The sequence below is a fragment of the Falco cherrug genome, chromosome 4, assembly GCF_023634085.1.
Source record: "Falco cherrug isolate bFalChe1 chromosome 4, bFalChe1.pri, whole genome shotgun sequence".
Taxonomy (NCBI): Eukaryota; Metazoa; Chordata; class Aves; order Falconiformes; family Falconidae; genus Falco; species Falco cherrug.
Genome location: NC_073700.1, coordinates 8761136 through 9337851, shown reverse-complemented (window position 1 = coordinate 9337851; position 576716 = coordinate 8761136). Strand labels below are relative to the sequence as shown.

Sequence of the window (576716 nt, the reverse complement as noted above, 5' to 3'; positions counted from 1 at the left end):
GTGGCTCAGAATTCATGCAAGTGCTCTATGTTGATAGATCTTTATGCACGTGTGATACAGGAAAGATAAATTTAGAGAAGAAACTTATTTCAGCTTTAAATTTCTAAGAATTAAGTATAGGCGACAGTGAATAAAAATAAATTCTAATTATGAAGCATAGGTTGATGGTTTCAACATAAGAATTTTAAAATTAAATCTATGTATGGGAAGATTAGTATAGAATAATAACACTGCACCGTCCTGAAGTCTAGAAATTGAAAAAGAATAATACATGAATGTTATACTGAGATATAATACTCTATACCCTAATTTTTGTGGAGAATAACATGTTTTTCTTGGATAGAATAATTTTGTGTCAGCTTTTAACCATGTTACAGTTTCTTCTGGCATCCAGACTTGGGAAGCTAACACTTATCTGGTCGGACTATTAGCACCTTACAGCCCAATCTGAAATTTCCTCTAGTCCCTCTACTAAATAAACTTAACAAAGAGTCTAAGAATCATAGTTTTCTCTTTACAGATGCCCTTTAACCTTCATGACTGTTCCTAGCTATGTATTTATTTACATAAAACACAGTACTTCTGTGAAACACTAGACTGCCTACCTCTATGGTCATTTCCTACGGAGGGAGGGGAAAAAAAGCAAGCTTGTCAGTATGCTTCAGTTTTCATTTGCCTCAGTGTAATCATCTTTTGTGATTTAAAACCTGGGAATATGTTGATTATCATTGCACTGCTGTTTTAAAGGAATGACGATGCATACAGAGCCAGCTTTTGGGGCGTGGATTGGAATATGTTAATTTTAATCTAATAGGAATGTAGTGCCCCCTGAACAGCTTGATTTACAATGTGTCTTAGCTATGGATGCTGGTAACGGTTGGGATGGTGTTTTAGAGAGGCTAAAACTACAGCTGGTTCGGCTATTGAGCTACGTTACCATTTTCTTCAGTGTATTCGGTTTAGTTTGAAAGTGTCTTATATAGGGTCTGGATACAGAAGGACTTCCAATGCTACCCCCCACCTGCCCACCCCCCCAATAAGAGAACATTTGTCAGACTCCAGTATCCATTTCTAGCAGGCAGTCATTAGGTGATTGCACCTTAAGATTACTTAGGTGTTAAAAAAGTGTTTGAAATGTTAATCAGATGTAAAACCAAATTGTCGCATACAACTTGGCATTCTTGTTGCTCTTACTTCAGCGTAATTGTTTTGAGTCTCCTCTCACCCTGATGTAAGGTGCTGCGCTGGTGTTTCATGAGCCCTGCTCGCTTGTTCACGGGCTTTCTGCAGACAGCTTGGAATGTCTGAGGGGCTCCGGGGAATAGTGGTGCCCATCCAGTTCCCCTCTGTGGCAGCCATTGCTAGCTCCTGTTTTGTGGTGGGAAGGGGTGTCCTTGGAAGAGGAAAAATTATCCTGGCCAGGGAGGTAAAGCAAGCTGCAGTGTTTCAGTGCCTGCTTGCACCATGCTGATACAGTGTGAATTCTCCTCAGAAACATCTGTTCTGACACACTGCGTGGCATCCAAGTGCCATTCAGTGCCATGGTTGTAGTCGAGACAGTATGTTTTGAATTCCAGAATACCTCTATTTTCGTTTTAAGGAAACATGGTCCCATAGATAATTATTTCACTGCTGAAGGATGGCTTTCCAGACATGGTGCCTTCCCTCTTACAAAATCTATGTCTGTTTTATCTAAATCACCAGAAACCATAACTACCCCCCCTTCGCCCTTTTTTTTTTTTTAACACAAATTTGCTATCATTCCTTCTCATACTTGAATGTTCTCCCACCTGTCCTCAATTTAATCCGCGAATGTAAGCATATAAATCTTCATGACATTTTGGCAGAAAGCACCTATTTTCAGATTACTCCTTTAGGAAACTCTGAATCCAGGTGTTTGTTTTTTGCATAAAGTGTTGCAAAAGGGGAATTTTAATGTGACCATACAACCAAAAAACTGGTTACATTTGAAATTCTGTAAAAGGGTGGGCTAGCATGCATGCAAACTTTGCGTATTTTTTCCACACCCTGAGTTATATTCAGAGAGCTAAATGATCATTATGGCACTATCTGTAAAGGGAAGGAATATGGGGGTTTACTGCTACAAGCATGTGATTACACAGACTGTTATGTGTAACGAACATGCACTGGATATTTAAGTCCTTTATCACATTTGACAAAAAGGAGTGAAAAGTGGAATGCTGATCTTAAAACATATTTTTGGGATGGCGTGAAAAAAGAAAGAAAAAAAAAGAGAGATGAAACAGTTGGCTATTTTTCTTTGGCCAGATGGTTTCTAAACAAAGATCAGAATCTATTTGAAAGTCTGATCATAAGGTCTGCACTAAACAGTTTTGACATAAGGACTGCACGATCTGAACTGCACGATCTGAAATTTGAAAGGCCTTTTACCTTTAGTTACTATGGGACCTAAAGGAATCCCAGCTTTATTTAAGGTTTTATGATGTATTAAAACAGAGGTGCTCACTGTTTGCTCTCTACCAGCTTTTAAATACTGTATAGGGAACAGATTTCTTAGTAAGTGCATGTTATTCTCCAACCCTGGGGGGGGGGGGGGGGGGGGGGGGGCGGGAAATCTCACTGTTTTAAAATTACTCAAATTTCTTACCAAACTGAAAATGCTCCGCCCCCCCCCCCCCCCCCCCCCCAATTATTGATCATTATAAGAAAAATAATACTCCTATGTATGTATGCACATGTATGAATATCTGATTAAGAAAATGCAAAAAAGTCTTTTTTTTCTAAGGTGATGAGAGGAGTGTTGTATTTTGCAGTTCACAGTCTTTTACTTTTCTCCCAAAGGTGAGATTAGCTGGTGGGGGTGCTTTGCCTGTAATGGAACAAATAACTGACTGGGAGAGACTCAAAAAGGGATGGAAAAGAAAATGTTACCGGGAAAAAAAAAGAAAAGAGAAAATAAAAAGAAGAAACTGACAGGGAATTAGGTTAGTTGGCTTTTCTTCCTTTGATATAAAATCTTAGCATAGCCCTCCGACTTCCTATAAAAAATCCTACAGCAAAGCCGATCTGCATCTTACCCACACCTTTTTCTCTTGAAAGAGGATAGAGGAACGGACCACACAGGACAGCAGTTACACTATATCTCTTAGCTCACACTCCTGGCAGGCAGTCAGATGTGATGAACATAAGGGCAGTACAAGGACTTAGGCAGAGGATAAGGGTGCACATTGTCCTCGTGTTGATATTCCCCACTACAGACAGACGATGTTTTTGTCTTTAAATCCCGTAATCACTTATATTTTGCAGAACAACAAAAAAACCTTTCTCCTTTTTGCTTCTAATGGACTAATCCTGCAGAAAGGCTTTGCTCTGAATTCGTACTTTTCTATAGGGCCACAATCTCTTTTCTAGTGAAAAGGTTAATTCAAAGGTCTTTTGACCATGCCGGGCGGCCGGGAGTGCTCCCGAGGTGGCAGCACAATTGCCGGCGCAGGAGGGGAGTGGCAGCTGCAGCGTCCACGGCTCAGCACCCGCTCTACCGTGCTCTTATAATTTCTGGAGTTAACTACGACTCTGGGAGCCAAGATAAGACACCGATGTAAGGAAGATTGATGCATTGATTGTGCTGTGCGAGACCATAGTGTTCAGCTGCCGTCGCTACCTCCTTGCAGGGGTTTTAACACCAGCACCAATCTCCCAGGGTTTGAAAATACAAAGGGGAGGGAAAGGCTGTAGTTGGGGGTCTCAAATGAGTGCCTGATGTACCTGCTTTCACCTTTGTGGTTCACTCTTTTGTAGCACCCTTAAAGATGAGCAAAATCAGCCCCTTGCACTCCATCTCCTCAGTGTACCTTTACTGAGAGAAAAAACAGAAATTTGGATGGGCCCATGGAGTTGGCTGCGGTTACTGCTGCTTTTTTGGCATCATCAGAACAATTCCTTTAAAATCCCAACTTCCCATGAACTTACCCATTCTGATCTAAATTTCGGGTGCAGGGATTCCTGCTGGCCACCCTAATCTCTCGCCTGGGCAAAGGATTCTTTTCATGCTGACGGCACAAAGGACTTTGTGGCAAGTTTTACATAGCATGCGCAAATGAACCGATCTTCTGTTCACAAGCAGGAGGAGAGTTTTCTTTCTTTCTTTTTTAAGTATTCACTTCATAGTGGTTTGTTCCTTTTACTCACTCAAGCTATCCCAGGGTAGAGAGTGAGTTTCTTGCCAAAAATAGAAGCATATTCTACTTTGTGGGGTGGCGGGTGGGGGTGGGGTGGGGAATAGCTTTACTGTTCAGAAATAGCACTTTACATTTGCTGTAGCAATCCAGAACAGTTTATAGAGAAACATTGTGCTGCTGATGAAAACAATTTATAAGGTGAAGTTATGCCCTAGGTTCAATGGGACTTGTCCATGAACATCTGAGGGCACAGATTGTTTTCCGAAGGCTTGCGTTGCACAGTTCTTTGCTGCTGAATACCAATACCAGCTATAGCAGATGCTCCCAAATGGAAAAGTGATAGTTGCTGCTATCTAAGGTAAACTGAACAAGAGGCATTAAAATTAATCTCCAAAAAAGAACAGCAAGGAAAAAAAAAAAAAAAAAGACTAAAGAAAGTACATTCTTCTAAAGGAATAGTAGATATTTCTGATGTCCGAATGGGATCATGTCTTCTAGGGCAGCTGATCTGATGTCTGCTTTGACACCAGAGCAATGGCATCACATCACCGCCTCCCAGAGCAATAGAGCTGAGTCAGCCTCAGGGAGCAGCGGGAGCAGATGTGCCTTGCACAGCTCCATTAAGCCTGCACAGCCCCCCTGGGCTCACCATCCCCACCCCACCCAGTGGGCTTCGGCTCTGGGACCCTCTGTGCCAACCTCTGACCCTCGGGCACTGGTGCAATGAGCTTCCCTGGACACCAGCCCACTGGGGCTCTCACCAGCCAGGCAGAGAGCCATCACCTGGCTGTACGTACACACTAAGTGCTGACAGCCCTTTGGAAAGTATTCAAACATGGTTTTTTTTCTTTCTGTATGATAATAGCAGGAGTGTCTACATCTATCAGGCAGCAAATCTAGTAAATACAGTCTTTTTTTGTCTTTTTTTTTTTTTCTTTTTTATAAGTTTGATCCCATGATACTGAAGATAGAGGGGACTGTGGGTTTTCAGTGTTTTGGGGTGTATGATTGAAATCACACAGGCCTTGGTGGCAAATTTGACTTTTCATTTTCCTGAGTAGAACTGTCAGTAAATCCAGGTGTCTGGGCTCAGTTCAAGCATTTTCTGGGTGAATGTCCCACTGATTTCTTCTTTTCTTTCATTAGAAATACTCTTCTATAATCAATGCTAAAATGCTAATTGCGGGAGGAGAAAGCCCCAGATTTTTCACAAAATTATTTCATTTTGCACCAATTATTAAAGATTCAAAAGTTCTTAATAGAAGAGAGGACGTATTTTGGACAAATATATTTGTGTTTTCCCTAGTGCTAAAGAGCTCCAGGTTTTATTTCCCCTGAAAAGAGATGAAAGTTGTTTTTTGCATTTTTAAGATCTCGGAACTGTGTAATACTCACAGGATGTTTCAGCACAATACTTCCCGACTGCAATGCAGTTTCCATCTTTTTAAGTGCTTTAGTAACAAACAGCAGTATTAGCAAGGCTTGATACATAGAGCAAGTAATTACAGGAGTATAGTCAGTATTTCTCATACCAAGAGAAAATGAGAATGGTAATTAAATTTGTGTCTACTTTGTTTTGCAGCCGTATTTTTGCTAATCTAATCTAGTAATCTTGGAAGTTTATAACTACTTGTCTTTTAAAGTGCATCTGCTAGCTGGCATGGTGCGGCAAGCACAACTGATGTTTATTATAATCAGTGCCTATGCAGTCAGTTTAGAGTGCAAAGCAAAAAATTCACCACTGAGGTCAGTTGATGACCGTTCTTCTTGGTGGGCTTTGGGTAGGGTTTGGTTTTCGGGAGAAAAGGAGAAGAGGCTCAATTTCTGATGTCATGGCAGCATTACTACACATCTTTGGGCATTCTATTTACTCTGTTCCCACTTCTTTCTTCTCTGGTTAGTTCGATTTTAGTTCCTAAGGAGTGATGTATTTGAGAGTAAATTCAGCTGAAGAAAGTTTCCCCAATTCTGAGCTGGACAACGTAGGGTTTAGGCACTTCTATTCACTAAGCTGGTGAGTTTATCTGGTTTTAAACCATTTCCCTCAGAACAAGGATGGGGTACGAGCTGACAGATCATCCATTAAGTTATTTAGCTGGGTGCTTGACCAAGGCATGGCCATGGGGTATCTGTGGACATTTCTGCTGGCTGCATACTCTGCTCGGAGCTGACTCACGTCCTGAGTGAATAGGACAGCCTTGTCAGCCTGCTTCCTTCTGTTTATCAGAGCTGGGGTAAGCACTTGGTCTTGTGTATCCGCTGGGTACTCAATACACTTCGGCCAGCTCTTCATCTTAAGCCCATGGGAGTTTTCCAAGATGATTATAAAAATAGCACTGCTGAAAACAGCAGCAGAAAAAGCGTATCTTACTGTTGTCTCTCTTGCCATTCTCTCCTCTTTACTGATCAGAATTGATTCCTCTTTAGTAATAGCATTAGCAGGTGAACAGCTTTACTGCAGGAGAATGAACTCTTTCTGCCTGTCTCCTGATTTTGCATAATTTGTTATACCAGCGACCAAATAGGACAATATGTTACCTGGTGAAGAAGAAAGCATTGTCTATTTGGTATTTGCTGTAAAAACACAGTAGTTTTCCTAGGAAAAACTTATTGGGCTAGATCTTCCTTTTCTCAAGCCGATGATGCAGTCTCATGTATAAATCAATAAACTTCAGAGGAAATAATGCTCTTAATTAAGCATACTAGTAAGAAAGGAGTGGTTGTGAGGATCTTAAAGAATGTGCAAACAAACCCTTGTCTCTGCATTTCAGTCTCAGATTCTCTGTGGATTAGAGAGGTATTTTTGATCTGAGCTCAGTGCACAGTATTATACAATTGAAAAAGCAAGTGAACGGGCAGGTGGGGATGCCCAGTCCTCCCGGCCACCCTGCAAGTATCTGTGCTTGCACGTATTCAGGCTCACACAGAGATGCTGTGGTGATTTCTGTCCTGAGCATGGTGGAGTCCACTCTTTCTCTTGCATTAGTGGGGAGAAATGATAGATGAACTTCCACTGCTCTGCAATGAGCAATTCTATGTAAAAGTGACCTCTGCAGCTGAGGTGGGTGAAGTTTTTGGACAGTTTGTTTTATCAAAAATATATATCTATTCAGGTCAACAGAAGTTAGCCAGAAATAATTCTATTCAAAAAAGAAACTAAACCCTAAACACTTCAGTTGGAATGAAATATTTGTCTGGGCCCAAAGAAAGAGCTTTGTCCAAGTTAATTCTTGCTTCTTTTAGGGTAGCTGAAAATTCAGTCCCAATATATGCTCACTCTCATTATTTTCTTGTTTGGCAAGCAAACTGCCCAGTTCTGCTTTACAAATTTTTGTCATTCTTGAGAGATGTAAAAAAACCCACCAACTAACTAACCAGCCAACAACAACATCAAAACCTCAGGGTTGATTGTCTGGTTGTGCAGTTCCCCACCTCAAACACCCACTGAAAGCAGGTGTTACCACCTACAGACCTCACCTGTAGTCTGGGCTGCTTGAGCCATGAGTGTTGGACTACAAATTTAGGCTTAAGCACATACTTATTTAAAAGCTTATTATGTTTTACTGGACAACAGCAGATGTGCTCAGATTGCAGGTACAATGCAGTGTGTGGAGGTGTGTAGTCCCATCCCTGTGCCCAAAATGACCAGCACAAATAGGAAAACCAGCTGATGAATATCACTGAGAAGTGAAATTCCAGTACCAGATATATTGGTGAAAACTGGAAATTACTTAGCTGAAACTACTCAGATCATTTCAGATTTATATGTACCAGAGGGGTGAAATTTGATTTCTTAGTTATTGATAACTTTCATACCATTTTGGAGAAATCTCATTTGTTTATCTGCTTCTGCAACAGTCAGGCTTCACTGTAGGAGGGGAAAAGCTCTGAATTTCTAAGCTGCAGTTTGGGAATTAAAACCCTAACAGCACGATATGCAGCGTTATGCCCATTTGGCTGTACAAATAAATATCCCAAAATGTTTTTTAGATTATGCCTTGTCTATTACTGAAACCAAAAGCATTTGTGCTTCCAGAATGATCATCAGAGAGTTGCTTTGCATTTACAGAGATTTTCAGATTGGCAGGGAGCCACTGGACAATTTATTGAAAGTCACTGAAAACTAGAAGCAATGTGAGAGTTAGACATGGAAGAGCAATTTCACAGATATTACAGGGCCAATTCAGATTTCACTTACAGAGGAGAAAGAGGATAGCAATAAAACACACTGTATTAGTAAATAAATATATTGTTCTAAAAAGATCCCTATTGCCACTTCTATACCTAATATAATTCTTCCAGATGAAAACAATCCTCAAAAGAAAAAGCCCAACAATTCTGCTAGCTGTTGAGTGAAGCTGTTGTGAGGAGGATAAAGTGCAAGCTCCTAGCTATGTGATGTGTTTTTACAGAGGTTAAGGCTGAAAGTACGAACTGCATTTAACAAGGTGTTGTTTTTTTTTTTTGTTCACACATATTTTTTTTTAAAATTACCCAGCGTATTAGTGCAAAATTACTTGCTGTTTCTTAAAAATATTGGTTTGCTTTTTGAATAGTATGCAAACGATTCACTGTAAGGGTTTGCTATTCAAACACCAGAAGCCTCGGTGTTGCTAGCTTCCGTGAGCAGTGTGATATTGTTTCTGGCTGCTGATCAGGTGATTTATGTAATCCAATGAACTGCAAATTGCAAACATAACAATGGCGACTAAGTGCTGTCTTTGAAAGTCTGATGACTCTTCCCTGTACATCTCAAGTTCTCCATTTACAAGTGGTGATAATGGCGTGCAGCACACTGGAAGGATATATGCTTTTCTGCTGAGGTGCTGTAGGGACTATGGAATGAAATGATGGCTCTTTGGTGAGAGCCATCATGAAGAGCTCTGCTGAACTGCAGCACTTGCAGATGACATTCGTTTAAGTGGCAGGTTTTAATTGAGCCCTGTTTGCTTCTTCATGGCAGCTGTGTTTTATCCCACAGGTTCCCAAAGTTCTCTTAGAACAGCAAAGTTGCTTGGCACTTTTACAAGATCTTAGCAGATAAAGGTGCATGTTGACTGTTTCGATCAAAGCCAAACAACCAAACTAAGGGACATACAGTCAAGAGCCACAGGTTAGGTCTGTGCCTTCTGTTCACCTTCTGCCTGCAGAGGAGCTGGGTGTTCCTGTCAGCTTCTTTTATGAAGGCAGGGGCAGGTGGCATATGGTCACAGCAACCCCACTGTGCCAGGAACACCAGATCTGGGGCAGACACTGCTGTCCCTCTCCCTGGCTGCAGGCAGCTTGTGGGGCTGGAAAAACCCCTCGCTTGGGCCCAGTTTGGCAGCCAGAATAGAGGGCTGTGCAACACCTCATGCCCTTCTGCACCTGCCACCAGGACACCATAGACTTGTCCCAAATGGTCCTCACTTCTCCTCCAGGCACCTCACTTCACTTTCTATATAACGTGAAGCATATGGTGGCTCATCAGTTCATCAGCAGAGGGGATATACCTGGGAGTCCTCAAAGATGAAACCAACATTTAAATTAGTTTGGTTAGTTCATAATCTCCATGCCAAGCTGAGAAGCAGGCAAGGGGTGGCTTTGAAATCAGCAGCTGCCCAGCATCATACCTTGCAAGTGAAATTAAGTATGCTGGAGCAAGGTATACGCTTTCCAAGAACAGACATGATTATTTGGGCTCTTTTAAATAAGGTATTTTATGACAATAATCTACCCCCTTCTGAAGCACATGGGAAGTGTTTTTGTGGGCCGGTGTTTGGGCAGGATGTAGGGACGCAGGTGGAGAGGGGAAAGTGCCACCAATTAGACTAGATTATTGGTAATTTTACCTTTAGTTCTTAGAGAAAAAAAGGTCTCCATGTCAATAAAGGAAGTGGACCAAACAGAGCACTGTATTGGCATACTGAAATGCACAGGACTACATAAGGGACAATCAGTACAAAGAATGTACTTGAAAAATAATTCTACAACTGAGGAAGCAGGTTCAGTATTAATGTACATGAATAGAGGACTTGGTGATCTAAACAGAGCAAATAATTTTCAAGGACAAACCAATCTGCATCTGAGATTCTCATATATTACATGTTACAGATCCCAGAGGTGTGTTCACACCACCTGCCTAAAGGCTGCAGAGTGACAGGCATGCCTGCTGGATGCACGGCAGCTTTCGTGGCGAGCATGTGCTTGTAGTCCTCTGGTTTGGCTATGTGACTGGAGTTGCTGTTTCTGAACTGTACTAAGCACACTCGATTCACTCTGTCACCAGCTCTTTGTGCAGGGAAGACTGTATGTGAAGCTGACTTTTGGCAGGGTGTGAGGGAGAACAGCTGTACAGCCAACAATTAATTCTATAATTGCTTTAACCTAGACCAAAACTGAGACAAGCCTTGGAAACACAGTGCTCCCAAAGCTGTGATCAGCTGTCTGTATAGCCAGGAAATGTGAACAAAATAGGTTCAGCAACATCAAGAAAGAGCTCAGCAGACCTGACCCCCATCATTACTAATGCAACAGGGCCTTTTAAAAGTAAGATTTCCAAAACACAGTTATGAATATTTTCCCTGCAAAAGTTAACGAATGCTCCAAACTGACTGAAGAAGCCATAAAAGGCAGAGATGCTGTGTCCTTCCTGGAAGAAGCTATTTGCCATCCTTTGCATCTGGAAGCCTAGTGAAGAATACAAATGTCTTCTTTCCATAGTTTCTGCCTAGATGTTCCTTTCATGCAGACTGCTTGGATGTTGCCAGATGCTTAACTGAAGCTGAACTTCCTCTAGACAGAGGCACACTAAGAAACAGATGCATTTTTTTCAGTATTACTTCTTTTTTTAGGTATTTTTGCCAAAGTTGCTTTCAAATGGACTGATGTCAGCAGGTGGTTTGTGCATGGTTTCTGATCTAGCTGCACAAGTCTTTCTCATTGCTGTAAAAATCATACCACAGCACTGACACCCATAACCTCTTGCATGGTCCTGAAGCTCAAGGCCTTTCATTTAGACGAGCAGTATCAGTGGGGTTGTACCTTCCCTTGTCTCAGACCTGCAGGCCAGCTCTTGTGCTGGCAGGTCACCCCCATGGGGCAGCCCTTGCTGACTCGCTCTGGGAACAGAGGGAGGGCTGAGGGCTTCAGGCACAGGTAACTGGCACAAATATACTCACACCCCCTGCTCACAGTGCGGTATTTTCAAAGCTTTAACTGGGATTTTTAAACTGTGTGTGATCAGCACAGTGCAAAGAAAACATGTGACAAAAGCTCCATGCAATGAGCTGAATATGTAGCTGATGGTGAGCTGAAGTTCTTGAGCTCAACTATCCTGTCCAAATGAGTACTGTTGGCTTAGCTATGCCAGTTTTCTTACGAGATTCTTTAAATAACTGCATAAATAAAATAGCTAACATATTTTCTCAATGCCTTTGGGTATCCACCTTGGATTTTAATTTTCTGCCTCATAGAAAATGATGTTTGTATATTACAGTGGTGAAACTTCATGAAAATATCTTTACATGATACATAAAAAGGAAACCATATAGCAGAACAGAGCAAACCGTCAGTAACCACAATACCAACTATACAGCCTTTCATTGCAGTGCTACTTGCCAGTAACGATGCCTTGCACATATAATTGCTAGTTTCTAAATGTATTACTGGCTTTCAGGGGGAATTACTACAGAAATGATCCACAACAATTTTTCTGTATTTCATTTGTAGAAGTTCCGCAAGCTTTGCCCTTTCTCTTTGCTGTGAAATTGGAGGAACCTGTTGGTCTCCCACTGAAAAAAAATGAAGGCACTCATATTCTGAATCTGAATGCTGATATTTGTAATGACACCTTCAACAACTCATTAAAGTGCTGTTTCTGGACAAGTCCTTGGCATTAAAAAAATATACATATATATACACACACCTACATATGTTATATATATATATATATATATAAATAGACATTATTTACAAGTGGGTTTATGCATGTATTTGCAGTCCCTCACCATTGCTTACTGGCAGCCAGTTGCACAAGTCTGCCATTTCAGTGACTGCTGGCTACTGTGGAAAGGGTAGAGGCAAAAGTGGAACTGTGGTTGCATGAAAAGATGATGAAGTATTTCTGCCTGCAATGAGAAGGTGGCATATTTGCTATGGTTGTCTGCCCTGTAAGTCAGTTTGTCCTTGGCAAGAATCAAGAAATCTTAGTAAACATCTGTTACCTTTTAAATTAAAACCTATTTAGTGCACTTCAAATATGTAAGCTTATGAAACTAGGGTCTGGCCTCTCTTGACCAGTGAAATGCATATTATTTACATATTTAAAGGAATTTAAAATACTGTGAACAAAGGAGCAGTTCCTTCTCCAACAGTATCAGTTTAAATGGGGAGTAAGTTTCAGTTTCATTGATGCTTTTCCCCCTTGTCAATTGTATACATGAGCACAGATTCCATCTTTATATGCTATAATCCATGAACTATTGTTAATTCATTATCTTGAGGACTAATGAACAACAGACATTCAGTTGTTGTTCACTGATACTTCATACTTGTACTATGTTTCCCAGAAGTAAAACACTTTATTCTAAACTAGAATTCTGGAATTTATTATTTTTTCTTCTTGTTTCTGATGACCGCAACTATTTTTCATAAGTAGTCCCATTTCTTTAGTTTGTGCCAGGAGAAAGGATAATGGGGGAGAAATAAATCACAAATATGACAATGGTAATAGCTGTCATGAATGTCCTTTTCCAATGTACTGCATTTAAGCACTTCAATTTTTTGCAAAGTGCAGACATAATACTTCGTTGGAACAGGTCACAGGAAAATTGACTATCTAGTAAAAGATAAGACGCACCACAAAACAGATGTGTTAGTAGTACAATGACTTCTACTGTTGTTGGAATACAATGGCAGCAACCATTGGTACTATTGTCTGTGCTCTGCAGCACTACAACAGCAACTGAAGTCCCTGTGCCCTGGGAACTGCACACCAAACATTTTGGTCCCTAACTTCCATACCTTTTATAGTCTTTCTCTTTAAAGAGATCTTTTACAAACAAAAATAAAATAGGTTTGTATTCTGCATGGGCTAATCGTATAAGGGTGAACAACACCCCCATACAGTTTTACCACATGTGGCACACTTACCTGCAGACAGCGAGACTCAGCTGAGCTCAGCAGCCCAGATGCCCCCAGCGACGGGCAGGAGGAGGGGGTGCCTGGGGATGGGCACACACTTTCACCACCCACAGTGAGGGCTGCACTGCCAGGGCCCCTGTGCTGCCCTGCTGTCACCACTGAAGGGGTTGAACATCACCAACCACCTTCTCCAGAACACCTCTTTTTTACCAAATGAAAGTTATTAACAGAGTTAATAACACAGTAACTCACTGCAAGCAAGCTTAAAATTCAGCATTGGAAATTTGTTACTGCACCTGATTTTGTTTACACGTTTCTGTAACGTACAACATGACTAACATTTCTCTAGTGTTGGGTTTTACCTGTTCTGTAATGCTTCACACTTTTTTTTTTTTTTTTTTTTTTTTAATTCAAATGTATGATTTGTATGATTTGGACTGAATAACTATTTTTATTTCCCTTGCTTTTCCTATTAACTGCTATTAGAGAAGCTTATTCAAAATAGTAAAAATGAAATCTCAGTAATGAAACAGAGAGGACAGGACACACTTATATTGAGATTCGTGTCTGCTTGCATCAAAAAGAAAAAATCTAGTTATGGATTTGCATCAACTCAAGTCCAAAGAACTGCAGCTTCAGGTTTTGACTCACGTCAGTGATACCGGCACAGAAAGCAAAGCCCAAATCACATCCTTGTGCCTCCTGTGAAACATCTGGGTTGAAGCCATTCAAAGGTGAGTGTCCAGTTCAGAGAGCTTTTCTCCAGGGAGATTCCTACCACACCTGTGAGAGAGTTAAGCTAAACAAGCCAACTGCATGGTTAACATTTTTATTGATTTTTTTTACTAAGGAAGGAAGTAGGTAGATGTCTATAAAATATGTCTAGGCTTAATCTAGTTGGCCACTGGATGTCACTGATGGCCTCAGAAATACAATAGTAGTATGTAAAATAACCCCCATGAACAGGTATTAAAAGAAAGCCTTGTACATTTATATATTCTATACATTTAAAGGGGAAACTAACAGTGCCTTACTAGCTTTGAAAGCTGTTACTACTACAGTTTTTAAGTCCTTGGTGCAAATGGTGTAAAACTTTCTCACTGAAGTGAAAAAAAAAATAGTTTATTCATATAGTCACAGAACAAAATACCTACCATCTCCATAAGCTGATGCAGAACTTTTTTATGATCGCAGATAGCCAAACTGGTGAGAGAAGAATTATATCTGAGACTTACTCAGGCAAAAGACAAACATTCTGAAGAATTTAAAATGCATAAAAATCTTTCTTATTTAGCTTTTTTCTTCCCTCTTGTATAGTCCCCCTTTAACTCTGGATGGGAACTGCCAATCATACAAAAAGAAAGATCACATTCCTGACCCAGCCTGAAGTAGGAGGTACCGAAGGTCTGGTTGTGCTCGCTCGGGAGTTTGGGTAACTCAGAAAATGCTCCGGAATTTTGGGTGCTCACCCATGTTGAAAGGAACTCTTGCCTTTGGGGAGATTTGCTAGTTGTCATTACCTTTAGCTAATGAATCCTAAACTGAGAGGAAAAAAAATTACCTTTGTTTTGATAGGTGACAACATGTTAGTGTCTAATGCCTTAGTCCTCTGGTGAGGGAGAAGAAACTCCCCACTAAATCAAGCTCAGACTTGTGCTATGTAGAGTGATTTCACCACTGCTAAACATCTGCTGGGCCTGTTTGTAACTACGACACATTTCTGGAAGAGAAATATGATTGTTATTTCTTGGGATAAAAGTTGAATGAGGTTGTCTGAGACAAAGCTAAGCTACTTCTATTGGAGTGCCTCAGCAAAAAGAAGTGACGGCTGCTAATGGTGACTATGTGAAAAATAACTTAATTAAACGTTTGTACACATCTGATGTTGGCCAAGTTATTTCCAAAAGATAAAGCAGCCATAGGCTGAGCTGAGTTCTAGGAAGACAAGGCTCCTGAATGCATGCTGAAGAGCTAGAAGGCTGCTGAAACCAAAAATTCAGGGGTTAATTTTCATACTAAGCTCACATTTAGAAAAACATGAAACAGATGTTCATATCAAAATCTGGTATTTTTCCATAAGAGCCAAACATGAAAAAGAAGTGAAGTTAAAGCATGCATGCTAATAGCTCCTTTCAAATAGTTTAGTCTTTTTCAGATGCATAGATGTTCAGAAAATCTCAGTCTAAGCAATTCTGGGTAACGTAAAAAAAGTCTGCTGGCTTAAGCTAACAGAGTTGCTGCTTTATCTCAACAGGAAAGAACTTTCCTCTTGGGGTCTTCTGTCTCACCATTGAATTTTTGTGCTAAATTGACTTATTAATCGGCATGTACATATGTCTGTATATATAAGGATAACATGTGGCAAGCAGGCAACCTGCACAGGAGATACTGACCACACCAAGGCTGCTCACGGAAAGAACGATGCAAAGCATAGTTAGGATGGTCCTTTGCCAGGTCCCTCTATGATCAAAGATATAGTGATAGTCAGACATGACACCATAAATGAGAAATGTAGCACAAATAATACAGAATCAACTACGTATTGTACTCAGCATTTTTCTAGCAATTTGCTGTGTTAGTACTTTGGTCATATGACACGTGGGGCAGCCCCTGGATCATTGTGAGCTCTGCAGCTGCTGCATTTGCTGTAGCTCACCAGACTTTGCATACAGCTCCAGTGGCTGCATGTGTGAATCCCTCTCTGTACGTCCAGCTGTCTTGCGGATAGATGCTGCAGAAGACTGGACCAGCAGCTGCTATTTTTGTAAATCTAGAGAATATTTAAAAATTGAAAAGTGCATAATTATTATGGGTAAAGTCATCTTCACCAACACTAACAACTTTGTGAATAATACTGAAGGTACTGCTTGCGCAAGCATGTTTTTTACAAAGTCTGCTCAGAACTGCTCTAGTTTAACCTAACTGCATCTCACAACATCTACTAGTTGCAATTCTTTATCCAGAACATTTTTTCCAGCTGTGTTGACTGGTGCTTTCAGAGATTGTGGACATTTTCTCCCAGTTTTCTTCTCTGTAATTGGCCTGTTCTTTAGGTTTTCCTTGAGCTACTCAAGGCCATGCAAAACCAGCTCCATGAAGGATTTACACATTAAAAAAAACCAACAGAGGTCCATCAAGAGCTGCATTCTGTCTCTGATGTTGCTGGTTGATAGCAAGGCGATTGTGCCCTACCCAGCCCATCCTGTGCCTGCCACTCTGCAGGACTGACGAGTTTTTGGTACCCTTTCCTGCACCCTTTTGTAGTTCTACTGTTTTTGAAATACAGGACACCAAGATTGTACCTGCTATTCAAAATACGGGTGCGTATAGGGTTGTTCTCGGTTTTGTTTTTCTTTCCTAGTAGTTCCTTCTGGTTCCTTCAGCTTGACTGTGAGCTGATGTTCTCCTAAATACATCTATTATGGCTCCAGATCTCATTCCTTGGGAGTGCCAGTAAGTACCGCCTTTTCAGTCTGTGCCAGGCTGTGTGTTCATTGCCATTTTACCATCCAGCCACCCAGTGCCTTACAATTCTGCAAATGTTTTTGTTATCTTTCAGAACCTCGTATCAGTAGCAAATGTTGCCAACTCATTTGATTTTCCTATTCAAATTTATGGTGGTTACAAAGCCAATTTTCTCTAGTTGGGGACTTTAACAATCTCTGGTGTTTTGTTTAAGATTTACAGGAGGCTTGCAAAATCTATTTTTTATGCTGTGGTAGTAAAGAAGATTTAAGTTGGTCTCTCTGGCTTGATAGCTATACATGGTCCAGAGTAGGGTCAGTGAATCATGTACGTATACCTTGTGTGAGAATTAGGCATGCCACATGGGGAATGCCCATATCTATCACAAAACACTATGAGTGCACTGTGTCACTGCAACTGACAGGTGAAATGGGAGTGGGAAGGAGCACACCTTCCTATGGTTATAAAGTCATTGTGTTTTTAGGTGACTTGGGCTGAATAACCTAACTCGAGTTGCTCCAAGAGCTGTGCCAGGATACACTTTTGATATGTTACAAAGATACTAGGTCAAAATTCATGACAAGAGCACCCGAGACGATGTGCAGTTCAGTTCAGGGTTGCTGCAGAGACTTGAAGGAGGTAACAACTGCAGTGTGGGTATTTGCTAAGCCTAGGGGAAGAGGCCATGCGCTGGTGCAGTAAGCAGTGAAGTGACAAGACTTGCACACACTGAGGAAAATTAACAATAGCTGGGCAAAGGGGGGAAGAGAAGGGACCAGGTACTGTCTTTGGAAGGATTAGGCTGAGTCTGAAAATTGCTTCCTTCATTTTATGCTGTAAAATGATGTTGCTAACATAAGACTAAAGCACATCTCACTTTGCTATGGAACTTAAGACTAAAGCAAGCCACTGAATAGGTATTTATAAAGTGGGTTTCTCCTACTGAAGAAAAAAGACTAAAAACCCAGCTGATGTTCTCTCACACCAGTTAATATACTTTTAATAGACCTAGGGCAGAACACAATGTTGTGCAAAGATATCTGAGCATGCTCTGAAAGTGTAAAGCTGAGTGCCAGAAACACCACAGTTGTGTTGGAATATTCCTCAGTCTGGCCAGAGTACCTCTGCATGCCCCTGTGTTTTCTTCTATATTCACACTGCTATTCCTAATCTCCTAAATCAAGTAGCAAGTCAGTGCCTTAATCTAAGTAAGACTGCTAATAGGAATAATAATAAGCAGGTTATATGTCCTGGTCCTGGACTTAGGCCAGGCTTCCACTGCAAATATCAGTCAAAGAGTATTATCCCTTGTTGTGTCAGCAAAAGTTCCTGCTGTGGAGTTATGACAAAACTGTGTATTCACCAGGGTAGCCTATTTCACCCGTATTACGCAGCAAAAGTGTGGTTTTGCCAGAATAAACATGTCTACATCAAGTGATAGGACAATTCTCTAGAAATAGATACACTGGGAAAGCACTCTGCTATGGCCTAGGCTTAGGCAGAGGGAGACTGGGAGATCCTGCCCTAGCACAGATAAGACTGCAAGGCATAAGGTCAGACAGTGAGAGACTGGGAAAGGTCCCAATTCCTAACGTTACTGTCTCCTTGCCTTAGTAGCAATGAGGTATTGGCAACTTGAGACAAGCTGCCTCATGCAGAGGAGATACAGGCCGAGGGAAGCTAAGTATTTCTGTCTTGTTTAATTTGACCATTTAAACAGTTAATCCCTTTGCAATGTCATTTTTTGGCACAGATACCACATGTGTCTATTTCTGAAAAGATCTTTTTACTAATGCAGCTTTTTAATATATGAAACAGTTTGCGTCAGATTACGGAGCCTTAGCAGTAGCAGACCACTACCTGTAGGGATTCATACAGACACATGGGCATCCGCATCCACACATGCACATGACCTCTAAACATCTTTGCTCTGCCCCATCTCCTAGTTCTTCTCTGTGATGCCAGGTTTTCCCTCTTTGCTGCCCATCAGAAACAAAGCAAAACATGCCCCGCACATGTTGTATTCCTTTGTGCTAAGGCCTTATGTACAAAATCCAGGCTGTAACAGATTATCTTTGATAATGTTATGTGCTCAGCTTTTTTATCTTCTGTTTCGCTGACTGTGTCGCTGCCTTATTCAAGCATGTTTAATGTAGGCTCTGCTTCGCTTTAAACCCACCCTTATTTGCAAATACTGGGTATAACTGGAGACAGATCAGTGAAGGGCCACAAAGACCATTAAGGGACTGGAGCACCTCTCATATGAGGTCATAAAGAAATCTGGGACTGTTTGGTCTAGAGAAGAGAAGGCTCACGAGAGATCTCATCAATGTATATAAATACCTGAGGGGAGGGTGTAAGGAAGAGGGAGCCAGGCTTTTTTCAGTGGTACCCAGTGAAAGGAGAAGAGGCAATGGCCACAAACCGAAATGCAGGAGGGTCTGTCTGAACATCAGGAAACATTTTTTTACTGTGACTGTGACCAAACACTAGCATAGTTTGACCAGAGAGATTGTAGAGTCTCCATCCTTGGAGACATTCAAAAAAACTTGAATAAGTTCAAAAGCTATATGGACATGGTCCAGGGCAACTGACTCTAAGTTGCCCTCCTCCAGCAAGGGGATTGGACTAGATGACCTCCAGAGCTCCCTTCCAACAATCCATTCCGTGATTCTGTGAAATAGAATAGTAGATCAGTACTTGTATTAGGTTCAGCGAGACATTGGTCCAGGAAATGAGTTTTTCTTGTTTTGTAAGAAGTTTGTGACAATTGCAAGGCACACTGAAATGATTTAAACCTCTGCAGTAACAGCCACTGGAGTAGACAGTGTATAAGAAAATTGCTTTCAAAATTATTATGAACATGCACAACCCTGACGCTGAAGAAGCACCATCTGTAACTAGAAAAACAGACAAGAACAGCAGTGGATTTCTCTTCCATGATTCCTCTATTTATCCCTGCGTGAAAGTGATGAAATGTCAGCTGTTTTTGCACGTGTGAAATGATCTTGCACAGAGGACTCGCGTCTAAGAACATGCACGTGGTGTTTTTACAGCAAAAATAATGTTGGCTTGCAATGCCTAGGTATATAGTATTTTTACTAGAGCTGTGAGAGTTTAAAAAAAACAGCTGAGAAGACATGCACGTGTGTGTCTTTTTTCTCCCTTCTTTTCTAAAGAATTTAATTTAATTTTAATCCATTCAGAAATAAGGAAAGAAAAATCAGGGAAAGGGAGAAGAATGTAGACAAAGAGGGAAATGAAAACTAAGCATAATTTAAATAGGAAAACGAGTTTCACCTGCGCCTTGGAGTTATTGTGAAAAGACTTGTCTTTCCAACAAACTGATACTATTTCTTTTTTAATGTACATGCAAGTAATGGGCAATAGGAAGGTTATGGAGTAACAGAGTAGCTAGAGTCGGCTGAAAAGACGTTTAATTTGGAACTTGCCAGATACCCTTCTGGCAACTTAATATTAAGGTTTTTATATACTGTGGGGTGTATCTTGTTCCCTGGGTCAAGTTTGGGTGCATTCTTTTGGTGGAATGCATTCTGTGGCAGCTGAGACACATTATTCTCTGGCTATGTGTTGTGAAAGTAAAATAAGTGGACAAGAAAGATGTTTCGCGATAAATTTTGAATGGAGATATTGGGTTTTAGACAGTGAATACAGAAACATGCTTTCAAGGGTTAGAAAAGAACTTAAAACAACAACAAATCTGCAAAGCAGGAAAAAGAAAACTGTTATTACATTGTCATTATAACAGAAAACAGTTATCAAGCTGACACTAGTCAATTTACTTTCTCAAAGAATGTATATAAAGATTTCATTATATTTCATGACCCCAACTCCAATGCCACACTCTTTAAAGTATTTATACGTACCTTCTAAACCAGGTATGTTTGATATGTCATTCACTAGCCTATGTTGATTCATTGTTTGGGGTCTAGCAATTAAAAGAGAAATTCTTTACGGATTGACTTCAGTTATTCTGTTCTGGACTTGTTAATATGTTAGTTGTGTATTCGGATTCCAATGACTTAATGGTTTCTATTAAACACTGAATAAAACCCCTTTAGGGAAGCCAGCTAGAAATGTATGACTTATTCAGTGTGAGGTATCTGCAGATGATTGATTAAAAAAAAAAAAAAAAAAAACCAACAAAAAAACCAACAAAAACCAGCAGTTTTGGGCTCAGGAAGAATTTTATAATATTTCCATCTTTGAAGATACAGTGACAGAAGCATTGGGATGTTTTAGATGTCAGTGAAAATGTTTGTATGTGAAAGTTTGTCTTTATCATACATTTGTTTCAGAAATTAGAAAAAAGTTCTAAGGTAAATGTTCAGCTCATCTGGTTTATAACAGAAACCATGACTATGGTGGATAAGGTACAAAGATGAGCTCATTCCAGAATTCTTCTGAAACAGTAATTTATCATCTAGGTAATTTTAAAGGTTTCTCATGTCATTGCAAGGGTGGCAGAGGCAGGCTTTTAAAAAAATATTCTTTGTAGTATCCTAGTAAGCTGATGCCTAAAATGGAGATTTCACTACTGACAGACTTTCCTTCTTTTAAATATTGGGTACAATTTTTCAGTATAGGAATCTATATTGAAACAGATCATAGAAAATTGTCTCTTCTTCCACTAAACAAGGATGACTTCCAGTATCATTAGCAATTGTTCCCGAGAAGATTCTGTTTTGGATTATATTATATATACAATGGGAATTTATTTGAGGTTTCCCAAGTTTACTAGTTCCATTCCCATGAGCTAACAGACAGTAGATCAAGTGCTTAGCAGTCAAGTATTCCCATGGCAAATATCCACCAACGTCCCTTTCATCTGATGCAATGGCATAGTGCCCATTCTTCTGCTTCATCATTCTCTTTCAGTGCACACAGTTTTCCAGGAAAGGGCCATATCATGTATTAGACTATGTGGGAGACATTAAGCCTAATCTTTAAAACCTTATGGTTCTGTTTCGTTTTTTGCTGACCACTGGAAACAATTACAGCACAGACAACACATGAGAATGTCTGACAGCTTCTTCAGTTCCTTTGCACTCAATCGCTTGGCAAGTCTTTAGGTTTTTGTTTATTATAATCACAGTCCAAAGTCTATGTTTGCACCAATATCCTGAAAATGAGCAAGAAACAGGCAACTGGTGATCAAGGTGACTGCCATTAAACTGACGTTTTCTTATTTCTATCATTATGCCAGGGAATACATTAACAGCCGCTGATGCCCATTTTTTGTGCTTGCCATTGCTGAAAACTCATAGCCTTCATGCTGATTATAGTTATCAAATCTTTACAATCATAACTCATAAAGTTGCTACTGTGAAACTTTTTCATAATAGCTTTCTCCCAACAGTTTTAAAAACAAGATTTGGGCATCTATAGCAAGTAGGAAAATAGATGGAGTTGATGACTTTATACGCAGTACTTCCAACAGGCACCATACCCTCCATTGCAGAGAAGCAGGGTCTCTACAGAAGGTGCCTTCACCGGAACACAGGGATGTACCAATGCCACAAGGAAGGCTGATCTGTTCAGCAAATTCGGGAATTTCTGAAAGATGGTTTGAAGATGAAATTCAAGAGGCTGTGGAAGTGAATAGGATGACATTTGAACAGTATAAAATAGATGATTAAAAGAACCCCAACTAGTCAGGAAACCAAAGCTGATGGAGAGACAACTAATTTGCAGGCAATTTCTTGTAAGAAAAAGATAGAATGATAAATTAGGAGGACAGCATTTACTTTCCAGACTGGATCCAAATCCTGACTAGAAACTAGATATTATTGGAGATTCTCCCACCTACAACCCACTAGAACTGTGACCAAGAACTGTTGACAGAGCTCAGGAATAAAGCTTGTGAGGGCTGGGTACTTTCATGCCATTACCAGGAGAAATTCTTGTCAATGAAAATGAGAAAAATCCCAAACCTTCAGATCTTCAGAGACATGTTTCTTCATTTTTCCCAAAAAAAGAAGGTAAGAAACTATAGCAGCATGTTTGTGGTGACCAAAGCATCAAAACTAATGAAGAAGTAGGTATGTAGCTAAATAAATGTTTAAAGCCGAGCATAAAGTAAGCAGACGCTGTAATCCTACCTAAAATAAGTTATAGACAAGACTCATATCTAACTGTTTCCGTAAGTCACAATCTGTATGTAGTCCTAAATTTTCCCAGGAGGTTTCTCATGCCCTGGCCTGGATATTGGGGATGCTTTACATCTTGTGAGACTGGCAGGATGGCATCAAGTGAGACCAGCTATGTGATAGCTAAACAGGATAAATGCTGAACAAAAAAGAAGTCTTCAAATTTATTAACAGGGATAGTTGTGAATGTAATTAGTGTGCTTTTTCAAAGGTTTGGTCTTTGTTTATTTTTTAATAAACAACCTAAAATGTCATTACTTACTGAAACTTTTGCGAACATCTTTGTTCTAAAGTGGCATGAAATTCAAAGAAAACTCAGATGTTCTGCAGACGTTATTATTGATGGCTCTACTTCAGGCTTTGACCCCATATATATTTCATGCAATAGCTCTGTCCCACTAATTGACATATAAAAAGGAAAAAGCAAAGAAACATTAAACCTTCTGAATTTCTCAAATTATAAAAAAAAATATTGGATTTCATTGGAACTTCTTGTTCAAAGGTAGTTTGGTTTTCATGTTCCCTGAATCAAAGAAAATTTCTTCGGATGCATTTAAAAAAAATTAGTTTAATCAGACTGTATTCTGTACCTTTGATCTGGTGTGCTTGTGTCTGCTTTCTTGAAATACTTCATATATAGAGGCCTTTTGATGCTTTGAGAATTTTACTTGAAATAACAAACATATACGGCTAAATTAATGGAAATCCTGTTCTTTTTGCGCATGGATATTGAATGAGACAAAGAAAAGGTCTGGTATGTTTGTAAATAGTATTTCCAGAAGCATTCAGAAACCAGTACCTTGGTATAGCTTGCCCAAGAATGTCCTTGTATTTTTCTTTATAAAAATAGCAGATTCTTGAAAAAGTAAGCAGCAATGTTCACCTAGTTTCTTAGCATTCCTTTCTAGGTAAGGTTCCAGGTAGTCCTATTACACTTAGTGGAGGAACTCGTCTAATGTATAACTGCACAAAAGTGAAGTAAAGAGAATAAAATAAGAATGGGCAAAGTCTAGAAGTAATCTAATGTTTCTTTGGCATATGTGAATGATGATCCATTCTTGGCTCAAGAATAATATAAATACACATTCCTCAGAGAAGAGATGAAGGACTGACGTGGATATTTCAAGGATTTTTTTTTTTTTTTAAAGAGGACATATTGTTGAAAATGACTGAAATAAATTACAGTGGGTAGGTGTGTATTCTCTTTCTATCGTTCAAATGCCTGCAGTTTGTAGGGAAAAAAAAAGATGGCAGTTATTCAGGCACTGAATTCATATACTGTTTATGATTACTCATACGCTGTAGTTCTGTAAGAATAAATTATGACAGTAGAGGTTACCATCATGCAGAACAAAAGCATACTGAACACCACATATATAGCAATCACTATTTTGCAAAAACTGATCTTACTACAGATTAAGAAGGATTCAAGCCTCTCACTGGTCTTCAACAAATCACAGATTGTTCATGCTTAACTACGTACTGCCAGGAACAGTGCTGGCACACTACGGTGTTTGGGCTGTATGTTCATACTTCATTAGGATCCCTGGCAAAAGTGCAGGCACAGATAAACTGTCTCTTTTGTATATTCACCTCAATTTGCTGGCCTGCCAAAAGGATGCTTACTGACAGATGATGTAGACACTGTAACTTGAAGGGTGTAAACAAAGAAAGCTGGGCTGTGTAAAGGGTAGCCGATTAGAAGACTGATCCTGCCTCAAGTGTAATAATGCTTTGCTCTGCGGGAAATCCTACTCATTTCATTGGTCTGGAATAAAGCACCCGACAAATTTGCTAAGACAAAGTTAAACTTATATGCTAAATCTATTAATTTTCTGCTCATTTTAAATCAGAAACACAGTTGTAGTAGATACATCCAATATGGGTTGTGAACCAGCTGACAGACCTGCTGCTAGCCCCCTTTTCTCTCAAGTTTACCCTGACCCAAGTGGGGTCCAGCACGACCCCTTCCCCAAACCCTGGCTCAACCCAGGCTGTGTCTCTCTGCTCTAGAAATGGGGTCTCTCATCCCCCTGCTGAAGCCTTCAGGGGCAGCGTTCCCCTTGCAGATTGCCCAATAGCTTTGGCATGTTTTTTTTCCCATAGTTCCAGGTTATTCAGTCCAGTTACAGCACAATAATTTTATAATTTAGATACTGCAAGAAATGTAATGAGCAATGCAAAATCAGAAGTCAATGTATTTTATGTCTGTGATTTCTTTACTTCTCTTGGAAGTTCCTTGGTTAAAGAAGCCAAGATACTTCCTCTCCTTTGCAAAGCTTCTCCTTCAAAGCCTGGCATCAGCCTGTACTTTGAGGTTTTGCCTTCTGCTACACTTTTTGTCTCCTGTCATACTGCTCTCTCTGTTTCTTTTCCTTTTTCTTTTATTTTTTTTTTTAAAGGTGGTGAGAGATTCTTTCATTTTGAACTGCCTGAGCCCTTCAGTGAAAGGATCAAAGCTTCCCACTTTGGTCTGTATCCCTTTGCTCCTTTGCCTCCCCTCACTTTCTTTCCACCCTTCTGCTCTTTTGGAGTTCAGAGATGAAAAAAATCATTTTGTCCTAAGTGAAGAAATCTCTTCGCATAAGGTAATTCTCTTCAAATGGATGATTAGCAAAGTTGAATGGCCCTCAAGTATTAATCCTATGCCAAGCATCAGAATTTCTTCTGTCACCACCTTTAGGTTTTAATTAGAAGTAAAAACAAATACAAATGAGACACTAATAAAGTCCTAGTCTCCAAGTGGAACATTTGATTTGACATAAATATAATACGAAACAGAATGCTTAACTTGTACATGGAAAGACACACTGAATCATCAAGCATGTGACATTTTTAAGCCCTGTGAAACTTTTCACCTGCATCTTTCCTGCATGTTTATACATCATATACTGCTTTTTTTTTTTTTTTTTTTCCCCTGGAGTATGGAAGTGGATAGCATATTTTACCAAAGAGGGATCTTAACAGAAAACATAACTGCATTTACATGGGATTTCCAGTAAGTATTCAGATATTCCTTGGCTAATAAACTTATTTACCATAAGTGGTAATGTGCAGGTGTGCATTCTTAAACAAGCAAATACCACTTTAAAATGGGTTACACAAAACCTCTGAATTCAAGATGAATCTTGCATACTGTGCATATTTTCTTCTTTCATACTTCATATTTTTCAAGAACTTTCATATTATCTTCTTTTTTTTTATTTTGTGTATCTCCATGTATGGAAAGAAATGTAATGAAAATAATAAAGAAATGTTGCAATAAAGGAAACTAACATACTAATGTCTCTCTTCTCACCTTATTGCGCCTGAGATAAAATGTTCTGCAAGAACATGATCTGATACATACCCAGACTTATTGGTGGGTGGTTGTCTATTGAACCCAAACTGTATTTTGCATTTGTACTTTCTTCTGTTTAGCTTTTTAAAAAGTGGTGGGTGTCTTTTGATACTTATTTTTGGATGCCATCTGACTGGAGACCAAAGCTAAGCCCTACATTTACCTGGCACACACCATGGGAAACCCAATGATGACAGCTAATGCACAGAAGAGACTACACTGAAGAAAGGATGTTGTTGGGAGGCTAACAGGTTTCCAAATCTCTACTCTCCTCCTTTTGTGGCCTCAGCACTTCTGTCCTGGACATATTGGCTGCAATACCGTACATCAGTAATGGTTTGCCCTGTCACTCCCCTCCACAAGGCAACTCAGGTTTATAAATCCTTTGCAGTCTCTTCACCAAATAAAACCACACTTGGGATCCCTTGGGTGAGATCAGACTGACCCACATGGCCCTGCACTCCTGTTACCCTCCTTAAATCTATGAGAAGCTGTGCTGGAGGAAGCATGGTGATTGTGTGCTCTCTTTTATAACTAACACATTTCTCCTATGTACAGCTCTTAACTCCACTTTAATGTCCTAATCTCAGCAAAACCTGTGTGAACACAGAGGTGAGGTCAGGAGGAACCCAGGTGACAGTGTAGCAAGGTGCGGCTCCCCACAGGTCCTAGCGAGAAGCTGCTTTTGTGGTCCTCGCTCCCAAGACGATTCTCCAATGGGCAGCACAGAGGCAGGCCTCCCACGTAGCAGCATCTTCCACTTGTAATTCCATTTTCTGTTTGAGAACACGTAACATCCTGGGTTAATGGCAGGCATGAAAGTCAACAGGAAAGAAACTAGTGGATAAACTCATCACAGAGGGTAGCAAGCAATCACAAACATAGGCCTGCTTTCAGCCCCCATGCTCTATCACAGCTTGGTATTCTCTGGTCACCAGTGGGATATCTGACAAATGATAAAGGAAAACAAGAGGTAAGTTTTATGCTTGTGAGAGATTTCAGTTCTCTGGAACCTGTTTGTCTAAATCAAAGCAAACATCATCTTCAGTGACTTATTTTCCGTATAAACCATAGATTGGTAAAGCATGTTTTTAGATTTGTTGACATTTAATAAAACCTAAGCGCTCTAGGGAAAAGTAACTAGTTTTCATTCTGTAGCCATAGCTGAATTTCCTTTTGGTTGGAACCTTAGCTTGGTGCTCCTAGCATTTACATTCAATTAGAATCAAACACAGCCAAGAAAACTGAAATCAAGGAGCAGGTTTATATCTGTACATGGAGATCATCATTCTAGCATATTCTCATGTGCATTAGGAGAAGAAAATATATTCCTATTAAATTTACTTGTATTAAAGTCTTAAGGAAATCTGGCAAAAATATAGATTCGCATGAGTAATCAGAACAGTCATTTGGAGGTTTAGAAACTGAATCATTGACTTAATCCATATGTTTTAGCTCGAATCTCTGAAATATACCATGTTTTTTCTGAGATGAAAATGGAGCACTTTTAAGAAAAAATATAACAATGTTAAACTTCAAACTATCTGACAACAAAATATAAAGCAAAATACATTATGTTTATTACCAACATTTGAAAGACAAGTATTTATTGTGAGATTATGCTAATGCTATTCTCTTGGAATTTTATTTTGCACTTCATAAAATATAACATAACCCATTGGATCTAATTGTGCAAAACTATTGATGGGAGAATATCTACATGCATTTAGTGGTTGACTTGGCAGTGCTTGGTTAACAGTTGGGCTGGATGACCTTACAGGTCTTTTCCAATCTAAAAAATACTATGAGGCTATGATTCTATGCTGGCATCACCACTCTACATGTATTTGTATCCAGCATTGTAAGGGTTTAAAAAAATGACACCTAAGAAAGCTGTAATACTCATTAGCAAGTCCTTCCACAACTTTCAGGTCTGGCCAAACAGAAGTGTTAAAACACATTTTCACCTAAGAGAATTTGAGTTGATCACTTAAACGGCATCAGGAGGCATCGGGCAAGGAATGAAAGTATTGTGAAATATGACTTAAAAATGTGTTTTATGAACCTTCAATACAGGAATATATACATATATGCACACATATATATGAACTTTTCATTTAGTGTTAATTTTAGAATCAACATGTAAAAATACCTTCCCATTTAAGTTATTTTTAAGGTTCATATGCCAACTAATCTTTAAAGTATGCATATTGAACTGAAAATGTATTTTACAATTTACTTGGACTACAGAGTTTCTAGTGTTACTTCTTGCTTTACCAAAACTTAAAAACTTATCTCAGATATGCGTTCTATTTTAATCATAACTTTTTTTCATTGCCATTATCCTGTGATCTGCTGCAAACAAGCAGCTCAACTTATTGCTGCTAAAATAGGCTCGCTGTTACATGAAAGGACAGTGCTGGCAGTGAACTGGATATGAAAGGTTTGTTGTAGTTATAAGAAAACCTTTTTCTGAGGACCACTTTTTCCTACTGTCTCATAGCAATAGAAAGATCAAACACTGTCTTAAACACAGTAGTTCTATACTTAGGCAACAAAATGCTACTTTATAACGCGGAATCAAAAAGAAAAAAGTCTGTTGTTCAACAGTCTCTCTGAAAACGATTTGGCTTCTTCTCTCATCTCTGTGCATAATGAACTCCAAATCTGTGCCCTATTACTTTGTAACTCTGCACACGTAGCCTCCCCCACACGTCTTCCCACCATCAGGCATTTAAGTCCTAGGCTAATAGCAGATCCACAGTGCGAGTACGTTTCCCTGGGATTTGGAAAAAGCCTTTAAATAGATTTTTATAGGTTTTTAAGAACAAGGTTATTTTGTGTTAATAATGGGCATACATTAGGCTTTAGATAATTGCTTTATGTAACTTAAAGTTTTGCCTTTCAGCTAAATAAACACTGTATGTGTTCACAGGTGTATTGTCCTCAAGGGCATTCTGCTTTTCAGGGTGGCAGCTGCTGCCAAGGTGTTGCTGATACAGCTCTGTGTATAATTTATTGGAAACAGGTGCTGGCTTATGATGAAGATAGACAGGAAACTAAAGCAGACAACATGTTTAACCACCATTTAAAAAGTTCAGGTTCAGAAAGACAATGTGTCTGAGATGTTTGGTTGATGTTGCCAGCATCTTAGTGAGAGTTTACAAGCTCCCAGAAATCACCATAAGGAACAGATTGTCCAGGAACTGCAGGAATTGCATTCTAACGAGCATTGCATGCGATGGCGCCAGTGCTCATTGATTACACAAATCCTGTCAATTGTAACTAACAAAAATTGTATAATGTATTCCCCGGATGATGTTCAAAATGTCTCTGAAATGAGGTTAATATCTGGAAGAACTCTGAGGCCGAGGGATCCTGTGTGGTATGCAACACTGTTATGTGCACAGGCACATTGGGACATTTGTACATTTGCAGGATTCTGCAATTTTCCTCCATATTTTACTGCATGAAGACTATAATGAATACCTGCTAAGCACTGATATGTCAAAGCAAAAGCAGAAATCTGATTCAAATTTACAGAGAAAGGAAGGACACTCCAGAAGAGAGCTTCTCTGCCACCAGTAACTTACCCCAAACTTATGTAATGCATATGCAGATGAGTGGGCTACTGTGTTAGCTGGGCTGCTGCTGCAGCCCATCAGCAGAGCACAGCAAGGGAGCAACAGAGCAGAGGCCAGATCCAGTGCACATGGGAATAGGTGGGAAGCCTTCTTTTGACCTCAGTGGGCTTTGGACTAGATCCCAGGAGAAAAAAAAATTAACTTTATTTTCTGTGGCCAAGTTAAAACATTACAGTTACTTAAGCGTTGCCTTTTCCTCCCCTCATCTTACTTCCCTTTGATTTTATTGTAGTTTTAAACAACGTTTTTCAAGTAAGAAACTTTCAATAGGAGTTCATGAGGATGTTTATTCATGGACAGCAGTTTGCATATTTATTTAGCAAGTAAACTCCAGTTTAATCTCTAGTCTCTATAAGATACATATGTAGTAAATATGCATACTAAATATTTTTAAAAGAAGTTGTTAAAGTGTGTGCACAGTTCTTAAACCTCAAACCTTAAATATCTGAATGATTTACATTTAAAAAAATACCCAAAGGCATTAGACCACATTATGGACTAATAGCCTGCCAAATTTCTTTCTTTTTTTTTTTTTTTTTTAAAATGTTTGAGTTACAATATGAGTGTAAAAAGGCAACTGAAACAACAAAATTTGGTCAAGAAAATATTGACCCCAGGCTGAGACCTCGTATGCCAAAAATGTTGACAAAACTTTATACCAACCCTAGCAGGCATGTCATGTTTAATATTGGCAGTATATGGAAAAAACTTTTGGCAATTTAATGCTTGTATTAATTAGGAAAACTTTTATGCAGTGGGTATAAGCTTTTACATTACCATTCCTAATTTATACCAGCCTTCTTTTGCTTTCTCAAAGGATAAATGATCTACAGTAGCGGGGACAGAGGGACATGGAGAAAAATCCCCCAAACATATAAACCAATGAAGCCATTTCCTGTATCCCACCCAAATCTGCATACCTGACTTCGAATGATCACTCCTTCCATCTGATGGATAATTCCACTTTCAAGCCATTTACGCTTCTGGATTATTTTTTCACATATATTTTTCATAGGAAAGCAAATAGCTGAAATAAAAATAAATCTTTTTAAAGAAATATATGTAGAAAAACTTTATTTATATTGAAACCTCTTCAAATAAATATTCCTTTAACAAACTTGTGTAAAGAATGATAATGCTTCATACCCTACCAAGTGATGAAATACAATACCACAAAACAAGAGGAGAAATTTGATGATTGATTATCAGACTCCTTAAGCAAATAAATGTGTACTAGTTAATGATGGTTCTTTGTGATGCGAGTTTCACTGCGTCAGTGCTCTGTAAGGAAATAAGTGAATCGCAGGAATTAACTAACTCTCCAGCTTAATGCTTCGCATTTTAGAGGTCTACTCTCTACCAACAAATTATTTTGAGAAACGTGGTGGCTTGACCTCACACATTGTTCGATAGCAGTGATTAAACTGCGGTGATCAAGCTGCGAGTGCAGCATGAAACAAGGGGTGAACATGCCCTCCTAGGTTATGCTGCAGTCATGCCTTTTATAGTCAGTAGGAAGGAATTGTGATGGAGCTGTGTGTCATGACCACATGTGAACAAGTTATGCCCTGATGATTAAAGAATGACTAAAAAGCCCCCTGCCTGATTACTAAACAAACAAAACCAAACAAGCCCCACAGGATCGATGTCCTGCCAGCTGAGAAAGGCAGGACAGCCCTTTTCCCAGTGTTGGCTTTGCTAATTTCAAAACATGTATTGCCAGTTACATACCCAGCTTGTGTTCTAGCTAGGTGCTGGATATAGAAAAAAAAAAAGGATAATGCAACCATTAAATATTTCATTATTATCAACGGCTGTTCTAGGATACACAAAACCCACCTGTATAGTCTGGGCACATCTGCTGAGCTTGGTTCTTCTGGTACCAAATCAAGGGTAATTCACAGGAGTGTCTTCCAAGGTAACGGAAACCCAACCTGCAGTTCGTCCTAACTCTGATTGTGAAGGAAAGCTATTAACATTGTCTGCCAGGACTGTTCATTCTTCAGCTACAAAGTTTGTGACCTGAAGCAGTGGGTGACTACACTTGGCTAGAGGTGTACACTCAGCCTACACTGTGATAAACCCACACATCTGCCTGGGCTTCCCTAGGCACTGCTGGGACCATACTCAGATGGCATTAGTGGGGAGGGCTGGGTGTATGTCAGCTGTCCTCCCTGCTCCTTGGTGCTGTTATGGTGGGTAACTCATTCAGCATGCTTATAAATGCTTATAAACAATTCTAAATGAGCAATTACAAACCAATAAATGACTGAAACTAACCTCTCAACAATCTCAGTAGACATCTGTGAAGATTTTGATAACTCTACTTTCAAATTGGTATCCCCAGCAGATACCATTTTCCAGTATTGTTGGGCTTAAACATTTTGAATGAGGTATTTTATTTTGCATCAGATTAGATGCATAACTGCAAAAATATGAAGTAATCAAAGTCAAAACAGAACAGTTTTGACAAAGTAAAATGGTTCAGCCAACCCAGGGTGAATCATTTTTCTCTGACATTTTTCTTCATTGAACATTTGGAAATTCTGGAGCTTTGTTCCAACTTGGAACAAAGCCATATTTCAAGACCTTGCATGAGATGGATCTACTATGTTTGACAGAGCTCTCGTTTGCATCTTTTTCTACTAGGAATGGAAAAAAAAATGAAGGGTAAACAGTTGTTCCCTTGCTTCACTCACTGAACCTTGTTGAAAGTGAACTCCACTCAAGCAACAACTGCAGCAAACTTGTACTTTATACCTATCATTCATATTTTCATATTCAAGACACAAAATCTGCATGCTTTCTACACCCTTCTCATGCCACTGGTATGTAAAAATCAAAGCTTACCCATTTTCAGTCCCCACAGAATGACTGAAGGCTGTTATCCTTTTCCTTCTGCCTCCTTTGTTAAACAAGAAGACAGTACATGTAAAAAGATAAAGCAAAAAATATCAGAAATAGTGAATCTGTTAAAGTATCACTGAGGCTGTATATAGTCAGGCACAAAAGGTAAATTTTTCTGATTACTTTAGACAGGGACAGAAGAGTATGGCAGAAATAGGAAAAGAGTGACTTGAGTTGTCTTGGTGAAAATGTGCAGTATGTATCTTCCTCCTCCTCAGACCTGGTGGAATTCATGGCAATGGTCACAAAGGCTGACTGTGACAAACATCTGAAGACACTGCTGAAGACTGAGAAAATAGTTATGCCTGAAAATGAATGGAAAAGTAAGTCACCCCCAGCTGAACACTGAAAACCTGACAGCAGAGAAAGAGCAGGCTTTGGGCAACACAAAGCAAGAGGTACAGACTTCAGACTTCCTGGAATTTAAATAAGGTTACTCAATAATACATGTTTATCTTAGAGATCATTCTTAATTTGCCTGATTCTAACCTTTGTTTCATTGCCTGCCATGAATGGCTAAAAAAGCCAGGAGCATCTCAGAAGCATGTGTGGCTTTTCATGGTGTCAAGGACATGGGCAGTACTGGAAGGGCACTTCACTTCAGGTATTGGCTAATGCTATGCAGAAGATAAACGGGAGTGAACATATGAGCAGTAGACAAAGAATAACAACCAGCATCTTGGCTCCCTTCACAAGCACTGAAGACATAAAGGGATTTTTAATAATTTCAAGGGCACCCTAAGTAAAAAAATTAATTTATCACACTGGTAAATGTTGGCATTGCCATTTTCCTTGAGGTGGTTCAGGTATCTTAGAGGCGACTTTCTCTTTTGTGGCTGAGATTTGCAAATGAACTTCTTCAAAAATCTCCATTATATTTTTGACTGAATTCAGAAAAGGGTTCTGAAGAATGAAAGCAGAGGAGAAAAATAATTAAAAGATGCATTTTTAATTAAAATTCTAATCACTATTAAGATTTATATATTTTAACAATTAAGACTTGTTACAAGGAAAAAGTGTTGTCATTCTCCATCATGACAGAAATACTGGAATCCCCCTATTCATCCTCATATCTCTTTGTGGCCATGAAAATCATAACATGCTGCCCCTATATTTCAATAGCAGAAAGGCATTTTGCACTGCGCAGTAAAGCATGAACAGTATTTACTTCTGGATTTGTATGTACACAGTAAGTAGCTGCATGTTTAAAGTAGTTCATTTGCCTTAACATGTCTGCAATGTGAAATTCATCAATTACACATCTCACTGGTGCCAACAGTCTAAAAAAGTGATTAAAATTCTGAAGTTTATGTTTCTAGAAATGTGTCTGTCTCTAGAAGACCTGCAGAAGAGGCTTCAGTCTAAAGATGATTTCAGATCGGATCTACTGGGTTAAATCATTCTGCACCAAGTTCAGTGACAGTATAAAGAGTGCAAATCTTTTCTGATGGCTATAGGCTTTACACCTGCTTATTCCACAGCTCAGTTTACTTCTCAGTGCTTAAGATGCTTGAAGAGAAATTCACACTTATACAAACACTTAATGTTCCTTGTAATTTTAATGTCTTACTTCCACAAATCCAAACACACGACTGACATCTTGATACCTAATTAGAATAATATGCTCTTTTGTGTAATGACATAATGACCAAAACATGGTTTTGGTTTTTTGTTTGTTTGTTTGTTTTTCTTTTTTTGTTTGTTTGTTTTGTTTTTTGTTTGATTTTTTTTTTTTTTTACAAAGGGATTTGTATTTGTTCAGGACAGGGTAAAAATGCCTGTAGTTTCCATGGTTATCTTATACATTAGACAAAATCTTCCTAAACATTTTCCTAGGTCTCCCTTGTTGGCATTCTAGAATGTAAATATAAAAGTAGCCTTATTTTTTTTCTTTCTACCTAGACCTATGAAAAGAAGTGCTTGTAATATTTAAAGAGTAAAAATAATTTAGTACATACCAGCTCAGTTTTGTTCTAAGAAGCACGATACCATTCCACAAGTCCCAGTACATCTCACCCGTACAGAATTTATGTGTACTCCATAAGTGCTTCTTTATCTAGAAGTCAAAACCATCAGCCTTTTCAGGGGATCAATCCAGAAAAACAGGTTATGTTTTAAGCTCTTGTGAGGCTTGCCTTAGGAAACAGAATAATGTGTTAGAAATGTGAAAGAATAAGTTGTCTAATTGTGAGGCTACCACATATAACATGGGGAGGGGATGGAAATTTCTGTATCATCCTTTTTGAATCTGTACCTTATCTTTTTATTACCTTACTTTCTTGATGGAGGCTGGGCCATCTTTACCAAAAAAGAGGACAGCAGAAAGTGGGAGAAGGTGACAAATACATGATCCACCCACCTTTCAAGGCAGATTTACCTCTGAGCCTTTCTCTTTCCATCATGATGGACATATGAATGATTTACTCTGATTTTTGTTTAGGTAGGAACAATAAGACCAAGTCTACGTACATCTGTTTTGCAGCAATTAAAGTAGAACTCCATGTAATCAAGTCTTTGATGTTTTGAATCCAAGAATAGTGGAGCAGAAGGTGGTACAAGCGCTGGAGATGTAGTACTGATGGTTGGAGCATCATCAGACACTGGCAATCATCTCACATTGAGGACCTGCCCCAGGAAGTTCAGAGCTATACTGACTGCCTTGTGCTCTCAAAGGCTTAATACGATCCCTAGCTCTTCATTCATGCTGACTCTATAAAGTTACACACTCCTTGTCCTTACTAGTGGCTAATATATTTCCTGGAAAAACTTACATTCAGTGTTCTGAACAAGTCCCTCCTGTCCGGAAACCCACTTTTTGAGCGGAGTCCACAGAGGTGGCAAAAGCTGCCTTAAAATGCCTCTCTGGTATCTCATCTGGAGATGCACTGGGACTTTTCTGGTTGATTCAGAAACAGCAAAGAGAGAACCAACCTGAAATTACATCAGCATAATATAATTCTCCAGGGATTATTCTGCTGACAGATCTGTTTTGAAATACTGTAAATTCTGGCTGTGCCCCATCAGTCTATAAAAGCCAAAAAGAGCAGATGTCCTAAAATGGCTGAGCAGCACGATGACTCCCCTGTACCACAGGATCACCAGATGTCCTCTGCAGGCAGCTTAAAAATCGCTTCTCAGTGCCAGGCCAGAGGAAAGGGCTGAGGATATGGCATGGCTTGAGAAATTATTTCCTCGTAAGTGCATCCCGTGGTTTTTCTCTTCTTCAAAAACAGAGTCCTGTTTGAAAATGAAGCCTTTAAAATATACAGGCAGAGATGAGTGTGCAAGCCTCCCTTTCTTTCAACAGTTTCCAGGGCTGGTCCTTCTGCAAAGCTGACAAAGTTGGTCCCTAAACTGGAAGGATCCAGTTTTTTCATGGCTGTTTGACCCAAATATCATTAATTCTAGCTAAAAGTATAAAGACCTTAGAGGAAGGCAGACAATACCTCTAAGCAACACAGAAAAAGAAAAGAGGGTGGGAACAGGCCTCAAAGGGATTACAAAACAAAGTGAAAAAGAGTTGAGACAAAGAGACCATAAGACGTTACTCCTGGGGGACAGTGAGAAATGGAGGATAAACTTAGTTCTTTCTCAAGAGTTGTTACTCCAAAAAAACCCAAGAAACCTTGCTGTGCCCACGCTCCGGGGCCTGGCCTCTCTGTCAGGTAGGCTGCTGGCCAGCCCCCAGCGCTCTGCAGTCTGGGCTGGCACCTGTCTGTACGCACCGTGAGGAGAGCAGCTCAGCGGTCTTCTTTGCAAATGCTGTCCTACCATGTCCCTCTTCCCCATGTCAAACATTATGTTTATAGTACTGAACGAAAGCAACCCGTGAAAATAATGAAATCCATGAAACTGTGACTGATAAAGCAAAAATGCAGCATTAGCTCTGACTGTCCACAATTAAGTTTTCAAAGGCCTGACTCCTGACTGAAAATATTACCCACTCATCCTCTCCTGGTTTTGTTTGGAATGGATTTGACAATTAGGGGTGATATCCCTTTGTCAAAACAAGCCTTCTGTTAAGTATTTAACAGGCGCTCTAGGGATTCTGGTGAAGTCCTAAGTATTTGTACAATTTATCTGGTGAGGAAACCTACATTTTATCAGATGGTGCTATAAACTGAGACGAGAAAACAGTTTACTCTTGATTTTTCTTTTGGTTTCCTGATTGAAGGAAGTAGTGAATCTGCACATGGGATAAAGGGAATCTAAACAGAGAAAAATGCTTAAAAATTTAGATCAATGCTAGAATTTTTTTTAAATATACATAGTTAAATACGTGTCTATATACATACACAGAGCAGTATTTTTTAATTGTATGCAAATCTTATATTTGCATACATTTCTGCATGCAAGAGTCACATATGTGTCTTACAACAAAGTTCAAAGACACATGGGACAGCATTCCATGCTGACTACTGAAGCAGGAAGAAGTTGGAGGCTAAAGCTCCCCACGGTTCCCCAGGAGGCCCACCATACCACAGCATTTTTAAAGTATACCGTGCATGCAAACCCAACACACAGAGACTTATAACTCTGGAGGGGAAGTCTGTTTATGGTAGCGTTTAACACAGACAGCATGTCATCCTGGTGCCTTCCAGATCCTCAGGTGCATGCTGTGATTTGGCAGTACCATGTGCCATTGCTTTCAAGTCAGTATTTTTTCACAATGTCCATTTCCTCAGAAACACTGAAAAATGACTACTTCTCTGTAGCACAAAAAAAAAAAAAAAAAAAAAAAAAAGATATTTCATACAAGCAGGAGATTCCAATTGCCTTGATACAAGGGATCCAATGACACCAATGTGAGCACCACCTCCACCTTACGAGTGGTGTAGCAAATGAGTGGCTGATCCTGTCAAAAGGGGAAAATGAGTAGGCCAGAAATCTTTATAGTGGATCAGAGTAACCAGTTTTTCATTAAATTCATTTTTAAACCTGTAATTACATACTCATTTTGCACTCCGTTAAAGCAAAAGGTACTTGTAAATACAGGTCTGATACACAAGACCATCACAGGAACAGTATGACTGGTAATGATTCTGTTTTTAAATACAGCAGAAAAGTTTTTGGTATAATAACAGGGCAACATGTATAAATACCCCATAACTTAATTTCTGCATAAGATATCAAGGAGGTCAAAGTAATATTTTTTCCTTTCTGTGGTTGGGGTTTGGATAGGCATCTGAATGAAAGAAAAACTTCCCAGTAATCAAAAACACTCTTTTTTTCTTTTACTTTACTTGATCCACCCAAGAAGGAATAGAGAGAAAAAAGAAAAAGTCTTAAAGTAGTTGTCACTTTGAAATTTTCCAGTGTTTTAATTAAGTTCCAGGGTCTGGAAAAATTTGCCAGACTTTCCCTTTGAAAATAAGGCAGACTTAACCTTCAAGGCAGTTTCCCTAGGTTGTTAATAGTGCACTAACCCAAAGTTGTACTAAGTAGCAAGGTAAGACTAGGTGTGCTTCACGTCCTTTTGAAGTTGATGGAAAGACTCATGGTCTTCAGTGGGCTTTGACTCAAACCCATAATTCTAAATTTAAGCTCATTTATAATTGTCAGTTTTCCTCCACTAACTGCTCCATAATTAACATTATTTCTTTTTAATCAGAAAACATATTATACCCCTTTCATGTATACTCATGCTTGGTCCAAAACATACCTTTTGACCACCTTGTGGATAGGACGATGTATTTTCATTAGAAGAATGAGAAAAGGATTGGCGGCAAACAAAAGCTGAAATAAAGCTGCAGAGGGCACTCACTAGCTCATGCAAAAAACCCGACATAGACTGAGATATAACAGATAAGATGAAAGAGAGCAGAAATGGCGGCATAAAGAAAAATAGGTCAACATTCAGAATTTCATTTCCTTGGTTGGAACATTATTGAAGTCAACAGTCTTGCACTAGTTTTAAATTAGCATAAACAAGGGCAGAATCTGACTAAGACTGAGACTGGCACACTAAAGAGTTAGTCTAGCCCTAAACTGTGTCTTCTGAGGGCTTTTAAGAGCTAATCCCTCTTGGTTTTATCAGTCCCTACTCAGGAGTAAGAGCTGAACCAAGAACTTTGGAAATGGTGAACTCTGCAGAATCTAGTGGGAACAATTTTGTGGGAATGGTGGCTATTCCCAGAGCTTTGCTTTCTTAACAAAGGCTCTCTTTTAAGAATAATACTTGAAAAGGACTGATGTCCTAAGAGAAATTGCCATTAAAATGTTGATCTTGCTTTTTTCTTTGATGCAACCTTAAAGGTGAGATCTGCATCCCACAACATGAGGACAATAGTCCAATCCAGGTTGGTAACATGACTTGGCAATGCAAAGCTGCATATCAAGACTTCAGTTCTTGGCTGCAGATGCATTATTACACCCAGTGTTCTGTACGGGGAAACAACCAAAATAGGTTGAGCATGTAAGAGGTAAGAAAATCCAAGTGACTGGAGATTCCATAGATAAACCTACAGTCTACAGAGGGAAAGCCTTTGGCATGCTAGATAATATTTGAGATTAATTAACAGTTTGTTTAATAAAGCTGCAGCCAGACATCTTTAATCCAAACACCTTTGTAGAGCACATTTATATGCAGAGCTGTGGGCAATTACCAAAAGCAGTATTCCATAATAAGAAAACAAAACACATTTATGCAATAATATACATGTGTTAATACATTAAAACAAAGAATAATATACACTTAAATATAACATAAAAATAACTGTACATGCCAGACACTTTTGACAAGATCTCCTGGACACTTAAAAAGCACAAAACCCCATCTGTTTTATATCTGAATGCCAAACCTTAAAAAAAAGCACTCTTTTGTTAAAAGTCCAGTTCCTTTTTTTAACTAAATTACCAGGTGTTTATAAAATATCATTCTCTTGTGAAGCTACAGTAAACAGGAGAGATACAAAAACCAGTAAATTGAGAATGCAGGCTTCAGCTGTCAGGATGGCATTGGTAAGCTTCAAGCTGCTGTGTTGTTATGCATTGGTGCAGTGACATAAGGATACTGATCATTTGAAGGAAAAGTGAATGAGTTTAGGAGAATAAGAATTTCCAAACAACTCATGTTTAAACAAAGGGAAAAAAGGACAATGGAAAGGGAAACAAAGAGGAGCCTGAGTTGAGAGTGTCTTCTGATAGTTACTGGAACATACTAGAATATGCTCTGGGCTGTAAAATAACACCATTCAGCACAGAACAGACTAAATTCCATCAGAACATCTTCTCTGACAATTTGATTACGTACGAGCAGTGTTTGTGATTATGTCTCTTTTTTTTTTTTTTTTGGCAGAAAACACCAAAACATAACATGACATTGCTGCATAACATGGAAACCCTCTTGCTTTTATATATGTACATATGCCATATACATATATCAAACTAGACAGTTGTCTGTGCAAATTAGCAATGAAAACCATGTAGAAATACAATAAAGAAAGCTAAGGAAATATATTTTGCTGAGAACAACAAGAAAGTTTTTCAGGAATATACCTTCTCCCCTGCAATTCCTTAAAATGGTAAGAACACATTACTGGACTCCTTAAATCAATAGTGTTATTAATATTATAAATAAGACAGAAATAATATATATTTTATATAGACACGTGCAGACAGGCACACTCTACAGTTTAGTATTGAATTGAGTATTATTGGTATGACACAATGAGAATAAACTCCCGTGCATCACATTGCCCAGGAAGTCACTGTTAAAATCCTTATATTAGAGAAGAATATTTTTATATCAAAAAGCCCCTGCCATATAAATCCAAAGGTTGCTAGAGGACGGTAGAAATATGCAGCGTTGCCAAAAGCCAAAGAGAGGAAGCAGAATGAGCACAGTAATTACAGGTCAGTTAGTCTGGCAGCAGTCCCAAGCAAAGTAACGGAAAAACTGATAAGGCATTCAATTAGTATAAAATTTAAAGATGACAGTATAATTGGTACCAGTGAGGACAGCTTTATGGAAAAATAAGTACTGTCAAACAATTTGATGTAGGTAACTACACAGATGTAAGCCTTGTATAAGACATTTGACTTAGTCCTTCACTATAGCCTGATGAAAACAGCACTGAGTAACATAGTTTGTGGGAAGAGTGGAGAATGAGGGTAACGCACACGGTAGCACATGCCACTTTCCTACCTGATACTGCTCTTGCTAGCTGTGTGGAGTCAGGCTAACCATTGCCGGGTGAAGCAAGCACGAGACGAGACCAGGAACAGTCTATCACCAGAGGGCCACAGCAAGAAAACAGCAAGATCCAGGAATGAAATCCTGAAGGCAGTGGCAAAGCTCCATTAACTTCAATAGAGGTAGTTTGTCATAAAAGGTTTGCAAAGAAACCAAAACCTAGGAAACTTCTGCAGGTTGTCTTCAAGTAGAACATGTATTATGCAACATGTACTTAAAATCTGGATGTAGATCTGAGTGTCCTGAAATCTGAAATGCAGTCCAGAGTAATGGGCAGGTTCAACTCCATTACAGGTACAGTTTTGGGGGGTTCTGTGGCAAAATACATAGGCTGAATCCTTAAAGTTACAACAGGACATCTGAATCATAGTGCATTCCTAGTCCTACTGAACAGCTAAGTCTAGTCCCAACAGATTTTGTGTCTGTACATCACAACAGATTTTTTCATGTCTCAAGTCTCTTGGGAACACTATATATTTTGTCTGCTTTGTTTCTTAATGATTTGCAAACTTTTAAAACTTGGCTGTGTTGCTACTTTGCTTGTGGGTTCAAGAAAAGACAAGAATCCGTAAAACTTTGATCCACATGCCACAAATGTACTAGGAAAAAAAGGGAAGGGAAAGGGAAGGGAAGGGAAAGGGAAGGGAAGGGAAGGGAAGGGAAGGGAAGGGAAGGGAAGGGAAGGGAAGGGAAGGGAAGGGAAGGGAAGGGAAGGGAAGGGAAGGGAAGGGAAGGGAAGGGAAGGGAAGGGAAGGGAAGGGAAGGGAAGGGAAGGGAAGGGAAGGGAAGGGAAGGGAAGGGAAGGGAAAGGAAAAGAAAAGAAAAGAAAAGAAAAGAAAAGAAAAGAAAAGAAAAGAAAAGAAAAGAAAAGAAAAGAAAAGAAAAGAAAAGAAAAGAAAAGAAAAGAAAAGAAAAGAAAAGAAAAGAAAAGAAAAGAAAAGAAAAGAAAAGAAAAGAAAAGAAAAGAAAAGAAAAGAAAAGAAAAGAAAAGAAAAGAAAAGAAAAGAAAAGAAAAGAAAAGAAAAGAAAAGAAAAACAGTGCTGTCAACAGGAAGATATAATGGTTGGTTTGTATGAATGGGGATAATTAATTATTGAATATATATAGAAATGGGATATGGTTATTGTTTTGTTTTGGTTTGGTTTTTTCCTTTCTGGAAAATATATTTCTTTGTAAGAAAAAAATTTATGTAAAGTATTTTAAGGAACATTTTATATCAGATTGAATAACAAAGATACTTTTTCTGGTCTCACCACAAAACAAAGAAAGGATGTTGAGCTTCATGGTTAGCTGCAGGAAAGAAAATTTTTGAAAATATCATTAATGTTTTTATTAGCCATTGGTTTAATAATCCAAAAAACTATTAGATCTCTTAACAACTGCATTTTTAAGTATCACTTTTCAGGAAGTATGGCTATGATTCTTGTGCATTTCACTAAAAGGAACTTGCTGACAAGAGAAACAGAAAAACTGCATTCTGAGGCATCTCTACTTTAATAGAGAAGTTCACCCAGCAGAACAAGCTACTGTGCAACAGACGGTTACTGAACTGGCTGGTCCGGCTGAAGGCCAGTAAGTGACTATGTGAGGATGGCAATTTTCCTTCACCTCACCTAGGTGGCTTGGAATTTAATCCTAAATAAAAGCTGGGCTTCTGGCCAAGCCAGGTGTCCTGGTGCCCTCTATAGTCGATGGAACGAAATAGGCACTTCAGGGTGGCAACCCATCACCACCAGCCCTGTATCTTTGGTGGTGACACATCTTGATCCCCGATGACTATAGAGGGAACCTCCATGAGTAGTTTGGATTGCAACCCAAACCTTCGACAGTCAACACCAGATGAGATGAATTATAACGAGTAGTACAACTGATACATGTATTTAAAGCCAAAGTACAACTGTGCCCATTAATTTAGTCACATGGGTCAGGTTTCAAAAATCCAGATAAGCACTTGAGATTTCACTCCAGCTTTATAAGTACCCATTTCATATTTGATTCAAATGTAGCTATAAACCGAAATGGGAGAACCTTTTACATATATTAGAGAAGTGTGTTATGAAAATGGCTCGCTGAGAAGGCAAAATGAGGGGGGTGCTTTATAGTTTTACCTTGACTCAAGGGAGGCATGGAGCAAACTCGCAGTCTGCATTTTACTTACAGTCTTCTCCAAGAAAATGGGAGGGTGATTGCTCTCAGTTGTTCAGCTTTGGTGCAGGATCTGTGCTTATGACTTGAAAGTAATTGTGGTAATTGCTGCAACTACAAAAGTTAACACACAAGCTGAATTTTGTTCACATAAAGCTGTGCCAGTAATGGTACCATTCATCATTTTCTGATAAAACAGCAACAGGTGTTAATTTCCACTCAGCAATGGGTGCAATACAAGTGTGCAATAAGAAAAAGCACCGTCAGAGCTCGCTCTCTGTCACAGAAAACCCATTTTTAGTAATAACTCTGTAATTGGACTCAACTGAAGAGTGAAAAATTAGTTGACTTTTCAGTGATGGGGATTGTTAATGAACCCAATTTTTCTCTTCCACCTTGACTAGCTTTCTGTAGGAAGATCCATTTTAGCTTTGTACAATGTAGTTTGGAATAATAGACACCTAGCTGTTATAATCTTGTCAGGCCTCCCACCTACAGCAAAGTAAGCATTTTTTTTTCTTTTTTTCCTTTTTTGATAGGCTGCTGAACCATTACCAGATATTCAAACAAAATGGAAAACAGTGCACATAGAATTTAAATAGGACTTCAGCATCAATTTCGCTATTTTTGTACTTTTAACAACATTATAAGATTTTTAAATGCCTTGTACATCCTGTCCTCTCAGGCACATAAGTTATCCTCCCTGGGTTCTGGATGTTATCTATGAGATACCCTTGGCACTGTATTTTTGGGTCTTCTGCTTGCTGCCATACAATTCTACCTTCCAGAGCAAGAGGATAGCCAAAATTTCCTGTGCGTTTTGATTGTAAACAAGTTCATGCAGTGGCACTCAATTAGTCGCTTCACGCATGCAGCAAAGGGTTTCCCATTAAGTGTGCACACAGTCAGACTGGTGTACTCCACAATTAGTTCACACTATCTATCTGAGAGAGTTCAAAAGGTAATGCCAGGTGCATCTGCATGGTTTTGTCTAAGTAAATGAGTTCATCTGTGCTGCCCATTGCCCACACTTTTGTTACCAAAGACAAGCTTCTAACTGCACAGCCAAGAGCCATTTTGATTCCAAATGCAGCCCATGACCCCAGTCTTGTCTGTTCTAGAGCACAGACACACTGCAAGAGCATTTGGGAAAGAACAAAGTTGGCTGCATGCTCTGCCTCTTGCTTTCATTGATGAGGGTACTTAACAGCTCTGTCTGGAGTCAGGTGAATGCAAGCACGATACCTGCTCCATTGGAAAGATGAGGTGAAATGATGGAAAGACTTTTGTAGGCAGGAAGAAGCTTGACGGTAGGGCGGGTGAGTCAGCTTTTGGGTCCTAGAGGACTCAGTGGGGGCGGGGGGGGGAAAGTATGTGATAAGAAAGACAAAAACAATTTTCCATACTTAGTCATAAGTCAATCTTAAAATACTTTACAATGGAAGGCCTATCTTTCTCCCTTTTATGAAAGGGGAAATTGAGGTACAGAGAAAGAATATGAATAGGTGCATATAATATTGACTACGTTCTTCACATTTGCAAAGAATTTCCTGCTAATACTGATCTTGTGCTTTCTAAAGATGATCAGAAATCAGAACTTCCAACCCAATAGCTATTCCAGAATCAAAAATAATTTATTGCAAGGCATAAAAATGAGACTGAAAGCTGCAAAGAATTGTGGCTTTCAGCCACTGAAATATTCTATTTTGAATGTTCTTCATCGTTGCATTATGTTACAATGTTAAACAGACATAATTAGTAACATGGTATAAAAATCAAATAAGAATAATTAAAATGATGAAACATTTCCTATTTTAATGTATTTCTTATTAAAAAGAAATTAATAGTATAGGGGTTTCTCCATTGACATTTTTGTTTATATAAGCACATTTCTGCCAAATACTGCAACTGTGAAACAAGGTTGTGTTTTTTTTATAGAAAAGGGTTCAGTTTAAACTTTGTCTTGTTTTGTGTGTATTGATATTATATTGGGTGACTTTTATGCTGTGGAATTACTGTCATGTCCAGTGACATCAGCATAGACCATGTCACTAATTTAGGGGTTCACCACTCAACCCCATGTTTAGCTTTCTGGGTTGAAGGGTTGGAGAAATTTATTCATATTGCTAACATGGGATGAATGGAGATTTAGGCTGTTGAAGCATAAATGTTGTTTGGAAAAGATGTGCTGTTTATATTATACGCAAAACTATCTGATATACAGAGATACGAATGAATTACTATGTATATAACTGATATAAATACACCATAGGTAAATATTATGTGCTCTGTATGTGCCTGTCAGGCAGAGAACTTTTATGACAAAATTTTGGGTAATGATCGTACACAAATGCTTCAACCAAGCAGTGCATCTTGAAGAACAGATTTTGTCCTAAATGGCAAAAGGAAGATGGCTATTAACAGAGGAGCTGCAATTTAACTGAAGCTGCTGAAGTACAAACTAAGCCACGTATTTGCTGTCAACAATTTCAGCATCCGAAGGCAAATGCAGTGATACAGAAGCAAAGGGAGAAGTGCAGCCGGCTCAAGGGCAGCTGGCACCTCCCTGGGAATATGCCAAAATTCCCCTGACACACACAAATATCCTGGTGCTTGGGAGGACCAACAATACAGGGCTAAAAGTTGGCAGCTACTTATATGCTAATGAGTTAGGGATGTAAGATATCTAAGCATATAATTACATTTTCTTAATTCCCAAAATACAGACTAATGGTGCACACAGCTCTCCTGGATGATCAGAAAGGAATTGTATGGACTTTCCAACTGTGGGAAAAGAAAACCTGATGTAGTCCCAATGCTAACATTTGAAAAAAATCACAAATATGGCATATAACTTGGGAAAAGACTCATGGGAAAGGTAAAGAAAGAAAAAAGGAAGCATTGAGATAGAAACACATTTTTGGAGCATAGGTGAATTAACAAATAGCCCCAGTTCTCTCAATTTGTATTAATGCATGACTCCTGGTCATGCATTCCTAGGGAGTGTCTTCAACACACAGTTGACATGTGATTGTAGCAATGAATCTACATTTAAAATATATATTCTACATGTTTCAAATACTGAGACGTCTGTGTATTGAGAAATTGAGCCAGTTTTAAAATCTCAGTTAAGCCAACCTCTAAATAGCATTACTTCTGGTGCGAAGCGATGTGGTTGCTTCAGTTTCGGTGAAGTCGTGCCTGTGTGCAGCAGCTGGCACGTCTGATCTTCGTGCTTGGTCTTCCCTTGATTCCCCTGGATTCAGGATCAGCTGCAGAGAGCACATGTATTTGTATAATGGATCTGCCTCATGTGAAATTTCAGGCTTTGAGAAAGACCAGCAGCTAAGCAGTACGCCCGGAAACCTTAGCAGGAAATGAAACATTTTGCAACACGGAGAAAAAAATGTGCATGAGTTATATTTTTCATAAGAATACAATCAGATATTGTAGATATTCCTTCACCTCTCTGGATGACCCTTACATATTAATCAGTGAGTGAGGCTTTCCTTTGTTGGTTGTTTTTTTGTTGTTTGTTTTTTAATTTGTTTGTCTATATTTAAAAGGAACTCTGAACTGTAAAATCATCTCATATCTTTAATCATAGATTTTATTTAAAACCTCTTATCAATACTGGAAATTTTAAAAGGAGAACTGAAAAAGAGAGTTTCTTATACTGTTTGAGAAAATCATTAAATGCAAAAATTGTACATCACAGAGATAGCCTTAGTGCTGACAAATGGACAAACCCCAGGAAATTTAAATGTAAATTCCACATTCTTTGTCAAGCAAAGAAACCTCAAAAAAAAAAGAAGATAAGAAGAAGAGGTCATTGCTCATTTTTTCCCAGTACTCTATTAATAAAAATGTCCATTTGCAAGGGAGTGGAAGGGTGCACTTAAGAGTAGTAGCGTATTATGATATACACTCAACTTTAAGCTTCATAATTATTTTTAACAAAGGAGGTTTCTAATACCTGTAATTTTAGCTGTTTATTTTACAGTTTGCATATTTTTTCTCATGCCTTTCAACTACTGAATTTATTCTGCCAATTATATTTTTTAAATAATAGGTTTCTATGGACAGGTAAATTAAATAAAAGAAATTATGTGTGGGATGTGAGCTCTCATTACACAAAATGTTTCTACCCCTCTGGCTTTAGAGATAACTTTCCAAACATGAGTTGCTTCAGTAATTAGTTTTCCTGAATATATTACATATTATTGCATAAATTTGTGGGGAGCATTTATTGTCTGAAACACAGAAAACATATATGGAGAGTCATAGGATTAACAGAACTGTTTAGTGCATCTTAAAAACCCCCAAACCATACTACAATGAGTTTTTGCAGTTATGAAGCTTTTTGACTTGCATATGTTGTAATGCTGTCCTTGTTTTGTATGGCTCTTTAATTCATCTTTAAAATAAAAAGAATTAAACAGAAGTTGCATATTTCTTTATCCTGTTCTGACTTAGCTCCTCAAATAGGGTAGTTCTAATTCAACAATTACAACAGTACTGAATGTCTTTTGTTTATCTTAGGACATAAGTAAAATTTTACTTTATTTCTCCTTTTACCATCTGCAGCTCTAAGGTGGACCTGAAACTCTTAAAATTAAGAATAAAATTCTCTACATCATACTCTGATTCACTTTCAAATGCTTAATTAACAAGTGCATATTCCCTAGACATGGAAGCCGTTTTTTCTTCTGATTTTGACAACTGCACCTTTTTTTTTTTTTTTTTTTTTTTAATTCCAGTGAATTTTAAAACTTGAGCTAGAAGCAGCCCAGTGCCACGTGGCTGGTTGTGGCAGCCTGTGAGAGCATGGCTACCCATCGGGCAGGAATGAGCCTTGGAGCCTCTCATGGAAACTTTGCTCTACCTCAGTGCTGTAAAAAAGAAATCAATGAACTAAGATAGAATTACACAGACTTCAATGATACAAAGAAGGAGGAGATCACTAGATATATAAATCTGGGATGGGAAATGGAGTATTATTGAGGACCCTTATTTAGTGTTTGGGAGTCAAATGATGACCCCATAGGAATCCACGGTAACTCTTCCACAGCCTTGTGTGGTGCCTGGATTTCACCTTCTACAGCCATGAATCCCTATTAGTCAATCTTTTTGTCTGAGGAGAGAAAACAAAAAACAATGCAAGTGTTCCTAGCACACACAGTGAATGGATTAATGACATTAAATCCTTCAGAATATAATACAATCCTGCATTTTTCTTTTTTAAATTAGTGGAATCATGTATTGATAATGCAGCTAAGGAATTCCTTTCCCCCCCCCTTTTTTTTTTTTGTTTAATATTGCATGATGACATCACCTAATGATGCTTCATTTCTCAGGGATTTTGTGCAGAATCTTAATGTTTACACTAACAACGTAATTTAAGAAAGTATCTTATGTAAATCCTTGAATCTCCTAGGGTCTAGGAATGAAATGTAATGCTAATTTGATTTAGTAATTTGTTCTCTCTCCCCAGAAACACACAATTACTGCTTTTGAAAGACTTTTTTCTTTTTCCATCACGCTAGGACTAAATTGAAAGTTGAGTCGGCAGCAAAGCCCAGGCTGGGATCGTAGGAGACCTCTGCTACTCAGCCTGTTACCAGCCAGAACATACAGTGCTGGGAGATTTATTTCTGAAAACGAAATGTCCATTATATCTTTTTTTTTTTTCCTCTTTAAGAAAAAATGGAAACAAAATAAGTCTTCTTGAAATTCCATAATAATAATCTAGATGTGTAATGTGAGCTGAAAATAATGTGCCTCTCTGTGTCTAGAAGACAGGGCTTGTAGCTGTGTGCACGTCTGCAGGAGATGAAGGGGGGAGGCTGCGTATGTGTGTGTACAGTAGTGTAGAAATAGTTCATCAAATGAGTGGTTTCCTGTCCTGATCTGTAGATTTTTTTTTTCTTCCATGAAAGGAAATGGAGATAATTGATCTGATTCCATCGACACATAAAAGAGATTGTTGGCAATTTGTTTTTTGCAGGGCTACTTAAATATATGATGATGCAGTAAGCTGAAGAGATCACCCACAAATTCTGCAGCAGTCCCAGATACGTGGTAGGCACACCCAGGGGATACATTCCGTCATTTACAAAGCATGACTTTCTTTTCTTTCTCTCTCTCCCTCTTTCTTCTCCTTTAAGGATACATGATGTCCCTCCAGGTTCTGCAGTCTGGGTTTGATTAAATAATTATAAACTTCAAGCAGCAGATCTATCATTTACATTCCTGAACATGCCAACATGTGCCTTTTGTGGGGATGCCAACCAATACCAAAGCTTCTCTCATTATTGTCATTGAAAATACAGTGGTTCAATGTTTGTGCTATTTCCTGGGTTTTGGCGATATAATGTTGCCCAGCAATTTGCTGTTAGTGCCAACAACACTAAAGAACTTCATAATAAATCCTTTCTATATTTACTCAGTCCACCACTGTGTCACTGAAATTAGCATTTTACAATCTTATGCTCCAAAGCACCTATTTTCTTTCTTTTAACTCCATGCTATTATGAATCCTAACAGAAAATCCATCAAAGCGTGGTTTGCTTCAGCTTTTCTGTGTAACGATTTCTGTCAGTCATGTTTGCTTTCTGAAAGGATGTGGAGCTTGTAGCTTCATGGTAGATGACAGTAAAGATAAACCAAACTAACAAATGAGACAAAGCATTTAATTTAGGGATGTTACAAACTGATTGACTTAAAATGTCAGATGCTGCCACTTCATGCAGGCTAAAGTACAGAAGACAAAGGTTACAGAGAAAGATACCACAAAGTAACAGGAACAGGTCCTTCTTTGAAGCCCAGAGGGGCCAACTCAGCTCATCTGAGTGACAGGCAGAGTGAAGAGAGACCATCTGTCTCCACTGAATGGAAATATCATGCTAATGGAACAAAATAATAATTAGTGCAGGGGCTTTAGCAAAAGGGTGTTCTCAGGGGTACTCCAGCCAACTCGTGACGGAAACTGTGGGACCGTTGGGGCACAAATACTGTTTTATCTGGTTAATCCAGCCCTTTGCTTAAAATGGTGTGGAAGAGAATAAACCAGTACCTTTTCCATTTAAATCCTCAGAGCACTCCTTTGAACCATGAGTTTGGGATCCTGCTCAGGTAGCTGATATGGGGCCAAATTCCACTCATTTGTGGTCTTACCAATGGATGGTGACACCACGGGCTTTGCCTACTGGGAGAAGAAATAAGTATGGTCCAAGCAGAGGAGCAGCTGCTATTAAAAGGACTGAGGGAAAAATGAGAAGAGATTATCTAGTAAAAGGAAGAACAGGTTTGATAGAATGGAGAGAGAGCAGAGGGAGACAGTTTTTGCTTTTGCAGTGGGGAAAGTGAAAGCAATGCTTTCTGGAAAGAGGAGGATGACTGGAGAAGAGAAGGCTTGTGAAGAGACAGTGTGGGACCCACAGCAGTTTTATTTGTTGCTTGCTGAGATAAACGGAAGTTGAAATTTTTCGACTAATAGGAAAAGAATCATTGCTATCCTCTCACAACCCCCAAAAAAGCTCAAAAGATTTTGCTGAATATTCTGGCATAGAACAAGTGCACCAAAAAACCCCTCATACCCCAGAACGGAGTATTTTGGAAACGTGCATGTGTGTGCGTGTGGAGTCACGAGGCTGGGAAGAAAACTGCTCTGTAATCTTAGCCCTCATGGCAAAAGCATCTCCCACAGCACCGTGTGATGTGGGTGCACACAAGCTGAGTTACAAGCTTTCACAGACACAACCTATTGTTACGAAAATCTCACAGCAGAAGTCATTTAACCCATCCTGTCATGCCCCCTTACAGCAGTACAAATGCCACGGTTGCACTAGTGCGAGCATCAGGGCCACTGCAACAGACTCATGAGGAAAGGACATCCTCTGCAGGATCTGTTCCAACATTTTCATTAATCACAGAGCATTTTGAATAACAAGGATATTTCCAAGAAAAATAAGATATAGCCTATCTGATTTACAAAATAAAAATAAAGGTTGTTTGGCTTAGCAGTTTACAGTCCCTACAGACCCCCCTTCTCTCAGTGTGAGACCCGTGGGATTTGCAGCAGGATATCAGCCACCAGAGGACACTCATTTCTCCAGGAAAACAGTGCTCTGGGCTGCACAGAACCTTGAACAGGCAGCTAAGCCTAGAGGCCTCTAAAGCTGAAAACCAACCTGATCTTCAGGTCAGACCAAGAGCAATTTCATAAACAACTTCCAGGGCATAATCTCCATTTTACTTTTCATGAGCCAGGCTACAAAATAGGATTTTCTTATATGGGGTCGTACACCCTCGGACTAAACCACCTATTGAACTGTTTGCTTAACCATGCTAATGAGACAGGCACATTTGAATTACATGGAGAAAATGTTTCAGCTGATTGAATTGTTAGGGCAGTAACATAGTTTTTTCTCTTTTTTGGAGTGTTTTTTATATCCATGCTGTGCTGGTGCTTTTTATAACTGTTTTAAGCCCTCACAGGTGATGGAAGGGCATGGAAAACATTAATAAACACAAAATCCAAAAACGTTCATGCAGCACCGCTTGCGTATATACTGCCTGTGTAGCTGTGTACGTAGTTAGCTAAATGTCTAACGTCCTATGTGCATTAGTTGAAAACATAGGACCAGGTATACAGAAGTGCCCAGCTCAGGCACTGCTGGGGCCTCATCCCCCAACAGAGACATTCAAACTTCCAGAAACTCTGGGCACTCAGCATGTGAAACAGTAAAATGAAAGTAAAAATAATCCAAACAAAAACCACACTGTTTTTCTGTTCCTGATTTTTCTACTCTAGATGTATCATTCAAATTCTTTCCTGGTTTAAATCTGTTGAGTTCAGTGTGTCACCGCTAGAATTTGCATGGAAAGGCATTTCTGTTACCACTATAAAACAGATCAATCTCTGGAATAAAGAAATCTCTTCTGGCGTGACACGCTATTGTGGCTGTGTTCTGCTTACAGAAGGATGTATTGGCTCCTTCCTGTCGGCACTGAGGACACAGGTACGGAAAGGCGGAATACGGGCTCATACATCTGGTTAGAAGTAACCCGGGTGAACGGGCTGGCGCAGCTTCCACCTAATCAGAGCAATTCCACCAAACTAAGTGATGAGCCTACACATTTTATGAGTTTAAACAGTAAGCAGAGACTGAGCCCTAATTCTCTAGACTTGTGGTGTGACCAGAAACCACCTCCTTTTCTGCTTCTGATTTTCCTCAGTAGTAAGGAAAACTGAGCTACAAGAACAATATTTCACCAACAATTTCTTCTAAAAGTATTCTAACAAAAACATCCTGAAACTAGCATTCAGCTACTTCCTTTTATAAGTTCTTTTTTTGTTCTGAGTTTTAAGATGGTGGTTTAAAAAGGTGGTTTTAGTCTTAAATTAAAGAGCACAAAACAGAGTAAAAATTATTAGCGAAAATAAAAAAAAGTTTTGCCCTCTAAATTATGATTAAATTACTAGCTCAATTAGTTACTGAAGTTATAGTAGTCCTTCCCTCAATTTGTCAGTAAACAACAGGGAAAATATCTATAAAGCAGATTCTGAATATAAGCAACTGGAAAAAAAAACACATGGGCAACTTTTCAGAACCTCTGAGATACCAGGGAATACAGCAGATATCTATTGACATTGTTTTATTTTGTCTACTTCCCTCTGTGCACATTGCACTGTTGGCTTGTTGCAGTGCTTGATTTGTTATTTTATACCTCAATGTATGAAGGTCACTTACTCTACTTATGTTTTCACTTATGGTACCTCATTCGTTTCACAAACCACTGCTGCAAGGATGATCGAAAAGTCTGTTGAAAGATATGAAATCATTATGATACAAAGGTGGCAGTGATTATTCTCACACTGTGACCACGGGGTGGAAATTTCCCTGGGTTGTTTTTGGACACTGTGCTCCTAGATTGACATCTTTGGTAGATTAGCAGTGATACATGTTGCATGCTACCAAAAGACCTTTGTTAACAATGTGCAAATACACTTTCAAGTATGGTTGGTTTTTTTCTATCCATCACCTTTGACAATATTCAAGCCTTCCTATGGTCTTCTATGGCCAGCAAAACACTTCAGGTGTGCTAAAAAAGGCAGCAATAGCACCAACAGACATTATCAAAAGCAAACAACAAAAGGAAGCAATACCACCAATAGGCATTATCTTCACTCCATTTCAGACTTTGGGAGTTTAACTTTTCTCACACCACTCTCCACCACGTAACAGCCAGATGCCCTGTTGTCACCATGTGCCCCTATCTTAGTACAGTGCAATCCTGATGTGGAGTCCACTCACATAGCTCAGTTACGTGACCCAGGAACAGCTGGGCAGAAGAGTGCTGCCTATTTATTAGCTATGTATGATCCCTTCATAGACCTATCTTCACTAATCTATCTGCAGGACCAATTACTATATTGTTATTTTCAACTTATTTTCAACTCCTGAATCCCTGGGTACCTGCTGCCCTACTGAACACAGCATGAGTTTCTAGTCTGATTCTCTGTCTTCCTCCAAATGGATCCTTTAGAAGAATAATCTCTAGACAGACTCGAACAAGGGAATTAGGCAACTGTAACTAAAAATCTACTCATCCTGTCAGAACTTTCTGTATCTTACCTTGGAGACTCATGGGTGGAGAATGACACATGTTCTTTTCCACTCACATTCCCGTCCTTAGCCATGTTGGTCAGCTCACATCTGAAAGTGGAGCAGAGATGTGTTTGAGTACCTGAACTTTGCTTTTCCAGTTCTCTTGAGCAATTAATGCTCCACTGATGTTCTTTTTAAAGAAAGGTTTAAAATAAATGCAAGATTAAACAGGACTTTTTTTTCCTAATGTCTAGCAAGAGTCTGCTTGACACTGGGAATTACTTCTGCCATGATCATCATTAGATAATATTGCTGCAAGCAAAAACTTGTGCAAACCAAATAAACACAAAACAAGCCCTTTCAATCCCTTAGAGTTCTTCTCACAGTGTTTTCTCCAAGTTCATATACTCACGCCTCAAGAAAGTACTGTAAAAAATCTTTTGGGTGGGTGGGGTCTTCACTGGCACTGTGCCAGGCCATATGTATGGGATTCTGCCACGCTTGCTGTTGTTTTTTGGTTTTGTTTTTTTTTAAATCAGGTAAAGAGAAGAAAAAGTATGTGGAAGGTGAGAGTGCATGGCATCCTACAATATAATCAAATTCCTTTCCATCATTAACCTTCCTAAAAGAGACAACTAGATGTAAGAACAAGAGAGCAGTAAGTGAAATAGAGAACAAAATATCAGTGATTAAAAACATCACGTGCAAGAACATACGCAATCTCAGAGCTATTTGAGGACTCAGTCCTCTGATAAATTCAGTACAAAGTGTTTGCAGGGGTAAATGGAGAAAAAAATACGAGTTATGTTGCAATTCACTGATTTACAGGAAAACATCTGGTTTACCACTTTGTTCCAGACTTTCATTGGTTTACCTGAAATATTGGTTTTATACCTTTATCTTTCAACTATGCCAATGAGTACACCAGGACAGATTACAGATGTGTCACCCTGTAGCCTCAGCCCTCTTTAAAGCACACAGGACTGCAACGAGGTGGTAGGTGTGGTTGTAGTTTCCCTCACCATGAGGCTCTGGAAAACATTTTTTCTGGGCCCACCTAATCCAATGGAAGGACCTACTACCTTCAAGTACTTGTGGTCACTTGGATGCTAGTGCTTGCTGTACGCTTTACAAGGGCTTTCTAATCTGTTTCTGCCTGGTTGAGATGAATTTTCAAAGACCTGCTACGTAAACTATTTCAATGGACCTGGCTGATTTTAGGACTATAAGGACTATAGAGCACTATAAGGCTGAAACAAAGGGTAAGAAGCTCTTAAAGTCCAGTCACCTGAGACTGTAGCAGTGTCTTGCACAGAAGAACCTGGAGAGTATTTGTCTACACAGCCCATCCACCATAGCCTGCAGTGGTTTCTCTAGAAACCCACTAGAAAACCCAAGAAGTAAGGTAAAAGACCCAAATGACAATGAAATTCATTAAGAATGCAAGCAAGCAATGACATCCCCAAAGACCTTTTCCCCCATCACAGCAGAGAGCTTATTAAATGCATACCCAAGATCTTTTCGGAAATGACTTGCATATCATGTCATAGAAGAGTTATTTTTTTAAACAAGGAGTAGCTCCCAAATGCACAGCCTTGCCAGTGTGGCATGGAGGAAATTTCCCCCCAGCTCCACATGGGGAGGCTGATTTATGCCGCTGCCTGCTGAAGACAGGTACTGCGGAGTCTTGTCTGCCTGACTCACTTGTTGGCACTGACCAGCCTCCGCAGTGTCACTGGGTACATCCAGAAAACCCCAAAACATTGCTGAGCAGCCCCACAATTCATGGAGACACCCACAGGTGACCAGCACCACTTGCCCGTGCCCTCAGGCCTCATTGCAGAATGCAATGCAAGCACATTTCAGCCAGAAGGAGCTGACCCCTGACCCTGCGCCAGCCCAGCTGATGGGGAGGAGCCACCGCTCTCCAACGGGCAGGCATGGCAGTAGGCAGGGCTGGAACACGGTATGTTCCAGTAATTTGGGATGACAGGGGAGACATTGCAGGTTATTACATCTAGCGCACATTGGAGCTTTGTTTTGTCTAACTCGTGCGATATTCTGGGGCTCAGTGCTCTTGCCCCAAAGCCTGGGAGGAAGCGTGGGGGGAGAAGAAAAGGTAGCAAGGAGGAACAAAACCACTACTATACTCACACTGGCCCAACAGAGAGACTAGGCCACATTTGGGACTGATTTAGGAAACTATTTGGCAGCATCTGCGGAAAAATGGAAGATCAAATGACACCTTTCTCTAATCTAAGTGATTTCTACAGGTTAAATGTGAAGCACCCCAATCTGCCACAGTGGTAACCCTTCTACTGTTGAGTGCGTGTTGTCTCCGTTTGATGTTTATGCATGTGGTGTATACATCCATATCTAATATTTGTCAGTTGGTAGGGCCTCAAAAATTTCACAGTGGATATGGAAATCCTGTTCAGAAAATGTGAGCCTGTAGCAATAGGTTGGCCATTTCAGTTACTTTTGGAGGCCCATGGGTACTAGCTCATGGCACCACTCTCTCCCCATGAGCTCATAGGGGTATCAGCCTTGACATCTGAGCTAGAGGTAAAGCATCACTAAGCTCTGGTAGGACTAAGCAGAACATCATTAATGGTTGAGAGACAGTTCCTCAAGATCATTCCTCAAAGGTCATTCCTTTACTCCTGTTGTGATGACTTGCAGTGAGTGACTATTCTTAGGGGCAATTGTTCTGACACTAGAAGAACACAGGACAGAGAGGTATTACTGTCCCAATACAGGACAGTGCTTTAGCCTGTATGTTTTTATTAGTGCTGAGAGAGTTTAAGAAAAGAATCCTGTAATATGCATGTCCCCCTGGTGAGTTTATACGTGCTTTCACAGCTCTAATAAAAACATACGGTGAAGGTAAATTAGGGCAGACGACTACTTCTGTCAACACTGAGCAAACAGCATCTTTAAGGTTTATGTGTGACTTAGAATTCAAGAATGCAGACTTTGTTTTTCATTGATGGGCTTGTTAAAGAAAATTCTTTGATAGTTCCAGAGGAAAAAGAAATTATATAGAAATGTGAAGAGATTAAAGCCTAGAAAGAACCCTGACATCAAACAGGAGCTTGTTTGATTAGGTCACTCTATAGACTAGAAATAATTAAAAATAAAGAAGACAGATGGAAGATGTCAGGTGCTTAAAACAACATCTCAAGTCTACCAGTGCTTGTTTTGTGCGAGCCAAGACTTCAGGCTTCACAGATGTCAAACGTGTCTTTTGGCTGAGGATCTCAAGGGGATGAGGAGAGGCACCAGAATTCAGTGTGAGCAAAAAACAGATTGTGCAAGTCTGACAGCTATGAAGAATGTTTGCTGCTATTAACAAGTAGAGAAGGAGCTTTCCTGTCACTGTTCTGAGCTAGGCATACAAGCTTGCCTCTAGTCTGGTTCCCTGCCTTTTGCTCCTCACCTGCTGCTGATTGCTCAGCCTGCCTTTGAATTAATGAAGTGGCTATTTGCCTTAAGGAGCAACTTGTTCCAGTCCCAGGGGAACTGCTCCAGCCTGCCTGGTGGCTGCAGCAGCAATGCCAGCAGCCTGGCAGGTGGTGGCAGATCAAAAAGGGAAAACTCCCACAGAGCTTCTGGGGATTTCCTCACTAATATGCTGATACATACATTAGTTGACTGACTGACACTGCCTAAATATTTGTCCTTTACTGATATGTTTGGCCATGATTTTACAGGAACTTTGGTGGTTTGTGATTTAGCCCGCCTTATGCATGAGCTCCTTTGACTTTTCCTTGCTGTCCACCTGCTCACCACCACTGCAGGATTAGGAGGGTTGACATCAGGCCATTTCACCTTAGTTTTCTCTTTTTCAGTAAGAAATAAACTATTTTTCACAGCCCACCTAAATGCTGCAGTCAGTAATGGAGCATTAATGGACTTTGACAGAAACTAAGGAAGTCTACACTCATATATTCACCTTGCACAACACTATATATTAGTCCAGAAGCAGGAAGGAGTTCTCAGCATCTGTACATCTCTCCAGAAGGTATTTGCAAATTTGCTAAATTCCCACTGAACAGGAAAGCCTGGAAACGGCACAGACAAGCTACTGTTCCCCAACCAGTACCAGGTTCAGCTGCAGCCCGAGCTGAGGGCTGCTCCATAAAAGACCAAGACAGACCAAGATTGTTAGAGGGAAATAAACCAGAAATACCTGTCTTTTCCCTGCAGTCAGCTGGAAGCTTGATACTTAACCAGGAAAGACAGACGGGTACCATGATTGCTCAGGTGATCCTGAAAATACACATTATTTAAGTATCTTTCTCAATCTCACATTATTTGGAACAGATACCATTTGTCCTACTATATAAAATGAAACAAGTAACTTCCTTTTTTTAAAGTCAGCTTGATAGGCTCATGTATGGTATTTAACTGCAGTGATAAATACATATGGTTTAGGAATTCAATTATATTTAAGTTCTTCTCTAATAAAGCTAGAACAGCTGGCTGCCAGACCCTCCGAGTGCTTCAACTTTGTTAGGAGCATCCAGCATATTTTAAAACCATCTCTTGACCCTACAGAGGAGGTCAATGTTTCTCCTGGCAGCCCACTAGTTATTTTTTAAGTGTCTTGATTTTTTTCTGTGGCATAATGCAATTTTACTCATTATCACTACAGATGTCAGACCAAGACTAGCAAGATTACAGCAGTAGCTGGAGCATATGGTTGAGTCATACGAATAATAATCATAAATCCTTTTTGACATTGGCCCATTATTACATCCTGATCATGTCCCCTTGGAATCTCTTGTTTGGTGTAATGTTTAAGTCATTATAAGGTATCTCTGGAGGTCTAGATTTATAGAGCTCTCTATTGGAGAAACACAGTATTAGCAGTATGTTTATACAAACATAAAACACATGAATATTGTATACGAATATATCGACATGTAATGCTGATGGAGACATACAGGAGAAGTAATTAATGATTGGCAGTGACTAAAAGAAATGTTTCTGATGACATCTTAAAATCACAGTGTGAGTCAGGATGATAGAGACATTGCCCGAATTGATGTTAAAAAAAGTACATGCATACCAAGAAAAATGAAAAAAGACAGTCTTTAGAGTTTTGAATGGTAACATTTTTCTATCTTTTACATTCTATTTTGGGAGAAAAAAGGGTGGAACAAGCTGTGAGGGTAGTAATAAAAGGATGGTTCTTCACATCTCACTAAACAATACTTGCTTTTTTCAAGAGGATTTTACAATTAGATGCTACCAATTTCTTGGCCATCTGCAGCAGGCAGCAGTGATGGGGTCACAAAATCCCTGGGTATGAGGAGTCCAAATTATGGGGAGGTTTTGATCCAGATTTCAATACTAATGCTCACTCACTGTATCTATAATGACCTGGCACAACATACTAAGTCAAAACCCTCAGGGTTTTAAAAAACACTCAAAGTATCAGAATTACCAAACTCAAGTCACAGTAATGTGACAAATCCTGAGCAGCTTTCCCAGGGATGAATTTTTGTGGCAGGACTCCATGCCAGAACTACAATGAAAAGAGTCTTATTTAAGACTAGTGTTAGAGCAGCCTCCAGCAACCCCCTCCCCACCCCCCCGCCCCAGATGAAACAGGCATCCCCTAAAACCGAGCCTTCTGGCTTAAGAGAGAAAGGGTCTCCCCTGAGGCACCAAGTAATGGGCAATCCAAATATTTGCAGGCTAAAAGCAACACATACATATTAACTGGGCATCATCGGCTAGCACTGCTGTCTAAAATGTGTTGAAAATTACTTCATTTTGGTAAGGAGGTTTCCTCAATCGTGGTAGATTTCTTTTTATCAATGCCCACTTCTCAACTGTCCCTTTCAGTAGGTGAAAGCCCACGTTAGCTGCTAAGCCAGTCTCACCCAAGGGCTGCGACGAGACCCAGCTGTACCAGCACTTGGAAGTGCATCCTGTCTGTTCGCCCTCCCATTGTCTCTCTTCTTTCCCTTTCGCCTCTCTTTTCTGCTGTTGTTCTGTTTTTAAAGCAGGGGAATGTTTACGGGAGATTTGTATTATTCAAAACCTATCTAGCATTGTTTTGCAGTGACTCCCCCTTTTTCTCACTGAAGCTGCTAGGCTGAGTGTACCAGCAGGCAGCTGGAGCACTCATTTATTTTAGGTTGTGCCTCAAGTGCCTGTTGCCCCAAGTTTTCATGAAGACTTGCAGTTTTCTGTACAAGAGAGACCAGTAGCTAAACGCTCAGCTGCCTCCAGCACAGGTGTATGCTGCCTTTGCTCAGCACCCACCTGCATCAGTCCCACACAGCCCAGGGGGTAAGGACAGCACTAACAGATTTGATCCATCCTGCAGATGAAGCCTGGTGAGCTGATGGCTTCGCCAGTGGGAGACGTAGCCTAGATCTTGATTTGAAAGGGGTTTGTTTTTTTAAAAGGACCCTTTGTTTTTTTGTTCCAAGTACAAAAGCGATAAACAGACTAAAATTAATTGAAGCACCAAAGTATAACAAAAGTTACTGTCTGGGCCTGACCAGCTGTCTTAACCTTAACTGGAAGATAAACCAGCTTGGTACAGCTGTGATCATTAAACACGACAAGGCAAAGACCTGAACGCTTGAAATAATACAACATATTTGTGTTGAAGAAAACAGTCCTGTTCTTGAATTAAGTGCAAGGGTGTTGTGGGATTTTTCCTTTTTTTTTTTTTTTCTTTTTAATGGAATACTTGTTATTAGTGGGAACTGGTTCCCAAGAGTCAGCATGCTCCATTTTTTTTTTCTTGCAAATAAGTAAAATATTTTGGTATTTGCCAATTAACAGGGCTTTTGAAACTGTTTCCTATTAGAAGAAATGAAGCAGATCGTGATACACAGAAGTTATCCAAGCGGATACTTTAGACAGATGCACCAGAGATGACATCTCTCTTGTCATCAGTAAAAATGATACAGAGCATATTCCTAAGTTATTCAGCAATTTCCAAAGAATCCTCTTTAATGCACAATAAGAAACAGATCTTGGTTGTCTGTTCATGGATGTCAGACTTAAACAAAAACACAGAATGCACTTGCAACCATTGGTGTGAAAGGGTACTTTCAAGTACAGGCCTATTAACTGAAACATTCTGCTATATGATATCAAAAGACTGACTATTTGCCACAAACTGCGCAAATTTATACTCATTTTTCTTAGTGGCAGTAAGTGGTTTTAATGCAAGTAATGGAATTTAAAACCAGAAAGTCCATATTACAATTCAGAGTGCCCTTTGTCCTTTGATAATGAACACCATATTAGTGCCTTGAAGAAAACCCAAAACTTTAAAACAGGATATGTTGTTTCAGCATTTTGAACTAAATGACCAAAGTGTTACTACTGGAAGTTGACTGCATTTAGGCAAAAATCTAAAAACAAGTTCCCAACTCTCAGTTGTGACTGCAATAAGAATAGCATGAAGATGGACTAACATATTATAAACTAAAAATATATGCCAGAAAGGGATAACCTTTGTAAAAAAAAGTCATGTGTGATATTTGTTATAAAGCAATCATTTTTGCTGTGCTGGAAAAAGACAGTAGGGAAAGGAAGGGAGGGAAAGGCAAGGCCAGGAAAAACAGGGGTGTGCATTACATGAAATGCATCCCAAGAGGCTGCTGGAACTAAATGTGTTGCAATATTAATTGCTTTTACCATAAAAGTCACTTGGTTAAAAAAATGAAAGTAAAAACTTGAACTTAAAAATGCTTCAGCTAGAAATGCAGAACAGGAAAATTCCATTTTTGTCATGGGTAAAATTGATTATTATACTAAAACAGGACAGTATTTATTTATATAGCGCGCATAGTGTTTTAAAATAAATAAATAAATTATTTGCCTCTAACATGTAAAGTGAAGGTTTAAAGCATATTTACCAAGTAAATAAAGTCTGTGATACAGAAAAAAGAAGGGTAAAAAATTTTCCTCCCCACCAAATCAATGAATAGGAGCACTCCTCAGATCAGAAATTCCAGTTAAATTACATCTTTATTTGCAATTCATTTAGACCCGATATGCCTGGTCCTTCTCCATACATACATACGGCCTACAAGGTTTCAGTCAAATACTCCTTCTCTATAAACTTGCTTGACTAAGTGTCAGAAGTTTGGTTGAAGGTTTTTTGAGAAAAACATTCTGAAATTGACAGATTTTTACTGGGATTTTTTTTAAACCTCAGAATATTTTGGAATTTAATTTATAACCTCAATTTTTCAGGCAGAGATTTTTATATTGCTCTTTTCTTAATTTTTAGTTTCTGACAGGTCAGTAGAAGTATGTAGTGTACAAAAGTACTGATGTCTAACATGACACAAAGTAATCATGATTGCTTGCTCCTCCTTAGCTCCTTAGCATGCACAAGTATCAAAGGTGAAAATAAAGACATGAAAATGAAGCCCACTAGTCTCTCCAGAAGTCTTTGGACTACTTTTAAGGGGTCCACAAAAGATGATAAAGTAGAGCAAATCCATTACCTGCTGCTGCGGACCACTTCAAAACAGCCCAAAGATGTCAGAGCTGTTGTAGACTCTTTAACTTTTCCAGCACAGCCTTGTTGAGCTTAGGAGCCTCATTAACCTCTCAGCATCTCTCTGCTCTGGACCGTGCAGACATACCAGTCACTATGGAGTTTCTTCTGGTGATGTAAAGTGCTGTCGGGGGTGGTTAAGATATACCCACTGTGAATGAAAAGAAGCAAAGAGGTTTTTAATCAGATGAGCCCTTAATTAAAAATGAACACACAATATTATATCACCAGATGACTATTCTTGCTGTAACACAAACTGGTGAGGAACAAAACTGGCTTATAACAACGAATATGTTGCAAAATTTTAGATATTCTAAGAACTTTTATTTACAGTTGTAGAACAAAAATTCTGGGGATGCATCATTTTTCCAGAATTTTGATTTTATGTAAAATTTCAAAAATGCCATGTTTTTATTTCAGGTCAGAATGAGTTAAAATTTGTTAAGAATTGGGTGTTTTGAATATCAAACATGTTTTAAGAACTGAAAACTGTGAAAACTGATTAGTTTAAGAAATGAAAAATGTGCATAACAACTAACTCAAACTAGTTTCAGATGAAAAGTCCGAGGTAGGATTTATTTTGTCTACTTCACTTGCAAACCAGTCAAGTAAAAGGCAATTCAATCCATCTATTTCCAGATTATTGCAGTGTTGCATCATCTCACCAGATTCCCCCCACTTTATTACTTACTGCTTTCCTGATTGAATTAATCCCCAAAACATCCATCTCCCAAAAAGCTGTCTACCAAAGGCTGCCAGAGGTACAGTAGAGGGATTGGGAATAAGCTGGAATCCCACTGCAGCACACAAAAACCTCCTCACAGGACAGGTTGCCACAGTCTTTGCCACGGTTTTATAAAGGACTGAAGATGCTAAGGAGAAACAGGGATTTTGGGGAAAAGATTCCATCTAGTTGTGATGAAGTCTCATTTGAAAGCTCCCCAGATCATATTTAAGTTTTGCCAAAGCAATACCCTGCTGTGGAGGATGACAGAATTATGGGGAATAAATGTCACAGTTCCCTCAGGTTATCTGTGTGACATTACCCTGCCTGACTGCCAGGAGTTAAAGCAGAGACTGCTGGGGCAGGAACCAAATGAACACACACACTGGGGGGGAAAAAAAAAAAAGAAGGGGAGGGAGAAAATTAAAAAAAAAAAGGGGGAAAAAAAAAGAAAGAAAGGAAGAAAAGAAGAAAGGAAGGAAGGGAAAGAAAGAAGGAAAGAAAGAAGGGAAGAGAAGGAAAGAAAGAAGGGAAGGGAAGAGAAAGAAAGAAAGAGGAGAAGAGAAAGAAAGAAGGAAAGACAGAAAGAAAAAGAAAAGAAAGACAGAAAGAAAGAAAGAAGGGAAAAGAAAAAAAAGAAAGAACTTGGAGGGTTCAAGGTAATAGGGGTTGGGCTGTGACCTGAGAAGTGGAAGCCCACCTGGTGGCCTGTGAGCCAGCCATGTTTTTCCATCAAAGAGCATAAACTTTGCATCAGAGGTGGATCAAACCTTACACGTTTCTGGCTCCAAGCAAAGAGAGCAGTGGCAGAGGTGCAAGCAAGGTGAAGGGGGTCCGAGGGACATGCAGGCAGGAGGTGCAGGCAACAAGGCAGCTCTTCCCAGCCAAAGGTGATGGCTGGGGCCACCTGCCTGCACCAGCTGGGGGTCCGAGGTCAGGATTAAAACCGGCAAAAGGACTTTTCCTGTAATGCTCCTGCCCCCGGCAGGCAGATACTGCTATGGTTTGAGGATGCTCTAAGTCACTGTAACCAGATGGCATCACGTTTGCCGGAAGAAATAGTGCTGAGATGTGAACCTTTTGCATAAATGTGAATAGTAAATTATGGATGACAATCTGGAAAAAATGGACCTAAGATTAAGGAGCAACAAGTTAAACTATTGCATTAGCTATAACCCCAGCAATGAGAAGAGAATTGGATGCAGCTTGCCATGTAGTGCCCAAAGCTGTTATATATTTAACGAAATGATACTTACTGGAAGATAACATTCTTCCACCACCATCTGGATTACTGAAAATAATGTGTAAGTCTCTGAAGATTTATAATTAAGTGATAAAGCAATGTTTTTCTATGAATTAAAGGGTGTCTTTGATTCTCCTAGCAACATGATGCCATCTTACCGTGACGAGACTTTTAAGTGCTCGTATAATTTTCATTATTATTCTTAATGGAGGATGTGTACAAGCTCTCTGAGAATAGTATAGTGTGTGTAAGTAACAGACAATAGTATCAGCTGTAGGAACTAATATTTCTTTAATAGCAGTTGAAATATTTATTGCTAATCAACTATGTATGGCTTTATACTAACTTGAAAGACAAGCCAACTTTGTACAGGCACCCCCAAAGGTATGAGACAGCTTTCCTGTCATCAGCAAAATGATATACAGCAAGCTATTTAATAATTCAACTAGAACTGCTCAGAGATCACCTTTACAAAATATGAAACAGAACCCTGAGTCTTTCTTTGATGTTAAGATTTTACGGAGCAACAATAATGCACTCTGGATAAAGGAGGACATCGCTTTGATAAAATATATGATATTCAGGCCTACATACCTTTTTAGCCATGTAACACTGCATCCTTTTTACAAGACTATTTTTTTAGTACTATAGACACTTCAGAAGAGTAAAAATGTGATGCGTAATAAAGTTGTGACACACAGAAGAGTAGTAAAAGACTAGTCTATATTTCCTGGCCCCAGCCAACTGACAGGGTTAAAAAGGTTAATACCCTGACACAGGACACCAGCGGCTACTGTTATATGGGGAAATCTTTTACTTTTTATGTTACTTGTCATAAGAAAAAGCAAAGAATATCTGAAAGCTCTTTAAATCAAGCCAAGCATCCTCAAACAAACAACTCAAAAAAGATCCAGATCTAACGGAATTGTTATTTATTTGTCAGTGTAGTTTAGAGCTTAGTGCTGGTCGAAAATAATCTCAAGAAATAATCTTCTTAAACTACAGTAAGACATTCTTGTACATTATACATGATAGTAACACATTAGACTTCTGACTTTCTTTTTATAGAGTTTTAGGTGGTGGATTTGATATGCATAATGGTTTGAGGAATATTTACTTGCATGTTTACTTTTTCAGTAAGTAAATAGTAAGTAAAAGTGAAAGTATTTAAAGAAAAATTTTGAAAAAAATTAAAACCTCTTAAGATGCTCAGATTTAAATAAACAATAAATAATAAAAATAAACACATTCATATTTATGGTTTTAACTTCCATTTAATTCAATGGGATTTATGTGCATGAATAATTTCAGAATTCTTGAAGGAACTTACAACTACTAAGGCATAAAATCTTCAAGTTATTTACAATGAAAGTATCTTCACAACTTTCCCTTTTTTTCAACATTATGTAATATTAACTTTGCATAAAGTTTGAAACGTGCCGGTTACTACAATTTGCTATTTGTATGGAATATTCAGTGAAATTTTCACTGGCAGTTACCAGCATCCAGCTTCAGAGACGCAGCATTTACAAGGATTCATTTTTACAGAGAAATTCCAGCCATTGGTCTGATAACGATATAGCCTTTATCTCAAAAAAACAGACTAAGAATATTTATGCTTGAGGAAAAGACCTGCCTGTGTAAAGGAATGTTCAGTTCTTCTGTATTCACATTTATAGGAGCTTTTGCAAGATAGTCTGGAATATATTATTGGAGTTGGAAATAGAGCCATCAGGGCTGAGCTTGCCTAACAACTTCTCATTATAGAAGCACCAGCTACTATTAAACCCATCCACAGAACTCTAGAAAGGACTTTTTAAAATGTTGGGGGGGTTGTTGGTTTTTTTGTTGTTGTTGTTTTGTTGGGTTTTTGGTTTGTTTGTTTTTTTTTTTGTTTGGTCTTAAGGCATCTGCATTGTCTGAAGTAAAACATTTACATTTGGACAGCATTTTATAGAAGATATTTTTAACTTCTAATTCAGGCTTCTGTTTACAAGGGAGAATCTTTTGCCTTTCATGTGCTAAGATGATACAATTTTCTAACGCACGTTCCTGCACAGATGTTACATCTAAGTACAAGCCTTCACATTATGGCTGAGATCACCGTTACAGGAGTACCAACAGGTTGTGCCATATAGAAACACAGCAGAATGCCTCGCCGAGGGTCGGACAGTTATCTAGACATCATCTATACATTTGTGGCACTATCAGCCTGACCAAAGACACACTCATGACAAGGATGATCACTGCCTCTCTGGTAATTTACTATTCACAGGCTAAATCGTTTCTTTCTCTAATAGTAAAGCAAGAATTGCCAATCATTATTTTATCCTTAAACGGGTTTCCATGAGGATTGGGAGAAAAAGCTCTAAGAAGGGAAGTTATGAAGAATCTAATCCAAAACTGCAAAGAAACGCAACCCAGGTGTGGCTGCCAGGGCCCGGGGCTGGCCCGGCACGGGTGTACCGGCCCTTACCAGCCGGCCCCGGGGCGGCCGCCGGCGGGGCAGCCCGGGAGGGGCGGGCCGGGGCCGGGGCCGGGGCCGGGGCCGGGGCCGGGGCCGGGGCCGTGCGGGACCTGCCGGGGCAGCGGCCGAGCGCCAGGCGGCGGGGCAGGGGCAGCGGGCCCGCACGCAGCTGCCCCCGGGGCCGGCGGTTCAGCGGCGCTGGGCGGGAGCTGAGCTGGGAGCGGGGGGGGCGAGGGGGGGTGCCCCCACAGAGCGCGGCCCTCCCGCGGCGGGGACACGCTGCCAAGGGGCTGAGCCGCCTCCGCGGCACGGCACGGCGCGGCACGGCACGGCACGGCGCGGCACGGGCACGGCACGGCGCGGCACGGGCACGGCACGGCGCGGCACGGCTCTGGGGGCTGCGGCCAGCCGCGGGCGGAGCTGAGCGGCCCTGGGGCAGCAGAGCCTGCCGGCACGGGGCTTCATCTCCGTTAGGAAACCTGCCGGACTCGAGCGCTCAGGGTCCGTGGCAAAGATAACCCCTCGGCCAAATAACGACCGTGGCTAACCGGGGTTTGACAAGGCAGCATTATTCACTTCATAAACACCGTATATTTATTCTGACTTGCACCTTTAGCACAGTTGAGGATACTGAGATCCTGGGAGCAGCTTCTGTGTGACTGAACTAACTATAGTGCAGTGCTAACGGTGCATAAACCAGCCTGAAAAACCCCCAAGAGTTGCTTAAACTTCAAACTGATACTCCAGCCAAACCAAATATTTTCTAGTGTACATAGCTACATTGCTGCTCTGGTTTATTTTTATTATTATTCTTTTTTTTTTTCTTTTTCTTTTTTATCTTTTTCTTTCTTTTTTTCTACATTGCATCTTTCTGTTTCTGCAGGTCACCTAGGTCTAAGGCCGGTCTCCACCCCAGGAGCAGCGGTGACACAGCAGGCTAGGTGATAAGGCAGCTGTTGTTTCTTTTCCTGATGTTAATATTTGGTTCTTCTTTGCCTGTTTCTCTTCAATCTAATTTTATTGTCACAGACAGCATAAATCTGAGGCTGGATGGTTTTCGTATGGGAAAATATATTTTTTATTTTGAAGTTTACTTTTGATGGTAGATATTCAAGAAAAATGTATTTCAAATAACAGGGTATTTTTATCAAACATTATTTTGGCTGGTTTTACCAGATGTAATCAGCAAGGAATATAATGTATCTAAGCACATTTGCTTCAAGAAAAGCAGTAGTAAATACTAACAAAAACTACACCTAGCAACAGTTACTCAGAGTATCCTTCGGTACCATAAATTCATGGGGATCTTATTTCCCAGGCTGACACATTTTAAACCTCTTGGGCCTGAGAGACCTTATTATGTAAATACGTTGTGGATGGGAGAGGAAATAGTGCTTCTGCAGCCTTGTAAGCATGTCCTGGTTTGTGGGGAGAGGAGGACAAGAAGGCCCTCTTGCAAAGACAGATTTTAGATGTTCCAGCTACCTGGTTTTGTCCAGCCTCTTTAACACTAGATGATCAAAATAGAGAAGAACTAGAGGAAAGGGGAGTGGAATGCGCCAGGCCTGGTGGAAAGGGGAAAACTTCTACATTAATAGAAGAGATTGAAAAAGTGGAAAAGTGTGAAAAGGGTTAAGAAGCCAGATGCCCCATGCTTGCTGGAGTTCAGCACAGCAAAGGCAGGAGTGGTAGACGAACATCTTTTAAAAAATATTTTTCATTTGATAGCAGTTAACAACAATCCTTGTAAATTTTATAGTAAATTTTATTCAGGTGAAAATCCCTAGCTCATTTCCGATGCCTCTGGAATTAGTCACTGTCACAGCAAATCAGCAAGGGAAGGCGAGATGGTGACTTACCCGGTGGCATGGCGTACGCGACCCCATGTAGCACGTGGGAGCAGGACCGGCGTGAGGAGCTCCAGGGTATGGAGACTAAGAAGCCGATTTCAGAAACTGTTTTTTTTACTATGTCGAAGTGACCCTGAGTGTATATATTTAACAGTCAGGGAAGCCAAAGCAAGCAAATTGAAGAGTTAATGCAAAGCCAGACATAAAGCGAGCAGCAATGTACCATTACAGCTATCCAGGCTCCCTGCAGATTATCGCCACACAGAGAAACTATGTCTTGTGGTTTCCTGACATGTTCTTTAGTGCACAATTGGGCTCCAAATGACTCCAGACGCATGATGCCAAAAGCAAACCTTCTCAAATACACTGAAACCTCCAAAAGGCTATTGGTGCCTAAGGAACCCACCAGCCTTTTTCGTGCACACACACACACACACACACTAATGCAAAATGGCAAACAACAACCCTTAACCTGCAGATTCAGAGGCTTCCTTGGGTTTCCATCTCTGACTAGCCCTCCCCAGGTTTCTTCAGCTTGAAAATCCCGAGCCTCTGTACGGGCTGGTGTGAGCCCAGCTCATCCTGCTTGTGGTGGTGGAGAAGAAAGACTGCACAGGGTGACGTGTGCTTGCTCTCTTCTTTCCCCCAGTACTTCTGGCATCTTCAGCAACACTTCACAAATTATATAATGGAGTGGGGAAGAAAATTTTTACAATTCTTGTCTCATCAGGAAGGTTTCATACTGATCTTCCCTCTTTTATAGACTAGCTGCAATAAATGATGGTGTAGGAAGATATAATGGCAATGCAATATAGAAAGACCTCTTGCCTTTCTAGCAGGTCAGAACTATGAGCCTCTTCTGTGGCTGCTGGCAGGTGTGGCCACCCACCCTCCTTCCAAATACTTACTTAGAAGCATGTGAGGAATGCCCTCGCCAGCCACCCAGAAACAGCTTTCCTGGGTTGCGGATCAGGCTATTTGCCTGAAGGTAAACACGGAGATTTCTTCACCAGAAGGTGATGTTGCAGCCGCTCTCCAGCACGCTTACTGCACACCACAGCTACTGGCCATCCTGTCTGGACTGGTGGCCACTGGGCTGAGCTCCTGTGAGAAAAGGGGACAGTGTGTCTGCCCCATCCCCTTGGAAACAAAAATCACCAAAACCCCAGTGATTTCCCTGACTTGGCAATAAGTACATGGCTACAGATGGCTTATATTAGCTGATAATCAGTTTCATTAGAACTGAAATGAATGGCTTCAAGGATTTTGTTTTTTCTTCCTTTTTGTTAAAGATGTTTTCTTAGGGGAATATTGTGATTACACCTGCACTAGGGGGATGTGAGAATGTGGTGCAGGAAAAGCAGAGAATGGCAGAGGCTGGGACATCCTTGGCTCTTTCCAGCAGCGGTACTGCTCTATCACTTCAACAGGTTCCCTCGCTAAAGGTCCTTGATACTGACTGTGCACTCTGGGAATATAGCTGTTCAATGCACAGCTGTGGTATTTATCCATGTCCCAATACTGAGGTCATTGTGCAAATCCACTCATTAAAAAACCCCAACCCCCTAAACATTTGGTTTCAGAGCTTCACAGCCTCCCTGAGGCTCCATGCTTGAAGCTGCAGGAGCTAAAGGTACCTTTTTAAAATGGATCTTTAATTAAAGTGCAAATTACCCCTGAAAGTGGCAGATACTTCAGTGCTCAGAATGACATCAGTGCTCAGAATGAAGTCTCTAGGCAGGGCCATACAGGGACCTGGACTGTACTGGCCTTGCTACAGCACAAAATGAGAAAGAAGGATGAGGAAAGACAGATTCTGTAAACATATAACCTCTAATATGCTGGGGTTGTTAGAAGAAATCTCACAGAAAAATTAAGAAATCGTTATACTGTTAGGAAAGTTCTGGATTCAGTCAGTATGTATGGACATCATAGGATACTGTCCAGTTGAAATGAGATAATAATTACTTCCATAAAATGAACATGTAAAATAAAATTTTATGGTGTAAATTGTATTAATGTTACTACAAAAACTAACAAAAGTCAAAGGCTCCTGACATATCACCCATGTAAATCCTACCGTAGTGGAAAAAAATGTTCATCCTAGAACAATTTTATATGGCTTGCCAGCTGTAAGCCCTGTGTTTTGTGGGCTAGTACTATTCAAATGTGTTATTTCATTTTAATTATCATGCCAAGAATAATATTTTTTCCATTATATAACATGCTCTTGCCTATGGAAGGAAGAACTCTATGTTATATGTATATTTACTTTCTCACACATACTGAAGACATTTAAGCTCAGCAAAATTCCTAGGAAAGCACTTAAGAGGACATGCATTTTGAAATCTATGGTTTGCTTTGTGGATTTTACTGGGAAGGGACACACATCAATGAGATAATAAAGTATGTTATAAAGACACTACCTGAAAAATGCAAATAGATGGTCATTCTTTGGAAATAAAATTAAGAGGATGTTTAAACAGGATTTTTGTGCAAATTCCTCTATAGAAATGAAGCTTGTGTGTATCAGAACTTAAAAAAAAAAACATCAAAAGTAGACTTTGGCTAGTTATCCATGTCTGATATTTTGTATGACAGTCACAGCTCCTCTTTTGTTAGCAAACTATTTCCAAGTCAACTTTAGCACTTTTTTTTACAAATGCATTTACTTTAAAATCTTCCATTAGCTCAATGAAACCACAACTCCCTGTAGGGGCTGCCTGTTGGCAATGGGCAATATTTCAGATTGTGTGTAGTAATTACTGCCCAGCTGAGCCCCATGCTATCACTCACTTCCCAGACTAAAGAGTACCTAATTCAGGTACAGTTTGCAAGAAAAAAAGGCACAGAACTGCAGTGTAAATATTGTGTCTATACATATTTATAGCCTTTATTCTTCCTATCACTATGCCCACAAATACTAATAATTTTTAAATCCCTTTTATGATAGTTTAAAGAAAATAAAGTGGTTGCAAACCCCAAAATAAACCAATAGAATTAAAATCCCTTCTTAAGCAGTATTCACCCTGCTTTAAATAAAGGGTGCAATAAGAGAAAAATGCACTTTGACCAAAGTAATCCATACCAGAATTTAGAGAATAAGCCATCCACTGAGTCCATTGAAAAGAGGGGCTGAAGCATAAAAACTACTAAAAATGATTGCTGTAAAACAGCAGGAAAAAAGAGAGAAAAGATGACTGACACTGAAGGATGGTTCCTACCTTTTCTGATGAGCAGTGAACATGGCAGCGTGACCTGGATGGCCTCAGATACGCCTGTCTTCTGGGCTGGGTCTAATGGCAATGTCACTGCTGCTCAGAGATGCCCTTTAGCGTATGACAGTGGTTTTGAGAAAAGCATTGCTATTTAAAAGGGAAGATTTTAAACCACATGTTAAGAGAAATCATGTATTTCAGCTCAGATCTCATTCAGGAAGCTGCTGGGGCCACAGCTTAAACCTCCTTACTCAGAAACCAAGGGGTGCCGCTGCAGCAGGGGGCTGCAACGCTGCCTCCTCTCTCCACAGCTGTGGTTCTGTGCAGCCTGGAGAAAGCAGGCACCAGTTTGTCGTTAGCTTTGGAGAGAAACCCCCTGGGAGACACGGACATTAAGATGGCAGTGGGTGACCTGCTGACAGTGCAATGCCTGTTGCAGCAAGTCTTTGGAAAATAGTGTCTTTAGTACCTCTCTGTGCCTGTGGGTATCGCTTACTGTCAGGTGATGTGGCAGCATCCCCACGAGTAGTGCACAGGGAGTCAGCAAAGGCAGAAATGGAGCCATGTGCACCATTCAGGGGCGTTTATATGTACAGAACGAGCACTAAGGCAGGTCCTGCAGTGCCCGTGTTAGCTGGCGCTGGGGAGCCACAGTATTTCTTCGGAATATTTCTAATGGCTCCTGCTGCTCCGTGCAGTGGATACGTGGGATGTTAATTGGTCCACAAAATGCTGAGTTGCTCTTGGGAGGCTGAGTACTCCTGCACACCAACTTCCTTCCCAAAAGCCTGTTTCTGTCACATGTTCTCCTCATATGTTCTCCTCCTAGAAGTAACTGATGACTCTGAAAGTTATTCTTATTTTAATACTTAGAAAAATATACACTTTTAAGTAACCTATGGTTTTGTTTGTTCTTTGGGGTTTTTTCCAGGCTCATTCAGGAAACTCTGAAACAGGTAGGAGTTAAACATTTCTGATCCTAGTAAGATTTGAAAACAGTCCATCTTCCAGAGTACCTATAAAAGCAAGCAGAAATTAGGAGGGATTTGGCATTCTTTAAAGATATAATTTCATAACATTATACGTTTCAGCAGTCATCCAAAAAGACTAGAAAAACCAAGTGGTGACATAATACTACAATGTAAAATAAAAAAAATCATAAATTAATACTAGGAAACTATAGACTATTCCATCTGAGATTGTGTGGGGAAGTCTTTGAAACTATTTTGAGTGACTCCAGCTTCTTTATTTATGGGAAGTACTTGGATGTTGACATTGAAAACAAGTTTTGCAAATTCTCAAATACAGAATCTACAAGAGCAGCAAATAAAGAAAAATGTTGTGAGATTAGAATCAACAGCAAATCCCATAGACTTTTGATCTTTAACATACATTGACTAATGGATCAGAAAGTGACTTTCCGTTTAGATAACAAGAGCCAGCTCTTTGGATCAAATAAATGCACAAAAGAGAAAACAGAGCCCTGTCCTTAGCCTGTGAGAGACAACAATAAAACTCTCCTGGCTGCAAAGGAGAAGGAATGAATGCTTGAAGTAGGCAACTGCAGAAAAGCAAAGGCCTCTCAGGCAATGGAAAAATCTGTGATTTGACTCCTAGGTTGCATTGCTGTCAAAATGCAGAGTATTGAGAGAAATGGGAACTGACAATATTGCCTGCAGGAAAACCGTAATTGTTGTAATAGGGCTTAAGTGATAAGAAAAGAGTCAATAATATTTATCTTCCTCAGCTCTGCTTCATTATTCAGAGCTTTTTAATTTTTTTTTTCCCAAGAAAATAATTGTTGCCTTCTGCCTCTGTTCATGGTAGCTTTTTGTACCAGCATGGATTCATGGATTTTTAAGGCCAAAATCAGCCATTACAACACCAGCCATACATTTCATACCTAGGTTCATGCCTCTAGGACAGCATCTGGTAGTTTGAACCCAAAATTGTCTTTCAGAAAGTTACCCAGATTTGAAACTCACGGTGGTAGAAAACCTACCACATCCTTTGGTAGTCTGTTCCAATACCAATTGTTACCATTCCATGTGTATGACCCTACACTTGCAAAGAATATTTATAAATAATATAAAAATAATTCTATTGTTATATACTTGCATCTAAGACAGAATAAGGCCTGTTGGCAGTAAAAGCACCTCTTCCTATTAGCATATTAAACTTGAGGTTACAGGTCTGAGAAACTTCTTCACAGAGATAAATGAACACCTGAGAAAACATGGGCTTGTTAAAAAACGAAGGTGTACGGCTCTACTATGTGGCCCTGTGCCAACAATATGAAAAGGCAACTCCCAGCACCTGCACGTGCATGTACAAGTTTTGATTTTAGCAGATAAGTGAGGGTGCATGCCACCTATTAAAGTGCTGGAGAAAAGCTTTGATCCCATTGACATCTTATATATGTGTGTGCATGTGTGCATAGGTGTACCTATTATATATATTAAAAGGTATTTTAATCATTCATGTAGAAGCCTTTTTTAAGATGCCATTTTGTTTCCTCAGGATTTTTGTGTTTATCACTTAGTGATGCCTAGGATGACTGAGAAGTTGAGAAAGAGGAAAGGCCTATGGTTTGTAATTTTATATGCTTTATTGAGCAAAGCACCTGGAATGAAATGCTTGCTCTGTTGATTTTGGTGCCAAAACTTCCATCCATTTCAGCAGGGCCAGAATTTGAAACCCAAGTCAAAAGGTCGTCTCAGGTGCTGAAAGTTAAACATCTGCTTAAGTAGAAAAGAAAGTTCCCTCATTGTTGGCTCAGATGCATGGACAAGACAAGGCAAGACACAGCAGATGAGGCCAAATAGCAGGGTGAAGGCTTACTTGTCACTCTTAGAAATATAATCGTAATGAACAATGTCCAGGGCCTGAATATACGTTTATAAGATATACCACAATCCATAAATAATTATTTTGGAAATAAGAAGATTTATGTTAATCGAAGCAATGGATCTGAAGATATTCATTGCCTCCAGCAGACGTTTCACCTCCCAAACTGCTGACCTGCTGCAGGGCCAGCACCCCGAGAGCTACGCTGGAGCAGAGGCAGTCAACAGACTGACTCCTTTAGCACTGTGGCATGCTAAGGACATATTAATTCTATTGTACCTTCCCATCTATGCTAAGCAGAATGAGAGGTGCAGCGGTGGGGAGAAGGTTCACTTTTTGCCAGTCTTGGCAAAACTGGTCTCTTTTGGCTCTTGCTCCCATGGATACCTGAATGCTCAACCTCCATTGCACCCATTAGTAGTTAGAGTGCTGTTCTCTGCTGATCACTCCACCCCAGGAGCCAACCAAGCTTGTTCCTTCAAGCGACTCATGCCCTATAACACCTTCTGCTTCCCTCCTCCTCCTGTCAGATCCTGTCTGGACCCTGCTGTAGAAGCAGGAACAGAGTTTTTTACCTAGGAACAAGTCAGCCAAATGCCCCAGCTAGCACCAGAGAATAGCATAACTTTACAACTCAGAAATTACTCCTAGGCAATCTGTTTTATTTACCTCTTATTTGTGTGTCAGTCTTGTACACTACATTTCTAAAAGCTCTGGTCATTTAATTTTTAAGTCTCTCAAGCAGGAAGGCTTCCACAGTGCTTTTTTATGCTCTCAGCTCCTCTTCTTATTCCTTGTTCCTGAAGTGCTAAGCCAGCTCCTCAGTTTCAAACAATCTGCTGGAACAGCAGAAAACCAGAATTCCTTGCCAGGGAAGTCTTAACACTCATAGCAAGAAGGAGAAATATATTCTTCTGAAGGGGCATCGCCCTTTTTTTCTTCTCTGTAGTTAGTCAGAAGGATTAACAAACCATATCTACAAGTAGATTAAAAAAGGCCAGAAGTAGAGTCAGCTTTTCCTGCATACCCTACTGCTTCAGGCCCTTAGGCTCTGATGCATCCAATGAAGCAAGCAAGCATATGCTTCTCTCCGTAAATTCCGTCCCTCATGTTCAATAAACTCAGAACTGTAAGAGTGGGACTAGACCTGCTGAGGCTACCCCACTGGGCAGTCACTAAACTACTGCCTTTGATCTGAACAGGCAAAAGCGATGCTTTCTTACCTCTTTCTTACCTCTGGCAGATGTCCTTTACACAGATGCTCAGGCACATAGTGCACAAGTACTTTGGGAAAGGGCACCTGGAGTCTTTCTGCTGACCTGTGTACCAGGAGCTGGCTGGCCTTCTCCCTGCCCCAAGGCTTACGCTGGCTGATGATCAGCCAGTGATGCTGGTTCAAAAGACAAACTCTGCAGTTCTCCTTTCCACAACTCTTCATAGTACATGCAAATGAAGATAACAAACCTCAAGAGGCAGTACAGGATCTTAGCACAGAAAATAGGTATACATTCTATCCTTCAAGACTCCTGACAATTTTCAAACAGTTTTTGCTTAAGCTAGAGTTTTAGTCCCTTCCTCTTGCTGCACAGGACTTTCTCACCAGACACCTGTGGCAAATCAAACAAACTTCCTCCACACTGACCGATATCCTTAATCTTTATTTGATACCACATTTAAAAGAAATTTCAGGTCCAAGATACCAGAAATTTTTCTAGCCTTCTGATCTCATCTTAAATTTCTTAAAATTCTCAATATTTCAGACTATATTTTCCTCCTTCTAGTCAGGGATTTTTGCATTCTTCAGATTTGCTAAAAACTGACATGAGATGTGGCCAATCCCTTACTCTAAAGTGCTCACGTCTGGATGGAATTCAGGTAGGTTTAACAGTGTTTCATGACCTCTAGAGTTAGGAAATCACGTGTCATGGAGCCTTTGCTATAGTCACTCATCTTGTGTTACCTGGTTTAGAGGGTGAACACTGTAATTTCAAACATTTAAGATGACTGTTTCTTAGGACGTGTTCTCAAGACAGTGATAAGCAAAGCTGCCCAGGTGATGCTGAGAGAGACTTCAGGAGGCAGCCTGGCTGGTGAGAAGGACAAAACTATAACCGTCCTATGTTAAGACTAGTCTAAAGATGGATCATTGGAAGAGTTTTGTCCATTTCTAGGAGAAAAAGTATAATTTCATGGATACATGAATTCTTTGTGATACTGAAGCCATGCTTTTTAAGGAGGAGGACACAATTAAAGCACACTTATCAATCTTGATTTCAGAAGGACATAGTGCAGTATTTTTTCAGGGAATAGAAGACAAACTGTTGAACTATGTTATTCACTGTGAACAGTGGTTCTGAGCTAGTTCACATGTAAGCGGGGCTTACAAATATGTATCTTCAGAGCTGGAAGAAAGATCCATGGCCAAAAGAACATTTAAGTTAAAGTAACTCTCTTTTGACCTAATTAAACTTAGTCAAAGTAGCTAGATTACATTCAATAGATTCTTACCTCATTAGAAGTCAGAATTTGGAAACAGTAGGAATTTCATAAATGATTCCCATGGTCTGGTTTTCACTACTTTTAAATATGCTTGCTATGCATCCATAGTTTTGAGTTTGAAGAAAGCAGTGTCATCTGAAAGTGATTAGAACTACCGTTTTGTTCCAATTGAAAATTGACTTTTTCCCACAGAAGGACCATATAAGTTTCATTGCATACATATTCAAGGTCACTGTATAATAGGAGCAAGACAGTGTGTTTCAGAGTTGGGAAGTTAGACTTGGAATAACTCAGTATACAATTTCCTGTTTCTGTGCTTTTGAACTAGCATCTTCTTTAAACCAGAAATTCAAGGTACGTGGAAACCAAAAGAACTCTTTAGTATTTTTGTCCTTTTAAAGATACTTCTTTTTCCTATACCCTTCAATCATTTCTGTCTACAGTTTCTTTAACTATCTCTTGAACATATTGATTTTGTCACTCTTAGTGGACATTTCTTATAATCTGTTCAGTATGTGTATTTCCCTTTGGATGAAATACAGTAGTTTCATGTTAAGTTCCTACCTGCTCCTAATTTCCTAGGATGTCATCCTGGGTTTGTGTTTTTGCCAGTGGGAAAAGTTTGTCTAGACCAATTTTATAAGTCTTCTCCATGTAAGGAAAAGCATCAATTAGATCACTACAACGCTTCCTCTTCTCTACTGAGAACAACCCGATTTTCCTCAGCCATTGCTCATTACATAAATCTCTCTATTTCACAAGTGCCATGGGCTTTAACATTTGATACAGAGATTTAGATTTCATCACGAAGTCACATGGAAAAAATGAGTTTGTATATAGCGGCAAGAACATCAAAACTCAATCAAGTAGCACACAATTGTTTGGCAACAACTGGTACTTTTTGCTCCCAAACCAGAATTACTAATTTTCACTATCTTGACTTACACGGAAATATCATGAAGACTTTCTTGTGGTAAACACAATTCAACTATGATCTTATTGTAGTTTGAAAAGTAACACATTAAGTGGCAACAGGGGTTAACCACGTTTATTGCCTCTCTGTGGCTTCCAGATTAAATTTGGGCAGTCAGTGAGATTTACAGCAAGCTTCCTAATCACGTTTGTTGCACTTTTTCTCTGTGAATCTAAAGCTCTAGCTTTAATAAAGTTTTCATAATTACCAATATATATATATAAAAACCTACAACATATTAGGAAATGTACCAGAGGAAAAAGGACAGTTCCATGATCCGTATTTGCAGTGAGCAAAATGCCGTTCAGCATCTCTTTGAGAAAGACAATGAAATCAGGATAAAGAGAAGTTGAAGAATTGGAAACAGGAAATACAGGATGAAATTTCCTGTTCAGAAAGGATTTCTTTTTCTCTCCCACTGTCCAGCTGAAAAGAGAAGAGAGACAGTATGTTTGGCTTCCCTTTCCATCAGTAATTATTATGTTTACCTCAGTGTCTTGGCCATGTCTAAGTACATCTTACATGGAGGGATGTATTCTCCTTAGCTGCTTTCCAAGCTTGTAGGATATGACCTGGCTGGTACAAAAGCTGTGTAGCTGCATTAACCTGGCACTGGTCCCAGGCTCGTCAACCCTGCTGTTTGCACTTCCCAAGTATGTTAAATTTCTGCTAATATTCTGCAGAGAGAGACTGCTAGCAGAAATATTTGCTGATACAGCTTTCAGAAGTGACCACTGTGGTATTGAACATTAACGATATACTCCCAAGTATTTCCAGCAGCACTTACATACCAAATATGATGCTCATGCACCACACCAAAAAGGATGTACTCTGTAACCTCTATATAACAGGCTTTGCAAGATTTAACTATGACCAAATTGAGAATTTATGTGCATACCTATTTTAAGCAACAAATATATTTGATCAGATCAGCTATCCAGTACCTTAACGACACAGTAATGTTTCTGATGTAACTTCATGTATTTCATCTGGGCTAAGAGCAGCAAGAAGAGTTAAGAGGCCAGAAAAATTCAGAACTACTAACATGTTCTTATTTACTGACCATATCCAAAAGTGCTCTGTTCTTGGGTTCACTCTGTATCTGGCCTGAAGCTGAATTCTTTCTGGAGATCAACACTACGAAATTATCATTTTTTTAATGTGGGATTCACTCTCTATTGACATATTCCTTCGTCTTTGCTAACTGTGCAGATACTACTACCATGTAGATATTATCTACCATGGGTATTGCTTTTATCTGACATGATAAAATCCACAAACCAAAGTCAGCTGGTATATTGCTACTTTTCTAACTTTCTTTGACTGTGGTTAAAGGATTTTCATTTGTCTGAACGTTTCCTTACTTTTCTAAGGCTCCCCAATATATTTGTGAAATGTGTTGGTTTGGAATGCCCATGTGCTCTCAGATGGGCTTTAAAAACAGAATAGCAATAGCCACTTTGCAGACTGCATGTAGTTTCCTCAAGATAAGCAACAGTGAGTGTAGAATTACAATTCTTTTAAAGCTTTTGTAGTGTACAAATAGTGCACTGGGGGAACACAAAGATCCCCATTCACATTTATTGCCTTCTCTGTGTCATTTCTCACTTACCAGGGCACTTCTTGGTGCATTTTGACAAGCTCTTTGGATTTAAACATTTTTAAAAATTCATTCATCTGCAAAGCAGAAGTTTATCTCTTATTTTCCTTCACTCAATTTGAATTTTCATTGATCTCTCTCATTTCTCGAGGTTAATGCTTATATTCAGAGGTACAAATACCAAGGTTTGTTTGATGAGTTAAATAGTCTCGCTGCATGACAGATTTGTTTGATGAAAGTCACCTTCCTTCCTGCCCATGCAATACTTTTCCATATTCAGGAAGCATTTTTAAGAGGAGACAGCATTGAGGTAATTCTGCCCCTACTTAAATCCCGTGACACCCATATCCGAAACTTAATACATGTAGAGCTGAAAATAAGAGCTCTTTAAAAGCCTTGCAGTTAAGAATTACACACAGGCAGCATTTAGCCCTTTTGCTTACATTTTTGTCCTTCTCTTAGCAGATGCAGCAAACAAGTCTTTTCTCTGAGCACTCTGACCAATGAAGTGAGTGATATAGCACTACAAGTACACACAACACTTTTTCTTTTTTTTTCTTCCTTTTTTTTTTTTTTTTTTTTTGCGAGAAAACAGACAGTAACCCTGACACATATGAATAGAAAGCTTGAATTTTGACAATAGTCTGCCAGATTGTTGGGATACAAATATCAAGGAAGAATGAAAGAAGACAGATATACACAAAATGCTTGCTCCATTGAAACGAATGGGAACTTTGCCATTGATTTGAATGCAGCCAGGATTTCATTGTGAAATCATTGTTCAGCTGCAAAAGTTGTCACTTTTAAGTATGTACACCCTCATGCAATCAGTTCCAAACTCCTGATGAAAGGATTTGTAATTTTTCATATTGCCCAAATATTTTTTTTAACAGCTGACCCTTTCTTTTACTGAAACAAAACCTCCTTCTCCAAAATATGTATTGAATACTTTTGTTGATTTTAATATGACTCTTAGCAACTTTCCCACATTCAAGCAAAGCCTACTTGAGCTATTTACTTCCAGTCAATTCCTCTTCTTGTTCTCACTTTTGTTAAAATCACTGTGAACACAACTGAAAATAACTGAAAATAATACGGAACCTGATTGAACAGTGGCACTTGCTTGCTTCCTGACAGCAGTAATACTTTATCATCAGTTTGTCTGCTTTTGTTCTTGTCAATATATTTAGATAAACTACTTATCTACTACTGTTATCTTTATTATGCCAAACACTTAAGTTACAAACATGAGGGTGGGTGTCTGGGGAACTTTTATGTGGTTGCTTCACTGGGGAAACTTCTCGCTTGCTAGCTACATGGTCAGTGCATCTGCTTACCCCCATGCCTGACTTCTGGACAGGTAACGATGTGGTTCCAAAGGAAAAAAGAGTAAAGTAGAGGGCAAATATTTTGTATTATGCTTAATATAAGATATTCAATGATGTAGCTTGCAATAATGTAACATCATATGACTTACACAAACTGTTATGAGTTCACAGAAGAAAATGCTATTACTTTGTTTAAGACTGTATATAATCCGTTAAAAATAAATAAATCACCCAAACGAAGCAAAAATAACCTTAGACAAAAGAGCAAACGTACAAGCAAAATATTAGTTCAGTGGCAGTGACGGGAGCTGGGTGGAAGCTGTAGGTCAGACGGCATGTGGTGCGCTTCATGTGATGCTGGCAGGCAGTGTCCTCACCTACTGACCGCTGCTGCTCTCCCTGCAGGGTGACTGACCTGGCAGGGTTTGCCTTTAGATGCCTGATAAGCAAAACTCTCCCTCACAGAAAGATTGATATGAAAATGATAATAATTTTCCCCACTCTGCCACTAAACCAGCACATAGTAGAAGAGCAAAGTGACTACCTGGAACAAGGAAGAAAGCAAACATTTTTGCTATATGTTTCCTGCAGGCAGAATGGCTACGGTGGCTTTTACAGCTGCAGCAGCCAGCACCGAGGCAACAGCCAGAATCTGCCTAATGCACCACAGGGGCCTTTGTGGACGTTCTCCACTCCAGCACCTTTAATCAAACCCAACAGCAACAGTCACCTTCTGGCCCTACCTGAATTTCTAGGATGTGCACCACATTTTGCTGCAACTTAACACTATGGCAGTTGTTCAACCACGAAAACCCTTGCAGGACTCCAGTTCCTAGTGAATGATGGGGAGAACCCTTGCACAGATGTCACAAAGCTGGCAACACCCACCAGGTCCCATTTAATGCAGTGGGTGAGGAGAAATGGGGAAGGTTAAGGGAGCTCTGCGTTCTGCATGCTCTGCCCAGCAGCCCTGTTAGCAGCCCCAGGGCTCTGCCCTCCGAAGCTCCTCCCAGCTGAGGGAATGGGGCTGTGTACCACTGATGCTGCGACTGACAGTCGAAGGCAGTTTTGCCAGTGAGACCGTCAAAGGGGAACCAATGAAAGTATGCTTCCTAGCTATATCCAAGAGAAACCTATCCTGAGAACAAGTCACATGAGTTTAATAAACACATCCTTAAAATAGTTAACACTTTTCCTGAAAATCTTCCCGTGATCCTAGCCCCTGACGGAAGTCTCATTGGGGTACACCTACAGCTGTCAGATTTGACGTATAAAATCAAGCTAATCTGCTTCAAATTAAATTTGAGGAGAAAGGCCGTAAAAATTAAACACAATTGGTTTAGAATGAAATGGCTACTTTGTAGTTCTTGACCCTTTTATTTATAGTAAATATTAGGCTTGCCTTGGAGAAATTTTTATTTTGAATGTCTGTAATTAATGACATGGTTCATTAGTTGCAGGGAAGCTAACGTAGCTCTGCTATACAGTAGTTCACATAATTGTGGGAGGTAACTCATTCCACATGCTCAAACACTGCAATTTCAAAATATTTTCCTAATAGTTCTCAAATAGAAATATTTCTAAGTGTACATCGAAAACTGCCTATATCCAAGTAACATTAACAGAATGTAGTTTAAGCATAACATGCCAAGCAGTATTATTTTTGGCTGTAACATAATTGGTATCACATGCTGTTGCTATTTTATATACTCTTTTCCTTTTTGCCTTAACTTTTATTATTTTATATGGGCACAGATATTACCTGAGGGTCACTTTGCATAACAAGATGTAGGTGTATACTAGGTACTAGAATTTTTTAGTCATTTAGTTTTCTTGTTTCAAGCTGCAACAAATATATGAAGCAGTCAAAGAAACTAATCTAGCAAGTATTTCCCCTTACACTTGGCAGAATAAACATGATTTTAACACAGCACTTTAAAAATCAATTTAGATAGGGAAGTGAAGCACAAGATCTAGAGTAAGACTGACTCTGGAAAAAACAAACACAGTGAAAACTATAAATCTCACTTTTCTGTGGGAGTATTTGACTTGAAGTACTTCAGCCCTTACCTGCAAGATCTTCAGAAGCCTGATAACTTGCAGTCCATAACCCAGTGGCTCGGTGGGTCCTTACCCAGTCTTTAAGATGAACCAGACACTCATCTTCCACCCTATAAAGCTCTTTAGATGTGTGCCCGCATAAGATTTATCCTTGTCAGTTGATTGCAAGATCCTCTTTTCCGTGGGCCCAGGCTAAAATGCAACTAAGAAATCCCAGTAGTGAAACAGGTACAGGAGATTAGTCCCATTCTATCCTGCAGCTGTTCAATGGAGGACCTGGGGGAAGATCAGATATGGCACAGTTAAGAATGTGAAATATTTACCTCTGCTTACTCTCAACGACATTACATAGATGTGATAATGTAGGTGTAGTAACACTGATGTGGTGATAATGGATATTACTGGTTTCACAGGAGGGACTTGCTATGCATTTGTTTTTTAAGAAACAGTTTTTAAAGACTTTCAGGATTTACTTCCAAGTATTAAAAGGTGCTAGCTACTGAAACAGAAGGATTTGCTTCCAATCCTGCTAAGTAAATAAAGTCGTTATGTGATCTGATCAGCTTATGCTTGAGTTTTCCATGATGGTGCAATAAATGCATTAACAGCCCAAACAGGTTCAAGATCAAATATCAACAGTTGCCATAGATTGAAGACTTAACGTTTATGTAAGTAACCAGACCTGAACTCCATACTTCAGGTGCAGGTCTAAACCTCATTGAAGCCTCGAGGGTCCTATCCGTTGGTCTGAAGGGCACTGGGGCTGAGATACTTCTATGGCTGCCAGCAGAGCGTTGAGTCCTGACCTCAGGTGTCCTCCTGGCTGCACCCCGACTGCAGAGGTGGGGACAACCTGGCCTGCTTGGGATGGAGCTGAGGCACAGAGGTCAGGCAGGAATCCAGGCACCTGAGATGTTATGGTCTGGGCAAGTAGGGGACCAAAACAGCTTGCTACCTCAGGGGTTACTTGCCCTGCCACATATGGGTTGCCTCTGGAAGTAAAAGCAAAGCTACAGACCTGAAGAAGTATCACTATGTTAAAGCACTTTAAATACATGCTTTATATACACAACTGCAAATCTGGTTTCATTCTGGAAAAGTTAACAGGAAAGTGCTATGTGTGGCTTATTATGATAAGCAGGTGTATTACGTAGGCTATGCCATTTTTCAGGAAACAGGACTGGGATAAAAGCTATGAAGAACATGAGAAATGTTTGTTGACTTGAGGAAAAAAATATTCAACTATTTTCTTATTTTCAGGTTTGAGTTATATGTCAGTAAGAATGTATTGTCTTAATCCTGAGGATCTGCAGTGAACTTTCTTATGGAGCTCTGTTTCTACTTACTTGTTTGCACGTTCCTATTAAATTCTACCTAAAATATTTTGGCATGTTTTTTACATTGGGATTTGATTTCAGTAAATATTCACAGACAAATTAAATACTGCAAAAGGGAAAAATATTTATATTTGGAATAGCCATATGCAAAAAAAAAAAGTCAGTGCTATTTGCAAATCAAACCTCATTAATTAGAAAATTGGCTAAAAAGATTTTATTTTGATAAAATCAGAAGTGTTATATATCAAACTTTCTTTTCATGTTGGTGTTGTGTACAAATTTATTGCTAAGGGCCTTTTAAGACAAGTGTAACTAACAAGAAAAATGCCAAAATTAATATCCATTTTTTTTGTAGAAAAATACTTATATTTAAATTAGAAAATAACAGAGAAATGAAAATTACTGAAATGGTCATTACTGAGAGCTTCCTCTCCAAAAGCTTGTTTTCAAGATTAGTTGTGTGAGAAGAAATATGGTTATTATTATTTCTTTATATGTACATTTCTCTTATACAAACAAAAAAAAAATCATAGTCCCCAGCCAAAAGCTTATCTGGTACTATGATGTACCAGCAAAGTTTTTAAAAAAACAAATGAATTCAGAAAGCTGCACACATTACCTGCATTTTGCCATTGCCATTTTTTGCCATTGCCATTTGTGCCACAAGGGAGGGTGTCAATTGCATATCCTGGGAAACACCCCCAAATTTTACCCCTGCATCAGCAAAGCCATGAAAAGCATAATTCACATGATCTGGTCAGGTAGTTCCAAAAAGTCACTTTGGGTAACTGTAAGATTTTTGAGTACCAAGAACAGCATCCAGCATCAACATCACATGAAAAATCCAGTCTGAGATGCCATTATGTGACTAGTTCTAGCCAATATTAGTAAATCAGGTTTGAAGCAAAACAATTATGATTATATCACTTAAAATAATACATTTGTTATGAAATCTTGTGTATGAAATTAAAGACTTTCCATGTTGACCTAGTATAGACCTACACAGCTTGTAAACTACAATCTTTTTTCTTCCTTTTTCACATATTTTCAGTGTAATCCATCTACCTCTTATTTTAAGTAATAACAATCTGCAATTCAAACAGAGATAGTGCAGTTAATCCATAAGAACTCTGGCAAGTAATATCCACAAATTTATTTTACACTATGGTTTTGTCTTCAGAAACTATTTTAGAACGTCTAACAGCAACACCAACAGCAAAAAAAAAGCTATTTTGTGTGCACTTACATTAGCATTTTTGGGCAATCAGACAGGTACCTATTGAAGCATCTCCCCTCTTGCTCAGCTGGGCTTCATGTGGTGCAGCTGTGGAGGAGCCCATGATCTGGATGAACCTGAACTGGAAGATGTATTTCAGTATCGCCGTTAAAGTACTGGAGCTGTTGGTGGGTGATCCAGCCAAGGGACTGGGCTCACCCTTGCGCAGGTTAACCTCCTGCCTTTATCCATACATTGGGATTTCAGATCATCCGCACCAACTGTGCCATCTTACAGGCTTTCTCCTGCTGAGTGCATGGCTTGCTAATGTAGATACAGTGTATGATTCTCAGCCATAAATAATAATTTTTTACTTATTAGCAGTGATCTGTTTTCAGAAAGTCACATATTGCAGCTTCTACAATGCATGGTGGATAGAATACTGGATCCAGTAGGAGACCTATTTTTTGTGATTACGATTGAATTTATTTGTTCTACATTTGTCAGAAAACATTTTCAGGTATTCTAAATACTGCTGTTTATCAAAAAAATAATTAAATACAACAACCCACCCCTCTCAAATGGAGGTGGAAAGACAGTATTTACAGTGAAGGAAAGAGAAGCATAGCTAGATTATGGCTAATTCACGATGATCTGCGGTTGCAACCAAAACACTTTGATATGAGAAACACAAATTGTTCTACTTATGTCAGTTTGTTTTGGATTGGGAATTTTATTGCTTAGAAGGGGAGTGCTAAACCATGGTGTTTCCTAACTTGTTTAAATCAAAGGGGTTTTACTATTTCTCACATTTGATTTGGCAGTGCTGAAGTTAATGGAACTTTGTCCTTGGGTTCCACATAAGCTGATTCAATGGTTACCATTAAAAATGTCAGTATAGACCCAGAGATACTTCATAAGTAGTAACAGGGATTTGGGACTTCTATCCTAAGTCATGCATAAAATAATATCTGAAATTCAGATACCATTCGTAAATGTAAGGGAAAGATTTTTTTTTTTTTCCTAATGGAAGTCGCTGTGTAGAACATCCAAAAAGTTGTCTTCTTCTTATCCATATTTATGAAGGAAATTCTCCATTTTAAATTCCCTGGTAGAATCCAACCATTTGAGCTAATTTTAATTTCAGAATGGATTAGGCCTGAAAACTCAGCTGGCTATACCAAAAGAACAGACTTCCCTGTATTTCCCTCACCCCCCCCACCCCCCAATTTTGGACATATTGAACATAAAGCAAGACAGGCAGACAGTCATATTTACTTACAGCAGAGACATTGCCAAGTTTATAGAAACAACCTTTATCAAAAGTTTTTTTGTCCGTTATATTTCTCTTCCAGATACATTTTGAATTTTCATTTCTTTTCATATTCCCTTAGATACTTTGTTGATTTTTCTGTCTTGGCAACATAGTCTATCATTATATCTTGTTTTAAAATGTGTTGAGTGATTAGAGAGGAGTCAGCGCAAAAATAGCAACAGCTGTGACTGCCTGTGCCTGACCAAAAATACCCAGCCCTGCCCGCCTTCAGACACATCGAGCTGGTGAGGCCACCCCATGGTCATGTCCGTTCAGAATTCACCTCACCAAAAAGCTGTGCAACAACGATAACCCAGCACTGGCCAAACTCAGTCTCCCATCCCTCTGTATTTATTTCTCTTAGGACAAATAACGTCTACTTACTTACCCTGGGTAAACTGCAGGTGACAAGTTCAGGTCAGTCTGCCTTCTGTTCTCTCCTTCTAAGACTCCATTCTCAATTAAAAGAAATAATTTTTAAAAAGAGCTCTTGTAGCTCAGTTTGCCTGTATTGTACATATTTCCTTGTAGCACTTGCACCCACCACACTACTTCTGGTGTTGTCTTTCACAGCAGAGATAATAGACGCCAGTTTTTTGAAGAATGACCATCATCTAGAGACTTACTCTTAAGTCTTAAAACTTCATCGCAGTAATTAATAACAGGTAGCAATCTGCACTCCAATGATGCCTTTACAGTTTGAATTGGTTGAAGGCCTTTCCCTTAAAAAAAAACAAAACACAACAACAACAACAAAATCCAAAAAAAATCACTGTTGGGCTTTTCCCAACAAAGCCACTGTGAGGTACAGGGGACATTTACTTCACACGTGCGTAAGCGGTCAGTCATAACTTCACTCCCACCATCATGCCCCAAATCTATCACCTTTCCTGCCCTTAAAATGTATTTGTTGATCAGGTTTAGTTTTTTTATAATTTTGTGGGCCTTTCTCATCGTGGAATTCCTGTCATGGTATTTTTACAGATTTTCAGGATAAAAGCAAACCAGCCAACATATTTGCTTGTGGACAAAGCTTTTTGTCTTGGCCAAAAGCCATTTATAGAAGGAATACATCAGTTGGAGGCCTTCCTCTCCAGTCTAAATGAGAAATTGCTCCTTACATTGTCTTTCATCTTTTAAATACATTCCCATCTGATCTAAGCAGCTGTCTATGTTAGATTTATTCCTCTGCTTGTTCACTGATGTTCTCATCTATGCTAATCAGTCTTCCTTTGTACATCTTGGGCACTATCTTCTTAATCAAGTTTATTTTCAGACCTCATTTCTTGGCTTTCACGGTCCAGTTCCTCCATTAATTCTTGTAGATTGAGTTTTTAGACCAGCATGATATCTGACAATCTGATTTAGGTGGCTTTTGCTGTTGTGTGGTTTTTTTTTTCTTTAATGCTGGGTGTTCATTTTTCCCATTCTAGACATTCCTTTCACAAAATTGCTCTATAATATCTGCAAACAGCTTTAAAACAGTAATAGCACATCATTTTATTTCTCTCTCTCTCTCTCTCCCTCCCTATAAATACACACACACGCACATATATAAATAATCCTACACAATTTAAACATGTGGTGGATGTTTCACATTACTGTGTGCTTCCTGGAGACACAAAACAGTGTAACATTTTTATGTGCTTAAGCTTTTCAAAGCTCTGACTTTTGAGTTTTTCTCCAGCCAAACAGCTACGTTCATGCAGTTCATAAATGCCATACAGAATAATAGGTCTATACTTGTTCTCCAGTAACTCATTAATCTTTTGAGTATTATCCATTACAAAGCACCCAGAACAAAAGCCCGTCTGTTTTCATTGTTTAACCAGTCACTACGGTGTGGCAATTCCTGTGGGAAGTATCTTTACACATTTCATTTCTGGAAGGACCCAACCTCACCAAGCTTAACAGCTTCTGGTGCGAGGCGTCATTGGAACAGTTTGGAGTCCACCACAGCAACCTCCAGCGTTAGGATTTCTGGTTCTGCTTCATCTTTGGGATTATAGAAAATGCCTTTCATGGTCACAGAAGGAAAGTCACTAAAAAGGGACTCCCCAAAGCAGCAGGCAGCTGCTTCATTCACTAATGGGTGGCTAAATACCCATTCCTCCTGTGTCTCATGCAAAGCTGCAAGGACTTCAACCAAAGAATCAAGGCACTGGCTTGTCTTGCTTCATCCTCTTCCCAGCATCATCTTTCCCAGGAGGAATATTCTTCCACTTGTCTACCTGCTTTCTCCCAGGAAAAAAAGTCTGTAGGAAGTTAGGCAGGGGGAAGGATGGGAAAACACCAGAGCAGCTCACTGCCCTCCCCTCCACCTCAGCCCCACACCCAGGTTACCTCTTCTTGCCGTACCGTCAAAGATTTTCCTATCAAAGAGATGCAGGCTGTAGCATGGTAAACTTACACCTTCTCCCTACAGCGTTGAGCTCTTGTTGCCGAGATTTCCCGTTTCTGAGGACAAGCTGTGCCCCTTGAACAGCCCTGTTGCTGTGCTATGCAATAGTATGGGCTCACTGAGCATCTCCTCTCGCGCCACCAGTTACTGCTTTCTCTGTACTTCTATCTCCATTCAGGCACCCTGCCTCTTTTCCCAGATGCTTTAATTCAATGGAAATAGTGAGAGAAATTTGTCTCTATGCCCAGGACCCACAAAGGTCCCATAAACCATTTCAATTTTATTACCTAATCCTGATTATTGAGTATTTTGCCACTTACCTATACTGTGCCAGGGTTTTGGTCCAAACACAAGGCTTAAACAGTGCATCAGGCCTAGGAATGGAAATAAGCTTTTCCCTTTATTTGCTGAAAGTCCTGACTGCTGCCACTAATGTCTGTCGCTCCCCTGACATAAATGTGCTTTTAATCAAAATTTCTTGTCTTCTAGGAAATAGCATGCAAGTCACTGCTTTTATAAGAGTACTGAACTACATGGCATATAACAGAGGCCTCCAAAGTATCTTTAAAAAAAATAAAAGTGAACAGGCTTTGTAAAACCCAAGTGGCAGCTACAAGCCAAACGCAGTGGGTGGCTTTCACCTATCCTGCTCTAACACCACAACAGGATTTATGGCAGATTCCCTTAACGGTTGCAGCTCAAGGTGCTGTTCTTTGCTTTCACAGTCTGGGAGCTGCGTGCTTTGACATTACCCGCCTGCATTTTCCTTTGATCTGTGATTCAAGATCAGAGAGGGTGTACAAATCACAGGGCTGCCTGGCTGAACAGCTTAGCTAAAAGCACACCCAGCACCCGCATGCTCTTTCTTACCTGAACCAACAGCGTGATGGCCGAAGCCTGGTCCATGGCCACTTGCATCACTTCCAGGGAAAGAAGAGTGTAAGAGATACTTATTTAAAAAGGGACTTTGTTTGCCTTCACTGAACAGCATGGGGCAAACAGATGTTAACGCTGAAGTTCCATTGCATTTTATTGTGGGCTTGCCTTGATAGTGTTCAATTACACACATGGGAAAAATAAATAAAACCACATAAGCTCAAGTCTGTTACAGCTCAGGCCAGTTAGTGTCAGGTCCCTTGTTTATTTTTATTTAATTGAAGATGCTTAGGCATTTAATAGTTTGAGACAGAAAGAGGTCCCTCTGTTGGCTTGTGTTCAGGCTCATTTGTATTCAAATCCACATTTTGGAACAAAGAATCTGAAATGAGCATATATTGAAGTCAAAAGATGCACCAGCCACTGAGCATGGCTCTGGAACATACTGTGCATGTAATCTCACAGAACAGGGTTTGTGAAGAACTGTACTTCAAGGGGGTAAAGTCCATTGCTAAGTTTTTGCACATGCTTATTTTTTAGCAAAAAGGCTGCTTTACCAAAGCTGGTGGAGCTGTGCATGAATCTGCACAAATCTAGTTTAGCGGATGTTGGGTCACGGCCACTGCCTGCTGTTCTGCAATACGAAGGGGAAAACATACTGAGCAAAGACAGCATTTTCTTTTAGGAAAGTGTCTCATTCTTCATCTGCTTTTCCCAGAGTTAACAATCAGATGGGTCTTAATTATATTTCCTTATGAAAACATGTTGTGATTTATATACACTTAAAATTTTATGTAATTTTATAGCTCTCAAGTTAAAAAAAAAAAAAACAAAACCGAACAGGTAGTCAACAAAAAGCTTTGCCATTCCAATAAATATTTCAACTTTAAATTCAAAATTACACATTTTCAGTGGAACTGAAACTGTTTTGTTTCATAATGTCAGTCCAAAGTGATCATGTTTAGATTTTACTTTTTTTTTTTTTTTTAAAGAAAAAAGTGTTGGGTTTTTTCCCCTAAGTATAAAATGTTTTCCACGGAAAGGAAAAGGTTACAACAAAAACATACTAAAACCTTTTGTCCAGAATTGTTGACCACAACTGAATACAACTTAACAGCTACCCATACTGTTGTACAAGTGCCATCACTTATTTCTGTGGCATGCAGCCGTTCCTCAAAATCTAGTATGTCTTTTATCTGTAATGTGCATAAATGGTATTTTGAGAAGTAATTCATCGTGACAATTGCCAAAATACAAACATGTTTAATATGCTGTGACATTTAAAAAGACTACAACCATTTCTTAGAGTGGTACTGTAATCGTTTTTCAGAATAAAACAGGAACTAAAAAGCCAAAGCGTACAGTGTATTTATGCATAATTGGCCAATCGTGAAAATGACCAAACAAGTCCAGGGCTCAGCCTGTGTGTTAAACACAACTGTGGAAGTGGCATAAATTAAGATTCTATATCTTATTTTCATTTCAAACCACATTACTAGAACTGTAAGAGCTTGGGAAAAAACAGCCTGACAGTACACACTTCTCCAAGAAGCTCATCAAGCCTTAGAGCCTCAGGAGAACTTCATTAAAGCCACTCGCTATTGCTTTTACATATGCCTCCAACTTTGGTTCAAGAAATCATGCCTCTCTGTGCCAAAAAAACTTAAGCAGGCAATTTTAAATGAACAGTTTAAAACATAATATTTGGAAGTTATATTGCACATCTCATCCCAAAGGATCCTGAAGCACTTTACAAAGCTATCAGACTAACTCCACGACTGTCTCAGAGAAGCCAGATTCCTCCTACCTTCAACTGCAGACTTCCCTGTCCAAAGGCAGTTGGAATTAGGTCCCACAATCAAGTGAGGAAAGGTGGAAGAAAGTAACTAAATTTGTAGCTGGAAAATGAAACAAAATGTTTTGCTTCCTGCACAACACCACTGTGTATCATACAGAGTTCTGACAGCAGTGGAAAAGTTCTCATCGTAGAAATGATACACAAATACTGAGCACCAGCTACCAGGCATTTCTCATTTCAAGCATTATTGAGAATAGCAAGAGAGAGTTGAATTAAAGCATTAGCACCAATCTCTGTAATTCATCACCTGTGCACTCCTCTCTGAATCAGAGATGTGTGCCTGATTTATCAGCTCTAGATTTTATCTACAATTGTTGCTACAGCATTTATCTGATTTCTCCAATTCATTACTTACTCTCTGCAGTACCAGTTGAAATGTGATTAGAAGTCCTCCACTTCTGAAAGTGTTCAACATTTTAGAGGGTTTATTCACTTTTTTTTGTTGTTTTGGTCTCTTTTTTTAAGAAGCTGTGAAGCTCTGTTGGTATTTACCACTATTTCCAGTGGCCAAAATCTAATATTACAAAATCAAGGTTAGCATTCCAAACACATACAAGTCCTCTAGCAATTTTTCCATGCTTAGCAGAATGTTTCTTCCTGAACAGAGATTGATTGGTTACTGTGAGTAAATAAATAAATATCAAGGGGTGTTTCCCATAACAGCTAGCTCTCTAAGTGTACATAATTTCAATTATTATATATATATATTATTATACTATTGTACCTACAACTAAAATATAAACAGTTCTGAGGCCAAAGGTTATCAGTGCATCTGACAGTACATGTTTAAACATTTACAGAAATTGTCACCAAGAGTGAGCACTTACCCAAATTCTTTCTGTACCTTTTAAACTACCCAGACAAGATTTAGATATTCACATCCTTCCTTAACAACCAGGGATTAGCCTGTGCAAAACTGCCCCACCTTCTATGCCTTACAGAGCTCCAATTTCCATCACAACACATAAACTCCAAAATTCACCGAAAAATGTATTTTGCAAAACGCCCTGAGGATCAATTGGCTCACAGGCTTCTCTGGTAAGGAATGACATTAACTAAAGATTTATAGACACTTGCCTCCTCTCTTCAGAGTGAAAGGGGATGCCTTTGCTCATTTTAACTATACAAGTACGACGCTGGAAAGTAATTCTCTCATATGGGATAGTTCAAAGCTGTTTGGAGCTTTCTAAATCAAAACTAGCATCTTGGACTCAGTCTGGGAGCTAATGCCTGTGGATGACAAAGCAGCAGGACCTCATGCTGTTACAACATTATCTATTAAGTAGGCGACACCCTTCTTTATCAGTCTACTCTCCTGGAATTACAGTCTAATCAGAAGCGCAATACAGGAGCCTTATCTGGAGGTGGCAAAGGCTCCTGGTCCACATCAGAAAGAAACGGTTAAGCTCCTTGCCAGGCACAAAACCGACCTGAAGAAGATCCTGACCAAGCATCCGTAAAAAAGGGGAAACACCAGACTGGCCACATCATCTCTTTCCCCCGCCCCCATCTACAGCTCTGCTTTCAGTTATATTAGGAGCAGGTTTCAGCCTGCAAAGGTCCCCCTCTGACCTCAGCCTTACCCCACCGAACCAGGCACGAAGCAGTGCTGGCTGAATTGGACACGGTGTTGTTTTAAAGCTGGGTGGCATTAGCCAACTGAAAACCTTTCAGACTAAACCTCCTAATTAAGGGCTTCTCTACACCGGGAAATTTACCAACGTAGTTATAGTGGCTTAATTACAACTGTTATAATTGGGATATAAATATAACTCTCTATTTGGACATTCATGGAAGGACATGAGTGCTTATCTCTGGTTTAGTTTATGTCACTTTGAAAGCTGTTTAAGGGGAATAAGATATCTTTATTCCATACTATATATATCCAAAGGAGGAGTTATACTGGCCAGACTGGTGTAATTACAACTGGTATAATTATACCAGTATAACCAAGCCAACAAATGTTCCCCTGCAGAAGGTCCTTCCTACCAGACTCGTGTACATGTTAAGAGAATGAGAAAGCAGAAGAAAGCCTGTGGAGTCCCACCAGACAGTCTCCTTGGGAGGGGAGTGCCCTTCAGCACTTACTGAGACTGCAGCAGGGCGTGAAGACTGACAATTGGGATAATATTTAAAATTACAGTGGGTGATATCAGTAGCAGCAGCTGCCAGCACTTTGACTCGGCAATTATACTTGTGCAAAGTGCAAGCATCCAATAATCAGAATTGATCAAGAACTCTACTCACTCCTTAGTGAAATAGTAGCACCTGTAATAGCTGGCCAACAGTGGCCCAGAGCAGGGAAGCAAGCCAGCTGCTCCGTGCTCCTTGAGAGACCCTCACACAAAAATGTAAGCTTATATGGTGTACTTAGGAAGCAGCTTTAATACTCTACTTCCTCTAATTAGGAAATATCTACAGTGTGAATCTGGCATCTCTACTATTTGTTTCTTTCACTATTAAGTTCCTGACATGTCAGATTCTTATGTACAGACACGGCCCTCCATATGCAATTAATGTTGCTCTTCATAGCGACAGAGGTGCACAGAAACTGGAATCTTTTTGAGCTCACAGAATAATGAAAAACTTATGAGAATATCCTTTTCGAATTTTTAAAGAAACAAGTTTAAACTAACACTTCACTAGACATTATCCATTATTGATCTCAACAGAAAAATCATCAGAAATAATTGCAGTAATAGTTCTAAGTGAATTCTGAATATGCAGCTGTCTTTATAACAAACTAATACACACTAGCAATATCCAATACCTTGTAAGCATTTCACAAAAAAGAAAAAAAATATTAGGATAGCGTTTGCTGTTAATAGACAGCTTTAGCTCTTTGAATGTTTCTTTTTATCCTGTTGGACCAAATAGATCTCACCTGGTAGAGAGCTGTCTTCTACAGACAATTAGCTAGCCTGTTTAACAGTTCTGTTCAAAAGCTATTTGTTTATATTTGCATAATCTCAGTTGCTTTTGATTGCTAAAATGCAAGATGCCCAACTTCAAGCAAATGAATTTCAACCAGGCAGAAACCAGCTCCACCTGAAACAGGGATACACAGCCCATGGCATGGGTGAAGATAGAATGACATATTGCTAACTTTGGAAATCCAGGAAATCATCTGCTGAAAACTCAGGAAGATTTACGCCTTTCTAATCCAATCATAATTCACTTCCACAAAACATGGAATGAAATCCACAGAGAATCATCCAAGGAAATTCTTTGAGCAGACATACGGGGAAATTCCTCAGCAAAGGTAAAAGGTCATATATTAACCTGAAACAACAGAATTAAAAAAAAGATAGTCCTGGTCTCCAACCCTTGTAAGAATGGTCATTTTCTGAAAACTGTATAGGGCAAGACAAGGGGGAAAACAGCAGCTCTACAGATATAAATAGCATTTCTTCTTGCAGTTGTGCTAACCAATAGTTTAATTTACTGCAGTTGAAGGAGTCAGCACAGGAGTGAGCCTGAACCAGCAGACCTTAAGAGCAGCCAGGGGGCTAACATGTGATTTAAAACTCTACTACGAAAAACAAAGTGGCAGAAGCCCAGAAACAGTGATTTGCCACTGGTCACCTCAGACACCCACTGCTTGCAGTGGAATACAGAATCAGGCCCCTATGTACTTATTTTCCTGTTGAAATTGCTCTAAGTAGGTGTCATTTGTCATTTCCAATACAGCTTCCAGCAAACTCAGTGGAAACAGTGGGAAAAATAGCATTTTGTTCCAGTCAAACCTCAAGATAAATCCAATGTTTTTTCTTTCACTGAAACTAAAGGAAAGATGAACTGACAGGTAAGTCTTACAGCACTATACTCTATATTGCATTTAAGAACATAATTTGAAAGTGCACCATGGAATTCAGTTACCTTTGAACAGTCCTGCCAAGCCACTCCAAGTAGGGCACAAGCGCTAAAAAGCACTTTATGTGAGCATATAAATAGGAACTGAAGCTAATTCTCTCCAACAAATCCTTGAAAAATATCAACTGAAAGCAAACAGAACTGAAAAAAATACTGTCATCTGAGGATTCTCAATAGATGTTCTTTCCTAATTCTCCCCCCACCCCTGCCCATACATTAGACACTTTAGAGGCCATCCGTGTAGGGAGGACAGATGGAATGAAGTGTAGGGAGCCTTGTTGTGCAGTGCATGCATAGAGGGAACGCTGCTGCACTCTTCAAATTCATCAGGGAGGGAAAGGAGACAAGGATTTACATTCTCTGTTGAAGACTGGACCAGGAGATTGTGAAAGAGTTATGCTGTCACTTGAGAAGCCAGCTTGAAATATACATGGCCAATAATATTCCATGAATTATGGCACTCCAGTGCATAGGCATAGACTAGGTTAAGAGGGTGTAATCAGAACCAGAAAGTAAGGATGTTCTAGGATGACGTGTTGCTTATCGATATCTGCATAAGTAAAATAATGTTCTTTACAACGTAACTTTTATCTAGAACTATAATATATACAAATATACATATATATATAGACACATACACACACACACACACAAACATATCCCCTACAGTACTGTGAAACTGATGTTTCTGGTCTAATGGTAGCAGACTATATGTAAAACTCCAAAAAGATTCATTGAGCTCTTTAACTTCTTCGATCTGATGCGAGGGTTTGGTGGTTTGCTGGGTATTTTAGGATTTTTTTCAGAACTCATGAAAAAAAAAAGCAAGTAGGAATAGCTACACAAAATGGAAGAATTTAAAAGGACCTAGAGCCCTATAGCAGAAAAGATCCATCTTGATAAAACTATGGAGAAGAAACAGATGTGGAGTAAAGCGGTCTCTAAAGACTGGAACAAAAAATGATAGGTCAATTTTATATGCATTTGCTTTCTTTTTTCTCCTTCATGAATACTGTGATTGTGTTTCTTCGGTGATTATTCAGCTATGTAAAAAAAATGCAAAACCTCATCTACTGTTATGTTTCAGTGTAGTCTGTTTGATAAGCACCTGCTTTTTCATTTATATGAGATGGAACTCTCTTCCAGAAGACAGTGCAGGTAGCCGAAATTCATGTTTCTAAAAGTTCAGTAACAAATTGGCCAAGAGGCTTGTTGGGAGTGTTTTGCGATGTTACAGTTACTCAGTTGTGTTAAGGCTTTAAAAACAGTTCCATACTCTCTTCTTCCAGAAAGTAAACTTTTTAGATTATTTATTATACTTCAGGTCTTACAGGCACCATTCAAGTTTTCTGTCTGAGAGAAAACAGGACTTTCGATAAGCATGATAAATATGAAATACTTTAAGAACTATTTTTCAAATCAGCTTATTTATAGCACTGATCTTAAGATGATATTTTAGAGAAAGGACTTTATATGCACCACACATCCAAGTTCTCTAAAGATATGGAAAAGATACTTGCACCTATATCCCTGTTATTTTAAAAAATGGATAAATAGCATTTGCAACAGATACCAGATTTTCACTTGATTTCTTATTCTGCATCCATTGGAAAGTCAGTCTACCTTGTTTCAGGACCCTGTAGTTTAATAGGCCAAATATGAAACCAATAGGTAAAATTCTTTGGGGCTGTGCTTGCCCACAACAGACTGAATGACTAGGCTCCTCAATTTTAATTCCTGATTTGAGTAATATAGCATTTCTGGAGCAAAGAATTTTCAGTCCAGCCAGGTCAAGCACTTGACTGCTTCCTGATTGAAATACAAATGCAAAATCCCAAGGGATTCACAACCTGAGTTCTCTGCACTTCCACCTCCTCAACTATAATATGAGGACAATAGAGTTCAAGGGGAACCCTCTGCTGAATCAAGACCAAACCTAGCACAGTGGGCGCTTGTCTTTTTGGTTTTCCGTTTCTTAAAATTTACTCACAGCCAACTTCCCTCCCTTGTTCCCTTGTCTTCAACTGCTTCAGCTTGGAGTCTGTGCTGTCCTTGCTTGTGCTTATTTTTGGATAGTGAATGAAGCTCCTCATAAGACGCCTTGCCTGTCACAAATACAAGCATGCACCAAGTCACCTTTTCTGCAAGTTGGCACTGAGGCACTGCTTCTAATTTATGGATGTACCCTTCTGCATAAAAACTGCTTTGTACTAAAGCCATGAAAATGCTGTCTAAACAAAATTTCATTTTGCTAACAGCTAAAAATGCTGAACCTTATATGCCCTACCTGTTCATAGGTAGTTTTACCAGTACTTCTACATGAAAGCAAGAATATTTCCAATAATGTGGCATGGGTATTTCTATTGACTGTTACAAGAGGACGGAAGGAAAAATGTGTCATTCTTCCCTTTCATGAGGCCATAATCTTTCCTTTCTATGCCTGCCATGTTACAAAGGATTTTTCTTCTTGTGTGAGGCTGAAGCAAAAGCTGGACAGGCACGGAAAGCAGTGTAAAGCATAGAGGGTTTTTTCTTGTTTATTTTTCTCATAGAGTATTTAATTTTTTTTGCATTAGGGTAACCTCCACTAATCTTAAATCTGTCAGATGCTAATGAAGATAGGGTTGCTGTATTTGGAAAGGAATGAGCAGGACAAATTTCCAGGTTTTCTGCCATGAATATCAGAAGGATAAAGCCTTCTTCTCTCAAGTGAAACAGTTAAGAAATTCATGGTTTGTCCTAATCTGAAACAGCATTGCCTAGAGGTCCCAAATGCAAAGCTGAAAATATGCAACAATCTTTGGTGCATTAGGAGTTGTAGATCATTTACATGCTTGGCAAGGCAGTTTAAGATCATTGTTTACTGTTTAAGAAGTTCTCAAGTGTTTATTGAAAAATATGTTAAATGTGAAATTTCTAAGTATCTTCTAGTAGAAAAAAACCTTTCAAGATAGATGCAAATACGTAATGACTGCCATATGTCAAAAGGATTTCATGGTTAAAAAATGGACTTAAACAATGCTTAAGCTCTCATAAACCCAAGTTTTTTATGGTTTTTCTTTTAAATAAAATCTGGAGGTTTTCTGCCAGGAAAAGTTTTATCAGTGGAAAATAACAGTTCTTGACCTTCCTATCTCTCACAGAATATTTATCTTCCTACTGAGATCTCTGCTTATATCATTACTAGTGGACCTAAAGGATATTAACTAGATATCCCTTATTGAGTCCATACTTATATGGCTTTACGTGTATCACATTAACTTCAGGTTTTAAGCTGAATTCAAAATACTCTTTGTTTAACATTTCTCCAGAGGACAGATTTCCTGGGAGTTCTTGAAATTATTTGTGTTTGCACTTTGAAAGGCTGAAGAAGCAGGAAGAATGTCTGCCTTAGAGCAAAATGCCATTCTGAAACCCACAGAGTTCTGGTGATGGGAAATCACAAGTCTCCATTAGAGTCTTTATCACTAGGTTTTCCGTCCTGCTTTTTAAAGTCTTTTAGAGATAGTGGAATTAGACATTAATTGTGGCTGTGTTGTATTTGATGCTTAGAAACTAGCAGTGGAGGTAGAATATCTTTTTCCCTAAATATTTCACTCACAGCTGTAGACATGAAACAGGCGTACCTAAACAGCTTCATTAACTATAACGGATAATAAAATATTGACAGGGACTTGGGATTCTATCTTAACTAATGCACATATCACAGTAATGTCTCAGAGGTGGTATTATGAGATCCAGGAATGCAGCTGGCTGCTTACAAATTAATTCTATCTATTTTTTCCCCCCACAAACAACATGAGCAAAAGAAAAACGTTTCATTTTCCATTGCAACCCAACTGACCAGTGCCAAAACACTAACAAAGAAATGAAATAAAACAATTCTTTATTTCCTGTCTCAGGAGCCATCTGCAAACATTTCCATGTCTGCCAAAAGCATTCTTGATTAGTTCAGCTATCCCAACTAGTCCCAACTAGCTTTCGCTATTAAACATTTAGCACTCTTCCTAAGACATTTATATAGCTGATTCCAAACACTTCTTGCCATGAACTGAAATTTGATCTTCCCTTTCTCCTGGAAGTGAAATAGCCAGCACGCTAAAGCTGCAAACTAAATCCTAACATAGTCAAACAAACCCAGCATTAACCACTTGAACTTCTGGTGTTAAGGTTCAAATTTGATTCAGAATTGTCAAGTGTAACCTTTTCTTACGAGGCTGCTTCAAACACATATAAGTGCAGTTCAAGACCACATCTGGAACAAAAAAAGCCAGCTTTCGAGTTTGATCTTACAGAGGCCCTATGAGCTGTCAACTCCTTAGAAGCTTTTGATAAAAGAATTCAAGTAAGAGATAACCAAACTCTGCACTACTTGAATCAACTAGAGCTCAACTATTCAACAAGCACCTTGAATTCTGCAGAACTGTCACAAGACAAACTGGAAATTCAACCTCAATTCCAGTTAACCCAAAGGTAACAATGTATTTCCAATTAATAATGAAAATATCACAGGAAATACAGTAGCTTTCATACCACTTACCTTGATACTGCACTGAAATTTTTTTTTCAATACTATTTCATCAGTTTTGGGTGAATTACCTACAAATCTCTGCACAGACGAGGTGCCCCATATGCTGCCAGAAACTGTAGCAGCAGAGCAGAGAACAAACCAGCTTTTGACACCTGGTGCGTTGTTAGAGGGTAGCTTGACATAAACACATTTACCTGATTATTTCTACCACAATGAGCAGCAATCAAATCTGTTAAAATTGTTGAAATAGAAATGGTTGTCTTAAGGTTTCAGCATCTCATCACTGGGATAGCTGGATCAATTCACAGCTCTCTTAAGTAAGACCACCTTCAGACTTAGAAGAATATCATAAATTTAGTTACCGCCCTTAAATTATTTTTTTTTCTCTTTAATTAAGGGTGCCTTTTTAGAAATTACAGAACTAAAGGAAGTCTCAATGATTAGATATTTAACATATCAGCACATACGAATGCAATGCTTTCACAATGAAAGAGCGTGCCATGTTTACACTCACTTCAGTTTCAATTAGATCTAATTCTGCAAGCAAAGTTTCATGTTTTTTTAAAGTGATCACTAAGCAGTCATCTGGCATTTAACTAATGCTATGCAAGGTATATTTTTTGTTTTAAAATGTATTGCATACATTTTGTTAATACTAGTTACTAAAGGCAATATAGATTTCTTTTACCATCTTAACCTGGATCTAACTCAACCAAAATGCAAAGGTGTCTCTTGTTCCAACCCTAGTCCAATGAAAGCCGGTAAGTTCTTTCTAGATTAACAGCATGCTTTGAAAGTCTTCAAAGCATCTGCTAGGCAGAACTGTGGACTTTCAAAATAATTTGCGCTGGAATTGCAAACAATAAAATAACATTTGCTTAGTTGACCACAGTTACTATGGGAACAAGAAGGAAAAAAAGTCTGAAAGACTTGGAAACTGAAAGTATTCTTGGGAAGAACATAGGGCTGATTCTTGAAGATGAGGTAAATCCTCCCAAGAAGCTACAGCAAGAATATTATTATATTGAAAGAAATATGATGTGAGCCTACTGGCCAAAGGCTAAAGACAAGAGAAAAGAAAATTGCCTTCAGATTTCATTGTGATAAACTCCAGTGAGATCTTCTGAAGATGCTGTATATGGGAAACATATCTCTTTCAGCAGATAAATGGGAGCTGGACCTGTCAGAGCGAGCACATTGTAAAACAGATAAATAGCAAGTTATCTATGTACTTGCTTGAAACCTTCACAACCATAGGGAAGATCTTGGACAAGAGGGAAAATACCCATACTAATGGAAGTATCTTGAGACAGCTGAGGGAAAAGAATAATCAAGTAGGAAAACTAAATAAACTTGATATTTTCCACAGTTACAAGATTTTGATGCGCTCTTCTGCAGAAAACTTTCCAGTTGTGAATAGCTATTTGCATTAAAGTTGCAACAGAATTTCTGAGGCACAGAAAGTCCCAAGATGTAAAAGTCCTTGGAGACCATAAAGGGCTCAGGAGACAAATGGAAATAACTGGTGTCTTCTGGTTTCAAATCTGAGCCAAACTTCTGTCTTGCCTTCTGAACCCAAAGGGCTAAACAGGCCAGTGCCTTGTTCTGGGGCTCCTGTTATCAGAAGAAAACTGAAACAGTCCCTTGAAGCCAGTTAGTCAATGAAATCACTGCTGCTTTTAATATCGTCTTGCCCTAGGCAGCCACCTGTTTCGCCTAGCATATATATTGCAGAATTGGCACTGGCAGCAAAATGCAGTGGGTCAGGCAGTCTCAGTGTCACAAAAACAATGAGAGGAGATAGCACAGCTGCAGAAACCCGCCCGAGGCTCTCTGGATTACAGGATTTTAAAGGAGTGTTTGCAGCACTGACAGTTATGGGCAGACAGTTTTCCCACACAAAGCCATTAGAAAATGATGCGTCCATGGCCAGTCCTGAGCCCCCAAACAGCTTTTGCTGTATCAAGATTAAAGGAAGATGAGGCAGCTGGGGCTAATAAGTTGAAAATCAATGCCATTAACAAAGGGAATAAAAAAAATAAAAATCCAAGCCCTGAAGAAACTGAAACGTCTTACTATGCCTCTTGCTGTGTAGAAACAGATTGTACAGTTGCCCTCGTTCTCCTTGGATTTTACCTCAGATTCAGGAAGATAAAATAAACGGATGATGTCTGAATGTCCTGTATATTAAAATTATTAAAATGTTAATTAAAATATTAAAAGTGCATATGATTTACATATATGCAGCTGTATGTGTGCATATGTATACATCTGCGCTTTGCTATTGACTACATTGGACTTTGGATCAGACCTTGCATGATATTTTTAGGATCTGAGAGCAGTAACACCTAGAATTAGTGAGGTTATAACCTTTAATTTCACCTTCTATGACCTGCCACAGGTTATGCTGTGACAGCACGGACCCACTTCCCAGCATAATCACACCTTCCCGGTGTTCCAGAGCTAACGATGACATACAGACTGATAAACTTAACGTCGGGAACATTCTTATGCATTAGAATGAGATCAGCTTTTCTGTAAAACTGTTTTGAATAGCCCTTGGCATGCTTTCAGCCTATGTCAGCTAGCTCTGCCCCATAAAACTCATAATCATCATTTCTGTGTTTGGACATAGGTTATTCATATTACAGCTACTCCGTTTTGGAGACCAAGAGATCTTACTAGCATACACACACGCCAGAGTCAGTTGGCCTCAGTGCCAAGGAACGTTTCCAGACACACTCACTTTACTAGTATAGATGCAGCCAAATAGTTCAAATAAATAAAGATCTCACAGCATTATCACTGGCCTACTGTTGATCTGCTTCATCCCCTCATGATTGATGTTTGAAATTCAGAAAGAGCAGCATGAATGTCAGTGACTGAACATACTCAATTGAATACGAGGATCTATATAGGCAAAGATCCACAAATGTGAACCCAAGGCAACATTCCCGTTTCATCTAAGCTACTGGCTTTATGAACCTGAATTCACACTGCATCAGAACATTTTAAAGGAATAAATACAAAATTTAAAAGACATCTTCATTAGCAAAGAAATGGCAACTCAAGAATGTTTTTACACTTAGCAACTCATTTGGATCGTTTTGTTTTGCATAGTAACTTGTTTGTGTATAACTGTACATTCTGCCTTTATAACTTTGTCTTAATGTGAAAATGAACTGTCTCGTTTCTCTGAACAATATTCATTTACATAACCATATTTCACTCTCTTTCACAATATCAATTTAGACTGTCGTATTTAAATCTCTCTTGTTACTCCCTGGCTCCTTTTTAATTACAAAGCTGTCCACCTCTTTCCAAAATTAACAATGAATTATTATTAGGTATTTTCATCTTGGTTCAGTAGAAATAAATTTTCTCATTTAATGTATTTCTTTTTTTTGTAAGATCAATGATGATTTATACATCAGACAGCACAGGCATTTGTATGCAGAGCTTTTCAATAGCTCTAATGAGAAAGATATTTCTTTTGACTTTCTACTAACAAGGAAAAATCACCTGGACTGTGTTGGTTTATAAGCATTTCCCATTTGAGCTGCATTGAGAAAGAACAAGCATCAGACATACAAAAGCATTATGAGGTTGTAGCGTTGCATATTCTGGAAACTCAGAAACTAAAATACTCTATAAATAATGAGATTAATTTGGGGAAGAATGACGGAGGGTAAGGAGGAATGGTGCTCAGAGAAAGACCAAGCAAAGAACTGCAGGATATCTGTGTCGGTCCAAGTGTAGAAAACGCCTTGAATTACCAATTAGCTTAGTAACTAGAGCATGTCACTAGAACAACAGATTGACTGAATTTCAACTGGAAAATTATTCCCATAGCAAGTGATTTTGAGACCAACAAGAAGGACAAAGAAATCTGTAGGAAAACACTCCTAACCAGAAAACATCAGGAAAAGACGACTATGAGTCCAGCCAAAGAGCTGTATGGTTTCAGAACCAGAGGAAGTGCCGGTGCGTTTGAACCCATTAAAGCACTGAAGCAGAATTTTATTTTACTCGCTCTTCTCTTACAAGCTTAATAGTATTCCATAAAACAAAGCCCCTTTCAGTGGCTTAGCTCCCTATTCTCACCTAAGACACATAGCAAATCTGCTTAGCGTTCATCTAATGCTAAAAGCATACTTTCTCCCAGTCAGGGAACTGCAATCTTCAAGCACCAGATTTAGAATCATGGCATTTTATTTTGCATCTGATGCATTATATTGTTAGAAGATCATGCTATTCTTTTGATAGCATTCTACTTCATCTAAGACTGCAAAGATAAACTGAGAGATTAACATACCTCAAAGATCAAGATCTTCAGCAAATGTATCCACAACAGGGACATTACTACCAATTACAAGAGGAATATACTAGTTCTAATAGGAGTAGGATAAATATTCCTCTTTGTATAGTGTTTTAAAAGACTCAAAAATCTTAGTTTCTTTATCTTCTCATTTCCCTTACAAAGAACATAAGGCCTAGAATGAAAAAAAATATATTGTTTTTGATCTTTGTTCACTGAGGGTGAGCCTCAGTAAATTCTCAGTGAAAACCATAATAAGTTCTGCTGATGCAGGTGTGTTGTAAGCCTAACTTTCTCTGGTTATGAATTTCATCATGAGCTTCTCCTAGCTGACATGATGTCTATCGGGCAGAACATTAACAGTATTTTCCTTTTATATAGGTTATTTTTACATATCTTCCCACATATTGTAACAGATGAAAAGTATTTTTTGTAAAAAGTAATTTTGCCATCTGCAACCAAATCAACCAATTTGAAATAAAGTTTTCCCAAGTTAGGCAAAAGGCTTTAATCAGGCTTTGGCTCACTTTCTAAATGTGGCTGAGATGTTTTATAGCTGTTTCCAGAAAACAAACCTTCACTATAAATCAGCACTGCACATTACCTGCTCAGCTTCATACATGCACACGTGTTTCCTGGACTTGTTAATAAAAGCTATCCTGCCTTATTATAAAATCTAACTCCACATTTTCTTCTCTGATTCTTTTCAGAAATAGGCTAAAAGCATAATAAAAGAACTTCCATTTATTTTATTCTCTTCCCGTCATTAATTAATGGCACAAATACATTATCATACTTCAAATACACTCTGAAACTGTGATTTTAATATACTTTATTGAAAAAAGTACACAGTTTTAAATTATTTTCAATGGGACAAAGCAATGGTCACCTCTATCTACCAAGTCCTTTTCTGATGAATCATGACTGCCATATGCCAAATTCACATCTGCATGACTTGCAAAGTAAAAAGATAAATCTTTTTTCAACATATCTTTAAGAATTTATATCACCAACAGTTTAAAATCATGAAATGCTGATGCTCTGACTATATTTCATGTCCTTTATGTTGCACCATTTCCCAGTTCACAGTTTATCCATGTATTAGCATGCCAATTGAAGACATCAGTCAATGTCACCTTGAGAAAATCGTCAATAGCAGAAGAAGAAGAACAAGAGGAGGTTTAGCACTAAGGCCTGAGACACCACCACATTCTCTTGCATTTTCCTAAGGGAAAAAAAAATAAAACCAAAGGAAAATAAATACAAGCCATTACACTAAATTATGATATATGGCTCTTTACTAAACTACATGGGCAGAAGAGGATTGGTGCAAAAACCAAAACCCATGAACTCAATACACTCAGGAAGCAATTCAGGTAACTATTTTCATTTGAACAAGTTTAGACTGTAGGCTGAAAATGAGCATGAGCAACAAGCATTATACAGTCTCCTCCATGCTGTATTTTAGATCTCATTCTACATTGCATTACACCACTGAAGACATGAAAGTTACTCCAGAGTAAAATGCATGTCTATGCAGATACAAACCAATGTAATCACCTGCCAGTCTCTACCAGATCTCCTTGGCACTTTAAAAATAAGAGTACTAATGCAGAACACAGAGTAGTAAATATGTGTAGTGATCCCTCCCAAGCAATATTATGTGTGAATGCACCGATATAGCATGACAGTTGAGACGGTGAAGCTAGTTACTGAAAAAAAACATTAGCAGCACAAAGTTCCCAGCCATCTCTAATGAGGAATCCTGTGGTCAGTGCTGAGCTGGAATAAGTTCTCAGATATTCCTGGCTGCCAGTTTACGCTCACATCTTACCACGTTCTCATATCTGATACAAAACAGCCTACAAAAGCAGCAAGTCGAGACGTTGCATACAGGAGTACTAAGAAGATTTGCAGCACTTACAACGTCACTCACTTCCCTTACTGCTGTGTTCAATCATCTCCTGATGTTTCATCTTAGCAGATATTTTTCCTATTTATTTTTTTTTAAAGAAATAAACCATCTACCAGAGTCCAAAAGAAAGGAAAAGTAGTTAGAAACTTACTTCAGGGTGAAATCCATGACAAGATTCTGGGCGTCTTCTTATCTTCTGAGATTTTAAACGTTCACATTTAAGGGATTCATTATGTACAAGGTAGTTAAGGAGAGATGGTCTGACCGTTGCATTTTTGTGTGAGTGTTTTGAAATGAATATAGTGAATATAATGAACATTTTTCAGCTTCTTGCTTTCTTTCCATCAAAAACCCAGGGTGATATGTGTGGTCAGCACAAGAAAAAGGTAATTCTAGTGCTTTCCTCTCAGTGATCCATAGTTCAGACAGTATCATTTGCACTTACATTGCTAACCTGTCTTTCCGTACTAAGTGTGCAATAAAAGCACACTGCAGACTACTTTTGATAAGTTCCAACTTATGTGAGAAAAGAAATCCTCAACTACAGAACAGCACAAAACTAAAAAAATAGAGCAACTAAAAATGAAGTGGTACATTCACTTTGCTAATTTTTTATATTTCTGGAAAGCAGGATTCTGAAACATTTTCAATACTCCAGTCCAACCCTAAAATAAACAGTTATCTATGTTGTAAGAAGTTTTATAAGTTCCAATATCAGGACCTCCATTCTTGTAAGGAAATTGCATATTTAGGGCCTAATTTGAAAGACATTTAGCTACCCAAAAGTGACCATGACCTTATGATGCTTAAAGATGCACATAACTGTTTGTTTAATTTGTACTGGCTGTTCAAAAAAAAAAAAAAAAAAAGAAAACAAAAAAAACCAACCACACATCAAAAAACAACAACAAGAACAACAAAACAAACCAAAAAAAAGTGAATTCTCCTTGAAAATAAGTGGGAAGGCATTCTCAGCTGTCTTACTTTCAAACAGCCCCAGAACTTTGTAATGGGTAATGATATGTTCTTAAGTCATGTAATGTAAGTTTGACATACATAATAAATTTTTTTTCAATATTTGCATCTTGAATCTTTTTCGGACAACTTTGCAAACAAAAGGATATACCTTATTTCTATAGGTGCCATGGTAATTGGTGGGACAGAATCACAGAAGCATTCATTATCTACTACCACCATGAAGAGATTGCTGCTTGGGATTTGCTGGATTACAAAAGACCTGTAAATTAAAAAGAAATCAAATAACGGTGACATTATTTGTACTTCTGAGCAACAGTTTTGTTAGGGTTTTTTGAACTTGTCAACAATGCTTGTATTACAGTCAGAAATATAATTTACTTTATATATATATATCATCCTGTATCTCTACACCTTGGGGAAGCAGAGGGCCTTGGGCAATGCTTCGTTCCCTCAGTTCACAGAATATGGTTGTCCATTTTCAGATGTACATGCTGCTGAAAGGTACACGGGTGAAGTGGAACAGGTGGGCTTATACTGCTGGTATGTTAATGCAGAGCCTGAGGCACAGGTGAACCACTAACGATATTATCAGATTTTTCTTCTTCAGATTCCAATACAGAATCTCTGCTTTATTATGAATCCCTAGCTGTGTATTTATGATCGGGAATTTTTAAGTACACATGAAATCAATCTGTAAAAATAATGAAGATTCTCCTGCAGCCACACAACGACAACTCACAGTCCCAAACTTTAGCCTGTACAGTCGCATTAGGGCTTTTACTTGCTCTGGGTCTTGCTTGAAGCGCCATGAACTACTGAGAAAGATCTCAGCTTTCACCTGTCCTCTCAAGAATCCTTTTATTACTGAGCCAACGAAACAGAGATTAAACCTCAAAACCTTCCTAAGTGAGGAAATTTATTTTAGAATAATGACAACTATATGATACAAATATGGTGATAACTCAGCACCACATTCAAATTAAGATAAAACAGGCAATTGAAAAGGAGAGTGAGAAATAAAGACATTGCTAGTAAGAAGGAAATCACCCAGGGGAGACCAGGGAAGGATCCTGTGGGCATTATTTAATGATCCACATAGTTACAGTGAGCTGAACTCTTAATAAGCACATACCAAAGAGAAAAGGGGAGGAGGCACAGCCAAACAGGCACCGTTTAGCCTTTCATTTGAAATTCAGGACACAATACAAAGAAAGGCTTTGAGGCTTGGACCCAAGTCTTGATACATTTTTAAAACAATCTGTCAGAATTTATATATCATATCAACAGAATATCTGCCATACCGAATATCATTGAAATCCGGCGGTTCCAGGAATTAGGTGTTTTTCAGTGTGGTATGCTGGTAAACGTACAGAACGTTAAGTGAGGGTTTGAGCACCAAGAAGATGTGGAGAAAAACATATTTTTCCTCAGACATCTTTATTTAAAATACATATTGTCTTACTAAAATAACTCCCTGCTTTTTCCAAAGATCACAGAGGATGAAATAGCAGAGGGGGCAGGGAATATTCAAACCTAGCTTCAGAAAAAAAATACTTGGAAAACTTACTATAAAAATGTTGCCAACGGAAAGATTAAACACTTTTCAGTATTTTTTAAACTTACTGAACCTCCATTAAAATTACACTTAGAGTGATCTGCAATATGTTAGCTTTATGTTTATATATGAAATATACATTTATGGCACAATGTAAAAGGCTGAACTTTATAAATGTACCTACCAAACAGCTGGAGCATGTAGCAAGACTGACATCATTGTAATGGAGCATCTGTGGCTTTGTGGAGTTGTGTGTGGGAGAAATGGGGCCAATAAAAGGAAAGGAGGGAAAAACTTTAACAGACAATAATACCAAAATTGTACTGCATGAATTTCTCCAAACAGTTAGGAATAAATCAAACCCTAAAGGGTAGAAAAAATATTAATTTTATTCCCAGAAATTGGCACAGTTTGGACTTTGTGCGGTCCAAAACTTGTATTTATTGTATCTTTATAACTGGCTCAGAAATGGTCCTGAAGGGCATAACGTGTTGTAACAATTAACTGGATGCTCAATGATTAATTTCTCTTTTTGATGAGAAGGGAGTACTCTCTCTTCTGTTGTACCTACTGTGTTCCTAACTCCAAGTCGTTCTGTAATAGTCCCTTTTGGTGGCCCTCAGGTGAATACTGAAGCCTATTGGAAAGCATGTACCATCGAGCCAGGCTTAACGGTGCCATTTTAGGAAAGGTGGGCACATTTCCCATGTCATTTCTTCTTTCATGCACTTTTCTGGGGTGGCATAAGGGCCGTACAGTACAGGTCATTGCTTCCCCAAAGAAGAAAAGAAGAGGGGGGGGCGGACAATAAAAGTAAAAAAAATCTGGGAGCTTTTCCTATCACTTCACTTAGCTGGTGTGAAAAAAAGAAAGCACTTTAACCCAGAAGAAAGTTTCCACTACGGAACTAAGGTGCTAGAGTAAATCACTGTTTGGATTCTCTGCCAATAAAGTAAAAAACTACAAAGGTTTGTAGGAATTAAGTGATAGAGAAAATCCTGCTAGACGTGGTGATTTGGGGAATGCAGTATGTGCATGGATTGATGGAATTATGAATTAAAGGAACTACAAAAAGCAGTATATTAGGTTCAGTAAAAAAAGTTTTCTACTTCAGGAATTATAAGACAGTTATCAACTAATCACACTGTGAATCTAATCAAACAGTGAATATTCTTAAGAATCTACATTCTGTTTACCTATTACAGATGTTTGTGAAGTGTCTAACCTTATGGCGACTGCCACAGAACTTGTGATTCATCTAAAGAACCATAAAAAAAAAAAAAAGTTTTTGGCTTACTGCAGCATTTTTTTTCATAGCGCTTAATAATATCTTAACTAATATCTTGCCAAGTGGAACCAACTTGCTGCTTCTCTACCATACTAGAGGCAAATTAAAAAGAAAACATTATCGTCCACAAGCAGTAAATGGATGTTTTCCCTTTCACAATACCCAAACATAACCTTGAAATGAAGTTGTGGAGCCAAATGCTCACACCAGTCACTGGCTTGTGAGGTCACAGGCAAAGGATTAACATATCAGCGAGTGAAGACAGAGGACTGAAGACAGAGATTGAGTTTAGCAAAGAATTAAGGGCAAAAAAAAATATGTCCATTTAAGCTTTCTTTTCTATTAATAGAATTTACACAAGAAAATTATGCTTCTTTCAGCTGCTGTAATTTAAGACCATTTTGCAGTCATGAGGGATTCCTACCCTCACTACATCAATGGCAAAGAAGTTTCTGCCAGTCACAACTGCTGCAGTTGCTCTGTGACTATTCAGACCATACACGCAGCACTGCTTCCCTGCCCCAAGCGGACAAAGCACACAGCCACCCCCGAAGCAGGTCCTGTGTTTCAGTTCAACTCCCAGTTTCCATGGTGACATGCCCATGCATCTTTGAAATTCATTTTGAGTGAACATTCATGCCAGTAAGCCTCAGAAACTGAACGGTCACAGAAAACAAAAGGTGCATAAACCCAGTCAGAACAAAGTCTTTCAGTTACTGAAATATTCCCTCAAAATGTTTCATTGTGTATGCCAAGATTCAGTTGTAAGTGAGAAAAACCTCTAGCAGAACAGCTTCCACGACTGCAATGGGGAATAAAGAAAGTTGCTGACAAAGTAGTGAAAATGGTCCTGTCTTTTAAATGAGCTCCACTGTGAGCCTTTAAAGTTTCTATGACACTAAGCATTTCTGAACACCTGCTGGCTCCGGCTGTCATTCGTGTCGCTGGCAATATGGCAGTCAGCTTTCAAGGACAGAGTAAGGGTTTTTATTGACCTTTATTAACAATCAAAGGAAAGTCTGTGTTTAACAGCCTATGTTTAATATTATGGAGAACACTTCAACTTTAAAGGGTAATGCTTTTTTTGTGTTAAGTAATGTAAATCTGGTTAAAATGTTCTTCCTTTATACCAGTATCTTCACCATCATTTGATAGTGACAGCACTATCAAAATCCTTGCATACGTCTCTATATATAAAATGGAATAAACTGTTGTGGTTCCTGTTATGCTGTAACCTCACTGGGTCCCTAAGAACCTTATTATTAACTTCTCCCCTATCTTTCATCCACTGAGGAACTAGTTTGGTTTGTTTGACATACAGGTTCAGAGGCTTAAAACAGACCTGAACACAAACTGCTTCTTCACTTTGTGGGGAAGGTGAGGAAGGAAGAAATTTGTTACTTGAGAGGGGTAGAGTGAGAAGGAGGAAGAAAATCTAGTCATGCCAAACTATTTTGTTAATGAAGATAAAATAAGAACAGAGAGTAAATCTGCAAGAAAATCTGTATTTTGAGTCAGAGCATTACACAACACTTTTCTCATGTTTCACACTATCTGTTTCTTTCTAACCTGCCTCTGTATCAGCCCATAGAGAAAGACCTGCCCAAACACCTACAAATTGATCTGAAAAAAAACACAGCTTCACGTTTTACTTGGAAATAGTAAATATTTGCTAAAAAATGCAAGCATTTATTAATCTGATCTTTGGAAATTATTTTTTTCGTTATAGAATTAAACAGGAAAAGACTTGGAATTCAAGTACTGCTGCATTCAAAATTACATTTGCTAAAGTCATGCTTAAGAAGGCATGATAAGAAAGCACACTTCTAATGCATGCATGGTAGCTAAATGACTCTTCCCACAGAGAACCAGTTCTTTCTAATTTCTTAAGACAGCCTAGAATCTGGGAAGCACCATGACAGGACTGTAACACAAATCTTGGAGGGCAGTCACCCCAGCTGCTTTCATGTGTGTAGCTCAGGTTCCTGCACGAGAGGGGTAATCACCCCCAGCTCCGAACAGAGAGCCTGGAGAGGCACAGGCTGCTCAAGCATAATTCAGAGCAGGAGCTTGGCTTCCACGATCCGAATCATCCTCTGTGGGAGGGTCTTTCTCTCTCTAATGGCTAAACAGTGATCCTGCAGAGAAATGCGTCCGGAAGGGGGTGAAATGGGATGCCTAAAGCTAAGTGCAGACTACAACACCTGTTCTAAAAGAGCCAGCACACTGCGTTCAAACCTGGGGCTTTATCTGATTTTAATCTCTTCCTTTTCCCTGTGTATATAAAAATTTTCATACCATTATAAGATATATTACATTGTTACCATAATAGTTTCTGCCACAGGCTATATTAAAAACAAAAACAAACAAACAAACAAACAAACCCCCCAAAAAACCCAAACCAAAACAAACCAACTTAATTTCAAAATTGCCAGCTCTTTTTCTTATTATAAGAATTACTTTGACTTGTAAGGAGGGATAATTACAAGATATACTCAGGGCAGTAGAGGAGTAGGGACCGAGCTGGCACTGCCCTTGCTGCACTGCCCTCTTTCCACACTGTGTGCTTCTTTCTCTTTTTACCTTCCAGCCTCTGAACAAAGTGGAAAAGTATCAGTAAGGCAAGTGGGAGAGGGACAAACCTCCCTGGAAAGGAGAGAGATGTTCCAAGATGGGAGAAAGGGCACGGGGATAATAAGACAAGCGCTGTTGGTGCTCTGTGGGAAAGGGACAGAGGGAAGAGGTTTATCAGCTGCTGCAGCAGGTGACTTTGCTGTGGGGCCCCTGCAGTCCCGTAGGGATTTTGGAGCTTCTCCCACACTGATGAAAACAGGCACAGCAGTAGCAAGGCAGAGCCAGACCCTTTTTTCTTCCTGGCTGCTGTACTCATGAGGCTGCTCTATCCCCTGAAGGCAGACAAGCGGTTTACCGGCTAACTGAAGATCACACACATGTGCAAGTCACTATTTCCTTGCTCAATGCAGGTCATTGCTTCACCACAACTACTTGAATCGCAAGGTGCAAAATCTGTATGTGGTAGGCTTAATATCTTGTCTCTGAAATGCTGCTGGCTTCAGCTTTCCTTTCCTAACATAGATGGATCCATAACAGGCAAAGCTAAAGTAATTCAATTTCAAACACGCAAGAGGTGTGTCTTGCCCAGCTCAGAAACCTGTAAGTTGCTTACACCCTGCTATTTGACTGTAGCACCTGCTGTTCAAGGAAATCAATCCTAGTGTCACACAGCTTATTCTCTGTTTTTCCATGCAGGAGAGGTGATCCATTTCCTTGTCCACCGATGTTACGTTTTGGACAGGATACAGGCTGAGCACAGCGCTGAGTTTCCCTGGTAAGGAGCAGCCGCTTACACAGCCCCAGACACACCCAGGCTTAAGGAAACGTGGAACGCAGCATCTCGCATGGGATGGGGGGGGTGGGGCAGACAGCTGCAGAGAGGGGACAGACTGAGGATCCCAAATTCCATCATTAGTCAGTTGCATTGATCCCTTTCCCTTTCCCTGACTTAGAGCTGTGCTCCCTCCTGTTTGCCGGTGGCCAGCAACACTGCTACCGTGTCAACAGCAGAGAGTGGTCATAACCCTGAGAGTGCTCAGCAATCTTTGCTTCTCAGAGCCATTGCCCCCTTCAAGAGAGAGTTACAAAGGTTGCAAAGGGTTTGAGGGAATAAAATGAATGACAAGCAGCATGGAACTTGAAGATACTTACAGGATAAAACTAAGCTTGAGGAACCGCAAAAAAAAAAAAAAAAAGTTCAGATAAAATATCTTCCCATTATCCTGCAGAATGGAATATATTTCTTTGTAATTTGTGGACGATTTGAGCACCACAGAAACATTAAAATCGATTAAACTTTGTTTAAAAACAATGCTGTGTGTTACGAATTTTTTAAAAAAATCTTGTTTTCTCACAGAAATACTGCATTATTGTGCTTTGTTTTAAAACATGCTTGTTCATAAGTAAGAATTATTGATCAATATGGTATATTCTACAAACAATACACTTTTTAATTTTACAAAAATATGCTGCTATTATTTAGATCTGTGCTCGTGACAACAGATGCTATGAAGTAGAATACATGGTCACAATAAACACATGGCTCAGGTGGGATTTTAAAATATCCTGTAAACATTTAAACGGCTGTTCAGATTCATCTTTAATTTCATGTTTAGGAGCTTTAACAGCCTGCTTCAAGGGGGGGGGGGCGGAATATCCATATGTGTATTTTTCATTTGTTTCTGTAATGACCATAGGAACATTTTAATATTATTGTTTCATGCTACAGTGATGACTGTGGGACTTACATTCAAACTATGACTAGAATAATATCTATTGTTGTGTTAGCGTTTGTCACTCCTGCACATACATAATCATATCAATCATTTTTAGGAGGCTATAGAAAAGAAAAAAAAAAAAAAAAGAAATAGCTACCAGTTGTTTTGCCCTTGCAGATGAGTCCTGCAAAGCATGGAAGAAATTCACTGTGAGTATTTTGAACTGAAAGAAACTGAGGGCAGTATTTTCAAATTGGCAACCAAAACACATTCACGAAGATGTGAAAAAGTAGTCTGAATTTCCATGGTACTCAACTTGGATAGCCCCCACTGGGCGCTCAGATGCTCGAGCATCTCTGTAAATTCAGCCATTTCTCTCCAGGCCTTTCAGCATTATTTTTTGAGTGCAAAACCATGTTAATGAAGTTTGGGTATTTTGGATTAAGATTAGTTGGCACTTTGGGATTACATTTCATATCTGTCGAATTTGATCTTTCCTATTTTTTTACAGAAAGAAAAAACATACCAGCACCAGGGTACAGGAAATGGAAAATATTGTGCACTCTGCACTCAAATATGTGTTAGTCACATAACTGTTGGTTGCAAATGTTCAACCCTAATGGTCTGGAACAAACTTTAAGCATTCAACTGAAGTGCAGATATCCGCTGTGCTGTTTCCCAACTCCTATCATGTGCTTTCCAGGCTGCTGGCTACATTTCCAACCCACATTTCTCTCACTTATCATATTTTTTAAATGAATGAATGAAATGTTTATATCACAGTCAAGTTGGGCTACTTGTTGTTTTTTAATTTATTTATTTTTGGTGTGGCGTTTTGCTTTTTTTGTTTCAAATAAATGATGATAGAGAATGGAATATCTTCAATGCAATTTATAAAAATAACATATATGCCAATAACAACATTTCTGAGAGCTGGAGCAGTTAAAGTATATGAAAAAAAAAGCATCTGGTGGTTCGCTAATATAAAAAGAGACAGATAAACTCTCAGCCTCAGGCCCGTAACCTGACCTCATGCTGGCAAAATATTGCTACCATGTATAGCCTGGCTGACTGCAGCACAGTTCTGTGTCAGTATAAACATACCTACTCAAAGCAAAGTTTAGAATCAAGGATCTAAATTAACGATATCATCCTCACCATTCCTGTGCCTGCCAAAGGCTTGCAACCCCAGAGAGCTACGGGATCGTTGGCAATCACATTTCAGAAAGGAATCCCCAGAAGTGCCATTCATCTTTCATGATCAATCAGAGGATGCTTTCTCAAATAACTGATGCTCAGATAAGAGTATCTTACCAGCTGCATATTAGAAATGTAACAAACATCCAAAAGCTTTGAGTGTGCACACTAGGATGAAAAAAAAAGTGTGTTGTGTAACAAGGAATTTGACAGTGCTCCTAAGCGTTTTAGTCCAGCCGCCCACCCTTATGAAGATGTAAGATAAAGGAGAGTTTCAGATCACTAGGTTTAAAATAGACTGCAAAATTTTTGCAAAGAAACTAAGCTCAGAAATGCCACAAACATTAAATATGAGTGCAGGTTCATACCCTTGAACAAACCTGAGCGCAGGCAGGGTGGGTACCTGGTTCTATGATAAGCTGCTCACGATGACAACAGAGGAGATACAGTAATCGGTACAAAGCAAATCATATCAGAGATCTCTTAAAGCTTAGACTTAGCTTTTTGACAGTGGCATCTGGTTAGCAGGACAATGACAGGGAGGTCAGAGAAGATATCTAGACTTGAAAATGCAGTTCCACTATAGTATGTTAGTCTACGTGTTTGTAGTGGAGGTTTTTTAGCCCTTACTAGGGCTAAAAGATAAAAAACTACTAAGTTACTTAGCTACTTACTTCAGTAGCTGTGGTTTGTACTGAGAGACATCTCAGTGTTTTTTAAAAACTACATTATTTCTAAACTAGATTCTAAATATAATTTAAAGATTAAAAAGCCAGTTGATTTTAGGAAGGCTCACAAATATCATGTGACATTGTAAACATAACTTCTGATATGCATGAATTCGTAACTACTCTTTTCCACAGCTTTGGGTCTAGTCAAATCTAAAGACAGTACAGCCCTAGCAAAGAGCTATGCATCACAAACTGGCGTATGAAAAGCAGAGATGATTGGGAGATTCACATTAAAAGTGTCATAAATCCTAGGACTAAAGTGCTCATTGGATGTGCCCACAGTGTGCTTTGCAAGGATGTTGTTAATTTATTTCTGTAAACATAAACTTTAGCAATTATTAAGAAGGCCACATCTGAAAGAATTAAGTACACTGCATGTCATGTTCTCTATAATATTTTAGGTAATGTATGAATGTTCCCTGCATGGCACTCAGATCTTAAAATTCATGATGTTTTTCCAAGATAAAGACTATTAAATATTCATTAAGCTCTCAAATCCTCTGTGAAGTGTCACATGTACAGATGCCTAAGCCCTGTTTCCACTTTTTTCATCAATCAGACTGCAATATAATATAAGTGTATTATAAACTGAAATGAATTTCCTAGTATTAGCAATTCTTCGCAAGTTTGCCCGGCTTTAAAATTTCACAGTGTTTCCCAATTCTAATAACTTTTCCTATTTCAAGCCATCTTTATGTATATATATATATACACACACACACATATATATTATTCAGCTCTATAGATTATGGCATTCATACAACTTTTTAAATCTGCTGCCATTACAAAGCACCATTTCATTGTGCTAGATACTATCTATCATTTGGTTAATATTTATCACTGCTTGTTTAAAATGTAAAATTACATTAATTTTTGAGTAATATTTACATTTTATAGCACTACTGAGCTTAACTATGAATAGTGAATGGGTGGAGATCACCACCATCCTATGCAGAATTTTATAAATAAAACTTCTCAAGCAATTCAGCTCTAGGCTCATTTGGAAGACCTAAGTAGAGAAGTGGGCAGTGAAGAGAAAAAGCACATCTCACCCTACTCATCAGAAAAAAAACCCCCGAAACCTACAACAAAACTGATGACAAACTAATAGACTGAATTGCTTGGAAGCTGACCCATATACCTCCGAGATTTTACAGTTTACACAGTCAGTGCTATAAAGTCTCCTAATAAAAAATTTGCACACATCTGCAAGAAAAGACCACAGTCCATTTCCTTATCTTCCTTTTCCTTCTGTGGAGTCCCTCTCTCATTCAATATATATTCCTTGCCATTAAAAATGCCCTTTGAAAAATATTACTATGGTCATATTTTATTTTTTTTTTACATTACCTTTTCTCCTTGGATCCATAGTAATTCTTTCATTCTCTGTTTTATGATGATTACAATGCCAAGCAAACTGAGCATCTGAATACAGATTTGCATGGTTTTGTCAACTAAATAAACAAACTCCAAGGTTTTGATTTTGAGGAGAACACTCTGATATAGAAACTGAGATAATAAGAAAAACCTATTTTCAATATAAGGTGGGATTCCATGTGTAAGCAGTACTCCTGAATCCAATAGGCACACTAAAAAGTTCTGAAATAAAAACTGGAATATTGAAAATCTTTCTCTATTTAAAAACAAAACCCCCAAACAAACAAAACAAAAAACAAACCTTGAAAGCTGTCCAAAGGATTGTTAAAACTAATGACTGGCAGGCAGAAACCTGCCTGGTAACTTATATGTGCCTTGCCCTATTATTTCATATGCCTATTTTCTAAAATGAAAATAGTAATTTACAGTGTTTCCTGAACAGGTCATTCAAAATATACATTATCAAAGGGTAGAGTCAAATTACCCATACGGTGACTTTAAATTGCACCTGCATGACAAACACTATAATCATCGTTGTCTTTGCAGTGAAGAGGAAGTTACTCGACATACAGTGGAGATGTGTGGGTAACACACAATATAGGATATTACACTAAGTATGAAGACCTTTAACTAACAATTCCAGCAGTTTAAATTACATAATTCAATACTTTTTTACAAGAAAAGGATAGGAAAAAAAGTCTTTTGGGATCTTCTAGAGTTTTGGGGTTTTGGCTATGACCATTTTCTACCAATACTGCTGTTGCTGCAAATATAAAGACTTTTCAACACTCCCAAGTATTCTGCAAGTCTGGAAGATCTGATTTTCCAAGCAGAGGTGCAAGATGACTCGATAAGACTTTTATTCTTGATACTAGAACAATTAAGTACTGAGGTATGCAAAATACTGAGCTCCCCTTGACTTCCATGCACAGCTAAGCAAGCTCCCAGGAATTACGATCCGTGCAATGTTGCCAAGATCAGCAGTGAGCAGTTTGACTATGGCACACCTGTGACTCAGCATGGGCACAGGTAAAAAACATTTATGCACATGTTATCATATGTGTACTTTGCATGGTTGCTGAAAACGCAAGTACGCAAAAACCTACAGTCTAAACAATGATGAAATATAGAGAACACTTGGTTTTCCTCAGGGTCCTATAAGATGGATACAGTAGAATGAATATAACCCAAAATGTCTTTTAGAAGACTGACTATAATTTACTGCCCAAACTACTCCAGGAAATCTACAGGGATATGCTGATGTATGTAGATAGAGCTCCAAATGAGAAGAAATTGGCCCTTTATGCTTTCCTTATTTTACGTGGCAAGCTGATTTGTTTGGAAGTAAACTAACTACATTTGAAAAGGCAAATGATTATTTATTTCATGGGAAATTGAACTGCATATTTATTTACACATTTTAAACACGATCAAGTACAGCAGTTTGGCAGGCTTCTACTGGGAAAGAAATGCAGAAATATTTCAGCAAATGGTGGTATGCATCAAAATTAAGTGTTTTTTAAAAATCATTACCATTTTAATGCCTGCAGATTGCACTATTCCTGACACTAATATACTCATGCCCTGAACAATCTGAATCTAATTGGTATTGTTATTTATCTGTTACTGCCAAATAAGAACATTCAGTGGACATGTGTGAAATTTGCCATTAAAATTCACATGAAGGGTTCAGTGTCATCCTGAACTATAATTCCACTGCCATTTACCTCTTCTTATTGGTAATGAACAGCACTCGATGCCCAGTCTATAAGAGATCAAGAGAAGGCATTTAGTTTATTGATGGTTTTCCCTGTTAAATAATCGCCTCCTTACTAACACTCCAATGGGCAAAATATATAATACATGGGATGGCGTTTAATCAAATAAGTAGTTCCTCTCAATTAACAGGCAATTTACATGAGATATACAAGAAAGTAAAGGCAACACTTACATCCATATTTTGTGTAATGAAACCACACACATCCTTCCCAGGGTTAGGATGATTGTAGCTACATGTTTCCTTGCTTCCCTACTGAGAACATGGCTTTCTCATATTTACTTCTCTCTGTTTTGTGTCTTAAGACTCTGCACAAAGGATCAACTGGGAACAAAACAGTGTCTTTAGGTTTCTGGTATTGACCTTGTGGACCCATGAGTGCTACAATTAAAAGAGAAGGGGGCTTTGCTCCCCGGGTCATTGGAAGTAAGGCCAGATTTTTGATCTGCATCCAAGTCCAATATGTCATCACACATGAACAGGAGAGGTTAAAAGGGCAGATTTTTAAGCATTTGACTGTGCAACGGCTGCCTGATTTGTATGCCCATAGTTTTACAGTTGAACATGCAAACTTGGAATTATTCACTTAAAGTTTCCTTACAACTTTGAAATTCTTAAATATATACTTAATGTATAAATAGTCAGATGAGCGAGTTGCTGTGCCTACAGATCTACATTCACATTCATAGCAGCCTGGGTTAACACTGAAATTAATGTTTTTTTCCTAAGTGAAGCTAAAAGAAAACATCTGAATTTTCATGCAAAAATGAGATTTACAATTAGAGAAAAATTTGTCTGTTCTACAAACAAATGAGTTGATATACTAAAGAGATCAGGTAACTTTCTTTGGTCAAATATCATAACAGCCATCATCTTTTCTAATTTATAATAACTTGTCTTTCTAAGGATGCTTTCTCTAGACATTTTTACTGCTCTTTAAGTATCAGCAATTAAGATTTGCAATGCTGAGATCACCAGAAGGCACAAACTGGTAATGTAACTGGTGCGAATGGCTGAATGTGTATTAAAATGGTTGATGTGTATTAAAATAGGCTAACGCATTGGGGTGATACCTCATCAAGCTGCAAGCAGCATTGAGATGTTTATTTAGCCAAAGACATCAAATGTAATGTCTAATCAAAAACACATCTCTGAGCAGCACACTACCTTTAAAACCCATACCAAGTTGTTTGGCATTAGTGTAGCTCTGATGCAAGAGAAAGAGTTGACATTGATAAAGAAATAACATTTCTCTTTAGCAATTAACTATTTCCACCATTGAAGCTGCTGTAGAACATTCAACAGGCTATCTGAGTTTTCAGACGTAATGCTTTTTTTTTTTTTTCTTTTTTTTTTCTTTATAAAAGGGAATAGCTTACTGGAAAATATGAAAGCATTTCAGATTTTTAAAAAATCCCAGTTTTTCTCTTTTGTTGACAGTGCTTAGAAAATGTGGGTTGACTTGTTTTTGATTGCTGCTTAAATAGAAGATTAATTTAATAATGATTGGGATATTGAATAACAACAAATTATGGTGTGGGACAGCCAAACCCTGACCCTAATGACATTCTTATGTTAATTCTTATTTTCTTTTAGGCTCCTGCTTTCTTAAATAAAACCTATATTTTTGAAAATCGTTTTTAAACATTGCAAATTATCCCAAAGTAGCATTTATTTTTTTCTAGTAAGAGATAAGTTTACATATAGAGAGTGTATTTTATAGGTCTGTATACATTTAGTGCTTGACTCAAAGTCCACTTAAGTGTGTAGGTGAATTTCCGTCGACTAAGTTTTCAGAGATGGCTAAAAAGGCAAGCCAGCTATTTACGAAGTAATTAGCATGTAGTCCTTTCTACTGTGTGATTTATTTGTGAGGATACTTTGATTTAAGCCCAAGCATCCACGATTAAAAGTTATAATTGGAAATGCTTATAAGAACAAGGCTTAGTTTTCATAACTACAGTAGGCAACTGTTCCCCTTGGTAACTACGAAATGTAGAGTATTTCTATACTATCAGTAACAGCATGGCCAGGACAGAGTAAGATTGAGCCTCCTACTCTCACTATGTGACCTTGTTGACTATGACTGTGACTTTGTTAGCAATAACACAGTATTTGTGCTCTGAAATGTCTTATCTATGTAACATTATATGGTTACAATTAACATCAGTCGTCATTTTTACTTCTACGAAGAGACTGCTTTTAGTCTTCTTTTTCAGACAAGGGCTCTATAGTTGTGCCTGACACTGTAGGAACAAAGGACAGTGACTTGAATGAGTAACTTGTGACACAAACCTTCCTGAAGCAGAGTATTTGCATAACTTTGGTTTGTAAACCTGTGCACAATATGCTGACTTTTCTAGTGCCTTTCAAATAGGGTTGCAATATTAAAGTGGGTGTATATTCAGCTAAATATTTACAAATATATTTTCCAATTTGTAATCAAGATTTGCAAGCACATATCACAAACAAATCTATAACACAATCCAAAGAGGATACAGAAAATAATCTTACTGACTCCGATGGTTCTGAATTGAGAGCCTACTACACACCAGATGCCGTGCAGATTAATCATTGAACACAGTGTCAGTTCAAGACTCTTATGTATATAAGGTTGAACCCTAATTTTGACTGATTGAGCCCATCATTCTTAAATTACAAGTATTAAGCAACACACTTGCTTGTAAAAATATTTATTGGTACTGAGGCTGTGAAACAGAAAACTGGGTCAGAAGATGTAGGTCTACAAAGGACTTTGGGTCAAATTCCTTAGCTGTTCTGCGGGAAAGTGTCCTGGGTTATAACAAAAATATTTGGAATCCAATGCAGTCTGCAATCTCAGATGCAATTTGTAGATTGTTAATGACAGTGGGTAAACGGTATAACGAAGAACTTTCCCATGAGAATCTAATAGTTCTTCTGGATTATTTCTTTAGGTTTTGCCATTGCTTGTGGAGAAAAATAATGGGTGCCTTGAGATCAGTTTGTAACTTACAGGGTTTTCTTTTATTTTTTTGTTCCACTGTGGAACATAAAATGTTTTTCTATGAAAAAGATCTTAGCGCATTATTTTTGAAATACTATAATTTTCACTAAACTCAGTTTCCAGCTCAGTGCTGTCCAAGTATTGCAGAATGAATTGTATTATTTTTGCAAGTTATTTCCTTTGACCTGAAGTTACCTAAGACGACAGACTGAAATCTGCATTCCTTTGAGAAAACCTGGTCCTGTTAAATTAAACTTTTCATGAAATTATGTCTGTTTGCAATATTTAAACAGAATCATAGAATGGTTTGGGTTGGAAGGGACCTCAAAGATCATCTAGTTCCAGCCCCCCCTGCCATGGGCAGGGACACCTTCCACTAACCAGGTTGCTCAAAGCCCCATCCAGCCTGGCCTTGAGCACTGCCAGGGATGTATGATAATTTGTTGCACATCATCTCAGTAATCTGCTAAATGATCACAGAATAAGGCTGCTTGAATTCTGTAATGCCGGCACGAAGCACTCACAGAGTGTAACCTACATTGTATTTGATATGTCAAGTGCAAAAATCATGGCTTGATTTTGTTGAGTTCGTACTTTTCAGGCAGTGGGACCTATTGTTACATTTAAAGGGCTCCCTTGGATCAATTTACAAAGCACTTTCATACTTCAATCCCACAAAGCCAAATACAAGCAATTAGTCATACCAGACATTAATAATTTCCTTATAATTAAGAGTTGGTCAACAGGAAATTAAAGGTGAATATTAGCACTCCAGTGTACTTACTCCTATTTCCCGTCTTAAAGCAATGAAGATATCAAGGAGAAAAATTAGGAGCAAGTTCAGAAGCACACCTATTGACTTCAAATAGAAGAAATTTTCACCTTTATTTGCTAATTAGATATTGATTTAGTCTTGAAAGGGAAAGTTACAACAATTTTTGTTTAACTTACAAATTCTTCCTGACATTTACATTGATAGACAAATCATTGCTGTTACTACTAATGCCCTTTGTGATTATGACCTCTCTGCATAAAGGAAATCCAATTAAGAGACTTACTGAAGTACAGACATTTGCATAAATGATACCTAGGCAATTCTTCAAATGTACCATAACTACAGTAAAAAGTCAGTGCACACAGGCAGCAAATGCAGAGAACGGACATTTCCAGCATGAGGGAGGAAAGCTATACTGGAGTCTTTCTCTTCCCTCAAATCTATGAGGGGCAACTTTACAGCAGCACTGGTGGGACCGACAAGGGTGCAGCACCGACTTCGGAGGTCTCTACTATAAACTCAGCTTCCCAGCACTGAAAGTTTTGAGAATAGATTCAATCCTCTCCCACTCTTCAGTCCAACAATTCTAAGAAGGAAACACTGTTTGGCATTCAAGTAAAACAACCAGATCTCACTGTACTGCAAGGAAACATCTCACCCATCCAGCAGGATTTCACTTCTGTATAGTTTTGCATGTAAAGCTTTACAGAGTATGCTCTTAATAATACTGCCTGCTGCCTGTGTCCAGGAAAAGTCTTACAACATTCACTATTCTTTGAAATTAGCATAAACCTCCACTGGTTTTACATTTTTTGGTAGAAATTAATAGGCACTGCTTTAATTTAAGAGTATCAAACTTAAATGACAGCTGTAATCACAGAAATGACACTTGGAAGAGATCACTATATAAGATAAAACATAACAGACTTGTACGTTCTTCAACATAACCTTGAATAATTCAGTTTTATTGCTTTGTCACAAACAGTTGTATAAAAAAAAAATTGAAAGGGCTTACTTGAAACAGTCATCGCAAGCAATATTCCCCGTGGTCTCCTTTATAGTGCGTTCAGAAACAAAAGCTGGATATTCAGTATCACAGGGCTCTAGGGTTTGTTTCAACCTCTGCGCTATAGGCACAGGAAAAAATATCTTGATGTTAACATGGGAAGAACAGCACACAAAGTTCTGAACAACATGAGATGCTGTGTTACAGAGCTCGCACAGAACGGAAATGTTACTCAGCTTCTGCCACCCTGTGAGATTTCCTAGGCAGTGCATAACACTATTTTTTCAATTAAAAATAGTTTATCCGTGGAATGTCATTTTGGAAGACATAACTGTTAAAGTAGTTATTAATGGTTTAGCCATTGCCAAGCTACTTTACATTTATGCACAAGCTTTTCTTCTTTCTCTGTAGATTCAAGATGAACTTACTGTTGTTTTTATTTCAGTGACGCTGTGCATAGCTACATAATGGTTATGTATGGGAGTTTACATTTATATTTGATATCTAAATTGTATTACATATTACTGAAGCCAAAATCCCTTTTTTTTGATTACAGCTTGGAAACCCTTGCAGAGTTTCCACAGTTAGAATAATTCTGTGGGTGGGTGGGGGCAGAAGTGTTACTTTGCCCCAAACCAATGCTTGTTATCTGTTTCCCAAAATAGTAATAACTAAGAATCCACAACACTTTTAATCTGAAGCCCTTGCAGTGCAAGGGAAAAGAAAGTGTCACTATTTACATCTTAAAAGTTGTAAAATCGAGGTATTGGGAAGCAGTGGGGCTGGTTCAAGGTCAAACTGCAGGACAGCAGCAAAGCTGGGAACTGAAGGCAGCTCTTCTGACTCCCACACCAATGTATCTGTTGGACAATGTCTCTCCCTCATTCCCTTTTTTTTCCCTCCCCACCCCTTCATTCTTCCTTAACACAGAGATACACTTGCACATCAGCGCAAATGTTAAGCCTATCTTAAACTAATTGCTAAGTGAGAAAACAAGACAAGGTATGACAAAAATAGATTACACTGAACAGGCTCTTGGACTTCACAGATCTTCTATTCCAGATAATCTGTTTCAAAGCCAGTGGCATATCTGCTGCGCAGTGCCAGGGGAAAGACCAAAACTGCATTTGCAATCATGCTATAGGACGTGCATTTCTGAACTGTTCGTAATTTTTGTATATAATAAAAAAAAATATACACCCAAATGCACAGATCTGAAGGAAGGTACTGAAGTTAGTCAGAAAAGTTGGATTTCTGATGTTTTCAATATGGTCATGATATATTTAACAATTTAGCATTTGTAAAAAAGCTGACTAACTCTACTACACCTTCTCCCTTTTTCTTCTGCTCTCCTTATCTGTTGCCAAGAATGACTGAAATTTATCACCTGTATTTTGGGTCTACCCGCACTTGTATCAACATATGGCTTGTGTAACAAAAAGTCTGCCAAAGATCCATGGATCTCAGATTTCCAGCAACTCATTAGAGTCCAGAACATGATGGCATTGCCGAGGGTTTAGGGCAGCGGTTTCTTCTCTCTCATTTACAAATGTGATTGAGGTGACAAGATCTTGTGCAGAATTATATTTCATACTGTGGTCTGGTAAATCGGCAGGTGTGTGGGGACCTTCTAGTATCTTCATAGTGTGTGATGCTCTATTAATGTCACAATGTGAGCAGGAACCAATTTCCCCATTAGAGGAACTGGTTTTTGGTTTGGGTTTTCTTTTTTGTTTGTTTGTCTTTTTTTTTTTTTTTTGTTTGGTTTTTTCCCCTTTCTTTTCCTGAGTTTTTTTAAGCATTGTTAAGCTGAAAACAAATGTTCATTTGTTATAATTTCATGAAGTGGAGTCATAATTATGTCGTAGTGGTAATGTAGCATCTGCAGAAGAGCAGACTTAAGTATGGACTTTTCTCTCCTGCTGATTTTTCTCTCTTGAAATGTCTCTTGCTTTTGCTTTACTAACATGTATTGGTTTCTAAACAACTACTGCTTGCTACCTAACCAAATTTGAAGTGGCCAAGCAGTACTATAAAAATGGTGACATTCTAATGACCATGATGAGGGAGTATTTTCAGTACTCTTACTCATCAAAGAAATGGAGCAAGTGAATTATGTAGTTAAAACTTCATTATTAATTAAAACATGAATGAAAATCCCTCAATCACACTTGTCTACAAAAGTGCTGTAATGATAGTTTTGTCTTTAGGAAAAGAAAGGTTGCAAGTTATTAATGCCTGTCTTCTGTAGTTAGTACATGCTTAAAATACAAAACAGACATTCATTTTCATGAGATGAAGACGGATGCTGTCTTTAAAGGAAGTTTTCCCTAACATTCCATGCAGGAGCCATTGAATGTTTCATGTCAGGATATATTAAAGCATGTTTGTACAGTATACCTCTAAAAGACATCCAGAAAAGTTACCTGTTTCCTACACTGGCTGCTTTGCACTGTTCTGCAACCACCAGGGACTAAGACTGGAATACTTTCCCTTCCTCTTCGGACAAAAGGAAGAGTTTTGCATTTTCTGGGTCTAGTACAGCAAACCACACTGCCCTTCACAGCCATCAGTGACAGAGGCATTTGTCATCATGGATAGGCAAATGACTGGAAAGTCAGTCTTGGTTCTTAGAAGACCTGTCTGGGCGCTGCTGATTATGAAGCAGCCCCAAAAGCAAACAGTGTCCGTCTGGTTCCGATGAAGCTCTGTTTGTGTGTGTGCATCCAATCTACATCGGGTTCAGTGTTTGTCTAAGAGAAGAACCGGCTCTGGTGTTGCAATGCAGCGTACACTTCACATCGGTATGGGAAAGGCTATACTAAGTTCATGCACCTATGTTTCCAGAAGGCTCTTATCAAATCCTCACCTCCAGCAGACACCCATCTCAGCCTCCCCTTCTCCCTACACATTTACAACATGTTAGGCTGTAGCCTGATACATGCTTTGCTATTTGCTGCTGTACTTTCCGGTTGCTCCAGGATAGACAGAATAGCTCCAGCATCTTACTAGTACAGGGGATACTGGAATATTCCAGGGCAATCAGTATGTTCCATTTTCCCGATACCTTAACTTCAGACAGGATATTATTTTGGCATAAGGACAGCCTAGTATCCAGGCAATGCAAATATAAACTGAAGCCTAAAGTAGCAATTTCATCCCCTGCTTTGCTGAGGAATATGCAAATCTGTAAATATGAGGCTGACTAATTCAGTTTAAATCGTTATTCCAGTAAATGGCACGCAGCATAATTTGCCAGTGAAACAGCCGGTTGAGGAGAGCACTGCTCTTGTAAATCAGCCTTTGCTTCTGAGAAACACTGCTGCGTGCCGTAAAAAGCCTGCTAAAATATGAGAGACAGTCGACATCGAACACTTCCATTTCTTATGGAAACTGTTAACATTTCATTATTTCAAATGCAGCCTCCACATTGTTAAAAATTATTTTAAGTAAACTGAATTTTAAATTCATCTTTAGTTTATTACTTTTGAACGTCTATTTTGAATGAAATGATAAAACAAAATATGGTTTTAATGAGCCTTGTTTAAAAATAAAACCATAAAATTTACTATCATAACCCTAAAAAAAATTCTTCTAATAAAATTATATTGAGATGACCATGTTCCTGTGGACTCTTGTTGCAATGGCATTTTCCAGCATTACAACCCCCCTACATATTACAGCAGCTTTAGAAAAAATGTAGAATAAGCAGAAAAAGGCTCGTGTCATTGCTTTACTCACAAAGACTATTTTGGAATGACAGGAAATGCTTTTAAAAAACATATTTAATCATTATCTACTATTTTAACTTTTCCATTATAGCAGTATACTATAGTGCTAGAGTACACACGAGAACTTTGTGGTTATTCATAGAAGATCGTAGTTCTCTCATGTTTTGGTAAACATTAACAACAACAACAACAAAAAGATGCTGACATGGGAGACAAACTATTGTTATCAGATGTCTAACATTTAATTTAAACATTTAGTGCACATGTGAACTTCAACAATCCGATTTAATTTAGACATTTCTGCCATTATAGCCAGGAAATAAAAATCACCCTTACCTTTTGCTGTTAGATCAGAGTGCCACCAACTGCGTAGATTAAATTCCACAAGGAACCTAGAGAAATTATTAGAGTTTTCATATTATCCCCCAATGTTTTTAAAACACTAAACTGGCGGTAGTTTGATACCATTAATCTTATTTTAAATAAAAGCTAACAGAGAACTGAAATTCATGTCACTAGCATAACTCTGGGATTATCAACTACTGCTATTTTCATGTTTTCATTGGGTTGTATTTTACCACAATAATTTATTCTAAAATTAACCCCATCAATAAATCATAGATTTATCTATCATTAATTTAAATTACTGATCTTATTTGAAGTGTCCATGAAAATTCTCAATGCATGGCAGCATATGATATTTTTACAGTTGAACATTACTGAACATTATTTCTTCATTATGCAGGTACTCTGAGTGTTTAGTAAAATGCCATAGGATTAGAACTGTCCTGGCTACAGTACAGGAGTACACATGAAAGAATTGCTTATATTAATTCTGGAACTAAAATAATAAAACTATTTTATTTCTAGGAGCAGAAAAGATGATTAACGAGTGTCTAATCACCTCTAACTAGATGTGCAGAGAATGCATTTTCCCACTAAAATATACTGCAATTTACTTTGAAGAATGGCCTTGAATGTGTAAGTCTATCAATTATTGTAAGTGTGAAGAATGTGAAACCAACATCCAGTTTATCACATGATCTTGAATCTACAATACTTATAAACACAGAGAGTTCCTGAAATTTTTGAAGCTGGTGTATGTTAACATAAAAGTCTCATTTTAACATGATTTCTTTCCCTGATAGTTACTTTGAAAGCTGCATTTAAGATCAATCTCTGCCCTCTGGCAATAGCCATCCAGTTAAATCTCCTTTACTTTTATTCCTAACTTTGATGAAAGCTCATAGAATTTACAATTAAAACAAAATTACTACAATAAAAAATTAGTTCTATTTCAATAATGATAAAATTCACTTAAATCTGCAACTCTGCTATTTGTTAAGAGCAAGAATACAACATATAGGTTAATAATAAGGCACATTTTAAGGCTTCCTCTTCTCCATATGATATTTCTCTGTGATTTCTTAGGCAATGTCTCTTAAAAGTAATGCTCATTATGTACTAAGTGGAAATGTTAGAAGAATTAGGCAAGGTAAAAAAATTCGGCAACATACAGAGTACACCTTATCTAGCATATACTGTAAAAGGTCCATCTGAACAGAATTTTGAGAATTGACAAACACCACAGTGAATCACTGTAACAGTTTTCGATATTGACAACAGCCCATCCAAGCAGCATCATAAACAGCCAGACATTTATGCAAAATTTAACAGTAACCACAATAATAAATTTGGTTTGCAAGTGAAGTAAGTGAAGACCATGAATAATGTAATAGAAGTGCAACTGCGCATTCGTATAGCCAAAATTTTCTCAGATTTTAACAATGTAAAATTGGAAAGCAAAAAATTGACAAATATTAATATATTTGAAATCATATAATAAACGGCAACATGTACAAGTATTCATTAATCATTCAAAAGTAGAACTGTTCAGTTCATACAAATATTCATTAAGTTGTTAATAAAATTTACTTACAAGACAAGCTCAGTCATAATCCATTTTACTGCAGCAAAGAAGGCATTATAAGGCTAAAGAGAAGCAACTCATTTAATAAAAAGGTAAAACATGCAGTATTTATATCTTAACTGAATTCTTCATGTAAAGACAATGTTATGGACATTGAAATGCATGGGTAGCATGAGAAAAAGAATAATAACTTTTTCTTATGAAAAAGCAAATATTATTATGTTGAATATTAAAATATATAGCAATGCCATTTCCTTTTAAAGTGGTTGGTCATATGCACAGATTATCAGTTGGAGGAGTTTTGCAAATGATTCTTAAATCTTTAACCTCTAGGGGTTCCTATTTCCCAGGCTATTGCTGGAGGAAGAGCTCTGAGCTTTTCTTAGGCTGCAATTCACAGGCTTGCCTCTCTATAATGTAAATCTCTGTTCATTACCTCAGACTAATTAGGCTAGGAAAAGCTTCTGAAGTTTGAATTTAGCTAAATGAAGTTATCTGTGCCATATTGAAGGCACAGTTGTAAGCACTTTAAAGTAGTTTTAAAGATTCTTCCCTCCTCCCTTTGTTTTTCTGGATCATAACAAATACAACAAATGCTTTGAAAATCCTGTCGTTACAGTGCTTCTACTACATTTTGAATATTTTGGTTTTGAAAAGAATATCAGTAGGATTAGTCTTTTATGAAAGAATCTCAGGCAGAAAAGTCAGTTTCCAGAAATCTGGAAAAGAATCTACCCTTGTCTCACTCCTTTGTTAGGGTCTCCTAGTTGCCTAAAAGTTTGCAGGCTTTTCAGATTCCATCTCAACAGAGTATTTTAGCACATGTAAGAAGTCATATTGACTTTAACAGAACTATTCAGATACCTGAAATCATTCTCTACTGTCCTGAATCAGCACCTTACTGCAGCGGTGCCATTTTGCACAGCAGTCACTGGCCATTTGTAGTGTTCAGAGACCACAGATTATTTCTGCACAGGGCTGATAACTCACTGAGCCAACAAACTATTGTCTGTCAGTGGCATGAAAGACTAAACTAGCAAGCTAGCAGAATGCCTAATGCCCCAAACGGTAAAGATTTTCATGTATTAAGGACTATCTTATAGCAAAAGATAAAAAACTACAAGTCTTGCCTAGAGATTAAAAGAAAATAAAATTTCAGACCTGTGGGACATCTTGTTTATTTTCATTCCAAATCACAAAACCTGAAATTTCACACCCAAGTAATTAACTTTGTTGCATACGTTTGTTTTCATAATGCCAAATGATTTAGTGTAAAATAATACATTATTACTTATGAACAATACATATTTAATGTAAAATATACTATGTATTATAAGATTATTTTAATGAGAACTAAAACCAATTTAAAAACTTAATGTATCTTAAAAGTATTTTCAATAATATGAATAGAAATCAAGAAATATAATTTGTTTTGAAATTTTAGTAGAAAAACTTTTCATTACATTGATAAAAGTACATTCTCATGAAACATGATTTTAGTAAGACACAGCCTTTCCCACCCAAAGACTGATGCTTCAAAAACTGTAAGAATTTTATTCTCTCTGTACCTAAACCATCATTAAGAGCCAAAGGAATCGAGCTTGCTGTCTCTGTGGAACTGCTACTTTTGCAACAAAGAGGTCCTATGGAGAGTTATCTAGGATTTGAATAAATTAAACCAAGAAAATACTGTAAATAACAAAGTATCTGGATATCTTTTAAGAAGCAATCCTATACTGGTAAAGAAACGGACCAGATTATCTATAAATCTAGTCCATCCCTAATTTTGCATTTTTATCCCACAGGCTAAAAAGCTATGATGGAAAGAGGGGTCCAGCCCTGACACCTTTTTTTCCACAATTTTGGTAGAATGTTGTGATAGATCCTTTAGCAGGCATACAGTCTTTGATGCCCGTGCTCCACTTCAATGCTGTTTAAAAATAGGAACTTTTTAAAAGAGTCCAGTCTTGTCCCTATACATATTCCTGTATTTGTAAAGCCATAGTTCTCAAAAGGAAGGATAAACAATTGTGAACAAACGTTTTGCTTATATAGAAACTATACTGAATACTGCCTAATAACTTGATCTACATGTACAAAACCAGGCATAAACTCAGGAAAAAAATACTTCTGAGGAATCTAGATCTAGCTGTTTTTAATGCAAACTGTCTTTATAATTTCTCTTTTGTCTTGGTTATTAGAAGTGACTTAACCAAGAGGAAAATAATAAAATAACTGAAGCTCTGCCCCATCTTTCATGTTGAACAACACAAAAACTCACTTGAGGTTTAAAGAAGAGTTTGGCTATCTTTAAAAAAGTAAAGAACATGCTTTCTGTGTCTCAGTATATCCCACAAGAGTTGCAGTTTTTTCTCAATAAAGAAAGCCTGGACAAAAATTGGATTAGTGAAAAATCTCTTGGATTAAAGCCCACTTGTAAGAGAAAAATACTTCAGCTTCACATGCAAACTGAACTGAAGCCCCAAGCCTTGGGATGGATGGTTGTTGTTAAGAGTTGTAATATATTTTAGTTTTTTTCCTGCAAATGTGATTCACCACATCCCATTCTATTTCACTGATAATTTAAGTCTCATTGCTCAGCCTAGTACTAATCTTTACATCCAGACAGGTTTTTTTTTTCAGATTCAGGCTTTAGCAGGTAACAGATTGATATGTGCAGTAAATCCAGATTTGCAGGTATTTAAAAAACACAGTGTCATGTAAATATGTAAATGAAAACATCCCAAAACACATACAATTATTAAACCATGAAAGCTATATGTATATATATTTGGAAGTTGCCAGAACTTTTATATTTACTCAACAGTTTAGTGTGTGTAGGCTTATTTTTCTCTTGCTAGATCCCTGTGTATTTAAAAATGCTGTCAGAAAACTTTTCCAGACTGGTAAAATTGCTAGACTAGTTTGCTGCTGTCTTTACATAAGAATTGTTCATGCTAATACTGTAATAAATTTGTTAAAACAGTTCCTTTGTAATATGCAAAACCTAAAATTTATCTAACAGCTTATCAATTCTTATCAGTTCTGATAGATTATTATAGTAATTGGTAAAACATACAAGATTATAAAATATCTTTAGGGTTGTTACCTAGATATATGGTTTAGCAACAAGGAAGTCTTGCCCTTGCAAGACCCAGCTTGATTCTTAGAAAGTCTAACAGAGGGACAGGGTTTTGATTGCAAGACAGGGGTTCAAATGCATTGAAATTCTACCTTAAAAGACATCTTTAAATACTAAGGAATAAAAAATGTGTTAAAAATCACTGATGTGCCTTGCCAATGAACCAATCCTTTCATTAATTAAAAAAAAAATAAAAATTGAATTACATTTCTGCCTGCATGTGTTTCCATACAGAAAAGGCAGCTGTGATTTCAGTTCCCCAAACTAAGCACAATCTATCACCAAATTTACAAACTCCTAAGAAGGAGGATTCATATTGTGCAATGAACATTCTGACAGAAGCTCAAAAATGGTGGCCCAGCATTAAAACATATTATATAAGTATTTGAACTTGAAAATGCTTAACACTTTGCATTTGTTTATGATGAACCGTTCCTTGTATGCACTGAGATAAATGCAAGAGCTGTAAGCATTCCAAATCAAAATAATGGGCTTACAATGGCCATGAGGTATTTGCAACAATTTTCTTTGATGATTGCATGGAAAGGTGCTCAGAAAATTTACTATACTTACGTCCAGTAAGCTATGGGCACTGTCGCTACTCTCTTTGTTTGTTCTACACATGGCCTGGTAGTCATAAAGTGTAATTCTACAGAGAAGAACAGAAAACTGCTTGACTAAAAGAAGAAAACACAGTGGAATAAAAATGATGATATGGAACAGTCTGCCCACAAAAGTATATAGGAAAATAAAACTTGTAACAGCAGCAGGGAAAAGAGGGAAAGGGTCATTAAAATACAGGTTACACAGAGGAGAATAAAGGCAAGAAACACTGTGAAAACTTTGTAAGGATTTTATCAGACTACAGAACAAAGCAAAAACATAACTGAAGAGACCAGGGAAGATACACATACAGTGTAACACACAATGGTATAAACAATGTGAGGAGGAGGAGGAGGAGGAGGAGAATACACATTCAACATGATGCTTAAACAGTTGGTTCTGGACTAAGGTCAGCACATTTAGCCCCAGAAAGTGACAGAACCTATGCATTTGAGGGGCTTCTCACAAGAGACCACTACTGAACTCCAGTAAAAGCAGAAAGACACTTCTACAGTTCCAGCATCTCAGTGCACAATGGATTTGTAACAACATGGTGTTGATTCCAGAGAAGAGAGAGGTGGAATTTCAATGTAACCACAGCACAGGTAATTGAAGCAGGATGGGTTTACTTTTGCTTCTTAAGAAAAAATAAATTTCAAAAGAAAATATTCTATGTCAGGTACCTGCTGTAATCAACATATGCTAGAAGCCTCCTCAGATGCATAGTAAATGGGGAAATTTCTTTCTGCTTGTGATTTTACTCATCATTGATACACTTCAGAGATCTAAATGTAAAATCCAGAACTCAGAGATAGTATATGGAGTTGTGATTATTTCTCTAAATCTGTCTGTCCATAGAACAATTAATTAACTATATCCATTCACATAAACAGCATTTAACATCTATAGCAGATGTAAAGAATCTTTAGTTTGTAAGTTGCAACAAGTGTAAAAATATAAAAGTCACTAGTATTATTTGAACATATCCATTTGCCTTTTGCATCATCAGAAGGACAAAGGAACACAATTAGACGTCGATGGTTTATAGATGTATGAGATGGGACTTCAACGTTTTGCAATGTGTGCCTTGCTTCTAAGAGAAGAGGAAAGGAGAGCACACAAATCCGGCTACGGAAAGGATGTCCCAGAAGCTGCCAAAAACAGGTCATGAAATGCATTCAGCATCACCATGAGGCATTCTGCGCTGCATGCCATGAAACGCTGCAAGCTGTACCAATAAAATGTTGTAATCCATTGTTGTAGAAACAGTATATAATTTTTCTGATCTAATTTTGTGACAGCAACCATCACTAAAAGCTTCTTTATCATGCCTATATTTTCTTTTTGGCTTACAGGCAAAATATCTAGTATATTGGATCTCGCAGCTTCAACTAAACATTTAGTACATGGTCATAGTGCTTACATTATTACTTTTGACTTATATTCAGACTAGGAATGGCTAGGAAGCCATTGTTTTGTGGACTGGCAGAGAGAGGCACATGGTAGACAAACGCATAACTAGAGACCTAAACATGGGTGTAAGTTGAACACTGACCATATCTGGCAGAATCACGCCCACAGCCAGATCCGCGCACACAGATCTGCCAAGACAAACAGAGCAGTACATGGTGTAAGCTGTGCTGCCTGTGTGGCATGCAGTAATACACCACTTTCCCTAGCTTTTTTTTTTTCTTTTCTTTTTTTCCCCCTTTAACCATGGTCAGAATCCAGCCCCTGTAAGACAAGCTCTACAGCTCAGCCTTTCCAGTCTTGGTCGGCTGGATTATCTTATTCCTCTAGATCCAAGGACCGTGTTGCGTGTTAACTTGGATCTCCTAGTGATGGTGGCAAGTGGCAAGCGATAAATGTACAGAGAAGGGCAATTTATGATGTTAATGTGCTCTCTGCAGAGTAGTTAAGGAATTCTGTATGGATCAAATGGTCCCATCCCTCATTCAATACCTAGCGTTACAAGGAGAATAGCATTCAATTTTGTCTTCATTCCTTGAAAATGGTTTTCCAATATAAGTCTGGTGATCGTTTGGTGTTTCAAAGTGCAATCAGTTTCTCAACCTTCAATTTCATACAGCAGAACTGCTTGGTCAATCTGTGGACTTCATTATTCTGCTAAGTGTTAATCAAACACTATTATAATGTGCCATGTGAAATATCTGTTATAATTTGAACTTCACTTTAAATATTTGAAAAAGCCTTTACCCCCTTCAATATTTGCAATTGTATTACATTTCTTATGTAATTATGACATTGTAATAGATGTGATAGTTTCTTTAAATGCTCAGAGAAAAAGTCACTAAAAGACTAAAATATGTATTCACACAAATCATCAGAAATATAATTAATATTGCACCCCAACCTGTCAGATTATATTTTTTGTAGATTATCTTATTGTATGGTAGGGAGATCTAAGATTGTACTGTGAGCAAAAGGAACAAAAAAGGTAAAATTTATGTAGTTATGAAAAAAATCTGTTCATTTTAACAGGGGAAAAATACTAAATGTTAGAGTGATGGCAGAAGGGAAGAGTTGTAATAAACAGCCTCAAAATCATTGTGGAATACTGCAAAATTGTTGTTTGGAAATGCTTGAGTATCATCTGTAGATGATCTTATAATAGGTTTAGGTTTAGTAAGTGTATTTGAAGGTGTTTCCAGTGTGAAGATTCTGGTTCAGAAACAAATTAGAAAACAGATAATCTATGGGAATTGAATACTACAAAGGAGAAAATCCTTAGAAAGGGACAAGGCAGACAGATTTCTTAGCAAAAGCCTGGAACGAGTTTCATTTTTTTGAGCAATGTATTCCCATGCCAATAACTTTCAAAGTGGGCAGGTTCAACCTATCTGAATGTTTCAAAAGCTGATTCAAACACCACTACAGGATGTGCAAAATACAATGGTGAAAGCATTATTGCAAAATGATCTTAAAAGACCTGATTCTTCCGCACTAAAAACAAATAGGAATTTTGCAATACACTTCCAAGATCAGTGGATGAAGCCCATAACCATGTTGAAACATGAACACTGCAACATATTGAATCAATTCCCGATTCTCTGTCACTATGAATGGTATTAAAGCTTAGTATAAATGGGTTCCAAGGCATTCACAAATTCAAATCCAGTTTTGTTTTGGTTTGGTTTTATTCTTGTAAATGTAACAGGAAGGTAAAAGCCTTCCAGCCCTATTCTTTATAGAAGCTACTACAGTATTTGTAGTCAAAACAGTGGCCTAAGACACTGCAGTGCTTCCAAGTTCAGGTGTCATTTCCAGAATGTTATTTTATTGCTGATTTCTTCCTGAGATTTTAGAAAATAAGCTTTCTTCTCACTCAGACAGACTTAACTCAGTGTTGCAGAAAGAAAAGCTTCCAGATTACCCTTTCTGAAGTGATTGTATTTCAAGTTTAAATAACTCTGCAGCTAACTGTATCCTGTCCCAATGACTATAGTGAAAATACCTTTCTGCTTCCCACAGTCTCATTTTAAGTCCATCTAGATACCCAAGTCCATGCTATATATTACAGCATCTCACAGGAGCACTTTTGCTCTTGCTATAGACAACATGGTTGAGACTTTCTGACATCACCATGCTGTTAACTGCCTATATTTCCACACCTGGTCACTGAAGTCTACAGAGCAATTGTTTTCAATATCAGTCATAAGACAAAAATGGACTATGTGCTCTAACTAATCGTTAACTAACAAAAAAATAACTTGCCAAAACCTAAATGTGCACCTCCATTGTATATAACGTCAGGGGCCAAGAACCTTTTCAATATCAATTTCCTGATACAGTAAATCCCAGTCTTGTACTTTGCAACGTACTTACAATTGAGTATGAATCTGGTTCAAGAAAATTCAACTTCTAAAGACCTACCAGCAACACAAGCTATATCAACAGCTGTACTCTATTGCTCTCAGCTAGATTGTCAGCACATCTATAGATTTCTACTTGGTAGTGTAAAATACCATCACTGACAATTAACAGCTGAAAGATCTTCAATGCATAAAATGTCAAATGTTTTGTCACCAGTTCAAGGTTTGAGGGTTTTCGTATAGTATGTAGGAATAACAAGGTTCTTACCATGGAAGTAAATGTCAAGTCCATAGAAAAAAAGGAAGAACTGCTCCAATGCGCCAAGCAAAGGAACCCATAATACAGGAAGTCCTAATTATTGACACTATGCTTTACTCAGTAGTCTATGTAAAAAGCGATGGTGACTACAGCTCACTCGTGGTGGAAAGATGTTCATCAACTCAGACTCAAAATAGGCAGTCCGTCTGGCGTTCTTGCAAAAAAGGGGAAGGAGGGACAGTGTTGAATGGTATGAAGAGTAAAGTAGTTTCTAAAGTCTAGAGAAGGTCCTTGTGGGGAGGTAGCAGGACACTGTAAGAAATCCTGCACTGTTGCTGCTCTGGCTCTCCCACCTTCATTGACAGACAGATTATTAGTGTCCAGAAGCTGTCAGACTAATACCTTTCACCACCAAGAAAATCAATGAAAAGCGTAAAAATAAATTACAGCATTTTGACAAAACAAACTTGTCATCACATATCTTTGCCTTTATTGTTCAGCTATTCCCCATTGCCAAGGTGCTCCAAAACATAACCTGTAAAAAAACCTACAACTCAAACTGATTTCCAGCATACAGAATGACAACCCTTTTACAGAGCACACATGCCTGGGTTTCTCCTTAAGTGGGTAAAATGATTCCCATATACTAATACACTGCATTGAATTAGTGGTAATATTTACAGAGATATAACCTGTAACAATGCCCAAACTCAGTTTCAAGACATTAATTTTAGATGTCATATGGACACAATATGAGCAGAAAACATACCACACAGCAGTGCGGGAGTTTCAGAGCACAGGTACCAGACGCACAATGCACATCTGGTAAATGCAAAAAAAAAAAAAAAAATAAAAAATTCAGAACAGAGCTCTTCTTGTTGGTAATAACAAGAAGGAAGTGACAGATATTATTTGGTTCTTTTGTACCTACTTGTAAACCTGTATTAGACATTCTACCTTTCTGACAGCTATTTCATTGATGAAAATGGAATGTCATTCTTCAGGGAAGTACAATTACATATTATTCATTTAGAAATTGAAGATTAAGGGTGCAGGCCTCATACACTCTCTGCAGTGCACATGACAGCTAATATAGAAGATAATTATTGGATATAGTCTGTTCATTTTCCTACCTTGAATGTCTTTTGCCTGACCATACCAAAAAAAAAAAAAAAAAAAAAAATGCCTATTGATCTACCTGACTGTTTTTTGTGGTATTTATGCCATAAACATAAGGTACATTTTTAGCTTACTTTTGCTAAATAAATCGTTGCTAAAGATAGGGAAAATTTATAATATAAGAACTACTACATTACAGAATGACTACATCACAGTTGCATTTGTCCAACACCAAACCCACTAATTCCAATTTGAAATGTTCCTTCAGACTATCAGTGATTTTAACCAAAGTATACATCTACATTCAGAAACATTGCCAAATTAAGAGAAGTTGAAGATTGATGACTGTAAAAATCCACATGAAAAGAAACACAAACTTTAGATATATGTCCATTTAACACCTTCATCAAAAATTTAAGAATATCTTATTAAAATGAATGCTTAAATAAGAAAGAGTGGTCTAAATTAAACAGAAAAATATCCTTTGTTTGGAGGCTGTGCTGCCTCAGTGGAAATTTCCATCCTGTTGGTGAGCAACTAGTTACTGTTTTTGTGATTTGGCTTTAGGAATGTTCTGCTCTTTGCAAGTAGCTTAGTAAAGAGTTCTGATTTTTTTTATAATCTTATAACCTGGAGGCAAAATACTTGGTCAGTTTTGCTTATAAAGCAAATCAATACAGAGAGCTGAAAGTCTGCCTTTATGTGCATGCATTTGGAGAACACAGGTGAAGGATGTGGACTGTCCCGTGCTGTAAGGACACAGGCAGTATGCATTCCTCACTAAGAAGCCCAGGAGTAAATATAAAGGAATCAAGCAAGAAAACCCGAGAAGCAAAAGAAGCTTTCAAGGCAACAAGAACTTAAAAGTCTTAGCATCTGGGAAAGCTGGAATTCAGAGATGCACCGTTTCAGCCATATATCCTGACAACATAATGAAATACCAAAGCATACGTTCTTCAGAGGCTAAGAGGATGCCTGATGCAAACAGAACTGTTAAGAGGAAATTATGATGCTTCCATATTTGTCTTATAGAATTGCTTAGTTTGCTTCTACTGGAAAGGATGAAAGTGTTTTGAAGTCAAGAAATACTTAGTTTTCTCTTACAGATTTATTAAGTTCATTTCTTTGGGGATCTCATTGCTTTTATAGCCTTTAATTTTTCTGATGCTAATACGGGGTTTTTTTTTTTAGATTTTCATGTTTTGAGCAGCTGAATCTATTTTTTCACTGTTTTTATGTAAACAAAGTGCTGAGGAAACTATAAAGAAACGTTTTTCTAACCTATGTGAAGCAGATACTTTTCCATAAGCACATCATAATTTATTTAATAATAAATTTAAATTATATTTAAATTACTTAACTGTGTGCAATATTCAAGGTATAAGATAAACATAATTTTGCTAAATGAAATCATAGAACATGTCACGTTGCTGTGGAGGCACTGATATAATTTTTCTCCCTAAATATAAAACCCATAAACTAAGAAAATATACATACATACATATGTACACATTATTCAAAAGAAGTACTGAGCTTAAAGAAATTGAGGAGGGAAGGAGGTATTTAAGTTCGCTTTAAAAAATAAACAACGAACACAAAAATTGAATTTCATCCTGCTGCAGGTTGAAAAGAAATATAGTCAGCAGCAAACAACCGGCTTTTGTTGAACACTTCCAGCTCAATCCTCAAAAGAACTTCTATATCGCTCCAAATTAGTGGTAGTTGAGAGAACGCACAAAGGGTTATTTCATTCCTTTTGTGGACGGAAAGCCTGAAAGCTGGCATGAATCAGTGAGGTGGTAGCACATATCTGCACTGCCACACAGATTATTGGTGTAAAGGGAAGGACTCCCATCCCCATGGTTACTGGTGTTAGTAAAGTCTTCTGTAGTGAAGATCAGGCACTCTAGAACCTTCTACTTCTAAACTAAATGAAAAAGCAGCAAGACCAGATCAAGTGGGGCAAAGTGACACCATTCAACTGCTGGACAGTAGATGTCATATAAGAAAAAAATTGCAAGAAACAATGGCTCTGGGTATTATCAGAACAAAATGCTAAGGAACAGACCTTGCTTTCTGATTTTGCCTCCATAGTAAGAACAGCAATGACAACTATAATGCATGTAGTATCTATATTGCTGTGTTTTCAAGGAAAATGGTGTGGTAACAGATTTTGCCACTGCATCAGTTTAGCGTGTTTTTGTTTGTTTGTTTGTTGGTTGTTTTTTTTCTTTTCTTCTTCTCCCATATAAAATAAATGTTGGGAAAGCAAAACACAACCCCACACAAAGAAATCAGTGTCTTTTTTATAGACAACTATTTTTCATAAGACCCAGCAAAGATTTCTTCTTCGTATTCACTGGAATAATTTATTTTAAAGGCCTCATCTAGCACAGCTCAAAGACAATTTGTTGGTTTGGAGGTTTTTGGGTTTTTGTTTGCTGCACAGAGCTATCTGCTGTACAGCAGGAAAAGAGGTGGCTTATTTAGTACAATTACACCACTTTGATTCTTGCCCATTTTTGACTGATTGGCAATGGCCAGTTTATTCTGTTTAAATAGTCAGCTCATTGTGTTTACATTTTCTTTAGCATGCAGATCAGTTGCACTGAGCTAGTGGCTCCATTATCTGTAACTTGGAGCTTAAGATCAGCAAAATCTCAGGCCAATGATCCACGCCAAATTGGCACCTGCCACAGTTCATGTGGAATACTCAAGCCATGTAGACTTTGTTTTCTCAGTGGTGGTGCCTACTGCCATCAATTGTTCAATGGATATACTGTTTGAAATACTTTGCTAGGCAGGACAAAACAAATTGGGACAAATTAAAGCATTATCCCTTGATTTTGACTGTATGTTTTTGTTTGCATTAAATAAAATGCTTCATCTCTTGTGTAAACAGATCTTTTCATCATAGAACCCAGTCTATAAATATGTATTACTTCACTTCCTTTTACAACATATGTTAAGACTGTAGTGCTAAACACAAAAACATTGCCACCCTCAAAAACTACGATTTGGGATAATTCAGGGAGTGCTAGATCTTTCCATTTCAGGTCAGTCATTTACTGGGAGTGGTGTTCAGCTATAATGCTCAGAGGCGGCACGGAAAGCTTTCTGCTTTTAAGAGAGCTGGTTTACCAAGGAAGCACAGAAACCATCTGCTTTGAGAGCCTCTGTGTACACCCTCACATGTAATAACTAAATTCAGTGTTTGATGGGATCAGTGCTATGTCTTCTTTTTATACTAGAAACACACAGGAAAATAAAGAGAAAAGTATAATATGGTCAGCACTTCCCTCATGCTGTATGAGGACAAAGGAGTAAGGAACAGTTCTTAGACCATATAAAAGCCATGAAGACTCCAGTGCTGAGTTACAAGTTAAAGGAGAAAGTTCTTTATTATTTCCCCAGGATGCATAATTTATTTCAAAGGACATCACAAAAAATCACTGTTAGTTTTTATTGTCATCGTGACAGTAAGACCAGGTCAATAGTCACAACAATGTTCAAAGGTGATTTAGCATGTGAATGAAAATGAATGACTGGCAGAACACTCTTTCCCTTTAACAGCAGGGCATTTTGCACTGCCTAGTTTGAGCGATCTCCAACTTCTAACAGGTTCAAATGTTTAACATTGATTGCATCAATGATTTGCTCTAGAGCCATCTAAACCCACTCAGTAGTAGATATGTCCCAATCCCCTTTCCGCTTGAGCACAGCAGGAACAGGAGGCACAGAGTTTTTAGCATTGTAGTCAAATAAACTGTTCTTTTAACAAGAAACTCACTGTAGGCTGTCTCCAATGCTCTTCACATTCAAAGTGTATGGCATTAGATCGTACAGAAAGAGATATAGATGAGGATCCAGCCACACTGCCAGCCTTGGCCTTCTTTTATACGACTTTGGCTTTGTTTTATTTCATTTTGTTGCTACAACATTTTTGTAAGAGACAGAAAGTTGAGTTAATTCTTACCTCTTGAAGGAGCCCATTGTTAGCAACTTGTTCATCACAGCCCCTTCAACCTCCCCAAAAAAGTAACCAGTCTGTAAAAGGGAAAATGCAAGAAATTACTAGAAGCATAGATAAATGCAATACAACACTGGATACAATTTGAAGTGGCATAATTCTAGGATCTGACAAGAGCAGCTTTGACAGTTACATAGATAGGTTTTCAGGACTACTGGCTACATAAAAAATGAAGAGGACTTCACAGACATGGCAAGTTATAGGGATTACATTTTTACCCCAAGCAGATGTGAGAGTTTAAATATATTGAGGTACATTATATAACATCTAATATCAGAAATAAAAGCCATCCAAACCGAAAGCTTGTAAAGAAAACACACTAATCTGATCACAAACCCTTGTGATTAAAATGTTACTCAAAAAAGATATAAACAGGTTGTGAGAGGATTTCATAAACAGTCATTAAAAAGCATTGTTTATAATTCCTGCATGACCTGTTTAAGGAGCTGGAACAGTACATTTCATCAATCCTATAAATTTTAACCCCATTCAGTCATTTCATACTTTAAACCACTCAGCCTGATGAATTACTCTTTTTGTCCTTGTTCAGTAGATGTGGACTAATAAAAATAAATCTCTGTTGAGAAAACAAACATTCATATTATGAATTTGGTACGTAATGTGGAAGTGACTCTATAATTCGCAGCCATTCAGATGACAGTGGAAAATCTTGCATGCACAGCATTTTTCTAGTTTCGGAAGACATTTTTTATTTTAGAGCCTCAACTCCCAGAAGGATTGGGTATGTTCTCTGCATTGTTTGAAGGGAGAAATCCCAAAATTTATGGGGGGGAAAGGGCACTACACTCTCAAATTGCATGGATTCCATAGGTTTTGTATGAACTAAACCCCAATTCCATTACATGGAACTTAGCTGACCTCAAGTATGCACCTGGGAGTTTGCAGGCAGAAAAGTTACAGCCCGAGCTAAAAAAAAAAAAAAAAGGCATTCCTCTACCTAAAAAGCAAGTATTGCCGTGCTTGGGGGGGTGGGGGGGTGGGGGGGGGTGGGTGGGAGGTGTGTGTGTGTTGGATTTTTTTTTTTTTTTTTACTCAGGGGGAACTTGGAACATTTCCCAAAACATGTGGGTGTGTAAAGCCTCCTCAAAACAGAAGGAACATTTGTAGCTTGCGTGACTAAAAAGACTAGCTTCAATAGTCCTTAGCTGACTGATGAAGAAAGATTATCCCAACTATTGGAGAGGCAGTCAGTGTCAAAAAGCCCAAACCATAAATGACTAGTATAAACTTAGATAGTAATACACCTCATTTATCAAGTTGTGCTTCAGTTATAAAGACATTTCAGTGACAGTTCCCTCCACAAAAGCTCCATTTGTAAATGCTAGTTCTCCCCCCAAAGCAGTAACACCCAGATTATCATTATTTTTTAATACATCAGGATTTAATTGCAATTCAGATGAAGAATTACACTGTCCCTGAAGAAGATTCTTAGCACAGTTCAGGTTGGCTTTGGAAGGTGCGTAGAAAAACAGTGCTGAAGGAACCCCAAGCAGGCAATTGATAACACGTCATTCCTTACCCCTTCTCTATCCACAATAAATATAGTGTATACATACATCAACAGTATATGTTTAATTGTATGTGTAATTATAATAATTTTACTATAGCGTTATGAAAACATAGAAGACAACTTTACTGTCCATTTTAGTCTTAGATCCATCATAACCAAAAAACTAGCCTAATTCTGGTCCAAAAGTTGTCCACACTATATTCTTCAGGGGAATATGTCATGGCTAGTACCAGGTAACCTACCAAAGGAAAAATCTCTTCCTAAACATGTTTATTAGCTATATGATAGTTGGCTACAGCCAATCAGTTACACAAGTCACAATTAAGTACCTATGAATAATAACAATAACAATGGGGGGAAAATGAGACAAAAATGTTTTAAATTTATCAAGATTATTCTATTAATAAGTGTTTTCCTTAGGTCATTACTCAACTAAATAGAAAATACAGATTTGATACATAGATACAAGGGAAAAATCCCAAAGAGCTGCTTCTAACATAATGCAGTTCATATTTAAGCAACATTACATTTTTATTCATGTTATTTTTGGGGTACCTCCTCTATTCAGAACATGCTTGACATTCTAAAAGGATGGAAGCAATACATTTAATGAAGTAAAACAGCAACAATCAATTGCAGTGCTCAGTGTTGCATGTAAGAAGACATATCACGAAGAATGACTATTGCATGACAGTACAGCATGCTTAACTGTTAATGCTCTAGGAAACACTGGAAAGATAACAGTTTCAGAAAAGGTGTTTCTTCCTTGTTTATTACATGATAGTAGACTTTTCAAAGTCTTAACCAAAATGAAGTAAGGGAGAGAGGGATCATGAAGAAACATGCAATTTTGCTCTATGCAAAGGTGAAAAATATCTGTGTCTTTTTAATTTTGGAAGTGCCAGACTTCAGGTTGCAATAATCCAAGTTTTTAATTTAAAAGCAAAAAGCTCAGTTTGGCTTCTTTTTTGCCATTTGCTTCAAGATTTTATCTCCTCTCCAGTCACTCCTCCAAGTCACCAAGACCTCTTTCCAGTAGCTACTCCTCAGTAACCAACCTAGTCATAACATATAATTCACCCAAGGGCTAAGTAAGAGTAGATATTCCTATCCACATAAAAGAAATTCAACTTCAGACAATTCTGGCATAAATTGGGCATCATCCTGGCAGTTTTCTGGCAAAGTTAATGAGATTGGTGATGGTTCCTTCACAAGGTTTCCAGGATTGAGCAATTATACATTCATTTTTCAATAATTTTACATGGAAACAAAGGAAATTAATGTTTTGAATGGTCTTCTCATTAATCATGATTCTTGTCTCTGGTGCGATGCTGACTGCCTAGTTTTAATCCTTCATGACTGTATTCACTTCAGAAAACAAACTCCTCAACTAACAGCTCAGTAAAATTTCATTATCTCAAGTTTGAATGTAAAAGCTCTGTGTCCCCAGTGTCCTCCCTCCCTCCTCATCCTTTCATCATGGCAAAAATGCAACAGAGAATTTTTTTTTTTTTTGTTGGGATAAAAACATCTTATGGAAGACAATTCTGTAACAAAAAAAGCCTTTTAAGAGAACATTTATAAGCTTGAGAGCAGACCCTGCCCCAATGGGAGGTAGAAACGAAGCTCCTGTGAGAAACAATTTAAATTCTTTGTTTAATTTAATGTTACTAATTCCTTAACATTTTAAGATAGTGGCCTATTTAGAAACCAGGTAATTTTATATCAATGTATTACATGAGAAGATTGAATAAAAATCTTTCACTTACTTGTCTATAGTCTTCAGACACTAAAATAAATCCATTGTTATCTATTAGGTAACAGTTTATTGCCTGAAAAATAATAAAAAACAATTTTAATTTTTTCATTTTAGGATACAGCAATAAGTGAATTACTTTAATTCCAAGTGACTTCTAAATGGGTGAATTCTTCAGGTTGCTATAATGGTACATAACTTCTAAGTGAATATAGTCTCAACTTATAGGATGTTATCTGATTTAATTTTTATGCATTTCCTTCATGCAAAACAAAACAAAGAGGTGTACAGAAAGGGAGGATATAAGATAATTATAAACATACGTAAAAAGGACAAGGTCAGTTCTTTTATAATCCATTATTAAAAGTTTTCCTTTTAACTAAGTTTGCAAAGGCATAGAACTTTGTTGCTCCTGATGGCTTCTCCTGTGTTTGGAAAAAACCATCAGCCCAATATCATTACCCTAATGATGTATTAATGAAAACACAGTGTCAGCCTGGAGGACCAACAGGGGACCAGGTAATATTTTTTAATTTGTTCATTGGGGGATGGGACCAGAAACTTCTGTAAGAGGCCCCACAGGTCTCCTAAAGCTTTTCAAATTGTGTTTTTAATTGGGAACTGGATTTAGAGGTAGGACTGTTAGCTTTTCATAGGTCAGCTGTATGAACTGTATAAAACAAGGTAAACCCAAATCAGTGCTTCCCTCCGTATATGTATGCGCTATTTTAACCTCAAGTGAATTACTTGCTACAGGCAAAGTTTTAATTACGGTGCTTCAGAGTTTAAACATAAGGTTCAACTCAAACCTTGATACAACTCAGTTTCTCTTCAGTATTGCCAAATACCTACCACAGCGTTAGATCTTTAATGTGGTTCTATTGTTGGTCTAAATCAGTATTTTGTCATTGTTTCTTGAATTTTCTGTGAAGTTTGTGTAAAAAAGAAAAAAAAAAAAAAAAAAAAAAAAAAAAAGAGGATGTCTTCCAATACAGGAATCATGGCTTTGCTTTTAATTCAAAACCTTTCCTGCTGCAAATGAACTACACAGACGTGACAAAATATACTTTACACTCTGTAGATCCAGCAAAATCTGCTGTTTCAGAGAGGAAAGCAGTTCCAGGCAGTAGTAGTTGTGCAAGACGCTGTGAAAATGCAGTCTGATTGTTCAAGAGATGCTTAGGCATGTCTGATTCTCATTCTGGCCACTTAGTACTGTTCTGTGGGGCTGAAGGAGAGATTTGCAGTAATGCTGCCTTGAAGTTTAGTTTTTAAAAAAGCAAAAGAAACCCAACTCAGGCAAAAGTATGGAATGGATGTCACTCCCAAACACATTCATTCTAATAGGGGAACCTAAGCTACAGATACCACCAGTGACAGAAAATTTGTCAAAAATTCGAAATAACTCATTTCCAACCTTTGATGTGCTAGAAAGCCACAAATTGGCAAATGTAATGTGAAAAGCTGATGATGCTGGCAAAGAATCGAGTGGAACTAATGTATTCAGAAGAGGCAGCTACTTAACCTCAATGGTGTGTGAAGGGTGGAATTTCAGAAGCAGACTGTAACACCAGAACACTGCTCTCCCCAAAGTCAATCATAAACCTCCCACTAACTTCATTAGAAGAGGAGCTAAATCAACAAAGAGCTCATTTGAGGATACACATTTGCAGTCCTCATGCATGAAGATTAATGTAAAGATATTGCTTTAGAAAAAATATTCCTCCACAACATAAAAAAAATAAGTAAAAGTAGTTATGCTGGATGAGTGTAGACTTAATTTCGTATGTTATGGATTACACACAGTTGGGAAAATAGCCTTGATTCATGAATTAGCGGCCATGTCTCAAATCTCTAAGCCATAGTTATTTACTAGCATTGATCAGAATTGTAAAAGATACTAAATTTTCTGCATTATTATAGGAAACAGGCAAAACGCAGTAAGTGGCATCGATCTTTTTGGAGGACTGTGAAGATATGAGGGTTTCTTATCTTATAAAAGGTTTCTAAAGGGTTAGATCCATTTTAGAAACACTAATAATGGAAAAAATATTCATTCAGGACCATACATACACCTGCTTGCCAGCAAGATAAATAACTTTCAATATTCAGCATTACATTAAAGAAATAGTTTGCAGCTTAAATTTAGCACAGGCAAAGCAGACAGGGTGCATCTACTTGTCCGATACATTAGCACATCTCAAGCAGAAGGTTTCAGATACAAGATTAACAGATGGGATACTAGCATTTCAATAGACTGAAATTTCAGAGCTGTATGAAAGAGGTTTAATTCACAATGTTTCTCAGATATTGGAAGTGAACTATACCCAGGTTTGCCCAAAGGTTCAAGTTCCGTGAACTTCAGATTTCAAGGGGAACATTCCATAGGTGGAGAGTCCCTGAGCTTGTAAAATAGAGTAGGCATGAAGTCCAGAATAAACACAGCAAGAATGTTGACTGAGGTCTGAGAACACATTTGAATTACAGTAACTTTGATCAAGTTCAAGTCCTCTCTGTGTTTTTCACGGCTCCAATATACAATAACAGTAACGGAATGTAATATGGGTTAAGAAACCAAAGTGAAAAAGAAAGAAAACAACATTAAAATACAATGTGAGACATCAGGAAAACAAGAAGAAATGAGCAAATTCACAGCTAAAAAAAAAAAAAAAAAAAAAAGGAATAAACCCTCCTAATTAATTGGATCTTTGTATTTTAGACTCAAAGGTACCACACAAACTCATCAGCTAATTCTCTGTTAAGACTACTGTGCCACTCTATTTGCATTAATACCTTAGTATTTCCTTTTAAATGCTTTAATTTATACCATAACTGTTCAGCAGGTATTTTCTTGCCATTGATAAAAGACAGCTGTGAAAGTTAACAGACTCAGCAGAGGAGATATGATATTTGATTGAGTTCTATCAACAGTACATTTGGTCACTAAAAAAAAAAAAGTTTGGACTCTCTAAATCAAGGTTCACACTATTACTGAATTTCTTCATATGCATACATGGCTTCTGCTGGGTCAAGTGAAAGTACCCGAAAACACTTTAAACTTCTTGTGCTATTTTTGCTTATGGATGTAATAGTGAAAGAAGTTCTGCACAAATATTTAGCAAAATACGTGACTATTCTTATTAACTACCAATGTAATAGAAAAGAAAAGAGCAGATTATTTCTGGCTGTAACCTCTTGGAATCTTTATCAGTGTACATGCTTCTTAGCAAGGACAGAACAAAAACATTCTTGCATTAACAATAATATGTTTGTTTTGATGAAGTAGTTGGGTACTTTGCAGTAGAAGCATGTTTTACACAAGAAATTATGTAATATTGCTATTCTATCGCAAAGGCTATCGCAAATGAAGGAAGTAATCTCTGCCCAGTTTTTAATCCCAGAAGTGTGGTGGTTTAGGCTAAACAAGGAAGAGATTTTACACAGCACTCTAACTTTACTCCGACTGCCTGCAGTTATATTTCTCAAGCTGGTGAGCTATGACTGGAAACCCATTGATAAAAATATTTAAAGCTGCTGGAAACAAGTCAAGGTAAAGCTTGCACTGTAAGCCTATAGCAAGGTACAGTAAAGCAAGGCCACAAAACAGGTAATTAACAGTTCTACAGACCTTTTTCAATATATGTCTGATCACTCTTAGGAGAACGAGGCAATAAACATGAGCTCACCTTAAAATTGGTTAACTATGCAAATGACAGCCTGGAATTTGGGCTAAGGACGGACTTTAACCCACATCTGTGTGGAATCTGCTTTGTTTTTCATTACTTCATATTTGGAAAAGTTTACTTAATGATTAAAATGATACAAGCTTTAAATGGAAGAGTCTGTAAGCTGTTACAGCTAGAAATGCAGAAGATATGTTGACTCATATGGTCCATTTCATTGCCAAAGATGGCATGATCATCAAGCCTTTGTGTTTTGGCTTACTGCAAATTTTATTTTCTATTATTTATTGCTACCTCTATCATCCAACTGTTAGATCTCAGGGTCCCAGTAGATGAATTATAGTTTGTTTTAAGTTTTGCTGATTTGGTGTGCTGAAGAAGTTAAATGTTCCACTCAGAACTGCTGATGTTTTAAGTTCTGCCTTTCTCCCTGGAACGGTTTTTGTGATCTGAATCTCATATTAATCAGACACATGTTTTAAAAAATGCTAAAACTGCACCTATCTCCTGGACTCACTTTTCAATAAAACGCATCCCAATGTCACAGTATATGAGGTTGTGAAGTAGCATCCTAGAAGTGAGATTGCTAGGATTGATGATGTACCTCTTAAACTTTTTATAAATTGATTTCCACAAAATTAACAAACCCCCTAAAATAGTCTTTTTTGCTTTAAATAACTAAATATACAATACAATAATGACACATGTTAGAAAGCACTTCTCAAACACATGAACTTTTTTTTGCCATGGTTATTTAAAGTTTTGAATTACCTATCCTCAGGAAAGCCCAACTCTACTAACTTTCATGACAGGAGACATCAAGTAGTACTTTGTGTAGTCATTCTGGCACAATTTTTTTATGTCCTGAACAAACTTAGTGCTGCACAACACAGAGCACACTCCAAATGAATTAATTATTGAATAGGCAGGAATACAATCAGGGTAGCAGTTCAGGTGGTGGAAGGTGTGGACATTTCACTGCAGATACATAAAATAACACAGGACAAGCAGCACCTCAGTGATAAGACCTGGGAGTCTGTTTCAAATGCTGGGACAGTCAGAAAGAGACCTAAAAGGTGAGACTATAAGAAATATAGGAAGAAACAGCAGAGAAAGAGAAAAATAAAGACTTGTGGAATATCACAAATAATACAAGTAGTTTCCTGTTGCAAATATTAGTGACACAAACTTGTGAGAACTTGAAGATATTCAGAAGAAATGGCTTCACAGAAGAGAGATGAGAAGGAATTGTTTAAACACAAGAGTTTGCAGTGGTGGGAGTAACTGCTCAGTTTTCCATGATTTGCTGCGAGTCCCATTTATCCTTTATTGAAAAGTATGTCAAAACTAATGCCGTGCTGACTGCTGACTCTTGGCCATACAGATAGCAGCTTTCCTGAAAACAACTAAGCATGTATAAAAAACCTGAATAAACTGTATAAAAACTTTATAACTATATGTAAAAAAAAAAAAAAGTTGTCTTACTTAAAAATAGATTGCAAAAACATTACATTAGCATGAATTATGTACGAGCATACAAACACACTCGTGTCTTTTATGTAAGTTTTGCAATAGTTCTTTTTGCTGCTGTATGAAAAGTACCATACAAACACAGCCTGTGGTTTTTATTTTCAGATGATGAATTCAGATTTTATCATACTTAAATTCATATAGCTTGTTCAAGCACAGTTTATCAGGTGATTCAGATCTCCTCAAACCATTCACTCAGTTTAGAGATTACACATTGACGTTATCAGTAATTGCTTTGTTCTCCTCCAAATTACTAACTATACATGATACAATATCTCAAACACAACTTTAATTTTCTAGAATCTTGCATGTTTAATTCCTTCCCATATATCAATACAGTCTGTGCTCTACTAACCACTTTATAACTCATTTAACCTGCAATACATTGGTTGCTTAACCAAAACATCATATGGTATGATGTCAACTGCTTTCCAAACATCTATGCATACAATATTAAAAATCTAACAACTTTTTCTAACAAAATTTTTATCTAAGAAATTAAACTACATAAAAAGCTATTCAGTTACTTCATTAAGCTAAACTAAGGTTACTACTTTTTTTTTTTCTTCTTCCTGAAGTGCCATCAATATATTAGTCCTGCACAGATTCAGCTCTGGATTCATGTGTAAATATACTGTAAACATAAAAAAATAGCTTCTAAGATGAACAATAAAATAGTAAAAAAATGCCTTAAAACAGCTTCAAATTATTTCCAAAACTGGATTCACAAAGCACAAGTTACTACAACACATATTTGAAGTCAACCTTGTAATTAAATGGATGTTTGTAAGCAATCATAAAAAAAGTCTCACTATCTAAATAGTATAATATTTACAAGGTGATTCCAAATTACACCAGGACCTTATAAAGTACAATGAGATGTTCAAACTAAATTCATCGACTCTATGTTCTACTGCAGTAGAGGTATAAATGGAAAAAATACCTGTTAAATACTTACTTCATCATCACAACTTATAGCACATCGGCCATCGAGAGATGCACACTAGAGATATCAAAAATCAATAAAATATTTTAATTTCTCATTTGATTATTACAAGACAAGACATTTTAAAAACCCATATGAGCACAATTATAAAGAAGTTGATATTGATAACATTTTTATCTGACAGCAATTGTTCTTAAAATGACTAGAGAAGTTTAAAACCTTTTCACCAGTTCTGTTCTGCTCCTGTCTGCAGAGAAAGGGTGCATTTACACTCTAACAATTTCAACCGTTTTAAACCCCATCTCCCCCTCCATGTGTCAGAAGCTCGGAGACCGTTCACAGACAAGACTATATGATTTTCCAACAGGGTTGGGGTAGGACCTGCATTTTAGCACTTATTTTCTGAAACAGTATAGTTCCGATCTATTTTCAAAATATGGATGGCATCTCCTAATATGTAGCAAGATAATTATCCTCTTCAGTAAGTAGAAAATCTATATCCTGACATTTTAGGTATAGTTTGTTAAAGACTACAAATACCAACCATGATTCAGTAATCCAGTTTAGCCAGTTAACCTATGCAAAACTTCAGTTGCTCAATGTTAGTAGATAGATCCTAAGCAAGCTGCAAGGCCTAATTCTGCTGTCACTGAAAACAAATAAATATCACAATTTTTTTAGTGTATCTAATTTTTCTGAGGGAGAAAATCATCGTGACAGGCCAACAAATTAACCCCTTATGCACAGGGGCCTAAAATTACTAACCTTTCTACCCGTTTCCATGAATATAGGAATAAGCAACAGGTTTTGACCACTGAATTGGCTTTTTTGTAATAAAGAATTGAAATGTAAATCAGAAGAACTAGCCACTATGTATTTCAAATATGTTCTTTCTTTTCAATTGTTTTGTTTGCAACAAAAAAATTGCAGATCATCATCTGCACAGTTAGAAAGTGAATTCAATGACACAGAAAATGTCAATTTAAAATATACCTGTCTGCTTGCAGTCCAAAATTTCCGCTGGAAAAAATCAAGTTTCATCTGGATACCTACAGCTGGGAAAGACATAAATAACAAACAAACCAAAACCCAGTGTGTTTTATCTCTTGACAATAATGATTGTAAATTAATCAGAAGGAAAAACAGTCTTACAATAAAAAGGGAAAGTAAGCCCTAAAAAAAAAAAAAAACAAAAACCACAACTACTTGAACTGAAGAGAGCACACAGTCATATTTTAAACCATTTACATTTTGGTTAAACATGAAGACATTGCTAATATAATGTGAAGAATGCACCAGGCAAACATCATTCAAACTACACATGTCCCCATAATTAACATAAAAGAACCACAAACTGAACACATTTATGTTCACATCTACCTCAAATTTATATTTTGCTTATACCAGTTTAACAGCTGTAGGAATACACACTATGTGTTTTGTGCTGAAATACCTGAAGATGTGTTGAAACACCATGAAAATGTTGGTTAACATTTCAAGTGATCATTTGTTTTTCAATCCCTTAACCCATAAAAAAATCAGTGGAACATAAGAAGCCTATTTCAAACATTAAAATCTTCTTTAAAAAATGAATTTAAGAGCATTATGTGCAATTATGTCAAATGAAAGTACATGACAAACATTACTGGTTTTCATTTTTTTCTTAAAGTATACTAATAATAATATGTAATTTTTTTAATTGTGATTCAAGACACTACTGGTGTAAGTTATATATTTCTCATAACCTCAGATGAGATTATGTTTGTCAGTGAACCTTTCTTCCAGCCTGGTCTGATGTTCCTTTCAGACCCATAGCTACACCATTTCTGTTTAACAGCAAGATAATGCACTGCTGTTTGCTTAAGCTCCCAAGGCAGTTGATTTTTCTGGTTTCACCTGCCTAAACTAAAGGAATGATAACGTATCTGTCTACCTGTGCTGAAAATTTCTGAACTAGCTTCCTTTTATTTAAAATATGTAATGAAGAATATGGCAGGAAGATAGGGACAGAGGGGCTAAAGACATCTGCTTTGGTTGTTCTTACCAGCTGTTGCTGCATCCCTGGACCATATCTGTTATGCTGCCACTCACTCACAGCACACCTTGTGCCAGGCTTCTCTGCAAAGGTGTTTCAGTGCTGTCCCTGTACCAAGTGATACTCTAGCTGCTCAATACAGCTTATCAATGGGTTCTAGTTAAATGCCCTACAGCTCCTTCCTGTCAGCTTAGAGGATACGTAATTGCTAGGGTAAAAAGAACGAACTCCACCCAAACGACTCATCTATAACCTCACTATACTATTCTCTGCACAAAAGCTAATTTTTAAAGCCTTGAAAGTCTGAAAAGCTAATTTCTAGCAAATTCATTGCTCCAATGTTTTGCTTAAAAACAAACAAAACTTTTTAAAAAATTAGTTGTTTTGGAAAAGTGAAGAAAATTAATTTATTCATTCTTCCTCTAGGATCCACAGCAGGGATCATTTAAAAACATATTTACATCTAGATTATTGGTACTTTTGCGAACACACACACGCTGATGTCACGCATATATTTTATTTTGGGTTAACAGGTAGGAAAAAGTATGTGAAATGAAATCTGTAATGAACTGATACAATGGGATGTGAAATTACATAAGGGATTTTCTTATTAATGCAGGTTATAAATAGTTTTCTGCCTTCTGTAACTCATGGATTATTTTTGCTTAAGACAGTAAGTAGACAAATCCAGTTCTCCTTTTGAATAAACTCTAGAGGAGACGCTCTCCAGCTATATTTTATTATCTAGTAATTTATTCTATGGTCAATGAGAAGATGCTGTCTGACAGCTATGCAGCATATGGTTTCTTCATCTGCTGTTTGCCTTTAGGTTCCTTTCTAGCATGCAGGTGATCTGCACGTCCTACCTGCTTTTTCTGAGATGTAAGAAAACCACACACATTTTCAGGAGCTTCCCAGAATAAAATAATTTTGCTTCTGGATGCTATATCAGCATTTGAAATGTCCATCTCATACCACATTTCTCCCAGTCCATTTAAGCATGCAAGAACTAACGTAACACTACTTATATCAGTAAAAGTCTTCTTGATTTCAGCAAGCGAAGTTTATGCTTGTTTTCTGCATGTGAACGTTCCTGTTGAATTCCCTGAATCAAGCCACACACTTGACATCAAGATACACAAATAGGGACTTTGCTGAACCTTGCTTTGACTTTAAGAGTCTAAGACTCCAACCTGCAAAGAATATAAACTTTTGCAGACTTCAGATGGAATAAATAGTTTTCTGATCATGGAGGATCAGACTGCTTTTCCAACAGATACAGAATGAACAAGCTTTCTGAGCAATGAAAGATGGTATCTAAGGGAAACTTAGATATGGGCAAGAAATTGGTGTCTTTACTCTGCATTGGAAAAATGTAAATCCATAAAACTGTGTTGCGAATCTTTAAATGTTTCTGGGCTCTCAGTTTAAAGGTAACCTGACAGGACCTAATGGAGTCAACCTCACTTCTTAGCTGAGTCAGAGCTGTAAGCCAGTAGGCATTTTTCTCTGGGGAACAAAAGAATTAAAATATATAGACCCATGGACCTTCACCTAAATTATTTTATAATAGCATCTTCTGGCTAATCTGTTTTGAATGGCTGAGCTCCTGAAAAAACTGATTTTAAAAACTGTTTAGATTTTTAAAGATGCAGATTTTCAGAAGTGTTTAGACAGAATCGCTATTAATGCCTACTGCTTTACAAGGTTCTGTACCAAGGAGGTTCCTAATCTGTTTAACTGTTTCTATAAACCCTCCAAAATGCTTGTCTCCACCTCTCGACTCTCAGGTACCATACAAATTCTGTTCCTTGCTCATTCATAAACACTAATGATTTCAACCACCTGTATTTACTATAGAGTACCTCTCAACAAAAGAATTTTAAATACACCCTAAATATGGGTAAATTTCAGTATTCTTATTTTCTTGCAGAAGATGATGCATATAGGAAATGAACACCAGAGTTCCCACCAAGATCTCATGTGGAGAGTCACAACAGCAGGGTTTAGAGCAAAACACAGATCTGTGCTCTCCAAAGACTTGTTCTGTTAGTTACAAATACTACTGCTCTTAACAGGCACAGATGAGTGGACTGTAGTTAGATATTTTTCATTTAAGGTCCTGAGAAGGTTGACCCTTTGGAGCTCACACCCTTACTAGAGACACCGCCACGCAGAGCAGAGAAACGGTTGCCAAAATTGAGATAATTATCAAGTTCATTATGCTGATGACATAAAAGAACAAAGATGTTATCAAACATTAGTGTAAGGTTTAAACCTGTAAGAAACATTTATTAAGCTTTAAAGGATGAAGACAAAGATCTACTCCACTACATTTATGGAAGTTCATCCATTTGTACTTATATATCCAACATATTTAACATATATCTAAGACATCTAGTACATCTAAACTACAAAATACCAGTACAGATCAATAACAGTGATACTAAAATACAAAATATTCCATTACGTGTCAGTAACAAGTCTCTATAATTTAGATATTATTTGATCTGCTGTGGCTGGCAAATTTTAAAATGCCTGGCAAAGCAACTTTTGATTAAACATTATTTCTTGTAAACTATTAATGAAAGTATAATTAACAACAAGGAACAACTAAAACTCTGTTCCCTCATAATGTAGTTGAATGTATATACAAATTTGGCAGGAGGTTGGACTAGACGACCTCAGGAGATCCCTCCCAATCTAAATTGTGTTACGATTCTATGATTTAAGTGTAAATGTTTTGTAGACAAGTGCTAAATACACAGCCTATAATCTTCCTTAAATATGAGCATGTACTGAAGGGTTTCTAGTGTCCAGTATAAATTACTTACCATGAGAGAGAATCTGAAACAGTAACAAGATAATTATGACAAAGCTCATCTGTAAAAGATTCCATGTGCATGTTCTAATGGGTTGCACAACAGAATGGTGTAACACAAAGACAACTGAAATACTGGGGCTAATTTTTATGAAACATAGAGCATCCCCCTCTTCAGGAAGATGAGAGGAGGCAGGCAGCTACAGGCCTTTTTTTTATATAGCATTAGTTCTATTAGTTTTGATGTCTTCTCGGACAGACTGTGAAAGAAATTAAAAGATAGTGAGAAACACTGGGCTTGTTCCCACTTGAGCAGGTTCCCAGGATTTCAGCAGTGGTGTAGTTTGTATAGAAATGGAAGGCCCAGGCATTATCAATTTAGTTGATCTGAATTGTTTATAAAAGTTTCAGTTTATTTCTCTACCTAACTTCTAAAAGGTCTGTATCACTGATTTTTGAGGTATAATACCATTGAAGGAGGTAAAACAGAAATGTGTCTTAAAACAGTCTGCTCTGGTCAAGGTAATACAATGTTATGAGGCAACATTTTAAGCATAATACACAACAGATTACGTATTTCCCTTGTGAAGTATTTCCTCAATTAGAGTTTCGTAATCCTCTTACTTGGTATTAAATAATGAAGTGCTACATGGTGACTGGATGAAATCTATGGTTGGACTTGAGGATCTCAAGGGTCTTTTCAAACCTAAATGGTTCTCTGATATGTACCAACACAGAGTTCCCACAAACGTGGCATGGTGAAAGCAGCAATAGACCTTTTTGTTGAAGAGATGCATCTTAATAAGAGATTCTGATCTCATCATGTTAGTTACTTTACGTTTTATTCCTTTGCGCAATTCCAGATAGGAACTTCTCTGTCACTGAATGAGTAACTTCTAAATATTCTATATCGTATGTAATATGTAATAAATGACAATTATGAATGTGTCCTACAATTCAGCTAATAATTATTTGAATGCGTCTCCATTCAGAAGCATTAACAGTGTTAATGTATGGGAAAATAATTTTCTTTTCAACCAGATGTGATACTAAAGCATTTTTACAGGCTTTTTTTCCCTGAGCTTTTTGAGAACATTGTAACTAGCACAGGATATTACTTGGTTGGGTCATTTAATGCCTTAAGAACTATTCAAATGTACTTCAAAAGGTTTTAGAGCCAACACATTCATCTGAGCAATCCTTAGTCCTCCAGCATTTCAGAACTTCAGAATGAAATATCTGTGCTCCAAGCTACTTTACATTTAAATGTATGTTTTACAGACTAGCTGTGTGTGGGGGAAAAGGGAAACTTCAGAATTACCTCTCACATGTCACCCATTCCTTGCTTAGCCTCCTAGGTATAGCAGCTACCACAGAGGTTAAAGAAGGGGGAAAAAAAAAAAAAAAAAAGGTGTAATTGCACTGAAATTTTTTAAATATTGTTCAGCAAGGTATGCAGATAACATCCAGAATTCTAATTAAAAAACAAAACACAAACAACAAAAACTATAATTGAACCTAACATGATATATACATTTTAAAGTATCATTTGTAGGCTTGGTTCAGTCAAAATGGCCAAGGGATACAAATTACCTTTCCTCAGCCAGGAAAAAATGAGTAAGGATGAGGGGGAAAGGTTTTGTCTTCACTGCTGCCTTTCCTTTGGAATGCCAGTGGGAAGGGCTGGCTGCAGCTAGGGGTATGCAAGAGATCAGCTAACGCGAGCTGATGGAGGGGTATTCAAGCTTTTTCCTCCATGTAACACAAAATGTATCATCATTTCAAATGAACATTGCAAATCCAATTTATTTTTTTTCCAACCACATTAACAAATTTACTTTGGTGATTCCAATACATACCTCTAACGCTGCCTATGGAAAACAGTTACTAATTCCCTGAGATTTCTTTCCTTTGTCTAGTGAAGTGGCTGCTATTCTGTAGTGCATATCCTATGAAATAACAGATGGTTGAGAATTACAAATTTAAATTCTTGGCTCAGTGATAATTATTGTTAAATAAGTACTTTCCTGATGTATTGATTTCATGGCTAAGGGTAATGTTTCACAAATTTACTGGGATGTTTTCAGGATAGTAGTACTGGGAAATGCTCAACGCTACAGAGCTCAGGGCTGCTTATTATCAAGGAAACACGAAGGAAAACAAATAATTACTCAGAATAGATCAGGACTGCTTGTATTCATTGCAAGATCTCCATGATTAAGCAAATGGACAGAAAGATAAGTAAAGGCTTCCCCAACAAATCACTTCTGTGCGCAGAATTACAAGAGCTCTTAGTCTCTAAGTAAAAAGAATAATCTCTTACTTAAAATAAGAGAGGAAAATAGATTAGGCTGATTTATTTCAGGCAAGAGAGGAGCTGAATCTCCCTATAAACTTGGCAGAGGGATTTCAAATACATAATTAAGGAAAAAGTAGTAAAAGCTAAAGGGTTTTCCATTCTGCGAAATATCTATAGAATGTTACACTATATAAAAGCACTAGATCACCAAGGTTAGAAAAATATTTTAAGGTCTCCATTCCTTTTTCCCACAGAACACAGTATGGACTAAGATTCTTTCTTTTACATAAAAGATGGTCAACATTTTGAGAACATTTGGGCCTCTTAGTTCTGATGGAGTTATCTTAAATGAGGTTTAACTTGGCTTCCAAGCAAGAAATCTTAGAAACAGATCTGCAGCAGAATTTTTTTTTAATCTATATCGCCTTTGTGTATTAAGCTAAGGCTCCTTAAGATTCCCTTCTTTATGCCTACTCATATTACCTCTTATTACTATCTTTTAAAATATCTAATAATTAGACGTGAAATATTCCAGAACACTTTTAACCTCTTTTTAAAAGTTGATTGCACTTCTTTTGTTTATACTCTAAATCTTTTTCAGTTCAAAATGTTTTTAGCTCAGCCAAAGAATGAGACATTATTACACCCCAACACATAATATTGAGAAATAAACACCATGTCGAAAAGTACCTTTAGTAGAGATTAATGGCAGACTCCTACCACCAAAGATGATGCCATTAAAAATACTTATAAAACACGTGTTATGTACTGTAATTACAAAGAAAATGTACATTTTTTTCCCCTTCAATTCCAAGAAGTCTTAGCTAATAAATTAGAGGTATTCCAAAAGGCACTCTCTTACAGTAATATACTTATGCTCCAGTATCATCCAACATTGCTGTATTCCCAGTGATAGTCATTCTTTCATCACATGCAGGATATATAAAAAGTACGAATGAGGATTCATCAAATGTGCACTTCCCAGACTACTTATAATCCCAGTTTCAATTTACTCGCACAGTAAAATGCAGTTTCACCCTTCCAAACTTCACACCTCATTCAGTTTCCTTCTTGATCTCTGACCTTTTCAATTCTACCCATACCTTCTTCTTCTCACCCCAGCCCATTTTCTTCAGTTCCTCTCTTCAAACAGAAGTTCCCCAGAATTTTGTTTTAACATACAAAAAATGTTAGTTTTACTATCCAGAATGTTGGAACTTGATTCAGACACCCAACACAAAAAGAAAATTAGCCTAACAGTTTAAGTCCAGCTAATTTTTAATATGCTGAAAACACGAGCTTGTAATTGGAAGTGTTGGGCAACCTCAATACTTGGTGGTGATACCAGCCATCTTCATAACGAACTGGTGTAAGTAGTCTGTGATAAAAGAGTAACACTGACGAAAAGGCAGGCCAAACTGCTGAGTAGTTGTGCACTTTCTTGTGGTTTTCTTATAATAAAGCATAGTTCCCACCCCAGCAAAAATATGATATCAGTTATGCATTTGGATAAGATACTACTATTATTCACAAACTGTCCTCTGCAATGTGTTGTTTTGTTCTTTTGTTTTTAATTTTTTTTATTTAACTTGGTGAAGATTTCTAATGTTCTTTACAACTTTTCTTGTGGCTTCACTGACATGAAACCTTGTTGCCTAACCCCACAATGTGTCTATTGCATATTTAAGTACCCTTAGAAGATTTTGATATTTTACAATTATTTTAATATTAAATGGATTAAAAATCCATGTAAATTTGCACTTACCTTTTCCACGTAAATTTGAGCTACTGCCTCACTAACATTTAGAGATTGATTTATCCAAAACAAAGTCTTTTATTAATCTAGGTACTATGTAAAGTACAAAAGAATTTCAAAGTGCAAATTATCACAGTTTTAGATTATAAACAGTATTCAAGAAAAAAATCCTGCATTATTACTGGTATCTTACCTTTATCTTTTTATCATCAAATAAGTGGAATGACTGTACATACATTTGTAAGTCCTGTATAATTATCAGTTATAAAAGACAGTTCTCATATGTCATGATATGTCATCAGATTTTAGCAAGACAAAGAATAACTTCCTTCATTAGAGCTATCAGGATGCAACATGTAAATGAGTGAATTCTTAAATGGACAGAGGAAAGCTGAAGTTCTGCTTCTTTACTCATGGACACCAAACCTGCTATTTTCTTCCAGAATATTTTTACAATTAGTGGTGGAAGTAGTTGTCTGGCTGGAAACTCCCAAGATACAGGGAAGGCAGTGGCAACTGGTATTTCCTGGAGGCCAAGTTCAAGCAGAAAGGGAGGAGATATTGGGAACTTGATGTGAGGCCAGGCTGAAAGGGGAGCAGGATGATGATTGCTGGGAGGCCGAAGTTCATCCAAACTCAAACCACCAGGGATAGTTGAAGGGCTTGGTTTGCAGCCAACCCCTGACAAACTGAATTGCAGAGGGCAGTCTGTGAACATCATCATAAACCAGACTCCCTTTGACTCCCTGACATGTATCTTCCTTCTGGAGGACTAATGAAGTAGCAGCAGGAGCAGGAGGAAACACAAAAAGGATATAAATTGAGTGAAAGCATAAAAAAATATAGATACTGTTGACTGAAAGTCCATTGCCTTTTCAGGAGGCTTCACCGAGGAGCTTGGAGGGAAACAGGTTATCTGTAAATTATCATTCAGACAGTTATGCTGTATTTCAAACTACAGGATAGTAGCTGATGTGCTGCCAACACTCTAACAAAGGTTTCCCACAGAAACCTCCTCATTTACCCTGTGATAAACTTTGTGTACCAGGAGCACAGCCCAAGGGAGCTACTTGGGAATACATTTGTAATTACAAAAAAGACCCACAAAAAAACCCCAAGAAAAAGAAACCTCCCATAAGCCTGGAGGGAGATAACCACTTGGCATGCAAAATTACACTAAGTGCACTTTGCTGGAAAGATATATACCTTTTTCCTGAGAAACACAAGGAGTACATTGATAGTATAAAATAGTGGTTTAGACTGCACAATTTGAAGGGGATGAAGCGGGGCACAGTTAAGCCCTGTCTGGTGTCTGCAGTATCCTCCCTGTGACTTTTAGAAAATACCTGACACCTACTGACAGCTGGAAAGGAAAGGAGCAGAGAATAGGAGAAAGAGTGGGTTGGATAGTATTTTTATTAGCCTCAGGAATGCTTCAGTAGCATGGAGAGAGAAGGCAAGCCCCATCATAAAGAAAACTGTGCTGGTGGCAGAATTTTTATAAGGAGTTCCTACGAGCTTTCAGCTTTCTTCCAACATCTCCCTGCATGGCCACTACTCTGACGAATTCTGATGGTACAGGAAGCACGTGAAGACTGAAATCTGACCACAGTGACACTAAAATAATGAAGCAGTGATGGTATTTTAATAAGTCCCTAACCAATTTTTAGTTTTATAGGGTTTTCTAGCTCTTTTTTTTTTTTTTTTTTTTTTTTTTTTGGCAATATTGAAGAACATCCCATGACTGAAACAAAAAGTAAGAACAGCATATATTTGTAAGCACATTTGTAAATCTTAAGGGAGGATCCATGACTTGTCAAGTTCTCAAAAAAGCTTTACTTCTTACAGCTGAGGTCCTAGTTTAGAGTAGCTTAGCCAGTATACCTTTCACATCTCAGCCAAAAGGCTGTGGTTTCAAGTTTGCGATTAATGAACCGTAAGAGGCTCAAAGTTCAGATGAACACCCAGAAATTAGGATACTGACCCAGACTCCTGAAGACTGTGACCAGATTCTCTTAGGAGATGTCAGGCTTTCTGCTTCCACTTGTAACTGAAACACATATGTTCAAACTTTGATAGTATTTTCTTTTTTTCAGACTTGACACTGGCTACTACCTAATCGTGTTGAAAAAAAAAAAAAAAAAAAAAAAAAAAAAAAAAGGCTGTATCTACATATCTCAGCATTGTGAGAAAGGCTGATTTCAGAAATGGGAAAAAGTTCTATTGCTCTTATTTCCTAAAACATTTATACCTCCCAAACTGAAATCCTATCACATCAGAATGGCTGCAAGTTGTCCTACTGCTATGGACAGAATACTTTGGATAAGACATTAAAGATAAGTGTTACGGCATCCACTGCAAAACGAGCTCATGATGTCTCTGTCCAGTTTCTCCCATGTCAGCTCAATGCTTTATATCCTACCATTGCCCTAGAAGCCAAGACATGTAGGTTCTACTGCTGTCAGTCTTAGCATGGAGGGGAGAGACTTGGAGAATTCAACTCTTCCTGTCTCCAGAACACGCTGACTACCAGCTGCTTGCTCTATCCGGTTATCATCACGGCACTTGCTGCATACAAGGCCTGTGAATATATGAAATCTCATTCGTCAAAACCAGACTTAGAACACCGAGTGAGAAAACACCAACATTTTATTAAATCACAGCATTTGAAAATAAGCCTTGGATCTCTTATTGAGTTATAATAATAGTGTCATTCTCATCAAACTGTTTGTGCTATACTTTGATTAGCAAATTACTTTGAGTTACTAAAAATATGCTGTTTGAAGTCAAATAATACATCAGAAATATGTCATCATGAATACAACTCTCCAACTTTTCAATACCATACCTACTGGATGTTTTATAAGTCAAATATTTCCTGTAATGTTCCAGAATAGCTTTCATGGTTTTGTTTTTCTAAGATCTCTACTTTATTTAAACATTCTTTGCTGTTTAACCACATAGTGGTAACCTATAGTTTTAGAAGGGTATAAAAAAATGTATGTGCCCAAAAGACTCAGTATGCACATTTTTAAGTGTTTGAAACAGACTTGAGTAGTTCCATAGTATTCTGTAGTTGCAAACACAAAGAAAATAGCAGTGGCAGATTTGCAGCCCTTCTGATTTACGTTTGCATCTAGTACTGAATAAGGTTAAAACATAGTAATAGCAATAGATACAGAAATTATACTTTTCCATGAAAAGTATTAGCTGCAAAAGCAGCTTTGTTTGCCTTTTTTTTTTCATTTTTGGATCAAAAATGCATTTTTATTGAATCTCTGTGTAGAAGAAAACACAGCTGCCTATTTGCTCAACAAAAATAGGAGCTGGTATTTGAGCTATAAGCTAACATTCTTGGAATACCCTGAACTAGAGATTTAAACCATGTCAGGAACAGAAAGTAATCTCAGATTAATAACAATGAAAGTTTTGCCAGTATACTGAAATATGTTTTCTTCTTTTTCATATTCTCCTACTTGGTATCTGGTAAAAGAAAAGAAGCATCATCTTTCAATACGTGTTCACTATATTACATATAAAGATCTCACTTGAAAAGTTTACTCACTTTCTGAAACCATGGATTAACACTGGCCATAATCTGAACATTTTCACATTTACTTAACTTCATTTCATGAGAACAGTTTATCATCACCATTTCGTAACCCTGGCAAGAAATTTTAATTATGCCTATTCAGAATAAACTATATTGGGGGAAATAATTTATCTTTTGCTTTATCTAACCTGAAGAAGTTCAAGTGTATATATTGGAAAATAGCTAATGTGCATCCAGCAGGTCAGGCACTGAGCGGTAGAATGACAGCTTTCTATCTGACTTGTCTACTTATCACATTTCAGGAAAAATAACAAATTGACATCTTCAGAATTGCTACATAAGCCTACGTACTCTCCAGCAGAAATGTTTGCTTAGGTCTGGATCTTGTGAATATTCATGAGTTGAGAGAGGTCTTCATACTGCTGAAAATTAGCCAAGAGCTTATTTGCTTCATTAGACAAGTTGAAATGGCCTCCTTAATGCCACAAAATACAAAGAACAATCTATTGATTAATGTATGGCCAAATACATAATTAATAAATGTTTTGAAGGGATGCTCCAAGAAAACAGCAAAGCAAGCTTTTTTAAAAAATGTTGAGACTGATAAAATTAAAAGGCACTGACAGATTTTTAAAAATCCTTAATAAAATGTCATTGTTGCCTGAGATCTGTGTGCCAAGTTATAATCATAAGTGAGCCTCTCTGCGTGAGTTATTAACTGCTGGAAATAGTGTAAGTGCTGAAATGATTTCCACAATAGAAATACAAACGGACTATACTTGCATCACATAAATCATTATCCAGATGCTTCAACAAGTGGTGTATTACGATTTATATCCTAATAATTAGTAGGATTCAACTGTCAATACAGCAGTAAAGCATATTTAGAAGTATAAATTAATAATTTTTGAGGGAAATCAATGTCATGGATACCAACTGTAATCCTCTTTAACGGAGTAGCTTTGAAATAAATCAGGAAGGTTTGCTGAAAGGAAGTTTTGATATTCCATTAAACTAAGGATTTATCATAGTAAGTAGCTTCTATTTCTACTAAATTGCAAGATAGGTACAAATTCACCTGAGGCTTCTGCCTGAAGTGTTGAGCACTGCTAGTGCTGCATGAAGTCTGTGAGAGTTAAGGGATGCCCAGCATATGATAAGCATACTTAGCACCTTCCAGAATGGAGCTCTGGAGAATGCAAAAAATCTTCAAATCTCCACTCAGAAAAGGATTTTTGGCAAGAATTTTCAGAAATTCTGTTCTCATATAAAGGCAAAGATATTACTGACTTCCAAGGAACATTAGCCTTCCAAAGGCCGTATTTTTACAGCTGTTAAGGCATGTATCAAGGATGGATGACTATGACTTCTGCATTTGTAGAGATAGTTTTGTACTGTGCTCACTTCAGAACTAAGGCTCCTTTTCATTTAATTCAATCAGATTAGATTGTGGTACTGATTATGATTATATCCACAAATCAGCATTTTAACTGAGTTTCCATGGAAACACTATATGCCCCTGTTTGCTTTTTAGACAGGGCTATGCCTGTTTAACAAGTTTGCCGAGGACAACATGTTTTGTTTAAGTTACATTAACTGGAGCCAATACTTCCTAATTACATTACCAGAAGAAATATTTACAGCAGTACTTTCACCATGGGAAACCCTCCATCATTTAGCCCATCTTAATCTCTGAAAAACAGGAAATATCAGCATTGCGATTGCTTAAAATGTGTTAACTGGCCTTATATCTATAAAATGATCTCTTTTATTAAATGACAACATTGGTCTTGTTTTAGTCATCATATATAAGGACATTATCCCATGACATCTAGATTTCTGTGAAACTTCCATCAGAGAACATCAGCCTATGAAGACAGGGTGGTCCAGCAGCTAAAGCCCTGAACTGGAGTTAGAAGGCTTAGTGTCTGCTCCTTGCTCTGCTGTTTGCCTGTTGTGCAACTGTGACCAAATATTCTTCATTTTTTGTGCTCCATTTCCCTGTTTGTGAAATAGCAGGAAGGATGCTTCACATTCTATGAAAAGTGATTTGAATTTTATGAATGAAAGCAGTAATAATTAAGTATTCTTACAATCATATGTTATAGATTAGGGTGCAATCTGGAGACCAGGCATGCCAACTTGCATGAAGCAATCTTAGGTGAGAGAAACATGGCAGGATTTGACCTTTAAAACCATAAGAGAGAATGGGAAACCTTTTACCCAGAAGCAAAGGGCCATTCTTTCAAAAAATACTGGCCCTACTTCTTTAAAAAAAGTTAGAAAATAAGAATCTTTTCAAAGCATATCCTCATCAGTTTTCAGTCTACAACTACAAATAGCAGCAATAGCCTGTAGCAATTTTTTTTAATTCTCCCAAAGAGTATACTTTCTAAAGTTACGCGGTGGGTGTATGCTAACTGTAATAGAAGGTGACCACAATCAAAAGCAAGTGGTTTCTTATTTGTGGCTCCAGAGAAAGACTTGAAAGTCTGAATCTTAAAGGTCTGAAAAAAGAGATGACACAACAAATATTTTTTTTTCAGAACATAATGACTTTAAGTTACAAATTTTTACACCTTTGTTCTCAACACTGTTAGAAATTAAGGAAGTCCACTAATAAATGTTTTCCTTCAAAAGGTTAACATTGCCTGCTTGAGTCTTTTCTCTTGTTGTCTCTTACCTTCTGTGAAGAAGCAGCACATTGATTGAAAGATTTGCTTTTATCCACCACAATGATTTTTTTCATCCTAATTTACCCTGATTATCAATCTTGAAGATATTACATTAATAGCAATAACAATCAAACAGCTATTCTCTATCAGAAGTGGGTTTTTTTCCCACATGTTTAGCCTCACAAGAACCATCAGAAACCTGGGTCTGACAGGTGCAATCACCTGTCAATAAATGTCCAAAAAGTTTTGAATATGAGTGGTCAGCTTTGTTCACCTTTTCATACTATTCTTATTCAGAAAAACAGAAAGATTGCACCATACTCACACTTGCATTTCTAATGGTGTGTTGATGGAATGGTAAACATTACACTTCATCTTACCTCTGCTGAGTTCAATGAAAGATTTCCCTTAGATTGTAGAAGAACCAAGCCTAAAGCCTTAATTAGCAATATTTAAAGCTGCAAGACATACTTTAGCAAAACTGTAACACTTCAGCGAAGACTGGAGATAAATTTAGCGTTATAAATCTGCACGGTACTATGATGCAACAGAAACGTTGTGCATGGCTGAGTTCAGCCAAGTTCCATTCAGAAAAATTACAGTCGGGCATTATGCAACTCCTTCAGCTAAATTGGTGTCTACTGCTTTCTCAAAACTGCTTTCACATTTTCAATTTAAGAAAGTCTGCAGAACTGCTCTTCTAAAATAGGTATCCCTTAACTTCAAAGCTAAGAAAGCAACCATATGTAAAAGTATGAACAGCTGATGGCATATAGTGATGTAAACAAAAGGTTTAGCTGCCGAGGAAAAGCCTGTATTACAGCTCTTTCAGTTGCACGCAATACAAATGTTCCCTTAGTGCCTATGTTTGGAACATGACATCTCCAAGTCATCATGAACTACAAATTACAGAGAGGGCTCATTGCTCTTTCTTCTTTCTAAAGGGTTTATAGAAAGGAAGCCTGTAGCATAACTAATGAAAACCTATCTTACTGACACTGAAAAACAGAGGTATGGAAATTATTAGTTCACTAAACTAGGCACAGGATGCATAACTTCAGCTTCTAAAAGCAGTTAGCCTACTTCTTGCAATGAGAACTTTAAGAAACAGAGAAGCCAGTAGTACTGTTCTTTGAACCCATCTATCCTAACTCTGTTGAAACACAGAGCTGGAGAGAAAATGGACACTGAGCAATGTGCTGTCATTTTGAAAAGGGAAAAGGATAAAAAGTTGCAGTCAAAACACAAGTAACCAAGGTCAGCCCTGCCATTATGTTCCAAAATAACAGTCCAGAAGGGAATAAACGGAAATAAAGACAACCAAAATACACCCTTTTTGACCAATACAGCTATAGCCTTATGGACAGAGGAAGATCAACTGGGTCGGGAACTTCTGAGATCATACCTAAATAAAGAGTATTGAAATAAAAGTCACTTTGGATAAAAAGGGATTAAATGATAATACATATTACCTTTATACTTTAGCATCACTTAGTTGTGATGAGGCAGAAGTACATACAAACACTGAAGATGAAAAGATATCCACATTTAAATGTGGCCTGGACTTTAGGGTTAATAGTCTACTTTTATACAGTATTTTTTCTTTATACTTGCCCACAGGCATTCCAACTGTTGTTACAAATTTGTTATCCTCCCTACTAATGCATGTGCTTGACCCAGAAAGTTCATCCTTCAGCATCTTAGGGGATGGCAAAACGGAAAGCACATTTAAAAGCGTGCAGATAACTTTGGTTAGTACAAAGGAAAAGTAGGTATAGTTTGGCATTACAACTGTCAGAACATCATCATTTATGCCAATCTTACCAAAACATTTTCCTTCCTACTTAGCAGGAGGCTCATACGAAATGGCTGCCATGCTATCTAACAGTTGTATTCAATCTCAGCAAGCAATTTTCCTTGTTACTAAGTCTTGAAAAGGCAAATAATATACACTGAAGATGCTACATAAATTGGAATCAATATTGAAAAAAACCCATTCTATCACTGAGAAAAGAAACAATAGTATGAAGGCCTTTGGCGATTCTCAGCATGAAAATAGAAAACCAAAAGAGACATAGAGAAGAACATACAGTCAAAACAGGTAAGATAATAATGAACAGGTGAAAAAGAATATAATAATAGTGAAAACACGATATTTCCTAAAGATTTTGATCTTCAATGTCCTTTAATTGCCATTAGGTTTTCCCAGTTAAATTGCTTCATTATTGCTGCTATAAACTGCACACGAATATAAACAGGGCTTTATTAAAGTTTATATTCCATAGCTACAGCTTTGGGGGTGGCTGTTGGTTTTTGGGGTTTTTTTTTCCTTCTCCCCCCCCCCTCCCCCCTGTTTTAAAATGCCTATTGTTTTACTCCTAAATAAATTTCCTCCCAGGGTATCTGAAATCCTTAATCATCATCCCAATATTTCTCTCCCACATTACACTTTTAGAATCAAGTTCCATGACTTTTAAGAGTTACGCTTACGTCAGAGGGATCAAGAGGTTTAAATTTCAGTACCTATTAAAGGAATTTAATTATCCAACCAGTTCCATTTGGATACACTGTTACTCTTCTTTGCTAATCTAGACCAGATTTTCCAGTATTGTAATTCTCATTAATAAAATGCCCTCTGAAAGAGTTTTTTTTTCTGTTTCTTTCTTTTTTTTTTTTAAGAAAAAAAGACCCATTTTACAAAGGCCTTTAAAATGACCTATTTTATAAATTCTGAACAGAAACATCATTATCCTTCATACTAGCTAAGTTTCCCAAGGATTTATCACGTCTGAAAAAAACACAACTTAGCTGAAGTTGGGTGATGAGAAGTCTATCTATATACCTGACTTACCCTGTCACTTAATTCAAAACATTTTGTGGAGAAAAAGGCATTTTTAAAAACATACTTGGCATTTAAAACTTGCTTACAGGTTAAAAATAAGAGAGGGAAGAAGAAAACAACAAAAAGGGGTAACAGCATGCCATGTGATCTCTAGGATGTTGTTATATACAGAGGACTTTTGGTGCCTGCTGTTGTAGCAGTTAAAGCAGTAGAGAAGACACAGAAATCCAGAGAGAACAAAGAAACAAGAAAAGCAGCAAGCTGTGCACTGCCTTGTAAAACTTGTCTGCTGTTCAAATGAAGAACATCAGCAGCAAGTATAGGTATCTGGCTCATTCTTGTTCAATGGAGTCATATGGAAAAAGTTTACAATACCCTTACTCCACTTGTGAAACAGTCCCATAAGCAATGAACACTGATGTTCCAGGTTCTTTCTTTTCATCTGTCATATTTAGAGGTCTGCTAGTTATAACTGCTACATACCAGTATTGAAAAGGGTTATAGTCTGTTATCATGCGCATTATAATCTAGTTGGCAGATGGTACATCATATTTTACCTGCTGCAAGACAATTAAGATTCGTTCAGGAGTTACAGGCTTCAAGCTTTTCTGATATAGAGAAACTCCATCAAAGGGAAATACTCCATCAAAGCTTGAATCCAAAGCTAGTGAGCACACGGATCCTGATCCGTGTATTGAGTACTTAATAGAATACTTAAGTATATGTTGGCATTTAAATGCAGGAAAACCATGTAATTGTTTACAGCATAATTTTAATGTCAGGCTACTTAGTACTTTGCTTAAATTAATGAAAAGATTTCCCACGGCTAATTAGAAAGTGTTGCAAGAATCACAGAAGTTTAATTGTTTAACTTTTTGTTGCAGCAAATGTCATCCCTGCTTCTGCAAGCTGTCATGTTCAGGTGACTACTGGGGCAAAGAGGAGAGGAGACATTTTCAGCCCATAAATCCAGCAGTTCCCAACAAGTGAGTTTTAAGTACTGCAATTTGCCTTAAAAACACATCAGGACTTAATGAAGTACAAGTTCTATTTTGTAGCAAAACTGGTAAGCAGCAGCTTAAGAAAAATTTACTGCACTTTAAAATCTTTCTCCATACACTGAGAACATTTCAAAACCCTTTTACAGGAAGTTGTTCAAGAAAAATCCATCCAATTCTTACAAGAACTGGCCTAGTAAATTAACATTCAGAATGCACAGGAAATACGTATAGTTCTTAACTTTGAGTTCAGGGTGAGCTAGGAGCCTGAACAGAAATTCCTATTAAATAGAAAAATTAGAAAACAAAAACACTAAGTAAAAACTTAGAACTTTGCCTTTGGTGTAGAATGAATAAGTTATCTAGAATGACAGTGAGTGATCTCAATTTTAACATGTTTAAGAACAGACAAGACACATCTAAAACGTCAAGATAAAACAAAGTGTACAGCTGTCCTTGTTTTTACATGCATTTTTCTAGCTCCTGTTTTTATTCCTTTCATTTGTGTTAGCTTTATGTCAAGCAATATTTTTTTCTATTTATGATAATGGCAAAATGAATTCATTAATTAACTCTAATCATACTGGAGATACATTTTATCTATGGATGCCCAGCATGTGTAACAGGTAGTTGTCATTAATCAGGGAACGACTGAAAATCGAATCTGCATCCCCTGCCCTCCTGCTGCTATTTGTGATGGAATAAATATTCTGCTGACACGTAATCTGCCCCTTGCTGCAACTTCATCTAATTTACAATTAAGGTAAAGCAGCCCCGCATCTCTATTCCCTGTGCTTCTCATTCTGAAGACCTCGCACCCCTTGTAATAAATTTTGTACCTACCAAAGCATACTGTGAAGCTGATGCTTGAGCATTTTCCAAGCAACCCCTTCTCACCTTCATATGTTTCTGCTCATTAAGTCATGGGAAAAGGAGTACAAGCCAAACCAACTCTTATATATATTAGCTTATTATAATATATTATATTAGCATTATAATACCGCAACATACTGCTGACTGATCCACCTAACAGACTGAAATTCTTGCATCACTTTAGCAGAGAAAAAAGCTGAAAAAAACTGTGAAGGACTGACTCAGTTGTCTGTGGTTTACCAGCAAAGACCTGGATAAGAATTTTCCAGACCAAACCAGAAAATTGGTCTGGGGATGAATAGAATTCTAACCTAAATGAAGAAGTTGCTCAGGTAGGCAGCCCCAAATGATACCCTCTGACACAGCAGCACACACCTCACCAGAGCACTGCTTGCTGCAACTAGAAAGCTGTAAGTCTGCCCAGCTAGCCCTTCCCCCACTGTAAATTTCCACCTGGAATGTAGTATGTTCCTGCCCATCTAGTCCACTATTACATCTCATACACTGGCCTCTTCTAGAGGTGTCAAAAGAAGGTGTAAAAATTCCCATAAATAATAATTATGGGAAAAAAACCCTGCCCACAGGGAAACATTTTTCTCTATAACTCGTGTCATTAGTGGTTGATTAAAGCCCTTAAGAGTGAAAGTTTATATCCCTTCTAAATGATTTTTTTTTCTCTATAAGGTAACTGTGGCTCTAGATTATATATGAATCCTACTAATCTTTTGGCCCAAGCATTACTTCCAACAAGGTGTTTCATAGATTAATTATGCATTGTATAAACAAGTACCAGATGTATCTAAGTAAGGCAAAACAAGCCACTGAAAAGAAGAAAACTGGGCTCTTCCCCTCAAAGTTAGTGATCCAAAGTACAAAATCACAAGTGCCTGCCTGTTTCCTCATTTTTCTAGACTTACCAAATATTCTCACCTTAAAGGGAAACCACCAAATGATTCATAACAACTGCCAAAGACAGACATGAAAACTTTTTTAGCTATCATGGTGTCTCCTTATGCTGTGTGATAGCAAAGATTTGATGTTATTAAACTCTAGCTGATATTACTCTGCTCTTGTCCTATCTAAGCTGTAAGATGTCTGAAGAAATCCACGCAGCCACCTTTTCTGGAAAATATGGCCAACTTTGTAAGTTATACATCTTCCTCAAGCCTGATTTGGTGTGATCTGTTGGCTTATACTTCTCTTGTGAAAGGTAGGCAGATGTAGGAACCAGGGCTTTCCTCTAATTTTTGTCAACTTTTGAAAACCTAGTACCCTGCCAGGCAAAAGCTGAGAGGGTCCTGAGCAATCAGGGTACAAGGACTGCCTTTGTAGGAAAAAATGCATGAGGGATTCAAGGGTTTTGTTGTCCTGTCATCTTTTCACAGCATCCAGACTCATAGATGGGAAAGGAGAAGGTCTCTGTCTATGATGCAGTACCATATTTTTTCAAGTGCCAGTTAAAGGGGGAGACTTTTAACAACAGAGGTATGGGCCTTTTCACTAACAAAAATGAATTATTTTTTGTCCTGAACTAAAATGAAGAGGAGTCTGCATCGCTCAGAATTGCATTTGGGGTTTTCAGCAAGAGCATAGCTGTTTTACCAGTCTGGAGACACACATTAGTAAGGAGAAAGCACATGACATTTCCCTGTAAGTGTCATAGTTTGAATACCTTCCCACTCAAAAGCATAAGAAAAATAAATCTAATAAAGACAATGTATAGGAATTGTCTGCTGTGGTCTTCAGAACATTTTTTAATATAATCACGTTTGGCTGGACTCAATACACAACGCAGTGGAATCCAAATGCTGTAGCCTTTAAATATTTGAAATATTTAAATTGTTTCCTTTCTGCTAGAGTTTAATTAACGTAACGCTCTTCTGTAAAACAAATTATTCTTACACTTACTACTCCTTTAAAGCAGATGGCAGTAACCGCTGCAGCAAAGTGGTTGCTGGCAAACACTGAACTGCCCCCACCAGCCAACAGGGGTAGGGCATTAGTTCATTAGGCTGTCTTGTTATTTGCAATGGAAACATACCTTGTTACAACAAGGCACGAGAAAATTAAAGCAGTCACAATAACACAGTTACACCACATCAGAAAACTGAAAAGAATCCTGCTGGCTGTTCAAAAAGTCAGGAGTAGATTTCATGGTTATTCAGGTTCTGGCAAATCTCTACCTGTGTGACAACTATAATTTTCACCACATCAGACTTCTCTGTTGTAACCAAAGTATTATCACTAATAAATGGGAATAGGAAATGGATTATAGGTTGGGGAAACTTACTTTTACAAAAAAATGTGCATTCAGAGTTCTCAATACATAGAAAAAATAGCTTCATCTACACAAAAAGCGAATTGACAGATTTAATCATACGTTTCCAAATCTGAACTCAGCATGAAGATTTTTTAAAAAGCAATAACTTTTTATACCACAATTCTGAGTATATAAAACTTCTGCATCATTGTTGGAACTGAACCTCCCACAGTTCTTAACTTTCAGTGACCTTGTCCTATGAACATCTCTTTCATATGGCGCGTGCTAAAAATAATACAATTATAGTAGCAAAGACTTACCTAAAATAAAAGAGGCAGTTAAGAGACATTCTTTAAGCCATCTGTTAAATGGCACAAACTGCTGTGGTAGCCTGTAAGCCCACCTGGTCAGTAAACATTAGTTAAGAAGGAAAAGCTACTTTAAAAAGAAACCCTTTGAATTCATCAGCCCCAATAAAATTGTAGATACCAAAGACAATTTAAAAGTGTGAAAAAGTCTCATCATACCAGAAAACAATAACATAATAGCTAGTACCTCCTGCAGTATAATCAAAAGTCACGAGAAGGGCTATCATTGATACGAAGGATGAGTTACCGCAAGGACAGAGCACTATTCCTTTGGGTATCTTGACCGGTGTTGGAAACAATTCAGCAAAGCATACAATATTAACAGTCACAGCGCTCTTCTGCGACTGAGGGTGGCAGAGGTCTAAACACAGACTGCCAGTAACCTAAAGGTAGCTATGGAGAAAGTGGGGTTACTTTCTTCACAAGGATGCATGGCAACAGAACAAGGGGTGATGGGCACAAGTTACTTCAAGAAAAACTGTCTGGATACAAGACAAAATTATTAATGCTGAGAGCAGTTACACATTGGACTAGGTTGCCCAGAGAAGTGATGGAATCTCTCTTGCTGAAGATATCCAGGTCTCAGCTTGACAGGACCTTGGATAACCTCGTGTAAGACCCTGCTTTCAACAACAGTTTAGATCTCATGATATCACTTTTCTATGATTCCCTCCACAGCACTGCCTACAGTACATACATTTTGCCCTAGAAAGTGAACTTTGTATGATCTTTTCAAAAGCACCTAAAAGCAGAATCTGAACCCAAGAAAGCTGTATTACATACAAGAACAGATGTGAAAGCTTTTGATTGCACAACTTCCCTCTCCATAGGACAGATAACAGATGGAGTGACCATATGGCCTTGAAAGACGCTATTATATACCAGAGCTCTCATTCCTTTAAACACCTTTGAGTTCTGTCATAGTCACAAGTCATTCATCCTTTTATTATTGTAGGGGGTACAGTGTGAATGAGTTATACTGAAGAAGTAACAAAGAGGTAAGGCAAGGTACCACATGAACTCTTGAAGTACAATTTTAATATAATCTGCCATTTCTTTCCAATATCTTTGAAAATAAATGAATTTGCTCAGTGTTCTTGGTGACCATACCAGTATGTATGTCATTTCTATGGAAGAAGCCACCAGTCCTGTGTTCCCATGCAAGAAAATCCTGTCAGTACAACTAATGCATGTCAGATGAATAAGCTTAGAAGAGCAAATGAGTGCACTGTCAAAACCATGTCATCAACCCACTTGCCCATTTGTAGTGATATTATGCACTCCACCGCCTCCGGTCACAGCCCAGGATAATCAGAATCCATGCTCAGAGTCATCTGATCTTGCAAAAATTAACGCAGCATAGCTAATAATCCACCAGAATTCAGAAACCGTAGTGGATTTTAAAAGGCAGCTTTATTTTTGTGCCTTGCATTTGAGGCAGATTAAATAAATTGAAAAGGCAAGGCTATCAGGCCATTATTTGTATTTTACAGCTGTCCAGTTAGAGCTGACAGACCCTCTTTGCGTGGCCTGTTGACTGATTAAGAGGCACAGTAAGTCTCTGGGAATCATAAATGAACAGGGTGGAGAGAGGAGAGATTGTTTTAGAGAAAAAAAAATCAAAGGCTGATGGAGTAACTCACTAGAAATAGTTGCACTTCTAGACACGACAAAGATTATCAAAAAAACTAACAAAGAAAAAAAAATATCCCCCAAACCACAGAAAGGAAACTAGATGACCACATTACAATTTTGACGTGGGAATCAGAACAGTGTTTGTTACTGTTCTACATCAAAAAACTGGACTGAATCTTCTTCAAGATGAAGAATAAGCAAAGCAGAATGAAAGGTAAGATATTGAAGTTTCAGATTAATGATGATATCTTTCTGTTCTCTAAGCATTTCCTTGCCAAGCAGTATTTATTTTAACTCCACATTGGAAGCTGAGTCTCAATTGCTGAAGCCAATTGTTGCAGAACAATATAATGAACTGAAAGTATTGCTTACTTTGCTTGCAAGAATGCTGAATTCTTACAAGTGAATTCTACAGTGTAGAATTCAATATTGCAGAAGATTATGTATAATTTTAATATAAATACAACCTCATTTTTGAGTGAAAATTAATGAGTAATTTGTGACAAACTGTAGTCTAAAAATAAAACTTTCATTTACATTCATCATATTTGGTTATAATCATACACTGTTACTCCTTTAATATGGTATTCCCTGTTACTAATTAATATTTAATCTCTGTAAGTCAATAAGCAGTACGTCCTTTAGTTTCTAAAGGTTTCAAATAGTAACTAGCTAGAATGTTTTTCATTTTGAAATAGTGAATAATAAAAATTATTTGAGGCTTCTCAAAAACAACGTTACAAAAGGATTTATCATTCTAACTCTCAAAGAAAATCTGGTTATTCAACATCATCTGATTATTATTTTGTTTTAATTTCATGCTAAGCATACGAATATAGCTTTAGGTGGCAACTTGTTTTCACAGGAAGATCATTACCAGGATATGAAAGGTAAAAACTATCATTTTTTTCAGTTAAAACTGGCCTGAACTCAGGGAGCAGAAGTTAATTATGAATACTAAATATTACTATGTACTCTTGTCAGCTCATTTACCTTTTTAACACCTTCTTGACAAATGCTTGCTGGTTGTGTAGAAACTTGTATCTATGGGAAGTACAGCTGGCATTTAGATAAGGGAATTAAAGCAGAAGCATAAAGATAGATATTTTAAAGAACAAACTTACAGAATCTAGATTGTTGAAGTACTGTTAACTGTTTCAATATTGATGTCTTTGAGGCTTGTTATTCTTTCAATTGCACATTAACTTAATTCTTTTTGGGTAGTACAGTTAGTAAAAACACAAAAAAAATAAATGTTCTACTTGCAATTCTTCTGACACAAGATGTCTCGAAGTTGTTACTACCACAGAAAAAGAAACATTCCAATTTAATGATTTTAGAAACTTTGTTGCATTCACATCAAACATCACTGCTTTGCTGATGACAAATCCTCCTGAAAACCATTTGTACTTAAGATAAAGCCATGGGAAGTACATTTTAAGGCCATGGAAGCGCTAACTTCATTCAGCATTGTAAGAGTACAATACGGTCTGTAATTGACTAATTGTAAGAGAAATTAATTCTTTATGCCATCTACATTAATGTTTATTACAGAGCTGTATATCCATTGCCCATGTATATTGCCAAAAGACAAACATTTGAAACTAATTTTAAATCTTTCACTTGTGATACAGGTAACTGGCTTTTGGGTTTGAGTGTCATCCTGTTAATAGGTGGAGTTCATGGATGTCCTGACAAATGCCTATGCTATACAGCTTCAAAGACTGCAGATTGCAAGAATAGAGGATTTACTGACATTCCTGCCCACTTACCTCCTGGAATACAGATACTACAGTTGCAGAATAACCGTATTTGGAGAATCAACCAAAATGCATTCACTGGAACACCGTTGCTAAAAATCTTAGACTTGTCTAATAATTCTCTTTCAAGTTTAGCACCAGGTGCTTTCCAAAAATTAAGATATCTACAGGTTCTAAACCTAACCAGAAATTTGATTCATTATATAGAAAACAAGACTTTCAGTTTCCTCCCGCACCTGAAAGAACTGGACTTGTCATCCAATAGCATTATACGTTTGCCTGAGACCTTTGGAAACAGCACAGGGAATATAACATTGCTGTCTGTGAAGCATAACAAACTTCAGAAAATGGAAAGAGTTCTGCTGGAGTCACTTCCAAACTTGAAAGTGGTTCTTTTCAAAGATAATCCCTGGCAATGTAATTGTAATGTCTTTGGCCTGAAACTGTGGCTGGAAAGCTTCTTATACAGAGGTAAGGAATTCGTCTCATTACATACAGTGCACATGAGAACACTTAACCAGCATCTAACTAATCTTCACTACTATGGCTTAACAATTTACTCCACACCTTAGATGGTCCCCTCAAATAAGCAAACTGAAATGTATTCTCATGCATAAATCATAATACAGGTGCTTTCATAGATACAGGTGGCAAACCAGAATCTCAGAGGAACTTTATATTAGCACAAAGAGAAAGAATACACACACAATCATATAGTATGTACAGAGACATTCTGGAAACATGTGTAATGTGTGCATGCATATATATCCATATGTACATATATAGATATATATTTATCCATATCTACATATATATATAAAACAAGCAAACTTGTGCACATACACTTGCTTTAATTCTACCAATGTATTTTTGTTAGAAACTAACCTACTGTTTAAAAGCTTTTTACCTGATGTATAAGGGTAAACATTGAGACAGATGCTAATACAGATTTAACTTCAGAGAACTCTGTGCAACCTGCTCCTGGTGAAGCTGCTTTAGCTGGGGGTTGGACTAGATGATCTCCAGAGGTCCCTTCCAACTCTGACCCTTCTGTAACTTAGGATTCTAATTCCTCTATAAGTTATTGCTTAGTAGCTCTTTAATATTTTAAGAATACTTTACCTAACAATGTATGTTACACCTTGTACAAGTTTAATCATGCCTAGTATTGCTTCCTAATTTGTTAACCAGAAAAGGTACTAAATTCATGAAGAATTTCCTACCAGAAATGTATAATGCCATCACATGGGGAAAAGTGAATTTTATAAATAAAAGAAGCCTCATATTTTGGTCACATTTTTTTGTGACTTTTAAATATGTTCACGTGTTATGTTGTAGAAAAGAGATTATGATTTAATTCTAAAGGAATCAAGTATTAAAAGAAATTAATTTATTTCACCCAGGAGGTATATTCAGACTCAGAATGTGATTGCATGTGAACTCTTGCATGTGATCAAATTACTGATTACCTACCTGTACACAGCAGTGGCATGGAGCACATTGCAACACAGCGTATGTGAAGATGGTCCATGTTGCCTGTGACTGAAGGACCGCCGTTTTCTGATAGGCATCAGAACTCTACACGCCTGCTGGAAAAGCGCTCTGGCTATGCAGGGACACAATTAATACAGGAATAGTCTCTGGGTGAGGTAAAGCCACTGCCAGAAGCAAGCTTTTAGAAAAGACAAAAGGCTAAACTCTTCTCAGGGTTAAAAATTATTAATATTTTGGATTGGTAAAACATTACATTATCCCAAGGCTTTAGTTGTATTATGTTGGAACTATTCCCTACAACAAATTTCAGCAGGAGTTCCAACTTTGCAGAAGAATGTAATGATCCAAGATAAACATATCAGGTTATCTTAATTACTCTGCCAGCAGCATAAGTATTGTAACTTCTTTCCAAAACCAATATTGTTTACAAATTCACTGATGCCCTACCATCTTTCTGAACATTGCACAGATTAATTAAATGAAGTGATACGGAATTTACAAATTCATTTTAGCAACACTTTTTAAAGGAAGCCCAAATACTATGTTCTCTTAAACATTTATATTTCCCTGAAATTACTTGTGTGTCACATGAAGAAAAGTCAGTTACATTGCACATAGATCTTTCTCATTACATGTATTTTATACTTGCAACAAAATAGTACTGTAGCTCTACAGATAATTCTCGCAAGTCCTAAAAAAATCTTGCTAGAGTTTCAACATTGTTTGCATTTAAAACTATTGTCTATTGTGTCCAATATAACTCTGAAAGTTTTCAGTATTTTTAGCTGAATCCAGCTCAGGCAGTTGCCATTTAACGCACACTCAAAACCAATTACAGAGAGTGCTTCGGTTCAGGTGGGACTCCAGTCTTTTATTCCACGCACACACATTTAGTTAGTTAAAACCATAAAAGGATCACAGTGGCAGGATCTGGAGTTTTATCTATAACTACATTCAAACGAACACGTTGGAGGCGTCTGGAACCATGCTTTGGGGTTGGCTCTTAAAGACAAAGAGACAAGCTGCTCTGCTCAGAACTGTCCTGGAATTCCATCAGTATTTGTGGAGCAGTCTCCTGATGTCAGTTTGGGTCCATCTGTGTTCATTAGTTTCACAGACAAAGTCTTTTCAGGATGCAAATTTCTATGCCTGGCTTTAGCTGAAAGGTGGATTATATTGGATGGAGATGAAGAATAAAATTCAGACAATATGATTAGTTAAATTTTTAAAATTAATAAACATTGGTTTTGGCCTTGTTGCCTCTTAGACACACTACACCCCTAAGGCTGTGGCGTATGGCCTAATTAGAAAGCTGAAGGCTACACTTGGTGTGCTTCTAAATGCTGAGGAACAATTGCATGGTTTACCAGGACTGAGGCTTCCTACTTCACTTACTGTTAAACTAAAAACATTCTCTGGGAGAGAGCAGAAGCTGGCTCTAAAAAATCATGAAATTTACCATTTGAGCAGGGTAACAGACTGATTAACCTTAACTCCTTTAGATCTCTGTAGATTTTCTTACCATCAGCCTTGCTTCAAAAATTTGCTCATGTATACATAGAACCTCATGAACTTTCTTCTTTGCCTCATTACAGTTAGTGTATGATGTCAGAACGATGACTTTTTCATGGAATATTTCAGTCAGTTGGGAAATCTTTACTGAGTCTATTTTTTTTCCATTTCTCTTTATAAAAAGAAGTAGTGGTATGAATTTGAATGGAATGAATTTACTGTTAACAATACCTCTTTGTTCTCACCTGTGACTTAGTTCTTATTTTTATACCACTGTTTTTTGCTTGTACATCCACAAAACCATAGGTAACAATTTCTGATTAATTTCTTCTTGCAAATACTCTTTTATATGAGTGTTAAAGTGTAATCTCCCCATTGATCTAACTGGGAAAAGATCTTAAAGATATAATTATAAATCTTTAAAAGTATAAAGTCAAAGGTGACAACAAATTTACTTCAGGTTTTTGTTAATTTTACATGAAGATAATTCAGAAACTACCAAATCTTAAGATGATAATTCTCTTGTGTTTTTTTGGTTTTTTGTTTTGTTTTGTTTTGTTTTGTTTTTTTTTCCCCCAGGAGGAATAAGTGATGGCATTATCTGCTCATCACCAGGGATCAGGAAGGGAAAGGACCTCCTCAAAGTTCCCTATGAGCTGTTTGGGGCATGCCCTTTAATGACAGCTCACGTTCATCGGGCTAGCATCCACCACCACAGCTTTGAGCACAGAAGTTCCCCGAAGCACGCTCATCACAACGAATACGGAGAAAACAGCCGCTCCAACTGTGAACCCAAACCAAAGCCCAGGCCTGTTAGTTTGCGCCATGCAATCGCCACTGTAGTAATAACTGGAGTTATCTGTGGGATTGTGTGTCTGATGATGTTGGCAGCTGCTGTTTATGGTTGTGCCTATGCTGCAATTACTGCTAAATATCACAGAGAACATTTGGCCCCGGTCAGACAGCATGGGACTCCTGAGGAAAAAGAGCCATTTGGTAGTTCCTTGGCTTGAATTACTTCTGTCTTTGGCTTCTTGAAAATAAAGCCCTCACTTCTGTTATAAAGCCTGGAACCACATTAGGATTGATTTAATAGCAGTCACTCCTTTTGTGTGTTTGTTTGTCTTCTTTTTCAGATTTTTTTTTTAATGTAAACTTATATATTCTTTGGAATATATATTAAGACTTTATGTAGAAGAATGTAAGTTTGTCTATATTTTGTGTAAGTAAATTCTGAAGCTGCTATTTAAGGCTGTTTGAGAGAATGAAATCTTGATGTAGCCACTTTAAAATATTCCATTCTCCATTACAAACTGTCAATGTAATATTAGCACAGTGTATGAGTTATGCTGCAGCTACAGTCAGTAGCCAACATGAGTGAACCTTCTGCAAAGCAAAATACAAAATAGCTACAAATGACTGACCATATTTTAAGATCTCAGAATACCTGGTATATATCCCAAAATACAGGTCACAATCACTTTTAGAACCTGCCAGTCTACACACTGCCAGTGATAAATATGTCAAAACCATTCCCAAATACATTTTTTGACCTTCCAATCTGCCCTAGAAGACAAGAATTAAACATCACTGTTATTTAACTTAGAAAATAGGAAGTACCTTGTTAATTATCAAATATAATTTTTAAATTACTTAGTAGGGAAGAAAGAAGCGAGTTGAGAAAATACTGAAGAAAGAAGAAATGCTACATTATTTCAGATACAAGAACTGAGACCAGCACATACAGCATATATGAAGAGACACTACCTGTTATCCTGCTGGCACACATGCTTGCTACAGACATTTCTGAAGCTTCTTATTCCCAAATCCACACACAAGTGTTCTGTTTTGCAAACATCATGACTGCAGATGCAGCTGCCATCATAGTGCTGCCCTTCAGTACAGAGCACAATAGTTGCATGTTCACAAATTCTGTCCCACAGAGAGAACATGCAGCTGGACTCAAGGGTCCACCCTAACTGTCTGCAGAGCAGTTTTGCCATCAAACCATTTGAGTAATATGAGTTCAGAACAGAAAGAATATTTCAAATGTGCAGAATTTTTTTTTAATAATTCATAGAAATTATTTTAAGGCAACCAACAGAGGTCAGCAACTCCATCTACCTTTTCTAAGACCAGATAAAATACATTTAGGTGATATGTGAGAGCTGTCAAATGTGTTTTCTTAATCTTTCCAGTCACAGGGTTAAAGACCTATCTTGGTAGTTAATACAGAAATCAACAATGATTATAATTTAAGAGCTTTTCTGAGCATCTATCCTAAAGCTTTGGTAAAAATCTTGCCAGTTTATTCCATTGAGCAGAAGACTTAAGGAGAAGGGCTGGGTAACAGTCTGCAATAAGGGCAAAAGGAGGCTGTGTTGTGGCATTTGGAGACCTCCCCTCTCCTTCCAACAGATGGATTCCAAGATCAAGTTCTGTAGCTATTCTAATAACAGCCTCAACTGAGTAATAGGCTATATGGCAGGAGTCATGTAACCCTTGCTCTTATCTATTTAGTAATAATTGCAACCTAAATATTAAAGCTCATTCCTGCAGCTGCAGTTACTTTCATGTCCAGAGAAAATTAAGCATCTCAGTCTTAATCTAAATCTAGCAGACATTGAAAACAATCAATTACTGTCTGTCTTTTTTTTTTTTTTAACTGCTAAATACTTCATATTATTATTAGACTCTGTTCATTCTTCTCTGTCCCGAACTAAATAAACCAAGCTGTTTCAAATTTTCCTGAAAGAAGGCCACACTCTCCAAACTTTATTTTTACCTCCTGCATTCCCTGGAACATTTTCAGTTCTTCTACATTTTGTTTAAAATATGGTACCCTAGACTGGGCACATTACTTCTGCTGAGACATCATTGTAACAGGATTTTTAGAATATTTGTACTCAGGCTCTTTAAATCTGATCTCTTGATGATGTAGCTCACAAGCAAGTTTGCTTTTTTTTTTCCTTTTAAAGATTCAGTAAAGCTTAATGAATAATTATTTTCAGAGCTAGAGTCATCTGAGTGTGTAGATTTACATCTTCTAGTCTTTTATCTATTTATTGCAATAGTATTTTACAAAGCAAAACATAGTTTTTCAGATAGAGAAGACTAAAGTAATACAGGATAGGATCTTATTGCCCATGGGCCAAAAAAAATTGACACGACAAATCAGTGCTTTTCTATGGTGACAACCTAAAATAAGCACACTTGTGCTCAAACTGCAGATCCTAAGATAAAAGCTAATAAACCTCTGACCTCCAGAGAGATTTCACCCACAGTGTTTCTAATAGGCTCAGATACAGCAATGCTGCTTCTATCACAAATAAGTTTACACTTCTGATATCTTCAAGCAAAGGAAAAACAAGAACTGACTTGGTAATTCCTAGTCAGGAATAACCAGAACACCTTCCTAGTCATTAAAAAACAATCCTATCAACAAAACCCTTTCAGCCTTTTCTGACTGTAAAACCAATTTTTAAAAAGAGAGAGAGAGGAAAGAGGTGAGGAAGAGGCAATGAAGGGCACAACAACATTTAAAGAAACTCTTTCCAAGTCATATTTAAGATGTTTTGGGGATTTTCATGCACACATAAGGCTATAAATTGATATGGAGTTCTGCCAGAAAGCAAATATTTCATATTTTCATTAGTTCACTCTGCTATGGGAGCAGAGCAAGCCTACCCATGCAGAATCTGATTTATACTTTCTAACTTCCTGTTTGCTAAAGAAAGGGGAAAAAATACAAGAAAAACCACCAAAACAATAAAAAAAAACCCCAAACAAAACAAAACAAAAAAAACCCCATAAAACAGAGATAATTTTCTTGTAAGTTTTATAAGATTATATATAACATTTACAAATGTTTTTAAATTAATGAATTTGAGTTATTTTCCTTGATAAGCTAATAGCAGACATTCAACACAGAAGTATTGATTCAATGCTTAAATAATTAATGCAAAATTATTTCTTTTTCTGTAGAGGAAACAGAATGTTCAGCTACTGAAAAATAGAGATAAAAGGCACAATTTATGGTCCATAACAATTATTAACTACAAGTATAAGACTGGATCTAGGGATTCCCCACAGAACTGCCCTTAATTTGTAAAGCTTAGCAATGGACATCTGCCGCTGAAATAAGTTGTCTGCACAGATTTATTTTTCAGATAAAGGTTCCTGAGAAAGATCTGTTGTTTTTCCAGCAATCTCATGAGAGGTATTATAGTGAGCACAGTATTTTTTTCTAATCTTTGCAAAAAACACTCTTCCTCCCAAAGTCAACAAAATATCAGGACATGCTACTCTGCAATGTTTTTAAAAATACAGAGAAAGGACACATATTGTTGTGTTCCTGTCTTTCATGTAGAGGCTCACTGTATTACTCTGTTTCAGAAAAAGAGGTTTTCTAAAATTTCAATTTAAAACAGAGCTTAAAAACTACAATATGCCGATGTTCCTTACAGAAAATGTCCTCAGTATCCATATTGAAGAAACAAAGCTTAAACTGAAACATACTTGCTTGCCATATGTGTCTTTCCATCCAGAGCTTGCAAAGAGTCAACCAAAATTCAGCTGCATTACTCACTAGTGATACAATGTCCCAAAAAAATCAGGGTCTCTCTTCTTGAATATCAAAGTACAACATTTAGTGACATTATACGTAGCTTATCTTTATCTATCATTAACAACATTAACAAAAAATACTGTTGCCTACTAATAACCATTTATCTTTACTGGCCAGAAGACAAAGACTCACAGGCTTTAGTTAAGCATCCAGAAAGCATGCCTACTTTTACAACTTTATCTTTGAACTTGGCTGAAAGTGGCATAGTAATAATTATCATAAGAGAGTTTTGGTACTTCCTGGGTTTATACGACCTGAAACGTGACTGTATGCTCCCCAGATGACAGAGGCAGTAACATCAATCAGCTGGATGTGGCAGTAAACCACAACAGTGGAGAAGTAGGAATTAGAAACCCATAATAAACAAACCACTGACTACATACTTCATAACTGCCTTCAATAAAAGCTCTTACTGATTACAGAGGGATCCCCCAATGTTTTAGGGCTACATACACTGTGCGTTGGGCTTTTTGCATAAGGCTGCCATCCTCATTTCAAAACACAACAAACATATGAGAAAACACTTAATAGTTGGACATACACTCTGTTGGGGGTGGGGGTGGAAATAAATTACTTAATCCACAGTATTTAAACTGGTATTAATGTATTCATATACTATGTAATTGCAGCTTCATACTTGCACAGCATTATTTGAAGCTTTCAACAGGACCTGACAGCTAATCTGCTGCCTTGTTCCGTAATAAGGGATTTATTTTGCTAGCAGCAGAATTATTTAGCTAAATGCCCTGAGAATCGGATTGCTAGTAGATCACAAGGATCTTCCTCCTACCCAAATAATGTCGTACGAAAACCCAATGAACCCAACAAAAATTCCCAACAGCAAACCAGAAGCAAAAAGCAGAATTGTCCATGCAATTTACGATACATATTAATAATATACATGCTGGGATACTGTTCTAATTCACCTATCAGAGCCCCAGATTCTCTGAGAACAAGTGGTGAGGAAAGACCAAGAATTATATAAACAGGGGTTAAACTATCAAGCCAACACCAGCAGAGAACGATCTTAAGAAGCCCAGTTATTCATTTATTCCACACACTAATTCTGTATGGCAAAACGAATTGAGAACAAATAAAAATTAATACAAATATGTGAATATGCCATCTAACTTCAGATTCCCCGTTGAGCCAATGGAGAGAGGCAGGGGTTTACCACATGCTCTGAAGTATTCTCTGGAGGACCTTACCCCTCTCCATGCATTACCTACAAACCATGTTTCCGAAGTCACAGCTCCTAACCCAAGTCTGTGAGTTGTTCAATATCAGACTGTACAAATACACATTTTTATTTCCCTGAAAACATTAGTCTATATACTAGTATTAGATTTATGAATACGAAGATAACGTTCAAAATGAACAGGAAAGTGGAAAAACGTAAACTAGTAGTTTTCCACCAAAGCACGAAAAGCATTTTGAGGGATTTACTACATGCTACTGCTGAATATAATCTTCTGTGGCTTATAATGTGGAGTAAAGATTAGGTAAATCACTGTCTTGCCTGACAAGGAAAACATCTATTTAAGAACGCTTCAAAAATTTGGTTGGTGTGTCATTATGATGGCATATTCATTTTCCCTTAGGCCTTCATACTAAAATGCAATTTTATAGATGGATTCATACATTTTAAGGACTGTGAATGACACTGACATTTGCTTGAATATTTTTTAATAATATAGCAATACCAAAGCAATGCATGTGAGAAAAAAGGGTGGAAAAAAGTATAAGTGCAGAACAGATGTATTTACTCTATGTGCCATTGCAACAATAGCAGATTTAACATTTACTGTATCTGCCACTCCTAGAAATACCAGTACTTCAAGCCACTTTTGATTAAATTATTGGGATGCACTTTTTCAAAGCATGTTCTGGGAGCTTATTCAAAGAGAGATGTGCATGCAAACTTCATTTGAATTCACTCAAAAAAACCCTGAATGGAGCGCTGAAGTTGCATATATCTAACTATTAACACATCAAAAAGGGAAAAAAGGGAATGAAGAACAACAATTTAGTGTTGTAAAGGGATTTATTTTCAGTTACAACGTGCAAATTTTCCTCCACAAAATTATAAAATAATCTTCCTTACTTACAGCCAGATCACCGGAAGCCTCAGTTACTGGAAAACTGGTATATTTACAAATTTTCCTTTCAAATTGCTGTCCTGTAGAGGCTGATTCAAACAGGAAGATTAAAAAAAGCTGAAGTGTGACCCGCCTCAATCTGACATATTTGTATTTTAAAAACAATATGAGATTGTAGGTCTTTCCTGTTTTCAAGGCACAGTTTGAAATATCTTAAACAGCAGGATCATCAGGTCACTTTCCTCTGGCCAGAATAGAGGCATTCAAAATTGCATGCCATTTTTAAAAAATTACTGATGAAGTGAAATCTTTACCATATCTTCTTTAGCTTATGGATGGGAAACAAAAAAGAGAATCTAAATCTTCAAATTGTGTCATTCAACATACCTGGGGTACTTTTAGCATCTTGACTAGCAATATTTAACACTGAATAACTGAATTTATTTTTATATTAATGTTTGTTCTTATAGCTATATAAAAAAGAGAACAACGAAGGTGATAGATGATGACACTTGTAAAAAATCTCTATCTCTCACCAGGGATTAGAGAAAAAAAACAAACAAACTTGTATATGGGCTGGTTATAAAAACAACAGACCAGCTTTGAAAAGTTAAACGCTGGAAAGATAGAAGATCGTGGGCTTTGCTTGGGACAATTTGTTTGCCAGTATAAAACGACATTCCTTGTTTGGATAGTGAGGATGTTTGGTAAAAGCACTTAAGATCAAAAAAATCAAACTGTCAGTGAACGAGAGAGGGTTAGACTGCCTTTTCTTCAGGGTCAGTAACACTTCCTACATATGATTACAAAGGCCTGGTTATTATGTTTTAGATACATATTTTAGTGTATATTTAAAGATATATATATAATATAACACTAAGCATGATCTACTGTTTTCGCAGAAATCAGTAGTAGGTGTTTCTTTTATTCTGCTAAGCCATATGGACACGTTTCTTTCCAAGAAATCTCTTATGTGATAAATTACTTCTTTTAGTCTCACAGCATTACCGTGTAGCAGAGAGGAGGGAGTAACCTAACACTTACCATGCCCTTATGTTACAACACCATCTACTATGGAATTACATGCATCTGCCATGCATTTAAGGACAGATTCCCTGGAACCTTCTGTGTAACATACCTATTATAAAGACAAGATACTATATAAAGATATGAATCATCAGTAGTAGAAAATATCTCCATTTTGGTTTCGGTTTGGGTTTTTTTCAGCTTTTACTGCTTGGCAGCAGAAGATAGTGACTGTGAGAAAAATCTGGCCGTCCTTAATCATTCTGAAATTGACAGTAAATCTATTCTTTTGAAAGGACTACATAGAAAGTATAACTATTATTCAACATATTCATGAATGGTAGACTCTGACCCTTATGGGTCTAGTATTCTCAGAAGAGCTATAGACTTTTTGATAACCTTTGCCACAGGAGGTTATGAGAATGGCTGATCTTCAGGCCACCTGTATCAGGAATGCTTAACACAGAAGAAAAACAAAAACACCAATCAAGAAGCTTGCAATTGTGCAGGAAAACAGGGTTCCTTCTGCACTGATTTTTCTCTTCTGTCTAAACAGGAATTATTGCAATCGTTCTTTTTATGTAGCAGCAGAAAAGAATGAGTCAGGGTAGATTGACAGAGCTATGGTAATGCTTGAATGCACATCCCAGGCAATCACTCTTCTTTGATAGAAAATGACTGTAAAGATGCCTGTACACAAGAACAACATGGATTTCTTTTCTTTCCACCATTACACTGAATACAAGCAATCTTCAGATTACTGGAGTACTTTAATTTCTCTCTAATTTAGCTATACTGAGCTTCTGTTAATCTACTAGTCCAGTTAAGTTCACACAGAGCAACAAGGTCTTGCTTCTTTTCAGAAACTACTGGTCTGGCTGTATTGGTAAAGCTTTTAATGTTTTTAAAATGAACAAATTAAAATATTCCTTGGTTTTGATTAAGACCCCACAGAAAAGCATGTGTGCAGGGAGGACTCATTTTGTGTTTTCTATATCCTCATTTCAGCTATGATAAATAGGAAGTCCAGTACAAAACTGATAATATATAAAATATTTTGGAAGAAAATATATACAAAACTGCTTTAGGTATTTCTTCCTCCTACTTTGGTACCATAGAAACAAAACTTCTTTGTATTTTGCATTTTTTATTGATACATGGCAATATTAATGAAAAAAAACAAACCTATTATTTCTATCTGGGTGTTACAGAACTAATAATTTTAAACCAGTTTCTACTGCAACATTTCCAGCATGGAAAGAACATGCTGATGACATTCAAACTAGGTTTCAGAGTTGTACCATTTTTTTTATATGCTTGTTTTCCAGATCTATGTACATAGGACCTTTGCAACTGACAGCATAACCATTTGCTAAAATGAAAAGACTGTGATATAAAGACACTGAGTAATCTCAGTAATCTTTACGATGACTCATATTCACATGGTATCATACTGCCATTCTATGTCCTGAAATGGAGGCACATTTAATGGTTTTTCTGTGAAAAATTTGCATGCCTCTCTGCAACATGGATGTGGTTTCAGAATAAAGAGAAAACAATATTTATTTATTTATTTTTAACCTTGGAAAAGGCTTCCCAGAATGGGTGTGCCCTCTTCATCTGTGGAGATATTCAAGACCTGACTGGACACTTCTGGATAACCTACTCAAGCTCAAGATTCTGCTCAAGGTCTAGCCCACTGGGATTGGACTAGATGACCTCGAGGTCAATTACAGCCTCAGCCATTGATGTATATAACTAGTCTGCACAAAAATAGGCACAAAAGAATTAAGGAAAATTTGTACTTAAACTTTTAAGCAGCCTTGTATTAAACAAAAATGGACTATTTCTTCTCATCTTGTTCAAACTCTAAATTTCAAATGACTATGAGACTAAAGACTATGCCTGTGTATGATTTAGTCCTTCATTCTTCTCACTAGGTGTCCAGAGCTTTTTACTAAGCCCTGCTATGGACTTTTTCAGTAAGGCTTGAAATTCCAGCTTCTGCTTGTTCTATGAAGAAAAGTTAAGAACTCTTGATAATTTTCATCAGATATTTTCTTCAGTGTTCTTTAATACATTTTTGCCCTAAAAATACTATGTGAGATCTGTAATCTTTAATTAAATATCCCAAGGGGCTAATTTTCATGGGTTTTGTGAACAGCGATAGCCTCTTTCAACACAAAGGGCTTTTAAGGTCTTCTATTGTACTGTAGCTTTTGAGCTAAAATGCATCTATATGGAAGTACATATATGAAGGTTCAAGTACACACTATCTAAATCTCAAGAGAAACTTTTTTCAGTTTTTTAGAGCCTGCTTTACTCCGTGATGACTTCCATTTGCTTGCTTCTGTCCTCATCTCTTGCCTAGAACTGTCTAGGTGAGCAGTATCTTTAAAAATTAATTTTAAACAAAAGCATAATGATAAAACCATCACGTTTCCTCCAAAAAAAAAAAAGGACATAAAAAGAAGTGTGTACATAAAATGTAGAAATCCTATGCTGCACTTACCCAGATGCCCTGACATTCATGGCTTGAAAGTAGAGATTCAAATAAAGGGCCTGAAATGAGTTCAGTCATCATGCAATACCAAAGAATACAAGACTGTAATGCTGAATTATATCAGCAGTTAGCATGAACTGTACTGCCTTTCACACGAGCATCAGAAGAGATGATTCGGTCTTACCTTGGCTCAATTTTTAATAGCTACGTTACTACCTGAATTCAGATATCCTATATTGACTGACTTCATCTTGGCCACCAAAAAGAATACTGATCTTACATGACTCTCCTAGTATTTCAAGACTAGAGTGATTCTACAATTTTTAGATCATATTGGGAAGAATAAAAAATAAAATTCCACCACCATCTTTTATTCTCCTTCACACTGTAATACAGACTGTTTGAAGAAACTTAACATTTCAGTGTAAATGTTATATAGGAGATGTGGTCATAGACAACACTAAGAAAAAGAAATTTCGAGCATAAATGTGTTTAAATCTAAAAAACCTCTGCATTCAGTACTTTTCTCGCTTTCTCTCCTGCAGATAAATAGATCTCTGTGTAGCCAGTAATAAATATGATGCTGCTACACTTACATATTACTTATTTCCTTCCACACTTTTTATAGAAATTTGCATTAATTTAAGAAAAAAAACCCCAAACAACCAAAAACTCCCAATTAAAAGAGGCAGGAGGGGAAAAAGAAAAGACTTTTTTTTTGTCAGTAAATAAACATACTGACAGTGAACTGGTTATTAGTAGGTACAGATGGTGAAACAGCAGCAGTGACACAAGTTCTCTATAGTATGTCTGGAGACTCATTGATTTTAGGATTTTCTACCTATATTAAAGAGTTTGAGTCTTCCCTACTTGCAATAAGCCTTAGTGTAGATTTGCTAAATCTACACTAAATTAGCTAAAAACAATAAAACAAACAAACAAAACAGAATTAAAAAAGAAAAAAAAAACAAACGAACTTTTACAAAGAATAGAAAATAGAAGAGACTGCAGATTTTGTACTACAAGTTGGGTTTGTTCCTTTTCTTCCCCTTGTTGGCAGGTCTAATTCATGTTTCCATTTTATAACAATGTTCTAGTTTCCCTTTGCCAGTTTTAAACTCCTGGTGTGATCTGCAATGAAGAACATTCTGGCACAGCTTTATTTTCAGTTAAATCCTTCTAGGGAAAAGAGTGATTTTACATGAAACATGTATCCCATCCTGCTGCTTTCTGTAATCCACTCAGACCAAATAGGGATGAGGAATATTTACTTCACACAAATTAAAATGAGACACTTTAAAAAAATTTAACCTAGATGTAGGTATTTGAAAACGTTACCCATAATCCTACTTTAGTCTCCCAAGACTGGTTAATAAAATCTTCAGACTTCTCTCATTTACCACTGCTCAAGCTTCTGCCTCCGAATCCATTTTGCTTACAACAGAATATTGTCAACCTTATAGTAAAACCTAAAAATTAAACTAGATGCTGGGTGCATTGTTGAAACTTTTCTGATGGAAAAAGTAGGACTGACAGCTTGCATTAATGATCTCCAACTTAAAGAGGACAAAAATAATACATTTACTTTTTTGTCTCTGAATGGCTGCAGCTGAGTGATACTTTCATGGAAGACAGTTTGCACACATCCAAAAAGACCCACCCTCCACCCCCCAAAACCTCCATTAAAAAAAACCAAACACCAAACAAACAAAGCCCAACCAAATAAACTTGAAAACAGGCAACCATAAAAGTGAGAAGTGAAACTGTATTCAAAGCAAATTCTTTAAAATGCTTCATACTGAAAAATATCTAGTGCACACTTTACAGAAATAAAAGTAAAAAAAATCAATGATGTGCTTCAGAATGTAAACACACTGCTTGTGTTTTTCATGGCATAACACATATATAGATATCATGGAAATCTTTGGTATTAAAAAGCTTTGAAGACCCTGTCTTTATTTTAGATAGAAAATCCAAGTAATTTTTAATTCAATATTAAACATAATTATTTGAGAAATGAAAGTGATATCTGCCTCTCTCTTTTACAATTACTACAAACAAATCCCCAAAGCTTGTTGACACAGTATTCGAGTTGGTTATGTGCAATAACTTCTTGAAGCCAACACTATATTGCAAACACTAGTGAGGAAAGAATAAATTTTAGGAGGCCTATTAACTTTACACATTTTACATATGATGGTAAACTGCACAGTGAGCATTTTGTTAATGCCAAATGACAGAGCATTCTAGAAATAACATGTCAACCTTCTTCATTGTACAGTGAAAACTCAAAATTACATCTTCAGCAATTTGCAGATATCTAAATTTACATTAGTTAAGAAATGCTGTTTTAACAGGAGTATGAAGTCATAATTAGGATTTCCTGTTATATTTTGGAAGAGTTCAGTAAGTTGTGAAGAATGTATTCATGCAAGCTGGAGTCAGAAGGGTGCTTTCCTACTGACCTTATAAAATCTATTATTATCAGAGGAGATATTCTGTTTGAGGAAACAGATTAGAGATTTGTCAATTATCTGGCACATTCTTGCTCTTTCAGGATTCTATTCTCTGTATCTTGCTGTCTTTTCAATCATATTTTAAATACGAGAAAAACAGGATGGTTCTTGCTTTGGTAGGTACCTAAATTTCCCTGAGATAAGACAGCTTGGTTTCTGGCATAATAAACCATAAGACTTCCCTAAATTAATTCCCTCTTCAAAGTCAGTAACCATCAGGAACTAGAGAAAACTGCTCAGAAGAGCATCTGAACTTGAGTGAGGAATATCCAACAATTTAAAAATCAATTACTCTATTTTTAAAAACTGTAGAGTTTACCTCTAATCTGTAGTCGTCAGACCTTTTAGTCTTTAGGTACTGTTATAGTCTTGGCTGATACACTGCAGAGCTTTGTTATTCAATTTATATGCTCTGATGAAATCACATTTCTGATAATCTAGACAAAATGACCACTTCATCATTTGTTCTAGGACCGGATTTTCAAGCCTGAACACTGGGTGGAACCTTTGTACATCAACTAGTCATTTCTTCTATTCCCTTTTTCTTTCTATAATATATTCTGATTTAAGATAATATAGAGTTGCGTCTACTAAAAATGCTTCACTCATATTGGTTATTTACATTAAGTCAAACTCCATAGCTCACAGGGAGCTTAGAAAGTCAAATAATAAAGGATCGAGTTCTTAGGGAGAGGAGGCATTAAGTGTTCTTTATGCTGTCATTCAATTGTATCTTATAGGTGCAATGTCATCTTTCCTTCCTCCTCTCTTCTTCAAAGATGATATTCCTATGTTAAGTTTCTGCTAACCCAAAAGACAAAGTGAGGAACAGCTTAAAAATAAAAAAATGAACAAAAGAAATAAAATATAATTTTACCTGCAACAACTGGAGATTTTCTGTCATCCAGAAGTTGAATAGCGGTACTGGCTGTCACTACATTGCTTTTGTTTGCAGTTTCTGCAGGGTGTATTAAGGAAAAACAAAACCAAAAACAACCAAATTGAAATAACATATTGCAGAATGAAGAATTTGAGCTTTTTTCCCTTGGTTTGAAATCACAGTCCATATGGATTTAGTGCTTAGAAAATAAGACAGCTAACATCACATTCTATGTATGTGCAGAACATACAGGCACTGTCGTTTCAAAATTCCCCGGCATCCCAACAATGAGCTTAAAACACCAAAATTAGTAATCAATTTTTGCCTTCTCCACTAAAAGTGGCAACAAAGGTGACAACTGATAGGGCTTCTCATTAATGTGGACACTTGCTCTGTTAGACTTGTTTTGCTTAAAATACTAGGCTGTGAGTTCAACCTGTGCAAATATTAAATGAAACCTGTTATACCACATCTTGGGGTTTCACTTGGAGACCTGTAAAAAATGCAGCTGTTCAAAGGACCAGTAAATTTCCATGCATTTTTTAGGTGAACATTTCAGATTGGCTACAGAGCCTATTTGGTACTGACATATTTGAATTCCTTTCAGCATCATACATGGCTCAGCATTTAGAGAATGACAAAACTATACTAACCTGTACTAAATGGGATTGAATAGACAAAGCTCCCAGGTATTTGCTCGGCAGCTCTCCTGTACCAGAGTGGAAAATGGTCAGCATTAAAAATGTTCTCCTTATCTTCAGCAGTCAGGAAATCTCTTGAGAAAGAAGAGAGAAAGAAAATACTTTTATTTGCGTAACACAAAATGGTATCTAGCTTTGAAAGTCAAGGGGGAAAAAATGCAATCTTTTGGGAAAGAAAATGGATTTGGACAAATTTTCTAATACCATTTGTTCAACAAAAGGGTCATCTTTAGCCCCTAATAATTGGTTGTGAGACACTCGCAACTGCTTTTCTTGTGAAGGATGGAAAAAGTACTAAAAAAATAGTGCCTCTAAGTATCACTAAAAACATTGCAGTGATGTGTACAAATAAAAATGCTTAGTCTAAAACCCCTTTTTCTCTTCAGCACAATGCAAGAACTGTGAGCTGTACAAAGTGGAAAAGGCACTGGAGATTTGGTAGTTTGCTGCCACTGGCATTTACTCAAGTAATGCAAAAACGTAATTTAACAGCCTACTTTCCAAATAATATGTAAGGGGTGGTAGTGGACAACTAGATACTTTATTCATCAATATTCTCAGGGAATGTTGACAGAGGGGGTTGTGTCAGGGAAAAGAGCAAGCATGGTCTTCGTGCTACTGGTTTGCTGTCTGACAGTAGCAAACTGTAGTACTGATGATCTCACCTGTCAGGCCACTCACACTACAACAAAATTTTGTGGTCAGATAAACAACATATAATTTTATATTCAAGAAACTTAGTTTATCATAAACATCACATGCAGATTTTCTCTTACATTCATAATGCATACAGATTTGCCTGACACTATCAAACTGCTGTCTGAAAAGGTCATTAATTTTGAGACTATTTTATAGCTCTCCATTTTAAGAAACATATACCTCCACTAGATTACATCTTCTCCAAGCAAAATAAGAAACTCTTGAATGGTGAGATCTCCTGATTACTTTCACCCAGCCCACTTCTGTCACTTGGCTTTATTTCAACACCAAAAAATCTTCCATTAAAATGATGTAAAAACCCTGAAAAAACCTACAGATCTTGTTTTCAGATGAGACAGTAAAAAAACCAAAACCGACAAGCAATCCCAAACTAAACTTCATTATCTGCAGATGAAGCATATTCATAATTCTGCTCTGAAGAATATAAAGATGTGATGCTAACTCCAAGGGAGTGGGGGAAAAGTAAATGTATGGGCTACAGGTGTAAAATAGCTCATTATCCCAAATGTTCCAGTTGAAGAAAGCATCTAAGGCATCCTCTAAAATCTTTCTAACTTGTTCTACGTGTTTCAAGTGAGCCAGTGTAAAACCCTGGAAGAAACAGCAGATGGGCTTCCTAAAAATAAACATTTTTTTCTTCTTTTCTCATGTGGCTGCCAAACATAGCTTTGTTACTTACTGATTAGTAAGCTGTTCTGGACCCACAAACAGGTTGATACGAGATAGTCCAGTCCGTGTTCCAAGGAAGGCAACTTCCACTCCCTTGTCAGAGTTTCTGAAATAGAGCAGAACACAAGCAAAGATAAAGTTTCCAGACAGTAAACAGATAAAGCGATATTACTGGTCAAAGAAAGTAGAAGTGTACACATTTTTGAGAAAGATTATTTTAAGCATATTTCCCTTATCCCTTACTTCTTTTTGTGTTAAATGCAGTTAAAGTCATGTAGGTTTTGAAAAACATATGAAGTAGGAATGTTATTCAGACCAAGAGTCACTAAAAGTCAAAGACAGTAAATTTGGTAGGATTTGTGGCAAGGTATTTTATGGAAGCCATAGAATATAAAGGTGTGGCATAGCTATATACCAACTATTTAATAAACACTGGCACCCAGCGATTCAGGACTGGCAGGAGCTCCAGATATTGCTCCCAGTACATTCAGCACTTCTGTGGTACATCTGTGCTTCAAGTCATAGGTGTGACTGTTGCCCAAGCAAGCAAAACCTAAGCTATATCTCATACAGCTAGCTCCGGGTCAAATTTAGCTGCCATCAGGATAGGCTTTAGCCTCTAGACCTTGCAAAAAAAAAAAAAAAAATTGTGGCATGCAGCTCAGGGTGAAATCTGGTGCTGCACTGTTATCAGTACCAAGCTAGCTACTTTAAGACCAGTTCTTGTATGGCTACAAGAACTTCAGACATATTACCACAAAACCAGGGGCCACAGCCTTAGCCATCTTGCTGTCTCATACTTCATCCTTTAATAAATGTCCTGTCTCATTAATGTAAGTCGCAATATGAAAGGGGATCAAAAGTCTCCTGCTTGCATTTCACTGCAGCTTCTTCCTTCTGTTTACTGGATCTGTTATTTCAATGTGCATGAGGATTCCAAGGAACCTTATGCCTATATATAAATTCATCAATGTCTAAGCATATTAGCATGCAACAATTTCTTATCTTCTAAGAGACTGGATAATCCTTAGCATGATGCATTAGGTCCTACCACACTGATTTTACTCCTTCAGTACAAGTATGTGTTTTACAGCAATATATTTATTCATTCAACTTTTTTAAAAATGGTTTAAATTTAGTGAGCTCTAATCAGGATAATCTCCAGAATTGTCTTTCAACCACAGCATTTCATGCAAACTGCTAATCTTAAGACCTGTTTTCTTTAATATATATAACATCTTGTTATTTAACACCTTAGTACATCATAGCATAAATGAATTCAGTAAAACATATAAACTCTAAAAAAGAACAGCTAATCTGATTATCTGTAAAAGAAACCTAGATCCCAGTTAGTTCTGGAAAACAAACAAACAAAAGGATTAAATAAATTATTTGTTTTATCAGTGCAAGTTTTTCTGTATATAATCCGTTCCGAGACAAATTACCAGTTCCATCAACAATTCTGGTAAATTTTGCATTAAATTTCGCAGGTTCTCTAAACTGTTAGAAGTAGTCAGAAGTGTAAGTTGTAGTTAGTATACAATTTCATTGGTTATATTGTGAAGATTGGGTAACCTAAGAATTAATCATCATGTTGTATACAGCAACATAAACACTTAACGCTGAATTCAAAATCAGTGGTATTTAGGATCAAATGGTTAATGTAATGTTTTCATGCATATTAGGATTTGATAGGTATTCCACCAATTCACCAACATAAAAATTCAGCCATGACTGACACATAATGACTGACACAAAGCTTGCTTACTCTGATTTATTTAATGCTAGACTGGTCCAATAAGCTTCAATTGGTGCACTCACGACTGCATCAAACAGAACTTCCTGGATCAATTCTTTATCACCTATTACAATATATTAAAATCAGTTAACATACATGCATAGAGAAAGAATTATTTTTAGATGACTAAACAATAATTTTTTCACTGTACTATATTTTATCTGTGATATGCATTCAAACTTCTTGCGCTATTAAGCATTTACTATGTAATATTACATCATGTTTGATCACAATGCAGTTTTTCATATAACGTTTCATTGCACTAACAATTTTAGTTTAAAAACAAAAAAATATTCTCTCCTTGACATAATGCATTCATGTACATATTATCTAATGTTCACACTTGCACACAACATAAGGTTAAAACAGTTAGGTCTACTAACCATCACAAAAGTTCCACATTTCTGCAAATAGACAAAGTATGCACTTATCCATTGGAATATTTTTTATCCTGCTTTGCAGTTCAGAAATGTTAATTGCATACATATTCTCCCTAAAACACTCATGGAATATCTGGCATATTCTTTAGAGGCCTGATCCAAGGATAGATTCAGACCTATACTGTTTAACTTATAAAACCAGATGGAGCGATAATATTCCATAGTGTAGCTACACCATCTGAACAGGAACTTGAATGTTTAGTTGTGGCATATTGTTTACCATAAAAGCCAGCAATTTGTATTGTCAATGTCTTTATTGACCCTGGAAAAGGCTCAAAACCAGTGAAATTCCAAAGTAACATCAGCCAAGCAATCCTCTTTCAATTATCACTGGTTAAACTAAGTAGCTTTGCATTTTGTAGAAGGTACAGTACAACAGTTTTTAACTGGAGTAAAGCCCACAACATGTATATTTAACAAAATACTTGCATTGGAGCAATGGCTCTTTTCCTGTGAGGTAGCGTTTAATTGCTTCTAACTGAGTCATTTGACGGTGTTCAGGATGTAAGTCAGTGTTGCAATAGGACCTGTGAACAAGTTGTGAAAACATTAAAATGTTAATACATATAAGAATGATCTCTTTTTGTCTTTGAACATAAAGAATTGGGTTCAGCAAGCACAAACAACATGAAACCAAGAAGGGTAACAGACACCAATTTCATGCTTTGTTTAAGGCTTACCATTCATCTGCTAAAGATACATCAGGGTGTTCTAAATCATGCAAACCTGTAACAGGAATAATAATGGGTTATTTAGGGAGCAGTCTGGGTAACAGATGGTTATTTACATACACTCCATAACATAAACCCTTCCTTCTTGGAAAGTGCATTATTACCACAATGTAATAAATCACAGTAAACTATGTTCGAATACACTTTAGAGTCTAACAAATTGTCAAAAGCCAACAAAATCAGATCTAAAACTGAAAAGGTAGAAAAACTTTTTTTTGTGCTGATATGTTTAACTTATACAAATTACTCGCATGATAAATTTGAAGTTTAGAAGAACACTTGAGCGAAGAGAAATACACAATGGTAACAGACTCCTATTTGTAACCTCTTGCTCTATTTGGCTAGCAAAGTTCTTCATGCTAAAATAGGTATTTCTCATTTCATGACAGTTGTTCTCTTCCTCTTAAAAGAAATACCTTTTAAAAGGACAAATCCCTCAAAACCTAAGCACACAGCCCACGAACACAAACAGCAATTTATGGGTTTGTTCAGAATAGGTTTATTGTACTAACAGGTCATGCAAATACCTGTAAATAAGAATTGTATCATTAGTTATATAGCACAATAAAAATGTACTTTGGAAATTTTAAAAACTCTTAAAACACTTATCAATAAACAATAAGCAAACAGGGTTCAGAGGGCAGGGTCTAGGTTTAAACTCCTGAAGTACATGATAAACAATGACAGAGCTACAGTGATTAAGGAAAGCAGGGAAGTCAAAAGTAGGACTGTAGTTATAGTCCCTGGGGAGGACAGTGAGGTGTCGGAGACAGAAAATCACTGAAAGTAACAGCGGGAGAAAAGGAAGAGTTAGTTATGAGTATGTCAATGTTTCTGGTGATATATCCAGGAGGAAATATCAGACAGACTGGCTGAGAATGTATGGCTGGATTAAAGAAAAGAGGTGAGAGGCACGTTGGGAACAGTTTGGAGAGCAAGCAGCTCCAAGTCTGCTGTGCTCTCTTTCTATCTAGACATGTATTTGCTGTGCAAGTGACTCAAACTGTAAAGTACTTTTAACATCTCTCCTGGGTACAGGAACATATTCATGCCCCAAAATAGCTGAGGAACAAAGACCTGAAGAAATGACCTATCTTGTTTAACATCACTGAGAAAACAAGAAGCAGAATTGGAAATGAAAACTGAAGCACAAAATCAGAAAGCACTCCTCTATTGAAACATTTTTTTGCTCAGCAACTGCTAAAAGTTCTTAACCAGCTCTCCGCTCTTCTGAAATGCCTCTGCTATTCCCTCTATCTTCAGGAACCTTTGTTTTTTATCTTGTTGCAAACAAATTTATTACCACTCAGAGCTGACTCCACTCATTTTAATTGTGGAGCTATCAAAAAGAAAAACCATAAAGAAAGAACAGTTCTTCTCTTAGTTACTTTGACTGTTATTATAAAAATGCAAAATGTAATTCCCTGTAGACAGTGTAGTTATAGCTCTGAAAGATTTCATAATGTATAGTCTGCGAGCAAAAGAAGTCATAGCCATTACAGTGCTCTTAGTGGTCACTTCATTCAGAAAACACCACGAATAATTAACATTGGACCCTGAGTGATTCTCTGGAATGAGAGAGGAGGACAGAAGATGATCCTCACCTAAAGAAGATTTGCCAACAGTCTGACTACGCTTAATATAAATGAGGAAAAAATCCCATGAAGTAAAAGATCTTCAAAGGAAAAAAAAAAAAAAAACAAACAGAATTCCCTTATGGAATCTGCAGATGAACATACAAGCTTTAGGTCTACCAAAACAACAATAAAACTACTGTGTAAGCAACATGAGAAGGTAGGTATCTTACCTTCTTCTACAGTTACATTCCCTCTGAAGAAATATTTTCCATGTCCTCTAGAGAGAGCCACACCTAAACTGTGCAGAGAAATAAAGCAGACCTTGAAATCTGTGAGGCAAACAATAACGGACATTTTCATTTCTAAGAAATCCAGCTGATGTACTATGATTAACTTTAAAACTGTTTGTTTCCAGACCCTCACTGATCATATTTATTGTTCAACTAGCTGCTTCAACCTTGTTTCAGTTCTGAGGTGGCTGCAAAAATTGGCTGTATTTATGTGTGCTTAGAGGTACAGTAAACCATTATTATCTGGCAAAATAATAAACGAGCCCCTCTAAGCTCACTGCTGTTCACCCAGCATGAGATCTCTTCAGCTGAGCCTTGAACATGCCCATGGCCTTGCAATGGAGGACATTCTTTTGTAAATCAGACTAAGCTGTTGGGAAACTATGTAAGTGTGGGATCCAATGGAGCTACTGAGAGGAAAAAAAAAATCATATGTGACAACAGCATCATGACTCCTCTTGGGCTAATTTTTCTGTGATTCATATTTTTAGCTAGTTTAACTTTTTTTGCATTTACTTCAGCTTTATAAACTCTCAGCAGTTACATACCCATTTTTGGTTTGGTTTTTAGTCTACCATTTAACCTATTCAAGTTTAATGAACTGGTTGGGGGATCCCACACCTCTTCCTATTGAATACATACACAGAATACCTTCTGGCATTCATTAATTCAAGGGGATCATATCAGGCTAGGAACCTGCCAGTAATAAATAAGACTGAGAGTGCGTGACACTAAGTACACGCAGAGACACCAACTCCAAGAGCACAATCAGTTGCTACAATCAACAGGTCAATCTGGAAATGGGATGAACAGTAAACCTCTTTGGCACTAGAGTGTACGTTTTAATAAATGTGGCCCCTGTTGTCTTCCTGAATCTATACTCCTAACCATCAAAACCGCATACAGACCATGCTGAAAAACACAGGACACGTTTCCTAATATATTTCTGTCCTAAGAATCAGAAATTGCCCTGCATGAATATATGTAGCCCCGTATCTGTTTACTAAACAGGCAATGAATGACAGTGCCACAGAAAAACAACCCCCCAAAAAAACAAACCGAAAAACAACCCCACCCCAAAAATAAAAACAAAACAAAAAACACACCAAGTTTTACCATCCATATGTAAATTTTAACACGAACATTTTAGAGATCAGAGAAATGTGTCTATATTTTCTCTATGTGAAAATGTAGCTCAAGTTCTGTGAAATGGTTCCATTGAAGAAAATTTCAATTGAGTGTTGCAACTATCAGCCTCCTGCTTTAAGCATAAGGTACAGTTAGTATTCTCTCATTAATAGATTATTTCTAATTCAAGTATCAGCATTTTAAAAGTGACTTCCTGTCTCTCTCTCTCTCTTTTTTTTTTTCCTCTTAAGATGCATGCCAAAATAACATGGCTGACTTACTCAGTTTTAGTTATACAAATACACTGAAGGTAGTTCAGAGAAAAAAAATATCCAAACCTCAAATTGGAAATGAAATACTATCTCATTTTACATTACATTTTTGTTGTGGAAAAAAATCAAAATGAGGCTCAATATGTAGTTACTTAAATGGATTACAGTATTTATAGCTCTCCAAGTACTTGCAAAAGCCTTTCGTTGAATGTAAACCTCAACTGAATATTTTTTTTAATGAAACGTAAGCCATGACAAACACTGTGAGTTTGCCTGTGTGAGCTTGCACAAACTTTCCATCTCTGGAAATGCTGAAAGGAATGCTGGTAGGCTCCTTTTCCTTGCTATTTTCAGCATTGTCCAGGGATATTTCATTGTCAGATTTTGCTGATGAGCTTTTAATGAGTTCACAATCTATGTATAAATGCAAATCCAATGAGTCTGATGAAATGTCCATTTATTATGGTCAGCTCTACCTGAATGGAGTACCCTTGATGTCTGTATAATAGTAGTCATTTGTCATCACCAATACCCGCTTCTAGATGCAGAGCAAGAAAGTCAGAAGGGGAGGGGAGAAGAAGTTAGTTTGCTATAAGAAATGTATAAAAGATCAAGTGGTTAGTCATTGATAAAATTACAAGCAATGTTTACATTCAGTGAGTAAAAAAAAAAATATACTGCAGTGAATCTTATTTATGGAACCTTAAAAATCGTTGAAAAAATGAACTGCTTGCTTTATACCATTGGAATAATATTTTATACATTTTACCCCTTTGTCCACTGTCTTCTTCACTTCCATGGAGAATTTCCCGGTTTTCCGATTCACCATTGCATTTCGGAGCTGAAATGAAGGAAATGTGTGTCAATTCCTTTATTTTCATTTTCTGTAATTCTTTGAACTCTGAGGTCTCTGCTACACTCATTTGGCCTAAATAGTACTGAATTTTCTTCGTTTCTTCATTTTCAGTAGTTCTACTATATGCTGAACAATGCCCTTACAGATTTTATTTTCAACTGCATAGGCCGAGACTCCTGCCACGCAACTGTAGGCAAGTTGCTGACATACGTAAGATAGGAGCTTTCAGCATCCTTCATAGTAAAATAGCTCTCTGAGTAGCAATCTGGATCTTACTCTGTGGGATAAACAGTGTAACTGACTACGGCACAGGAAGATAAGGACTATGTTCCCGGCTGGATTTAAGTGAAGTTAGACCAGGGTTTAGTGTTTAGATACATCAACAATTACACATATGATAACAAAGTGAAAAAAAAGAAAGCCCCACTTTCCCTACACTATTCATTCTGCTTCTGCTTGCTATTCTGTGTTGGGCTGCATTCTAAACTAGCACCAGAAACTGCATCAGAAATTAGAACTAGCAGAAGAATGACAGCTCGTTTGATCACTAACCTATTTCAATGGGAACACACAGGTGCAGTACTCTGTGTTTCCCTCTGGTTGTCCATTGATGTCCAGGCACCCCTTGCAAGGTAATAAATTTTCTCTAATGGAAGCCCTAGGTCAGTCACGGCTTTAAGAATTGGCCTGGAGCTCTCCCCCTTAAAGTCATCCAAAAGATGTTTTAAATCCCCTTCAAAAGCAGGTCTCATTATTGTATAAACCAAAACCCCAATGCAGCTAGGGAAAACAGAAAATAAATGAGAAAGGGTTTATATGCAATGATTTACCTGCTGCCTTGAGAGCTAAATATGTTACTTTCTAGATTACCACAAACACTGCTTTTCAGTAACTTTATTCTAGCCTCTCCATGAGCTGCATGCTTCCAAATCAGTCCTGCAAAGTCCCTTACCCATCACCTCTAAAAAAAATCTTCCCTTCGCACACCTGTTTGCTCCCTAGGAATAAGGAGCCTTCCTCCAGAGCACACCAGCCCACACAGTTGTTTTCTTAGGTGAACATGCCATGATGATGAAGAGTAAAAAAAAAAAACAACAACTGTCCTCTAGATCTATAAGCCAAAACAACGTGCAGTGTCCCTGACAATGCACACACACTGTCCTGGTGGCAGGGTCTCTGAGCTGAAACTGAAGAATGACAAGACATGGTTTTTGAGAAATCCTCAGGGGTTTTGAATTTGCCTATCTATCAGTTCTGGGCTTTAGGGAAGAAATAAAAAAGCTCCTGTTTAGGAGTTACATCGTCTGCATATGGAGATATTTTATTTGGATGCTATTAGGTTTACTAATGGAAGAAGCAACCTCTGGCTTATTGTGGTAAAGAGCACCTCTACGTTTTCTGCAGCAGTAATTTTCATTACAATAGGAAAATCCCACTATCGCTAATCAATTCACACTCTGTCATCACTAATCAATTCACACTCCCTCTTCAGGGTTATTTAAAATGCAGAATAATATTGACAAAATGAGCATTTTTATCTCTTTTCTATTGCTTATCTATCTGAACACAATTTTGGACATAGTTTTCTTGCTGAATATATATCTCCTGTTCTCTAGTACCTCATGCCAGATTGGGAAATTCAGTCAGATTTTAATGAAAAATTGTGAAGATAGTCATATCAATGCACTCTGCAGGCTTTCTGAGTGTGGAGTGAAGTGAGAATGATCAAACTTGCCAGTAAAATGTCTGGTTTTATTCTCATGAACAAGTTGAGCGTGGCTGACCTATCAAAAACTGCAAACTTTGCAGCTCTTTAAATTTAATTCTAGGGCATCTAGATTTGAATTAACAGTCTTACTCTTCTGTCAGTGAGTGTAAAAGAATAATTTTTAGCTGGAGGCATGTATAAAATAAAGCATATATTTTACTGTAGATTTTTTTTTTAACAATACATAATAGGCAATTCTGGAAATAGTTTCCCATTTTAAGTTTTGTGGTTTTGGACTTGGAGAGCTGGTCTTAATTAACCATCTACTTTCTAACATTCACAGAACAGTTCCATTTATCTTTAACATGGTTTTCATTTTTCTCCTATTGGTGCCTGCAACTGTCTAAGACCCATTCCTCCCACAAGCCTCAGGCAAGTCATAGATTTACTAAAAGGGCCTCCAAACCCCCGGTAGTGTTTAAGATCAAGTCTGCATATGGGATTGAGAGTTTTACTTTTCGTCTTTCTTTTTTTTTTTTTTTTTTTTTTTTTTTTTTTGCTTGCCATGATTACATTTCTTGGCTTTGTAATCTGGTTTCTCGGCTCTTCTGCAGTTTCATCTCCCCCCTAAAATGCATAAAATAAGTACTGCCTCAGTTGGCTTCAAGCCCCAGAACATTCATTCATGGTCTTTTTTATATGGAAAAAAATATTTCATTCAGCTAGAAATTATAAATATAAGAATTTTAAGGAGCTAATGAGAAAAAGGTTTCTGTCCAAATTGAAGCTTCTTGTCTTTGGTGCTGCATATTCCCCAAACTTTGGTTACTTGTCTTTGGTGCTGCATATTCCCCAAACTTTGCTGGAAGACACTGTTAGTTTATAAGCTGATGCCAAGATTTCTATTGTTAATAAAATGCAGCAAGATAGCAGGTGCTGTTAACCTGGAAAATGAACTGATGAATATATATTTACACCAATTTATTTCATGATGAAAAAATTCTAACCTTAGTTCTGTCACCTTTTCCTTGCTGAATGACCAGAGAAACCTCTTCAGTATGCATTAGCATGCATTATTACTCCTTCAACCAAATGTCTTCCAACCAATTGCTAACAGCCGAGTTTCACTGCTATAGTATGAGATCATTCTATATTTTCAGAAAACTATGAAACCATTAAATTGATGTGGTAAAAAGTAAGAAAAAGTCTTAATCAGCTTCCACATCAGTGTTTCATAGGAGAAAAGAATACCAGTAGTAGTCTATGTTATTAAAAGCAGCTATATGAATACATTAATTCTTTCCCTCTACAGTTGAGCAACCAATGCTTTACTACCCAAGCTTGTAGAAAATCAAGAACATAAAATCCAAGGTCTTGGGTGAAGCAGAGCTAGATGTAACTCTTAGCAATAAGTTACCTAACAAAGTTTTAAGTCTCCTACACAATATTTACCATTTTCACTCAAAAGTAACAATATTAAGGAATTACTTATTACAAAAGATCAACAAGGTAACACACAGTTTTTGGACACTCATTTGGATCCTCACATCAGAAAAGTTGCATAAAGAGATGGATTTCATTACAATAATCTACAGAACTTCCTTCAAATTCCATTGTCATTCTAGCTTTAATGCTAATAATGACTCTGCCTGTAGCTCCATTACTGTATTTCACATCTCCTCTTTTTTTCTGCTATTAGTATTCTAACCACCAGCCACTCTGAAGGCCTTAGTAACACAGCATAACTGACTTACATATTATTTAACACAAACACAGAAAAACTTGTAATGATATACCAGGCTTATTTGTAAAAATAGCTGTAAAAATATTATTTGTTTGACATTGCATTTTTTCCTATTTAGATATTTGCGTGTAGGTCTCCACTTGTGTGTGGCCTTGCCGAAGTATTAGGACAACATTTGGAATGTTAATACATTTTTCTACAATATTTAACCTGTTTTTTCAGATAACACTTGGTCACTAGTCATCAAACAGCAGATGTGTAGGCTGTTTTACAAAACCTGTTTATCGGGGGATTATTTATCAAAGCATGCTTGTTTTTTCACATGTGCATTTGTGAATTATTAGCATTGATAGACAGGGATCATTCAAGGAATTTACTACAAGACACCTGTATTACAGGAGTACTAAACATTTTGTTTACTGCTGGTCCAAAGCTACAACGGAACATCCAGGTTTTTTCTATTATGTATTAAATATCAAAATTAATTTAACTTACACTTTATCTATTTCTCTACTCTTACATCTAGGGCAAGAGACCTGGATCTTTTCTACAAATGTAATGCTCAATTTAGTCCTATTTTTAATGTAGATTAACTTCTTTTCTCCTTCAAAAGATGAAGAAAATGGAAAGGTTGCTTGTTTCTATGTTACCATTACAAAATAATTTTTAACAAACTATTTTTTAGGTGAAAGGGAAAGAGATAAAATATATGTATGTACCTTTCATTCAAAATGTAAAGTAAATTTTTTTTGCACCCTTTGGATAGACACAACTCAACTTTTGCTAGAAATTTTCAGAAAAAGTGGCTGATCTTAAGGGTTTCAAGCAAAGGAAATGCTTAGAGTGAGCTGAGTCTGGACTTTTTGCTTTCCTGTGTATTCAGATAGAATCTCAATTATAAATAAAACTTGATTTTCAATGTCAAAGAAATTGCTCAATCTTACATTAACTGAAACACTGAATTTCTACTAAGATACGATTAAAAATGATTAAACGTGTAAATATTAAGCAGATAAATTATTGCAAGAAATAAAACAAAAAAACCCCTCCCAAAGATAAAAAATAAGAAAAAAATTATGAAGGCTCAAGGCTGCACCTAACTACAGCAATAACATTTGAAAGGAGAGAGGAAATTTTGAAAGGTCATTTGCAGAGGAACTGGTTGAGTAATAAGTGATCAAAGATAAGAGAAAAGCCTAGGTGTAAAACATGAAGTCAATGTGATTACCAAGACTGCAGAAGGCGGCTACAGCATATGAAAATCTAATGAGCAAGCCTTAAATAGTGCCTGCATAGAAAACTGCACAAAGGTATATGTAAAACTTTAGAAAAAAGTTTGAGAGTGCACTCCAACACAAAACTAAATAAGGAAGTAAGATAGCCTCCTAAGAGGGGTTGAGGATAATCTATCACTTGATGAATAGACATTGCTTAAAACATAAATGAACTGTTTCTCTATTAACAAAGGGGGTGGAGAGAGGGAGGAATGCAAGATATATATTTTGCAAGGGAGAAAGAAAATACAGACTTATGTCAGAACAGGGATCAAGAAATTAGTACATCTGAAGACTGACAAGACTCCAGGGGCAGCCGTACGTGATCCATCTCAGATTTCAGGAGAACATGACAAAGTAAACATGGAAACCTTTAGTGCATATATTCAAAACTTCTCTGGAAAAGTAGAGGTATGAGGGACTTGATAGAAGCTAACATAGTACTGATATTTGAGAAGGGAATGAGGAGACATCTATGAAAAATACAGACATGCAGTCGTGACTTTGTCAGTAGGGAACTTATGGGAAAAACTAAATTACAGGACAGAAAGGGGAACACCTGGAAAGTTACGATTTAATTAAGGACAGTCAGCAGAGATTCACACAAAACGAATCATGCCTAACAAATCAGATTTATTGAGGAAGTAACAGAAAGACCAGGCAAAGGTTAAGCCATGGACATAAGGAAAGCTTTTGATACAGTACTGCAGAAAAGGCTAAGCCTGCAAGGTAAGAAATAATAAGATAAAGAGTGAAAGACAGAGTAGATGAAGCACTGAAAAATGAGTTTAACTGTGCATAACAGCTGATAGACATAGAAGGCATGCTTCTGCAGCTACCCATATGTCTGAAATTAGGAGTCTGGAGTGAATCCTTACTCTGAACAGAGGTCAAAGAATCCAATTTTGTCTGATGTTTTTTTGATTTTGTACATTAAAGAAAACAACTCTCATTACTGTGCCATTAAGGAAAGAGAGATCTCCCGGAGAGAAGTTAAACTCATTCCTTAATTTCTGAGTTTCAGGGGTTGTCTGGGCCAGCTCTAAAGAGATATTCTATTCCCTTCTCTAGCACTTTATTGGCTATCCAGCAAAAATACACAATGGGATGCATGGAGAATGCAAGGGTGATTTTAGTGAAGATACAAAAACTCTGTCTTTGTGGTATGTGCATAGGTAAGAAAGAATCAATACGTAACAGTTACAGAAATCTGAATTAAGTAAAAGGGGCTATTGTCCTTCCCTTCCTGAGAGCGGTCAGGTGGCCTCTCTCATGACTATTCACACAGTTTCCAGATACAGTAGTGGGATGCAACAATCTTCTGACAGGGTTTTGAAACACATCACTTACCACATCATCTCTGTCTTCCCACTCGACCTCAGAAAGATCCACACTACTGTAGTTGGGCTTCCTTCGTTTCTTCCCCTCTTCATACTGGCATAAAAACAGGTGAAATATTTAGCAAATCCCATTTTATTTGAACAAAGATTTTGTATTAGAATATTTAAAAAATTGCTGGATGTGTGCTGATTGTATGTGATAGGTATAACAGTAGACAGCGTAATTCATACAAAGTGCACCATATTACTGCATAAATGTCTGTGAACTAAAAACCTACATGGTTACGTACATAATCTCTTGCCACGATACATCGCTTTTCTTGATGGACACACTGGGAAGTCAAACAGCAGTTGTACCTTCTTCTCCCCATATGGAAAATATGTGAGACATTGATCTTGTAGTTTATGTTAAACGTCTCATACTAGCTCTTTCAGCTAGTACAGGAAGTTATATTTACTATAATCTTATCAACAAAATGTTTACCCATTACTCTTTTAAACAAGATAAGGTGCAAGTCTTGGGAAGTATGGTGTTAACATTTGCTGACACTCCATTTTATCTATGACTTCATGGGGAAAAAAGTAATGTACTAATAATGATAATTTATAGGTTTTGTCACTAGTCACTCTTACACTGTAAATCTCACATTTAAAATAAACATTCTAGTGACAAATTGATTTGACACCGAGGTGTTTATTACGTAGGAAATTCTGCCCTCTGCTGAACATTCAAAATCAGAAAGCCTAACTAGTATAAACAAAATCCTTGCTCGATGGAAGAAAAATATATTTAGAAAAAAACCTGTGAATAAAGAACCTAACTGGTTAAGAAAAAATACAATAATATATCTGGAAAAAAAAAATTGGGAGAGGATCAGCGTAATGTGAAATCTGGTCTTTTATCTGTTACAATGCATATAAGTGGGAGGGAAAACCACAAGACTTTCTAGGAAGTATGACAGAAGACATTGGGATACTGTGAAAAATCGCCAGATTGTTATTGTGGCTTCCCAACAACAGTATCATAGAAGGACAGAAAATGTACTTTGTAAGGCAGTATATATAGCTGATTCTCCTCCCGCAGGGCAGGACCAGCTATACCATAAACCAAATCTGTCAGTGTTTGAGACAGCCAATTCATCACTGGGGCCAGTGGTGCAGGAACTTTCAATCATATTCTGCAGATTACAGAGAGACTAGAGCAGCCAAAGAAAAAACTTGCTCTCTGAGCATTAAGGTTATTCCCATCCTGACTTTTTCCTCTCCAAATTAAAAGATTTTTATCTGAAGTCCACAGTTGCTTTTGTAGACCAGAGTATTTAAAACTAGGCATGACAAAATCCTCCTGAAGAACAACAAACTCTTAAAAATATGGACTACTAAATCATAGTCACAATGAGATTTCAAGATAGTGGTAACACTGAAAAGTGTTTTTTTAGCACAGGCTTCACTGAGCCTCCTTCATTTTGGCTCATAACACCTTGAATACTCCAATTATTTCTACAGATGATTCTTTCGGGAAACTATGTGGGAGAAATCCTGAGTCAATTCTCATTCCTTCTTTTGAATAACAAAAATATCCCAGCAACTCTGTTGGTGTAAGCCTTAGACTAACATCTGAGAATTTGGGCAGATTCTATTGAAGAGTACATTCATGTGCTTTTCTTGCCCCTCTGCTAGAAGCCACCATTCTTGAAACAACAAGGTTATCTACTTCTGGCTAATGCTATTCAACAGATGGATAGAGAGATGTAAAGAATTTCTGCTTTCAGCACATGCTTATACACTAGACTGCAGCTCAGCGCTACAATTAATTCTTGCTATGTGACAGCTCTGATAGCGAAAGAGATGACTATACCCAAATACTGAGGAACAAAATTTGCAGCCAATGTACTTAAATCTCACAAGAATAAAATATGAGAGGATAAAGTCCAGTTCATTAGCAAGGCTTGATTTTCGTAGCGATGTTTTGCAAGCCTTTCATTATGGCTGCAGCTATATCAATATTATCTTTAATCTTTACAAGGAGTAATTATGTCTACTCTCTGTGGCTGCACCAATTAACCAAGCGAATCTTTGTTCTGATTTAGTCATTCTAGAATAGAAATGGCTAGTCAAGCTCTGAAACACCAAGAGCTGAAAAGTGTTACATAAAAGTTAGCTGTGATCATTTGAGTAGAGCAAACAGCTCTTGTACTGGTTCCAATGTTTAATTACATCCTTACTCACAGATGTTGAAGAGCTTCTGGGCTATACTGCATTCTCAGACACATGTGCAAATCCTTACTTATGACAACAGGAGCTGATCTTGTGTGTCTGACAGCAGAAGGAGGCTTCAAACATAAGGCGAACCATTTGCATCATATTGATTATGGGGTTTGCATTTATTTTTATCATATAGCTTCCACACTTCGCACTCAAAGAGGAAAAACAAAACCCAAAAGTAATCAAATGAGAAGCTGGATAAAACATTCAAAGTCCTGCAGCAAAGCCAGAATTGGAAGCATTCATGTCTTAAAAAATCAAATAAGCAGAAACAAAGACAAAATCCCAACACTCGAGCAAGGGAAAGGGTCTATAAGCACTTGAAGGAACTGAAAGTGCAGTTTTTCAACACATTTAGGACAGGAACTAATAAAGTATTGAGATGCCAAGCCCCTCACTCAGCTCTTATATTTCAGGGGCTACTGTTTAATTGCCTGCACAGTAATTCAGTAAGTGAAGAATAGATTTATGTTATTCAGAAAAGGATGGCAGAGAAAACAGAAGCCAACTTCAAGCAAGGACAGGATACCAAAAAATAGCAATTATTTGTGTGTCTGGGTAACTTTGCTTACAAATCTAATCTTAATGAAGATATTACCTTATTCCTAGCAGTAAATTTACCTATCTTCATGCATCTGTAACTAGGGCCTAAAACATAAATGCAAATAGACCAACTGTAAAATACTTCATAACACTGCTGTTTAACTAGCCTCTTTCTAGTTTTACCACTTAACTAATGTCTTAGAAAAAGTTATTCGTGGACATAGAAGCAATTTATTAACTTTAAAAAGTGACATTCATCTATATCTTTTTCTCTGGTAGCAAACCTAACCTAACTTTTTATCTCTGAGACTCCTGGGTGAAGTATAAAATACTGATTGATGGCTGAAGCCAAACCCATCTGCGACATTACTATAAAGCGCTGAAACAAATTATTAAGGGACCCACTGGGAAAGACAGAAACTAAGAGCTCTACCAAATTACTCTGATTTAAGTGCATGAGGAAAAGAGTTACATTTAAACTCTGTGCTGTTAATCTGCTTTGACCAGTCTAAAATGTGTGGTGATATCATCTAGTAGTTAAACCCTGGAGGGGAAAGAAAAAAAAAAAAAAAAAAAAAAAGATACTGAAAATTTTAAAATATCCGGACTGCAATACAAGCATCTTTTAGTCTGCTCAAAACTACATGATAGATCCAACAATTTTTTGTTTGTGGAAAGAACACAGGAAATGATTTTGTTTGGTAATCAGAATGAGATTTATCTTACTCAGTGTCTTTTATTTGAGGCTTGGCCAAACTCTTATAGCACCGGATGATTCAAACAACGCGTGATGTATACTGTTTAAAGACTGAATCACATTTTTTCACCACCCTGTGTACAATCATTTACATGTGCCATTATTAAACTTTTTGCTTTGATTTTTTTTTTTTTTTTAACACGAGCAGTCCCAAACCATCTGCATTGAATATGACCAGCCACGTGTTTATAAAGTCAGAATGTAGCAACCCGATCACTGAGGGAGCAAGCTACATCTTAACAGCTGCAAGCCTTGGGTCTAAGGTGATTGGAATTTCTCAGACGTGCTCCATCTGGATAATGGGGAGATAGGAGAGAGTAAGTTGCTGTGATAGCAGCCTTGGAAGTATCAATAGATTTCAGTGAAATTGTTTAGCCACACTTGTAGAATCATCTGTGAGAAAACATTATAGCAAGAAAATTTACCTCAGCCAAAAGCTTGAGGTAACAATTATGTCAAGGGAAAGCTCTTCCTTGCCAGACTACTGTCCTATGTACAGAAGTAAAGAACTGGAAACTAAAAAAACTTCTCCAATCTTAAAATACAGCATCAATTGATTAAGTTTCATCTTTTTGGATTAGTACTTCAAAATTAGGATAATGTATTAATCTAAACAGAATATGATAATTATCCCAATATTTTTTTTATTTAGAGGAGACAAATTTGAACAGATGCAAATAAGGTTTGCTAAGCTTGAATTCTACGTAATTAAATACACAATACAATTGCATTGTAACTGTAACTTACATTAAGCTATCCTGTAAAGGTTATCTTGTCTACGAAGTTTGATAGGAAAGGATGAGTGAATAAATATCGGAGGACAAACATCATTAACTAAAATTACACACTTTCCGTATAGTTTTAAATAAAGAGACACAGACTGAATACACTGTCATTATTGCAATTCCCCAGTCTAGCCAGTTATTCAGCTACCTCCCTTCACTAAGATTCTGGACTCTAATGTTACCACTTATTTCTTGTCTAGTGTAGCTGTGATTGACATAATGCAAAGACTGCAACTGTTCAAATGGAAACTGCATTGAACCCCACTGTACTGGTCAACGCCATAGCTGATGGTGAGACCTTTACCAGCTATCCATCCTGGCATAAACTGCTGCTGAGTCACACTGTCCCTTATGGAGGTGACTGTGAAAGGCTAAAGCTCCTTTACACCAACTTTAGGAGCAGAATCATCTGTTTCTGCCAGCAGTCCTTCAAGAGTGTCCTCTTTGCAGGAGCATACTGCTGCTTCCTTCCATGGCTGCAAAGGGGAGCATGTCCCTGAGCCAGGCACTTCTCCCAAAAAGAGCCGTGCCACTCTCTATGTAAACAAACGTGCAAAGAAAGGAGGGGGAGGGGGCACTTCCTTCCTGCTTTTCAGCAAGGCTTGTAATAATTCCAAATTGCAGAGTTTGTAAAATATGGATTAAGTCCTTCAACAGTAGTCCATTAATAAAACAATAGCTCTATCATAAAATGCTTAGAGTTTAAATACTATGGGACAAAGACAAGATAATGGAAAATATAGTGGAAGGTCATGAGAAGATCGGGCAAGAGATCGCTTCAGTAGACTGATTCGTACTCTGACATTTAAAAAAAGAAAACTACAGGAAAACCAAAACAGTAGTGAAAAATTCCTTTTGCTGCTTCACCTGTTTATATAACTTCACCCACAGTGACTGAGCTTTCGTTCACCACACATTACACAGCCGCAGAACATTCTGCCGGGGATACATGTGAAGCAGTATCCTACCCCAACGTAAATCCCTATTGCTTGGCTTTTAAGCTCTTTATTTCATGTGGACTTTTTTCTCCTGCTCACATGATCCTAATTTGTCTTTTGTGATACTTCTTTTTCACAATATGCATCTAGTTTGCGGCCTCAAATGATCTTTTCTTGACCTGTACTTAATCTTGCGTTTGTAGAACAGGTGTCCAGCCCAAACCAAAGTTGATTTCTATTTTAATATTAAAAAAAAAAATAAAAAGCTAACAAATTTATTCTCTTAGGAAAATAGGAAGAACAACTTCCCTTTACAAAGAGAGACTTTCATGACAAGCCTATTATTTAAGATGTCAATCCAGAAGTTCCCAGGTTATGGTTGGCAGTAAACGGATTTTTTTTTGACTAATTTTTTCATGCCAGATGGCAGTGAGAAACTGCCACACTATAAAATTTGCAGGAATATGGCAGAGAAAACCCAACAACAGGAGCCATGTCATTTGCTAGGGAAAAGAGAATAATGCAATTCTAAGTTTCCAAGCAGAGAAAAAGTAGGAAGTTAGATGTACCATGTATGCAGAAGAGCCCTCTAGTAAAGTAATAGAAGAAAGTAATTCTCATGCCACGTGTATTTAAATTACTCTGTCTACTTACACTCATAACGTGTTTGCATTACAAATGGTGCAGTGATGTTTAAGTTGATGAAACAAAAAATGGAAATATGCAGGGTGAGGTAAAAGCAAATACAAAAAACAGCTTTAAGTCACACACCTACAGACTAGACAGAGTACATCAGCTGAGCTCACATTTTCAGGTGGATTGCAGTTGATTAGCAATGCGACGTGTATGTGATTTACTCCACTGAAAAAAACCAACCCCTCTGTTTAGGATTTTATTTGCATTCTCAGGACCTTATCATTTGGGATTATGTAAAACTGGCAGCTGCTTATAATTATTTGGGGTTTGAGTAGAAATAATTAAAAACATCTGCCTTTATCTTAATACTACCAGACTTAAACCCATGAGCTCAGTTATACCTAACTTCAAAGCTGAAAAGCAAAGAATAAAAGAAAGCTTCACATATTGCTAACAAATTTTCAGTGATTCATTTATATGTACAACCAGTTATTCACCAGCCTTCAAACCTTTAATTATCTTTTAAATATATGTAATTTTGCATTTCTAATTAGATAGCAATTTAATGCTCTCACAGGGATTCAGATGGGCTGTCCTTTTTGAAATGTAAACTCCAATAGGAATAATCATTGGCATTGAAGTGATTGAATTCTTCAGTTATTTAAATGAACGTGAGGCATTTACGCTGTTCAAATCATTTAAATATTCTGCTGTCAGCTACAGCTGTAGAGTTTTATGGAGTCACTGAATAAACCAAGGGTAAGTGTAGGTTATCTTACGTTCCAAGCGGGACTCCCCAGAGAGAAATGAGATTTGTTGCTTATGAAAGGCTAACGCTGCTTAAGTGGGGCATTAATGTTTCCCCTGAGACTTGGATTTCTCCGTTTTTCTATATTAGGAGAAACAAATTTTCCCAGAATTTACAGCTACAAAAGACTTAACACTGATCTAGCAATCTTTAAATATACTCCAGGTCCTTTAGCTTAATACGATATATCGTGACAGTCAACATTCTAAGTTTAAAATGGTAACTTGCTCAGGCAGCTAAACCACCAATATAATTTGGTGAGGGTATTGTGATGTATACACAGGCTTTGATTTCTGCGTGTAACATTCTCTGTTAAGACTGATCAAATTAGATAAGCATGCGCATTATTTTATAGAAAGCAACATAGCAATTTAATTGCTTTACAGTGATAAAAAGAGCATTCACATACAGCCATTCAAAAAATCACCGTTACTAGCCTTCCAGAGCTTATACTGAAGGTACAAATATATACCTTGGTCTTCTCAGAGAGAGAGACGATTTTGATTCAAATTCAGAAATATTACGAAATTCTTAGTCATCATGGATGTCATTAGATTGATTTGCAACTCATAACACATTATTAATCTTACACTTATTGAAAAAAAAGGTAGAAACTGAAAAAAAGTTGCAATTTTATTCCATAGCATATGCATTTGTCTTTAAATGCGTACTTCCTTTGATTAAGGAACTTGAACTCCTTGATCAGGAACTTCAAGTATTCTACCCTAAATGAACGTAATAATCATTGAAAACAAAGTCTCTCATTGCTCCCTGAACAAAAATACAAATTCTATTGCCAACTACAAATCAAAAAAGCCACAGACTTCACAAAATCTACGAGCAGCATTGCTATTTATTATTCATTGAAAACCACACGAATATTTGGGCTGAGAGGCAACAGTATAACCCCCTAACGCTAGATAAGATTCACAAAGGTGTCGATCTGTGACTATGGCAGACACTAATCTTTCAGTGGCATTCCTTAATTTCTCTGTAATCCCACTACACTTCCCTAAGAAAGCAGTTTTTCTCTGGCACCAACATTTAACAGACTACACAGTGACAGTTACAGTAATGAGCAATCAGCCACAATTAATATAGTGGGATTTTTACTTGGATGTAAAAAGTATATATCGCTTGTTTATTCCGTTTTCCTTTACATTCAATAAACTCATTTCTTTGGCAAACTGTAACATCACCATGACACATTCTGCATTTTGAAGTGCAATGGACCAGCTCACTGCAGGTGCCAACAGGACACTGGAAAGCAGCAATGGACTGTGACACGGCCGGGGCTCAGGACAGCGTTGTCCCCAGGCACGCACCCAAGCACCTGTGAGTAGCTTCACAAACCACATTACTGCCTTGAAAAGCTCGAAACTCACTTTTGAACTCTCAATCAATTCTCTCTCTCTCTCTTTTTTTTCCCCCCTAAACAGTAAGCCGTGGTTTTAACCAAAATATCAAATTCAAGATTATGTTACACATATTAAAATATTCTCTCGTGGGAAATAAAATACTACTCTGTAAAAATACAGACTTTCAATCAAAATGCAGCATATGGGAGCATTCTGACATGACATTATAAAAAAAACCCAAACAACCGAAGTATTGCCACCAGCTATCATTTCTTGAGTTACCACTGGAATATTTTTGACTGGCAATGCACCCTTATAAGGGATGTCACACGTAAAAACATTTAAAAGGTACTAGTCTGTGATGTAATTTAAAGGGGGTGGGGTGGGGTGGGAGGGAAGTCTTCGAAATAGAGCAAAAATATGACAAAGGCTTTCTTTTTTTGCCTTTTTTTTTTTTTTTTTACCTCCATGTAGCTTGCAGTTGCGGTGCGTGCCTGGACGGTAACCCCGCCGCCGGCCGCCCCGTCAGCGGGCGCTGCAGCGCCCCCGGCCCGGCGCGCCCCCGGCCCGGCGCGCCCTCGGCGGTGCTGTGGCGCCACCTCATGGCCGCTGGCCCGCAGCGCAGCCGCCGCCCGCCCGCCGGGAACACTGCCCGGGCCGGGCCCCGCCGCTTGCCGGGGTCGGTCACGGCCAGGACAGGCGGTCACCGCGGAGAGAAAGCCGGACGAGGGAAGAAAGAGGCTGCCAAAGGCAGGGGAATAAAATCTGGGTCCGTGTGCTGCAAGGCACGGGTCATTTGCATTCAATCATTTCACTGGCAAGGCCCCACACACTATCGCTTTTTAATCTCCGACAGGAATTTCCAAGGGATTCCTTATTCCCTGCTCGTCATGATTTACTAAGTCCTTTGTCAAGACTCACTGCTGTAGCAATGTCTTTTAGAGTGGAAAGTAACAAAAAGTTCTTTCCCATCCCACTATGGCAACAGTCACCCCTGAAAACTTGCAGGCAGCACAGAGCTGGAAAACCTGGAGCCCGCTCCAGCAACTGCCATAAACCTTGACCAGTACTTCCCACAAATCTCGACCAGTACCTCCCATAAACATCGACCAGTACCTCCCATGCATCCAGAAAGTACCTTCCCCTTCTCCCTTCAATTCCTGCCACCAGCTGCCCACATGTGTGCAACCCATCAGCCCAACTGAAAGCCAAGTTCATTCAAAAAAAACCAACAACCAACCACCAGCAGAAGAAACAAGGGAGGAAACCTCCAAGAAAAACATTTTTAAACATAAACCCAGTAGGGTAATCAGCACAAAAATGTAGTTAGCTTAATGATTAAATATATGGGTCAGCATCAGATAAAAACGTGGTGCAGCAGGAAGCACTCTTGCCCGGCAGCTGCCGGCGATCCTGCCTGTGTGCCATGTCCCCCAAGACAATTCCTCAGAAAGCAGCACGGCAGCTCCAGAGCCAACAGATACAGCCGCTGGGGTTAGTAACGCAGGAGTCTAGCAATTTTCTAGCTTTACATCACCGTAGGAATATATGATAGCAATATAAACCAGCGTGGATCAAGTAATCGATGTAACTTGAACGTAAACTCTAACTCACCCAAATAATTTTAGATAACACGTTTGGTGCACCATCTCATTCCACTCCTACATGCCTATTTTCACACACTTATTGTCACAAATTACAGGAATGTTTTGCCCCTGGTTACAATGGTACCAGGATTTGGCCCGGAATATTAATCTAAGGGCCAAGCTAGCAGTCACTTTCACTCTCAAAAACTCCACTGAAATCAGCAGAAGACTCCCATTACGCACTACTGACAGAACCCAGCAAAATGACCCAGCAAAAAAATGAAATGAACAGACCATGAATATTTCACAATGAGTTCCCTGTAGCTGACAGCTTATGGGCTACTGCCCAACATTTTGATTTTAAAAAGAAACTGTTGTGTCAGGTAATAAGAGCCTTGAAAATGTACACTGGGGCGCGGGGCAGAAACCCACCTTTTACCTCATTAAAACACACCATCCAACAGAAATGAGGAAGGAGGATAACACCCTTTGTCAGACTGACTTAAAGCTATCTACCGTTCCTGGTTTTCATTACCTTGTCTTTATTAAAATACCTATTCAGTAACAAAAAAGTACTAATATTTTCGAAGGAAGTAATTTGCCAGAAGAAAAAGGGACAGTACAGCAAATGCATGTTTTTTCAAACTCTTACGATGTAGATAGGGAACTTTCAAGTATATATTCCTATGGCTTGTAAATATAGGCTGTCAGATGTACCTGTGACACCTGAAGACTTCAAAAGTATTTTTAGGAAACAAGACCAAGTCATGATTTTAGTATTATGAAAATTAAGGAATGCTACAAAAACCAATACATTTATATGAAATTAATAATTGGATATTAAAAAAAAATCCACCATGGATTTTAATACATACAGATATAAGAAAAAAATATTCTGAAACTAGTGGCCAATCATCAATTAAAAACAATTCCCTATCACATTTTTCATTGCAACTGCTAAAAATTGTGAAGACAACTTATCCTCACACTGGCATTTCTCCCTGCCCCCAAACCCCCCACCCCCCAAAAAAATAAAAAATGTTTAATATAAAAGTTTGCATTAAAGCACAAGAACATTTATTTCAACTTTTTAACCACTGATGTGAAATAACTTAACTAGTCTAATACACATTTTGAAATAGAAAATTGTAGGAAAAGGTAGAGAATGCTATGGCAGTCAAATTTTAGATCTAGTCAGGGTGCTTGTAACTTTGGCTCTTTTAAGCAATTTGTGGGTTACATCTACGGTGCAGCTGGATGCCAGATAAAAGCAAAATTACACAAATAGTCACTTGACATTGATGAGCTAGCTGAAGGAAAAAAAGCAGTGAAGATGCAGCAGAAGAGACCTAAGGTGCATTAAAAATCTATGTATATAATCCAGGTGCTCTTAGGGGATTTTGTACAGCCCCTATTGCTGCCTCTTCTATGCTATGGTTACCAAATAAAGTTCAGCAGGCAATCTCAGTCAGAAAGAACATGGAAGCATGGATAAATAAGAGGTCAGAAAAATATAGGCGTGACAACAAAATACCAAAATGCAGAAAAGAATAGAAAAACATTGCAGCAAGACTGAAAATATTGGTTGTTTATTGTGATGAGAAGATTCAATAAGATAACTATCACAAATTATTACACAAAGTAAGAAATGGAAAGTAAAATATAGATCAGGAGCTTCTGCTTCCCATATTCTTAATATAAGAACTACTTCTAAAGAAATTTTAAAATCAAATTCAAAATAAAACCTGTGCATAAAATTGTTACGATATGAAAAATCACTATTATGAGAAGTCAAGCAGACTGGCAGAAATGAGTATGTTATAATGGATAACCAAAGTATCCACTCTAATAAGTCGTAATATTAAAATGTCAGAACCAAATATTTATGAGCAGAAGCCTATGTGGAATTCTTAAAAGTTATACTGAATGCTGCAAAATTTTCCACATCCTCTTAGCTCCTGCACCTTCCTCAGGAACAATCATGTTGGACACTGCTGAAAATGGGATTCTGAACTAGATGGGTCTAGGTGTGGTGAATCGATCTCATAAATCCTAAACTTACATACTTCTCAAGTATGTAAAATCTTGTAGAGACAGAACACATTTTGACTGAGGGGTGAAATGCTCTGGTATCAATTTAGAGTTTTCTATCTTCCTTAAGAATAAACCGCTTCTACTGAGGCTGGAAGTTTTTCGCTTCCTAATATTTATGTATTTGGGTAGCAAAAGTCTTAATTCCCATAAAACAAGAAGATACAAATTCATCACTATGTCAAATAATCTGTGGGGTGTGTAGAGGTGGAAAGAAACTGTCACTGGAGCATGTTAATTTATCTGACTGGGGTCTGAGCTTTCTGTACCTGGATATATAGCTTTAGTGGCTCGCCACTGGAATGGTAAAAAAGCCAATGGTATAATGTGAGAGAGCTATTTCTGATAATTGTACTGCTTATTGGTCATTAATCTGCTAAATTCTCTACAGGTATTGTTTTCCTTTCCACAGTTGTGAAAAATTCTACCATCCAGAATCATGGGTGACATTCTTAGAAGAAAAATGACAATTACATCATTTATTTTAGAATTCATTCTGAGATACTATAATGTCTGCTTTGCTATTAGATTGTCTATCCATTTTACAATGAAGTTACCGAGAAAATGTTTTTCCATTCACCCTTGGAACCTCTCTACTCCAGTTAAAAATAAATAGGGAAATACAAATGTTCATTAAGTGTGTGATTCCTAGTCCAAATCTTAGAAAGACAAATCCTTTTGCTGAATTAAAACCTCAGATATACTAATGACTTAATAAATCATACTTTTCAATAATTTTATTTTCATATGAACTTATTAATCCAATTAATAATTCTCTTTTCTACTAAAATATGGCTGAAATCAGACATTACTTGAAGGGTCTGAATGAGAAATACATATGGCATCCATGTGTATACAGCAGTGGAATTATTAATACCAATGCTTTGCTAAGAGCTGATAGTGATGGAACACTTAGAAGTCCTGTACCTAAACAATGATGCAATCAAGAATGTAGCAGTTCTCTAGGGTGTTAAGTTGATAAACATTTGTGTAACAGGCACTTCTATGGTTTTTTTCCTGTGATTAATGCAAACAAGATGATAAGGGAAACTAAAGGTAACATTTGCTGCTATTTCTCTTTTAGTACAAAAGTCTCTTGTGCCCTATTTTGCTTAAGAATATGCTTTATTGAAATTTCTACACATATATTAAATTAGCTTTAACACTTTAACATGACAAATAGGGGTTATTACACAGCGATAGAGCATTCCGGCATTCCATTTCAACATAAAACGAATATAATTACAGCAATTTTTGGCTTTGCCATTTTGCTGTAATGGAGGCCTACATCTTTTGCAGAATCAAATTGTACATTTATTTTCCTTGATTTTTTTCACACTAACCTTTATTTTCAGAGGTAAATTTATCAAGAATTATAATATTATAAAGCCATATATAAATAACTGGTCTGTTGTATTTAATTCTTTAATAAGTATTATGTTAGTCACACTAAAAGAAAAATAAATGCAACATATACAGCTAAATAAAATAGATCAGTAAATAGTATTCTTACCAAAGGCCTAAGTTCTGGATGAGTTAAAATATATCCGTTGTTTGTAATTGCAAAAGCGTATCCATGAATACCTAACTGTTAAAGTAAATGAGAAAGAAATACTAAATTAGCATGGTGTCCAGTAATTTCTTAAACAAAAAAAAAAAAAAAACAGGCAAAAACTTAGTTACCCAGGTCTTAAAGCTGGCATTCCTAACCTTTGTCCACATAGTATTTCATTATGACATATGCAAAGCTCTGATCCTTGACATTTTGTGAAAATGACAACCTGTCATGGTGATGAATTCAGCGTATAGAACATATTTTAAATGTCACGCACACTTTGCTATCTAGGGCACCTCTATATGCTTTAGGGTGAATTAGATATGAGACATACACCATAGCATGTGACAAAGCAAAGGGATACCAGAATTTAGTCATAAAATAATTTAAGTCAATGGTACTGAATGTACAGTTATAGTGAACAAACAGTGGCCTGTCGTAAGAGATGTTTACATCTTCCAGTCTTAAAGGCATTTTACCTCTCTGTGAATTCAAATTCATTGGGAGCCACAGAAGGCAGCATATTTCTACTACAGAAACTTTGCTAAGTTTACGTATTTGTATCGAGTGGAAATATGGGAGATAATTTGAAAACAATGAAATGCTTTATGAGGCCTAACAGTATATGTAATCAAATTTAGCACTGTACTTATTTAAATAATAATACCGCTCTTTTACCAATATGCCTATTACACAGTTGATTGCACCCACTGAATGCAATAAATGTATCTTCAAATCATTCATGTGGTCATTCAAACATCCCTTCTTAGCATAAACTTGCTGCTAATGTAGAAGCTTTCTGCAGCTTCAGTATGCAACTTTTACTGTGCAAAGATACATCTCGCTATACTTTCACATCCTTTCTTTTTTTCAGTTCTGAAGTACCATAATATACCATCCCATATATCTTTATTTAAGTATCTTAATGCACTGAGGTACTAAACCCCAATGAAGGGGAAAAAAATGACCAAAACCCAACCCCAAAACTCCAGAACTATTTTGCTTTGGTATTTACTTTACATTTCTCACTACTAATAACCTTTTTATTTTACTTCAGTACATTCTTAAATGTTTCGCTCAGGTGGGTCCTTAGGAATTTGTCTGGCATAAAGCAATGTGAGTAAGGTTGACAAGTCAGAATCATTTCTAAGATGGGACAGCAAGTAGGACAGCAAGTCTGTTGGCTGCTGCAGTTTTCTGGAAATATAAACCTGAGCATGATATTATGGCAAGGTCATAGGGAAAACATATGAAGTAGATTTATACTGTCTTTCTGTGAACGATTGTATATGGTCAACTGTATCTGCCATACAGAAGATTGTTTCATAAATTAGTGGGTTTCCTAAAGCAATAAACTTCAGTGAAAGTAATAGAAGGTGATATGTTCTTGGCATCTCTTCATAAAGGAGGGATAACCAAAATAATAACAGCGGACATATTTTACCTATTATAGCATGACAAGTGAACTAGCTGTTGGCTAAATATCAGATCTCATGTATAATTGTCTGTGTTGATAACTGCAGAATGACATCCAAGTCAGGTAAGGAAACAAACGTGGGTGGTATACTTCACAGGAAAAAAATATTTGCCTATTTGAAGCATACCCAGACTCCAAGGGTAGTATTTTAATGTGTTGTGCAATATGTGAAATTGCATGCTCTCTGCACTTAAAATCTTTGGTTTGAGAAATACTACCACTTACAGCAGCACTGCCACTTTAAACCTTGAACTCTGTCTCTAAATGACAGATTCAGAAATGAAAAAACTTTTTCTAACTGCTGTAAAATGCCACATGAAAACTAAGCATTACTAAATCCAACCCTACCTTATTCAGGGGAAACTGCCACTGACATCTGGGGAAGTTTAGTCTAGATAATGACTGCTGAAAATAGCTTATTGTATCTTCCTCAGCATAAAATCCACCTCATCCAAGCTGAGTGAATTCCAGGTCAGCAGAATACTATTTCCAACCAATCATTTTATATCCCTGTGTGAATTTTATTTCACATGCTGCCTCTACAGGAATGGGTCCCGGGGTGATTATGCTCTTGCAATTGCACGGTCTTTTCACTGTTCAGAAATGTTTACGGTATGTGAGACTGGAAGTTATAACTCAAGTGATTTCACTAACCTAACTGTATTGCATGATACTGGTGCCTCCTGTAATAATCCTCTCTCACATTACATCCTGCAATATAAAACATACCTTAAAATAAAAAGTCTAATATTCAGAAAGAGGATTGTATATTACTTGCACAGAAAACTAAGTCTTAAAAAATATTATATCAATACGACAAACCCAGAAATTCCAATTTTCCTACCTATCTTCTCCTTTTCTGACTCCAGCTCTGCTGCAATACCTGTTACTCAGGCCTCAGACTCTCTCTGCGTTCTTGTATTTAAACTACGTCCAGATCTTACAGCTGACTTCTGAATAACACCGTTGTGACACAGCCTTTTCTATCCAGCTACGTACAGACAGGCTTTCATTTCTACGGTTACTACAGTGTTGTTCTTCCTTCTCACTATGAATGAAACTTGCTCTACCCATAGCTCCTTAAAAGGCTGCTCCAAACATTGTTTCCATTGCTCCAAATTTTGCTCCTTTCTCGTCTGCCTTCTACTGATTCTACTGATTCTGTATTTCTGCACACACAAGTATAATAGAAGCTGTGGTTAACTAACTTTGGTGATTAGGGCACTGAGACTTTTCTCTGTTATTAATCCTAACCAGCAATGTCTCTGTTTGCTATGTTTTGATATCAGTGTGTCGTCATCTGCTGCCTTCTCCCATAGTCTGCAAACTTTTTTCCAGCTGGGAGAGCTTTTCTGTTCTGTTTGCATAGCATCTAGCCTAGCGAAATCCAGGTCCCAGGAAATTACTCCAACACACTTTGTCAACATTATTGCCAACATTGTATGCATTACTTTTATCAGATTCTTGTTTAATATAATCTTTCCAGTTACTGCATATTGATCTACCAAAACAATTTGGTAATTGATAATGTATTCAAATTAGAATTAAACTCAATAGATTTTTTTTTCTCCTAACTAGTATTATGTACAAAAACATGTAGGAATGTTCAAAGGCACTCACAAGCCATCTTATTCTTCCAGTTTCTTAGAAATCAGTGAATGAGAGCATGGCAGCCAGTTAAGTGGAAAGTATGACATATAAAATTATGCTCAATACAGATACATGTCAAAATGTAGCTACTGCAAAATAGCAAAAAAATTCTGCTAGGAATTAACTGGAAAACATCGATTTAATTTTCATTTGTAAATAAAACAACATAATAAAGCATTTCAGACACAAAGAAATAGTGAAATACTAAGGTATTGCATCAAATGTAAATGAAAAGTAATTACATCTTTGCATTTGCCTGAAGCCTACTTTTACTGAGTTACAAACATCCCACAGTAGATTAAGTACGTGAAATTTTGAAAAAATTTATGATGATTAGTTTTTTAAGCATTTTAGAGTAGAGTTGTCTCTGACTTTGTAAAACTAAGTAGAGGGAATTTTCTAGCAAATACTGGGTAGGAGCAGAAGAACCACTAGTCTGCTAAGCAGGAACTCGTTCAAGTTCCCAAAATGTCCCACTTGCTTGAATTCAAGTAGATAACTAGTCTGGGACATGGAATTTGAACAGAAAATGCCACACACAGGCAGGAAGCCTACAGTAATATTAAGGATACATTTTTATATGGTTTTCATACAAATTCACAGAAGTTTTCAGTATGTATTTCTGGTTATTTTGTGTGGTATTCTAGTTATACTGTATGGTTTAATCATTTCATTGATTTTATTACAGACAATATTACCTTCTAAAACACACTGATTTGCAAAAATGTGAAGATCAAGGCATATATTAATTTTGGTATTAAAAACTTCACCCAATCTCAGACATTACAGAGCTACGTTTCCTGAGGAAAATGAGTGAAATAGCGGAGCTATTTCAATATAAACAATTTAAATGTGCTAAATAAATTATGTTATATTATACTGAGTATAGAGGACATGTTATCATTTGTGTATTACCTTGTATTTTGGAATAGTTTTTAAAAGCTCTTTAACTGGAACATCTGTGCCAACTACTCCCAGAAGAATCCCTTTAGATCTCTGAAAAGAACAATAAAAGATGCACTCGGAACCACAATAACAATGAACATTTTCACTGCTCATTTCACATTGCAGCTACTCTGCACAAGTGAACAGATAGACAAATCATTTAAAAAGTGGGGAAAGCAGGCACTGGTACAACTCATCTGATCAAATAGCTATTTAATCAATAACATTGCTCCTCTCTATCAGCAATTCACATAGAAAAGGCATGCAAACTTCTGATAGCTATTGAGCCCCTCAACAGAAAACTTCCTCATGCAAAATAGGTTTTGATTTAAAAACACATTACTGCCTTCTTTGCCAATTTCTTCTGCAACTTGATAAAAAAAAGGAGAAAGATTAAGCATTAAGGGGAAAGTACGTGTCATTTTAATAACCTGTTAAATTAACAAAGATAAACAGATCTATACATATTATACATATGACTAATTACATTCTGAGTTTATGAAATAGAAGCATATGAGTGCAAAGAAGAAAAGGATATAAAATATTTGCTGCAAAAAGGTAATATAAAAGTAAGAAAACCCAAAGGCCCACCATCATCTGAAATTTTGTCTTAGACATAGGGTTTAATTATTTTACTATGGTTTCTAGAGTACAGTTATTTGGGATTATTTGTCCACATTTTTATGTTAACATCGGGTTATTAACTGCAGACAAAATAAGAAGAGAAAAAAGATTTTTAGAGTTGGCTAAAATCTTATTGGGTCCCTGAAAGCAACTTCACTGCAGTCACCCCCTTATCACATGACAGAAATAGTCTGAATACTTACAGTCTCATTTTGCTTACTAAATACTGGCATGGCAACAGTTGTCATCAACACCAATCCCTGATCATCAGCAAGCTATATTTGAAAAAGAAATACTATCTCTAAGAACTAAGGAACAATTACAGACACATGATTGCATTTTTCAATTACATTATCTTAATTTTCAATGAGATAAGGCAATTTATCTAAATGACACTTGGGTAGTTAGACTTGCAGTCAGTGCAGCCCAGCCCAAGCTGGTCTCCACATACCAGCTCTGCCCACCCCACCATCTGCACTGGCAGGAAAGATGCCTCATCTTCATTCCTATTGCAGTGTCCCATGACAGATAGAAAGGGGCTAAAATGTGGATTGTGGAAGCAGCATGTGCAGTAGCAAAGCAGTTGGAGCTCTGTTCTACATCTTTCCCAGTGTCAGCTCTGCCAAAATTGCCTCAGGCTGTTTTCTCCCAGCAAGGAACAAGAGGTCATGAGCTCCATACACTTTGCTCTGGTCCAGACTGAGATCTCATCAGCTAACACAAGCGGCAGAAAGGATGACCAGCCAGTTAGGATCCCAGGAGCATCTTTGCTCCATCTGGTTTCAGTTTGCTGGACAAAGAGGTGGCATGAAGCATTAGATGATTCTGCACATCAGGTTTGAACATATTTCTTCAATTTAGGGAGAAAACAGATCTCCTGACCTTGGTTCCATTCAAGAGAAACATGTAGAACGCTTATCATTGGCCATAAGAGCGTGACATTGCTCACAGATATCAACTCCCCAGATTTTGAGAACACAAGTCATATATTACTACCAAGATATTTGATGAAGCATGTTTCATATTAACAAATCAGACAAAGTCTAGAACTTTACATGTCTTGCAGCTCCCAGTCTGCTTCAGGAGGGTTTCAGTTTCCTAAATAAGTATATTTCCTGAAGCATGGCACCATCTCACTTGAGCAGTAATGTTTGCAGACACCAGACGGAACACAAATGGGGTTTAGTATCAAGAAGGTTTACATCTGATAAGGAATCAATAGGGATATGAGGTGGAACCAACTTACGATCATGTTTGGGTTTGTTTGTTTGTTTTCCTTTTTAATAAAAAGAGATATATCTAGCCCTGATATGATCCTTGCTCTATCATGAAATAGTAAATTATTAAATAAAAACGCCAACAAAAAAATCTAAACCAACTACTCTACAAAACACTGGGAGTTCAGAGGTTGCACTTGAAAATCAAATGGGGCTGAACTAGCATCAGAATTTACTCTCCTTGGCCAGAGTAGTACAGTCAAGCACGCTGACATGATTTGTATGGAGAGGAGCCTTCTGTGGTATGACAGTCAATAGTCCCAAACACATACATGTACACTAGGAAGTGAAAAAGCATTCTGCTGATTATGGGGTGACATCTTGGAGCGTTCAGAGATTTTATATGATTGCCCAGGGTTGTTGTTCTCTGACATGTATTTGTCAAGTATCCATTTGGTATTATTTTATGAGTCCACTCACACTCATGAGATTAGAAAAAATTCATCGGATAGGATGTCAGCCAAGGGACTGTCAGTAAAGTTTTAGTGTGTTTGAAATTCTTCAAATGGAGAAAAAAATCCCAGTCTGGAGTTCCTGGGAAAATCTGAGATAACAGGTCATTAACTCTTCACATTAACTCTCAAAACTAACTATGGAAGCACGCAGAGAATGATTACCCTGTAATTATGATATCTGCAAGTACCACCAAGGGTTGGCTGCTGCAATCATTTCTATAGAAGTGCAATCTTATAGTCCAGCCTGTTTGTTTTTTTCTTTGTTTGGCAGATGAACAGGTTGTCGGCCACTTCCATAAGTGGAGTCAGCAAATAACGGGATGATAGATGACTTGCATTTGCAATGTTCCACTGAGTCACCAACTCAAGCTGCAGTATTTGCTTCACACAAATAGTTAGATTGTGGTTAGATTGTGAGGAATTATGTGCTGCAGAGGAGCACAGCTTTATTCCCTGGGCAATGACATTTTGGCAGAAATACTTTGAAATAGTAGAATGTTAGCCACTGGGTATTTCTGCTAAGACAATTAATGTAAGAATCCATTAATAAATTGCAAAGGAAGTCATGATCTAGGTATTTTGCATTGTTACTTTGCAAGTCTGACAATTCCTTACACACAGCAGAACTCTGTAACAGCTCATGCAATGTTTGAAAAATTTAGTGATTCTAAGTAAAAACCCCAATCACTAATATGTTGTCTAATCACTGATACAAATTCAACTTATATTAGTTACATTCATAATGAACATTTATCACTGATATCCTCAGGACTGCCTATGGTTATTTTACTTTTTTTAATCATCAGCAAATACTTATGAAAAATATCACAAACTCAGAATAAGAAAATTGATATATAATAAAGTCTCTGCATAACTGTATTATATTTAACATTTCACATTATTGTGTAATGAGTAATAAACTCTTTGGTTACTCAATTATTGTTTTTCCCAAAAAGAAAATGTAAACAATCCTTATGATTCCCAAACTCATCGATCAGACATCACAAAGTCATAGGCTCAGAAAAGAATTATGTAGGCATGTAAAAAAGAAAACACTGTAGTCAAACATTTCTTACAGGAAACATCAAAAATTTTTTTTTTTTTTCATAAGCAGACAATGCATTGTTGCAGAACAAATAACTTGGTTACACATAAAATCGGGGGTGGGGGTGGGGGTGGTGTACTGATATTGGCAAATACAGAGGATTATATTTATCCTAATATAATGCAATACGTCACCAGATGGGTGGTTAATAGTTACTACAGCCAAGGGTCCTTGGGAATGACTGAAACATGAAGCACCATGAATTTAATCTCAATCTTTAAATGGGCTGTACCTCATCCAATTTTATCCTTCCAGTCCCTTAGGAGTAACTAGTATGAGTAACTAATACTAATAATTACTGCCATTTTTACAAAGGTATGCTTTATGTGGCATATTAATTCCCCATAGTCTGACGATTCAAAATTGTTTAAAGCTACATGCTAAGCTTGCTCGATTCATCCTTACTAACCCCCACATATTCTGGGGGCTGGCAGAGGTCATGGGAAACAAAGGGTAAGGTTTGACAAACACATATTCACACAGTAATTTGTTTGTTATGTATATAGTTTCTGCTGAAACAAAATGCTGCTGGTAGACCAATTGGCTTCACAAAGAGGGATTAATTTGGACTAAAATTCACCCAAATGTTGGAAACTCATCTAAATACATATATGCAGAGCCACTAACGACTTCCAGTTCCTCCAACACTCTGTTTTGAATTCTTGTTCTGTTCTCAAAGAAACCCCTCTGTTCCTTTTCTTCCCCTCTTCTGTTATACTGGGTTTTTTCCAATGCTTAATAATGTCTCTTTCCACATCAGACCAAGCATCAACAAATCAAGCTCCTTTCTATCTCTTCTTCGTATCTTTAGATTCCTGATAAGTGTCTGATCTTATTCTCTACCTGGGACACCGCATTAGTTAACACACATAGGCTCTGACTGACATTAAAGTCCTGTTTCTCACCTATTTAGCAGCATATCAATTACTGTTGTTTTATTCCCTTCAAGTGCTTACATAATATAAAGAAAAAGGCAAGGAAACAAAAGCTGCTTCATCCCCAGCCCTCCAGGAAAATAAAAATTCCACTGGCAAGCTCCAACACTTGAGGCTACCAACAGATGTGAACTAAGGAAAAGGTATGTGCTTTGAAGTGCCTTTTGAAACATTTTATTGCTCAGTATTTTTTGCTATAAAATTAAGCAATATAAGAAGCAGCATTCAAATGCATCTAAACACTTCCCAGATTCAGTACAATGTCCTGCAGGGTATAAGATAGAACCAAATAAAAATTGGCGGAATAGTACAAAACTAATCTCAAATAATGGTTTTGTTGGATATTGCTGCCATATCCTAGGGATGAAATTTTCAAAGATGCTTCAGGAAGTTTAGTTTCCAGATATGACTGATCTCTGTCAGCACTTGAGCATCTAATTTCATTAGGCCTCTGAAAATTCTAGAAAGACATAAATTGTTGCTGTCTTTTTAGGAATATTGGTAAAATATAACCATAAAGTAATTCCTGAGAAACAGTTTAACAGTTTCAGGCCAGTGATGGTATCTGTGCACTTAGAATTTCCTTCTACTTAAATGTGTCTGCATACACACGCTTGTTAAGGTCACTTGCAATTTTTGAAGAAAGTACTTCCTCATTTCAGAAGTGGATGTGAATTCCAGTTCCTTCAAATTATTGGTTTTGGATTACTGGAAACAGAAGGAAACTAACACAAATAAAAGATATGAATTCAAGTGCAATGCTTAAGGCATTATCAGATGCTTCAGTCATCAAATTAAAATTAGTCAAATGAAAATGAAATAAAATTATTAGAAGGATCTAAAAATTTGGACAGAGAAATAAAAGTGGAAAAACATGAAAGCTTTAAAAAATTATTATAGGTATCAAAGTCATTTTCTTAGAGAGTCATTTCTTAAAAGAGGCAAATGGGAGCAGGCCTATATTATTTATTTATATTAATAGAAAAAATATATACTTACATATACTTTCCTATATTTATTTAGCTCTGTATGTATAAAAGCACTAACCATCTTAAACGTCTGACATCAGCATGACTCTTGCAAAGTCATCTTCATGCTGAACACCACAGAACTCAGATTATACACAGTATGGCACTAAGTGCCTGTCCTTTCAGATTTTCCTTACTCTGATAGATATTTAAGCCCTACAGAATAGCTAGAAAATCCTGCTTTTTCCAAAAGCCAAATTAGTATGTTTACATAAGCCCTATGCATTTCAAAACAAAGCCCTGGGTTTACCTTATCATAGGAATTCTGCACAGAGATTTTATTCAAGAAACTTTATTCATCTGAATATTGGAATGTTTTACTTTGCAGGTATGGAATGTAATATGGGGAAGGAGGACACCTCATAAAACACAGTGGTCACTGTTTAGGAAAATAAAAATAATTTAAAAAAAACTAACCCCACACACTCCCTCCAGAAAACACCAAACAAAACAAACCAAGAAATCAAGAAAAGAAAAAAAAAATGGCCTAAAGTTTAATTCAGTTTCTTCTACTCCAATGCAATTAATTTGTTCTCTGACTCATTCATTTTGATTAAGGACTGCAGTTGATGTGTGCTGTAATCAGCATCTCCCTTAATGACTCCGGAAGATATGTTCATGAGAGCGAACACAGATTGTCTGTGCCAGTTCACATACAAAGTCATTTTCCTTCACAAGCACGATCAGTCTGTGCTTCCTCTCTAAATTCAGTTCTCTCAGACTTCAGTAACCTTCACTATTCTCCTACTCAGACCAAGGTATTGACCTGTATTGGTCTGCCTGTTTCTTCAGACAGTATAGGACCAGTGGATGCACCTGGATGTCCCCATCAATGTATAAGACTTGAGTGGCTTCTGCTGTCTACACCAGTGGTTTGATCCTGAATCAATTCTCCACAGTAATGTGAAAGCAACGTGAAGGCTCATTACGGTCCTCCTTGCGGCAAAGGCGCACTGCATACTGCAACCCTTGAACCCAAGCAAACCACGTTACACAGGCAGAGTTCCTTTGCAGAATATTTTTTCATATTCAAGTTTCTCCTCTGAAAACCTGAAAAAAGGACTCCTCCCTATGCTGAATGAGCATCTCTTTTTCAATACTGCCAGTGTACAATTACCTTTTCATATTGCACCAGCTGTTGTTCCACTAATCATTTAAAAAATTCTTCCATTTTCTACCTTTCTGCTGAACTGGTAATTTCTCATTTAGTTCTACATTTGAATATACTACAAATTTCACCTTCTACTAAGAATATCAACTCACAATAACATAATTCCCTTTAGGGTTTATTAATAAAACAAAAGCAAGAATGCAAACCTCAATTTAATCTCTTTCTGGGTTTAACCTCCACACAAGATCTTCATTAATTAATTTCTTTCCTTCTTGCCCTTAGCAGAAGGTATTCCCATCTCTTTTACATCATGAGTAAAACTAGAAGAACTCTTCTGTCAGGCAATTCTGGGAATATTTAAACAGAACTCTGCCACCATTTAAGTAGAATCACCATTACAAGAAAAATGCAAGGCAACTTTAGCCTCAAAGAGCTATGAAATGCCAGTGATTTGACAGTGCTTGACTGGATAACGAACCTACAAAAATGTCAAACTGATGCAATAAGAATTTATGGGACTTCAGTTCAGTGGAATACTAAATATGTACGGATTCACACATAGAGGTATATATGCTCGTGCGAGACTGCTGAACTGTACAGCCCTTCCAATGCTTCTTATTTCTTAAACTCTGGGAAGATATCCTCACTTAAACACTAGTTTAACTCTTATTATTGCTATGGCTCTCTAAAATACAGAATTACAATGGTAAAAATACATTTATTTAAATGTCTGAGTTCAGTTCATTTGAAGTCTGAATGAATTATGCTATGGCATATTCATTTTTCAACCTATTCATCTAATAGTATTGCAAAAAAAAAGTAAGTTCTTGTAGTTTCTCCAGCTTGCACCAGTATGGTTTGTCCCAGAATTGCTAGGCTACTTTGGATGACATTGGCAAGAAAAACTAGAACTAGATCCCCAAAGAAAAACACAGTTTTCAACTAGATTCCAGGATTTTGTAAGTTATCATCTACAGTCTAAAATGATGAACAAAAGAGGCAGCATTAGTCATTTGCCCCAACAAGCTGTTCTGTTGAAAAGACATAGTGGCAACAGTTATAGGCAGGAATCCATACAAGGGCCATGGACACTCAGTTTGATAAAAAGTTTAGTAAACAATAACAAGCCTTTTAAAATCATGTCAAGAAAGAGGAAAAAATGCATTGCCAGGCTAAATGACTCTTGGCTGTTTAGAATACAGAAACAGAACTTACTCTCTGAGGAAGTCACAGATCTGTAACGCCTAGCAATAATAGTTTTATAATTGGAGAAAAACTCCTTTTAGAAATAAATGTAGCTGCTGCAGTTTTCCCTTTAACTCTTTGCTGTACAGGGTTAGCCCCCTCAGAACAACCCCAAATAAATCTCCAGAAACAACAAAGAAACAAGCATCCACTTACTCCCCGCACAAAGCATACAAACTAAAGAGAGTTTACCCTCACTTCTAGCACTAACATCCATCTCCCAGGACTAAGGTTAAGGAAGGCTCCAGAATTACTCTAGAAACACATCATCAGGAAGGAATACCCATTTGCTTAGGTGTTTCCATTATGGCAACAGGAATTTGAGAAGGATCCCTGAAACATTTTCCTTAGGAGTGTATAGTCGAGAAGAATTACAGGAGGTTGTCCAGAATTTCTAACACAGAATTAGTAGTGTCTGTATCTATTGGTGTTAATATGTTATTCAAGTCTACCTATATTGTGTGATGATAATACTGACCCAGGCTCTGCCAGCAACAGACCAGTGAATGTCTCCCGAGATGGAGCAACAAGTAAGGACAGTAATAAAGCCTGTATCCTTTTTTAGATGTTTTTCCTGATTTCTTTTCAAAGACAATATGCAATGTTGTTTCAGTTTAGCTGTCTATGAAGTGGGTTTTTTATATGTTGTTAAATATACACATTCCTAATTGTTACTGATTAATTAAAAAAAGCAAAATAAACAATACACAGATTAATGAAAATAAAAGGCAAATTTGATGGGGCAATTCTACTTTTTCTTACAAGTTTTTGAACTATAATTACAGAAAGGAAACAAATTTTGAGGTCTAAACCTCACATTTTTTCCAGTATCTTTTAGTCTTTAGACTTTATGTGTTATACAACCACAACCTGTATCAGAGTTTCTAAAATTTTTTCACCAACTTTCACCACATTAAAAAGATATTCATTGAAGAAAATTTTAGATCTGAGAGCTCAAAATATCTTTTTTGAAATACAGATTTATATGCCTATGGTATATATCAGGAAATTCTAGCAGGACTGTTCAGCTCAGCTTAGAAGTTAACTTGCATAGTGCTAATTCTATCCAGACTTCATTTTCCAATTTAAACAATGTCTAGCAAAACAAAATAAGACTTTTTTTACACTAACTTTTTTTATTGCTTGACATAGTTCTAATTTTTGCACTTACTATAGTAACCATAGTGCATTTCCACAGAACAGGATATCTGTTGCAGCATATAGTGTCAAGTAAAGTCAGATTCACCTCCCACCAATTCTGAGCCATGGAAAAACAATTAACCACAACAATGCCCAAGTTTGCTCATAAACTAATCTCTAGCCCTATAATATTCTTATGAATTATAATCTCTCTAGATCTACAATGTTCCTAGTTGATTTTTCACATCCCACAACAGAAGCTTAGATTTCCACAATATGTAATTAAATTATCAGCAGATTGAAATGCAGAAAAGGTCCACAGGCCGTTATATCTAGAGGACAGAGCTTAAAATTGGAGCTATCATTCTGAATCAAAAAATGAAGCATTGTTAGGAGATATGATGGGGCTAACCAGAGGCACTCAAGCAACTGTTTGAGGAGGGCTGTGCAGCTATGCTGACAGAAGAACCTTTGGTCTGTAGACCTGGAAGGAAACAGAACTTAAGGGACTTGAGTGAGGATACAGGTCAAAGTCTGCTGGCATAGTCTACACAGCCTTGGGAAAAGACAGTTAAAAAGTAGGAGGAAAACATTACTATATTCACAGGGACTAAAAGTGAGGTGAAACTGCAGGGCAAGAGACTGCAGCAAACCCTCTGACAAGGCACCAGTGTTGACAGCGGTTGCCACAATGCTGCTGCTGAAACTTTACCCACAGCAGACAGCAGTTCTGTAAAGGTGTATTTGAAGTACGAGGTTCCTACTGAAGCTTTTGGGTTTTCTTCACTGTCTTGTTATAACTCTGCCACCTTCCCAACCCACCTGCCTTCTTCCTTTCCCTACTCTGCAAAGACTGGCTTCGTAAGGTGCTGTCTTCTGTAACTGCTGTGCTTTCATGTGCTGAGTAGAGTCATGGGGCACGCTGGAAGCATCAGAGAGTTGGAATTCAACCATTTAATTGTGTTTTAATATAGACTACAAAAATAAGGAATAGCTATTATTTTGGCTTAGATTCAAATTATGACCTGGGACAATACAGGAACCTGTGTGAGTGTATTAAGTTGGAGACACATTTCCATATTTAGCACACAAAATGGAACATCAAAAAAACCTCATAATATGAAATAGTTACTTAGAAGCTGCGAATTGCTGACTCAAAAATGTTGCTAAAAATCAGCTTAATTGTTGAGAATTGTGAGAGAGAAACTTGGAAACTAAATGTACGATTGTGATTAATATGTAAGTGAAACTTTTAGTGCAGTTTTCGGAATGGATCACTCAATTATATATACATTACAAAACTGAAAGACAATAGCCTCTTGTCAGCAGGAAACAGATCCAAAAGAATGCTAAATCAGGGTCAAAGTGTTTACTTCATGATTATTTTGTACTACATTAGATTCAATTTAACTTTATAATTTTATAAAAATGCTAAAATCACTAGTCATGCACTTCAATGAAATAGAAAATAAAAAAAAAATTGCAAATCTGCTATTCCCAGTGACAGTTAATTCAACACTTCAAAGTACAAGAAGGAAAATGATGCAGGAAAATGATGATAAATGATGGTCCCAAATGGCTGAAAGATGATAGCATCAAGATAAAAGGAGGGCAAAGCACTACTTACAGAAATTAAGGGATAAAACAGAAAGAGAGAAGAAAGTTGTCAGGAACTTTTGGGCAACAAATATCATCAAAACATTTCTATATGAACGAAATATGATTCTGCTCATGAGAGAATCATTTAAAAAAAACCCCAAAACCATACTCCTTCCTAAATGTTCCTAAATGCAACTATCAGCTGCCTATTTGTGTGCCTAATTTATTCACTTCTACATCTTCACACAAGCTAACTAGAAGAGAACAGCAGAACAGTAGGACAACAGATTTTGAATCCTGCTTTGTTTTCTCAAGAAAGCAAGTAAAGCTTTCCTACTAGGAAACAAAATACCTTCTTGAGATATTAAGGAAGAAGAGCTTTTGCTCATCTATGTATACAAAAACTGCTTTTTCAAAAGTGTTTCAAAGATAAAGGTCATTTTGGAAGCCAAACTGAAAAAGGCTGAAAACTGGTAAATTTTTTTTGTTTATTACTATTTTTACAGCCCCATGGGATGGTAACCTAAAAACATGCAGAAAAGCAACATAAAGGACATACAATTCACATGAATTTGTTCCATTTGTCTGTATAAGTAGCTCTTTCTTTAAGATAAATTATCTCTTCCTAGACATACTGTCTTCTGAAAGATAAATAACCATATTAAATCAGCATCTCTATATCCAGAAATCAGAGCTGGGATTTTTTTTTTTTATTATTATTTTTTACTTTTGTGGTATTTTCTATTTTAAGTATAGGGTATATGAAAAAGATCTTTTAAAGACCAATATCATGGTGCAACAGACATCCACCTTAAACTCCTCATGCTTCATTTCACCTGCACTCCAATTCTGAATTTGCAACAACTTGGTTTAGAGCAGATAGCATAACAGGAACAGATTGTAATTGTTATTTAACTGCGGTAGAGAGTTGTGAACCTACAGGTGTTCAAAATCAATAGCTAATCACCACAGAACATTGAATAAACACCAAGAATACTGTAGCCAAAATGTTTCACATAAAAGACATAACGCATTTCATCACGATGACCAAGTATTTATATCGGATATAAAATAGCAAAGGTAAACTTGGAATGCCACATTTTCTTTTCAGATCACTCAAAGATTAAAGTGAACATGTTTAGAGAGACATGACTGTTTGAAATATTTGTAGAGAAAACATTTGCAAGATGATACATAGATTCCAACAAAAATACAGTACAAGTTCAGACACCATATGGCAAAACATGTACATTAGTGACTAAGTCACTCATAAAGGCATGTGTCAGCCCTGAGCTGCTTCTCTTCGCCTTGCAGACAGCAAGAGATTCTCTTTTTTTGTTCATAAACTATCAGGCCATATTTATGAAAAGGCTTATGTCTTACCTGAAGTTATCAAAAGTCCTTGTGAATTACTTGCATCTGTCCTCCCTCCCCATCCCATTCCTTCCTCCCCACCCCTCTCCACTTTCCCTGCGTGAAAGTAGCATACAGTCAAGTAGACATTATGCATATGTATACAAAATAGGGCTTTAGTTCTGCATCGGTTTGCTCAAGGGGTAAACACACCAAAAACTGGCATTTTTGACCTTCCGTGAAAACTGTGCTTTTTCACTAACCTGGCACTTGAGTGATTTGTACCAGAATATTATTTAATAACTCAGAATTCTGGACATCAGAACATGTAATACAGCACCACAGGACACAATTCTCATAAGCAGTCTGACTGCTTCTATCTTTCTGCACCAGCATATTATAACCTCACTCTGCCTCTTCTTTCTGCAAACTTTAAAGAGAACCATTTGTCATAAAACTTTAGACAAGCAGGTGAACATGAAAAAGCCAAGGTTAGTCAGTCTAGCCAGTCTTTTAGTCCTTCTACTTCTCCAGGAAGCTGTAAATAAAAGATTTCTTTAGACTGTCTATTTCCAGAAGAAAAATAAAAAGCAACAATCTTTGTTACCATGTCACATTTGGTAGGCGCTGCAACTACCAAAATGCAAGAAAAAACTATGGATATAGTCCCGTGTCACAAAACACCATATTACCTGTAGATTTGAAGTAGCATTTCTGAGCTCCGCAAGCAAGGAAATTTCAAATATACATAACAACATAAAACTAAAAGCTTCCATGCTCATATTTCTTGCTTTTTAAACTAAAAAACTTGATGAAATATATTAAGTAACCATTTTAAAATTTTGAGTTCCATGGATGCCCTCACTATTCTGTAAAAGCTATTCATTGAAGATTGCTTAACCTATAGCTTTCATTAAAAACTGACCTTTGATCATTGTCCAAGACTACTAATAACAGTGACTTTTAACTGATTAATTGCTATGACTTTTTTATTTAAATGCACTTTACCCAGCACAAGGCAACCAGCTTGGATGAGTGAGTATTGTAGTTTCCCAGTATATTCCAGATTTTTTTCATTTTGATATTTTTCACTGCAAACCACAAAGCAGCATCTAGGTTTTCTGTAAGCTTTAATTATATTTGTGAAATATGCAAGGATGATACAACAGGCACCAAGCAATTATTTACGTCTGCCACAGTCGTGCTATCATGATGCACAGTGCTGACTCTGGTAACATACCGTATCAATGCAAAAGTTGTTTAAAGGCAAAAGCATATTATATGAAAACTGTATGCAACCTATTAGAGAAGTAAAATGTTGGATGTATTCAAAGGTGTGCTGATAGATACAGTGGGGAGCAGTGAGAGGGTACCAGCTATACCACAGGTGCTGCAGTCTACAATACAGACAAAATGACCCAGAGATCTTTCACATGGAGTAATGGGGTGATTTTTTTTTATCCTTACTATTATTTCAAATTGTTGACAAAATAGCTTCCCTGCTGTTTTAAAGCTATAGGCTACTATATGCCTATCGTGTTAAAATAACTTACGTTTGAAGAGCTACTCTCAGCAAGTACCTTAGCTGGCCTTGCTGTCAGCTACCCTTCTTGCTGCTCAGCTCCAGCGCCCTCATTACAGTGAACTGTTTCACTGATCACTACTGTACCATACTCACAACACCATGGAAACATGAAGAACTGGTGACTACTTTGAATGAGTAAGATTTGATAAAAATATTTTACCTTTTGAGCCTGAGGGAGCTGGAAAAAAACAAAACAGAACAAGCAATCATTATACGTTAATTTGAATAGCTACTTTAGCTGTTGCATTCATAAAATCACAAACGTAATATAAAGCAAAGTATAAAGGAAAGAAACTACAGAAACACTGCCAATTGATTAAATTTATTGAGGGCTTATTAACTTAGTTTATTCCTTGAAGCTTCTCTACTAGGTATCACAAAAGCACTATGCAATTTGTAAATATAATAATACTAAGAAAGGGACTGTCTTCTCATCAGATATGGTATCACGCTTGACCTGTGAAGTAGTTCCATCTTCCTCTAGACAAGTATAATTCAACATACAGAGTTTTAGTGTTAAAACTAGTCATTCTTGGTTTGTAAACATCTAAGTCTACACTAACTATGAATGAAATTAACATTACGAGCAGTTTAGTTAAAGTAGAAGGCTGCATTCTTTATGACAGAGGAAAGAAACATAATAGCAATATAAAGTTACTGTTTATGCAAACATATCACCACATATGCATAATACACAATAATGTATGCATAGAACAATACATTTCTGTACTGTAAACACAAGTATGATTATATGTACATATATCAAATAAAATGTGTTTATGCATACATGCATATTTATGTCACACAGATTAGCCATACCTGGTTTTATGCACAGTATTTTACTGTAAGCAACAACTCACATAAAAAAGCATGGAGAGCAGACAGTAGACTCCATTATGTATAAAATACCTTATTTATCAAGAGCTGAAAAAAAGGGTTCTGTTTTCACTTTAGAAAAAAGAAGACCCATTGTAGGTAACAGAGAAGAACTCAGAATAATAAACTATTACAGGCACAATACAGTTTTCCCTTTTTCTGAATTCTTCTCCTCTTACTTTCATACTCATATGGGAATTCATCATATGTAGCAATTTAGCCTTGTTCTAAATCCACCTTCTCAGAAAATTTCTTTTTCCAATACAAACTGTTTCTTTACAGGTATCAGCTGAACACAGAAAGAGACTGGTGAATCAATACAAAATGCAAAAACACCTTCAAGATTTCTAGTGAGCTTCTGACTGACCTTTTGTCCTTGTTCTGCATTGAAACAGACAGAAGAAGAATTTCCATATAGTACTCTGCTAAAAGCTAATGTCCACATTTGTATATGTCACGAAAGAGAACTGTCATGTGATCTCTAATTCACAAATACTGAAAGCAACCAGCCACAATTTCTCTGTTTTCACAATATAAAATATAACAAAATTCATGGCAGAGACAATTGTTGCAAGTAAACTTTCCTCATCATAAAACTTGAGTGATCCAATAACAAAATATAAGCCATGATCACATGAAGGTATGACCTATATCTGTTTCTTTAAAAGTCTGTTATTTAAATAATTGATTATATAGAAATATAGTTGCTGAAGAAATTGCAGATACCTGATGAACTGTAGATACATGAGCTAAATCCTGTATAAAAGTTTAGAGCATTACTTCGAGCAGTTTAAAGGTTTTCTGAATGTTTATCTACTTATTTGTCTTCAACTTAGTTAACTGGCTCTGATAAGTAGAAGCTTTTTTCTTTTTTTTTTTTCTTCTCATTGAAACAAAAGAAGATAGTTGCAATATGATTTTTTAAATTTCCTACTGTAGCACTGAAGTTGGGTTTCTCTCTAACACTGTTTTGGGTTTGGTTTTTTTTTTTTGTTATTTTTTTTGTTTAATGCCCTCTTCTTGCTAAATATATGTAAAAATTACAAACATCCTTTTGTTAGCATCTGAGATGAAGACAAGGGCAATAAAGAATGATACCTAGATTTCACCTTTGGAATAAATAGAAAGGAACTCTACAGTTTGCCCAAGCCCACTACACATAGCAAACTCATACATTTTTATAATGAGCTAAATTGTACACAATATTCTACGAAACAGTACCTCATGTACAGTCAAGGTATTCGAGGCAACACAATTGTAGGTACAGAGGAATCATTGCGGAAATACTTGCAGATAACTTTCAGACTAAATTAGAAAGCTTATAGTCCACTTACGGTTGAGAAAGGTTCAAGGAAGAGTGGGGGGTGGGGGTGGGGGTGTAGGGGATAACATTAAAAACCTGAACAAACACAAAAACCCCAAACAAAACTGCATGTGTAAACACAATGCTCTAATGGGACTTCAACTTTAAATGGAATCCTTAAACAAATATTAATACTCTTTAATGTAATTTTTGCTACTTGTTTTGAGGACTTGAGTTTACTCCTGTTTGATCACATCCCCTCAGATACATACGGTTTGATGAAGTTTTCCCGTGTGAAGGAATTACAATTAGATGGAATGCAAGTAAGGATTTCCTATTAATAATTACCACACTCGCTAGATGTAATAAACCTTTGCATATGAAAATATCCATATTGCTTTTCCTAAGGTTATTTGCAAGAGCACATTAATAAAAGTTTACAAATCAAAGTTGCATATTATATGTTGCTGAATTCAGTTTGTCAATCCCATTTATAGCTTTTTAGAAAACAAAGAATATTTTCTTGCTCTGAAATATTAGTACTCAAAGCCTTGATTAAGAATAATAGGGTCAGCAGATGAGTTTTACATTCCATTACGCCTTTTCCTGGGCTGGTATTCTTGTCACTTTTTACCTAACCTTCAAAATCTAGGTTCACAGTCTTTTTCTTAAAAATAAAATAAATAATAATAATAAAAAATCTGTTACAGCCACGCAAATCTTCATTCCGTTGCTGATTTGAAACTTGGCTGTTACAAGATCCTATATGTCAGCAATTCAGTTTAATAATTGCTACAAATTACTTTGAAATAGGGGTTTGTCTGACATTACCCCTTCTGGGAGGCCATAGGAAACAAAAATTTTCCTAAACAATAACAGTAATAGTCCACTGGTCTGACCCTTTATTGCATAGTCTAAAAACTGCCTGCCTCTGTGTAAAAAACCCAGCGGGTCCCTCTGCTTCCCGTGGTTCATTTTAGACACTGCCAAGAGGCAGCCCTGCAGCGAACTACACGATCTTTCCCTGGCCCTCATAAAGCACTGCAGATCTTTCGATTCTACTTGCACCTATGGTAAACTATGCCACTTTAGTGTCTTTATCTGGCTCCAACCACACCAAAGTACCTCCCGTTCTTACTTATTTTCCATTAATGTCTCTTCCTTTCCTCCCTCTAATGATTGTCTCCTAAAGAAGATACCTGATGGGACATATATCTGTTTTACTTGTTCCTCATTTACTGCCTGGGTAATACGTGTTTTATTAAAATGAGTGGCTGAGGTGCGGGTAGGATGTCCGGTCACTTGCTGTCCCCTGGTTGTTGCAGGCTGGGTTAGGAGGAGCCCCCCACAGGGAAGGGGACCTTCCTCCACACGCCGCTTGGTAAGCAGAGGCTGCTGCTCAAACACCAGGTGTGGCAGGAACAGCAGCCTGCAGACCTGTAAGCACCAGAGCAAACCTGAGAGCATTTTCTGATGAAGAAAAACAGACTTAAGGATCTTGATGGAACTGTGTAAATCTTGCTGCAAAGTGATGAAGTCTAAAAGTCTAAAGATCACAAAAAAAAAAAAAACCAAACAACTTTTAAAGAGCAAGAGTAGAGCTTAGGGCCTTGCAAGGACACAGTGAAGAAAAGGGAAGGGGATTTGTTTTCAAACTCTTTTCTTTTAACCTATTTATCTTTCCCAGAAAATTTAAATTTTCTTTACCAAACAAATTTTCTTATTCTATTTTGTATTGTAAAAAAAAAAAAACCTTCAGAGACTGCAAGCTCCCTGAGCATGTTCACAGTATGCTTGATTCCAGTAAGACATGTTGAGAATTCCAGCTCTAAATTCAGGTCAAGTTGGGGTCCCTGTCAAACAATGTAACACAGAATAAATAACTGTAGGTGGTTTTTCAGTACTGTTATTGCACACAGTGTCATGCTTTCCACATTTGCAAATAATCTAGTATTGTTTTGAGCCCTTCATGGAAATGTGTTTGGTATAATCAGGAAAAGAGTTACATGCACTACTAACATGGTAAAACAAACCAAGACAGGCAAAGGAGGATGCTGTGCTGTTTCCTGCATCAGGTAAATGTGAAACAAACAAAACCCCAGACGGATCTGAAATGTGTCTTTAGAAGAAGAGAGCACCTATTACGGGACCAGTAGTTCTGCTAAGTACTCCATGCCAGACCTCATAGAAGTCTGCCTCCTTTCACCCTTAACAAAAGAAGTTCACAAAGACTGATTTTGTAAATGACTTCATGATAATTCCAAAACAAACCCCATACATTTCTAAAATATTTTATAGCCATTTCAACAATTTACTCAAAACATTATGTAGCTATGTGTCCTAGATTTCCAAGAAAACAAGTCTAGAAGTCTTAAAGGAAAACATACTAGAATTACAGTTATTGTTCTGTTGGATCAGAATTCAACTTTATGTTTATTTGAAAAACAGCAAAAAAGAATCTCCTGAAAAACTAAATTATATGCAGCAGTTTCTTGTTATACCAAAAAAGTATTTCTATTCTTTTCTATTATTAGAGAAAGAAAAATAATATAAATCACTATGAAATTAATTTCCCATTTCCTATTTTTCTAATAACAATTGCAAGAAATTATCTTTGCCAAAAATTTATACTACTGCAACGTATTTACATTAAAGCAGTCAAAAATAAAGAAATAACTCTTAATTTACAGTCACTGACCTCATTTCCACAGTACTATTCTCCTGGCAAGCACTTAAATGTCTCCAGTCTCTCACAAAAAGGCTAACAACCCTAGTGACCTGATTGTTCCATAATCAGATACAATGCAAATTAATAGAAATTAAGTACAAACATGCCAGTAAATTATCAACAACTATGAACAGAGTTTTGATAGTACGGCCCTTTCTGTAAATAGTTTCTGAGCTCCACCAAATGTAACATCTACACATAGCTAAGTTAACAGTGGTTTGCCGTGTTCAGACTCATCCTGTACATGTCACATACTGATACTGAATTCGGCATTGAATGTACGGAACTTTGTATGAATGCATGGAATTTTTGGAAATACACTTTCAGGAAAGATGTGCAATACTGCAGCAAGCATGTAGGTCCTGTACTTAACACCGCAGCTAGGAGGAAGTTGTCAGAGTTATCAGTGAAGCTCCTTAAAAAGAACGAGACAAAAAAAAGAATAGAACACTTAGTGCATACCTGTGACAGGTAGTCTATCATATAGGCTGTTAGTTTATGGCATCATATAATATAATTAAATATAGGGGTAGAGAAAGGTTTATTTATGTGTATTAAGAAATGCAAAGCATTTCATACATGGGTAAGCAGTCTTCCACAGCTCTTCCCAAAACCAACAAGAACTTGGGAGAGAATAGAAAGAACATTCAAACTCAATTTATAGCAGAAAACATTAATTTTCTGTATTAAAATCTACTTACTCAGTTTCTATAAGATACAGCATTTAAATATTGTGATTTTGGTGATTTTTCTTTTACAATCTATACACTTATTCTCCACTTCCTAGAACTATGTAAGTACCACAGGCATCAGATAATTATGTCATACATGGAGGAAGAAATAAAATTCAGCCTCCTACTGGGATGTTCCTGATGTTAAGATTTCAGTCTAAATATTAAAAAAATGACATTAACCTGCAGCTTACTGGGCCAACATCTGTAAAGAAAATGCATTTCATTTTTTTAAGGGAGTCAATAAAAATCCTTCTTTGTTCACATAATTGCTTTACTGTGCTACCACATATTTTGCAGAAAGTACCACATTTTAGTCAAGGGTAGACTGTGCACTGCATGCAAAGTATACCAGTCAGAGGAAATGTAAATGTTGCTATGGCGAAGAGAGTCATAAAATACAGATAAAAACTACAATTCTAGTTCACTTTTTAAAAAAAGATATTTTAAAGATTTAGGAAAGGAAAGAAGTTAGCTTTTGTGAAATATGCAAAAGATAAAACACAAGAGCTACAAAGGTATCAGATTGGAATTAAGAAATAGCAGAGCACATTAAAAAACTACATTACATTCCAAGCATGTTTGTAATAAAATGGCTTCACCCTTTGAAGATTTTACACATTTTTCTAAAATACATAACTGTTTATTAACGTAAATGACTACATAATTACTAATGCACCATGTAGCAACCTTGGTTTTAAAATTAAAAGCATGAACACACCCCAAAATATTCTAAATATGTCCAATTTTTTAAATGGTTAATTAAGTCATATCTGTCTGCATCTGCCGTCTGAACTTTTTGTTGAAGTTAACAGAAAAAGAAATCCACACTCGTAGGAATATTCTTTCATTCTCACTGTAAGAGTGATTGATTAAACACTGGAGAACACCGCTCCGAGACCTTGTGGAGATGTTCAAAACCAATTGGATGCAGTCCTGGGCAACATTGCTCCAGGTAATCCACGAGTGCACAGGGATGGACTAGACGACCTACAGGAGGCCCTGCCAGACTCAGTTATTCTGTGAGTCTGTGATTGCGCTTCTTTTAATTGCATAAACTAACTGACCTCTCTTTCTAATGAATAGAAAATATTTACAGGAAAAATTGCATTTATATTACCCAGAGTGATTAATTTAAATGCAATGTTTGGTTAGAAACTTCAGTCATAATTAGATTTCTTTTTTTAAGAATTATGCTAATTTTGCAAATAAGCCACGTGACCAAAGACTAAGGCAGTAGAACTGACTCATGAGATCAGATACTCCATGAACATTGCACACACCACAAACATAAGTTTGGCCTCATGCATGTGTTTAAAGGGAGTGAGTTCTATCTTCATTATTACATCAATAAAGAAAAACATGTTAATGCAAAATAGATGTCCCATGATTAATTCTGTCTATATATGCAAATAAATATAATGTATAAACATTACTATAAATATATGCAAATAAATATTATGTATAAACATAAACAAACTAAACATTTAGATTTTCCTACAGAAATTACTGATATAACTAATTCTCTTATCATCTATATAGTAGATATTTGCTTCCTAATCAAAAACTCTGCAAACATTCATGCATGGAATTGGAATATTTTTCTAAATATAGACAACTCCAAATAAAAGTAATGGTTGTAAGATACACATCATGTAATACATGTCATATTTTACATTAAAATCTGCATATTTAGTCTTTTTATTGCATACAGAAAAGACTGAAAAGAACAGTTTCCAAAAATGGGATCATCTGTATTAGAGTGCTACCAATAGCAGATAATTAAGAATGGCCTTCCCAAAACGTTACAGTTATTTGATTGATGTATTATTAAGTTTTATATTTTGAGGGTGACCTTTTTCAAGTCAAGGAGGCAACTAGTTTCAATTGCACTTCAGCTGTGGACAACGTGCACAACAGAACTAAACACGCAGAGTACATTTTCATTCCACTGTAAAGAAATTTAATGCTGTTTTGTGAGACTGTAAGTAAGTTTTCTCTGAAACTCCTATCAGGAAAGACATAGTTACACCTTGCATAAATTGAGACAATATTTATTTTAGGTGATGGTGGTTTTGATAGTCCTTCTTGTATCTCATGTAGGATCTGTGCACTGACTTCAAATTTCTACGAGTTCCAGCTCTCAAGTTGTTGCAAATATTCTGGGTTACAAGCACACAAAGGGTCTAAAGGTAATTAAGATCTTCTGTAATATCACTAAACATGAGCTGTACAATTGATCTAAGAGGATGGATAAACAGACAAGCACCCGCAGCAGAGAGCTATCCTTCAGGAGGGTTTGCTATGCTTATTTGTGCATTGTTTAGTGCCCGTATTTTACTGGTTACCAACACATCAACTGCACAGTTATTCTGGCAGTGAATGATTTATTAGTAATTTTTTTTTAAATTCATACAGTTCTTGAAATGTCCCCATCTCTGAGCACAGCTTCAGAACTAGTTGCTAGATTTAGAGGCACAAGTTCCTAAATGTTCCTGGCCCTGAAAATTATCAGAAGCTTCCAAAATGCTTAAATATGTATGAGTATAAAATCTGAAGTTGTAATACAATTTAAATGACATAACTGATGACAGTTCCTATATTTCCATTAATATAGTTTATTTAAATTTCAGTAAGATAGTAGGTTTTAGGTTTGTTTGGTTTTGCTTTAATCAGTTAGTGGTCAGTCAGTCTGCCCCTTCGTATTAATGGTACAGAAGTGAACGTAGCAATGTAAATCATTTGGAAGTATTATTCTAACTTCTGTTGCTGCTGAGAAAATGTATAGATATGTCCAGATGACATTAAATTTCACAGATGATCATATCTCTACTCTGCACACTAAGTTAACCTGAAAATAATTAGAAGAAATTTATACCTTTATTATTTATTTTATTTTTACTGTTTTCTGGTATAGCAATCCTATTACAGAGAAAACCATGTCTGCTGCCTCAAAAATTAGTTTATTTACACTGTACGTTACGGTTTTTTGCCTGTTTGTTTTGAACTAGTTTGGTTCTGCTTTCATATAAGTAATAGGCATGTGTTATGATTTTAATAAACTGTAATAATTCTGTCTGGAATGCATCCCCTTTTCTTTTACCAGTCTAAGATCAAGATCAGTTTAAAGATAAATTATACCACCAGATCAGAGTTTAGTACAAAGGTGATGATACGAGCTTACCTACAGTAAAGTATCTAATTTAAGTAAAATTTTGAAGGTACAGGAAAACAGTATTTTAATATTTTTCTCTTATTTTTGTTAATTTATTTTTAAGTATTTACTATACAATTTCTTTTACTGTGCTTGCTTTTAGCACTAGTTGATTTGCTAAAGCAATATCAACAGTTTAGAAAGCTCACAATTTAAATCACATATTTTTATATTCAAAAGATGAAAAATTATTGGAATCCCTGGATATCAAAGAGGTGTAGGTAAGTGGATTAAGAACAAGATATGGATTGCCAAATGATAACAGTTCTTTATCCCTTTTGTAGGATCAGAATTTGTCAACTCCAATTTATAAGCAAATTTATCTTGAACTTTTAAGTAACAGCCCTTCAACAAGCTTTTAGACATGCAAAAAGAATAACCAGGGAAGCCAGAACAGGATGCATCAGTGAACTAAGGCAGAAACTGAGAAAGAGCTTCTGATCATAACTCTAAAGTCTGGTAAAAACAAAGAAAAACAACCTCATACTACATTCCAGTTAGCCATGTAATATTCAGCTTTAGAAGCATTGATGTGGTTTCACATTGTATAAAATAACAATGAAATGTCCATTTTGTCTACATACACAAGAGAACTGAAAGTAATACACCTATATTCTAGACAACAATTATTTTTTTCAGCCTTGCTCTTACTCATAATATCAAAAGGAAAAGAAATTTCTAAAACTGACCATCATTACACATAATATGACAATACACATAAAATATCCAACATACTAGTAAGATTCTGGCTCTTATCCATGTAAAATGGCATCAAACTATATGGTTGGGCTCTTTCTTCTTATATACCCTTGATACTCTTTAGTATTTGTTAGCATTTGTACCACCTCTAGAAGAACAGATAGTATCATTTTAATAATTACTAACGGTAATTATTTTTAAATGAGACATTTAGAAAGACTGTTAGGAAGGCAATAGATAATAGCATGAGAATCCTTCCCAGAGAAATAAAGCTGGGGGGTAGGGGGGTGGGTGGGGGGAGGAATACTCATACCTGTATTTCAAAGCAAAAAAACAAACCCAAAAACACAACATCAAGGAAGGTCTTTGTACTGTAAAGAGTTGTTCTGGATGGAGGGGAAGAAAAGGAGGGAAGAAAAAGAATCAGCCCCAGAAGATAGGTGCATATATACATACTCATTCATTTTTTAATCTATTCTCACATAACTCTCACATCTGGAAAGAGGGCAAATTCTTTGACAGTTCTTCTAGAAATAAAAATAATTTCTTAATCATAAATCCTCTTGGGAGATAGACACTCATCTTCTTTCTCCAATAATAAAATCCACACTGGCCTCAAAGCAAAACCAAAGAGCCTTACCCTATACCTATAAGGGTCAATGAGAATTTTGCAATGAGTTCGGTGGATTTTTGATCTTGCTCTATATTAAAATCTTACTTGCTCAACATATCAATGTCAGACCAACATCTAAAGATAACCACTTTCTGAGGAGGGATGAAAGTGTATTTGATTTAATGAATGTGTAAAGCAAGCCAGAATTTCTTCTCAAACTTAGATTTACTAATTGTATTTGTGATTTTGAGCATGTTATTCTGTATTAAATGGGGTTGCATTTCTAAACCCAATGTGCTTTTCTATAGTCTATTTTGAAATCATCCAACATGCTCTAAAAAGGGAATGGCTGTAAGAATATTTGTATTTGAATTATCCCCAAACCACTCTTTTCTCCATCTTTTTTCAGAGTACCGTCTCTTCTGTGTGTCCAAAGCGCTGCTCTGCCAGAAGAAGTGGAGGGTGTAGCAAGACTTTGCTTCCATTCCCTTACTCTCTGTCCCTCTCCCTTGCTCTCACAATCACTCCATGCATTTTAGGGGTACAACTTAGAAATCTGAGAATCCTTTCTCCCTTACTGTAGTTATTATCCACAACCTAACAGAAGTGAAGGAAATGCCATGATGAAAAGTTCTCAGGACCTAGCTTTGAAAGTGTCTATTAAGCACAATTCATACCAGACATTCAGTTTAACCTCATGGGATGTGCATTTAATAAGGAAGAAACAGTTTTTGCTGACATTTACTCTATTACATGTAAACAGCATCATTTCAAGATCAGTACAGTTTGGACTGTGACCACAAAACATGCAATGGAGAAACAGATTGTAAATTACTTGATGCCTAGCAGTTTCCTGTAGAAGTAACCATTTTCTTATTTGCAAGGGACACTATTTACAGGTATGAAGGCAAAACTGACTTATTAAAAAGTTTATATATCATTTTGTGTCAAGGACACAGGGTTAATAAGATCTGTATTCTATATAAAACCTTTCGTGACATCAGTGGACTGACAGAACAAATCTACGGTATTTGATCCAATATGATTTTGCTTTCCAGTATCTTTATTTAAGCTTCTTTTTGTTGCAGTTGCTGATTTTTTTTTTTATTTTTTTTTTTACATTATGATAAAAACAATGAATCTTTAACTTAAAATGAAAGCTTTGGCTAATACCAGGACAAAGCATGGCACTTGCAGAACTAATGTGGAACATTTAGCATAAACACAGGGGAAAAAATAAGAACAGTATGGATTAATTTTAAATGACTGAAATTCAGCAGGCAAGAACAACACCAGAAGATCAAGCATAGAGAAAAAATCAACACTGAGAATCTCATCTGTAAGACTGCTACACACAATAAAAGTAATCTATCTGCTTTTGATAACTAGAGAACTGGTCTCATAAGAACATGAATCTGTAATGCAAAAGATTCTAGGAATATCAAAGCAAATTAAAATGGAGCTGGGTTTGGGAGAGGGGAGATTGTAATAAACTGGACTTACTCTTTCGCTTTCTTAATTGCTTAGGAACAAGTCCTCCCAAAAATGTTTTTAAATCAACTAGTTGATTCTATAAGTCTGATGCAGAGACTGGAACCAGTACAAGCCTCTAAGTCCTGAAACTCACTATCTTTTAGAATTAAAATATTGAGTGTTTTTATAGTGGGAACAATCTGCTTTGTTAGTTGCCTAAAAAATACATTCAAAATAATTATTATATTTTATTCTTTTTTTCCCCCATTTATCACTCCTGAATGAGCAAATTTCTTGAACAAATTTCATATTTAGCTAGCACAAAATACCTTGAAGGTTATGTCGGTAACCACTGGCCCAGAACTGCTCTGAATGAAGCAGTATGCTGGAGGGCATAATGAGATACATACCATACGGTCATAAGATTATTTGAGCTGATAAACAACAGGGGATCCATTTTAAAGGAAGAAAGAAGGCACGAAAGCGTTAGCACAAATTCATTCGTTGAGAAGAAATCCACAGATACGATAACAGATCAAGGGCACTAGAAAGCAGCAGGAAAGGCAGTTTATGCACAACTAGTAAATTAAAAGTTTCAAATAGCTTTTCAAAGGGAATCACCCTTCCTCTTGTTTATCAATTTGCCTCTGAAAGGGCAACACACTGAGGTATCCATCTTAAGGCACATCTGCAAAAGTTCAGATAAAGCATAAAGAAAAAGAAGGAACAAATTGCATGCAAAAATACCACATAAAAACTACAGCCAGAAACCCAGGAATTGAGCTCCAATATACGTGAAAATGTATTGCTTTGCTTTGTGAGGGAAGAAGGCATACCACCTAAACCCAAAAAACAGATCGCCATTAAAAATTGTGTCCAGTCTTTGTATAAAAATTGAAGAATCAAATGTCTAATGTGTGTTTTGGAAATAAGTGACCAAAATGCTAAAATACTATGCTCTAGTAGCAAGGTGGCCATCATGTGTCTCCAAATTAGAAACACATGTTTCAGGTTCACATGCATAAGCAACTGATTTTATTAGCTAACAGAGATGTACAAGATCAGAGGGCAGTTTTAAGTCTCTAATTGTTACAAGCATTATTTTTAAATTATACTATAAAACAGAGATATTAAAAAAAAAAAAACCTTCGAAATTTCTCCATCATTTAACACTGTAAAATCTCTGAGTTGGATAAACTCCTAATCTAACAATGTGTTCCTTCTCTTTTCTAGAATATTTTTATATTAGTCTGTGGGTAGGTTGGTACCACAAATCTGGCTAGTGCCACCACTATAAATGATAAAACGTCATAATCAATGCTGCTTCTTGTTCATTAGCTCTTGTCTTCACACCCTTCTAACAAGAATGTAGCTAATGTATTTCACCATTCTAGTTTTACGCTGAGATTTTATAGCTACACTTTATCGAAAAAGCCATGGAGCATTTTATAGACTCTTCACACTGCAAGTTGAATTCATCAAGATCTATAAAGATTTACTTACTCTGTAGAAAGAGCTACATTTCTCTTACCTTTTTTATTTCAAAAGAAGCTTTCTATTGCTACAATGCACAACTTGAAATTTCAAGGCTTCCTGAAAGCCAATTTGACCTGATGGCTAATAGCTGATTTGTTAGAATATCATGGCTTTGAGAGCATTTCTAGATGATGTTCGTTAATTTCAAATATGCAGGTTCTCATTATTTAATACAATGCTTGGGAAATCTAGTTTGAGTGGTTTTGGCCTGAGGCAAATTTCTTTGTCTTCTGCGCTTTTCCCCTTATTGCATTATCCAGCAGGTCAAGAAAATTTCACACCCATTTCATTCCCTATACTATAAGAACTCACTAGAAAAGTTCTCAAAATTGTTTTAGCTATCTCACAGCTAGAACTGTCCGCAGACATTGAGGTCATTTTTAGGCATGCTGGACCTAAAATCCCATTTTCATGGAGCTGGCTACACAGCAAAAGTTTTGTGAGCACAACCCCCCCAGTTATGGCAAAATCAGCTTTCATTGTATCTCCATCTACTTAAGCTGAATTGTAAGACAAAAAAGACAAGATGAAGGAGGGAAGAAAAATTAAACTTTTCTTTCCTATAAAGGCCACTTGCCGTTCACTGTAACTCCTGAGTTTTTGAGGCTTTAAGGCTTTAATCCAAGAAAGAAAATCTTAGGATTGTTCCATCAGTCAATAGAAGCATAATCCAAGCCCCTTAAACTGAGATGTAATACAATGAATCTGCCTTCTGTTTCACATCAGTGTAACTCCAGGTACATAAAGGGAGATATTACTGATTTACTGCAGAGTAAATTAAAGAAGAAGAAGAATCAACAAATGTAATCCATATGGAATGCAAGCATATAGCTGACTTACGTAGTTTTTTTGACAGTTTTCTGGAATAAACCTAAAAATACTGGAAATTCTTGATTATTATATAGAGGTCATTGGTTGCAGCAGAATAAAAAGACATTAGAAAGCTCTGTAAGTTGTACCGTACCTTGGTCTGAGTATACTGTTTCTAACGCATATTGTCTTGTAGTATTTATGTGCCACTAAATAACACTAATTTAAAACAAAACAAAAATAAAATCCTTAAAAGTCCTTAAATGGAATGGCCCTGTAGGCTGCTTCTGTCAGCCCTTAGTATTGAGTCTTTAGGGATTTTAATGGTTTACCTAGAACTAGGCAGCTTGAAGTAATATTTAGGGTGATTACATTTTCCTTCCAAAAAATCTGCCATCAGTGCAGGTGAAATGGCTTTTATGAATTCCAGAGACAATGCTTATAAGAGTTCCAAGTTTTTCCCCGCTGCTACTGATGTTGCTGAAGATCATGCATTTACCGAGTAGTTAGATCATCTTTCAACTAATCGTTAAGGGAAATGCTTGCTTGGACAGGTCTGATGTGACAAAATACAATGGTGTGGGCAAGGGTCGAACGCCTTGCTGTCAAGCAGCAAGAACATCGGTAGGAAACATCCTATTATTCCTTGTAGAATAAAGTGTATTTCTGAATAATTTCTCCAGAAATTACTAACTTAAAAGTAAATATTCGTCACAATGACTGTGATAAACTTTGTTTAATATGTATAGTGTGCACGATTGCTGTATGTGAAATCTCCTGATTATACAAAAAGGAGAGCTATAAATAACAACTTCAGTATCTGCAGAACAATAGACAAAAGAGAAGATGATTTCCTTTTATTCTCTCCTTTTCCTTTTTGCACTGAATTCTGCCACTGCAGCAAAGCTCAAATGGCACCAATCATTTAATAAGTCTTTCTTATTATTTCAGGCTTTTACTCCAGCAGTGCAGATAAATTATATTTCCTCTTCACTGCCCTCTTTCTTCCAGAAAGTCAGAGTGACATATATGAGATCAAAGGATGGGATTTAGTACATTATACTAAATTCATTGCTCTCCTACATTATCATTTACTCTAAAAAAATCTATGTGAAAACTAAAGACAAAAACAGAGAGAAAAAAAGGTAATTATCTGACAAAATAGCTACAATTTCCTTATAATTAACTCAATTTAACTCAGAATGGAGGCAATGAGATCAAAGACAGACAAACAGTTATCAGCTGTGAATGCCTTTAAGTAGTTATTTTCACTAAGAATAGACCATTCTCCAAAATGTTGGATTCACCATAACATACAGAGATCTAGAAACAAATTCTCCCTCTAGTTAGTGACTTGTCGCCTTTTGATTTTATTTCTGTGTCACAACAAAACCAGAAAATTCCCTGTGAAACAAGCTGGAAATAAAAAGGATTTTCTGTCCCTTCACCTAAAGGCACTGTATGTCATTGGCAGACCATAGCTGGAAATAGTCCCAAGCTGCCCTATCTCTAGCATGCAGGTGCTTGCAAATGAGACCAACGTGATTTTGGCATGAAAATGCCTGTTAATCAAATTCAACAGCAAAGCAATTCTCTTTAATTTGTATATAGTAACTGGTGGGAGAACATCCAGCAGGTGAAACCTACAGACATTTGTAATTCTATGGATTCTTTTTCACATACATCCAATCAGTTTTCAGATAAGAAGAAACAGTAATATGGTGCAAAGCAATCATGTCAGAAGACACACCATGTTTACGGCAAAAGCAGCAGAGAACAGCTTAACAATTCATGATAAAGTCCTAACGTAACAGCATTGTGCTTGACAGCTCTCAAAACAGCAAAACATGTTCCTTTAACATTCAAAACTTACCTGATTTTCAGAATACCAAAATTTAATCGCAGATGTGTTTTGTGAATGTAACCACTTTGAAACACTATTAATGTTGTAAATACTGAATTGTCCAAATACTTCCATGAAATTAAGTTTAACCAAACACAAGCAAGGACTCCATGATTCTTAAGGCCTGGACAAACAATTGTGTAAGAACCCTGTAGAAGTGGACACTACAATTTGAAGGACTTGAACATGTAGTTGTGCACGTTTTCACATACCGCCCTTCATGCCTGAGATCTCACAGACTGATAATTGCTTATTGAATTGACCTACACTGTCTAAGTGCCCTTACTTTCTCTGCCCTTTCTAAGCAACTTGTGATTCTTACCTATTACTTTGAATGTAAATTATATGATGAAGGTATCATTATTTAATCCTGTCATCGTACATCATCTACTGCAGTAGGACTTTAGTGGTTTATTACAATTTGCCGGTCTTGATGATAATATCAGCGATGGTCAGTGGCAGAATTGGAGGTGAAGTCAGTGATGTGAAGGGGGCAATCTGCATTTAAATGCTCAGTACAACCTAAACCCAAGAGTGACCTCAGAAAACAGTAAAAGATAGCGTGTATAGTCACAGCATTTTGTAGGAAAGGAAATGGAAACCAAACAGCATTACTGAGAATTACGTTTTACAAGAGCAGGCTGATAACGTTATTGGGAAACTGGGCTATTTTTTGAAAAAGAATCATGATCAAATATGACAAAGTTTGTAAAAAAAGTAATTTAGCTTAAACATCAGAACATGTAAATGAAGAGGTGGAAGAGTGTCAAAACACTTAAACGTGGTAAGACTTCCTGCCCTCATTTGAAACATTATAAAATATAAAAAAAAAGTAAATAACACTAAAATATTCCTTTATCTGTTGAATTCTGAGAATATTTCAAAAAGAGTTTTTTACTCTGTTTAAAGCAAAAAGAGATATTTAATCTCTCTGTGCTCCAGTGACGGAAGATGAACAGAGACTAAGGTCAAACTGTAGTTACCCTGACATATAAAAGACTAGAAAAGAGAATCAATATATAGCTAAAAGCCAAGATGTAACACTGCTCTGATTTCCCTTCTATGATTTAATATAAAGTTTGTCTGATTTGCACCACGGTGGGAGCAGCGCTGCTTAAGACCTAGCTTTGCTATGGCATTACAGCTGCTTGCTGATGTCGCAGGAAGAAGATAAAAATAAGCTTCATATCAAAGCTTCCAAGTGCAAAGAACAGTAAAATTCATTTGAAGAAATCATCTGCATATCTCAAAGTTTGAAAAAGTACAATTTGCATTCTGCATTTCTCATGTAAATGTACACTAGGAAAAATAATTATAATAGTAATCCGTTTCAATGGAAATAAAGTACTGTAGTATTTATAGTCTGTGCCAGAGTTATAATGACTGTGGGGCGAGAAGTGAAGTGTCTCAGCATGTTCCACATGTTTTTAACACTGTTTCTAAAGGCTCTGGAGGCTATTAAATTTAATGAACCCATCTGCTATGAAATAGAGGTCCAAACATAATCAGTTTTCTCAGTGCCATATAATACAGATGGCATTCCACGTTCCACATCCCCAGCAGGAAATTTTATGTTCCTCTTTAAGTGCAGGACTTTTGTTTTTGTTTTTGTTTTTGATGTTTTAAACATCTTTTTGATGTATTGCATATAGCATTTTATGGTGTAAATACCATATACTGCGATACACATGAAAAGTGTTAATTCATTAAAATAAACATTGCTATTTCCTTACAACATTTTTTTCTACTGACTTTGACAACTAGCAATTAGCTCTCTGTAGTAATGCTTAATGCAATCACTGAAAATTGCCCTAATAGCCTAAGTTCCAGCACTAGCAGTGGAGTAAAACAAACATGTAATTTATCAAACAAAGTAGTTTACTTCAAAAGCTGAAAGGTACACATACACATGCATACATACATGTGCATAGGTGCTACTTACGCATGTCCTTTTTTGTATGTGCTGTGTTTGCATGGGACAATGCACAAATTCTTATTTGAAGTAACCATATTCCCACTAGGTCATTATGGACTTTTTTTTCCTTTGCATGTCCCAGTTTTGATTTCAGAGGTCTCAATTTGTGTTTGGTTGGGGTTTTTTTTTGGTTTTTTTTTTAATTGGGACACGCTGCACAACAACTCTTGCACTGGTGTGTGAGCAAGGGCTCTAAGCTCAAATTGAAGTGGCACGGCATTCCTTGTGCTGATTAGTGCCCTGCTGCCTCACATAAGTAAATCAGATGTGCATTTTCTAACAAAAGAGAACATCCATTGTTATTTTGAACGGCATCTTAAAGATAAGGAGAGTGTATTAATTCTATTCAGTTGAAAGGTTTATACATTTACTATCTTGAGCACTCATTATGTTTTGACAGTTGACACAAATCTTACCGAATTTGAAACAGTTAATGTTGTTAATGGTAATTCATTTATTCTAGATCCAGCAGTAAAACAAACATTAGAACTGTTTAGGAGAAAATGAGAATACTTAATTATGGCAACTGGAAATTCTGGGCCACAGAACTCATAAAAGTCATGGCTCAAAGGTTTTTTTTATTGGACTGTCAATGAAGATTTCCACAGGCAGCCCGCTAATCATGAGCATAAAGGGATGTTGCACTTACATATAAATATATCCATAACCTTTTTTTATTGTGTGTGCAAGTAGCTGCATTGATCACCATTGTTAATGTTTCAAGCACTCTCCCAGATCTGTAAGATCCCAGTGCAAATACAGCAGACCATGATTTCTAGACCAGATGGTCTACAACTTCAAACTGTAATCATGCTCTTACAGAAGCTTCAAAAAAGATTAAATGGTCAGAGCTGTTATATTTTTCCAGGAAAATTAATCCAGACTGAAGAGCTGATAAGAAGGCATTCCCTGGGCTACCTTCTACTCTTTCTCCTATATCAGAATCTTCAAAAAACCACTCCAGATTTATAGAAGATGAAGTAGAGCTTGAAGAACCTTATTTTAAAAACAAACCTACCTGATGGAAGGTCTGGCATCCATGCACGAGATTTTCCTTCCCTAACCCAACTGACTCAAATGTCAAAGCAAGAAAAGGAAATTCTCGTGGGAACCTCAGAGTCAGTCAGTGGTGATGACATTCTCTGATAAAGAGTTGTAAATTATTAGAGATTAAGAGATGCTGGCCACAAAGGGAGGTTTAAGAACTTGTAACCAAGTCTAAAGTGGGGACTGGGAAAAAAGCAACAGAGATTTCTAGTTTTTAAAACATTACCAGAAAAAAAAAAGTGCCTGTGTGTACATTTTCTTTTAACAGCTGCTGATTAATGACATCTCCTGACATTCTGTTCTGCATTGATTATCAATATTTACTTGCTGTAGACATACATGAGCATTCTGAACACTGATGCATTTTAATGCACACCAGTACTACAATCTAGAAGTTAGTTTTGAAATAGAGGCCCAGGGAACCTTTTACTGTGATAAAAATGCTAATTACACCCACTTAGTATAATAGCACAATTAACTTGTGCTACAAAAAGTATTTGAAGATAACTCTGGGAATAGAAGCTAGTGGAAAAGGGGTCCTATTTAATTTTTGTTACTTCATAAAAGCTCTTCTGTGCATTGAACACAAAGAAAACTGTGTGAATGGAAGAAACACTAAACAGCATTTTTATACCTCACCAGAAACTCCTGGATGGAAAAAATGCCAGTATAATAGCTTTCAGTCTGTAGGACTTTCTGTTATATTGCTGCACATTATACACACAACTTCACGTATACAGCTTCCCTTGCTTCTCTGGAGCTAGCTTAGAATTCATCCTTTGATGGAGAACTGTATCCCTGAATCTAAATATCCATGCTTAAAACATTTGGATTCTGATGTGACAGCTATCCGAGAAGTGTGTTTCCTATACTTCCTACTGAAATTCTGCAAAGAACCTGAACCAGAGTAAAAAGTATGCCTACATAGTACTTAATTTTTTTTAAGGATGAAGAAGAATAAATTGAAGTTTGATCTTATATGTAATAATTTAATTGTAATATCCATCATAAGCATTTCAGAAATACTTAGTCTAGGCTTTAGGTCAGTGGAGCTACCTTAATTTATTGCCCCAATAAGGGGAAATAAGGTTCTTGGACAGGTTGCCTTACTAGCAGAGTATCAGCCTGTTTGTCAGAAAATATTTTCAAAAATCTTTGCTTGAAAAAAAAAAAAAAGAAGAAGAAGATATATGTATGTGTGTGTGTATATAAATTGTAGAGTTGAACTAAAATCGACCATTTAATGTATGTCTATGAGGAGGTGGGGATACTGCAAATGAAGAATCAGCATATAGCACTTGAACACTATGAAAAGTACAAAGAATAAAAACCAGTCACTGTTTATATTATGATGAATCATGACCTGTAATGACTCAGAACACTTGGTTTTCTTAAGTGAACTCTTAAATTCTGAAGCACTGGAAAGTTATCTCAAAATATTAAGTGAAATAATAATTTGCTCTTTTTATGCAAAGGAATCCTCCAATTGGAGACTGAACAGAGGCAACATGGTAACATATTCCTGAATCTGCTCACAGCTTGAAATTAATAGCCCGAAGGAGATTAACTCAATGGTGCATTAGATCCAGAGAATTTATACAGGTACACTTATGAGAAACAAATTTCACCATGAGGAGACAACAAAGGTCCAAGTAGGTCAAATTATACGCTCCAATAAACAAATTCTCAATCATGAGCTTTTAAACAGTGGGAACTCAGGGGCCAGTCCAGTCTTTTTTTTTTTTTTTTCTTCTTTATTTCCTGCAGCAAAAAGTAATGTTTCTCCACATTGTAGATGTTACCGTAAGAATGAACTGAAGGCTTTTGTGCATTATAGGTGATTACCCATAATCCCAAGAGACTACCTCTGTGCATTACTTCACTTGAATACTCTGATGCCCAGGCAATTTTCCTTTTTCCCCTCAACATATTCACTTGTATTGAGTTGCTATAGATGCACATATGCTTAAAATAAGTCATTTGACCACTTTAAAATCATTCGCTCCGTGAAATACTTTTATACTCTTAAAATTGTTTTCTACTCGGGGAAGAGTACCTTTGGAAACTTTCAATTAGAAATCCAACTCTGTTTTTAAGCACCCAATAAGGTGTTTTATTTTCTGAAGCATTATGTACTTGGTAGGCCTTAGCGATGCTGAAGCAGTGATATCAGATCCCAGTGTGACCTACTTTTGAGGCAAAAAAGTTGAGACTGGTGTGTCCGAGTGCTGTCCAGACCTCACTGTACACATGTCCCATCTGCAGCCATCCAGGCTGGCCCTTAGAGCACCCCTAGGCTGTACAGCTGAACACGAGCATGTAGCAAAACAATCTCTTCTCCTGTTAGACCCCACAATGAGGAATCATCTGGCTGTCCCCTCACTTAACAGCCCGAACACCCTTTCCCATAGAACCACACAGATCCAGCAAAGCTTACTCACTTCTAGTGCATATCAAACTGCTGACTAGAGAAATGCAAATGGAAAAGAGACAAAGCCTAGGGAAAGATAGGGAATTTGGATCAGAGGACTCTGAATCAGAAGACTAGACACTGGCTGGCACATATACTTCAGTCCCCACATTTTAGCTTAAAGGTGTTGGCAGCGGTTAAGCTACCAGCTTGTTACAGGTCTGGCACTCCAGCTATAGTGAATCTGACTTTAGAATTAGCCCAAGATAAGCCCATAAAGACTATTTCTCAAGGGAATGGCTACACCAAGTACAATAGGGAAACAGCCCTGTTCTCCACGGATGTAAGTTCAAAATTATTTCAGAAATGTTAAGTTTCTCTGAGAGTCTGTGACACCTCTTAAAATTACATCACTCCTACATCAAAAAGGCTTTTGTTTTGAAAGAAATGAGGCTTTGAGCCACTGATAATAATGTTTCCATCATGAAATCCTGTGTTTCATGGAAGAAACACAACACACAAATAATTTCCTGACGGATGGTAACTAAAACTGACCCTAGGAGCTAGCTGGTTACCTCTTCAAAGTCAGGAACCACTGGGGAGAGAACAAAGTCTAAAGGCAGAAAAGAAAGTGGCAGTCCCCTGCCTGTGAAGCAGGGAGTTACCCAGAGAGGCCCCGACTCGGCTGCTTTGTAACCTTTTCAGCTACCAGAGGTGTAAAAGGCAACACAGACCTGACATACGTACAGGTTCCTCTGTATTACATTTTCTGCACATGATATCTTGCCAAGGATTTCTGTTCTGTGAATGCCATACTTTTTTCTAACAGTAAGTGAAGCACCTCAGAGTGTCAGTTAGGCTGAAGAGGCAGCTGTATGAACATTTTGCAGGCATTCTTTTACAGGAAAGGTGAACAGAAACAGGAGTTAGATGCCTTCGTTTAGTAGTAATATTCTTCTGGGAATATTCCTAAGTGGTATCAAACACTTAAATAACCTAACTTCTGGCTTTCACAGATGACTTTGTCCTAGACAAATATTGGATGAGAACAGGCTGAAGCATCAGGGGAAACATTTTGTATCCTAAGACTACTCCTGTCCAGCTTCTTTCTGTCCAGATCCCAGTGTGCTCCAGCTTAATGTTGCTTGCTCAGAAATAGCACAGCTGGCCAATTAGCTCTGATGTTTGGTGAGAAGGGAAGGGGGAAGTATACTCCATGCTGTTAGGGCACAGTGACACTGATTGCAACCATGTATATATAGCCCTGAGAATCTAGCCATGGCTGTTCTGAAGCAGCTGGATGGTAAGAACATTTAAGCCGTCTGGAAATACACTACTATTTCTGACCTGGCAAGGTCCAAGCAGCAGCCATGGAGGAATGGGATCACAAACTGTCAGTTAAAATCAAGTTATAAGATGGAGAGGATTATTTACATGGCACTTCCAATGCCAAGACACTAGAGATGGCCAGGCAATCTGTCCCTGAAAATAGTGCACAGGCAGCTTTGAAGCACATATGGTTTGTTACAAGGTTCCCTTCATTGCTATTTCCAGTTTTGTATGTGACTACGCTGATTTATCCTTTTCCTTTTTCTATGAGGTTTCTTTTAAGGGGAGAGGAGGGAGGAGAAATGTAGTTTGCAACTAAGCAGATGACAGTATTATATTTTACAATATTTTCTTATAGTATCCAAATCATTAGGTCCTGAGTGGAGTTTTCAGACACTTAAAAATGTATGTGAGCATGTGAGTATGTATGAGTGCATATGTCTATACATATACATGTGCATGTATATAAATATATATAGGTGCGTAGAATGACATTAATTAGCCTTAGTCAACAGAGTAAGAAGAGTAAGAGAAGAACCTAGAAGTATTTTGATTGCAGTAAAAACAGCTTTTGTTTGGATTCAAACAGTTCCCTTATTCAAGGATGTAACAGCTCCATTTTTTTTTTTAATTTTCCTGTTTTCTCAGCCTTCCTTCTCTATGCTCCCTCTAGTGTCCTTAAGTTCACTTGCATTTACCCACCCCTGCTGTAGTCACTTAGTATTTCACACAACATTGTTATTAATTTTCCTTAGCCTTTCCATAACCTACAGGAGAATCACTGAAAGTTAGACTAACTTTTCTAAATATTACAGATTAGCAGATGAAAGACAGACTGAAGTGTAAAATTAATTCTGAAACAGCACTTTTTACTTTCTTGGCAGATAAAGGGAGGACTTGGTGCTGAGAAAGGAGGAAGATTTTGTTTGCAGCACTTTTAATGCAAGATTCATGAGCAAAGGACAAAGAGGAGGGTTACACTAAAACACCACTTAGATCTCTTTCTGCTAGTCACTCTAGCAAATACACAAACTTGCTTCAACATATACACACTGATTACTTCAAGCATATAAGAGAAAGAAGTGGATAAGAACTAGGTTTTCCTAGTCATCTCTCCATTTCATGGGATGCCCTGAAGGGACAGTGGACAGTGATAACAGGTAATTTCTGTTCATCTCATCCTTATGTTTCAATAAAAGAAAGAGAGCAAAGGGGAGACTAGATTAATATGTTCTTTAAAAAAAAAACAAACCCAAACCAAAAACAAAAAAACAAACAAAGATCAGTAAATTCTCCCCAAAACAGTATTGTCAAGCAATTTTTTGTTTCTCCTTCATAACTGCAGTTTTAGTATTTACTTTACATTAGTGCACCCATGGCCACAACTGAAGAATAGAAAAGAGCTAAATCAAATGTGAAAATGAAGCAAAAATCTATTCCCCAGGTGCTTTTTTTCCTAGAATATTTTTGTATTGATTAAAAAGTAAACCTTGTAGAAGCATTACAGACTCAAAACAAAACAAACAATGCCATCATCAGCACCCCCTCAAAAAAAAAAAAAGAAATTATCAAAGTGAAGCTAATGAGATTCTCCCACCTTGGCCCATTTTCATGAAAGTAATAATTTTAAACAATCAGAAAGAAACAGCTTTGCCACTAGTCATCTGTGACCTTCTATTCATTATATTGAATACTTGGCATCACTTGTACTAAAAGACAGATATTTGATTCAAATTCTAGTTCTATAGATAATATGCAAACCAAAATATTTTAATTGGATCAAAAGAAACATAATAAGGAAAATAAAATGGATAAGAAGCTGTTTCAGACCAACCCATGAAAATGAACCACTTTTATCTGCAAATCTGACAATTTACCACAAATGATACAGAAGTATCATGAGTGCTCAGTCACTGCATAACAGCAAGTTCTGCTTCAACTCCAAAGGTTCATTCCATTAATATTGGACATTTATGACAATTTTGTATATCAAATCACCTATTCAATCCACCTTAAAAGGCAGAATCTTCTCATTATTCTTCTCTTCACAGTTGTCCACTAGATGTTGACCCACTTTATATATTAAAAATCTTGATCCTTGTCAGTCTATGCTTTTATACAGATATATTCACGGACATGTTTTTAAACATATGGAAAAAAATAGTTAATCTAATCAATTTCTGTTCAATTCCCATTTTTGATTAATAAAATGTACATTTGGAGATCATAAATTTTAAAATTATGCTGTCAAGCATGTTTTTTCATTATTTTCTATGGAATATACAATTTATAAATATCTGCTAAAGTTCAGCAATCTTGAATTATTTACTTGTAACGTATTAAGCCTGATTCTTACACTGAATTGTCACATTCCAGCAACAGTAATCAGATGCACAACTAGTGTTTCTACAACAGTTTTGCTCCCAGTTCCTCATTATATGCAGTCAGCCTGTATTAAATGCTTTATCATGCAGACTTACAGTGCTGTCAATATATGCTTCAGTCCATACTACATCGTGCTCTTGGTCAATAACCTTTGGTCGGCTAAGAACATGGAGATATTCCATGACATTCTCTTGAACATCAGCTAAGGTAGAGATCTGAGTAAAAAATCCTGTGAAAACACACAATTTCAAGTTATAAACCAGACGGAACAAATTAAGGAAGACTCCATCAAGGAGTATAATATTTTTTACGTCTGTCATGTTTTCTGCTTGTTTATCTCCAAAGAAGAAATGCAAAAAAACAGTATTTCATAAGAGGCAGCCTCAAACAGTAATAATTGGTGAAAACAGAAGTCTGCAAAATCTTTGGCCAGTCCTGAAGAATTGGGTTCTCAGTATTGCTAAGAATGACTGCACTGCCTGTCCTAAACACTCTGTTTCCAGAAAACTTGTGTTTCTTAATAGTAAAGTTGTTTGCAATTCATTTTTAAATTCTGCGTACTTCAGAAGTTAAAGCTGGCATCAACTTTGTCTAGCAATGCCTCATCCTGTTTGCCCAGTTTCAAGAAACATTATTGATTAGAACCACAGTAACAAAACAGTAGTTGCATATGGTCTGAAATGCTCATCTTTATAGAATGTGACTAGATGTCAGAAAAAAATGTTATTTACAAATGGCAGGTCACAGACAACAGACTACAACTAGAATTGCTTGGTTTAGTGATCAAATCTTTCTTAATAATTTAAAAACATCTCCTACAACATGAGGAGATTGAGAACAGCAGAGGCCACAGCTATCTGAGCTGTCACCACCTCCTTTTCAGTGCTTAGATGTCAAGAATCTTTATACATCACAAACTTGCAGCTGGAGCCCACATCATGCAAGGATGATAAAGGCCTGACGAATTTCAGTGCTATAGTTTAATCAGGCCTTATTTAAATGCATCACTTAGAGTTCATATACTTTCCTTTTCTTTACTGAGAAAAGACCAGTTTGGAATTTTCATGAAAGAGGCCTTGCTACTATTTTAGTCTTTTGACAAGATCACAGCTTCTGTGGAGCTAGAATATTAAGCTCCAGCAAAAAACATGGAAGCTGCAAAGAACTTTTGAGCTGTGTTTATTGCAAACAGGCACAATTCTGGCAAGATTACAAGGATGCTCTGTAGTCTGAATTTAGAGCTTTCTGATTTGAATACACCTGCCTGTAATTTGATTATACTATGACCTCAAATATTCCTAGTACAATATTCATACTTATAGTATAGTATTCATACTGTCACAATATTCATTATTCTGTTTCGAGATTTTTATTTGATTTTTTTTCCAGTGAAGTCCACCATTGTGTGAGGATGTTAACTGACTACTACATACGCTATCATGGTTTAACTCTTGATTCAGAACAGAGCTATTTTTTGTCTAAGGTTCTGAAAGCTTTTTCAGCCACCGAGTAAGATGTCTGCCATAAGTTTAATTAGGAAATCTATACTTTAGAATGCAGAATTCTATGTAGGGGGGGGGGGGGGGGAAGAGAATTATGGTGTACTTTCATGAATTATTGGCTTAGAACACTTAGGGAAAAAGCAATGTGGTCGTTACTCTTTCTGAAATGCTGTCTGCTCCAGTGTTGGGAGTGCTGAGTCTCCCAAATCAAAGTAAATATTTCTCCATCCTGTGAGTAATAAGGGACATTTCACTATCTGGTCCTTCTAATTTGGTGTAAGTGTCAATACACAGTCAAAATATGATTATTTGCCAGTATGAGCTATTCACATATAGAGCCTCATAAATTATATACATACATGTATGCATGTATATCATTTATACACTATGGTGTATAATGCTCTTAATCAAAGATTCAAAATACATAACTGTGTAGATCACTCATTTAACAGGTGATGACCTGCATTTTCCTGAAGCAGTTCAGAGTGCCTGAATTTTGGTATGTGTCATTTCAGAAATCTCAGAAGAGAACCAATACTGAGAGGCTATATTAAGCACTGTTCACATGTTTCAAGTTAGATACTCAAAGGCCACTCAGAAATTCAGAAAAATTAAACAGAAGCACAAACAGACTAAACGGCCTTTTGCCTTTCTTCCTCCACCTTAGACTAGTCTACAATGCCTGTAAGTGAGGACTGAAATGAAATGAAAGAGCACACAAAGTCTGCTTGTTTCTCTGTAGGAGATTTAAAGCAGGGGACCTCCACGTACTTTCGCATCTCCTTTTCTACTTTTATCAAACACATAGTTTCAGTTGTCCTCATGGACAAGGTTTTAGTTGTCCTTAAAGACTGGACTTAGTCACTGTTTTGGTTCGGTGTGTTCTATGCAATCTTACATCACATGCACTCCAATACTACTTGTTGTGTTGAGTTCATGTACTTTTCAGTCCATGTTTTGCCAGTACTTGCGCTTCTTTTAGAACAGTGTGCAAAATTACAAGTTGGACCAGAGGTCTACTTGCACTGAGTAGTGTACAGTGAACAACAGGACAGCACCTGCACTTAAATCCTTAATATACGTGAGCATATTAAATAATACCCGAATAGTCTGAGATTAACTACTTGAAAAAAAATTATTGCATCTAAGGTGATAGAAAGATCTTTTTTAATCAAGCAGTATTTTCTTACTCATACAGGTTGAAATCACAATTAGTTAATGCTTTTTAATGTCACACCATTATAATCAAAACCTTAAAGGCTCATTTAAAGACTCATTTAAGAAGCTCCTGTGTGTCCATGCCTGGAAAATTCTTTAACCACAGCCTATAAATTAACTTTCAGATAAAGAATACCTTGCTGTGAAATGAACATGTGTTCTGATTGCTTCCTGAAATGTTTTTATGTCAGTTTTTCAAGTGAAAAAACTTACCTAGATTATGCAAACAAAAAGAAAAAAGAAAAAAAGAAATAGAAAACAGAACCCAATCTGAAACATTTCAGTGTTGTGTCATACAGGTTTATACAAGTTACAAGACACTGATAATGAGGAATATTTTTTTTTCTTTTCTTCTTTTCCTTTCTTTAGAAGAGATCCATCTGGACCAGGTACAACTGACATGAGCACGAACACCTACCTGAGGACTTATTTGTAACTATTCTTCGTATGGATGTGTATTACATTAGGCATTTCTCTTTGTAGTATTTCTGAGAATGCATGCTATCATATCACAGCTTACACAGAACTACCGAGGCAGCATGCTACAAAAAATATTTATTTCTTGTTGCAGTACTTGCAAACCGTATCTCTAAACTGCACAATAGAGAAAACAGGTTTTGCCTAATTTTCTACAACTCAGAGAGATTTAAGTCTGAATCAATTTCATATACACTTAACAAAGAAACAAATGTCTCAAAGGCTAGTGAAAATTTGTGACTACCCCAAGACTGAAAGAAGTGACACTGAGCATCCTGTTCGGAAGCAGCCAGGTGGTAAATCAGCACATGTATACTGGCATGCATGTAGTTGCAGGCCAGCCATGTAGTGCTCCTTGCCCAGTGAGTATGACAGCTAAAGAAGTCAAAGTTAGTAAGTGGAAGAAAAAGGGATTAGTGTGAAAAAAATCCTATTTTTTTAATACTACCTGTATTTCACAGACGTATTCATATATTATGCTGCAGGAGATGAAAAGTTGAAAGAAAGAGTGTGTCAGAGACTTTATTCCTTTTAATCAGGTTGCTTGAAATAACTGAGTTTAGTGAAATGTAAAAATTGTTGTTGAAGATATATAAAAGACAAGACTAAGATGGTGTCATAAGATACAACCATATGGATTCTCTCTAGGTTTTTATGTGATCTCAGGGGTGGGCTTCATTTGCAATTTCTGGGAAGAGTTAGTTACTTGCATTAAAGATTATGTCTGCTTAATCTCCTTATAAATATGATTTGTGCTTTTGTGTCTCACATTAGAAAAATCTACAATGATTTTACAGTTTCCATAACTCATGTAACCTGAAGAATTACCTATCTTTGAATTTCTGGTTCATCTGTTTACTTTGCTTCTACAAAATGTTGTTTCCCTTAAGTTTTAGCTTTCTTAACAACTAAGTGAAAGGAATTGCAAAAGCTATGTAAATGATATTTTCCATATTTTTAATGCTTGTTCTACTACTTATTTTTCTGTCTTCACCTAATGGGAAAATTCTACCAAAAATACTATATTGTAGCTAGGAACAGAATTAGGTAACATTCTTTTAGTTGATTTTCACTGTTTATTTAGACTTTTTGATGATTCATGTGTTTGTAGCTATGTGTAACGAATGCCAAACCTTACAAGAACTACCTTCCTAAACTGCTAAATTTACCTCTCCTATTTAGAGATCAGAGGACTCCATGGATTAAAAATCCTTACTCTCCCTACACCAAGTTTTAATCATCAGATAAATACATGCTCTGAAGTTCTTGAGCACAGCTGTTGAGGCCACATAAGCAATAGCAGCAACCCCCTGCTTAAATTTTTGCATTCTAACACCTGCTTCCCTGCTCCCTGGTGTGTGAATTATGCTACCTTAGAACCCCTTACAGTCAGTGCTACTTTTTTTTCCTCCCCAGCAGGAAAAAAAATCATGAAGGAAATGGGTAAGTTTTAGCAATGACAAATATGAGATATGTATAATAATCCGGTTAAAGACAGACACTTATGCTCTGCAAGTAGCCTGCTTTTCCATATTGCATGATACTTGCAATGCTTTTGGATAGCTTATTTTTCTCTAAAACGTCCACCCTAGGCTTGTAACTTTTCAAAATGCCTTCAATGGATTTTTACATGGAGTACAGTACTTTTTGTTTTCTGGACACTGCGCAAAATAGATGGATATTCTTGCAACTAATAAAATATCAGAATTAAAAAAAAATCTTCTTTGGGTAGGAACTAAGGAGGGATTTCATTGTTTCACTGCAGCTGTAAAACTCCCATGGAGAATACCCCCCCTGTCCCCCCACCTAAGAGGCCTCTCAAGCAGGTGAACAGTATCTGTAACTGGCTCCCTGCCACCCCCTACAAGAGCCCACAGAGCACGAGGTGCTGGGGTCATGCTAATAATGGGAATGGATGTGACTGGGGCTTCCTGTATACAACTCTCCTCTGCTAATACAATATAGTCTATAGTCTATAAACTGCTACAGCTGGGGCACAATTTGCCTCAGGGCTGATCTGTCCTCTGCTGGCAGATAGAGAGCCCCTATCAGGCCTCTGATATGCAAAGCACTTTTCTCTACACTGCTTTCTCAGGCTGTGCTCATTTGTACTGAAGAATCCCCTCCTTTGTCCATTTTACAATATGCCAACCACAGTGATAAACCATAATAAAAATTAAAAAAAATATATATACTTAAAACAGATGCTTCAAATTACTAAGGTAATAGAGAATTTTACTCAAAAAAAAAAAAAGTTTAATCCTGGCTTTTCTGTTAGTAATGCATTAACTCCCGTCTTTATCTTTACAGCTTTCTGCTGGAAGTGACTGCTGAGGGAAAGGTAGTGCCTGCTTACTTTAAAATCTGACGCATGCTAAGCACTGGGAAACTTCTACCTTTTTTCATCTCAGAATATTAGTAAATCTTTATTCTTTTCCTTTATGTACGTGCACTTGCTTATGATACAGAAGAGTAAATCACTGCAAATTTCACAAACTGCTCTAGAGGGACTTCGGGGTTCTTGAATGTTTTAATGTTTTTTAAATGGCTTGGTGTTTTGCTTCATTAAGCCAACTCCCTCTAGATATGCCCTACTTATACACAAAAATGTAACAGAAAAGCATGCTTGGGGTTTTTCAAGGTTTCACCATCAGAATCTAGAAGCTAAAGAAGTTTTGCAAGGTGATATGAATTTCCCCTGGGACTTATTTTGAAGGAAAGGACTGCTGTCCACAGCCCAGTCAGCTGGAAAGCCTGTGAACAGCCTTCATCTATGTTGTGCTTCCAAGGGGAAAATCACTGCAAGGAAAATTGATTTTAGGGTCATTGACCCTCAGTGACGACAACATACTTTGGCCCACCCATGCAAGTAGTAAACTGCAGTCCAGCCATTCAGCCAATCTTTCGACCAGCTTTTCTACACTTCTCATCTGTTGTGCTATAATCCTTCATTTCATTAAAAGAAAATGGATAAGCTGTAGCTGAAAACCGTAAAAAAAGATCTAAATCCATACTGTCTGACATAATTACTTATGCTGTTTCCAATAGTGATTATCAAACTTCTTTAAAAGCATTTAATTACTGGTTAAAGGTAGATTTTTGCATCAATAAACTATCAGAGAACAGGTATTTTAACTGAGAAAAAAATTCTAGAAGAAACGGTCATTAAGCTTTTTAGTTGATTTATATGAGTAAGATCCTCACTCAAAGCTACACAGCTCTGTAAAGAACAAAGTAATCCTGAAGAATGACAAAGGTGGCCACTTTTCCCCCTCTGGGAATAAGGAAGACGTGGACCAGACGATCTGCTAGGGCAGTGGCTATTGCCTGGTCCTAATTTCTGAGTTGCTGTACTTAGATCTTTATGAATCTGTAGAGCTGGGCTAAAAAGCTAAAAGATTTTGTTGATTAAATTGTCTTCAAAAAAGATGCTTCAAAGGATTCTTATACTATTATTTAAACTAAATTATGGTGTAATATTAGCTGATTAAGACAAGACTTCAAACTGTGTAATTTCCATCAGCTGGACATAACAGTAGTTAAAGAAATAATGACTAAATGGATAGCACCTGATGCAATTCATCATAATGTAATGTGGCACAACGGAAAAAAAACCAAACTTTTTTTTTTCCCCGCCCAAGATGAAGGGAAAAGGAAAACCTGAAAATTAATTAGGGTTCGGGGTTTTTTTTTTTTCACTTGGGAATCATTCTTACTTATATTAGTCAACCGTTTTACTGTAGCATCTCAGCATCTTAAATGTTTTAATGCGCCTTCCTTAAAGAATATAAAACTGTTTTTTCAATTACATTGTCAGTTCCTCAAGGGACAGGATGTCTGGTATTTCACATACCGTGCCTAACACAACAGGACTTGTACCCAATGTTCTTAGGAATCAAACTAACTCTGACTGAGTAATAACAGCTATAATAGAACAAATACTTTGAAATTGACATTTTTTCTCTGAACAAAACTTTAAGATCACATAGTTTAAAAGCTTCATATATATTTTAAGAAAATAATGCATTTCAAATATTTTTTTTTCTTTTTAAATTCTATGGTACAAGGTAAATAAGTCTTTTCCTTTTCTGGAAAAAAACAAACCATCCTCTCTGCTCAGTGGTCAGTGACACCATATCTGTAGAAGGGTCAGATATGCAGGAAGGCTCAGTAATGGGGTTTTGAAAACAAGGCTTTCACAGTTGAAGGTTAACTAACCTTTGTTAGCACAGGCCATCCACTTCAGGTTATCAGCAAAAGCAGCTTCTCTTCCAATCAGATAGGTAAAAATGCGAACCTGAAAGTAAAATGCAAAAGATCAAGTCAATTAATACTTTGTTTAAAACTTACACGGTGGAACTTCAGATACAGCTGTGTAATTCATATGGATAGCCCTTTTTAAGAAAGTATTACTGGTTAAACAGCATAGTACATTAAAAAAAAGTCTCTGCCAGTAATGTCTTCATGACAAAATGTGCCTTTTGTTCTGTGTAACAGAATGGCTCATTTCTTTGTATGTTTTTAATAGCCGACATTTAACTAAAGTTATGGTAAAAGGTTTAAAATGTAAGTGAGAATAAACTAAACCCACCGGGGTACAAGGCAAAACTGCACATTTCAGACAAATCTGTTCTGCACTTACGAATTCAACAAACTGCTATGGTGTGGAGAATGAGGCACTTAATTAGCAAATACTTCTGTAGATAAAGGATCTGAAACAGCAGGCAAGCAAATTCCCCTCAGCTTTCAAGGTTCATATGACACGGTATCTTTGTCAACTTAAAGACAGGTACCCACAGGTGGCACTTGTGCTATCAAGCATTAAACAGCAGAATCATGTTCAGGGTTGCCACATTTCCCAGACAAATACCTCTGCAAAAAGCTATACATCTGGTCTATGCATGTGCATGTGCATGCACACAGACACCTTCATCCAGAATTCCTAAAAAAAAAATGCTGCTTTACTTAAAATTCTGCCCAGATAAAATTTCTTGGCAGAGAAGAATGGCATAGTTTGGAAACTTTGGACGCAGGTACACCTTGATAGATACTAAATAACACTTGTTTGTCTGGATTCCACAGATTCATGTTATACTCATATCCAAAACAGGTTTTGAGCAGCTTCAGACAGCTACCATTTAGAAAGCAAAGGAAAATTTCCATTACAATATTTCTCTCTTTTCTATACTATTTCCTCAGTACTTTCCTACTAGACAGAGACAGATTCAGGGTTGAGTTAATTTCCAAGCCTTGAAAACAGCTGCAAATTTGTCCTCGTAGTAGAATGATGACAGCATTCTCCACCTCATACCTTGTACTTTTAGCCCTATTCTATACAGAGGAAACTACACCAGAGATAGTTGAGTAACACAGGGAACGGGAAAGCAGCATGTTGTCCACAGCTTCCTCTACCTCAATAATACAAGTTCGTGTGGCACTCACAGTCCCTTCGTCCAGGTTGGGTCCGTGACCACCCACGTGCATGCGCTGAGCAAAGAAATCACTGCTGTGGGTCCCAGCGTATCCCACCTAGAAATCCCACACAGGTCCATACCTTCTTAATCTACCATCTGATATAGCTGGGTAAGATGGAGCATAGTGAGAATCACTCAATCTGACTAAGCCTCCAGCAACAGAATTGAGAACAGCACCTGACAGCCACAGCTAAAGCCCATATTCTGCCCACCGAAGCCCTTGCCATGCTAAGACTTATGCCTCATTCCAAGTGCCTAAGCTTGCACAACCATTTTTCCATTCCCTAATGATTTTTCCAGGCAAAAGAGGCCAAGTGTATATTGGGCCATATTAGCAAGATGAATACAAGGTGATTATTTCCCTCCATTCCATTGCAAGACAGCACCCTAGAGCACTGAGCTCAGTTTTGGATTCCCCTATACAAGACAGACATTGACATACTGGAAAAGACAGACTCTTTTCGAAGGTGGACTCTAAGAGGACAACATTGCATAGGACAAAAGTCAGAAGAGGGTCCTAAACAATTCTGATTTAATATAAAGAAAAGCATTTTTATCACAAGGGTGATAAAATATTAGAAAACATTGCTCAGAGTTGCGGCAGAACCTGCAACCTAGGAGACAGTCAAAATCTGACTAGACAAGTTCCTGAGCAACCTGATCCATCTTCACCTGCTCTGAGCAGAGGGCTGGACAAGATGATCTTCACAGGTCCTTTCCAATCTAAATGATTCTATGAAATATTTTACGGAAGAGCAACATTTTACAGAAGAGATTAAAAACTTGACTGATTTTCTAATGAAAGAAATCGTTCTACATTTTTTTGAATTTTGAAGATAAAACAGATTAAGTTAGGAAATTGACCATTTGTAACTGCAAACATGGTGCTCTCATTATGTATGAAAATAAAAAAATATTAATTCCATATTGTAACACTAAAAATTGTAACTAAACACCACATCAGATCCTTTTAGCTTTTTATCAGTATACTTAATAGAATCATCATTACCCAAACATTTTCACATAAACTCTGTTATCATGATTAAAAAGCTGTGCATGAATAAAGTATTCTAGAGCATATTTTGTTAATAGCCAATCGAGTCTCACTTTCACAAAACAGACATGCTTAATTATATAGAAATCTAATTACACAGAATAATGAAGTGAGAAGTTTACGAAGACCTCTAATTTAATCCATTTGTAATTAAAAATAATCAAATAATTAGATTTCTTATATTTGTTTTCAATTAGTACATTTTTCTCTCAGTGAGCTGAAAGAAATTATTTGTAGAATATACCAACCTCATATTAAGTTCCCAGCATTGGGTTTTTTTTCTTCACTGAATAAGTTTTAAAATGTCTTTGAAAGTTTCCTTCTTTACTGTCAGTTGTGATACTATATTCCCTCACTGCTCTTTTGTCCATTTTCTTAATGGTCAGATCCTGGTTTTAGGCATACATTGTGTTCTGCATTATTATCATGCCTAGAGAGCAGATTTCAATCACAAAGCTTCCCAGTCTTTCAAATATAAAATGTACATAGAACGGAATCATGATATATATATAACTTAAAAGTATATGCACTGATTGTTTAGTGTTGTTAATTAGTTTTAATCAAACAGTATGCATCATCCTACTCTAAGACTCTATAGGACACAGCATTAAACAAAAGCATGGTACTTCTATGCTTTGTTGATGGCTAGGAAAAGTATTAATAGAGAAAATCTTTATTCTCTAAACACACGTGAAAGTGCAAAGAGAGATTTGTATCCTCAAAATACAGCATAAATCACTGCCACAGTTTATCTTTCGGAAAATGATGCTTGGATATAGCCTATGATGGGACTGAATACATATGAGAGATGCATATTTAACAATCTGCTTTAATCTACAAAGAATCAAACTTTACTGTGTTCCTAGTAAGAGGAGACCAGCCTTATGTAAAAGGATGAGCAGTAAGCATGATAATGGGCATAGGCAGCAAACTGCATTAAACCTACAAAAAAGATTTCAACAAATTGGTATCATAGAACATTATGAGTAATGGGCTGCATCTGTGATACTGTTGCAAGGATTTTAATGATTTTCCTCTGAGCACATTTTCTACATATAGTTTACTTGGTATCTGCAGTTTCACTAGAAAATATTTTAAGCATCATAAAAAATATGGCTAGTAGTTTGGCGTAAGTAGAAAAAATAAAAATAAAAGCTATAAAGTAGAGAACTAGCAGTGAATATGAGTGGTCAGTTGATTAAGTGCTGATTTCCTTCCCTATCCCAATGAATTGTGTATTTTTTCTCTCCACACTTTTCACTGTGCATGGTATATAAATTATGTTTGCCAGTGTCAACATGAAGCATAAAGACTTTTATAAAATTAAATACAAGATAAACTAATTTTAAAATACCATTTCTATACTGCTCATTACTTAAGAGAGTGACTTATCATTTATAGTAGCTTCATAAGAAAATAACTTTGTGCGGTCACAGGAAGGTATTTTAGTTAAAAACAATGCCACCGATACGTGAATGTTTTCTTTTACATTGACCTTAAAAAGATATATTAATAGGTATTATGACTGTTGTTTAATTCTGCATTCAGAATAGTGAGAAAAATGCTCAAAACCAGCTCTAATGAAAATTCTGATTGTAGCTCTACTCCTAAAAGTTTCATTTGATCAGTTCATTGCCACCGGTATAAACAATTCTACTGTGAACTTGCAATGGAAAACACTCATGAGTGCTTAACTACTCACTGTAGGCATAATTTTACAAAAAAAAAAAAAATGCTTGCCATATTATTTTCTGCTTTCAGAGATCACAGCAATGACTTAGGTAATAAAGTATTAGAATTGAAACTTACCTGAAAAAACCTACATTCTAAATCCCATTTTTCAAAAAAAACTTGGATCTATACACTTTTCATACTAGTTTTACTCTTCTGGATAAGTATTTTATGTAGTATTTCTAGATGTGCTGGTATCATCCATGGCATAATACCAATATACAGGGACAAAGTTATTGTGGTCATATACCTGTTTTCTGCATCTACATAAAAATATAACTAAGTCAATATTCTAGAAATACTACGTTAATTTAGCAGGATAAGTTCAAATTACTTCAGCTTCTGCACAGACAAGACCTATGCTGTGATGGGCTATGCGTGCTGCAAAACAGGAAACACTGCGTCATAGTTACCACTGAAATTATCGTTGTAAATTGACTAGACATTAAGTACCAGATTTAAAATCCATCCATGTTGTCAGATACCATGTAAGATAAATGTTTGGTGAAAACTGTTAATAGTGACCACCAACTTTTCTTATTTGTACATATGAAGTAACTGAATGGGAAGTATGTCAGAGCAGTTCTGCTCTGCAAAATGATTGCATGAAATGTGTATTCCAAAAATTCAGATATAGCACTAATATTGTATAGTCTACTGCTAAATACATGCAGTACCGAGGCATATGATTAAAATCTCTATAATTTTATTAGATGAGGAAATATAAGGTGTGTCTCATTCTGTGGTTTGTACTGGACTTTAAAGAGAATAACTCAATAGAAACTGAGCTTTAATAAGTATATACACTATATACATACATACACACTGACACACTGGTATCTTATGGTACAAGACTTAATGTTAGGACATTCTTCTGAATCCATATGAAGAGAACAGTTTAGTCAAGGCAGACTGAAAAACTTCAAAGTTCTTATGGGCCAGTCCCAGAAGATCCAGCATCAACATTTACATAGTCTACATATGCACTGGCTAACTGACTATAAGCCAAATGAGAAAAACACCTTTAAATATCCAAGCACCGTGACTGAATCAAGAGACCATTTTCATTTGAGAAGGAATCTGCATCAGAAGGTATAAGTACCTCTGGCAAAAAACTTATGACAGAAAGAGAACCCTGCAGTTCTCAATTATTTGGAAAGCTTTGTAAGATATTTGAGAGAGATACCTGAATCAAAGTATTTTCAGTGTCTGACCTGTAAAATGTGACATCAACTATATTAAGGTTTAATGTGAACTGTTAGCTGTGGAGAAAGGAAATACTCTCAGGCAGAAGCATTAGTTTTGAATTGTTATATCCTATCTATGACACTGAAAATTGTAGATGTTGTCAGATTCACTGAATGCAAAGCAAAGCTTAGTCCAAGAGCTAAAACTTTAATCTTTGTAACTATGCTTGCTATTCCTGCACAGTTTATACACACTACACATATGTAGTTCTTATGGATGTGCCATAGACTACTTTTTTTAAGCTGATGCTCACAGGAAATGGAGTGAGAGGTCCACAATGACATTACAGAAACTGAAAGGAGAGTGGAACTCTTTAATAGAGCTTATGACTTTCACACTTCATATTTTTCTACCTTTTTCTAAAGCTGGTGTGCTGAATGGCAAAGAATACCATTTGTGAATATGTATTTTAATTATCTTTAAAACAGTAGCTGTAGAAACCTCCCATATATTACCTTGTTACTGTGTCTCATTCCTGACCTAGAAGGATCATCTCTGGGAAAGAGCACCCCTTTCAGTTACTATTCTTACTAAAAGATTTCTGCGTAAGTTCAAATTATTCTGAACTGTAGAATCATACTCATATTAAGCAACAGACTAATTTCAACAGTGCATTTTATGACTGTCAGCTTCTGCACACAAGACTGTGGACCCTGGTCCAAACCACTAGCCCATAGTGAGCTAGTGAGCAGCAGCACAGCTTGTCAACCGACAGTTGTCACAAGCTGTGTTGGTAACTACTCCCATGTACACAGCAGAATTAAATAACAGTAAGGCACTGAACAACCAAGCTCAGTAGCTCAGACAAAACTGAACACAAATCTTATTAATTGCATATATTATCATTATTTTTCGCTTGCTTTCTCTCTGGTTTTCCAGTCTCTGTCTTACACTCTTGTTGCCTTACCTAGGCTCAGGTCACGGTTTGGATTACACAGGTAGTCTGCTTTCTGTTCTTTGTGGCGTCCCCTCAAATTTTGGAAAGAGAGAGAGTACTGTTAAAAGTTTCTTGTTTTTACAGCTAGGGAATATTCTGAAGTTTGAACCTTTAGGCTCTGGAAGAGAGCTTATATAAAATCTCAGAGGAGCATACACTCAACCATTAGTGAGGAAACCTAAGAACGACGATTTAAATGACAGCTATTTCAGTGCTAACCACTTCATCTGAAATATCCACTTAACAGTTTCATCCATTATGCATAGACTAATCTGCAGTCCCTGAACTGTCCTCACCTCTGAAACTTCATTTAACTAGCAGCACAGCGAAGAGAATAGGGACCACCTTCTTTCTGTGTTAAGCAAGATGAGTCAATCTGCAAGATTCTACACACTGGAACTGCGAAGTCATATCTTCATGCCAAACAGCTGGTAAAATAGTATTTCCAGAAACTTAAAATACAGTGTGGGAGGGGAAATGGGAGTTCTGCTTACAGCTGACAGTGCAGACCTCTGTTTGCAGCTGCAAACTATTTCATGGACACCTTCGCAAAATAGTCTTTCCTTTCTGGCTCAGCAAGAAATAAAAACAGTCCTGTAGCAAGAGCTGTGGAATTTTAAGTTAAGTGGGATATAGGGGTGAAATCCAAGTTCCCATAGTTATAAGTTATGGTGATCCAGGCACGCCCCATCTAGTCTGCATAGATGAGCGAGTGGACTGATTGGGAACAACTGATCAACGTGAGAGCAAGTGATTGTCTGAACTTCTAAGTAGCCTCACCACAAAGCATTTGCTTAATAGTTACAGGAGCCCTCAAGGTGGGAACTTGGGACAGTCCTGGAGGTTTTCCCAGGCAATTCATGCCATGGCTAGACCTAGCATTATAGGCACTATTTGTATACTTCAAAGTGTTAATTAGCTACTTGGTTGGAGGATCTGGCCCTCTCAGAGACTTCTTCAGGCAGTTCCTGCTGTAGAATTGACAAAACTCTATAGAGAAAAGATACTTGTATAGCATCATAGTAGAAAGCCTCAGGAACAGACACATATGAGAGTATTTTGAACATATTTAAGACAGTTAAGAAATGTTTTCTACATTATTTAAGATAATAAATAGAAATCAATCATTCCTGTGATGGAGTAGTGATATACATCCACAGGCCAGCTGGAAATAAAGATTCAGCAGAACAGCAATTCAGAGCATCTCACCCAATACAGCTGAAGACACTGTTGCAAGGACCCTTTATCATCTAAGACAGCATGTGACCATCCGGTATAAGATGCTTGATTCCTCACTTGAGTATTACCCTACCCAAAGACCACCCTTTGCTCCCCAAGTGGTTTAACATTTTGGTCTTTGCAACAGTCTCAATGGTGCACTGATCAAAACACTTCAGTTTCATTTGATCAACAGCTAAGAAAATGACTGTAGAAGCAGATGAGACCAGAGCTGGTCTAGATTTGATTTACACGCTGTAAATTCACAAAAGCAATTCTCTAACTGTCTGAATTTTGTGAATCTAATAATGAAAAAGGCTGCCATTCATTTTGGTCTCTTGCACTTGTTTCTAGAACTTTTACAATAGAAAAATTGCTGGCCTCTCTTAACATGTTTAACCTGTACTGTCATCTGAAAAGTGAAGATGGGCATCCAGGAAAAAGATGACTCATTTTTCTTTTCTTACTCTGCCTAAATGTATTCATGTGTTATCTAAAAGGCAATGAACTTTTACACAGGTTAGTGTGCGTGTATATATATATGTGTGTGTGTGTGTGTTTGTTGATCTTTGGTTAAAAGTAGAGCAGAATGATTAATAGTTTTCATTAAGAGCTGGTGCCACTCCCCTAAATACAACCTCAGAGCTACATTCTCAAAGTCTGTTGCTGACATAAAGCAGTTTTGGTTCACTCTCTTTGAACATGACTAAGAGCACACGGGAAGAATACAGGGCAATTTAACAGATCTTAAGGTGAAAAGAAAACTGTTCATTTTGAAATTCTCATGTCCATCCCTTTCAGGCAGAACAATATTTTTAAAAACAAAAACAGCATTACGGAGGCTCCACATTCTTTGAAAGTCTACCAAGAGGTAAAAAAAAAATAAAAGGGGAGAAAGGAGAAAAAGTTAACTTTAGAAGCTGTAATTTTTGGTGGTAGAATTGACAATTACATCACATTCTAACTTGCCAGGATTAACTTCTGTTTCTATTCTTTTGCTATTTCAGGTTTATGTTGTAAATTACTTGTCTTTTCAAACCAGCGTCTCTTTCTGTTGATTATGAATGTTTCATGCTCCACTTCTTACCTTTTCTTATAGTGGAAATATTCTTAAAACTACCCAGGATAAACTTCTAAACTCTTCATCCTTCAAGCTCAATAACTGGCTTCTCTTCCTTGGAGTCCTGCTGCTTTTCTACTGTCTTTTTTTTGGTTCAAACTCCAAAAGTAACCAACCTAAACTTCCTTCCAAATTTAAAAAAAGCTTGAGGTTTTATGCACACTTCTGCTGTTTCCCTCCCAACATTTCACTGTTGCCACTTCAAAATTGATCTTCAATATCACTCCTCCTTAAATAATCTCATCCACCTATTCCTCTCTCTCCAGTATCTATCTAGAGATATATATGGAGAAATCTATCGATTTTTGAGTTGTTTTATAGAATCTAACTTCAACCTACACACACACAAAGCAATCTGAAAATACTATATGGATTCTGAGTGTACTCCAGTGTATCTGGTTGTTGCAAAGGGCATAACATACAGGGCAATGAACAGATGTGAGGAAAGAGCAGTAGAAATAAACAAGGTCACTCTAGAAACTTCACCTTATTCCTGAATGCCATGACAGCTTTTTTAATTTTCATTCTTTTTTTTATTATAAAGTGGTGAAAAAATAAGTTAAGGGTCTATTTGCATTGACAAGTTAGCAGGAAATTCCATGAAGACAATGCTTTAAATGAGCACACAAAATTCTACTGGTTTAGGGCTACAAAGCCCTTGAGGCAATGCAAGATAGCACTGCTACAATATCTTCCACCCTGTTAGAGCCTTTACCCTGTAAGGTGCTGAGAGGCTCAATTCCACTGCACTCAATGCAAGGAAGCCATGAAACTGAAGCCATTACCTCATGAAACTGAATCCTTAAACATTAAGTTACTCAGTAAAAGGTTCTTCATTGTTAATTTTTCTCCTGAAGTATTTAAAATAGCTTTTTTTGGAAAAGTTCGCTTTTACACCATTTCCTCATGTTTTCTGCTTCCTGCAATTGCACACCATACCTAGACAGTTTTATAACAGTGTTTTCTATTACAGTGATAGCCAAAACACTCTGCATTATACCCTACATAATGATGGGACAGTTAACAGAAAGAAGTCCCAAATAATTAAATAGGTCTATTTAACTGGAAACCAAAATGTAAGCAAAAACAGTAACAAAGAAAAACAACCTTTCTGGGGATCATCAAGCAGCTGAGCCCCACTTTCCCAAACATCCGCATCTCCAACATCTGTTTGTATACACCTACCTCAGAAAAAAACATGAAGGAAAAAAGGAAATTGATCCCACAGTTAATCCCTTGTGGTCAGTGGACAGCATTACTATGTCATACTCGCCTGTGAAGAGCATTTCTAGATCCACTTTCTGGTATAGGGCTGCTGAGGGTCACTTTTAGAAAATTCAAACAGCCTACGTTTACATGAGACATCAAGGGAGGATATTTCTTCTAGCACTGAAAATGTGCTAGTATCTTTGGTTGATTTACAGAAAATTATACTACAACTCAAGATTTATGAAGAATAATTTCCCACTGTCAAATTTCACCAAATACGTTAGGAATACTGTCTGCGGAGGAAGACAAGATTATGCTATTTCACATTGTGCAAGGATAGAGCAGGTGATGAGAAAGTGTCCAACACCATATTAGCACAAGGCTTATTGCTTCCCTAAAGGTGTTTGATGGTTGACATAGTTCTGAAAGGAAGAAATCTCAGGCCTTCTACATGGGAGACAATTCTAGCTGCGTTATAAATCCTGAATTATTGGTCACAGAGAACTGAGCAAGATCAGTTCCCTCGCAGGCAGGTGAACTTCAAATGGCACAGCAAGAGCTTATCACCAATGAATTATATGTAAAGATGTGGCAGAGTAAACAGGTTGTATTAAATAACCATTTAAGATTTGGCACTTAGCAGCAAAACAAAACAAAAGCAAAATAGGTCTAAGAAGCATCTAATACTTTCTAGTTTACCTTTCCTGCTTAGTGTGCAACATGTATTAATAAAGTTAAATAAGCAACCAATAATGTACAAAGAGTAATACAACAGTATGTAACTTGAATATATTAAAGCCTTAGTAGTTTAACAGTTAACTCAACAAAGAAAATTTTCATACATGTTGAGAATATTAAACTTTTAGGTTGAGGCTATGTCTAGAAAATTACATCCCAGAGACTTTTCAAAAAGTTAAAATTACTTAGAAAAAAACCCAACAAAACAGATTACCAAAACTCAACTTTTTAATTTCACTGTAACTTTTGCTTTCAGCACAAGCTATAACATTTCTCCCACCTTTACAAATTATTTTGAGACCAATTGGTTGTATTATAAATATTTCAGATATATCCATAGAGTGCCAATAAAACCTTTAAACACACCTCCAAATGTTGTGTATATATTTCACTTTTACTGAAGAACTAGTTTAGAAATATTTTACTAAGTTTTATGAAATTTAAGTTATTTTTTATATCCTTCCACTGGTAAAGCCAACCATGCTACGATGAGTTCAACTACATAGGGTATAAAGGGAAAGGAAGATTTTAACTCACACTTTTCTAACTTTCAAAAATTACCTGACATCAGTTTTCTATCAGAACAATGTCACTATTTCAAAATAAATGATGATACTATTTATTAGAGCTATGAACAAGTGCTGTGTTCTCATCTGAAAAACTAAAGAAATTGTGGTTTTTAGTCACAGTATGCAAGATTCCAGAAAAGTCATTACAAACCATTAGTAGCCAAGCCTAAATGAACTACTTAAGGATAATTCAACTATACCTATTACTGCCAGTCTTCAAAATGTTGATGGATTTGCTGAAACGTGGAACAGATATTTTCTTCTTTAAATGCAAAATAGCAGCCTAAACAAATTAATTTGAATGGAGAGGAGTGGGAGGGATTAGAGCAGAAATCATGACATAACCAAGTTGGATCTAACTGAAGCTTCTGTGGAAAAAGCAGGCTCATACAATTTCTGCTACTACACTACTTAGCTTGCTTGTATATCAACTAATATTTTTTGCAAGAATCCATGAGAATAGATGAAAATCAGACTAAATTCCAAGTAAGCAGATACTGCCAACGTCTCCACTTCTGTCATTACATAGTTCCAGGATGTAACATAGAACAATGGTAACTCGTTTGCAGTTACTTAACCGCTCATGGTGCAGACACAGATTAGAGGATGACATAATGGATAAAGCACTGGTCTTTCACCCTTGGGATTTTGTCCAGCCTGCAGTCCTATCAGATAATGGGTTTGGCAATCTCCACTACTCTCTTTTGGACACTAATCCCCACTACAGAATCTCTATAATTCATCATATAATTTAATACACCTGGCAACCTTACCACCAGTTCATTCTTTTGTTACATAATGGCCCAAAGTGAAGTCAAGGGTGGTTAATGCTTTCACAACTGGCTATTATCTCCCATAACAGCTGATTTTGAGGGGATTATTGCAGTCATAAACCATTTTATAAAAATTGGCAACTGGGAAAACAGTGTAACAAAATAAGGTGATATTTAGAAGTTTTATCACTGATTTTCTACCAATCTGTAATGGAGTTTCTAGCATCCAAAAAATGCTGGAGAGGAAACTTGAGATTAAAGGTACAGATCATGGGCCAAGAATCGGAGGCCTGAGCCAGTTTAGAGCCAGAAAAGTTTGACCCTGTTTTGCGGTTACATTTTTTTATCTTTTCTTCTGTCAAATATACAGTATATTTCTATTTCTCATTTTTTTTTCTCAATTATTAGTTCATTTCTTCCCTTTTTCAGCATTCTTCCCGCTTCACTTTGAAATATTTCACCAGTTATTACTCCAGTTTTAGGTCCACATCCTTGTTCACAAATGAACAATGGACTACATGGCTATCGGGACCAACTGCTGAGGATATGAGTCTTCAGGGCAAGACAAAGGGGAGCTGTACTCAATTTATGGGATGAGAAATCAGCTCACTGAAACGGTGGGCAAGGCTAGGATAAAAATTAGCAGTTGAGACTCCAGTCTGAACTACAATGGCATTAACATACGAGTAGTACCAAGGTACTCATAGCCAAACAAATTTGCATGCACAATTCTCACTGAAGAAAAGAATCACTTCCACAAATTTGTAAAAAGGCTTGAAAAATTCCACCAGCTAAAATCTAAAATTATTTGGTAGACATCAAACTGTAGAAGGATAGTTGAAAAGGTATCAGATACACAGTCTTCCTGGTCTATCTGGTAGGTCACCCAGCTACATCTGTGCAATGCTATTTTATATGGCATATGATAGTAGCATTAATTGGATGCTACATATTTAATCAACAAAATTGTTTCCTAGGATAGATTTTGCACAATGAAAAGCAAAATAAATCAAAGAAACAAAGCCAGAAAAAATTGCACCATAGCCACTCCTGCTCTGAGAGCCATTACTGAAAATATACAGTTGAATAAAATGCAGTCTGTTTCATGGAAGCTTTACAGAATTGTGTTGAAGTGCGTTCCATATTTCATGACTCAGGATATTGTCTACCTGTCTTTTTTCATGCAGACCTGACTTGAGCAAGCTTTCCTTTACTACAAGGAGATGTAAATCCCTACCTGCAGTTTGAACCAACTGTTTTATATAAAAGTCATCATGGTGCTGAGCTCAACCTTGTAAACCTATGTTTGGTCCTGTACAACTGAATTTTATGTGAGATTTCATACTAATTTCAGTGGCAAACAGTTCAAGTTCTAGAAATCCAAACAGGAACAGCAAGAGTTTTATAACATAGCACAGAAGACTGTAGCAAGGTCTACTCAAAGAATGCAAAGAATTTTTCTAATTACAAGCATAATAGAATAAAACTGAACATTTTGATTACAAGAACAGGAAAAAACTTTGCACATGGAATTTTAAGATTACCTTAATAACTGACACCAAAAATCAGCCAAAGCAAAAAGCTACAATCTGATGGAACAGCAGACCCACTGCTTGGCAAACTCTGGTAGAAATGTATGCTTATTGTTGGACTTTCTGTGAGCAGAAGCACTACCATTTCTTTAAGAAAATCTTCCTGAAAATGCTGAGTTAGTGCATAGAAAAATAAATGAAATTTTACATAAAAAATTATCTGCTGTGCTGTAAAACATTTAATTCTTCAGACACTGTGTATATACACCATGAATTGTTTGAACCATCAAAGTCTTACAGCAAGAACATTAAATAGACATCATTTTCCTTTATCTTGACATTTCAACCAACTGAAGGCAATTGCTGCTCAGACTGTCATAAGCATACCAGTCAGCATTAAAATTACTATACAGCCTTTAAGTTTATCTTTGATTAAAAATTAAATTTAGCTCTACTTTATCATTTTTGTAGCCCTACAGCATCCATGTGTTCTCACAGTTAAGTCAAGTCAAACTAAATATTTAATACACTGTTCTAATTAGCTACAAACTATTACCTGATTTAAGTCTGTAAATGAATGTGAAAAGACTCTGGAGGCCTAACGTTAACCTTCATCCACTCCAGTTATATGAGAGAAATTATAGGCTCTAATTAGACTCTTTAAACTGCAAAGAAATAGAATTTTCATAACCAGCTTATTAAAAAATGAAGGCCCCCTTGGGACAGGGCAAATTGCTTCTACCCTGATCCGCTTATCCTTGTACAACACCATACAGAAGACTCATGTTGTCTGACTTACACAGCTCATATTTCTCCCAAATTAATGAGCACTCAAATTATTCCAGCTGCCCCCTTGGCACAGGGAAAAATTGAAAATCCATGGCTGCCAAGTGACGTGTATAACCCAGCTGCTAAATAAAATGTGCTTAAGGGGACACAGCTGTTGAGGTGCCTATTTACATTAAAATAAGTCCATGGATACAGAACAAATGCCTAAAGACAGCAAAGTGTATAACACTTTGTTTAACCCTTTCATTAAACCAGGTCACAAAAAATTTGCATCATTTACAGGCTAGATGTAAAAGCATGACCTTTTCACCTTATGATTTATGCCTTCCAATTTGTCTAATCTTGGAAACTTTTTGATTTTCTTTTGCAGGATTGGTAAATTCAGAAGAATCATAGTTTACATGTCAGAAAGGGCCGTTGATTTTTTTCAAAACAACTCAGGAAAAACATAGAAAATTTAACTCCATTCCCTGCTTTCCAAATGTGTGCTGTGTGATGATAAGCATTATCTTTGAGACAGCAGGACTTCTGAAAATAATAATTGCAGAAGATTCACATAGACTTGTAGTCAGACCAAAAAGAGATTATTACATTTTTGTGCCTTAACCTACATGGGCTGACAACTCATTTCCACATGAAATTGAGGATACCAGGTATTATCTTTAAAATGCTGAATAGTATAGGATCTCTGTTCTATAAGAGTTAATTGTCTTCTAAATTAATTCATGATGCTGTGATTCATAGAAAACATTTAAAAAATGTGATCTGAAACATGACTGTAATCCAACAGACTTAAAAATCACCATGCCAACAGGGGCTAATACGATACTTTTCACTAATCAGGAATACTTGGCCAAAGGACACCTTAGATCTAGCACCATAATCCAGTTTCAGATTCTGACAGTCAGATATGTTTGCTTTGTTCAGTAAGTATGTATGAGATCTAAGCCATAAGAATGCGTGTATACAAGCTAACTCTAACAAGAACTATACAAAACCCAGCAGATAATGTAGAGAAAGTTCAAGTAGTCAATGGTCTGTTAATTTATTTTTGCCTTCACCAGAAAGTTTAACTTGAGCAGTCACTAGGACCCATGTATTTTTAACTATGGGATTAGCAGCTGAGGTCATACTTGGAAAAGAATGGCAGATAAATAAGATGTGTTTAAATCAATGAAGCCTGATAAAATTTCCCATAGAGTATTCAAGGAAGTAATCATATGAATCTTTAAACCATTAGTGAATATTTTTGAAGATCTGTGGGCAGCAAAGGTCATGCCAAGGAGAAGAAAAGGGAAACATATTTCCAAATATTTTAAAATTTTATTTTCATAGCCAAGTAAAAAAACCTGCAGAATTACTTTCTAGATTTTACTACCCATGCACAAGACACTAGCAAAAGTGATTAAACAATCAATTCACAACAGTGGTGGAAAGAAATAGCCAACATCAATCTAAAAGCCATTCTGTCAAACTAATCTGATTTCCTTTTATGACAAAGATCTTTTGTACTGCACAGGAGAAAAGAGAAAGATAATCTTGGTTAAATTCTATAAGTATTTTTAGAAGTATGGCCACCCACACCAATTTAGGACTCATAGGCAGCATATGATCTGTGAGAGTTTCCAGCTGGGATTGACAGAAAAATAAGCCATGGCATGTTACCTGCTCAGTGATATTGTCTACTTCTAAGGACTACTAGCCTAACACAATAAACATAAGGTGAATGTACTTTTCAGACAGCTGTGCTCCGAAAACGTATTTATTATTGTCATATTAGGAAGAGAATTTAGTGGAAGAGGAGAATGATCTGGCTTGGATCAAGTGCAATTTAATAATTTGATTCAGGATTTAGATGACTGACTGAAGAGAACTTAAAAATCTGTCAAATGACATGAAGCTGGAAGTGATTCCAAGCACTGTGAAAAACAGAATTAGAAATCAAAATAGTATTCTGGAGCAAGAAAAACAGTATGAAATGAACAGAATTAAATTCAGTTCAAGCAAGTACATATCTAGGATGGAAGGTTCTAATGCATTGACAAAAGCTGAGGAAAATGTTAGTAAAGCAACTGAAAATATCTAGATTTTAGAAAGAACCACAAATTCATTGTGGGTCAACAATAGCAAACCACTGAAATAAAAGTAAATATCAAACACTTGCTGCATGTGGCTGAAAGAAATGGTAATACATACTTGGCATGAATGCAAAATAAAGCAGGTGATTATTCACCTCTACCTGTGAAAAAGAAAAACGGAAAAAAAAAAGCTTTAGCTAGACTTTGTGTTCGCTGTGGGCCTAAGACTGTTAGAAAGGTCTGTGACAAAGTAAAAACCCTGCAAGTCCATAAGATTATTATTTTTTTACTTCTCATTAGATATCCTAGGTGATTTTACAAGCACTGTAAATCAGAATGTCATCCAACAGTAAGACACATTTCACATAAGGCTACATACTTCGTAACATAATGGTCACCCTAGTTAATTAAACATTAAATATAAAAAACAAGTTTGGTTCATCATAATTGTTACTTCATCTCTGACTGCATCCTGAACAAGTCACTTAATGATTTTTACCTGTGGCTGACTCCTGGTACTGTGGTTACAGAGCTGGATATATATGTCTTCCTAGTAACTCTTTTATAATGTTGACAAAACATTGGGGTTTTTACCTGTCAGTTTGAATTCATTCATGTTTCAACACTTGTAAAATATCAACAGCAGCAGCTGAGGTGTTTGGAAAGAACTATTTTGGCTATTTTAAACCTGGTTCTAGGAAGAACGAAGAACGAGTTGCAGAATTTAATTGGACAAGAAATATGAAAAACAGCTTAGGGAGTTCTGTCCTCCGAGTTCAGAACTAGTGGACTTTTTTCTTTTCTTTTTTCTTTTAACATGACTCATAAGCTATGCCCTAAATTCTGTAGTTAATTACAAAAACATGCTGTGTTTGCTGTCTCCATTTTCACTGCTGCTTTTGCATTGTCCAAACCATATAAAAGTATGCAGTGATGTCACCATATATATCATGGACAAGAATAACAGATGAATACTCTATAAACACTCTTCACTCTTAGAACATGTAGCCTAAACAAAGGCCTTCCTCCTCCTTTTAGAGAAACATGGGAAGAATGAGAACTGGGGACTGGGGAACAAAATGAGGACATTGAGCATCAGCACGTTTATATTTGACATTAAGAAATACAGGACAGCTAAGTTAGTGGTGAAAAATGGGGAGCTCCAAAATTAAGAGATAAAAAATAATCCATTTTGCTGAAAGAGTTCTGACACTGATCAACTGATTTTTTCAAAATTTCCTGATACTCTATATCAGTATGCATTTTTTTGTGGCATTTTTTTCAGAAAATAATTTAATCTAGTCAAAGATTTTTGGGGCTTATTACTGCCCCTATTGCTACACCAATCACAAGATCTAAAATCAGGTCAGTAATTCAGAACTCTAAGAAATTTTTAACACTTGTAGGTTTTTTTAAATATCTAAAAAACTCCTAAACCTTCAGTAATTTTTTGATACAGTTGCTTGATGCTGCCTTTGGGGCCCTAAACACAAATAATAATAATAAAAAAAAAATACCCAAAAAGTAGAATGATAATGGCCTGTACAGAGAAAAATATTTCAGAAAGTGACTGTCCCTTCAGCACATAACAATACCCGCTACACGAGTAGTCACAAACCTGTCTAAGAGGGGTGATTTCATAATCCAGCTAGTTCAAAAGACAGCCTGAATTCTGTGTTTCAAACAGAAATCTGGTGCAGAGGAGATGCAATACTCTCACGCAATAGCTTCCCCATATAGCAACACATTGCAGTAAATGGCATCCTCTTCACAGGAGTGCAGAAAGGAAGTAAAATAGTACAACTCTCAGGAAACAGTGAATTGCCATGTATGCTAATATCACTTCTACACTGCAGGTAACATCAGCTAATGATGGACGAAATACTACTGAATTTCAAATAAGCTTTCAATATGTGAAATGAAAACCCAGGCATATCACATCTTGCATGATTTCCTTAATTAAATGAATTTCAGCTGATCATTACAGATGAGCCAGAACAAAGCATCTACAACTCTGTTGTCTCCAGAGATATCATGAGTGCCTCTTCGGAGAGACAGTGTCTGTAGATCACAAATTTGTCCCTGAGATCAATTAACTCGAGTTAAGGATAAAATAAGTGCTTAGCATTCAGCATCACTACAATCATATAAAATGGATACTTTAGAAATAAGAAGGACATCAAAAATAAATAAAATTAACAGAAAAAGAGCGCATTGGAGTAGGGAAGACCAAAGAAGAAAGTAAATGCCCTCAGTGTCAAATAGAAGACAACAGAAGCAAGTATGAAAGGAAGTTGGAAGTCAAGACTAAGAAGAAAATAGCTCACAATAGAAGGAAGACAGCATTTTTGAGAACTGTAAAGGGCAGAGTTTGCTCAGCAAAATGAGGAGCTTTTAGAAAACAGGGAATTTAACAAACTAACAAACTGCACTGAAAACTAGACATTGAGAGCTCTTAGTGTCACGAAATAGAATAAGCATCCTTAATGCAATGTCAGGCAACACAGGGAAAAAGTGCCCAATTAAGACACAAAGGGAATGTAATAATAATAATAAACACTAGGAAGTCAAGATAAGAGCCTAACATATCTTTGAATCTAGTAAAAGGAAATATATGACTGTATATAAAATGAAAGAAGACAACAGAAAACACAAAAATACAGAAGAGAGAAGAGAACTTGTGCACATGAAAGTTCTCTCTGTAAGAAGTATGCCTCAGGAAAGGGAAATCTAATGTGCAACAAATTAAGACAGAGGTTTTATTCAACCTTTTAATGAGACAGCCAAAAGAGAAAAAACAGTTATTCAATCAAAGGTAGAAGTAGGTTAATTAAGCCAGACAACATTTGACACATGGAATTAAATCCCTGCCCAGCTGAGCCTGAGGGCCCAGCAGTCCCACGGGCCCTGCAGCAGGGACAGCTGTCACAGAGGGAGGGTACAGTCCTGAGCACTGATCCTTCCCTCCGACTGAGGGAGGCCACAAATGCAGGTGGCTACCAGAGGAAAAGGAATGGCCAGCTGGGGGCAATGAAACTCCAGGAATCCTGGCTGATGCCACAGAGCAAGAAAACAAATGTAACTCCTCTGAAATTGCTTGCCTATGTGTCCATCATTCCCTTCCTATTCTTGCATCCAAGTCTATAGTTCCTTTGGGTTAGCCTGCCAGCCCCTCCACAGGAAAAACTTTTGGTGTCTGTACTGTTTCCTCTCACCATCACGCACAGCATTTCAGGACTGCTGTATTTAAACACTGATCCGAAATAAAAGCATTTGTGAACTGAAATGCAACACCTATTCCTGAAGAAGTCCATGAGTGGACATTTTATTCAGAGCACAAATGACAATGTTCTTATCAGTTTGATCTGTTTGGAAGAGATGAGGATAAGAATACCTGCATGTGGAGTTCAGAAATACTCACTGAAATTCTTAATAAATACTTCGCAATATTGCCATATATAGGCTATAATATATGGTGCTCTTTGTGCTACATAGGTATGAGATATACTTACATAATCCTGTTTATGTGTGCTGGAAGGAAGAGGCAGCCCTGGACTGAAAAGAACCTTTTTTATTTAGCCTTTCCCTTTGCAACATTTACTCTGACATCAGCCATATAGTTGAAGTACACAATTAAGTTACTATTAGAGTCACTGAAATTAGAATCTGGTTTCTCAGATTTTTCTAGAGAATTCATTCTCATTTACTTAAAGTAAAAATTAAAAAACAAACAAGCAAAAAACCCCAACCCAAACCAAAACCACCAACCCCCCGCCCCCAGTTTTCCTTGAAAATTATCCACTCTAATAAAATTGTATATTTCTTTAAGCTCCATACAAAAGCCCAACCATGCTGAAATCCAATAACAGAGATGCAGATACAGTGTTTTTCTCAACCATAATACTTATACAACTAGCTCTAGCTCAGAAATCTCACAGAAGAATAAATACAACTTTCAAATAGCTGTGCAGTCATTCGAAGCAAACAGCACACAGACACTATCATCTCTCAGTTTATAGCTGTCAACTTTGACACCTCAGTCTGTATTCTCAGATCAACTCAATGGCCCTAATAGACACAGTTTAGAATGGACATCAACCACTTTCCCTATTCACGCAACACCTACTGCAAATACAATCTACACAGCAATCTGCAAGCACATTCCATAAACTTTTTTCCCTGGAAAACTACGTATGAGCTTTTACTTCCAAATGCCTTCTACTGCATTCCTGTTCCTACCTCTGTACTTCATCTTTCTGTGTGATATTTGTCATATCTTTTACTTACTACTGGACATTTTCTTTTTTAAGCTGAGGCATGTTCCTTGAGTTACGTAATTTCCCATACAGCATACTTCCTTAAGTAACCGTTCTCTGAAAGCAGTGTGATAAATTGTACTTGGGTTTTATTTTGAAGCATTACTAGAAGTAGATAGCATATAAATGTAAAACACGATTCAATGTATTCCTTAGACAAGGAAATGTACAGAAGTTCTCTGAGCATCCAGAAAATGTTAGTACTTCAGATGTGGGGAGCCACACATGGACTACTAAAGTGCTCTTTCTTTTGTTTGTTCTCAGGTATTGAGCCATTAGTCTCAGTCTCTCTTCTGCCACGCAGTGCTATTGATTATTGGGCCACTGTCAGAGGGAGATTAGGATAAGGCTGACAGCTGGATGATGTTGAATCAGGAAAAATCTCAAATGATGCCAGTATACTTGAAGGAAGAACTCAGTTTATATACTGAAAAGGGTATCTTCCTTTTTTATGCAGCATGTATTCCTACAATTGGTAATGCACATTACTAACACGGGAGCTGCACCAGGTCCCGCAGCTGCTCCGGAACCAGCAGCTGAGCCCAGGAAAGCTTTCTACATGGGCAATTAGCCAGGGAATTGCAATCATTTATTTCAGATGTCATCCTTTCTATGATTCCTCTTTTTCTCAAAATCAGGTTATGACAACATATGCCATACAAACATATCTTGAGTCAATTCAGAAATACAGGACAATACAGAATATAATTTCTACATTAACTTCCAGATAAACACTGATTCTATCAATCCCTAATAACTTGAACAAGGTGTATTTGAAAGCCTCATCTGGATTACTCATAAAAGTGTTGAAGCTGCTTTGTCCTTAATTTAAAATATGGCATTAGAGCATTTTCCATTAGAAACTCTTCATTTGGAAACAGGTTCCACCATCTGCCTGAAATTGTCCAGAATCAATGACCTTCATGAAAATATAATAGAAGAGCCATCTTTTTATAGAGACTTGGAGCAAAGCGAGTCTCTCAACAAACATACATAGACAGGTTCTGCTGGTAACAATATCGTTTTAGCTATTTTATGCAAGGATGCCCAAGGCATTTTACTATTGCCTACATAATTAAAAAGTAATAACAAACTTATAGAAACCTCAATAATTGGATAGATGAATTCATTAATATTTTGACTCAGGAGACAATGGTTGAACTTTTACGTCATTTAGGAAACTGACTGTGGCTGCCACTCAGACAATAAAGAATAAGGCAGGGATTTGGTATTCAAAGACCTGAAATCTGTTCCTTTCCCTGTCAGCAATGTACAGAATGTATCTTTACATACCTGTCTAATATCCTATTTGCAGTCCAACTGCAGTAATTGAAGAGCAAATTCTCCAGTTCAGGACTGTCTTTTCATACGCAGACACATCATTACTAACACCACAGAAAAAAACAGTAATATAAAAAAACCCCAACATTTGTTTTTGTCTACCAGTAACATTTGTGACCATAAGAGCAGCATGTTAGTATCAAAACTAATGTACACCAGCCTGACATTAAAAGAAAGAGATGTATGACAAGTAGTTGGTGTTATTTCTGGCTTACTCCATGTTATCACTGTTCCACTTCCATGCACACTAAAAAACAAAATAATGAATAATGGCATTTTTAAATAACTCTTATTTTAAAATTAAGATGCTAAAAGTCATTATGGAACAATTAAAGAACACAATTTCACTTGAAAGAATTTAAGCAAATGATGACAATAGCCAGGAGAAAAGCGGTTCAGAGCTTGAATTTTAGTCTGACAGTTTTTGTCTAGATACTGTTACAGAATTCAGTACTGACCAGGAAACCTACATGTGAATTTGCTATACAGAAATTCAAATTCTTCTGTATTGTATTACTTTGCCAGCTATTCTAAGTAAGCCATCATAGATTCATGTTATTTTCTTACTGATATTTATTACAGCACCAATAATCTATCGGGTGAAATTTGCTTCCATGGAATTTAATGGAACTACTCTAGACTTTAGCTATCTAATAAAGCAGAATTGAGCTTACTGCCTGATTGCATGCACCTTTGGTAGTTATTCCAGAGTCTTAAAAACAAATCCTGGATTCACTCTACCTTTTCCACATTCTACAGCCTTCTATTTATTTCCAGAATCTCAAAGCAGACTTTTTAATCTCATTCTGCTTATCTCTTTACAATTTTGCTTCTGTCCAGTCCATTCTATGCCTCTAATTCTTCCAAGGAAGAAGGACTTTACAATTACTGTAACTCCTTGAGTTGGTTGCCACTTTTACCAGGACAGACCATTTTCTTCATCTTTGTTTTTGCACTAGCTCTATTGTTTCACCTTGTTTAAGCTTTTTTTTTTTTTTTTTTTTTTTTCCTTTTTTTTCCACTGAGGTAATTCTCTGTTGGCATTCATGACCTTTCTGTCAATGAGTACTCAGTGGGACTATTTATCTGCCTAAGTGCTTGCTGTGTGGGCCTCCATGGCACTTCACAAGAATCAGATTCTAAATAGGAAAATCACAACAGTACAATATGTTTCAAACTAGAAAACTGGTCAGATATCCAAAGGTCTTTTAGGAATAAAATTCACATCCAAAATTGCAATTCTCGTAAAATATTTTAGCTTTAAAAAGATAACGCAAAGCAAGATTATAAAAAGTTAAACATGCTACTTTACAAACAGAATGTGTAACAGCTGATTTTTACTCCAGGTTTTACTATTGGTAACACTACCAAGACATGGGAATTGTATGTGTAAGTACTAGAGAAAATAATAACTACTCTTGTTTTTTCCTTTGTTAGTGTCTTGTCTCTTTCTTCAATAATAAGCCCTTTTTAACCTTTAATTTTATTTTGCGGTTTGAGAATCAGAAAAATAAAATCATATTTCTAGTTAAGATTACGGTTCAATCATAACATTTTGCCAAGTTTTATTTATTATATTAAAATAATTCAAAATGTGTTTGAATAAATCAAACTTAAACCATTTCTGATCTGAAACTGAGAGAAAAGCTACATCACCGCATCTCCTTACAGTCTATAACTAGCAGGGGAAAAGAATGAATTTTAAATACTCCACCAATTCAAAAGCTACATGGTTGAAAAGAAATGAATTGCTGAAGACCTAGGAGAGTCTGTTTCCAAGTCGATTCCCCACCAAGAACTCACTGGATGGATAAAACTTCAGAATCTCCTGTGATTAAAATGTTTAGGTTATTTCTTAACTTACAAACATGCATTTTAAAGCATCCTGTCCTAAAAGATTAAATTGATCTGTCCTCTGTCCAAACAGCAATCCCCACTTTCTTGCATACTTTGGCATAGGTTGGGGGTGCTAAAACTGCACCTTTCATGCTCCTCTCCTCAATCAACACATAACGTATTATAAACATCTCGAAGTCCAGCCTGGCAGTTATCCCAAATGCTCCAATCAAAGAGATTTTGTTCAGGTTTATCCATTCAGTGTCAGGTTTATTTTTGTTATGGTTTTTTGGTCATTTTGTCTTTAGTAGCTGTAGAGACCCCAGAATTAAATGGCTCACTAATCTAAACTTTACAGTCAACTATTTATGAATTTCCATATTATATTAAAACTTGTATGCAGAACTTTGGCTACACTGAAACAGAGTGCCTATACCATTTCATTTATAACTGGACAGACCCTCCAGGTATTTCCCATTCACGTGGGGCACAAAGCAGTTAAAAAAATGAACTTATGCAGATGGAATTGCAAAAAAAGTGAAAATTGGGCGGGTTTATTCAACCTTCCATTTTAAAAAAGCCAAGATATGCAAAAACTCCAGGGGTCTAAGCAGACTAACTCTTGGTCTTAAAACAAGATAGGAACAGAATTCAGAAGATCTCATTTTTGAGCCATGAACTTCAATGTCTTTATTTCTTCTACTGAGTTTTAAGCATAGAGCAGATTTCATGCATACAGCGTTTGCAAACAGATTGACGTGCAAAAATCTAGGCTACAATAGACAACATCTGGGTCAAGCCAGAGAGCAGAACACGTAATAGTGAACGGTGTTAAGTTTTTCATGGAAAAAGTTCCTCAACACAAACTCTCTTAGTAGCTTTTACTCAACTTTACAAGGCAGATCACAGTAACAGTGTATCACAGGGGAACTTTAATGAGAATTCTCTCTAAAAATCTACAGGTTGTGGTTCCTGGCTCGTGAATAAAGTTTATGGAACTAAGTAGATAAATCTCCACAGAATCTTTTGTGGGAAACAGATTAATACAACAAAGACAGTTGGGAAACCTCCTGAAAAATAGAAACTCATTTTCTAGTTGGCAACTACATATATTCTGTCAAATAATTATTACAAATAATGACCAACAGAACTGCTTGCTTTGGAGACAGCAGGAAAAGGTCTTTCTACCTGAATTCATAAACTCAGGCCCTGGGGTCTTGCACAGATATAGGTAAATACTTCATTTTATGTCCTGGAATTTTTCCACGGACTAGAGATATACTATACAAACCCATACTCACCACTCAGTCTTCCTATATGACCATCCAGGAGGTTTTTCAGGCACAGTGTAAGGTCATTGAGTTACCACTTTTTGGAGCAAAAATTTGGGGTTTTTGAACCCATGGAGTTTTAATGCCAAATGGGCATTTTCTTACACTCACTGCCTGATTTGACAATTCTCATCTGTCCTCATGGTCACATTCTGCAGATACCATTAGGCAGACAAGCGTATGGGGGGACCTCATGGACTCTAACATGGATATGGTAACAGAACCACCATATCAAATGATATCAGAATTATTAGGTACCACCACTGTTATGCTACATGAAATATCAGCTTAGGGTCCTACTATATATGCCTATATACCTATTTTCTGACCCTCTTTCTAAAAGTTAGACAGAAGTATTTATTACATGTTCTTTCTTCCAAAAAGCTGCTATTCTTTAATGATTTCTGGTGAACAATGAACAAAGAAAGGACTTAAGCTGGCCTCAGATATTCCATATGTTGAACAGCTAGTGAAACAGAAAAAGAACACAGATCCTGTATGCGTTTCTGGTACAATCCCCGTCCTGAGGGGAATCCTCTGGAGACAGTTCCTAGTGCCTTCATCCTACCATGAGGTCAAAATGGTAGCGAGGCAGAGGCTAATGAGAAATTCTGAAATCCTGACACACAACTTTTTGTCCAAAAGGTTCATTAATGTCACAATATTATTTTAAAAAAAATATTTAATGTGGAAGATTCACATGGTTTCACCTATAACTGTTCTCCAGTAATGAATATGTGATGCCAGATTTGATTTCTATGCATCCTGAGCTCAAATAAGTTTTAGGTGGTTCATGAGGGCAATAAGGTTTTAAGGTGTCAGGTTTTAGGGAGACCTGCTCACGGAAGTGGCAAACCGAAATACAAGTATACAGACAAGGTCACAAATTCAAATGCTTTTCACAGAAGACTCTCAAAACATTCCCAGTGCATAAATTAAAGCACACACTTAAGGCTTTTCAGGATCACAGCTGCATCTTGACATAAAACCGAAAGCAATGTCAAAAGATAAAAGAATTAAAAAGAATGTTGAAACTACAGCAATTGTACTTGGGTTTGTATTTAATATATTCCTCATAGTGGTTATTAATCATCACGATTAATGAAAAGTAATTGCATTTCTCTCCAAATTACTTGCTAATTAATTGGATTTACAGTGGGCATTAATACCTGAATATTGGGTAATCTTTCACTGACTGCAGCAATGTCATAGTATCTTTTAAGATATATCTTCACCTCATTTTGGATTAGTGAACCACGATTTTTTAATAACATCCACTGTTATAAAGAGTTCTTGATTAATACATTTCTGAATAATGCCTTTAAGCAAAACACATATGTAAATATTTAATAACTACTGAAGTAAAACCAGGAACCAATATGAAGAAAAAAAATTAAAGACCAAATATATAAATGTCACATGAACGATAAAGAGCCACCAACTATTTTTACCTTTTCTATTTCTTTTTTTTTTTTTTTTTTGTAACTATAGATGAAAAAATTTTAAGTGATAAAAACGAAAAATTATCTGGAGGTTGAGGAAAGACTTAGTACCTACCAGCATGAATCCATTCCACAAATGTAAAAAATGACCCGCATTTAAAGTCCAGAACTCTTTTTCCCTACTCTGCAAATCCCCCTCACTTCTTCCTCCCACATTTACAATGTGACAAAAACCTATTTGTTCCATCGACTGTATTTACCTAATGACCAATTTACAGATTAAAGAATCAGCAAAACCACTTTGTATCCAATCACAAGAACATTATTTTCAGAAAATCTCCTGCTGTGTTTTTTATTATAGCACAAATCTTCTGTAATGAAAGCTTTTACACAGAGAGGCTCCTGTTCTTTTATTTCAGGGAGCCACTACAAAAAATGCAGTTCTTCCTCCATCATTTATGAACAAAATTCTTATAGAATAAATCTTCACATCGACGACTGCTAAGTACTAAACCAAGTACTTGCTTCTGCCCTCTTACTCCTTCAAAGTAGCAAATATATAACGCAAAGCTACAGCTCTACATCTATAGCACACCAGTAAAAAGATGTTTTCATTTATTATATGTAGTTTGGGGTATTTGCTTTTCCTCTGCCCCATGCAAGTCTGCATTATTCCCTTATCAAGGGAGCAATGACCCCTATCAATTTTTCACTTATTGTGATAGCATCATTGCCATACACCTTATACACTTTCTAGATTACAGACATTTTCAATGGTTTTCTTCACCAAAGTAAGCTATCCAATGGGGCAGTAGACCATAAAATCCCAATCTGGACTATATGCAGTTTTCTAAATGATGACAGAAAAACAGAAGCTGGAAATTATATGGTGCAATATCGTAGCATTTACAGTAGCTAGTGGAAACCATCCAATCAATATCTTAACAGTTGGCATGCTAAAGGCTGCTCAGGGAACACGATGTGCTGACTAGTGAACATTAAAAGGTATTCCTTCATTGATCATCAAATCCATGACAGTCTCCTCTCAAGTCTTGCTTGTTAGACTTCACACTGCTCACTGACATCAGCTCAGATTGGACTGAGGCAATGCACAGGGATGGACTGTAAATCAGAACAGTCACATCCCACCTGGCTGCGGCAGAGAAAACTTTAGGCCTCAGTTTAAGTCACTGCCACGCTGCATGCAGAAGTAGTGAGACATATGCCCACCCTGGGATTCATCATTACTGCTATAAATAAATAAAATACATAAACCCTCAAAACTTAAAAATGAAAGAAGAGTAAAGCAAGTTTTACAGAAAATTCCAAATACTGAAACCTGACAGAAATACACTCTTTAAGTCTTTGGGCTCAATCAGATTTACAGCTGTAGCTACCCTATACACTTTCAACAGAAGTAAACAGAAAATCACCTGTTCCTATGTCACACACATACTATAGCTAGCGTCTAAAAGGAAAACATCAACCTAACAGTCAAGAAAGGAAATAAAACTCTGCCAGAGTATATTTACGCTTCGGGCAGTGTATGGGGAGTTGCACATTAACAGAAACAATCAAGTACTTTTTAATCTAGTGAGGGCAATGCACAATAATAGCAAAGACACCGGCAGAAGCATGAATGCAGACCGGCTGTGTGAGCCAACCCCAGACTCCCCAAGGGATCTGTACTGCCCCACCTAGCCCAACGCTTCAACACCCACTGTGACACACACACAGCTCTGCCAGGGAAAGGAGGCCTTTAACCTGCTTTCACTGCCTGTCTGCAGCGTTGCCGTTGCTTGCATCCTCAAAAAACACCCCAAGTTCTCTCCTAAACATCAGAAACATCATGGCATGACGCAAAGATTTTAAGTGGTGTCATTGCCACAGCAGGGAATCAACTAGTAAAGATAAAGCCCTGCCTTGTAGCTGCAGCAGGCAATGCCACATGCTCAGGGGTGGGACGGGTACTAGGCTTGTACAGCAAGCAAGGTTCCTCCATAACCACAGGTATTACAAGGGAATGCCATACCTCATGATGATTCTCTCTGCTCTCTATTTTTGTTGTAGAAACACCTTCGTGCATAGATATGCTTAATCACTTAGTACTTAAGAGAGACTGCCAGTCTTAATGGGTTTCCATTAGGTTGCAGGGTTCACCAAACTATAAGATTGAAACCATCTAAGTACGTAGTTACAGGAAATTATTTAGAAGTCATGTGTTTGCTTAAACAGCTATACTGTCTTCTAGACAGTTTTCTTTGTTCTAGAACTAAATTGTATATTTACCTGTATTATTGTTGTATAGTCATTAGAAATGGTATGTAGTTCTGGCTATATTAACAGCTCATGAATTTTGAACAAATTATTCTAAGTCTGCAGTGCATTTTCCCTATCCATAAACCAGGAATAATAAAGTATTTTGAGGACTTTGGATACAAAGCATTCCTTAAAAATGAACTGTTATTCATTATTATCACTATCATCTGGTCAACTATGAAAATCTCAAAAGCAATCAAAACATTTAGAAGATGTTTTAGAACATTTAGATGTATTTTATTAAGTTTATCATAAAAGCCTAGAGTGAAAAATTATTCTAATAAAAACGTATAATATTCACAAAACTTCAGCTAGACTCAGAATATTATTTTAATTGATCCATTCCAGTGCTCTTTTTTAAATGACAGTTTTCTATGTGATATTCAGAACCAAAGAATCTCATTTAGTTTTAATTTTGACATCCTATTAAAATTTGAAGCATTTGACTTTTACCATTGATATGCCTCTTACAATATGTTTCTCTTTTAATGAATGTATATATATCAAACAGACAAAAATCAGAAACATGACAAAGAATGATGGTGAGCCAAATAAAACATGCATTGGTCCTGAATATAATTATAACCTTATGAACTAATGAAGAACAAATATGAATTGAAAAATTCTTTGAAAGTGAGCAATGTTCCAACTGCTGTACAGAAAAGTGGTATTATGCATCCAGAGGCAATGAGGAGCCCATCCCTACAACTCTGAACGCTTTTCTCATGAATCTAAATACATTTAGGCTCATACAGCTACAGGTCCTATGTGAAACGTCAAACCAGCCTACTGACAAAGATATGCAATAAACCAACATCTACTGAAAAAATCAATAATTGTTTTAATATAGAAGCAAAACAAAGGTATCAGAAACAAATCAATGTTTTCTGCTAGCGTGGAGAGGACTAGAAAAGGTTTGCATTTACTAAATAAAATGTTTTGAATATACATCTTCAATTATATATATATATAATTTTACTTTTGTAAAATATATCATTCAGTTATGAATTGCAAGATATTATAAGATATTATAGACTTGCAGCCTGATTTCTGAGAACAGCATTCCCTTTAAATGGTTGTGTATGTCAGATGATTTCTACCCAGCTCTCACTCAAAAAAGGACAAGAAATTTTTACAATCTATGATTTGTCACCTCCCTTGACCATTCATGTATTCACTATAGTCTGTTCATTTTAAGTAGGATTTCTAAATTATAAAAAATAAAATGCTAGATTATTGACTTTATAACTCTGCACCTGCACTGGTGTAGAAACATGTGTCTCAATTCTTTGGTATTTCTCTTCATTAAACGCTTTCAAATACTTTGTTTTTTCCCCTCCTTTTCATTCTGAATAATAGGAACTTTCTATAAGTAACGCATTTTCTTTTCTTTAATTTTTTTTCCCTTCCTGAGAAGATGGATTATATTTTTAAATCATTAATTTTCTACAGCTAATCTAAGTTTTGTTTGTGCATGTACCAAATCTAGGAGTGTGGGGAACATTACCACAATGAACATCAGATTCTTCTAAGCAAAATCCTCAACATATTACTAGAAGGGTTAGGGATTTTTAACAAGTTTTTTTACCAGCAAGCATACTAACAAAGTGAGTAGAAAGATTCCAAAAATGTTCTGCTGCATTTTATTCTTTTTGTGAGATAGCCATTCCCTTCAATATCTTCAAAGGCAAGCTGAGCTGTGACTCATCCTTAATTCTACCTTAACCCTCCAAAACTCTTGTGTGTCAATTTAACTTCTCCCTTCATGAATTTGTAATATGAGAAGCTATTTAAAATAATTTAGATATTCCCTCTGGTGCTTCATTTGTTGAGTTTTCTGGTACCATAGTGTTTATTTAGCTTATACCTACCCCAGTCTCCAGTGAGGCTAGAGTGAACAGATTGATAAATTCTCATTTTCAGTAGATGGCAGATCAAAGTTATAGTAATACATTACGGATGTAACTGTTTCTGTAGAAATTAAGCAATCAAACATGGCAATGTCAAAGTAAATGTAATACAATAGGTTACAGAATTCTGATTCATTGCTGTAGTACAACATTCAATGGAAAACTACACTATGAAATCTATAGCATTACATAAATGTTTGCTTACTCTATCAATGAAGAAATATGATTTGCCAACATAGGATGATATTTTTCCCCTATTCACTTAAGCTCACCTTTCTTCCTGCTAAGAAAAATTTCACTTAAGATTTTCAAAATATGTGAATCTACAAGTCTGCCACCACAACTTCAGAACATTTAAGAAAATAGCACCCCCATTCTCTTTCTTGTCCTCCAACAGTAGTTTTGGTATCTTTTCAAACGTGTCACTTGAACAAACCAAGAATAGCTCTCATATATTCAAAATTAATTGGCCTGAACATCTTTGTTTTTAGGAATGCATGAAAAATGAGTAAAGTCTGTCCTATTTCTGTTCCTGAAATCAAGAGTAAACACATATGCACATGCATGCACACCCGAACTATTTTAGGAGATACTCAAGACAATAGGTCAAAGACATGATTCGTACACTGCAAAGCTAGCCGTTTTAATTCTATGCCAGGTGACTGTTACTTGTCAGTGAAAGCTGGTAATGACAAATGTTCTCTACAATAATCTACAAAACTTATTTTGCTAATGGACCAAAAATTCTTATTGAATTTTACATGTGGTCACAAAAGAAATATCATATAAATTCCCTCTTCAACAGAATACATCTAATCATTTCAAGTCAGCAAATCTGGGCATTTTTAAAAAGTTTTCTATTTCTCTTGGCTTATCAAAACTCAGTTTAAATTAACGGCGTAAGATAAGGTACATAGTCAGGTCTTCAGATGCTTCTGACACACAATGGTGCTTAGATATGGTTGTGCAAATGTAGAATTAATCCTTGCTGTTTCTAAAATACATCCCTAGACTCAAATCAGAGTACCATCAAGGAATAACGTAGACTGGGTATCTTCATATACGTATTCACATATATATAGAACCAAAAACTTTGCCATTGATAGTTGCAACATAGGATTGCGCTGCCTGTATTTTTTCCCACATCAACTAAGGACAATTTTCTCTGCTATTGCCAAAAAGAGGAAGAGAGCTGTAAGAAAATTTCTTCCAATTCTATGACACGCTGACACTCTGACTGTACGACAAAGGTAAATATGCAAGTAGATTTTCCTAGAAGAACTCCACAGAATAAGTCCTTTACACATTATCAATCCTCTGCCTGCTCTGAGTGCTTTAAAAATAGCAACTATTGACAAATACTAACAGGTACTAACTAGCAATTTCTAACAAATTTCTACAAATAGTAACTTAGCAATGGCCAGCTAATACCATTCTCTTTTAAAAACTCTCTTAGTTTACAGATGAAAAAAATAGATACTGATGGTTTGCTTTTCTATCAGTACTAAATGAAGTCTGGTCATAGTAAAATGGAGCATAGACAGAAGGGTGCTATTTTAAGCTGCTGGCACTGATAATATTACTGTTGCAAAACCTCATGCTTGTTAAGAAGTATATGAAAAGAAGCTGTACTTTGTCACATCCCTCTCACTAAACTCCCAAAATTTTATATGGCCTCCTATTTTTTTTCTGCTCATACTTTATTTCACTTGGAAAGTTAAAAAAAAAAAAGTTATTTTCAAACACAACTTTTGCACTCCTGGATGCAGTGCAGTGGCAGTACACAGAGTCCAACCCAGGGAGATACAGTGCACTGATTTTCAGAGAAACACACACATGTCTAAGTAAAAATAAAAGCCTCTTTCTTAATGCATCTGCCTCTAGGTTTCTTGCTTTTTCTCTTGTTAATGCTGCACAGATGTGACAGCTTGAGTGGAATTCCTTCCTAGATCTCTCATTGTCAGTGATGAGTATGTGTTCAGTCCTTCTTCCCTTATACCCATAATGACTCTCTCATTCCCTTTTTTGGATTCTGCTCTCCTCTTTTCCCATTTCTACACTTCTCTTACAACTTTTGTACAGCCACCCCAGTCAATTTCTAGCACGTCTAATGGCATGGATAAATTCACCATTAATTTTAATACCTAGCTTCCTACACAGTAGATTGAGATGAACCCCAAGCCAGACTACAAGTCATAGAAACTTTGAATATTCATACCCATGTATATTATTAAAACAGCATGTGACGAGGTATGGGATTTTTGTCTATAGTGTGAAGCTTTTGCAAAAGGAATGGAAATACACTGCTGTCAATTAATGCATTATGTTCTAGAAAATTCTAAAGTATGCATAAATTCTAAAGTTGCAGAAACTCAAAACATTTGCAGTTAAAAATACATCAGTGTCTTAATCCTATGGTACAAAAAGAAAGATCTTTTTCACTTGATTTATGAGAGAAAGATGCGAGAGCATTAAGACTTCCCACTCTGAATTTAAGAACTGCTTTTTAAAGGAAGCTAGAAGTACACATAGGTGACATTGTGACTCTAAGAAACAACATCCACTGTATAAAACTCTCGGAAGCTTTTGAAAATGCCACTAAACACACATTAGAGGAGTAATTAGTCATTACAGAGGACTGTGAACATGTTAAGCATTCAGAATTCCTAAGGACTGTATTTTCTGCACCAGCATAACTCTTCTGCATAGTGCTGCTGGGAAAGACTGTCCACGGACGTTAGCCCAGGCAGATTATCCCGCAGTTGTGACAGGTCAGTGAGGAATAATTCTGTCACTATCACTCTTTTCTCATGTAGCAGAGGGAAGTAAGCTTAATTAGGAAAAAGGAATAGGGGTAAGTCAACACAGTGTCACAGTCTTATTTGGGGTACTTTTGGCTTCTGATACCTAAAAGGATACTGAAATGCCTGAAACATGTTAAAAATCTGATTGAAATTTAAAGCAGCAAGATGAAGCTGTTGACATCTCCATTATATTACAGTGATATCACAATGCATTCTTCTGCAGCTTGGAGTGAAACTTCATGTACTCTACAAAAAATACACAAAAATTATATTATTCATTTTCCTTCAAGACTCTTTCTTGCACATTGGGAATATACTTTATGGTTAAGTCTGTGCTCTATATTCAAAAGCAAAGCACTTGCCAAGCACAATAGAAATCAGTTCAAAATGTAAGATAAGACTACACACTGAGAACCAGCAACCTGTCATCTCATTTCCTAGACTTCCAGATATGTACTGCATAGCAGTGCTCTTACAGAAAGAAATGTGCTCAACAGCCATATTTAAGATTCACACACTGCACAGTGGCACTTCAGCATGCTGACATCTATGAGTCTGTTACCACTTCTGTATGCATCCTCCTTTCCAAAACTTGAGGAAAATGGAAAGAGTTTGAGGACTTCCCTATTTAGGCAATTCTTCATAAGCCTTCCAGATGGAAGATAAAAGATAATGCTCTTACGTGAAGAGATCTAATATAACTATCATGCTGTATTCATGTATATTATTTCACAGCCAGTGTACTATATTTGAAACCCTTGGCACCGATTCCTACTTTATTTTGTTTTATGACTGTGGCTAGTCCCAGTCTTGAATTAAATTTCTGCTTCTCACAGAGGATGTAATCCAAAAGAAACTGGAGCCAAATCACTGATTTATAACAAAAACTGATTAAAGCACAAGACTTTTTGTGCATAGAACTTTCCCCAAACTTGTATGATATGAGAGAGTACCACTTGAAAAAAAGAAGTACCAACAGAACACTTTAAGGCTAGCTCTCTAGAAAGTGCAACGAATTTACAAACGCTCACCTGAGCTAACAGGAGAAGGAGATTGCAAGTCTCCCCCTGCATTTAATATGAAGTACTGCAACACCGTTTCCAACAGTCTGACGTGGGAGGAGAAATGACACAACTTGTACGTCTGTTATTGCAGATACTTTTACATTCTTGAGAGGACCTGCCTTGGCTGCATCCCTGAGTATTTGCACTTCTGTCCCAGGGGAAACATTACCCATTTAAAGGTCACAGAAAAGAAAGGGTAATGAAGTTTATACACTAGCATGATCTTTTTATGTACATACTGCTTTGTTTATTGCTTAATTTAATTTTTGACTTTGGTATGCATCACTCACGACGATCACGAAGGTCTGTAAATGAAAAGCAAACTGAACTAATCTAAAAAAAGAAGTCTGGAACAAAAATGTTGGCTCTGAAAAAAACATGCAAGAGAACAGATGTACAAAATCTTACTTTAAAGTATGCACATATAGGTAACACAAGAGTAACTGTACTTCTATTAATTAATGTTAAATCAATGCTTTAATTAAATAATGGTGAGATGCAGGCATAGTCATATCCTTCAACTAATTAAAAAAAAATTAAAAAGTTTTTTGTACAATAGAAAATCAAAGATGAACATTAAGATCTTAATGTGCAAAATAATTTATTTATAGATTAATATTTTTAAAGCTGTCCTAATTAGATGCAGCAATAAGCCCTCTGATATGCAAGCAGTGCCTCTGCTTTCCTGTATTAACTTCTTCTATTAATGTTATTTGAATACATGCTTTGAATGAGAGATTACGATCATTGATTCTGCAGAAAGCTTTCTTTCAGGAATATGTTTCTATCTTCCTATTTTTGTATAATGGTAATTGTCAAGGAAGCTTTTCTAGCTGAATACTACAGAGTACAAGATGTGCATCTTCTCCATTTTATTCCAGGTGTTTTTGTAGAATTGCTTTACTGATCAGGTAACTTATCCAAGAAACTTTAACCTACCTGAGGTCACTCAAATGACAGCTTAGGGACTACATGGCTAGTTAGAAACTGGAAATAAAGGACTTGGATGTTTTCAGAAATTCAGCAAAGTAGGGCTGTAGAATCAAAACATAAAATACCAGACCATGCAGAGTATCAAATCTGCTACAGCTGGCAAGCATAAGACCTAAACCAACTACAAACAATGGGTGGACCTGATGATGTAAACCAGTCTTGGTCACACATAAAGATGGCTCTCATACCCCTTACGTTTGTGATACCTCATCACATAAAATCAGTTTTCAGTACTAATCAGCACTCTGAACAAAATCTTTAAGTTGGAAGTCAGCTTCTATCTGCTGCCCACATCCACTAACATCTTCACATTGTTTAAGCTGCTGGTCACAGCCTCTGTTTTTTAAAAAATACTAATTCAAGGCACACTGTAATTCAGTTGCATTCTGCCCCCATCTGTACAATTTCATCATCGGTACTTCAAAGAAGAGATAAGAGAGAGGACACATGTTGTCTTTGCAATAGGGGCAAAATCTTTCACTGCAAAAGAGATTCTGCTTTTTTGCCCCATTTTGCCTTTTTCTGTCTCCAGTCTGGTATAAAGGAAGCAAAAGACTCCTACCTCTAATGTCTTTCTTAATTGTTGATAAATTATATTATCAAGGGATTTATTTAATCTTCCGTGTATTTAGAGATATTTTCAGAATTTTTTTAGCAATTTTTCTTGGGATGAAACATTTTTTAAAAGTCATAGAGCACCTCTCCAACTTAACAATATATATACATGAAATCCAGAAAAATCATGTAGTATAAAGATAAAAAACCCCACCAAACCTAACCTAAATCACACTTCAGAGAAATGTATACTAGCATCATATACCAATACCTAATGATTTAGACAGTATTTCCAAAGCCCAAAATGCAATTTACAATTTTAATGGAACATTTTTGCAATAGAAGACTGCCAGATTTATACACATCTCAAGGATTCTGAATGCTTTCATCAAAGACCATGTATTAAGAAACAGCAAAAGAAACTTTGTATTTGTTCTACACTAGAAAAAGTAGAGGCAAACAAGTTCAGCTTTTCTGCAAGCAAATACAAGTTACTGAACTGTAAGCACAGCAAATAATGTAGTTATGAGAATCAAACAGGGAAAAGGAGAATATTTTTAGGCTGCCGATAGTTCAAATTAATCATAATTTGGTCTTAGCTTTATTGCAATTACTACTTTACTTACTACCAATTTTCCTCCCAGCTGGAAAGTACAAGTGATTGAAGCTACTGTGGTTTTTTTTTAGATTTCTGAAGCATACCATAATGTAAAGGACATTGCAAATATATACATAAAAAGAGCCCTTGCCAACATGCAGCTCTGAACACAGAAATTTCTCCATGTTCTAACATGATTAACCTAGTGCCCTCAAACCACATTTAGAACTTGTGTTATACTAATGCATGTTTTAATTGCACATTTTGATGGGGTATTTGTTGCTAAGTGAATACTAACTGAATACTGATCTCCTGAAGATGAGTGGAACGGTTTTCCTGCCAGCAGGCACTTTAAATAGGGCATATAAATATACACTGCTGTTGTAAAAAACTTTGCATATATTTCCAAACATTCTTACATCAACAGTTTTGTTAGACATCCACTTTCTAATTTGGAATAAATATCGCTAATAAAGGCACGCTTAAACAAATGCATATTTGAAACAACTAAAATATTAGGACTAACATTTCATAACAGAGATTAACACAGTATAAACCTCCTTCAGAAGGTCATATTGTATAAATCCTGCTAATTAAAATGGAAATGTTAACTTTGAAATCAGAAACAATTTGGCCTGTGAAACCAGTATACACTCCAGTTAGTATGTAAATTCAGTATAGCATTTACTACTAATGCTCAGCATCTTTTAAGGCACATTAACATGTAGACACAGCCCAGAAAAATAAGGTTTGAGTGTCTCATTAGCCTAATGGCTGAGAACATCATACTTGAGCACTGACAGTTGTTTCTGAACTCACCTGGGTATGCCTAGGGATATATCTCATGTATGTCTTCTGAGGAGTAACGATGACTCCTAGTCAGCTGTGGAAAAGCTTGCTTGTCTGCCAGTAGGAATTTTGTAGTCACTGTATCGGGGGTCGATTACTATCTGACTTCCCTGAGAAGTTGGCTACCTTCAGCATGGGCTGAATTCACATTCTGAACCAGACTGTTCTGTACCTCTGTCTAGGAAAAGGAGATGGGCCCTGGAACCCAAATATGCTAAAATCATCATCAATCATATGCATTGTTAATAACACAGAAATAAGGAATGAAAAGCAGCTAAGGAAGTTACCTGGAAGACCATCCTTAGACGAAGACCACTGAGAGGGGTGAAACGGAGCTGTGGAACTCTACTGGGTTAGTATTACAGGATCATGCTTTCATTTTAATTTCTAAAATACATTTTTTTATGACTTTTCAAGCTCTGTACTACTTTTAAGGAGCTTATAATGTTAAATTAGTTTTTACAGAGTATAGGTAAACAGGAGTTAAACAAGTTGTATGAAGTACAAGTACACAATCTGTGGTTAAAAAGCTTATGGATGGAACACAAATGGGAGACAAATAAAGCTTTAATGCCCTATAGCATTCTATATTCTCTGGTTTCTACTCCTCTGGATTTAGACAGAGAAATGCAGCTATTCACAGGCAAAGTGCACTAATTGATAGACAACTGCAACCTGAGGACAGCACCTTAATCACTCCTGTCAGTACCGTTTCTTCACTTTCTATAAATGATGACAATATTTCTTGGTGAGCATACATCTTGGTCTCCCACTTTCCAGGCATATGTCATATCATTAAAATATATCCAGACACACACTTCTTCAGGTTCCCTCTCTTTTTCTTTTGCTGTAATCTAATGAATTATTAATTGTATAAATCAAAACAGCTCTAGCAGGGACAATTTAGCAAACAATGTACTTGTGTGGTGTTTATTCTGTACTATACCCGCTTTAAATCAGAAACTTTCAGTTTAAAACACCTAGAATAAAAACTGGTCAAAAGAATAGTAAATAATCTAAATTAAGTGAGTTTGTCTCCCACATGTCACTTTCATATATTCCTGCAAACAGTTGCAGCTTTGACTAATTTTACTTTACCATTTCTTAATTACTTCATTAGGTAATTCCCAAACAGGTCTTTTAAGGTAGCTGAAAATATATCTCTCAGTATCAAAGTAATGTAAGGATTCTGTGTTTACTTTCAGGTTTTACAGCATAAAACATTTTAATGCAACAGCCGCACATAAGGTTTTCTTAAGTCAACATGGACATTATTAACCTGATCACCCAACAAGTTTTCTTTTCAAAGCCATAGACTGCCGTAGTAACAACACACTCAGACTAAAGAGCATCCATTATACCTTAAACCAACTCCCAAATTATTATGCATTATTTGCACATAAGACTAAGATGCTCTTCAGTTGCTATTCTTTCTTCAAACTTTTATACCACATTTAATTTTAAAAACATGCCTCTTCTTAAAATGCAAATGTACTAATTAATCCAAGTTTATGAATAGGTAAATTTGGGTCCCAAATGTGACTGCAAAGAAATATGACTTAAGTCAAGTGACAGCAAGATCAAGTTAGAACCAATATCACTTCCACAAGAATTTTCACCCAACTAACAGCACCATACAGTGACATGGCTTTAATTTTCTTGTTTCAGTGTTGCCAAGCTGTTATTTCCTCACACATGCACTTTATTCAAGAAACCAAAAATAATAAAAGTAATCAACACAGAAAGAAGAAAACATGAAAAATACGTGGTAATTAATCACATTATTTATACTGAAAGTATTTTGTTTTATTATTACACAATCTAAAACATTCTGTCCCACCCTCTTTTTTTCCTTACATTCTTTTTCTAAATTAATATCCTTCCTCCTTTAAGTACTATTTTAAAGCAAAAATTCTAAGAAAGTTTCCCCTAAACATTTTTTGGTAATACTGAGTGGAATATATGTATTTGTCTCTGCATTAGAGAGTGGTTTGCCTATATATCAATAAATTTTTTCCAATAATCACTATGGTTTTTAACCAGGAATACTACTGTTACTGGTAGAACATACAGCAGTTCTTCCAGAACGTGTAGTAGTTTTTGCTACTGAACAAAAATATTTTACAATGACCAGGGTCCCTCGACCTTTTTTTTCCCCCATTTCAGTAGCATCTACCCTAGCAATTCTGCTGACCCGAATCCATTAGTTCAGCTTATTTTCTCAATGAGGACTAAGCCAGTCCAACAACCTGGCTGCTACTTTCTGTCTACATAATACTGACATGCCCTCCTCTGATCGTCTCAGTTTACAAGTTCAGCTCTCTGCAGTACTCCTTGTTACTGGGTTTAATTATCAGCCTGCTCACTCATCTAGACTTGCTCTCTGAGCTGCCAGAGCCAGCTCAGGAGCATACATTTGAAGGGGGAACAGGAGGAAGAAAAAGAAGGGGATGTTCCTTCAGCAGCAGCAGAAATATCTGCATTAGGATGCACTGTCACCTCCTGTTTGACATATCCCCATGCCCTGCTGATGGTATCACTGCTTTCCCCAGTTCAGAGGCACCTGTAGCTCGTCACAGCTTCCCCTGTGCTGCTGGAGCAGGACAGACTATGCAAACAAGACAGGGGTGGGAATGGGGATCAAGCCCACTTCCCTCCCCTAGGCCTGGCCCTCTGCTCCTTCCTGACCCCAAACTCTTTTGGCGTGGAGAATGCTGGGGCTTCAGCAAGTGACCACGGGGCTACAGTGCCACCAATCTGCTAACACACAGCTCCTGGGGGCACAGCCCACTGGCTGCTTTCTCCTTCCTCTGCACCACTTTGCTTCTTCCCTGCTCTCTGAAGTCCCACACATCATCAACGGTTTTAACCTGGCTCAGTTGTCTCTTGAAACCTCAGCCAGAAGGATATCACAATAAGCTTAACACAACTCAACTGTGGTGCTCTGCTCTACTCTTCTTGCCATCAACTGTGTGGTTTCATTCACCTTCTTTTGCTTTATCTTTCATCTGATCAGTCTGAGTACAGATACATTTTTTTAGGTAGGATTTTTTACAGTAGCAGGCACACAAACCACTAGTGACGGTAAAATAGAGATGATACGACCTTACAACAGTACTGACCGCATTACAGTGAATGCAACTTCCAGTGGTATTATATATAATAGTGGCACCATAGTCTTAGATTTGTGTAAGTGGCTAATGAAATGTCAGCTAAGGAAAGCTTGCTTTATTACATCCGAGAGAGACACACGCATGTTGGCAAAACTTCTAAGCGTAGAAAGTGCAGACTTAAAACTGCAAAATCTGCAGAGCTCAAATTTATTCTTGCTAGATCATACCAGAGAAAGGAAAATATGTTCACCTCTGAACCAAAAGCAGTGACTTCTAGGAGAAAGCTGAGTTAAACTATGCTGACTGTAAGATAGAACATGTGACAAGATGAAGTATAAAAAGGAGAACTGCTTTGATTTAAAATACTTTTTAGGGCACTAACATTCAAGAGCTATAATTAACAATATGCTCTTTCCAATGGCACCAGTGCATAATTTTTCACAATAAAAGAAACAGATTTCTCACTCAGAATTGGAGTCAACAGATGACAATGCTTTGGTGAAAGCCAGAAAAGTTATAAGCCAAAGGAATTGACACTAGTAATTTCACTTATTTTCTTTGAGCCTTCCTTTCAACTTTGTAACTGAAAGAACTAAGAAAAAAATATAACTGAGTTCACATAGAAACTTCATAACCAGCTTATTTCACAGATGATGAAATAAGCACCACCAATTCTATACATTCCACAAAGGTCAGCACATTATCACTCAATGTATAAAATCTAAGAAAAAGCAGATTCAAGTGATACTGCACTAGGAAAGGTAGCTTGTATATCAGCAATCAAAATTGTTGCCATGACACAAAAACTGTAAAAGTATTTTTCCTTCACTGCATTTCACAGATGCTAGCACAAAGCGAGTAAAAGTTTGTAGTGACTCCCATCACAAGACAGACAAAATAAAACCCACTGATAAATATCTGTCAAGACAGCAGTTGAAAGGTATTATCTTTCAACTTGTCAGTGTTCATGTATAGAAAGAAAAAAAAAGGGTAAAACACAAAAAGCAAATACAAATAGGACAGGATTTGTACATTTGATTCTTCTTTAAAGAGCAAGAAGGTTGCCTGAAGCTTTTCAGGGCTCGTAAAATTGGGGAAAATTATATCCTGCTACTAAAGGAGAACTTCAGCACTTAAATTTCCTTCTGTCTTGCAGAAAATTACTTTGCTTTGGAATAAATCTGGATACAAATATGACTGCTGAAGGTCCTTGAAAAAAAGACCACCAGATACATTTTTTTAGGCAGAACAGAAAAGGGAAATTTTTGATGAAGTGAACCAGAAAGGACTTCCCAAATACACAGTATCAAAGGAGATAGAAAAAAAAACATTAAAAAACCTAAGAACAAGTGGGCAGATGTGCTGGGTAGAAACGAGACTCCAGAAGAAAGCAGCAAGAAGAGAACATTTTTAAGTATTGGGGAGTTTGGTGCAGGGGCAGAAAGGGACGAAAGGGCAAACAGTGAACTGAATGCAGGACAGAGATGACAAAGGCAAAGAAAAGTTTGCAACCGAAGTTGGAAAGGAACAAGTTCTCTAACGCCATTGCTGGTGCAGCCCCTTATTCAGTCTATAACACTAACTATAGCACCTCTATTATTTTCTTGGAATGCTAGCTCATCTTTTAAAAAAGGAATTACCTTATTTCACCATCTAGACGAGGAGATTTAGCACATGTAACAAGTATTACAGCACTTGCTCTATGTAACACTTTCACTCTTCAGGTTCATTCACATCTACCTCTACACTCAGTTGAATAAAAATATTTTTTCTTTTAATGTTTCATTTTCTTCTATAATGAAATCTATCATTTCCTCTCTGACTGTAAATATGCATCTAATCTCCTTATTCATAGATGTCACTTTTCATAGATGTCCTCCACTTGCACCTCAGCCTCATTGAAATGTACATCTTCCTTCAACTTAATTATCAATATTCTTCAGCAGTAACATTTCCTGGGTTACATTTTCAGTTCAATAGTTTCATTTTTTCTTTTCTTTATCAAAATGGGAGACTGGAATAGCATTTGTTCAAAAAGAACAATCACCAACAGGAATGCAGCAGCACATAAGTGATCTCCTTGGGTGTTTTACAGCCAAACGTTATATTTTTCCACTTTAAACTATTTAGTTATAAGATTTCTACACTGAGCAGTTGGGGTCTTCTCAGTCTTTCTCATATCTTTTGGTACTGTGACGGATTTGCTTTCTTTCATTTTGTTTTTTTAGTTGTTTCTCATCATTCCATATAGAATAATTCTCTAAGGAACACAGCCTTTTGGTGGCATTCATTTTCCTCAGCCTGTCTGGCTCAGCTGCTGCTGAGCTGGCCTATGATTTTGTTGCTGACTAGGCTATGGATAAGGTTGAGGACTAAGCTGACAAATAGCCACAGCAAAAGCAGTCATAGAAATAACAAACCACCTTGTTCCAGCCTGCGATTTAACTTCTATTTTGCTTCCTCATTCAGTAAAATTCATGTGTGCACAATATTGCCTCAACACCATTAAAACTTCTTCATCATTTTTGGTAAGGCATACAACTATGTTCTATTAAAAATACAATTAATATTAACAGCTGGATGACTAATTTCGTTCTAAAAAAAGGAGAGAGATCCCAACACTAGCCAAATTAAAATCAAGCTGTAAGTGTTTCTTTTAATAGGAAAAAAATACAGTTAATGTCACATTCGGGGCTTCTGTTAGTCACTTACTGAGAAAGAAAGGATGACTCCTACTCTGTCACTTTTCTCTCAAGCTTTAGTGGCAGTCCATGGCTATCGGTGAGAGACTGGAACAGAGTACAGCAGTACTCCTGACTGGGGAGGGGGGGGGACCAAAAAAACAAACAAGCAAACAAAAAAAAGACCCAAAAAAAACCCCCCACACAACACAAGGTCTGGCTAGTAGGTTTTACTCTTAACCATACATTAGATTTTCCTCACATCAAATTTGCCTAAACCAGCAGACACTTGCTGCTTTCCTCTGCAGCACACCACACTGTCATCTAGGATCATTTCAACACTTTCACCTAACAGTCCTGCGCTACAGCTAAGACTCTAGAATAAAGCTGTCTCCTGCCTCCTGCCCCCTTCCTGTGACACACAAGCGTTTCAAAGCATTCTGGTATTTCATAGCAAAACTGCGTTTGTCACAGGATTACATACACTACAAATGTGTGTGGAGGGAGTATCAAAGTACATGTTCTTGTCAATTTTTCTGACCATCGTTTTGCAGCCACATCCTTACTGACTGCTCCTTCTCACCATTCCCACACTTCATCTTACTCAAAACTGCTCCTTCTGGCTCCTTTCCCTTCCCTATAGCTATCCTTCCCTTAATTGACCAAATCACTCTTTGTCCCTTTCCCTGCCTTTTGTGGCTCCAGCAGGGAACTCAGTCCAGTAAGTCCAGAAGAATATTTTTTAATTTTAGCAGCGTTTGACCCAAGCTGTTTTCCTGTAGACTTACATTCCTATTTTAGGACAAAATATAGTTTCCATTATGTACTTTTCCATGCTTGCAAGTTTGGAGGGAAAAAAAAAAGAAAGAAAAAAAAAAAGAATACCATAGATAATAAAAAGATACAGATAAATATTTTAAGGGTAAAAAATATAATTTATGAATAAAAAAACCTGATAGCATAGAGCTTTCTGGTTGTTAATACAATTACGTGAAATTATAAAGGTTAGAAAAATAAAACCGAGTCCCTTGTTATTTGTCGTTATTACAGAACACTTGCTACTTCCCACAAGCATGTTACTGTGTCCATATTCTGGACAGATTTGTACTCAGGCTATTGCACTCTCACTGTGCAGCATATAACCCTTGAAAAATATCAACTGCAAAAAGTAGTTTTTGGACTTTCCCCCTAAAAAAACCCAACTGTTGTGTCACGTTGTTGATGCAGAATGAATACCTGTGTTCCTGAGATGCATGAGTGATCCCTAAATATACAGCCTGTAAAGTACACCTGTATATTTAGGGTACAAACTCGTACTCTAGGTGAAGAACTAGTACAAAACTTGCCACGTTTATATTAACATCAACTTACTTGCTTTCTCCTCTGATAGCTTTTCAATTTTCTGGTGTGATATGCCTACAGAAATAACAGCATTTCAGAATCAGAAAAAACTAGTCAAGGCAGAATAGTGAATATATGCACCTACAGACATTTATAATATGGCGTGTGCAAAACAAAACGTGAAGAGCAAGGAGCGATGAGGGAGATCTGGTGGCACTGTTAGGAACGTTACCTGCCCAGGTTTTGCAGCCCTTGCTTACCATACTATTTTTGCAGAACTAGCATACTACCGAAAAGGAAGGAAGAGGACATGAAAGAGATGGAGAAATATAAAAGGAAAATAATAAATTAAAGCAGTCCATAACACCTCCCCAACAGGAGAAAACCTCTGTTCAATTCTATTGTTTGATACAGTGTAAAAACCCCAGACTAAGCCAGGAGAAAGTACTCTTGTCTTACAAAATGAAGAAATCTGACACAACATTGATACCAAGCAGGAAAAAATCAGAATGGAAGAAACATGCTTTAAAATAGAGATGCTGTGGTATTGTTAAATGTAGAGCTGTGGAAGCCCAGAATGTGGAAGATGCTTTGTGAAGGGCCCCGGAAAAAAGCTTCAAGGATACTTGCTATGTATCCAAGTTCTGTGCCGCAAGGACTTTATTAACAAGTGAGTAATATAACAGTCAGACCTAAGAAGTGAGTATTTTAGAACAGGTGGAAAGATCACCGGCTCACACACTGCCAAAGGCTAGAGAGCAGGCTCAATGGACCCGCTGGCCAACATGAGATGACATATCCTATATTTCTGCCATATGTTCCTAAAGCAGAGTGAACCTGTTTTATTTATTTGCTTATAATTAGTATACAGCATCTTTTGCCAGTTTTTGCTCTTTCAAGGCAGTAAATTTGCAATTTTTTTTTTAAATTACTTTGAGAGACCTTAATAATACCACTTCAACGGCTGATTAAGCTGATTAAATCAATTTCTGTGCAATAACTAGCTAACAGCTCTCCAAATAATCTGCAGGAATCAGTTAAGGTAGCTTTTGATGCAAGAGCACACAGACATGGTAGAAGGGTGGGGAGAACACTGGCAGCACAGCTAATAAATGTAATTATAATGATAAAAGCTCACAAATGGCTTCATTCTACACTGTCACTCACAGCACAACCTGCTATCACTCACTCCTGCTGCACACAATGACCTTCGTCATGCTTGAGAAAACAGCTTCCCACTGTGATTTGACTCTTACTGAGTGGCCAGATGGGGCAGTTTTGCTTCATTATTTGTGTCTGTGAAGTGGAAATGCCAACAGAAAGATTCATTACTGTCAAGATCATCTCTGCAAAGCTCCTCTGATTTATTAGGGCATAAACTGCTGTACTGGCTGTAATGAGACATAAATGTTCTGTAAGGCCTATGAACTCAAGAAGGAAATACACTGCCATCAAGAGGCTATGGGCCTAATTTATTAACAGCTAGTGCCAGTACCGCCACAGAAATAGTACAAGCAGCACAGACTGCAGCAGTTGTAGGAAAAAAAGTAACAGATTAGCCAGTGATGTTTACATACAATAATTCCTTCCATTTTTCTGAAAATTGTACAATACAGACAGGTGAAATAGAACGGAATTCCTAATAAATTAAAATATTAGTATCCCAGATTCTATTTAATTAACATTGAGGTTATGATCCAGACTGATAAATCATAGGATATGAAAAATTAAGTCTCAAGTTATCATGTAGGGAGACAACTCCCTGTCCAATTTCAGAATATTCTAATTTTTTAAGCCCTACATTTTTTGAGGCAGTCCAGATTTTCTTACATTTTTATTTGTATCATGGGTCTTGCCTACTTTTGTAATTAATGTCGTACAACACTCCTAAATATTAAAACTATTTATGATGACAAACAAGTGTGAAAGAAACACTACAATTGCTTATTTGTGTCTGCCATGAAGTATAAGCATTAACTGAACAGAATACTTCAGCTACTTCATCCATATTGAGAGCATGTAAAGTGCACGTCAGCAACACAGGGATAATTTCATACTACATTGACAAAGGACTTCTAGCGTGGGCACAAAGATGCTAGCAAGGCTGCACATACGGTGTGGCTAGCGTTGTTCACAGTTTTGGTCGCCAGCATTGAATATGGTTCGGAGGCTGTGGTTAAGGTTGGACTTGCAGTCACTAGAGGTGCTGCTCCTGGTGCTGTCACCAAGTGACCTTATGCAAAAACTGCTGGATAACTACTAGAAATGGCATGGCTTCCTCTTAGCAATTAAGCGCTACAGTCAGGAACATGGTGACAGTTGTATCAAGCTACAATATCATGTAGACTATTCCAGTGCAAGGTCCACTCCCAGCTGTGACTGAAATTATTCTTTACAGCCCAGCCCTTAGGATTCTGGTTTGATCAGTCACTGGTTCCTCAGGCAGTTAAAAAGCCAACCAAACAACAACCAAAAAACCCAAACACCAACAATAAAAAACAAAAGAACACAAACCAAAACAACAACAACAACAAAAAAACCACACAAAGGTTGCACAGCACAATTTAAAACTGAGTCCAAAGCTGCAACCATAGTCAAGTCTCTTCTGTACTTTCACAAAGAATGTAAAAAATGATGTTTACATTCAGTTAACACATTATAGGATGAATGTAAACACTCAACTGTCGATTTACACAATTTATAGAAAGAATTGTACAAAAGATCCTTACTGAAATCTCATTAATGTTTCATGTACCTCTTCTAAAATTTAGAGACATACATGGACAGTATAGATCAATTTTTAAAACTTTCATTTCAAAATGTTTCAGAAAACTTACAAGTTATGCCTTGAAAGAAACTTCCCTAGTGGGAAATATATCACAATCTGAGCAGTCATACACAGACATCTAAACCTGCACAGCACTTCTCACTCTTAAAACAGCAACAAAATTTATTAAGCAAAGTACAAAGATATCTCCTTATGATGGCATGGTAATCTTGTCTATGCTTCTAATTTAATAATCTAGTCTTACTCAGAAGGCAAGTAAACTTTGTACTGAGACAGCTCCCGTGAGTAGTTCTGAGTCTAGTAAATACTGTAGCACTGTTAGCACTTGACATATTATTATGGGATATATTAATATGGGAATGAACACTAGGTTCTTCTGCCACTCAACAGCTTATTAATAAGTCACTTTGGAGCAAGGAAGAAAAGACAAGTTTTATTGCATCACTTTCATTTGGGAAGGCTAAATCCATATATTAGTAGTGGGGGAAAAAAGTTTATTATTAGTGTTTTTAACATACCTTATATGGATTGTTTTACATTACTATTCCCTTAGGGCTATTAAATGTTCTGACATTTAAAAAGCAGCAAACTAAACGAGGCATTTACTTGTCTATTTCTCACTAAATGATGGGAAGTTACCTTGGTTGCTTTCTGCAAATCTGTATGTTATTTCACAGTTTACTGTCTGTTTAAAGGTGTATCGAACCTATAGAAAGTGAACTTAATATAAAAAAATACAAAACATAGTAACATTGAATGCTGAAATAGTTATTAAACTTCCTTCTGACTCGACTTTCTGCTCATTTCTAGTGATTTAATAGAGAACATACCTTTTTAAAATGCTTTTCAGTGATACACTGTATCATACATGTTTCATGGACATAATATGACACCAACAGCTCAGCGTAAATGCAAGAAAATTACCAGTTCACCTTACAAGTAAAAAGAAACACTTTGTTTTTAAAAGTTACCCTTTATCAAGTCTCTTCTTCACAAGGCAAACTGAAAATTTAAGAATGATCCTTTTAGTATTCAACTCAGTTTCACACCGAAGTTCAGACCTGTTTTAGGGTCATGGCTTCCCAAGAGGGAACACTAACAAGCATTTAGCTTCAGAGATACAAAAGCTTTCCAGTGCCCCTTGCAGCAGAGAAGGAACAATTGCTGTGAAACTCCTCCAGAATTTATAGTCAACTACTCTCCTTCCAGGACATTCTGGAGTACTGTGCACCTGTACAATTGGAGATGGAACAGTTCTTGTGCCGCATTTATACAGAAATGGCCAATAATTTTAGGCTTGTATGAATGCAGTAAAACATCTTAACATCACCAGCATGTGAAGCCCATCTGCCATTTTCGTCCTCCTGTCTCCACACAAGGATACTTCAAAAAAGACCATATTGCCACCTTCCACCATTAGCTTCTACCAGGAAAACCCTCTCAAAAATAAAACAAAACAAAACTTGAAAAACGCATGGAAGATGGCAGCATTACCTTCCTTTAGAGGCTGAGGTCAAGTTCTACTTCTGCCCACCCCACCCCAGCAAAAGCAGCTGTTATTTACACAATATGAGCACTTGCCGGCTCCTTATCCTTATCCTCCTCATCCTGAGAGTCCCTGGTGGTTTACGTCATGTAGAGATCCTGTCCACCTCTGCTAAGCAGTTAGTCTTAAAGGTAATAGTTTGTAGCTATGGAAGCGAGTATCTTGCACAGAAAAGTGTATCTAAAAGTTGCTCTGGCACAAAGTGGCACAATACTTACCAGAGCTCCCAAGATGGATTGAGCAGACTGAAGGAGAGATTCATATTTTTGAGAAAGGGATTTGCTAGTTTCCTGAAAGATTCAGTATTTGTCAACTGAGAAGTTTCTTCTGGCTGGTTGGCAATGATTAATGAGACTCATTCTCCTTGCCTGGGAGAAGAGACACCATTCTGAGCAACTTTTGCGAAGGCTGTGAAGGGGGCTGGGAGGGAAGACGTTCCCTGCATCCTTGCTGCTATGTGACCAAAAATGGACTGACCTCAGTCTAGTTGTGTGTGCTAACATGGGGAAAGTATGTGAGGATTTTATTATGAACCAAACTAAGATTTTTTTAAACTACATTTATTATTTTCTATTGCTAATGCAAACAGAGCACAAAGACTTCATTTTGAGTTTCACCTTTGAATACAACTGAGTATTGTATATAACACTGTTCTAACTATAGGGAATAACACAGCAATTACATTGATCTAATAGCTTATTAGATGTCACTCTGGCTGCACACAAATGAAGAGCCAAGTGCATCTCTGCCTGAAATTGCATAAACATGACGTACCACAAAGGCATCCTCTGATGTCTGGCTCATCGCTAGTTTCCATACATGACCTTTTAAGGAGAATTTAGGTCAGCCTAAATAAAACCGTTTGTTTCAAAATGGGGTGCCATATGTCAAAATGTACTTAGTCAGTATAATTTTTAGCCAAAAATTCAGTATTATCAGATATGGTGCTAAAATCTCTGTACTCACAACATTCTCATGCTGTTTGTGTACACATTTTAATATTTTGCACATATGTGGTTTTGGTTGTTTAAATGAATGAAAATATTAGAAAAATACTATCATAGTTATTAGAATCATACCGATACCATTGTGTGTTAAAATCATTAGTAATACTGCTAAGTTTCCATTATGCTCTTTATGGACTAAAATCTGTCACCCTTTCTCAAAATTCTAAACAGTTCCATTTACTATATAGATACCGTGTGTACTACTTATCATGAAATCCTTGATAAATCAGGGAGATGGTACCAGAATAGGAGATAATTCCCATTTTGACAGGATTGGACTGAATAACACACAAGGAGATGCCATAAACTATATCTAGCTAATAAAATGAAAACTTATTTCACAAGGCAGCTAACAGGTCCCTTTGTCCTGGCAAATATTCCCCCCCCCCCCCCCCCCCCCCGTGTATGAGACAAAGACAGAAAGAAACTCCTATTGGTCGCTTAAGTAGAGCTATTTTCTGAATAAATTCTTCTAGCAGAAAGGATGACGACAGTATCGTTATACTGATCAAATCTCAGGTAGCTTGTGCTACCCACATGCCAGACTTCCAGGTATAGCATGGCCAAGAGCACAGATTTTCTGGTAAAACAAGGAAAACCCAGCTAGGATACTGAATTATCCCAAATACAGATGCAGCAGAGACAGAAACACTGTACTAAAAAAGTCTGAGTAATTCCCATGAAAGCTATGAAGACAGAATTTCAGATCCTCATTAATTCCTACCTGCCACACAATGGCATGATGCTGCCACTGGCTATTTTCCCAACACCACACAGAACAAATGCAAGCAGTACTGACACTATAACAGAGGGACAGGAGAAGTGGGGGTATGAGAGGAAAATAACTTGGTCTCAGTAAAAATCCATATTCATTCCTGACAGTGGGCTGATTATGCCTTTGCAGTACAATCTAAACCATAAGATCAAACTTAAATTTGACATAAGTATGGGAATCTCAGAGTATCCATACTCCCTTGCTACATTCTATGGTAGCCATTCAAAATTGTCAGCAGTACAACTGCAAAAGTGCTACACTGATGGTGCTGCCACAAATTGGTGACTTTTTCAGTTGCAAGTGACAAGAAATTGACGGACAGAAAGATAATCTAACTATAGCCATTTCTGCACGTGGGATGAAATTCATCTTCCATGAATTTTTGTGCCTATAAAATTTGAGAGTGTGAATATTTGATGAAAACTCAACCCCTAAATGTCATGTAAACTTGGCCAAAGCAAACATTTACAGTTTGCACCCATCTCTACAACAGATGTTTCAGTATTTAGACAAAACCCTCATTTCATGGAAAATCCAGCCATTTCTTTTTCACAGTAAGGGCAAAATCAATAAATGTATACCCAGTTAATTGCACTCTTAGAGATTAAGTTAATAGAGTAGACAAATTGCCTAGAGATTTTCCCCTTAATTTGTAAAAAGAATTGAAAAAACCCACACACCTACTGCAGGGCAACTGCAAGAGTAATTTTCAGGCTGGCAGATGTTTGTAGGTACTGCAAAATCTGAGGAAAGGGGGCAGATGGGAATCTTGAACAAGTGACATGTTGCAGCTAACTTATAATGTAGGATTATATGATGGGTACTTCATGTATCTTGGAGCATAAAGTGCACTGGAAAGAAAGGTTAGCTGCAGCCCCAAATTTTATAGTCAGTTTGTTGGAAATCAATGTTCAGTGGCAACACCAGTCCACAGCTTGGCAACACCTTTCCTCCAGGCTTATGTATATTGGTAATTCACTGCTCTCTGTAGCAGCCTTTCATGTAATACCACAGAAAACTTTTTCCCAGAAGGAAAGAAATCTGCTAAGACAGTCTGAGGTATCCCCTTTTGATTCCCATCTAATTTGCTTCCTTTTAATTACTTCCCTCTACTATTCTTTCCATTATCAGTTTTCCTTGTAATTTTGGGCATGATTTTTTACTCTTGGAAAGTCTTCTAGGCAGATAGATCTAGAAAATAACTGAAGTTCACTTTCAGGTGGTCTCCCATAATTTGCAATACGTTGCACCTATTCCTTTTTTGCATTAGTTTGTTTATTATTTGGGGAAGAAAAAGTTTAAAAGAAAAGGAGTTGAAAACCTGCTCACAGCTTTCTACCTGAAATCCTGAATATATATTTCAGTTTATTAATTGAAAATGTATATTTGTTTAGTAAGAGTTAAAGATTTAGACTGATCCAAAGTGACTGAAATATAAATGATTAATTGAAAAACCAGGATTATTCTATGTTTTTGTCTTTATAATTAGGAAACATTCTTCATGGGTTTAATAATATCTTGCATGATTATATCAGTAAAAACCCACAGACAGACCATAACTGATACTACCTTGGACATTGTTAAAAACTGAAAAATTCTCCTTCATCAGAGGCTGAAGAACAGAACCATAGTGTAGGAAATTCTTGAAGTAACTACTGTGTTTCACAGTTCCATCATATTTTGTTCTTACCAAAAGGGATGCCCAGGAGTTTGCCTAGCAGATATGTCTGTTGTCTCTACTCATGCAGACTTCCAAATGTTCCTTTAGGCTTCTTGACAACAGAGAGCAGTCACCTTTCTCAGGGTGTCTGTGGCAATGGTTTTCCTCAAGTAAGGATAACCTGTTTCTATTTATTTTTAAAATAGGTGAAGAGAACATAAAAATGTTACCTGAAGCTCCTGAATATTTCCAGATCCTATTGAAGTGTAAAAGATACGGAAGTTGACTGTACAACTTGTGACACACAATTTTCACAAAACAAAACCCTAAGTGCCTTCGCTCTTGAATTGTCCAGAAAAGCTAGAATTAAAAAACTAATTCCTATTTTGTACTCAGAAGACTTCTCTCCCTCTCTCTCACTATCTCCCTCCATATACATACATAAAAATAAACAAAATTATTTGGTTAAACAAAGGTATGCTTCTGAGATCTCTTCCTCAAAAAAGGCATGTCCCAAGTGTCATAGGCCCTGTGGGTGTTCTATTTTATCAGCCTCAATATAACATAAATTTCAAAATGTTTTATAAGTATTTATAGCTGCTTTATTTTCATAATGACTTGCTGAACAGCAGACAGTGGAATATACACTTTAATGCTACAATGGATTTTAAAGCCTTCTTCAATAACGAGTCCCGGATGATTCAAAATCCTACATGTTTGTTTCAAGGTATGAATGTCTAATGACGTAAGATGGCAGAATAAGAACTTGTGTTTTGTAACAATGCACTAAGCTCAGCTTCAATGTTAAAACCCAGCAAAAAGGTTTCAAGAACTGGTAAGGGGAAACCTCTGTGACTGAGCTTAAATCTTAACAGAAGTCAGTGCACAAGTGTTATCCCACAGAACCAGAACATTTATTTAGACGTGCAAATCTCATTCTGTCAGTTTTGCACAGAGACAATTATGGTGAGGGTTGTAGAGAGGATTATAAGATGATGGCATTTAGAACCTCATAGAGAAGAACAGGTTTTTATCAGTTTTGCAGCAGATGTCTGCACATGGGAACAGAGTACAAAAGTTAAGTCCACAGAATCTGCCATGTTTTTCAAGTCTCAGAATGTAGTTAATGCCATTATGGCAGTTTAGAAAAAGTAGGTATAAATATAGTGAGATAAACAAAGAGTGCACTCTAAATGGGTATTCTATAAAATGCAGAACCACTAACAGAGTTTAAGATTCAACCACTCAGAAAGAATCAGCAGACCCACAACAGAGTTCTAAAGATGGGATTGTTTGGATAACTTGTTTAGTTCCTAATTCAGTAAAGCACTTTAATGTATGCCTGAACCCACTGCTTTGGTTAGCAGAGATGTAATAACTCACACATGTAAGCGCTTTGCTGAAATGAATACTAAACTACACATATATGATCCCTTGCATGTAATGAATCTCCTGTACTGTCTTGATATATGTGCATGTATTGCGGGATTGTTCTGTAGCCAGACACCACGAAGGATAACAGAGGTACTCTGGGAAAATGGTATATATGAATAATAATTTTGTATAAACAATGTCTGTTATACTTCCAAACCAGAAGTATTTGACCTCTCTGAGCAAAATGAGCAAGAAATACCATTTACTATATGTAACGGGATGCCAAGCAAGAGAACACTATACCAAACATTTAACTTCCTCCCTTTGTAACATTCCCTTTCCAAACATCTCTTGAGATTTGATATTTAAACATGCAATTTACCAACCCTCTCAACTTAATGTAAATATCCAACAGAAGTTAAATTAAAGCCTCAGTATGTAACAATACAACACACTATGGCTTATTTTAATTCAGTCAGAGTTATATAAAATAGAAGTATATGAAGATGTCATTAAAGGAAAAGTGATACAGGAATGAACTAAGAATGGATCATACAAACTAGTTAGAAATAAAGTTCAGTACTCAGATGAAAATGTCTGAAAACAGTTATTCTTTGTGCCAGTCTAAAGTTTTCCAGGGTACTTACGGGCTACTGGAATTGTCATACCTCATCGGACTAGCGATGAATCCCACCTCTTGGTTAGGAAAAGATGCAATAACCCACGTTCCTTTTTAAGCCTCACCATCTCACTGTCTCCTCAACTTATATTACTGCATGTAACTGTGAACATTCTTGTTAGTCATAAAAATGTCTTTAATCCTGTTAATGCTTGTCCACTACATAACATTGTTTGGTTCAAGATTAATCTTGCATTAGAAAAAAAATAATAATTGGGAAATTAAACTTTTTTTGCAGTGCATTCTAAATGTTATAACAGGGGCCTAAAACATCATAAGGACAGCTTTTTAAAACTTACTCCAAAATACATATGAAGTTTCCACTCTTTCCCGTCTCTAAAACCAGTGAAAAGTTTTCACAGAACAGAACAGAAAGCACCTATAAAGCAAGCAGGTTTGTAGATCTTTTATATTCTTCTTATTTCAGACTATAGATGAAGGAAGCATAGATGACTGAGCATAACCCTAGTCTCCTCTCTTTCAACAACTAATTTTTCATCAGTGCTCTCCTCTGTAATGTAACCTTTAATACAGATTCAGATAATTTCAGCTGCTTCCAAGAGCCAAACTTCTAAACAGTTAATTATAGGAAGACATTTAGTTCAACATAATTTTCAAGGTTTTTTACTATCTGTACTTTAAAAAAAATATTATTAAACTAAATTAATTTATTGGAATACTGTGTTATCTCTTTATTCTCAAATGCAACCAGAAGGGTTTCGTATATGTAGCTATGGACACCTTTTTGTTGGTAGATTACTCACAATTAAAAATACTCATTCTTGGTATTTTACAAGGACTGTAGAGACTCATCTAAAATAAAACAGCTCTGACAGCCTTCAACATCTCTTTTCTGCCTGTCATGTTTAAGAAGATGCACACATTATAAAGAAGTAATTAAAAACAGGCAGACTATGAACTGTATCCTAGCTTTTAGTGCAATTGCAGTATTGTTCAGTTTAAACCACACAAACTAAAACACAATTTTTATCATGCTGTTGAAGAATTTCAAGAAATACATGATCTCACTATTTCCTTAAGCGGATGACATAATTCTTCACAAAAAATGCTACCACAAGTACAGACATAGTCTGCAGAATGAAATGGACATATCTGTGCAATTACTATGCCTACTTTAACTGTCTTGCTTCTGGCACAATAATTTCACAAATATATATATATATATTTTAAATTAAGACCTTACAGCACCTCAAATATCAGGTCAGGTTTTATTATATTCATTTTGTGCATCAGTAAACAGAATCCATAAAAAATAGTGTTGTTCTTATGATATTTACCTACAATACTTTGGTCTATCGTTAATACTGGCTTTCAGACACATATTTCAATGATAGTGAGTTTATGCCAGATGCAAACAGTGATTACTTGTAGCCATCTAGGCACATTTTATGTACACATTTTATCTTAAATTTTGGAAGTCTTTATGTCTACATACACTACAAAAAAATAAACTACTTTTTTACATGCAAAAGTAATGATTTTTGTGTTATTGATGAACTCATGAGTTCCTAAAAAGTACTTTGGAAAAGCTATTTCAGGTTGTGGATTATTCTCCATTTTGATTGCCCATTGTTTTATAAGGTACTCTGTATGACTCATAGTTAATTTACTTTTCAATTCTATCTATTTCTATTGTATCTATTTCTGATCACATCACAAACATTAACAGAGTAATAGCACTTTGGATACATTTACATTGTGTATAAATGATCAATCCAACTAAAATTCTTGAAACATTCAGAAAGCATTAACCGCTATATGATTTTAGCTAACCATGTAACTCTGTATACGAGAGGCAGTAATCCTTCCTCTGGCAATCCACATATACCATGAGGATAAGATTCAATTACCCTTATCTTCACAAAAGATTTCTCCCCACTTTTGGTTTTTAGCACTGCAGAAAAAGTTTCATTGTAGTAAAGTAAACAGAGAGCATCATATTAAAGAATGCAGGTAGAAATACTAGTGGCAAATTCATTAAAAAGGGAAAAGTAATAATGCAGAAGCAAATATTTTTTAACACACACACACACACATCTCCAGGAAACTGCAGATAGGGCAGAAAACTAGGACTACAGCATTTCTGTGAGTTGTTGTTTCCCTTTAGCCCCAAATCAAGAACTTCTGTTTGATCTCATACCCCATCTTTCATCATACTGCAAGGATGGCTAAAAAAATAGCTAATTAATATGTTTGCCATAGCTTGAAAGGTCTATAAAGTGACCAGACCTTCTTTTGTTCTTGAGATAACCAGAAATAGGGTTTGTGTAGCAGTAATAACATCTGCCTTTAAAGTACTTCAGTCTTCTTAAAAAAAGTAATCAATTTAATAGCATCCAGACAACACTGTACATGAGACACATAATTTTCTGTACTAATGTTTCATGTTGCCAACATCAGCAGGTTCCTAAGATACAGAAACTTAGTTAAAAATCTGCAGAAAATTTTGTAGCCTCATGAATATCTGACATGCAGAAAAAGATTATTTGTCACCAATGTAATGCCACAACACAGGTACCCATTTTCTTGTAGCTTGTTTTCACAGCATCCGCTTGATTTCTTTAGGATAGTTTTCAGACAAAGGAAATGAAAATATATCATATGTCATGTTTTCATCTTCCTTTGTTAAAGGAATACAAGGAAAGCATTCTTTCCTGTCCTATGGCAGAATCTAAATGTTTGGGGAATTTTACATATAGCTAAAGCTCAGATTTTAATTTCATATACAGCAGTTTAAGTCAATAGATTGTTGGTAGTCTTCAAACTCACTAGGTATATTTTTAGTAAAAAAAGTAAAAGGCAGAATTAAAGTTAAATATTTTTTTCACAGATCTCTAATATAAATGAGTCAATTGAATAAAGGTCTTTGTGACCAAGTGACCAGTAGTCACCAGTAATGACCAAGCATTTTCTTAAGTATTTAAGAAAGCATAATGCCATTAACTCCTAAATGTACCATAAATATCGATCGTATAAAAGTATGCATTGACATCCCACATAGCTAAGGAGTTATCAACTGCTTATTGTTGTCTGCAAATATAGTATACTATTAATGTGAAATCAAAACTAAATCCAGAGAATTTTGAGCTGTTAATCTCTGAATTCAATTATAATTTTAAGTATTGTACATAAACTCAGAGACATTCCAGACTGTGGAATTTTTCATAGAAAGCAGATGCAAAAGCAGGTATAAATACCTAAAAGTCAAGGAGCTATTTATCTTGTAATTTCAACATTTCTGTTCAGACATAGGCAGCATTTGCTCTTAGAGCTTTCTGCATCATAATCATTTAGCAGTAGGAATAAAGATGTTATTGCAGTTATTCTTTATATTCACCCCATTTGAAGTCTTAGCACTGACAAAAAACATCTTAAATCTCTGCCTTGTTGTAATGGTTCATAAGCAGAAAGAAAATATTTTGCTCCCATACAAAATCAACTCTACTCAGAGCCCTCAGAATAATAGGAGACAGACAGATGAAGTTCTATTCCCTTTTACTTGCCCATTAAGTGAAAGGCTGCAGAATAATAAATAAAGTAATTGCATGTGGGGGTACTTTTAACTCAGATTTAAAAGAAAAGAAAAAAGAAGAGCAAGCATGAATTCTAAAGGACGTTCATCCTTCCTTCTTATCAACAGAGAAAATTCAGGAGAGACTTCTGGCCTGTCTTGCTGGATTTGATTCTAGAAAATTAGGAAATTTTAGGTGGGATTTTGGTTTCCATTTAACTTTACTAAATAGCGAGGAATTATTACTTCTGGTCTTGCATATATCTACCATAGCATATAGCTATTTCAAATAATTATAAAAGCAAATGTTTTTCAGTATCAAAGGACAAACCCAAAGGGAAGGATATAGTTTAACTGATTCCATAATTCTTTAGCTTTCTTTTCCAGATCTTGCATGTGGTACAGTATCACCAAGTGAAGAGCTCTCAGGCTAAGGGAACAGAACATCCATTTCTGGATGCTGCAAGTCAAAACAGCTCACAAAGCTGCCACCTTCCTTGACCACTTGTGAGTGCTTCACCAACCCATATAAAAAAAGGAATACTAGACAACTGTATCCAAACTGAAATTTCACAAAATATTTGCTTATATACTTGAATTATGTACCTATTTCCCCTTGATCTCAATGGAAGTTTAGACTCTGCCCTGAATCACAGACACAGAAGAAATGCTTTGGGGCCTCTCCAAAGCAATGACGAGCTTTATAGAAGTATAGAACTTGATAGGCACGTAAAAACAATTGGGAAAAGGAGGAGAGAAAAAGACTGTTGCTGCAAAATATGCAGGCACTTAGAAATTTTAGCCCATGGAGAAAAAGGATGATGAGACCTCATGGTGAATCACTAGGGTTTTAAAGTGTTTCCTCATGCATTTTTACAAAGGGTTTTACTATATTATTTTCCTTTGCGATGTCACAACATGCTGAGAAAAGTCTTGTTATATTTAAAATGTCAAAATATGTTTAATATTATTTAAGTAGATACCTTCTGTTCCAAGTTTATTAACTCTCAATTAATGACTAAAATGGCTTTCAATAGAGAGCATGACAGGGCTTGAAGCTCTGATAATATCTCTGATCTCATTGTAATTTCATTTTTAAATGTGCTATAGCATTTCAGCAACATTTAAAAGGTTAACCTTCCAGGAATTTTTCATGAGTTACTTCCTGGACTTTTCCAATAGAGAGGAAGCAGGATTATGTTATCTAGGAAGAGACAATTAACAGCACTATTTTCTGGAGGCAGACCTGAAGGGATATCTTTCTCTGTAGTCACGTTGATTTGTCTGCGCCCCCTGCCCCACAACAACAATATGCTGTCATGCTTTTAAATTCAAATAAGGTACCCAGTGAAATATAAAAGTACAGTATTTTGCTTGGTTTCTAACAGTGAATTTGGATATAATAGTAGAAGCAATAATATGCAGTAAAAGCACGTCTGTCTGTGATCTACTGACATCAACAAGATATTTTGAGACTTCAAGGCTTTCTCCTGAGGTACGACACCTTAAAAGCAACAACAAAAAAAAGTATTGCAACTATATTATAGTTGTAATTGTAAACAAACACTTCCGTGATACTATTCTTTTTAAATACTTTTTTCTGCTACATGTGGAAACCCTAGGCTTTTATATGACAGCGCAGACAGATTTACTCTTGCAGATTTAATTGTTCTCTTTTTGGTACTTCATGTGGCAGAGTTGCCATGAATGAATTGCAGAAATTTGGAAATACTGAATGCAAGCTTCATGAATAAGAAATATATGTAGATAGCATAAATTCATTTATAATGCATAAGAATCTAGATCCTTATGGTGCAAGATTGTATGTACAGACTCATAAAAAAAGAAATAGACATTAACAACTTAAAGCCTCAGACATACAAATAAAACATGGTGTATTATAAAAATAGCATCTACTAGATTTACATTTTAAGTAGCAGAAGATATTAAGAAAACATGGGGAAAGGGTTTTTTTTGGTGAGGGAAATAGGGACTCATAAAATAAACAGTAAAATGAAAGTGTTTCTTCTTTTAATGAAACAGTACAGAAGATAATTTTAAATAGTCTTTTGATAGTTATAATTCTCTAACTCATACAGAAAATCATGTTGATGTCCCCCAGAAAAACTTAGTTACTTAAATTAAGTTACTTTAGGGATTTAACTGGAGCCATGCTATTCCACTTCAAAATTATTGCAACACAATTTCTATTTAATACATAATCAGAGAGAAGCAGCTTTTTAATCAGTTTTCAGGCAGAATATGTCTGCAATGATATGTAATAAACTGCTTGTATCTCTGTTTACATAGTATCTTTAAAAAAAAAAGACTATATTTTGCAAAGATATACATGCCTTGGAAAAAAGAAAATGCGAATTGTTATTTACATGGTGACAGTAAGTTTTCACTCTCCATCTTTAGAGATTATTACCGACAAACTGGCAAAGCCTTCAGTTATATGAAGAATTTGTTCCTTTCTATAAGAAAAGAAAATGTTTCTGCTGCAACTAATGATGACATATTTAATATTATCTAACATTAGATAAAACATAACTCAAATAGGTACTTTGATGACAGGGTAATTGAAGTAAACAGAAACTTAACTCAATTAGACTTATTGGTTTGTCCATCACCATCCACCAGAGTATCAAAATGACAGGAAAAACATAAATTATAAGATAGATGACAAGGCAACGTATAGCTGAATATAAAACAAAAAAAGGTGAGAAAAAACCTAATAAGCAGTTCAAAGATGTGATTTATAGATATAAAAAATGTCTTTGGAGAGAATAAAGATGGTTTAATGCAAAAGAAGGGGATCCTGAAGTCACCCGCATGCATAATTTTTAGGCACATTGACATTGCAAATGCATAGGACATTGCATTTTCAATAATGCTTCCTTTCTAGAACAACAAATCCAACAAAAAACATTGAAAACTCTAATGTTTAAAAGTATACATATGGAACACTCTTACATTTTTCATACTGAAACATTTCAGCCTGAAAAGAGGACCAACTGATTTGATTTTTTTTCCCTACATCTTTTCTGATATACAATTTAGAAGACTGTATAATATGTTCAATATTTTATAAGAGTTGGGTGGAATATAGCATCGTAAGTAAAAGCTACTCCCTAAAAAACATGTCCTTGCTAAACAAGAAGATTCTTCATGCTAGGCCTTTGTCGAAGCATACCCCAAAAGAAACCTGTCCTGCTGCTTATTACAACAGCTGTGCTAAGAATTGTTATCTCAGATATAGATGTTGATTTGCACATGAAAGATACATAGCACATAGCTTTGTGAAAATACTCAGCTGACTGTTTCAGAGAATTCTTTCCTTACTGATTTCATATGATAGAGTTTCCCAATAGTGTCTTCCCATTCTTAAGAGAGGAACTAACTTCATATTATAAGAAAATACAAGACATCAGAGGCACGTCCTTTGGAGAGATTCTGTAAATCTCCTTAGGCAACAGTATTTGCCAGAGAAAGCAAAATTTTCTCATGGAACATTTGGAGACTTAACAACTTAAATCAGATAGTAAGCCATTGAATAAGAGGAAAACTGGCCACAAGACTTTTTTTTTTTTTTTTTTTAAAAAAAAAAACCTTTTAAACCTCCTTTCCAGTGGAACAAAATGAGCTATGTTTTCATAAAACAGAGCTAATGCCAGCCTACAAAGTCACTCAATCATACCAAAACTGGAAAGAAGGTAAAATTAGTGGGAGGGGGAAGGTGCCCAAAATACTAATTGAAATTCCAAAGATAATGTAGATTCAGTCAGATTCCTTGTATCCTCTATTTAATTTAAATTTATTTTTTTAATATATTGCTTAATGAAAATTCTTCATACATCATCTGTCATGGAAATCTTGAACAATTACAAGATTTAAATGACTAAATATGAAGAGTAAATATTGAAGCCTATAGCTGAAATTCACATTTCTCAGGTCACCTATATAGGGATAAAAGTATATGTAAACATCTAGGAATTAAAAAAAAACAACAAACAAAAAGCAAAAAAAAAACAAAACCAAAAAACCCTGTTTATAAACATTTTTTATTTGGAGAAGCAGCTAATAAAATAATAATTTCATGATCAAGTTATAGTTTTCTTGTTTCTCTCAGAAAACTTTCAGAAATAAGTGTGAATACACAGAAAATTTAAGAGATATCTTTAGACTATATTACCACCATCCATTTATATGAGCACAGCCAGCTGATAAAAGACTTAAGCCATATAATATTAAGGAGTTACACTCATTTACTTAGGAAGAAAATCACAACATATGACCTGTCCGATAAAAAAAGATTCCATTTTGAATATTTAAAGATCTGAAAAACAAGCTAAAGTTCAAATACGTTACTGTTTCCAGAATTATTCAGTAATTTTAATAGACAAATACATTTTGTAAAGCCCTAACTTTCCAAATGGCTAATTAATCAACAGAAAAATCAGTAAAAGCTTTACTCCTGAAGAATCAACTATCTTCAACAGTAAATAGAGAATAAGAAAAGACATGAGGTATTTTCACGTAAATAACAACATTCTCACTGAAAAACACTGAAGAAAAGTAGGGAGACAGATCAAAGGCCACATATTCTCCTCCAACCTGTAAACAGTTGATAACCACGCTTCAAGGAGATACTTCTTGTATGTCACAGAGTAGAAACAAATATTTCTCTTCTGCTTCAGCAATATTGACATTGACAATTGAGATGTGACCCAATGAAATACAACAAACAAAACTGGACAAATGCTGACATCCAATGGAACTTATTTCATAATATCTAGATCTACATCTTACTGCATTAATTAAATACTGAACTTCCTCATACCTTCCACCACACGAAAGCTAATTCACACAAAAATATTACAGATCTCCCCAGAATATGTGCAAATGCCAATGCATCCTTGCATTCTTTTAATTCTTCCTGGCACAACCCAGTAAAATCATGAAAAGTATGAACTTTCTTCTTTTAGAGAATGAAGTTATGTGAAAGGAGTGAGCAAGGTATCTGAAGAGAAAAATAGATCTTCAGACTGCACTTTACATTCTCTGAATTAAAAACAACCAACAAAAAGTAGAATAGTTGTATGTCATTTTTACTACACAAAATGACAGTAATTGACATAACATTTTCAGAAGTTCAGTAAAAAAAAAAATCTCCAATTTCTCATCTTCTCTTGCTCACTGATTGCTAATAGGGTTTAGTTCAAGCAAACAAGAAAAGGGAGAACATAAAACAAATGTCACATTTCTTTCATTTATAAAATTACAAAAACTACAAATCAGAACTACTCCTCCTCTTTTCCACAGAATACTGAAACCCCACACAGCACCCTCATATTAATCAATTTCTTGCTCAAACTGCACTTCAAAGAGTGAGGTTGTTGCTTCCACAGGCATATACCATGGCAGGTATCTCAAACTACAAAAACTTCCTAAAATAGTCCCAAAACTTGCTTTAGCAGAAAAGCGTAGAAGGAAATTATTTCACATCCAAACATGAGACCTAATTGAGCTTTCTCATCAGAACAACTCAAGGCATTTCTTTACTACTGTAGAAAACTCTATGTGTTATATAACAAGGTGATTTAAATTTGGGTAAATTTCCTTCTACAGTTCAATAGAATCAAATTTATTTTAATAAAATCTCACTAATTGCCAAGTCTACCCCTCCCTGTGCCAAATAAAGAAATAAAAAATACCGAGTACTACATCTGCTTGTTCTCCAGTAATAGCAAACTGTTCACTGCCCACAGCACACACCCTTCTTTAGCATTAAAAAAGCATTGAATTATTAATGAGTATTTGTGGAGAAAAAAGTTTTTTTCATGATTAATGATGTCTCACAAGGGAAGCGTTATATAACAGTCAATATGTGCCCTGGAGGGAAATATTTCCTTACTATCTTATTATCCTACGTTCATTACTACAGTAAAAGGCCATCTCTATCCTCGAGCAATACCACATAAGCATAATTTTTGTCATTCATGAAACATCTAGTTATCCAAAATCATTTTTAGATCATTAGAAAGATTGTTACTGACTTTTTGATAGGCATACACTATATATTGGATATGAAGCTTTGGGTTTTCCATCAAATAAAGGTGATAACATACTTACTTTCCTGTCTGGCCAATTATATTTTGCAAATATTGTATCATATGTATCCACAGCTCCATCAGTAATCAACATAATGGCTTGGCTGCAAATACTTCCTTGTCCTGTGTGATTGAACTGTGAAAGAAAACAATCATTCAGTTACAGTACATTCCTGTTAGATTAAGATAGATAGGATTGCACTGGATAAACATGATCTGGTCAAACCTCTAGCATGCTTAAAAGTAAATGAAAGTCTCAGGTTGAAAACATTTTATCATACATATCATGTTCTTATTGAATTGTAGCTTCAATTGTGTAACAGAATCAGACTTCATTATATGTCCCCATTTTATCTGCTTGAAACACAAGACACATAAATATAGCACTTCCCCAAATTAAAAGTGTATTCCCATTTTAGATAGGAAGTATATACTGATGCATCTACATTGGGTTTGCTTTAAGTATAATTTTAAAAGAACAAGCTACATGAAAAAAATGAATGATTGATAATTTTACTGCGAAGTACAGAAGATAGACCACTTACTGAGAGACATGTGACTACTCATATAGCATTCATATTTGCTCAGGATTACATTGCATATGTTGTTTTTCATAAAATGTTTATCTGGGAGAACCAAGCTCATATTTATATATTCTAAGATTCTCCTATTACTTGAAATAAATACATGTAATTAATTCAAGCTGCTGAACAGCAGTACTTGAGCACAGGTACTTAGACAGCAATTAGCATACCCTTTGGAGTAAGCAAAGACAGTTTCGTTGCTACACAAGCAGGATTTTCTCCTGGTCAAAGAACAAGTAAATTGGACTGATTCATAACGCAAGGTTTGATCTCTGGATTCTGGAGTTGGTGCCTTAATTTTGAATCCATGTGTCTCCATTTGCTCTTATTGCAGAATACCTTCCTATTTGCATAGTATTTAAAATATTCAAGGAACTTAGGCAAAATGTCTGTCTTTTGGAAAAAAAATACAGTCATAAAATTATTTGATCTATCATAACTCTGTACAAACACTAAAAAAATATGTGAAAAGATCAATAAAGTGGGGCATTACACACAACTCTTTATAGATTGGGCTAGCATTGAGTACATGCTAATGAATGAACAATCTGTTTTTGATTTCTTCCCGTGTAGTTTTCAAGTACATTACCAACATTGAGGTCAGACAAGGTCTTCATCCTACCACCTTTCCCTTGTTGCTGAGAAAGCCAAGCAATAATTATTTTGTCCCACTCACCAGCCTATCTGTGATGAATAGTGCCCAAAAAAGAGTGGTCCCATTTGAGAAGTAGTATTTAAAGGCTGATTACCTTGCAGGGACTCTTACTGCTTCTGGATTCACCACAACTTATTCTTAGCATTCTAGTTTGATTTGGGCTAGCAATTGCTCTGTCTAAGATTTCTGCAGCCTACTCATCCTTAATTTTTTTTTTTGCTGTTCCTTCCAAAACTCTAAAACACATTTTTTCTGGGAAAGGGTCTTAACTTCTAAAAACATCATCTCTGTAGACGTGCCTGCAGTAAGAAAGGGAATGGATGGTGGGTTCCAGAAGTCCTCTGTCCTCTTTTCTTATGCTTTCACATTTCCATATCTGAGTAGTCACATCCAGAAATATAATGCAAAAATCATTTATATTATCTGCAGCCCTCCTCCAGATCAGTTTTCACTTTGATTAATCAGGAGCATCAGTGAACAGTGCTAGAAACCTGTTACTTAAAGAGAACCTAATGTGGGTTTACAGAATTAGCTATATTCTGGTCACTGCCTGTGTGCAAATTCCTACCTGTGATACCTGCACAGCAGTCTACCCTTAAAATTGTTCAGTCATTAGTGTTTCCAGTCCAGAATCAGAATTACTGAAGTGGGATTCCTTCATTAGTAAGACCTTAGAAAAAATATTTTCTCATAAAGATTAATTTACTTTGTCAAGGGATATATTCTTTGTATGGATAACATATTTTGAAGGACACAAGGTATATTAAAAGAAAAGTTAACAAAGGGGGATTGCCTTCATATATTTATTTTAAAACATCACTCTGTATGCATCTGCATTATTCTATGTAGTTATCTGTTCACGTATTTTAAAGAATGAAATTAAATTTAAATGCTTCCATGAGTAATATCTTCTCATATTTGTCAAAAACTTTAATTTTATTGAATAGCTAGAGTGATGAAAGTGTTTTCCATAATAATAACAATGACAAGGGCCTTATGATGAACTACAATTAACTCAGTGATTCATCATTTAGCAGCAAAAATTTCAATGCATCCTGACATTTACAGCATTTGGTTGTGATTAACAGTCTTTGAAATGTCACAGAATTTTATTTAATTGGCTATGATTTTTTTTTAAAGGTAATCACTGCAAAGATCGCATTTGTCACCAAAAGAGATAATTGCACTTGTCACATGACATAGTAGGTGCCTAACTACTGTACCAAACACTTCAATATTCTTACACTGCATAATGAACACTGCATAAATTGATGATTGGAAATAATTTGGAAGTGGATTTTTAGACATGCTTTTCAAAGACATCTGTATCAACCATCTTCAAGTCTTAGCAACCAAGGCAAATACTGAAAGGTAATTGCAAGGCAAAATTAACTGCATTTAATTAGTGTAACCCCTGAACCATTCTAAAATCCAACCAGAATCTTAATAGATTGTGTAACACAAAGCTTTCCCTTTTTCTCCTTTCCTTACACCATCCCCCCCCTTTCTTTTCTCTTTTTCCCCTTCCCTCCCTTTCTTTTTTAAATGTAGACAAGACATCCTTATAGCTTATAATTCACAAGAATAGATTTCTGGCACATAAAGGTCACATGCTGTAGACTAAGCGGAAAAGGGTTATCTGTGCTCTTTTAAGGAGACATTAAGTAGCTTTTTGTCTGGCCTAGGCTGCTTCATAGAAACTTCTAGAGACTTTGATGATGTACCTGTATATAAAGGAAAAGATTCTTAATGCTGTCAATCCTGGAAGTATATATGCAAGAATGCTTGAGGCTATTACACTCCCTTTTATAGTATAAATAGAAAAAGTCAATATTCCACCTTGAATAGATCTGAACATACATGTAGCATGATCCATCATGACCTTACAGATCAAAAGACATATCTGTTGTGTATCTGTTTCCTAAGACTATATTCAGTACCCATAACAGGATTCCTAATAACCCCTCTACAACCAACCTAGAGTGTTCTTTACCTCATGCAGCTTTTCCCATTGTCATTTTTCGCATGCACCACATGAAAGAATTAGTTCCACACTGTCTGCATGAATATGTGGGCAGTGGGTGGAGGAAGATCCTCATTTTTTCATCTTAGGATTTTATGCCCAGAAAAGAACTGATCAATATTGTGTTTCAAGATGAATACAAAGGAATTGGAACCATTAGTTAATCTATGATCCTACGGTATACAGACAGGCATACTTCTCAAAGTCCTTGAAGAATATTTTGATTTGAGGTCTCACTGTCAAGGTACATCCTTCAATCAAAAGACAGTTTGCTATTTCTTTTAGATTAAATATTATTTTTCCAGCAGACTAACACATTTTTTCTCCCTAAAAGAAATTACTATATTTAAGGAAACACTTTAAAAGATTTTCATAAATATAAACTCAGTTGAAGGAAAAAAAACAAAACACAACACAGAAGGAGGCAGAAAAGGAACAGAGGAGGAGGACAAAAAAAAAAAAAAAAAAAAAAAAAGGAGAGAAGAGGAACTTGCTTGTTATATTTGTGACTGAAATATTTCTTTCCAAAACAACCCTGGTAAATGTGACACATCAGTTGGCATAGCTCAGTCTTTATTCTATCATCTGTTAATTCATGAGTTGCAACTAGTTTGTCTGTATTCTTAAAATCCAATTGAGGTTAGATAGGATGCATATTAATGCTAAAGGTATGTGATTTTTAGGATAAGTGATCTACTAAGGCTAGATAAACTGAAAAATAGATGGCCTGGGAAATGTTAGGCAAAATGAAAACCAAAACTGTTTCCTTGACATGACGAAAAATTACGTCAGAATATGCCTGAATTGCATCTTTATTAAAAATAAAAAATGTACTATAAAAATGTTTTTTCCAGCTTTCTTTACTAATCCTTACTAAGCTTAGTTGTAGTATAGTGAGTTTTACTAAATTTAATTTGTGAGACAGGAATTAAGTCCCTGTAACTTTTACACTGCAAGAAATTTATTTCAGTTTAAAGGAGGTACGGTGTAGTTTTTAAAATGGTGCCTCAGAGCCATACTTTGACTAGAGAGGAAACGTGAATTAATTTCTGATTAATGTATACTAGTCAACTCTCCAAGGCATTGGTCAAATCGAAAATGATAAAAACAAACTAGTTCTGGATCCGAACTACCAAGCAGCAAGATAAGGGCATCTAAATTGTCAGCCCTAAACTTCAGCTTTTCTGTAATACACACCTACAGATCACACTAATAGTTATTTGAAGCCCATAGACGTAAAGTTTATAGATTTCTTGGAAACCAGTTATCCTGGAAGGATGTCAGAAGGCCAGTTTGGCTCACTCAGAAGAAAAACACTGAATATGTTGCAGAGGTTCAAGTAGTATGAATGAGGCATTGATTTATTTTTTTTTATTTTTGAAAGGTGGTTTCTAACTAAACATCATAAATTTCTTTTCACCATTAAAGCTGATACACACACACACACAAACACATATTTACTTTCCTGGATATGAAGTTTGATTTGCTCTCAAGTTCTTGGAAAGGAACACATAGTAGATTTACTGAAAGTATCCCTCACTAACATTATTATTATACAATACTAACTACCAACAACTGGACTGACATCACAATAACTGTGTCAGAAAAAATTGATTTCTACCTGTAGACAAACTAAAATGCCTAAATACATGATGAGCTACATTCTCATCATAATATTATCAGACACTTAGTAGAAGAAACTACCCACCTAAAAAACATAGTCTATACATTTCAACCCAATGTCTTGGGTCACTATCTTGCATTTGAACTGCATTGCAATCACCCTTTTTTTGTTGCTTTGGAAAAGCTTCTAAAAGTCTTTAAGTAATCTCATTTGAAAAACTCAAAGCAAGAGAAGATCTTGCATAATCTATTTGAAAGATTACCTAATGATTAAAAGGCCACATGATTTTACTTTACCTTGCAGGAATTTGATGTTGCTCTGCCTTTCTAGACAATACCTCCCTCTTCACTAAAAAAATAAAATAATTTTTCCACTACACATAGGGATTCTAAATCAAGATCAACTCACCTCTTAATTGATTATTAAAAAGAATACATGCACAATCTTTAAGTATTTTCTTTTTTTTTTTTTTTTTTTTTTAACAAGCTTTTCTGGAAACACCAAATAATTTCCAATCATATCCTAAGCTGCTAAATTAACTTTAAAAGAAAGCTGTAGGGAATGTTTCAATAGGCTAACACTGCTTACTTGTAACATCAGCCACTTAACAGAAATTGGTCCTGTTGGAAGGTGTTTAGTCACTTTTGCTGACTCACTAATGCGGTTCAAAGGTTAGCAACAAGATGCAAAAAAAAAAGAAGGGTTGGGCCACTTATTTACGAGAGTGAGCTCTGGGCAAAATGGAGCATTCTGAAAGAATCCACAGAAACAGTAGTTTTCATTTTCTTGCTTTAGAAAATGCTAGGTGGGGATTACATGTAGCATCATTTTGAAATAAATTTACAGTTAATATTGCAGGTCTTTGAATGGGAATGCTTTAAGGGTTTAGGTTTTCTTTAGGACTCAGAGATCACTGATTGCTAGTATTCCATCTTGGGGCTCTTAGCGCTTGGACACAAATGTGTGTTTGGTTTTTTTTAAACCTGTTTCCTGCTTTCCTCAGTCTTGACGCTAACTGAAATTCCTCACATTTTCTCCCTCAGTATTTGCTCTAGCCTTTGACGTATTTGGTGTTTTAGTCCCTCACAACGGCATTTGATACCTATATCTTGTTAATGAACTTTGCTGTAGCTTTGTGATACAGTAGTTTACAATTTTACCACTGCTCATTAGTTTAGATAACCCAGTGAAGAGATTTGCTTGTAGTTATTAAAAAACTAGTAAACGCTCTTCTTTAAAGACGTCCTACATCTAAACTGATATTAACAGAGATTGTAAGCAATGGTTTTAGTCCTACCACACTACCTAGAGTTTTAATTCATAATATCATGAGGAATACTTGATAGTGCATTCTATTTCCATTGTTCTATTCCTTCATACTACTTCTCTCTCATTACTATTACTGTTCACTTTTCTCCTTTGTTTTCTTGCTTTTTCCACTATACACTCCCAAGAAAGTATACAGTCAGCTGAATCAAAATATTGCTAAAATTTTTCTTTACTGAGATACATAGCATGACAATTTATTTTACCTTTGTCAGAAATGACAAATTGACAAAAAATATCTCTGAAATACCTCTTCATGACAACCACTAAGACTGATGTGAGGAACCTTGTGAGGAAAAGCATTTCAGGCAAAGGCAGTGGGACAGATTTTAATTAAAATCTCCTTTGAAGGACAATTTCCTGGATAACTAAGAATGCTACACTGATTATTTGTGGAGCTGGGAAGGGAAACTAGATGCCCTGCACTAGATTATCTCCATGATCATGATGTTCATCTTCTAAGGACTACATTCCTGTTTATAGACATTATTCACAGGAACGTTATCAGAAAGTTGGCCTTGTGTTTTGGCAGATAAATAGTTAATATAATATTAATACCTCTGAGCTAGTTAGACAAAACTCTACATTTCTCCCTCTGTCACAGAGTATTACAAAGGTAAATACAAAAGTCTTCAAGTAACTTCTTTTATATAAGATATTGTTATGCCAGAAGTCAAACCAATAAACAATTTCATGAAACTAATAACAGTATTCTCAAAGTGTTTATGAATATACAAATTCTTGTCATTCCTAAAATGTTAGCCCTTCCAAACAAAAAAAAACAATCTAAACTGTGAAATCCGCATGTTATCCTAGTATTTTTTAATACCTAAACAAGCTACTGAAATAAACTTTATTTAATGTACACATGTATGTGTAGGTAGACACAAAATACATTAATATAAAATGTATACCTATAAAAATGTAAATTTCTTTATATCTTTCACCATACACGGATTATATAGAATTCTTGCTCTATAGATAACATCATCATCACATTTTTGAGTGAATTCTAGTTTATTATCTTAAAATTGAGAGTAATTTCTAAATAGCAAGAAAAGCGTCAGCAACATAAATCTGAAAAGCATTAACTTACTTCATTGAGCATGTTGAAAGCTTCATTTAAAGCAATATCCAGCATTCCAATTCCTTTTGCAAAAAGTTTGTCAAGGTGTTCCCTGAAATGCTGAAACAAGAACAAGAAGGTTTTATTTCTTCATATATTGTTAAAACATACACGTTGATATCAATGATTAAGGATTTCTGAATTCTTATTTAGACCCACTTCTCAAGCTTAAATGACTGCACACACTAATTCATAAACCAAAGTAATTCCTGGTTAATCCTTCTGACTCTTGAAGTCGCACTAAACTAAGGATGTGTTAGAACAATACTATGAAGTTATCACATTATATGGTTTTGGCTAGTTATTCAATCAAATATTTTTTGTTTGGGTTTCTATTTACAGATATCCTTATCTTTCTTTTTTCACTTCATATAGTAATTCTTATATTATTTCTAACTATTCAGCTCCTAGCTTTTCAGGATCCGTTACTTAATAAAAATAATTCTTTCTGAAAATTAGCTTTAGAAGTCTATTTTTTGGTATGATCCCTCACTAAAAGATAGTGAACTCTAATCACTAGGCTACTACAGTTTAAATGCAGTTCATCAATATAATACCAAGATTGATAAAGAACTACTCTACACAAGAAAGTCAGGGCTAACCACTTGCTAGCTATATGTGACTACCTTCAGTAACATTTTATATAATCACATTTAAACCCATTTTTCGCAGTTTTAAATGGCTTCTCAGTTATCCACTACCATATTTGCTGGCCATGAGCATGGGTAAAACTTTATAAGAAGCAGTTCTTAGAGGTTAACAGGTCAGAATTCATCCTATATTTTCCTCTTTCTACACATGTTATTTCTCCAGATATGTGAGAGGTTTGACAAATTTCACAATTTTTGCACTCAACAAAAATATAGTACTACTATATAATACATATATTAAATTGTATTTTTTTAGCAAAAATGTAAGCTATGAAGTACTAAATAGTACATTTTAAAAACAATGTTAGTATTACTTTCCAAAAATAAAATGTTCAGAGAAACAAATTCTTTTACATTTATAAGAAGGAGCAATATATCACTAAAAACAATATCATGAACCATGCTATCGTAAAGGGAAACTGTGCAAAATCTACAAACAGGTACTTCATTGTCCCGATTTTCTATGATGGAAATATTTTTTCTTTTTAATTTCACAAAATAAAAAGATATTACAGCAGTATATTGGAAAGCAGACAACTTCTTATTTCATTATTAAATTTCAGTAAGTTGAAACAGGAAAATTTACATCCCAGCCTCTAGGCAATTCTGAAGCCACAAAATAAAGGGCTGCATTTCCAAAACAATTACTTCATAGTGACCTAGTAAATGTGGTTCATTGCAGCTCAATGCTTTGAACAGCCAAAAGGCACAGTTCTTGTTCATCTAAACAAGCAGGGAAAGCCAACACCCACACAGCTACACTGCAAAATGGTTCTTTTTTTCCCCTCTAACTTAAACATAGCTAACTAAAGTAAATGCTGGTCAGTATCTTCATGGTACTAGTAATTACTGGGTCTGAATACATTTCAAAATATAAAAGTTAATTTGTAAAAAGGAAACGAAGACATATGTGGTACAAAACAGCAGGAGAGGCAATAGCTTTGTGAAGCATTATTTCAGTCTCCACAACTGGATAAAAAAGTTACCTCAATAGGTTAATAAGAGGCTTTTTTTTTTTTTAATCAGTCCATTGGTCTTAGAGCATTGTTATAGGCAAGAATACCAAATCAAACTAATTATCTTTGTAGAAGGATCAAAATACTACTGTCCCTTGAATTATGCCGTTCATATTTTTTTACAAATAATAATGAAAATACGTATGAATACAAAATACATAAATATTCAATAAATGCACCAATTACTTGTTACGCTCTATCCAACTTGTCATCTCAAAGAATCTCTGAAATTTAGGTCCAAATTGATCAAAAGCCACATTGGCATATCCTTGACTTCAACTAACGTGTCCTGGAAATAGAGAGCAGCAATGTCAAGATGGCAGTTTTAAAGGCTGGTAGGGTTACTTCAGCTGTCAGCAGCACAACACAGAGTGTCTTCCATGGCTATTTCAAAACACAATAACCGACCAACAGTCTGATTCAGTACAAAAGGTGACTTTTGTATGGCCATCAGTCCATACATAAAAGGATTAACTACAGCACAGGACTGTTGTAGCCATTAAAGCTTTTCAGAAACTCAGAAAAAATGACTTTTTTTTAATGAAATATGTACAGCTCATTCGCATTTAAAATTGATCATTAGAATTCTTCAAAAACTAAAATGTATCATGCTTATAAAATTCTCCAGGACACATCTTAGCAAAACCAGTTTTATGTAAGTCCTCGTTTTGGACATGATCTAAACCATGACAATATAAAGTGGGTATTTTTAAACAGAAAGTGTTCTTAGAAGTTAAAAAGTATGGAAAAAAGCAGCTTACTATTGCTTCATCAATGACAAAAACAATTCCATAACATCAAAGTTATGTGTTGATCAGACATTTTCAAGCTACTGAAGTAGCCCTATGCTCACAGCCCATCTCCCCCAGGTACACAGTCCTAAGGTTAGTTTACAGTTACTACAGATGCTTGCCCACTAACACAGGGATTCACCCCGAAACAGAGGGGTTCTCTGAAAATTGATAAAATCAAACATTTGTATTGAAATAAGTTTCTAATTTTACCTTTTCATAAAACAGATATGTTAAAATAAATACTTATTATAAATCATATTTCCCTTTGAAATACATCACTGCTTTGTAATTAAAATAGAATTATTTTGGTATTAGAAGTAATTATATTAAATATAGTATATAATTTACATATATAAAGTAGTTTATAAAATATCTGAACAGAGACAAATACTATGGAATGTTTATTACAATGCATATACATTATTAATTATGAACATACAGAATAAACAGATTACCGAAAATTACTAGTAAACAGTATAACATTTATAAATGGTTTGTAAATGGTATAAGTGTGCAATTCAGTTCATGTGATCCTCCAGAGAAAAATATTTCCTCTTGCCATAGCTATATATATACAAGTTCTGAAAAATATACTGTTGATATATGAAGAAATATAATAGTGACATTTGTTTGATAGAAAATAGTAAAAGTGTTAAAAATCGATTTCATGCAATATGAATTTTAACAAATCAATGTTTTCTGCCTCCAGGCTTCAGAGTAACAGCTGCTACAAGGTGACTCGGCGAAAGAATTAAATAACTAAAATGCATGTGTGGTTTGCTCTTCGTATGTCTAGAGGGAGTTGATGTGGTTTTTTGATTTGTTTTTTAAACCAACTCCATTCTCTATCTTGTCGTTGTTTTTTTCAGAATTTCAGCACTTTGTATGTCCACTGGAAAAATCACACAACAACATGTGAATTTAACATTTATTTGTTTTCCTTTTTATCATAACAGATTCCCTGGATGTATGGCAGTAATTCAATCCATGCCAAAAGAAATCATGTTTTATTTTACAGACAGCACAAACAGCTTCCTCAGATTGTTAACTCTACATCTAGTTGAGGCTGTTTATTCTTAAACAATCAAAATGTGCTGTTGTACTCTCATGGAGGCTGGTTTTTACCCTCTTAAAGAGTGGAATTTTATTCTGGCTTCAAAAGGCAGGTTTTGCTTGATGAACCTGGTCTCCTTCTGTGGCAAGGTGACCTGCCTAATGGATGAGGGAAAGGCTGTGGATGTTGTCTACCTAGACTTTAGTAAAGCTTTTGACACTGTCTCCCACAGCATTCTCCTGGAGAAACTGGATGGTTACGGTTTGGATGGGTGTATTCTATGCTGGGGAAAAAACTGGGTGGAGCCTAAAAAGTGGTGGTGAATGGAGTTACACCCAATTGGCAGCCAGTCACAAGTGGCGTTCCCCAGGGCTCAGTATTGGGGTCAGTTCGGTTTAATAAGTTTGCTAATGATCTGGACAAGGGGACCGAGTGCACCCTTGGTAAGTTTGCAAACACCAGGCTGGGTGGTTGTGTTTAACTGGCTGAGGGTAGGAAGGCTACAGAAGGATCTGGACAGGCTGGATCAATGGGCTGAGGCCAACTGTATGAGGTTCAACCAGAAGAAGTGCCAGGTCCTGCACTTGGGCACAACAACCCCATGAAATGCTACAGGCTTGGTAAAGAGGGGCTGGGAAGGTGTGTGGCAGAAGATGACTTGGGGGTGCTGGCTGACAACTGACTGAACACGACTCAGCCATCTGCCTGGGTGGCCAAAAAGGCCTACAGCAGCCTGGCCTGTATCAGAAACGATATAAACCAGCAGGACCAGGGAAGCAATTGTTCCCCTGCACTCTGCACTGGTGAGGCCGCACCTCAAATCCTGCGTTCAGTTTTGTGCCCCTCACTACAAGAAAGACATTGAGGTGCTGGAGCGTGTCCAGAGACAAGCAATGGAGCTGGTGAAAGGTCTGGAGCACAAGTCTTACAAGGAACAGCTGAGGGAGCTGGGGTTGTTTAGTCTGAGGAAAAGGACACTCGGGGGGGACCTTATTGCTCTCTCCAGCTACCTGAAAGGAGTCTGTCGAGACATGGGAATTAGTCTCTACTCTCAGGTAAAAAGGGGTAGGACAAGAGGGAACAGCCTTAAGTTGTACCAGGGGAGGTTTAGATTGGATATTAGGAAACATGTCTTCACTGAAAAGGTGGTCAAGCATTGCAACAGGCTGCCCAGTGAGGTCACCATGAGAATCACCATCCCTGGAAATGTTCAAAATCAGTAGATGTGGTGCCGAGAGGCATGTTTTAGTGGTGGACATGGCAGACCTAGTTAAACAGTTGGACTTGATGATCTTAAAAGGCCTTTTCCAACCTAAATGATTCTATGACTATTGACACAAATGTTATCTGTCATGCAGCTGGTTTAAGAAGAAAAATTATAAGAAAAAAATCCAAATTTTCAAACACTCATTTTTTCCTATTCCGCATGTCCAGTTAGTAAAGCAATGCCCTGCCAGTCATGCTATCATGCCCCCTTTCTTACTGGAAAAGGTATTTTTAAAAGTATTGTATTCTTTGGGTGTGAGAAAACCAAAGTTTCAAACTAGCACACCTCTCAAAATTTCTCTACAACTTGCCTGCATATGTCTCCAACTGCCACTCAATAATTCCATTCCTTACCAAAGCACTGCAAAACCGAAAGGTATATTTCAACCCTACTATTAATGAAAAAATGTCAGGGCAGGACATTGACCTTGGAAACATCAATTTAAAGAAAAATAATAAGTAATTTTTAGAATGAGGTAACAAACACCTCAATTCCACTTTCAATAGGTTTCAGAAATCAAGCAGATGACGGAAAGCACAAGTCCCCTGCTCTTAATGAGTCAAAAAGCATCTTTTAATCTTTACATTTTAAATAGTTCTTTTTTACCAATAAACTGCACAAGAAATAACATTGCTTCACCTCAGCTTCTTCTTACCGTCCTGTTGGAACCCTTATAGATTAACACATGAATTTCCTAGAGTTTGAATTGGGTAACTGTCCAACCATGTGCACAATCATTTGCATGTAACTGTGTGCCTAATTTCCATGTGCAATTACCAGAACGTGCAATATCTAATTGTGGACTCAAATACCTAATTGACATGCATAATCTTGGTAATTCTGAATGCAAATTAGGCACACAATTATGACAATCAGACTCTGATGTCTGATTACAAAATTATAGGGCCAGATCTCAACAGAAGTTGTGTCTTATTGCAGTGAGGAACCATAGATATGTTCAACTGCGGAGGTACCTATGATCCATTTAGAAGCGGCTGAAAAACATGAGCAAGAGACAGTGAGGATGCAAATCCACTTGTGCAATACAGTCAGGAGAAGATCTTTGCGTATATCTACAAGTGTTCAGACCAGAACATCAGCGATATATACACTTGGTCTTGTACACTTGTGTGCTGGTCTTGTCTGTTTATAAACACTATCCACTGCCAAAATCAGAAAGCCCCAGTGATCCTAAGTTCTGATAATAAATCCACTATGCAAACTGGAAAGGTTCTTTTCTTTTTAAACCGTGTAAAGTTTGTTAGGATTCTCTAAGTCAGAAACAAACAAATAAATACATTTGACAGACCTAGAATCAGTAAATGGGTTCTTATCCTCGGTACAGTTACAAGTATGCCTATTTGAAGAACAATACAGTATACTGAATGGTGTATACTGACACTGTTTCCCCCAAGATTAAAAGCAAAAGTCACATGCTTATTTCTGTTTAAAAATCAGATGGCCCAACTTGACTTGGACTATTTCAGAACTTAAATCAGGAAGAACACCGAAAGATCTTAGTCATATTCTATGCTTCGTAAAATGGTTAAACAGAATATTAAAATCATACCACTGCTACATATGGCTTTAGCATAACTGAACAAGAGGACAAACTTGTAACCATTTATCATGATTGAACATGGAGTTTCTCTTATAATGAGATTATTGAAAGCATTTTTCAGTATACCCAGGTGTATTCACCTTTTTCTAGCCTCACAGTTTCATCAACAGTTGTAGGGATTTTGGACCATACTTAGTTAGATGATTACATTAAATTTTCATACTTCAGGGATTAGGGTAAAATTGTCTGGCAAATTATGATAGCAAATTGTATTTTTGTTACTTTTTTTTTTTCAGTTTCTTAACAAACTGTATTTTTGTTACTTTTTTTTCCAGTTTCTTACTTTTCATTTATTAGGGTTTATAGTTAATAAATTTAAATAATTCAAGTTAAGAGTAACTTATTTCAACAAATGTGTGCTTGGAAGAGGACATGTATGATTTTGCAAAGATTCAGAGCACTTTCTCATGATTCAGAACATAAAATAATTTAAGGAGGTAGAGGAGGCTATCTGAAATTAGGTAAGAACCTAATTTCAAGTCATTGCAGGCAAGTAAAAAAAAATCTTCTGAAATGAAGGCCAGAAAACTGTGAAAACTGAATTTTTCCTTCAGCTTTGTAGCTCTCAACTTTGCAGCCAAAATGACACACTGGTTTTTTAGCCTATAGTAAAGCTGAAGAATAATTTACCGATTTGAAGGCAATTCTGAAGAAATTCCAAGTCACCTTTTTTTATTAGCCTTTCATCTTACAGGCTGTTCTAATGGCTTTACAAAGGTTACCTTTTAAGATTATAAATGCTGGCTGGGATCTATAATCGCAATAAGATGACAAATTTTTACATTCTGGAAGTGACACTCCTAACAAACACAGAAGAGTCCCACATCTGTACAACAGTCAGGGAAATATTCTGACCTCCATTACATTAATGTGGATACTCCATAGCCTTCAAGGATTTACCCTTTTTAAATGAGAAAAAGAATGGAGAAGAAAAAAGTACAGCCACCTTTGTTTGACATCTGAGGAAATGAACACAACTGAAAGCAAGTAATGATACATTAAAGCAGAGATCTGTGTTCCAATTCTCAAATGCCAGGTAACTGCCGTAACAACCACACCATCTCTGACATAAAAAAAAAAAAAAAAAAAAAAACCCAAAAAAAAAAAAAACAAAACAAAACAAAAAAAAAAAAACGCAGACAAATTGTCAGCTAACATAATCCCTAATGTCTGGCATTCATATTTTGGTATAACTTCTTTTTACCATAGCAAACATTTGCAGAATTTCACTGACAGATTTTCCTTTAGCATCATGACCAAAAAAAAGAAAAAAAAAAAAAATCACAATAGTGGCGTGCTTGGCTAAAGTTTTAACTGGCCCACAGTCTACAGGACTTCACAGGCTGTTTTAATGCGTCTTAATATGAGGACACCACCTAAAGCCTCACAAATAGAGATACATTACCCAGTAAGTTCAGCTTGCTATGCCTTAATGCAGATCTGTTTTCTGGAAAACCTGAAAACCTGTTTGCTTTTATGTTGTATTTCTCTACCACTGACAAGACAGAAGTACACTGATGGGAAGTTTACTGTTTTAACCTTCTGATAATTCAAGTCCCCATTTCTTATCTTCCTACTTAGGTAGCTAAACCAGCCTTTTTCTATTTTGGAGTTTCTGAAATCAGTGAAGTTATGCCAAACTTCCCATTTATACAGTTTTCAGGGGTTTTATGACAACTAACAAAGTTTTTATTTCCTTCTTATTAAGGCAATAGGCCACACAATAGTCCCAGTACCCTGTACAAATACCTTTTATTCTAGTTCTCTTGTGATTACCAAGAAAAAAGGTACCATTTATGATAAGTAAGAACACCCAAATTAGGTGGGGTTACAGGACGATGGATTCAAGCCTAAGCATACCTGAATAAAGCATTTTCCACTGATTCCAAAGAGGTAAGTAACTTCACAACTGATACATGCAGCAGCATTTATACAGTTACACTGGAAAACCATGATATCTACTAGTAATACTATTAAGTGTCTGATGAGGGTGAGCTTCCTACATTAATATTAACATTGTTAATAGGTTCAACATTCCCCCAGATTTCTCTGTCGGTTTTAGTGCAAGTCTTTGCTACTTCTAGTATTAGTTTCCATACTCATCCATGCATACTGTAACTCCAAATGTTCCTGAGACATACTTGGCAAAGATTTGTGAAGTGAAAATGAAGCACATCATCACATAAACCAGCAAAAAAACCCAACCAGACAATCAGGAGGCATATGTGTGAGGTGGGAGAGTGATGCTTACTGATGTTTCACTGGGAAGTTTACCCACATGTATTAACAGTTGATAGATGCTCGTTTGCATCTGTAAAATGCATTTAAGCATCATCCCACTTAAAATCCATTGCCAGGGAAATTACAGATTAGCTTGCTGGTGATGATTATCCAACCACTTGTGTTCACTAACACGTTGTGTTGGTAGACTACTTTTTTTCAGGAAAGCAATCCTGAAAACAATGCTAAAGAAAGCGCTCAAGATTCAATATATTCAGATTAAAAACATTCTTGTTAAGTAAATTAGTTCCCTGGGGCTGCAATAGAAAACTTAAGACCAAATTTCAGTGGTCTGAGGCTAGCTGAAAGTTTTGGGGGTCCCTAATGACTAGCCAGTTATAAGAAAGTAGATTTCAGTGAGACTATGTTTTTGTTCTTAACAGCTAAGCAATGTAGTCACCAAACTTTTTTGGAGATCTGACAGAGATGAATAGATAAATATACACCTCAGTAATCTGCTTAAAAAATTAAATATGCAAAATTTGTATTTACCAACCTCTCACTGGCAATTTCAGTCAGCTGCATTGCTGTATCAGTCTTCTGGTTATTTAATTTCTGGTAATTCCATACAAAAATAAAAGCTTATTGGAAGTTATATACTACATCTGTCTATTTTTGTCATTCTAATTTACACAGGGGTAAGTTCTTGATTTAGTTTGGAGTTACTGTGCCTATCTGTGCATCTAGAAGATGATATATTTCATCTGGAAACATTTACAGAGAAATGTCCTCAACCCATATATAGTACATTAAAACAACATATAAAAGTGGAATGTATATTACACTATTGTTACTTTAAATCTGGAGTTACATTAAATCAGATTGTCATCCGATTCCTTTGGGGTAGGTAAATTGTAACATGGAGTTTCTCAAAGATGAAAACATCTCGGTCCATGAAAACTAGTATTAAAATAGGCAGTTCCACATGTTTATAATTTGTAGAGAAAGTGCAGACGGTGACAGAATAGTGTCTGAACTATTTCCCACTCTTTTTGAAATTTGTATATAGCAAATTGATACACTTCAAGGTAGCAGCTGTTTAATGCTAATGCCAAATTATAAATTAGTCTGGTAAAATATAAATATAAGTTACATATTTCATTACTAAACCACATTTAGGATCACAGATTAATTTCAACCTCATTTATGGTACCCAATGTAATTATAGATTTAATTTTTATGATAAACAAAACTTAAAGCGAGTTGTGCAAGTAAGAGATAGCTTACAACATTCTGAGAACATTTCTCCACATATCTAAACTGAACCTTCAGTGCATGTATGTGCCAATACAAAAATTTCATGACAAATTCTAGGGTATGAAGAATTTTAGAAAGAAGCGGATGCAACTTGATGCCTGCCATATCACCTGAACTTATAATTATTCTTAAAGCAAATTACTATATTCTCCTATTGTAAAAATGAAAGCAGAAACACTGTATGTTGGAAGAAATCTAGTACTGGGATGCTTACTTTGTATCTTAGTAAAACTAGTGGCACATATTAACATGACTTACATCACTGCTATATTTGAAGTTGTAAGTTTGTCTTTTATAAATATATAAACCAGACTTGATTCAATATATCTCTCAAAAGGAGTATGCTTTTGAAATTCAAAAAATCAAGGTGCAATTAGAACCCCACTGCTGTGAAAGCTACAGGAAAAAGAAATTGATCAAAATGTGTGGAAATTTCTAAATATTATGCTATCATCTCTTTTTTGTAGGTTGTTGCTAGCAGTGAAAAAACAAAGTTAATTGAAGATTTACACTTAAGACTGCATTACTTCCTCTTCTTGAAGGTGGTAAGGAACATGTTTAGATGCTTAGAATGATCACTTCTTACAATGTATCCTCATTCTTGCTCAAAGAAAAGCATGTTATTTGATCAACACGCTAGAGATTCAGTGCTGAAAACCTGCTTTCTCCAAGACTTAATTCCTTTTCCTTAACTCAAATGCATGAATATGTTAAATGTTTAAATGCTTAATTATATTAAAGTTATTTGATATCCTTTAAAGATCTATTGTAATGCACCAGACAGATACTTATTAGTGCTTTAATCAACGAGTGATCAAGAAACCCCTACAGGTTTGATGGGGCTTATTTAAAAAAAAATAAAAAAAACCACACAAAAAAACTCCTGCCTTCACTACTTTCACTATGCCAGTCACTATGAAATATGTACCAATCTTCAAAATATGCATTTGGTTAAGTTGAAAGTCTCAAAGGTAAAAGTACTTATGTTATGTTTTCTGTTCTACCTGGTCTCTTTACTTAGCAAAACAATGGAGGGTCAAGAATCTTCGGCTAACTTGGGCTCCTGTATCATACAAATTAAATAATAAATCTAACTTATTACCCCTTACTAAAATGGCTGTGAGAAGAGAAACCTAAAATTTTAACTACAGGGTAGAGAAGTAAGAATTTAAGTAAGGATGCAAGTGGAATACAGATTGTACATTGTAGAGGAAATGAAAGCATCTTCATCAGTAATAACCAGGGTGTCATTCAAAAAGAAATGGAACTTCCTTGCTCTGCATGAACTTTGTAGAGATTTACTGTAGTGTCAGACCCACATTCCTACCCAAAAGACAAAGAAAGAAAAATGGTGGGGGGGAAATGTGGGCTTATATCTTTCCTGACACTTGGAACAGAAAACCAAGCCACGTTTCTTAAGGGAGAATGTCACCATATAGCGGATATAAGAGGGTTACACTGCTTTACATGCTTTTTCAGACTTTAATGAGAGTGGATTTTTTTTTTTCTTAGGTAAGTAGTTCCCACACTGTGGTCCAGAAAATAGTAAGTGGTCTAGAGCCAATGTGTGGAATTGACACTGTGTTTACAACATGTTTCTCTCCCCCCTCCAAAAAAGGAAAAAGCAAAAACAACAACAAAAAAAAACCCAACCACAAACACAAGAGATGTGGAGAGAGAAATAAGATTTTTTTAAAAGGCAGGGGGAAAATGAAGAAAATGTGTAAACCAGACACCAGATAGTTGGTTTGGTTTGGTTTTTTTGGTTTGGTTTTTTTTTTTTTTCCACCAAGACTAATTGGATTTTCTGAAAGTCTGGTTCTTTGGAAATCTGTTACATTCCTTACACATTATGGAGAAGAATTTCTGCAGCCGATCCCTGAATGGGAAAGAGAATGTTCATTTGCTACCCATAATTCCATTGAATATTCAGCACCAACATCATTAAGAAGCACTTATTTTGCAGTCTGCTATAAACCCTAGGCTGAAGCAGTTTCCCGTAGCCTACAAAAAAAAAAAAAAGAAAGAAAGAAAGAAAAGAAAAATAATGCTTACGCTCAGTTCCCTGAAGATGCTTCCAGGTTTCATCTTACCTAGACAGGCTGCGCATGGGAACAGAATAGGCTCTGGCTGTAGCCCAACTGCCTAAAGCAGCAGGCTGCTGCAGGTGGCAAACCAAACCATTTTACTCACACCTGTATCTTGGAAAGCCAGGCTGGCTGCTACTGCAGCTGTGCAGGAGATGAGGATGAGCAGGGCAATGTCTGTGCTGGCAAAAGGGAACCCTTTCAGCAGAAGCAACCACCACACTCAGCTCTCCCCCAAAAAGAGGACCTGATCTCTGCAAGTCCAGCCCTGGTCCATCTGCCCCAAGTTGGTATAATTTAACCCTATTTACTCTGCTGAGAAGCTGGTTTAGCCTTTTGCTCACTACAAATGAACTGCACGTGATAAGGACAGCCTAATCTTCTAAATTTTCTTTGTTTTGTTAAAGTTTAGAGATTAAAGAAAACTCAGTTCAAAGACAGACATTCAGCACTTTTAAGTGACATCAGAGTAGAAATATTCTATTTGAAAACATCTGAGCTTTATATAAAGACAGCAAAGTAATTCTTCAATAAATACTTCAAGACAAATGAAACTGAGGTATTGATCCTGTGAAAGCAATTTTTATTTGGAGTTATTGAAACAGCTGCTTTCCTCATGAGATAAAAAGCTCCAGTCAAACATCTCAAAGTAATTTTTTAATCTCAGCTTCTAAGAACTGTGTTTATTTTCTACATGTGACGGTAGATGAAGCTAGTAGATGTAGTTAGCAAGAACTGGGGTGTGAATCTGTGTATGTTGGGTAGGTGATTTTTTCTTTTAAGGATCATTTATGATAGAAATAAAGGTTTACTCAGAATAAATTAATAGCTTGGTAAAACTGGTGTTATGCATGTTTCCAGCAAGAAAAGCTGCATTAAGAAATACCTGTCTTAGTAAGGTCAGGTGTATACATATAGAAATATGAAACCATGGTAAACTATTAAAACTTCAGGTTTATAGTAAAAATTCAGTCCTTGCAACCACCAGCAACACACGTCTTCTCTTTCCACATAAGGGAAAACTATAGAAATATGAAATACAGCAATTTCTACTTGTTTCTGTTGAAAGTTAGCATATGAGAATAGATATTTGCTAGTTAAAGAAAAAATATTCTAATTTGTTTTAAAATGTTTATATTTATTTTGGTGCTAATAGAGCTTACGCTGGTAGTAACAGAGATGGACATTCTTGCTCCCATTCAACTGAGATGAATATCTGACATTAAAAGATAAAGAATATAAATTTCTGGAAAGATTATATAGTTACATCTTCAGACCTATGTTGGACTTGCAAAAAAATCAGGCATATGTATACACATAGAAACTGAATAATAACATATATTTTAAAACATTGCCTGTCAATCACAAGCTCTGCTTTTCTAATACAGAAACTTATGGTTGTATGTTGATAATGGCTGTCTGAAAAAAATACATTGCAGTGTTTGTCATGATATTTTTCTTGTTTCTCCTTTAACAATTAATAATTAAAAAAAAGGAGCTATTATTACCAGTGAACATGCAAAGGGCTATTTAGCTTGTAAGACTGGTTGAGAATGAAATTTCACCTACTTTTGTCTAATATTACAATGGACACTTGTCAATCACACAGAAGAAACTACAGGAGAAGCCTGGTATATCTGTCAGACTCACAGAAATGAATGGAACAGCGAAACTGATTGAATTCTTATGATGAGGTCCAAAACACAGCTACTCTGATAGCTCTTGACCAGTTTTGGAATACATATCGTAACAACATTTTAAGACATCTTTTTTCTATGTACCTGACCAAAAGGCTATGAATCCAAAAGAAACTTTTCCAAGAAATTCAGTGAATTTTTTATGAGGTCCCCAGGTAATATTGCCATGTCAGTATATTCAAATCACACAGGATCAGATCTTACAACGATATCAGACAACGAGAAAGCTGTTTGTAACTATGAATTCAGGAGCATAACAACTGAATTGGTTGTTTAGGATTAAGTGGTTGTCCATCTCCTTCACAATCTTTACTTCATAATCTAAGCTATACTCAGGACAACAGCACTTTTGTGCCTGCCAGTGTTTAGGCAAATAAACTGTTAACTTCATTACATAAATTAGAAAAATAGTAAGAATGTATAAATTCACAGAAGTTCAGAAACGAAGATTGACAAAGCCATAGTATATAAAAATTCACAGAACTATTACATGTTAGCTGTTTCAAAATTATTCTCTGGTTCTGGCCATTCAAGGAAAGAATAACAGCCAGATCACTAGTATGAGTAACTGGAAAAGAGGCCATATTTAGTTATTCTCCAAAATCTTGGATACATTATTCAATTTATAGGCAAAAAAAAAACCCACCACAAAGTGATTCCAGAAATTTAAAAAAATGAATAATTTAGCTAACTAGAAATTATATTGAAGCTTACTCTGAAAAAACAAAATATGAAATTATACTTTACTATTTTGAATTATTGAGCACTGTTCATAAAATCTGAACATCATCTGGGTGGCATAAAAATTTTTTGATCAATTACATTAAAATTAATCTGACATTAAGTAACATATGGGCATATGATAATCTGTATTTTGATCAGTTGCAGAGTGATGGAAAGGTTAACAGTAGGATTAATTCCAGACAGTACATCTGGGCAATATATTTGCAACTTTAGTTTTAAGCATAGAACTTGTACAGCTTTCATATGGCTCATCAGATGCACCCACAATAAAGTGCTCATTTTTGATAACTGGATCTCAGTTCACAAATAAGGGTCTTCAACACTAAATTATTAGAAAAAAATCATGTAATTCTACATAGCGACCAAATGATATTTAGATAACCTAAGAATCAACAGTGGAGAACATCAACTATATTAAGGAAGCAGCCCATGAAGAATAATTCCTGTAGAATGTAGATGTATATGTAAGTAAAATGAAAGAACTCATGTGAATAATACAATGGAGCAAAGTTCAGCATTACGAGATGAAACTCATTTTGTCTCAGTATACACAGAAAGCCCTAACAATGACACACTTAGAAGTGTGTTTTCAGACCTACATTTCTTACTTTCGGTAACATCTCATTGAATTTAGCAAAAATGAACAGACGCACTGAATGTTAAGCACATTTCAGTGCTGAGCTGAAACTCTTCTGATTTGCCTTTAATAAAAGAAAGAGAGAGAAGTATTTAAAGAATGATGCAAGACTGCTGCCGTGAGGAAGCTTTAGCAGGGAAGAGTAACAACACAAGTAGCTTATTCTAACAGGCATTCCCATCTACAAGAAACACAGGACTTCTCAACTATCTTATTTCATAATTTTACATGGCTTAAACAATCTCACCTTAGTCTTCTAAGAAGTGTGATGGAGTAAGGCAAAGAGAAACTGCATTTGGACGGCAGGGAATAAACTAAATTTCCAGGTGCAGATTATTACTGCAATCTTCCTTCAAATAAAACTTTCACTGAAATCACTGTAATATTTTTTTAAAATGCCAGAAGCATGTAATTAATTTGAAACTTTCACAGAACTTTCTCTAATGAATGCATTATTATTTTGACACACCTGTTTGGAATGCTGAAAATTTTTTATTCACATAATATTATATTTTTTTCATTTGTTTTGAGATTTTGTTTTAATTTTAGTATTAGTTCAACTTAAGAATGCAATTTCTTCCTCAGTAATTTTTGGTAACAGAATGATAATTCAATTTTAAGAAAAGGAAGTATTTTACTTAAAATAATTCCTAAACTTCATAAACAGTATATTTTCAGTGATATCTGTGTTTTTGCATTAAGTTTATTCCATCAATTTAACTGGGAGGTTATTACTTTTTCTTCCTACTAAGTCACATAAGACTCCTTTGAAATGGCATATGGAGAATAATTAATGAATTCTAATAATGGAATGCATTATACCAGGAAAAGATCATTATAGCACATTGTTACACACTGCATCCTATCTCTCTGCTACTTTGTTAATTTCATTCCTTACCTCTTTGTTGGCTCTATCTGCTTGAACTAATGTTCCATTCAGACACGGCTCTACATAGTGAAGTTCTTCATTATACTATAGAGAGAAATAAAAAAATGTGACGAGAAAATTAATTAAAACCTTTGATAAATAAAATTTAATTTAATGAGTCAGAACTGAGGGACGCACATGAAATAAGAACAAAAGAATTCTGTTAATTTTCACAAAATGGCTGTGGGGTTGGTTTTTTTCCTTTTAGATGATTCTTAACATTTCAGAGGTTTATACTTTTAAAAAGGAGCATTTAATATAATGGATGCTAATACTCAGGTGGAGTTAGTGGGTATTATATATGCTAGTTGGCATAAATATCCTTCAAGTTGCAATCTGGAGAGCATTAAGAGGTCATGTTTGATGTATCACAGTCACAACTCCCAATTCTTTGCTACATATAAAAAAAGTCCTGATATTTGAGGCACTGGCTAATATTCTGGAAGGTTAGTAGTAGAACAACTATGCCAAAAAGTCTGTAAGCTTGAATCAGTCCTGGACATATCTGACAATAGCCAGAATTTCAGTCAAGTGGAGTATCTTATTATACACTAGGTCATGAAGCTGTGACAGATCGTTAAGGAATTATCTGCTTATCTTCAAGGTCTAAGTTAGATAGCCCAGTCCTATTTTCAGAATCATCTTAAGCATTAAAAGAAACTAAGTCTCATCCACTTTCTGTAAATCTTGCAGACTCATGGATGCTTAAGTCACCTAATTGAAAATAGCACTTGATTGTTTAAATCTTGTAAACCTTTCAACACACACCAAATTAACACAGAAGTAACTTCAAAAAGCCAACATCAGTTGTATAGCTAGAGTTTTGACTTAATTCTTGCTCCTGTTAATTTCATCTACTCCAGAAGTTATCACAGATCAAACTATAAGGCCTTTGCATTTAGGCCTTAAACAGTTTCACCCATTCATAGGCATTAAGTGAATCGGAACATCCATAGTAAACAATGAAAGATGACAAGTCAACAGTAATGATGAAAAACATTTAATTTAATTAATATATGCATTTACTGCCTTATTCTTCCACCTCAGCAAGAATAAAAAAAGCTTTACAATGACTCATTACAGAACACTGTTCTCACTGTCTCTGCCAATAACTCTGAACTTATTCTATACTCTTCAATGTAATACCACTCCTTTCTCTACACGTATGTCTAACCACAGACCCCTGCAACCTGTTCCACTTTGGACATCTGCCACCATCGTTCATTTTAACAGTGCACTACTCACCACATTCATAATTACATAATTACTGTTGCATTGGGAAAAATGTTTAAATTGAACTGCATCAAGTTATTGAGGCATTGTGCTAGACTCAGTCCTCAGCAATGAGGAAATACAAACCCAGAGTAACTCCACTTACTATTGCTGGTTATACATCAGCATCAACCTAGTAATTGATTGGTTGTATAGAAACACAAATGCTTGAAAGATATTTACACGTAATTTCTGTAGCAAATTTGTATGCTTCCCAATCTATTTTATTCCCATTAATATTATTCCAATATATGAGAGCCTGTGGACATGTCTATTGCTCCGAAGGTAATATGAAAAATAAAGCAAATACTTCTAGAACACTTTGGACTCACTGGGAGTGTCCTGGGTGCATCTCAGTGTCATAAAAGCTTATTGACCTGATAAATTATGTACTTTTCCCTGTAGTTTCTCTCTTCAGACTGCTTTCCTATCTATTCTTCTGACAGTCATTGTAAAACGATAAAGCCAAATCTACACAGCATCTCTTATTACAGGCCAAAGTCATATTCCATGCTGTTGTAAAAAAAAAATACTGAACACCTGTAACAGACACTGGCAAACCAGCCCCCACTCCCAGGTTTTTTCCTGTCTCCACACAGGTTTTTCCAGCATGTTCTTTAATCAATATACTTTCCAATTAAGCCTGTTCTTAGCTTGGTTTCTGTATCTGTCATTGGAAACTATACTAAGATATATACTTTTCTTTATATGATAACAAGCACAGGGTCTGTAATTGGCTAACATGCAATATCAGTCTACGAATACTAAAGTCTATCTGTGTCTCAGTTTCAAACATCTGCGTACAAGCAATACCAGAATCTCCTAGTGCCATAATAGTACCACTTCCCCTCCTCCCCCCACCCACCCCCCAGCCCCATCACTACCAACAAATAGATGTAACAACTTCCAACTCTGTCAGACCTGGCATCCAAGTAGCATAATTGTAGTCCATTCAATTTCTATAAGATTTATTTAAGCTACTGTTTTGAGTAACTTTTATTATCAGACTATTCCCACAGACATGTAGCTGGAATGCCTGCTAGCTGCACCATAACTCAGATAGATTCCCAGTAGCTTCCCATTACACCTTTAGTGTTCCTCAGTTGCATAGTATAAAGGATGCTTAGACTTTCACAGAGGACATGCTTTAAGTCTCCTAGCAGTCCGATTTTACAGAATCATCCTACTTCCAAAGAGGATGAATAAAAATGTTCATTCTCACATAAACAGCACAATTATAGAGATGGCATATAGACAAAGCACTTTCACTGTCACTATGCACATAAGAAAATGTACGTATCCATCCTTCTGAAACCCAGCCAAATTACAACGGTATTTGGATTTGTGGCAGTTTAATTCACCTTGAGATTATTACTATCAAAAATATTTTAAGTAATCTGCTATGTATGGCAGAATAAACTGGTTTATGCCAAGGTGTGTAAAATGAGTATTTTATGTAATGTACAGATAGCAAGCATAACCTGGAAGTGTTCTGTCCATTAGCAGTTCCTCCTCTACTGTACAGATACAAATGAAAGTGCAGTAAAAAAAAACCCTTTATATAAAAACGCATACGGGCTTCTGACAGCTTGAATTCTTGCAAGGATGCATTTTTATGATCTATTTTAAATTTTATACTCCTTGTTAATTGTATACACTTTCTTTTCCTTTTTAAAAAACTCAAATATGAAGAGGTGGAAAAATTCATTGGACAAAATTGTTTCGGTTCCAAGAGAAATTCCCAAAGCAGTAAACATCTGCTCCTTTAAGTCCATGAAAACGGTAGAATTCTGACGCCACATGTGAAATCATTCAAGCAGTGTTTTTTGCTTAAACTAGCATATCTGCTTGATAAGATCTTTAGTACGACTGTCAGCTTCTAGTAAAATACCCAACTTGTGCTTCACAGTGTATATTCGATTTCTTTGTCCTTGTCACTGGGTGTTTTGCAATGTTATTGGTGATGCCTTTCTTTTAACTGTGACAAACCTTTAAAGTGGAAAATGGGAAAGAAATCTGCCCCCCCTTCACCACAACCTTATCAGCAATTTGAAATCAGTTCAGCAGTTTTTCTATGACATTTAAAAATTTGTATTTTCTGAAATAGCTTCCTGATCTTTAATCAAAAGGCTGATTAGTAAATACTGAGTTTTCCAGCAATATCCAGTATAGATCTCTTGCTAACGCACCTCAGTGAAAGCCTGCATTTTGCTTTTGAAGTCTTGCATTACACTGTTTTCTTATATTCCCTAGTGTTGCATAGTCCATCACCCTTATACTCTGACATGTGACACTTTGCATGTTATAGTTGTGATAGCTGTAATATAACAGCTGAGAGCTTGAGTTTTTATTATTTAGTTACATTTATCTGTGTTATTAGTTCATGTTATTTTGCATGTAGTTATTTCTCTACACAAGAGGCATAAAATGAGTGGTCTAAAATCTGACCTAAGAGGAACCATATAGCTAGCTGGACAGCTCCTGACCTAGATTGTATAATCAGACACTACTCACATTCTGAAAATGTGAGATATGTATGGTTCTAGCACACCTACACAAGTAGTTTACATTCATCTTAGCATTTTTCGTGTTTATCCTTTGTCATATTTAAGCTGTCTGGAGCAACGTCCACAGAAACAGTAAATCCACATTTTGTGGTGCAACAATACACAGATAAAAGATTTCATGCTACATTAGGCATACTTGGATACCCAACACAGCCCAACATAAAATCCAACAGTGAAGTCCAATCCAGAAAAAGAAGCAAAGGAATTGGCATTTCCAAAGTTCCACTAGTGTTATCATGTTTAACAATTGGCATACAAGTGCAGCCTGGTGCTTGGAGCAATCATACGGAGGTTAGCAACTAGCTGCCTTTCTCAGCCTGCCCATACATTAGCTGTACAGATTCTGATTATTCAGGCACATTGAAAAGTAAGTTCATCCATAATTTATTCTGTATGACTACAAGGACGCCAAAGAAGACACTATACAGAAACCATTTATAATGGAAAATTCTACAAATTAAAACCAGGGAACTATACTACAGTGCTTTGAATTAACAAATACTTTTAGTCTAATCAATTCTGCTAAAATAGTGTGACTAAAGCATTAAAATCGATTTAACATTCTTGGCTCAGTTAATATTTTGTTAATTTTACACAGAGTTTACATTTTTATGAAAGCATTTTTAAATTTTCAGTATTTGGCAAGATTAGTACTTGTTTTATGATAATATTGTTCATTTAATGCATGACTTGGATTTTACTTCAAAGTGAATTTGAAAAATATGCCTTTTCTCTTGTTGTTGCAGGCACCTCTGTTCATGCACCCGTGAGATGACCTTAAATTTTAACATAGACAGCACAAAATCACTCTTGTATTTCAACGACTTTTTGAAATTCAATCACCTAGTCCATCAATTTCACATAGATTTCTCAAAAACCTAACCATGAAGGCTAAAATTATTTTTAGCATTTTTCTTTTATGTTTATTCTCTGGAAAGACCTGCACTGAATTCTGCTTTCTGTTATATATCAACAAAGTTAAAAGTATATTTAGTTTCAAAACCATTTGATGTCTCACAACCCAGCTAATGTACTGCTAGTGGCTTTTGGGTTTTGTTCTTGGCTGGGTGTGTCAGGTGGGGGGTTTTTTGCTATCCTACTGCATAATTATAAGTGTTAATTGAGGTTTTTAATGTTGTTAGTATGTAGTGACCATATCTCCCATTATAGTTAATGAGAATCCTAAATGTATTTTTGTGTATGGAATACTGAAACGTGTAACAACAACCTGAAAAGCAAATTGAAAAGCTTTTAAAACTTTTGTACAGTGAAATAATGTAAAGGGAGAATAAAAAAACTACCAGAGTTGATGACCATAAATTTTACACAAACGCTTTTTAGACTTCACTTTTTCATCCAAGTTCTGTTTCCTCCTCTTTCACTGACATAGATACTAATTTTTTTCAGTGCTCAATTCCTTTCCATCCTTGACCACCACTGTCAACAGAGCCCTGTCTTACACTAGCCCAGCTTCTCTAACCCGATGTTCTCTTTTGGCTAACTTCAAAGTGCTCTTCCCTCTTACTGTAACAAATACAAATGTTTCTCACCTGCTTGCATAACCCTTCCACTTGCTTCGTTTTGGCTGTTCCTTATCTGTAAGTCCTCTCTCACATCTTTCATCACTATTTTCCTTGCATTTCCATCTTTTGCCCCAAAATGCAGGCATGCTTTAGAGTTCTCCCCTCTTGTGAGAATGAGAGAGCAAGTGAGAGCACTCCTTAACTCATTTGACTCCTAATCCCTGGCCTAGTTCCTCATAGAAGTCTTCTGTTGCAACTAATTGGTCCATTAATCACTGTGCATAATACAGCCATCCTGACAATCACTCAGGCTCAAAACTTTCACTCTATCGAGTGTATTGCTCAACAAAATTTCCCCCATAAAGCTCTTATTCCACCTCAAATTTTGATCTGGGAAGAGAAAGTGTCATCTGTCTCAGACTTCCAGATGTCCAGCAGTCCTCACAGAGCAACAATTTGGACAGGCCTTTCAGAAGAACAACTGGTTTGAGCAAGCACACAGCTGTGTGCTGTCTGAAGGGTAAGTCATCAACATTTAGACACAGTGGATCTATTTTTGCACATACTGCACAGCTGGCCAATTCTAGATACAGAAACTTGCTACATATGCATGGATCTATGTTACAAAGGGGATTTCTCATATGGACATATGCATATCCTACCTTCAAATGAAACTGCTTTGACATGACCAGGCTACATCTAAATTATAAAGAGTAAGAAATAATCTCCCTCGAACACTTGTCTACAGATAAAAGCTGTATGGGATTTTCAGCGCTTTCACACCAAGAAGCCTGTTGTGTGGGCTTTGTTGTCTCATGTTTTGATCACTGAAACATCCTCTCCGGTCTTCACAAAGATCATTTACCCTGCTGGCACTTACTCAGAGCAGTGCTACAGAAGTAATTTTTGCTGATCATTTAGATGACAGTAATCCTGGCTTTATTGCGTGCCCTTGCTACGTCTTCCTCTAACACAGTGAATTTTAAAAAGAGTCCATAATCCAGACCCAGCCTACCTATGCCATTCCTTAACATCTACTCCCTTCTCCACAGCACTGGTTTCTGTTAATAGTTTGTTAGATTTTCAAGCAAATAAGTTGTGTTTTCTTTATATTATTATCTTTTTGACTTGAGAGACAACAAGGATTACGTTGGCACACCTGGTCCAAAACAACTCCTTAAAAACTCTTCCTCCAAGACACCATCAGGGCAACAGGACAGCACTTTACCCACTCATTGCCACTCCTGTCATGCCCCCCTTGCTTTCCCCTGCGTTTCTGGAGTACCTCTTTCAATGCAGCAAATAATTTCAGGTTCATATTTGCACAGTAACTAAACGATCAGTGTCCTAATGAAATGAAACAGCTGAGCTGGTAAGAATAAAATTGCACTCTTAGTTGCCATTTCTACTTATGGCAACAAATAAAGACATATTCATCCTAAAAGAGGTTATAGAGAAGAAAAAAACCTTCAGATGAAAAAATTAGCTCAGACAAATGTTGTATTTACCTCCGTAATTACATATCTGTCTAAGCGTCAAGAATTTCTTATACTAACCAAACTACATATGAGGCAGCAGAGGGAGTGGGGAGAGTGCCACGGACTGCCCAGCGTGGTCACAGCCGGTTCCAGCCAGCACTGACATCGGCTGGAGCAAGCCATGAGGCGTCAAAACAGCAGCAGAGGGCTGAGGCGGCTGCGGGGTCCTTGGGCAGGCAGGTGTAAGAAAGAAGCCACCAGTGCCTGGAAACATTTGGAAACAAGGTGTCGTGGTGAAACAGGTGCGCTTCTGGACACTGTGGCCTGCAGGTGACCCACAGCTGGATTCCCCCCCCCCCCCCCCCAAGGGACAGCCCATGGGTGACCGACACTGAAGAGAAAAACTAAGAGCAGAGGAAAACCAGCAAGCAGGAAAGAGTGGTGGTGAAAAACTAGTAAGCACAGAGCTGATGAGGGAAACCTGTGCAGGGCCCTGACCTCCCGCACCGGCCAGCGCCTCAGCGGGGAGGGCAGGAACCCGGCCGGGCGGCTCGGGGTGCTCAGACCAGGGTGCAGTGGGCAGCTGTGGGGCAGAAGCTGAGCCTGAGCACGGGGAGGAAAGGCTCAATTTGGTGTTTCTTTCCTTTTCTCAATACCCAAATCAGTGATCAGAAGTTTGTGTAAGCTGGCAATAAATTCCATAAAAATTCTGTGACTCCGTGCTGGCTTACGCTCAGCTCAAATAATTTTCAATTAATGCTTTAATTGAAAAAAATGACATTTAGTTATTTCATATTGGCTTTTTGTGAAGTATTTATACACTATTTCTGCTGTAGTACTTAGGCAAAATCATTAGTTTGGAGTCTAGCTGCATACATTTTTTGTTATAGACGAGCCTTTTCATTTTCCCAAAGTAAAAAAAAAAAAAAAATCAATTATAAAACATTTATTTTTTTCTTCCTACATCATTCACAGTAACTGTCACAACTACTACAAAGATTATACTCGACCAGCCATCTTTCAAGATATCTTAATAATTACTTAGTTGAAACATTCTTTTAACTTACAAAAGTTATTTAGATTACAGTTAATCACAAATTTTTTGAAGGACAGTATTTTTTTTTTTGATACAGTATGTAATTATGTCTTTCTACTACATGAGTTTCTGCTAATTATGGAATTATCATGCAAGGAGATTAATATGAAAGATATACTGAACTAACTGCTTGCTATCTTTTAAAAATACAGTAAATGCACGTATACTTCATGCATATATACTTCATTCTCCATACAATCTCAAAGGTTTGCACTGGGAGCACTGGGGTCATTTATTTCAGTACACAAAAAGCACTTCCTTGTAGCAATAAAAAGACCAAAATCCTCCATACATTCAAGACTTTGAAGACAGTTTTAGGATTTATGCATATGATAAAGCCATGTATTCGCAGATCATTACCAAAAGAATGGTAAAAGGAGAATTTATAAAACCAGCAATTCCTCACACCACCAGCACAAATAGTAATTCTGATATGAATCTTGGACTTGTTGAAGCCATTCTGATTAATGCCATTACTCTTAAACACTATAAAACTAGCCTTGTCAAAGGCTTAAAACATATACCTGTACAATGGAAAGATAACTATTATATACATATAACAGGAACTACTGATGATTACATTTATCAGTCAGTAAGCACCATAATACGTCTGCAGAACTTATACGTACATACATTTCAGATTTGCACTGAGGAAAGCATGAACAATGAGGATAAAGTGCATTCCTCAGTAAGTTTGCAGATAAGACCAAGTAGGCTGGGACTATTGATCTGCTTGAGGGTGGAAAGACTACAGAAGGATCTGGACAGGCTGGATCAATGGGCTGAGGCCAACTGTATGAGGTTCAACCAGGACAAGTGCCAGGTCCTGCACTTGGGACACAACGACCCCGTGAAATGCTACAGGCTTGGTAAAGAGGGGCTGGGAAGGTGTGTGGCAGAAGATGACTTGGGGGTGCTGGCTGACAACTGACTGAACACGAGCCAGCCATCTGCCTGGGTGGCCAAAAAGGCCTACAGCAGCCTGGCCTGTATCAGAAACGATATAAACCAGCAGGACCAGGGAAGCCACTCTGCACTGGTGAGGCCGCACCTCAAATCCTGTTTTTTGGGCCCCTCACTACAAGAGGGACATTGAGGTGCTGGAGCGTGTCCAGAGACAGGCAATGGAGCTGGTGAAAGGTCTAGAGCACAAGTCTTACAAGGAACAGCTGAGGGAGCTGGGGTTGTTTAGTCTGAGGAAAAGGACACTCGGGGGGACCCCTTATTGCTCTCTCAAACTACCTGAAAGGAGGCTGTCAAGAAACGAGTGTTAAGATTCAGCTCCCAGGCAAAAAGGGGTAGGACAAGAGGGAACAGCCTTAAGTTGTACCAGGGGAGGCTTAGATTGGATATTAGGAAACATGTCTTCACTGAAAGGGTGCTCAAGCATTGGAACAGGCTGCCTAGGGAGGTGGTAGAATCACTGTCCCTGGAAATTTCAAAAACCATGTAGATGTGGTATTTGGGGACATGTTTAGTGGCAGACTTGCCAGTCCCAGGTAAATGGATGGACTTGATGATCTTAAAGGTCTTTTTCCAACCTAAACCATGCTATGATTTTATGATCTCTGCTGGCATTTTATCATGCCATTCAAGCTTCAGCAAAAGCTAAGATCTGATTCTATTAATCCTTGCACATTAACCATTTTCCAGTTTGCACTGTATTACATATGCAAGGTGGGGGGTGGTGTGAAAGGCAAGGGGTGGTATGGGGACACCACCCAAAGTTAAAAATTATGGTCATATAGAAAGTTTAGGGAAACTACAAAACATATTACTCCTCTTTGTAACTTCTAAACTCAAGACAACTTGTTTAAGGGGGTTCACATAGCAAGTCACAGCAAAACAGTTTGAAAACACTGTCACATGAAGAAGCTTGCATTGGAAGAATCAGACAGTATCTGTCCAGTTGGTTCAGATGTCTTATATCCATCACCTGCCTGCAACATTTTTCAAGTGTGTTGTGTGATGTAAAACATGACAGGTAACAACAAATGATGGAAGAAATAAAAAAATTTAAAAAAATAATAAAAAAAGAAGAATCCTGAGACACTCACAGCAATTATATTGAAGAAGTCATCGTCTCCAAGGGTATCCAAAATAGATGAAACTGTCTGTTTTGCAATAGTCAAGCGAAGACCTTTCATACTGCCACTGACATCTACTAAAATTACCACATCTTTTGGAGACGTTGCTGCCTGGATATACCTAAGACAAAAGATAAAAACAACTTATTCTTTTAAATACTGAACTTTTCTTCCATTCAGATTTCTTAAACAGCAATAGTTTATTTATTGCCTACCATTTTCTATTTCTGCAGTCAAATGCAATGACTCCATTCTCATCAGGTTCCCATTTAATTCCTTTAAAAAAAAAAAAAAAAAGACAGAGAGAAAAAGATTAAATTACATTTTCACAATACCTGTTCAAAATGCATCTGTGGTACTGGGGCTACGTAGCACTTAATGGAGTTTCATACTTTAACAGGCAATGGTATAATAACATAGGAAATACTGGAAAAAATAATTTAATTAAATAAGACCACCAGAAACACTTTTTCCCCCCCTTACTTTTTTTCAGCCTACTGTAAGGCAAAAAACCTCCTCAAGTCTACTATGTTCATCATACTACTTCACTGAAGTATTATCATACCTGGTCATTGGTGCTGGCAAGCTTTGTCACATGCTTGCCAAGTCCCTTTCAAACCTTGAGCACTTACTACTACAGCTGATAACTGTTATACTGCTTCACTCACAAGTCACACCCCTGATGCTTTGCTCACATTGCTGTGAAGTGGTAACATCTCCTGGTTGTTGGTCAAAAGCAATATGATAAAAACATCTCAAAGCAAGCAAAAAGAAAATTGACAAGTCAATCCTTACAGCTTTCTACACCCTTTTTCTAGCACGAAAGAAGAACCAGCCTTTAAAAAAGGACGGACACTTCTTTACCCTTGAAATATCATGAAGCTTGAGAACTCTACTATAATCTAAAACCAACATAGATGTAGTAGCTATTACTTTCAGTCACTTTCAGACATATAGGCTCACAGAAAACTTACATTAAACTCAAGACTTCAGACAAAAAAACCCATGGGCTGCTGAACCATGTCAGCAAAATAACAGTTCCCACTACTGGCCTGATATAAACTTGCAGAAGCTGAGGATCAGCTTATTTAATATGTAGTAAATTTGGTACATGTTTAAACATAAAACTTAATAGGTAACAATATATATTTTAACCTATTTTAATAGGAGCAATACAAGTGATCTAATTGCATATCATTACAACCGGTATAAAAGTAAACTTCAAAACAAGTTTTTGAAATCTTTAAATGCAGAAGTGTCAAGTTAAATGGAAGTCTGAAAACTGAACAATAAGTTACAATTAAGTCTTTCTGTATACCACAATAGAACAGATATTCTACATTCAGTACTATATGGTCTAATCCTTTTGCCTTCCTTCTCCACAGTCTGTTTAGAAGCTATTTTTCTTTGTTTGTATATGTATATCTGAGAAGGAATATTTATGAGTACATGAGCTGTCATGGGGGCTTCACCTCCAAATAAAAATTGGTAGTAATAACTCAGGACATTGAAAACATTGATTCAAAATATCTCTCTCTGAAATCTAGATAAAGTAAAATCAAACCTGCAAGTACCTGAAAGTTATGATTTACAGCCATAGCATTCTTTTTTGTATTTTAAGAACTGGTATTCTTCTTACCTGGATATTGCCTGAAAAATCCTTTTGCACTTCCAAAGTACTGCCAGATCAGAGAAGGGTCACGATCAAAATTATCCACAAAAACCTTATTTAAAGATTCTGACCAATAAACTCCATTTACAATGGCTGGATCTGTGGAAACAAAACAGAGGAAAGTGATTTTACCTCAACAGAATCCCTTGAAGTCTATCATCTTCAGCTTATTCAGTACCCAAATAAAAATCTAGTGACTGCAAACTATTACAGGACATCTTTTGGTTTCCTTTGTCAATTAAGTGATTTAAAGTAAATTATACACTTAAATAATGAAAATATGGTTAAAATACAGAAAAGACACTATGGACATTTTTAGTTACACTAAAATTGCTCATTAAACCATCTATCTGGAGCTGCTGTATTGCTTGTTCTGAAGAACATAAACTTTTAGTAGATTGACTCATTTATTTACTCAGTTTACTTTCCCTAAATGCATGAATGTCTCATGGCAATACTTCATACTTTTTTTTTTTTTTAATCTTCAGCTGGGTAAGACCATTTTCACTATATCTGAAACTTTACATGTGGTAACAGAAAGTGAAATATCTTTCATTTCACACTTGAATGAATTGCAATATACATGGAGTCTCATAAAAAATAACATTAATTGTTATTTGGAAAACACCGTACCCAGATTTCACAACAATTACCTCATTTTTTTATTCCCATAGAAAGAGAAATACAAAGCAAATCCTTGGTGTTGAAAATAAATTACTTCTGTTTAAAACATCCCAATCTATCAATTCTTAAACAACCATGCTGCCCAAGTATGTTTTTAAGCTACAGATTAGTTTTGATAGTGGGAAATCAGAAATAAATGAACATCTGAAAAAGCTGCACAATTTGAAATTGTGCATTTTGAAATATGAGAAACAATTAAGATATGCTATATTCCCAATTACATCTGTATGTGAAGTCAGCAGAATATAAAGGAAAAAATGGAACTAAAATCACAGACGCGTTATTCCGTTTGTAAAAGCGTGCATACACAAATACACAGTAACATTTGCTCAAGCATTTAAAATAAGGCTTTCATTAACTTGAAAAATAATGTCACTGTACTGATTTCAGAAGACTGCTTAGAATGTGATTTTAATGAAGTGGGAAAAAAGATGAATTGTTATCTTTCCTTACATTCATTAAAAAAAAAAAAAAAAAAAAAAAGGCAGAAAAAGCAGAAAAAGGGAAATGTCTCAGCTACAAATCTTTCCATGTTGCTTTCCTCTAAATATTTAGGACAGATGAAAAAACAAGGGCAACAAAACAGATGTTGTTTTTAAAACATGTCTAGCATAGTTACTAGTTTCCCTACAGCATGAAGTATACATTCAAAATCTGTCGAACAGGACACATAGCAAACAAACCGATGTCGCTGTCCAACAGTAGTACTACAGTTTTGCCTAGCTGGCAAAACCCATTGTCCAGTTGTTTCTATAGTCTGCAGGTACTTCAATAAAAAAAACACCATGATTAGATGTCACAAATTAACTGTCAAGACTACCTATCCTGAGATCTAGCATCAGTTTGTAAAACTATGCTCCTATTCCAGCATCCCAAAACACTGCGCCACTGTTAAGCATTTAGACGTTACATGAGAAGTGAAGCACTAAAATGAGCATCCTATTCCCAGTCCGCTGGAACTTCCCAGCACTAGTTCAAACACTGATGTTCTGGTTCTGCTGTTATACAAAAGTTCTGGTGGAATACCTGAATCACTATAAACTACAGCAGCATTATTGACTTAGCATAACAATACTGAGATAAGGTGATAAGTTTAATTCACCTTTGAAAAGAGCAACATCTTTCAGAGGGTTGGGGTTTTTTCTTGAAATTGTTGCTAGAAAAGCCTGTTCAGCAGAAAAACAAGGAACTTTTCCTCAGGCCTCTAGAGGACTATAAGTTCTTCATATGCCCTTCAGTCATCAGAATTAGTGAAAAGCCAAATGAATAAAACAGAATAGTTCCATCTTAATTTATATTTAAAATGAACTGTAGTGGTTCTTAGCAACTTACTTTTGGATCTTATTCCAAGAGTGCACATTGTACCTTTGTATTTTGCAATACCATCAGTTCATCAGATGTGTACCCTGAATTCCTCAGAGGCTAATTTTTAATGCCCTTTCCTAATGAATCTGTGCTATAGTGCCACTCATCTAAGCAGATACTTCACTTTGCCTCCCAGCCCAATGATAATTTCCTTTGAAGTCTATATACACTTCAGCTCCATAAGGTCATGGAACAACTTTAGTCACCCACCTGTTAAGCTCTAAACTGAATGTGAAAACTTTCCAGTGGCATTTGAAAAAATATATTTATATATTTTTCAAATAAATACATAAATCATTTTTAAAAATTTCACATTAAAATATCCATGCCAGCACAGTAGCAGATTACTTTTTTAGCCCATCTATGAAAAGCTAGTTAACCTGTTTATATATCTGTAGTACAGATTAGAGAACTCCATGGAAATACAATCAGGAAATTTTCCTTTCCTTCCAACTTTATTAATTACATTAAATTTCTTAAATTGCCTCCAGTACTCCATTTAGAAACAGTATTCTTAAGTTTTTATATTACTGGTGAATGTCATCTGCATCCCCAAAATAGTTATATGTCAATAGTGGTTGAATGTTCAGAAGTTTGAGGGTGAAAAAGAAATGGATAAAGATTAATAGAAATGCAGAAATCATTAATGTGATGTTAAGGGGCTCAAAGATAATAAATGTAAATAGCTTCTGCTTTTGCTTCCTGGCAGTAACAGCTAAAATAGAAGTAAAATATTCCCTTTCCCCTCATCTTTCAGAAGGGCTGGCTTGCAATTACATGGGATTTTGCTCCACTGCTGCTTGTGTAGATGTTACCATTTTTTTACTGATATTTAATATAAAAACAACCCCCAGGCAAATAGGCATATCAACATGAATCTGAAAAAAAATTTCAGAGTACAAATGCATGTAGCAATTAAGTTGCTGTCATAGATACTGCTGACCCGAAGAAATAGATCTGAAGTCTCAACAAAGGCAGCCAAGGTGTGCAGACTGAAAGATGTGCAATAGCATGCCAAAGGTTAGCACTACAACGAAACGTATTTTTATTCTCAGAAGCCGTAAAATATCAAGAGTAAAATAAATCTATGGAACAAAACTAATTTTGCTTTCTAATTATTCCAGTAAACTTTATAGGAAATAAGGGACACCACTGAGGAATTCAGTGGCTATGAAGAAAGTGTGGAATACTTCTCTTTCTTGCCATACTTTGCTTTATTACCAAGAAAATAATGTTACAAATGGACCTTATTTCCCGCCCCCCCCCCCCCCCCCCATTATATTACCTTTGTAATAAAATCATTAATTTCTCCTGGAAAGCTGTCAAAGATGCCAGCATCCAAAGTGGTGCAATATCTGATGACCTCAAGGGCGGCCCCTAACACTGCAGAGCAGTACTGCCATACAATAAAGCAGTACAAGCCCAGCCTACAGGACCAAGCACTGGAAGAGGAATGTAAAATCCAGCACCCTTTTGGCTCAAAGATAGCAGCAACATTATCTTAGTTTTGATGTTACTGACAACATATTTAGTCTGGTCATATTTTAAAGAATAACAAAATCACATACTTTGCTGGGACATACACCAACAATCTAATAATTATACTACTCAACACTAAGATAAATGCTTTTCATGGTGGTCCAACATATTCAAGAGCTGGGGCTGGATGCCAATTTTGGCAACTGCCTTTGCTTTTTTTTTTTCTCTCTTCCCCTCCCTCTGCCTCCAGTGGGTAATGTTGATGCATCACAGATCAAAGCACCTAGCCATGTGTAGACACAAAAGAAGGTGTTTGTTCATTTTACTTCATGTGCTGAGAATCATTCACCAATGTCAGAAATCACATTCCCTCCTCATAAGCATATAGGTTGATAAAGACGTCAGGTGCATGACTGTATAAAGGCATACTAGTTGTTTCAGCTTCTAATATTGCCCTAATAACACTCCCCTTCTCCTTTGAAGTGGGAGAAGAAGAATTGGAGTATGGCCAGATGTGTTTATTTTTATGCTGAGTTTCAAGAGTGGGTTTGAGGTTGGAGGGTTTTTTTACTTTTTTTGTTAGGTTGTTTTTGTGAACAATGTGGTCCGGGATTCAACTTTAGTCTATTTGAAAGCCAGAATTACAGCTGCAAACTCCTCACTAACACCATTCTGGGACAGAGATTCAGTTCTGACTCTGCTAAGAGCTTGCCACATAATGAACTGAAAAAAAAAAAAAAATCAACCACCACCACACCAAAAAAAACCAAAACAAAACACCAAACAAAAAAAAGTTTCACAGCAAATCAGCGTACCTTTGAGGTCACCCATTCAGATCTGTACCCTGCTTAACTTATTAGATGTAACATCTAAAAACAATCAGTATGTGGGGTTGATCTGTCAATCGGTTCGAGCAAAACTCCAGAAACAGCATATAAACAGGATCTATTAACACAGGACAGTATATTTTTAAATTAAAGGAGGAATTTGGAGCCACAGTTAAAGGCTTCACTTACTGTCCATCTGAGAAAGAATTAGAAAAGTGCTGTATTGATAGAGCTGTTGTCACAGGAGCCAGGCACATGGGGCAGTTACACCTGTCATTAACACAGCCTAACAAAATAGAATTGCCTGCCCAGCAACTGATAAGAGGACTTCAGTTAAGGAGAACTAAAGTCAAACCCCAGTAATCATGACAGATAAACACTTCATAAACTAATGTGACCACAGATACCAGGGTATTTGTGTATTTTCAGAAAAGCATACTCATTTCCACATTTTTGCAGGATATGGATCGAAGAGTATGAAACCTGAAAGACAGGTAAGAAAATACCAAACTGCAGAGCTCTAGGATGGCAGGGTGTGACTGAGAGACAGGGTGAACAATGTGAAAAGCCACTGCTGAAAATAGTTTTCCATGTTGGGAAGAGAAAACAAATGTTAAGAACATAGGAATTAACCAAATTGAATAAGGACCCTACACACACTGCAGTTTCATCAGAGAAGTAACATTAGTCTTGAATACTGGAAAAAAGAGCCAGCTCTAACACATGGCAAGAAAAAATTTCTGCACAGGCTGATGGAACAATGACTATCAGCAACGAGGACATCTAAACCTCTGCAAGTGGCAGGGCAGGAAAAAGTGTCATGAAAAACAATACAGAAAGCCAGTGGAACACACTGCAAATTAGAGGAAAAGAAAGCAAATGTGACTGCTGCTAAATGAAGCCAACTGTGATGTAAAATATTTAATATGTAACATACCAAAAGGGACAATCTTTGCAGAGCTGTTGTCAAAGTGATCTATGACAAAGGCAAGGCACAGCCTTGGAAATAAAAGTCATCCTTACAAAAATTTCTCAAGGACAGACCTGTTCACAAATCTCTACAAAAGCCATTTAAACCACAAGACCACACAAACCTGTAAATGAACATTTCATGATATATGCCTAATTTCTATTGCTCAGATATTCAGAGAGAGGCACGGAATTAACAGAAACAGGCCAACTTAGTTACATGACACAGTGCAGTAAGGACTAACAAATAATGCTTTGAACAGGAGATGTTAAAGACCTCCTAGTTTTAACAACACATCATGCCTCTTGCATGAAACAAACCAAGGCACGAGTATCTTTAGAGAGAAATGGTTTAGCATGTAAAATGCATTACAGTCATGCTGAGCTATCATAAACCAAACCTCTACTGCTACGTTCCTGGGAGTAACAACATAGTATGAATGTGCAAGTGTCAGATATGACAGCACACTTATTTATTAGCATGACAAGTCGTCATCTCTCATCCTATCAAAATCAATGGTCCCTTACTGCTGTAGAGTTTTATAATCCTTGTGTAGCACTTCTTCCTTGCACTAAACATGATTTGCACAATTTGTATAGAATAGAAGTTTTACTCAAAGAGAAAATAGCTGGACAAAACCTCAAAGATACAAAAATGTTCAGCTGGTTCAAAACCTCTGACACTAGTATTAAAACACACTGAAAACACTGAGCAGATGCACAAATGCATATTGAAATGAATACATTACAAAATCAGTTATGGATTCTTAAACACTATTTGCTACTTCAGGAACATGCCAAACAAAAGCTGCAAGAAAGACACCTAGATAAACACAGTACAGCATAAAAATCTCTTTGTAAGGTTTTAGCCAAACAATATTCTGAAAGATTTCATATTCTAGCCAAGCATAACTAATACTTAACCAAAAGAGCAAGACTTCTTTCACACAGCATAGATCCAAGAAAAATCAAAGGGTCTGTGTTATGCAGCAGGATGCAGACACGAATTACTGTATTCTAAAATAGTAGACAAAATGAATAAAATGTATCTTTAGATAAACTTCTACAATTCTTTGTCAGATGAAACAAAAGCTACAATTTTAACATTTGCCATACAACCATTTCATCAAATGTTTTTGCATATTCAAACCTAAAGGTTTTCAGAAACCCAGAACTATTATGTCAATTACTACTAAGTTTACAGATGAAGAAAGCTTTTCCAAGATAGTTCATGGAGAAAATAAAGTCCTGAAAAATCTTTAAACAAAGCAAAATAAACTGTAAAAAAATAAAAGTCCCTAATACATTCCTAGCATATGAATTAAAAATAATCTTGTATCAAATTATGAGGGTTTTTTTATTAATGTATTCCACATTAAAAGATAGGCTGGGTACTTTTTGCTGTTTGTTATTTTAAGCCAATAACAGGGCACACCCTGATACCCTGATTGCTTTTTCTCATTAAAATAATGAAATAAACACAAGTAAGAAAAGATAGCCCTTAAAATGAGACCTCAATTATGATTCATTTTCACTGTTGTTTTAAACATATATTACGGTGGGAAAAGGAGGAAACTTTGCACACTAGAGGCTAATGATGAACAAAAGTCTACAAGAAAATATCCACAGACACACACAGAATGTGAAATAACTGCTCTCAAAGAATAATTAGGAATATAATACCAATAACATGTTTACTGTATAATATATATATATTTACACACATACACCTGCAAATAGTTGTAGACAATAGATGTAGAGTGGGTTGTTTGTTGTTGGTTTGTGGGGTTTTTTTTACAGGCTCAAACCTTTCTTTGGATTACATAGTGATTACTCAAACACAGAAGAAAGCATCAAGAAAACCTCAAAAATAATATATTCCAGACACAAAATGCAGAGAATAAAAGTAGGGATGAGAATACCTTTTATGTTTAGTGACCAAATTCCCTTGCACTTAGTGCAAGACAAAGGCAACTGCTTTTGGGACAGGACAATGACGCACTGACATTTCTTAAGCCTTCTTGGGTGGAATTTGTTCCTATTGCTGCTGATTGTAAAAGAATTAATCTTTTTGCAGACACACACATTAAACAAATAATGCCTGTGTTTGGGCACTAACTTCTTGTCCAGGTAGGAAACTGATCCACAAGGCAACAAAAGACGACTTCCATCTCACAAAAAGGAGGAATTATGTTTATAAATTATTTTCAGAAAAAGTGAATTTCAAGCTTTTCTTACATTTAAAAAAAATGTATGTCTAAATGATAATACATACCGTTCCTTTTTTATCCGGCAATAGAATGGATATTTCATTTAAGAACTTTTCATCATTACATTCCAAACTGACCTTTCAAGCAAGCAACACATTACCAACACATCTTTAAAAGCCAAACGCAGCTGTATGAAGCAACACTAAGTAAGCTAGTCCAACATGTTTAACTGTCTCCTAACTAGTTCTGCAGTTGGGACTGCCTGGGGACAGTCTCCATAATTTCAGTGCTGACATGCTTAAAGTTTCTTTTTCATTAAGCAATGCTAATTGTAAACAGATGAGAAGACAACTTGCTTATCATAAGGGATGATTGAGTAAAGTAGGTAATCCCAGGAAAACCAAAAATTGAGCTGAAATAATTTATCAGACTTCTGTTCAGATAAGCACCCCAAACACAACATTTCTCCAAATCTGAGATGTCGTGAGTATGGACGGTAATAGTTCTTGGGTTAAAACTAGTATAGTCTCAGTTAACAGTAGAATAAAATGTACTCTCTTCAAGTTCAGTAAATTCACTCCAATCCAAAGAGAGGTTGCAATTGTCTTTCTTCTTATTCATATTCTCAGTTTAGCAATCCTTTTGCTTTTGTGCTTCATTTACTTCTTTCTTGAAAAATTTGTCTTTGTAGTCAACAGTCTTCCCCTACAGTTCAAAGGGTTCACACATCATTTCTCTCGTTCATCATCCCAATCTAACATCCCTCAAAGAGAAACGGGTAAGCTGCAGCAAGTGAGGACAGAATTCAGTTTGAACATACAGACCCTGAGACAAGAGGGTATATAAAGAGGTAGTCAGCAGGACCCAACGTGACTTTATGCTTATGAAACGTGAGGGCACAGACCTCCCTGCATTCACACTGAGCCTGCTTGCACACATACCCAGGTAAGCGCGGTGCAGGACTATACTGAGATACTGGTTCTAGCGAGCTGAACTAGCATGGCAGCAAGCATGAGCTAACCAGCAGCCTTATAGCAGGACTCATTACCTGCAACTCCACGCTCTGCAATAGCCTTTTAATGCTCTCAGCTGAGCTCCAGTGTGTACTGTGGCTATGCCTTTACACATTCCTGTATGGGTTCCCCCGTACCCAGCCCCAAGTGGACAGGAGTAACAGCATTACACAGCTGCTTGCTGCCAGCCCTTCACAATGGGAGCTGAAACAGTGGCCCAGCAGCTTCTAATCAGTCATCAGAGAAGTTAATACTCAGAGACAATAATACAGAAGAAGGAAAGATAAAAGAGGAGACAGAGTAATTTTCTACCATTATAGGCCAATGGTAAATTATTGTCGCTTTCTTGCCCCTGGAAGCAACAAGGAAGTAGGGGCGGCATCATGATTAACAGAAGTGTCTCAGGTCAAAAAGCCTCTTAATACTGTACCCGAGATCATGCGCGTTAATGAAACTTCACTGGCTCCATTTGTCAAAAGGTAAAGCCCAGCCCCAAGTAACTAAGCAACAGCTGCTGAATAAGGACTGGTGAAGAGTAGGGCTTTTTAAGAGGAAAAACTTAATGTTATGGTGTAGCCTGTATCTGACATCTAGTTGCCATGGTGATGTGGATGTATTAGAAACACAGAGATTAGATCCACCACCAGAGACAGACAGACCAGGATACAAGAAAGATAAAGCACAGTATACGTATTGCGTGGTGATGCCATTTCCAAAAGGCTTGCTTTTAAAGACAGAGAACTGGGGAGGGGGAGGGGGGGGGGGGGGGAAGAAGAAGAAAAAAAGAAAAATAGGAGAGAAGAGGGAAAAAAATATGAATCTTTGAAGCTAAAGCCCTTTGCAAGAACAAAGCAGCAGCCTGAGCAGGCTCTGAGAATCGGATGTGAAGCAGAATTTGAGCAAAACCAGATGGAACAAGTGGAGAAGTCTGTGCATCTTTGTCCAATAGCCAGTAAGAGTTAAAACAAAGAAATATGGGAAGATAGGAAATTCTCTGCAACCTTGACTAAATCAGTCAGACTAAGAGAGTTCCTTTAAAATTAAACAATGACCAAAGTTAGGAAGAAAGTGCAAACACTGTCCTAGAGATCTTAAAATGTGAAGACAAACAATTCAGGAGAAGGACTTCAAAATATAAATATAGCAGTCCAGGACAATATTTGACCACAACTTTAAATAACAACTCCAGGATGTTGAATTTTCAGAGGCATAGTCCATAAAATCATATACGACAGTGACAGACAAGATTTTATTTCTTAATTTCACACCTTGCAGGAAAAGGGTTTTACATATCTGCTAGCTGCAGATTATAATCTTTCTGCATCACTTGAGAAATTATTTTTTTTTTGGTTCTAATATTCTAGCAAATAGGTAATCATAATTTTGACAGCTACTTGGAAGGCACTGATAGGAAAGTATGACTGAACAATATTCATAGCTCTTTTTAAGTATCAAATTGAAAAAAACTCACTTAATCAAAAATGGTTGTGGTTCATCACATTTCAATATCTTTGAGAGAAGGCTCTATTACATGCAGCAGATTTTTTTTCCTATGCAAGCAAAACTTCTGATTCGAGTCTGCATTTATTGACATGTAGTGCATAAACTCATCTATTAACATGCAGTGAAAATCATGCAATGAAAATGCCATTTGACACAGGTGATATTTTTTACCAGTTCCTAAATTGTTCAAGCAAAACTTAAAGACAATTCGTGAAGTCTAAGACCTTCTTTTGCAATGTTTGCAGCACTCAAGAAGTAAACACGGTAAGCAGAAAAGCACAGACTAGACCTCATGCTTTTGTAACTAAAGACACTGAGTTCAGAATTATTCAAAGCTGGTTTGCATTCATACTGTTTATAAATCATGTCTTAAGGTACTAGTGATTAGAAAAGAAGGAAGGAAACAACTGCAAGAAAAGTAAGAAAACATCTTGCTACAGGGCAAGGGGTAATGATTGAACTAAGAGAGGGCAGATTTAAACTATATATGAGGAAGAAATTTTTTACAATAAGTGTGGTGAATGACTCGAACAGGTTGACTAGAGAGGTGGTAGATGCCCCATCCCTGGAAACATTCAAGGTCAGGTTGGCCGGGGTTCTGAGCAACCTGATCTAGGTTGAAGACGACCCTGCTCATTGCAGAGGGGTGGGGGTGGAATAGATGACATTTAAATTTTCCTTCCAACCCAAACTATTCTATGAGTCTATGATCTACAACCCAGAAAATCATATAATAGCACACAAATAATTGATTGCCGGCTTTCCACAGTAATATAAATAATAATAACACAAAGCTTTTAAACAAAAATTAAGTCACATGATAAAAATCTACACTTTCAACAACTAGTAAATGATAAGTAACAAGACAGACAAAGAGAAGCACAAAAGGCCTACAGATGCTGCAACTAATCACATCATAAGCAAAGCTATAAGAGAAAGAGGTAAAGCCTATTTCTGCAGAAAAGTATCACAAGCCTGTAAACAAAGACCAAATCAAATATACTAGGTCATGGAAGAAAGCTAAATATAGGCTTTCCACATGGAAAGCAACTGAATTGTGAAAATAATGAGAGCAGTAACAAAAACTGAACTGGAATCCATCAGAAAATATAGGATATTTATAGTCATCTTGTCTCTGAAATGAGTGAAGTCCAAATGTACTCCAAGATTTGTAAGATACTTTTTAATCACTTTTATAAATCCATATTTAGTCAGGGTGATCACTGTTAGAGAGTCAAAACAGTTGCTAATACTTGAGTGTATTTCAAATCCAATGGTATGGAATCAGTCTCAGTGTGGTATTAATTTCAGAAAAAATAATTGAGATAATTATTAATGAAGACTTCTTTATCTTTTTACATATTATTGAACTTTTAAATCTATTTTAATTCATTAACCATTTTTTTTAAATGCTGATGACACAGCTTGAGACTCTCGGCAACATATTGCGTGCCTTATGTTTGTTAGTTGAGTTGACATAAACCATATCTCCTGTTGACAGAAATGCTTGAAAATATTCATGGACTTCAGCATCCATCACAAAAAACCTCTGCAGTTATGAAAACCACTGATAAAATCCCTTCCTGTACTTCAAAACCACCAGAACAGCAGCTATACCACAGTATGACGATGGAAAGAACAGATGGAAGACAGTCAGACAGACTTCTCTAAGTTGAAATTTGTATTATTGCTTTTATTTTTCAAAGCAGCAGATTAACTCTTGTACTGTATAACACTGAACATCAAATTACATTTTCTATCTTGTTCTTCTGCTCTGTCACTAAAGACACGGTAACATCTTGCATGAAGGCTACTGCTTCGTTATCTAATATACCTGGATAGATATCTGACAATCTGCAATACGATGTCATATATATTTTTTTTTATCCTTTGTTATTTTTAAACACCTCAAACAAAAAGCATTTGGAGAAATTAATTTTTCACTTAACCAGACTCACACTATTCTCCAACTTCCTTAAAAAAAAAATCTTCCCTGTAACCTACCTGTATTTCCTATGATGTAAATACATAAAAGTAATTTACTAAGTCACCTGCCAACTGATGGTAGCAGAGATTTCATAAGTTAACCAGTCTCTGAGCTGCTGGTAGGTATTAGCTGAAGACCAGCCAATCCGATAGTAAGAAAAAAATCCTTCCTAGTGCCAAACCACCGAACAGCAGAATGTATCGGTCTAATGTCAATGGTAGGAAGGACGGAACTATTATTAAAGAAAGATATTTTTTTAAGTCATTTATGATTATTTGATTTAAACTATACTGTTCACCTGCTCCCCTCTCAAATACATTATCACAGGGAATGAAGATTTGGTCAGTTACAAAACTCATAAAAACATGACTGTGATCCCAAAATGTATTTCCAAATCATGTGGCTGTACGATGAAATATAACTTGCTTGGTGTAACAAAGGATAAGAAAACTCAGTCTTTTATACAAGTAGACATTATGAAATGTGAGACAAAGTTGTAGGAAAATACTGAGAAATGTATTCAGTATAAATAATGTCAACATTGAAAAGAAATGAGTGTAAGCATTGTGCTAAAAGTCCATGCAACTTCCTTAATTTAAAAAGTACTCATTTAAGGAAAAAGTTGAAACAAGGTTCAATAAGTATAAGCCCTATTCCTCGTTATAAATGCATGCTGGAAAGTAACTTTTGAGGAAATTTTATGCTTTATTTTGACATATCAGTCTTACAATCAGTAATTGATTCTAACGTATTTTCTTCTTCCTGCATAGAGCATACTTCCTCCCTGAAGCAGAGTCTATCACCTTTTAGATGCGTCAGTTATTAATATCAAGTTTTAAAAAATGAAAATGCATTTGAATAACTATCTGCACATGCCCAGACACTGGTATTTTAATTCAGCTTGAGCAACAAGTAGGAAAGAGGAAGGTGCTTCAAAGTGCCTTCCTAAATCAGAAAGTCATTTATGGAAGATAGTTATTATCGTAGGCTTTACTGTATGTGGTCATGTTAATATGCTCTTTTTGTGCTTTACGTGCTACATCCTGATTTTCCACATCGCAATCAACATTTCAACTTGGGCATTTCAGACAGTAAATCAATTTTTTCACAGAGTCTAAGAATTCGTCCAAGCTAAGAGTAGACATTTCCCTGCTTAAACTAATTTGAAGAGACATCATTGTAAATCAAATTAGGAAGAAAAAATTCCAAAACTGAGACTGTTGAGAACAAGCCTATTCATTTGTACCAGCATGGTGCTTCTGCTTGTGTGCATCTAGAATGACTGGCATTTAAGTATTTATGTGATATTCATGCCAGGACTTTACTAGGAGCAAAGTGCAAAAAGCCCAAGCTAAAAGGTGTGCATGTCAGTTCCACAGAACTTTGAAGCATAGGTTTCAATCTCCCCACACAGAGCACAACAGTTCAGCCAGCATTAAATTTTAAGACCATGGAAATCAATGGAACATAACTGTGGGGAGGAGGCATGCACTTTGTGCTGTGCTGCAGAGCACCAGATTGCCAAGCCAGGTCTAAAACTCTTCAATAGTCACAGAGTTTAAAGTGAGAAACCGTGCCTCAGGCTATGCAGTGGAATCCCACTGGAAAGAAACCATGGGAAAACAAGCAAGCACTGAAATACTGGCATACAAAAATATCATGTCTCAAAAGCTGTACATCATGTCGTACAAATGGAAGACCGTGCAAAGTGGCAGCCTAGCTATCTCTGGATGGGAAGCAAAACAGAGACATTAACCTTGTGCTGCACCTAAATAATTAAAATTCTTCTGATCGAGGACTTAATTATTCAGTTGCAGAACCACGGTCACAAAACTATCTTGCATCCACATTTCCATGCAATACTCCCTGCAAATCGTGCATATATGTCAACATCCTTTGGGGTAAGAACAGACTGCTCAAGTCTCTACCATGTAGCATAGATGTGCCTATATGTCTTTTCCTCTGACATTCACTAGTGATGAAAATAAAAATACATCTAAAATAATTACGAGCATTTTGAAATTGAAAATCTGTTGGTTTTGCTGGCAGCAAGTTTGGACTCTTTGCTTAATGACTTCTTAATAAATACAAAAAAATCAATAGATAACTAAGTCTTGCAAAGCTGTAGAATGCACTTAATTCCACTGTCAGCTGTGTTAGCAGGCTGAAGGTTTATCCTCCAGGAAATATTCCTCCATTATAGAACTCGGCAAGTAAAACAAGATTATAAATACAGTAAGCTAGAAATGACAACAAAGGAAAAAACTCCCATTAGTTTAAGTCAACTTATGTAAGCCTACTTCCTTTCTATTGCCAAAAGAAATTATTTTTCCTCTCTTTTTTCTTTTTTTTTTTTTTTTTTTTTGGGGGGGTGGGGGGGGAGGGGAGGGCAAAACCAGACATGTTGCTCAAGCTGCATCTGATCTAATCCTAGTAAAGAGATTATTCTCCTTTCCCAATCTACCTCTATTGGCACATGCCTATGTCCTCCACCACCTCAGAGACTACTGCTCAGAGGTGGCAGACAGATTCACATACAGTCACCCTCACCCTAGTTCTGTCAAAATAATTCTATTTTCAAGCACTCTGCTAGGAAAAATGCTGATCCAGCTCCTTTTACCAAACCAGTTTCAGGAAAAGCATACAGAACAGCTTATGACAGCTGGTTTGAATGGGACAATAATGCCCAGCAAGCATAAGTGGCAGAGCACAGTAATTTCTTAGCAAAGGTACAGAAAAACCTTGTCATAATCATAAGCACAAAGGAGATCAAGCAAGAACTACTAGCTCATATGGAGAATGGAGATCTAAGTTCAGGACTGGGACCAGGAGAAAGTGTTTTTCAGTAAGCAGGGGAAAAAACTGCAATGAGAAAAGGAACACAATGTGCAGTTGTCAAGGTGTTGGTACAGGCCTAAATGGGAACAGATTAAATAGTGTGAGGACAGAATGATGTAAGTTCACGTAAGATTTAGCACAAAAATACTCCTGCATAACCACATGCATTCTTTGGGCCTTCCTGGGAATGTCAAGATAGGAAATGGAGGCAGCAGGTACCCAACTAAGAAAGTAAAACTGACCTCATTATAAAAGGCATTTTTATTTCTTTAGGCACATTTAGAAAGGTTTTCTTTGTGTGTGTAATATTTTAGTCCAGACCAAAATGGAGGCAGAGCTACAATGAAGATTATGAGACAAAGTCTTTAGAAATAAATAATGGTTTTATACTTGAAAAAGCTCTCAGGCGTAGGAGTGTCTCTTTAGCTCTAAATTTCTTACAGTGAAAAAATGGTTACACTTAGCACATTTACTCTAAACAGAGATTCAGTAAAGACTGTTTTCTTGCATCCAGCTGTGATTAGAACCTATTTAGTTTCATTATTGTTTCTACTGTAAAAGGCCTGCATCACTTCATTTTTCATTGTATTCATTTGTATCTAGAGGTCTGAGTGAGATATTGTTTACCAATGTAAAAACCACAATTATTCAAGGCAATCAAATTATAGAGGTATGTATCTAAGAATCCTACTATCTACCCTTAATTCTCAACCAGAGCCTGTAGATATGTAATTTCTTAAAATCCCAAATTCTAACTACTTCATTTTTGGTAACAGCAAAGGGTAGTTAAAGAAAAGACTTGACACTTTTTGAGAAAACATGTAGTGCATCAACTGTCCCCGCAAATCACTATGAATCCTTACACTTTACAGTTATTCTGGAAATGTTGTGCAAGTTCAAGTCCCAGAAATATTCCACACTGAATAATTCTCCAGAAATGGAAAAGGATTAAGAAGTCTTCCAGATCAGTAAGTACCTGCTGTGATGTATCCAAGTAGCTGCCTGCTTGCTTTCCTAGGGATGGAAGAGGCAACTGCAGCCTAATACTGATTTTGCAACAATAATGTTGTTGACTTCAAGTAGTCTAACCCTCTAGTTTGCACCAGTACTTGATAAAGGAGAATTTAGTGCCATTTAAATTAGTCTGTCAAGTATGTCAGTTAGTGAATAAATCTAACACTTTTAATGACTAAGAACACTAGGAGAATGAGAGAGTAAAATGTGCAAAATACAGAAGCCCACAATCTGGAGGATCTAATAAAAAACCCCCGGAAAGGTACAATACAAAGACAGTTTAAAAGGCAAGGAGAAGTGTTTGCATCTAGAAGTTTCTGTAATATTAAAATCAGACAACCTGGGCTTTTCCTCTTTCTGCAAACTACAAATGTAAAGTTTACCTTATCATATAAACAAAGACTGACTGCAAAAGCTCAAAAACAGGACTTGTTTTCAGTTGATACTGAGATGATGTATTTACAACATCCTCTTGAATTTCCTAGATTTTATGCAACGCTAACGTAAGCAGATGAGATCCTGCTGTGTGTCACTTCTGGTACTGTACTATGCTATGCTTCACTTTTCAACAGGTATCGTATTTTAGAGTTTTCCAAGTGTATGTCACCAAGACACATTCACCCTCACCCTGGCTTTGGTTTTTATCTACATTCCTGTGAAATCCATATTTAGCCAAGTATTCACAAGCCTCTTCCAAGTACTTGAAAAAATGCTGAGTGTAAACTCAATAGCAGAAAACACGTTATCACTGTCCACAACTACAGGTAAATATGAGGTGACACAGACTTAGAAAAATAAAACTGGAACAGCTTCTTCAGCTCATGTACTTTGGACAAATAATGTAGAATTTTAAGTCAGACTGTAGGCAGTCTTATACTAACAAAAGGTAAAATGCTACTCTCTTTTTTACTTTCATCAGCTGTCAGCATCTGCAAGATCAGATTTGAATGTTCTGAAGCCTTCTTTTATCATCTTCTAGTGTACATAAATCCATTATAGAATCCTGCTTTTTCCCAGTGGCAATCCTACTGCCAGAAACCATGTTCTCTATGGATAGTTGCCAGAAAGCCTAGCCCACATTCCGATGCCTTTTTTTTTAATTATATGTCACATTCCTAGGCTCTTCTAAATATACTACCAGCATCTCAGAGAGTAATAAAGCAAATGTTGAAACTATGTTAATCATGGCTCATTTTTCATTATTATCAATCTCTTCCACAATAGCTGTTTAAAATGTATCAATTGATGTGTAGAAAGAAATATCTGAGTATCTTTGGTATCTTTGGAAGGTATACCTACGGAAGTACACATGCAAGACGTGTTTCAGAGTAGTGAGTCCCAAATCACTCACATTCTGAATTAATAGGAGAGAGAGAGAAAAAGAGATATGAAAACTGACTTTGGTGCTGATATATAATCCATGTAAATGAGCTTTACTAAAAAAAAAACCAACAGCAACCGAATTAAACAGTGCCTTACACAGGCTTGTTCTCACACCTGGACTTCTGCCTTGGTACTGCATTGTCCAAACTGCATTCAGATTGATTCTGTACTTTCCAAAACTACACTTTCCTTTTAATATGGAAAAAAAAAGTAACCTTCTTGTTCCCTTTTTTCATCTGTGAATATACCCATATGATTAATTTACTAAGACCCTTTCCCCTATTTTCTATCAGAAATCTGTAGACAGTTGATAATTGCCAGTTACCAAATTTGTGGATAGAAGAAAGAGCTACTGCTTGCTAAGACAGTTACCACAGAAATTCTTACTTAATCATAGTTATTTATTCATTGTTTAAAAGGATACTGCCTTGCAAATCCTGTAGCTGTAGGCAACGAAAATACTTTGTGCTTAAGGAGAAGAAACAGAATGCACTGACAGATTTAGAATCCCGATGTGTACTTAAACATTTCAAAAGCAAAACATCATAAGCAGTCATTTTCAGGAAAAATTAAGGAGGCCAATTCCATCAGAATGTTCTGCAGTTTAAATGGACCCCCAGCCTTGCTGTGAAATGGCCTAGAGCTGACAGAGGTCTCTCTGTATTGACAGACAGATAAGCACACTTATCTGTAAAGCACAATCATCCCATAATTTTATTTAAATTCCTTCAGTATGTGAACATTATCAGAATGACAAAATACTGTTTTCTGAGCCCCATAGGCTTTATTGTCCAAAGATCAGTAACTCTTCTATTTTTAATATTAATTGACAAGCACTGTAAGATATGGAGAAACTAGGGGACAAGGGTTTTGCAGTAGATGGGAATGAAAAGTATAAAAGCACATCAATAACCAGACCAGCTCTTTATATTTTAAAACGCTGATCAAGAATACTGTAAATGTTGAACTGTGATTCTTTATTAAATTTACTAATTTACACTCTTCCTTCTACATTTATAATAGATGCATGCAATCTGTACTCAAAGGCAGCACTAGAGTTACACGTATGTTTATAAATTAGATTGGCAGCCTTTTTTATTGGGTCTCTTCCTTTTTCCTTTACAAAAATATTCAATGTTAAATTTTAATATAGTTTTTATATTTATGGTGTTTCATCTTTCTTTATTTCATCATAAATGTCACAAAATTTGCTTTTGCTTTTTATTTTCAGGTTCTAAACTGGATGGTTTCCTTAAAATGGAAAGTATTTAGTCCTGTTGTGATCATCATCATTTTTAAGCTCTTCTACACAGAGGCTGAAAGAGCCAGAAGATACATGAAGAACAGCAGTGCATTTGTGTCGCGTGATTTTTAAGCCAATTTCATTGACTTCAGCAATTCCACAGCTGGGAGGGATCATTATGATCATATGCAAGCTGACCAGGCCAAAGGTTTTCCCAAATAGTAATTCTAGGCTAAGTTAAAACAAAAACAAAAACAAAAAAACCCACAAAACACCAAACACACACAACCAACACAACCTGCTCTGGATTAGGGGCCTGGGGGGAAAGACACAGGACAACACCCTTCTAATAGACCATTAACTATCTTCATTGAAAAACAAACCAAAAAAACCCTAACGACCAAAAAAACCACCAGAAAAAAAAAAAAAAAGCTTTAACTGAGCCTATATTTGTGCAATATGTAAAATAATGGAACCCAGTTTCAGGCACTGGATGTTTTTAAACCTTTCATAACCAGATTATAGAGCCTAGTATTAGCAATTAACTAGACAACAACTAATTAATCCTTTAATCATGTCTTTAATAAACTAAATGGACTGAGCTCCTGCAGTATTTCAGTCTAAGGCATATTTTTCGGCCCTTTCACAAGTGCTGTGACTCTCCTCTGAACCCATTGCAAATTATCAATATCTCTACAACTGCAAAAAAAAACAAAATGAAGGAAAAACCTTAGAATAAGCTTACAAATAAAAAGTTCCTTTTTCTATGCTGACTTGAGAGTCCTGTGTTTAAATATTCAACGACCACACTTGCCTGTTTTCAACTGAGTTTGGGCTGTGGTTTTGCCTAGTAATTCAATAAAATAAAACATAACCTGGAAATGAACAACAGGCATTTTCTAGAGATATGGTGTGAAGACACTTAGTTGTAAACCTATCAATATCTACTGCCTCTACCCTCAGGCTAGGATTTAATTAACTTATCACCCCTCTGCATTACAGAACTGAAGAAACAGGCAACAAAAAAATAGAAGTATACATGCCTCTTCTTGGTAAGAGTAACATTTCCAGACATTGTCAGTCTCCAAGCCGAGACTATCATATCCATGTGTAACAAAAATGTCAGCAACAAACCAGATTTTGGCAGTTGGAAGACATTTAAATGATAAAAAAAAAATGTTTTTCTGCAGCTGCATGAAGTGATGATTTTGGCTGGTTTGAATTAGACAAAGTAGAAACAGGAATCATGACAGAGCTCTATCTCCCCCATCTCTACAGGCAGTGCCTGTATTAGAGGCCAAAAGGAGATGCAACAAGCCCTTTGACTTTGGCTTTACCTGTAATTAATCAGCATAGAAAAATGTATCCTATACACAGCAGTACTACATATCATGCAGCTGAAGCTCCTTTAGTTTTCCAGCTCTCCTAACTACTCAGGCTAGTTTGCTTCTCCAGAAAAACAGGATTGCCTGACTTTTTTTTTTTTTTTTTTTTTTTTTTTTTTCCTTATTTTCCTCCTTAGCAGTTCTGGAATGAATGAATTTATAGTCAGGCTCAGTTAAATAAATATTAGCACTTGCACAAAAAAAAATGGTTTGGTAGCTTTAGAAGCTTTAAGCATTTTCCAAATCTCTTCAAAATATCCCATATTAATCATTGCACAACCTTTCAAATACTCTCTAAGAAGCTTTGTTACTTTGTAATCCCTAATTTAAGACAGCACTGTACAATTTTCGGCTTCTCAAAATTCTCAGTCTGAATCATAACTTTGAAGAGAAGCTGTCATATCAATTGCTTCTCTTACCAGTCCAACCAATCCAAATTAATTCTCGTTCCGTTTGTGATTATACAGTATCCTTGCATGAATTACGACAATTGCTAGCCTGGAATGTATCACGAGGAAAGTATTTAACGTATTTTTAGCTGTCTTTATTACAGTTAAAACAAGGAAGAGGAGCCAGATAACGAGATTAGGCAGCTCTCTACAGACCAATGACAAATATACTGTAGACATTTTTCAGAAACTTTGGCGCTTTCCTTCTTAAATTTTGTTTTATTACTGGCTTGGGAAAAAGAAATAGGTGGCTGCTGCTTAAGCACAGTAAAACTACAAACTTCTGCTGTCTGATCAAATGGATGTGGCAAAGGGAAAATGAGCAAACTGGTACCTGAGTTCAGCTTATATTCCAAATTTTCAGACCTAAGTCCATCACTCCTAACACAACTATTAATGCCATGTGCTATCCAGCACCTATGACAAATAGTCAGGGGAGTAGAAATTTTAATGTAGTTTATTCCCCCTAAATATTGTCTGGAAACTCACAGCAGCTGTGTGTACAGTCATATACAGCTAGAATTATTCCCAGAAGCTTGAGAGAATAAATCTAATAAAACATTCCCCTCCCATCTACCCTGTATCTTTCAAAGACATTTCTAGCTCTCAGCAAAGACAGAATGTAAGTTGTAAGTGATGTAAGACAATGTAAGATCTGTTCAGCTGATCTGGAGATTCCAGAAAATAAATCATAAGAATAAACATAATCTGCCATATTGTATGGCAGAATTCATGCAAGTCTAATATGCAATTCATTGACCAAATTAAATTGCTGAATTGCCACAGAACAAAAGATATTACAGAACTGTCATACTTTAAGCATTCTTCCATGCTTCTTTTCAGTTAAATCGCAAACTGGAAAACACATACAACATATAGGTAACCAACAGGTGCATTTTAAAGTTCTTATGTTTGGCCCCAGTAGAATGATGAAATAAAACAGCTTACCCTTATTGTACATATTGGTTGGTACTTGGACATCACTCAGACTGATGTTCACTGGCAAGTTGTTGAAGTGGTCATTTGGCACCAGAATGAACTCCTTTCCCAGCTCCAAATAGTTTCCTTCTTCATCTCGTTCATTTATGAGCACAGCATTGAAGTATTCATACTGCAACAGAAACCCACATTCAGTATTCAGAATTCACATTCAGCGTAAAAACGTGACGTTTGAATATTTTAACATATCTATCAATCCATTGATTAACATTTACACGTATCTCCATCTAGAATAGAAGAACAAGATATTTTTGTCATCTCTCAGATTCCCTCTATACTGCTAGTGCAGGCACATTTCTGAAACCAGATTTATCAATACATCAAGAAAACCACATATTACCACAGATCTCTGGCTGCCCTGAAAACGATAAGGGCAGCTCAGCAAACACCTGGAACAAAAGCAACGTATGCACTATTCTTAATACAAAGCTGTCTAGAATTAAATAATTCCATGGATAATATTTAATGATGATCTCCCTGTTTAGCTTATTTCCATCAGTTTAAGTACTGCTATCAGTGCTGAACTTAGGTCTTGACAAACTAAAGGTGTTTTTACTTCATAACAATATTAACTACAGCTGTTGTTGCTTACCAAATGTGTACTGACTGACATTTTCTAAAGCAAAATATTTTCTTTCTGCTGAATTTTACAAATGCACATCATAGTAGCTATTGTAAAAATATGCATACTTTAATAAGGACATCTAAACTTAGCCGTGACTTATTTTGAACAAGAAATTATTGTCTGCCTGTACAGATTCCTAAAGAGTATTCTGCCTATTTTGTATAGAACTATAACAAGATAAGCAAAAGCAATTTAGATAAAATTATTGATTTCTTTATGACCTAGTTTAACCAGATATCCTATCAAGCTTTGAAGGCAACAAACAGTGAAGACTACTTTTGAACCTCTTAAATAACCTTAACCCTTGGCAAAATTTTGTGATGAGTTTCGTAATTGAAAGAGACTAAAAAGTTTAGTGTCTTTGAAGACTCTGATTTAAATATGAGTCTCTGCCCTAACTATCCATTTGAGAGTAAATCAATATAATAATTAGACATGAATCTAAGCATTCACATATCATAGATATACCTGTACAGCCTGTAAAAGGATAAATATATTATACCATTTACAAAGCTAAAACAGGATTTTAGATGAAAGTAGAATGCAATAGAAGTCCCTGTATATGAGCTAGATTTTGAGGACCTTCTGTGTATGACAGAAATACTCAGACAAATTCATTGTTCCACATACTATTACTCACATATAAGAAAGATTGAAACACATCAGTATTTGAAAATCAATTTAACAGAAATTAATTGATGTGATTAAACATTTGACCTTAAAGTTATTTTACTTTAATTGGTTTATACTGAGATCAGGCAAATAATCTGCTGCATACATCTCATGAGTATATACAGATAATGAATCCTAAAGTTTTGGAAAAAAACAAAATAGTCTTTATTTTTTCCCTCCTCTGCCTCCAGGAGCCACGTGGGGGGGGTGGGGACGGGATGGGGGGGACCAAACCAAAAAGCGTAGAGAGATCATTTGTGTTAAGCTGTAGTTTCATTAAGCAATTCCAAAAATTAGTATAATGATTGAACACCCCCATAGATGTTACCCTTCTCTATACCATTTGGGTGATTGTGACTGTTCTAGATTTGATTCTTCTCATACCAAAACCAAAAGGATGGAGAAACATGGTAATTTCCAAGAAATATAAGTTCTCATTCTATTTGGGAGAAATCTTCTCCTACTCTGTTTATTATCCAGGTTTATCATGGATCGTTAACTGCACTGCATGCCTGCCACCCACATGAGACAGCAGCTTTTTCAGTTTACCCTTTCAGTAAAAGCCAGAGACAGCTGGCAGAAGACTTGAAAGGCCAACTCATATTTCCCATCTTAGAAAGAAATTGAATACTCCTTCCAACATTAAGCCATGCACTAATGACTGTTGTAAACTGCAATTCTATTCCAATTCCAAGCAAGGAAGAAGTAATCTGTGTAGGTTTTCCGTGATGTATTAGATAGTATCTAAGTGTGGAAGAAAGGCTGATATTACACCCCCTGGCAGTACAGTGATAAATAAGGTTATATATTTCATGCTTCTTTCTCACCAGCCACCTCTCTCTTCACACCCCCTGGCCAGCTATGTTCCAGCAGAGTGAGTGTGACTGTTTCATCTCATTTCCAAACCACTTGTATTCTTGTCCTTAAAGACATGGGTTTGTTTTCCTTTCAGTCTGTTGAACATGGCATTGCCTCCACAACTGCCAGAGCTGCAGATAAGCCATTCTGTTTTTTCCATGATGTTTCTTGGCTTTGTAAGTCTTCTCAGGATGGTCACAGAGAAATAAGAGGGGGGTGTTTTTTTTGTTTTCTTATTAAAGACCAGTGTTGAAAGTATTCACAACACCTAACTCCAAGTTTTAACACAGAAGTTGTACTTAAATATTAGACTTTATGTCAAAGGTGAACACCTTTGGGGGTTAGAGATTCTGCACTACAATATGTAGCAACATACTGATCTTTTTTAACTGAGTTTAAGTTACAAACCAGAATAATTTCTACAGTAATTCACATACAGACTTAATGATTTCAAGGGCATAAATTTACCTGGCCCATGGGTTTTGTAATATTTTAGACATGGTAGGAAAAATGGAAAAAGTTCAAATAAGCATGTAAGAATATACATTGAAATAACCTCTAAAATAATTCTATTTCCTTTCATTCAGTGGTTTATTTCCTTTTCCAAAGAGTTAATTAGTACACATCCTCCTCCATCATGTTCTGTGAGTGGCAAGGCTAGCCAAGTATTAAAATCTCCTATATTCTAAATAAATTAAACCATTCATTTGACAATTAATGGTATTTAGGACTGAATGTTTCTTTGGTTGATTTAGTATTCACTGATTTGTTGGTCTGAGTCTGTATTTTCTCTTTTCAATTCTACAAGCATATACACAATAATATGGGGGGTTGGGGATGTTAAAACAAATTGGAGCATAGAGTAGTCCTTATGGTATTACAGATAATTAATAATTTCCTAAGGGTTTTTTTCTGTTTCAGTTGGGGTTGGGGCGTGGGGGAGTGGGTTGGTTTGTTGGATTTGTTTTTTGGGTCTTTTTTTTTTTTTTTTTTGAAAATGAAAAGCCTACAAAAATAACATATTTAAGACAGTCCTGCAAATTCTAAGGATTAAACATCAGGTAAAATATACAGCTCAAAAATACTACTGAAAAAGATCAGCATTTAAGCAGAGCTGTTATACAGTGGCTTCTTTGGGGCAATTTCCTTCCAAGGAAATCATTGAGTGTGACAGCTGAAAGGTGATAGAAGAAATATTAAAAATAAAAATTGGAGAAAAAAATATTAAAATAAATCCATCTGACATTCTGACACTGCATTTGAGATAATGCCCAAGGGAAAGAGGATAAAGTCCTGTTTGCTGACAACACAAATACTCCACCTGCTAAGCTCTAAGAGAAAATGACTTCAATTTAATCTTGTCAATGGAGGTCAATCCTTGTTGCAACCTTAACTAGGTGAGTTCTGAGTGCACACAATTTAACATGCCAAAAAGTTATTAGTCTAATAAATAACAAAATAATTACCCAGGGTGGGAGCGTAGCCAGGCTTTACTGTGGCTTGGTTAATGAGTAAGTTTACACTAAACTTAAATATAGACTTGCATGGTGAGCAAAAAAGTGGAAAAAAACACTCAAAGGAAATCCCATTTGTGTAATCTGTTATATACATCTCAAGATCTAAACATGAACTTTGATACTTTTGTGCATTTAAATTTGTTCAAGTAAACATACTGGGGTTTTTTGTTTGTACATTGCTTTGCAGCATCTGCATCATTCTGAGTGTTTGATCAACCATTTTGAAAGCCCTCATTGTATCGTAATGAAAAAGACTTAGAGCAAAGCCATAAAAATTGGGGACAAATAGGAATCTCAGCTTTCATGTGATACTAATATTTTACCCTTGTGAAGAAAGCCTTCCCAATGCAAGCCGCTATAAACTGATCAGTAGTTCTCAATTGAACAAGCACTGGACCATTCTGCCTCAGCAAGGAGCTGATCATATCTGAGAAATCACAAAGAATCATATTGCTAATAGTCAGCAGAACCCTGGGCTGCTCTAACATACTGGTATAATCGTAGCAGAGAGAATTATGGGGCTGTTAAGAGATTGATCAGGAGGTTCATTCAGACTGACTAGCAAAGGCAAGCTTTGTTTGAAAACTGTAAGATAGCCTCAGCCACAATACAAAAGCATGTGCTGTAAGGCCTCTTAGGATGGCTGCCGCAGCCATTTGTTAATGATTAAAAAAATTCATTCATTCATTCATTCATCCAAAAGGTATCCCAGAACGGTTACGGGGAAGTGCAAGGTTTGTGGCACGCAATGAGAACACAGGGGCAGGCTGCAGGGGAGAACTGATCTGCAAGGCAAGAAGGAAATTTTGAAGCTCTCTGTTTCAGTTTAGCCACTCGTTTTGGCATAACATCTCAACTAAACAAGCACCTTGATTACAATCAGTACTCTGCTGAAACAAGACATCAGTAATCTAGATATAATACTGAGAAGTACTGCACATGTCTTGCATAATTGCAGTATTGTACAAACTGTGGTAGATGAATGACATTCTGTATTTCCATTTACATTTATCTTACTTTAAACAGATAGCCTGTGATGCTTAAATTATTTATCAAATATTTGTTAACACTGTAAACAGCCTATTTATTTAAATATAAATATTTACTGTTTCATTTAAAAGATACATTCTAATGCAAATTGCCTTTGCAACTTCGAGAGTACTTGGCATATGAGAGTAAACACATATTTGTTTCATCTTATTTTAAAATGAAGTATTTTGTTTTAGTGGTATGAAACAACGCAAGCCACAATTCTAGTATGATTTTTTTTTTTTCTATAGTACAGAAATTATTTTTACCAATACAGTATAAAAAAATAAAAAAAATCCCATTCAGAGAACTATGAAGACTAGGAAGGTGAAAGAACACAAATGGGAATGATTTGCCCTAATGGGTCAGCACTATAGCAGTATTGGGGCTACACTGATAATTTTTAACTATGCAAGAACCATCTTCACAGTGTTTCTCTGCAACTATACAGCTCATCGAAAGACAAAGCTGCACATCTCTGGAAGACACCAAATCAAGGAAAATTTATGGAATTTGCTTTAAATCTCAAAATGCTAGAGCATGACAGAGAAAATGAAAAAGTAACAAACGACATGGAAAATTAAGGGGAAAGCAAAACCTAGCATTCAATAGCACACACAGCTAGAAATGAACAATAATTAGAGTATCAATGACAGTTTCAAAGACAGCTATTATCATCAATGAAAATAAAAAAATAGAAAAGTCTCTTTTCTCAAGACTCTGACAAGTAAGACACAACTCTGAGAGGGCAGAAATAACATGTAAACAACAGAATACGAAAAGTTATCCACTCATAGAGGCTTTCCTGCTACAAAACACATTGACAACAGTCTCCGCTGGTATTCATGCGTTAACAAAGAGGGAGATGACTGAATGTGTATCAGTTTCTAAGGCTCAAAAAATTTTCTTCTGACAGTTGTCCAGTAAAGAGAATTTACATTTGGAAGCATATGATTAAAGCTCTCATATTCAAGAACTTAGTCTGATGTTTAGTGAGCAAGTATAAAAGGTCATAAAAGCAAACTGCCTCGTTGAATAAAAACTCTTCTGAATTTTAAAAAGCTTTTAAATTTAAGAAAACTGTCATCTCTTGTTGTAAGATACAATCTTTATAGTTTCTTTCTTGCTCCTCTACAGGAACTTCCAAAGCTTTTTCTCCCTCTTTTTTTCATGTCTTTATGCAACAGCCAGGTTCAGAAAACACTGGGATTTTGAAATGTTATGAGTCCCTCTCTAATTATGGAAGCAGTACAGACATGTTACTTGCATCCTTGCAAAAATAACTAATCTAATTAAGATGACCTTTCCCCAGGCTATCCATTCTCTCCCAATATAATTACCCTATTAAAATATTCTTAAAACAGGATAAATAAATAATACTTTATTACAGTATAAAATCAGTTATACCAGCATGTAAATTGATAATGCATCAGGGTCTCAGAGGTCTTGTAAGGATTTACTGATTCACTATAAGTGGGAAGTAGTAAATAATTATGATGGCTGTTTTAAATCAACTGCTAAAGTTAAAAAAGAGTCACTTTAGGTTACAAGTTTCAGATGAAGCCTCCTTTTCCTTTACAGATAAATAACTTCAAAAATATCTATTTCTACATGCAAAAGCCCTCAAGGTTCTTTTTTTGTCAGAAGGCTGAACAAAAACCTCTTTGGTGACCCTGATATTTAGTAAACACCACAAGAAAGGAGAAAAACCTTCCGTAACAGGCTTTCAGTTTGACATTTCAGACACCTGTATGACAAGCCTTACTGGAGAGCTAATGTTTTTGCTGGGTCTTAGAAATGCAAGTGTTCAGTGTATTCATTTTCATACACATAAAAAACTCCAAGGAATACTTTCTGCCAAAAAGCAAAACAAACCCCTACTGCAGTAGGGAGTAATTTCTCCCTCCTCCCAATGGATGTATATTAAAAAGGTACCAGTTACATAGCCGAGTAGGTTCAGGGCCAGTTATCGTGCTCCTGGAGCTGCAACAAACCATGGAGACAATTTACTGAAAATTTCTAGAGCAATGTTAAAGAATTTCATGACTTATGTGAATCACCTTATAATCAGAATACAGTGATGGTAGAGGCTGGGCATTTGCAAAGACTGAGCATTTCAAAACCACATAATTGCAACAAATACCAGAAAGCCTGCATCTCAGTTAATGAGCTTACACTCTACTACTGTGAAATAACAACAAAGGCAAAAATCCTTCAACCTGGGAAATCTACCAGTACAGCAGCATGGTCCTTTGATAAGGCTTATCATCATCTATTGCTAAGCAAGCGTGACAGACGTACCGCTGGGGCTGGGGCAGCCCCTTCCCAGCTGCACCTAAAGCGTTTCCCTCCTGCACCCCCACTCTGCCCGCAGCCCCGGCAGAGCTCCCTTGGCACTGCACGTCCGCTGAGGGTGCATCTTCCCAACTGGCTCCTGAGGGATGCAGTAGAGAACTCTACACTTAATGCTTCCAAGTCAGAAATATACTAATAGAAGAGGTTCGTTTTTCTTGCTAATAAACATGAGAGTTTTGATGGGCTTTATTTAAACCACACTTTGGAAGAAGCAGCAATTAGCCTGCATCTTTTCACTCCAAAAGGACAAGGTCTGTGCAACAGCAAAGGAAACAAGAGAAGACTAATAAGCACTTCTGAACACTTGAGGATGTTGAAACATTTTTTGAATATTTTCGTCAAGTTTGCCGTTACTTCTATGGCACAGTAGTGGTGATCCTGCCTTTTCATACTAGGAAAACCAAGATACAACGTCAATATTAATCTAGTCAAGACTTACTTATTTTCAGAGCATTAAAAACCCTCACTATGCCCCATTTTATTTTTAGAAGCGCTATCTCACTGATGTAGGTGTGGCCAAAACACAGATGTAAAATACTTATAGCAAAACACATGCCGACAAGTTGTCAGGATGCCTGGGGTGGCGGGGCTATAAGATGTCTGCAGCTTTGTTAAGCGGTTAAGGTGCACAGACACACACTGGAGAAGGCTTTCAGCCATTCTTCGCTTTTAAAGTCTAAAGACAGAAATAGAAATGCAGTTTGATACATAACGGAAACAGCAGCTTGATTTTAAAATATCTGGGTGGGGGTTTAACACTACTTTTGAAAAAGTGAGTGAGCAGATCACTTTTTCAGCAACTTGGAAAAGAAGCAAAAACCAAGTGTCTGATTTTTACAGGACTAACTACCGACTTTTACTCACCATGCTCTAGGCACAAGGTTAGGCATATTTTAAACCTGAACAGTATTGTGGAGGTACTTTTCACATTTAAAAGGTTAATTAAGTACAATTTAAAGTTTGTTGTGTTTACCTTCACAGTCCACTTCTGGAAAAGATTGTGTGCCTCAAGCCAACCATCAATTAATTTCTCCCCTCTAATCCACTAACTCAAATATTCCCAAAACCAATTTTATGGGGCATCTCTTAATAGATGCAAAAAAACCTGCACGACTTTGCCTCAATATGTAATTGTAAATATTGTCATTGAATAATTGTAAATTATTTAATAAAAATAAAAATAAATAATACCATTTTCATTACTAACTAGAACCACAGGACTCCATTTCTTTTTAAACCCCTGTAGATCATACTAAGCTACTGAACAAGAAGGATCAACAACATCTATAAAACAATTTTGTAAAAGAAAATACAAAAATTACAGACTTGCTTTAAAATCAATGCAGTAATATTTTCTGAAAGTTTTCCACCTCACAAGGTAAGCAATGAATAGGTGTTCAATATAGAAAATTTAAAAAAAACTCTCTATAGAGTTTAAAATGGGCTATAAAAATAGAAAAGCAAACTATTTCACAAACAGACAAGCTGAAAAGTTTTAAAGTAAATCAGTGTCGTTCCATGCATGTTCAGCTGATCTGACACATTCAGGTTGATGACAACCTCAAGGCTGCTTTTAATTATCAGTGCAGACGTATCTGACTTCTTTGTGCCTTTTACAAGCATATGCCCTAAGTGCCTCATTCCTACTTCCAAGCAGGAAGAAAAAACATTCCTCAAGCTCTGCATCTTCTCTGTCTCCCATGAGCAGCAACTTTAACCCAGGCTCTTCATAGTCTAAGGCATGCATATAACGCTGCTCTGTACACAGCAAAATCTGTACCGCCTCCTCAACAAGATACGCCCAGGGACAGTAGATAACCTATATATATATATATATAATGTTTTGCTAGGTTGGGTATTAATAATTATCCCTCATAAAACAGAAAGTAATAGGCAGTTCACATCCAGCAGACAACATTTGAACAGTAACTGTGGCTCTGAATGATGCATTAAATTTGTATTTTACCAAAATTTTTTTTCATACCAATGGGGGATAATCAAAATAATTACATACTGAAGAACTGTAACAGAACAAAATTTCATGGTGCTCACTGCAATCCAAGTTTTGTTACTCCCAACCACCCAGCACACACACAGGAGGTTAAATTAATATTATTGACTGCACAAAGGAAAGCAAAAGAACACGTGCAACATTATTGAATTTATTTGGGAATAAAGTGAGAGATGAGATGCTGAGCAACTGAATGTATACAAATCCTCTTCAAATGATTAATGACTCTCTCATGCAATATAGAAATTTGGTTAGCTAAGCCCACAGTTGAAATAACAAGACCACAATGATGAGTTAATTTAATAAAAGAAACACATGTCTCCAGAGCCACACAGTTTGAAGGTGGGGGGGAATGGAATGATGACACACAATGGCATCTCTTTTATTAATAAAATAAATTTGAAGTGTTAGAAAAAAACCTCACAAAAATGGTTATGAGAATACTTATTCTACAAAGGGTGGATAAAATAAAAACCTTAATTTTAAGAGAATATTTTGCAATCTGTAGTTATGTGCTAATATATTGGAGTACACTAACTTTCAAGTTACACTATGAGAGAACCCTTCAAACCTGTAGATCACACTAAGAACAGAGTGCTTTCTGATGGGATTGTTGCTGAACTGCAAGTATCCCTTCTTATTCTTTACAGTGCTGATTGCATGAATGAATTTTAAAAAATACATAAAGAAAATACTTTTACATGTCATTTTCTTAAGTCTTTTCTTGACTTCATTCAACAAGCATGAGTCCTAGATATAGGATCTCAGAATCCACATAAACCAGCTGAGGCAGATTTGTCTTAAATACCACTTTATATCTGGCCTGGGATCTAGGCTGGAGGGGGGAGGATGGAAAGAGGGACAGGTTGAGAACATGGATATTGCAAAATATCTGCATGGGTAAAATGAACACCTGCACACAATTCACTTCCTGAGCTTGTGCGAGTTGAGTGAGTGACTGGTGCAGGCCAAGAGTTAAGATTATGAAATATAAAAGCGGTCTCTTTATGTTTTCATCTTTTAACCGTTTTTCGCATCAAGTAAGGACAGGTTAGCAATGATAAATATAACAGCAGCAATAAAGGAACACATTATATAAACTGAACTCATCAGAGCAACATCATGAAACATATCTGGAGTCTGTATAATTATTTCTTCACTGTATTAAAGTCTCAGATACTCATGGAACGATTCGCTAGCACACTTACTGAGCTGTAGACTGTGTTGCTATTGTACTTCTACACATAACTTCAGAGTTATGGTCAAACCACAGCCTAGTGTAAGGCTCTGAAAGCAACTGAAGAAACTAGATATTCAGAAACACTACCATTTTCCATGTTCTAGCTGTATCGTGTGGCACTTCTATCTGTTATGAATTAAACCGGATAAACACTTTCAGAAAAGGTCAGGCAAACCAAGGCAATCAAAGTCATAAAATTCTAGTTCGAAACTCATCTGGGTGATGGGAGAACCGGTAGTTCTATCATCTACCCCGCAATCCAGCTTGCTCGCCAGTGTTGTTTACAAGTATTAGAAGTGCAAGCTAAAGAGGCGGGTGAGATAACATCTTCCAAAGACTCTAAAGAATCCAAGAAACATTCCTAGGAAGGGCCTTGCCTGAAGTTTCTGCTGAGAACTGAGGAAGTCACTAGCAGGCAATGGCAGTCCAGCCTGGGTACGTGGAGTCTTTATGTGTTTCTCTCAGCTCCTCAGGAAAGATCACATGCAAAGAGGCCTCTCAGCCATCTAAACAAATTAAAAACCATTTTGCAGCTCTCTTTAGTTACCCTCTCTAAACATCCTAATTTCGTATTTCACTGCTCCCTTCCTGTCTCTGGTAAAGAATAAATTGAAAACAAGAAGACACGAGGAGGAGTACGGTATCATCCAGTCACAAATGATTCTGAAATGCTCATCTGGTAAAAAACATGAAGAACCCTTCATTCCTACCAGATGTTTATCTCAGATTCTGCTTCTTTTGTTACCAGAACATCATACAAAGAATGACATTTTTAAGGACACACACATAAGGGTTTGGGTTTTTTTCTTAATTGCTACTATCTTCTTAATGGAAAACATGATATAGAAAACAGATATAGAAAAGAACCAAATGTACAAGAGCTATATAAGTTGCTAATTATGATTTTCAGGCAACTCCTGCATCTGCTTTAACCATTTATTGTAGAAAAAAAGATCAGTACAAATAGAACGTACTCCTTCACAGGAAGATTTATCAGTTTTGAATATGCTGACTCTGAGCTTATTGCCACTGCTAAAACAATATCCATAATAAAATACTTGATCTTTTTAAGTCTTATTTGAATTGATAATGACTATATTTAATGTATCTTACTTCCATGCTTGCTTCAAGTCTGTGACAAACGACACGTAGTACCAATAGCCTTCCCTGAAAAATACAGGTCGTAAGCCATCCAACCACTGCAATTCAGTGTCATCTCGAACAAAAGGCTTAACCAACAGGAGAAAATATTCGAAATAATGAAAAAATTGTGAGGCTGACCCAGAGGTTATTAATTCAGACTTCCCGGACACAAGCTTACTACACAGATGACTCACTATATGTAGATTCCAAGGGAGAAATTACACTAGACATTGTTACACTAGCCTTCAACTGCCAGAAAAAGATCCTCCCTCCTAAATAAGGTGCCATGAAAGCACTTCATTAAGTAACCATCTTGTCATTAGCTATTTCACTGAAATAATATACAGAGTGACTAGACCACACAGGGATCTGAACAACAATTCATACAACGTATCATGAAGAAATCCTGAAATGTAATACACATATCAGCCATTTACTGATCTGTAGTTTAAACAAACACAGAGACCTAAACCAGACAAACTTTAGTGACAAAAAATATTTTTGAAGACAGAAGGGCTTATGCTAATGGATACTGTTCAAAATGCCTAATGTAGCATGCATCATCTTAAAACAGAAATATGCCATGGATAATTCCTCAGCAAACGTTCAGGTCCTTGGAGTACAGATGTGAGTTTAGGTTTACCTGAGTTATATGATGACACTGAAAATTTGCAGTCTGTTTATAGCAAATCTGATTGTGAATAAGGAAATGACATCCCTGAAATCTCTCCAATTCCCATGCTGAATATTGTTGCATTTAGAAAGAGTTTTACAACAGGAAGGCTTATTATTAATAGAGGATTATTTCCTAATCATAAGAATGTGTCCACTTACACATATCCTGTACTTTAACTGCTTTACAGATAACTTGCATATTTGTCAGCATCTTGGGTTCACTTAGACACTGACAAGCCCTAAATGCTTCAAGGAAATGAGACATTCAATTAAAAAAAAAGCTTCTCATCTCTGTTACAGCTATGCAGAGACTTTGAATTCAATGTGAACAGTGGTTGCTGCAGCTGAAAACAATAGCTGTCCCTTTATCTTGAAGTGTATACATGACTAAGGAGCTAATCTGATACCATACCACTTTTATGTACAGAAGAATTAAGAGGGTTTCCAACTGCACATTTTAATACTCACTCCCCAAAGTCTCTGAGTGTGCCTGAGAAGGTGAAATAATTTTGACTTTTAGTGCTTCTTTGCACCAATAGTTCTTCACAGCTCCCAAGCATTCACACAATCAGAAGTGGCCAAAGAGCAAATCATCTTTCTGGTCTTCACTAAAGACATTTGGAAAGAGATCAGTGGTGCTGATAGTACAAGACCCACATGTTTAATACATTTTCATGTGCTCCCAGATCAAAGTATTAATGCACAACACCAGCATCTTCCAGCCAAAGTTCAAGTGTTAAATTGTTTTTTTCTCCTAGCTGAACCTTACAGTAATTACTGAGGGCCAGGACTTTGTCAGGCAAATATTAACACATGGAAAGAGAGAAGACAGTCTCAATATACAGCCAGCACTCTACAGTTCTCCGTGGAAAGAGCCAAGATTAGCTCACCAGCATCTTTCCTGGTTAGCTCCAATGTTCATGATTCTCAAATTTTCAGAGTATTTCCAGTGGCAGTGTTTGTACATCCCATCATACTGCTGCCCAGTGTTTCAACAGACCTGCTGAAGAACCTACTGAAGATGGTAATAAGAGCTTTAACATTTGTTTCTCTTACTCTATTCACTCTTTGTTTCTCTCTGATCTTCCTAGATCCAGTTTACATGAAATGGACTTGAGCAAACCAGATAAAATAAAAAACTTACTTTACACCAGCTTCACTGGAGTCTTACCATTTGACGCTTTGCTACGAACAACAGATTAGTAGGTTGATGAAGTTCCAGCAAGAATTGTGAAATTCTAAATGGAGTTTCTGAAAATCAAAATTTTCTGTTCCACTTCAAGGAGATAGCAATTTTTTATTATTTTTTTTTACTTCAAATTAGAAGTCTCAAGCATATCTATATATTTCCACAACAAAATCTTGCTGAAAATTGACTTTTCAATAGTTACTGATCTTTAACCACTTTGTTAAAAACGCAGAAAAACACCCACCCAAATCAGCATCTCTCAGGGCATAGATTGATCTTGATTTCCTAGCCATAAGACAGGAATTACCACATTTATCAGTCTTGCAGGACTGATACTGCCCGATATAAAATGTCCCACAGCATTACTAGCCTTTCAAAGCACTGCTGGTACTTCAGTATCAACACCTCTAATATATATCGCCGACAATAACAGAGTGATACTCCAGATTTCCTGCTTGAGCCCTTCAACCGACCATACTGAAAAGGTCCTGTTCGAACCTGCCGATTCCGAATGCAGCACCTGCACCTTGTGATCATGTTAACGCAACTTCCTAACAGGTTCCCTTAGGATGAAATCTTCACACAGCAGCTTGCATAACATTGTCTAACTCCAGGGAAGAGCAACATTAGCAACAGAAAGAATTTATCTCTCTCTCAGACTTATCTACTGAAATAATTTCGCCACCATAGTCAGGCCACGGTACTATTTTTAGCAGCAACAAAATAACTATCTGCCTGTATCTCAAAGCCTGGAAGAAACTCTTTATTTGACCTAATGTTTATAGACAAGCTAATCAGGGCATCATTAACTCAGAATGATAAGTAGTAAGACTGCTTCCTAATATGTTGTTAGTATCACTGAATCTGCCTCACTTGTGTGGATGCAGGCCAGAAGGCATCCTAGAATAGCTAAAAAGTACCCCTTCCTTTTTACATTTTCTACCAAGCCAATAGCTTAAGCATCACCATGAGTCACAGAGGTTGACTAGCTGGTTACAGTCATGTGTTGAAATTATAAATGTCAAAAGGCTGTGATTCACTTAAATCAAGTGCCTGTGTTTAATTTATTTATATTAAGCTTCCACATTTCTGAGACATAGTTTCACCCAACTGCTTCCCTAGGAGTGTAAATCACCATCAAAGCACAGCAGAGTAAATCTGCAGAACATAACTGGGTTTGAATATGACGCACAGCAAACAATTGCAAAAGCATATATACAGACTCATTGTTAAAGCTGGTCCAGCCTTGGAAGCGTCTTAACATTTTTCCACAGTTTATGCAGGAATTTAGAATGTTGCAAGTATATAATTAGTAGTAGATGTGATTAATTCATACTGTGGGAAAATACAGAAGGAACTGAAATAGAGCTCTGTGGATCTTTCTCTCCACCCAGACTACAATCAAGCATATGCCTATTCAAGTCTCTGAACATACTGCCAGAACTCAATTTTGGGAGCTGGCTTTTTCTCTCCTCTGGCTGTAATACTGAATGTTTCATTTTTCAATGTCACACTATTTACCATGCACATATTTTATTCATATCATTTCGCAGTATGGTTCTGGGGCTAGCTGGCTCATGGCGTCTTTGTACCTATTGTCCATCATTCTCTTTTTCATTTCTTTCTCACAAGGCTATTTACCAAGTCTTATTTGCCTATATTTGAAGAATAAGAGCAAACTATTATCAGTCCTTTGAAAGGCACATAATACAGAGTGCTAGGAAAAAAAGCTGCAGGTTTCATCCGCGTGGTGTGAGAAGAATCAGTTTTGATTTCTACTCTGATTCACTCTGGATTTTGCTCTGAGCTGTATGTCAGGATCAGATCTAGAAATTTTCAAAGTTTACTTATTGTAATGCTGAAAACATGAAACCCAAAAGTTTTTGGAGTTTGCTACCGAACAATAAATCAGTCCTCAAATTACTGCAATGGGGCTCAAATTTGCTTGAAGAGTTCTGCGAGCCCTAGCAAAAATCTCATGGAAATTTAGCTTTTAATGATAGCTGAAGTTCATCAATGCTTGGCATGGTTCCACAAGTTTTAACAAAGTTTGCAAAGCTTTGGCAAACGCATGCTTTAACCAGTGTTTACCTACCTGCAGAAGTAATATGTTCCTATGTATACACAATTTCTGAATTTGCTGTGTATTTCACCATGCTAAAATTCAGTGAAAGCAAAATGACAGTGAAAAAAGTGATATAAGGAATAAAGCACGGGAAAATATATGAATTTGGTCCTGCCCAAAATTGCATGTGCCTCCTGAAAAGATGAGATGTGAAATGGAAAAAATAAATGCCTGAGTGACATTCCCAAAGCTTCTATTTGGCTTAACCTGGTGTGACCTGCACCATGTTTAAGGATGGATATACCGTGCAACACAGCCCAAGGCAAAACACTCTTAATTTCAGAGACTAAAAAAAAAAAAAAAAAAAAAAAAGTGAGCTGGAAGCTGTATTGCCTTGCCTACATAGTACTATGCCCAAGTTAATTACCATTATTAAGAGAAGAGCCTATGACATCAGAGGCAGCCTTCATACTATACCGACCTCCTGCTTTCACGACCACAGCTCATGGGCCCCTCATGGCACTATGTTTGGTCATGCGGACAGAACAGCATCCTATGCTGTGTCCATCACAAGATGTCACAGAAAAATTGGACTTAAGTGTTTCTAATCATTTTACCCAACAGTTAGTTATAAGGCTACCTTTAAACTGTCCAGAGCTGCCATTTTCTTCTGCAGTTTATTGCTGTGTGATTACCTAAAAGGAAGCCTTCTGTACAGTGGAACAGAAACAGATACGAATGTCAAAATATTATAAATGGTATATCATAATGCTAAAAGTTATTTTACAACACATTCCTAATTCTAAGCACAGCTTCCCATTCCGATAATAAGTATAATTATGTTGGTTTTAATATAAAATAACCCCTAATTCTTTGCTATCTAGGTTATTGCTTGTGTTAGCTAAAAAGCATACAGATCATTGACTGTATTCATAAGCTCATCAATTATATTGCTGTCATTCTGTAGTAACTATTTTTAACCAGCTTCAACATATGAAGGGGTATGAAAACTCTGAAAACAGTATCTGTCTCAACTATATTTGTTTGTATTTTTAGCCCATTTTCATCTGGCACTTACTGGCCTCTGAGTTATATACCTGCACTAAGGGGATATAAACCTCCTCGCCCTAGTATTTACTTAAAAAAACATTTGGTCACATACTTTCCCTTCTTTTAAATTCAGTACATTGTACTGTATTTAGCTTTATTCATAAGGTTATGCTTACTGCAAATTCTAAGCCTTGGAACAGACTTTATTAGATTAAAATTAATTTCCTTCAAAATATCTGCCCTTTTACATCTGAGGAGAACATTCTGACCGTATTTTGAGGAGAAAGAGGAGAAAACCAGTTAAGTAGGAGGAAAACCATGCACACACACCCCCACTCCGACAACAGGCATACCTTCATCCTTGCGCAGCGCAGACCTCTCCCAGCCTGGCGCTGCCTCCAAGCTCTGCCCGAGGTTTCCCACACGGAACACCTCAGCGCCGGCCTGGTCCCTGCTGCAACGCCGCTGGGCAAGCACCATGCTGCAAGCGGCTCGCTGCCTCCTTCTGCCTGCCAGCCACAGCCTTCGTGTCTGCAGAACCTTATGTTCTCCAGACCGCAAGAAATATTGAAGGGGTTCACATGCAAGGGTAGGATTGGAAACCCCTGTACCAAGGTCTGTCCCCTCTCCCTTTGAGTTGCTACAATGGTGGCGTCAGTGAGGTGGTTTATTGCTAGACTAGAAGTTTCCTGACATGGGCAACCTGCCTGTGGTTCAAGGGGACACACACTTTGTTTAGAGAAGATCCTCCTTCACCCCAGAGAGGAAAACTGTACCAGCTGCTCAGATACTTTTCTTCTTCTAGCGATAACAGCAGACACAAGAGGTTTTCCAACTGTAGCACACAAACCACTTAAGAGCAGAGCAAGGGCTTGCTGCAGGCAGAGCAGCAGCACTCGGCCTTGTCCGGCCACAGTGCTGAGGCTTTGGCCACCCCTGCGGCACTGGCCACCAGCACAGCCCGAGCCCTGCAGCCTGGCACAGCAGCACCGCCTGCACACGCGTGTGCTGGCCACGTCTGGTGGCTGGGAGAGGCGAGGAAGGACAGAGAGCAGGGGCTCCGCCGAGGGACGGGTGCCTGGGGAGCACAAGGGGTGAGCTGCTTCTCGCCGGAGCTGGACGGGGCTGCGGTGGGCGTGGGGGCGTGCATGCTGCCCAGCAGCTGTGCTCCTTCTGCAGATGGCAGCTCTTGAGCAACTGCCATCTGTAGCGCCTTGACATGCAGCTCTCCAAGGGAGGGCATGGAATTACTCTTGACAAAGGGACCTGCCAGCCATTGCCTCTTGGGAGAAGCAAACGAAATGTTTCCTCACATTTGTGTGAGCCAATACAGCTTTGCAAGAGATATATTTTCTCCAGTGCACTACATGAAGACGTGCTTTAGAGAACCTGGTACAAAGATCTCTCTTCATCACCACCACCTAAATATTAATAGAAAAAGGAAGTAATAGGGAGCTTGTTGGAAGAAAGGGTAAAGGGAAGATCTGATGGGGAAGAAGGGATCTACAGAGTGACCTTTAATAAATAACTGCTATAGTCCCAAGTGAGTTAACAAAATTACAGACTAATTTAACCACATCCCCTTAACTTGCCCTTCAACAACTGCATGGTCAAGACAATGTATACAACCAGAGGTCAGCACTGCCTAATGACCACAAAAACCTTCCTCGCTGCAGCGTTGCAGACAGACTGTAGTTACGAGACTTGAGCGCTGAGTCACAGACTATATCCTTCCCTACATGTGTAAGACATTAAGTGTTCATCAGAGAAACTTAAATAAATTAAATCATTCCACTGCAAATAACAAAAAGGGAGCCTTCAAGTTGCACAGTTATGATTCAGAGATATGGAAACAATAAAGTTAAGGTTCCACATGCATCCTCAGCTCTGTGCTTTGGTCTACATGTAAAGCTGTTGGTAATGCCATAAGCCACTAATAAGGGGTTTTTTCCTGAAAAGAAGAGAATAATACTTTTTATCTGCATAGAGCCTATAAACTCTCTAGAAAGAGAGCTCTACTTTTATTTAAATAATCCACTCTCCTTTTTACTGACACGCTTTTATGCAAGAAGATCTTTCCTGTATTTACACATTTCAACGTTCCAATCACATCTCCATCCACAGAGCCCGCTGACAGTCCTCGACGCTAAAAATCTAACCAGGGTACGAAGGGCTTTCTCAGTGGATGTCCCCCTGTGTTTTTCTGTCAATTCACAGCATTCCACATACCCCAGAAAGTACTCAGATAAATCCAAACCTAACTTAGAGCGAATGCTCAGGAGGTGTTTATATGCCTATAATTTTTCATCATTATTCAGTCCTGCTACTCACAGGCTATTGCAGGTTACTTGCAAAATATATACTGTGTATTCTTCAAGCAAGTGACTTCCATTGACTTTGGCTGACACACAAGTAGTTTATAGTACATGGAAGCTATCTTACATATACACTTAAAGCTGCAATAAACATATTTGCTGCTATATGAAAAACAGCATTAAATTCACATAACTAAAGGCTATATCAAATTCTCACAAACAAAAGAGAACAGATTCAGTCTCACCAACAGAAGATACATTCTTCTCTACTGTCGATGTTTTTGACATCTGAAAGCTTATTTGTCCAACGTTACTGACTCATAACAGTTTTCTTTTGGTTTTCTTTTGAGATGGACAAGTTTGAGAGACACTTTTTTAACAAACTTTGAGTGATCATTTTAAAAGCAATTCCAGAATATGGAAACATTTATCTGGAATCAAGTGACTACTATGTTCCACATAGTTCGCAAGATGCAGAAAGGAGTGACGCTTATACAGATATTCAGCACTCCACTGTATTTTCTTTAGAAGAGAGAGATTAATTTGGAAGAAAAGGTTAATATTCTAACGGAGGTGCAATGCTTCATTTTATGAGATCAAACAAAGAAATTGAAATGTACTATTCTGAGGCCCGGGTCTGTATTATGCCTTGTGCAGATGAAACATTACAATTTTGTTGTGTTGAGGGTTATAGGGATTGCCTTGTTGTTTGTTTGTTTGTTTTTCTTTTGCTGTATTGTCTCAAATAACTTAAGCACTTTTACACTTGTTCTTCATCACCTACCTGGCTAAGAAAATCATAAAAAACGCAAACTGGGGGATAGGCATCTACAGGCAGGCAACTCAAATGGAAATGCCACAATAACTATAGTAGAGAGATTGCAAGTGGTAAAATCTATATATACAAGAAGTTCAAGGGTTCCTACTGTATCTGGTACAGGAAAAATGCAAAGGTGAAGGTCTTTGTAGAATTTAAAAAAATAGATTTAGAGCTTCTTGCAGCAGAAGTTGCTGTGAAATCAATCAGAAACACAAATGAATACACATGCCAGAAGTTCATGAATTCCACCCAGAGAGAGAAATGAGACATAGCACAACACAGATAGCTATGCCAGAGGCTGGCGACAAAAAATTGTCTGGGGACAGCTTTGAAATATTTATAAACAAGCATAACGTTACTGAAGAGGGAAAGAATACTGTAAACAATAGGGTCATATTGTAACTTTAATTAAAAAAAAAAAAAAAAAAAGGCAAAATAGCTGAAATACCGAAGGAACATATTTACAGGGGCTGCGGGGGCCGCCGCCGGTTCGTTCAAAGCCCCGCGGCGGCGGGCGGCGGCCGGGGCAAGGGCGCCATCTGGCGACCCACGGCGGTACCGCACCCACCGGCTGCGCCGGCCCGCGGATGAGAAGCGGGCGAGGGTCCTCCTAGCCAGACCGGGGGGCAGGGGGGTAACGTAGCAATAAGTAACAAGGTATTATTCTCTCTTTATCTGCGCTTTGTTAGTGACTAAGCTTAGAAGCAATGGTAAATTTTCTGGTTTTTACATCTGGCAAGAAGAAATTGCAGAGCCTTTAAGAAAATATTTAGTGCAGCCACAGGACTAAGTGTCTGCTCTTTACGTCTGTGCATGTTCCCTTACCGCTGACTTCCAGCTATAAAGAACATTGATAGAGCTTTCGGACATCATATGCATGTTTGGTGACATTCTCCAAAATTTACTTAATACTCTTTTGTGAGTTGCATATTTTTACTGTTAAAATATTGGAAAGAAGTTCCCCGATTGGGAATTTTGGAAATTCCACATGAGAGGAGACAGCACATTTGCAGGAACAGATTTCCTGAGAGTCATTCAGAACCCCTGGGGCAAGAGCACTTTGTTTGCCGAGGAAAAGGGTACAGTATTACGGTATTAGGGAGGCTTGATGAGTTCTTAATCCAGGTTCCATTTTAATTACGTATTATTAATCATTTTGCAGTTGAAAAAAATGCTACATTGTCTATGTGTAACTAATTAGGAACTCATGTTTTTTAAATTAAAGAAACATGTAGAGGCTTCTTTTGCAACGTGGGGTTGAGCTGAGAATACTCAGCACTGAAGCATAAATTTTACTTCACAGTTCAAAAATTCTTTGTCTAGAACAGCAAATAAAGAGGAAATTCTATTGTGTATTATATTCCAGAATTAGCATGAGATACTGCAGACGTTCCTGATCTTCACATATCACTACTGAAAAGGCCATTTAAGTAACCTAATCTGCTCTGTATTTGCAGTTCTTATCTTTTTGAAATAGTTCTCTGGTAACAAAAATAATTTCTCCAATAATCCCTGCACAAAGCAACCTCACAAGCATAAGTACATATTAATTGATATTACTGTTTATGACTAGGATAGCGATGAAAGTGAATGTTACAAATGCTGCTATTACCATCAGCAGTTCAGAACAGCATGCAAGGAAGATTTGAATTGCAATCAGTCTCATACACAAAGCTATTAAACTAATATTTATATTAAACCTCTTTCACAGAATTGAAGTGTCAAATGTTAATACAGATATAAACAATGATGTAATTTAAAACATTTTAAAACATGGAACATGGAATAAAATACAAAATCTGTGTGGTAGTAATTCATTGCTTTAGAGTTCAATTTAAAGTGTCTATATGGTTTGAAAGTAATTCTTTTTCTTTTCTGTTTTCAGATTTTAAACTGAAATACAATGCTCAAATTTCAGGATTAAAACTGAAATATGAAATTAATGTAGATTTTTAGAAAGTACTTTGATTCTGCCAAACACTGAAATTTTGCTCAAATGTTGGGGTCAAACAGCAGCGGTTGGGGGTGTTTTTTTCCTAAATTTCTGGGTAAGAAAGCCCACGTTGGCTTACTATGGCTGATAATATGAAAGCTTGAATTTAAATCCCTGGAAAATAAAGGAGTTTGAAAGTGAGTGTAAATTTTCTGTTGTTTCAGTAATATAGCTGCTGGTTTACAATATGAGATTTGTTGGCACAACTTGCCAGAATTCTAAGCTTTAAGTACAATCCTATTGTCTGTAAAGAATGTTTAAAATACAGGCAAGTGTGACGCCTTAGTCAGTACGTTAGCCGACTATGTTCTGTACTTCTATCTGGTATTCCTAACATACGCCACCAATTCTACACCGTTATAATGTTCTAGCTATTAAGTTTCCTGTATCTGTCCTTTGAGTATTTAGAAGACAACAGCTGTACGCCTTTTAGAAACACAAAACTCAAAATTTAAAATAGCTTTTTGAAAGGTATTTATTTTTCCCATGTAGGCCAGCTATATGTGCAAGATCACTCATCAGATCTTCCCTGTAACCTTCTCATTAGGACAGATCGTATGTTCAAGAGTTCAGGACTGGCTAAGTGGCGACTGAATTGCACTATTTATTGGTGTAAGTAAAGAGTATGCAGGAGTTTGAGTCGTGGAACAGGACTCTGATGTGCTAACTTCTGTTACGAATGCACGTGTGATCACGTGTGCACACAAAGTAATCCCTGCTGTCAAGTTCTCCATCTAAATGCAAGCAAGGCGATTTATACAGATAGGCAGCAGACATCAGTAAATAATTCAGCAATGCCGATCAGGAAGATAAGCAACACTTTCAGATCACCAACCAACTTATTCGCCATCGAGGACTGGTGGGGGTAGAGGAGAAGCAGAGGATCATTTGTTGAAAAAGGACGTTCAAAAAGAGAGGAAAAATAAAAGTAATTAAAGTGAAACATTTGAAATGTAAACCCAGCCAGCTCCCATCTGTAATCAGCCGCAGAACCCAACAAGGACGACTGCATGGATCTCCAGCAGGGCTGTCCCTTGCCAGCTCCAATAAGCTGAAGGACCTGACCATCTGCAGAGACATGTACAATACCTGCCCTCAAAGTGTGAATGACCGCTTTTGTTGAAGACTTAGAGACATGTTTTTAGTTAATGCAAGACACTTCAACTGGTAAAATGTTACTAAATCAACTGTATATCAATACACATTCTGGTATCGCAGCAGTTACAGTTCAGCCTGTAGGGTAACAATAATGAAAAACAGAACTTGCCATTATGTATCATTAAAGTATATTCAATTACAGGAATCTGTTAGTGCTTTCCTTCAGAGAATCAATCACGAGGAAACACAATCTACTTAAATGTGCAGATAACAAACGGAAATGATTTTTAAAACAAGGTGATTGGGTTGAAAACATTTCTGAAGATAAACTTTAACAGATTTCCTGACCTCATTTTATTAATGCAAAAGTCAAAATAGACAAAAACTCTGGCTTTATATTCCAAGAATGGAATATGAAAGTTCCTATTAAATCTGGGCCTGGAGCATGCATTTCCCGGCCAACATCCAAGACTGCATTTGCTGCATTCATCAGTATATATTTGTGTATATATACAATGATGTCACTGTTTATGGCACTATAAAACCCAATTCAAACAACAGTGTCTTTATACTGTCCTTCTGGAGTTCACTTACACATGGGCTGAGGTGCAACGCTTACCGAATTCACAAATTAACATAAGGCTTTATCTGACCCAAGAGCTCAGAGGTGCCTGTACACAGGCCTGAGCTCGCTCGTGCCCTTGAGGAGCCAGGCAACCATGGTAAAGGCTAATGAAACCATCAGACGCATCCCCGGTTGTGGGCTGGGGGATTTGTCCCTGCAGAAACGCTTCATCAGTCAAAAGTCGAGCTGACTGCAGGCTGAAGAGAAAGGGCAAGACAACAAATGAAACAGTGTCCTGTAAATTCTCTTCTTGTGTCTCTGCCCAGATTTACCAGGATCACTCATGGCTTACCCAGGTGCAGTGGGGATGAGCCACCCCTGTGAGACAAAACCAACTCGGCTGAAACGCTTCAGATTTGACAACAATCCTGTTTCCCAGTTTTGTCTTGTCACGTACAAAGGGAAAACGGGAAGATGAGGTGAAAACCTGTGCTGGGATAGGATAAAGGGAAGGACCAACTCTTGAAACGTTAGGGGTGGGCAGAAAAAGAGCTCACCAGCGGATGGAAAAAAAAGCTACCAAGGCCGAACAGCTTTCACTCACAGCAGTCCCAGGTGCTACTGAAAAGTGTTTCCTTTTGATTAAAGCGAGAGCCAGCAACATGCAAAACCTGCATTACCGGGATGGCAAAGGGTCCTTGTTTAAAGCTGCTCTGCCCCTGCCTTGCATCATGCGCTGCCTTCTTTCAGCAGGATCTCCCTCGTGACCTTTTCATTCCTCCACAAGCCCAGCAGCCTCCACACAAGAGGAACAGCAGTGCTGCCAGCACGAGGAAGGTCAAAGACTGGGGCATTATTTGGAGGAAATATATAGCAAGGTATTTACTGAGAGACCACAAGGAATCCAAAAAAATAATTTTATTTATCTATGGGGATAACTGTGGATGCTAATTGGGCTGCTGTTTTATGGAATTCTGTGCAGAACTTGGACCAAAAATTATGAACATTTTAGGATGCGATTATTTTTATAGTACATAGTAAACATTCCTATTTTCTGAATTTCAATTAATCTTTAAAAGATTTCCCATTCTCTAATATGCAATAGAATGCAGTGGATATAGATCCCGTAAAAAATGCTGAAAATTGCAGTTCTGAGAGATGGAATGCAGTAGGAAAGGGGAGCAGGTATAGGAACTGAGTAATTTTTTCATAACACCACCATCTTATATTTCATCTCCTTACTATGCCTTGTCATACAATTGACGTTTTACAGGTAGTTAGAGCCTGAAATTTGGGTCCTTCTAGGAGAACAGTAATCACTTGACTTCTAGTGAGCTCTTTCAATAGCCATTTACCTGTATGGGAATTTCAGTAAAAATGGGTACAATTTTCAAAAGGCTACACAGGATTTAACCCTTCACTTAAGTCTAAACATCCCTACCTTCATTATTAGCCAGTGCCACTAACACAGCGATACTTCATAGTTAATTTCGGAAGCGTTTGCAGGAAACAGCTGTATCCCCAGCTACTACATGAATGCACTAGAAGACACAACGCTTGTGTTGGGGAAAGATTTACAGGGATCTGAAGTGGTACACAGACTTATGAAAAACAGTACACAGCTTACTACAAAACTTCTCATGTAAGAAATGATCCACCAGCGGTCAGGCGCTGTGCCGAATGCAGGCCAAAGCATGCAGGGCAGCAGACAGCCTACGCTGAGAATGCAAGCGAGGGCAGTCAGGGCAGCGCACACTTTCACAGAGCAGATTCCCAACCTGCCTCCACGACCTGCTGCTGCTGCCGCCACAGGGCAGAAACTGAAATAGGAGAGGGTGGAATTGAGTGAGGTACCCTGTTTGAGAAGGGACGTGCCACAGAAAGGAGAGAAGACCGTGCAGAACAGTTCAGAACTGTGCTAGGGTGGCAAGGCCTACTGGTGGCCTGGGGAGAAAGCCTTGGAAAGCCCTTGGAACCTCCAAGGTCCTCCCACGGCTTTTTGTAACCTCAGGTGACCTCTGTCCAGACTATTTTACCTCATCACCACCCCATGCACCCTTTCCAAAAATCACAAAGCCGGCACAAGCTCCCACAAGTTCTTCAAATTGTACCAGATCTCCTCACTTTGCGGCCAGCCAGCGGGCGTTTACCAGCCCTATGCCCAAAACCTCCACTGTCCCTTCCCACGTAACGCACAGCCCCCAGCTCGACTCTCCTCTGCTGCAGAATTCTGGTTTGCACATGATGCTGAAAGCTCTTGAGCTGACTTTGTCAGCAGGAGCTTCGCCCAGACACAGAATATCCATTAAACCTTTCACTATCTTCGATAGGCACATTTTGGAACCACAGTAACATTTCTCTGAACACATGCTCCTCGTTTGGAAAAGTGAACTGGACACAAGATTTCAAGTCCTTTCTTTTACATCTGAATGGAAAAGTCCAAAACCTTTAACTATATAACTGTTAAGTTTAAATATGAAACACATAAAATGTAACATTAAATCCAATTACTGTTATTGTAATGTGGCTTTTTTTTATCATACCACAAACAAAACACTTATTTAAACTTGGCTTCTATGATTTTTCAAGGAACATGCCATCACTTTTTCCAAGCTTTTCCCCATAGGCAAGTACATCCTCTAAGTTTCATTTCATCTATTTATCCATTGCACTTCGTTGCAATACCCCTGGGGCCTGATCTTAGACATGGTCTGTCACCAGGAGGGTTTTTTGTTGGTTTTTTGGAGGGTTTTGTTTGGCTTTTTTTAAGCAGAACATCTCCCACCATATGACCCTCAAAACCAGTAATAAGATATGCGCATTAGGCTACATACCTAAATTTGAAATGCAGAACTTTGAACAAAACTACTAAAACATAGATACTAAACTATAAATTCGTAAAAATGTGCATAATTATTTCATACTATCAGTCATGGTCAACATTGTACTAGTATATGGTGTATAGCTTAGAAGACTGTACTTCTAAGTCTGAAGCCTGTACACATCAGCATAGATTTGCCATATTTTGAAATTTTTAATTTTTATATTAAAAAGACCTGAAATTCATTAACTGTGGCCTTTGACATTGATCTATCTATTGGGTTTTGTGCTATTACCTGTTATTTGTGGAAAAAGAATTGCTTTTATTTTTCCAAATAATTAAAAAAAAAATGTTTTAAAATCACAGTGACTACTTCACAAGCAGGAGTTTTCAAGTAACCATTAAACAAATATGCAAGTCTATTTTTATGATAAAAAATTCCCCATAGCTCACTGAATTCAGAAAAATCCTGTATGTTATGAACCGACCAACCACATGATTGATGAAATGATGCATGAAAATAGAGGCAGAGGCAAAATAACCTACTTGAACCCAGAAAATTTTCAGACAATAATCACAACCAGCTTTAATTAACTTCAACACAAAAGTGGGGGCTCCTTCTGTTTCAAGTTAATGAAGCTCAACACACAGACACTACAATTACAGACAAAGGATAAGTCTAAAGCAAGTTGTGTCTTAGGACTGAAATAATGAGCTTGGTATTTTAATTTTGTAGTCAGCAATTATGTGAGATTCAGAAAGAAAGAAACAATACACGCACAATTGAAATGTTAAGGTACGAAAGTAGCTGGTTTTCACTCAATATCTTTCTTAAAAGCCTAAAGGCAAAAAAGTTACTTTTTTCCTACAATAACAAGTATGTACAATACCCTGGAAATATTTCCACTATGATCATCTATGATTTACTCGCTTTCCTATGACACAAGTCAGACATGTGACCTCATCTAAAGCTATGAACTGCTTCGTGACTTCTATCTTGCCTTTCTCATATATATTCATTAAATCTTTATCTATAATACTGTTATTCCCATTTAAAATTATTGTTGTGTAGCAAAAAATCTGCTCTCCCCCCAAAAAAATGAATAAACCTAGATTACTTCCACCCTTTTCAATAATTTGCCTATTCCTAAATACCAGGTTGGAAAAATATATGACTTTTAACTTAATCTCATCACCAAGCACCTCCAAATAAAAAAAAAAAAGCACAGAGAAAAGATGGTCTGCCATTTATTTCTCCCATTTATAGATTATTAAACCTAAAGATAATAGGAAAAAGGTGGAAAAAAGTGGAGAATGTCTGGGCTGTAGTATCAGATATCGCTGCTTATTACTGGCTATCTGCCTAGTAATCATAAATCCATAGGGTAATATACGAAAATCTTTTGCTTTTCAGGTAGGTGTGAGCCAAGAAGAAAAAAAAAGTTTAATTTTCTACGAAGAGCAGAAAACAGCAAGCACAGCACAATTGGGTACCAGGATGCATAAATATTCCTGATTACAAACCCTTTCACATAAAGCAAACAGGAAGAGTTTGAAGCTAACAGTGTGTACATCATGCAAAAGGTATCTCTGTCCCAAAAGATAGATATCACATAGACTATGAATGAACTGCTCCAATAAATTATATTATTCCTCAGAGGGGAAAGGAGAGCAATGTTATAAACAGTGACTTCAGAAAAGTGAGAACAATAGGGCATTGAATTTTGCAAGAGTGAATTAAGGACCTTTTTTTTTTTTCCTGGAGGAGAGCTCAGTATCATTGACCAATGAGCCTTATAAATAAAAACATTAACTCCAGCACTGCCTGCTCCTCTAAGCACCTCAAGCACCTTGTTCTTTCAACATACCAGAAACAAAGTGTAGATACAAAATACGTACAAGTACATGCAGAATTAAATAATGTTTCAAATAAAATCTTTAAAATATACTTTCCAGACAGTTCAGAAAGCATGTGATTCTGGCAAAACGCACATCTCAAACGCACAGCTTTGGTGACAGACTGTGCACTGTGTATCACTGGGATATAGAAGTAGTCTTAACAAACCAGAAAGCAATGATCTCTGTACAGCACCTCCTCCTCCTGCTGTCTGATACGTATTGAATATCCACAGATAAAAGAAACTTAAGCCGGAGCAGCATTTTTCAAAATTAATCTTGATAGCATCAAAATCCTCAGAAGTGTGACTTGCCTTTGGCATCACTTAAGGCAAGGAAAGTCGTTTTGTTAAAACATTCACCAAGGTCTTGACAGGACTAAAGAGGTGTCCAAGTCAACCTGCCTGCCAGCGTGCAGGGGCTCAGTGCCGGGCACAGGGCTGCTGCTGGCCAGGCCAAGGCACAGGGCTCGGAGCTCAAGGCACTCAGTAGCTGACCTTTGCTGCAGCAGAGAGTGAAAAGCTAATTAGAAAGCATTTTCAGAAGGTAACAAGCTCTCCTTTTTCCTGAGAAGGATGATTACTATTTTCTAGGCCACAATTCTCAACAAGTCAAACAACTGTCCACTATGATGTGATTTTTTTATCTCAAACTCCTGTTTGCTATCACCAGTATGCCAAACATTAAGCATTAGCAACTCTTTCATCCGCGGTCATTTCTCCTTTTTCATGGCTCTTCAGCTGTTTTCTTGGTTAGTTAGAATTGGACATTGATAGTCCTATAAATGCCTACTAAAGACATGTTTTTAAACACATCTTCTCTGTCTGCTCTGACAATGATGAGTTTCTCTGAGGTTTATGGCAATCTCCAGGAGCATATGTTTTTCAATAGCATTGTGATATTTTTCTTCATCTACTGTGCAGCCGTCCTCCCTCACTCCCTGCACACATTTGTTTTGCCAAACTTCTCTGAAACCCATTTTGAAATGGTATTTGACCGTTACCCTTATTCTCTGAATGTTTCTTTTGTTTTATAACACAGCTTAGGTCAGGCAGCTTCTTACTGTTTACAATTGCCTAACTTGACACAGAAGATGATGGAGGACAGAGGGGTTTGCCTTTTTTTTTTTTTTTTTTTTTTGAAGTAGCTGAAAATGTTTTCTCCGTTTCTCCATTTTGGCTCACTGTAAAGTGAAGGTAATGGTTTTACAGAGACTTGCAAAGAGATTACTGTCAGTACTCTTGAAGCACAAAGACATTAACACTTAACAGCTTTGCCTTTCTACCTTATTCCTCCTTCTCCAGCCCTCCTTCCTGCACTTTACAGTCTTCCAACACCTAACCTCTTACTGCATTGTTTCTGCTTTCTTCTCCATCCTCCACAGACTTCTTTTCACAAACCTCAGTTTCCCCTTGCTCCATTTAACCTGTCCTGGCTGCTCTTACACCCCTGCCCAGCCCAACGGACCTGGCATCCAGGAGGTGCTCAACTTCCCAAAGGCCACCCTGCTTGGAAGTGCAGGGAAAGTTGCCAACCTCTCAGTTGTAAATCCTGGCATGCATGGATCACCTGCTATTTTGACTGTGTGAAAAGGCAATCACATTGGCAGAAGCTATACTGGTTTGGACATTTTTGGAAGGAATGCTAGGCATTTTGAAGGAGGAAATTTTTTTGAAGCCTCAAGTGAAGTTCTCATAAGCTTACATTTACTCCCAGCTTGATATTACAAATCTAAATCTAATTTTAAGGCTGCAGCATTATGTATTGTTATTGGTTTTCTGCTAAAAGTTCATCTCATAATGTCTCTTTTTTTTTTTTTTTTTTTTTTTTTCTACTTGAAAGTGAACATACCTGTTTTCATTGACTGGCTTTTCCTGGTACGTTACCCCTTTACCTGAACAATACTGGCTTATTCCGCTATCTGTTTTGTTGCAGTAAGTTAAAGAATTCCCTTGCAAAACCAATAAAAGAACTCTGTGTTGTAAACACAGAGTTTTATCGCTATTTTAATGAGAACTTGTTTTACTTATAACCCTAACCTGTGAGTTTAAGTGAATATGCAAGAACCACAGCTTTTCTAAACATGACTCTAATTCTTAGAAGATGCTTACAAAGAGCATAAAAAAAGCAACCTGGAAATACTTAATGATTTGAGCATGGGAAAGGAAAAACTGTATATACGTATTGTATGTATGTAAATACTTTCTGTTCAATCTTGTTATTGCTGTTAGCCTGACCTGTGCTTCTTCTTAGTTTTGGAAAACACATTTCTTTTTTGCAGAATTGTGCCAGAGGTGAAAAGACATGCTGCAGTTCGGATCCATCCTCTGAATCAAGCAGAACAGAAACTCGGACAAGGGCCTCTGAAATCTGAAACGACTGCCCCATCCATCAGGCTTTTCTGAGCTGGGCGTCTCACAAACTCTTCTGCTGCAGTTGCTTCACATCATATAAATAATTTAACATTCACTAGAGAAGCAACTTGAACAGGTTTCTCATATCCTATCGGATAGCCCCAGCTACCTGATTATGAGTTGTCCTGAGCTAAAGGTTTTTCTTGCTCAGGAAAAACTTTGGGATATCTTGGTCTTTCATTGGAGAACTTGAAATGTGGAAAACATTCATGGGATGAGAAAGGTATTTCCTTCTCTTCTGGTAGCAAGAAAATATAATAAAGGGACAGAAAAATATAAAAGGAAAAATCTCAGGATATTTAAATTATCTGCTCAGTCATACAGTTCTATGACAATTCTACGTTTCAGATCCCTTTAATTATTTAAATCAGGTATCACCAGACTTGCAGTCTCCATATTTTGATGGCTAGAGCTGAATTTATAGCGTGTTCTTCAGTACACGCTTCACACGCTTCAGACAGTGATTGCTGTCATGAGAAAGGCAGGCAGGAATAAATCCAGAACTGCCTGGAAACTGCTTCTGGTAGTTGTTTAATGAGCCTAACCTGTTAACGGTAACTAAAGGATGAGTCCTACAACTGCAGTCAGAAGAAAGAATCTCTGGAACTCCACGTCAAACTTTCTCAGAAGCAGAGCATGTTATTTGCCATAGAAATTCAGACCACAGCTGCCGGCTCCTTTGCTGTCAAGCCCCACGTAGAGAGAAAAGCTACTCTTCAGTTACTGAACGGGCGGAGGGTTACTGTTCTGTCTTGATGGCTCCCTTCTATAGGGCAGAATGGCACCAAAATGCCAACCAATTATTCACAGTAAAGAAATTAGGCATTTGTTGAAAACTCATCTCCTGCAGCTCTGCTTCTGAGACAAACTCTGCATTTCAGCACTTAGCTATCAAACCCACTCCTTGTCAACAGAAGTTATGAACAGACATAAAAATAAAATTGTTCTAGTAATTTACATTCAATTTGATTGCAGCAAGAGAGCTTAATGATTCTTAGAAAGATACATGTGGGGAAGGGGGAAAGTAGTGAAAATTACCCACTGATCATAACTGTCTTGAAACACTCAATCCTCAGAAAAATTCTATAAAACTCTGAAGTGAAAAAGCTAAGAAAGAAGTTAACCATCATCATCAGATGAACTAGAATATCACTAGCTTTTTTGCTTTCTGTTCACTTACCACAGAAGCAGAAAACAGTTGAAAGCCTGAAGATCTAAATAACCCCAAAGATGCATGGCCCCTTTTCCTCTGTCTGTTCTCTTTCTGATAATTCATCCCTGCCATGCATGCAAAGCAAAAGTGATGTGAAAGTCTTCCTCTGAAGCTTACCTTACTTGTGCACCAATTCTAGAACTCTTAACCAGTAACATTTGAATACACTCATGTCTCAATAGTTCCACATTAATTTCTGTTTTCCTCAGCAAATAAATAGGAAAGAGTAGGCAAGCTAAAGTGCTCTCCACTGAAAGGGCTTATCCCTAGAGCTATAAACCTGGAAATCAATTTGTTGTAGTTCTGGTATTAGGGCAGTTGAGAAGTTCTTAATTTGAGCTCACAGAAATCAATAAGAATGCTACTAAACTAAGAACGGCACAGCTGAAGCAATTTTTTTCTTTCAGAAAAAAGTATAGTATTTTCCGAAAGAAAAAAAAATTCAATAGGAAAACCTAAAGTCAAAGACTAACAGATGCTTCTATCATTTAGGTGTGTCCTGTTATGCCTTGTAGTTCACTCACTCACTAGACACTCATGTTTCTATTCCATTTTTCCTTTTTTTTAGCCCTCTAAACTGAACTGCCGTTCAGTTCTTAAGAGTCTGGGGCTTTGTTGTTGCTGTTGGTTTTTAACGACGTTCTGAATTCCAGGCTTACTGTCCTTATCTGTCAATTAGTACTGAAAACTTTGAACTGTCCAGGAGACTCAGTAACAAAAAGACTTCTTCAGAGCATTCCTACAGCACAGCTGGCTGTACCCAAATCGCACCTTCAGCAGGATGAACATAAGCACGCAGAACCTGACACAGCATCGCAAGTGTCAGAGGAACAGAAAGACGAACACTTTGAGAGCAAGTTCTGTGTGAGGCACCTCAGAGAAGAGCTCCAGAGGCAGATTCTACAGCCAAATAAACTATAATGTTTCCAGGGTTTGTAGCTACTTCTTGGAAGAGTTGCACAGGGCTGTGAAAAGGTAACGGTTCATATTGGTGCTCGGTAAGGATCTCCTCCTCCTTCCTGATGTATTACAAGCTACAGGTACACTGTCCACACCTCATCCAAATACAGCTCAGAGCACTTAGCTCCGCAAAATATTTCCAAGAAAGTCTAAAAAGAAATTTGGGCTGTCAGATCTTACATCAGGTCTCCAGGCCGGCAGTTTAGAAAAATTGATTTCTGATTTAGGAGGTAAGCAGCCTAGATAAATAATCCACAAAGCACAACAAACTTCGATGCTCCACTGCTATTTTAAATGTACTTTTCAAAAAGTCATTTCAGACACTGGTTCTGAGTGCTGAAAGTCCAGCAGACTTCCCTTTCCGCCAGGAATGTTCAGGACCCTTCACGAGCTGACTTCAGTCTTGTGGACATGATTCTAGCAGCCAGAAAAATAGCAATGCCAATAGACTTTAAATCTAGATATCATATGCCTCATTCAAAATTAGCGAGATAATAAATATGCAAACAGACTTTTCTGAAATAGTAACATGGAAGTAATGCACATGTTATAATAGGAGTTTAATAAGATTACGTCGAATAGCTAGTCTCAATTATCTTTTGTCCTTGCATTTTCCAGTAACTGATATCAATGTAATTACCATTATTTGATTAAATTTTAATTAAATACCTAAGCATTAAATAATCCATCATTAGAAATTCTTGCATGATATCATCATACTACATAAACATTTAGGTCAGAATTTTTTAAAAAGTAGCAGCAGCAGCAATTTAATTTATGCTTTTATGTCTATATTTAAACTCTGTATCTAGCAGCTGAATTTCAAAATTACTAAAAGTCAGGTAGCTCCCTTTGAAAGGCAACAATTAACTATCTAGTAACATCAACAGTTGCAGGATTAGGCCCAGAAGCTGTAGAGTTTATGTTTAGGGACTAATTCTCTTCCCCAGCACTCTGCTATTTGTGCTTTCTCCTAAACCTTTGAAATCTCACCTTTTGTAGGCTTTCAAAAGTCATTAAATATGACTAAAATACTTTAAAAAGTATATTGTTCAACCACGTAAACCATCAGAAAATCCATAACTATCTGTCTGCTGATTTCACAAGATTTTTTTCTATAGCCAACATATATACTCTAAGAGTAAGGATGAGATTTTTCAAGGACACAAAATGCAATTGGGAGTTAGCAGCCAGCAAAATCGAGCAGGCAGGTACCTAACTCTGGAACAGTTTTGAAAACCTCTTCCTTAAGACTCAGCCATGTGTTATAGATCTAAAAAAAATGAATAATGAAAAGCAGCCTTATACCATTATTCCTTTTTTATCCCACTAAATTAAATTTAAGCATATTCTTAAAAGAAAGCAATCCTTTCCTAAAAACTATTTGATTAATCCTCTTCTAGCTTTCTTACATAAAACTGAAATAAGGTCAACCACCTTAAAGTACTGGCACTCAAACCTCTCCTATCTTGTAGAGAAAGTGAAACTACGACAATCAGAAAAGAAAACATTTAGTAATTCAGGTGACATCAACTAAGCACTAGCTTTGATTCTATTAAAAAGAAATAACCTTGCTTTTTTTCCTATCACATCACACACACACAGAGAAAACTCAGCTGGAATGTAAGGCGAGTGAACTAATGAACTTAATTAATGCACACAAAATAAAAGAACTACCCTGCAAATATGTATGTATAATGAAACTGTCCACCAAATGAACCAGTAGTATTAACGTACTTTTGGATGACTTCTTCCTGTCATTGGGGTCAGAAGAATGAAAGCTGGGTAGGAACCAAGTATTATAAATATTTATTGATCCTAAAATTAATATTTAAAAAAAAAAAGTTTCTAAATAAAAAAAAGTACAAGTTACTTTTACTGCCTCACTGAGAACTCCAGCACCGGTTCCACTGCTGAGCATCCACCTCCTGAGATCATTGAAAACCAGAAAGGATACAACACTATGGTAGAGTTCAGATGGTAACAACGCTTTATGCATCTCTACCCTAAGAGCTCAGGTACAATCACATAAATACCCCGATACCGCAGAGGACTCAGGTGCCCCCCCGACGCCTGACTGCAGTTTAAGCTGGCTTTACCACCTCGCTAGCGACTGCGTAAGGAAAGCAGCTGGATATCACATGGGTGTATTCTTAACACAACAAAATCTGCCCAGTTTCTAGTGGTTTGAGGAAATGTGGTGGGAGGAGAGCGCCTCTAAACCTCTGTGGTTATGTCAGTGGCATATGCAACAAATTCTTTGTTATATGACAGCTCCAGGGAAGAGTTTTCCACTTCAGAGCCTCTCCCAGGGGTCTGAATACAAACTCCACCATGGTGCTTCTGTGAATCATAACAAGGCAGTTCACATCTTAGGAAGCACTTACCCAAGCACAAAGGAAGTAAATGATCAGGAGGGCCAAATTTCAGTTAACAAGAATAATTGCAAAGGAATTGAAATATTTTTTTTTTCATAAATCACCTCCAAACAGGAGGTGTCAACCTCTTATCATCACACACAACACCAACACCCCACCACCACACCACACACACCCCCCACATTTTTCTCTGGCAAACAGTTAAGCCAACAAAACTAAAAGATGGCTGTAGAATCACTTCTAAACGTATAACTCCCAAAACTCTTGCTAGGTCTGTTCTTGGCAGTTGGCCTCATATCGTTTTCTTTATCATGTTAAAGCCACAAAATCAGGAGGAATTACTTCATTTTAAGCAAAGGCAAGCACAAGGACAGCGTCCCATATAAAGCAAGACAAGCAATTCTTTAAGCCTATGGAAGTATTGTGACAATACTCACTGTAGCAATACAAATGGTAATTTATCTTATATCCCCAAATACATTCATTATTAGGCATGATTAAAGGTAGTAAGTCCACTTAACAACAACTTGAAAAAAGTCTTTAATAATACAGAATAACCTGAAACTATACCCACCACATGAGAAAATGCTGTATTGAGTTAAAGGTTCAAATGTAAGTAACATTTATAAGGTTATTTCCTCATAACTTGCTAAAACTGCAGCTCTTGGTTCACAACCCTAACAGAAAAAATAATCTTGCAAAGCCCAAATACTGCAGGGTAAATCTTTAAAAGTCAGTTCTCACCGATTCTTAGTTCGGCCACTACTCAAACATGCAATAAGTAATGCTGATGAGTTAAATATCGTATCACCCATTTTGATTCATCTCTTTTGATTCACTGAGAATTTTATTTATGTTTATAACTACAAGGTTTTTGTTTGCAGTGCCAATAGATTCAGTTCAGGGATAGATAGCTTGGTGCTTAGACCATTATACAGCATTACGGTATATCGATTAAAACACCTATAGAATAACTAAGGACAAAACTAATAATGTTACTAGGGAAAATGCCCAGAGGTGATCAGATCTAGCCTAACCAAATAATATAATTCCAGCTTTGCTGAAGAGAATACCAGCAGTTGAAAAGATGAACTCTTACAGTTCTTATTTTAAGTTGGTATTTTTTCACAGTCAATAAAAATATTAATATAATTTTATTTCTCCCTTATATCATTTTTATGTCCCGACGCAATATTATCTATACTGTCCTCAAGACATAGAAGGTGATGTTGGACTAATAAAAAGCACAAAAGCACTTCCTTTATGTGCTTTCTGAATTTCCAGAATATCTGAGCACAAAGAGCGCAGACTGGTGCTGTACCACATTCCGCTAATTCAAAGCATTTAATCCTGTCTTCCACGTCGGCCAAGGCAATACAAATGCCAAAAAATTCCTCTTTGATAGCAGAATTATATACATTGTATATTATATAAGCCTTCGGTCCCCCTCCACGGGATGTACACTATCAAATCATTCTGGCTATTATTTTATATATAGCAGATGGTATTACGAGATTTTTGATAAAGAACAACAATCACCCAGCAAGGGTTGCAAAGGGGTCGCTGAAACCAAGATTAACAATTGATTAGCTTTAATGGACCGTGACAGTAATAAACAACAGAGCTCTACACAAAGATTTGATTGTCCTGTTAATGCTGCTGGCACAAATGGCTTTTAACTGGCTTCCTGAAAGTGTTAATATCTTCAAAGCCTCAGCAAATGAAGGACTTTGTCAAAGTGAGAACTATCCTGCAGTAAAGAAGCACTTACTGCGGACCTCTAAAAAATTTTCTATAAAGCCTTTTCACTGATTTATTCAGACAAGAGCTCCCTATTTCTCCAAGGCTTAAAGTTCAAAAAAATAAAAGGCAGCACACCTCTCCAAAGCTGGAATGTAATAGAACTAAAGCATTTGAATACAGATGCCAGCATGAATTGAATACAACAATAATATGAATTATCACTTTCAGAGTGCTCGTTTTATCCTTACTCCGCCTCGGACTAACAGACCTCAGTATCACAGCCCACCCGAGCTCGATTTTTTATCCTTAGCTCTGAAAATTTCACTCTATTTTCTGTTCCCATTTATGCACAGAAATCAGTATTTTGCATCATATTTTCATTGAAATAAAATGGTTTGTGATTACTGGAAGTAATCATGATAAAATCTGAAAATAGAACTTAGAGATCCGTGTATTTCTTAGAAAAAAAGTCTATGGAAAAAGTCTCTGCTTCCCTTAATGCTTAACTCAAAATTGAAATGGACACATGGCAAATATTCACAGAAGGTTTTAGAATTAAATGTAGATAGAAACCAAGTGAAAGCTCGACCTAAGAAGGCATTCAAGAAACCAAGGATATTACAGGGAAGGAGCTATTTACTCGTTTAAGTATTAAGTAACACTTTCTGTTACACCTCCCATTTTAGGTTAGATTACTTGGTTTCTAAATTAACCGTTTTTTTTAATTCTGTCTCTTATTTAAGCAAAGGTTTTTCCTTTAAACCTTTTTAGCCATGAGCTGCCACAGTGCTTCTCCTTCCTGTGCGATTCCTAAAGGCAACATTTTGAGAGAGTAATGGCATGGCTCTAAGGGCTCCTAGGTATGAGGAAAAAAATGGACACAGATCCAAACGAAAACCATTTGCACAAATCAAGGTCATACTAATCTCATCCCCGTGGGTCCCACCCCATCTGCAAATTCAGCGCTCTAAAGAACAATTCCTTGCCAGTACTCTGCAACGATGAAACATGCTGCTAATTATTGTGTTTAAAAAATCTTGACCTAAGCATACATGAAGGGAATTTAAATGAAATCTCAAAAAAAAAAAAAAAAAAAAAATAATCCACCTGCCTGGCCTCCCAACACACAAGCACTAAATACGTAACCTGTCAAAATACTGAGCTGGCCTTCATCAATTCTGTTTTCTGTAATCAGCTTCTTTCTATTACTCACATGCTTGGCTTTCTACATCAGTTCTTCTAGCAAGCTGTTGTATAAACTGTTGTAGCATACTCTGATGATAAACATCTAAGAAGGTAATTATTAATTACCTGTAAGTCCGCATCAAACTCATGTTTCAGGTAAGCATCTTCTGCAGCTTCAACAAGACGCTGAAAAAAGAAAAAAGCATATATTTGAAATAATGGGTAACATCATTAAATCTAAGTGTTCCTTCCAGTATAAAAACAGATGTTGTTTGAGAATTGTGTAATTCATTTACACCACATATCTGCTATGATACTTTGTATTGAAACAAATGATCCAGATAAAAAACACCAAAAAAACAAGACCAAGTTTTTCAAACCCTTAGCATCCATGATTGGTGGTACAAACTCTCAAAACAGCTCAACTACTAATAAATAAATATATAAGGTCATTTCTTCCACTAGTGCTCCACACCATGCAGCTCCTGTTCCAATAGCGACTTTTGAAAGAACACAAAATAATGTTGCTTTTCACATTGGACCACAGTTTGCACGTAGCAGCCCTTCACATATCTATCTTAAAATTAAAATAGGAGTTCTTTCCTAATAATGCTCTTGTTTGCAAGCAAATGAAATAAAGAGTACTTTCTAAATTACACATCAAATAGAAAAGGTTAGAAAGATCAAGACTAGGTTTGTTTACTCAGCAGATTTGAAGTGTTGTACATACAATCTTAAGATGGTGCATAATCACAGGATTTTTCTGCAATTACAGAAATAATATTTACTGAATGACAGTAATTCAGTAGTATTTTTTTCCTCTTAATAATATCCAGAACTCCCTGTAGTAGTTTTCCCTTACCACTATCATCTGAAAGAAAAATAAAAAAATATAAATGGGTTGCACTAAAACACAGCTAGTTGAAAAATTTAATTCATGTAGGGGTTTAACTATGGAAGTAACTTTAATTTTTATTTAATACCGAACATTTATATATGTACAACCCAAAGCCAATTAAAGAATGACCTGTCACAGAATTATTTTTTTTTTTGATCTATCAGACACTGGCACAGATGTATATTTTCAAGTATTTTGTCTCGTGAGGCAAGTGAGCTCCCGGCTCTCAGTAACGCTACATGGAGCTGACAGCCCTGCACACGTGTGCTTTTCACAACCGTATGCACTTTTATCAAGTCTTCGGAAATAAAGCTAAATGGAATTAGAATTCATATTGATTGCTATACCATTTGAACTATAATGGAAACCGAACCAAGAAAAATATTTGTGGTGGCCAATTCAGATTTAATGGTTCAACGAAAACCTGAAGGTTTCAAGCAAAGCCACGCTGGTTACAAGGGGGCATTTGTGTTCCCCGAGGTCTGCAAAGCCGCAGCTTGTCACAGCCTTTCCTCCACAGCTCGGGCTCATCGCACAGCTTAAGGAAGGCACAAGCCTCACCAAAACCTCAGTCCACTGCCGGCCTCCTGCATCATCCCTGCAGCCCCAGCAAGAAGGTTTTTCATACTTTTTTTATTTTAGTGCAGAGCTACAGATCTCAAATATTTGATTAAAAACTGGAAACACTACTGACGTCCAGGCTGATACAGAAAAGCAAGAGCGAGCAGATGAAGTCCACCTGCCCAGAGCCTGGTGCTCTGTGTGTACATCCCTGGATTTTGACTGGTTGCACCTTTAAAAAGCTTGTCCCGCATAAACCCAGCTGGTCCTAGCCAACCCTATTGACCTAAACTGGAATTGAACTGAAACTGTTCCAACACGGGGCAAATCAAACCAGAACTGAACAATGCGACCAGCTCCCTTCTGCACACGCACACACAGGTGAAAGAACCCAACAGCACCCAGTGCATCGCGACAGGCCATGCCAGGGGAAGCCATCAAAACCCACCCCAACTACAGCAGGGAGGTTCTGCGGAACTGTTCCTGCTGCTCCTGCAGTGTGTAAATTGTTATAAAAGCAGACCTTGCAATCTGAAAGGTTATCAAACCTTTATGTGACTCACAATTGGTTTTGTTTTTGCATTTAGATTTAAAAAGAGAAGTAACACCAATTAACTGCTCTGAGGGGGAAGCCTCGCAGCAACTGAAACAGGTTCTTAAACTTTTGAATGGTCTCGGTCCAGCTTGAGCACGTTAGTGACCCACTAAAAGTAGTTTACAAAAGTAGCTCTCATTTTTCAAGGATGAAAAAGGCACTTCATGTAAAATAACTACTCTAATTCAATGCCTTTCCACTGGTGTGTACTCCTTTATATAAAAAAAAACATAGTTGTGTTACTACTCTGTGCACATTAATACAAAAGATCATGACTGGTGAGTTTGAAAGGAAAAGAGATGAAAGAAGGATCAAAAAAATTCTCCATACAGAAATGAATGCAGGAAGAGACAAGTTTTTCTTTCTGTGCTGAAATATTTATTTACTCACCAGAAGAAAAATTTAGTATTTCATGAGATACCAGTGCCTAGATATTAGTACCTAGTGGGCTAGAAAAAAAATTCATGGCTTCTTATATAGTTTGTATTGATCCCAATGTATTTCAATTACATTTTTGCCTTGGTGAAGTAAATTTAAACTAAGATTTATCTCCCATGTAAGAAATAGCTAGAGAAGCATAAGATGTGTAATAGCAGAAACATCTGGAAAGGGGGCAGCTCAGAAATGAAAAGTACTGATTCGTACTTTATTGACTTATTCATTAAGATTTCAGTTGTACATTTGTTCTATTTAAAAAAAAGTTACCTACATTTCAGCAACATTTTCTACAGGAAACAAAACAACAAAACAAGGAGTCTACCAACATGTATTTTTTTCCATGAAGATGCTGACACAAATACACGCTATGTGACTCACCCTCACAAATCTAATAAAAAAATTAAAATTTTGGTACAGTGAATGTAGACAACACAAGCATATGCTGCGTTTTCTATGTAATAGTCCTTAACCATGGTTTGCTTTAAATATCTCAACAGTATCATGAAGAAGACTGTGACAAATCTGGAAGAGCTACAGAAGAGGTAAGCTAGTAATAAGCCTAAATCCGTCAAGTGACATATTAGTGGATGCACACAGATGATATCAGAACAAAAAAAAAATTGTATACAAATGTTTGGGGGATAGGTAGGGGTTTCAGTTTTGGTTCTTCGTTGGGTTTGGGGGGTAATTATTTTTTTTTTTGGTTGTGTTTGGTTATTTTTTGGTTTTGTTTTGGGGTTTGTTTTGTTTTGGTGGTTTGGTTTGTTGGTTTTTTTTGTGGTTTTTTTTTTTGGGGGGGGGTTGGGGTTTTTTCTTTTGTTGTTGTTTTAAAGTAGTCTCCAAAGGGATGGAGCATCATTCAAGAAATTCCTTAACACACTGGAGGCAAAACTATAAAGCCCACGTGTAATACTGCAACATTTTTATATTGAGGACAAAAATACCTTTTAAAAATATTTTAGTGACTGAACAGTTATCTATAGCAATAACTGTCAACATTAGCACGATTAGCAATTTTAACTTAATAGATTGTAATGACACTTAATTCAAATGCCAATATATTTTCATTTGAGTAAGCATACTCTAAAATCATTGTTGTAGCAAGTAAATGCATACCAAGCTGTGGTTTTCCCGAAGGGAATTGTTCATTATCTATATGCATTTACATGCAATGGATTATAAACACTGAGTGAGCATTGTTAGAGTTACACTATTTAAGGGTCTGTATTTTAGGAGTATTTACCTCTACATGAGGAAAGGTATTTGCCTGTGCATGCATATACAAGACAAGGGCAACATATAATCTTTACATAAGGAGCAATTTGTACATTCTATGGCACAGTTCAACAGGTTCCCTCAGTTAAGGATCTAATCCTTGTAACTTCCCGATTTGTGTAAACAGCAGGAAGATTAACTGACTTATCCAGCATATCACAATGCAGGATGAATAAAAACAGGGCACGAACCAGGAGATGGAACACACATTGCACACAAAAAAAACCCCAAAATGTTCAAAACACTGTCAATGTTTGGTACTTTCAGTAGTACTAGTGTCACAGGTAATGGAAAGAAGGCTGAGAGAAGAAAAAAAAATGTTTGTTTCCTCTCAATAATATTAAAAAAAAAAAAAAATCAAACTATGTCTGAATAGGGTAATTTTCCTGACAAATGATATTTTGATTTCAGTAAACTGATATTCCCAGATAAATTCTCACTCATATTAGGTTGTTATAGAGATCACAAAGGAAAGGTGAATGAAACAGAATGGATGAGGGGAAAAAAAAGAATCCAACAGAAAATAAGGGGAAAACAGAACAGATGGTCATAAAGGTGAAAATAAATGGAGAAGTAAACAACAATTTCAAGGAAAAACATCACACAAACATCCAGAGCATTAGAGTACCCAGTTTAACTTCTCAGAAGTTCTTTTCTCATTCCATGTGCCTTGTGTTTCAGTTTACTTTTCAATGAAACTTCTTCATTAGAATCCTGTTTTGAAGTTAGACTAAATAAATTCATAAACATAAGAAAGTTTGAAACAGTTTCTGAACACCTCTATTGCAGAAGGTCACTAAGCCTTATCATAAATGCTGACTGCAGTTGCGTCCTTTCTTTTCAACTATCAAGTCTTGATGTAGTGCATTTATATTTACTTGGTTCCTTTCTTTTTTTCTATATTTTTTTTTTTTTTTTTTTTTTACTGCTACACATAAAACCAGAAAGGCTACTAGAAATTTATTTTCTCCAAACCAAACTGCTACTAATTTCCAAAAAGGATAGAGACTGCTTTCCCTTAATTATAACGAGTATCATCTAGGTACTGATATTATCTCAGTCCATAACATTAACGGTTTCTATTCTATAATATCAATGTGATAAAATCTCATTTCAAAATAGCACAAAAACGCTATGTTGTGATGTACCTAAACATAAAAATTAGACGTGCCATCTCAATTGTAGATGCTCCTTGTTTAGTCATTCCCAGCTTCATGCCTCACTGCTAGAAAAATAACCAAGAAGTAAAGCTTCAGTTCTGTCAGTCAAAAACCGTGAGCTTGTCAGCAGCCCTTCTACTAACATATTCGTCCCAAACTCACTACACTATGCCTTAACATTTCTTTCAGTAAGTTATGAGTCTTGCCAGTGTGAGCTGTTACCCTGTACTATGTCACGCAATGCAGAACCGTCAAGTTATGTCCCTGGGAACATCACCCAGAGTACAGCTGCCAAGGGCCACCAGCTCTGACTCTGCTCTGAGCAGTGGGACATCGTAGTCATTAAAGTGTAGATAAACCTCTAGGAGGCTTTTTTATCCTAGCATCTGAATATCCAACCAAAAGTAAATAATAGCCCTGAACCCTAACATTCTTTCTCATTATTTTCCTATGGCATCAGATCTGTTTGAGATTCACCTCCAATACAAATCCTGTGTATAAATTCAAGGTTGATTTGAGATGAGTTTTGGACGTAAAAAAAATAATTAAAAGCCTTCCTTACTGAAAAACACCAAAAAGTCTAAACCCAAGAAAAAACTATGAGAATATTGTACTGAAAGCTTGTCTTTAAAAAATAAATAAATAAAAAAAAAAAATCAACCCCACCGCCACCCCCCAAATAATAAAAAAAAAACAAAAAAAAAAACACAGAACAAAAAAACCCACACACAACAAAAAACCAAAACCCAGAACAACTATATGTAGGTAAAAAAAACCAGGAACTCCTGTAACTTGAAAAGCCTGTCTCCCAGAGTCCTATGTGTGGAGTTGTAACAAGGATTTCTACCTTAATCAAATGTAAAGAAACTTTGTTAATAAAAGACAGCAGGTAGCAAACCAAAGGAAAGCTAATCCCTGTTTTTAAGAGCTTCTTTCTTTCATATTTTGTAGCAAGTGTTCTGGTACATTAGGGAGCAAAAACCAGCAGTATTCTGTACGCAGAAAATGCAGCTACCAATAGTTACCTTACTTTGGGTGAAAGACTCGGTGCAATTTTGATTAACTTTAGTATTAATTTGAACATCTGATTTACAATCGACATTTATAGTAATTGAGCTATGAACATGCCAAAAGTAGTTATCTGGCTGCACTTTAGGAAATATTTAAAACATAGTTCAGCAGTTGAGTATATTCCTGGGAAAGAAACCAGAACTTGTGTTTCAATCATCAGAGCAATTTTCTTTACTGGCTTCTTCGCGAGCAGCCTGTGCTGTGCATGCAGGAGCACTCACTAACAGATTACCAAACTCCGAAAACATTACCCAGGTACCTTCCTATGACTTCCCCACCTCGGGGTTCATTTCAGAAGTGAAAAAAGGATTTCCTTTCCAGGAAACCTGTAAGGCTGCAGGTGCTGTGAAAACTTTTGAAATGCCTGGGCAGTTTTGAGAAAGAAGATTTATTAGCATTAAATGAATTTAGGTAATATTCTGGCACGGGTGGTAATCCTGTCACAAGTCCTCCTTACTTCCATCAGCACTCTGGGGTTTGCTTCTTTCGCAGTTCATTTAGTGGAGAAGGTAAAGAAGCCAACAGAGAATATCTGATGTTGTTCATCAGCATTGCTGTTATTTCCTAGGCTCGAAAGCAGTATCACATCACAGGGCAATGAACGCACCCATGTGCAAACCGGCCCCTCTGTCTCACTATTTTATTGCAAATAGCTTTGCTCGTGTTTGCTGTAAGCAACAGGGAAGCATTGTAGGTATCAGAGACGGATGATGACCTTGGAGGAATATTTGCTACCTTCAGAAACACAGGTGTGGTTGTTTTTTTGTTTTTTTTTTTACACAGGCCAATTACAACAGACTTGCAGTTTGGCTGTTTTAACCCTTGAGACTTGGGGGGGTGGGGGGTGGGTAGGGGTGGCAGACAACAGTTTCTTCTTTCCAGAAAGCCCAGCAGCATATTTTTTTTCCCATTCTGTTCTCAGCTATGAGATATTTTCTAGGAAATTCTATCACTAAAATTCAGTGCGCCCTAGCCGCAGCAACAGCAAAATTATTTAGCCCCTGTTATCTTCATATTAGGGTTCTTACTGCTTGTAGCTTAAAACAGATATCAATCTTGCAACTAATGCCATACAAAAAAATGACTGCTCTATGACTACCATTAAATTCCACTACAACTCAACCAGACAATGTTCAGTCAACATAAGTGCTGCATCAAAGCAGAAATAAAGTATAAAAATAAATTAAAAGCTTAGCATATATAATTATTGTAAGTAACTACAATTATCCACTTATATCCATCCAAGACTAGATTTTCAGGCTGATTGTTGTTAGTCCTAGCTGGTTTTTTTGAAGCAATATAAAGAGGTAGCTTGGCAAAGAGCTAGACAAAGAAAAGAGACTGTAAATGGATTAAAGTACATGAAACTCACATTGCATAACAGTGGTTAAGACAATCCCAGAGTAATTAGATGCATTTCTAACTTAACTAGGTCAACACTATATTTAGCTATGGCATCTGGAGATTGCCATGGCAGGGAAGGAAGACTGCAGATGAAGAAGGTAACACATTTGTCTTGTACTGAGTTCTGCTGTGCTCAAAAGGCTGCACAAAGCCAATATGTGAGATACAAGATAGGCAGATTTGATAATCTGCTCCTACCATGTTATTATGTCTACCACAGAGCAGAAAGGAATGATGTGCTAAAGAAGGTTTTATTCCCTACTTTTAATTCTTTATGTCCCAGCCAGCAAGGTATCAGTTCAAGTGCAGACACAACTTAATGCGGTTTCAGGGCTGTTTAAAATCTGCTTTGCCCCTCTGGGGTACAGCAGCAACCAGTTTCTTCAGCCGCCTCTCCTACCTCAGGGCCAAGGGGAAGGTTCCACAGCATTTCACACCAATCATGTAATCATCCAGGGTTCGGTAATTCTCTGGAAATACCTTTATGTATCTTTTTAATTCCACTTGCAACATGGCAACACAATTTATAAAGTTTTGCATTCAATTAATAGCTCACAACTGGTACATTGCTCTCCTCCACATAAATTTAAAAATCCATTTACAGTGTTACTTTGTAAAACACCTTCAAAAATCAAGGGAAGCTGGCCTGCGTATGTGTCTAAACATCCACCTGCATACACATACATTTATAGATATTTATTCAATAATAACCTGCAAGTATCATTATAATACTTATTCCTGTCCACTGTACTGAAATCACTAGATTAAAACATCTGCTGTAATAATCTTTTTCCCAGGTTTAAGCTACCATGTCACACACTTTACCTGTCACAATCACTATCCTGTTTGGATAATGCCAGGCTGTCTTTCTGCATTTGAGTACCGTGAGGACTTACACGACATCTGAGAAAACCCAGTTTGCCCTCAGCTCTGACAGCTCTCAGCACTACTGCTGGGCGCTTGGCAGGTGCAGCTTCGGCTTAACTGTGTTCATGCAAGTTCATTTAATGCAAAATTCTCCATCGGTAGGATTTATCTCACCTAACCTCAGCTATTTCAAAGTTGATCACGTCTCTACACAAGTTAACTAAACATCCTTCATATCTATGGGCAGAAAACTCCCAAAGGTGCTGCTTGTCCCGTTCTAAAATAACTCATAAGGTACAGGAAGAACTCTGGAAGTTTTCCTTCACTCTTTTCTGCATTAGATGTTTAACTTCATATGAATGAAGTTAAGGGAGATGAATCCCACACCATATGTGCAGCATAAATGAGCTAAAAGAGAAATGGAAGTACTCCCACGCTCGGTCCATAGGGGACAGGAGGCTTGAGGTGGCACTTTGCCCTGACAGCAGGCCAGGGACCAGCCGAGGTGTTTGTTCTGTTCACGTCTAGAAGCGCCAAGCGAAACTGATCGTCTTTGCTTTGTTCCCTCTCAGCTTTTCCCTCACTTCTGCACTAAGGCTCGGTCTCCCAAGTTAATTCAAATTCACCTAGCAATTTGTGGTCTAGTTCAACAAAATCAGCTATGATATACTGTCCTTCTTCCAGTTTCCAATCAGATTACTATCACACAACAGAAAAAAGAAGAAAAAAAAAATCAACCAAGATTTATTACTCAAAACAAAGGTCATTTCCAGAGTTTTCAGGGACTTATTTCCAGTGCCTAGCCCAGCACTCAATCACAAGACACTGAGCCTTGTCTTTGCTTTCAAACCAAGCCATGAAAACAGCAGGCATTACTCTCTCTCAAGTGAAGTCAATTGGACTATTGCTTTTTACTTCCCACAGGGTCAGGTTTTCAGTTGTTGATAGACTAAATTAAAAGGAAGAAATGTTAAAAAAAGGAAATTCAAACGCTGAATTTTCTACTAACACCTTCACAACTCCCTATTGGAAGTGGAATTTTCTAAGCTAGATATTGAGGCAAGTAGAACATTATTGTGAAGATGTGAAGAAAGAAGTGCTTCATGAAGTAAAGGTGTGCTGTCTCTTCAATACATGGAGCCAGTTTAAAACAGAGATAGAGTGAAGATACTGTAGCAAATATTCCCTCTCTTACAATAACTGCCCTGAGAACTTAAACAAATCAGTATCAGCATTGTTGTATTTCTAAAATTTTATAACAAAAACATTATGTTGAAAACATCAGACGCTATTGTGGATGCAAAGCCAAACTAAGCTAGGAAATCTAGAATGAAGCTGCCTCTAACTTCAGTCCCCAGTATCACTGTATCATTTTGCCTGTATGATTTTGCTTGGTTACAACACTGAAAATACCATCTAAGACCTTTGCAGTTCTCACTGACAAAGTGATGGCAGTTGGTAACCGTTTTGATACGTATCAGTAATGGATTTTGCAAGCATTCACCCAAGACTTAGAAATCCAGCATTACATCTCAGCTTAAACAGGCACAGACTCTTTGGCCCACTTCAGTGCTGCAATGCACCCAATTCTGCCTTCAAACACAATCATGGCTTACTCCCATTTCCCTCTCTACCTGACCGTGGCCCTACCCCTACTCTTATTTCTTTCCTACCCCTCTCTTCACATCCTGAGCTCATTAAGCTCGTATTGTGTGTCCCAAACTCCAGTGCTAAGGTTTTTCATACTACTCTCCACCTCATCTCTAGCACCTACCAATTATTCTTCCTTCTTCATATCAGCCTTGGTCCCCACATTGCCAAGCATGTTCATGACAAGTCTTTTCCAGGCCCCTTCCAATATCTCCTCACTCTGCCAACCTCTATTTCCCATTTTCCCTATCTCCTGTACAATCTCACTGAACCCATCTAGGATATCTTGTACCATTTATATTTCTAAATCCCAGCACAGTCCAATCCTGTTCCCCTTGTCCCCTTTAACCACCTCATTATTCTCCATTCTCTGTTCTCCTTGTGCCAGTACCTTCCTCAGCCTCTCCTAAACGCATCAGCCAACTCCCTTAGCCGCTGACGCTTCTTTGCAGTGCCCTAATATGAACAGAGACATGAGACCAGAAATTTCGCTCCTTATGTCTCCTTAATCTGCCTCCTGGGTCTAGAAGGCACATGGATGCCCTGGCAGTGCCTCAGGAGAGAAAGACTGTTTCCCCTGCCTGCTACTGGCTCAAGCTGTAAGAAATTAATGGTGCAATTACAGGAAAGTCTTGTTCAGCCATGTACTCAAAAATCACAGCGCAAAGAATTTTCAAAGATTTCACTTACAGACAGTTTTGCTCTGATACGTTTCTAATAGCCATATGCCTCTATGTGCAGCGTTTCCAATGATAACAACTTGATCCAGCTGGAACAGATTTTCAAAGAAAACCTTGTGTCAAGGCCACATCCCTGCCAATTTCCAGAGTTGGTTCCCAGGCATAGGAGTGCTATAAAGTCTTAATGAAAAGAACATCAGTATTATTTTTAAATGAGTAAACCAATGCATTTTCCTCTAGTTTCTTTCTTGGAAACAGCTGACGTTCAAAGATAAAATTCCAAGCTGCTTTGGTCTCATGGAGCATACTTTATCATTCTGAAGACTTGATTGCTGTTGAAGATGCTGGAATTAATTACAACAGCAACTTTCAGACTAAGCGATAATTCAGTCTTTTCATAATTTTGTATTTTCTGGCAAGTCTGGTAAGAAAAAGAAAAAAAGGCTACATTGAAACTCTCTGGCCACACATTTATTTAGCTGGTTAATCCTGGGAACTTAACATCTAACTTAGTAACTAGACGTTGGTTCCATGTACCTAGAAGGATTTTCTGGTACGCTATGAATTAATGCTGAAGTCACAGAATAATACAGAGGCATCACTTTCCAGAAGTCATACTTACATACAGACTTACAAGTCTATATATAACGTATAGACTCCATCCCATTTATGCATTATTATTTTAAATAAATTTTTTTGTAATAATGGTATTTTTCCCCCTCTATCTCAAGAACAGTATTAAACTGCCTTTGTAATTAAAGGAACATCTGCAAATTCCCAAACCCAAAAGGAAAGGCTGCATTGCATAGTCAAAACCTTATCTGCTTCACTTTGTAAAGGTAATGAGTTCAAACCCAGTGGGTGTTTTGGTTTTTATTAAGGGAAGTCTTGTAACTTGTATTCTCCTAGTGACTAAAAGATTGCTGTACTTTCACCTCTTAATTAGTTTTTATCAGCTGAAACATTCAGCATTTAATTATCGTATGTAGGTTTATTTGGAAAACGAAGTAAAATATGCAACACAGCACCTCATTTCCATTAAGTTTGATGCACCTCTAGATTTTGCTATGACCTAGGGAACTCCTTTCATAGAATACTCCCATTTTTCTTAATAATTTTTCCTCTTGACTCTCAAAGTACTTCTAAAATGCACTTGGGGAGCAATATCAGTCTTCACATAGCTAGCTAACACCTGCAGGTTCAAAAAGTGACAACTGAAGACTGCAACCAGGGTGACTAAAACTAATACCTTATGTTTGCAGAGGCAGTGAGTAAATTGTAACAATAGTTTCCCACTTACTTCAGATTGTAGGAGAATAGTGAACGACCCCATGCTGCTGGCAAGGCTTCTTCTGTCAGCTGAAGGAATCCCTCACCCACCACCATAGGCTTTTCAGCCACACATTCATCTACAACCAGTACGAGTGCTCCAACCTTCAAAGTCCTAACAAGGACAAACCACCAAGGTCATTAAAGTCGCTACAAGCAGTTTTAACTCCCAGTCAACTGTGATCCTGAAAAACACATGCCAAACACTTTTTCCTAACAAACCATAAAGCCCTAAAGACCTGTGACTGCTGATGCTCCTTACCTTCTCTGTTTTTCCAATCAAAAACCCACACACTAGTGTAGCAGAATCACAAAAATAAGAAAGGAAAGACCTAAGCTAGCTCTCTGGTTCCATAAGGAGGTAGATTTCCCTTTTGTGAGATCCTTGTTCCTTGAAGGTGGCTACGCTTTGCAGGCTGAAGCCTCTGTGAACACCTTGACTTTGCATGCTCCAATAAATCTGCATGTGGCGCTGGCAATAGCGTGGCCAAAGCCAGGTATGAGACTGGGTGGCAGTTCCTCCAGCTCAGGGTATGTGGGGTGATAGCAGGAGGCTGCCTTAAGCAAACACGTACGACCAGCCTTAGATGTTACCTTCATGCAACCCAACTGACACCTGTCAAAGGCGTTTATGACAGACCTGACGTACTCGTGCAATGTCAGACTGTAAAATTTCCCATCCATTGGTTATTAAATCTGCTGGGCAATCTCCCTTAAATACTTATGTATTCGACTTGGCTTCTAAATAGTGTCTTTCATGCCCTTTTAGCAGTTACAACCTATTCCAGAGTAACGTACTGAAAAAAAGTGATTTGCAGGATCTGTCATAAAAAATATGCAATGCCATTGAAATGAAGATCGTATGAAATGTATTTTCTACAACAAAAACATTATAATTATTGTTTTTACTACACCAGGATACAAAGATGAGTCAAACATACTCAGTAATTAGGCCTTCATCATAGACCCTTGAAAAAACAAACACTGAATTAAAATGAAGAACACTTCTGTGGAACACTGAAATAGTTCAGAATGAGTTCGCACTGACTGGATTTTCTCTGTTTCTAATAGATGACATAGTCCATATAAACTAAGACCTCAACCATATAACTACCAATAAATAGTAATAAAAACTATAAAGACAGACAGAGCAATGACTTCTTGCATCAGAAAATTTCTCAGTTGTCTACTGCAACTACTTGTGGAAGGTGTGAAGGAGCAATTGACTGAAAAGCCTTAGGAAAGAGATTCAGTGCCATTATAGAGACAGTATGCAGAGATAGGGCATAAATAATAAACACCAATATTTATAAAAAGAATTAACAGCTCAGTCTACACTCTTTCCATGATTCTGTACAATCTTTGATTGCTTACAAGAAATTTGCCTACCACACTTTTGAATTCAAAGCCTTACACTGGTAAGGTCTCCTAAAATTTCTTAATTCTCCTCACTTTAAACTCAGTAACATAAGGTCATCAACAAGCATTGGCATGTTACTGAAGCCTTCTCAAGCTTCCTTGACTACTCAGGTATTTCCTGAACTAACCAGAAGAAACATTCACTTTGGTACCGGTCTGACAGAGCCCTACCAAAGAGCCCATCCCCTCCACACAACCTGCTTGCCCAGGGAGCAGACAGGCATCTTTTCTGCGTTTGACCCTGTAAGCACATTCCAGTACAATGTTACCCGAGTGCAGAGGATTCTTCCAAGTTTTGGTCTTCCTTGATCGGTTCTTAAAGACACATCTTTTTGCATCTGAAGCCCACCCGTGGTCACTGCAGGGATGCCGCAAGTGGTCTGGGGTAGCAGGGTTTGATGCTGACACAGTGCAACTGCAGAGCTGGCTGGGGCCTTGCTGAGGCAGCAGGAGATATGGATACATGCCCTCAGCTGGGACGGCTACACAGATGTGGTGTATTAGTCACATATGATATCACTGCCCTAAACACTGCCTCAAAACATGCTGTAACCATAAAGGCAATAAGAGTTTCCTATCAAATTCTGGTTACTGTCGAGTCAATGGTTTAATATAGTGCCATAGCTTTTTAAGTGTCTGTATAGGTATGAATAAAGGGAGTTAAATATGATTGCAAGGTTGGAGTTTTTCAAAAACGAATAAAACATTTGTGCTTGACACTCCTTCCAATCATTAAAAAAAAAAGGAAAAAAAAGAAAGAAAAAAACAAACAAACAAGAAAAACTCAAACCTTGAACTACTATTTACAAACCAAAACATAAAGCCAAAGTTTTTGCAGGTTTTTAGCAAACGCTATCATTTCTCAGCAGATGCTTTTTAAAAAAAAAAATAAAAATACTAATTTGTGAGAAAACAAGCTGTGCTTTGCTGGGATCTACCTGAACACTTGGAAAGGAAAATCAACTACTGTACCATGAATTTTTATGTAAGTGGATTATTTCTATGCATTTCATCATGTTGATTGATGAAGATAGCAACCTACTGACCTAACGTGCCAGATCCTAATAACATCTCCAAAACCTGAAATATAAGTAGCTCTTCCTCATTAGCAGTCTACTTGAGAAGTGCTCTTTCCCCATCACTGCTGTCTTCTAAGCCTCGTTATTTAACATTCTACTGTCAAAATAAAAGATAACTATAGCTATGTCACCCTTAAACTTTCAAGTATAGGGGTTTCTTCCCCTCTGTCTACTTCACAAATAATGTTTATTATCTAGTGCAGCTAGGAATAAATTATGGTTGCCGTTTATATTAATAATAAAAATAATATTTTCTGGATAGCACTGAATTTTGGGGACAAAGACTGCCACCTTTTGGCTACAGCCTGTAACAAAAAAATGCCTGCTTGCTTATGCACAGTAATGCTGCTCTACTGAACATTTGTGTTGCATTATTTTAGCAACTCGTATCCAGCAAACAAACCGAGAAACAAAAGACAGAGTTCAACTAAAGCCAACCTGAAAATAAACCCTACCTTTAGGGCTGCTATATACAATGTTTCATAGCATAAATCAGAGAAATCATACCTAGGGTTTTTTTACTGGAGGACACCATGAGTAGACAGCCCTGGCACACAATGTTGAATATTACACAGAAAACCTCATTTGTTTAAAGATAAACAGATGAAGGAAGGTACATATGATTTTTTTCATGCACAAATTTTCTTTTCCATGCAGAACGGATTTAACTTTTGAGTAGGTCTGCTCTGTGTTAAGTCAGAAGACCTAAAGAAAAAATATTAAATAATTAACAATTGTATCATTATACATAAGATCATGTATAAATATCATGTATAAGATCATGTATTAAAATAATCATAATATAAATAATACATCACCAACCATAATTCTGGTGTTTCCCACATTTTCAGTGCTTGAGAAACAATGATTTTCATTTTGGTTTCTGAGTGATATTTAATTTTTTGAAAAAATAGCTGAAACAAAAAGGGGTAAAAAACAAATTCCATCATGCCGCATGACAGTAACACTGGCATGGTTTTAAGAGAAAAACCTTTACATGGTAACATACTCAATGGAAAAAAAAAACCATCAGGGGTGGTTGAATTGCCATCCCTGGAAATATTTAAAGATATGTAGACAAGGTGCATAGGGACATGGTTTAACAGGGGACTTGGTAGTGTTAGGGTAACAGGTGGACTCAATAATCTTAAGGGTCTTTTCCAACCTAACCAATTCTATGATTCTACATCAGAATAATTTAATGGGAGCACAGTAACTGTAACAGCAAAAGGCTGGGACAGCATCAGAAGAGGAAAGGACAAAATGGATTTCTTTGTTTCTGGATCTCCTAGTCTTTTGCTGATAGCAGAGGAACCATCAGGAGTTAGGCTGCATTCTGACTAGAATTCTTTCATTATACTTAAAGACATGCACATGAATGTACAGATATACCCTTGAAATTACACTAGTACCACAGGTAAGCATATTCTTAGTGCCAAAGAAAATCCCCAAAAGTTCTTATCCAGGACCAAAACAATTTCAGGTGACAAGCCTAACTCACAACTACCTCCTTGACAAAGCACAGCTAAAGACTTACTGTAATAATAAATAAATTAAAAAAAAAAAAAAGCAAAAAGCAAGCAATCAAAAAACAACAACAACAAAACCAAACAAAAAACAAACAACAAAAAAACCACAAACCAGAATGGATGAGCTTATGGATTCCTTCTGAGAAATGCAAAAAAGTACAGGTAGAATTCTCCTTCATGTGCAACCTAAAACAGGGACAGAAATCCTTGGGGATAGTTAGGAAATGGTTTGAGGCTTTAGAAGAGTACATAGAGGTCTCAAAATCCTCATAGCAAACAAACAAACCATTCCATGTGCATGAAATATGCAGAGGCGCCCAAAAGAGATAAGTAAGACAAAGGCCAAAGGAAGGAGCAAAACCAGGACAAAAGTCTGAGGAAGCTTTTAAAAGTTTGCAAGTGAAAAGCGTGAAAAAAAAAAAAAATTACATTGTTATCTTCTCGTTTTCACAAGATGATGTAAAAGCCAGAACTTGCACAGAACATCAGAGAAGATGGACCAAGACAGTACTAATAAATTTGTAAGGGTATCAATCTGTCAAGAAATCCTATTAATAAGTTAAAAATGAACACAGAAATGCAGCCATTTTTGTTAAAACAAATACAATTATAGAAAGATCAAGAGCATTTTACTGAGCTTCTCAATGCTGAAATTCACAAAAGCAAACAACAATCGGCCTTTTTCCAGACAGCTGAGCCATTTGTAGAAGAATGACATTGTGAAGAGCTTCAAGAGGCAATCAGAATACTGAGGAGTAACAAAAGCACCAGGTGTGAGTAATCTTGTCACTGAATTATCAGGAACAAGAGGGGGAAAGGAAGTCAAACACTTTATGCAGCTATTTGGTTGGTCTGAGTTTGGGGACAATTGTCAAGCATGAGAAATATATGGTGTATTTTAGTTTTACAACTTAAACCACAAATAATCTACTCATTTTACAGCACAGCACTTGGAACTTTTAGATTAAAATGTTATTTTGAAAATCAGTTACATTACAGCAGCATGTTAAATAAGTATATCTCTTCGACAAATACTGAAGGAGTTTTGGGGTTTGGGCCTTTTTTGTTGTTGCTGCTCTTTTAAATTTTATTAAACACAAATGATCTATTAAAACGAGGAACTTAAACAGAACTCTACTTCTGCTTTTAAGAACCTAAATATCTTCAAAATAGCTTACCCCCTTTAAAGCTTAGCTGTATTGAAAACAAGTGACTAACCTCCTGCCATATGGAATTTCATGGATTTAACTGAATTTCAACAGTATAATTCTGCTTTTACTAGTGGGAGTTATGAAAGCAGCTGAAGGGTAGCAGAGCACAGCAGAGCCCACTACCTGTCTGGCACCATAACCATTCCGCACAGATGGAAGAGGATATGGTACAGGCTTCCCGGCTTCCACATCACACAATTCACAACTCTGTGGAGCAGTATGACAGTACATACTGCTTTAAAAGTATCTTGCTACTGTCAGCAGGACTTCCATATGGGGACTGCCATGTTCCCCATGCACATATTACACCACTTGCTGAAGAATGTGCCATTTACAGTCTTTTCAAAATCATGTCCTGGTGGTCAGGCTTAATGTCTTTAATATCCTTCCCTTGATAGTTTTCAGCTGAGGAAGTAAAGAAAAACAGGTTTTAGGACTCAGATATAAAGGGTAGGCTTAGGAATGTAAAACATTATCATTATCTTGGCAGCCTCAACACTGAATTTCATTTGGTGTTGAGGTTTTGGGGGTTTGGTTTTTGATTTTGTTTGGGTTTGAATGATTGATTGAAGGGATTTTGTTGTTTTGGTTTTTTTATTGAGGGGGGATGGTGCACATAACTGCTTAGTCTGATTCTCTTGAGTTATTTAAGCCTCTTTCTTTTCCAAGGAGTGTTTGGAAAATTAAGTTGAAATAAAAAAAAAAAAATGTATGTAAGATGTTTCCCATGAATCTTTAAGAAGTATGAATGATAGCTAAAGTCATAAACCAATAAAACTTGCAATGTCAATTTTATTACACAAATGTGGAACAGACCTTGTAAACGGTAATTAAATCCTCAATTTTTTGGAAGTTGTGATATTGCATTTTTTCATCAGACATTGAGTATGGATTTCCAAAAGCAAACACTGAAACCCAGAGATCTCCAGTGATCTATCTAGGAAAATATTTCAGTTCCCCATTAACACAGTCAAGCAGCAAAATGACAAAAGATAAACCCTTATACAGTAGTATAATAGTACAATACTATTAACTACAGTAACGCAACAATTCCATTGTAAACACGGGTATTGGTATATTAATTCAGATCACACTGATACACAGGTTGCACTGACCCCCATCACCACACTTAACTATTTGATGAGACAAGGTAAGTGGAAGAATGTCTTAATTATACTTTATATACATGTGTTTTATATATTAGTTATATATATAATACAATTCTATATACATAAAGAATATACTAATATATATTTACAATATAGCATCTACAAAAAAACAGCCATGGGAAATTGCAACTCCAACCCTAACATGTTTATGCAGGCATCATACAGAGCTCTGCTTGATGACCTCCAAAGTAAGTAAAGTTAGTTATTGTCCCATAGTATTTTACCAGGCAGGTACTTGGTCTTTAAATCTCCTTTCTTGTTCTGGTAAAGTAAATCAATGCAACAGAAACATCTTAAAAGAATGATTTTGTGGAAGATAGCTGGGTTAGAACCTAGTAAAATGTCCCATATAAGAATTTTGAACATTTTCAATCCCACCCTTATAAACAGTTCCACAGATACTACTTCCATTTATGCAGACTATACTGGTTTGAGCTAGATTTCCAAATCATTTACATTGTGATATGAGTTTGTACTGCTTTGAAAATGATTATATCTCCATTTTAAAAGACTGCAGAAAAACTGAAGACAAATTTTCCACACTAGAGTGAGCCAACATAGTAACAATAATCTTTTGTTTATGACTCCCATATCTATTTTGCTTTAGGTTTACTTTTTTTTTGGATGCCATGTAAGCATCAAAGGATATGCTAATGGTAAGCCATAGTGGCAGTGACAGATAACGCTTTAAAGGTGAAATGCATAATTCTCTAATAACCTTGGTAGCATAGTCACCTTCCATGAAAACACACAGTGCAAAGCCACTCTTTTTGCATCACATTACTCAGCCTCAGAAATTAAGAAATAAACCTCAGATTTTGAAGTTTTTTTCTGTTTTGGTTTTAATACATGTAGAGCTGAAACTTATTTAGAAGTATTGCTTCTTTAAAACAGATAGTATTTTTTTTCAGATTCAACCATTAAAAGAATTAAAAAAGATACCTTTAGCACTGCAAGACAGCTAATTGTTTTCTGCAGGTCAGCTAATTGTTTTCTGCAGGTAAAGCTGCACAAAAATAATGGTTCAGTCAACTCAAATTGCAGTATTAAATTCTGGAGATTTGTGTGGCAATTGTTGTATTCAAATATTGTTTATGTATAAAGATCAAACCCTGAAAAAATATGTTTGCTCTGCTGAGATGTCTATTTATATCCCCAAAGTAGCTTGGAGTCATTCACTTTTCAGTTCATTTAACAGATTTTACAGATTTCTATCACCTCACTTAATATTGCCTAAAAGATTACCAGTTGTGAAATTCTTTCACATTAAAGAGAAAAATATTAGAAACTTTCCAACCAACCTGCATCTAACTATCCTTACCCTGACATAACATGAAACACTACACTCTCTTCACATAACATTTCACAACCAGAAAGCATACTTGATTCAGTTTATTTTGTCTTTTCACATTATTGTAAGCAAATATTTTAAAAAGCTTTTCTTTTAAAAAAATCAAATACAGCAGAGCTTTGTGTTTTCAAGCTGTTTATTAATGTTACAGCACAGACTTTTGAACAACTGCAAGAATGACAAGTTTGCATATGCTGACCAGTTTGTGTTTTTTAAAAAAAACAATCTACAAGAGATGGTAATATGTAGCAAAATAGCTTAATTTCAAATATGAATGGGCTCAAATTGCACATTTCAGACCTGAATCAGGGTATTATACTGCCTGCAACACCATACAGGAGTCTCAGCACGTTAAGCTCCAGCAGCACACCAGCCTCCCACTTGTCACAAATACGCCCTTTCCCTCTTCCCAAAAGATGATACATATGCAACAGTTTCTTTTGAATTTCAGTAATGTTACTTGAATTGGTGTTGCTTTTTAGTGTTACTTTTCAGTCATTCATATGCTTTTCCTAACCTACACATTAACGGTGCACACAGTGGAGAGTGCAAGGACAAAGGAATGTGCTTTGTACTTCAGAGTGGAGGAAAGGAAAATTTGAGGCTCTTTGCCATGCATTCCTGTTGGAGTTCATTCTGCTCTTGTGAAAGGTAAACCTAACTCCCACAGGCTTTCATTGTGGAAAGTTCCACTGCATCACAGAAACGAAGCCATTAATGATGCTTTTCACACTGGAGTTGCATATCCCTTCACATCCATTTGCAAATCCCCACGGCAATTTGAAAGCTATTTTTCCAGGGTCCCCAGAGTTGAATTCATCTGGGGTTCTCTGGAATGGTATCTGGCAGAACCCAGATTTCTCCATCCCAGGAGTTTAGAAGGCAAGTAATAAGTGGTCAATATCAGCTACAATACACAGTCATTCAAGAAGTTCAAATTCATCTTTTGTTCAAATCAGGATTTAGAAGTTTGGGAACACTAGACAAAACACCACCAAGAACTTCAATAGCTCTTGGTTCAAGAGAGTTTTTCCTGTCTGAAAATTCAATCTGTTGCAGTCAAGTCCCCAGAATAAACTCCTTCCCATTGTTCGCATCGCTTACTCAGTAAAAGTCCACTCAAGAAAGGCAAACAAAAAATCACTTTCTCAAAAGTAATTGTGAATCTTTTCTTTTTTAGAAACTCACGTAGGGTTACAGCCCAGTTTGTCAGCAGACAGCTCCATATCACCAGGACTGTGCAGCTCCTGGACACGAGGGGTTCAGCATGCAGACTGCTGCTAAATCCTTTGGGAGAGTGTGGTGTTGGGGTTGTTTACTTCATTCATTTTGGCTCCCCAAGGAGGTAATGAGTAAATAAATACTTAAAGATTTCAGAATATTTTCTGTGAGCCACCAGGATAAAATAATCATCTGCACAGATGCTTTAACAGCACTGAGAGGAGCCAGTTCCATCAGAGACAAGGAAATAATTCCAATTTCAATTTCACGTCAAGTGCTAACAGAGGACTCCAGAGCAGGCATTTGTGACCCAGCCAGCGCTGCTCTGGTTTCAGACCAATTTGCTTTCCACGGAGGCTCCCTTTCACAGTCACTCGTAAATCTCTAACTCAGAAGCACAGGTTTGGGAACTTCAAAGCCAATTAAGCCTGTCCTTTAGTCCGAAAAGTCACAAAGCTTACTGCCTCTACAGCCTGACCGCAGACAGAGGAAAACAAAACAAAATCAAACAAACTGCTCCTTCAGGTAGCAGAGAAAGTGTGCTGTGGAGGGGGAAGGGTTAGGAACACCATGCCTTGCTCATTAAAACATAAGAAGATTAATATCCCAAGTACATCATCTGTAGTTGTTTTCATGGAATTAGTGGGAACTAGGTGGAGAGCGAGGGAAAGATCTGTAGATCCTTCTTGGGTATAAGAGGGCTAATACCAGCCCGAGGAGAGCTACAGGGATGGAACAGGAGACCGCTGCTGACAAGCCTCTTTGCAGGAGGCAGCTGCCTAAGGGAAGCGGCATGGCTATGGGGAGCAAGGCTAAATCTGGGCTGGTTTATCATCTGCTTGAAGTAATGAAATGAGCCAGGGTGGCAGTTCATCCTTGAGCTTTAAGGTTTATTTTCGAATCCAAAGAAAATGAAGCTCAGGGGTACTGTGAACTCAGAATGGCAGATTTCACACAGCTTACCCCAAAATTAATAAATGCCTTGGTGGTATTCCTTTCTTTCTTTTTTAATTAAGTGTTTTCCATATAGAGCAGAGACAGAAGTATTAAAATTAAAGGATACACCAAATCTTATTACTAGTTTTGCTGTTCTACAATTCCAATGAGAATTTTACCATTTTCAGAAGCTTCCTATATGTCTGTCGAGCTTTTGTCTTGTTCTGAGGCAAAATTTGATGCCACTTCCAGAAGATGGGGAGAGTGCTATACAGAATTAATCTCAGCTGCAATTCCTATTTCAAAGTATCTCTTTGAAGGTAGTACAAGCAGCAGATTTGATATTCTCAGAACATAAGCATCACTGCATATCTACTTTGCCTGACAGTTTAAGTGAGACATTTGAATATTCTGTCTTGATTGCAGTATTCCACATTTCACTTAAGTCCCACAAAATCCTTCACTGCCAACATTTTTCCTCCTATATCACACGGCGCCTACCACAACACATTCTGAATTGTAAGGAACATCCACAAAGCAGAAGTACTAGGTATGCCCTGTGGCGAAAGTCAGATTCATTGCTAAAATAAGAAAGAGATCCAAAACACTGCTTGGGGACCACTTTGCACCAGTATCTCTTGCCAGAGGCAGGTTACTGGGGAAAAAAAAAAAAAAAAAAAAAAAATCCCTTGTGAACCTTTGAAACTATCAGTACAAGAGCTGAACATACATCAAATCTAAAGAAAGCAAATTAGTCTTCAGGTTTTAAAATAGAGCTTGACTTAAGAAAAAAACGCACAAAACTGACTTGTCAAAAATTAAACTTGATTAAAAATTTGTCAGGTTTTTTTGTGTGTGCAAGAAGAGAATTGCATTTCTAGTATAAGTGAGAGACACCTCTGAATACATGAGAGTTAACCAATGGGAGCGCTCATCCAAAGGTCTTGCATTCATGTATTTGTATTTGGGCATTATGGATTCTAGACTAGAGCTGACCTTAAAAAATACACCCTCTCTGCAACAGAGATCGATGACTTCTGAATTTTTCTTACTTCATTTTAGTTTAATTAACTTTCTTCATAGAAATCTATCTCCTTACTAGCAAGTTGCTGAGTCCAGGCTTTTCAGGGCCATAACTACTCCAGAGCTACTCTGCACAGTTCCCCTCCTACACCTGAGGGCAGGTATGTGCACACAGGTCATGGAGTCCATCTAGACCAGCATTCATTCTCGGAAGTGGCCAAAGGAAGAAATCCAAGCAAGTACAAAATAACAATGTATCTACATATGACAGCGGTCCAGAGCACCCTTCCAAGCTTTCAAGCCCAGCTCTGGGACTTTACCAGAACTGAGCACCCCCCTTAGGCATTGCACTGGAAAGCAGAGCAGCCTTGCTCTCCAACCCTCACTTATCATTTATGATGCTACTGACCACTTATATATACCCCATCCCTCAGGTCTCTTTTTTTCCAGAGTGAGGAATCCACAGGTATGTAACTCACTTGCAATAAAGTCATTCAAACCTGAGATTATCTTTGCTTTTTAAGCTCATTATTTCCTTCTGAAGACAGAAAGACCTGACCCACATGCTGCTGAAGGTGCAGCTGTGCTGTGGACTGTGGTATTTCCCTAGCAGAAAGCTTATAGAGAAATTAGGGAGTTCACAGTGGCCTTTATCACACTCGAAAGCATGAGGCGAAAAGCCTCAGCATAAACCAGAGCACAGCTACCAAATCAAGAGTGAGGCTTTGAGATGTAAACCATGATCATATAAGACTGGTCTGATGAAGCCTGAAGACTTGAGCCAGCTGGCTGCCCAAGCTACATCTCTTGCTAGGACCATAAGACCTTGGTGACCACTAAATGAAAGCTTATGATCGTTTCTGTTACATCACCCTTGCATCATAATGCCACTCACCGCATCGCAATACCACTTGCCTACTAGAAACGTACATATGCCTGTATACAAGTATTAATTTCGCACACACGTACCCCTGTGAACAAATGCTGTTTGACCATGTCTATGGCAAAATGAGTTCCTTGTTAGTTTGAAGGTGGGATTTCACCCAGTATTTTTCACATTTTGAAAACATACCTAGTTTTCTATTATCTCAGATCCCACTATTTTTAAAATGTAATAGTTGTTTTCTCTTCCTTGCTACCTTACTTACCCAATTGCCTGTGGTATGAGGTCTTACTGGAGCACAGATTATATTTTTTTAAAAAAAAATAACCACAAAACTGCACCTTACTATGGAATTGGCAATACCTGGGAAAAGACCAAGTTTCTTTATGCTAGAATTTGATAGGACAATGGAGCACCTACTCAGAGACTGCCAAGTTATGATTCACTAAGCAGAGTCAAGGTTAGACCCAGATGCCAATAAAGATTCATTAAGTATGAAATACAATATCAGCAGTGTCTTTGTAATGACCTGAACACTAATTTTGGCTCAGAGCACTCCAATTCCCCAATGAAAGAAAGGCAAAAGGGAACAATTTAACAGCTTTTAACCACAAGTGCGATAGCACTATTGAAAATATATTGGGAGCTATATAGAAGTGAGACTAGGCAAGTGATATAAAATGTTGCAAATTAATAGTGTTTACCTAAATTTTTCTTTATTCTAGTGCAAAGAACAACTCACTTTCCTAGTTATTTTAATATTATTACTGCACCAAAACAATAAATTAAAATTATTTGCACCGTCTAATTCCTATACAATGAATGCCATACCAGAAAACTAAAACAGTTAGCTAACACAATAGTACCTAGAGAAAAGATTAAAATTCACACAATTTTTCCGTTCTCAACTCTTCGTAAATGAACAGCATGAAAAATAATTCACTAGTAGAAAAGGAAGGTTAGATTTTCAAAAGAAGCAGAATTCTGTGGGAAGAAATACTGAGGTTGATACGCCCTTTTTAAAAAGCAAATGGAAATAAAATAAAGAAAACAACAAAAAGAAAGCTTACAAAGTTGGTAGAATAATTGTTTGGGGTTTTTTTTATTAAATTTTACAAGCTGTTTTTGTGCCAGTAGGTTATGCTTGCTTGTCTCCCAAGAAGCATTCATTATAAGCAACCAATAGTGAAATCACACTGAATGAAATTTCATCCTGGATAAAGTTTTATGTTCTTTAACTTTAGACTGAAATTAAATTTTCAGCCCACTTTAGATTGCAGTGCAATTAATTTCTGGAGTAACAATCACCATACCACTTTCACTTTTCAAAACATCATGGCTTTGTAACAGAAACAGGGGGAACTAAATAACAGATAACAAAGCCATTTATAATAGATAACAAAGCCATTTCTCCTCCAAAATACTCCCTTAAATTCAGCCCCAATAGCAATAATTATTATTAGCAATAATTTCAAGTTACCATTGCAGGCTGGTCAAAGTCCTCCATGAAATCAGTTGCTGGTGATAATAATTTCTGACTGGACAAATGTCCATATTGCAATCAATGTGACTTGGTAAATAAGTTTGCTTTGACAGACTGAATATAGAGGGTGAACTAGGCTTTGATACTAAATTATTCTTGTTACCATACATAAAGATCATAACTAAATCCAGTCACATTTACAGTCTGAAAAGATGTTTTCCTTGATACTGGCATTAATGATAACATGCAAAATATTTTACATGACTTAAAGAAAAAACACTTACAAACCTTTTTTAATCTGAATGATAGATTTTACATAAGTCATCATAGGTTTTTCTACACTGGAGTTTTAAACCAGCTTTTGGAGGACTGCAATCAGCAAACGCCTGTGAGTTTATCTTTCTTTTCAACTGCCTTGGAAGATTTTTATTCCAACAAATTAAAATTAATCTAAAGCTTAGAGCTTATGATTTTTATCATCCCACATACTTACCCCTTCACACTGGACATTTATACACCATGCAAGAAGAAATAAAATATGCCAACTACTTTGATTCCTGCAAGGATTCCAGCCTTGCAAGACGTGCACGAACAACATGGATTTGTCTCATACAGGAGCAAAACAAAGGTAGAGGTATGCTGCACGGAGCTTCTATCACAGGACTGGCACTGAATTCTCCTTGAAGAAATGCAGTGTTTATGGTTACTTATAAATGCCATGTCTTTGAATTCTGGAACAATATTGCAGAGTTTACATTTACACCTAGAATGCTGCGCATCCTCCTGAGTCTGTGCTCCACAGCCCAACCAGAACAACCCCAGATCAATTGCCTTTACAACATGAAGCAATACATTTTACCACAACTGCCAATTTTTCTGCTGCAAAATGAACCTACTTAAGACTTCATTTAATCATGCACCATATATGAAAGGCTTCTAACTTTGACTTAGCTTTTTATTTTAGATGAAATATTTTAGTTATTTCATACAGAAAGCCTAGAGTTTGTGTTTATTACATCCTATACTCCTTTAACACAGGGAATCCTCAGCAGGAGCAGCTGGACTTTTACAGTTTTGCAACTAAATAAGATAATGTTTCTTCTATACCTGCCAAGCACTCTAACAATATGTGAGCAGTAAAAACAAATATGCCTAGAGATTGACACAATAATATATTACACAAGAAAATATTTTAAGAACATCTAATATAGAAGCCATTATTTTGTACTACTTTACTCTTTTAACATTTTTAAAGAATGATTTATTCTTTTTTGATCTTGTAGTAAAACCATCATTTTTTTTCAGTGCCATCACCTGATTGTGTCATCAGGGATCGTGCTGACAACTACCTTTTTCTATCTGTTGTACTCTACTACTCCCATACATTCACAGAAAGAAGAGTCTTGCAAAATTCAGCATACCTACATGATAAAAACTGACTTTCGAATCTAGTCATTAACAAATTAATATTTAAAGATATTCTAATAAACTCCTTTATTCTGCCTTCAGCTCCTAGAATAATTCTTAATCTTTCTTCATATAAAGTGACTTCTTTTACTGAGAATTTTCAGACATGTGGCAGCACAACTGTTAAGTAATTGACATTTAAAACTGCATATCAATATACTCACAGTGCAAAGAAATATTAAGATAACCCAGTTCTAAACACAGGGAAGGGCTGGAACCATTCCCAACTTCACAATGGCTTTCTTAGGGGTTAGTCTAATTACAAAAGCTAATTCTACCAAACTAAACCACACCACTATGCCTTAGTCTTGAGTATTTTGTATAAGGAACACTAAAAATGCAAGTAGCTTCAGCTACAATCGATTAGCTTAACTGGTTTCACTTCAGTCGTCATTTCTAGCATTCTGAAAGGGTAGAAGCCTTCTTTTCAAACCCTTACCTTCAAAACAAATACCTCATTTATACTCAAAACATGCCTTGTGACTTTTTAATCTCTTTCATTGTTATCGACAGTTGTAAAGTTCCCATTGCCTTGATTTCTCCATAGGAAGATTACCCATCCTGCAGACTCATGCACTGAAAGCAATGTGCAACATATGGGCTTACAGCCATCTTTTCCTTAGCAAACAGTATACCCAGACAAAAGGAATCAAAAGAATTGAAAGTTATTCCTGGAATTTCACCTCAGGGTAATCGCAAAATAATCAGTCTCTTCCTTATCTGTTCACAATGAACGCATAATTCTAATAAATATGTTATATTCATAAAGACAATGTATATCTGAAAGATGAAACAGGAAAGTCAATACTGATTTCATTAGTTTTACAATGGGAAAGATAAATAATTTGTTTAATTATGGGAAAAAAGAAAAAGTACATCATCATAGTTTAAAAATATCTAAAGGAGCAAGGCAGTGGGCAAACAGATTAGAACATAAAATGAAGCACCACATGATGAGTAACCCAGCAGTGCAGACAAAGTAGACTTAGGCATAATTAAGAAAAAAATAGTTTACAGATGATTGAAGACAAACAGTGAAGAAAATCAGCAAGTTCTCCAAAATTAAAACATCCAATAAAATATTAGAAAAGCAGAAGTTCTTTAAAAAAGTAGTATGCATGTTGGCAGGGAGGCAGCCAGACCACAAAGGATCTGGGAAGAAAGTGGCAGACAGTATTGACACAGCATAGAAGTTAATTATTTGCCTTGGAATTCAGTACAAAAGCCACAACAGTGATCAGGAATTTTATTTTATTTCTAAAAAGAACATGTGTTTAAAAAGAAATGGAAGAACCAAGGTAATTAAATATTTTCTGTGAAACTCCAAACCCAAGAGTTACAATTGCTTCTGGCTTAAAGAAGTCGATCAAGACACTCGTAATTCCTTTGGCACAGAATGTCATTTGGAACAGCCTAAAATAATTAACTAATCTCCATTCCTGCAGCTTCCCAACCACACAAGTTATCTCCTTAGTCATGAAAAATGGCAAGCGATTCTATGAAGTGTTTATGTGATACATTGTGTTACAGTCATCAGGAGAGACACAGAGTAATAAAATGTATTTCTACCAATTAATCATGCCCTCAAATGAAAAACAGGGTACTACGTAAATATTCAAAACTGTCATCTGCAGCCAGGAACAGAATATAAGGTACTGCCGTTTTCTCAGAGATGAGTTCTGGTTGAAACAGACTAACAAAATTTGAGTATTATTACAGTAAAAATCTACCTACTTTTCATCATCCACTCACATCCATCACCAGCCATGGTATTACCTGTAACTGAGTTTCACCATCCAAAAAGAAGACTGGGGAAAAAAAAAACCAAACCACACACACAAAAACCCCCACAAAGACCTCAGACTATTTTAAACCCAAGTCAGCTCTCTGTTTTTATATTTATGGTTTTGCACATTGGCGTTGTATTGATCTAGATCCGAGGAACTTGTGCTTCACATCATGCAATACTCTGAGGTTCCTCTGAACGTTGCTTTGGGTTTGCACAAAGGCGACAGGCATCATCTGCATGGTTTACTTCTCTGTGCAGAAAAGTAAAAGCTGAAGATACAGCATGTGGTTGTGTCTGACATCATATCACACCGACCTGAGCTCAGGAAACAAGATGATGAAGGAAAGACAAAAGCCAGAAACATACAGCATTTTGTAATTTATTTTTTTTTAATTAAAGATTATACTAGCTCCCAAAGAACTGTATCCTAAGCTCAACAAACTACTTAGTCTTTCAAAAGCATAGCATTCATCTAATAACTTCTGAAGTTCAGCTCTTCAAGATGTTTACAGAATCACAGCAATGAGTCTATGTTATCACAACTTATAGTATCAGCATGTAAAAGACATAAGACAGAGAGTCCAAACCACTCTCCAGCGGCAGTCAGCAGTGCATGCTGAAGAAAAGAATTTAAGAAGCAGGACAAAATTTTTTTTATTATTATTATTTTTTTTTTTAGTAAACCATTCCAGCTTACGGCAATCAGTGGGCTTCTTGAGTTAAAGGTTGCCCATCAGTACATTAATTAGCCACCTATAGACTCATCTTTTATGACTTTATCCAAACCCTTACTCAACTTCAGTCAAAAATAAAGATCAAGAGGTTGGTGATTTAATTTCTAGATCACAAGCATGGAATTCTTTAAAACCAAAAGGAAAATAACTGTAACTGTTCCCATTTCTATAATGATTCAGTGACATTTACATGAAAATTGCTTCATTCACAAATCAAGGCACTATTTCCGTTTTTATATGTCAAAAATACTTGCATTAAAAGCAGATAATTTAGTCTTCTTAGAGCCATCTCAAAAAAAAAACAGTGAAGTAATATTTTTCAAGTGTAAAAAAGTAAAGCTCCATAAATATCCTTAAATATAACACAAATAAGATAAATGCAAAATTAATGACTCTAGAATTACTAATTTACTGGCACATTTACAAAGTGCTAAATTATCATCTCACCACAAGAGATGGGAAACAAGTGATGAAAATATGATTTTCCTGACAAAACCCACTTTTTTCAATATAATGATAAATTACAGTATAAGCCAATCCTTTTTAATTACAGATTTTATTCTTGTCTGCTCAGTGTATTGAAGAGGACGAGATCCCGTCATTGCGCTAGCCCCAAGGGATACCAAAACAAAAAATCCCACTGATGAAACCAAGTGAGGTATAAATTATCAAATGAAGATGTTTACCAGTGTTGTCCCTTAATGTGTCTCCTTACCTATGCCAAAGTTTTATGAACTAAAGTGGGTTTAAATACTGTCTTACCCTTACGCATAAGAATTAAAGAATTAACCTCCAATATTCTGCAAATATTTTCTGACACATATAAAAAGTTACCCTGTGGAGGAGGTTGTAGCATATAGTCCATGCTATGATAAATCCGAGAAGGGTGACATGGATATACATGAAATCTCTAAGTGCATTTTTCTGCCACATAGAGCTTGTGCATTTTTCTGCAGCATAACTTGCTTCTCCAATTCCAGTTTGTTTTTAAAACAAAGACTTGCAGGTACAGAGCAATTATTCCATTTTTTTCTTGCATATAATGTTTCTGTTTCATTTTTTCATTGCACTGAAATGACCCATCAGAAACGCAGGGCACAAGATTTTTCTATGATGTAGTATTTCTGTAGTGCTTTGTGCCACAATTGCTGTAATTTAACCTTTATAATAAAAAAGATTCGTCAATAAAACATCAGTTTATAGTATTAGTTTGGAACTGTTTATTTCTTCCATGAAACACCTTTTTTGTTCTGATTTACTCAAACAGTTTATCCTCCTGGAGTACTTGCACAGCACTGCCAGAAGCAATCATCCAAGATAGGCTGCACTAGCTTAAAGGACAGAGAAATGCATTTGATCCAAGAATACATAGCTGTATCTATTCATACAGACAGCAAAACAAGTTATAAAGTGTTTTCTATGATTTATTGTTTGTTCCCTTCAGTGTAACTTATTTTAAAACATGTACCAAAGTTAATGTGGCATCATTTCATGGTTTTGAAATCAAGATGCTACCTGAAATAAATGACTGCACTGTTCTATCAGCACCAAAGAAAGCACCAAATGACATTACACTTAAGAAAGAGAACATGAGCTATACCACACTCTTCCCTCCAAACATGATATATCACAAAAACAAACCTCACATTTCTGCCTCTCCACCCACCCCATGATTTTTAACTTTCTATCATCTCAAAACAGATATCTCAAGCAAACGTGTCACCCTCTGTACCCACCCTTACACAGGCACACTGCAGTACTGCTTCACAGAGCTGCGGTCCTCAGCTGTATTTTCCAAAAATCCTAATTCTACAACATTAACGTTTTATGATCCTTTTGTCTGTGTACATGGAAAGAATTGCCTGGACATTTTCACAAAACCCCACATTCAGAGTCCACCTCCATCTTTTGAAGTTATCTGAAATCTGTTAATGTGTCATTTTTAAGCACATATTAATCAATTAGTAAAATTGATTAACAGCAAGGCTGTGTTTTTAGTAGGATTCTTTCCACCCCTCCTATCACCCCTAAAACTGATTCATCTCCAGCGTCAAGGACTGAAGTACCATCAGAATTTGAGCACTATGAGATTCAGGCTTCAATGGGTTTATGTTGTCCCTGGGATGTTGCCCTTCTGCCCAGCAAAAGCCTCAAATCTAACAACTGGTATGTGCCATGCATGAACCAGTTTGCTTTATTCCCTCAGAAATTGAAAATTTAAGTCTTTTTTTTTTTTTTTTTCCCTGAAGCTCTAGAGACTGAGGTTACTAATTTGAAACATTTTTGATCAGACACCTACAGTTTGAGCTAGAGAGATCAACTTTCCGCAGCTAACATACATAAGAAAATAGTTATATATGGGTTGGAGGAGGAGATGTTCACGTGCTATATGGGATGCAACAGCAAAGAAGTGTGAGCACAGTAACACACACATCACACCTGAAGCATCTCATTTACACAGAAGTAGTTGGACAATTTCCCTAAAGAGTTGTGCAGCCACCACAGAGCTTAAAAAAAAAAACCACACACAGGTGGTTGCATACGGTATTAAGCCATCACCACCATCCCCATAAGGAAAAGAAAAAAGCAGCAGTGTCCATTATATGATCCTACCCCTCCCTGTCTCCTATCTCCCTCTCGTGATTTGCTGTTACAAGTATTTATCAACTCGTGCAAAGAACAAAATCTTAATTAATCTAAGCGAAAGCAAGCCCCTCAGGGTTTTTGTTTTGGGGTTTCTGGACTCGATAAATCTTCGGTCTTACAATTCCCAGACTATTCTGCACAGCCACGCAAACATTTGCTGCATGTCAGTAGAGTGAAAGGAAAAGTAACGGAGAACAGAGAGGAGCCAGCACCTGTGGAAGCTGGTGGGGAGACTTCTTTTTAAAAAGCTGCTGCCAACTTGAAAGCACATTGAAGCACACACTAGGGCAACTCAAAAAGCACTAACAAACAAAACTTGAGCTTTTTTCTTGGCATTCATCAAAAGGAAGATTGCTTTTAAGCATTTGAAGTTCTAGTGACAGCATCGATCTGTTATTTTATTACAGTTGCACTTCACACAGCTATTTAAATACAGTTTAAAACTAGAATAGTTAACTAAACACTGCAGTCAATCTCAAAAAAAAACCCAAAAAACTCTCCGCTTTTCCAGGAAAAAAGCTCAGCATCTACACTCTCAGACTCCTTTTATCTCGCAAAAGCGTTTCACATAGCACCAGGTCAGTCATGATAAACCTGAACTGGTTTACTCAAGTCAGAATTGTAACCACCTGAAATTCAATGCTGTTGTGAAGAGTTCCTCTTCCCCACCTTCACTGGAAGGTGTCTGAAGCAACCAGAGTGCCTGTGCACGCAACCAGCGCGCTGCCAGAGCCCGTCTGGGACCCGTGCACGCAACCAGCGCGCTGCCAGAGCCCGCCTGGCTTCCCAGTCTTAAAGAAACTCTTCAGCTGGGGGAAAGAGCACGGCAGGTTTGCTGTATAAATCAATAAAGCATAGTTTATTCAGATAAGAAGATAAAAGTAACTAATGTGCAGGGAAAATAAGATGAGGCAAACCACTTTTGAACCAGTAAGTGCTAAAAATTCAAAAGGTGAGAGAGAAGAGAACACACTCTGCTGACCACCGCTGTGTACATTTGGAATACATTATTGACTGTTAGCAGATACAAACAAAGCTGAATGTATTTTAGATTAAGCAGGCAACTTCCTACTTATTTATACTAAAATCAAATAAACCCCCAAAAAGTGAGAGTGAAGAGGATAAATGGGGTATTTCCCCTCGGTTATGCATGTAGGAGGTTCTCTCGCAGCAGTGCTCCAGCAGCAGTTTAGACTAAGCTAACGTACCTGACCTAACACCACCCACCGGAATTGCTATCACAAATAAAGAGCAGGGCCAAGAGTTAACAGTCTTACAAAAACACTAATGAACTCTCTGCATAGCTCTTTTCATTTAATTTTGAAGCATTCAGAAGCATTTAAGAGCTACACCGAGCTGGTAGTCTCTCCCCTACTCAAATTATTGATAAATGACAATTCATTAAATCCCACCAAGAAAGCTTTTGCCAGGCTGCTCCTTACTACTGCTCTTAGAGTTCCCTTACGTTCCACAGACCGAACAGAACTTTGGCATCATCCATGTAGTAAGAAAATGATGCAGTAGCTTGAAAACACACTCTGTAAAAACGCCAGTTACACCAATTTGACCATTATTTTTGAGACTATAACTTTTTTTATTATGTAAGCATTAAATTGAATGTGTGTATGGTTGTGGAAAAAAGGCTAATGCTACATGAACAGCGAGCAAGCTACAGGGTGTCTTCTCAAGAGAATATTTATAGTCAGTAATAAGTATCAGTAAACACTCTAAAAGTGAGCTGACTGAATATTTGTCATTCATTTTTTTATGACATAGAAGTAGCAGTATTTATAAAATTTGAGAATCTTTTATAGTTCAAAAACAGATTTAATGACATGTATTTGCAATATGAAATAAGAATTATGATAAAAATTGAACAGGTGACAGCTGTGCAAGTGGAATTAAATTTAATTATAATGCATTACTATTTGAAGTGACTACTTTAAACCACACATTGAACAGTAAGTTGGACAATATGACTATTTTTGTTAAAATAATTAATGTTAATGTAAAACATTGAAATATGCTAATACTCTAAAAAAGCGATAAGAAAGAAGGATACATGAGGTTAATTTATCCTACTTCATTCTTCCAAAATACATCATTGTTTCCCTTCTGGTGTGTGGAAAGTATCTCAAAATTATGGCAAAGACTGAACGTTACGTACTTTTGCAATGAAGTCTAATACAAGAATTATTCTGTGAAGTGGCTGGTTTGATTTTTCTCTCTGCCTGTACTTTCAGATAAGTGTTCTATATTTGAATGCACTATCTCTAAATACTTTTCACTTCTTTTCTCGGTACTGAAGATGAAACCATCATAATTGTCTCCAGCAGCAAATGCTTTTAAGTTTCCTCTACAAGTCCTTCTTTCCCCCTCTGTTTTCTGAAGAATATTTCTCCTTTTTTCTAAGTGAACTTCCAAAAGAAATTAACTAAATTTTCTAAGACTGGCTAGACTGTGTGGACTGTTGTGTGGTTTTTTTTTTTTTAAACACACAAACATGCCAGAGTTTTAAAGGCAGCCAGATTTCAAAAGCATAGTTCACGTCACTTCATTTGTTGTAGATATTTATTTCAAGTTGTACCAAGACAATGAAAGCTCCAAATCTGCAGAGCCTTAAAATTGCACATTTAGGAAACAGTAGTTCCTAGATACTGCATGTACCAGGTTATGCACATAACTCCCTGGAAATCTTCACAAATACATATCCCCTAATCTCCTAAGTGTGATCAACATGAATGACTGCTGCTTGCTCAAAAACAGTACCTAGCAACTTCGTTGTTTGTTTTGGGTTTTTTGGTTTTTGTTTTGTTTTGTTTTTTTTAATACATATTAGTACTCAGAAACCAAAAAGAGAGAATTCATTTTGAGCAGAGAAAAATAAGGCTGATTTACAAAATTCTTTTGATCTAATTAAAGTCTTTGCAATAGAGGCATTCCTGAACTGTTAAAAAAAATATTATTAAACAGTAGATGAAAGATCTCCTTGAAGATTTTGCTGGTTTTCTTTTCATCCTGTGGAACGTAAACACCAATGAACTCAGTATGCATGAGAAAAAGCAAAGGAGTTTTTCAGGTTTTGCCTCTTCCCCCTGCTACTACCTGCCTGAAGAACAGCTTTCTGTAGACACAGCTAGCCTGGATTTCAAGACATACAAGAGTTAGATAAAGACTTAATCACTGCACTCAGGCTCCCTGCTATAGTTCAGAGGGGCCTACAGACAAAATCTGTAACTTCCATTAAACCTATCAATTCCATTACACAGGTAGTACAGGTACAAGATAAACTTGTACCCTTTCCCTTCATTTCTTTTGTTCACCAGCAACATAACCAAGGACAGTCTGAGCACTCATATTGCAGCAATGTGATGGGAATGGATGTTAAGGATAAGAGCAGCCCACCTAAGGTCCAATTTAAAAAACAACAAACACACAGAGAAAAACCCAACACCCAACTTCCTCCCTTTTCAGAATTCATAGCAAATTATATATGTCTTGTGAAACTCAAAGAACTAAAAAGGAAAGAAGCAATACGAAACCCAGCCAATCGGCACCAGAATAGGTTTGCTAATGCTTCATTTGTCAAAGACCCTAACTTCTACAGATTTAGCAAAAGCAATCCTTAAGCGCAATGGTAATAAAAAAGAAAAGTATTTGCTGTGCCTTAAAATATTCTTCAAACTATGACTATCAAGGTGATGTATTATGCTACTGAATACTCCACTGACTGTCAGTGGATTGCTAACCATCTTTTCATTTTCTAGTGCAGTCTAATTTGCCAAAAAGCAAATAAACTCTTCACGCATTCACAACATCGCTTACATATGAAGACTAGTAGAACTATGAGCAAAATTCAAATGATACTACAAGTAACTAGAAACAATTACAGTTAAAATACTAAATGTGAATACAAAAATACTGCTGAAAACCTTTAATTTGTTGCCACTAATTAACACAATTGTACCCATTTCTCCTTTATTCATTAGGTCTTTATTCTGTCATTTAAAACTATTTATAGTGACACTGGGCTGATTCACCATAATCTCCTTCTACCCACAGCCATTTATAATTTTTTCCTCCAGTAATTTTATAAACTTAATGGTGGTTGTTTGGTTTTGTTTTTTTTTTTCATTTCCATCTGCTGATAAAAACAACCTGTCTTAATACATTAAAAAAAAATATTAAAAACACAGAGGTCAGAATAGCACCCATTGTGCAGCACGTTTTAAAGAGTGCATCTTGACACTCATTTTACTTCCTTCTAATTCGGCAGATGCAAATTAGCTCAATGAGAGAAAGTGGATAGTGAAAAAGTATTATTCTACATTTCAAAATAGTGAACCTAGCAAAGTAATAAGTTTTGACATTTAAGGCTTTTCTATCTTCTACTATATGAATATGAAATAGGAATGATTATTTGCTTCTTTTCTCAAAAATGCCATTTCCAATCTAGCCTTGATCAAAGTGATAGAAAAATCAAAATAAAAATACAGTGTAATAAAATACACAGTGGATATTGAAGACAGTGTACATTTAAAAGTGCCAAAAAAAATAAGTTCAAAATTCACTTGGAATATTCCTCACTGTTGCCTCAATTTTTCTTTAGGCGCTGTGGGAAGCCACCATTTTTCAATTTCCAAGTCAACAAAAGTAAAATCCAAATTCTAAACCCCACCATGGAAAAATGTTCTGTTCCCAGTAAATGTTGTTAATTGGCATAATGGCATAGCAGCAACAACCTCAACTTCCCTGATTTTAACAGTTTCTACAAAAATGCACAGTATGCAGGAATGTAAACTGGAAATTTTATTCCAGCAATCCTTAATTCACAGACTATACATTAAGTAGTAAAAAGGCAGAAAATAATGGAGACTGCTGTTATTTTAAAATCCCACTTAAAAACACAGTGGAAGGAATAGCAAACAGATGACTTCATACGTAATAATGTCTGCACTAGAGACGCCAGGCTATAAGAAAACAATATACAATGAACCTGGGACACTAGCAATATCTTGTAGTATATTACATTTGATATATTTGATTTTTGATATCAAAGTTAGTTAATTATACCGATGAGAACTAATCTGAGCTGTAAGGTGCACAAATGATCCAAAGCCTTGCAGTTCCTATGATGGTCTAGACCACAACATGGCTAGCCACAATTGGCTCAATAACCTGCTGAGGTAGCCCTGCAGATTAATATTTCCAATTAGAGTTGAATGATCCTTCAACAAGGCATGTGTGTTAAATGTATGTTCAATACAACATATTCATTCAAGCCAGACTAGTTTTAAATTTAGCAGAGTAAAAATGTTATTTTATTTAATTCCACAGATATACTTCTCCTGTATTCAGTGCTGTATCTGCTTTGGTCACAGACATGCACACACGAAACCAAACCACAGCTCAATGGTACTAAGAACCTAAATCCAAGACTACTGAGCAGAAAGGTGCATTTCTTTGGAGTTTTGTTTTGTTTTTAATCCTTTACCGCGTTCCCATTTTCCATATATCACCACATTTATTTTTTTTCCTCTACCTCTCAATCCATTAAATAAACCTCCTATAATTTATTCAGATCCCTTCTACATCAACCCTAGTGCTCTTTCACTGCACTGTGCTCATTCTCCACTCCTTTTGCATAACTGAGTTTTCTCTATCTTTCCTCAGCGACGTGCAGGCTCTCCTTCCTGTAACCTGTCCCTCATTCTGAGGACACTGGCAAAAGCGACAAGTTCAATGTAAACAGGGGTGGGGGAAGGAAGGCAGTCAATAACATCAATTGAAAAGCATGACAAAAATTATCCACTCTAAGAAGAAAAGCCCCCAAAAGATTACACAAAACCTTTCTTATTAATGAGAAAATGTGAAATAACAATACCTTTCTAAAACTTGAATTTTATTTAGTTTGTTTTCTGTGATTACACTTCTGTACAAGTTCAGTGGCATCAACTGGAAGCAACAATCTTAAAGTCAATGACTGAAATAACTCCTGGAATAGAAAGACATTTCACAATGGGCAAGAAGTCTGCCTAGTGAAGCGTCTACTTTCAAAATCCAGTTATAAATGCCAACCTTTAACCAACCAGAAAACAAAAACTAACTTCTGTGCCAATGTCTCTGATCAAATGGGGAAGAACTTACCATTAAGTTACACACCAAAAACTAGTTAAATTCCAAATACACCAAAGAGAACCTTAAAGTACTTGTGGGTGGTTTAAATAAAAGCTACGTTCATTGACTACAATATTCAGTATGAATTTTTTACTGAGCTTTCATAAATAAGTCTATTCAGAGAACTGCAAAATATTACTATTTAGAAAGAAAGAAAATTCCTTTCTTTAGGACCTTTCACTCTCAGCTTTAGATTACTTGCCATGATCCCTGCGTTCATCCAGCCAAGTTCATTTTGCACTCACCAGCATACCAGTTCATTTATTTTAAATAAAAATGAATTTATTGATCAGGACACCAATTTACCAGTATTTGCTTGGAAATCTGTGGATGCAGTACATATAGTTCAATACTTTGCTTACATATATATCTACATATACATGCAAAAAATCAATAGTAAATTGCATCTGTCGATATTACACCTATAAACCTCAAAATGCATGTGTGTAAAGATACATACCCCCACATATATATATACAAACCTCTATGTATATGTATAAGTACAAACATTTCAAACACGTACATTACACTTTCTTAACTGTGCATAAACAATACCATACTAACAGTATCTGAACACAGTTTAAAGACTGCTGTAAAAATCATCACTGGAAAAAAAATCCATTTCTCTTCATTGCAAATGTTTGTTAAATGTAAATGCTGATATTCTATTCCTTGGAAGAACGTTTGTCTGCATGTAGAATTTCATGATAAAAGGCTTTCAAGTCCCAGGTTTCTCTAGATAAACCCCACTGGCTTACTGATGCATGAATGCACTGAAATTGAATTACTGTACAACAGCAATTACTTTTCACAGTACAGTTATAATGAGAATCAGCTTCACAATGAACACCAGGTAGCTACAGTAGGAAAAGTTAATAAAAAAGAAATCTCTTATTTGCATTTTCCACTGCAGCAATAAAAAGGTAGTTTTCTCAAAGAAAAATAATCCTTAACACTCGGTTTGCCGTCTTACAAGTACACCAACAATCACTTTCACAGGATTATCTTTACTTGCAAAGAAACACTAATGAAAATAGAAATTTAGCTGCATAGCTGAAGTTTTAATAATAGCTCTCTGAATATTCCCTAATAACTTATTTATGTTTCATTTTGCTTTGTTTTTCACTTCCCTCTATCTTCCCTTGACTTTTTTATACCTTTAACTAGGAAAGTCAAAAGCACTAAATGAATAGTTTTAATTCCACCTGTTTTTCTACTATCAAGTTAGTAGCAGCAGTCATTTGTTACTGAACGTTATGTCATCATGCCCTATTCCTTCTCAGTTTCAAAATTAGTCACTAAAGTATCATAAAACTCTGAAATATTTTTCTTAAATTCTAAAAAATTATAGCTAACTTAATTTAGACTGATCAAGCACATTTCCTATGAGTGAAATCACTACAAGTCCAAGAAAACCAACTGAAGCAATGTCACAAGCGACAGTGGATTATGCAAGACTCTCAAAGGGTTTATTTGGGTTTGGATGTAAAATTAAACCCACTGCTTAAAAACACAGGAAACATTTCCACTTAGGCCACTTTACGGGCAGTAAGATTTTTCCAAACTTGAATGTCATAGTATTAAAGGCAAATCGATACATGTACATTTGTCACAGCCAGAAACAAAGCACCAGCAACATTGAATGAAAAGCATTCTTCAGTGGTTTTAACTGAAATCTTGTCACAAATATTTCAAAATAAAATCTCAAGTTGCCTCTCTGAAACTCAATCAAGTAGGGCAGTATTAGGAAGGAAATGGTTAACAGGAATATCCTGAACTGACATAAATCTAAGGTAAATACTGAACACTGGGGAGGGAGGGGGGGGGGGGGGGGGGGGGGAAAAGTAGCTTGTAAGGGTTTCCATCAGTAAGTAGATGACAAAAGGTTATATAATTGGTTTAGCACTTTCAGTTTTCCATTTATTTTATGTATCTGACAGCACAAAAATAGGACATTCTGTGATAGGATAATTGCATACTGAAGGGTAATTCAAGCAGGCGATGAATATGATAAAAATCACACTGAACCAACTAATCACTATGAAAAGCAATGAGATAGAAAGATAAAAATTCAACCAGAATATAAAGGGGGAGGAGGGAGAAGAGAGTTCAAATGTGATTAGGAGATTTTAACAAGTTAATGTGTTTGAAAGCATAAGGCAAAACAAAAAAAAACCTGAAGGCCTTTCCAAGCCATCCGATTGCAATATTTCCAGGTCTTTCTTCTTGACCTTTTCAAAAAATTAATCATTTTATATACTGTGGCTTTCTGAACAGTTGTCACAGATTACTACATCTGCTAAAACCTGAAAAAGTATGTTGATTAAAATGTTTTATCTACAAAGTACTGTAAATTAAACCATGAATTTTGTTGTCTACTTAAAGCTGATTTAATGAATGGCGCAGAGTAACAACTTGAGGTAACAAGGCTGGAACACGTTTTCTGAACACTTGGAGCTGAACCCTGGCCACGGTCACTCCATTATTTCTAGGGCCAAGAGAGATTTTGTAAATTAGTACTTAACCCAATACCAGCACGAGCGTATCCTAAAGTATTACTCTATTTAGGTTTCAGTGCTCTTCGTACAAGTTTCCATCAAAAGTTTATGTCAAAATCCTATTATTTTAGAGGCAAGGTGATGCAGTATTACTTTGTCTCAGCATGGAGCAGAGGCCTAAGGTCCACAGGAGCTTTGTAACTCCTGTGTTCCCTCCCCAGATATGAAAAGAAAATTAGCTATGATGTACCAAAGATGGAACTCATGCAAAACCTGAACTGTACCAAAAGGGGTTGTACTTATCAGGGCATAAAATAACTAAGCACTACTCACTACCCAGAACACAAAATATCACTTACTAATCTCTAGTTAGCAAGGTGAGCCACATTATATTATCATGCAAAAAACAGTAACTTCATTGGAAGGTGCACTAAACAGATCCTTTTTTAAAAAAGAAGTCACCCTGTCCAAACCAAGCTTCTAGCTTCCTTTTCAAAGATGGAAACCTTCCAAAGACAGGTCTGAATTTCAGTCATTTTTTCCGGCACTAAAACTCTTTCACTCAATACGACATGCATGGTTTAACTTGACAGAATTTGGGCTTATTTTTAGCCAGAGCATGGTGGTCTACATTGGTCCTATATTTTTTTTCTCCCCAGATAAAACCACCATTTATATGAAGAGGCCAAACCATTTAAACACTCACCAACATTAGAAAACATTTGTTAAAAAGCTCTAATTGAGAGGGAAACCACCCTTCCCCAGTAACACTCCACATTGATGGAATAGAGCTCCTCCAACCAGCAAGTGTACAGCTTGCTGGCCACTTTTTGTGTTAAATGAGTGCTGCTCCAAGAACATTTTCTTCACATTGTTATGATCTCAGGGCAGCAGTTTTCCCTGCTAAGGAACAAGGAAAACAACCCCCTCCAGGGTCAATGTTCTGCAGGCTTCTGGAAGCTGTTGCACATGTCTTAAAGTTCAGTTTTTCTCTGAAAACAGACAGTAAAAATAGCATTGCGGGGTTCCATGTTTATTGTCTTTCTCTACTCCCCTGCCAAGTGTGCTCAGTTTACAAGCTGAAATATGTTTTCCTTCACTGCCAGCCCAGAAAATTCAACCTTTAAAACGTAGCCAAATTCCTTCCTCCCTTTTGCACCATAACAAATAATAAAAGACTGAATGTGAAATTGTATCTGCAGTTGCACAAATGGAATCCCTGTCCTTTGTGTGATGCCTTCAGCTCCACAGTTGAGATACAAAGACCTCCAACTCAATTGAGCAGACAAATCTGGCTAAAATAGAGTAGCTGGTGGCAAACAGCATCACCATAATGTCCCATTAGTTTGTTGATATAGGTGATGTAACAGGAACCAGTTACATGCAGTCGCTTAAATTTCTACCAAAGAATAATGTAAAATGAAAACTACAACAGGAAAAAAAAAAACCTGTTATCCTTTAGGACGTGCACGTTACAATGAACTCCTATTCAATACAGTAAAACACAGAAGTTAGAACTTTTTTAATGGTAAATCTAGTCTAATAAGACACTAAATCTACTGCAAAAGAAGGATCAGAATGGAGAGCCAAAAAACCAACCCCACAGAAACCTACAGATGTACCAAAAGCTCAATATAGATACTTAACGATCATGAAGTTATCTTTAGAGTAATGTAGGACTTTACCACAATTAGAGGAACTTTGGATTTAGTTCCATTTGAGGTATCTGCATCTTTTTCTAGATTTGAACTGAAGGACAGTTATTTAACTCAGAAGAATCCCTGCAATACAGATTGATTCATTGCTTACCCGTACAGCTTCAGACTTTTTATGAAACATTTCTTCCATATTCTTTGCTAACTTCTTCACAAGCTGAAGGCCATCGATTTCTTCTATTGCAACATCCTTCTCATATTCTTTATATTTCTGGAAGAAAAAAAAATATGAAAAAAAATTAGGGTAAAGCTGTTCACAGTGAACTAGCCAAAACTTTGACAACTAATTATTAGTTTCATATTACACTTTTGCTGACATTCTTCATTTATTTGATGTTTATTTGTGTGACAGACAGCTGCTTCATGCCAAGAAGCTGTCACAGGGGTAGAACTGGGTTAGAACCAGAACTCCATTAAGAAAACTTAACAAAAATATTTATCTTGTGCGCTGTAGGAAAACGATAATTCCCCTTCACGTTTAAATTACCCCTCCCCACAACTGAACGACAGCCAAAAAAAGTAGTAAAAAATTCTCATATCCCATCCAAAAATCATTTAAAACCAGTGATATGCTTGGCAATCCACTGCGCTTTTGCAACCTAGAATCCTCCTCCTCCTCTTCAGCTGTACTTCCTGTAAATGTCTATTTGACAAGCTTTATACAATACTTACATTATTAATACTTATGCTACAAGGTTATCTAGACATTCTTAACTTCCCATGCAAAGAAACCCCCAAACAAACCACAAACGTGAGCCTTTATCTGAATGCAAGCCTGAAAGTATCCTTTATACAGTATGGATGAGCACTACCTTATGCTCCCTTTTCACAGTATGAATAACTCTCAGGCTGACTAAACACTAAAAACATATCCAAAACAATTTTTATCCTCTATTTTCTCCATATCAACATTTTTTCTTTATCAGCATTTATAATAAATCTTGTAAGAAAGTAACATACAAAACCCAAAGCATTTTATACAGAGTACATTCCTCTTTCCCATGTCATCCCACTACCGTGTGTGCTCTCAGAGGCGATGGCTTTCAGTCTAATTATCGTTTTCTTATATCTATTTAAAACACATATAGTTGTGATGAACTAATCAGTGCCCATTACCGACCCCTTAACCTAGTCACGTACTTGTATCTCCACAATCCTGCAAGGAAGATGAAAAGCAAACCTGGCTTCTACCAGCTTAGCCCTATGTGCAAAAAATACCTTCCAAACCTCTAAAGCAGACTCCTATGGCAGCCCACAGCACAACATTTGAGTCAATAAAATGAGCTTAAAAAGATTCATTAAAATTTGCCTTTAGAATTATTATCTCCAAACCTTGTATAACTCCAGAGAAGGAAGGATAAGGGCATCAAAACCAGTGGCTCTAACCACCTGGATGAACAATAAAAGGATCAAAACAGTAAGTCAGGACCAGTCGTGTCCTGGCAGGTGACGGAAGGGCTGTATTGTAAAAGCGCACCTGTGCATATTGTACCCATTTCTTCTGACAAACCTAATTTTCAAGGCAAAGTAACACTTTGGACTTGATTTAAACTTTATATTTCTCTGTAAAAACTTGTGCAAACATTTGGATAAACAAATAATATTTGATAATACATATTTCCTATTTCATAATAGGGTTACCAAATACAAAGTTGTCAGTAAATATTTAGGACAATTTTTTTTATATTGTCATTTCAGTAACAATTTCATTTTTTCCACAGTATTTCCTCCTACGAGGCTTTATTCTATCTGAGATTTTAATAGTAGTCTAAACAATCTAAGAAACCTCAAGCAGACCACCCTGTATTTTTCTCCCAGGAGGTAGGAGGGAAGATTTGATTTTTCCCCCCTTCTTGGTCCATTTAAATGCCATAAGCAGAGTTCCAATTTCATTAATGCCATTACTAAACTCACTAACTCTCCACTCTGAAAAAAATAATTTATGATTGTACAGTGATTTGTCTAAAATAGAAAAAAAAAGTCTGGGTTTTTTTTAATTTGCTGGAGAAAATAAAAGAACACAGTAGACTAGAGGTAAATGTTATTGTAACAAACACTAACTATGACAAAATGTAGTAAATTAAGACTAAATTGAAAACATTCCCAGTTAATTAATGATGTCAAAGTCTGTCCATGTCCCACAGGATTTGAAGCTTTGGAGAATTTAAAACAAATGAAACAAAATGCACTGCCATGAATAACTATCGTATTTATTATGTCAATAGATCAAGTACAAATTTGAATCACTTATTTCAAGCTTCACAGATCATGCTCAACATATCAAGCGCTGATAAAAATGGTTTCCTTCAGACTTGACCTTTGAGTTCTTTGAAAGTATTCAAAAATGCATCACTTCAAGGGATTATTTTCAGGTCATCTGATTTATTGATTTAAGCTTTGACATCAAGTAAAGAAAACCAAGCAATTATTCACGTCATTTGTCTGAAATCTGTTGAAGTCGACAAATTTTCTAGGCACACAGAATCATACCATGTAGTCTATCAGGCTATTGTGAGAACATATTAAAAAGCCACACGTCCCAGTTTTGAGTAACTGGTGCTTTTGAAAATGAATAACAACTTGCACTTGAAATAGACAGCAATTAACTGATAGTTTATGATTTCATAATTATGCTAGTTCACAGTAAATAAATTCATTTTTCCTAATTTAAATGCCAAATTTCCATCATAAAAAAAAAGTTGGAGGAAACAGAAAATATTAAGTTCTATTTGAAAAGACCACACATCTTGCATGGTCCATGTCTAGTCAATTGCTGGAAACCTTCAAGAACATTTGAAACAAACTAGCTAGAAGTACTTACTCAATCTGCAAGACATTGGCAACCAAGGGGTTTACACAATATGTATTTTACGTTCAGTATTTCGTTGCCATAAAAATACTTCTATTATTTTTTCAGCCATCCGTGGAAGGTTCCAAAACAGGAGAAATTATGTGGTTGGAAAACACACCAGCTGTTTTTAGTATCCTTGTGCTCTAGTGATTGTGTCCGGAGAGAAGAGGTGCCAGCTTAATCTCTGCATGTCTCTGCACTTCCTCTCGGTACTCAACATGCATAAGGCTGGGAATTGAGCTTCAAGCTAGAATCTGGTTGATTTTATAAAAAAGATCAATGCAAGGAACCTGAATCACAGCACATTGTGGAAAAAACGAAAACACAATAAATTGTAACAAAGGATGTCATTAATAATGGATTCTTTCCCTTTCACTGCAGAGGCTGTCTGACCTCCAGGCCCTCCTCATTTCCCTACCACTAGATTTTTACATATTAAATTTGATTTTAATTTAGATAAATTAGCTAAACCTGCAAAGTCATAGTGCCTTGGAAATAAACTTGAAATAGTTTAAGTAAATTACTTGTTCCAGTTTAATGTAATCTTGAGAAAAAAGCAGTGTGCCACTACAGCTGCAATTAAGCAAAATGCAATCATGGGCAGTGGTGAAAAAAACCTAGCTTCTGGGCCAGGCTGGCCTTTATATTTCAAAATACCTTGTAGTACTGCTGCTCTGAATGGCTCTTCCAAGCAATGCCTTAAAAAGCCATTTCCCTCCACTATAAAAAAGATGAGGTTGATGATAAAGTTTCTTGGTTTGGTTGGTTGTTTGGGTTTTTTTTATATGAAACACTCAATTTAAAAATATTCTATATTTTTTAGAATATATTTATATTATTTAACATGTGACTAAATATATTTATAAATATAATTGTATATATTAAATTCTCATCAACATTTGTTACATAACCAATAATATGTTTGTGCTATTATTAAAAGAAAACAGCCCTAACTTTGCTATAAATAATTGACTTGCATAACAGAAGTGTATGAAAAGTTATTCACAGTTGGATATTTCTTTCAATAAGTACATTTCCAATTGCCTGGAAGATCAAGCAGATACAACTTCTGATTTGGTGCATTATAAAAAAAATACTTGAAATGCTGATTCTTTCTGCTTGCAAAAATCATTTGGTAAGAAATTCTTCAGAGAGACAAGAATGTTCATCATTTGAGAAGCAGACAAAAAATACGTTATTCCTTCAGTGCCTGTTTTGCCAGATCATTTCACATAAATGACTGGGAAAGACAGACAGTACTTCACTGTCAGAACTTTTAACACTTTCCATGGATTTAGAGGGCAGGGTGTGTGTGTGTGTGGTGTGTCTCTCGCATGGTAAATGATCATCTAGAAATAACCTACCACAACGCAATCTATACAACACAGGTCTGAAGCATTTAATGCAATTGAAATATTTGGCATTGAAGCAACAACACCACATCCCCTTCCAACAAAACAACTCAAAACCAAACAAAAAAATCCCACACCAAAACACATGCAGCCTGAGTGACCAAGGCAGGAAAAGAAACACACTCTTGAAGCAAAACAATTTCAGCAAGATACCATCTGTCAGCTACAGCTTAATTTTTTTTCTCCTTGTTTTTTTCCTCCAGAGAAACATCTCAGTGTTCCTATTTGTATCTTCTCCTATCAACCCTTATCAAAGTCAAGATAACTGCCTTTATGCTGGATATAAAAATCTTTCAAGTTACTTACAAGTGTGTGAACAGTTCTTAGTCTTTCAACGAGTCTGTGAATGCCTTGCACATGTGCAGAACACTAACAACCATTTATGATGAAAGTTCTTCCCACTCCCTGGGATTCTCAGAGCCAGTAAATACCACTACCATCCTGATTAAAGAAAGGTATTTACTCAACAGGAATTCCCTAATAATCCTTTAAAATTAAACTGCTGGTTTGTGTTACATATTAGGAAGTGATACACATCTCAGGTGTATTCATAACCATAACTTGCATAGTTGTACATAATTTACAAACATTCCTATTTGAGAGGTTGTCACATACATGTTAAATGTATATGTGCATATATACCTTTTAGTTTTATAATAGAAAAGCAGAACCAGCATGCAAATGAAATATCATTTATACAGCAAATCTATCCATTGCTTTATTTAAAAAAAGTATGCTTACTCCATGCCATTTAAAAAAAAAAAAAACCAAAACAAACAAACCAACCAAAAAAACCCTAAAATAAATAAAAAACCAAACATGGAACAAAATAAAAAACACACCAAAAACAATTTCAGATGTTCAGGTCTGAACATGGCATATGTAAAATGAGATTACAGAAACATACACTTTTGATTAAATCATCAACTTTATTTCAGTTAATAACTATTACCCAGTGGAAAGGCTGTGCTACGTATTGCCTGAACCATTTAAACTTGCTTCAGATACTCTGCCATGTCAGTCCTAACCGTGACTGCCTTTGGTGCAGAAGTGCTGGTTTGAAGTGCCACGTGAGTTAATGGGCTTGTGAGAACTATTTCAGTGCCTATATTTGAGATGCCCTGACAAACAAATGTAATCAAGGAATGAGTCTGCAAGGCTGCAAAACATTTACAGCTAACACTATCTGCAGCTCTTACTGTGGTTTCTTTAGTTACAAATTCAAAACCTGTGTCAGTCTTTCTGAGAGTTAACTGAGAGTTCTGTCTCAGTTAATTTTTAACACATAAACCCACGGATTTCTTTACTAATGTTGACTTTCCCACCCAAAGTAACACTGGATTTTTAGGTCAAGTTCTAGAGTACAGGGATCAGTAGGTTGATAATAAACTACATTTTATGCATCAAGAAAAATGTTTTTTCTTTCACTAATCTGTTCTTCATTGCAATCTAAAAATAAAGCTCACATTCATTTTTTAATGCTCTTATTGTGTAATGATTTTTTTATGTGTATGTTATTAACACTACTGCACAAAATTTAAAACCAATGGTATTTATTCAGGGTGTTTTAAAAACACTCCATTTTACACTTTGTGGGTTCCGGTTTTGTTTTTTTTAAATTAGAAAACCCAAACCCTAGAATTTATGTGGAGCAGCTGACAATGTAGTCATATTAAGTGCTGCTTTACACCATTAACATTGCTGTTGAAATTAAAGGAGCTAGTCACAGAGCAAGGCTTTCCACTATTAGTAAAATACAGCTCTGAGCTTTTCAATCAAACCTAAGATTATAAATTGCTCTTGATATGGAAAAACTATCCCAGCATTTTATATGACAATATTATTTTAAAACAATATCCATGTTCAAACATGGACACAAACAGTGAAAGTTCAAACTTTATGCGGCTCAAGCTCTTGCAGTGCTGTACCACACATCCCTTCTGCATGAGATGGTAGAGCAACTCCCAGCAGAAGATTTAAAACTATACAGCACAGCCTCTAATTGCTTCATTAGAAGTAAGGGATCACTAATTATATATGTGCTGTTAGAATAAACTTGAATTTGGAGCCAAATTTAATGCAATCTCCAGAATTACATGTGCATGTGAGTGGGAGTCTGAGCTTTTCTATGGAGCAGAAGGCTATTCAGATGGCATTACCACAGCAGACACCAAATACAGATGGTGCGCTCTGATAGACTCATCTATGAATCTCTCCCTCATAAAAAAAGGGGGTTGTATTTTCCCATTATCACACTGACCCCATGGCCATGTGTTTTTTTTTTTTAAACTAGAGTGCCACCGTTACGTTATTATCTGGTCTTCCTTACTCTAAAATGCATTCAGTGGAGCAACTTTAAAGACCTTAACAAAATAAGTAATAGTAAGAGTGGGGTTTATTATGCTGTACATGGCTGGTGAGCATTTATAAATTAAAAATTATTTTAGTTCAGAGCTGGTATAGAGATTTTCATCCGCAGAGCTCTAAGGACTTTATAAAAGGAGTATCTATGATAATCACCATTCTGTACACAAGGATATTGAAATATACATAAATTCAGTGACATGCCCAATGTTAGACAACAGTTCAGACCTACAAAGAGAATGAGCTCCCTTGGTTACTCATCAGAGCCCTGCCCAATACACTACAGATAACTTTGTTAAGTTCAGCTTGATCTGCATGGAAAGATGAGTCATGACAGCAGACTTCTCACCTTGACATTACAGAACTCCTTGATAATTGGGAGTTTGTGTTACACCACATTACACACTCCTATTAACCTTTACTGAACCTCTTTGTGTTGATGAAATCCATCAGCAATGACCAGTGTGATGACACACTCATTTTCTTTTCTGCACAGAAATTTTTATTCACTTCATCAAACGACTCCATCGAGCTCTACATTAGCCTGTCACGTTTGACTCTTGCCACACACTGGTGTCTGAGGAACTCCTGTTGCCTCAAACTCATATTTAGTTTCTTCATACAATCACTTTGAAATGCAAAATATTGAAATATTTGTTGCATACTCTTTTATTATGATTATTGCCTTAAAGCTGTACCTGGTATATTGTAGCCAAAGATCAGCTACCCTGGGAAAATTGTTACCATCAGCAGACTTCACAAGGATAGTTACTGCTTTCCTTGCAAAATCATTTACACACGATGTGTCTTACAGTCATTGCAAGGGCACTATATCCCCAGCATATTTAATCTTTACACAGATAAGTGCTACAAAACCAAATCAATTAAAGCGTTAAGCTGAATGGTAATCAAAAACAAACCAACCAGCCCAATTCCTGACTTAGCAATATTCCTCTGCCCTGTCAAAGGTGTCCATACAAGATATTTCCTCAAACCTTTGCACAACTAGACATGTAGAGGTATACCACATAAACAGCACAATAATGGGAAGTCTTAAATATATATATGGTTAAAACAGCTGAACTATTGTGGAAAAATACAAGCTACTCTATTATATAGACTATTTCTCATCTTAATTAAAATTTAAAAGCAGAAGTCACAGTGGTAATGCAAAAATTATAACATTCTCTAATAAATAAAAATATAAAGAAACACCCTTCAGGAGTTTCAAATGCTTGCCTTTAAGACTAACACAGTACTGCAATTTTTACTTGAACTAGTTAATAAGACTCCGTCTAAACAAGCATCACCAAAAATGGGTGATCCAAATAACAATCTCATTAGGGGATCTAATTCTAAGCAGTTGAACATAAGTCAGGAATATGCAACCATCTTTCCCTGTACCAGATTTGCTTTGGGTCAGGACTAAGCAGGGTAACAAAAAGTTCGAGGATGTTTGCCTTGCTGCTGCCTCCAGAAGCCAGTGGCACAGGCCAACGGGACTTCAGAATCTTTTGCAAGAGTGCCAGCTCACAATCTCTCCTGACTATAAACTCAATCATACTGAAAATGGTTGAAAAAGCAAATTACTGCCTTGTAAATTCTTTCAGGCATCTAAAACATCTTCACAGGCCACTGCAGGTGCTTTAAGAACAAGTTAACCGAGACTACTAAGAACCGCTTTAGAAAAAATTTTACAGAAACTATATAATTATATGTACCTTTGCTTCTATTTTAGAAGAGAACATAAAGCCTTCATTTAAACTAAAAAACATTCTAGAATTGCCCTAGTGACTCCTTTTTCCATAAAGACATACTTGATACATTTGAAAACTCACTAGAGTATTTCACATGAACTGCTTTAAACAATGAACAGAAACCCCACAGGTACAGATTTGTAGCGTCACAATATGGCTCAGAGGGCAGGTTCATCCAAGGCAAAGCCATCACTATGTTTTCAGGTAAAAGCAAGTATATTAGATGTACATGCTTCTAATCTGCTCCTCACAAAAGTAGGAAGAAATGTGAGAATGCAATCCTTTCATCCTGGATAGTTATCCTGAGACACTAAAGATTCAGAAGTAGGAAAACCCGACTTACTATTTTCACCAATTTCTCAGCTTGGATGAGACACTACAACATTTTTCTTTTGTACACCAAATGGCATTGGTCTTCTCTGAAAGACTTGATGGTTACTGGAAGCAAGGAAAACCAAAAGAGACAGCTTGCTTTTTGCTGTAAGGTTACGGGCTATATCCACAAACTAATTCTTTCAATCAGACTGTCTTTATAATGTGAGGGGGGTTTTCTTATTACGATTCCTTTTATCACTGTCTGTCCCTCCGTATTGTTCCATTTCTGCAGATCCATGCCTGCCTTACACCCAGTTGTTCTTCTGGGTTTCAGTATTTTCATACTTTTATTAGACAATGCTTATTTTCCATCCCAGAAAAACTAGACAATTTTCTCCTCACCTTCCACGGTTGCCCCTAAATGAGCAATGAAATAAAATGAACAGCAAAGAAAGCTAAAGCAAAGTGGAACAGAGACACAAGTACTGAAGTGCATTCTGAAGACAAACCTTTGCCTTGCAATACCCATGTCATGTGACAAGATTTAAAAGCACTGCTCACTTAGAACAGCTAACAGTTATTGTCCTTCAGAAAAAGAAATGTAATTTCATCTCCTTGGCTACAAACTCTGTTTGCAATTTGCAATGTTGTCTATAACTTACAGTCATCTGCTCGGATAATACTTGTAAACCTTTGCCCTTTGCATTGTGTGGGACCTTCAACATTAACTCTCAAATGGGCTTTATTTCATTGTTTGTCGCTATGAAGTATATAGCATTGATCCCTGCTGCTGTATCTCTTCATTGTATTTTTCTGTATCTACCTGACAAAAGTATTTATATTCACTTAAGATTTTAGACAGGTATCAGAACGCCATGTATCAAAGTGGACTTGCAATAACAAGAAAAAGCATAAAATCTGAATATCTGAACTCAAGCACCTAACTTTAGCCTTCCAATTCTTCGTTTCATCACTTATCATGAAAAATGATTATATTTTCCAAAATCTAAATTCCCTTCAGTCACATCAATGCCAGCAATGTTGATATGTTCTCAGCATCTCTGAAAATCAGACCATCTGCATGTGGTCTGTGTACAGGTCTGTGTACTGTCTTGAGAAGAATTCAGCAGGCTAGCCATAAAAAAAAAAAGTTAAAAAAATTAGAAACAAAACTATAATATTTGGCACTGCCTGGAAGTGTGAAAACACATATGTGGTTTTGCCACACAAGCTTTTCACTTTCATGGGTGTTTCTTAGTCACTTCAAAAACTTCACAAGAGACGGTACAGAATGCCTAGCCTTTCTGTATGTTCAGGTAGAGTAGTATATTCACCATAATTTCTTTCAAAGCATCATAAAACAAACTGGTAAAGACACAAGGAAAAACAAAGGGTTAAAGTTTGGCTGCCAAACCATGTTCAATACAGTATTTAATAACTGCCTTTGAAAGACTGTAGTATGGCATAAACTAATGTCCTGCACAACAGAAATTGCCAGGATCTTTTTCTCTTTTGACCATTTACCTATAATGCATATATTCTTAGACTGGCATCTGAAATACCAGCAAGTTGCTAGCTCCCAGTATGTTTTTTCCCCCTTTCACTTTTAAAAATGAAGCATGAAACATAGGAAAAAAGCCCTGTGCATAAAAACACACATCAAAACCACAACCAGAGCTCTGGTTGTAGCTCTTAGGCTTTGTTGTTCTTTCTTTGTTTTTAATGAAAATTAAATGAATAATCTATAGAATATATTGCCTTTGTATTATATCACATCCATGCTATACTGTAAGAGTATAAATCCTGCAAAGAATAAATAAACACGCTGAGCAATTTTGAATATTGCAGAGGAAGGTGAAGAATATCACCCTCAGTCTCAGTCCATATTCTCCTCAAACTGAAAACACAAGATATTTCATTAAATTGTACATAGCTCCTTAATAATATCACCTTCATCAAAACATAGGTGAAAAACTAACCAGATTCAGACCCTCTCCTTAGAAATTTATAGGGTCTCACATCTGTATAACAGTCTTGTCCTTTTTCCCCGCTCAAAAAAAGCAAAATGAAACAAAAAACCCACCCCAAAACACTAAACAAGAAACTAGGTCGACTACCAGGCTAGGGTAGATTTATTTTTGCATAATTTCATGTCAGTATTTGATTAGATTGTAAACATTTCATCAAGTTACCAGTTTGGTGCTGATTTTGCAAAATTAATAAAAAAAAACAACAAAGCACTTTTGCCCAAATTTTACCAAATTAAAGCTGAACCAAACCAATCTCAAGTTAATGTGTAGGGCATATTATTTTTTTATTATTTACCTAGGTTGCTACATGCAATTAGTGTATCATACAGACACAAACACAGAGATGCTTATTCAGCTTTTGTCTGATTCTCAAAGGAATAGAAAGTTTTTGTAATTTAGGAATTCATTACATTATCAGTAGAGCTTGCCTCACATAAAAAAAAGCATATTACATATAGCACCGTGATAGGTCATCGCTATAGCATGTAGAAATAAACCATCTAACTCTAGAGTCTATAACTGATGACATAAACGAATGCATTTATCAGAAAAAGTATGGAGCTTTTGCAGTAGAAAGGACGCAGCAACAGCTTTGTTTTGCTTGGTCAATAAACCATTATTAATGATAATGTATCTATGAATTAAAGATGCATCAATCTGCATAGCAGAGAATAGAAGCCATGAATAACAGCCAAATCAATACTATGAAGTCGTAAAGAATACGGTGTGCTTTCCTTCAGACTAATGGTAATTAATTTACTTTTGCTCCCTTCACACATGAGAGGAAGCTAGTAGAAGAACACTTTAATCAGATAAAAGTTGTTAATTAGAAAAAGAACACATACTGTTATGTCCTTACTGTATCTTTTCTGTTCATATGCTTCACTTAAACATATATTCTCTTTTTTGCACACATCTAAAGAAAGCAGCTTGTATTTTAAGACCATATGCATATACTGGCTAATATTTTCAAGTACTACAATTTGAAAGTTTGCTTCTTAAATAAAAGATCTTATTCTGCTTGGGATGTTCGTTAGTATAAACAGCTGATATCTGAAAATCATATTTCTGCAACACAAATACTCTACGAAGGAACATATATATAGAAATGTTTTAAGCCTTACGTGGTTTCTTATTCCATAATGGAAAGCCTTAGCACTGAAAAAATATGTTCAATTATGTTGAGGCTGAAATTATTTGATTTAATTCCACTAGGTCTTTTTAATTGTAAAAAAGCCATTAATTTAATTAACATGTTGAAGTAATCAGCATCTAACAGAGGCATCCCTTTCTTAGGAAAGAAAAATGATCTGATGGTCCTGTTCCTAGACCAGCAAGCCTCCAGAAGAGGCAACCAGATTCAGCTACTACTGGTTCTCTGATTTTAAAGAGTACCATAGTTTTCTGAAGAACAGAATATTCATTGTGTTTTAATTCTTCTAGGTACTATTTTTGCACAAAGTAAATTTTAAATTGCTAACATTAGCAGTACATTTTCACAGATACCAAAATTAAATTTTCCATTTTTAAAATATATTCTTATGATAACAGTCAGGAAACTGCTGCTATTTCATTGCTGAATAGAAACACACAATTTCACTAAGCCTCAGAACATCAAAGCAAGCCGCCTGAATCACAGGTTACTGCTAGTCAATCTATTGATAAATTCCTTCTTGCTCACCACAAAGCAATGACCTTCTTGGTGAAATGCATTCAAGCCTCTAAGACAGCAAAGTAATTTACATATACTTAAGCTAAAATCACAAGTAGTCCTATTGAAGCAGGCAGACCAAGTCAGCCCTTAAAGCGGTATGTGTGTGAATTGGGGTCCCAGTGGCCATTTCTGTCTCTCAAGGCATCCTTATGTAGTTCTGCTAAACTCACGTCACCAAGCTCGAAAATGCTATATTCTGAGACCCAGCCTGACCTTTGGCTGTTTACCAGCAACCATGTAAAAGATTCATAATGTAGGGTCGCATCTCCATCGTGTGAGCTTCCTAAAAAACTTTTGTTGTGAAAGAACATAAATGCACATAACCAAGGGCAGAATCATCTCCTAATTTCCCACATCAGATTTTGTCTGTTAACCTACTGAAAAATCATAATTATTTAGACTCTGATCAGACACTACCCTGAAACATAAACACCCTGAATTTACTTGCACATTTCCTCCTTTCGCAAAAATACAGAGATTTTCCCTTATGATTATTATTATCAATGTACAAGGAACAGTGTACGTCAATAAAATACAATTGGGGCAACTGGACATTCTGTTTGCATTTGGAGGTACGGCAGAGCCTGTACTGCATGCACAGGACTGCCAGAGGCATACATCTGTTTGTGCAGTTCTAGTTCAGTAGTTTAAGGAATGAAGTATCACCTCATTACAGAACTGCCATGTATGAGTGAATTTGTGGAGCTTGCCCTCCTCACAGGCAGACAGTTCTAATCTCCTTGCAAACCACAGTGGCAGCACAGAGATGAAGTGTTAAGCTTATCGGGCCTCATCTGTACCATCACCTACTTAGTTAAGCCCAGGCCATCCATTTCTCTGTCATTTCTTTGTTCCTGAGGTGCCTGAATGCATAATAGCCAGCAGCAAAAGATGCAAGATATCTTTAAGACTTCACAAGAACACCAGCCTACATTTTTATTTTTTTTAAATCTCAAACTGAACACAATTCACAAGCACCATTTTAATCATAGGTTGCACTACCTGCATTTTTTTCCTTACACTAGAATTCTACCTTGTACTATCACAAAATAACCTGTTATAATAAAGCTATTTGTTTATTTTATATTAACTTTCAGTGTTTGCATAGAAATTCCTAACTCTGAAAAAGCCTGTATTCCGATTACAGTTTAATGGTTGGTAATGGTTCTGGTAACTGAAAAAAATACAGCATAATAAAAATAACTTTGTACTCAACCATTCTTTTTGGGCATCCTCAAGCAAATCAGAAGAGTTTTGTTTCAATCACAAAACAAGGGTTGTTCTTCAGTAGCTTTAAAATAAGGCATCAAAAAACTTGTCTTTTAACCATTTGTTTTCAGTAACACAACTGTGCTGTGAAGATCATGACACCTTATGGATTTTTTTTCAGGAATGAGGTCCAAAACTTTACATATGAGCAACTGTACCCACAAAATATCCCAAACACTTGGCAGGAAAAACTTGAAGTGGGCTCTACTGAAGTACTCTGAGCTTGGTAGAAGACTTGCCCTGAGATCCAAGCCATTCTACTGCTTCAGAAACATCTGAGCCAACATAGAAACCTCTTGGTGAGAGGTATGACCACCAGGGAGTCTTCTCCTTAAGCACTTTCTGGAGCTAAGGGACTGAGAGGAACTAACCTCTATTGCAGCACAAATGAGTAGGCTGCAACAAGGCTTTTACCATCAGTCAGGTTCTACTGTGCATGCCGTTTCTCCTTCCTCCAAAGGTCAGACCACACTGCTGCTCCTCCATCTGACCCCTCTCCCACAATCCTCAGGGCTATTTAACTTCTTATCAGGAACAAGCTACAGCTGCACATCGTCCAATCAACCCACTGCCTTCACAGCTGCAGATTATCAATGCTAATCAACCCTCTGCCTCCATTCCTCTACAAACCTCCGAGGTTCCTAATCACCAAATTGTAGGAAACTCTTCCTCTTTCCCCCAGCTATGGCAGAAGGACAAGTAAATCAGTTTGATTAGGCTAGTTAGCAAGACCTGCCCACCACATCTCCTTCTGGTTTAACATGTCTTCCAGATTAGTTACAGGTGTACAAGTACTAGTGAGAGATGCACATGAGGAGACACTAATGCCATTCTAGACCAAATATCACTGTTGCCATCAACAGGGAAAAGAACCATTATGGCTGTGTTCAGTCCCTGTGGTGCTGGGAATACACAAGCAGCATGTTGCTTCTCCCCACGTAACCCTGTACAAACAAGGCAGCAGCATTCTGGTCAGGTTACGCATCATCTACCCCGGATCTCATCTGAAGGGATTTTGAAAATGGATACAGTTCCTTTGCAGGAATTGCACAAGCCTGCATGCAACGCTTCACTAATTCGTATGTACACAGCCTGTAAGGATTCCTGGGCATTATTTATGCTTTAAAGGTACTGATGGTGCTGTCTTACACCTCTAGATTTCTCTGGAACACCCTACTCAGGCCAACATTGAAAGATGTTGTAGTTGAAACGGGACTGTTTTCCTGCCCTTAAAACAAACAAACAAAAAACCCAACACTGTTCACAATTTGCTTTTGGCTCATTCTTCAAAATCCTCCTGTTCCAAGTGGAGATTAAAAGTCAAACCACAAGGATACTGCCAATCACTTCACTGTTAGTTCCCTGCAAGTCAGAAGAATAAAATTATGCATTTAGAAGAGAGAGAAAGAAAGAGAGAGCGATTATTTATTGCAGTATATTAGAAAATATTGCAATAACAGCTTACATGGAAGAATGTTAATTTGATTCCTGACAGTTTTACAGGTTTCTGTCGATACTGCATTTGAAAAAGTAGTCAAGGAATAAGCATGCAAATATTCTAGTCACATTCCAGCCCACTTATATCCTTGCTTCAAACAAAGAGGTTTTGGCATTATCTTCAGAAGAACTGTGTGGTTGATGCACAGTCATTCCCAAAACAATGAACAGAAAATTGTATGAACTCACTTGCTTAAGTACCTATCTAAAAATCAGAGCTTAGGTACCAGAAAGTGTGAAATAGCACACACTGCACAAAAAGCCACTAGGAGCACCAACAGGACAACATCACTAAATCAAGCAGCAGAGCAGAAACTGGCAATGCAGCAGATCTAAACATGCTCTTTCTAATCTCTGGTATTCAGTACTAGAAGTGGTAACATGTTTCTAGCAAAATCACCTTTTTATCACATATTCATGCTTTCCAGTACGTAAAAAGTAATGATCAGTTACCAGATTTAGAACTCTTTGATGACCCTGATTGCTGGGCGAATATCTTCCACTACACATTAGGATCTCCTGCCAGAACAGACTGAGGATACCCAAGTTACCACTACATATTTCTGAAGAGTGACTCACTTCACCATAAACTGTTTATTCCACAATTAGTGGTTAAAGAAATCATCCATCCTCTTTTGGTGAACCATTAACATCCCACTAAGAATACCAGCGCTAGATTATTTTCCACTCCCCATCTGGTTCTGCTGACCCAGTATGAAAGATTACCCTCTGGAAAAGAAAAGCCACAGGGAGAGAATGAAGCATGTTTCCATGAGGCCTGCATAAAAGTCTCTGGTTACTGCAGGACGACAAGAGGAGAAGTGCCAAAGCACACAACGGCACAGCTGACAGGAAGATAATGTCCTGATGCAACTGTTCCTGGATATTTTACTGTTATTGCTTCTGTAATCCTCATTTCTTTGTTCCGTTAATTAGCATGCAGCAGCTATAATCCTGCCCAGAAAAAGTCTTTGTTCCTAGATATTAATTTCACTAACAAGTAGAAATATTTTACGAATTTTATAACAACAAAGGAGTCAAGGTCATAATCGACTGGTCATCTTCAGCTATCCTTGGAAGTTTTCAGTAATCCAGTTTCTAAATAATATCAGTTAACTACCAACAGCATATGCAAGGTTCAATAAATTTAGAGTAGGTACTCAATACCATGACTCTTAGAACTTAACTTATGTATATTGTCCATAAAAATGTAGTGGTTCCTTTCTCTTCTGGTTTAAGAAGTTGGAGGTGGGTTTCAAGGTTACATATGGGTGGAAAGAAAGGATAAATACAGTACACTAAGAGTCAAAACAAAGCACTGGTTAAATGACAATTGAGAAGACAACACAAATCTCCTAAGCACTGCGGCTGTCTTTCCAGCACTGCAGCAGTCTTCTGATGTAATTGTTTTAACTTTTCTGTGTCTTCATTTCCTCATTCATAAAATAAATCAAAATTGTCTTGCAGGGATAGTTTGATGCCGAAATTGCTATCATTCTTCAATATCCTTGTATAGAAAAGATGTATAAACATTTGAAATACATTATTAATTCATACAACTGAAATATTTACAATGATCTTCTGAAGATGTTTGAACATAAGATCTGAAATAGTTTAAGCAGACCAGGTATTAGCATATATCAGGGAACAAAAGAAATAAGAATTAATAAATATCCAAAAATACAGTTAAATCTATTTCTACTCCAGTAAGTTATCTTAACAAACCAGATCTTTGAAACTATATCTAAAAACTGAGTTCCCTTGAAAATATTTTGGCAAATCAAAGACTAGCTTTTTTCCTAAAACAGCACACTCGCATTAGATATACATCATATATGCTTCAATTTTTGTCTTGAATATGAGACTTTGAATTCTTTAAAAATGAGCTCTACACAATATAGATCAAGTCTGACATCAACTGTCCCTCTACAGAGGCTTTAAATTTTAGGATGCTGAACTGTCATATTATTAATAATTTCTTCAGAATTCAGCTTTCATTTACATATAAACATATTGAGAACAAATATATCAAAACTATGCTTTGCAGTTCAAATATTGATGAGATAAATATGATCTGTTTAAGTTTCAGGCAATGGCTACAGTAAATAATAAAGTTATCTAATATTAGGGACAGGGGAAAGGAAATTTCACAAGGTATAAAAAGTCTTACCATTTAAACATGGTTTGAAGAATTAGTTATTTCACCAATAAATACAACTTAATAATAGCCAAACAGACATTGCAGACACAGTTTTTAACAGCCTTGTTATTTGAGAGCAGCTATGGAAAATTGAAGTCAAAGGGATTTGGGTTTTACAGTAAAATTAGCATATGCAAAATCTGGGCTTATAATGAAGGCTATATTCTTAGAGGAAGAATGGTCTGGTGGTTGCGATATTATCCCTGGACTCAAAAGAATTGGGCTCAGGTCCCAGCTCTGCCACAGAGTTTTGCATAACCTTGAATTAGTCACTTAATTCCTCAGTGCTTCTCTCCTCAAGGTATTAAACAAGGATAATATTATTTCCATAGTCAGCTTCACCTTGCTCTTAGGCTTAGTCTTGCAAATCAGGCAGAAAACAAAATCTGTGAAAAGCCCCCAGTTGTCCAGCCCCAAGAACATTTTGTTTCAGGTCTGAGAATTAGTTTCTGGTCCAAATACTTGGCATCAGTCACAGTTTGCATGGTGCAGCCCCAAACACCATCAAAAATCCTAGGAACAACAGTAACAAAATAGACAGTAATAGCAGCATTCCAGTAATAATATTTGCATCATATCTACTGTATCTGCATAGAAGGCAAAGGCTTATGACATTGATTGTTAAGAAGAACCTAGCTAGCTAACGCCAAAACTAATATAAAAAGTCAAAAGAAAAAAAATATTTGGAGTTTTTATATATTACTGTATTTTCAGTACACACACTGTGTGTATGTGTTTAAAAAGTGAAAATAATACAGAATTTTTCAGTAAAAGTTTTAATCTGATGGAATAAAACATACTTCACAAAATTCACATGCAAGGAAGATAGACACAGGCCAAGAAGCAACAGTCCTTATGCAGCAAGAGCACAAAATACCTGTCACTCTGAAGTACTGTGATACATTCAAAACAAACATAAATTGTGTTTATCTACCATGAAATGTTTATGCACATGATCCGTTACTCAATTTGTAAAAATATTTATCGGCTTCTTGAGCATATGGTAAATATCCATCACAAAGCATCACAAGGACTTGATATCACTTAAAAATGAAAAAAAAATAGTTTAAGATAAATGCCCTATTTTTATATTCCTCCACCTACAAAGAACTCTTAAGAAATACATTGCATAAAAATATTTCCCAACCACTACTTAATTGAAAACTGCACAACTACACAATAAATAGGGACTCGGATACTACAGTTAGAATCACAAAACACTTATTCTCTATTTAGATTCCTTACAATCATGCTAATATCAAGCTAAAAGATTTTATCAAACACCAGCAGAGAATTTACGCTGACCGATGAGCAGTCAGACTTTGGACGTTTATAAAAAGGACAACACCAAAAACATTCCAACTATAGCTCAGATGTTAGTTTGCAGTAGTTTGAAAATGAAAGCTATTACTGTTCTTATCAATAAGCTTGCAAGAAAAGGACAGTGCGCATGACAGAGTTCACACACTGTCATTAAGATAGGAAGATGCAGAGACACTATTTAAAATGGGAAAGGAGGTGAGGTTTGTGTGTTGAGCAACAAAAGAAAAAAAAAAATCACATGAATTTTGAATTAAGGAGCTTGAACTGGAATTAATTCCTCTTCTGGGCTCCAGTGATGGAGCATCACAAACCACCCCAGCTTCACATTTGAAGCTTATGTCATCAGCAGAACTCGTTGGTGGAATTACGGGTCTGCAATTCACAGTTGTCTCCTTTTATCCTATACATTATGGTTGCCTGAATTTCATTTGCACAAAGCATGCGCTCAGCCACACACTCATTACCCCTGGACCATTATGTATTTGCATAAATCATAATTTCTTTTCTTCTAAAGCAGCGTGCAATCCATCCTGATGGAGAAACAACAAAATCTAGCTGCATAAGCAATTTTCCTGTATGTCACATTTCTCTAGTCTGAAAATAATACAGGGTTCTACACAAACTATTTGCTTCTTCTACAAGTTCCCATTCAAAAATACCAGATGTCTAGCTATACTCAGTTCCTTAGAAATTATAATAAATAAACCAAAACAGGTACAAAAGATTCACACACTCGACCAAAGCAAACCACAATGTTAACAATTCCAACTTTTTTTATTAACCACAGGAAAAAAACCTCCATGAAAATGAACCATAGCATTAAAGCTAATGTTATTGAAACAGCTTGAAAGAAACCATGATTTTACTAACCTGTTTCATAATGCTAACATGGGTGAAGAGAGAAAGGAATAAGAAAAAAAAATATTAATTAACCTAAAAATATTTCTCAGGTAGGAATGGACAAATCTGTTTTTAGAGGGTTTAGGGGTTTTTTTTCCCCCCATATACCTGGAAGGGAAACTGTTCTAAATCATTTTCAACTCAAATTTGCATACAGCATATGACTATAGATTCCTGCAAACCCTCCTTCACCTACTCAATCAAACTGATACCAGCACAGCTCCTACTTGTGCGAATAATAGTCACAGGAGTAAAAATAGACAGACTAAGATCTTAAACTTAAATGCTTATATAGACAGCATGAAATAAAGAATCCAAAAGACTGTAATAGTAGTATAAAATGTAAGAATATGCAATGCAGGCAGCAGCAAGAACCAGACTTACATACAATACAAATGTAATATAATACAAAGAGCAAAATAATACTACAAATAAATAAATGCTGTAAGTGGTCTAACATGAAGCCACAAAATCTGCAAATGTATTGCAGCAAAACAGCACTTTATAGCACTTCACAGGGGTATAACAGGAACATTTGATATTGCTTTTATTTAATAAAAATAGAAATATATTATCTACCCCTTTTGGAGTTTTTACTTACTGAAGCTTATGGAAAAGGTGAGAGGTTTCAAACAACAGTTATCCTATAATACCCTCTAACCAGAGCATAATTCAATATTTCTGCTAAGACTGAAGGTGTACTACACAGTGCCTTGGCTGACTGCTGGCAGCAATCTAACGATGATACTATTAAGCTAAAGATTCAGCACTGTAAGGATCCCTCACCATATCATGTATTTCATATTTGTGTTCTATTTAACCAAAACCTAAAAATCAGTTTTATCACTATTTTAAGAGCTCATCCAACAGTTACAAATCTCTAGAGAAGAACATATTTATTTTCAGGAACTGATACTGTAATTCCCATTCCAACAGTGGCTCCAATAGTCTCACTGGCAATTTTGTTTGAGGACTGCAGGTCTGAAAGTATACCAAACCAGTCCTCTTCCTTGAAAAACCACTGAAAATATAAAATCATAAAATTCTAGCTTGAGAATTCAGTCATCTGTATACAGACACTCATCTATATTTACTGTATGGAGTATTGATCCAGATTCAAAGTGACTATATTTACCATGACAATCTAGCGACCATGCCTGCTCAATAAACATGCCACTATTTTTGTTGGAAACAAGTTCATGCATAGGCAGTGATGGCTGCTTTTCAAAATATAAAACAACCAGGCTCATTTCTACATATAGTTTGCTTATATATTTCCTCAAATTTCCAGTCTAAGTTGTCCATATCATGCAATAAAGTCTTCATGTTTTCCACTCCAAAAAAGGAGAAAGGGTAAAGTCTCGGTGTTGAGCCATCTTTAAAATTACAGATACAAAATATGTTACAATATTAAAACCTGCTGCACTATTATTTTCAGCGCTAATACCAAGTACATGAAGAAATTAAAAATTTTCAGCTTATGTAGAGCAGAACACTGGGCTATACACATTACCTTCAGCTATACACATACAAATAAACTGAATACAGGAATATTCAATGGTCAGCTGGATCGGTGGGGCGATAAGAAAAAAGAAATATAAAATCAAGACACTTCTGTGGCACAGAGCTTTTTCATCATTCTATGCAGACTTCCACAGCTGCTGACGGGGCTCCACCTCTATAACCACATCCGTGGCTGCCTCCACGGCTGCACCTGCACCCTCGCAGGCAAAGGAAGCGCTGACAGTGGTCCAAGCAGGTCTGCTGAAAGAACTCACAGCAGCAGGACACCTATATCCCTACTGTCTCGATGGAGCAGACCAAGGCAAGGAGTCTTCACCCCTGGATCAACCTGTGGGGAGCAGCGCTCGTGCCTGGCCAACCTGCCCCAGCAGATGCCAAGTCCCTCCCATGTTTGTGCTACAGCTGCCCTCTGCTCCCTTGCTCCTGACATGTTATTACTATTAACTCTGACTCAGGAAAACAAACCAGGAATTTTCTAGCATAGAGCTGAGGGTGTGTCCCGATTACCTTAGAGCATATGGGAACATCTGAGCACACACAACCTGCTATGATGCTTCTGAAGAGTTCCTAAGAGGAGGGACTGTCTCAGCAGAGCACATGCAGCACACAGCACTCCTGGACAGCATCTGACAGCAAACTAGCACCCACAGTTCATCTTGCAAAGAACAAATTGGTTGCTCAAAGACAGCCCAAAAATAAACTCCGGGAACAAAACAGGGAGCAAAACCAATTGCTAGTGTAGACAGACCTAATGTCAGCAGGACACACCGGTGTCCATTAGATTTTTATAGTGCTAACACGCTCAATTACTTCAGCAAGCACTCCAACATGTCTGTTTTTCAAAATTAAGTCACTTTAGCTTTATTCCCCAAATACTCTGAGAATAGAGATATATAGAAAAAAAAAAAAAGTAATTCCTACTTGTACACTAAGCTTTAGGCAGACAGACAATGCTCAGCTGACAGTGGGTATTTTGTGGCCACGTCAGATGAATAGCCAGTACCTCTGTGAGACAGATTTATGATGGTTGACTCAAGTGAATGAAACAGAATTTTAATCCATTTTTCTAACAAGTTTTAATCTTACAATGCATCATATGTGCCTACCTTTATATTATCCAGGATTAAAGCATAAATAAGGAACTACAGTTTCTGAAAACCAGCACACGCATGCCAACATGCCAGTTTTTTTAGAAAAAGTGTTTTCCCATTCCAAAACAGACGAACGTAATCCTCAAATCTGCTAATCTGATCAAAGCAGTTACATACTGAGTATTTGCTACTTCCAATACGGGAATGGAGACAAATTTCTAGTTTTAAAGGCAGCATTAGGTTCAGTTTCAATAACACACCCAAGTTTCATAACTACACCAGATCCAGCGTGCCAATACCCAGAAACCCCCCACTGTCCAAGTATTTGCCACTCACTAGCATTCAGCTGTGCATTTTTCTTTATAGCTGCTTGCTTCATTTTTTAAAAGCATCTTCCTCCAAGCAGACAGTCTGTTACACAAGAGTCAATTTCCACTGTGCACCAAAGTGAAAATCAGACTTCAGATATAGTATCACCGTATGAGAGAAAAAAAGCCAAGGAACACCTGGCAAAGCACTTGGACAGATAGGCATTTTTTTTTTCTTTCTTCTTTCATTTATCAATTTGCTCTGGACAGCACAGAAATCAAACAACTTATCTCACCATATCAGGTTCACATAATATTTTCATTATTATATTTAAAACAGATAAATATGTAGCTTTCACTATAGAAGAGAGATGAAAAGTTAGTAAGTAAAAGAAAGAATTAACAACCATCTAAGTCCGCAAAAAGTTGGGAGGTTTATCACATGAAAGTTTATATGAATATTTTCCTGATAGTAATTGCATTAACACTAGCCATAAGCGATAACAGAATTTCTATATAGCAAACAGCTATTAAATAAATTGAAGTCTTAACGCTGATTTCCAGAAAAAAAAAACCACTAACACAAACCTATGAAGGTAAATAGATTAGCCTGTCAAGGCTCAGCAAATAGCAACTCTGGTTTTATCACATCTAAAATTTACTTGGATTTTCAGTTCTTAAATAGTCATAGCTAGTTTTTTGTGAAAAGAATACATATCAACATTTGGTAATGAATTAATACTTTTTTTTTTTAAAAAAAAGAATACTAAAACAACCAGATGCATAATAATAATTATAATAATACAGTAGCCACTGTTAGAAAACCACAACAGCTACACACATGATCAAGCATAAAACTTTCTGTAAAAAAGAAACTACTAGTAGTAAACTGGCTGTGTAACACTGTTCAAATACAAGACCCACAAAAAGGAATCATCTCCATTTCAACAAGAAAATTTATTTCTGCCATTCAGAAATGGAAAGCATTATTTAAATTCAAGTGGGGGATACATCCTTTGCCCCAAAAAATTTTGTTTCAGGTGAAGTTGTCCAGACTGAAGATAAATAGCTCTTATCTAAACCTTTAGCGCAACAACAATATACTTCAGCATTCTTGGCCCTATATACCTATTATTCTTCCCTGCAACCCTCCCTACTTTGATCTCTAAAGGCAAACTATGTACTTTGATTTTCTTCTACTTTGTGTAGCTGGTATTTCTGTCCTACGAGAAACTAGAGTTGTAACATATTTAATCAAGCAAGCAAGCTTCTAAATTTCTTCCCACAATTTAATAAAACAAGCTAAAAATCAATACATGTAGAAACAATCTTAGAACGATAAGTGATTGAGGGTGCATTATATTTGATACCATAGATAAAATAAAACTTGAGTGATCACAGATCACATACCATAATAGCAACAAAGCAGACACGATTATGGTAATTAAGAAGTAGACAGATCGACAGAATATCTGTTATATTTTGGAAGGTCAGCAAAGTAGCACTTCTTTGAGTTTCTGACTTAGAGAACAGCCTGATACATTTTTTTGTTGTTGTTGTTGCTCCAGCATAATCTATCTTCAGGAAAGAGCTTTGTTGCGTATTTAGCCTAGGTATGAATTAAAGATAAATGTTAGATTTCAGTGAATTCATTGCAAAAAAACAATTTCAAGGAACCAGTCAAAGCTCAACAAAAAATAATGAACTTCAAAAAAAGGAAAGAGTTGAGTGTTTGTGAGAAGGCTGTGCTTTTTTTCTTTTCTTTTTTTTTTTTTTTTTGTTTTGTTTTGTTTGGGGTTTTGTAATTCACAGAAGCACATCAGCAGCTGATTAATTTTTGTATGTGCTTCTTAAGGAGAAAGCATGATTTTTGGTAGACATATACACCTGAAATTGTATAGCAAAATACAAAAATCAATTCCATTTCAAAAGTTTTGTCTCAAGATATAATTGAAAGAATAAGATCCCTGCTGACTGTTGCAGCACACCTATGGGAGAAAAAAAAAAAAAAAAAAGGCAAAATATCCCTGACAGGTTTTTTTTACATTTACTAGAGTTGAGCCACAACTGGCCCCGGGCTTACATAATTTCTTTTTGATTCACACCTACATCCTGGAAATCCCATTTAAATTTCAGACAGCAGTATAAACTTCAACTGGTTCAGGCAGGATGAAATTAATAATCCAAGCAAGTAAAAAAATAAAAAAATCCTTTCAGTTAACACAGCACAAAATTTAAACTAAATGTTTCATGAAAGATTTGGGGGTTGTTTCATTTATTTCATACAACTCAAAATATTTTTTTATTCCACATACAGGAGTTAATTTAACCAAACCACTTTTTCCAGGATGTAACGCTTCTTAATTCTATTTGATTCTCTGGACCTGCTGATACACACTACTAACCTTAGACCTTCAAAGGTGCCTCTAGGATCACTCGCAGCAGTATTATGTTCTACATATAGTTCCTGAACACTTGTAGAACATCAAAAAAGGTTTTGGTAGATTTAAAAATAAATATGCAATGAAGTTTTAATTAACTATACTTTCAATTACTTGTTTTACTTAAATATCATCTCAATATTGTACATAATATGTTTAGTATAAAATCATTCTAAAGAAGCTCTTTGTTAAGTGATAAACAATCAAAAGATAGTGGCAGGAAAATGATGCAAATGAACCCTGTTTCCAGATTGGTGAGAAGTTCTGAACTTTTTTTTCAGACAATCAGTCTCCTGCAAACAAAAGTTCACTCAGTTATACCTATGTAGCAAATTCAATATTTGGCACTATATTCTTTGCATTTCATTAATTACAAAGATAAAATATGTACAGCAAGTCAATGTATGAAATATAATGCAGCTACACACAGTGTAAGACAAGCGGAAGCCCACTCCGTATTTGATGGGATAGCTGTGCATCCTCAGTCTATTTGTTATTCCTTTCATATTTTCTAACACAAAGTACTATTAATGACTGCAAATACCAGCTCTGTTGTTAGAGAAGTGTTTCATCAATATTTTGTAAACACTTACTCAGGAAACGCCTATCCAGCAAAAGCAGAGATTTTCAGTCACAAGCAATACCCATCTTTCCAGTCATTTCACACTAGATCATTTTCCTTTAGTGAATCCTTGGGAACAGAGATGCCTTTAACATCAACAGGAATAGCTGAGAGATGCTGATTTAGAGCATTAGGGGGGGGAAAAGGGCTCAAGATGTTAACTAGAAGGTAGGTTTAGACAAGGATCAGAACTACTAGATATTATTTCCTCTTACTGAATTTTCCTGAGTATTATATGGCATTTACTACTATTTCATCTCTGATATTACTTTCAGGCATATACAGCTAAATAATTCAAAAGTCAGTAACTTACCAGTACCAACAGCACTACATCACCCACTCATTGCTTAGGGACAGTCTTGCTTTTATTTTCACTGGGGATCCTTCCATTACAGTCCAAATGCGGAGGCCAGGCATGAAAACCACATATAAGCAAACCTCTGCCAGCCTCAGTTCCGCAGTTATCCCACAATGCTCCCAGGAGCACACCAGGTGTAACTTCACTGGTGTCCACCATCGCCTTTCTCCCACTACTCAGCACTGCCCAGCCTAACCTGAGCTAAGGGTTTCAAACAGGCAGCAACTCTAACCTGAGTCACTACAACAGCAGAGGCCCAGGCACACATGAATACTGACTATGAAAGACAAAAAGCAGAGTCGAATAGCACAAGGTGAGGCCAGGCTGGATGACATGGCTCAGTGAGACATAGCATGTGTGATGTTTGTTGATAGCTACTATTCAGATTACCAGTGCCTAGTAACTTCGGTACTTAGTATATTAGAATAGCACTATGTGTTACTATGCTACTGCTCATCAGTAAAGCACAAGGGCATGATGCCAGCATGGAACACGGGGCATGGATAAGGAAGAGGTGACCTCATGGGATCAGTATGACAAAAGCTGCCAGAGTACAGCTCAAGTCCTTGAAGAGCTTCATCAAGCAAGAAGCAAAGGTTTGTCTTTTAATTGATATTCTTGAAAAAGAAACCATCTGTGCATCTGCTTAGGGTACACTAAAAACTTGTTGTTAGTGTTCCATCACTGGAAGATTCTCTGGGAAGACCATAAGAAAGCACTGCACTGTAACATTGAAACTCAATGAACAAGTCGCTTCAGAAGTATAACCTCCCGCCACAGAACGTATCTTTAAAGCACTGAAATTACCATCACACTGAGGTCAACTAGATAAGCAGTATTTAAAAAGACTGACCATCTCCTGTGCTGATGAGAGAATAGTGGTTTTAAAGGCAGGACTTCCCCCCCCCCCCCCAGTACTCAGAAGAGACATGAACCTTTATATTTATGAAAATAGGTCACGGACTCTGCACTGGGCTCTTCACTTCTGGAAGAAGGTTGTTCCCAGCTATTAAAACCAGAAATATTAGCATTATCCTCATAAACACTGAAGTCCAACACTGATAGACAGGATGGTAGATGGAACAGCGGCCAGTGATTTCCACAGCTATTTTTACATTGGCCATATTGCATCCAGTTTACTCATACTCAGTTATGACTTCATTTTGTTAGATTTTAAACAGATGCAGTAAATTTACATGTGCACGGGTGCATGCACACCATGCCAGATAATAAAGAAATTTTGCCTTTCCATTGAGAGAGAAAAGCTCATATAAAAGAAGAAAATGACAAAACAGAATAGGATAAAGTTAAAATACTTTATGCTCAAAGATTTTAATAGCATGAATATTGTTTAACTAAAAGCTGAAACATAACATCCTTAAAGTAGAAGCACACTAAGTATTAAGGGGAACATGATTTTGTGAACTGTACTAATAACCATCGCTACATTATCACAATAGATGTATTACTTAGCTTCCATTACTTAATAAGCCATTTGTCAACCAACCATCAATAGACCACAGTGGTATGGCACAGTACATCAATATTTATTTTCTAAATATTTTCTTCCATTGAACGTAGCCTCTATTTTTCCACCAAGGCAGTTTAAAGAAAACATTTTTAGTAGAAACATTAAAAAAAAAAAAAAACCACAGTGATACAACCTTTCAGCCAAAAAAAAAAAAACAAACACCCAAAAACAAAAGCAAAAAGCCCTACACCTTCCAAACACTCTCACTCTGCTATACTTTCATAGGCAAGGATTTAGGATTTTCTATCTACAGTGTTACTTCTATATTTTAAAACTTCTTAATAGCTTGGATCATAAAGTCTATTTTTTTCTCACCAAGATATGCAATTCCTTCCTCAAAAACATGAAAAGATATTAATTTTGCCAGAGCCCTTGAGCCATTAATACCTTTGCTTATATTTAAAAGGGTGAAAGAACTGATCTTGTGGGGAAAAGACAAAGACCAAAAAAGCCACACCTAACATGGCACTGGGGCTGTACTGTTCCCAGGCTACACACAGCAACAAATTACTCTCTCAAAAGAAGAATGCAGGTCTTACATGAAGTGGAACAATTAATTTCACGCTTGTCAGCCCAGTCTCAATAGTGTGTTGATTTGAATCAGATATTTGTGGCACATTACTGCATGCAGCAGACAGTCTTGATGCCTCCTGAGCAGACACATTGCAATGATGACTATCATTGTAAAACAATCCATCAATAAGAGTAATTACAGTATTGATCAAAATGGCTCGTTGTTTCGTATCAGAATCAATTCTCAGGAGTTGCCAGAAACAGAAATATCTAATGGACTATTCCATCACTACAGCAACTGAAACAGCTAATATTCTGGAAAGCTCTTAATAATTACTCATTGACTCTAGGTTTCTGCTTCAGTGGTTAACTATATCCTGCTTACTGTTGCTTGAAAGTCAGTCTTAGTGGTTGAAATAAGATTCCAATGCAAATTCATAAAATGCTAACATCTGCAAAAAAATTCAAAACCACCTTATATAATTTCACTGTGTTCTGCTAATCAGAGAATCTAATTATATTTCTTATTACATTGTTTCTGGGTGAGAAACTGCATTCTGGATGCCGACAGCTCGTTTTACAGTGGTTGCTCTTACAGTACTCTACAATAGGCAGGGTGGAATGCATTATCGCTCAGATTGTAAACAATAGAAAGCATAACGTCATTAATGGGATATTTTCGTGTAAGTGTCACTCACTGAATTACAGATGGTGTTGAGATAGCATCGGCTCTTAATACTGCACTACAAACCCTAGATCTCATACAATTATTTAGGTTGGAAAAGATCCTTAAGATCATAGAGTCCAACCATTTACCTAATACTATCATGTCCACCACTTAACCATGTCCTTAAGTGCCACATCTGCACATCTTATAAATACCTCCAGGGATGGTGCCTCGACCACTCCCCCCAGCAGCCTGTTTCAGTGCTTAACTCTTTCAGTGAAGACATTTTTCCTAATATCCAATGTAAACCTCCTCCGGTGCAACTTGAGGCCATTTTCCTATCCCTTGTTACTTGGAAGAAAAGACTTACCCCCACCCCTCTACTCCCTCCTTTCAGGTAGTTGTAGAGAGCAATAAGGTCCCCCCTGAGCCTCCTTTTCTCTAGACTAAACAACCCCAGATCCCCCTCAGCCGTTCCGCATAAGTCTTGTGCTCCAGACCCTTTCTCAGCTTTGATGGACACACTCCAGCACCTCAACGTCCCTCTTGAAGTGAGAGGCCCACAACTGAACACAGGATTTGAGGTGCGGCCTCACCAGTGCGGAGTGCAGGGGGACAATCTCTTCCCTGGTCCTGCTGGCCACACTGTTTTGGATACAGGCCAGGATGCTTGTTGGCCTTCTTGGCCACCTGAGCACACTGCTGGCTCATGTTTAGCCAAGCATCAACCAGCACCCCCAGGTCTTTTCCTGCCAGGTCACTTCCCAGCCCCTCTCCCCCAAGCCTGTGGCGTTGCAGGCAGGGTGGTGGGGTGGTGCTGTGTGACCCAAGTGCAGGACCCAGCACTTCTTGTTGAACTTCACACAGTTGGCCTTGGCCCATTGATCCAGCCTGCCCAGACACCCCTGCAGCACCTTCTGCCCTCAGCCAGTTAAACACTACCACCCACAACTTGGTGTCATCTGCAGACTTACTGAGGGTGCCCTGGATCCCCTCATTCAGGTGATTAGCAAACATATTAAGCAGAGCTGGCCCCAGTACTGAGCCCTGGGGAACACCACTGGTGACCAGTCACCAACTGGCTTTAACCCCATTCACCACCACTCTCTAGGCCTGGCCATCCAGCCAGTTTTTTACAAAGCAAAGAGCGTACCTGTCCAAAGCCATGAGCAGCCAATTTCTCCAGGAGGATGCAGTGGGAGACAGTGTTAAAGGCTTTACTAAGGTCAAGGTAGACAACATCCACAGCCTTTCCTTCATCCACTAAGTGGGTCACCTTGCCACAGAAGGAGATCAGGTTCGTCAAGCAGGACCTGCCTTTCATCAAGCCACGCTGGCTGGGCCTGATCCCCTGGCTGTCCTGCGTGTCAGGATGATCTGCTCCATAAACTTCCCCAGCACCACAGTCAGGCTGACAGGCCTGTAGCTCCCTGGATCCTCCTTCCAGCCCCTCTTGTAGATGGTGTCACATTTGCCAACCTCCAGTCTGCTGGGGCCTCCCTGGTGAGCCAGGGCTGCTGATAAACGGTGGAGAGTGCCTCGGTGAGCACTTCCACCAGCTCCCTCGGTACCCTCAGGGGGATCCCATCCGGCCCCATAGACCACCAAGTGTCTAAGTGGTGCAGCGGGCCGCTGACCATTTCCCCTTGGGTTATGAGGGCTTCATTCTGCTCCCCATCCTTGCCTTCCAGCTAGGGGGCTGGGTACCCTGAGAACAACTGGCCTTACTATTAAAGACTGAGGCAAAGAAAGCATTAAGCACCTCAGCTTTTTCCTCATCCTCTGTCACTATGTCTCCCCCTACCTCCAATAAAGGACAGAGATTCTCCTTAGCTCTCCTTTTGTTGCCAAAATATTTATAGACACATTTTTTAATTGCTTTTTTATGGCAGTAACCAGATTAAGTTCTAGCTGGGATTTGGCCTTTCTGATTTCCTCCTCTCATAACATCACAATGCCCTTGTAGTCCTGCAAAGCTGCTGCCCCTTCTCCCAAAGGTGGTAAACTCTCCTTTTTTCCCTGAGTTCCAGCCAAAGCTCTCTGTTCAGCCAGGCAGGTCTTCTTCCCAGCGGCTCGTCTTCTGGTACACGGGGATGGCCTGATCCTGCGCCTTTAGGACTTCCTTCTCGAAGAGTGCCCAGCCTTCCTGGACCTCTTGGCCGTTCAGGGCTGCCTCCCAAGGGACTCTGTCGATCAGGCTCCTGAATTGGCCAGAGTCTGCCCCCAGAAGTCCAAGGCAGCAGTTCTACTATCTTCATAACACGTTCCTGTTTCATTTCAGATTTGTCTGCCCTCACGCCTAAACTGTCCTACTAGTGAACTGCACATAATTAAGATCATATTAAAATACATTTGCATGCTGATAGAATCTTAAATTGCCAATAAAAACATATTTAAATTAATAAACTGGCACATTACACAGGCACTGCAAGAGACAGTATTATACCATTTCTAATGAAATACTTTTATATAACACATTAGCATTATCGTCAATTGGAAATCACTAATATTTCCTCTGATGTTTGCTGAAGTAGCATTAATTACGCTCACTTTCTTTTGGTATTCATGTACCATCAATGTAATTAATTTGGAGTTTACTGAAGTGTGAAATGTTCTGCCTGATAATAGATTTCCCAGAACTTCATACAGCAGTCGACCTTAAGCATTCCAGTTTTGCTGTAGCTAAGGTTGAGTTCAATACCTCAATGGTAAAGTTGCAGCTTAGGAAGTAACAGCAATCTGGAAGCCTTTTTTAAATTTTTTTGCCAATAAGGTTAAGGATAAGTATTTAGGTATCTCAATAGATGAAAAGGTAAGCTGAAACGTGGAAAGACACCAATGCTGAAAGCACGGTTGAGTTCTGACTGCAGGTTGGAAAGAAGTGAAATTGCTTCAATTTATTTTTAATTGCTAGAAGTATCTTTTGGCAATCATTGAAGGTCTCAGGACTGGACTTAAAATGGAACATTTTGAAGCAAGCATGCTTAGGACAAAAGAAATTAAATTTTGCAAAGAACAGCAAGGAACAATTATCACATTAAATTACCACCAGACAGACTACAATGGGGACTGTTAGGAGGAAAATCCATAAGCTTATATAGGACCTGTTTCACACCCCACTGAAGCCTAGAGGAATTTTCTTTTTTTCCCCCTGTGTGTTTAGGATTAAGCCTTATAACACAGAGCTATCCATAAGTACCAAAACCATAAGAACATCAAATATTTAAAATATTTATATATCTAAACATTTTTCTCCATATTGTTCTATTTATAACCTCCAAGTTGTGCTCCGCTTAATTCCACGTAACTAACATTGCTTTCCCCCCTCCTCCCCGCACCCCCCCCCCCCAAGGGCATTACATTTCCACTCTAATCATATTATCAGAAAGTTAATCTACACTCATCCAATATGTTTTAATAATTTCTTGTGTCTAACAGCTGGCAAAGTCTGTCAAATGCAACATTAAAAAAAACTAGGAATCTTAGCGCATGAGCCACCTGACACTACTACTGCCACAGTTTTGTAAATCTTAATCAGGAAAGAGCTACAAGAGTTCAGATACTACCAAATCACTTCTGATGAATACTGACCTTTTCATATGCACCAATATATATGTTTAACCCTACAATCACAACGATGCATGACCAGCAGTTTGTCTGTTCCCAGTCATCTCCCTTCAGAAAAGGAAAGCTTGAGAAAAGCTTCTCCAAATGGAATACCTAAAATTTGCAAAATTAAGTTCAAAATTTATCCTACAGAAACCAAGAATACAAAACCAGACATGAGAATGATCGAGACAAGAGATGCTATCTCTTCTTTAGACAACGGGTATTTTTCTTCTGTGCTCCCCATACACATATATTTACTCTGTGCTAAGGGCACAGAGCACGGCTCAGTCTAGCAGAACTAGGTTTTACAAGCCCAGACTCCAGATACAGGAATAAAAGCAGCTTAAACAAAAATGTTTCTTCTGTAAATGCAAGTAAAATTGTATGACAGTATGCTTTCAAAATATGGCAATAAAGAGCGTTTGCAAGATAGCTACAAATTACAGGTCACTTCAAAACCTACAGGGAAAATCCCACAAAGGCAGGTCTTCTCTAAACCAACCGCATGTACTACACTCAGGATATAAATCCTCGTGTCTTTATAATTTATACTTTTAATTCATCACAATATTATTTTTCTTAAAAACCTTCCTTGAGCAAAAGCTGTGCACAGGTGGTTAATGAATATCATAAAATCCTTGCCTTATGAAAACAGCTGACAGAGAAAAACAGCTAATGATACCCGAGGTGTCTGTGTGCCATAGTTAACACAAAATTAGTCCATTTTATTTCAAGAAATCATGTTTCTAAAAAAGTAATTTTAAAATGTCACTAAGACATCGTTTGCTTGCTATGCTGGGGCTGGGGGAAAATACAGCTTACTTCCCTGCATTGTTTATATCCCTACGATTTAAAACTACACATTAACAAACATAAAAATGTTGACAGTGGCATTTATTATTGATAAAGGCAGATAATGTTATCAAGGGCAGGTACTTTAGTAATTTGCAATTATCATACAACTTCACTACCATAAGCAATGTTCACTGAAAGCAGCAAAGGAATTCAGTTTGCTTCAATAGATTTGGAGCAACTCCCCTACAGCATTTCCAGGTTTTGCTCTCCTCAAAGACCCAGAAAAATTCATAATGTTACTACCTTCTGCTAGACTGCATTTCACAAGAGCCATCTCAGACCAGGGTTTGCAATCAGATAATAAGCTCTCTATTTATATTTTCCTACCTGAACATTTTATCTACAGATAGCAATCCAAAGCAACAGAGACTACTGGGCTCCTTGAAGTCTCCTGCAACTCAAAGGATAAGCTCTGAGAAACTCCCACCTGCAGCCCATACAAAGCTATGCAGAATTTTTTACAAGTAATCAGAAAAACATTTAAGGATTCCTAGAATTTTTGGACAGATTATTATTCCAATTAATTGTCTTGATTCTACAGATTTCATATTATATATTTAGTTTCATGTTATTACTTTGGACAAAATAGACATAGTTTAATAATTACCATTTTATCTTCCCGCATCATTTTGTTAATTTAACCTTTGTTTAATGACAGAGTTCCAGTAGAGGCATGCACATTTAATGCTGACTGCTGATTTGGATTTCATGCTGACTACGCAGAAGAAAATCCATATAACTGCATGAAAGAAGTTAGAAACCGCTTGCTTCCTTGAGGCTTGAGACATACAACAAAATTCTGTCTTGTAATAAACACATCATGTTCTTATAGCAAGACAGCATGTCTGACACATCTCTGCTCAGCCACGGTGTAAGCAACCTTCAAAATCAAGGAACCTGCCGGCACTACAACGGCAAGGACTGTGAGACCAGACTCTCCTCTTTAAAAACAACAGGAACAAAATTAATCTGTTACAGAATGGGCCTAATGTGCCACTTATGAGAGAACTAAGCTGTGGTAAAAGGTTAAACACTTAGCACAGCAGATATGACACCGTCCTATCAGACTAAGAATATCTTCCCTGGTCTTGTTTCATATGTCCAGGTATACTGATCAGTGACAGAGAGGCAAGCAGGATTGAGTGGCTGACCAATACTTCCAAGAAAATAAGACAAAGAAAAGATTGAATATCAAAAAACCTCAAACTTATTATTCAAGCATTCCCAAATGCCAAAATGCAAATCCACCAGCTTTTTCAGTATAGTCACCCTTAAAGTCAGCAAAATATATTGCATCTAAACCACAAATATATATTTTTACATAAACGTCAATTATTGCAGCTAGCTTTCTATCAAAAGGGTAAGATCAAAGGCAGAGCAGCATGCTCTGTGTTTAAACATATATTAGATTGTGGGTACATGCACAGAAACCTACTTGCGTTTGAAATACAAAGCAGTTTTAGCTCTCTTTACCTACAAAAGCCGAGGCTCCACACCTGATTAGCCAAATATTGCAACTAGTGTTAAGTTCTGTAGCATCTTATGTTCCTTCTGGTCTGGTTAAACACTTTTGGCAGACTTTCCAGAGATTTTTTAAATGCACATGTATTTTTTTTAAAGTATATTTATAGTAAACAAATGCAAAGGCAAGTAACATTGTTAAGAAATACTTGTTCTTTGAGGATTCTTGCTTCATATGCACGGAGCAAAACTTGTTGACAAAACCTGCTGAATGTAGGAGATAGGCAGGTTTTATTTCATCCACCATATGAAAACTAACTAGAAGCAGGTGAAGTAAAAGTAAGGTCGTCAGGTATTGCTCAGAGGTACAAAAGACTAAAAACTACTAAATGTTTTTATGCAGAAAGGTGATCAAGTTGTATGCTATTCCATTATGCCCTGAAAGTTGCCAAACACCATCTTTTAGATTCCCCTGTTTCACTTTATCCTTATAGAAACTGCTACCGTCTTAAGGATGGCATACAAAACCACTGGAGAAACATCTTTTTCTGAACCAATAAAGAGTAGCAAGAATTACTTTAGTTTTTCAATACAAGGATTACTATAAAATGCAAATTTTGTTTTTTCTAAACTGCCTGCAGAGATGATTTTTTTTCTCATCAGTCAAACATCTAATAAAGATGATAGGGTCAAATCCTACAGTTTCACTGGAAGTACTAAATTATGTATAACATTTGGGCAGATCTGCCTATTCTATTAATTACTCTCCAGTTATTAAAGGCAGCTGGTTATATTTATGAATAAGGGGGGGTGGGGGTATAAAATCCAATCTAAGCAGAAAGATTCTGAAAAATAAGTTTAAGTTAGCTTATCTACAAACTATTCATGATGCAAACACATTGCATCTAAACAACAATGCAATTTCAATTTGGAAGTTTCAGCTCTGCAATTTCAAAGCCATTTCTACCTTTTCTTTCGAGTTATATAACCTTTCACTGCTGTTACCAGTGCCACAGCAGCTGCAGAATGGACCAGCTTTTAACACAAGCACTAAAATTTATTTTAACGCAAATATAAACCTGTGAATCTAAGCAAAAGTGCAGAATTACTGTTTTGCACTAAGAAGCAATACACTTTTCTTCTCCAATTGGTCTCAAATGCTTCAGCATTTTGAAATTCATTAAAAAGTACACAGTAGCAAAGTCATTGAAGCTAAAATTGAAAATGCCTAAAAGTTTACAGTGCAAGACTTTCATCATCTTCACTCATTTTCTTACCACAATCAGTACCAAAAAAATTAGACTTCAGGGTAGCAGTAATTTCTAATCAACCAGTCATAGCTTCATATTCCATATTATCATTAACAGCTTTTTCATGAAACCTGTAAAAATTGTTTGGAACAAAACAAGTTACTTTCCAAAGCCAGCAGCCACAACAACACAAGAAATCTCTGTCCATCAAGACTTTGTCCTTTAACTTGCCATGGTGTTCCTGGTTTCCTCCTTTGGGGAAAAGGAGATGAACATAAGGAACCTGTAGTTTTCTGGAATTCAGGCTTCAATGATATCTGCAGTCCCACTTTCTTTGATTTACAATGGTAAAATTACAGTCTACAGCCGCACAAAGTCTACAATATTTAGTTTGAGAGATGCAAAGAAATTATTTCAGAATACATCTTGTGAATCCCGCTCTTAACGCCTTGCTCTTTTCCATATATTACAGCACAACAAACAATCCAGTTATTTTTTGTAAAAAATTCTTCAGTGCTCATTTTCAGGGCAACATAGTTTATCTGAAGAAATTCAAGGGTTAGTTTGAGGCTGACATATCTTGCATTAAACTGCTGTAAATGGGAAAATAAATAAAGAAAGAAAGAACATTCCATTTGTCTTGCTAGTCTGCACTTGCCATACAAACTATTTCTTGCTATGTGTATGTTGAATCAGAGATGCTGAAAAGGAAAGAAATCATTAGTTCTGTAAGTAAGGCTGTGTATGCAACATGATTTGCAGACATGTGAGATGGAAGATTCCATGTTTCCAGAAAACTACAGGACTTGTTCATCTAAATGCCTAATTAGATACGCAAGCATACTATTTAAGGCATTTTAGTTTGTAAACTACTAAACTAGCAGTAATTAGAATAACGTGCTTAAGGTAAACTCTAACAGCAATAGGAAGTATCATTTACGTGCCTGGTGCTACACTCTGGAAGTAAAAGCCTTATTCAACTTGTATACAAAAATTGCCTATGTGGAAAAGAACACTAATAATTGCTCCCAATGACACATAACACATGGCTCGACGATGCATTTGATCATGATCATCTATGGATGTTTGCAGATCAGAAAGGGGAAAAACAGAACGAAACTAATTCAGTACTGAATTTAGCCTTCACCTGAGACAGATAAATATACTGTTTTCTGACATTGGTAGTACAGGACATGCCCAACCTAGGCACCTATAAGCACTGCACTGCAAACCGCAGCATACCATGCATGCCAGCAAAGCTTTGCCCACAAATTATTTTTCTCCTTCCATACCCGGAGCATTATGTTAAATAAGCTGTTTAATTACATTTAATATAATAAGCCTCTCCAGTTCCAGTTTTTACCATGTGTGTTACTATGAAGCACACAAATGCAGAATAACTCAACTATTTCAAAGAATCTCACTTCTTCTAAAGGTGGTTTTGTTTATTGTCATCCACTTATCTTCAGACTCTTGCCAACTACCTTGCCAAAACACATGCTCGTGTTACTTCAGCCACTAATAATTTCTCATTTTTCTAACAAGTAATAAATTCACATATAAGCTTTAGGACAGTAAACCAGAGATGCTATACTAACTTTAAACTTTCCTTCATGCTGGCGCCACAGCTGGTGTGCTGTGACCACCACTTATTACACTAATCACAATTATTTCACTTTCCTAGAGCACCTGTGCTGCTGCAGTGTCCAGCTGTTGTCTCTCATGTTCTGTTTGACTGCAGACTTCTGTGGCTAGAATTGTCTTTTCATTGCCTGTATGTAACTATACACAAACTGAATGCTGAAATGCTCTAAAACAAACACGTTAGTATGAAAATTGTAAACTTTTCCTACTGTGTATGTTTTATTGAATTATTTTATCTCAGATTTGTTGCCAGTATTGTTATTCGTATTACAGAAATAGTACAAACAATAGACTTCTCAGCTCAGTGACTAAATAAATTACTTCTGCTTGGGTCAAGATACTTATCTCCTTCTTGTCCTTTTTGAAAAGGAAATACAGATGTCAATTCTGAAACAGAAGTGGAGTTTGGAGACAGTTCAGAGGTTGAATTTTGACTTTTCCAAAACATTCTGAAAATGCAAGGATTAAATGCTTTACAGTTTTAGGACACCACCCCGCTACCGAATTAATCCTCTGCATAGAAAAAGGAAACAAAATCCAACTCTGTGTAAGAGGAAAGACAAACCCCTGTGTTTAGTTTACCTAAATAAAAAAAACAAACAAACAAAAAACAACAACAAACAAACAAACCCTCTTGTGATCTTTCCTATTAGAACTGCTACTGTTCACTGCAAGAGCTGATATCCTGCAAGGACAAGAAAAGCAGCTACTGGTTTGTGCTAGTTTTCTCTGAGATACTACATGTTTGTAATATGCGAAGATCTTCTCCTTCCTATTGCTTGGATTTGCCAGAAGCATTTCACCTTGTCAAATTTAACACTGGAAGATGAAAACTATGTATCTCTTAGGTAGTGACTACCAAGATCACTACCAACAGCATTACCGCAAAGTGTTTGAAACATTTGGGAGGGACCAGGGCAGCTACAAGAGGGCAGAGACACAAGGCTAGAGACCCAGCAGAAGCAGATCAGGACCACAGTAGCTTGATGCCCCGGGTGCCATCCCATCCATCTCTTTTTCTAGGCTAATCATCTCAAACCACAGGCCACTGCCATCAGTCCTAAAGATTAGGAACTCACATTGGAAGCAGCCGTTTAGATCCTTCCGTCACAAAGGACGTTTGCGACTGGAAACACAAGAATCTGTTTGAAGCTTTATCTTTTTAAAAAAAAGGGGAAAAAAAATAATCCCACAGGGAAATAACAAGTGAAGCCACACACTAAAAACCAAACATCTGACAAACTCAAGCACTTGTAAACTAGGAAAAAGCTCAATTTACAGTTGCAAAAGCATTTGAGCTTGTATATACCAATGCTTTACGATGTGAGCTTAACTCAGCTTGCCTAACCGTTTCTTCATGAGAAACATTGACTCTCAGTGCACAGGATGGTCTCGCAGTTTCACAAACTAGTTTCAAATGTGCAATTTTGCAATTGTAATGATGCTTTTTATGCAAAATTATTATATTTAATTGCCATTTTATTTCTATTCAGTTCTGTTTTGCATAAGGAAACATTTCTATGGATGCAGCAACATTTTATAACTCCAGATGTAGATCTGAATCATTAACAGAACCTCAGAAAACCAGACACTAATTCCAACAGCTGAAAATTACTGTGAATAAAAGCCAAAGCTGCATCCTATGTACTCCTATAAACCTCTTAAGAAAATACACCCCTAAAAAGACTTGCCTTTGCATCCTTTGGTGGTTTGAAGAATAAATGCTTAGTGTTTTGATTCTACCCACTGAGATTATCTTCGACAATTTAATGTGACTTTCACAGAAAGAATTTCTACAACCTGTCTGACAGTAAATGGGTTGAATCTTCGATTTCAGAAGACGACATGCACAACTAAATTGTGAATGTAAAGATGACCAAAAAGTGGCTTTGTGCTCTTCAAATGCAATGCTCAGTGTGCAAACTGACGGTGACCTAGTTCCTGAATGCTGTCTCCCAGTTCTGTGAAATAGCTCTCTACTGGCAGAACTGCAGAAAATCAACTTAAACGTTTTATACTTTTAAAGTAACACAAGAAATGTCAGAGTTACTTTGGCAAGTATTGATGCTCTCAACGCACTTTTGTAAAAAAACATAAAACCTAGAGGTTTACAGATTTCCGTCCCACTGACAATCTGACAAAGACAACCAGCTACAGCAGTTTTATTATTTAAACTAAAGCAAAAAATCCCTGTTAATGAGATACATTTGGGAACTTAGGGTCAAACCCTATGATGGTTAACACAGTGAAAAGATATGAAACATCACAAAGCACTTGAGGGGAGTTCCTCACAACATTAATTTTTAGCCTGGCAGAATAATACTCATTATAAGATCCCACAGATGAAAACTAATGTACTGTGAATTTTATACCACTTCATTATAATTCAAATGACTTTTTCTTCCTTCTTACATTTTCATTGTTTGCTATACTAAAATACCTCTGTTCTTTTTTATAAAGCATAGGAATAGCACCAATGTTTATCAAATAACATACTAAATAAGTAATATTCAACAACTACATCTGGCTGAATATCATTGAACTTTGTGATGCTACAAAATCATCATTTCATATCAAAGCATGACTTTGATTAGCAAGGCAAAGAAAAATATAGAGGCAAGTATTCTTTTAAGGGGAAGAAAAAATCAAACCTTTTTAGTCATGCACCATTTTAAAACCTGATTATTATGAAAAGCATTTCAAAGATGCTCTCCAACTTTTAACATTTATTTTCAAATCCTCTAGTCTTACCTATTAAATAAGCACATTCAGGAAGTACATTAAGGCACAATCCAGCTTTGTGTAAGCTACTGGTAAAAATTAGCCCACTACATGCTACACAAATTCACATATCATCATACCAGGCCAAGCACTTCTGGATACCAAACAGTTCTCAGCATCTTATTTTCAAAGTAAAAAGTCAGTTTTGCTACTGTTCAGAAACCAAAAAGACATTTTAAGTATTGGTGTCTCTTCTGTCTTGAGACCTTAGTCTTTAACATAGACTGTAGCCTATCACAAAATTATTAACCCAGTTACTATAACAATAAAATTAGATTGACAAGCTATTTCCCTATGCTAATTTGCACAATCTCAACAGTTCACTCCCAGATCTCTTGACCTTTTATGTGAAGAACACAAAAGGTACTGAGTTTCTTCCAGCGTTACTGGAAACAAGAGTGTTTCCTTATGGGCAAAACAATTTCTGTATCACACCACAGAAAAGCTATTTTCTTTAATCTCTTAACTTAAAATCATTCATACTGTATTGCTCCCCGCTCTACCATGTTTACCAGAAGAGCTCTGGGATTTTCTGTACAAAAACAACATCTTTCATACCTCTTCAACTGTATGCAGTAAGTTTTTCCCTTCCTTTTCAGGAAGGGAGTTTGAGCCGTAAGTATAAAACAAATTTACAAAGGAAACAAATTGTAATTTATCCCACAACTATGTCTTTGCTTTCACACAGAGTTTTTCGAGTCAGTCAAAACCTTTTAAATAAGTATCAAAAACTTGGACAATTTTCTTCCATCCTTAAAGTCCCTGCGTGTGGTTATCCATTGAAGTCCCAGTCTACCCATAAAAATTTGTCTGGGCAAGCCAGGATCTGGCCTGACTCTCTGTCAGTAGTACATGATCCAGCACTTAAGAATAATTTCCAACGCTTCCTCAAAGAGTTTGCAGATGGCAAGAGATTTGCAGTTCAGCACTCCTCTTGCGCACTGCATTTGCCTCTAAATCCCAGCCTCTCCAAGCAATGCCCTCCACCCAGCGATGCCCATCAGCATTGTTTCCTTGTCAAGGACCAGTGATTACTGCTGTGACAGGCAGCATTGCTTTGAGCAGACTATGCTTGCATAGGCTTGCAGGCTATGTGCAACGTTCATTTACAACAAGAACTGCACCTGGTGTAACTTGCCCACAGCGGGAAGAGACGCCAGGGAGGCGAAGGAAGATTGCTCCTTTTTAAGAGATCTGTTGGATAAGCAGCTCAAGGTGTAGGCGAGTGGTTGAGTGGAGGTGTGAGATGGTCTCAGTAAAGCTGAACCAGAGACACTGCTGTGAGGAGGCCACACTGCAGCTTACAAATCCTTTAGTGAAATTCATATGAGGGAAGATTAAGCCATCAGAACACATGTCAGAATGCCATCACAACAATCTAGATAAAAGTATTAAGAACATCCTGGTGATTTCAGAGCAAATCTGGCCAGGAAACATCAGTGTTATTGGAAGGGGGTGTCAAAGGTTCTTTAGAGGCAACTGATGCCCCTGTTGTGGCTCACATCTCGGTTTGGGGAGGAGGGGTGTTTACCTCAGATCACTGGATCAGAACAAAGGGCAGGACATGTGATGCAGCGGAAGGGCACTCTGCCAAGGAGCCACTGGCAGCAGAGCAGCAAAGGCATCTAAAGAGCGGGTGGCTGGGACAGGAATCATCCAGGAGAAGGAAGCAGAGAAGCCCAGGGCGGAGGAAAGCACAGAGAGGGCAGAAGAGATCAGAGGGATGAGGTAGTGCTAATGCCAGCCGAGCCCCTCTGCAGCTGCTGCCCCATCTACCTGCGCTATCACTCCCATGGGCTGCACGTACCTTCACCATCGCCACCCAGATCCACCCGCACACCTCCTTCCCCCAGCTAACTAGAAACACACTAGCCCTTCAAAAAAGGGCACGGTTCATGCCTTTTACTTAACCGTTCTCCGGCTGTGTGGGACCAAGCCAGCAGTGTTTCGCTGCAGCGGAGAAAAAGTTTAAAATTCAGTGCCTTGGTGTCAAAATGTCCATGGAAGCAAGTTGCAGCGGCCTGGCAGCACCCGCACCAGGAGGGCAGACAGCTTTAAAACAGTCTGAAACAAGCAGCAAATGGGCACTTCTGAAAGTATCATCTTTACTCAATAAAGCTCCTTTTCTCCGAAATTTATTTGCCTGCAAACTCTTGAAAATTGCTTTGTTCCGATGGAAATGTCTGCTGGTGACACAAAACCCTTTAAAATATGCTGACCATGTCATGAACATTATTTGCATATTAATAGCGCTCTCTCTCTCAAGGGATTAATTGCCTTCCCAATGGAATCACACAATCCCATTTATGCAGGTTTATTCTGGCTCTGGGATGGGGGTGGGGATGGGCAGTTCACTGACTGCAATTCTATTGTTTCAGAATTTGGGATTTCTCAGCACTTACCTTTTCATGTTCTTAAACACTTTTCAGTAATCATGGGCAGTATGAAAGAGAGATAGACCTTTTAAACCAAGTTTATCCAATTCAACACTGGTTTATATTCTACAGTTATTCAATTTATGATTTTTAAAGAGGATGACAAATTAAATAATTTGATTATAGAATTCTACAGCATGGATAAATTGCACATTAAAAAGTAATTGCTATACAATATTATAAATGTAAAAACTAGAAATTTGAGTACAGTGATAATCTAGAACTCCTTCCTATTGAGTCAATATGATGGCAGGTTATCCTCTTACACAGGCTTTTCTCAACTAACACGTGCTTAATGAGGCCATGCATTTGCAATTTCTCCCACAGTCAGTTAGGAGGGTATTTTAAAGCACCCTCACAATATACTGTGACTGAAATTATCTAAATATGCGATAAAATTCATTGGTACCAGAACCCCAGCAACCATGAACGCACAGCTTAAACTAAGAAAATACCTAGCGTACATAGTGTTCATGTGACAAGAGCTCATTAGTGAATATGGCAGAGGCTACAGCAAATTTCTAAGTTACTGCAGTGACCTGCAATGTAATAATCCACTTGGCAGATTTCAGATCTCAAGAAACATCTCCCAGCAATAACCAGTAACTTTTGCCCTAAAAGTGATAAATAAGGTGAGGGAGACAGAGTAGAGCCCTATTTCAGATTAGACACTAAAACCTTTATCTGAATTATTGTAATGACCTTGCATTTATTACAGAAGTCTTGGAAAAATATATATTCATCTGAGCTTGCTTTTTTTTTTCCCCCCCAAAGTATCCTGCCCACTCACTCCTCTGGTTCATCCTTTTTGTAAATAGATCCGATACCAGTCGAAACACTTTTCCAAATTTGCGGGAAGAATTTCTAGAATATTGTGCTTAGCACAGCTGGGAATACACTGTCTTTAACGACATTCATCTCAGTGCTTTTTGGGCCCAAGGATATGCAGATAATAATAACAGAATATATTAAAAAAAAAAAAAAAAACACCACACACACCACCACTGTGATTACCATATCCTTTCCTTGCACTACTGCTGTTCCAAAGCCTGTCTCTGCTAGCTAAGGCATTTCAGAGGAAGCAGATAGTCATAATAAAATTCTCTGCTTTTGATAACTTCAGAACAGCAATGAGCAACTTTGATAGACTTCATAGAAAAACCCTAAGATTTTTATCAGCTAATAATGAAAGCTTGGTTGTGATGCACTTCGTATTTATCTCAGATAGACCAGGGTAAAAATATTTAAGGGGATAAGGCGAAATATGCATACAAAGGCAAAATTATTCAAGATTCTAAATTTAACTCCAGCATCCCCACACAAAGCTCTACAGCTTTTACCATTTAACCCAAGAGTGTCCTATATGAATGAAGGGCCAAAGACACTCTCACAACATTTCAGGGAAAGAAAACCGGATTTTCCCATGTGGGAAAAATAGGCAAAGTCAGGTATCTTAGTTATAATGCTCTTTATAAGCAAAGAAGGTGCAAAATCATTTCTTCGAACACAGAGTCAACCAATAGTAATCATTATTTTTTGCTGATCAGTCCTTGATACTTTCTTCCAAGCACCAGACAATCTACCTCCTAAGTTTTCTTTCCCAACATGCCATCTCTCCCCTCCACCTCTAACATGCCAATGGCACAAGCATTCTCCTCCAACACCAGCCAGTGAAGCTCTCCACCCACAATTTGACTCTGGAATCCAAGGACCATGTGCTTCAGCATCTAGCCTCCACCTGCTCCTTACTATCAGCCTAAATCATCTCAGTGACACCTATCACAATGGGTAGGCTTACCGACTAAACCATACTCAGTGTAACTGCAGCAACTTGAAATAGGTGTTGCTAACACCATTTGCTAGGATAGCAACATGTAGACTTGAAAACTGGATATTTTCAGGGCATTCATAGCACCCCAGTCCCGAGTCAGATTGTTAACTGGGATCTGCAAGTTCCTTAGAAGGATACAAAGCTCATTTTCTCACCAAATATCTGCAGAGAACTGATCCAAGATTCCAGAAAGACTTCCCCACCCCCCCACCCCGCTCCCTATTCAGAGAAGTGGAACATTTGATAGACTGTTTTTTCCTGCCCATTGCACTCTATAGCCACTGGCATTGCCTCCCTACATTGTAAGCTGTCTCAGGATCTATATAATTCAGGGTTATTATATGGAAAGAAACTAGAAATTATTTTACAGTTTTAAAGTAATTTTTCAAATTTGCCTGAAATAAAAGGAAAAGCAGAATTTATATCGTCAAAAGGTGTGACATTTCACACAATACTAATTTTATGACCTCTGGAGTTCCCATAGATTAATTATCTGATTTCTCTTCATAACTGTAATAGGAAGCTTTTCCATCTGACACTGGTCAAATTTTTCAAATATACATTTTAAGGAAGTTTTTTAAAAGGTATTTTTTACCCCAAGTAAATTTTGTAAAAAGGAACACATTGAGGACAAGTTATGCAAGTGGGTAGTTAGGGTACTTTTGCATCATATTGAGAGCACATTTTTACTAATACTCTGTATCTCCATTGGAAGTTTATGTACTATGATCAAACCTGATCATCAGGACAGACGCATCTATGCCTAATTTCTGAACTGCTCCAGTTGCACCCAATGTCATTATGGGAGGGAGCCTAGATACACTCCAGTCAGCCTGATGGTAAGGGGACTTGTATGCACACACTTGATTATGAAGATTAAAATCAAACTAATTGTTAAAGAAAATACTTGGCAAAAGCAGCATACCCTATTGTGAGATATCACTTCATGATGTGTGAGACTCGCTTACTCTGACCAGGATCCATTTTTGACATTTTAGCCCTGGAAATGAATTTTAATATACTGATGAATCCAAAAAATGTTATCTTAAACAAAAAAAATTCCCTAATGAATTAAGGCATAAATATATAAAAAATTGGTTAACTATAAAACATTACAAAAGAACACTTTTTTTAAAAAAAGTGTGCTTCATACTCACAATATTGTGCTGAGATATTTCCCTCGGTAGGAATGTACGTAAATTGCATCAAGAGATCATGAGCCAAAATCATACAACTCTGTTTGGCTTTATAGCTGTAGCTTTAGCAAAGATTCAGAAAGGCTTGAAGCTTCTGATCAAAAAAAGGATTGTAAATACTATTGAAGTGGATTAAGGGAAACATTGCACAGAGCTAAAAATATCAAGCAAAATTTAAAAATTCTTCAAATGTTACCATTACACTACAATGATAATATTTTAGAAAAAATATATATTTAAAAAAAAAAATTAGAGAGTTGTATTTCAGTTTGAACATACATTGTACATGGACTTTATAGCGTATCTCATCCATCCTACTGTCTTATAAGCCTCCATGCAGTTAATGTTTTATCACCAGCAGCTTCTTTCTGCAGGTTTCAAACTGTTCCACAATCACACATCAAAGAGTTATCGAATGTTACAGATACGGGATTACCTACTGGCACAGGCAGGCTCTTTCTGGCACCATACTGTAACTTCAGGCAGAGCAGATTCCACACAGGGGCCACTGGTCGGTTCCTAAAAGCTGAGCGCCCTGGGGAAAGCTGGGAAGTCAGAGATGGATCTTTCTAACAAGATCTAGTTTATATACTGGTTTTTCTTTGTCTGCTTTTTGCATTTCCAGATTTACATAGGCAATACAACACACAGAGACTGAAAATAATTACGTATTAGGTTTGTTTTGTTGAAATCAATTAGTGGTGGGAAAGATCTTGTCATGTTTTCCACATATATTCTCATCTATATCAAGCTACAGAATATTTGATGTGTCTTTTCGGAACGAGCCCCATGTCTATAGTACGAATATTTTTTCAGAGATCTCAGATTTGGGGGTTTAGGTTATCTCAGGACTTTTATATTATAATTGGTTAGGATTCACAGAATACAGATGCTTATATAAGAGCGGGAAACGCTTGCCACCAGGCTTTCTGGGACCAAAGAGCTTTATGGCGACTGTAGCCTTGCAGTTACATCACTCAGTTTTTAATCAGTTTAGCCACTAACCTTTTAAATATTTCTGCAAGGGCCAATGGGACTGCTTGCATTCAGAACGTTTCCATGACACTTTATTGAACAAAATTTAAAACATAGCAGTCCCGATTTTCGTCTCATTTAAGGCAGGAATGATCCAGGATATGTCTAAAGATTTGCTTACTCTAGAACTGTAGACACACTAAATGTAAGTTCATCAACATATACACAATTATTTCATTGACATACACTTTATATTCTGATCTAGCCAAAACCAATTCAGCCCTTAAAAACAGCCAAAGGCAAGCTTTGCCACCCTACAAAATACACTGAAAGCAGCTAAAAAGACAGCAGTCATGAAACACTGACTTCATGCAGTCAAAGCCAGGCTGCCCTCAGCTCTGCTGGGTTCCCAGGTTTCTGCAAGAGAACAGCTTCAACAGATGGTGCCTCCACACTACCACCCAAACACAGCGTGCAGCTAGTGGCACTGCAAACAAAACTTTAGAGACAGGATTGAAGTAATTCCTGCTTCCAGCTGTCCGCACAGCTCCACCGCAGGGATGCTAGACGAGACATTTAAAATCTTGAGCTTTAAACTGTGGCGTTGAAGTGTATTTAATACAGGCTGTAAAGCATCAAGTTGCACAGAGGATATTAGGTGTTACTCTACTGCCTCTGCCATCTTGCAGGAAACGCAGTTTCTAAGGAAAGCAAAGGGCAGTGGGGCAATAAACATTAACGACCTCAGATTAATCTAGTACTGCGGGCAAGCAATTCTCATAGGCTTTAAGAACAGTCTTTTACCCGTCAATATAACGACAATATTCCAGTGCCTATAACTGCAATTATTTATCTCCTTTAGAATTTCTCTATTATCTACCCATCTACCCTGATGAAGGTTTAAAAGTAATTTTGAAAAAAAACAAAACCAAAAATACCCAAACCAAAACAGATTACAGTCTACATTGTGTGGAAGAAAGCAGAAGTCTCATGTTTTCAACTTGCTCATCAGAAAGGGTTATTTGTTCATATTCCTTCAAATACTACACTACAATCAGAACAGCATGTGACAGGAATAGCCCCAAACCTTAAAAATCTGGATTTAAAAAAATGTAAAATACTGGAATTATTCTCATACAGAAACGCCAAAAGCCATGGCAAAATATTGTTGGTCATTCTCCTCTATAATATTTCAAATTAAAATCCACCAACTAATTGGACAGTGGCAAGTTAGAAGAGGTTTGAAAATTAAGTAAAGATTTTAAATTTCCTGTTTTTTGAACAGTGCTGGAATTGCTGCTGAAGTTTCCTCACTCTCTATAATATGCAGAAGAAGGGATATGTGTTTCTCTCTATAAGGAAACTACTTACCGGAATCAAAGAAGTTTGTTACTGGATGTGGTAGGAGCAACTTTATGTGCAATATCAGCATCTGAATGCCATGGGGAACAGACACTTGCCTTTATAAACCTGCTCAATATCTCAGCTTTGGTCACTGCATAAAACACTGGGAAGGTGCCTTTCACAGGAGGAGTGAGATTATGCTGCTCGATACTAATTACAAACTTTTGCTTGAATGATCCTACACTGATATCAAATAGATCTGGAAAATTCAGTACTCGTCAGAGTTAAACAAACAGTGTCAGCTAACCAGTAGCACTAGGACTCAAAGTAACAAACAAAATATTTAGAAGAATTTTCTTCCTGCAGTGAGTGTCCAGCCAGTGTTCAGAAGCAGAACACAGTGTCTAACTCATCTCCTGCTCAAATACCTTTTCTACTAAATATAGTGAAGCCAGAAGCCGGCCATTCGTTTCCCAAGGAAGGATCCCACCCTGCAAAGAAAGGGTTTAATGCATGAACTTCAAGTGAAATAGGAAGTTCGTTCCTTTCTTTGGAAAGGACGAATGGAGTCCCAGGGAAACAAAAAGCCACTGCTGCCCCTGCTTCCAGCAGCCCGGCCATTCCCCTCCACATGGCCAGTGGCACCCCACACCTGGAGACAGCAGAAAGGTATTTGGCATATCGGCAACACTGGGGGATAGCTGCTTGAGCCAGACTCCTACCAAAGGTGGAAAACACAATGTTAGGAAGAAATCAAATAAGTAGCAAAATAACGTAGCTTCTTTCATCATACTAGCCTCGTGCTGCATTGGAAAAACTTGGGAAGTTTTTTTTTTTAAAGTTAAATGCCCAGCCCCATTCTTCTAATAATAATTTCTGCTCTAACACTGTTACAACAGGACACTGCTGAAGCCATTTTTTCCCCTGTGATTTGGGGAACACTGAGAACCAAGTCTTATTTTCCTGCAACCACCAAAACATAGGGAACATGGGAGCTGGTTATATTTGGGCTCTATTCGGGATGCAGGTGAGACCCGCTCCTTGGCTGCAGGAGCATGTCACCGCCATCTCCTTAATTCAGCTCAGATTCCTTAAGCAATGCGAGTAAACAAACACATCTGTGATTATGGCCAGGGGAACAGAAAAGGAAAAAAGCTGTTATCGTCTCCAGGCAGACTCTTATCAACACTTCCATTAAAGCACAGTAAACTGCTACCAATGATAAAATTACCAGTAAGAAATGTTAAATGCATTATTGATGTACACTTGGGGGATAGAGAGAAGTTAACCCTTTGTGGTAAGTATGTGTTAATACCGAGTGAATAGTATACCACTAAGCTGTGATGATTATTTTTTTTTTTTCCATTTAAAATACTTCTGTTTTCATTGCTAGTCATTAGTATGCATGTTTTGGAAACACACACCATGCTGGGTACCTACAACATCTTTTTAAGTAAATGAAAGTTGAGAGCGATCAGCATCTCATAAGGGATCCTCAGCATCTCACGACATGCAATTCCTGGGTTTCAGTGTTTGGGGCTTGTTGTTTTCTTGGTCGATAGGCTGGGGGGGTATTTTTTTTTGTTTTTGTTTTCTAATGTGTGGTGGTTTGGGGGGGTGGGTGGTGTCGAGTGTGTTTTTTAAACAGAAAAGCAAGGGACTGAACGTCTCATACCTCTTGCAGACATTTCTGTTATTTTCAACCACAAAAAATCTCATTTGCCTTACTTCAAAAACAGCACATGCAGTTACTTTTTGTCTTTGCAACTGTGCTTCCGTTAAAGCACAAATTAACCATGCACAATAAATCACCATTTGTCTGAACCTGTAAATATTGATGGCTGTTTAGTTTACAAACCTTACTGTAATTATTACTTGGTGCTGTTTTGAATCACCATGCCCCCTGGGTCCATTACTACACCGTTTAGTTTTAAAATAATTTTCCAGATAAGGTACCTTCTAAACATTTTAGTTTTCCCTCTAGATAAATCATTACACTAACTGTTTATCAGAAAACTGCAGGCTGCCACTGGATTAGGAGAAAACAGAGGGGCCATATTTAATTCTGTTTGATAGAACTCTGAGGGGGAACAAATTTACAAATTCAAGACAAGAAGTTACATATACTTTTTTGTCAAAGGATCAAAACTTAAACAGAATAAATAGGCACACTTTCTAAAATAATTGTCTTGACAAAATACAAATTGTAATAAAGCAAATGGTGAAATGTGACCAACTCCTTTAAAATACAGTACAGATATTTATGCTCAAACTATTTGATTTACAATAGAATGAATTCGGGTTTTTTGCTTTTTCCTGCAGCTAACTGCAGAGTGAAGATCTAGAAATCATTTGAATACATAGCTTTTATGAAACTATTAATGAAATAACCATACTGACTTTTACTGATCAGGATGCACAAAACTGTCTTGATTGTTACGATTTGCAAAGGAGAAAGTCAGGCCAAAATCTGAGAAAAGTAAACACCCACACCCCCTTTTTTGATTTTTTTTTTCCAAGTTAATTAAGCACATCTGCCACAAAATTCAGAGAAACATGGGGTAATAGTATTCTACAGCAGTTTTTTACACTATAGCAACACTTTAATACAGCTACTTCAGAGGTCATCTCTGAAAATTTATAAAGCTAACACCTACTTTACCACTCACCACACCACACTCCCCCACCTTTCATCCCCAAGTTACACTTACTTTGAGGAAAAAAAAAAAAAAAAAACCACCCAACAAAAAAACCCCACAAAACTTAAATTGCATGAATAGAATGACTAACTAGTTAGGAAAAAGATAACTAGTGTCCTCTAAAGCAATGCTCCATTTCTTTCCTCTGTAATCAGGCTCCAAAAATGGGCTTAAATACAGTGCTGTAAAAAATAACGACTGGCACAAAATCTTTATATTTTGATATCTATAACAAGTAGCATAAGCGATGATAAATAGGGCAATCGCACGATTTGAAACTGCAATCCAGTGTATTAACCATTACAGTGCATTCATTTTTATACTAACACTAATTACCACCTCACTAGCACCAACTTTTAACCCTGGCTGGGTGAATTTGCTTTTCAGGATTGATACAAATGCTTTCTATAGTCTAGCAGGCATCTTGTTCTCTATTGTGTATTAGTTCAGGTTTCATAACTATTCTTTTTAATCACATCTGAAATTCAAGCCAGCCAAGATCCTGCATTTCTGAAAAGATCACAGGGAATGAAAAAATTTGAATAGGTCAAGTGATGTGAATATGCATGGACAAAGTCATTATCTCTTCTTCCCTTATTCTTTTGGTAAATGGGTAGAGAAGAAACATAAATCATTGCTCAGCATGTATTCAACTAGCTCCTCTTGACTCAGAGAACACCACTGTTTGAACAAGCGTGCATAAAGGAATTAGATTATTACACACCAAACCATACTATGGCTGCTTCATTTCACTTGTCAGTTTAAAGGGTGAAGAAAATCCAGACTTTGAACCTATGTAGGAATTTATCTTAAAACTGAATGAATTTAAAGCTGTTCTTTTCCATTTTTCCTCACAGATTTAAGCATTTAGCCCTCTACCCTTTTAGTTCAAGAAAATGCATATGTTAACATTACTTACAAAAGCTGTTCCAAAATAAATATATAGCTCAGATCTGGACCTGAATTGTATATTCTTTTACAAAACAAGAGAAAAACTTGACAGAAAAAAACCACCAGTTCTCATAATGCTTTATAAATAGAGAAAAATGAAACACTTCCAAAAACACTTGTCAGAAGAAAAGATTCACGAAAGTGTTTTCAAGCATTTGCTTATTCTGGCTGAATCCAAGGAAAAGAAGGGGGGTGGGCTGGGAAGAGAAAGTTAATCAGCTGAAAGAAGAAACAGTAACAGCTTTCCAAAATAGCCTAGCTGATAAGAAAGTGATCTCATTATTAATTCCATAAGAATGACAGATTACAAATATCTGATTTCCTAACCAAACTTTCTCCACTTTCCACCAATTTTTTTTATTTTTTTTTTTTTATTTCCAGGCATCACTCAAACATGGTGAATGTCAACTGGGCAACTATTACACAACAGTCTTAAACATGCTTACAGCATTTCTCCATTCATACCTCTTTTTGTGTGCTTTACCAAATACTTGGGTCAACTAAGTACGGAGAGAATATTCCTGGAATTAATTCTGCCAAAGCTACCTGCCCTTTCTGCATCTCAGCACTGCTGTGCTTTACAGCAGATGCAAATGGGAAGCCCAAACAACTACAAACAACTGAACTTTGCCATCCCAGCTGAGTCAAGAAAGCAATACGGAAAAAGTATCAAAACAAATATGAATGGCTACATAGAGCTTTAAAGACGCTTCAGTTTGAATAAAAAAAGTGGGCATTACGTCTGTGAAAAATGCAGAATGAGACTTTAACACATAATTGCGAGCATAGCTTTAAAACTGGTCCAGAAGTACTATCACAGCATGGGAAATATATTTTGCATGCTAAATAAAAACTGACAAAAGATGTATACGCCCACATTGTCAGTGTGTTCCTTGCTGCCAAAAGCCAGTCTGCCGTCAAATAGATTATGTTCATTTGGCCTTTGGGAATGGTGGCATCTTAGAATTTCAATTTCAAAATATAATTAGAAAAAAAATCCACAACAAACCACCGATATTAAAATGGCTGGAGGAGGGATACTTCGTATAGAATACTTAATTCAGGATCAGAATTTTTATGTGGTATTTTACTGGAAACTAGTGAAGCAGCCAGACACTGAAAGATACAAAATATTATGCTAGTACTTCACAGAGCTGTTTTCTTCAAAACCTTAAGTATCCCAGCGCAAACGAGGGCAATCATCGTGCAAGTCGGAGCACAGGCTAAAGTACCAAACTTCAGCCACAAACCCACTCAATGAGGAATAACCACACACATGGAAAATATTTCCACTCATGTATTATGGAAATATTAGAAAGTGAAGTGTGATGGTTAAAAAACCCAACAAAAAGAAACAAAGCCACAAAAAAACCACCCTCAGGAGGGGTGGGTCAGGTGTCCGTACAGCATTCTACTTTTCAGTTTCTCCATGTAGGTGACAGGACTACAAGGAATGTTATCAAATAGCACACTAATTTTTTTTACCTCAGAAAGCAGAGATAAACGTTAAAATACATTTAAAAAAACCCCAGATGGCTCTAAGCGAATAACAGATTCACTTAACCAAACATTTTATTTCCTGTATCTTGAATAATTAACAAAAAAGTGTTTACCAACAATTATATAACAGCTTTTATAGTAACACAAGGAGGAGAAAAACATTTAGTACTGACTCTCATAAATAATTCAAAAGGTCTAATTTACCATAATCATGTCTGGCATTTATCTTCAGTAAATAATGTATTAGGCATATACCGTGCACTATTTCCTACAGTAACTACTAGAGAGCATTAGGAACAAACCCATCTGTGTTTAGCATTCTGTAAATCAGGCCAGCTCTTGCATGCATAAAATGATTGCTGATGAAGCCATTTACCTATGCAATGGATAGAAATGACATCTTTTAATGTAAAATTAAATAAAAATTATAGAAACTGCAACACAGATGAGGTTTTTTGTATACCATAAATATTCATAGCTCCCAAATTGACAAAGCATACCTCAGAAACCATAGGAACCACTCTAGGATAAAGAGTTGGGTCTTCCACATTCACTGTGCTACTGACAGGTTAATTTGCATACGAGCAAATTAACATCTCAAAAGCCTTGTCTTTGCTAACATTTTCAAGAAATCGCCCACCATTACACTCAAACCACTGCAGCTACCTTGGCACAGCAGAAACGTGAGTACTGGTGTGGTCCAGACTCAGGGTGTTTTGTTCCTTTGTTTGCTTAAAGCACCACTGTCCCAGCTCCCTTCCCTCGCCACCAGCAATTCCTAATTCCTAATAAATGGTAATATACACACAAACAAACCCAGGTTTTAAGATTTTCCTCTTACTTTTCAATTCCTTCCTATTTTTGCCTGTTAAGTCTGAGATTTACTTAACCTACTCTGGAACTTACACACCTTCAAATAACAGAGAATTTAAATTTATCCAAAAAAAAAAAAAAAATCTCCCCGGAATTAAGGAATACTCTAATGCAGCTACACTCAAATCGATTAGCCACATCTGTTGTTTCTGCCTTTCCTATCAGTAAGAATGCTGATAATAAATGTACAGTCCGTCCACAAAACAAGGTTACTATTCTGTTAAAGACTCATTTCCCTGTTTCATTAATTTTTTCAACTTTTTGTGATGTGTTTAACAGATATTTAAAATATAAGCATAACCTTCCAAAACTCAATGCACTTTACCTCTTCATTTGATTTTTAGCATTGCACATGCCCAGGACTTTGTAACACAATTCTTGCATTCTGGAAAATATGTACTCAAGTTTTATATTAATGACTCAAGTGAAATCAAGAGCAGACTTTCTCACATAAATCAAGGACACTAGGCAGCTAAATTAAGTGATCTAATGAAATTTCACACACCTTAACAAGTGCTATCCTGGAGATCTCCAAGGAGCCTACATTAAGCATGCCACGCAGTACACTCAGCAGGTTTTCTGTAATTTTCAAGCACATTTATGTTAATCTTTTTAGATTATCTTTATTCTTTATGCATGTATAATGCACATCAATACACACCACAACCACATATTTGTCCACTCATCTCCTAGGCTTATTTCATCATATAAAGAAAGGTTTTAGTTGTAAGTAGTTAGAATGTTTCACTATAATTACAGCATATATTCTTGCATGATCCCTTTGTTGAGACTCATTTTCTGAATAGTAGTACTTTATAAATCTCTAATGAATCAGCCTATGATCATGAGTTACATCAAAGGCATCCCAGAAGATAGCAAATGTAGAGACATTTCAAGAACTGTTGTTTCTTTCACATAATTTTACATTGCTAGACCACTGAAATTAGTTTAAAAAGCCAGTAAGAGTTGGCAGAATAACTTTTTCTTTTATATGTATACGTATATTGAGAGACCAGGAAAAAGTGAAACACCTGTGGTTTCCAGCTCTCAGTTTCTTCAAAGCTTAGGTGGAAACAAGTCATGTTAATATGACTCAGGCTGGAAAGAATAGAGCACCAGAGCATTGCTCAGCTCACCACCTAATGAAAGATACCAGCAACTCAATAGAAGGCAAAGCCTCAACGACAGCTCAGCAGGATGGAGACACTTTCATTAGCAGCCTATTTGAATGGCAAGAAGGACGCATGAAAGAAGATGGCCTGCTAGTTATCCTTACAATCCCTAACTATTATGATATTAATGTTAAGCAGCAGAAAAAAAATTGTCTTTTTAACATCAAGAGACTAAAATTTTGTAGGACCAAAACTAATGTCTCCAGTGGGCCAACACAACTGATCAATGGGAACTGAATTCAACCTAGATTAAACAAAAACATCAGAATGTTGGCGTGTAATAACCACCAGACACACACATGTTGAACGAGGCCGCCTACCATCAGAAAAATCACTGTTTCAATCAGAAATTAATTATAATTACACTTGCTTAGTGAAGTCTTAAGGTCTCCATAAAGAAATGACGGAAGGATATTTTAAAAGTATCTTCAGCAGCAGAATAAATAGAATAAGTTAGATGAACGTTCTGCTTCTTGTCTGGAATCACACCTGCATTAAATAACATGTGGGAGAGATGCATCCTCATTATGAAAGAGGGGCCCTTGAGAACAGACAGACACATATAAATACACATGCTCCAAAGACTCAGTCAAAAAGCAAGAAGCATGAAGGTATTTACAGAAATATTGTCAAAGATAATGCAGATTGGATGATACTATATAATTTAGTCATACATAATGCCATAACAAGGCTTCCATCAAAATCTCTTTTAAGTCATGAACCTTCAGCAGCACAAACCCCCCAGTTAGTTACAAGCAGTTTCTTAACCCGTACTTGTTTAATTTCCCTTTAATTTTTAATGCAGATTGAGAAGCCTCATGTGGAGCTCAACTACTAAATATTAATAGTGCAGAAAATACTTCCTGTAATATATATATATATACATTTAATCTGAAGCTACTATTGTATGAACAACACCACCACCACCACACAAAACTGCAAACACTGAAGTTACTACATGTAAATAGAATGCAAATTACATTTGTTCATCATGGCATTTTACAAAGTCTAAGAGCTACCTCTAGCTTCAGCCTCCTGATCGAAAAAGGAATCACTTTCACAGTGAAAATGTCTACTGCCAATTTGTCAAGTCCGGATAAAGCCTAACTTCATAACGCATGAAGAAAAGTAAACCCATAGCAGGAACCTAAAAATAGAAAATCCTACCATCACCAGATATGTCAGGTACTAAGTCCATGAAAACTTCATGCTGTAGATGCCCATTGCCATATTCTCACACTGAATGACAAAGGCCAACTATTCTGAGGTCTTAACAGACCATAAAGGAATTAGTGATTAGAGGGTCCTTTTACTAATAGACTTTCCACCACCACAGCATTCTAGCAAGTAAGACTGAGCTAGTAAATAAATGGGTGCTGAAATCTCCGAAAGCCTGAAACAGTAGGATATGGGATTGATGGTCAATAGCACCATTTTGGTGGGCAAAAAGGTAAAATAAGTCAGGTGAGAAATCCACTTGAATAGCCAGCTGTCATTCTTACTGTTGTCTTTAAATACTTTGATTTTAGACAACAGATGCATGGCAGACAGCTCATTGTATAGTTTTATAATTACAGATTATTTTTAGATTGTTATCATTCTGTTACAACCAACCTGGATTCCTTATCACACAAAGAGCATACCTAATCAAGCAACGCTCTAAGATGCCTCTAAAATATCCTTTGCACCCTCACACTCACAGAAACAAAGAAAATCTAAGACAATCCTCTATGTGCCTGCACAAAGGCATAAAAGCTTGAAGTAGCTCTGATCCTCCTTCAAATCCTTATGAGGTCAGGCAGATCAGTAGAAGATTTAAAACTGGAGTCTTCAAAGAGTTTGGGATTTTTTTCCCTCCACATTATATAAACCATCAAATTACTGAACAGCTAATTCACACACAGCAGCTGCTTCCTCCAAATTCCAGACACTTGTTACCTATTTGTCAAATTTATTTGCATTTTCTTTTAGATAGGAACATGATCCTGAAATTGTCTTTCCAGGGTGGTCACAAGTACTTACATGAAAGTTACTGTACAGTGGAAGTTTAAAGACAATCTAAAACAAAGAAAAGCAGGAATGCCTCCCGCCAGTTCACTTGTGATAATATGGTCCATATCAGGATTAAACCATACAGCTATTATAAATTACAAGTATACCAAAACCATATAAGATTATATTCAAACCCAAAATTCCTCATCATATTTCCAAGACTTTTTTTTTTTCCCCCCTTTTCAGGGAAAACACTGGCTTCTCCAAATTTAATTTTTCCAGAAAAAGTTTTGTTTTGAAAATAATTGCAAACCTAATGCAGACTTTTGACTGAACTCACATAGTACATAATTTTTTAAAAATATAATTATTTTACCAATGTGAAAAAAATTCTGTTTATTTTCCATTTAAACGTCAATTCATAATGAAAAGTGCAGTGCAAGTAAAACAATAGATTCAAAATACTAAAAACTAACAATATTCATTTATGTAAACTCCATTAAAGAGATATGAAGTCACTAAATCAAAAGCCAAGAACACATTTACAGATATAAGGCAACGGCAATAAAAAAAAAATAATTAAAAAAATAGCATTCTAAAAATCTGAGTTGTAAGACTATGTATGTCCTGAATGCTGAAAAAAACTCACCTTTTGTTTAATCCTCATAACTCTCCAAGACACTGATTGCACTGCTGCTTTTCAGCGGCACACACGCGCCACACGTTGCCAAAATGTAGTTCACAGCTGTTTAACCTCCTTCAGCAGGAAGCATGCATCTTGAGAACTAAAGTGACATTCAAAGGTCACACAATATTTATAACATCCCTGTATTTTCTTTTTCTAAACTGTCTCTTGCAGCACCATAACAAACTCCTTTATTGTCCCCTATACATCCTGGGCAGCAGTCACATTTGCCAATCTGTCTTCAGCCACCTTAAAACAAATATTGGTATCAGAACTAGAACTGAGAACAGTTTAAAAAAAAAAAAAGTGTTCTCTATTTGCCAAAATATGAGTTACTCAAGTACTCCACTGTAAATAATTACAGCTTGAAAGCAGCGAGCATATATTTTATTAATCCAGAATTGCAAAGTGTTGTACAACTGGATTGAAGCATGAGTTGATGATCTCTTTCATGGAACATGTATGTGACAAGTTACGCACACAGACACATAAAACACTTTGAAGAAAATAGAAATGCCCTAAAGGTTTAACCTCAAGACTATCACATCCTTGCCTTCAGCTTTTATCAGTTCTTTGTGAGCTACCTGCTCAGTTCTGTCTTAGATTATGATCTTGCAATAATAAAAGGAGTAAGAGGCAGATAGGAGTAGAAAGAAAATAGTGAGACCATGTGGTCTTTTGCCCCACAATGAATATGCTGAGTTTCTAAAACTTTAACTATAGTAAGTAGGTAAAATATTTGTAACTGACTGATAACCTCTCATTTTACCTCTCACATGGAAGCCATGTGCATGTTCAGGTTATACTTGTTAGGACATAAGGTGAGAGAAAATTGTAGAAATATTTTTACACTATTAAACCTATTATTCATAATCTTAAATAATGTTTTCTGACTTATATTTGTGTTAACTATTATACAACAATGGCAGATCATAAATGTAGTCTTACACAGGGTAGAGAGAGAAGTTAACACTTGAATATTAAATGAGATTTGGAATAAGAAAGTCTGCTGGAATGTAATTTTAGCAACTATCACAAACACATAAGATCACAGCTATAACCCTCAATATGCCTCCCAGCAACTGCAAAGGCTTCTGAAAATTAAGTACATTAACAATTCAATTAGTAAAATACCTGTTCATATAACCAGAACTAGTCGCCATTCAAACAGCTATGCAGACTGGCACTGCAAAAGAGACTACACTTTCTAAATGAGATTGAGTGCTCTTTTTACTATGAAATCCAATTCTATCTCTTTGTCCCATTTAATAACAAGTTATTGACAAATATTGCCAACATTTATTGTATCCATGAAACAAACTGCCTTCTTAGCAAGACAGAGCAGTAAATGAAATTACAGAACTGATGCTGAAGCTCTTAGTTGATATTTTGCATTAAGTGAGAGCCTCACCCATTCTAACTGGTTGTTGTAGGAAAGACATTTCAGCCAAACTGTATTAACAAATCTAATAGGCAAGAAAAACCCACACTCAAAACTAGTGATGTTAACATAACAAGGGGAGTGACAGGGATTGAGTAGCGATGTGCTACTAGACATCTTAAAAAGGACGAGATTTCAAGGAACGCAACCTGTGAATTAAATGTTTGCAAAATATACAGACAAATACTTTATAGTTTGGAACATAACACTTCTATTCATTATAAATTTGATATAGCTAAGTTTTACAAAATGTTTGTCAGTAAATTAGCTTTACTAAATGCTACGTTATAACACTGAGCTCCTAGAGCTTCCATAGCAGAACAGTCTCTGCCAAATTTTCTTATTCATCATTGCAAAACTCAAGCTGTTTGATACCTTTTTAAAGGTTCATTTTCCAGGGAAAAAGTTACTACATATAAATTGAGTTCTAATTGAAAACTATACATACCAATTTCATTAGAGTAAATCCTAAAAGTAGTGAACCTCAAGATTAAAAACTACTGAACTATGTACGTGCAAGGTACTGGTCTATCTCTAGTACTCAAGCCCATGTCTTGTTGTAAGGGGACTGTCTCACAATTTTTGATTGCTTAGGACTGGCACTAGTAGACAAGAATAATGTATTTGCGTAATGCTTGTTTGATAGTCTAGAAATAGATCCAATGGGCAGGACAGCAAGACTGGTCACACCAGCAAGGAACTCAAATGCAGCTTTTGCCTTTCTCACTGTATATTTTGAATCACAGAATCATTTAGGTTGGAAAAGACCTTTGAGATCATCAAGTCCAACCATCAACCCAGGACTGCCAAGTCCATCACTAAACTATGTCCCTAAACACCACATCTACACTTTTTTTTTTTTTTAAATACCCCCAGGGACAGAGGTTCCACCACCTCCCTGGGCAGACTATTCCAATGCTTGAAGCTTCAATTCCTCTTGCTTGAATTGAAGCTTCAATTCCTCTTGCTTGAATTGAAGCTTCAATTCCTCTTGCTTGAATTGAAGCTTCAATTCCTCTTGCTTGAATTGAAGCTTCAATTCCTCTTGCTTGAATTGAAGCTTCAATTCCTCTTGCTTGAATTGAAGCTTCAATTCCTCTTGCTTGAATTGAAGCTTCAATTCCTCTTGCTGCTTTTTGCAGAAACAGTAAATCTTTCCCTCCCAATGGCAGTTCTCAGAGAGTGCCAATTCTGCCACGACTTGGTTCCAGACAAGCAAAGCCGTTAGATAACTGATGAACAGAGCACATCCGTATCTTTAGTTTGGCATTTACATCCCAGAAGAGAGGGCTCAGCCTACTTACGTACCAATGTTTATGTTATAACTATAAATTGCCTTCCACACACTTTAATCACATAAAACTAATCTAATTTTAGATTATGAAAATGCAGCAACTGAGAAAATCGGAGCTCTGTTATTGGTAGCATTAGTTCTTTCTTCATGGTCTCTTTGTAGATTCCAAAGCATTCTAACCCTGCACTTTCACTTACTGCTTACAGGTAAACAGTTTTCTCATGCATGCATAAAGCCAGTTTTAATTTGTTTGGACTCAGAATGCAGGGAACTTTCATTTTTAGTTACTGCTTTCTTTTATGATTATTACATTAAAGTAATCTCAATCTTCAGGTAGCTTACTGTAACACAAGAACAGAAAACCAAACGTAAATACCCTTCAGGATGTCAGTGATAATTTTTCTCTTCCTTTGGTACCATTATCACCATACGGTGTTTTAAAAATATCTATTTCACTTGAGAATATCCTGTTAAATAAATCACAATTTTATTTAGCAATTCATAAAATTGCACAGAAAAGAGTATATTCTAGTTTGCACTTTTCCCCCAAAAGCAAGAATAAATGCAGTTGAGGCTGGAACAGATGCTGTGGTCTAGTCTCATTCAGTGCAGCTGTAATTATATAATTTTAGCAATTAATTCTGACTGGGGCTTTGCTCAGCTCTGGCTGAATGTTCCATGGTTGATTGTTCAGAAAATGGCCTCACGCGATTCATTTCCTCTCTGCATTGAAACATTCAGATGGCAACATTTGCTTTCAGCAGCCTGAAAAAAGGACAAGAAATCCTGAAAACTCTTTAGGATTCAAGTAATAATTTGAAAAACACAAGCAAAGCAGCAGACAGGGTTTCCACTCAAATCTTGTTAAAAAGAGGCTGTTAGAGTATGGTTCTGAATATCACAGTAAAATTGAAGTTTAGATTTCTGCCACAGCTGAGTTATCTACGAACGTGCTAGAGAAAGATGAGGCAGATTAACTGAAGAGAGTTTAAATTTCACTATTTGGTTTGTGGAACTAGTCATCCAAATAACTATATTTGTCTAATATTCAAAATAACCGAAATGCATGAGAATTAATTCAGAGAGAGGAATTAACACAAGGGAGTGGCTTTCAAAAGTTAATGTTGGAGCAAAAGACCTCAGGCTAAAATACATACTGTACTGGAGATTAATTTCATGTAGGTCTGTAGGTCTTTCAGATACGTATAAGATCTAAACCATTTTATACAGTTCCTACACAAAAAGAAAGCCTCTTTTCCACAAACATTAATGATTTCACAGCATTTTCTGAGAAATCTGTAATTTGATGTGAATTATTTGTTGCAATCTCAATTGGAACGTACACTTTTTCTGTTACATGTCATTTCAACAACAGAGGCTGCCTTGCAGTGGTGCTATGCAGTAAAGTATTCCAAGATTAACTGCCTCTACAGTTGGGGTTATTATTGTTTTGGGTTTTTTGTTTGTTTTTTAAATTTGTATGAAATCCATTAAGCCACTTCATACAGAAAGCTCCAGAAGCTACAGGAAGCATGAATAAGACCCAAAAAATTTTATCTGCCACAGAACTATTTACAGAAAATTTCAGCAAACTTATGCAAAAAAACCCTGTAAGCCATGATGATGAGGAAAACAATTTGTTAGACATTTAAATTATAGAGATTCATCAAATTGATGTGCAAAGACTTCTCCTCCTTATTAGTTGGGACATATATTCTTCAAATATTACACACTATTCTTGTCATTTGCGCATATATACTTTTCAGATTCTCACACAATGAGGAATTTTCCATAAATAAGAGAATTATCTTAAGACAAATATGGGAAATCTCTCTGAAAAATATAACATTAGAACTCAGAAGAAAGACAGCGAACACCAGTGTGATGCATGTGTTCCTAGAGCATGCACGGCAAGAGAACTTCTCATCCATCACACTTTCCACTGTAAGTGTTTCCAAGTTAACTTGGCAACACTTGCTTCTAGTTGTCATCATATCAAATGAATGTTTAAGATCATAAAGCTCACACAATGATATATATGAATGTGAATATTATGCGCATTTCTTCCCCACAGAAATTTAAGTTCACAGTCCTTAGTCTATGTTAACTATGGTTATAATGATTAATAGCACCACAATAATTGGTGTCCAGTGTCTATTCATCATAGGGGTTCCATTTCTTTATAGAGCTTCTCTTTATGTAATAAATATGGGACTTTCACATTGTACCTGACAACTTGATTAATTATGCTAGTTAGTTTCTCACAAAATAAGCATGGCGTAAGGATTGTAAGTGTCAGTAGTTTGGCCCAGTTTCAAGTCAATTTACTGCTTTTCACCATTAACAAAGGTTAAAAGAGGTGAAAAAGACGTGTGTATATTGTAAAGTGTACTTTTAAAATTAATTTTAGCTGTGCCCAGCTCTATTTTAGCTATAAAGAAAAAACATAAAGAAGCTATTGATACCTAATCGGTTTAAAAGTCTATTTAGAGCAACAGACTACCACTATGTATCAAAGATCTACCATATCAGCTTATCTTTCCAAATTTTTTTTTGTTGTTTTACAACCAAAAAAAAAAATGTACGGATCTGATGTGAAATGACACAAGAAAAATCCAGACATGAAACCCTTAACTCACGGTGCCTTTCACAGCACTTCAACCCATGCAACAGAAGAGCGTGGTTTCCCACACGAGTTCACTGTAGATGGAGACTCCTGCAGCTGGAGCTCCAGATCTAACTGCATACCCAGCTTTGCTGGTGAATGAGGCACTTAATGCTGTCTTCAGTTTTTCACATGCCAATTGATTTCTTTCTGGCTAAATATTTTTTGTTGACCTTTCCAAAGAGTCACACTAACAAATTATTTTACCAAGGAATTTAAATGTGATTGAACTAAAAAATATAATTCACCATGACACAGAAAATTACAGGAAGAAGCAGCAGTAAGGAGTTTAGTGCAGCTGGTAGTTGACAACTAAAAGGCAATACCTGTTTTATTTTCTTCCTTCTGTATGTGTTAAAGATGCCACATACAGTTCAATAGATAAGCAATGCAAATAAGCCATTCCTCTAGCCTAGCCTGCAGCAATCAAAGACAACTTACACTAGAAAGTTAACAAAACATCATAAAATGCTTAAGTCATACACTCTACTCAACAAGCTAATGTACACACAAAACACATCCAATGGAAAGCAAAATAGGCAAGTTACAAGAGATACAATGACGCACTGTGGATTTGTTTTTGTTCAGCACTGTAAGTTATGCCTAGACCCCTGTACTGTTCATTGCTCTGAAGCAACTACAATTTATGTTGTCACCTAAAATTAGCATAAATGAACAAGGTATTCTTTATGTAATCTACAAATAATTGTTATAAACACAAGAACAGTCATACTGGATGACACAGTATTCACTGATACAACGTCCAGCAGCAGATGCTTAAGTGATGTGCTATAAAGATGAAAGAAGCACGTGTTAATATTCTGCTGATATACTTTCCTATGCATCAATAATCTGTAAGAACTTCAAGACAGAACTAGCACCTGCATCCATTTAATTTTTAATGCTCTTTGGTAAACCTCTCCTCTGTGCACTTGTCTAATTGCTTTTTGAGCTTATTTATACTTCAGCGTTGGTAATATCCCATGACAATGAATTACACAGATTAATCATGTCTAACTGAAACAGCATCACCTTTATATCAACACTTTTAACTGAATTTCATGTGATGCTCTTGAACTTTTCTGTTAAGAGAAGCTGAAAAAATTCTTGATCACTTCTTTCCTGTCATCAGTGATTTTCTAGTTTTCAAACTATCTTTTCTTCCCTTTTAATTTCTTTTGTATGCTAGTCTCAATTTCACCCTGCAAAGGTGTCCTGTTCATCTCATTATATTAAAGATTTGCCTCTACCTTCTCTCATTCTACTGTAACCTTACGGAGGTGGGAAATCAGCACTACATATTTTATTCAAGATTTCAGTCCATCATGGATTAATAGCATAGCATAATAATTTGTTTCTTTCTCTGTTCCATTCCCAATGATTCTTACTGTCCTCTTTGCCACTTCTGACTTCCACTCTGCATAAAGCATGATCCTATAGGTCTCAACTGCACCACCAAACTCACTCTTTTGCTGTAAGTTCATAGGTAGTAATCAGAGGGATCAAAGAGAACAGAAGATAGCACATTCTCCCCTCGTGACAGTAGTAGTAGCATATCCCCTGAAGATGCATAATTACCCTGGAGACAGAAGTTTTCCTCACCCGAGAGCTAACTATGTGGATTTTTTTATAGAAAGGTGGAGATGACTGACAATGTCATTTGTTGACCTGAACGGTGTTTGCATTACAAAGCCTGCAAGCAACAACTCAGTGTCATAAAGCAAACACCGATTTAGCAGAACATAACTGTAATGGAGCACTTCACTATTCTGTTTTTTTGCCAAGCTCCTAGACGCCCCAAGTCTAAAGTAGCTGTAGATACATTAACTAGGTCATACTGAATGCATCAGGATATATTGGTGGATTGCACAATTTCTGTATTATACTGCTTTCCAATTGTAAGGCATATAACCAATTGCAAATTTAAAATTGCTTTTGGTCACATGAATATTATCCTGTTTAACTATATTCCTTGACAAAGTTATTGCTTTCAGTATTAATCTTAAGCTCACGAAAGAAAACCATCAGCTTTTTAAACCTTTCAAATTTAAGAATATACCCCAATATGCCATCCTAAGGAAGAGTAGTTTCAATTTAATTTTTAAATATAAAATATGACAGATTTCAAAAATTAGAAGGGCTGAAGTAATATGAAGAGATATTTTTAAGCTCATTTGAAATTCTTTCATCTTTTCATTCACCAACTTGTGCAGTGAGGGAACTCTGTTCATAACACAATTAAGTTGCTAGGCCTTATTTCCATTTCTATAGTTATATATTGAATCCAGAAGCAAAGAGCAAAGGATTTAAAATATTACATAAAATAAGCATAATTCTTTTTCTGCACATGGTCAACATCTCAACGGATCTCTCTTCTAGAGCAGACGACAAAGAAGAAATAAGGATACAGGACAAAACCACTATGATTATGACCAAATACATAATGTCTGATGTGTGCAAGCAGTATTATATTGCCATGTTGCAACTCAAATTCAATGGCATATACAACAAAAGGCAAGTGAAAAAGTCTGAAAACACAAATTTCTTGGTGAGCTTTAAGCTGTGTTGGTGTTCCAGTAGCACATACCCTTCCCTGTCTTTTTCCAGGGACCACATGTTAAAAATTAAGAAGAAACAATAGCAACATTAAATCAAGCACTTTAAGGGAAAATAAATAAATAAATGTATTTATTCATGTTTTGGGTTGGTTTTTTTTTTTATGAAAAGTTTGGTTTGAGTTTTAAGAAAGGCAAGAACAAAGTAACCAGAGATTGTCCTAGGAACTATTAAAATTGTGCTAGCCTTCCTAAAGAAGTCTCAACCTGATGACCTAGTAATAGTCCTCAGATTTTTCAGCTGCAACATTGTCCACACATGTAGCATTAAATGTTTTAAAAGTTTTGCCCTAGTCAAGGTTTGTTAATTTTAATCAAACACCACAAGCATTATCAGTTTCTGATACACAACACAAAACAAAAATAGAATAACATGACAAAAAATACATTTTGGAGAAGAGAAGTATGTAAGGGAAAATTACTATCTATTCAAAATAAGTTTTAGAAAGTCTGACTACAGAAGGGCCTTAGAAGCTCTTTCCATCTCAAATCACCCTGGAACCATGGAAATAGCATTTTGAGAAAGGTTATCCCCGACAGAGCTATCTGTACCTTACAAAAGATTGCTTCCATTGAAGTTTGCTCAACATGATCTCTAATTATTACTATCTTCAGTTGTCTGAGCTATTTCAGTTGCTATAACAACTTAGTTCAACCACTGTATCACAGGCCTTTCTTAGGAATGTATAAATATGTATTTTCAGAAAGAATAAAATTCCATTGGCAAGTGATGAATATTGAAAAATTAAATAATACAGACTGTTCGTTTGGATTCTGCCCTTCAAGTTATATTTCCTATATTCTGCCACTATCCACCTCCAATGCCAACAGCACAGTTTTGTTTCCTTAGGTTCTCCAATACCTGTTAAATGAAAACCGCTTTTCATCCTGTAGCATCTATTCTGTGAGGGCTCTGATTCCATAGCAAGTACAAATTCTGAAGAGTAAAGTTTTTCTGAGCATTAGTAGTCTTCTCCTTACAACACAAGCCAATTCACGGTGGACCAACACCACTCGCCTGAATGGGAGCAATTATTTTGGAAATCTCAACCCTGTGCTGCAAGATCAGGTTTCTCCCCATAATATTCTACATAAAACAGTCTCTAAATTTTGTCCCACTATGTTTCTTGAAAAAACTTAAACCAGTATCTTCATCTGTAATGTATACAGCACGGGGCATGGAGCACACCAAAGTCACCACCTGTCTTTAAAGTACATGAGCTTCTTTCCAAAGAGGACAAAACAGCAACAGCTCCCAAGCACGCTTAGGGTGCTTCTCATTCCCCCTTCTCCATCAGGCTTTTCAGTGAGGAAAGGTCACAATGTATTCAGAAACATAAAAGAACAAAAAAATTACAGAAATGGAATAGCATCCATTAGAGACAACAGCTTATCAGGAGAATAACCCATATATCCTATGAGATTTTGTGAGAAATTGAGGTGCAGTTATTAGTGATAACAGACCCTTCTGTAGACTCCAAAACATGAAATAGTATGTCAGCTGTCTATGGTGAAAGAAAACTTTATGGTCTAGTATAGAAGACAGCAAACATATCTCTTTTCTATTGTTACTGACAATTACTGAATTTAGCTACTACAGTTTCAACATATGATGTTAGATGTCAGAATACTTTTCGTTTTTATTCACAGGTTTTCAAGGTGAACAGTTAATAACATACAATAAGTCAAATGACTCAAGATTAATGATATTGAACGTAAAGTATAACAACTTGGTGTTGTAATCCTTCACAGGATATATGGGTGAGTGAACAAGGTAAATCTGCCAGTGGTTCATGGGACACACAGACACACATGGTACCAACAAGTGACTTTTCCAGCCTTAAGCTTGCCCCTTGGAATAAAAGATGGTCAGAACAGGCTATATTCATGCACAGAATTTGCAGTCACTTCTGCACTTTAGTTTTTCTATCTAGTAGTTTACAGCTGTGGACCACATAGATCCGGAGATGGCAATTCAGTGCTACTACCCTAAACATCACGAAGGACCTACTCTGCACCCTCTTCTAGCCAAGCATGCCATTTCAGTAATTCAAATCAAATATCAAACAAATTTTGAACTAGACAGAAAATTTAAGAATCTGATACAAGGTCCAATGAAGTCACATAGTTTTTACAGGCTTCGACAAAGTCCATAAATGCTTTAAGAGGCTGTTTCTCTACTATCTTTCAGAATCACATCATCAGTACTCTGCATCCTCTAAAACCTCATTTGCAAAAAAATTTAGGATGCACAAGTCATGGTTATGTCTGGATGCTGGTGTAGAGAAACAGCGAGCGCTAGAACTCATGTGAAATATCTCATACCACATAATCTATCCTACTGCACAGTAATAGCCCACGTAACAGCAGTTCTTATACTGAGAGAAAAGTGAAACATTCTTTTTCACCCTTTATAAGTGTTCTCATACGTCAAGTCACGTACAACAAATATCACCAGACACTGTGTTTGACTGAAAAGTTGAATAAAACTGTACACAAACTATCAGACAAAATAAATATAATGTACTTGTATCTAAAATCTGCAGAATGTTAATCTTTCTTTTGGTGTTCAGCAATAAACTCCAGAAAGTTTAAACACTTGATATGCATTCAGCTACTCCAGTATATACTGAACTACAATTCCACCCTTTTACAATATTCTTAGAATTTAAATGAAGAATATTTGAATTCTATATCTGTAAGTTTAAGAAAGTCATTTATCTCTCTCATGAGACCACAGAAATCTGATAAAATAAGGCCACAATCTTAGGCAAACAAAAAGTCACTAACCAAATTATATCATCATAGATATTCAAAACAAAATTCCACTTAGGAATGTAAGTATTAGGAGGAGCATTAGCAGTTTTCAGATCAATTTGTACTGAAGATTTAAAATTCTACTGTATGTTTCAACACAATTTTTTTGTTAGAAATATGAAAAGGAATTTTGAAATTTCCACTGTGTTATTTTTCACCTCTAATATTTTTCATTATGAAAAATACTAGCATATCAAGACATCAAATCTGGTTTGCCTAAGTTTTTCACACCATTTTCTCTAATAATTCTCTTTGACTAAATAACCCCATTTTCCAATTTGTAACCAGATGTGAATACTCTTAACAGGAAATTTTTCCACATATTTCAGGAAGAATATTCAGGACATCTTTAACCATCCTGCAGAAGCCAGCGCAACCCTGGAAGACAGATACTTACATATCAAAAGATAATGTCTTATTTGTAGCAGCTAACTGCCCCCGAAAAGAGATGATAGCATTTCTAAAGTATTTCATTTACCTTTTTAAGGTTTGCCTGAACATAAATTCTACTAGATATGGAGCTTCATTTACCTCTGTCCTCCAGGGAGAAAATTTTCAGTCTTTTATTTTAAAAACTGAAAATAAGAGGTAACAGGTAACAAGCGTCTGTTACTCATTTCAGCTTTAGGGCTTGTGAAGCTATTTGATGAAACGGCGGCAAGAACACTTCAAGAGCATTCACCAGCTGGTCACCACCTCATCTGTGAGTGCAGAAAGGGGGTGCAGCGCCCACTTTCTTCCACTTTGTCATTTATCCACACTGATAAATGCTCAGCTAATGGTGCTGGATTGTTTCTCGGGTTAGGAAACTGCAGGGAGAAATGTAAACTCATTCTTTCATACAGAACTTAGACTGCAGAGGAAGGAGAGCAGTGGACACTTTTGGGGCTTAAAGGTCAGAGGATCAAAGAAACAGCCTCCCAAATGAGATCTCTGCTAAGACACACACACTTTTACTATCTGACAGTCACTGCCAGGGGTTTTAGTCTATGTACATATTCTCTCTGCATTATTTTTTTTTTTTAATAACCCACTAAGTCTGTCACAACCTGCCACTTTATGTCCTTTGTTTGCTTCCTTTTCAGGTTCATTACAAAATATAAGTTCTTAAATCAGCAAGAGCAATCACCTTCATTGGATTGTAGACTAGCAAGAGTCCACTGTTTCTGTCTGTATAAGAACAAACTCTTCCTCACCTTTTCCATAAGTTAATGTAACTGTGCAATTGTCTGCCTCTGATTTTCTGCTGGAATACTAAAAGTCTCCTAATTATATCTAATAACTGTCCCCAGTACAAATGCCAGAATGATGAGCCTAGATGTAGCTGGGAATTTGCAAGTAAGCCTTACTTTTCAATCATAAGCCTCAAAGCAGAGGAGATGCTGCTCTGGTTTCTATCCCCTAGTAGCCTAAGCACTTTTAAAAAAATCCATTCTCTTCCTTCTCCATCCCGTTCCCCATCCAGTTCCCACTACTGCAAAATGCTGAATTACTCACACAAATACTTTTCACTGGGGGAAGGGGTATTAAAATTTAAGTTAGTTTCTCACAGAGGGATCTATTTCTAAGGAGAGCATAGGGTATGTGTTACCGGGGATATTCAGCGCACCAGGACATCAGAAAAAGAGAACCCGAACATGCCAATGGAGGAAAATAAAGAATCAAAGATTTGTAAGGCCAAAGCAAGGATAAACCCGGTAATTATACCAAAAGTTAGAATATTAATTGCTAACTTGAAATAAAGTCTTGTTCTCTTTATGTGTCAGCTAGCAACAGTATGTGTCTCAGACACCACCAATTACAGAGCAGATATGACAGAATTCATCTCCCTTAATTGAAATTAATATGCTGCACTCCAAGTTCAAAGTCAGTAGTTTTCCTTGGAATCATACAGAATGTTTAAAATTACATAATCTAGTCAAAGTACTCATGGATGGAAGATGCCTGGAACAGCCTGTTGAAGACAGTGTTTGGCTGTTTTTTGTTGAAAAGGCAAATACTGTAAGTTCTATTGCTCTCCCTTGCAGTCCGCTTTGCAGCTCAGCACCCCACTTTACAGAAAAGAGCTAGCCAGCTCAAGCACTGAGTTTTACAGTTGTCGGCTGATGTGAAAAATGCAATATTCAGGTGTTTGGGTTATTTTAGCCAAAATAGCTTGACAAAGTTCAATATTCAGCCACCCATGTCTATCTTCTTCATTTAACGTATATTTTACCTTTTAAATTTTAATTGTAAGTGCCTTCAGGAGTTTGTACAATAACTGAATTGACTTTGCTACACCAGAATCACCTCAAGGCAAGCATTTCAAGATTTCTGCATTAGGAATTTTGCCAGTTCTCTCTGAAGAGTGAGAAGCTACACAAGCCTAAAGAAAACACCTAATTAACATTCCACTTAAGTTGATCTTGTTCCATTATGCAACTGTGATGCGCTTGAACCATTTATATCAAGTAGCTCTTTCACTAGCATATATGTTATTAGCAGATACTTGTTTTTCTTCTTGTTTTATTACTATTTTTTAGCAAGATTACTGGTAGCAGCACACTGGGATCCTGCTGAGGACTCCTGCATGCTCACTGTTCCATACAGTTGCTTCTGTAAGACACAGACTTGCCTAAAATTCAGCTCAGGAAACAAATGTTCACAAGTTGTCATTCTTAGCTCTTGTCCTCAAGGGGATCTTAGAACATGGACTTTGCAGCTCTCTAGTTAAGCTACAATTGAGTTCCCTTTATGTAATATCACTTATTACTGTTAGAAACTTTAACCAAAAATGACAAAATAAGCATAATTTCTCTTTCCTGGGACATTAAAAGCAAATCTCCTTAAGCTCATACTTCTTCCAAACATGCAGAAATAGCTCTATAAAAAACGAGGCCACTAAGAAGATTTGTGTATGTATTTTCATCATTGCATAATAAGTTGCACTGTACAAAGAGCCATTTGTAGTGAAGGAGCCAGTAGAGAATAAATAGGAGATTTTAAAACTTGTTCTCTGGTTGATTCCACACTTCTTCACATAGAAATGTCTGGAGAATGGCCGAATATGTAGTTCTATTTCTGCTCACAAAACCATGATGGGAAAAGGGATGAGCTCCCCAACAGAGCCTGTTGAACTGCAATGGTACGATTTGCTAACGGCTGTGGTCTACAAGTAAAACTAATGAACCCACACATATTCTCTGCTGTTCGCTGCATAAGCAATGGAGGTAATTACTTACAATTTCTGGTCACTGCTAGCACAACGTACAGGTCCTTGAAGATTGCAGACTCATTCTTATGCTGCATCAGCCTCACAGAGGAACGTGGCCACATTATCATTTGAAGAGGCCTAACAATGGTTGGGGGATATATTCAACTGCCACTTGTATATCTAATAGGCATATTGTACGGCATCAATAGATGAAATTGTTCACATGTTTTTCTGTGAATACAAATATACTACCAGCAAGAATGTCAAACAAATTAGAGCTGAAATAACACTTGATACACAGAAAATGAATAGGAAGGACACGAACCACTCACAGAATAAAATGGACAAAGTAATAGAGTTTGTAAATGTAAATCTGCAGAGTGAGCAATATAGTTAAAGCCTCTAAAAATTACTGGCAGCTGGGAGCACTACAGAGCAAGTTTGCTTCGATGCCTAGCAGGAGCAGAAAAGCACTACACTGCTGTTTGAGGAACGCTCCAGTAGACTCCGAACCAGCACCAACGGCATCTGGAGGGATAATGCAGAGCCCTCTTCAGCTGGAAGGGCCTCTTGGTCTGATGCAGGATTGGAGATTATCACAGAATTCTTTGATGTTTTCAAAAGGGCCCAGCAATTCCCAAAAGGAAATCAACTAACAAACACCAAGGAACTGATCAAAGACGTTGTTAGCTTTGTGGCTGATGGAGCTTTATGTAAGAGGATACGACCACTCTAAGTGGTTTATAGCAGAATTATCTGCAGGGGCAAATGAAGATCTGATATGAAAGAAGTCTGCAAGGGAAGAGAGATTACACCGTCAGAATCACACTAAGTGTTACATTAGCACATGGTATCACCCAAAACTCATGGGAAGTCTAACATCCCCTCACCAGTCCCCCCACTTCTATTGACAGTGCCATCTAATAACAATTCTTGTTCCTACAAAAAGAAATAAATCTCCTATTGCATTGCACCATTCTGGTTTTATGTTACCTGGGAAAACAGTTATTTTGGATAAATAAATACTAGGAACTACACAGAGCTCATTTTTCATATCATGCACCAAAATTTTGCCTTTTTTTTTTTTTACAGTAACCCATTTCTGAAGTTAACACAACAGTTTTATGCCCTCAACCCAAAACAGAAAGGAATAAAAGAGTAAAATAAAATAAGTTTTGGTTTAGGATTCATTTTTGTTTATTTGTTTTTAAAGATGCCTCCAAGCTTCTCAGAAAAAGAGAGGGAGACTTACTTAATTTCTGATTAAAAACACCGTGGGAAGGAAAGAAAGACTGCAGAAGAAGAGGAGTCTGGTTTTCCTATTTTCTATTTGTGGACATAACATTGAAAATGCTGCCACGTTGAAAATAACTGCCACAGCTATTCTGGAAGTTGTGTAACTATGATATTAAATGCTGTTTTCATTTCAGAGTGAAATCGCTTCCTGTAGGCACAGATGAACCCAGACCACTCTCTGTACCAAAGCCATGAACTTCTACAAGGCATAGTACTTTGCCATGAAGAGGTGTCCTAGGATCTTTGTATCGAATTAATCCGTTGAAAAAGGGAGAAGAACTCAGCCCACAGTGGAGAGTTTTCAGGAGGAAAAGATTTTTCTTTATCTCTCTCAAAGCTGGAGCAAGTGTTGGGACTCTGAATCTTTAGTTATAAAGAGCTCCTAAATATAATGGTCAAACACGACACCAGAACAGCAGAGAATACAATTCAGAAGAAACTAAGGCTGTTAAACTTGGGAAGTTTAGATTTAAGTAACAGAAGTCAAATCTAGACCTATTAGGTCATGAAGGGAAGGCAGCTTCCTTCCATTTCTACCTCTTTAAATGAAGAGTTTCAAGGCAGCAAGTGGCAAGAAAAGTAGACCCATGATTTTGTATGGATCAGAAAATATACGTACATGTTCAAGATCCATTTAATCTGAGAAACAGATACTTTTTCAACAGAGAATATTTATAGGCTCATGTATATTGTTAGAAGTATGGTATATTTCTGAGATACAAATCACTGCAGCTGACGTGGGGATGCCCAGCAATAGCGGCTGTCCTACACAAACTAGCAATTTTGTAAGAGCTCTTCCTCAGAACCTGGTTAAACCAGTCATCAAGTAACTCATTTGAAAAAAAGAGGTTTGGTCAACAGAGTTCTAACAATAGCTAAGCTTCCCCCGAGGTTAGGGATTCAGGCATATGTTTTATGAAATATACTCACAAACCAGAAGTTTGTACAAAAAGAAGATTTCTAAATCATATAGAAGCATGCTCAAAATGAACCCTGATACTAATCTGAAATACAAAAGGCCAATATGTAAAAGTTAAATTAATACTATTTTAAAAGCCTGATCTGAACGGAAACTTCATCTTTCAAATGAAAAGTTTACGCACTTGGTTCCTTCATAATTTACTATTCAGATTATACAACAATGCACAAGCACTGGAAACAGTTTTGCATCGTAGCGACTGTGAATATCCCCTCTAAGAGCAAAACTAACCCTGTACAAATATTTAAAGCATGTCAAAAAGGACTCACCGCTATATTTTGAGGGTCTTACTCATGCTGCCATCCTGTGACAAAAACCAGTAAATGCAAGGAAAAAGTTGCACAGAAAAAACCCAGACCATTATCAAAACACTTCTCACATGCCTTCCCATTTTTAAGCTTAGAAGAAAGTCTTGCATTAGACATAAAACTTCAAAATAAAATGCCTTTAAGGGCTGTGTAATTGCTTTACCATTTTCACAGTGATAAACTGACACTTCTCCTAATCTCTATTACAGAAATTGTCACAAAAGGAAGAAAAACTACTAAATAGGTCAAGCTAATAAAAGCTTATTATGGATCCAGTGTGATTTTTTTTTTTTTTTGGTCTGCTATAACAGCGTAAAGAGGTAACATTTTCTTGAAACACCTTGCCCTGTGGCAGAGTGTCAGAAGATTAAAATGTTTCTCATGACTTGGTGAAATAAAATACTCTTAACACATGAAATGAGATGGAATTGGGCTCTAAGGAAAACCTACACATTAGGCTGAGCACTCCTGAAAAGAGAAGCATACAAGCAGTTACCTCAAGTCAAAGCTGAATGAGTATTTGTAAGGTGTTTTAATGATTCCTAACAGTAATAAATCCTAGAAAGGTAACAGTTTCCCAGTACTTGGGATCTTTTCCTGTGTGGACAGGTACCAAGTTCATTGTGTGAAACAGGGCTTGACAGCAGCGCAGGTTACTGTCAAGGATCAGCAGCTCAGCAGTGATGTTAAAACAGAAGGGAAGGGACAAGTGGTGTAAGAGACTTCAACTGTATATTCAGGTTTTGTCTGTGCCCTACAAAGTCATCAGAATCTTCAGGGGTTGAAAGGGGACCCAGGCATAAAGGAAAAAAAAAAAATAAAAACATACGGGCAACAATTTTTAGTGCAACTTCAGGACAAACTTGATGACAAGCACCCACCTTGTCTTACAGCAGTCGTGATGCCAGACACCCGCTGAGCACGTTCTCTCAAGAGGTGACAAGCCCTCAGCCAGATCTCTAGATGGGCAACCTGAAAATACAGCTGAGGAACACCCTTGGGACCAGAGGGGACTTCACCTGCCCGAGCTCGCCTGGCAGCTCCGTGTGCAGCACACTGCAGCAGCCCAATGCGCTGCCCAGAATGCTCAGCCTGGCAGGCTGCAGGCGCTCTGCTTTCCAGACCGGCCACATGAACAGGCAACAGATCGCAGACCACGCTGCTGCCACAGCTGCTCTCACGGCTGCCTGTCATAAGACCGCATGGACGTAATCATTGAGTCTATACCTTATTTGAGAAGAAAGATTGGCAATTAACCTAGTGAAGTCAAAGCAAGCAAACAGTCTGTAGCTGTTTTCACTGCTGAACGTAGAAATTATCACATTCCACAGCCATGAGCCAGGACTATAAAGGAAATTAAAAAAAAAACAAAAAAAACCCGCACAGATCATAGACAGAAGATGCTCAGGCAATTGCAGAAATGCTGAAGAGTTTATTTTTAAAAGCTGAGACGAGATAGATTAGCTAAAAAGTCTGGCTTGCACATGGCACTGGTTAGAGAGCCTCCTAAAAGATGGAATTCTGTGCCTGAAAATTTCTATCCTCTTTGTAGAAAGGGAAGGGTGAGTTATCAAAATAAATTCATAAAATATTAGAAAATGAAAGATTGATCAGTTTGCACAAAAATATATTTTGCGTGTTGCAAATGTTGTAATCTGCATGTTCATGACTATCTATTGCTTTATTAATCTACCCAGGTGAGAAAGGCTCAGCATAGAAACATGTGACAGTGGGATCTGAATACAGCATCTTTTCAAGCAGATTGACCCAAAAGAAGCAGGGCTGAAGTAGATATTTTTGTCATTAATTTGGTTCCAGGTATCAAGGCTTAAACTTAATGATGGGCAGGTAAGAACCTGCTCATAGACATAGCGTGGACTGGATCGAAAGCTGTTCACCAAGGATTCATTGCTGAGGCTCCTAGTCCTGCTGCAGAGTCAGGGCAACTAAGATTCCCAGTGTGACTTATAAACTGCAGAAGTGCCAGAAGTTATTCTTTTAGTATCAGACAACTAAAAGCCAACTGTTTACAAAAGGAATACATTTTCCTTTGGAGAGAAAATAAAAAAAAGGAACAAAACCACATCTAGACAGAGACAAACACCTACAGTTAGAGAAAATGCTCCACACTCCTACAAAAGTTTTAAAACTAAAGTCCAAAATTCCTAATGAAAACAAGCAATTAGACAGAAAAAATAATAATCTGACAAGTAAAAAGGAGTTTCATACACAATATAAAACACTTCTATGCAGATACATCGGTAGATATTGACAAGTATCGAGTGGATGGGCTAGCTATAGAAAAATGTAATTTCTATTTTTAGCAACAAAAGATCCCTAAATCTCTTAAGCCATTTATTAATACAGCACTTTATATTAATCCATTTTCTCCGAAACTTACATTTACCTGGTTTTCACCTACCCAGAACAAAAATGTTTGGAGGCTAAAAATATTATGAACTTTTATTTTACCTATTTTTTCTTCAGAATACTTTGGTACTGAAAACAAACCTCAGAGGATGCCTACTGAGATAGGCATGAGCAGTCCAGCTATTAATTGATGACTATAACACATGTAGGGGGGGTTCCTTTTACAGAGATGTAATGTGATGTGAAAGTGAGGGTAGGGAAAAAGTAAAAACAACAAAATAAAGAAGTGAGTCCGTGCTGCAAATTTTTTTCAGAGCAGGAACAAAATTAACTTCAGCATCACAAAATGACATACAACTTCAAGAGTTAAGGACTCCAAGTTAGGAACATGATGTGTCCAAAGGTTTCAGCTTATCTAAAATTAATAAAAAATAACCCAACACACATTATAGCTTTCAATTAGCCTGGCAATTCCACAAGACAGTCTTTCCCACAAGGTCTGACTTCTGACTCCAAACTTGTGCACAAGTTTGACACCACCACAACCTAAGTCCTACTGTGCTGCCATTCCTACTTTTAGAACAGGAAAGCTGAGGGAAAAAGAAATAAGTACCAAGCAACACTCTGACCTTCAGAAACATATTTGTCTGCATGTCTGACACACAACAGGCAACTTACATCAAAAAGTATGTGAGAAGTCATTAATAATCAGCCTTCAATTAAAACTTTAATCTTCATTTGATTAAAGTTTTAATCAAAAAATCACTTCCCTTTCAGCATCTGCTGTACATTCTGACTCAATAACATCTGGGGCAAAAAGACTCCCCAAGAGCAACCTCTGCAGACTTGCTGAGACATGGGTACCCGTGATACATCTGCCTCTACCCTTGGCTACAACGGCAACCGTACCACCCAAAAACTCCTCAGTTTGTAACTTGCCTTTTCTGGTATTTTCTCTCTGCAAGAAAGACAATTGTCTCTTAGCAAGAAGACAATTTCCACAAGTCAGGTTTTCTTTACAATTTTCTATTTCAGTCTGAATTTGTTTAAACAGCGTACAAAGCAAGATGAGAACAAGCAAGAACCTACACCCCACCAAAACGTACTGGTGAGGGGTCAGCTAAGGGACCCCTCCTGTTTTTCTCACATATTTTTAGTATTTTCAGCAGTTAGATTTTTATTACTATTTATTCCTGAACATGTGATACAGTAGCAGCTCTGGGCTATGCAGTTCCCTAGACAGTAGCCAAGCACTACTAAAATACCGCTTCTCCATGGTACCTGATGTATGTGGTTTAAAGTACCTAATGGCTACGGTGTTCAACAGCTAAAAAAAAAAAAATAAAACCAAACACCAAAACAAAATACACACCACACACCTTTGGAGAAAAACCAAGCAGCAGGAACAGCTCAGTGAAGCGAAGATCTCTTTCAAAGCATGCTCTGGGGAAATAAGTTGCCCCAGGTGTTTATTGTTTGTTTCTTTTTTTAACTTTTATGATTTAGTATACTTCACTTTAGTTTGAGTTGTTACAGAGTATTTCATGTACGAGCCACACCAGCTCTGCAGAGGATATGCACAGACTGGAAGAGGGAATTCCAGAGATAACCTAGATAACAGCTAGGCTGCCATGAAGCTAAGCTGTGCTCCAGGCTCATCCCAAACCGGTTAAAGCATCACTCTGGTAGGGACTCAGCACCACTGACCACACTGTTCCTTTACCTACTGCTACCCACATACTTTCAACAACGCTGCTGGGGCACATCACGTAAGCTTGAGACCCTTCATCAGAAAGCGGGCAAATCGGAAAAGCGTCTTCAGTTTAAGCATTGTAATATTCTTCCACTGTCTCAAGGCAAGAAAAAAGGTCAGATCCTCTACAAACCATTGTAAAGCATATGAAACCTCAAAACACTTTTCTGAGCAACTTTGCTTAGAGAAGCCTGACATTATGGATTTTGTCTTCTGCTTCAGCTTAACAATTTTTAAATTCTAGTTTGGAAGCCATATTAATTTTGTGTATTTGCATTTCAAAAGTGAAAACCTGGTCAACACATTTCAGGCTAATAGGGCCACTCAAGAAAATAAGGCTAAATAGCCATTGGTAATACTTTAAAATAATAGATATTAAATTAACTTTATCTCCCAAATGGAACACTTCAAATGATCTAAATGGTAGACAGTTCTAAACAGTGGATTCAATATTTTTCTGATTTATTTTCTTCTTTTTTTTTCTGATTAGAACCTTTTCAGTCCATTTTAATACCTAGAATGTTTCTTGGTTTAGGATTTTTTTTATCATTGCTAGTTTTGCTGAAAAACCTTACAAAATTTCAGTGCCAAAAAACAGAAGCAAAAAGAAAATTTTTCCAGATGGAAAACAATTTTTCAAAGAGCTTAACTCAAGAAACATCTATTTTTAATTATTCTTCTATGAGTATGCAACACCTTTTTGGTAAGGGAGGTGCAAAGGATATTTTTTATACACAAAGGAATTTACCTCTGAAAGGTCAACAAGGGATCTAGAAGATATCTTATAAAAAAAAATAAAATAAATCCTGCTCTGGAAAGGTCAGAAAACAAGAGGCTTGGCTCATCTAGTACAACGAGCCATAGTATCTGATTTCACTTACTGCCTTTTTCTGTTTCCTTTCCTTCTGTGTTTCATCATGGACTCCTGTTAATACTTCTGTAGCATGACTGAGCAAATCTTGGTTCATAATTTCTCCATCTTCCAGAAAGACCAGAGTAAAGGAGGGTTGTTTGTTTTTTTCACGCCTGGATGAACACCACCTGCAATACAATATCTTGCTGCAGTACTTGGATATTTTTAGCCCTGCACAGGTAGAGCAATCCTTGAATGTATAATGAATATATGGGAGGTTAGGGAATCTGCACAGGAGTGTGGAGTGGGTTCTATCAGCCTTTTTCTTCTTCTCCGGTAACATGGTTGTCCATGTTACAAAAAAAAAAAATAAAGACTACCCGTTTGCCCTGTAATCCTTATCCAAACTTGGAATCATACCACAGTTCTGTTATATGATTTGTTTCCTCCAATAGTTCCAATTTGTTTCTAAATAGTCCTTAAAAAGTATAGAAAACATGGTAGGCAACACTCATTAGTGACAAATTTCACAGTTTCAGACAATAAGATGTATTCAAATAGCTCTACAGGGGTTTGTTTATATCTTCTTTCATCTAACCCCATAATAACTTGTACAGTTACATAATACAGAAAAATTAATACAAGATTTCATGAGGTGGTTGTTTTTTTTCAGGGGTGGGTGGGTGGGTGGTTTGTTGGTTTGGGGCATTTGATTTTGGTGGGTTTTGGGAGGGTTGGGGGGGGTGTCTGTTTTTGAGGGGTGTCTTTGTTTTTGGGGGGTATTTTTTGTTTTTTTAATACTGCATAAGGCCCTATATTTACAACATATCTTGTTAGGTCTTCCAGTCAGTGGCAATGAGAGAAAATGTAAGATGTACACAAGACAAGTAAATAGTTCTCAAGATAGTTTTTATTCCATGTTTAAAATTCCAAGAGGCATAAAACTATGCACAAGCTATTGTTACCCCCTTTTAACACATCAGTTAGTTCAAGGTCATATGATTTGCTAGAGATGCACAAAGAAACCAATCCTATTACCTGTGTTTTTTTGAAAGGCAAACACATTCATTTAAATAAAAAGACACTTTTAATAGAGCTTTATGACTGCAGGCTGTTTCATGCCTCCTCTACTTCCTTTTCCATGGAATTCTGTGTTGTTTCTTAGTCTTCCTCAAACACATACAAGCTATTTCAATAATACCATTTCAAAGCCCAGAAAAACTCTACCACAAGCACAGCCTAGGTTCTTAACTTATCCTGAAAAAGGATATTGTAATGTGACAGTCCTATTCTGCTTCTGCTGTGTAAGGGTATTCTAATTGCTTTTAACACTCATCCTGAATAAATAATGATTGTTAGCTTTCTTCACTTCATCATTTTATCTGAACACAAGCACAACTACTGCAGATAAGATCCAGAAAAACATATTGTTGCAGGGGTAAAAGAAAAAAAAATTATAAGATTGGAGAAAAAAGAAACTCATCTTTCCTACATATAAGGAATTGTTTTATTTAAATATGCAAAATCTCACTACTATACATTCTATTACTTCTATGCTTAACCAAGTGTACAGTCACACCATATGACCTATATACATACAGAAGTGTAAGAATAACACAAAACAAGGCCTATGAAGAGCTCTTGAGAAAAAAAAATAAATTAGAAAAAGACAATATATTTTGACCTGGTCCCTGAACTGTTTGGAGTAACTTGAAACTAGTGCTGTGGCATTGTGGGTTTTGCAGCAAGTGGCAATAGGTGACAGGAATATTCTGAATTAATCATGCTGGAGGACTGGGCTGTGATCCTCCTGGTAACAGAGCTGTAGGTACAACAGCAAGCCAAGAACAAATTTCAGATAGTGCCCCTTACAACTGTTCAGTAGATGCAAAGTACCAGAAAGCTATTTTAAAACAAACTGAGCTAGACTGTCTCAAAGATATTGCTATGAGACACATTGTATGAAGAACAGAACCTTTTGCTCAAGACCATCCAGCAGCCCTGGTGACACACACAGTAACAAGACTTGGGCCTCTGAATCCCCATTTCCTTATTGTTAAATTAAAAAAAGTCAGCACTAAGAAGTTGGTAGTGAGAGAAACAATATAAGAAAATGTTATGAAAGTTTTCAGAATTTTCCTTTAATTAGTGTTTCTTCTATTCCTGCTCCCCCTTGCCCACCCTCTTTTTTGTCCTAAACAATTTTTAGAGCTTTGGAAAGCTTAGGGAGTGGTAAATGAAAAAATGTTTACTGATTTTTTTCCAGTTTCCTTTGTCTGGAAGTACCAGTGGGGCACTAGAGATTACAGAAGAATTTTAAGGCAACAGCAGGGAAAAACTTTCACTATGAACAAAGAATCATTTACACTTCCCGAATGCCTTCGCATTCTACAACCAAGGAGAAGTCCCAGACTAAGTGCAGTCAAAAGGAAGAGGCATTTAAGAGGTAGACTAATACTGGTAGAGATGGAGAGATCCATGTTAACAAGTGACAGGACAAGAGGAAACAGCCTCAAGTTGTGCCAGGAGATGTTTAGATTGGATATCAGGAAAAATTTCTTCCCTGAAAGGGTTGTCAAGCACTGGAACAGGCTGCTTAGGGAGGTAGTTGAGGCACCATCCCTGGAGGTGTTTAAATGATACGCAGACGTGGCACTTAAGGACATGGTTTAGCAAGGACTTGGTAGTGCTAGATTTACAGTTGGGTTCTATGATCTTAAAGGTCTTTTCCAACCTAAACAATTCTATGATTTTATGCACATCGAGGCTAGATATTACATTTCTGAAGAGAGATAGGTATTGGGATATTTCAAAGAGCTGAGAAGGTAATAATGGCTTTACAATGAATGTATATAATTTTTTTTAAGTTAGTACATAGGAGTTAATCTGAAAACAGGATTAAGAAAAGCTGTACTCTGAAAGAGCCAATTATCAAATACTATTGAAAACCCAAAGTGAGAACAGATTGGGGGGGGGGTGAAAAAGTATCAGAAAGGAGAAAGAAAAAAAGAAATGCTTTAAGCAGAAGATAAACATTGCATATCAAGCCACTCATCAAAAAGGGAAAAAACAATTCCTCATACATGACATAATGAAGGAGAAAAGCTAGTGCCGCAGAAGGACTGTCAGCTCCTCTAGGAGGGAATGAACAGAAGAATTAGGGAGTGCATATGTTGCAGTCCCTAGGTGAGAGAATCTTCTTTTATTGTTCACCTACAAGAAATGGGATTCTATTCCAGTTGCTTTTCTTGTTAGGCAATTAAACAAGGAAACAAAAGCCATCTTTCAATTCTAACCTCCTACCCACCAAGGGGAAAAAGTAAAAACTGGCAAAGTACATACACTCTTGCAGTTAAAATAAATTACAGCTTGACTTAATGTGAAGCCATCAAGGAGATTTATAATTACTCTTCGTATTCAAACGGTAACGTTTTTCCAGTCTGAAGAACATTGCACCCTCAAACATTCTACACCTCTTTTCCAACAGAATACAGTCTCATTACAGATAAAGTCTCATAATTGTGTATGACTACCGTGAATATAAAAGAAAACTTCCAGATTGCAGATCCAATCCTTTTGTAATTTATACAATAGGCAGCATTCTAAGTACTGGTTTAAAGGCTTGCAAGGTGGCATACAATCATAGTAGACACAAACCTACTCATATATCCTAGATGTACCTGGAACTTTTTTTACTTGCATGTACCTTTACTAACTGCCAGTCCAGCAGTAATTTTTTTTCCTTAGTTTTCTTATTTACAGTATTGCTCATCAACAGTCATGACTCCAGCTCTAGAAAGTCAACCCAGAATCAGCTACTCCTTTACAGTATTTCAACTACTCAACACTTTATGCAAGTACTTTCCACTGAAAGCACACGTTACCCAAACGACCTTATTTCAGGCACAAGACTACTACAGAGGTGCTACTCACACAAACAAAGTAATTCCCATCTGCATTTGCCTCGCAGTTGCTCCTAAACTGATGCGAATTCAAATGTTATGATAATTAGTTTAGTCTTAAATGAGATTGAAATGATAGTGTTACCCCCCTACACACCCCTTGTTTTCATTCAAGCTCCTAAGCCTTTGGAAACAAATGCTGTATTATCCAGACTCAAAGACTGTTTTTATTTGACAGCACTGCTACTATATGGGAAATTATAGAAAACTGACCTGTTCAATAAATAAGATCAATCATTCATAAATACATACTAGTATAAGTGATATTGGATGTAATTTTGTTACAAAACAGAACCAAAACTACAAACCAAAAAAAACCCCACCACCAAACCTAACACCACACCAAAGAAACCCACCCCAAAAGAGCAAAATTTTGCACAAAGTTGTCATCAAAACTTCTTTTCTAAACTGCATGCAGTAAGTAGAATTTTCCACATCTCTATAAATATGGAACCAGACATAGAATCGAATAACATAAAGGTCAACCAACAGGTCAGGGGTAAAATCAGGATTGTAAGACTTTTGGAGGCTTCTAAAGCAGGCAGGAGGAGCATTATTTAATTCCATGTAATTATTGCACCAACTAGCTAACAAACGTAATGATGTTTCAGGCAGTAACTAAGATGTTGAAGGATCGCCTCTGCCGAGTTACAGAGTTCTACAATTTAAAGCTTTGCTTTAAAGCGAAGTTCAAGCTACACAAGCCACAGTACAATCTGCCCAGATTTGTTTTCCTTCTAAGTTTTTACTGGACTCTTGAGGGGAAGATAACAGACGGGCACAGAGGATTTGTGTGAAGTCTGGGAATTTTGTACGTTTCAAGACCCTACTTTTTAGGTTGTGCATTTTACTGAAGATTCTTGAGAAGAGCTGAGTGAGCAGCTGGTTTTGTCTGACAAATTATGTTCAGAATAATTAGAGTTTTCAGTTGTACAACGCCTATATATTTATAAACCAAGATAAGTGGCACAAAGTGAGATAAATATAGCCACACATGAATAATCCTATACACTAACCTTTGAATTATTCCAACACATAAGTATAGGTGCCAATCCCACATATAATGCCATCTTCTACTATCCTTTTCAGGTCAAAATTCCCCAGACATCTTGTAATGCTGAGGAAGTTCTAGCAAATAAACATATATTTACATTAAAAACATGCTTAAGGCGGACTGGACAGTATTAGCGCCAAGTTACAAATGTAGGTGAACTCTATTCCTATTGCCCTGGGGCTGTACAGAATAAAGGATAGCAGCAAAGCAAACATCAGCTCTTAGAAAAAATTTAAAGCATTCAAATTCTAAAGTATTTGGGAAGCCAAACACAGAAGCCAGAATTATATCATTACTATATCAAGTTTAATTTAAGAAGCCTTTCCTGAATTGAAATTTACATTTCTTAGCATGTAATTTCCTCTTAATTTTAGTTCTTGGCAAAAGTTCTGAAATCGTGGGGTACTCATACATTTCAAAAATAGAAAATGTGACCTTCTGACTGTGGCTTATGTATTTTTAATGTGAAAATTATTTATTTAATAGATTTGCCAAAAATAAATCACCAGAACACAGATATTGACAGAATTTCATACAAAGGTATTCTCCAATTGTATTAAACTACAGAGAAAAAAACCACTTTCTTCAGTCATTCTGCTTCTTTGTACCCAATGCATTCCGTCCCTCTTCACCGTACTACCTTCCCGTACCCCTGCTCTCACCTTTAGCCATTTCTAAACAGACTGCAGTAGCTTCCCATACCGACTCCTCCCTGCAATTTGTTTTGTCAGAAAGATGCTGTAAACCTGCCTCCCCTGCTATAACAGAAAATTTCAATTTAATTTTGGCAGAAATCCTATCTCCCTTCCCTCCCACCACCACCCTTACTGAAAACGCCATCCAGGGTACCACTAGGTATACTGACTCTTACTAGGGAAATAATAACCTGCTGGATTTATTCTTCCTTTTAAACGTTCAAACATCATAACTTACAAAAAAAAAAAAAGATAATTTTCAGAACAAACACTTGTACTCTACGACCTTCCCCCACTCTTATGAATTAAAGTGTTATTAAGCCATTACTCATTTTATTTCTGCTTCTTTTTCTCCAGCTGACCAGATCCTCACTGCAGCATTATGATTGCATCTGCTCAAGGAACTGAAAAAAATACATTAATGGTAAAGTTTTCCAGAGGGGAAAAAAAAGCTATGGCTATAAGCAACTGGAAGTACAGAGAAGGACAGAGTGAGAAAGTACATATGGAAAATAAATTTCTATGGTAATTGCAATACAGACAGAAATAATCAGCTACCCATAAAAGGATAAAGAAAGTTGTTTGATTCCTAATTTAACTGCATTTGACATTTGTGAATTTGATTCTGTAATGAGTCTTATGGGTTGGATCTCACTTGGAGGAAAATCAGAAAAGGTCAGGAAGTCTGAAGGATCTAGATAGGAAAAAAATAAAACGAAACAGCGCAGAACTGTATTTACGTGGACAATGAATAAGAAGGAAGTATCACCAGGTGGGAGGAAAAGAAAATATATGAGGGAAAGCAGAAAATGTTTGCAAAATTGAAAATTAATTTCTAATATCAGCATCGCACATCACTTTGTGCTCAAAGCATATGAAAAATTAATTCTCTGACAAGAAAGGGTTCAATTTCACTTTCCAGTACAATGCCATATGGAGATTTATTGCCAGCTACAGATACTAAATATCAACAGCAGAAAGAGAGGTTTCTATCAATTTTGTAGTTATTCAGGACTGTAACAGGAAAGCATTTATCTTTTCAGTACTGAAAGTAGTTTTACTTTAAAAATGTGTTAAAACTAATGCTTTGTATCCCTCGGAGCTGAGCCATTCCATGTACTTTGCTTTACTTCCATATCCATATGCTAACCCTGTTCTTCACCACCTGATCCTCTCCATATGCTAAACACTCTACAAAAAGTGTTGCTCCCAATCCAGACGATTTCAAAGTTGAACAGTTTACAGAAAAAGGCAGTATCACTGGGCCCATTTTACAGGGAAAGGTTAGGCAAAATGCCTCCCTTTGGGGGTGGGGAATCCTGCTTGTAGTTTTAACTTTCAATTCAAAGCTGCTGGCATTCCGGATGAAATCCTACCACCCCCACGTGCCAGGTTTGTACATGTGACATCACAGGTTAAGTTAATATGCTTCATGTCTGCACTGAATTTTGGCCACCAAGGTTATGTGGCCTAAGCAGACCATCAAAAAGGTTATCACAGACCTAGGATAAGCAGCCAGATATAACTGAATCTAGAGTCGGCTGCCTTGACTTTAATAAGAAAGTTAAAATCCGAGTAACAGTAATTCTCCGGTTTTCTTTTATATTGCTCCCCACGTCCCAGTGTTTTTCATGGAAAGTTCCAGGAGGATGGCAGAACTCATCTCCACTTTTCCTGTAATTGCATTGCAGTCAGTAATGATAGGTGGAAGGCTGGAGCATGAGGTGAGTACTCAGATTTGTTTTGTATCGTGCCATCTATAATATCATCTTTCTTGTACTTTGTCAAAGAAATGGCAGAAGATATTGTAAAAGGCACGATGTGCGTAGGGGGTAATAAATCTGTTGGATGCAGATAGTCAATGGCTGCAAGTCATAACATAAAGCTTTACTCTTAGCCTCCTACTAGGTTTCATTATCAGTGAAAATTTCTATTAATGTAATACGATAGCATCATGTACAAACAGCTCGGCAGTCATACATTTTGCACAGCTGTCATAAAATGATAGTCATTTAGCTTCAAGGTAAAGCTGAAGTTTGAATACGCCTGCTTTTCATCTTTGAAGCATTGTCACTTTAGAAGATAATTATCTAATTTTGTGACCAATGATGTGTTCTCAACACATCAAATGTTAATACCCATAGTATGTAGATCCTTTTTTGTGTCTTGAAAATTAGCGCCTTAGCTTGACACAAAACCTTGGGAGTATATTGACCAGACAAACATTAACATATGACCTAGAGGAACAGTCGGAGCACTATATGCTGTGGCCCTGACCAAACCTTTCATAATGCCTTCCAAAAAGCATTTTCACAGTGCTTTTATGTAAAAGGCTAAAGATACTATGACTGTATAATTTTGACTCCTGCTTCTTAGGAAAGCAAGCCAAATCCTTATTTGTGTATAAAAGCATGAAGAAGCTCCTTGCCAGACACTGTAGAATAAAGTAAAAACAGATGACAAGACAGAAAACCTTCTAACCAGCTGACTAATTTCTGTACAACACTAAGTTCACTTGAGATACAGTGGCTGATAAAGATAGGAAAAAAAATGGCTAGTGAAACAACTGAGAGCTAAAGGCTTTAGTTGAGCCCTAGATTAGAAGAGAAATTCCTCTGTCACCACGACAAATTTAAAAACACCAACCACAAACCTTCTCCCATTCATGCAATCAACTTAATGGAAATTACTCTTGAGAATTCACAAATATGAGAATAGTTACATACTCCTACTGCGAGAACATAAGAGCCTGGGGAAAAAGCCCACCTACATATTAAATAGCAGAAAGTTCAGTTTAAGAGCCTGTAATATTAACGCAAATTATTTTGAAAGAATCTACCAGAAAATAGTGTTGAGACCTGATGAAGCAACTAGAAGATGGTATAATACTATCTATGACGGGGGCCTAAGAAAGGCCTGCCACGACTAAACGTCATGTCTTTCAAAACCTACAAGGAGGTTACAGAGAAGACGAGCAAGGCTATTCATGGAGGTGCACAGTAGGAGTAGTGACAGACAGCAGTCAAATTGAAGTGGGAAGCTCCAGCTTAGGTACGTAACTTTTCATCCAGAGTAGAGCCAAGCACTGGAACAGAAGAGGTTGCAGTCTGTGCCTGAAGGTTCTGAAGATGAGACTCAACAATGCCCCAAGAAACCTGCGTCGATTTCAGCACTGATCTCACCTTGAGCCGGAAGTTAAAGACCTTCCAAATCTTCTTCCAGAATTACTCTACAATTCGAGACATTATTAAAAACAGAGTTCCACAGCGGAAGAGAGTAAGACAGTTTTACAAAGGGGGAAAATGAGGAATTTTTTCCAGAACCAGTTTTGCCGAGTCATTAGTGCCAAACCCAAAAGTCTCAGTTATAAAAGAGCACAATTAGAGTTTTTAAATTCAGTATCGCTGAATTCAGGAGAACATTAATCAGAGGAGATCTACTCGACTTGCACATTATAGAGGAACAGTGTTAACAGAATATATTATCTGCCACCTGCACAAAATTCATGGAAGGCTGTCAACTCCACATTTCAAGGAAAGAAATTTTGAACAAAGTAAAACATTTCACAAGGCTATTAGAAGCTCAAAAGTAATTTCCTTTCCTAAAAACTAAGGGCAAATCTTCAGTAAGGAAACTTCAATCATACATATAAGCAAGCTAAATCATGAACAATCAACAGGACCTACGTATTAAGTCCTGATACACTGAATGAATTATAGGCACATACTTCTCATATTATATCCCAAATCTTATCAACTAGATTAGGTCACCATATGATTTCTTAATGGACCTGAGAACAACCCTATCTTGCATCTTTTACTTCCTTAACTTGGGTGCTCTAAGATCTCATAATCTAGTTTGAAGGATAGATAGTAATTGCTATCTTTTCAAGTGCCTTCTGTACTGCACACTGATTTATGCAAACCATTTGGCATCAGTCTCAGAACAAAGCACTTCTCTCTAAAACATCTGCCCATTTTAAAATGGAAAAAATTAAATATAAGATAAATAAGGTGGTTCAGAAAGAGGAGGAGAGGGAGAGAGAGATACAGGCAACAGTGGAACAACATGTCAAATTAAGGAAAGCAAAAGTAAGAGTAGGAGCAAGTGCTCTGGCAAAGAGAATGCCTTCTAATATTTTAGGAATCGTTTTGGTCACCTTAATGAAACATATTGTTTTAGCTTTTTACAGTTCTTTCAGCAATCTCAACAGACAGAACAAATGGCTAGAAAAAAACACCTGCCACACACTTTTCTGATTACCTATAAGCCTCAATGACTCTATCCAACCAACCAAACAGGCTCTATCTAAAAAAGCAAAAATTCAGCATATGTAGCACTTAGGAAGAAGTCTTCTTGAGAGTAAGAGTTAAGAATAAACTTTACTAAATACCAACAACTGTTGATAGCAAAGTACTAGAACATGTGGCAGGTACATAAGGAACAAACCAGGAGTTTAAAATCTAATAAACCATTTCTTTTGCTCTCACTGGGACATCACACTGTCTTACAAGCCCTAGTTAAGCACTATTACCCGTGTACTTCATAGTTACACTTAGCATAAGAGTATGTTGTGACATGTTTAAAAGCTAAGCCTGCTGAAGTTTTACCACATGGTTCTTGGACTTCAAGTCAACTAGATGAAGACGGCTCCCAAGTTTAATCTTTTTATTTAATATATTTATCCTTCTATAGCAAAAAGCCATATATTTTAGTAAGATCATTTGATCGTATGCTTATAAATCAGAAAAAAACCCAAGCGTTCAACCTGGCCAACTGTACAGCAGTAATGCCAGTGTTTTATAACCTGTTTCTGCTCTGAAAGTTGAAGGACTTCCCAGTCGTGTCTTAAGGAGATAAAGGCACAAAGCTTAACAGTGCGTAGATATAGACATCAAAGAAATACAATTAGTTTCATTGTTTATAGTCCAAAATAAAAGGTGTAGCTCATCTTTCTAACATAATGCAGCTCAACAAAATACGTAATGGCAGGTAACCTGTTCTAAAAAGCCATCCTGCAAGAGTTGCACATTATTCCAGTGCTTTCTTCTCAGTTAAAAAAAATAAAAATATGATAGTAGGAAAATCTAATTCTTGTGTTTAAACACCAGTTCTTGTTCAGCTACTATGGATATAGAGAATATATTGATCCTTCTTCCTGGTTTTCTGGTTGTGAAGAGTGTTGCCATATTTCCTTTCAAGTTTTTACTGGTTTTGCTCAGGCACAGCTTGGCCCATGGCACTAAATCTCTGTCTAGTGAAGCAGATCTAGTTCTTTCTCTCTTCCCTCTCCCCTACCCCATTCACATTTCTCTTTCTTCCTCAGTACAAAAGGAAAGACACTTTTTTTTGTTTGTTTGGGTTTTTGCCCCCTCCAGTTTTCTAGCTTGTTTGAAGGTTGCCTCTTTCACACAGCATACCAGTCTGCACCAAACGCTGAAAGGTTTTTTTGGAATTCAAGACTTGTACCCCTCTGTCTATGCGCCATAAGTATCTTACCTTTAAGAGTTTCTGCGGTTTAGAACATTTCTAGTCTCATAAATATGCATTTGACATATGCTTTATCATACATGAGATTCCCAGTCAGTTCTCAGCTTGCTACAGAGATTAAAGATAGCCACATCAGCCATTGCACCAGAAAATATGGCAGATATAGGGAGCAGGTAAAATGTATTGGATCAGATCAGTCTTTGAGGGTAAAACATCCCTGATCCCCCCCAGTCTACTCACAATGGCTCCAGATACCAGGAGCGTCAAGTGCACCTGGAGTCTGTGACTTCCCCCACTGACAACTTTTGTAAATCACTGTCAGAAACTGACGCATCCGTAACGGGTTACAGTGGGCGCAGTTGGTGTGGGGGGAAGTCAATAAAGAGGAGAGAGAATAACCTTTTCTTGTCACAAATGCAAAAGGAATCAGTGTGAGGAGCAACACAAAACTAATTTGTGCTCCTAGCAAACAGGAAAACTCAAGTACAACAGGAAGCTGGTGCAAGAGTTCAGCCTCTCTGAGGGTATCAGAGAAGATTCCAAATGTCTACTTACATAAATTAGCCTAGGAGTAGAAGCAACAATTCTACCCACCTCTGCCTGCAAAACACTTGCTAAGGGAATCTGCTTTCTCACAGGGTTTTGAGTCTTCTGGAAAAAAATGCAGTTTTCCCGTGTTAGGGATCTTCCAGGAAATAAACTTGAACCTCACGTGCATGAAATGAAAATCATATTCCTACACAAAGCACATTAAGTATTTCCATCTTCCACTACAGCAATCATGTTCGCCTCCTCAACCACCACCACCCCCACTCCCTGAAAATTGCCTGGCACTGCATGTTGCTCAAGCATTTATATTTTGAAGAGAGATTTAAAAATACACTCCCCTCACCAATAGCTTGTCCAAGATTTGAATTCAGATCACTTCAACCATAGAGTTATACACCTCACACTAACTTCACTATAAATTCAAATCTGTTTCTCCATTCTCCAAGAGCACCATTGATCAAACAGCCTTATTTTATCTTTGCCTAGATAAAAAAATTGTTTTCTAAACCTGACTTATATCTACTATCAACTCAAGTCTACTTCGTTAAAACAATCTGAGATGTTCTGCTACTGCTGACCCTGCTAAAGGCTGCAGGAAGCCAACTCTTAGGCAGAAGGGATTTATGACAGCTTAATTCCCATGCTCTGTATTCTACCGTCTACTACTTTATGCCCAGATTAAATTCAACACACTGGTTGTAACACTGCACACTCCTTTGTGACCAAGTCCATCTCTCTTGACCAGTCACAATCTCTTCATGTCTTATATCACCATCCTCAGTAACAGCATACTAGTTATCAATTATAAGATGGAAAACTTCATCTGTAAAATCCCAGGAGATCCGAGGGCAGGATGTTTTCAGAAATTAACTGTCCCTGAAATCCTCTAGAAAGGCCTCCAAGACCCTTCCCAACCTTTCCCCAGTTACGTTAAAAAAAAAAAAAAAAAAAATGTTTTCAGAGACTTCCTTTTTAAATAGAAATCTTGCAATGATTGTGTCATTCACTCTAAGAAAGTACTTCAGATACTAAAGTAGGGTCACAAAAACACTCATGTAATTTTGCAAAAACTTTATACATCAAAAAAGCAAAATGGAATTTTACAAGATCAACATATTAATTAGAGTATTTCACTAAGACCTTTCAGTGAAGCTTCTACAGCAACCTAAAATACAGTCTATCCTATCAATATATAATTTGTGTTGTACAATGTGTAACCACTTATTATCAGCAACAAAAAATTGTACCCTACAGAACAGTAATGACATTTGAAAGTGTAGAGTATTGATTAGCAGTTGCTTAAAAGTGAATCACCACTACAGTGCAGCATCTATTCATGGCTCTACGTACCTCCACCGTCAAGATAATTTGCATGGAGACTGGCTCTTTTAACCTTGAAATGTAAGCATTTTCCAATACAGGATGCGAAAACAAACAACCATAAATGCATTAAAGCAAGGGAATTAGCATTCATTTCCTTTCAAGTTTTCCAGTTGGATTGTCCACTCAGTAATTTTCACATTAAAAGACATTATCAAAAGTGTAATGCACATATCATAAACTTAAAGCCGTCTCATATTTCTATTACATCATTCAAGATGCAGATCTAACTTCACTGAAGGTAAAGGAAATTTTCCAATACCTCCAGCGAAGACAGAACTTCGTTTCAAGAAAAGGAAAAATTTTTCTCTGTTATCGAGAGAGACAACACTACCAAAAGTTTGACAGCTCCGTGATACTTTCTTCTACAGATCAATATGCTACCTGAAAATTAGTGACCCAGCAGGTTTTTCCACCCAATACATTCACATGCTACTAATGTGATTTTTTTCTTGAATAAAGAAAAAATAAAATATCTATCCAAAAAATTTACACCTTCATGTCTTCAGATAACAACATTATATACTTCAAACACGCTGAAATGCTCTGTAACTAGTCTGGCACGGAGAATAACCCTGTGATTCACGTAGCCCAAATATCTGTAAGAATGAAAGGGAACGGACATTCAAGCTCTGCAAGTTTCAAAACATCATTTGCATTAATCATTGCAATTAAAATAATTTAAGATTCTCAGATGCATATTTCTTTTCTTTTCTAATGCTTGATTTTAATTCAGTGCTAGGAGACACATTTTGCATAATCAGACTTCTATTCTGAATAGAGCTTTTTGTAAGCTCTATGCCATTTACCTGGCTGGTGGGTTTTTTGAGTTTGAGGGTTTGCAGGTTTTTTTGTTTGGTTGGTTTTATTTGATTTGTTTGGTCGGGTTTTTTGGGGGGTAGGGGTGGGGTTTTCTGGGCTTTTTTTTGTTGTTAGGGGTGTGTGTGGAGTGGGTTTTGGTTTGGTTTGTTTTATGGGGGTTTTTTTGGTTGGTTGGGGCGGGGGTTCTTGCTGTTGATTTTGGGTTTTTGCAGGGAGTGGTAATGTTGGTTGTTTTGTTGTGATTTTTTTTTTTATATCATGGTTCTACATCTACAGGATTTTGATCACTTTCCTCCTATTTTTTATAGAAAAGAGATCAGTACTATTTTTACACGTTTAAAATTGCTCAGCTGGCAAAAGTTTAAATTGATATCCAAGAAACTTAAGTCTCAATCCTACTGACCCTTCCTTCAAAGCAATAGTTGCAGTGTCTCACGCAAAGAAGAAACAGCCTACAAAGACCAAAACCAACATAAGGCTGAGTATATGAAAAGCAATTAACATCAAGATGATTGGACTGAACTCCTCTAAAAATTTAAGTCACTATTATATGATTTAAACCTAAAGATAGATGTACTGCATGAATCAGACACCAGCTGAATGCCAATTGATCTAAATCACCCCTGTTCTATTAGTTTTGCGCTGGCATTTCCATAGTTGTAAGAAATAAGATACAGCATCAAGTCTAGTCAGTAAGACAAAAGGCAATTCTGAACCTTTAAAAGCAGGAATGCTGTACTGACTGAAAAACCTACTTTGAGAAAATGCAATGATTTGAGGACTTCTAACACAATGAAGAATTTGTTGAAAAGAGTAGGCAGATGCAGACCACAGACTGTCTGAGACCAAGGCAGGCAGTGCTTACATAACAGCAAAGACTCTGTTAGACGACTTACATAAGGGAAAGAAAAAAAAAAAAACATAAAAAAAATCTGAGATGGACTGAAACAAGCTTGTCTTCAGCAAGAAACCTTTTTGGCAAGAACCAATAAATAAAAGTTTATTTTCTGTTAGAAACTGTTCCTACATTTGCAATAAAATGAAATCCATTATTCAGGACCACATCAAGAATTATCAAAGCTCAGAATATATTGAAAAAATAATTAGTAGTGTCTCCTGAAGTAATCTGAGAAAGCATAGACCACATGGCATTTTAGAGAAACAGACACTTAACTGAAAATCTTTACTGTGGAAAAATAATTATTTTTAACATTAACAGAAGGCACATTATCTGCATTTTTTGCTTCCATTTTATTACTACTGTTATTTTGCAACAGCGTGGAACTGAAAGCACATTATCACCACGGACACTGCAATGCAAACAGTAGCATTCCCCAAAGTCTGTTCCTCCAAAATTCTAATCCTAGCAGCTGAAGTATCTTCCTGGCACCTAACTCCTGCTGTGCATCCTATACTTAAAGCCTGACTTTGCCAGTGGGCTACACCCTCACATTTACTCCAGTACTCGCTAAATACAAACATTGATTAGGGAAAGAAGTGTCAAAATTAAAGTCAAGCAAATTACTTAGGTGTTTGTTTTTTTCCTTGAGCTTTCAAAGAGACAATTACAATTTGAATCAGTTCTTGGGCCCCAGCACTGTGTGCTGAGTAGGTGAAGAGTATGCATGTCTCTACTGCACCAAACAGCTTCTTGCACGTTGTCAAACCTATGTGACAACTGTTAAAACTCCTAAATCAGATAACTTAGGAATAATATTGTCCTATTTTCTTCTGTATGGATTTTGAACACTGGATGGTCTTCCTTCCCTTTGAAAACCAGTAGTAGAACATTTAAATACTACATTTTAAAGTGCTAATTTTGCTTAAAAGGTCATTGCCATTTCTGAAATTATTTACTGAACTATTATTATTATTATTATTTTCTGAGCTACTTACAGTGTCTGTATTTCACCTAAATTAAATTTGGGGGGAAATCATATATCCCATATACTCTTAGGAGGCATGAAAACATACTCGGATAAGTTTGTCATAGTAATATAGTAATAAAACACTCAATTAAGGTAAGCAGCGTTGAGGGTTTTTTAAATAAGGAGTTTCAAAAAGTGACAAAAATATTCTTATAAATCTTTTTGAAACTCAAGAGGACCACAATGCTGGTTACCCACTTAGCATTCGCAGTACGGCAAGACTTAAGAATTATAATAACAACTAAATCAATGTTCACAGCTACAACCTGGCAAAATTTTCTTTATCGAGTATATCACATAACTTCATTTGCTCCATGAAATTTTAGTGTAGGTCAAATGACTCTTAATGTCATTTGTATGTAAAACACTTGGGCAGAAAAGCTGTCAATCATACCTTGATTTCAAACGCATTCCTCGAGAAGTGGCGCTCACTATATGTGTACAAACAAAATCAATCAAGTAACCTTTATATTAATTTTTCCTTTCTCAAAACCTTATTAAACTAAATGGCATTACAAAGAAGTTTGTAATTAAGAAATCTATACTGTCCAGATACATAATTATACACACAGTTTATATCTTCATTTGTTTAATGATGCTTAATTCATAATCAGAAAATGTGGATTCCTTCACTAATATTAGAAGTCACACTGCTTCTAAAAGCGGAATCTTGACTTTAAGACGACATTGACTGTGATCACCCAGAGCTCACAGCAAACACCAAATGGATTCGTGATGCTGGCTAGTGAGGAGGGAGTGGGGTGGGAGGAAAGAGGCGCTTGCACCAAGCGCCCTACTGTGCTATCACTTCCTTAATCGTTACAACTCCTGTCACTGACTTTGCATGTTGAAAATACCTGCAACTCTTGAAGTTTGCCATGTTTTTATTCACACAAGCTTACAGAAGAAATATGGTTTATAAAAACACAAAAAGATACACATTAAAGTCATCCAGGCCCATTTGCCATGGCCAACAGAAAGAAATAGCAAGCTTAAAATGACAGGGACACTTGGAATTCTCAGTAAAGAAGTAAAGAACACCAAAGGTTTCCTAAAACTACTGTATCCAGAAGGAAAAAAGAAAAAAAAAAAAACACAACAAAACCCACCACACAATAAAGGATGTGACAGAGGAATAAAAATGTTCTAAATGCCTGTCAAATCTTTGTTTTGTTTCTCATCTTTCATCCCATAATGAAATACCATAACAAAAGCAAGAAACGAAAACAAAATAGCTTGGAATGAATATACACTGTCCACCTTTAAAAACAGGAGCACAGATTTGTTACCAAAACAGAGAGGATGCTGATGAAAAGGTAAGATGAATGGCTTCCAATTACCTGCAATTATAATAACCAATAGGAAGCAATCTTGCTACTTCAGAGGGAAAAAATACATTACAGAAATGATAACAGCAGTAGCCACTATAAGGAAAAGAATACTTAAAGATCTCATAACTGATTCTTCCTGGATTTTAGCACAATTGCAAAACCCAGTATATTCCGTATTTTTGTAGTGAATATTGGACGATTTGTATTTGGTAGATTTAATTATTTTAAAAGTCATTTTAGTGCAAAAATAGCTGCATGTGGAACAGTTCCAAAGTTAAATAAAGATACCTGTTTGTTATGGCTCAATAAAAAATTAAAGTCTTTTAATGATACTTGATTAGATAGTAATTAAAACAGAAAGCTCCATCTGCTTTATAAATTTAAGGAGTTCATACAAAAATGTGATGATATAAGACTACACAGACTCTAAAGAATGTGAGCTGCAAATATAATAAATACTGAAAGTCCAGATTTTCAGATGAAAATAAAAGATTGTCTGATAGTTTGAAGCCATTTAATGGCCTCGAAAGGTGGTAAGGGACCTCAGATATCTCTGTTCTTAATAGCTCTGTATTTTAGCTTAGTAAAGTTCATGTTTTGCAGTCCTGGGTATGCAACACTGAGAAAACAGATACTGCTAAGAAACTCATATACCCTTAGTACTCATTAAATCAGTTGCTTTCATTTTACAGGGATAGCATAAGCTTTTTATTTCAACTGCCACATGTACTGTTTGTTACATAATTTCACACATATACAAGCCTTTCCAAATAAGTGCTACAAGCTCAAGGTATAATTTCCTTCATAATCGGACCAAAAAAAAAAAACCCCCAGAAAAAAAAATGTGTTACTCTGAACTAAAAATCACATCTAAAAAACCAGCAGAAATTTACCATATGCGTTGAATGAGTGACTCTGTAGTCAGTGAATGTTTCACTGTGTTTCCATTTCCATATTGCCTTTTGAGGATCACATTAAATGCCGCAAAATCGCAGTCTTAAAATATTCAACATATTCCTCTTAGTCTCTCATTGTATTTTTTTCAGTAACTGCTGTAAAAATAAGTTGTCTACAATAAAGAAATTCACTATAGGTTGCATGTTTAAATTAGAGTAGACACAGTCCTTGATATATACCTAATATTCAAATCCGCTTTCTCATTACCCTCTGCCCCAATTATGTAGACTTATACCAATTTCTCAAGTTTTTGCAATACTTCACTAGCTTATTACCCAGCTGTGCAGCTGAGCAAGAAGATAACCACATTCATTCCTCTTATCTGTAATGATGTAATACATCCCAGCACTGGGTTGAGATGATTGGGGGAATAATGGGATTGTAAAAACTGCAGAGATGACAAACAACAGTGCAGCCGCCTTCTCCTGATACCATGAATTGCACACATACGGCACAGGGTGAAAATAATACAATATGCACTAATTCTGCTCCTTGAATGAAGTGAACATTTTTCATGAGAAGCAGCTGTTTCTACACAGAAACATCATCACCACAATGCAGCACCACATTAAATACCCGCAATCTAGGCTGAAGCCTAGATTCTGAGAAATAAAAGTGTTGGAGTTTACTTTCTAATGACAAAAAAAAACCAACATTGCCTAAACAGAACAATATCAGTTTAATCAAGAACTCTCCAGATAGTGCAGTGCAATGCAACGAGTCATCAGGGACTAGTATGCAATATAAAAATAGATCGTGGACTAAAGCATGTACAGTACTGCTTTCCTATTCATTTTAAAAAAATTAAACCTGCCTCCATTTTCTCTGTTAAAACCTTCCTTATTGCAACTGAAGGGATCCTTACCTTCTGCAGGAGCTGGGAACCCGAGTACTTGGCTGCAATAGATTTGATCTCTCCACCAAATGCTGAGGCCCAGAGCTTTACACTGTGAAGAAAAAAAAAAAAAAAAAAAAACGAGAGACAGGAAGAAATGTAATACACATGTCATAGCAAGCAACACAGACTGTAACAGCTTCAGCTGCACGCAGAAGGATCCTAGCAATTTTGCATTTAAAGAGCTCACTGAGGAACCTAAGCACAGCAAAAGATTAGCGAAGCTGTTCAAGTCTAAGCACAAACTAGACGCTGTGCTAAGGTGAGGCCTCCGATATGAAACCACCCAACCTGCACTGTTTAAATTTAGAGAATCAGCTTGTGCCAAAGTACATTTCTGCACAACACAACGTATATCCATTGAAAGGAAAGAAGCAGATCAAATGGCACAACAGTTCTGAATGGTAAATGCTCACAGGAGAAGGAGTTAACAGCAGCAACTTCAGTAAACACAAGCACTTAAGTTAAGGCTCTGCGGCCACATACTCCACCAACACAGCTCCTACAACAAAATCAAAGTAGTGCTGAGCATGTTAGAAACTACCACTTTAAACACAGCTGACAGAGGAGCAAAGGTGCCTGGAACAGTCAAATATCTGCAATATAGAAAGATAAGAACTTGAGCAGTCAAGTTCTCATCCTTGAACATGGTCCTGAGAGCAATAGCGTGAAAGCACTTACACAGACAAGGGGATCTGCTGCTCCGATCCAACCACATCCACTAGGGCTGTGTTAAAAGCTGTCCAGAAGATAAAGGAAAAACCCCAAAAAGCCCGAAGAAGATTCAGATTCTCTGGCATTGTGCCTTTCTGTGCCTGGAAAGATTTGGGGAAATTCAAGTAAAGCTGGATTCAGCAGCCAGTAGGGTTTTGCTTCTAAAGCCTCTTTCCCTACCCCTACCCCCTCCACTAGACCACCAGTGGAAGAAGTCACAGCTCCATCCTCACCCCTCCAAAGAATGACCCTCTCTGGGTAATGGAAGGAGAGGACCAGAAGCGAAGCTCTAAGGACTTGAAAACTATTGTGTCCCTGGTAACAGCAAAGCGTTTTCCAGCACTACTGCAGCCACTCGCATGTAGTTCTTTACAACTCCGCAGTCAGCAGTGTGCTGGAGTTACTTCAGTGACCTACTGCTGCTCCAAAGTGCCCTTAGCAGCAAGAAAGCAGACTATTGATTCCAACTGGGGAGGCTGTCTTCTTGCGATTACTGCTCACTTTGCAAATGGAAAGCTGCCTAGAGTTCTGCTGTCCCTCGCCGATAACCTCCAGCCTTCATCCCGGCTCCAGGCAGCCAGCGCACTGGTCCGGCGGAGCAGGAGCAGCAGCCTTTTAACGGGATAGCGCGGAGACAGAGAGGCAGGCACAGGAGGAGCTGGACCAGAGGGAGGGTGCCTCTGTATGGCAAAAGCAGAGAAAGTCTGGAGGAGCTGAAAGTCTAGTTGAGCCCTTCCAGGCAGGCGAGAAGAGAGCGCTGCACGTTGCCGGGGGCTGAGCTAGGGAGGGCTCGGCAGGGCTGGCAGGGGCGGGGGGGGCCGCGCACACCCACCGGAGACCCGGCCAATTCAGGCAGGGCACCGCTGCATGACAAGCATCTGTCACACAGCCCGGAGAGGCGAAGGATGGACGGAGCTCAGCCCTCGGCGCCGGGAGCGCCCAGCATCCCGCCCGCCCGCCGAGCCGCGCCGCGCCGCGGGAGGAGGGGAGCGGGCAGCGACCCCCGCCGCGGCCGCATCGCCGAGCAGCGGGTTCCCGCAGCCGACCCCGCGTTCGGGTCGGGCTGGCACATTGACTTCAGGCACACACAGCACGCCCTGGTGCATAAAGGCACGTTTGCTGCTTCCTCCCACGCCTGAGCGCTGCGGCGAGTCACTATCCGAGAGATCAGGACTGGCGGAGGCTTGTGAATGGGGAGAAATGCAGCATAAGTAAATCAATGCGGGCTAACTGACTCGAGCCTATGAATAAATTATTAATTTGCGCTCATAGAAGAACCCTCTGTGACATAGCAAACATAGGATTACAAGCTCCTCCACGGAGAGAGCAGCGTGGGGAGCAGGAGAAATTGGTCCAGGTATTTGTTGTTGTTGTTGCATTTTAAAATACCTACCCTCCCCCCTTTTTGCTTTTATTCTTCTCCCTCTACTTCTTTCTCACCTTCTTCTCCACTAAATGCATAGACTTAAAATAGCAATTGAACTTTAATGTAAATAAGTATGGCAAGACCTGGAGATGATCTGAGCATGGGCTGAGTCATCCTTACATCATGCAATGTAGTCCAGCATTCACTCCAGAATTCGTTTCTTCCCTCTGTAGTTTGAATTAACACCTCAGAACAGTCACTCTGCCTCTGTATGCTGTTTCTGTCTTGTTTAACATTTTCTGTCCTTAAGCTAGGTGTGTAGTATCTGTATTGCTTTCCACATTAACATTTTTAAGAGCACTGAACAGTTTGCTTTAAATATCAAAACCTCTATTCAACACCTGGCTGATCAAAGCTCTCTGTTCAGAAGAAACTAGAAGCTTAAAGATAGAAAGACTTCCTTAGGGGAACTGTATAGAACATGTAGCATGCCACACGGCAACTTTCACACCCCCCCGGCCATCCCCACCGGGGACAGCACGCAGATTGTCTTGCTGTCTGTACTGTTACCTTCACGTGAAGGCAATAATGACAGTTTTGTTAGAAAGGACACTTATTCTGTGTATATCAACCATTTTGAAAGCCTTATTATCGGTGCCGGTACTGTGGATTTTCTAAGCAGTGTTTTATATATGCTGCCATGTCACCAGGTGTTCAGCCTACCTACAGGCAGAAATGTAAAAATGCACATGGCTGACAAGCTGTATACAGTGAATTACGTGCCCCTTTACCATATTACATAAACCATAGTAGCTCCTCAAAACTAGGAATCAAACAGGAACAGTGGGCTGCCTCACGACTTATGCTGTTCAGCTTTTTTACATGCTAAACAATGTCAAGAAGGAAATTCATAAGGCTAATTTTGTGGGACTCAAACTTTGGTTTTATATTACCACAAATCCTTATCTGTTTCAAGTCAACACTGTGCACTGATGACAAGTAACAGCTACTTCATTCTTCAAAGAATTACTGGAAGCCCTAGAAGCATTTTGAAAGTACATACAGCGTGCCTGTGTTCAATAGGCCTGAGAAATTCAGCATTATTAAGATCATCACTAATTATTGGCAAGAAAAGATGATAAAGTCACTCGTCAAACCTTGACTTTACTTACATTTCTTATACATACGACACCTACAATTTAGGCATTCCGCCTGTATAACTGGACCCTCGTGTTTGTTTAATGCAGAAATCCTATTTCTACTATCACTACTGCCAGAAAAATATTCCCTTGAATAAGAAATTTATAGTTGACAATACAAGCGTGGCCACCACCTTTTGTGTTAACAATAGCTGTATGCCTTGTAAAGTGCTTTCAGCATCTTTCAGTAACACACACTTGCTACGTTAAATCAGTTATTTAGTTCCTCTCAAGAATTCA

The 576716-nt window shown here is 37.0% G+C and overlaps 2 protein-coding genes across 6 annotated transcripts; one reads left to right on the top strand and one right to left on the bottom strand.

Moving 5' to 3' along the window:
* Positions 1-105657: 105657 nt before the first annotated feature.
* On the bottom strand, positions 105658-574659 carry CACNA2D3 (calcium voltage-gated channel auxiliary subunit alpha2delta 3). Of its 5 annotated transcripts, XM_027805089.2 has the most exons (39): positions 574413-574652; positions 573879-574012; positions 573168-573249; positions 474705-474821; positions 432479-432538; positions 394472-394634; positions 373142-373273; positions 371718-371778; positions 371473-371623; positions 361450-361524; positions 345418-345507; positions 338132-338245; positions 273891-273969; positions 266571-266704; positions 241604-241621; positions 228814-228885; positions 227957-228037; positions 223873-223947; positions 210603-210686; positions 204440-204511; positions 204147-204208; positions 202211-202278; positions 200353-200398; positions 200102-200199; positions 199203-199296; positions 197445-197540; positions 195998-196119; positions 195342-195422; positions 153806-153867; positions 152825-152869; positions 146667-146729; positions 143313-143383; positions 134096-134171; positions 130390-130442; positions 128787-128842; positions 124729-124840; positions 107882-107994; positions 106909-106991; positions 105658-106067 (listed from the first exon to the last, which is right to left on the bottom strand). In XM_027805089.2, exons 2-39 carry the CDS (start codon positions 573995-573997, stop codon positions 105975-105977), a joined length of 3273 nt encoding a protein of 1090 aa, XP_027660890.1. In that variant the 5' UTR covers positions 573998-574012; positions 574413-574652; the 3' UTR covers positions 105658-105974. The 5 variants fall into 5 exon arrangements, 2 of the variants coding, with proteins under 2 accessions (XP_027660890.1, XP_027660896.1); XR_003559900.2 differs by lacking the exons at positions 105658-106067; positions 106909-106991; positions 107882-107994 and adding exons at positions 131542-131582; positions 135681-135726 and having other exon boundaries at positions 124827-124840; positions 573879-574659; XM_027805095.2 differs by lacking the exons at positions 130390-130442; positions 134096-134171 and having other exon boundaries at positions 573879-574652.
* LRTM1 (leucine rich repeats and transmembrane domains 1) lies at positions 176572-190240 on the top strand. The gene is made up of 3 exons (XM_014279606.3): positions 176572-177141; positions 178562-179158; positions 182273-190240. The coding sequence occupies exons 1-3, from the start codon at positions 177114-177116 to the stop codon at positions 182704-182706; spliced, it is 1059 nt and encodes a 352-aa protein (XP_014135081.1). The 5' UTR covers positions 176572-177113; the 3' UTR covers positions 182707-190240.
* Positions 574660-576716: the final 2057 nt, after the last annotated feature.

What these genes read in the sequence shown, in the direction of transcription:
- LRTM1 (XM_014279606.3), top strand. Translation starts at nt 177,114, where the DNA reads ATGAAGAATAAGCAAAGCAGAATGAAAG. An exon ending in TAAGCAAAGCAGAATGAAAG is followed by an intron (nt 177,142 to 178,561) that starts GTAAGATATTGA and finishes CTTGTGATACAG; the next exon opens with GTAACTGGCTTTTGGGTTTG. An exon ending in GGAAAGCTTCTTATACAGAG is followed by an intron (nt 179,159 to 182,272) that starts GTAAGGAATTCG and finishes TTTTTCCCCCAG; the next exon opens with GAGGAATAAGTGATGGCATT.
- CACNA2D3 (XM_027805089.2), bottom strand. Translation starts at nt 573,997, where the DNA reads ATGCCAGAGAATCTGAATCTTCTTCGGGCTTTTTGGGGTTTTTCCTTT. An exon ending in AAAAGTCTGAAGCTGTACGG is followed by an intron (nt 432,539 to 474,704) that starts GTAAGCAATGAA and finishes TTCTTTTTTCAG; the next exon opens with CGTCTTGTTGAAGCTGCAGA. An exon ending in AAAATCTCCAGTTGTTGCAG is followed by an intron (nt 153,868 to 195,341) that starts GTAAAATTATAT and finishes TGTCTTTCCCAG; the next exon opens with CTGTAGGTATCCAGATGAAA.